At 42.2% G+C, this 576,716-nt stretch overlaps 1 protein-coding gene across 1 annotated transcript; it reads left to right on the top strand.

Annotated features, from left to right (window-relative positions):
* The first annotated feature begins 36,416 nt into the window (after nucleotides 1-36,416).
* On the top strand, nucleotides 36,417-373,158 carry FMN2 (formin 2). Its single transcript, XM_036829555.1, has 18 exons — nucleotides 36,417-38,037; nucleotides 71,707-71,873; nucleotides 124,655-124,802; nucleotides 132,165-132,220; nucleotides 168,036-169,654; nucleotides 171,194-171,338; nucleotides 220,635-220,722; nucleotides 238,847-238,908; nucleotides 266,305-266,396; nucleotides 266,558-266,687; nucleotides 267,741-267,887; nucleotides 270,492-270,551; nucleotides 270,690-270,810; nucleotides 284,778-284,870; nucleotides 312,592-312,643; nucleotides 341,332-341,481; nucleotides 371,578-371,659; nucleotides 372,964-373,158. The coding sequence occupies exons 1-18, from the start codon at nucleotides 36,699-36,701 to the stop codon at nucleotides 372,988-372,990; spliced, it is 4,578 nt and encodes a 1,525-aa protein (XP_036685450.1). The 5' UTR covers nucleotides 36,417-36,698; the 3' UTR covers nucleotides 372,991-373,158.
* Nucleotides 373,159-576,716: the final 203,558 nt, after the last annotated feature.

Consider the following 576,716-nt stretch of genomic DNA (forward strand, 5'->3'; position numbering starts at 1 on the left):
CCCACCCCCACCGGAGGGTGAGCAGACAAGCCTCTCGGGCTGGTGAGTGCTGGTCGACACCGATCCTCTGTGTGGGAATCTCTCCGCTGTGCCCTCCGCACCCCTGTGTCTGCGCTCTCCTCCGTGGCTCCAAAGCTACCCCCTCTGCCACCCACTGTCTCTGCCCGCGAAGGGGCTTCCTAGTGTGTGGAAACCTTTCCTCCTTCACAGCTCCCTCCCACTGGTGCAGGTCCCATCCCTATTCTTTTGCCTCTGTTTTTACTCTTTTCTTTTGCCCTACCCAGGTACGTGGGGAGTTCCTTGCCTTTTGGGAGGTCTGAGGTCTTCTGCCAGCGTTCAATAGGTGTTCTGTAGGGGTTGTTCCACATGTAGATGTATTTTGAAGTATTTGTGGGGAGGAAGGTAATCTCCACGTCTTAGTCTTCCACCATCTTGAATCCCCTCCCTCTGGGCTTTCTGATATTTTTTATAGGAAGTATCCTAGAATGATATACTAGAATGAGTATGTTACTTTCTGAGGATCATTGGTTATAATCTTGTTTACAGGACAAGTATGCAGTTGTACTTCCTTTGTGATTTTTCCTTTGATTTCTCCTTGGAAAAATCCTCCCAGTGGATGCCATACTTGGTCAGTATTCCAACAACTGGGGTGTCTTTGTGGACTAGGAGATCCTAAGAACCAAGGGGAGACCTTATAGTATTACATGGCAGTGAATGCCCCCTCAGAAACAGTGGGATCATGGAAACACCAAATTCAATGCCATAAATCAGCAGTATGTGGTGGAGTATATCAGCCTCGTGAAGTTGGGAGTGGGTGTGAGAACAGGTGGGGAGGCTGATTTTCATTGTGATGTGGGTCCTAAACACCAGGTTTCCACAGGTAATGATTCAGATCAAATTATATCTGGGCCCACTGACCAGGGTCTTGTCAACAACAACATTTCAATTTTCCATGATACACCTCCATAAAGATTTTTAAGGCAATTCTTGGCTGGAAACCAGAACATATCATTTTTTTTTTCTTTTTTCTAAATTAATTTTTGTTTGAGTATAGTTGATTTACAATGCTGTGTTAGTTTCAGGTGTACAGCAATGTGAATCAGTCATACATATACATATATTCAGCCTTTTTAAGATTCTTTTCCCATTTAGGTCATTACACGGTATTGAGTAGAGTTCCCTGTGCTATACAGTATATATACAATGGAATATTACTCAGCCATGAAAAAGAGCGAAATAATGCTACTTGCAGAACATATCATTTTCATTAAGATTTTAGATTTAGCAAAGGTCAAAAGCAGGGCCCAAACTCCCCAAGATCAACACACTGTGACACTGCCCAGAAGCAGTTCTGATAGCTCTTGAACCAGAGATTTATGTTCCTTTTTAAGTTGAAATGATACAGTGCTGCCTGGTGGTGCTACCCCTTCTGGAAAGTGACAGGCTCTTATGCCAAGCAACTCTGCTCTACCTCATCTTAATCCCCATCCCCACTAGGGAAAGTCAAGAACCAGAAAGTGTGTGTACACTCCCTTCAAGCAAGTACCTCCATCTTCAAGCAAGAGTGTGTTCTGCAAAAGCCTCTTTGGACCACCCCAGCTCAATGTAGGGCTCCCCTGCCTGTGCCCAAAACAAACTTCTGTGCTGTCAGTGGTTGGATCCAGCTCTGCCTCTGCAAAACCAGTGAGACAATGGAAACACCACACTTTGAGGCTTCCACATAAATCATGGGCTCTGTGTGTTTATTTTTTAAAATGCACATACAAACAACATGAAACAAAAAGCTAGACATGGGTGGTTTGCTGGATTTCTTGTGAACTTTTGGTTGTGGAGAATAAGAATGAAATTAGGGTCTTACAGCATCTACGAACAGCAGTCACGAGGCTCCATCCAATTATCTAATAGATCGAACAACACATTAGACTGCAGATATTAGGAATTTGTATTCTTTACTCTGTGCCATACATCCCAAGGTCAGGGACTGGTACATCACAACAGACTTATCCCTGTTGTCAAGGACATGTAGAAGGGTTCCTGAACCAGCAACTTAGAGAGGAATGTCCGGTCCCCCTATCTTGGTAGGTCAAGCTGGCTGGACCAAAGTGCTCAGCTAGCAGTGGTGCTTGCCTCAAACTTTCAGAGGAGGGGTTTCCTATCAGAGTTAATCTGGAGTGGAAGAAGCTACCTGGAAGTGGAAGAAAGCCAGATCCTGAGGTCAAAGAGGAAAATAACACAGTGCAGGGGGGTGTTATTGGGGCAGGCTGAGTAGATAAATAGCCAGATTACCACAAGGCAAGTTGCTATGTGCTGTAACAGAAGATCCAGCAGGAGAAAGTGAGGAACACTGGAGAGGATGGAAATGGGCTGATTCGAGAAGTCTTCGCTTAAGAAGTGATACTGGAATACTACTCAGCCATAAAAAATAATGAAATAACGCCATTTGCAGCAACACGGATGGACCTAGACATGATCATACTAAGTGAAGTCAGTAAGAGAAAGACAAATATATGATATCATGTGCACAAGGAATATAAAAAAAAATGATTCAAATGAAACTTATTTATGAAACAGAAATAGACTGACAGACATAGAAAACAAACTTATGCTTACCAAAGGGGAAAGGGGGGGAGGGATAAATTAGGAGTTTGGGGATAACAGATACAAACTACTATATGTAAAATCGATAGCCATCCGCACCCCCGGCCTGGGCCTCAACCTGGACATGGATGGGGCAGCACCAGAGAAGGCCAGTCGCCTCCCAGCGCTGCTTGTTCGAGGTTCTGCAGACGCAGTGGGATGTGCCTTGGTCCAAAGAACCAAACATGTATCCGGATCCTGAGACACAAAGGCCTGAAGGAGACCCACTTCACCAAGAACATGAGGCAGTAGGACACCAAGTACAGCAGGATTGTGCTGATCTGCGCCCAGCGGTCCCTGTGTGCAGCCTTCTCGGCCCAGACCTGTGGAGAAGGCCTGCGGGCCAGTGGCCTGAGGGTGGACAGCCAGAAGCAGAGGATCCATCCGGGGGTGTGTGTCCATGTCTTCCGAGATCGTCTTCCTGTTGGAAGGCGTTGAGTTGGGGGCGGATGGCAAGGTCGCGTCTTACGCCAAGTTCCTGTACCCACCAACGCCCTGGTCAAACTCAAGCCGGACCGCCCGGCCCAGCGACCCCACCCTCTGCTGGGGTCCAGATGTAACCCTGTCCTGCCCAGGGCGGCGCCGGCCGGCTCGGAACCTTCAGGATGACTGGATTGCTGGCTAAGCAATACTGTGGAGAAACCGTGTTTAGTGTCGTGTAGGATTTGGTTCTGTGGGTCTTTCTTTGTTTCCTAAGGGAACAGAAACTGGTTAAACAGCGGCGTCTGCTGAAGTTGTGACTTGAACCACACTTGACCCTCCAGCAGGGAGGAGACTGACCACTTCACAGCCCTGCCTCCCCGCAAGGGTGAGACAGCCTTCTTCCTCCCGGCAGGAAGTGGGAGCCGCCTGGGCTGGAGCGTCGCCACACTAAGCAGACACCAAGGGCTGGTCGTTGTGTTCTGGGCAGGTCTGTGCCCAGCACGCCAGCTTCCCCACACACATGTGGCCCAGTTCCTCCGCTTGCTGCCCCACTGGAAACACTGAAGTCCGCGGGCTGGAGTTTCTCCTTCAAGGGTCAGCTGCTCTCAAAAAGTACCAGGTTGGCTGGGCCGTTAAGCTGCTTCCCTACTGCTGTCCCATGAACCGTCACTAGAGGGGCTCCAGGACAGCCCCACCCTGCATCCTACCCGTGTGCACTGTGCTTTTGCAGAAAGGAGACACCAGCCCTTGTCAGCGTGCTCAACCACCAGCAACTCGGGGAGACCCCAGCAGGGAAGCAGGACGGCTGCTCCCACCCTGCTGGCTGCTGTGGCCTCTTCCTCGTCACTCACTTGGGCTAAGGGGTGGGGGGACTGCAGGATGGAGCGCAAAGCCCAAGTCTGTACCCGGCCTTATTTACTGAAGAGTGCCTCTGCCCTGTCCTCCCCAAGACGGCCCCCAAAGCCCACGTGCACCAAGGGGGGCTTGAAGGATGAAGCTGCTAGACCCCAGGCAGCTCTTCTGGAAAGCGACCTGTCCTGCCACCACAGCGTCTCAAGGACACTCCTGTTGCAGGCACCGCAAGGGACCGACTTCCAAATGTACGTCCTGGTTTACAATTAGCCTTGCAGAACACATCTTCCTGGGAATTTCTATACAGATGTTAGAATGGCTGATACAGTAACTTAAATTTGTGTGTTTATGTAGTGAGAATTAGTCATTCACCAAACCCATCTGTAACCTTCCCTTTAGTGCACTGTGTTCTTTTTTTTCCTTAACATCTTTATTGGAGTATAATTGCTTTACAATGGTGTGTTAGTTTCTGCTGTATAAAAAAGTGAATCAGCTATACATATACATATATCCCCATATCTCTCTATGTGTCCTTTTTAATACCCCTAGAACCAGCCCAGACGTCTGTGTCCAAGGACCTGGGGCCACTCCCTCATCACCTGTGAGGCCCTGTGGACTTAAACGTGAGCTATGTGGCTGTCTGACCTCACTGTCTAGTTATGTGTCATAGATCTCTTTGCAAAAAGTAATGTATTTGTGGTTTAAGTAAAATTTAGTTTGCAAAAAATAAAATAAAATCGATAAACGACAAGACCTACCATATAGCACAGAGAACTGTATTCAGTATCTTGTAATAACCTATAATGGAAAAGAATATGAAAAACAATATATATGTTTGTATATGTAAATATATATATGTATATTGAATCACTTTGCTATACACCTGAAACATTGTAAATCAACTATACTTCAATTAAAAAAAAAAGTATTAGAACTGACAGGAAAGTATGTAGAAAGTTGCCCTGGAGAATAGGGATATTGTAGAGAAAGCCGTTTGGGCAAGGTAAATCAGTAGCATGTGTACAATCATGAATATCAACATGTACACATTGTATTTAGGGCACAATGAGTATTTTAGATAGAGAATAATGTACTTTATATTCAGGGAAAGGGAGTAGTTGGAATGGAAAAAAGGGGAGCAGAGAAAGATAAATGGAGAAAGATGAGATGATAAGAAAGATGAAATGAAAGCACCATCCCTCGTAAAGAGTCTGGCAGCTCAGGAAAATGGCCTTGGAACTACTGAAGTTTCTAATCTGGTGCTGTGACGGGACCCCTCCACAGCAAGCTTCTCTAATACACGTGCCTGCAGGGCCAGGCTCTTCATGTAAAGGATGAAGAAGCCATGTGAAGGCGGGGATGAACTACGCCATCTGAAGGGGGCCGTGCTCCCCAGCTCCAGGGGATTTTTATCATTTGAGACTATAGGCCAACGTCCTCAACTCGTTAGGAAAATGTTTATTGAAATATACTTGACATATATCACTGTGCAAATTTAAAGTGTACACATCAAATTTAATACATTTCATATTGTAGTGTGACTGTCATTGTAGCGATAATTAGCACCTCTATCAGGTTACATAACTATCATTTCCTTTTAGTGGTTGGTATAATTAAGTTCTAGTCTCTTAGCAACTTTGATGACTATAATACTATTGTTGTCTATATTCACTATACTGTACATTAGATCAGTTCTTTAAAAGTTTTAAAAGAAGCCAGAAAGCCAGCTACAAGAAACCTCTAATTTTTCAATGTTGGCAACTAATTTAAAATCAAAGAGTTCAACAGTTTGTTGGCCAAAAAAAGCATTTCTAAAGGTACATTTGTCTGGATCTGAGGGCATCTAGATTTTTACTCAGCACTAAGCAATGCTGCAAAGTACGTAAATTGTACATGTGTTATCTGTATTCATGGTTCACTCACATTGAATTTTAAAATCAGATTTGGAAACCCACAGTATCTAATGAGTCTATTAATGGCAACTCAGCTCAGGAGACAGGCTACACATAAGGACTCTGAGATTAGAAGTCCAGCCCTAGGACTGAAACAGATTTATTCGGTGACCTGGAACAAGGTCATTAACCAGGAGTTCACATTAGCATCTGGGTCTGCTGTGAGAAGAGCTAACCGAAGGGATTTAAAATATTTAGCTCCCTCCCAATGAGTGCTTCGAGAATTCATGATACTCTCCTTGTCTCTAAGTCTAAAGTCTGTCTCATTTGGACAGTTCCCATGAATTTTGCCAAAATTATCATCATACTATGAAACCCCAAAATGAGAGTTATGCACTATCAGCTGAATGCAAACTTTTGCAACATTGTAAAAACAAAAACAAAAACAAAACAACCCCAGATATTCCTTTTACAAATCACACCATATATTTTCCAGGAAAGAATAGTTCTGTTTCAGTCAATTTTTTTTCAGTCCCTTAGGCTCTGCAACTAACTTCCTTATAAAGCACAGTAGAAAAATGAGAATGTATTCAATATTTTAAGCCTCAGAAGCAAATAAGTTGGTGGAAGAAGCTAATATTTACTTCTCTGCTTATCCACTCGTATCTGTGTATGACCCTTGAGTCGAGGCTGTGAAAAGTTCTCATTTACACTGTTCCTTATTAGGAGAATGCATTCAGTCAAGTATAGTGGACTCTTTTTTACTTTGATGGTAAAGTATATTTAATATTCTTATGCTGTATTTTATAAACCTAGACGTGTACTGCACAGGTATGCACAATTATTACTTTAACAGGGTCAGTCCAATTAATAAATTTTATATACTCCAAAATTATTGTCTGGTACATGGAACCATACTTTCCCTATTCGTCAGTATGAAATTCTCTTTCACTTAGATGTGGTTTGGTGTGGGTCTTTAGTAACGCCCCCAATCTCATCCAACCTATTAATGGCATTAAAAACTAATGCTCGGGGCTTCCCTGGTGGCGCAGTGGTTGAGAATCTACCTGCCAATGCAGGGGACATGGGTTTGAGCCCTGGTCTGGGAAGATCCCACATGCCGCGGAGCAACTTGGTCCGTGAGCCACAACTACTGAGCTTGCGCGTCTGGAGCCTGTGCTCCGCAACGAGAGGCGGCGATAGTGAGAGGCCCGCGCACCGCAATGAAGAGTGGCCCCCCGCTTGCTGCAACTAGAGAAAGCCCTTGCACAGAAACGAAGACCCAACACAGCCAAAAATAAATACATAAATTAAGTAATTAAAAAGAAAAATATTCCTTTAAAAAAAAACACTAATGCTCATGTTTCTCATTTGTGAACTTTGTGGGTTTTCTTCAGCATTAAAAATGAGTTGGTCGCCCTTATGGAACCCCTATAGCTGCTACTTTCTTTAAAGAACATACAGCATTGATCTTACGAAAACACTGCGCACGCTTCACTTTTGTGCATCGTCAGTATCGTGACGTGTTCCCTCCCTCATCCTCACTGTTCGCCTCTGCCCCTTCCTCTCCAGCCACACATCACCCGCTCCGACAGTTCTGCCCTTGTTTGCTACATTCCTATCTGCTGCCTTTTCTCGGCCTTCCCAGCTTCACGCAGACCTGACTCGTTTGGCATCTGTGTGCATTTCTGGCCCTCCAGCCTCCTACACGTGGCTCATGCACTGCTCTGCCCAAGCCCATCCTCTCACTGCAGGCTTTGTCTCCCTCGCCCACTCCACAAAACCCACCCCTTGTGTTCTATTGCCCTTTATGTTCAGAACGGCCTCCCACGAACATTCATACACCTCCTTACTATGCTGCCCCAGATCATTTCTCCAGAAGGGTTTCCTAGTCTGCAAGTATCCCTGCTCCTGTGTCTGCAAGTCACACTCTCAGCTATTCCTGCCCTATTTGTAGCTATTCCCTTTTGTCCCTGAAAGATTTTATTTGGAGCCTTAATTTTTTTCTGGATACTTTCTTTACAGAAATAATCAGGGAAACTGCAGCAGTATATGTTAAATAAACACGCGTAATATTTACTTGTAAGTAAGTTATGCAAACACATGGGCAGGAGTACTTCTATTACTTGATGGTCGCATGGACCAGTGAGAGCAGAACCAAATTGCTTCTCACACGGGAGAAACTTACATGTTTGCTAAATGGTATTTTAACAACCACTACTATCAGGAAATTTAAACTTTTTAATAAAAATGCCAGGTCAACATTTAGAATATTTGTTAAAATGTTTAATATTTGTTAAAATTTTTTTTAAACATCAACTTTTTTTAAAAAATATTTATCTCTTTATATAGTTACCGGGTCTATTTGCTGCTTGCCAGCTCCTTAGCTGCGGCATGCGGGCTCCTTAGTTGCGGCATGCATGTGGGGTCTAGTTCCCTGACAAGGGATCGAACCTGGGCCCCTTGCATTGGGTGCTTGGAGTCATCCACTGCGCCACCAGGGAAGTCCCTGTTAAAATTTAAAAAGGCTTTTAAAAACTGCCTTTGTCATAGATGTAAGAATGCATGATTCTTAGAATCTTTGGGTACTTTCACCCTGTATAGTATATAAGACTTCAATTGAATGAAAATGTGTGCCTTTAAATATCTTTGAAGGAAAACACTATCATTATGTCTTTTTCAACTACAGCAGTTTACTAAACTATCTTTTGGAGGAACCATTTGTCACCTCTTTGCTGCAATAAACCTCCATGCAGTTTCCAAAAACTGAAATTCTGTATCTGTCTATATTCCCTTGGACCAGATGTGAACTGATGCAAAAATAATAATAATCAATAGCAATTACAAGCTTTAAACTCACTGCACTAAGGTCGTACAGCAGGCTGCCCAGCCTCTCTTCATGTAATAGCTCCCAGTCTCGGTAAAGATTCATGCTAAATAAATAGCTCACTGCCTTGCCCAAAGGCTCACAAAATGCCGTTTGTCCTCAACTAGAAAAGTCATGAAAAGAAAATGTGGAGATTCAGGGTCTTCATTTGGTCTCCTCCAAACAATCCATCATGGACGATCTCCCTTCTCTCAAAACTTCTGTTGCGCTTACACTCTGTGCACTTTAAAATGCACTTTACGCTTTTCTCACTCTCACAGTAAACCATACTGTCTTCTCTTTCTCTGTGTGTTTGTTTTCCTGCCACCGTCTTCTGTGGAAATGCTAGCTTCAGAGACCATGACTCTATTCTCTGCTCCTCATTTCAGCATTGGTGCCATGCGAACGGGAGGAACATGAATTCATTCAACAAACATCTGCTGCATATCTACTATGCTCCAGCACTGTAACCAGAGATACAATGGTAAACAAGACAAGGTCCTGCCCCCAGAGAACTGAAATCTGGAGGGAGAGAGACAGGCAAGCAAACAGGCAATTACCCTCAAATGTGATGTGTGATCCTTGAAGCCAGCAGTGGGACCGTGAGAGCACATTTAGCGGGATTTGAGCTGGTTTTAAAGAGACCAGGAAGAGCTCTGGATGAAGTGACTTCTAACAAGCAATCTGGAGGTGAGTAGGACTCAGCACAGTGAACAAGGGTTGGGGGAGCAGAGGAGTTTTCCCCAGAGTTTAAATTGCATCCCAGAGGTGAGAAAGAGCAGAGCACATTAAAGGAACAAGAAATACTCCAGTAGACTTGGAGTTTACAGTCGTGGTGAGGATTGGAGATGGGGGATGAAGCTCTAAAAGTGAGCCGAGACCAAGAGACACAGGAGGATATTTGGTCTTGCATCTTCAGGGTAACGGAGGGTTGGGGAAAGTTCTGAGAAAGCGTGTGACTAATTGTGGCTGGACTTCAGGAAGGACTTTCTGGCTGCGCTGCGGAGAGACGGCGTGAGGTGGGGTGCGGCGGGGATCCAGGTGAGGGCGGGGCTGCGGCGGAGATCCAGGTGAGGGCGGGGCTGCGGCGGGGATCCAGGTGAGGGCGGGGCTGCGGCGGAGATCCGGGTGAGGGCGGGGCTGCGGCGGGGATCCGGGTGAGGGCGGGGCTGCGGCGGGGACCCAGGTGAGGGCGGGGCTGCGCTGGACCACGGCGGGGGATGGGGAGGGGTGGTTGCACTCGCTTCCTATTTGCCGGTGGAGTAAATGGGAAAGACTAGGTGGTGATTGTTTTGGAGGCTGTGGGAGAAGGAGGAGGAGCAGGGGGATACCCATGTTTCCAGTTTAGTCAACTGCACTTAGGCTAGTCATTCTAGAGCAGGACTGCGGTCCTCAGGGTGTGGGCCAGCAGCGTTTGCAACGCCTGGGAACTATGAAAAATGCAAATTCCCCAGCTCCACTCCGGACCAAGTGAGTGGGAAATGTGTCCACGGAGGAGACCAGCGACCTGAGTTTTAACCACCTTCCAGGGATCCTGGTGTGTGCTTAAGCTTGAAAACCAATGTTTCAGCTCATGGTTCTTCAAACTGTTTTGCTCAGTACCCTTAAAACTGTTTGAAAAAATATGTACAATTCACACATTTTAAATTTGACATCCAAACATTTTCTTTTTAAGTGTAAACAGTTGCAAAGGATGTAATTTCTAGCATATTAAAAAATATTATGTCTTTTAAATACTGTCGATCAATTCAAAATACTCTAGCAATTTGGTATCCACCATCGCACATTGAGAAGATAAACACGCTAAAAAAAATAAACAAGCTCTTTTTAAAAATAGTTTAGCAATTTCAAAATGTACCTTCATTCCTTGAACATTCATATCCTTTTAATTTCCATAACTGAATTTTATACTATATTCTATTAATCAACCTACCATATTTATCTGCAACAAAATATGAATGTAATAAAATATTCATCCTCAATTTAGATATAATTATTTTAGCACATAAGATAGTATAACTTTTTATAATTTTGATAATAACTATTAACATAAAAAGTAAAATATTATTGAAATATATCTCCTAATGAGATGAGTAGGGCCTTTAAAATTTAATTCATATATCTGTGGATTAATATTACATATTAATAAAATAAAACAAGCTTAGCATCAGTTCTATTCATATTTTTCTTTGTATAATGCAAATTAAAAAAAAATAACGAAACACCCTGTTTGTATAATAAGTACATAGAAGGAGTGAAAGGAGTTTTATTATAGCAATTCTACCTAATTCTCTGAACTCCTTCTAGGATATATGCCAAAATATTACAGAATCACCTATCATCAAATATGTCTGGTCGAGCTTCCCTGGTCGTCCAGTGGTTAAGACTCTGCGCTTCCACTTCAGGGGATGCGGGTTCAATACATGGTCAGGGAAGTTCCGCGTAACACACGGTGCGCCAAAAAAAAAAAAAAAAAAATCTGGTGGACTGTAGGTTCTCTGTGAAATGGGAGACCAAGTCATCCCTTGAGAGTAAAGGTGAAATGTGGGGTGGGCACGCGGAAGAGAAAGGATTTGTGGCGGGGCGGGGGGGGGGGTGGTGGTGGTGGGGGAGGTGAGAGTGAGAGAGAGTGAGGACAAAGAACATAAGTGAATCGTTGGGCAGCCTTTAGGCCCTGAAACACTAAGGATACAAATGACTGAATCAACGAACTAATGCGAACATGTCATTGAGTTGCCGCTGTTTTGAAATAGATTTCCGATCAACTGAGCAAAGTTTAGTCACACGGAAGCTGTTACAGACAGAACAATGGCCCCTCAGAGATGCCATGCCCTAATCCCCCTGTGAATATGTTACTTTATACGACAAAAGGGACTTTTGTAGAAGTGATTAAAGTTTAAGAAGTTGAGGTGGGAAGGGTATCCTGGGTTATCCTGTGGCCCACTGTCATCACAAAGGTCCTGTTAGTGAAAGAGGGAGGCCAGGGAGTCAGAGTCAGAGAGGAAGGTTGAAGCCAGAGGCAGTGGTCAGAGCGACGGGGGAAGGGGCCACGAGCCCAGGATGCAGGCGCCTCCAGGAGCTGGAAAGTCAAGGACATGAACCTCCCCTGGAGCCCAAGAGGGAACCAGCCCTGCCCACACCTTGAGTTTAGGACTTCTGCCTCCAGAACTGTAAGATCATACACTTTTCTTGTTTCAAGCACTCAGTTTGTTTTATTACAGCAGTGATAAGCAAGGAGCACACTCACCCCTTCAGCCCTGTGTAGACAGTGCTTCTCAAGCTGTAACATGCAGTCATCTGGGACCTTGTCAACATGCAGCCTCTGATTCGGTAGGGCTGGGGGGTGAGACTACGATTCTGCACATGCAACAAGCTCCAGGTGAGGCTGGTGCTGCTGGGCCACAGGCCACACTCTGAGTAGGAAGGACCTAGAAGGCAATGTCGAGACAGAGAGAGAAACAGTTCTTCTGAGCATATAGCATGAGTCTTCCATTTGTATAGTTGCCCTGAATTTATACATTACGATTGCATTTTTTAAATAAATAAATTTCTTTATTTATTTATGGCTGCATTGGGTCTTCGTTGCTGCATGCGTGGTTTCTCTAGTTGCAACGAGCGGGGGCTACTCTTTGTTGTGGTGCGCGGGCTTCTCATTGTGGTGGCTTCTTTTGTTGTGGAGCACGGGCTCTAGGGTGCACGGGCTTCAGTAGTTGTGGCACACGGGCTCAGTAGTTGTGGCTCACAGGCTCCAGAGCACAGGCTCAGTAGTTGTGGTGCACGGGCTTAGTTGCTCCACGGCATGTGGGATCTTCCTGGACCAGGGCTCGAACCTGTGTCCCCTGTATTGGCAGGAGGATTCTTAACCACTATGATTGCATTTTATAAACAGAGTTGCTACGAGATAGATACTGATATCATTTTCTTTTTCTGACAAGAAAAGCAATACTCAGAGAGGGTAAGCAACTGACCCAGGATGTATAGCTGCTCTGTTGTATTTGACTTGTGACAGGATCAGGACTTGAGTGCAGGTTCCTTCTTTCCAAGTTCTTTTCACTACTGCAAAGTCAATGTCTTAAGTCAAGATCCAGAAACATTCAATGAATTCAGAAGCCTCAGTGTTACTCAAGGACAATATGCACAAAGTTAAAAGACCAACAACAATTCCTGTGGATTTAACTGACACAAGAATGGATGGGAAGTGAGATGAGCCATTACACAACTTTTTCCCTTTGAGATTTGACCAAAATGTTAATCATGCTTCAAGTCACCTCGGATACATTTGTACTGCTTTGGTACACGTATCTTGACAATGAATAAATGTAAATTTGAGCCATTTTGTCACACTCTGCCATCTTTTCCAGAACCTTTATATTGTGTTCAGCATTTATTGAGCACTTACTGTGTACCAAAGCCTTATGCCAGACACTGCAGAATCAAATATAAATGAGACATTGTCCCTGTGCTCTGGAATTCCACTGCAGGATAGCAAAGAGGTAAACACAGAAAACAAACAAAACAACAACAACAACAAAAAACACTCTAGGTACTTTCTTGGTGGTCCAGTGGCTGACTCCGCACTTCCTACACAGGGGGCCCAAGTTAGATCCCTGGGTGGGGAACTAGATCCCACACACATGCTACAGCTAAGACCCAGCACAGCCAAATAAATTAAAAAAAAAAAACAAAAAAACTTTATTTTGATTGATACAATTATAGAAGTTTGAAAGATTAAAGGAAGGGTTGATTTACTCTGGATAAGTTAAATGTGAGAAGTTTGTTTTGTTTTCCTCATAGGAAACTGTATCTATTCCAAAAAGTCTACTGAGATTTTTAAAATAAGTCACAGATTCAAAATCCTAGCTCTTCCCAAAGTTTTAAAGTTCGTATTACAATAATCTTATTTTTTTGAGCAATTATTAACTGTCACTTGTAGGGGAGCCGTTACTAATGCTTAGTCTGGCCTATTTACACATTTTATATTTTTAAATTGCATTTGCAAATTTAATACATCCCATTTCGTTTACAAATACTTTGACCTAATAAACAAAACCTAAGTATTATACAATTCTTATAAATGTAATAAACTGAACTTTTATAAATATAGTGAAGTTTAGTAAAGGTCACATAAATGTTCCATCTCGGGAAGATTTCAACTTAAAATTACAAGTCTAAATCAATCTCTTGATCTGACATTTTAGTTATAAAGCTAAAGTTCTAATATGACAAATTATTTTATACATGAAAAAGATGTGAGAAATTCATGCATGTTCCTTAACACAATGATATTATTGCTATGGTTTTGATTTTCCTAAACATTTAGAACCTTCCTGACACTAATAAGATGCCTACCCACTAGGAAAGACAAGCACACTTTGCAGTGCAGGGCAGGGTCCTCGACTGTAGCAGAAGGACCACGGGGAGCAGGATGCCCATCGTGGGGGAAGCTGCATGTATTTGGACAAGGAGTACGTGGGAAAACTCTGTACTTTCTGCCCAATTTTGCTGTGAATCTAAACAGCTGTAAAAAATATAATCTATTAACTTATTAAAAAAATAAATAAATAAGGGACTTCCCTGGTGGTCCAGTGGGTAAGGCTCCGTGCTCCCAGAGCAGGGGGCCTTGGTTTGATCCATGGTCAGGGAACTAGATCCCGCATGCATGCCACAACTAAGAGCCTGCATGCCTCAACTAAGACCCGGTGCAGCCAAAATAAATAAATAAATATTTTACAAAATAAAAGAAAGACAGTTACCATCTCTGTTAACGAGAAATTTTGGCTGGGATGCTACATTCTGGTCCACAGTCCTCAAGCCCGTGTCCCTGGATCCAGGTCCTACTCATCCCCTAACTCCCGAGGCTCTCCCAGAAATCTACAGCCCATGAATGTTGATCACTTGATTACATTTTGCATGGTTTTGGCTTTTAAGATATGTTAATGTTTCTTCTTTCCATGTAAAAATCTCTGAACCTTACTAAAAACCTGCATTATTTTCATTTTGTATGTTTTACAGACCCACTCAAAACAGGTATTAAAAGTGTATTTCTTTGAACCCTGAGTGTTTCACAAGGTTTTCACTGACTGGTGGTTGTAATTTGCAAAGTCATTTTAATAACAATGCTCCCCCAACTCTAAGAGCTTATAGAAGAGATGTAGCTAAATAACGATTCATATGATGCAATATTCAATTATAGAAGAAGCTCAGGTAAGAGAAGAGGCTGAACTAACTTGGTGGAGAGAGGCATTATGTATGTTTTCAGAGCACTTGATGACTGGGGGAGCTTAGAATGTTAAATAGGCAAATGTTAGGCAACTAATGGAGAAAGAAATGCTAGTAAGGGAGGAAGTAAGTCCAAATGTATATACAGTACTCTAGCCTAGGACATGCATAACATATTGTATAGTGCCCGATAATCACTTCTTGAGGAAATGATGAATGAATACAGCATGAATTGCTCACAGACGACCTTAGTCCTAGAGTATAAAGTACAGGTAAGGTAATGGATTTTCACTTATAGTGAGAGAAAACCCATTCCTCCCCCTAAAAACCCCCTGTGTCCCTCCTATTTCTTCGTTCTTCTCCTCCCAGAAAGCCTGGCAACCACTGATCATTTTACTGTCCTTTCATTTTGTATTTTCCAGAATGGCCTGTTTTTGGACTAGGCAATACAGCTTTTCCACACGGGCTTCTTTCATCCGGCAATATTCACTTAAGAGTGCTCCATATCTTCTCACATGGCTTCTCTGCTACACTGAATCCATTCCATTGTCTGGATGCATCACAGGCCGTTCATCCATACCCCTATGGAAGGGCATCTTGGTTGCTTCCAGTTTAGGCAATTATAAGTTGGTATAGACAATTGTTTGCAGGATTTTGTGTGAATTTCGGTTTTCAAATAAATTGGATAAATAAGATTATTGCATTAGCTTTGTAAGAGACAGCCAAGCTGTTTGCCCAAGGGCCTGTACCATTTGCATTCCCAGCCAGCATGAGGGAGACTGCCTGTCGCTTTGCATGCTCACTGGCATTTGGTGTTACCAGTGTTTTGGATTTCAGCCATTCTGAGAGATGTGTATGGTATCTCACTGTTGTTTCATGAAATTCCCTATGACAAGTGATGATGAGCATCTTGACCTATTTGCCGTCTTCCTTAGTGAGGTCTCTGTTCAGATCTTTTGCCCATTTTTACTTTCTTTTATTATTTGAAATAAATGTATTTATTGTGCAATCTAAGGCATGCCTAGAATGCCTTCAGAGCAATAATAATACAGCTAATTATGGAGTACTCCCCATTGGTGGCCATTCCCCTAGCATTTTTTTTTAACATCTTTATTGGAGTATAATTGCTTTATAATGGTGTGTTAGTTTCTGCTTTATAACAAAGTGAATCAGTTATACATATACATATATCCCCATATCTCTTCCCTCTTGCGTCTCCCTCCCACCCTCCCTATCCCACCCCTCTAGGTGGTCACAAAGCACCGAGCTGATCTCCCTGTGCTATGCGGTTGCTTCCCACTAGCTATCTATTTTACGTTTGGTAGTGTATATATGTCCATGCCACTCTCTCATTTTGTCCCAGCTTACCCTTTCCCCTCCCCATGTCCTCAAGTCCATTATCTAGTAGGTCTACATCTTTATTCCCATCTTGCCCCTTGGTTTTTTATGACCATTTTTTTTTTTTTTTAGATTCCATATATGAGTGTTAGCATACAGTATATGTTTTTCTCTTTCTGACTTACTTCACTCTGTATGACAGTCTCTAGTTCCATCCACCTCACTACAAATAACTCAGTTTCGTTCCTTTTTATGGCTGAGCAATATTCCATTGTATATATGTGCCACATCTTCTTTATCCATTCATCTCTTGATGGACATTTTGGTTGCTTGCATGTCCCGGCTATTGTAAATAGAGCTGCAATGAACATTTTGGTACATGACTCTTTTTGAATTATGGTTTTCTCAGGGTATATGCCAGGAAGTGGGATTGCTGGGTGGTATGGTAGCTCTAGTTTTAGTTTTTTAAGGAACCTCCATACTGTTCTCCATAGTGGCTGTATCAATTTACATTGCCACTAAGAGTGCAGGAGGATTCCCTTTTCTCCACACCCTCTCCAGCATTTATTATTTCCAGATTTTTTGATGATGGCCATTCTGACCAGTGTGAGATGATATCTCATTGTAGTTTTGATTTGCATTTCTCTAATGATTAATGATGTTGAGCATTCTTTCATGTGTCTGTTGGCAATCTGTATATCTTCTTTGGAGAAATGTCTATTTAGGTCTTATGCCCATTTTTGGATTGGGTTGTTTGTTTTTTTCATGTTGAGCTGCACGAGCTGCTTGTAAATTTTGGAGATTAATCCTTTGTCAGTTGCTTCATTTGCAAGTATTTTCTCCCATTCTGAGGGTTGTCTGTTCGTCTTGTTTATGGTTTTCTTTTCTGTGCAAGAGCCTTTAAGTTTAATTAGGTCCCATTTGCTTATTTTTGTTTTTATTTCCATTTCACAAGGAGGTGGGTCAAAAAGGATCTTGCTGTGATTTATGTCATAGAGTGTTCTGCCTATGTTTTCCTCTAAGAGTTTGATGGTGTCTGGCCTTACATTTAGGTCTTTAATCCATTTTGGGTTTATTTTTGTGTATGCTGTTAGGGAGTGTTCTAATATCATTGTTTTACAAGTAGCTGTCCAGTTTTCACAGCACCATTTATTGAAGAGGCTTTCTTTTCTCCACTGTATATTCTTGCCTCCTTTATCAAAGATAAGGCGACCATATGTGTGTGAGTTTTTCTCTGGGCTTTCTATCCTGTTCCATTGATCTATATTTCTGTTTCTGTGTCAGTACCATACTGTCTTGATTACTGTAGCTTTGTAGTATAGTCTGAAGGCAGGGAGCTTGATTCCCCCAGCTCCGTTTTTCTTTCTCAAGATTGCTTTGGCTATTCAGGGTCTCTTGTGTTCCATACAAATTGTGAAATTTTTGTTGTAGTTCTGTGAAAAATGTCATTGGTAGTGTGATAGGTATTGCATTGAATCTGTAGATTGCTTTGGGTAATATTGTCATTTTCACAATGTTGATTCTTCCAATCCAAGAACATGGTATATCTCTCCATCTATTTGTATCATCTTTAATTTCTTTCCTCAGCGTCTTATAATTTTCTGCATACAGGTCTTTTGTCTCCTTAGGTAGGTTTATTCCTAGATATTTTATTCTTTTTGTTGCAATGGTAAATGGGAGTGTTTTCTTAATTTCACTTTCAGATTTTTCATCATTAATGTATAGGAATGCAGGAGATTTCTGTGCATTAATTTTGTATCCTGCTACTTTACAAAATTCATTGATTACCTCTAGTAGTTTTCTGGTGACATCTTTAGGATTCTCTATGTATAGTATCATGTCATCTGCAAACAGTGACAGCTTTACTTCTTTTCTAATATGGATTCCTTTTATTTCTTTTTCTTCTCTGATTGCTGTGGTTAAAACTTCCAAAACTATGCTGAATAATAGTGGTGAGAGTGGGCAGACTTGTCTTGTTTCTGATCTTAGTGGAAGTGGTTTCAATTTTTCACCATTGAGGATGATGTTGGCTGTGAGTTTGTCATATATGGCCTTTATTATGGTGAGGAACGTTCCCTCTGTGCCTACTTTCTGGAGGGTTTTTATCATGAATTGGTGTTGAATTTTGTTGAAAGCTTTCTCTGCATCTATTGAGATGATCATATGGTTTTTCTCCTTCAATTTGTTAATATGGTGTATCACGTTGATTGATTTGTGTATATTGAAGAATCCTTGCATTCCTGGGATAAACCCCACTTGATCACGGTGTATGATCCTTTTAATGTACTGTTGGATTCTCTTTGCTAGTATTTTGTTGAGGATTTTTGCATCTATGTTCATCAGTGATATTGCCCTGTAGTTTTCTTTCTTTGTGACCTCTTTGCTGGTTTTGGTATCAGAGTGATGGTGGCCTCGTAGAATGAGTTTGGGAGTGCTCCTCCCTCTGCTATATTTTGGAAGAATTTGAGAAGGATAGGTGTTAGCTCTTCTCTAAATGTTTGATAGAATTCGCCTGTGAAGCCATCTGATCCTGGGCTTTCTTTTGTTGGAAGCTTTTTAATCACAGTTTCAATTTCAGCACTTGTGATTGGTCTGTTCATATTTTCTATTTCTTCCTGTTTCAGTCTCGGAAGGTTGTGCATTTCTAAGAAGTTGTCCATTTCTTCGAGGTTGTCCATTTTATTGGCATACAGTTGCTTGTAGTAATCTCTCATGATCCTTGGTATTTCTGCAGTGTCAGTTGTTACTTCCTTTTTCATTTCTAATTCTATTGATTTGAGTCTTCTCCCTTTTTTTCTTGATGAGTCTGGCTAATGGTTTATCAATTCTGTTTATCTTCTCAAAGAACCAGCTTTTAGTTTTATTGATCTTTGCAATCGTTTCCTTCATTTCTTTTTCATTTATTTCTGATCTGATCTTTATGATTTCTTTCCTTCTGCTAACTTTGGGGTTTTTTTGTTCTTCTTTCTCTAATTGCTTTAGGTGTAAGGTTAGGTTGTTTATTTGAGATGTTTCTTGCTTCTTAAGGTAGGATTGTATTGCTATAAACTTCCCTCTTAGAACTGGTTTTGCTGTATCCCATAGGCTTTGGGTTGTTGTGTTTTCATTGTCATTTTTTCTAGGTATTTTTTGATTTCCTCTTTGATTTCTTCAGTGATCTCTTGGTTATTTAGTAGTGTGTTACTTAGCCTCCATGTGTTTGTATTTCTTACAGATATATTCCTGTAATTGATATCTAGTCTCATAGCGTTCTGGTCAGAAAAGGTACGTGATATGATTTTAATTTTCTTAAATTTACCAACGCTTGATTTGTGATGCAAGATATGATCTATCCTGGAGAATGTTCCATGAGCACTTGAGAAGAATATGTATTCTGTTGTTTTTGGATGGAATGTCCTATAAATATCAATTAAGTCCATCTTGTTTAATGTATATTTAAAGCTTGTGTTTCCTTATGTATTTTCATTTTGGATGATCTGTCTATTGGTGAAAGTGGGGTGTTAAAGTCCCCTACTATGATTGTGTTACTGTTGATTTCCCCTTCTATGGCTGTTAGTATTTGCCTCATGTATTGAGATGCTCCTATGTTGGGTGCATAAATATTTACAATTGTTATATTTTCTTCTTGGATTGATCCCTTGATCATTATGTAGTGTCCTTCTTTGTCTCTTGTAATAGTCTTTGCTTTAAAGTCTATTTTGTCTGATATGAGAATTGGTACTCCAGCTTTCTTTTGATTTCCATTTGCATGGAATATCTTTTTCCATCCCCTCACTTTCAGTCTGGATGTGTCCCTAGGTCTGAAGTGGGTCTCTTGTAGACAGCATATATATGGGTCTTGTTTTTGGATCCATTCAACCAGTCTATGTCTTTTGGTTAGAACATTTAATCCGTTTACATTTAAGGTAATTATCAATATGTATGGTCCTATTATAATTTTCTTAATTGTTTTGGGTTTATTATTGTAGGTCTTTTCTTTCTCTTGTGTTTCCTGCTTAGAGAAATTCCTTTAGCATTTGTTTTAAGTTGGTTTGGTGGTGCTGAATTCTCTTAGCTTTTGCTTGTCTGTAAAGGTTTTAATTTCTCCATCAAATCTGAATGAGATCCTTGCTAGATAGAGTAATCTTAGTCGTATGTTTTTATCCTTCATCACTTTAAATATGTCCTGCCACTCCCTTCTGGCTTGCAGAGTTTCTGCTGAAAGATCAGCTGTTAACCTTATGGGGATTCCCTTATGTGTTATTTGTTGTTTTTCCCTTGCTGCTTTTAATATTTGTTCTTTGTATTTAATTTTTCATAGTTTGATTAATATGTCTTAGCATGTTTCTCCTTGGATTTATGCTGTATGGGACTCTCTGTGCTTCCTGGACTTGATTAACTATTTCCTTTCTTATATTAGGGAAGTTTTCAACTATATTCTCTTAAAATATTTTCTCAGTCCCTTTCTTTTTCTCTTTTTCTTCTGGGACCCATACAATTCGAATGTTGGTGTGTTTAATGTTGCCCCACAGGTCTCTGAGACTGTCATCAATTCTTTTCATTCTTTTTTCTTTATTCTGCTCTGCAGTAGTTATTTCCACTATTTTATCTTCCAGGTCACTTATCCGTTCTTCTTCCTCAGTTATTCTGCTATTGATCCCCTCTAGAGAATATTTAATTTCATTATTGTGTTTTTCATCACTGTTTGTTTGCTCTTTAGTTTTTCTAGATCCTTGTTAAACGTTTCTTGTATTTTCTCCATTCTATTTCCAAGATTTTGGATCATATTTACTACCATTATTCTGAATTCTTTTTCAGGTAGACTGCCTATTTCCTCTTCATTTGTTAGGTCTGATGGGCTTTTGCCTTGCTCCTTCATCTGCTGTGTGTTTCTCTGTCTTCTAATTTTGCTTAACTTACTGTGTTTAGGGTCTCCTTTTCGCAGGCTGCAGGTTCGTACTTCCCGTTGTTTTTGGTGTCTGCCCCCAGTGGCTAAGATTGGTTCAGTGGGTTGTGTAGGCTTCCTGTTGGAGGGGACTAGTGCCTGTGTTCTGGTGGATGAGGCTGGATCTTGTCTTTCTGTTGAGCAGGTCCACATCTGGTGGTGTGTTTTGGAGTGTCTGTGGCTTTATTATGATTTTAGGCAGCCTCTGTTCTAATGGATGGAGTTTTCTTTCTGTCTTGCTAGTTGTTTGGCATAGGGTGTCTAGCACTGTAGCTTGCTGGTCGTTGAGTGGAGCTGGGTCTTGGCGTTGAGATGGAGATCTCTGGGAGATTTTTGCCATTTGATATTACGTGGTGCTGAGAGGTCTCTTGTGGACCAGTGTCCTGAACTTGGCTCTCCCACCTCAGAGGCACAGCCCTGACGCCTGGCTGGAGCACCAAGAGCCTGTCCTTCACACAGCTCAGTATAAAAGGGAGGAAAAAAAGAAAGAAAGAAAGAAGAAGGTAAAATAAAATAAAGTAAAATAAAATAAAATAAAGTTATTAAAATAAAAAAATTATTATTAAGAAAAATATATTTTAAGTAAAAAAACAAAACAAAACAAAACAAAAACGGACAGACTGAACCCTAGGACAAATGGTAAAAGCAAAGCTATACAGACAAAATCACTCATAGAAGCATACACATACACACTCACAAAAAGAGAAAAATGGAAAAAAATATATATATCGTTGCTCCCAAAGTCCACCTCCTCAATTTGGGGTGATTCGTTGCCTATTCAGGTATTCCACAGATGCAGGTACATCAAGTTGTTTGTGGAGCTTTAATCCGCTGCTTCTGAGGCTGCTGGGAGAGATTTCCCTTTCTCTTCTTTTTTCGCACTGCTCCCGGGGTTCAGCTTTGGATTTGGACCCACCTCTGTGTGTCGGTCGCCTGAGGAAGTCTATTCTTCGCTCGGACAGGACGGGTTAAAGTAGCAGCTGATTCGGGGGCTCTGGCTCATTCAAGCTGGGGGGAGGGAGGGGTACAGAGTGTGGGGCAGCGGCAGAGCGCGGCGTGACGTTGCAGCAGGCTGAGGCGCACCGTGCATTTTCCTGGGGAAGTTGTCCCTGGATCACGGGACCCTGGCAGTGGTGGGCTGCACAGGATCCCAGGAGGGGAGGTGTGGAGAGTGACCCGTTCTTGCACACAGGCTTTTTGGTGGCCGCAGCAGCAGCCTTAGCGTCTCATGCCCATCTCTGGGGTCTGCGCTGATAGCCGTGGCTCACGCCATCTCTGGAGCTCCTTTAAGCGGCTCTCTTAATCCCCTCTCCTCGCGCACCAGGAAGCAATAGTCTCTTGCATCTTAGGCAGGTCCAGACTTTTCCCCGGACTCCCTCCCAGCTAGCTGTGGCACACTAGTCCCCTTCAGGCTGTGTTCACGCTGCCAACCCCAGTCCTCTCCCTGTGATCCGACTGAAGCTGAGCCTCAGCTCCCAGCCCCCGCCCGCCCCGGTGGGTGAGCAGACAAGCCTCTCTGGCTGGTGAGTGCTGGTTGGCACCGATCCTCTGTGTGGGAATCTCTCCGCTTTGCCCTCCGCATCCCTGTGTCTGCGCTCTCCTCCATGGCTCCGAAGCTCCCCCCTCCGCCACCCGCAGTCTCCGCCTGCAAAGGGCCTTCCTAGTGTGTGGAAACCTTTCCTCCTTCACAGCTCCCTCCCACTGGTGCAGGTCCCATCCCTATTCTTTGTCTCTGTTTTTTCTTTTGCCCTACCCAGGTACGTGGGGAGTTTCTTGCCTTTTGGGAGGTCTGAGGTCTTCTGCCAGCGTACAGTAGGTGTTCTGTAGGAGTTGTTCCACATGTAGATGTATTTCTGATGTATTTGTGGAGAGGAAGGTGATGTTCGCATCTTACTCTTCTGCCATATTGAAGCTCTCTTCTTTTGCCCATTTTTAAGTGGGCTGTCTTTTTTCTTATTGTTGAGTTTTAAGAGTTCTTTGTATTTTTTGATGTAAGTCAAATGTAGTTTTTGCAAGCATTTTCTAGCTGTGGCATGTCTTTCAATTTCTTAACAGTCTTTCACAGACACAGAGTAGAGTTTTGAAAAATTTGAATTCAATTTGTTTGAACTAATAAAATCCCACAAAAACAGTTTACTCATTTCTCCCACCCTCAACCCCCACCTGTGGCAACCACAAATCTGTTTTCTGTACCTATGACCCTTTTTGTTTTTGCTTTTAGATTCCACATATAAGTGAGATCATATGGTATTTGTCTTTCTCTATCTGACTTATTTCACTTAGCATAATGCCCTTGAGGTCCGTCCATGTTTCATTATTTTTTATGAATGAATAATATTCCATTGTGTATATATATACACTACAGTTTCTTTATCCATTCATCCATTGATGGGTACTTAGGTTGTTTCCATATCTTGTCTATCACAAATTATGCTGTAATGAACATGGGGGTGCCTGCATCTTTTCCAGTTTTTAAAATTTCCTTCAGGTAAATACCCAGAAGTGGAATTGCTGGATCGTATGGTGCTTCCATCTTTAACTTTTTAAGAAACCTTCATACTGTTTTCCATAGTGGCTGTACCAATTTACATTCCCATCAACAGTACAGAAGGGTTCCCTTTTTTTCACATTCTCGCCAACAGTTAGTTTCTAGTCTTTTTGATAATAGCCATTCTAATAGGTGTGAGATGATATCTCATCATGGTTTTGATTTGCATTCCCCTGATGATTAAGGATGTAGAGCATTTTTTCATGTACCTGTTGGCCATCTGTATGTTTTCTTTGGGAAAATGTCTATTCATATCTTCTGCTCAGTTTTTAAACGAATTGTTTGTTTTTTTGCTATTGAGTTGTATGAATTCTTTATATATCTCAGATATTAGCACTGTACCAGATATTAGATCTGCAAATATTTCTCCCATTCAGCAGTTTGCTTTTGCATTTTGTTGATGGTTTCCTTCGCTGTGCAGAATCTTTTTTCTTTGATGTAGTCCCACTTGTTTATTTTTGCTTTTGTTTGTTTTGCTTTTGGTGTCAGATTCAAAAAATCATTGCCAAGACCCATGTCAGGAGTTTACCACCTGTGTTTTCTTCTAGGAGTTTTATGGTTTCAGGTCTTGCGTTCAAGTCTTCAATCTATTTTGAGTTTCTTTGTTTGTTTGTTTTTTGTGTGTGGTGTTAAATAGTGGTCCAGTTTCATTCTTTTGCATGTGGCTGTCCAATTTTTCCAACACCATTTATTAAACTATCCTTTCTCCATTGCATATTCTTGGTTCCTTAGTCCTAAATTAATTAAGAAGTTTTTAATTTTAATAAAATCTAATGTATCATTTTGTCTTTCATAGAATGTACTTTGGAGCTTATACCTAAAAACTAATGGCCAAATCCAAGTTCACACAAACTTCCTCCTATATTTTCTTATAGAAGTTTTATAGTATAGTGCTTTATATTTAGGTCTATAATTCTTAAATAATAGTATATATATCCCCCCAGTTTCTGGCACAGAGTTCCTGAGACCTCTGTAATTTCCTGGATGATGAGAACATCTTTTCTTCTGATGAGAGAACTCTTGGTGGGCTCCTGGGTGGGGAGGCTGATCACCAGGAAGAGTAAGTGGGATGAGAAGCTTGAACTTGCAGCCCACCCCCCTTCTCTGGAGACAGGAGAGAGGGGAGGGCTGGAAATGAAGTTGATGTATCATGCCTACATGATGAAGTCTCCATAGAATCCCGAAAGTGTGAGGTTTGAAGAGCTGCCAGGTCAGTGAACATATCCACATGCCTGGAGGGTAGTGCACCCCAACTCCAAGGGGACAAAAGCTCCTGTGTTCAGGACCCTTCGGGACCTCACCCCCATATCTCTTCCTGTGGCTATTCACCTGTGTCCTTTATTATGGAATAAACCTGTAAACATAAGTGTTTCCTCGAGTTCTCTGAGCTGTTCTAGAAAATGTTTGAACCTCAGGAGGGGGTTGTGGAAACTCTGGTTTATAGCCAGTAGGTCAGAAACACAGGGGACATCTTAGACTTGGAGCTGGCATCTGAAGCAGAGGCAGTCCACCTCATGGGGTCGGTGTTGGGTCTGGCTGTTGTCAGAATTGATTTGTAGGACATCCAGGAGGTGTCGGAGAATTGCCTGGTGTGGAAAACCCACACATGTGGTTGCAGAAGTATTCTGTGTGTGAGTAGAGGGAAACTTTTTTCTTTACAATAATCCATTTTGAGTTGATTTGTATAACTGGTGTAAGGTCTGTGTCTAGATTTTTTTTTTTTTTTTTTTACATATGGAATTTCAATTGTTCCAGCACCATTTGTTGAAAAGACTACTTTTTTTCTCCATGGAATTTCCTTTGTTTCTTTTCTTTGTACAAGATCAGTTGCCTGTATTTAGGTGTATCTATTTCTGGACTCTGTTCCATTAATCCATGTCTTTTTTTTTTTTTTTTAACCAATACTACACTGTATTAATTGCCATAGTTTATAATAAGTCTTGCAATCTGGTAGTGTCAGTCTCCCAACTTTATTCTTTTTCAGCATTATGTTGGCTGTTTTGGATCTTTTGCCTTTTCACACAAACTTTGGAATTAGTTTGCTAATATCCACAAAATAGCTTGCTGGGTTTTGACTGGGATTTGTTGCATCTATAGATCAAGGTGGGAAGAATTGACATCTTAACAATATTTAGTCTTCCAATGCATGAACACAGGGTATCTAGCCATTTATATAAATCTCAATTTAAATATATTAAATAGTGAAAGGAATTTATTTACTGACATAATGGAAACATTTCAAGGTAACATAGCCCTCAGGCATAATTTCTTGCAGAGGTTCATGATTTTATCCCAGGACTCATGTTTGCCCCACAGAGGCCATATTTGCTGCCTTCCTGGTGTTAAATTGACTTCTAGCATCCCCGGCCTCTGGTGCATCTAGTCCATTGTCCAGAGACTTTGTGCAAGAAATTCCAGCCATAGTCCCAGATCTACTCTCATGCAACTAACAGAGGTCCTGTGCATATTCTAAAATAGTATTTCTGTATTAAGCCACATATTCCACTCCAGATACTAAATACCAAGCAGGGCAGGAGTCAGCTTCCCCAGAAGCCTGTGGATTTCCAGATGGAAACCGGGAGCTGTTCTAAGGTGTTAGTGTGGAGGGGGGAAGCAATCACATACACAACTCTAGCATGAAACTGAAGAGTTAGGGTCCAGATCATTTAAGGCTTTCAGTTAAAGCTGGTGAGTAAGGAGTGGGTTTTACTTAGAGGTGGTATATGATTAGATTTGCATGTTAGAATTTTTTCCTGTGGTCTGCTTGGAATGGATTGACCTTTACGTGCCTTCAGGTAGATGAGTGAGGAAGCAGTGAGAGTGGTCCTGGAGAGAGAGCCTGAGGGCTTAGAGCTGAACCATGGCTGGGGCAGGGGGGAGAGAAGATGTAAGGAATGTTTAGGAATTTAAAAAAATTAACCAGCATTTAGAGTGACTTTCTGGTTTCTCTAACCAACAACCTCATAAGTCAGGGACTAAAGGATGTTAGAGCATGAGATGGGAGGTGGGGTGGGGTAGAGTCGGATTTGGAATGTCCGAGTCAACCTAGAGGCAATGTGAAGGAGGCGAGTGGATTTGGGGTGCGTTATAGTTAGGCTGAGGCCAGAGAGAGTTACCATCCTATAGGGAGAAAATGAAACCAAAGACAGCAGGATTAAAATATACTAAACTTTTAATAAAGAATGGGGAGCTAACTTTAACAAAGCCTATATATTAGTTATACTCTAAGTTAATTTTTTAATTAATTTTTATTGCAGTATAGTTGATTTACAATGTTGTGTTCGTTTCTGCTGTACAGCAAAGTGAATATGTTATACATACACATATAACCACTCTTTTTAGATTCTATTTCCATATAGGTCATTAGAGAGTACTGAGTAGAGTTCCCTGTGTTAAACAGTAGGTTCTTATTAGTTATCTATTTTATATATAGTAGTGTGTATATGTCAATCCCAATCTCCCAATTTATCCTCCCCCCCACCCCGTTTTAAGTTAATTGTTAAGTAAACTGAGGTTCTTATTCTTTAGTGTAGCTAAATCTGTCTTAATCAATCCTTATTATCATTTTAATGTCGCAAATTGATTTTGTATGACGTCTGAATCAGCTGTGCTCCAAATTAACAATTGCAGTCAAGATTCTGGCACCCAGCACAGGAAGACAACCGAAGCAGCACCTTTTCCCAATAGTCTTTTAATAAGGTTTCCCCCTGTATTCATAGAAATAAAATTTGCGAATGAGTAAGGCCTAAAGGCTAAATTTTAAATCCTTCTGAGGATAATCCATGCAGTGTGGGAATTCATCTTTTAAACACTGCGTCAGTTTGCTAATGCTGCTGTAACAAATTACCACAAATTTTGTGACTTAAAATAGCACCAGTGTATTGCCTTACAGTTCTAGAGATCAGAAGTCCTAAAACCAGCATGTCAGCAGGGCCCCCCCTGAAGGATCTTGGAGAGAGTTCATCCCCTGGCCTCTCCCAGCTTCAGGACTTGGGAGCGTTCATCTCTGGAGCCACCGTGAGGCTCCTTTGGGCCTGAGTGGGGAGCTGAACTTGGGCACCCAGGCAGAGGCTGCAGAGCAATGGGACACAGGCCACTTCTTGTCTGGAAATTACGGCCTCCAAGCTGAGGCCCAAAGGGAGAACTACTCACTTTTCAAATTAATTTTTTATTAATGGTTTTGTGGAGGTGTCATTTACATACCATAAATTCACCTATTTTAATTCAATGATTCCTTAGTTTATTCACAGAATTGTGTAACCACCACCACAATCTCATTTTAAAACAGTTACATCTGCCCCCCAAAATAAAACTCATGTCCATTTACAGTCGCTCCCCCTTCCTATCCCCAGCCCCAGGCAACCACTAATCTACTGTCTGTCTCTATAAATTTGCCTTTTCTGGACATTTCATATAAATGGGATTGTTAAAGATGTGGTCTTTTCGTCTGGCTCTTTCACTTAGTATAATGTTTTTGAGGTTCATTCAAATGCTAACATGTATCAGTACTTCTTTACTTTTTATTGCCAAATAGTGTTCCATTGTATGGATAGACCACTTTTGTCTACCCGTTGATTAATGCTATTAATTTCTACTATTAGATCATGAAAATGTACTCTAGCTCAGAAAATGTATTCTAAGGAACCTCCCAGATGCAGTCAGATCTGGGGTACTGGGTAGATTCCTGTCTGGTTGGGAATTCTGTCCCTGAAGTGGACCCAAAGCTTGGCTCAGACAGCATCTTCTGGTCAGAGTCCTGGGTACACTGACTCAGGGCTCAGGCTCTCCTAACCCACGCCTCTGAGGCTGTGGTGGATAAAATCCAGCATCTGGGACAGGAAAACCCTGGGTCAATCAGAAAAACACTCAGCCCTTGGCACTCATCTGAGGGTGGCATAAGTGAAAGGTCTTTGTTGACAAGATGACGACAGCTCAGAACACCTAGCAACAGAACTTGAGAATGTCCAGCTTCTCATAACTGGCAGGCTTCCTCAGTCTTGGTGAATTAGCAATTCTGCCTTCTTGCGTTTCTAGGAGGCCTGGAAGAGGTCGTAAGACATCTGGACGTATTTGGACTACATAACTGACTCATTTCCTTTGTTCTACATTTATTGAGCACCAAATATATGTTAGGCCATTTGTATTCATTATCTAATTAAATCCTAGCAATGTTCTTATAAAATAGCTGCTGTTATATTAATTTTATAGATGGGGAAATATAACCTCAGAGAGATTATTTGTCCCATATTACTCAGGATAAATGGTAAAGTCAAGATTCAAACCCATTTTCTCTAAGGCCAATGCTCCCTACCGACTGAAGCTACTTTGACCAAGTAGCTTTAAAAAAAGGAGGGGGGGGGGTTTAATTTATTATGGTAGAATGGTGAGGGCGGAAGTAGGAGATGGTTAAAATAGGTCTTTTCCAGTGGTTTTAGGGACAGAAAAAGGACAGAGGCTGGATGCCTATCGGAATGGTGAGAGAGTCAGTTTGCAGGTGTCCCCAAGGTGGGTCCATTAATCTTTGCTTCCCCATTTCATATGGTCGCTTGCCTCATACCCTAGCGACATAAATAATTGCAAGGATCAGATGGTTCTTAAAAGGTATTAAATGATTTATACTCCATTCTGTTATACTGAAAACAGGTGGTATATGGAAATTAAAAATGTTCAGAGACGTCCCAGGAGCTCAGATGCCCTGAAAGTGGGGTCATAGACTCTGAGGCACAGAACCACCTCACCAGTTGCTGTTACCAATAAACTGCGTGGCTTCCTCACCCTGATTCACACTCTTTCCTCTACCCGAATACTTTTCTCACACGTTTTGCCTGCCTGAATCCTTCTCCAACTCCATCTCTCATCATGGGTCTCAGGCTCCTGGAGAGGCCTTCCCTGACCTCCCACTTTAAAGCAGGTTATTCCCATTCGTAGACAAAGCACCTGTTCCTAACCTCCAAGTCCGCAGGCATCACAATTTGTAATTAGGTAGTTTATTGGCTCGTTCAGTGTCTGTCTTGCCTCACCTGTTACACTGTAAGTTCCTCGAGCGCAGGGAGCAAGTCTGTTAAAATCAGCAGTAAGACAGACAGGTCAGGCTTCAAGGAATGCCTTTGCCACCGCTCACAAGCTCCTTGAATATCGGAGGAGCTGCCGCTTTGCGGGGTTAATCCATTTTGGAGACCAGCAGGCGGGGGGTGCACGGGAACCTAGCTGTTCTCGGCCGACTTCCATCTGCAGCTGAGCTTGGCTCAGGGGGACGAGCTCCATCCAACCGCCCTGAGGCCAGTAAAACTGTGGGCTATATGGGGACAAGCTCGCACACCCTGGCCTTTCTCCTCAGGCTTCTCAGATTCAACAACCCCACAGAGTCCCAAGAAGGGCCAGTGTAAATTGTGAAATGAACCACTCAACTTTTCAAATGCTATTTGAATTTTTGTTGTCATTTTTAATCCTGTATATATGCATCCGCCTTAAACGAAGTCCCAGGAGTTTTTCTGGGGCTAAGGAAGAAATGCGTAAAAACGGTTCCCAGGCTAGGAAGTTTCTAGAAGACAAGAAGAGACACATGCACTGAAGAGCTCCGGCGGTCTTTAATATAGCATCGCGGGCAAGGAAAGGCAGTCTTCCCAATCCCTTTTCTTTTCCTGCCTCTCTAATCCTTGAGGTAGGAAGGGTTTAGAGTGTTGAGATAGATACTCATAAATTAATTCCCACTAAGCTAGTAATGCAGTCACTTCACCCTGAAACTCTGATGACAGTCATTTCTGGACTATTACAAGAAAAACGAGGTATGTTGTCAAGGGTAAAAATTTCCCCTTCCCGTGAGAGCACCGTGAGGTCAAGTTTATATAGCTAAGGCTCTAACACAGGTGAAAGGAATCAAATCTCACGCCAGCCTTTACCTGCTCCCCTGAGGAAAAGGAAGCTGATGCAAAGCTCCTAGAAGAAACCTCTACTTTGTGTTGAAAAAAAAAAAAAGGCAAGTAGCCACATCCTAGTGAATGTAAATTACCTGACAGATGTCAGTTTCAAATGTGCTTTGGATTCATTTCTTTTCAGAACAAGTGCCCTGAGTTTCTGTGTGGAAGTGCAAAGTTTTGTAATGAGCAGGCAAGCCATTGCCCGGAAATGGAAACATTTTCTCTTTACTCTTTTTGGCTTTTTCCTATGTTACGATAACTAATCAGATTGACTCAAATTCTAGGAGAAAATTCTGTCACTTAGAATTCAACGTAAAAACATCTTTAAAAGAATACATATATATATATATATATATATATATATATAAATAGTGAAGATTTTAGGGAGCAGTGTGATTTAAACCAACATTGAGCTCATCTTCTGGACTGTGCACCGAGAAACCAATGTTTATTAGGGAAAAAACGTGTATGCATGCTATTTGTGGAGTCTTGACTTAATGAACATTCACGGTTTGGCCTAATTTTTGTGGGCAGCTCTTATTTTAGTAGTTAAGGCAGAGAAAAGATTATTAAAACTGGAGTGCTCTCTGGAATATTATTTCCTCTCTTGTCTGTTGACTGAAAAAAACGCACAACATGAGAACAGTGGGTTTCGGTTTTATTTGCGGGCCTTACTGAGGACTTGAGCCTGGGAGACACCTCTCAGTAGCTCTGAGGAGCTGACCTGAAGAGGTGGGGAAGGGGCCAGTTTCGATATGAATTTTTTTGGTGAGGAAGTACGTGTAGTCAAGCATTAGTAAAAGACTGACTTGACTAATCACAAATATCTCAAGTTAATGATTTTAGTGCTTTTCTATGGATAGGAAGATGCGAGAATCTGGGACCATTGAAATTCTTCCTTGGACATGCATCTTCACTACCTAGGGGCCCATATATCCAAAAGCACAGGATGCTTCCTGTTTTTTCCATCCTGAATTCCCCTCAGGGCACACCGTCTGCCGTGCATTAGGACTTAACCCTTGTGAAAGGGGCTGATGAGCAACATTCTTTGTTCTGTTTGTTTCCATGTCCACGTTTATACTGGAATCTCTTCCCACGGTCCTTCCTGTTCTATGAATTCTTTAGTGTCCTGATGGCTGTGTCCAGAGCAAGGACTTAACCAGTTTTAAATCCCTAATAAGCTGAATGGTTAAAAAAAGATGGTAAATTTTTTTCCTACAGTGTGTTAAATAAGAAATGTTATGCTTACGTGTGAACACATTTAGAGCTTTAATACCTACAGGACAATTTAAGTCCATCCAAATACCTAATACTGTTCTGAACAACCAAGTAGCACAGTTTGGATCAGCCTTCCCAGGTTCTCAGCGTTGCTCCAGAAGCTCTGAGAAATCAAAGGTAAGGCCTTGTCCAGAAAAAGCAGCCATTCACTGCACGTGGCTGCTGTACAAGTGAGTGTGTCTGGTCTGAACTGAGATGTGGCTGTTAGTGAAAAATTGATGCTGGGTCTTTTTTTTTTTTAAGTCAGCAAAAGAAAACCAAACCAAACATTATCAGGATTGGTGATTAACAGCACAGGGGTTTGAAAAAACTTGACTGCACCTGTGCTGCAGAAGCACCTCTGTTCTAAAATATGGTCTTGAACAAAAGCTATAAGGGCAGAGAATCAATGAATCTTCAAGCAGAAGCCAACACAATTTTACTAACAAGGTGTCAGTGTAAATCTCCACAAACATTTCAACTCACAAACTTGATTCTGTGGAAACTGCCAATGTCTTTTTTGCCTTCAAAGTGTCTTTCCTCACCCAGTGTCACTCAGGGAAGTACTTTCCTGTATAGGAAACAGAATGCCTCTCCTCTTGAGGGTTGCAGATGCTGGCAGTCTTGGGGTCCAGGTTGGATCTTTCTTTAGATTCTAGAACTTTGAACCCTACACCAGATAAAGAATGTGGTCAAGCATCACCACTTGTCAGACACTGACATACTTAACAGTGAAACTTTCCAGATTATGGAATAAGTATAATACACATAAAGGCAGTATTTTACCTCCCTTGGTTCACAGGTTGAACAGGTCTTGGAAAGTTACTTTTGGAATGCCACTCCAGATTCTCATGATGAATTTACCCAATGGGCTATCCTGTTTAATTTTTGGCCCAGAAAGAAAATGCAATGTTTACTGAACACACATGGTTCATACCGGAGAGTTAGGCTGGATTTCATGAGAACCGAGATGGCAATAGATGTAAGTGGTTATTTACTGCAATAGATCATTTGTAGTCCAGGTGGGAGCTTCCACAACGGCATCTAAGATATTAAAGGAAATGCATTCAAGGACACATGGAACATTCTCCAGGACAGAGCATATTTTGGGCCCTAAAACAAAGGATAGAAATACAAAAAGTGTGTCCTCCAACCACAATGCAATTAAATTAGAAATCAATACATTTTGCAAAGCCAAATATCTGGACACACTGCCTAGAGGCCTTTCACATTAGGAATTCTCAGGCAATTTGCTTATTGCATCTTCATGGTGTTGTCGGGTTGGTACCGCCTGTAAAAGAAAAGCAGGCAGAGGGATGAGCACGTGGTCCTGGACAAAATGATACCAGAGTCAGATGTAGACCTGCAAGTCCAGTCTCTAGGCTGTGCTTCAGGACCGGGAGTTTGCCTCAACTTCGAATTGATGCTGGGACTTAAAGACTTAGTGTGAAAAAAAGTATGTAAAATATCTCCTTAGTAATTTTTATTGATTTTTTTCCTGAACTATTTCGGATATTTTGTGTTAAATAAAATATATTATTAAAGTTAATTTCATCCATTTCTTTCAACCTTTCTTTCTTTTTTCCTTTTTTGGCTGTGCCACACGGGTTGCAGGATCTTCGTTCCTGGAACAGGGATTGAACCCAGGCCACACGCAATGAAGGCTCTGAATCTTAAGCACTGGACCACCAGGGAAGTCCCTCTTTTTACCTTCTTAATGTGGCTACTAGAAAATTAAAGATTACCCATAAGGCTCGCATTATGTTTCTAATGAAGAATGCTACTCTAAGGCTAAGGATTGGCTTCCTCAACCTTAATTTCTCCTGGACTCTGTCTTTAAAATGCTTTTTGTCACTTCTTGCCCCTGAACTAGGAACACTGTGGGCTGAGACGCTCAGAGTGGGCTTTCTATAGTTCATTCTGAATGGTTGATGACAGCTTACTTAAGAGTCCCTGAATGATCCCTTTCAGGTAGAAAGGCCAATATCCTTTACAAACCTCTTTAGCTTCGTAGGAGATCCCTTATGACAGAAGAACAAAAGCAGTGTTTTCATTTCTTCCAGTCCCTGGAAACATAAATTATGTGGTGTTGCTTGTTATAAAGAATTTGGGATCTAAATTTGTAGGTTCAAGTATTGCCTTTGCTTCTATGTGACCTAGGAAAAGTCTCATAGTCTGAGCTTGTTTATTAACTAAATTGGGTTGAAAGTACCTACCTACCTACTGAGCACACTTGTGAGTTTCAAATAGGCCTTTGCATGTAATAGAGCTTTGTCATCTGTGACCTGCTACACAACCGTCATCTGTTGTTTCACATTCAAAGGATGTGAAAAAATCAGCAGTCTTCTCTCTCAATTTCCCTCTCTTTCTTCTTCCCTCTTTGCCTTCCTCTCTCCTTCTCTTTTTTTGTCTTCAGAACTTGTAGAACATATCTCGGAAAAAATAGTAAGGAAACAAATAGTTCAGAATCAAAGATGTCTTGTTAAAGAAAACGCAAAAATATAGATCCATATAACTCAGTCCTCAGAGAAGCAGGAAATTCTTACAGCCTCAGGCAAATTGTGCCCTCTGAGGAGCCTGGATTCTGGGAGAGAGCAGTCTTGTGAAAGACCTGAAACAAAGGCTTTTCAAGTCCTCTGGAGTTGCTCAGAGACTGGGACAGTACCCTGGCAAAGTTATTAGAGTTGATTTCTCAGAGTTATTTGCTCAAAAGGGCCACCTGAGGATAACTGACCACTTGTCCTGAAGTTAACATCTATTTTTAAGAGACTAATTAGAAAGAAGTTAGTAATTATTGCTGTGTGAAGCTTTTACATCTAAGAATTATAGGACCTTAAAAAAGTTTTTTTGATAAAATGGTTAAGGAAGGAGGTTTAAAATATTCATTCACAATATGTAAAGGAACGTTTGCTTGTGGCATTTAAAATGCATCATGTAATATGTAGTACTTTTTCCTCCTTTGGGCTTACTTTAGAAATACTCACATGTTAGCTAGGTATACCTATTTCCAAAGTGATTAACAATTAGCTTCTAATTTAAATATTTGTAACGTTATTGATTAATGCCATTTAACTCTTATTTTAATTTACTGCTTGGAGCTTCTTTAGATACCAATGATGTTTAAAAATCTCTTTTAAATATAGGTAACTAAATTTCCTAAGGAATTAAAATAATGATGATTTACAGTGAGGAAAATTTTTATATTAATATTGAAGCAGAATATTAAGAAACTCTGTAACAGTTATCAGGGAGGAAAAAGTTTTTCTCTACCCTTCTAGGTTCTTCTGGCTGTCTAAGAATTAAATTGACATGAGACAGATTAGCAGGAGAAAATCACACAAAAGTTTAGTAACATGTCTACATGGGAGAGACCCAGGAAAACAGAATCGTGGCCAAAACGGCCAAAGCCCTCACCTTAAATACTGTCTTCAGTTAAAGGCAACAGAGGATGTTGTGGGTAATGGTTTGGGACTTCAAAGGGGAGGAAGGCAATTCATATGGAGGTAGGAAAGGAACTGTTTTGTAAAGGAGCATTTGCTGGACCAGCGGAGACAAGGGACAGAGTGGATCAGATCTCTGGGCCCAGCTCTTTTTCCTGGCGGGTATCTCTGACGACAACTATTCAGCTCTAATATGTGAATTCTTTAGGCAGCTAAGTGGAAGTAAAAAGAAAGACTTCCTTAGTCTTCTGTTTCTTAAAAATAATCAGCCTAACAATCCTAATGCCAAAGAGACACATTTTGGGACAGCAAATTTTTCTCCCCCAGACAGTGAACTGTTGCAAACTTTTATAGTCAAGGCAAGGACAAAGTTTGTCTTGGGAAGAGTGGTGGTTTTCCACATAACATGTGATTTCTTGTGTTTGTGCCAAGGGTGTTTCTTTTTTGTCTTTTTCTTTTTTGTAGGCGGCAACAATAGGCACATGTTAAATATTGATGAGTTTGACCTCCTGGGAGTTAAAGTATATGCACCCTTTTTGAATATAAATGCTATTTGGTTTATATGGTAATAGCATAGAAATTTAGAGATTAGCATTTTAATGAAGTCTAATCTCAGTATTTTCTGATTCCCCCCCCCTCCACCTCGCCATTTTGTCAAAAAAAGAGTTTGAAAAATGAAATTTTGAGATGACCGCTGATGTTCTCTCATGGAGATGCAAGGTCTTCATGAACATAAAAGCAGCACTGTGTGTAGTAACCTTTCCTAAACCATATGTCAAGCACATTAACGGTGTTTAAGATGATCAGTTATTGAAGAAAAGACCAGTCCATTCGACCAGTATTTATTAAAGAGCCATGCTTCTGCAGGCAGGTTGGAGGGGGTAGGGTATGTGGCCTTGAGATTACCGCACCTCTAAGCTGGAATGTGGCTTTCCTTTTTCCCCTTTAAATTTTTTCTTTTTTTGTTCAGCGTGGATCTTCCAGCTGCCAAGCCCTTCAGCAGGGACCAGGCATTGGATTCCGGTGGCGGATAGTGAGGTCCTCAGACCCAGGGGCGCTCCTGGCGCTTCAGCGGTGGGGGGCGGGGCCGAAGGGCCGGGGGCGGGAGGGGGCGGTGCTGAAAGCGGACTGGGCGGGGCCTAGGGGCCGGTAGGGGGCGGGGCCTTGTGCGTTCCGCGCGGCCATTGGCGGCGCTGCGTGAGCGCGTTCGGTCCCGCGCGGGCGGGCGCAGCCGCGGCGCGTTCTGCGAAGCGCGGCAGGTGCGCGGCCGGCCTCCCTCTTCTCAGCAGCTCGCTCGCCGCCCGAATCTTCGGGATCCCAGCGCGGCCGGGCCGAGGAGCTGGCATGGCCTGAGCGCCCGCGGCGACGGCGGCGGCGGCAGCAGCATGGGGAACCAGGACGCGAAGCCGAAGAGGAGTGCGGGCGATGCACCGCACGGAGGCGGCGGCGGCGGCAGCGAGGACGCCGCCGGGCCCCGCGAGGCCGAGGGCACAAAGAAGGCGGGCGGGGGCAAGAAGGCGCCGGGCCGGCACGGCAAGGGGGGCGGCGGTGGGGAGCCGGGCAGGAAGAAGAGCCGGTCGGATCCCAGGGCCTCGGTCTTTTCCAACCTGCGCATCCGGAAGACCCTGTCCAAGGGCAGAGGTGCTGGCGGCTCCCGTGAGGATGTGCTGGACCCCCAGGCCCTGCAAGCCGGCGAGCTGGACAGCGCCCACTCCCTGGTCACCAAAACCCCGGACCTCAGCCTCTCGGCCGACGAGACGGGCCTGTCCGATACGGAGTGTGCCGACCCTTCCGAGGTGACGCGGCCCCGGGGTCCCGGCTCCGCCGGGGTCGGGGGCCCGGCGGTGGCCGAGGATTCGGAGACTGCGGCGGGGGTGCAGGATGGACAAAGGACCAGCTCGGGCTCAGACACAGACCTCTACAGCTTTCACTCGGCCGCGGAGCAGGAGGACTTGCTCTCGGACATCCAGCAGGCGATCCGCCTCCAGCAGATGAAGCAGCAGCAGCAGTCCCCGAGCCCCGAGTCGCCCCCGGCGTCGGCCCCCTCCGCCGCCCCCCCGCCCGGGGCCCTGCCGGGCCTGGACCGACCCCTGCCGGGCCCAGGCGCCGAGGCGGCGCCGTCCGCGCGCCCCGACCGGCCCCCGCCTGCAGACCAGCCCGCGGCCGCCGCCTTGCCGTCTCCCGGGTCGGCTCCCGGGGAGCGAGGGGCCGCGGACACGGACGAGGAAGGCGAGGAGGACGCTTTCGAGGACGCGCCCCGAGGCTCTCCGGGGGCGGAGTGCGGCCCGGCGGCGGGAGAGGCCCCGCGCAGGCCGGGGGCGACGCGCGAGGAGGGCTCGCCGAGGCCCAGCGTCCCCGCGGCCGCCTCTCCGCCCCTCAGCCCCGCGCTCAGCCCGCGCTGCTCCCGGGCCCGCCCGCTTCTGGCGCCCTGCTACGTCAGGACCACCACCCGGCAGCTCAGCTCGCCCGGGCCCTCCCCGGCCCCGTCCCCCAGCCACAGCCCCCGGGTCCAGAGACGGCCGGAGTCCTCCCTGGACCGGGGGTCCGGAGCCGCCGCGGCCCCCGCCGCCGCCGCCGCCGCTGCCGCCGCCCCGGCCAGGAAGCCCCGCGCGGGCCGCAGCCGCTCGGCCGACTGGACCGCGGAGCTGGGCCGAGCGCCCGGGGCGGGGGTCTCGGCGCACCTGGCGCAGCGTGGGGCGGGCGGTCTTCAGGACGTGTTCGCAGGTGAGCGCCGGGCTCGGGGCCCAGGGCGCCTGCCCCTCGGAGACGTTTCCGTTTGCACACAGGGTCTTAAAGGGAGCAGCTTAGGTGCCTCTGTCCTAAGGCATCTGGAGCAAGGGCCGCTCTGTCCACTTCTCCAAAATATCCCGGGTCACGCCAGGCAGATCGGCTCCTTTTTGGCACCGTTTGCAAAGCCATCATTCTCTTTCCTTCCTCCTCCCACAGCATTAAAAATAACGAGATTGTTCACGGTCCTCTGACACATCATCTATTCTAGGACTGCTCTGATGTACATGCCCATGTGCACGCATGTGACACGTAGTTTCTCAGCGATCGGCGTGGACGCCGTAGTGAACTTAGGTGGTAACTCCTGGTTGCTGACGCAACCAAATCTGATGCATGCTTTCAGGAAATTAATGCGTAGTGATCTAGAATATTAGGCATCATTTACATTTGGTTTCATGGCCTAGCCTGGAGACAGTGATGGTGAGCAGGCCAAAAGCACCCGGGATGCTACTACTGGTACCTTTCCAGCGTCCGTATGGACTTGGCAAAGCCGGCTGAAGGGTCGGCTCACGGCGGAAAATGTGGAGCAGTGTGATGAGTTTATCCTTGCGTAGATCCCACGCCTTTCCTTAAGTGCCCGCTGGTAGAGTGTCAGCTTGTTTCATGTTTACTAACTTCTCTTAATTTTTAAATGAAATAATTGAGTGTAAGAATTTAAGGAGCAGGGGAAAATGAGAATTTATGCAAGTCCCGGTAGGTAGTGATAAGTATTTGAATGATTAGAAATTTCAAATGTAATTTGAAAAGCTTAAAATCTTAGGTTCTGTGGCTTTAATAAATAGGTTATCTATGAAACAGTAGATGATGTTTCTCCAGAGCATGGATGCTTGTTAGTTAGCTAAATGCTGTTCATGTTTGGTACTTGCTTGTATTGGCCACATTTTAAATTTCATCCATGGGCTATCTTTTATTTTACGTTTATAGATTCTTACACTTCAGAGTAGCTCTTTGATTCATTTTACATGCTTGCTGTCCCTCTTTTACTTCTCCCTTCCCGATATCGTGTAAGTTAAGTTAAAGGAATATTTCTAGTCTAATATCTGTTAGATAAATTGTAAATAAAACAAAACAGAACAAAAAAGAAACATAAAAACGTCCAAAAGACTGATTTTGAAGGAAGAGGATCGGAAAGTTCTTTAGTTAACTTTTGTGAATTTAATGTTGTTGAGAAATTCAGTATTTCCTCCTTACCTAGGTAACACTCATTTTATATATTATTTTTCTAGAAATGAAAATATCACTAAAATTAAGATGATCATTCATTAATATTAATGGTTGTTCTTCTTTAGAATTTCAAATATATTCATTTCCTTCATTTAACAAATATATATATCTATGTATACCGGGCTGCCATGTTATGCCAGGCAGTGTGTTAGATGCTAGGTGATATAAAGATCATTAAATCATGTCTCTGCCTTTCCAAGGCTCACTGACAAGTGCACATAGAGATGTAGTACTCTGGGTGCATCAAGTGTGCAGTGACTTACCTCCTGGCAAGGGATGAGGAGAAAGGAATTCATAGGAGGATTGGTCAGAGTCCTGAAGATTGTAGGACCCTAAATAGGTTGAAGTTTTGTTTCCATTACGGAAAGAAAAAAAAAGGGTATTCTTGGAGCTAGCATTTCATTTAAATTTCCAAACTTGAAATCTGGGACTCTTACAGGATTCCTGTTCAGGAGGTACCTGGGTTTTTTTGTTGACTTCTCCAAGCAGGATTTTTTCCTGTGCAGAGTTAGTTGCTTTAATATGGGCATCACCCACTTTATTTATTTATTTATATATATTTTTTTATTGAAGCACAGTTGATTTTCAATGTTATGTTAATTTCTGCTGTACCGCAATGTGACTCAGTTATACACATACATACATTCTTTTTTTTAAATGTTCTTTTCCATTATGGTTTATCACAGGATATTGAATAGAGGTCCCTGTGCTATACAGTAGGACCTTGTTATTTATCCATTTTATTTGTAATAGCTTACATCTGCTAACCCCAACCTCCCACTCCATCCCTCCCCCAACACCCTCCCCCATGGCAACCAGAGAACCATGTTCTCTATGTCTGTGAGTCTTTCTGGTTTGTAGATAGGTTCATTTGTGTCATATTTTGGATTCCACACATAAGTGATACATATGAGGCATCCCCTACTTTATATGTGATGCTTGGATATAGTTGGTCAGTGACCAGTGGATATTTGTGTAGCAGTTTCTATATATTTATCTCACTCACTCACTTTCTTAAAAAAAAAAAAAAAAAGGTAGGTTTAACCGAATCTTGTAACTGGTGGGCAAATGGAGGTAAACAAAGAGATGAAAGTTTTCCAAGGTCACACTGTCATTCATTCAGAGGCTGAGCCAAAAATAGGAGCTGAGTCTACTGATTTGAGTCCGACTGTTCTTGCTTATTCCTCATTTTTGGATGTTCAACACTGTAAGACTTCATATGGAGTAAAAACTTTAAAAAATATTATAGAATTTAAGGCCTTCTTTTATGAGATTTCCCAGTTTCTGTTATTAATAAGGTGAATTCCTTTCATTGTTGAACGTGTGGCCTTCTTGGGCTGGATGCAGGGTGACTGTTGGTCAGAGTGAAGCAGGTTTTCTCCAGGCATCTCTCATGGAAGCTTTCCTGCGGTGGTCGAGTGAATCCAGGGTGACACAGGCCTCTGTTCCTCAGCTGTTGTCTGTTTTCTTGTCATTTGGCTTTACATTTGGTTCTTTACCATCCTCTCCTATTTTATGGGTGTCTTGGAAATTACTAGAGCCCTGGGGAGCCCTAGCATTGTCCTCAGGGAAGTTGTTTTCTGGTCTTAATTTGCATGTCTTTGGATCAATTAATTGCCAGCTGCCTTTGAAGCAGGTGATAGTTATATCTCTAAGCTTCCATGGACAGCTTTTATTTTTAAACCATAGAATGAGGGTTGTCAGCTCTGCAGGAAGGAACAGATGTTTTTCGCTTTTTACTGCCTTCCAAATGTAGGGAGAAAATTCGAGTGAAAAGAGATCTCCATGGCACATGTTTGTGTTTCTTTGGCAGATATAATAACATTTAGCAATAGTGGGGACCAAGACTTTATCTTGTTTTAGCTGTTAAGGAGTTGACGATGTTTTAGGCCACTGCACTGAAATTTCACAGTTCATTTGCTTGAAAAAACATCTTTTTCAGTGTTTAGTGCAAAAATTGCTAAGAAATTTAAGAGTTTTCTTTGCACATGCTTTCCTTACAGCAGAAGCTTGTGAATAGAATTTTGCAGTTAATTAAAGTGTAGACATGTGAAATGTTAGATTTGTGATGCTGAATCGCTTTTGATAGAAATCTTTCCGAAGTCAATTATGCGCTTATCCGTCTTTTTCTTAAACACATGGCCTAAATGGTTCATCTGTTTTAACTGGCTTAATGTCATCTTTAGACCCATCATGGCTGCATCCCGTGAAAACACTGCTGTTGCCCTCAACTGCTGTTGAAGTGTAATAGGCTGGTGACTCCAGTTGGCTGTTGCTGAGGTTTTGTATCCGTGTGGTTTTCTTGACTTTTTCCTTCCCGTCAGCTATTGATTCTTAGAGCTGTCTTTGGTCTCTTCTCCACCCCCACCCCCATTACTTCTAATTTGATTTTTGTGATCAATTTGTTATTGGTTCATGAATCCTGTGATTATGATGTTAGCTATATTTATTGCACTTCTACTAAATGCCAGACCCTGTGTTGGTGCATTACGTAATTATCTCAAATCCTTACGATAGTCTTGAGGTATAACTATTTATCCTCGTTTTCCCAGTGAGCGAACCAGGGTCAGGCAGGTGAAGTAACTTGCCTCAGGGCATTAAGCAGCCAATGGCCCATCTAGGATCTGTACTTAGAAAACCAAATCTGTTGTTAATGTGAATAAAATAAAATGAAGTGTGTCAGTGAGCTTTTGGAGCACTAGCTAGTCAATAAAGGGCTTGGGCTTTAAAATTTAGATTGCGTGACTCTCATTTTGGCTGTTCTAAAGGTTATCTTGATTTTTATATCAAAATAGAAAGAAGACCCACTCTAGGAGTACAGACTTTCTCATGCTGCTTGTGAAGTTGTTAGACTGTGAACTTTTACAGCCTGGAGCAGTCTTATATCCAGCAGTAGCATCTGACAGAGTGTAGACGTCCAGTTATTGACCAATAAATGAGTGAGGGTCAGAAATCACCCCTGTTGTGTGTAATGCCTCAGTGTTACTATGACAGGAAAGGGGATTTCAAGAATGCCGTCTTTTCCCCTATATCTTGCGTTACTGGGCTTCATGTATTTGAATCAGATTTGGCAGCATAAGCTGGGACTGGGAGCACTGTTTTCAAATCATTTTAGTTTTGTCTAAAACATCCTTTCTCATGCTTCCTGTAAGGCTGTGGTTTGGATTGAAGTCATTTACCCCACTGGCCTGGCTTTTCACGCGTTTAGGCATTTGGATACAAGCCATGTGCACGTGAACTTGAGCAGGTGCATTTAGAGCAGTGTTTCCTTCTGATTCCATTAAAAAGGTGCTGAGCACACACCTTGGGTGATGCAACAGTGGTTCCTCTAACTACTGGTATTCCAGGTATATCTGCATCCTAGCTGGCTGTTCAGTTAGGTGACTCTTAAGTAATTTTTTCTCATATGTATGAAGGTGGAGGAATCATTTCAAATTAATAATATTACGATTAAATAGTGTATGTAAAGCCCCTACAACTCTGCCTGGTACATAGAAGGCACACAGTTGGTGCTATTTACTCATCTGTCCTGGTTTATTGCCTTAATGGACTACATCGTTCAAAGTGGTCCAAACCAAATTTGTCACATCAAAACAAAACAACTCTGAAATTGTGTATAAACACTGGGAAGGATGTAATCCGATGCTAGTTGAAAATTAATATTTCTAGTCAATAGGGTTTTTTTGGGCAAATTGTTTATACATCAGTTTTTTTCTTTCTTGCATTTTCTATGATTGTAAGCCTTTTTGTCACTTTATCAGAAATTGTAGTTTTCTTGGGGGTTTGGATAAGGAAAGCATATGATGGAGGATGAGTGTGTGATTAGGGGGAGGTGGTGGTGTTTAAAGGGGGGTGGGGTAGAGGAGGCACCGTATTTACCCGCCTGGCTTTGCAGCTTCACCTCCCATGGTTTCCTTCAGAAACTCTCTACTTTAGTCAAGTTAATCTGCTTACTGTTCTATGAACATGCATTTCATTCCCCTGACTTTGTGCCTTTGTCTAATGGTTTTCACTCTCCTGTAACACAGTTTGTCTCTCTTGACTTAACATCTGAAAAGGCTGATTGAATTCCCATTTCCTCTTTTGTATCTTTCCCAGCTGGACCTGACTGGTGGTCATCTCTGCATCTCTGTGCTTACTGTCTGTATCATATCATGTATACTTCTTGGATTTGGGGATTCTTTAGGTCTTCCTTCTCACTTCCTTCTGCTTTTCCTTTCTCCTTGCCTGCTCACCCGATTCTGTCCATTCATCACCCACTCCTGTCTATACTCCGCGAGTACCTACTCCGCGCCCGCTGTGGGCCAGTCACTAAGGTGGACACTGAGCACGCTGAGGCCTTTATGAAACTTGTTCACCATTTTCTTCAAACAGGGGAGTTGATTATCTATTGTAACTAAAACTAGTTGAATTTACGTTGGAAGGTTACTAACATTTTTGGGTGGTGGAAATTAATTATTTTCATTGAGGTATGGTTGAATCAGTGGTGAAGGTAGAATGATACTTTGGTAGAATTTGTGTTGAGAGAACATCTATTCCGATTTTCGTGGATTGATTTTAACATAGCAATGATAATGCAGTAACTCTAAGCTTCCAAATATAAATGTTGTTGGTAATGAAAGAAGAGGAAAATTTCATTATTCCCTTCATTCCTGCTTTTGCATTATAAGTAACAACCTGATGTTAATGAAATTTAGAATTAAGGGACCATTAGGAAGAAACAAATATGTACTGCCTTGTGACTTGATAGTTACTGGATATGATTTTAGTGATTGAAAGCTTTCTGAGGCTTTTTAAATATTAAATATATAAATACATGGAAAATAAAACTTCTAGTCAATTTGAGATGGTAGTTAGTAAATCGAGGTATTGTAACATCAGAATGATAAGAACAAAAGATAACAGTTATTGGATGCTTAGAAGAGGGTGCTGACCATGCCAGAGAAGTGTTGTCCTTTGATACCTGCTCCACTGTGGGAGAGAGAGAGGGAAACCTTTGTACCTTCGTTCCCTTCAAGGATGTACCTGGAGGCATTGATTGGGTGGGAAAATTACTGCCATTCCTCTGTGCACCATATCTTGGACCCACTGGAGCCTTTATTATCTGTTATGCCAGGGCTGCAATGGGCCAAAAATAGTCCTTTTTATTTTCAGGGAGAATAGAATAATTTCTTGAGAAAATTAAGCCTTGTTGTGTTTTAAAATTATGCTTAAAAATGCTTAAACCCTACTCCTTCTTGTTTCTTTTTATTTAAAAAATTTTTATTAGTAGTAGTATTTTTTTTTGGTCATGCTGCACAGCTTGCAGGATGTTAGTTTCCTGACCAGGGATGGAACGCGAGCCCACAGCAGTGAAAGCCCCGTGTTGTGACCACTGGGCCACCAGGAAATTCCCTGGGTCTCTTTTTATACTTCAGGCAGAAGGGTCCTTGGTGGTATTGGGTTGGCCAAAATGTTCATTCGGTTTTTTCCATAAGATGGCTCTGGTAGCACTTAGTTGTCTCTAACTTCATTCGAAACAATTTTGTTAGATTGTATGTGACAGCTGTCATATCAGCGTGCGTTTAAAAAAAGAGTTATCAAAATTGGTGAATTTTTGTCTAGCCATCTTATTATTGAAAAATGAAAGAAAAAACATTTTTGGCGTATTATGCTTTGTTATTTCAAGAAAGGTAAAAATGCAATGGAAACACAAAAAAAGATTTGTGCAGTGTATGGAGAAGGTGCTGTGACTGATGGAACGTGTTGAAAGTGGTTTGCGAAGTTTCGTGCTGGAGATTTCTCACTGGATGATGCTCCACGGTCGGGTAGACCAGTTGAAGTTGATAGCCATCAAATCGAGACATTAGTTGAAAACAATCAACGTTACACCATGCGGGAGATAGCCGACATCCTCAAAATATCCAAATCGAGTGTTAAAAATCATTTGCACCAGCTTGGTTATCTTAATCACTTTGATGTTTGGGTTCCACAGAAGTTAAGTGGGAAAAATCCTTCTTGACCGTATTTCCGCATGTGATTCTCTACTTAAACGTAATGAAAACGTTCTGTTTTTAAAACAAATTGTGATGGGCAATGAAAAGTGGATGCTGTACAACAATGTGGAATGGAGGAGATCGTGGGGCAAGCAAAATGAACCACCATCAACCACACCAAAGGCCAGTCTTCATCCAAAGAAGGTGATGTTGTGTATATGGTGGGATTGGAAGGGAGTCCTTTATTATGCTCTACTTCTGAACGCCGAACGATTAATTCCAACAAGTACTGCTCCCAATTAGACCAACTGAAAGAAGCGCTTGACGAAAAGCTTCTGGAATTTGAACAGAAAATGCGTAATCTTCCATCAGGATAACGCAAGACCACATGTTTCTTTGATGACCAGGCAAACACTGTTACAGTTTGGCTGGGAAGTTCTGATTCATCTGCTGTATTCACCAGACACTGCACCTTCAGATTTCCGTTTATTTCTTTAACAAGAATTCTTTACAAAATTCTCTTAATGGAAAAAAATTCAATTCCCTGGAAGACTGTAAAAGGCACCTGGAACGGTTCTTTGCTCAAAAAGATAAAATGTTTTGGGAAGGTGGAATTATGAAGTTGCGAGAAAAATGGCAGAAGGTAGTGGAACAAAAAGGTGAATACATCGTTCAATAAAGTTCTTGGTGAAAGTGAAAAATGTGTCTTTTATTTTTACTTAAAAACCGAAGGCACGTTTTGGCCAGCCCCTGATCTAGTGCACATGTGTGGAGAAGAATTCTGTGTCATTTAAATTGTGGCTTTATACACACACAGCAGCACTGCAGCAGGAGTGCAGGCTGAGAAGTCTTTCCATTGGCCTCCCTTTTTAAATATCCTACTGGTTTCCTGTAAAACGGGGCAATAATTTCTTACCTCCTCTTAGTGCCCTGGTTTCCCAGGTTGCAAAAGTGAGTGTAATCCTGGTGGGAAGCTGCTTCCTCCAAGTCTTATCCATCCCTGAAATTCTATAGGAGTGATGGTTCCAGGAGTTATCCTTTTCTCCAGATAATGACACTTTGCACATTTCCAACTTTACTGTTAGAGTGGAAAAAAATCCCTATGTAGGAGGATCCACTTTTACTGTGGAGTAAAGATGCTCTGGGCATCGGTACTAGCTGGTGGTAAGACCTTGTTGGTTTTGATCAGTTGTTAATTGATGCTAAAGGGGATTTGGGTTGGTTGGAAAGCTGTTATCTGATGTGCACTTGGGATCTTGTGTTTTTGTACACCAGGGTAGTGACTGCGGGTATGGTGGGTGGTGGACCTGTTTTACGGAATCTACAGAAGGGAAGGCTGTGTTGTTCGATGTTACAACCCAAGGATTTAGAGTGTATGGAGTCTAAATTCACTCCAAATTCTAATAGTGACACCACATCCACTGAGGAAATCCTTAGATTCATTATCTAAGGACAATAAGAGTCTCCGATTCTTGAATAGGCTATAGGCTTTGCATTTTTCCTTTTAGTTTAAACTTCTCAGTAAAAGTAGTAGTACTAATTCTTATAAATTATTTCGGTATACTTTAATATGTTGGTTTTGTCCTCAGTTTTCCATACTATTTTATACGCTTACTTAAATAACTTTTATGAGTGCATGGTATTTCATTTAGAAGTTTGCATTGACATGAAAATTTCTGAAGAGACTAGACAGATAAAAGGTTTTGAGAGCTTTTAGGTATTTTACTTTTTTAAAAAAAGTTTTATTGGCCTTAAAGTAGTGCAGCTTGTTCAAGCTCATTAAGAAGAAAATGGGCTAGAAAGGAACTATTTCAGGATTCCAAATAAATGCATTTGAATACTCTGTGGAAAGTTTTGGAAGTCATGAGTCTCTTCATTATTAACATACAAGTCTTATCTTTGAAAAGAGTAATAAAAACAATGGGGTAAAAGTAGAGATGGTTTTTGCAAACATATACTTGTAGATAATTTCCCCCACCCAGCACGTTTGAAAGCTATAGACCAGCACTTGCTGCTTGGAGAGGTGAGGGATGTGGTTTCTCCTTGGGAGGTGTTACATGTTGCAGCTACCCAGGATGTTCAGCAATTATTTCTCACTGTCCTTGCTGTGCTATTTTGGTTAAATGGCTTTGAGGGTGTAAAATGTTTGGATAGTATCCTGGCAGTTTACTTCAGGATATAGGGCTTGATGTGCCTTTATTTTGTTCTTGGAAAAATTAAAAATGTGTTGACTCCGTTGGATCCAATATATTGTTGGTGGGCGAATAAGGCTGAATAAGAACTGCAGTGATTTAGGTGGAGAGACATTTGTCTCTGGGCTGAAAATGTGATGTAAGTGAAGGGGTGATTCTGGAAGCCTCTTATCTCTGACTTGGATGATTTCTCTAAGGAGCCTCACTTGACTCTAAATTCACAGATCATTTTCACTACCATCTGCTTCAGGATAATAAAAGCTGAGCATGTAGCCTCTGGCTTCATCACCACCTAGATCCAGTGGACGGCTGTCTGCACCTCTGGCCCCCTCCCTTCTGCATCAGGCTCGTCCTACTGAGCTGTCACAGGTCTAGGAGGGTCACTGTGTCTAATAGGTCACTGTACCTACTCTCTTCCCTCCCTCTAAATACCTGCCTCCTGGGATTCCCAACCGAGGCTTGGCTGTCCAGCCTTGCCACACTCGGTTTTTTCACCCTTCTCATACTTGAACTTGACCTCAATTAGTCCTGCCATTTTCTCTATTCTTAAATTTCTCTTTGATAAGTCTTCTAATTTCTATTCCCGTTGCCTCTACATTTCCTAGAACAGATTATCCAACACTGAGATCCTAAACTTTCTCCCTGTCCTCAGTCTGGCTCTTTTCCAGTAATTCTCTACAAGGCAAGAGAGTCCACTATTTAAAATACAAATTTGAACTGGCCGGTCTCAGAGTAGAAACATTTCAGTGGTTCCCTCTTGCTTTGGGACTAAAGTTCATATACACTACACATATATATAAAAATACAACATATGTATAAATGATTACATATTATATATATACTTAAAAATTTTTTTAAATTTTATTTATTTAACCATTGTTTAATCGAACTATAGTTGATTTACAATGTTGTGTTAGTTTCAGGTATACAGCAAAGTGATTCAGTCATATATATGTTTTCTTTTTCAGATTCTTTTCCATTATAGTTTATTATAAGATACTGAATATAGTTCCCTGTGCTATACAGTAGGTCTTTGTTTATCTATTTTATATATCATAGTATGCATGTGTTAATCTCAAACTCCTAATTTACCCCTCCCCCTGCTATCACCTTTGGTAACCATAAGTTTGTTTTCTATGTCTGTGAGTCTATTTCTGTTTTGGAAATAAGTTCATTTGTATCATTTTTTTTAGATTCCACATATAAGTGTTATTGTATGATATTTGTCTTTCTCTGTACTTTACTTAGTATAATCTCTAGATCCATCCCTGTTGCTGCAAATGGCATTATTTCATTCTTTTTAATGGTTGAGTAACATTCCATTGTGTATATGTACCACATCTTCTTTATCCATTCATCTGTCAGTGGACACTTAGGTTGCTTCCATGTCTTGGCTGTTGTAAATAGTGCTGCTATGAACATTGGGGTGCATGTATCCTTTCGAACCACGGTTTTCTTTGGATGTATGACCAGGAGTGGGGTTGCTGGATCATATGGTAGTTGTATTTTTAGTTTTTTGAGGAACATCCACAGTGGTTTTCCATAGTGGCTCCAAAGTTTACATTCCCACTACCAGTGGAGGAGGGTTCCCTTTCCTCCACACCCTCTTATATACACACTTTTGTATATTATTATTTACTGTGCTGCAGTTTTTCTCCCCTTGCTTAGTCTCTGTCCCTCCCCTGTCTTGAATATTCCGAGTCGTTTTTCAGGCAGCTCGTGCTCTCCCTAGTAGTTCTAGGTCGTACTGACACTCTCTCCCTGGTCTTGAGGATAGAAGTGCGCGTTTATTGGTACCCTGAGGGTATTGTTAGTCCATGCAGAACTCTTCACTTTGTCCTTGGATTTATTTTCTGTATTTTCATTTCCTATTCTGACCTCCCTCATGGATGCAGGGAACTGCTTTTATGTGTTTGATTGATATCCTTAAAATTGTATGTATTTTTGTAAAGTGTGTAGTATTTCTGTGTGTATTTAATTTTCTGTTATACAAACAGTCTGAATTGTAGACTTCATTCTTTTGCTTTTTCTTTTTTTTTTTTTTTTTAAACTCAGAAGCCTTTGGGAAAAAAATGTACAGATTTTTCCTGGTGAATGTTTATCAGGTGGGTTGTTTCTTACTGCTTTATTCTGTTACAAAGAGTGAGAGTTCCTCTGGGTTGTCCAGCCCCAGGGGCACTGTTCATATCTGTTGTATGTGAGTCTCGACCCTGGAGGTGTGTATTGTGGCCATGGATGGTCCTTACCTTTGATTTCCGCATCCACCAGGGTGGACGTCTAGATGCCACCACAGACAGCACTGTGATTAGTATTCCCACACGGGTCCTGTGTGAGAACTTCTCTGGAATGTCTATTCAGGGGTGAGATTGCTAGGTCAAAAAAATGAAAATTTACTTAATTTGTCTGGGTACTGCCAGTTTAGTTTTTAAAATATTTCTCCCAGTTTATACTCGCTAGCACAGCAAATCAGCATTTATCTAATTTTTGAATTTTTACTAATCCAATGAGAAAGTGGTATGTCATTGTTTTACTTTTTACTTTGTATTTATCTGATGGCTAATGCCTTTGAGAAAAACTTTGTGAGTTTTTAGCTGTTTGGGTTTACCCTTCTGTGAATTGCCTGTTCATATCTTTGTACCTTTTCTATAGGGTTTCCTGATTTTTCTTGTTTGGTCACAGAGGTTCTCTGTGTATTCCAGATGCGACTCTATCACCAGTGTTGAGGATGTGATGGAGCATTGCTAAACCTCCTTCTGGTCTTCTTTCCTTACATTATAGGCTCTTGTAAAAGTGATGTTTCTCGGAGTCCCTTGTGGGTTGTGTTTAAGATGTGGTTTAGGTTGGATGAATTCGTGCCATGTCTGGAAGACCTCAACAAGGCCCAGGATTGACCTCTGCTGTTTGCTCTTTCAAGCCAAGCAGAGGCCTGGTGTCCGGGCACCAGTTCCCACAGGCCCTGGTGTGGCCCCGGCAGGCACAGCCCAGTTCTGGGCTGGCAGCAGGGGTGGCCCAGCTGGGAGGCCTCCTGACCTGGGAGCCAACTGTGCTCTTGGGACCCAGGCCTTAGATCAGAGAAGAGTGGCCACTGCTTTGGTGGCCTGGTTCTCAGTCATGGCTCGGTGAGTGGTCTCTACTTTTTCTTCAGCCCTTCCAAGACTCTGTAAGACAAGGAATACCCTGCCGTGAGTCTCTTGCTATTTAAACTATTTGGAGTGGACTCAGTTCTATGTAATTGTTGAAATTTTGACGTATAGAATCAATTTTTAAAAAATAAATTTATTTATTTTATTTATTTATTTTTGGCTGCGTTGGGTCTTTGTTGCTATGCGCGGGGTTTTCATTGTCGTGGAGTCTCATTGCGGAGCATGGGCTTTAGGTGCGTGGGCTTCCGTAGTTGTGGCACACAAGCTGTAGAGCGCAGGCTCAGTAGTTGTGGCGCACACAGGCTTAGTTGCTCCGTGGCATGTGGGATCTTCCCGGGCCAGGGATCGAACCCGTGTCTCCTGCATGGGCAGGCGGATTCTTAACCACTGCGCCACCAGGGAAGCCCTAGAATCAATTTTTGATGTTATAAATATCTTCCCCTAGCATTTCATCCCTCTTTAAAATTTGTTGTGTCCTTTGTTGAACAGAAGTACTTAATCTTGACATAATCAGATCTATTTTTCATCTATGGTTTGTGCTATTTTCTTCTCATTTAAGAAATCCTTTCTTAGGCCGATGTCACCAACATTCTCTCCTCCCCAGCCTTCTATAGTGTTATCGATTCACCATCTACATTTAAACATCTCCTCTGTCCAGAGTCCTCTTGAGCATGTGGTGTGACACACATGGCAAAGCAAAGTTTTCAACATCGTCTACTAAACAGTTTTTACTCATGGATGTTTAATGCCGTCTTTATATCATTCCCATACCCTGTCTGAGGGTCTGTTCTCTTCCTTTCATGGGTGTTTTTCTGTCTTCAGTGGGTACCAAACAGCTCTCATAAATGTGCTTTGCAGTATGTCTCATTACCTGGAGAAGAAGTGTCCCCTTTTTCACAGTTTGAACATTATCAGGACTTAGCCGTTGATGGGCTTACAGTTTTCTATATAAATTTAAATTAAGTGGTTGAGGTTTTTAAAAAGTCCTGATGGTGTTCAATGTATTAAATTTGTAGATTATATTGAGGACTATTGTCATTTTAATAATGTCATCCAAGACTGTGGAAGACCTGGTCATTTATTCAGATCATCTTTTATGTCCTTTTAATAGAATTTTGGACTTTTTTTTTATGGGGGTTTGTGTTTTCTTTGCTGAGCTAATTTCTGGGTGCTTCATATGTTTCATTGCTAATGGGAATGGTATTTTACTTTTGAATTGTTTCTAGTTATTGTTGGGGTAAAGAAATGTTTTCATTGTCTTTCAGTTGTAAGTATTATGGGATCTCCCTTAGGAATATTTTTTAAACCTAAAGGTTAGTTAGTCATATCTGTGGTTTATAGCTACGATTCTAACACTAACTCTGATGTGTGGGGTTTTGCCCCACATCACCAAGCAGTTCTCTGGGACACCAGCTGGGTGTCCTACAGTTCAACTCAATTCTGACAACACTGCTTACCTGGAGATGGTGTCAGGTCCCTCAGACTAAGGGCTCAGTCCTACAAGGCTGCCCACTCTTCAGATGCCAGTCACAGGTCCAGGTTGTCACCTGGGCTTCTGACTGAGCAGCTTATAGGTTCCAGCAGCCCCCTCCTTGGGTTTAATTAATTCTCTACAGCAGCTTATAGAACTCAGAGAAGCATTTCACTCTCCAGATTACCAGTTTATTATAAAAGGATGTAACTCAGGAAGAGTCAGATGGAAGAGATGCGCAGGGCAAGGTATGGGGAAAGGGCACAGAGTACCTGGGTGCCGCTCTCCCTGAATCTCCACCTGTTCGCTGACCCAGAAGTTCTCTGAACCCTGTCCCCTTGGGTTTTTATGGAGGCTTCTTTACACAGGCTTGATTGATTAAATCATTGGCCATTGGTGATTGAATCAGTCTCCAGCTCTGCTCCCCTTTCCTCCCTGAAGGTCAGAGGTGGGACTGAAGGTTCCAACTCTAATGACAGGGTTGGTTCCCCTGACAACCAGCCCCCATCCTTAGGTGCTTCCAAAAGTCACTGCATTAACGTAAACTCAGTGTAGTTGAAAGGGGCTTGTTATGAATATCAAGACACCTTTTTTTGCTCCAATCATTCAGGAAAGTCCAAGGGTTTTATTTTTTTATTTTTTTTAGAGCTAGAAGACATTTTCTATTTTTTATTACCTTCAATTTTCATGAATAAAAACAGTTTCCTGTCTTGCCCCTTCTGATCCTTTGACTACTCCCCTTTCAACAGAGGCAACCATTCACAACTTGTGTAGCTGTTTTCTTTGGCATTTGCCTAATTATTTCTAAAATATCTCCATTTTAGATTTCCAACTCCCCATCACGATAGATGGGGTTTTAGTTTTCTCACATCTACCTCTCTTATTACCTCCTGTGCCCCCAATTCCGTAACGGAGATCACAGATTTTTATAAAATAAAAAGTTAATATTTAGATTCTTAGGACTATGCAAATAGTAGTCACTGCAAAGTCATATCGTGTACTATGTTCAAACGTCCTTTCTTATGTCATGCTTTCTATTTCCGGGAGTTAACAATTATTATTATTTTTTTCATTTTCCTGCTTTTCTAGGGGAATTTTTCAGATGCTTCAACATTTTTGACTTAAATCTCTTTAATATTCCCTATAAACTCTAAGAGATAAATTTATTTTTTCCCCTGGAGGCCGCCTTTCCAGAGGACTCAGGACCCCTGCTCCAATCTACATTGGTTGTTCTCTAATCTTGCTGATCACCTATCATTCCTGGACTTCCTTTCAGATCCTCTGTTTCCCCTGGACCCCTGTAAGTTTCTCTTTTTTGGTTTTCTCCCTGTTTGCTGAAGTATATCCTCTAGGACCTTAACTAGAGAAGGTGAATACACTGTGCTGAGCCCTTTTATATCTAAAAATGTCTTTATTTCACCTTCATAACTACTGGAAATTTGGATGTCTAATTATAGGCTAGAAATCATTCTAAGCTCAGATAGTTCTAAAGTAAATTTTATTGATATATAGTTTATATACAACAACATGCACTATTTTCAGTGTACAGTTTAATAAATTTGGCAAATGTATAAACCCATACATAATCTTCCACCTCAATCAGAAAACAGAATATTTCTATCACCTCCAAAAGTTCCCTCAAGCTCCTTGGCTGTCAGTCTTCCCTACTTTACCCCACCACTGGCAACCAATGATGTTGACTTTTTTCACTCATCATATTTTTGAGGAAATGCCAAGGGTTTTAGAAGCTCTGTGCCAGAAATTAGACAAAGACCAAATACATATTTCTTATTATAAATCAAAATATCGCAATAGTCTTACGGGATTTTAAAGGCAGTCCTTTTATCTTTGTTTACAGCAAAATAATTGAAACAATCATAGAACATAGTGCACATTGTGTATATTGTTTTGAAATTACTGTGACTCTTTTTGTGCTTACATATTATCAGTCTTTGTGAATCTGTGCTCTTTTGGGGAAGGTATAATCCTAAAATCCAGAAACATCATTAATATTCTAATTTAGTAGGTTGTGTTTCACACTCAACATTAATAAAAATCTCTAATTAAAAAAAATGCTTCAAAAACATCATTTAAATCACTGTATATTTTATCCAAACAGAAAACCCCACATTCCTTGGTTTCCGCTACCTGCTTCTCCTGGTTTGCCTCCTTCGTTTTGGGCTGGCTTTTGTTACCTTCTCCTGGTCCTCTTCTTCCACCGGACCCTTGCTAAGTACATGCTGCTTCCCCTGGGCTTCATGCTTAGTCCATCTGAACATTCATCCTCGGGAGCCCTTTCCCTGAATGTGGATGACTGCACGGTTCAGGTCTCTCTGTGAATTTCAGATGCAGATTTCCTGTTGCCTTGAAAGAATCTTGACATGGGCTGTGGGAGGCGGTCCACGCTGAGCTTCTCTGTCCTCCAAAGCCATCCTGCTCCCTTGTTCATCGCCTGCCTGGTGGGTGGTAACAGCATCTGCGCAGCCCTCTACCCAGTCTCCTCAGCCAGAAGTCTGGGAGGTGTAAAGTTAGCAAGTTCCTCACACTTCCTCCTCAGACCCTCCCCAGTCACTAACCCCTGTTAAAATATACCTCCAAAATTAAAAAAAAAAAAAAACAACTCATCCCCTTCTTTCTAGGAGAGTTCTTAATGCTCTTCTCAGAATTATTCTATGGCTCTCCATTGACCAGGACAGATTTTAAGCCTGAGATTGATGTTGAAGGAGATCGAACGTGTCTGGGACAGAGGAGCTAGATTTGCTAACACTGTGTGTGATTCACTCAGCATCAGGGAGGCGTCCCTCAAAGAGGGTCCAGCTTTGGAACCGCTGGTCTTGGGAGGGGCGATTTCACTATTTACTGGAGTTGTTCAGAGGCTGGTTGAAGTTCTACTGATGTTACCACAACCCTGGAGAGGCTGAACTTGACCACTGACTTTCCTTCCAACTAGAAGAGTCAGTGATGTTTGACTTCAAAATCTCAGAGCAGCTGTGATGGTCTGTGTGTCTCGTTCCTTTTATTTGGGACTGCTTTAAATATGTAAAAAACTCTTCAGCCAGAGGTATTTTAAAGCTGCCATTTATTAGACTCACTTTTATGGATTTAACATAATAGACTGAAATTAATTTTTTTTTTTTTTTTTTTAAAGGTAAATCTTTATTTATTTATTTATTTATTTATTTTTGGCTGTGCTGGGTCTTCGGTTCGTGCGAGGGCTTTCTCTAGTTGCGGCAAGTGGGGGCCACTCTTCATCGCGGTGCGGGGACCGCTCTTCATCGCGGTGCGCGGGCCTTTCACTATCGCGGCCCCTCCCGTTGCGGGGCACAGGCTCCAGACGCGCAGGCTCAGCAGTTGTGGCTCACGGGCCCAGCCGCTCCGCGGCATGTGGGATCTTCCCAGACCAGGGCTCGAACCCGTGTCCCCTGCATTAGCAGGCAGATTCTCAACCACTGCGCCACCAGGGAAGCCCCTGAAATTAATTTTTAAAACATTTTTCCTTTTGACATTTCTATAATTTTTTCCTGTGAAGTTTGATTTGTTTCACGATCTTTGAAGAAATTACCAGAGAAATCCGTAATCTAACATAGGTCCTGAAAAGGGGTTGGTTGTCACTGTCACATATGTCCCATGATATTACTTGGGTGATTTTATTAGATTCATTTGATTAAATTTCTCAGCTTGTTCTTGTCGTATTTCAGTCCTTGATCAACTGAAGTTGCATAGTTTCTTTTTTCTCTTCCCCCCAAAAAAGCCTTGATGGATGCCAAAACTGAGCTTTAAATTTATATAAATTTGAGTAGACTGTGCAGTGACTGTCATTAGAGCTCTCTACACCAAGCCACTTTTGAATGCTGTGTCTCTGTGTGATGTTTTATTGTAGTGGATGTTGAGCATCAACTACATATTTTTTACTGCTATTCTCCATACTCTCAGTGTCAGGTAACCAAGATGCATCACACATGAGTCCCAGGTCACCACACAGAGCAGTCAACTTCTTCAAAACGGTTGTGAAGATGCATTACAGGCACTTACTGTTAAGGACTCAGATAGACCATCAGCAAATCTGTACCCAGTCTGTAGAGTTTTATAAAGTTTAAAATATCTTGTCTCCCTTCCTTCCCTGGAGTTCGGAGCCTAAGGACGGGCATCTTCCTGTGAGAGCGTCTGGACCAGCCCTGGTCGTGGGCTTGGTGGGCTCTGAGGCTGGGGTGCAGGGAGCTTGCACCCGTGTGCGGAGCACTTGGTGAGCTGTGGTGTCATCTCTGGGGGTGGGCCCAGCTGGGTCCTTGCACCTCCTGTGACACATCAGCCATTTGACCACATGCTGGCCTTCTTTCCTCGAGAAAGTCCTAGATGTTAATACTCCTGAGACCCCTTCACTCACTGAGAAAGTTGTAGCCTTGTGGACCTGACACTAGACATGTTAATTTCCACTCGATTGTACTTGACCGTGTCTCTATTTTCTTATTTATCCCGCAGAGGTCATCAGTATATGATCATCTGTACATAATATGTGATCTCTCTCTGCTCGCTCCATCATACACTTAAGCAATTATCATTAATGTCTAACTGTTGACTTGCTGGTCCACAACCTCATTTCCTCTTATTATTTCAACTGCTAGATAATATAGGATTTCAGGAGAAATTCATTAGATATGTCTGAGCTATAAAGTCAGAAAAAAGTTTAACATAATGAGACTTCTGTTTAATTCTTATTTTGCATAAGATATATGGCCTGTAGAAACAAAAACTTATGTTGATGACTTTCAGAATATAGCAATTACATTGTTCATCCTTCAACCATTAAAGCATACACAAAAGGAAAAAAAAATAGCCATTATATGTTTCTAGGCTGTTAAAATATAAATTAAAAACAGATGATTATAAATTAGTGATATTATGGGACATAGAATAACATAAAAACTCACACCTAGCCTTCCCCCGTGTATAACCTGGGATGTTACTCAAATATTTGGGCCTTGATTTCTTTTCAGGCAAAATTGGAGGATTGAGGCAAATAATCACTAAGGTTTCTTCTGGCTCCAAAATGCTGAAAATTAAGTGGTGGGTTGTCACTGAGTTATTTAATCCTAGTAATGACAAAAAGTACAATAAAAACAGAAAAGTTACATGCATTATCCAGGCTAGGGGAAAAAAAGTCTCCTGCTGTCTCCACGTATTAAAAGTTTCTCTTCCTGTTTAGATACTTTATTTTCTCCAGTAGATGGAGAAGGGGCCAGAGGCTTTCTCTACTCTGTGTTATCACGATTACTCTGTGTCTTTTCTGTAAGGGTGTCCTGCCTACATTGTCCTGTTTTATTGCTATTAAGGACAGGGAGCATGTTTTCCTCGTGATGAAATTCTTGGTGGACCAGGACATTGTCTGGCAAATGATAGACTCCTAAGTGCTTGGTTGTATCTTGTCTTTGCTGCCAACAACCCCCGCCCCCTGCTGCCATTTCCATTGAGGATGTTTAGTTAAGAGAGCATGTTCTAAATAGAGTGCATGTAAAGTATTCCTTCTGGAGCTTTGGTCATTGTGACTAGCTCGTGAGCCCTTGCAGGGCACAGACCTCGTGGTCTCTGTCTTTTATATCTTAGCACAGAATGTTGGTCAGAAGCCTTTCCCAGAGTTGCTGGCCCACCCAGAAGTGGAAGACGCCTGGAATAAAAATTAGGAGAGCAGAGCGTGCGTCCAGTTCTGGCACTGCCACTTTCTGGTCTTAGAACATCAGGCAAATTCTAGAACCTTTTCGTTCTTCATTTGGTTTCTTTGAAATCACGGAGATAAATCCTTGCTCTGCTTTTCAAAGCTGACGGTAGACATAGATGTGCCTTTTACATGGTATAGTTCTATCCAAGTAAAAGGTTTTCTGCTTTTTATAGTGTCACTGCTCACCCACCCGACAGAACTCCAGTGCAGAGACTGATGATTTTACTTCTTTGCGCGAGAAGATTTGTTGTGATGGTAAATAGTCCTTTACGACTGTCCCCTGGCTGTTGTTTCCGCATTTATCTAGCCCTGTGATATTTGCTTAGCAATGCAAGAGGAGTATTTATAGCTACAGTCAGTTTTTTGTATCCACGCGTTCTCTGCATCCACCAATTCAACCAACTGCAGGTTGAAAATATTTTTTTTTAAAAAATTCCAGAATGTTCCAAAAAGCAAAACTTGAACTTGCTGGGCACCGGCAACTGTTTACATAGCATTTACATTGTATTTATAACTATTTACATGGCACGTACATGGTGTTCGGTATTAATTAATATAGAGATGATTTAAAGGGAGAATGTGTGTAGGTTATATGCAAATACTAGGCACTTTAATATAAGGGACTTGCGCATCTGCAGATTTTGGTACTGAGGGTGTCCTGGAACCAACCCCGCGGGGATACTGTAGTATGAGTGCAAAGCGGCTCCACGTGATGAAGTTTACTAAGTGTGTAAGGACATATGGGAGGAGGGAGAGGGGATTATTTCAGAAATAATCAGAGCATTTGTGGTTAGTAAGTTCCTTGACTGTCATTGGATGAATGTTATTTCATTCAGCAAGTCGGTTTTTGGCAAACTGATTTAGAGCTGCTTTGTATACAGTAAGAGCTCAGTAAATATTGTTGATGAAATAACAAATGAAAATACAAAGTAAAATGAAGTTTAAATAGCTGAGCACTTAGAAAAGTTATGCTTATTCATATTCTAGGGCCAGTATTTTCATTTGTTGGTGTGGTCAACACATCCTGTCTAGAAACAGGTGCTGTGACCCAGGACAGAGTGAGGGGACCAGGAGTTGGGGGCACCTCAACTGTGTGTCACATGGGGTAGGAGGTGGGGTAGGGAGGGGGGTGATGGAGGGACCCTGGAGCCTGTGTTTCCTGGTCACAGGAGCTGGTTTGTACAGTGAAGAAGGAAGGGTGGGTCCAGAAGCTTTAGGTCAGCCCGTTCTCCCCAGTTTAGGTACAAGGCCTCCGATGTCTGATGAGGCCAGTGTGTCCCAATTAAATCCCCAGCCATCAGTGCAAGAAGCAAAACAGAAGGCCGTGTCTCTGTCCGTTCCCCCCGCTCTGGTCAAATTACATCTGTTGGTCAGAAGGGGAGTTCAGTTCAGTACAGCTGGTGTGCAGGTCATAGAAAAAAAAACCAAAACTTGTCATATTCCTACTGCAGTGATTTGACTCTTTAATAAGTGAAGTCGTGTCTGCTATTTTTGCAGAATCAGGAGCATACCTTGTTAAGCTGTGTAATCTTGAGTATTTCACATAATATTTTTGACATATTGTTCCATGTCATTAAACCTTTTTAATAACATGATTGAAGATATTAATTGTTAAAGTTTGGTCATACATAAAGCAGAGGTGTGATGAAGTCCCATGGGACCACCACCCACCTCCCATAATTATCAGCATTATTTACCCTGTAATAGCTTCATCACCTCCACCCCTCACCACCCTTTTTAAATGGACTAATTTGGACAAATTCCTGGCATCATGTCATGTGAATCTCAAATACTTAAGTCTGCATCTCAAAAATGTACTTTTTAATATGCCACAATGGCATCATTATATTGAAGGCACATAGAATTCATTGTTTAGGGTTAGTGTTAGGGTAGCCCTAACCCCAACAGACAACACTAGTCTGTTAACTAGACGTTCACAGACGGTCTGAAACCCTGGGCAAGAATAAGTCCAGGCTGACATGGTGTGACCCATGCTTGGGCCTCTTTTCTCTCTTCCCAGAGGGACAGCTTGGGTGCTTGGTGGGCAGTGCTGTGGACTTTACAGTACCCACCCCCCCCGCCCCCCCCCTCCCGGCCATCGAGGGGATTACCAGTTTTACCTGTCTCTTTGTGTTGACTCTGAATGACTTGTGGGTTTGGGGATGACAGCTTGATGTCTTCTTTGCAGATTTTTCAGTTGACCTTTTGTTTTTGTTTTTTGTTTTTTTTAAATTTTATTTTTATTTATTTATTTATGGCTGTGTTGGGTGTTCGTTTCTGTGCGAGGGCTTCCTCCAATTGTGGCAAGCGAGGGCCACTCTTCATCGCGGTGCGCGGGCCTCTCACTATCGCGGCCTCTCTTGTTGCGGAGCACAGGCTCCAGACGCGCAGGCTCAGTAATTGTGGCTCACGGGCCCAGTTGCTCCGCGGCATGTGGGATCTTCCCAGACCAGGGCTCGAACCCGTGTCCCCTGCATTGGCAGGCAGATTCTCAACCACTGCGCCACCAGGGAAGCCCCAGTTGACCTTTTTATAATGGGTTTCCCATCTTTTCATTAAGTAAACCATTAGGGATTGCAATTTTCTAATTTTGTCATTTCTTTGCATTTTTGGCTGGAATTTTCCTGTACTGAAAACTTTAATTACGAGGTATGATTATTAACCCCAAATCCAGTTCGTACTGGAAAGGCAGATTAAATGCTTTATTTATTTCCCAATAATTCTCTGTTATCAGTGGCGATTGGTGCACTAGCATTCTCCAGTGACATCTGTTGATTTTACTTTTCTTATTCCTTTTCATATATTCAATGTGTTTAAATTAATTGAGTCATTATTCTTTCTATACTAACATGACTTCTGACAGCTGTATAGTAAGCTGTCATCTGTATAAAGCTATCCTTTTTTATCTATGTCCTTACAGTTGGACATTTTACTTTCTTTCTTTCTTTCTTTTTTTTTTGTTTACTAGTAACAATCCATTTATTATTGTACCAGGAACTGTGCTGAGCACTTTATATGTGTTATCTCTCTAATCTTCACAATAATCCTGTGATGCATCACTCTGGATAGTGGCCTATGACATGTTTTCCAAAGTGGAATTTTTGGGTCAAGGGGTGAATTTTTAAAGATTACTGACGCATGGCCAAATTGCCCCCAAGAGCTTCCCCAGTCAATTTTGATACCCACTTCTGGGTTTCAGGCTTCCTTGAGTCCAGGTTGAGGGACCCTGGAGGAAAAATCCCTCAGTGCCTGGTTGGAGGTTCTTTGATTTCTCATCTTCTTCCCGAGGGGGATGCCTCTTCTCCGGTCCTCTGCTGGCTGATGCAATCACAACGGCCTGCCTGGTTTTAAGGGGAGGAGCATTTGCAGCTGGGGTGAGAAGGTAGGAGAGAAAACAGGAAGAGTTGAGAGGAGGCCGTAGAATGAGCCTGAACACTCTGAGCAGAGCAGCCAGGAAAGGGGCCTGCAGAGACCGTGGCTGGTGAGGTGGAGAGAACAGAGGGAGCATTAGGAGGTGAGAGGAGAGTGTTCTAAGGAGTCAGAGTGAGTCGACAGTGAGAATTTCCGGAGGGATTAAGCGCAGAGTGGGCTGAGCCAGGAGGGAGGGGCCAGAGGTGGTAGGTGTGGGTAATTCTGGCTAGTAGGTTTCTTCTAATTGAAGTAGGGTCGATTTACAATGTTGTGTTAGTTTCAGGTGTAAAGCAAAGTGAGTATTTTTTAGGTTGTATTGCATTATAAGTTATAACAAGCTATTGGGTATAATTCCTTATGCTATACAGTAAATCCTTGTTGTTTATTTTATATATAGTAGTTTGTGTCTCTTAATCCCATACTCATAATTTGTCCCTCCCCCCTCCTTGGTAACCATGAGTTTTCCTATGTCTGTGAGTTTGTTACTGTCTTGTAAATAAGTTCATTTGTATCATTTCATTTTATTTTTCTTTGAATTTTATTTTATTTATTTTTGTATACAGCAGGTTCTTATTAGTTATCCATTTTATACATATTAGGGTATATATGTCAATCCCAATCTCCCAATTCATCCCACCACCAGCCCTGTCACTTAACTCCCTTGGATTCCATATGTTTGTTCTCTACATCTGTGTCTCAATTTCTGCCCTGAAAACCTGTTCATCTGTACCATTTTTCTAGGTTCCACATATATGCGTTAATATATGATATTTGTTTTTCTCTTTCTGACTTACTTCACTCTGTATGACAGTCTCTAGATCCATCCACGTCTCTACAAATGACACAATTTCGTTCCTTTTTATGGCTGAGTAATATTCCATTGTATATATGTACCACAACTTCTTTATCCATTCATCTGTCAATGGGCATTTAGGTTGCTTCCATGTCCTGGCTATTGTAACTAGTGCAGCAATGAACATTCGGGTGCATGTATCTTTTTGAATTATGGTTTTCTCTGAGTATATGCCCTGTAGTGGGATTGCTGGGTCATATGGTAATTCTATTTTTAGTTCCTTAAGGAACCTCCATACTGTTCTCCATAGTGGCTGTATCAATTTACATTCCTGCCAACAGTGCAAGAGGGTTCCCTTTTCTCCACACCCTCTCCAGCATTTGTTGTTTGTAGATTTTCTGATGATGCCCATTCTAACTGGTGTGAGGTGATAGCTCATTGTGGTTTTGATTTGCATTTCTCTAATAATTAGTGATGTTGAGCAGCTTTTCATGTGCTTCTTGGCTCTCTGTATGTCTTCTTTGGAGAAATGTCTATTTAGGTTTTCTGCCCATTTTTGGATTGGGTTGTTTGTTTTTTTTTAATATTGAGCTGCATGAGCTCTTTATATATTTTGGAGATTAATCCTTTGTCCGTTGATTCATTTGCAAATATGTTCTCCCATTCTGAGGGTCGTCTTTTCGTCTTGTTTGCACTTTCCTTTGCTGTGCAAAAGCTTTTAAGTTTCATTAGGTCCCATTTGTTTATTTTTATTTTTATTTCCATTACTCTAGGAGGTGGATCAAAAAAGATCTTGCTGTGATTTATGTCAAAGACTGTTCTTCCTATTTTTTCCTCTAAGGGTTTTATAGTGTCCGGTCTTACATTTAGGTATCTAATTAATTTTGAGTTTATTTTTGTGTATGGTGTTAGGGAGTGTTCTAATTTCATTCTTTTACATGTAGCTGTCCAGTTTTCCCAGCACCACTTATTGAAGAGACTGTCTTTTCTCCATTGTATATCCTTGCCTCCTTTGTCATAGATTAGTTCACCATAGGTGCGTGAGTTTATCTCTGGGCTTTCTATCCTGTTCCATTCATTTGTATTTCTGTTTTTGTGCCCGTACCATATTGTCTTGATTACTGTAGATTTGTAGTATGGTCTGAAGTCAGGGAGCCTGATTCCTCCAGCTCCGTTTTTTTCCCTCAAGACTGCTTTGGCTCTTTGGGGTCTTTTGTTTCTCCATACTAATTTTAAGGTTTTTTGTTCTAGTTCTGTAAAAAAATGGTGTTGGTAATTTGATAGGGATTGTATTGAATCTGTAGATTGCTTTGGGTAGTATAGTCATTTTCATAATATTGATTCTTCCAATCCAAAAACATGGTATATCTCTCCATTTGTTGGTATCATCTTTAATTTCTTTCACCAGTGTCTTATAGTTTTCTGCATACAGGTCTTTTGTCTCCCTAGGTAGGTTTATTCCTAGGTATATTACTCTTTTTGTTGCAATGGTAAATGGGAGTGTTTCCTTAATTTCTCTTTCAGATTTTTCATCATTAATGTATAGGAATGCAAGAGGTTTCTGTACATTAATTTTGTATCCTGCAACTTTACCAAATTCATTGATTAGCTATAGTAATTTTCCGGTGCCATCTTTAGAATTCTCTATGTATAGTACCATGTCATCTGCAAACAGTGACAGTTTTACTTCTTCTTTTCCACTTTGTATTCCTTTTATTTCTTTTTCTTCTCTGATTGCCATGGCTAGGACTTCCAAAACTATGTTGAATAATAGTGGTGAGAGTGGACATCCTTGTCTTGTTCCTGATCTTAGAGGAAATGGTTTCAATTTTTAGCCATTGAGGATTATGTTGGCTGTGGGTTTGTCATATATGGCCTTTATTATGTTGAGGTAGGTTCCCTCTGTGCCCACTTCCTAGAGAGTTTTTATCATAAATGGGTGTTGAATTTTGTCAAAAGCTTTTTCTGCATCTATTGAGACGATCATATGGTTTTTCTTCTTCAATTTGTTAATATGGTGTATCACATTGATTGATTTGCATATATTGAAGAATCCTTGCATCCCTGCAATAAATCCCACTTGATCATGGTGTATGATCCTTTTCATGTGTTGTTGGATTCTGTTTGCTAGTATTCTGTTGAGGATTTTTGCATCTATATTCATCGGTGATATTGGTCTGTAATTTTCTTTTTTGTATTGTCTTTGTCTGGTTTTGGTATCAGGCTGATGGTGGCCTCATAGAATGAGTTTGAGAGTGTTCCTTCCTCTGCAATTTTTTGGAAGAGTTTGAGAAGGATGGGTGTTAACTCTTCTCTAAATGTTTGATAGAATTCACCTGTGAAGCCATCTGGTCCTGGACTTTTGTTTGTTGGAAGATTTTTAATCACAGTTTCAATTTCATTACCTGTGATTGGTCTGTTCATATTTTCGATTTCTTCCTGGTTCAGTCTTGCAAGGTTGTACCTTTCTAAGAGTTTGTCCATTTCTTCCAGGTTGTCCATTTTATTGGAATAGAGTTGCTTGTAGTAGTCTCTTAGGATGATTTGTATTTCTGTGGTGTCTGTTGTAACTTCTCCTTTTTCATTTCTAATTTTATGGATTTGAGTCCTCTCCCTCTGTTTCTTGATGAGTCTGGCTAATGGTTTATCAAGTTTGTTTATCTTCTCAAAGAACCAGCCTTTAGTTTTATTGATCTTTGCTATTGTTTTCTTTGTTTCTATTTCATTTATTTCTGCTCTGATCTTTATGATTTCTTTCCTTCTGCTAACTTTGGGTTTTGTTTGGATCTTCTTTCTCTAGTTCTTTTAGGTGTAAGGTTAGATTATTTATTTGAGATTTTTCTTGTTTCTTGAGGTAGGCTTATATAGCTATCAACTTCCCTCTTAGAACTGCTTTTGCTGCATCCCAAACGTTTTGGATTGTCATGTTTTCATTGTCATTTGTCTCTAGGTATTTTTTTAATGTCCTCTTTGATTTCTTCCATGATCTCTTGGTTATTTAGTAACGTTTTGTTTAGCCTCCACGTGTTTGTGTTTTTTATTTTTATTTCCTTGTAATTGATTTCTAATCTCATAGTGTTGTGGTCAGAAAAGATGCGTGATATGATTTCAATTTTCTTAAATTTACTGAGGCCTGATTTGTGACCCAAGGTGTGATCTATCCTGGAGAATGTTCTGTGTGCACTTGAGAAGAAAGTGTAATCTGCTGTTTTTGGATGGAATGTTGTATAAATATCAATCAAATCTATCTGGTCTATTTTGTCGTTTAAAGCTTGTGTTTCCTTATTAATTTTCTGTTTGGATGGTCTGTCCATTGGTGTAAGTGGGGTGTTAAAGTCCCGTATATTATTTTGTTACTGTCAATTTCCTCTTTATAGCTGTTAGCAGTTGCCTTATGAATTGAGGTGCTCCTATATTGGGTGCATATATATTTATAATTGTTATATCTTCTTCTTGGATTGATCCCTTGATCAATTATGTAGTGTCCTTCCTTGTCTCTTGTAACATTCTTTATTTAAAGTCTATTTTATCTGATATTTTGCTACTCCAGCTTTTACTGATTTCCATTTGCATGGAATATGTTTTTCCATCCCCTCACTTTCAGTCTGTATGTGTCCCTAGGTCTGAAGTGGGTCTCATGTAGCCAGCATATATATGGGTAATTTTTTTTTTTTGTATCCATTCATCCAATCTATATCTTTTGGTTGGAGCATTTAATCCATTCACGTTTAAGGTAATTATCTATATGTATGTTCCTATTACCATTTTTTAAATTGTTTTGGGTTTGTTTTTGTAGGTCCTTTTCTTCTCTTGTGTTTCCCACTTAGAGAAGTTCATTTAGCATTTGTTTTAGAGCTGGTATGGTGGTACTGTATTCTCTTAGGTATTGCTTGTCTGTAAAGCTTTTGATTTCTCCCTGGAATCTGAATGAGATCCTTGCCGGTTAGAGTAATTTTGGTTGTAGGTTCCTCCCATTTATCACTTTAAATATGTCATGCCACTCTCTTCTGGCTTGTAGGGTTTCTGCTGAGAAATCAGATGTTAACCTTATGGGAGTTCCCTTGTATATTATTTGTCATTTTTCCCTTGCTTCTTTCAATAATTTTTCTTTGTCTTTAATTTTTGCCAATTTGATTAGTATGTGTCTCGGTGTGTTCCTCCTTGTGTTTATCCTGTATGGGACTCGCTGCACTTCCAGGACTTGGGTGGCTACTTCCTTACCCACGTTAGGGACATTTTTGACTATAATCTCTTCAAATATTTTCTTGGGTTCTTTCTCTCTCTTCTCCTTCTGGGACCACTATAATGCAAACGTTGTTGCGTTTAATGTTGTCCCAGAGGTCTCTTAGGCTGTCTTCATTTCTTTTCATTCTTTTTTCTTTATTCTGTTCTGCAGCAGTGAATTCCACCATTCTGTCTTCCAGGTCACTTATCCGTTCTTCTGCCTCAGTTATTCTGCTATTGATTCCTTCTAGTGTAGTTTTCATTTCAGTTATTGTATTGTTCATCTCTGTTTGTTTGTTCTTTAATTCTTCTAGTTCCTTGTTAAACATTTCTTGCATCTTCTCATTCTTTGCCTCTATTGTTTTTCCGAGGTCCTGGATAATCTTCACCATCATTATTCTGAATTTTTTTCTGGAAGGTTGCCTATCTTCACTTCATTTAGTTGTTTTTCTGGGTTTTATATTGTTCCTTCATCTGGTACATAGCCCTCTGCCTTTTCATCTTGTCTCCCTTTCTGTGAATGTGGTTTTTGTTCCACGGGGTGCAGGATTGTAGTTCTTGCTTCTGCTGTCTGTACTCTGGTGGTTGAGGCTCTCTAAGAGGCTTGGGCAGGTTTCCTGATGGGAGGGACTGGTGGTGGCTAGAGCTGTGTGTTGCTCTGGTGAGCAGAGCTCAGTAAAACTTTAATCCTCTTGACTGCTGATGGGTGGGTCTGGGTTCCCTCCCTGTTGGTTGTTTGGCCTGAGGCAATCCAACACTGGAGCCAACCTGGGCTCTTTGGTGGGCTAATGGCAGACTCTGGGAGTGCTCACGCCAAGAAGTACTTCTCAGAACTTCTGCTTCCAGTGTCCTTGTCCCCATGGTGAGCCACAGCCAGCCCCCACCTCTGCAGGAGACCTTCCAGCACTAGCAGGTATGTCTGGTTCAGTCTCCTATGGGGTCACTGCTCCTTCCTCTGGGTCCCAATGCATGCACTACTTTGTGCCCTCCAACAGTGGAGTCTCTGTTTCCCCCAGTTATGTTGAAGTCCTGCAATCAAATCCTGCTAGCCTTCAAAGTCTGATTCTCTAGGAATTCCTCCTCCCATTGCCAGACCGCCAGGTTGGGAAGCCTGATGTGGGGCTCAGAACCTTTACTCCAGTGGGTGGACTTCTGTAGTATAAGTGTTCTCCAGTTTGTAAGTCACCCACCCAGCAGTTATGGGGTTTGATTTCACTGTGGTTGTGCCCCTCCTACTGTCTCATTGTGGCTTCTCCTTTGTCTTTGGATGTGGGGTATCTTTTTTGGTGAGTTCCAGTGTCTTCCTGTTCATGATTGTTCAGCAGTTAGTTGTGATTCCAGTGCTCTCACAAGAGGGAGTGAGAGCACGTCCTACTCCACCATCTTGAACCAAATCCCTTATATCGTATTTTAGATTCTACATATAAGTGATATCATATGGTGTTTGTCTTTTTCTTTCTGACTTACTTCGCTTAGTATGATAATCTGTGTCCATCCATGTAGCTTCAAATAGCATGATTTCATTCTTTATGGCAAAGTAATATTCCATTGTATATATGTACCACATCATCTTTATCTATTCATCTGTTGATGGACACTTAGGTTGCTTTCATATCTTCGCTATTGTAGATAGTGCTACTATGAACATTGGGGTGCATGTATCTTTTTGAATCATTTTTTTGGATATATGCCCAGCAGTGGAATTGGTAAGTCATATGGTAGTTCTATTTTTAATTTTTTGAGAAACGTCCATAGTGTTTTTCGTTGTTACTGCACCGATTTACATTCCCACCCACAGAGTATGAAGGTTCCCTTTTCTCCACATCTTCTTCAACATTTGTTATTTGTACATTTTGTGATGATATACCTGGCAGTTTTGATGTGAAAGGAAACCAAGAAATGGGACAGTAGCTGACAGTGGGGAATGATGTGGGCTCATGGAGATTTTTTTACAGTTAAGCATGTATTTGTGATTCTGGAAACGTCCAGTCTAGAAGGGCGTATTCATGATTCAGAGAGAGAAAGAACAGTTAAAGAGTGAAGTTCCATGCATGCAACAAGGAATTAGATCCAGGACACAGAGGGAAGAACTTGCTTTTGTCTGGAGCAGGGTGTACACCGTGAAGCGTAGGCAGAGGAGGGTGCAGGTGTGGGTGTTCTGCATATACAGTTTGTCCCAGATCCTTGCATTTTCTCAGTAAATTATTTGAGAGGGTCATCATCTCCTCATTGGAAAGAGTGGGATGAGGGGGACGACTGGAAGCTGAGTTGAGAATGCAGAGCAGGGTTGGGCCTGATTGACGTTTATAGTCAAGATAGTAAAGTGAGGACAGGCAGCGTGTGTGTCTTTCTTCTGGGGTGTTGACATGCTCAGGTGCAGGCGGAGGGAAGGGTGGGCCAGGCTGGAGTGTGTGTGGGTTTCCAGGCTGACATGACAGAGGGAGAGGGGGATGGGGTCCTGGTTGTGGTGTGGTGCTGGAGCCTGGGATTGACCAGTGAGTGTGTGAGTAACTGTGTAACCATGACTGATTCAAGGCCCATGTGGAGGCTGGAGGTTTAGTGGGGATTCTAGAGCCAGAGCCGTAAGAGTCGTGTCGGGGATTAGATGTCTATACACTGGTTTACTGGTGACCTGCTCTGGGCCAGGCCTCCCTTGAGGTTCTGGGTGAAAGTGGTGAACAGACACCAGCATCTGCTGAAATGGAGCTGACACTGCATGAGGAGGAGTGGTCCATGGGCTCCCAGGGGCTCAGGGCCCGGCTCTGGAGGCTGAAGGGAATAATGGGAAAGGGTGGTAGGTGCTGTTTTAGGGAGAGTGGGGGAAGTGGCAGTTGAGCAGAGATGTGGGTGAGTGAGAAAGCCTGGGTCATGCAGGCCCAGGGCAGAGTGCTGTGGTGCGGGAGCGCCGGGTCATGTCCAGGGAGCTGTAAGAGGCGGCAGGAGGTGGGTCTTGTATCACGGCCTCAGCCCGAGGGGGACAGAGAGCCCTGAGGGCTGAGTGGACTTGGAAGCCTGCCTGGCACAGGCGGCCCAGCCGGGTGGTGGACGGGCCGGGTCCTGAGGGGTGAAGGCAGGACTCAAGGTCACAGGTGAGTTACCTCTGTGAGCATCAGTGATGATGATGATGGGGTCGAGTGGAGACCAGGGTGGTGAGTGAGGAGGTGGAGGGCTTTGTGAGAGAAAGAAGGGCCAGAAGGAGTGGACGCTATAGGAAGAGGGCAGGCGGGAGTGTCAAGGGCGCTGAGGGTTTGGAGGAGTCACATCGTTTGAGAGTGCTTGTGGGATCAAGAAGTCACCCCCACTCCCCATCCCTAAGCATGTGGGATTAGACGTGACATCTCTATCCCAGATTCCTGTGAGAGGAAGGCCTGGGGCACCCGAGCTGTTGTGAAGGCAGGGAGGTTAGGGCAGGGCTCCCAGCCCAGGGCAAGTTTGCCACCAGGGGGACACTCAGGGCTGTTAGAACTGGAAGTGCTGCCCAGGGGGAGGTGCTCGGGGTGAAGGGTGTTTGCCCTCAGGGCACGAAGCTCTGGGGCTGTGCTTCCACGCCGCTCCCCATCCACTGCTCATAAGGTTTTGGCTTGATGAACACATACACATTCATTCACTCTGGGACACACACACGCGAGATCCTGTCTCCCTTGTTTTATGTCGTATACAAGACTGAGTTGTAGGAAAGGACTAATTAGCTGTCTGGCCATTTGCAGAGCTACTGTAAGATGGTCTGCATAAGATGGGTTTACTGTAATGACAATCACTTGAGAACTGAGGGATGTGGTTTCCTAGGTGTGTGGGTCCAGTTAGGTGCAGGCAAACTTAAGTTATGTAGGGGAAAAAGAGTTCAGTTTCCCCTCAGAAAGTGTCCTGGGAGACCTGCAAATGCTCTCTAGTGACCCACAGGAACGGAGAAAACAGAGAGCCTCTTTTGCCCTGCTTTGTCATTCTACGTATGAGAGGTAGATTTTGAATTTAGTTTTCTTTTACAAACAAACATAGGAAGAGGCACTAAAATTGCATGGAAATCATCCTGCAGAACTGAACGTGTATACATTTGAAATTTAGATGTGACTGATGTGTAGAGTGAGGCCTGGCCCTGCACAACCCCAAGCTGAGAATGCTTTTTACATTTTTAAAGTTGTTCAAAACGAAGCCAAACCAAGCCAAACCAAGGAAGAATGTGTAGCAGAGACCTTAGTTGGCCCTTAAAACCTAAAATATTTTCTATTTGGTCCTTTGCAGCAAAAGTTTGCTGACTCCTGGTCTAGACCGATATTTCATTTCCAGTTCTGACCATGATGTGAATGAGTCTTTGTCACAGAATCATAGCATTGTATTCATTCAGAAATCCTGAAAGTATTCATTGGTGCTTCTTCTGTGTGAGTGGACAGGTCTGCAGGATGTCTGCTGGCTGTCAGAGAGTTTATGTTATAGGGAGGGGGGTAGACATTAAACAAATAATTAACTAAAGTAATTAATGACACAAAGGAGCTCTGAAGGGAGCCGGAAGAGTGCAGAAGGGGGTCTCTGGGAGCTTTTCTGGATACGGGACTTTAATCTAAATTTGAAGACTGAACTTGCTGATAGAGGGAGGGCCGGAGCAGCGGGAACTGAGTGACCCTGGAGACCTCCTGTTTCCTCCACCGTAGATGATTAGTGCGGAAGCCAGCAAAACCACTCACTGAAGGATAGTGAGTTGAGAGTCAGACAGATGAGGGGCTGGCCTGTGGCTCTCGGTTCTGGGTGACCAGTGAGAGCAGACGCCCGTTTTCCCCCTTCATTGCTCTGCTCTCCCCGTGACCGGGACGCAGAGTCAAGGGACCAGGTGGGCCCGGGCCGCAGCTAGTACTCTCCTCTCCATGTGCCTCTCTTCTCTTGTCTCTCTTCGGGAAGTAATAGAAACCTCAAGTGTAGACCTACCCCAGAGTGATGTTTCTGCGGCTCATATGAGAAGATGTTGAGTTTCTGTCACTCTCCTCTTCAGGGAGGCATTTTCTGCGGGCCAGTCCTGTCCCCTTCCAGTGGCTGGTGCCTGCCTCCCTGCCCATCCCGTTCCTGCCCCCCGACAGCCACCCCTCAGACTGTGAGGCAGCCTCTGACATTTCTTAGCCCACATGGTGACTCCTGGCTGCGTCCTCAGAGAGCCACCGGCCGGCTGACAAGGAGTGGAAGGAGGATTTCCAGTGAAACCCAAAAGGCTGGGTCTTCTTCAGATGGAAGAGGATGTAGGTCCCATCACGTGTCCCATTCTCTTTGGAGGCGGGAGGTATTCTGGGGGATGGGAGAGGGACCCAGAGCTGCCCTTTCCCGTGTGGTACCCAGGCCCACCTGCAGAATCTTCCCTAGGCATGGCAAAGCCTTGGCAACGGTGCTACCCCAGCTGTGTTTGTCGGCCTCTCCTCCGGGAGTCTGAGCCAGGGGACCCGCCAGTGTTCCCGCTTAACAACCGTGTCTCCCCTGCAGGGCGAACTCTGCTGGAGAAGCTGTTCAGCCAGCAGGAGAACGGGCCTCCAGAAGAAGCAGAGAAGTTCTGCTCGCGGATCATTGCCATGGGTCTCCTTCGTCCTTTCAGTGACTGCTTCAGGGAGCCGTGTGGTCAGAATGCCCAGTCCAGCTCAGCTCCGTTTGATGTAAGTAGGAGAATTCACAGAACTCAATGGCTGTGAGGCAAATTGCAGTGGAAACAGCAGCTCTGATGTGTGTCAACCCATCGCCCTGTATTTAAAGACCCACATGGGATGCAGGCCTTCCTGCCCCTGCCACTCAACAGCTTAGCGCATCTTTTTCCTTTCTGACTAGGGTATTCTTAAGTATATTTGCCAAACCTCCTTTTCTTAACAGATGGCCACTCTTGGCAGTTTTCTAGCCTGCTTTAACCAGTGATGGTTTTTAAGTGGCTCTGAGTCGGTATTTCTGACTTAGCTGGTCATGTACATACCTTCAGAAGCAGCTCTGAGGGCAGGAGCTTTGTTCCCAGAAGGCAGCAGGTTTCTGCGGGCCCTGGAGCACTATTCCTGTGCGTTCATGGCTCATCCAGGTACTAACTGTTGACACGAAGCAGCACCGTCTGCTTCCTCCCCAGCTCCCACTCACCAAGAGGGTTAATACGTCGGAACAGTCACTCCCAAGCTGTTTGATAATTCATAACAAATGACAGCACAGCTGGGTTATCACTTCTAAACCAGAGTATTGCTCATCTTTCTCAGGTATGTGGTACATGTGCGACCCTGGGGGTTGTGATGAGCAGACTTTTTCGTGAGGAAACTGGAGTCTGCTTGGCTCCCCGTGTGGAGCTCGGAGTGTATGAAGCAGGGTAAAGGTCTCATCCTTGTGGGTTGGTTACATCTGTGCCCCGCTTCTGACTGCACTCCTTCTCCTCTGTGTCCACGCGACTGAGAGAGGAGTTTGGAGATGATGGAAATGAGCCCTGGCTGAGATCAAGAAGTGATAGTAAATAACAAAATGTCCATATGCGCCTGTTTTTCTTCTTCCTGTTCTTTAACCATCACAACTGTGGTCTCCCTTCAGTATTAGGAAAATAAACCACATAAAATATTGTGAGATCTTCTTGATACTTCTCATGTGAAAGAAGATTCCCTGGGTTGTACTGTGACTTGTGAAGCTTCCTTCTTAAGATCAACTGATCTATCTATCTATCTATCTGTCTGTCTATCTATCTATCATCTATCTATCCATCCATCTATCAATCATCTATCTGTCTGTCTGTCTATCTGTCTGTCTGTCCGTCCATCTATCCATTCATGACATTGCAGCTAACCACTGCTCGGTAGATCTTTTTCTTCTATGAGAAAAATTGGATAATTAAATTTTCCCTCCTTTTTCTTTTGTGAAAGGTGTGTTTTTACAGACACAGAACCTGGGGACTGTTGTGAGCTAAGAGCTTTATTGAGCTGTGTTCTAGGAGATACATCAGTTTGCAACTAGGAATTAGAATAATTATTGGACAGACAGAGGCAAACACTAGCTGTGCCTAACACTTGCTTTTTGATTAAAACTATTCCCAAGTTGACTGCATTTTCTTCCCTTAAAGCTCAGAAATAAAGTCTTATCAGTCAATAAATGTGGAATTGGAGTAAACTGAAAAGAATAGAATAACCCTATTCCTCCTTTTTTTAAAAATTACTGAACTGGTTGTTTCTTACCTCCTACTTCCTCCATTCTTGTGTTAGACTAGTAGCCCCTCCCAGCCTTGTCATTTTGGGGGGCAGCCGGCTATGGCATAGAGAGTGAAAAGCAAAATAAATGCAGTCCCTTAATATGGTATGAAATAATTCTCTCAGAGTGGGGAATTTCTTTTGCAAATTTGTGTGGTTGCATTTTCTCACTTTATTCATTGGCTCTGTGCTACCTTTCTACTTCCATGCCAAACCTAACACAAAACAAGTAGGAAACATTCTTCCAGATACTTAAGTGGCAGTTCAACAGCAGAAATGTGCATTTATTGTATGCATAATTGAGGATTTTCTTCAAAGCTCAGAAGAGCTAACAGTACAGGGAGTTATGCAAACTGAGACATTAGTGGGGGAAGGGGGAGGAATGCACTTTCTGTAGTGAGAGAAGTTTCTGATAATTAGCCTCTCTGCTGGTTTCCAGAAAGTTGCTGCTAGGAGGATTTCTCACCAACAGTTCTCTTGAGGACAGTTGCCCTTTGAGACACAACAGGAATAAGCTCATGACAGGTCCTCTTCCCACCCCTAATTTTGCTCCCTTCCCTGAGAGCACTCCCCTTTATCTCCATCTACACGGAATTAGAGCACCGGAGTTTGATCTGGAGATCTTTTTCATGCAGTTTATGGATTGGCCTACTTCAGTCAACCCTCTTGATTCGGTTCCATGTTATTTTATACATTTTTAGGGCCTAACATTTTGCTTTAGAGATGCTATAGAAAATGTGAAAGAATTTCACATTTTCTCTCACATTTTAACTTGGTTAAAACTTCAAGAATACTGAAAGGCAAATAGTTTTGAGTGATAATGTTCATTCATTCACAAATGTTTACTGACTGCATTCTCTATGCCAGGCAGTGTTCTAGGCTCCAGAGATGTATTAGTGAACAAGAGAACTAAGATTCCTCTTCTCCTGATTTACATCCTCTTCACAGTGGGGCGAGACAGAGAAAACACAAACATGTAGTGTAGGTAATGGACTTACATCAGATTCTGATAAGTGCCGTGAAGGAAGTGAACCTGTGGAATATGGTCAGTGAAGGGGGGGGGGGTGGAGAGAGTGTAGAAGGAAGCCCCGCATGTAATGTCAGGAGCCCTGAGGGGAGGTCAGAGGGAAGGTCCCCCCAGGAGCCCAGAGGCAAGTGCAAGTGCCCCGGGGAAGCGCAGACACGGCCTGAGGGCCTGTGTAGCGGCTGTTTCAGGAGGTGAGGACAGAAAGGACTACAGAGCCGGGACGTTCGGGGTCTTGAAAGCCATGGAAGGATAATGCATTTTTTTAAGTGGGAGCTTTTAGAGGGTCTTGTGCAGGGGAAGAGCGTGTTTGTTCCATGCTGCTCATGGGCCCTGGCCTTGGGTGCTGTTCCAGGGGCTGAAGCAGCAGGTGGAACAACAGGGGGGTTGCCACAGGAGCCTAGCAAGAGCCAGTGGAGGAGACAGAGGGGGCGGTGGGCGTGGGAGGGGTCCTGCCCTGCCGGTGGAGCTAATGGGACCTCCGGGGCTTAGACGAGGGGGCGATGGAAAAGGGAATCAAAGATACCTTCTTGGTGCTGGTTTTAAGTGGCTGGTGGGTGGTTGTGCTGTTTACCGAGGCAGAGAAGATAGGCCAGATTTAGGAGGAAAGTATCGTAAAGACAGAACCGGTGTTCCTTATGTACTTTTCTTGAATAAAATTCTGTTTATTTAGAAAACTAATAACCTAGCATATCACCTGACGAACAATAAGTTTTGCTTTCTGCTGAGTGGAACGTCTGTGACTTAATTAAGGCCGTGACACTTAACCTTTTTTCAGCCACAAAAGGGCTGACAGCCCTTTTCATAGCCACGTTTTCTCAAATCAGAAAGAAAGATTGAACTCCTTTAATAGCCCAGTAGCATTGCCATTATCCTCACCTTTGCCTTTTGCTTTGTTTGTTTCTTTGTGTTTTATATCTCAAATAAAATTCTAATCTAGAGCAATTCTGAAGATAGGAAGGGAAACTATAGGAATAATCCTCCTGCCTGCAGCTTGGTAGCATGTGTTGTTGAGTTGTGGATTGTGTTCTTTGTGGTCTGAGGAAAGACTTGCTTCTTTTGGAACCTGTTTCACTCATCTGTCAGGTGTGAGGGAAACTCTCTCTTGAAATATTTAGCATGGTTTCTAAATCCTTAGAAATAGCAAAGCATTCACTATTGTGACACACCATGTATTTGAAGTTTTGGGCCACTGCCCTGCTACCTGTGGACAAGGCATCTCAGTCTGCTGCCCACCACGGGCCCTGGCTCATTGCCCGTTAGGTGTGGATGGAGGTCATTTTGCGAGAGTATGTTCAGGATATGGTCCCTTAAGACTCCTTCTCCTTAGAATGCCTTTATTCAAATTGAGACCCTTTTTCTGGGTCATACTCATCAGCAGCTGTTTTCAGCAAACCACAATTGTCTTATGTAATTGTTGATTATCCATTAGCAAGCTCTTCTAGGATTTCTCCTTTCATAACTATGTCAGATATCACATAATCTCTTTACATGACAAAAAATAAAGCAAGTATACCTGGTCCAAGGGTTTTGGCAGGATTATATTGTTTTATCTACCTAATCCTTTAAAACAGATCTTAAACGTCTTTCTAGTAGAATATTTTTGGATGGGCTGATTTGGGTTTGGCAGATCTGCTGATTTTGGTAAATATGTAGTAATCCCCATGTTTTCCGCATGGGTGGAAGCCCCTTGGTGTGTGTATATGGGCATAGGTTTGGAGGAGTATATTTTTGAGGCTAGAATTACAGAGAAGGAAGACGTGAAAATCCAGGCCAGAAAGGAATAAGAGAAACATGATCTTGAACCTGTTGAAAGACGTCATAAATCAACACCAAGAGCAGCCACTTCCAGAAACCGAATGAAATGCACTCTCCTCATTGTCATCAGTAGCCAGAATGGAGACTTCAGTGACAAATAGAAATGATCCTTTGTATTTAAATTCATTTTTTTTTTTCAGAACAAGAAGAATACTTAGATGCTGTTTAGTCAAACCCACACAAATATTTTCCTGAGAAGCAATAAAAGCTATGAAACGTCTTTTAGCTCTGAGAGAACGTGTGTGTATATAAAGCTGTCTTTTTACTTTTGAAACATTACATACAGTATTAACTCTCAGAAGTTGCTATATTTGAAATGTGGTATTAAAATTATACTTAATTTTTAGCCCAGCTTTTAAAATGATTTTAGCTGAAATATTTATTTTCCCTGCAGACTTCTCTCTAATGTCAGCATAGAAGTCAGTAGTAAAATGGAAGATTTTATTTTCTGAAGTTCATTTAGAAGCCATGTTTTATATCTGTTCCATTACCTAGGTGATCACTGCATAATCCATTATAAGCAGGGTAACAAGAGTAGATTGAAGCTGTAATGCTTTCTCGGTTTTACTCACACAGTTTTTTTTTTTTTTTTTTCTTCTTTTTTTAATTTTAAGGACTTAGAAACATCTAAAGCACCACCTTCCCCTGGTGAGGAGAGCAGCAGGGCTGGGAGACCAGCAGTGGCCCTGCGCCTCACCTGCTGCCCACTTTCAGTCCCTCCCCGTGTGCTGCCCCCGCCCTTATTTAGCTGGTGTTGATTTCTGGTGTTTTAGGCTTGCTGATGCAGTTATCCACATTACTGTCACTTTCTGGGTGTCCCCATTCCTCCCGGCGTGGTTCCCGTTGCTGTCCTAGTTCCCTGTGGTCATCGGCTTTGAACATGAAACAGTAAGCTTTCTGATGTGTCATCGTTCCACCATCTCCAGGTCCTGTCTCCGGCCACCCCGCCTGTTGTTAGCTCCTCTGCTGACCCCTCCAGCTGGTCCACGCTGGGACTGTGTCAGCTTCCAGCAGGTGCACGTTCATCCTTAGGGCATATTTTTATGGTTACTGTTTTATCTGTAAGTTTATTCTAAAAGTTGAAGAAGATATGCATACTGTAAATATTGCCCAGCAGAGGCAGTTCTGTGCTCTGATTTCATTTCCTTCTCAATATCCCAATATCACAGTACCTAGGACACTCAAACCAGGATGTTCCTGGGGTCAAGTTCAAACGGATTCTGTTATTTCAGTAAACAGTCACTTGCTCAGAAGTATCCCATATTTAGTTTAGTTTTCATTTGTTTTATCCCTTTCTTATACAGGGAGCCCCCATCCAGTGCAACAAAGTTTTTTATTGTCTTTTTTCTTCTTCTCTGTTCTTTCTTGTTCTTTTCCTTTTGTTTTGCTTTCCTTCCCTTTCTTTTCTTTCCTATTGGGAGAAGACACATGTAACTTTCTTTGCTGTTTTCTTCTCTATTCTGAGTATCTTGGAGTTTGTACTTCATTCTTACTGTTTAATGACATTCATTCGTTACCGATCCTAAGCTCCTTCTGCACCGTGAAAGACAGGCCAATAAGTCGGGAGACGAGTTGCTGGATCAAGGAATAATGACTTTAATCTCAAAGCTAGCCCAACGAGAAATTGGCAGATCAGCACCTCAGAAAGCCATCTTCCCTCCGTCCGATTAGGGCTCCTTTTATACAGAAGGGGGAGGGGCCCACTGTGGGGCAGCCAATGGCTGAGCGGGGCCGCTGTTACCCGGAGTAGGAAGGTGCGACGCCAGCCAGCGCCCGGGGCTGAAGAAGTACCGGCTGTCCCGGCAACGTCGTCTTCCAGCTCTTGGTGGAACTAGGCGCACAAGCGGGGAGACCGCGGTGGCCACGTGGAGGGGGTTGGCGCCCGTTCCTGGGATCGCTGTCTGAGGCGCTGGCACCTGGGTCTCAGCCCGCCACTGGCTTCACCGGTCAGTTCGTGACTGATGAGGTGGCCCGGGAGCTGCTGTCCCCAGAGTGGAACTCCCTCCTGCCTGCTTGCACAGTGGATGGGTGCAGGCACGGGGCCAGGCTGATAGGCTAGGCCCTACCTGAGCCTGGAGAGGTGCGGTGGAGTGGCCCCTGCACCAACCACCCGGTCGGCGCCAGGGAAGGAGGAGAGAAGGGCCCATCACGCTTGGGGTTAGGGCTGGGGAGGCCGCTATGACACTTTCAGTTCTCCTTAAGACTACTGCTGTGGTCTGAATGTGTGTGTGCCCCAGATTCACATCCAGGGATCCTTAATGTGATGGTGTTAGGAGGTGGGGACTTTGGGAGGTGCTGAGGTCATTAGGTGGAGCCCCCATGATGGGTTAGCGTCTTATGAAAGAGACCCTGTCACCCCTTCCACCGTGTGAGGACTCAGGGAGAAGGCACCAGATGTGACACAGGAAGATGCCGTGGCCTGAACATGCTGGCACCTTATCTTGGACTTCTAGTCTCCAGAACTGTGCAAAAGAAAGGTCTGTTGTTCTAAGGCACCCAAAGTGTGGTATTTTGTTATAGCAGCCCTGAATGATCTACAATAACTGTGGGTTTCCTCTTCCTATTTATTTATTTTTTTATTGAGGTATAGTTGATGTACAGAATTATATAAATTTCAGATGTAACAACATAGTGATTCACAATTTTTTAAGGTTATATTCCATTTATAGTTATTATAAAATATAGGCAATATTCCCTGTGTGGTACATTATATCCATGTATCTTATTTATTTTATACATAGATCCTCTTTTAATTTAGATCAGGGTCTTGATATGCAGTTATGATTTACATTTCTTTTCTTTCACCTCCTCCCCTTTCTCTTGCCCCACCTACCCCTAGTTACAAGGGACACACACATTAAAAGAAAACCTCTATTGTCAACTGACTTACATCGACTTAAATAAGACGTGAAAACAAATTATTGGAGTTTAGTGGTTGAAATGGGCTCTAGTCAGACTGTCCTGGATTTGAGCCCTGGATTTTCCACTTTACTGTGCAAACTAAGGTAAATGGCTTAATTTCTCAAAGTTTGTCACTTCTGTAAAATGAGGAGTGATATAGTAGTTTCTGCGTAAGAAGAAAGCATGAACACAAGTAAAACTTTTTGCACAGTATGGGGTGTACATTGACTGTTGGATGTGTGCAGTGTTGTATTTGGGGTCCCAGTGGAGACGTGCACAGTAGGGGGAGCAAACGGGGAGGGTTGACTGAGTCCCCTTGTAGTTCGGGGGGTAGTACTGGGGAAGGACCTGAGGGTCCACGAGGAGTAGACTGCGGGGACCGGCTGTAAAGGAGTGTGTGTGCTCGCCATGGAGATGCAAGTGACCATGGAGTGCAGGTGGTTCTGGATTGTAAACTGGGAGACTGATGGGTAGAAAGGAGGCCAGACGTGTAAACAAGGACATTTATGTCATCCTGGTGATGTTTTTAAATAATTTTGCGTAGTTAAACCATAAACAGATTGGCATTTATAAAAGAAAAATTATTCTGGTGGCAGAATGGAGAATGAATTGAAGAAATTTAAAATTAGTGTCTGGGTGGTGGGTAAAAGTGACTAAACTGAAACAGGGGCAGTGGGGAAGGAAAGAGACAGATGTGGGGAATATTCAGGATTTACCGTTGTCAGGACTCAACGTTTGATTGGATGCTTTCCTTGGTTTCTGATTCACACCTGTGGGTGGAGGGTGATTCTGAGAATGTGAAAGTGAGAACAGGTTTCAGGCAAGATGATCATTTTCGTTTGGACATCTAGAATTCACGACTCCTTGGGACATGGTGGTGACAATTCTGGAGGACAGAGGAACTGGGGTTACTAGCATAGGCCATGAGTTATGTGCTAAAAAGGTAAGTGAATAAACCTCGTAAGTCAAGATACAGTGGAGAGAAGTACATTGGGATAAAATTCTTACGGACAGTGAGGAACAGGTGTAGAGAGACTAGAGGGAATGGATTCACGGGAGGCCTGGCTGGAGGATATCCTTTAAGACCTGAGAGGCGGAGCTTGTCTCCTGATTCCGAAGTCCAGTCTGTGGAGTGATTAGACCTGAGGGGCTCAGGTGTTGGCTGAGACTTGATGCCTCCCAGGATGGTGGAGGACGTTCTGAGAATCAGGTGTGGGGTTGTGGGACAGGGAGAGGAAGGCGGGGCCATGAGAGGACGGTGGGACCTTGGGAGGTAGGTGGGTCCGTGGGATGAAGGCGGGGCATCAAGAGGTAGGTGGGGCCTCGAGAGTTGGGCGGGGCCAAGGAGGCAGGCCAGGGTTCCCACTGAGGGGGTCGATGATGACACTGCCAGGTGAAAGGGGCTTCAGAGGTGGAGAGGAGTTTGCACAGGGTGGGCCTGGAACATTCTCTAGATGATTCTGGAGGCCTAGGTTGTACAACCACGTTGTATGAGAGGAATCAGGAAAGTCACCTTTCAGCTCGGCTGTCACTTGCTTGGCTTTCACATCCGCCTTGTCAGTTACCGTCTTGGGTCTTCAGTCCCGGCTCTTCACTCCAGCCTGTGGCTCTCAGTTCAGGGCCACGGTCCTTCCAGGGTGGCATTGGCAGTGTCTGAGGGTATTTGGTCGCCACAGTGGGGGAGGGGTGCAGCTGGCATCTAATGGTGGAGGCCAGGGGTGCTGCCCAGCACTTCACAGGACCCCTCCCCCATCAGAGAGTATCCAGTTCCAATGCCAGCAGTTGAGAAACCCCGTGATGACATTTTACCATATCATATTCCTACGTAAAGCCTTTTTAGTGGTTTTTCTGTGAGAATGAAGTCCAGATTCCTTGGACCTCCATGACCTGTCTCCTTCTCCAGCTCGTGACCCACCTCCCTTTCCGTTTCTCCAAACCCTGTCCTTCACCTCCCGAGTGCTTCTCAGTTTCCCCGACTGTCCGTGGGGCTGGGTGAGAGCTCCTGTTTCTGCTCCTGAACTGTTACCTCTTAGTTCAGTTCACTCTCTGTCAGAGAATGCTCTTCAGAGTTAGATGTCACTCCTCAGACACCTTCCTTCACCACCAAAGTCTGCATTTTCTGTCTCAAAGGACCTTACCTGTGTCATAATAGGCTACACACTCTGCATGCCCCAATGCACATGAAATCTTCCGTGGAGGTGCCTTCGTTATGGTGCAGTGCAGCATCTCTGTGCTTACTGTAGAAACACAGATGTACGATGAACGCAGGGATCTGGTGTTCCCAGAGTGGTCAGAGCGGACTCTAGTCCCAGACTGTGTATTCCGGTCCATCTCCTCCACTTACTGAAGAGGTTGGGACAGGTATCCAAGGTCATAGGCTAAAAATTTTCGTGTATAATAATAATACCTACCTCTGGGGACAATCTTGAAGATTAAATGAGATTAACTGATAAAGCATTTACCATAGCACCTGGCATGTAATAAGTGCCTAGTAAATACTAGTGTTTACTATTTTTATTTTATTTCAAGTTTCTATCACAGAACTCAGCAGAGCTGTTTAGTAAATATGCTTTGATTTCGCGAGGCTGGAGGGAAAGCCACGGTGACTGAGGAAGGGAAGACCTGCAAGATCTATTAGGTGGATTGTTTTGAATGATCAGGAGTTACCTATATTTCATAATCATGTGAATTGGACGGAAAGAAGGTGGAGGATGGGTGGAGTGTGGATTTGCTCAGGAATTGCTTGGCTTGAGAACCGACTCTCTATGGGATCTCTGCTTTCAGGCTTATTGTCATTCTTTCTTAATCTACTTGCTACTCTTGATTTTACTGGTGTAATTCCCACCTTCTTCCCACAACCCTCCCTCCCCAAATCTTTCTGGAGATAATAGGAAAAGCTGTGGGTCAGACACCTGCCAGTTTGCGAAGGTGAGACCATCATGCCCACTTAGTGGTGTGCTCATGGCCACTTCATAGTGACTACATGTTTCCCTGGGAAAGTGTCACATGCAAATATTGGCACATCACTTACTTACTTGTAGTGTCAACCTAAATAAAGGAGATAAGCTGAGGCAAGCTCAAATGACCAGAAATTGAGTTTATTGGGGAAGTAGTAGAGGACTTGCAATTCAGGAAGTCGGTTGAGGGTTCAGGGCAGCTCTGTTTATGCGCAAGGAGTGAAAAGATGGGGTGTCCAGCCAGAGTCCAGGCAGTGACTTCATTGGCTTGAAGATGGGGCGGGACTCTTGGCAGGTGTTCACTGGCCAGGAGACAGTTTTCTGTCTTCTGTAAACCAGGCACTAAGGGGAAATCAGTCTCTTGATTCCTCAGTTTGTTTCCTGGGGGTGCATGCGTGAGTGTCTCCATCTCCTCCTCCAGTTCCATTTTGGGCTGAAATCCTCTCGTGGTCACTTTCGCTCGCTCTGTTGTGTGTGTGTCCAGCATACTTTGTAGATAATGTGGCCTGAATGAATGAAAGTACCGCTGTCTACAAGGATGCCTGCTTTACTCAGAATTCCTGAGACAGAGGGACCCAAGGGCTAGAGGTTAGTTTATACCCAACATTGTTCTTTTCTCTCAGGGACTCTACCACGTGGAATCCACTTAATTTTCTTGGCTGGATAATTCTTGTAGGATAAAGTTATTGAAGGGAACAGTCAATAAATATAAACAGGAAGAAATCTGCTTACTATTCTTAGTTTTCTTCAAGGGGAATTTTTTCATCCAATTTTATTTTTAGTTAAAAAAGGTGATTTCCTAAATAATATAAGTGGATTGTGTCAAGAAGTTCCGAGTTGGTTTCTTTCTTTGCTGGTTGTACACTTGCATGGTTTTTAAATAGTTGTGTTAGTAACCTTTCTTTAGCACAGGCTTGATTGTATTGTGGGTCAGGTTACATCCCCTAGGATTGTAGTCATACAGCCCAGTGTGAAGGAGAAGGATTTTAATACATGGTTTGAAAATTATTTCTCTGGACTCCATCATTCTATGATTGTATGTAGTAATCAGTATCCAAACTTTTATGCATATGAATTGAAGCACATATATTTTGAGATTATTTTATTTTTTTGACCTGGTATGTGGTTTAGTAAATTTCTAACATGTGCTGCTTTCTGTGTATTTTATTTTAGAAGGCAAAAGAGCTGATTCCCCTACCACCTTCTCCCCCCATTATGCTCAATTCCAGAGTATTGTTGCAAAAGTAGCGATGATATGGTTGTTATTACCTCACCACAGTGTTCTGAGCTTAGAGGAAATGCTGCCAAGACTTTTATGGATTTCAGGATAATCCCCAGCCATGAAGGTCATTGACGTTCAGAAAAATCAACTTTCAAAAACTCATTTGTGGGACTTCCCTGGTGGCACAGTGGTTTAGAATCCACCCACCAATGCAGGGGACACAGGTTCGAGCCCTGGTCAGGGAAGATCCCACATGCCGCAGAGCAACTAAGCCCGTACGCCGTCTACACTCTAGAGCCTGCAAACCATAACTACTGAACTGTGCACCACAACTACTGAAGCCTGTGTGCTCTAGGGCCCGCGTGCTGCAACTACTGAAGCCCGCGCACCTAAAGCCCGTGCTCCGCAACAAGAGAAGCCACGGTGATGAAAAGCCTACGCACCGCAATGAAGAGTAGCCCCCGCTCACTGCAACTAGAGAAAGCCCGCGTGTAGCAATGAAGATGTAACGCAGCTGAAAAATTAATAAAATTAAAAAAAATTTTTTAAATGTCTTAAAAAAATAATATTAAAAAAACCTCTCATTTGTGGCAGTCACACTTTTTAAGTTAATGACGTACTTTTTTCTCTGTGGTTTGTTTTTCCTCATTTGAGGGGCATGCTATTTTGGATGCCTGTTTTGCTTTCACAAGTGGCCCTTTTATCACTCCTTTGGCAAACTGGGTGATGCAGAATTCATTTTGAGTTTATAAGATGGACTTTTATTAAAATGGGTGACTCAGCCCAACTTTTCTGTCGTGATTTTCTTGTCTTTCTCCTGGATGTGCACTGAATATTAATTAGTTGTGTGGGTGTGACTCGCATTTTGGTGGCCTCCTTCGCCCATCTCAAGAGCCAGGAGGAGTGCAGAACCTGAAGGGCCCTTGGACCCAGAGGACACCAGCCAACCAGGAGCTTAGAGGGCTTTTTCTCCAGAGTTTTACTAGCCTTTGGAAATCTGAAAGATGATTTATTTCCTTTGTATTACTTTATTGTCTAGATGAGGGATTGGCACAGTTTGTTAAAGTTGGCCAGAGGGAAGACATCTTAGGCTTTAGTAACTGTTTCACAGCCTCTGTCACAGTACCCAGCTCTGCTGTCATCCTGTGAGAGCCGCCATGGACAATGTGCAGTGAATAAGCGTGACTGTTATTTCCTAACAAGACTTCATTTACAAACACGGGCAGCAGCTGCAGTTTGCTGGCTCCTGGTCTATACTTAGGTAAAACGTAAAATGTAAATGTATTGTGTCAGTGTGACTTTTCTCTCCGTCTCTAACCATGTGTGGTCACCAGCCAGTCACATAATAGTTAGTGACTTTTTTTTCATGAAAAATGCAGCTCCTCTCCCTGTGCTGTGTCTCTCACTGTCCAAGTGACTGCCAGCGGGCAGGTGCAATGGCACAGTGTTTCGTGGGGACAGAAGATTTGAGTTCCAAGTGTCATTGTGGCTGGACCACAGTGTCCAGTGTGAGGGGTGGGCATGGGGGTGGTCATCGGCAGAGAAGATTCTGGGTGATACCCAGAGCCCTTGATGGAGGCTTCTGGAAGACGGGTTTAGGAATTGGAACTCAATCCCGGGAATGGTGGGGAACCACTGGAGGGTTTTACGAAGAGGTGTGTTTTGTTTGTTTGTTTATTTATTTTTTTACCATGCGGAACACTAAACTTTATTCACTTTATATATTTAACAGTTCTAAAGCATTTACTTCTTGCTTTGACAAAAGAATGAAAAATACAGGAGCACTGAGCAACTCCTCTTTAGGAGAAAAGGGTTATATATACAGCTGCGGAGAGTTACGGTTCCTCCTTGACATATGACGAAAAACAGTAATAAAAAAGTGCTTCGTTGATCAACAAAGGGCTAAGAGCTGCAAGCATTTATTCACACTCTACATCAGACCCAAGAAACCTGTATCGTAAACTCTGGCACCTGTCACGAGGAACTGCACAATCTTTAATTAGACTGACTGTTCCCTACCTGCAAGGCCAGACCACACAGAGTGTGGAGAACTTACACCCTATTTCACTAAATTCAAATTCTCAGCAACCTGCTGCCACTGGGAAGTCAGAGACACACTCAGTTGCTCTTGGCTTTACCTGGACTGACAGTTCCATGGAAGGTTTCTGGGCCACATGTTAACTACACCCAGGCACACACAGGAGCCGGCTTCCTGAGCCACAACTTGCCCTTAGCCAGGGAACTGCTTCCAAAGGGTCAGGAGGGTTCCCAGGCCTCACCCCCACTGCCCACCACAATCCACCCTGTTAGCAGTTAGCAGCTGTTAGCAGAGCCAGGCATGGCCCTTCCCCCGAGAGGGAGGGCAGGCACAAAACATGGATGCTGAGATCACAAAGCACAGACCTAAACTCAGCAGAGGAGTGTTTTAGAGACACCTTTCTTGGTGCTTGTGGAGTCTGGACCGAGGGGTGTTCTGTGGGTCTGACTTGGAGGCTGGAAGATTCTGAGGAAGATGAAGTGGGAATCCAGGGGAACGGAGGTGCTGCCCTTAGCTATGGACATGGTGCTGGGGATGAAGAAGGGGCAGTTCTGATTATACTGGTAGATTAGTGGTTCTCCCAAAGCGAGCAGGCATTGAATCACCTGGAGGACGTGTGAGCACAATTGCTAGGCCTGCCCCAGAGGTTCTGAGTCAGGAGGTCTGAGCTGGGTTCCCAGGTGATGCTGCTGCAGGTGGTCCGGGACCACACTCTGAGAAGCTCTGCCTTAGAAGGTCCACGTGACGAGCCTCAGGGATTTGGCTGATGATATAAAGGTGAGGGAGAGGGCAGGAATGAGGAGGGTATGTGCCCAGATTTCCGGCTTGGGCGACAGGGGAGAGGGTGGTGCTGTTTACTGTGTGAAGTACAGGAGGAGTGGGTTGGGAGAACAGCTAGTTCAGTTTAGGTCTTACGGAATTTGGGGATAGTCTCCTGAAAGATACGCAAAAGTAACTGGTTATGTGTGTCTAGGGGTCAGGAGACAGAGCCTAGGGGGAGAGAGATGGAGGGATCTTCACCTCGTATATGATCCCTGAAGCCTTATGCATTGAAAAGTGCCTTCAGGGTGAGAATCAAGCAGGACCTGACGTACAGATGAACATGTATGCAACGGGAAGGGGGAAAGCTGCACGGGGCAGGTAAAGAGCAGTCAGAGGTGGGGCAGAAAAAAAGATTATAAAAACAGACAGATGGAGTACTAAGTGATATAAAATGTTGCTAAGAGGTCAAGGAAGGGCAAGACTGGAAAGTAGTCATTGAATTTGCCAAAGTTATCATCAATAACCTTGTAGATGTAGAGAGCAGTCTGGGTGGGGTCCAAGGGGCGCTGGCCTGGTCTCCGCAGGCTGAGGCTGGACGGAGGGTCCGGGTGAGCTGGGGAGATGGGAGGGGTCAGCACAGGTGTGTGATGAGAGCCAGCAGCTTTGTGTCAGGTGGGTTATGAGTGGGGAAGGGGAAGTATCTTTTTTAAAAAAAGCTTGGGAGTGTTTAGAGCCTGTGCAGATGCTAATGGGAGGGATCCGATAGAGAAGGCGAACTGATGGATAGCCTGTGGTCCTGCAAAGCAGAGGGAGGGCATGAGTAGCTCAGATCGGGGTTGGTCTGGGACACGGACAGGAACACCTGTGTGTTGAAACAGCCGTGGGAAGGGGGATGCAGTGCAGATGGGCTTTCTAGGTGGCTCACGGGAAGGTGAGGGAGTGCTGACGGCTTCTGCATTCGCTGTGCATTAGGAGGTGTCCACATCTGCATTGGGTGAGTAGGGGTGTGTGAGACCAGATGTTTGAAAATGGTGTGGAAACGGTTCATTTGGATGCCCCAGAACTGGGACTGAGGGCTGGCGGGAGGGATGGGGTGCCCATGGAGGCCGGCGGAGGTGCAGGGTGGTGGGTTAATGTCGGCTCTGCCCCAGCACTGGGTGTGGCAAAGGCAAAGCAGGGCCCGGATCTCAGGCTGACGCTGTGCCTGGTGATGCATCTGAAGGTGAGTGAGGATGGGAATTGGTAGTGGAAAGAGCTGACAGATGAGCTCACTCAAGCTCAGAAAGGGGGAGTGACTTACCTGTGACCGAAATACTTAGGGCCGAGCCAGAAATCTCAGTCTCCTGACACTCGGGTCAGTCACTTTTCCCCACACCACCCTGTCTCCATGAGAGAAGGAAAAAGTTCTTCCACTTGAAACAGGTTCTGACTTTCCCCATGTTTTTGGTGGTTAATGGTCCCAGCGCGTTCATTAACTGTGGTTGGGTAATGAGTATTTCTTTAACAAAGCAATTGTGTGACTTCCGGGTCAGGTGAACATGCTGTAAGGAATCTTGGACATTTTTAGAGCTGTTTGAAAAAGATGTTGGGGTTCCATGTAAGTAAATACTGGGGATTCAAAGATGGAAGATGGCCTAGGAAGAATGGAGCTAGTATTAGTAGCCTGAGAAATCTGTATGGAAAATGAGTTCCCGAAGATGTACTTTAAATACTGCCCTGAAAGGAGAACTTTAAAAACAAGAATTTTCCCACGACGTTCCATATGAAAACACTGGTGTCTCCAGTTCATTTGAAGCATCCGCCTGGGAGGAGGTCAGTTTTGTTCAGAGACTGAAGGGATGGGCCATGGGTGCAGCTCAGAACCATGTTGGCGTGTCCTGATACCTGTGAGTCTGGAGAGACCACATGTGAGCCTGTAGGTTAGGAGTAAGGCGCCTGGGTGTCATCCCTGTGGTTTTCTAAGGCCAAGCTTCTCAAGGTACCAGGTGGGCCATATTGAAGGTCTTACTGATCCCGTCAGGGGCATGAGAATAGGGTATCCTTGAAAACAAAGCATCTGATGCAAAGTCAAAATATAACTGAGGTTAGGGATTGGCATTAATGGAATCTGAATCTGAAAGTGGCCTCCTTTTGTAGTAAATATTGGTTGTATGTTGTCTATATATTTACTGAAGGTGGACGGGGAAGAGGACGTCTGGATACGTGGAGGTGGAGGAGGACAGGTGTGTCCTGAGGGGGGTCACAGGACGCAGTGGAAAAGGCCTTTCTTTCTAGTTTTCTGTTACAAATGCAACCAATATTTACTACAGTAGGAGGTGATCTTCAGATTCAAAATAGATGGCAGCGGAAGCCAGGGCAAGATCCGAGGAGAAATCCTGCATTATGCACCTTAGAATGCTGATCTTGACTAATACTCTGCAACAAAGGCTCTGAGATTCGTGCAACAAGAGGATGAGGGTCTTTAAGGGGCCCCCGTTGGAGCATCCATCACTCCTCTTCCTGGGTGTCAGTTACAAAATAGAAAGACAGTGGTCTACATATGCTGACTCCCATAGTACTTGGGAGAAGTACAATATATACTGAGTATATGGTATCTTGACAAAGCAGGAATTTCAGACTCACTGTGGACATAGGCAATGAAAACCAAAAGGTGGACAATGCTTTCCTTAGTGTGAGGGGGAAAATGCAAGAGGGACTGATTAGGTCCATGGCAAATGCAGGTTAAGTGAACCCAAGTGGGTCTGTTTGGTTCCCTCAGTCCAGGTGTGAGGAATGAGGAGAGTCAGAAAACTGGGACTTATATCTTGTTCTTGATGCCATGAGACACATACCGTAGATGATCTGTGGCTTTGAGGATCCTGGTAACAGAACTAAATTGTTTCTATACTTCAGCACTTCTTTGTTTTGCAAAAAAAGTAAATTAGTCAGCAGCAGTTATGGGGGAAAGTGAAAGTGGTCTTGGGGACCACACATTTGTCATCAGGGGAGCTTTTTTTCCCTTTCAAAAAAAGTCTTTATTTTCAGAGTGCCTGGCCCAAAGTAGGTCTCAGAGAATGGTGTTTTTACAGCAGAATCATTTACAACAAAACCCATGAATAGCAGCCAGCATTTAGTCTAAGGGCCAAGCCCTGTGCTTAGTGTTTAACATGGATCACTTAAATTGATTAATTTTAATTTAAACATTTATTTATTTAACCCTACTTCCATTTTCTGGTGTGAAAATGGAGACTTAGAGAGTGTTACTTGCTAAGTCCCACAGTTCTGTAAGCGGCAGAGGCAGAATCCAAACCCAGGAAAGCTGACCCCATGTCTCCTGCCTTTTCTTCACCCCCTGAGGCTGATCTGTTGCCAAAGCGGTTGATTCAGAGATGCTGCTGCCCCTTGAACAGCACGGGGGTCAGGACCTCCGAACCCCCACAGTGGAGCATGCTCCCGTAAGTGACGGATGGCCCTCCACCTGCAGCCGCGGTTCTCTCTGCAGAGCGTGTGGTTCTGAAGTGTTTCCTCTTGAACAAAATCTGCGTGTAAGTGCACCCGCACCGATCAGACCTGTGTTGTTCAGGGGTCACCTGTCTATCTAGAAACTCTGGCTTTGTTTCTCTTCTGTTGTCCTCACTCTGGTGCATGTCACCTTTGTGCCTCCTACTTGTCCTCCGTGTCCCCTCTTGCCCCTCAGCTCCTTCCCCACAGACGAGCAATCCTGTCACCTGCTATAGATGCTCACTCTGACCTGAGGCAGCCTCAGAGCCCTCACTCATGCCTGCAGGGCCCTCCCTCAGCGGGCTCCTGTCTGGGGCTGCAGCTCCTAAAATTCTATTGGCCTCCACTTTTGGAAGGTCCGACTGGCTAGGCCTGAGTTTTGACTCTGGAAATGGGGTTTTGATCAGCTAGGTTTGGGAAAGCCTTGCTCCAGAAAATGTGTTCTATGAATATTAGTTGCTGCTTTGCTGTGGAAGCTGCTTTTTGCCTCTGTTCTTTAACTGCAAGGAGGTCCTACCATTGAATTCTCTGAAGTTTAACTCAGCTGATGAGGTCCGCTGGGTGAGCACTAAGCTTATTGACCGAACATCTTCCCCAGACAGCTCGTTAAGGCTTTGGTTCACTTTCTGTATGCAATTGAGAAGCAGCTAAGCTGAGAGAGATGGAGCTGGTCTCCAGGTGGTTGACAGACTCTTCAGTGGAGATAATAGCACGTCTAATTTCTTAGGGGAACTTTCTCTGTTTAATTCTTTCTTGTTTTTATTTGAAAAATGTTGAGATGTAAAATGCAGATATTCAGACGTGGAAGTGTAACTCTGAATAAATCCCTGTCTTTAACAAAAAAGTTTATTAAATTTAATCTTACTCAATATTTACTGTGGCCCCTGGCCTAATCCCAGGGATTTTTCTTCCTTTATATATTTAAAAGCATGTTCTTCTGAATTTTACTTTTGAAGTATAAGGGGTTGTGGAACATTGACGTTAGAGAATATTAAGACTGAGAATAATTATTTGTGAGTTTATCAAAGTATCCAACAATCCTAGAGAGAAAAATTTTAAAACTTTTCAATAATCTTGTCTGCAGGGTATGTATTCTAGATTAAGAAGTTGTTATGGACTGCATATACAGATACAGATAAAGTTATTTTTTACAGATATTTTTATCTCTACCATTATCACATATACCAAGTTATTTCTGATTTGATTTGTAAGCTATTTAATTGTTTCACATAAATGCGTATGCATAAAACGAGCAAGGTACTATAAATGTTAGATTCTTCCATGTCTTTGTTCTGTTAATTGCCAAGCATTTCTACTGCGTTTATTCTATTGCAGTGTTGAGTTTTACTCCCCTTTTTGTGCATAAGAGAAATTAGGTGGCCAATTCTTCTAGGCAAGTCTCTACGCTCAGCAAATATAGCAACTGAGGTGCTAAATTTCAGTCAAAAATAGAACTCGGCTTCATTTTGCAAATTTCTTCTCATTTCATGCCCAGGGAATCCAAGTAGCACATGCTTAGCTCTGCCCTCTTCTGGTGATTTCAAATTATGGACAGGGAATTCCCAGAACAGGATTACAGTTGACCCTTGAACAACGTGGGTTGAGGGCTACCCTCCGAGCAGTAGACAAGCTGTGTATAATTTATAGTGAGCTCTCCGTGTCTGCCGTTCAACCAGCTGGTTGGGATTCAGTATTTACTATTGAGAAAATCTGAGTATAAGTGGACCTGTGTAGCTCAAACCCTTGTTCAAGGGTCAGCTGTAATTTCCAAGGTTACAGAGTTGCTGGAAGAGGTTTTAAAATTTCAGCACCACAGAATATATTCACTGGAAAGTTAATTGTAGTACTTTTGATTTTTAAAATGTAAAATATTCTTTCATTTAGCAATTTTTAAAAAAAATTTTATTTATTTATTTTTGGCTGTGTTGGGTCTTCGTCTCTGTGCGAGGGTTTTCTCTAGTTGTGGCAAGCGGGGGCCACTCTTCATCACGGTGCGTGGGCCTCTCACTATTGCGGCCTCTCTTGTTGCGGAGCATGGGCTCCAGACGCGCAGGCTCAGCAATTGTGGCTCACGGGCCCAGTTGCTCTGCGGCACGTGGGATCTTCCCAGACCAGGGCTCGAACCCGTGTCCCCTGTATTGGCAGGCAGATTCTCAACCACTGCGCCACCAGGGAAGCCCCATTTAGCAAATTTTTAAAATTGGAGAGAAATGTAAGCTGCTTTCTACATTGCTCAAGAAAAGAGTCACTGTAGTTTTTTTCTCTAAGAACAGATGAAAACAAGTATAGATATAGTTCAGGTTACAGTCATATTAGAGAAAATAATCCAATATTTTGAATGCTGATGTTGATGAAGTTACTAGGATTTTTTGTACTCTTCCGACCCAGCACTTTTTCAGTTAAAGCTTGGGATAACTCCCTTCAGTTGAGTTTCTGGTTAAAACAACACACCTTCCCGTTTAGAGAAAACAATTTTCATTAAGTTGAATTTGCTAAGCCATTATCTTCTTTAGCTAAAGGATTAACTTGTATTGAAATATTCTTTTCACTTTTAAAGATTTGTACAAAACTTTGTGAAGGAGCTTATATCAAGATATAAAGATCATGGGTGCTTACAGATGTGATGGGCTACAAATCAGACGTAGTGAACACAGAGTACTCATGGGAACCGGTTAACCTCTTCTGTACCCAGCAGTAAACTACCATTGATTAAACGAGACACCAGGCCATCCCATGTTCTCCTTAGCTATGAGCAAGAAGCGGTGTCTTTGAGCATGAGCAAAGGTTCCACAAGGTAAGACCAAGCAAACACAATGTAGGCATCTCCTGCTCAGGATCTTGTTGGGTCATGACTTTAATTAAGATCACACTGAGATTTAATAATACTTTGAAATTAAAATCCAACTAAAGAGCACTGAGCTAAGGGATGAAAATTGATTTTGTTTCTAAGCTCTGTTAGTAGTTGTGTTACCTCACTGGTAAAATGAAGTCCAGTTCCATGACCCTTCAAATAACAGTAACATTTGTGGAGCCATTACTTTGCTAATGATTTTACACGTGTCATTTGATCTTACACACCTTATAACACCCTGGAGGTATTATTATTAATGTCTATTTTAGAAAGATGGAGACTGGGCATTGTAAATAGCAAGAAATGGTCCCCATCTATGTCTGTAGAACTCTGACACGCCTCCTCTTGACGACTGTGTCTGTCATGCAGAGGCCGTTGAAATTCTTTCAGAATCAGTACAGCCTATGGACACAAACATGTTAGCATCTCTTAAGTATGGTCTAAGGCAAATGCACAAGTTCTAACAGGAGGCTTCCTTTGTTAATAACTTCAGAAAATAAGTGATATGTAGTTATATGAGGCTAATAAACTATCTTCCCTGGATACCTTGTGGATACATGGGTCCTATCGATACATTTGTTGATTCTAAGTCCCGATTGTGACGTTACTATAAGTGCTTGGTCTTTGGAAATGGCTTGTCAAGGCCTCTGTTTTGTGTAGTTGTGTTTGCGCTCTGGAGAGTGGCTGGCCTCTGAGTGAGGATGATCACAGCTGTAGCCATGATCAAATGTCTTTCCTTCTTCTCAGCAACTGTCCAGCCACTGTTTCTGAGCTGGGACACTCTCTCATTTTATTGGGAGGTTTGCAGTTTTAGGTGACCTTCCTCAGTTTCGTCTTATATGGACTAATTCTTCTTGCAAGACTTCTGGAAAACTTGCTTCTACTTTTCTACCACCGTTTGGTCCTTAACTATCCAATTTCCAGGCCCATCAACATATTTCAGATATTTATGAAAAGATGTCTGTTCCCTTAGTTTTGAGAATTCACTTTCCTTAACTTCTAGTAGGATTTGAGGCGGTTTTAGACAGTGTTTCTTGCAAACTCTGCTTGCTGCAAAGCACGAATTTTTCTCCTTTCTTCTTCCTGCTGCTAAAATGTAGAAAGTCAAGTCCTTGAGTTTCTCTCCCCTCCCTCCCCCCGTTCTTTGTCTTCACAAATGCATGTGCCCACGGACTGGCCTGCATGCAGACACCCAGCTCCAGTCACACCTGCAGCTCTGATTGTGTTTCTGTCTGCCTGCTGAAAGCCTTGATCCCAGTGTTCCACTGGCATCTCAGATTCAACTTACCTGAAATCAGACTCCTTTGCAAAACGTCATCAAGTGGTCCTCCTTTCTCAAGAGCATGACTGTGGCTTTCTTCCATGTGTAAAACCTTGACCTCCTCTGCACTGAGGCCCTGTGGTCCCCATCTGTGCCCCTCAGCTCCTGGGAAGTCTGCCTCTCAGCCCAGGGCCCCCAATATGTCTGCTCTGGGCCTCTTGCCTGGATCAGTCCCCGTACATCCTATCCCCTTCTCGTTGTGGCTTATTCTCACCAGGACCGGGTCTGCCTTATTTTCTGCTCATGTGGTGCACACCCTTGTGGTATCCGTGCTCCCCCGCATTTGCCCTCCCCACTCTGACCCTCCCCTGGTCCCCTGAGGACCCTGTGATTTTCTGTCCCTGATTTACAGATTTTCCCCTTTTCCTGAATGCTCTCCAGACATAGTTTTTGGTTTCCAATAATAATTTTCATTTTTTTAATGTCAAATTTTATTTTTTTTAATACTTTTAAAAACCTTCCAGGAAGGTTTCCTGATCACCTTAACCAGGGGGAATCTGGCTTCATTTTGAATCACCGCCACACAGGTGCTGTTCCGGAGGTTCATGCCAGTCTTCTGTTTTATAGTATGTCTGCACCTTTTATATTGATAATAGCCCATGAGATTTTGACTGAAGTGTTTTGAGTTTAGACACACTGGAATTGAATCCTAGCTTGTTTACCCTGTAACTGTATGTATGATTTGCAGCAAGTTATTTATTTGAGGCTCAGTTTTTTCATCCATAAAAGGAAGGTAAAAGGAATTTTGATGAGGATCAGATAAATTATCAGGTACTTAGGTAAATGAAGTAATGTTCGGACCTTATGGTTAGATCCCCAACTGGGCTTGAGTCTTGGCTTTACTGGCACTTACACTGTGGCATTGGTCAGCTTCTGTGTCCTCCATGGGCCTTTGTTACTAGTTGGTTATATTGGGAGGTTGTTGACCACATGCCAGCACAGAGTGGGTGCCAGAGCTGTTTTATCTTTGTTATCGTTGATACATATATTCATGCCCGGATGTGTCCAGGCAGTGTTCAGGTATCTTCTCATTTAATCTTCCTTAGTTCCCCCTCCCTCCCCCCCTCCCTCTCCATGAGCTGGTTGTGTTACTAGTTTACAGGTGAGGAAGTGCAAGGCTCCACAGCTAAGTTTCTAGAAGAAGACGGCGCTAGGACTTATGATTTAAACCCAGGAGTTGCCTGGCTTTAATTTCATGTACTTTGTGTTAGATCATGATGAAGCTAATGTGCAGTAGAGGGTTCAGTCAATGTTAACATTCATACCAACCTTGGAATTGTACATGGTTCATGTCTTAGGGGAGATCATGTTATCGCTGGGGAGAGGGCAGCACAGTGAATACTCACACAGAGGAAATGCTGCTACAGATGCTAAACGTGCTGCGGGAACACAGACGATGATGAACTCAACTGCCTGGGGAAGGAAAGAAGGAGAAGCCCCCCATAGAGAGGAAGCATTCAAAGCGGCACTGGAAGGTTAAGTAGGAGTTTGTCAGGTGGAAAGCTGAGCTGTCTTTGAGAGAAGAACTCATTCTGCCCCAGAGGCTCTGATGGATCCTGGTACATCCAGGAAATGGGGAGCCATCCTGGGCAGCAGGAACAAAGGGGGACTTGAGAAGGACGAGAGAAGACTGGTGGGCAGATGGCCATCCATGAGGGCATCGTCACAGGCCAGACCAGGACCTGGAATTCCATCTCAGAATCACTGGAGATCTACAACGTTTTTCCTGGTGAGAGATGGGCGTGCTTGTCTTTGCTTTTGGTGAGGTCTCACCGCATGGTGGGAGGTGGATGCAGGAGACTGGCAATCAAAGTAGAGAGTACTGAAATCATTCAAACTAGGTCCGAGAGCGAAAGCAATTGTGGTGAATGATAGTCTAATTCTAGAGGCCTGTCTGAGTTAGAGATGATTGGTTTTGGCGACTGACTGGATTCAGGATGTGCAGAGTTGTCAAAAGCCAAGGTTTCTAGTTTGGGAGACTGGATGGAACATGTAATTTTTAATAATTCATACTCTCAAAAATTTTGAACAATTCACTGTTTGTTAGTTTACCAAAGGACTCCTTAGTTACATCATTTAACTGAATGCTGGCACATCAAAGCTAATTAGATGCCTTCCTTTAGTAGTGGCTAGAACTTGGGATTGTTATGAATGTGCATCACTGAGAAGAAGGCCCATGCAGAGGGAAGCATTCAGCTTGGTTTGAGGCAGGTCAGAAGCATTTGTTTAAATTCCAACCTAGTCAGTGCTTTTGAAATTTCATTTTAGGATACTTCAGATTTGTTGATTACTTGCTCAAAAGACTTAAGTCTCTGCAGCGGAGTTTCTATTTAATTCATCTGTGTTGTGCATGCTGTGTTTTCAGAGGCATTCAGGGGAGGCCATGCTGCGTCAGGAACCTGGCTCCCTCCATGGTGATGGTGTGGGAGGTGGTGCCTGGCAGACTTGTCTCTGAAACAGGCCATGAACTTGCCTCAAAGGAGGGTTTTTTTTGTTTTGTTTTGTTTTGTTTTAAAACACTTCCAATATCTGAATTAGAGCAGGCCAGAACTGACAGGCTGTTTGACCCTGGGATGGTAAGAGAAATCCACTTTTGTGGTGGAAAGGCCTCATGCAAAATAGAAAAGCTGTGTTGGGATCTGTCTCCCTAAAAGATAAAGCAAATTATTCTGACCACAAAGATGGAATTTGAGCATCTGCCTGTTGGTAAGGGTCACCGAGGATGAACAGACACAGTTGTTAATCGTCTGAGCAATAACACGTGGGAAAGACGAGAAGAAAGAAGGAAAAATAAGGTCTGGAAACAAACAAAAATTTATTTTGCTACTTGAGAAGGCTTTTGAAAGCTTTAGGAAGAGTGGAAGAACAGAATTCTCAATTTGAAGTTAATTTACTCTTAATTGTACTTCTGAAATCCAAAAAATGAAAGTTAAAGCTTTTTTTTTTTTTTTGGTCATAGAAGGTGTGTAACTATGGACTTTATAAAACTATGGATTTACCTAACAGTTTGCTTTGTTCACTCTGACAGGTCCTTGTTCCCCCTGCAGTGCTGTGCTGTTAGCTAATACTTTATGGGGAGACCATCTTCTGAAGCTGTAGAAATGTAGATCACTTTACAGCATGTTCCAGTGTATCTGGAATAAAGTAGTTGATCACAGTTAATTATTTCTGAGAACTGAAGTGTGTGTGTAGTGGTGGGAAATGTCTGGGCATGTGTGGCTTCACTAAAAGGGTGTTCTCTTAGTCATTGTTAGGTTAGTGCTTTCCTTGAGGTGTCAGTCACTGAGAGAAATAATAGCTTTGTTGTCTGGGTCATCTGAAGGTGAGAGTAGTAAATGATTACAATATTAACTATTATTAATAAATGCAGTTGGTACTATTTATCGAACATTTACCAGAGCTTGAAGCACTGTGATTTGCAAATAATATCTCATACTATCCTCATTTTACCCAGGAAAAAGTGAGGTTCAGGGAGATTAAGTAACTTTTTCAAAATTAAGACCATGAACCAAGGTTTAAATTAATGTTGTAAACTCTAAAAGTATCTTGCTAATTGCCACAGCATCCTACCTCTTCCATTAGTTTTTTTATTTCTTTCCACTGGGTAATACTGGAAGCTTTGTTACATATTTAATCCAGCCAGAATGTCAAGTTTGTATTCAGCTTGGATTTTTTAAAAAACATCATTTTTCAGGGTCTCAGAGTATAGGCTCTGTGTACTGCAGGAAAGCTTATCTGCTTAGTTGGATATAGAAAAACTTACTTTCTTTTTCTGGATTTGCAATGACCTTGGGTAAGTCCGTTGACCTCCCTGGGTGATGTTCACAGCATTATTGCTGTTATATCATAAATGTATTCTTATTAGTGCAGCAAGTAAGGTCTGTGAGACACGTTTCCTCCCTAATATATGATTAGGAAAGAGACATTTAGGCTTGAGTGAATTTATTTCTTCATATTCAGACAGCAATTCAGATATTAAATTAAATAGAAATGGACTTCTGGGCTTCCCTGGTGGTGCAGTGGTTGAGAGTCTGCCTGCCAATGCAGGGGACACGGGTTCGAGCCCTGGTCTGGGAAGATCCCATATGCCGCGGAGCGACTGAGCCCGTGAGCCACAATTACTGAGCCTGCGCGTCTGGAGCCCGTGCTCCGCAACAAGAGAGGCCGCGATAGTGAGAGGCCCGCGCACCGCGATGAAGAGTGGCCCCCGCTTGCCGCAACTAGAGAAAGCCCTCGCACAGAAACGAAGACCCAACACAGCCATAAATAATAAATAAATAAATTTAAAAAAATACTTTAAAAAAAAAAAGAAATGGACTTCTAAATATAGATCAAATACTTCTAAAAAATTAGAGAACTCCATCTGCTTTCCCTTGCCCAAGTTTGATCCTCCTACTATAATAAAAGGTTCTTCCAAGGTCCCGCCTACCTGCTTCGTCCCTCTTCTCAGTGCACTGCTGAGCAGCTAACCTGTCCAGTAACTGTGCCTTATTCATTATTAAACAACTTTCTTCTGAACTTCAAATGCAGCCCGTCTTACCCAGATTCTCTTAAGATGTCTATTTGAGAAAATGAGAAAATGACAGGTGGAAGAATTGGAATTTAAGTGTTTAAATTCAGATGTGACATCTCTGAATAACGGAGCATAATACCATGTTTGTATGTTCTGTGACGTATTTGTTATTCATTCTTTGGAATCTCAAGTCTTACTCTCGTCCTCATGTGAATACCCTCTACTCCCCAGCCACACACCGCGTTACTGCTGACAACAAGGAGAACTCATGTGATGTGATGTTTTCTTTCCAACTGATTTCTTAAGTGTTTGGACTAACTGAGTCTGACCACCCACATCCTCTGTAAAATTAATCAGAAACAGGAGTTACATATTTCCAGTTCCCTGTCTTTACTTGCTGTGGGATTAGCTCAAGTGCTACAAAAGATTATACACACTATTTTATCTGGAACCAACAAAAAAGGTTTAAGGAAAGTCATTATAAAAACTGTTGCCTCCTAACTTGATAGCGTTGTTTTGTTTCCTTTAATTCTGGGAATGTATGTAAATTATTTGCATTATGTTACTGTTGGTAGAATATTCTTGTGGCACAATAAAGTCGGAGACTCAACAAGAAATTTTGAGAAGTTGGGCTGTTTGTTCAACTTTTCATGTGGTTTTCTAAATATACCTTATGAAATTTCTCTTTACATCCATCTTCCATTCGATACACTTGAGTTGTGGTTGCTGTGAGTTGCTGTGGCCTCATTAGAAATGTATTGTATTAGCGTCTTCTAAATGACCTCTAGTCATTTGGAAGATACTCTCCATTTTTCCAGGCTCGACATGAATTTTCCCTGGCCCTTATTTCTAACTCCTTTGTCTTCGCTATTGGACAAACCTGAACCATCACATCTCTTTTTTTCTGGTCGTGAAGTTCAAATTGGTATTTCTCACCCTCTTAAAAGTCAGGTGTTACTCTGCCCTGGCTGTGTGAGAAGTGGAAGACTAGTGAAACCAACTAATAGAATCTTCACAGTGATACATACTTTGCTGTAAACTCATAGCCAAGTCAGAAAGCCCCTCTACATCATCCCTACAGGCTCAGAACAGAGTGTGAGGAGATCCCCTTTAATTTATTGAGAGCTCTGACTGCTATTTGTTGGTTTTGTTTCTAGTTACAAATAATACAAGCTCACTGAGAGAGGAAATTTATAAACGCCCAAGGTCATGGCAATATGGATATTTTTACTTTCTCTTGAGCTCTTACAAATTTTTCAAACCATCTCAGTGAATAAGAATTATTTGCATCCATGTATCTATACACATGCACAGCTGTTTTAGCATTGTTTAAGTTTGCACTCCCTGTTCCTTTCTAAAAGTTTTTTGTCATTAATAAAACAAGCTTGTTAGCAAAACAAAGAAAACCCTGGGTTGCTGTGGCTTCAATGGTGAATTTCCCCAAACCTTCAAAGAAGAAATAATACCAGTCCTACATAACCTCTTTCAAAAATAGAGGAGAAGTGAATACCATTGTACTTACTTTATCAGACTAAAATTGATACCAGTACCAGACAGAGTCATTAGGAAACTGTAGATGGTGTCCCTGATGAAAATAAACAGGAGATTCCTTAACAAAATATTTACAAATTTAATCCAGCAATATATAAAGAGGAATGCAGGGTTGGTTGAACATTTGAAAATCAGTCAAGGCATAAAAGAGAAAAGTGTATGATCATCTTAATAGATGCAGAGAAAGGCTTTGATAAAATTTAATGCCCATTTATAAAAACAAAAACAAAAACAAAAAACTCTTGGCAAACTAGAAGAGAAGGGAATAGCTTCACACTGATAGGTCATACCTAAGAAGAACCTACAGCTGACAGCAAGATTAATAGTGAAAGACTGAATGTCTTGGACCTAAGAATGGGAACAGGCAAGGGTGCTGACTTCACTTGCTGTAGGAGTAGCTCACGTGCTATGTCACATTTATATACCTGCTCTTCTATTCAGCACTACCCCAGAGGTTCTAGCCACTGAACTAAGGCAAGAGGAAGAAATACAAGGCATAAAGAATAGAGAGAGGGCTGGGGTGGTGGGCAAAATGGGTGAAGGTGGTCAAAAGGTAAAAACTGAGTAATATTCCATTGTATATATGTGCCACATCTTCTTTATCCATTCATCTGTTGATGGACACTTAGGTTGCTTCCATGTCCTGGTTATTGTAAATAGAGCTGCAATGAACATTGTGGTACATGACTCTTTTTGAATTATGGTTTTCTCAGGGTATATGCCCAGTAGTGGGATTACTGGGTCGTATGGTAGTTCTATTTTTAGTTTTTTAAGGAACCTCCATACTGTTCGCCATAGTGGCTGTATCAATTTACATTCCCACCAACACCGCAGGAGGGTTCCCTTTCTCCACACTCTCTCCAGCATTTATTGTTTGTAGATTTTTTGATGATGGTCATTCTGAGTGGTGTGAGGTGATGCCTCATTGTAGTTTTGAGTTGCATTTCTCTAATGATTAGTGATGTTGAGCATTCTTTCATGTGTTTGTTGGCAATCTGTATGTCTTCTTTGGAGAAATGTCTATTTAGGTCTTCTGCCCATTTTTGGATTTGTTTTTTTTGTTTTTTTGTTTTTTAATATTGAGCTTCATGAGCTGCTTGTAAATTTTGGAGATTAATCCTTTGTCAGTTGCTGCATTTGCAAATATTTTCTCCCATTCTGAGCATTGCCTTTTCATCTTGTTTATGGTTTCCTTTGCTGTGGAAAAGCTTTTGAGTTTCATTAGTTCCCATTTGTTTATTTTTGTTTTTATTTCCATTTCTCTAGGAGGTGGGTCAAAAAGGATCTTGCTGTGATTTATGTCATAGAGTGTTCTGCCTATGTTTTCCTCTAAGAGTTTTATAGTGTCTGGCCTTACATTTAGCCATAAAAAGAAATGAAACTGTGTTATTTGTAGTGAGGTAGATGGACCTAGAGTCTGTCATACAGAGTGAAGTAAGTCAGAAAGAGAAAAACAAATACCCTATGCTAACATATATATGGAATCTAAAAAAAAGGTTCTGAAGAACCTAGAGGCAGGATAGGAATAAAGACGCAGACGTAGAGAATGGACTTGAGGACATGGGGATGGGGAAGGGTAAGCTGGGACAAAGTGAGAGAGTGGCATGGACATATATACATTACCAAATGTAAAATAAATAGTTAGTGGGAAGCAGCCACATAGCACAGGGAGATCAGCTCGGTGCTTTGTGACCACCTAGATTGGTGGAATCGGGAGGGTGAGAGTAAGATGCAAGAGGGAAGGGATAGGGGGGTATATGTATACGTATAGTTGATTCACTTTGTTATAAAGCAGAAACTAACACACCATTGTAAAGCAAATATATTACAATAAAGATGTTAAAAAAAAAAGAACTATTAAAAAAAGACTAGAGAGAAGTAAAACTTTCTGTGCAGGTGACATGATTGTTTATGTAGAAAATTCCAATGACTATATTAAATAGTCTTTAGCACTAATATGTGAATTTAAATGGTTCATGAGGCTAAGGTGAACTTATGAACATCAATTGTATTTCCATGTACTAGCAACAAACAATTAGAAAATAAAGAGGCGAAAACAGTACTTTCAAAAATAGCATGAAAAACATGAAATATGTAGAGATAAATTTAATGGAATATATATAAGATCTGTAAAGAACTAAGTAGATGGGGGCCCTGCCACCACACCATTAAAATGCCAGGAATTCAACACAATCCCATTAAAAATCCCAGCAGGCATTTTGTAGACATTAACAGCTGATTCTAAAATATGTATTGAAGTGCAGAGGAACTAGGATAGATAAAATAGTTCTGGACAAGACCAACAAAGCTGGTCGACTTACAAACACTACCTGATTACAAGACTGATGGTAAAGCTACGTTTATTAAGACAGTGTGGTACAGACATAAGGACAGACATGCAGACAGAGATCAGTGGAACAGAACAGGGTATCTAGAAAGAGACCCACATATATTTGGTCTGTTTAAACATATGTGCCAATGTGATTCAACATTTTTTTTTTAGCCTTTATAATGGGAAATACAGTTTACATATAGAAAAGTACAGATGTATGGCTCAAGATTTAACACAGATTGATCACCTATGTAATTACTGCCCAGGTCAAGAAATAAAATATTCTACATTGGATCAATATATTGTATTTAGGTGGTATCCCACTACTGGGCATATACCCTGAGAAAACCATAATTCAGAAAGAGTCATGTACCACAATGTTCACTGCAGCACTATTTACAATAGCCAGGTCATGGAAGCAACCTAAGTGTCCATCATTGGATGAATGGATAAAGAAGATGTGGCACATATATACAATGGAATATCACTCAGCCATAAAAAGGAACAAAATTGAGCTATTTGTAGTGAGGTGGCTGGACCTAGAGTCTGTCATACAGAGTGAAGTAAGTCAGAAAGAGAAAAACAAATACCGTATGCTGACACATATATATGGAATCTAAAAAAAAAAATGGTCATGAAGAACCTAGGGGCAAGACGGGAATAAAGACGCAGACCTACTAGAGAATGGACTTGAGGACACGGGGAGGGGGAAGGGTAAGCTGGGACGAAGTGAGAGAGTGGCATGGACATATATACACTACCAAATGTAAAACAGATAGCTAGTGGGAAGCAGCCGCATAGCACAGGGAGATCAGCTCTGTGCTTTGTGACCACCTAGAGGAGTGGGATAGGAAGGGTGGGAGGGAGGGAGATGCAAGAGGGAAGAGATATGGGAACATATGTATATGTATAACTGATTCACTTTGTTATAAAGCAGAAACTAACACACCATTGTAAAGCAATTATGTTCCAATAAAAACATTAAAAAATGGTAACTTACTTTAAATTTTAAATTATGAGGTTTACATCAAAACCAACATTTTGCAAATGCACTTTTAAGGCATAACAAGGGTCAGTATTGTAGGCAGTGAAAATGGTTTCTTGACACTGTAGTGCAAGTAATAGACAATCCAGAGATGTGGACTTTACTGATACAGGGGAATTACATTTCAATTTGAGGGCATTTTATATAAAGCACAACTACAGACCTAGTCATTTTGGCATATTAAGTTATCTTTAATAGTTTTTCTAGAAAACAGGTGATGTTTATATCCATGATAAAAAATTTTTATACAAGATCTACTGCCTTAATCTAGCCCCACTGGTGAAATTAACTTTTATTGTATTAGTAACTCAAATTACTGTTAGCATCACTCCAAAAACTTGCTTGATTTAACACTCCAGAAGTTTTTGCTAAGGACTGTTTTTATAAAACTGTCATTGGGACTTCCCTGGTGGTCCAGTGGCTAAGACTCTGTCCTCCCAGTGCAGGGGGCCCTGGTTCGACCTCTGGTTGGGGAACTGGATCCCGCATGCCACAGCTAAAGATCCCACATGCTGCAATGAAGATCCCGCACGTGGCAACGAAGATCCCGTGTGGCGCAGCCAAATAAATAAATATTTAAAAAAAAACAAACAAAAAACTGTCATTGCTTCTAATTTAGAATTTTGCTTAAAAGGAAGAGAGTATACAAAATTATATCGTCCCCACTGTGCCAAAAGAAAGTATTAAAAGTAAGTGGGCATCTTTATAACTATGAGGTTCCTGAGGTCGGGATTTTCTGGTAAGTTAGTGAATCTAAGGAGATCTGCAGCGTTAGGGGTTACTTTGTTCAACGTGTAGCCTGGGTCTATCCAGGATGGCTGTACCCAATTTTGACATAAAGTTATGGGTAGATATGCCCTGGAAAATAAACCGAAGAACCACAGTGTATCTTATACTTTTGTAAACAATGTTTTATGGGTAAACTTTTCACTTTCTCAAAAGGATGATAGATTTCAATATTTTGAATACATCAGTGTAGGTAACCTAACCAACTATCGTTATGTTTTTGTACTAAGGGATCTAGCTTTTAATAAAGTTACTGAAATGCAAAATAAATAAGTAGATAAAACATTGACGGCATCACAGAAAACTCCTCTCATGCCCATTCCTTGCTGTCACAGGTAACTAATGTTGGCTTGTACAGGAACCACAACCAACTTTTCCTAATGATTTTACTACCCTAGTATCAGTCCTGAAACACTGTGGTTTAATTTCATCTGCTTCTGCAACTTTGATATAAATATCCTACAGTATGCATTCTTCTGTGTCTGCTGCCTTTGCTCACATTAAGTGAAGTTGTCATTTGTTTTCATTTTTGTGTGGTTCCCCACTGTGTGAAGACTTCATCTTTTACCTAGCTGCTCTGCTGTTTATGAACATACCTGTTTTATTGTTGGAGTGATTTCAAATAATGCCGTTATGAACATTCTTGTACATTTCTGTTGGGTATATACCTAGGAGTAGGTATGCATGTATCCGGCTTTATGAGATATGGCAAAATGATTTTCATAAGTGGTTCTATCAATTTACAGTTCCATCAGCAGTATATGAGAATTCCCATTGTTCTACATTCTTGGCAACTTTGGTACTGTCACTCTTCTATTTTTTGTATGACTTTAACCATTCTGATGGAGGTGTAATGTTATGTCACTGTGGTTTTAGTTTACTTTTCTCTGATTATTAATGTGGTTGATAACTTTTTCTTATGTTTATTTGTGTGTTCTCCTTTGAGGTGTCTTGCTCATTTTTCTATGGGTTGATTGGATTTTTCTTAGTGGCTGTAGTGTCTCTTAGTAATGGTTTCAGACCCTTGGTAAATTAAGCTTTTACTTTCTTCACGGTGTCTTCTGATGATTACTTTTAATGTAGTCTCAATTATCCATCTTTTCCTCTATAGCTTGTGTGTTGGGTGTTCTGTTTAAAAGTCTTTGCCTACTCTGCAAACAGCAAGATATCTTCTTCTGTTATCTTCAGAAGTTTTGTTGTTTTGTCTTTTCTACTTAGATCTGTAATCATCCTGGAAAGTATGTTTGTGAGGTAGAGTTCATATTTTATTATCTGTCTGTGTGGGTGAGAGTCTGCTAAGTGGCTCTCTATTCCACTGTATATTTGTGTGTCCTTGTACAAATGTCAGAGTGCTTAATTATTGTTGCATTTTAATGTCTTGATATCTGGAATAGTAGCTCTTTCCACTTTGATTTTTTAAAATATTGTCTTGGCCATTTTAGATCCTTTTGAATATACATTTTAGAATCAGTTTATCATATCCCAATAAAACGCACTTGCACACTTCAGATGTTGATTAGAATTTCATTAAATTTAACTATCAGTTTGGAGAAAAGTGAAATAACAGATTTCAAATCCACAAACATGATAAATTTGTTTATATATACCTACATCATTTTTATTTTCTCTGAAGGTTTTTTTAAAATTGAGTTTTAATTGACATATAATTCATTATATTAGTTTTAGGTGTACAACATAATACTTTGATATTTGTTTATATTGTGAAATGATCACCACAATAAGTCTGCTTAACATCTGTCAGCATACATAGTTACAGATTTCTTTTTTTCTTGTGGTGAGAACTTTTAAGATCTGTTAACTGCAGTCACTTATTTTATAACTGGAAGTTTGTACCTTTTGACCACCTTCACCCATTTTGCCCACCCTTCACCCCCCACCTCTGGTACCTACCCATCTGTTCTCTGTATCTATGAGCTTGTTTTTTTTTTTTTTTTTTTTTTTTTTTAATTCCACATGTAAGTGAGATAATATGGTATTTGTCCTTCTCTGTCTGACTTATTTCCTTAGCATAATGGTCCATCAGTGTTGTCTTAAATGGCAAGTTTTTATTCTTTTTTTTTTTAATGACTGAATATTCCATTGTATAAATAGATCACATCTTCTTTATCTATTCATCCGTCGATGGACATTTAGGTTGTTTCCATATCTTGACTATGACAAAAAATGCTGCAGTGAATATGGGAGTACATATATCTTTTTGAATTAGTGTTTTCACTTTCTTCTAATAAATATCCAAAAGTGGAATTGCTGGATCATATGGTAGCTCTATTTTTAATTTTTTTGAGGAACCTCCATACTGTTCTCCACAGTGGCTGCACCAATTTACATTCCCACCAGCAGTGCAGGAGGGTTCCCTTTTCTCCACAGACTCTCCAACACTTATCTCTTCTTTAATGTTTTTTAAAGTTTTTAATTAAAAAAAATTTTATTGGAATATAGTTGATTTACAGTGTTGTGTTAGTATCTGCTGTACAGCAAAGTGAATCAGTTATACATACATATATCTACTCTTTTTTAGATTTTTTCCCATATAGGTCATTACAGAGTATTGATTAGGGTTCCCTGTTCTATACAGTAGGTCCTTATTAGTTATCTATTTTTATATATAGTAGTGTGTATATGTCAATCCCAATCTCCTAATGTGTCCCTCCCCCCCTTTCCCCCTGGTAACCATAAGTTTGTTTTTTACATCTGTGACTCTATTTCTGTTTTGTAAATGTGTCCATCAACAGAGGAATGGATAAAGGAGATGTGGTACATATATACAATGGAATATTACTGAGCCATAAAAAAGAACGAAATAATGCCATTTGCAGCAACATGGATGGGCCTAGAGATTGTCATACTGAGTGAAGTTAGTCAGACAGAGAAAGACAAATATCATATGATAACTATCACTTCTCTCTTGCTGGTCTTGATGATCACCATTCTTACAGGTGTGAGGTGCTGTCTCATTGTGGTTTTGAGTTGCATTTCCCTGATGATTAGTGATGTTGAACACCTTCTCATGTACCTTTGGCCATTTGGATATCTTCTTTGGGAAAATGTGTATTTAGCTCTTGTGCCCATTTTAAAAATTGGATTGTTTGGGTTTTTTTTGTTGTTGTTATTAAGTTGTATGAGTTCTTTATAAATTTTGGATATTAATCCCTTATCTGATACATGATTTGCAAAACTTTTCTCCCATTCTGTAGGTTGCCTTTTCATTTTGTTGATTGTATCTTTTGCTCTGCAAAAGCTTTTAAGTTTGATGTAGTCCCACTGGTTGAATTTTTTTCATTTTTTGTTTGTGCTTTTGGTGTCATATCTATAGAATCATTGCCAAGACCAATGTTGAGGAGCTTCCTCCCTATGTTTTCTTCTAGGAGTTTTATGGTTTCAGGTCTTAATGTTTAAGTCTTTGATTCATTTTTTTAAAACATCTTTATTAGAGTATAATTGCTTTACAATGATGTGTTAGTTTCTGCTTTATAACAAAGTGAATCAGCTATACATATATATCTATCCCCATATCTCCTCTGATTCATTTTTGAGTTAATTTTTCTGAGTGGCATAAGATAGGGATGCAGTTTTATCTTCTGCATGTGTTTATCCAGTTTTCCCAGCACCATTTTTGAAGAGACTATCATTTCTCCACTGCATGTTCCTAGCGTCCTTATGAAAATGTGAGTTGACTGTATATGTGGAGGTTTAATTCTGGGCTCTCTATTCAGTTCTGTTGGTCTGTGTGTCTATTTCTATGCCAGTATCTTAAAAGTATTTTTAAAAGCATCTTTAACGGTTTATTTGTGTGTTTGTGGATGGAGAAAACAATTGATTTTTGTATGTTGATTTTGTATTCAGCAACCATGCAAAATGTATTATTTCTAATAGTTTATCTGTCCTTTTTAAAATGTTTATGTATACAATCATGTCATCATGAATAATGGCAGTTTTATTTCTTCCTCAATCTCTTATTTGTTTGTCTTGTTTGTTCAACAACTTCTAGACTGAATAGGAATAATTGTTAAATAGAAGGAGTGGTGATAGTTACATTGTTTCCTTATTCCCCAATTTACAAGGACCAACATTTCTCCTTTTTCTCAGATTAAGCAAGTTGTCTTCTATAGTCAGCTCTCCATATCTGTGGGTTCTGCATCCACAGTTGGTTGAATCCGTGGATCAAAAATATCAATACTTGGAAAAAAATTCTGGAAGGTTACAAAAAGCAAAACTTGAATTTGCTGAATGCTAGCAAATATTTACATGGCATTTAAATTGTATTTACAGCTACTTACATAGCATTTATATTGTATCAGGTATTGTAAGTAATCTAGAGATGATTTATGTATATGGGAGGATGTGCATAGGTTATATGCAAATCCTGCACTATTTTATGTAAGGGACTTGAGCATCTGCAGATTTTGGTATCTATGGGGTTCCTGGAACACAGGATGACTGTATTCCTAGGTTCCTGAGAGTTTCTGTCATAAATGGGCAATACCTTTTATCAAATGCTTTTCTTATTGTCTCTACTGAGAATACTTTTTTCTCCTTTATTTTATTAATATGGAATATTACATGGATTTAATTTTAAATGTTAAGCCTACTTTATTTTCCTGGAATCAACCCAGATTGTGATATATCATTCTTTTAATGTTCCAAACTGAATTCTGCTTGCTATTATTATGTTTTAGATTTTTTTCATCCATGTTCAGGAAGGTGCTTGGTCTGTATTTTTCCTTTCTCATTATGTCCTTTTAGATTTTGCTAACTCTGTTTTGTTGGTCTAATAAGTTGGGGAGTGTTCTCTCTTTTTCTATTCTTTGGAAGAATTTGTGTAAGATTGATGTTATTTCTTCCTCAAGGGTATAGGCAAAATTTGTCCTTCTAGCCACCTGAATCTGGAGTGTTCCTTATGAGACAGTTTTTAAATTTTTAGTTTAATTTCAGTTATGGGATGATTCACATTATTCTATTTTGTTTCTCAATTTTGGTAAGTTGCATTTTTTAAAAGAATTTATTCATTTCATCTAATATTTTTAAATGTTTAGTATAAAGTCCTTTTAATATTTACTTAACAGATTTTACTATCTGTAGGAATGAGGGTTCTTTTTCATTTCTAACATTGGTTAATTGTATTTTTCCTTGAAAATACTTGTCAGAGGTTTTTCAAGTTTATTAACTTTTTTAGAGCACTTCTTTTGGGGTTATTTTATTAGTACTTTTATCTATTTCCTTCCTTCTGTCTTTGGACTATATTGCTGGGAGTTTTTCCCTTCTAAATTCTTGAGATGGATATTTAACTTATTGGTTTTTCAACCTTTTGCCTTTTTTTAAAAAAAATAAATTTATTTATTTATTTTTGGTTGCATTGGGTCTTTATTCCTGTGTGCAGGCTTTCTCTAGTTGTGGTGAGCGGGGGCTACTCTTCATTGCGGTGGGTGGGCTGCTCATTGTAGTGGCTTCTCTTTGTTGTGGAGCACAGGCTCTAGGTGCATGGGCTTCAGTAGTTGTGGCTCGTGGGCCCTAGAGTGCAGGCTCAGTAGTTGTGGTGCACAGGCTTAGCTGCTCTATGGTATGTGGGATCTTCCCTGACCAGGGCTCGAACCCACGTCCCCTGCATTTTTCTTTTAATTTTTGTACTTGCTTTAAGTGGTTGATCCTCAGTTCTTACTATATATTTGCCTCTCCTAGTTGGAGTTTCCCTTTCCTATAGATTCTTCCTTCTTTTCTACTTAGATAAGACACTGTCTTTTTTTTAGAGTAGGTTTAATATTGATGAACTCTTAGTTTTTGCTTGTCTGAGTAATTCTTTCTCTCTCCTTCATGATAATCTTGCTAGGTAGAGTATCCTAGGTTCCAGGTTTTTCCCTTTTAGCACTTTAAATGCATTATGCCACTCCCTTCTGGCCTGCAACATTTCTGCAGAGAAATCAGCTGATAGTCTTATGGGGTTCCCTTGTATGTGTTTCTGTTTTCCTCTTGTTGCCTTTAGAATTCTCTCTTTAATTTTTGCTGTTTTAATTTTGATATGTCTTATTGTGGGTCTGTTTGGGTTCATTGTGTTTGGGACCCTCTATGCTTCCTGTACCTGGACATCTGTTTCCTTGTTCAGATTTGGGAAGTTTTCAGCATAATTTCCTCAAATACATTTTTTAATCTCCTTTTCTCTCTTTCCTCCTTCTGGAACCCATATAATGTGAATATTGGTATTCTTATTATTATCCCAGAAATCTCTTAAACTGTTTTCATTTTTTAAAATTTGCTTTTCTGATTGTTGTTCTGACTATGTGATTTCCATTATTTTATCTTCCAGATAACTTATGCATTCTTCTATATCACCTAGTCTGCCTTTCATTCCTTCTAGTGTTTTTTTTTTTTTAATTCCACCTGTTGAATTCTTTATTTCTGATTGGGTCTCTTTGATGTTTTCTAGCTCCTTGTTAAAGTTTTCATTGTGTTGCTCTATTCTTTTCCCTAATTCAGTTCACGTTGGTATTACCAACGCTTTGAATATTTTACCTAGTAAATTGTTTATTTCTGTTTCATTATTTATTTTTTCAGGGGTTTTCTCTTGCTCATTCAGTTGAGAGCAGTTCCTCTGCCTTTTCATTTTGCTTAACTTTCTCTGCCTCTATGAATTTAGGTAAAACAGTTACCTGTTGTCATCTTGAAGGGATGTTCCCATGTGGGAATATCCCTGTACAGACTCCGTGTGCCCCATGCCTTTGGAGGGAGAGCTGGATTTGAGATGGATGCAAGCCAGGTCTTTCCTCAGGGTGTGCTGGCAGCTCTTACCTTGGTGTAGGGGGTGGGGCTGGAAATGGAGGTGCTAGAGCTGAAGCCGGGTGTATGCTGGGACTTCCTCTCTGCTCAACGGCCGTCACCACCCTATTGGGTGCAGGGTCTGATTCAAAGTTGCCAGAGCAGACCTCCTGAATGTTGGCCCCGAGCCGGCTCTTTCCTTTAAGTCTGTGTTTTTCCCTCTCCTAGCACCAGGACCCTTGCCCCAGAGCACGGTGTGCTGAAGCAAGTGGGGCCCGTGCAGGCCCTTGGCTCCTAGCTCTTTGCAATGTGCTGCCTGTGCAGGCCCCTGTATTTGTGTGCCCACTCCGCTCAGACGCTGCCTCGGGAGCAAGTCCACTTTCCCCTCATAGCCGATCCCCGCCCCCAGCCTCTGCCGCCCCAACACTGGTGCGGAGGCACGTCGCAGGGCGGCTGGGCTGGTGTGGACTCTCAGAGTGTATTAGGGGGCGAGGCGTGCTGAAGCGGCCGCCATCAGAATCTGCGCTGCTTCTGAGGCTCCGCTTGAGTAAAGCTGCAACAGTGGTCACTGCTGCGCCACCCGGACTCTGTCCTGACACCGGGGTCCCTCTCTGTCCCATGTTAGTGTCCTTTCCACAGTCATGTCCACCCCAGATCCAGTCCTACAGTGTTACGTGGATTGAGCGGGGCTGGAGTGTTCCTTCAGCTGGGGCTGGGGAGCTCTGCAGGATGGTCAAGGGAAAACCAGCAGCCACTAGACAGACCTCTCTGCCTTGGGGGCGCACTTCCAGTTCTCGTGTTCCTCACAAGTGGAGTCCAGGCTTCCCTCAGCCCTCCTATTATAGTCCTGGCCGTCCTCCAACCAGCCAGGGGGGCTCACCTTCCCCGCATCACACACCAGGACTGGGACCCCCAACCTGTGGCTTAAGCTGCTCACCCCCAGGGAAGATTTCTGCTCATATAATCTCCCTTCTCCTGAGTCCCCTCCCAGGCACAGGTCCCAACCCAATTGCTCTCCTTCCCTTCCTATACGATTGCATGTGTATCTTTTTTACACCTTGGTTGTACAGCGGTCCTTCTGCCAGTTTCCAGTTAGTTTTCAGTGAGATTTGTTCCACATGTAGATGTGTCTTTGATGTGTTCATCAGGGGAGGTGAGTTCCACATCCTGTTCTCTGCTACCTTGACTGATCCCCTGTTACAGCATTTTAAAAAGACCATTCTAGAATCTTATAGCTTCCAATGATACTGACTCCTTAACAAAAATAGTCCATTTACTGCTTTTTGTCATTAATCTATTTTTTTTGTGGCTGCTTTTAAAGTTTTATTTTTACCGTTTTATCCAAAAGTTTTGCTATATGCACCTATGTGTGGTTGTCTTACATTTATTCTCTTAGGCTTCATAGGGTTTCTTAAATCAGTGACTTGAATGCCTTCTCTCATTTTATATTAATTTTTTAAAATATTTATTTATTTATTTAATTTTGGCTGCGTTGGGCCTTTGTTGCTCTGTGCAGGGTTTCTCTAGTTGCGGCGAGCGGGGGCTACTCTTCATTGCGGTGTGCAGGCTTCTCATTGCAATGGCTTCTCTTGTTGTGGAGCACAGGCTCTAGGCACGTGGTCTTCAGTAATTGCAGCACGCAGGCTTGGTAGTTGTGGCTCACAGGCTCTAGAGCGCAGGCTCCGTAGTTGAAGCACACGGGCTTAGTTGATCCACAGCATATGGGATCTTCCTGACCAGGGCTTGATCCCATGTCCCCTGCATTGGCAGGCGGATTCTTAACCACTGAGCCACCAGGGAAGTCCCCTTCTCTCATTTCACAACGTCATCAGCCAGAACCTCTCTTCAAATGATACTTCAATGTTATTCTTTTTCTGTTTTCCATTTTTTCTGTCAGTCTATTTACACATATGTTATAGTTTTTCACTGTGTCCTTTGTCTCTTATTCTCTCTGCAGTATCAGCCATCCTCTTGACTCTGTTACATTCTAGATCGTTTCTTTTGATGTCTCTTCAAATGCACTAATTCTCTATTCAACTGTTTCTAATTTATCATCAAATACATTTGTTGTATAGTTTAATTTTGGTTATTTTATTTATCAGTTCTAGAATTTCTGTTTTTTATTGTTTACAGTTTTGTATTGAAATTCTGCATTTTGTCTTTTATCTTCTTGAGACTCAACATAATTATTTAACAATATGTGTCTGATAATATCTGATGCACTTGTGTGTCTTTTTTTGTTGTCTATTTTTCTATTGATTTTCTTTTATTTTTGATTTGTGTCTCCATGTTTATAGTTATTTTTTATTTTATGCTGTGCAGATACCTGGGTTGACATTATCTTTTTTGAGATAGGATTTGTGTTTGATTTTACCAGGGACCTGGGACACTAGTACTCCAGGATCACCTGGAGTTACATTCAGGGATTTAGAAAATTTAAAGTTGAATTTCAGCCCTGAGAGGACTGTCTCCTTCTAGTTTACCTTTATTCCTAGTGTGATGGTGTTTTGGATCCTAACCTAAAGCAAGGGTGTCACTAGGAGCAAACCCTGTAGAGACACTAACTTCCAATCCTTTCCCTGATAACCTGCAGTCAGATTCTCACAGAAACCCTCAGGGAGTGTCTGCTCCCTAGGTTTTTGTCCTCCCCTGGATTCTTGCTTTTCAATTCTTCCTTAATTTAATACTCCCCTCCCCTTTATTTACATTTATATTTATTCTACTGAAAGGTATATAAATATGTGTATGGGTGTGTGTGTGTGTGTGTGCACACACACACACAAAATGTCATTTTTTAAGTCTCCAGCAGAAGGGCTGGTTCTAATGACCCCTTCTGTCATTACACTGGTTATTATTTTTATAATGCACATACAATTTATAGCCAGTTGCTTTCACCTGTCAACATACGTCATGAAGGAAATGTTACAGAGCATTTGATGGGATAGGATTTTAACAACTCTTGCTTACTCTTACATACCATAATTTTCAATTCATAGTGCTACTTTTGGAAATTCTGCTTTTCTCTCTTTTTTAAACATAAATAACACTGAAATAAATATATTCTATTATATGAATAGTTTTTACTCATTACTGATTTATTTTCCCCTTAGGGAAAACTTCTATAAGTAGAATTGCTGGTTCCAAAGGGATGAATATTTTAATTTCTTAAAAATTAATGAATTTTTAATTGAAGTATAGTTGATTTAAAGTGTGTTAATTTCTAGTATACAGCAAAGTGTTTTATATACACACATGTATATATTCTTTTTAAGATTCTTTTACATTACAGGTTATTACAGAATATTGAATTTGGTTCCTTGTGCTATACAGTATGTTCTTGTTGGTTATCTATTTTATATATAGTAGTGTGTATTACAGTAGTGTGTGTCTGTTAACCCCCAAAATTTAATTTATCCCTCCCCCCATGTAGTAACTGTAAGTCAGCCTTCTATATCTGTGAGTCATTTCTGTTTTGTAAATAAGTTCATTTTTATCATTTTTTAGATTCCATATAAAAGTGACATCATATGATATTTGTCTTTCTCTTTCTGGCTTACTTCACTTAGTATGATAATCTGTAGATTCATTGATGTTGCTGCAAACAACATTATTTCATTCCTTTTTATGGCTGAATAATATTCCATTGTATATATTACCACATCTTCTTTATCCATTCATCTGTTGATGGACACTTAGGTTGCTTCCATTTCGTGGCTGTTGTAAATAGTGCTGCTCTGAACATAGGGGTGCATGTATCTTTTTGAAATAGAGTTTTCTCCGGATATATGCTCAGAAGTGGGATTGCAGGATCATATGATAATTCTGTTTGTAGTTTTTAAAGGAACCTCCATACTGTTCTCCAAAGTGGCTGCACAACTTACATTCCCATCAAGAGTGCAGGAGGTTTCCCGTTTCTCCACACCTTCTCCAGCATTTGTTATTTGCAGGCTTTCTGATGATGGCCATTCTGATTAGTGTGAGGTGGTACCTCATTGTAGTTTTGATTTGCATTTCTCTAATAATTAGTGATATGGAGCATCTTTTCATGTGCCCATTGGCCATCTGTATGTCTTCTTTGGAGAAATGTCTATTTAGGTCTTCTGCCCATTTTTTGATTGGGTTGTTTTTTTGTTGTTGTTGAGTTGTATGAGCTATTTGTATATTTTGGAAATTAAGCCCTTGTCAGTTGCGTTGTTTGCAAATATTTTCTCCCAGTTCGTAAGTTGTCTTTTCACTTTGTTTATTGTTTCCTTTGCTGTGCAAAAGCTTTTAAGTTTAATTAGGTCCCATTTGTTTATTTTTGCTTTTATTTCTATTGCCTTAAGAGACTGACCTAAGAAAAAATTGGTACGATTTATGTCTGGGAAAGTTTTCCCTTATGTTCTCTTGTAGGAGTTTTATGGTGTCATGTCTTATATTTAAGTCTTTAAGCCATTTTTAGTTTATTTTTGTGTATGGTGAGAAGGAGTGTTCTAACTTTATCAGTTTACATGCAGCTGTCCAGCTTTCCCAACACCACTTGCTGAAGAGACTGTCTTTTCTCCATTGTATATTCTTTCCTCCTTTGGCGAGGATTAGTTGACCATAGGTGTGTGGGTTTATTTCTGAACTCCCTCTTCTGTTCCATTGACCTATATGCCTGTTTTTGTGCCAAAACCACGCTGTTTTGATTGCTGTAGATTATAATATTGTCTGTAGTCTGGGAGGTTTCTGCCTCTAGCTTTGTTCTTTTTCTTCACGATTGCTTTGGCAATTGTGGGTCTTTTGTGGTTCCATATAAAGTTTAGGATTATTTGTTCTAGTTCTTTGGAAAATGTCATGAGTAATTTCACAGGGATTGCACTAAATCTGTAGATTGCTTTAGGTAGTATGGCCATTTTAACAATATTAATTTTTCCAATCCAAGAACACAGGATAACTTTCCATTCTTTGAATCATCTTTAGTTTCCTTTATCAACATTTTACATTTCTCAGCGTATGTCTTTCACCTCCTTGGTTAAGTTTATTCCTAAGTATTTTATTTGTTTTGATGTGATTTTAAAAGAGATTTTCTTTTTACTTTCTCTTTCTGATATTTAATTGTTAGTGTAAAGAAATGCTACAGCTTTCTGTTGATTGATTGTATATCCTGTCACCCTGCTGAATTCCTTTATCAGTCCTAGTATTTTTTGTATGGAGTCTTAACGGTTTTCTCTATGTAGTATAATGTCATCTGCATATAATGACAGCTTTACCTCTTCCTTTCCAATTTGGATACCTTTTATTTCTTTTTCTTGCCTGACTGATGTGGCTAGGACTTCCAATACAACGTTGAATAGAAGTAGTGAGAGTGGGCATACTTGCCTTGTTCCAGATTTTAGCAGGAAGACTTACAGCTTTTTCACTGTTGAGTATTATATTGGCTGTGGGTTTGTCATAAATGGCTTTTATTATGTTGAGATATGTTCCCTCTATACCCACTTTGGTAAAAATTTTATCATGAATGGAAGTTGAATTGCATCAATATTTAAATTCTTTTGCTACTCAATTCCCGTTCAGAAAATTTGCACAAATTTGCAGTCTCAATGGTAGTAATGTCAGTGCTTGTTTTCAACATAGTTAAGAAAACACCCCTTTATATTATCCTGAAACATTTTCAGAGACCTCGGCTCATCTTTAAATTTAGTCTTCTTGGTGTTACTCTAATTATTCATTTTTAAAAACATCTTTATTGGAGTATAATTGCTTTACAGTGGTGTGTTAGTTTCTGCTTTATAACAAAGTGAATCAGCTATACATATACATATATCCCCATATCTCCTCCCTCTTGTGTCTGCCTCCCACACTCCCTATCCCACTCTTCTGGGTGATCACAAAGCACCGAGCTGATCTCCCTGTGCTATGTGGCTGCTTCCCACTAGCTATCTATTTTACATTTGGTGGTATATATAAGTGCATGCCACTCTCTTACTTTGTCCCAGTTTACCCTTCCCCTTTCCTGTGTCCTCAGTTCCATTCTCTAAGTCTGTGTCTTTATTCCTGTCCTGACCCTAGATTCTTCAGAACTATTTTTTTTTTTTATTTCCCTGTATATGTGTTAGCATACGGTAAGTATGTATTACTTATGCTAACACATATATATGTGTTAGCATATGGTAAGTCTTTCTGACTTACTTCACTCTGTATGACAGTCTCTATGTCCAACCACCTCACTACAAATAACTCAATTTCGTTTCTTTTTATGGCTGAGTAATATTCCATTGTATATGTGTGCCACATCTTCTTTATCCATTCATCTGTCGATGGACACTTAGGTTGCTTCCATGTCCTGGCTATTGTAAATAGAGCTGCAGTGAACATTGTGGTACATGACTCTTTTTGTTTATTTATTTATTTATGGCTGCGTTGGGTCTTCGTTTCTGTGCGAGGGCCTTCTCTAGTTGCGGCAAGTGGGGGCCACTCTTCATCGCGGTGCATGGGCCTCTCACCATCGCGGCCTCTCTTGTTGCAGAGTACAGGCTCCAGACGCGCAGGCTCAGCAATTGTGGCTCACGGGCCTAGTCGCTCCATGGCATGTGGGATCCTCACAGACCAGGGCTCAAACCTGTGTCCCCTGCATTGGCAGGCAGACCCTCAACTACTGCGCCACCAGGGAAGCCCCACTCTTTTTGAATTATGGTTTTCTCAGGGTATATGCCCAGTAGTGGGATTGCTGGGTCGTATGGTAGTTCTATTTTTAGTTTTTTAAGGAACCTCTATACTGTTCTCCATAGTGGCTGTATCAATTTACATTGCCACCAACAGTGCAAGAGAGTTGCCTTTTCTCCACGCTTTCTCCAGCATTTATTGTTTGTAGATTTTTTGATGATGGCCATTCTGATTGGTATGAGGTGATACCTCATTGTAGTTTTGATTTGCATTTCTCTAATGATTAGTGATGTTGAGCATTCTTTCATGTGTTTGTTGGCAATCTGTATGTCTTCTTTGGAGAAATGTCTATTTAGGTCTTCTTCCCATTTTTGGATTGAGTTTGTTTTTTTGATATTGAGCTGCATGAGCTGCTTGTAAATTTTAGAGATTAACCCTTTGTCAGTTGCTTCATTTGCAAATATTTTCTCCCATTCTCAGGGTTGTCTTTTCATCTTGTTTATGGTTTCCTTTGCTGTGCAAAAGCTTTTAAGTTTCATTAGTTCCCATTTGTTTATTTTTGTTTTTATTTCCATTCCTCTAGGAGGTGGGTCAAAAAGAATCTTGCTGTGATTTATGTCATAGAGTGTTCTGCCTATGTTTTCCTCTAAGAGTTTTATAGTGTCTGACCTTACATTTAGGTCTTTAATCCATTTTGAGTTTATTTTTGTGTATGGTGTTAGGGAGTGTTCTAATTTCATTCTTTTAGATGTAGCTGTCCAGTGTTCCCAGTACCACTTATTGAAGAGGCTGTCTTTTCTCCATTGTATATTCTTGCCTTCTTTATCAAAAATAAGGTGACCATATGTGTGTGCGTTTACCTCTGGGCTTTCTATCCTGTTCCATTGATCTCTATTTCTGTTTTTGTGCCAGTACCATACTGTCTTGATTACTGTAGCTTTGTAGTATAATCTGAAGTCTGGGATCCTGATTCCTCCAGCTCCATATATCAAAAGAAATCTGGAGTAGCAATTCTCATATCAGACAAAATAGAATTTAAAATAAAGACTATTACAAGAGACAAAGAAGGACACTACATAATGATCAAGAGATCAATCCAAGAACATATAACAATTGCAAATATTTATGCACGCAACATAGGAGCACCCCAATACATAAGGCAAATGCTTACAGCCATAAAATGGGAAATTGACAGTAACCCAGTCAGAGTAAGGGACTTTAACACCTCACTTTCACCAATGGACAGATCATCCAAAATGAAAAATAAGGAAACACAAGCTTTAAATGATACGTTAAACAAGATGGACTTAATTGATATTTATAGGACATTCCATCGAAAAACAACAGAATACACTTTCTTCTCAAGTGCTCATGGAACACTCTCCAGGCTAGATCATATCTTGGGTCACAAATCAAGCCTTGGTAATTATTCATTTTTATTTGTCATTTTTATGTACTCAGTTGACCCTTGGATAATGTAGGAGATAATCTCGCTGTACTTTATAGTTGGCCCCATATCTGTGGTTCCTGTCCATCTGCAGATTCAATCAGACACAGACCGTGGAGCATGGCAGTATTTATAACCCCGTGTAAGTGCACCCTCTCAATTCAAACCCGCGTTTTTCAAGGGTCAGTGTCCTCTTCTAGGGTTGTAATTTCTTATTTAATTATGAACCAGGGGTGATTTGGGAAGTCACATTCACGTGTTCTGTCAAGAGCTGATTAAATGGCTACAGTGTAATATTAACTGTGTCATGATTGTGGCAAAAATGTAAATTATCAGTATGAAAATGATGCAGTAGTTTAAAAAAGTCTACACTATGTTATTATGAAATCATGTGCAGTACGATTACAGCTGTAGAATATATTAAAAGAAGCATTAGAAAATATTATACCCAGTGGATGCTGTTGTGTATAGTAGTGATTATTTATTGTTTTTTATCTCCCCTATTTCAAAGCGACTCTATATAGTTGTGCTGTTGTTTTTTTAACGATTAAATGATCAATGCAAACCAAAATATCATGAGTACAATTCAGTCTACTCTCAGTGAATCTACCGTTTATCCTTCCAGTCATAAAAAGTTCAAGTGAGTTAAAGTAGATAAGTAAATGAATTTTCCATCATTTCCCTAATATTAATAATGTGTTCATCACCACCTTACTCCAAATAGTATTTACAATGATTAGTAAGAAAAGTAAGATATGGTAAAATAGTAAAATTCAGCCATGAGTGCACAAAAGAAAAAAAAGACAAAACTAAACTGCGGGGGGAACATAAATGGAGGTAGGAATGAGCCTAATCAGAAGCATACATTCTGGAACTGGAAAACACGTGGCATGCGGACCATATACCTATTTCAGATTTTCCAATAGCCAGAACAAAAAGCACATCGCGTCCATGGCACTAACAAAGCACAAATAAGCTCAATACCATCCAGGTATTTAATTCCTCAAATGAAGCTATAAAGTTCCAAGATGAGACCTTTGATCCTCAGAACCCTTCTCCAGAGAGTGCTGTGGAAGGGGATGGACACAGCCTCCATGTACTCCCTGAGCGCCTGCTGTATTGTTCTTAGAGGTCACACCCAGGCTCAGCTGGCTGGAGCAGTTCTTGAGGCCAGTGTGACCAGGTGCAAGCTGAGAGCCGTCTGCTGGCCTGACACAGATTTTTCTCTGTACTCCAGGGATGGATAGCGTGCATGTAAAGAAATGGTCGTGTGTCGTACTTCATGGCAATTTTTTACTTTTGTTGCCCTCAGTCAAACTTTCGATGTTTGTTAGGAGAATGCACTTGCCGGGATGTCTGGGATACACGGACTGTATTTACCACTCAAATAGAGACCCTTTGGCCTTGAAAGACAGACAGTGGAGCCGAGGCAGTGCTGAGAGCTAAGGAGGTGAGGAGCCCAGACTAGGATTATTCCCACATGCAGGGCAGCCCGTGTCCACGGGCTGACAAGTCCTAGGAGTGTCGATAGGAAGGGCGGCCACGCCTCTCAGGGAGTAATCTAGATCCTCCCCCATGCACAGACCGAAGGCACGGTTAACAGAAATAACAGAAACGTTACCAAATATTATCGTGAGGTGACAACCAAACCCTCATCTTGACTACAGCAGTTTCAACAAAGCACTCTTAGAATGCCTCACTTCAGTTGTTATAATTTTCTAGTGGGCCCTCTAAAATAAACTATTTGTGAATTGCAGCTCTGAGTTATTTGGGGGGTTATTATTTATAGGCCAGTTAAAAGATGGGGAAATATCTGCTAAAAGAAACTGTTTTCTTTTTTGGGGTCACTAGCTTGTGGCCTGTTTATGCCACTTTCAGATTGTGATTTTAAATCTTCTGATCTGCCTAAGGTTGAAAGCATGTATTTGTTTTCTTTAATAGGAATAAATGATCCAGTTCAACAAAAATCAAAACAGACTTTAAGAATTTAAGGCGGTGGAGTAGTGTCAGGGAAAATTGTTCCTGTTTTAACTCATATAAAACTATGGTGTAATTTGTTAAAAGACAGTTTTATTGATCTTGACCCTTCCAATTCCTTAATACTCATTGTGTGTCTGTTATGTATACAGAATAAAACCGGCGGAAAACAAGGGGTATAGCATGTGGTTGGTGACTGGTGGCAGGAAGCTTGCATATTCTACTTGGGAAAATAACACATACATTTCTGAAATGTTAAACAGAAATACAACAGAGAAAAAGACATGCGTGGATGGTTGAGAAAATGCCACAGGGTGGTTGTTAATTGAATTCAAAACTTAGTGACAATCAGCACAAATGCCAAGGGAACTTTGCCGACTACAGTTTGCTCACCTAGCTTCTCAAAATAAAGCAAAGATTTCGTGCTGGTTCAACAACCACATGGTGTTGTGTACATTTGATGACAATATTTAATTCCTCTAAAAAGGACTTTTTAAAATACAGGAAATGTGTGATTATTCTAATGAAACATAGATTTAAAAAAATCAAAACAAGTAGTAGTCGTGGTGCTTATACTTGAATCACACGATGTGGTTTTCATAGCTCTTTCCACATAGTGTTTGCACCCACCTCACTCCAGTCCTGCGAAAAAGACAAGAGCAGGCAGTTTTCCTGAATTACTGGTGAGAACACTGAGGCCTCATAGAGTTATGAGATTTGTCTGGGGTACAGCACTGATTATATCCTAGGAGTTTTATCTGCTCCATATGTTTCTTTATATGGTATAGTTGTGAATAGGTTTAGATATAATGGATCACTTGATACCTTTGTTTTCCATTTGATGCACACAAAGTACCCCTCTGGTACCTTGTTAATAAGCAAATGAAGAAAATGCGATCCTTAGCTCCAGCCACTGCTCATGTTGACAAACCATCTCTTTTGTATTTTCCTTTTATCTGACAAATTCATTAATTCAGTAGACATTAAGTGGCTCTCATGGAGTCTTCTTAATATTCTCAAGTGCTTGGGGAGATTTACAGGACTTGTGTACACACCTCATGTGCTGAAGGAGTTCAGGCAGTTGAGGGTGACGAGCTACACTCAAGACCGTGTTCGGTCACCGATCTGGATCACGTGCTGGTAGCTGTCAACATAAGGGGTGGCCGGCGTCCTGTTGGCGCTGTGACTTGGGAGTGGGGAGGGGACACCCCAGCTAGACTTAATCATCGGTTAGATTCCATGGGTGGAGAGGCTAAGTGGGACCTTCTAGTGGAGTGGAGCTTGATTTAGGAAATGCGGGAAGATGAATCTGGGAGGATGAATGGGAGGAATATAGAAAAACTTAAATGACAGGTCAAAGAGTTGACATCTGATTCTGTAGATGGTAAAGAGCCATGCAAGAGCTTTGTGTTTGCTTCTTCTCTGCTCGTGGAGCCACACGATGAAGGAGAGGTTTTGTCATCACAGATCTGTAATGTATTCCAGTCCTGGGGTGGGGCTGAAAGACTGCAGGACTGGCCGGGCTGTTCTGGCTTTTGCAGAGTGCTTGTAGCAAACTTCGTTTTTCAGTGAGTGATGAAATCCTGAGTGCAACCATTTGTGCCCCTAGCTGCTGGTGCTGCCTCTTTTATATGGAGCAGATGAAGTCCGAGGCTGAATGGGTTTACTATTAGGATGGTGACTCTAAGTCAGAGTTCCCCTTTTAGGAAACATACGTCTCGCTCCCCTGGCAGCGAGTGCTTGACTGCTCCTTACGTGGGAGGTTCACTTGATGCGGACATGAGGGCAGCAGGATTCTGTGCTGAGTGGTTGCCGACAGCCTGGGAGTTGCTTCCTAGACCAGCGCTGGATGCAGCACCGTCAGGGCATCGAGCCTTGACATCGCCCCTTGCTCACGTCTTACCTTGTTCTTGTAAGAATGAGGATATTGTCTGATGTTTTTGCTGGTCCATATTCATTGAATTCCTTTATTTTACCAACGAGAGCTCATTTCTAATATCATGCTAATTAAACCACTCATTTTGCCAATGAAAAGCTACTTTTTTTTACTAAAGTATTGTTGATTTACAGGTTGTGCCCATCTCTGCTGTACAGCAAAGTGAGTCAGTTATACACATAAAGACTTTTTTTAAATATTATTTTCCATTATGGTTTATCACAGGATATTCAATATAGTTCCCTGTGCTATACAGTAAGACCTTGTTGTTTATCCATTCTAAATATAATAGTTTGCATCTACCAACCCCAAACTCCCAATCCATCCCTCCCCCACTCTCCTCCCCCTTGGCAACCACAAGTGTGTTCTCTTTGTCTATGAGTCTGTTTCTGTTTCATAGATAAGTTCATTTAGATTTAGATTCCACATATAAGTGATATATGATATTTGTCTTTCTCTTTCTGACTTACTTCACTTAGTATGATAATCTCTAGGTCTGTCCATGTTGCTGCAAATGGCATTATTTCGTTGCTTTTTATGGCTGAGTAATATTCCGTTGTATACATGTACCACATCTTCTTTATCCATTCATCCATTGATGGACATTTAGGTTGTTTCCATGTTTTGGCTATTGTCAACAGTGCTGGAAAAGCTACTTTTAATATTCAATAGGCCAAATAGCAAAGCCTCTGGTGTCAATCAAGGTATGAATACTTGAAAGATGTGACTGGCTGAAATGCTGGCCAGGTTTGCATTGGGACCCTTCTGATTCAATACCACTGACCCAGGAATCTGAGTTCTCAGTTAAGGCCAGTGACTGTCCCTAAAGGTGAAGTTTAAACTAAATGATCTATACATTGTATTTTACTGTTGACACTGAAGAATATTTTATGAAGTTCTTAAATTAACTTGTTAAACAAATTACAGAAATATCAGTGCCTCTCCATCCTTTCACTCAAGTTCACAATTTCAGCGTGGTGGTTACAGCATGTTTTTTGTTATTCTCTCTGCTTTACTTTTTATGTTGATCAAAAGGTTTAGGGAAATATACCTGTAAGGAAGGAAGACGTACCGAAGAGAACCCAGGGCTTGTGTACATTGCGAGCCTGCGTCCTGAAGCAGCTGTCACCCTGAAATCCTAGCGGGCAGTTTCCCAAGGTGTTCACAGGTCTCGGTGTGGCCTCCTTTGTGAGGTTCCCACTTGGCTTCCTGGCACGAGGTGTAGTTACGAGCCTGCTTCTCATTCTGTCTGGATTCTGTTGGTCTGCAGCTGGGAAGAGCTTTCTTTGCCAGATCACTGCCCAGTTCTTTTTTTCTTGGCAGGTTCATTTACTTTTTTTTTTTTTCATAGTTTGTCTCCCAAACAGTCCTCAAACTGGACGCACAATAATCAGTTTCCTGGGCTTCCTGCTCTTGAAGGTGAAGAAGCTGTTATGGTCCTTCCTGCCCAGTGCTGCCTGTCCTCTGACTTTGCCACAAGTATTTAAACAGATTTCAAAGGGACATCGTATTCCAGTGCATTGAAGATGCCTCGTCAGGGGGCTCTGTGATTAAGTGGATTTTCTGACCTTGTAATTCCCTGTAGACCCACATGGCCTCCTACCCCCAAAGAAAGAGACTTAAATCTTACCATAGAATAGAAGTTGAAACACGTATGGTTATGAAAATGGAAAGACCGTGTGAAGGAATGTTTATGTGATGAATCTACATTGACTAGTATAAAATGCTGTTTAATGTTTTATGGATGTTTGCGTGTATATATATGCACACCACACGTATGTTTATGATAGAAATGATGTTGCAAATATCAATCAAGAAGACTCCATTTTTTTCATGATTGAATTAAAATAGCTTAAATTTTTTTTTTCTTTGAAATATAGCAAGATCAACTTTACACCTGGGCTGCAGTTAGTCAACCCACACACTCACTGGATTATATAGAAGGGCAGTTTCCCAGGAGAGTCCCAGCTGCTTGGCCACCGTCTAAACCTCCTGACGAAGAACACAGGCCCAAGGATGCTGACACAGGTAGGCCCCCGGGAAGAGTGAATATTCTGAAAGTAACATCGAATAACTGTGCAGCACCTACTGGGTATTGAGTCTGGGTTTCTCTTCCAAGTATTTCTTAAATTATAATCTGCATATAACTCAAGCTAAATCACCGGGAAGCTTGTTAAATTGAAAATTCTTATGCCCCATCTTCAAGGCTGCTGAGTTCTGGGGAACAAGACACTGGGTTGTCCAGTTACTACAGTGTATATAAAGTCTGAGAACCACTGCTTCGGGGTCCAGCTGTGGCCACCACCCGGTGGGAAGCTGCACATTCTGCATGGGCTGAGAGCTCGGAAAGAAACTTTCTGCCTACTGGCTTCAAGGGTGGTGGCCACCATACCTCTTTCCCCTGTCTCTTCCCTTACTGCTTTCTTTGAACTTTTCTTCGTTTTTTTCTTTGCCTTCAGAGATAACTGACAAAGGCAAAATAGAGAAACATGTTTTACTAAATCTAAATTTTATGTAATTAAAAAAATTGTTCAGTGTTCAGATGTAATAGTTTTCTAACAAATATTTCTTTTTGGTTGTTTTTTCTCTTTGTCCCTTGTGTCATCCTAAAGTATTTTGTGTTATTTTTGAAGTATTCTGAAGGTAACATGAGATTAATGTCAGCTTTATATGGGGCCTGAAGCTAGGAAAGCACTTTGTATTTATTGTATTGAATTAAGAATCCTATTTTTGTAACAATGTTTTTATGGAATTTGGTTGTTTATCATTATCTAACTCATGAGTTCCCTTTAAAGCCAATGACCCACACTGTCAGGGACTTTATTCTAGGCTCCTGCCCAAAGGTCTGCAGAGGGGCCTAGTGCTTATAACCTCTGTTTTTCTCCCAGTCCTGGAGCAATGCATTTATCTGTTTCTTCTTTGCACTGAGGCACTGAATGGGGGCCCACATCTAATGCTGCATGTCCCCCTTTTACTGTCTGATGCTTTTGAAACACTGCTTAGTGTTTACTTGGTGGACTGTACTCCCTGAAATGAACCACATACGAGAGATGCAGTGTAGGACACGTGTTCTGTGTAGGGCTCTGAGTTTCCTGTGGTGCAGAGAACAGTTGATCAAGGGCCAAGGTAGACCTTCAGAGATGAGGGGGTGCTGACATAATAACACCTGAAAAAAACAAGCACATAAGAGCATATTTAGTTTTAAAAGGAAAAGCATATAACTAAAAGTAATGATCCCATTAAATACACTATTTTATTTGTTTACATTAAAAATTACTTACTGGTTAGGAAATAACTAGGTGTAGATATAGTAGAATCGGTCAATTTCAACAAGTTATTTTAACAGTTGTTCATATCTTGTGTTTTACATCATTGATTAGGATGATGTTTTCATTTTTTTCTTCCCTAGTGTGTCTACTTCTCTCAACTTTAACTGAAACATTTTATGTTACTGATTTTATTGTATACTGGAGGAACATTAGATGGAAAGTTAATTAGTGATCATCTGAATTTTAGTTTGGTAGGAGATGATAGTCGGAATTGATGTCAGGAAGTTTGTAACCTACTTTTTTCTTCATTATTTGATGTAGCTTGCAAAATGCCAGAGCAGCAATTTTTAATATAGCAACTTGTCTCCTTTTAAAATATGCCTTCTTGAAGAGGATGATGGAGGTAAGTAGAAAATAGTTTAATGTAGTGACTTGTTTTTCTTCAGTTGATCTCTTTTAAACCCAACAGCCCAACAGCTGTTTTGTCCAAATTGTCTAATGGTCCTTCTAAACTTTTCCTGCTGTGATTCCATGGGGCATTCTCATTCTGGGGCATTCACCTTCCCTGTCATAGGCAAGCAGTCAGTTGTAAGAGTGAGAATGTAGATAATGTAGTAAAAACTGTGCATAGAGCCTACTGTTTAAAAAAAATAGGTATGAATTGTAGTCTTTGATAATGTGATTATTAACAGTGATAAGCTATTTCCAGTGCACTTGACTGTGATTGGTGCAAGGATGTCACGGCTAAAATCACTGTTTGCAGCATCTGGTCCCTTTCACTTTTGACTTAAAGAGCTCAATGACTTCTTTTCTTTTTGAAGAAGAAAGACTTGTGGTCCCATCTTAAAAAATTGACAGCTTGGTTTTTCTTTGCCTTTTTTTTTTTTTCCTTTTTGGCTCTTCTCCACACTGGTTACTAATCCACATGTCCGGCTAATTCAGATTCGTGGTGCTGCCTTTCTCGGGAACCTCACTTTTGTTTTTCCACGATCCATTTTGTGAAACGGGTTTTTCTCCACCTTCATCTATTGATGTAGAAACGGACCCTCTGCTATGTGAGTGTGAGTGCAGAGGCTGTAGTGAAACCTCAAGGGCTGTGGATTCCTGGGAATCTTCGGCTCCCAGCCTGTTCCCTGCAGCCTGTCTACATTGCCTCCACAGTGGAGCCTGACCATCTGAAGTCTGTAGAATGTTTCCTGGAAGGACAAGGCTGGAAGGGAAGTTAGGAAGCAATGTGCTTGCTCCAGAAGTTTGTGGCAGAAATAGTAATAAGAAGAAAACTTTTTAGTTACCTTGTTTTCTCTTTCTCTTTGTTCTCTTCATTTTCCTTTACTTATTTGATACAACCCACCTCCCTGCCACGGTGGTTCTTTCTTCTGGAGCCCCGTGGCATTTTATTCATATCTCTATCATGTGGGTTATTTAGATATGTAATTTATCTGTCTCTACATATCTGTCTTCTGTGTAGACTCCCAACATTTCAAGAGCTTTGGACACATAGTATATACTTAAATATTTGAGTGAATAAATGAAGACCTTTTGTTGAAAACAATAAAAATAAATAAAATATCTACTCAGCATATGAATGCAAGTATCTGATGGAGTGCTGTGTGCTGAAACAGCTTGAGGACCATTTTAGGGGCTCACTACCAAGCTTCAAAAGTTATTCAATAGATTTACACAAAGAGAGAATTAACTTTAGTTTTGAATGTGTGGAGAATAGGGTCTAGGTGTGAACAGAGACTTGATCATTCTTGGTGTGTCTTTGGAAAATCAAGGCCCTTGTCTTCCTTTAAAAATGTGAATGATCAAGAGAGTGAAAGGAGGACTGATTTTAGAAAGGCAGTTCTGGACACAAAAAATCCTGGAGGAAAATATGGAAGGAGAGCTGGTAGAAACATGACAAGCTTTTTGTGTAGAAATCCTAAAATATCTGTTTACATGCTGGCTGAAAGAATGGTAACCCACCTTGGCTCCAAAATAAAAGATCTGAGCACCTTATGAATATGTGAGGTGTACAAAAGGATTACAAAGGAAAACAGATTAAACTGAAAGGAATTTAGGATGGGGCAATAAAATGAGGCTGGGGTGAACTAGCATGCTGAAGTGTATTTCAGAAGGACTTGCAGTTTTTAAAGGTAGTTGAAATTTATGCCTTGGGTTTAAGGTAGAAGGGAAGTGGAAACAAGTCTGTATCATGCCTTGTGTATCTGTGAAATGAAAAGCAACAGTCCCAGAAGGACAACTTTGCTGTCCTCTAGTATCCAAAAGAAGGGTTTCTACTGGTTCTTAATAAAGGAGATTCTGTGGGATGAAATGCAAATAACAGCATCCTCACCCTATTTCCAGGTTTGTCCCAATGCTTTTAACACACGTTCACTTGAGGTAAAGCAGAGATTCTGTAAGGGGCTAGGGGATATTTGATGGCATTCGTCTCTCAAGGAATAAAATGCTCTAGAACAGATCAACTGTGTATCCTGGAAACGATTCTCCATGTTAAGTTTTTTTTTAATCAGCCCGCATTTCCCCCTTATATATGCAAGCTAACGCCCATGTGTGGACAACCTTTGTTGGCAATGACGGGCAGATCCAGACTATTAAATAATCAAATATGCAGAATAGTGTTGACTCCTTTTAGGAAAATTACATGTTTAATCCCATCTTCATTTGTGGAAGGACAGGGTATACCAGAAGTAAAGACATCTACCATTTGTTAGGCCACTAATTGTAAGTCATGCTATTTAAATGAAATTTAATGAATTCTCTTTCAATTAAATTGACTAGATTTGAATCAAGTTGATGTATAGCATTAAAGAAGCGTAATTTAATTATTTTATATAAGTGCATTTCTCACTAAAATGTAAAAGTTTTTAGAGACTTCTTAGTTCATTTTTCAGAAGGCATATTTTGTATATTTAAAGGGGTGATTTGATTTACTTTCCCTTCCTACCAGAGTGTCATGTCCCACTTATTTTTCTTGCTGTCCCCTCTACAAATGTAAAACTCATCCACATATGTTTTGTTTTATAAGTCATAGGCTTATTTGTGATGATAGAGAGATCATTTCTAGAACGTATTTGGAATTGTGGGGAGTCCAGAACTGTTTGTGAGGTAACTTTAAAAACATGGAACATTTGAAGTTTTGTCAGGGCGGTTCTTTCTCCTACTTTGCTTCACAGTAATGTTTTAAAACCAGTCTAGTTTCTTAATCCTTAGGGCGGGTGAGTGGATGAGTTGGCAGTTAAGATGTGTCCTTGAGAGCTTCCCTGGGTCACTCTGAAAGCAGCCGTCCTGTTGATGAAGGGGGCTGTCTGAACTGTCTGCAGACGCGGGGCTGAGGAGGAGGGGCTCCCGAAAGCTCCGGGCCTTGCGGGGAGGATGTCGGGGCAAGGGCCCGGGGGTTCGCATGAGGGGTCATCGCTCTGAGGATGCTGGAACCCAGTGGGCTTCTTACCTGCCTGCCCACGGGCTCCCGACTTGGCCAGTGCTCAGAAGCAGCTCACTGGGCAGAGCCCGGGCCTGTGGCTTCCCTCTACAGGCAGCGCTTTTTGCGATTTTTCATGCTTCTCTTTACTCTTTCTCTTTCCCTTCCTTCTTTTTTCTCTTTCTTACTTTTATTCTCCCCTGTTTTCTTTCTCCTTGACGTTTATTTTTCTTTCTTTCTTCTCTTGATTATTCTCATTCATTTTCCCCTTGCTTTGTAGTTATTCTATACATTTCTTTCACCTTAACATCTTGACCCTCTAGAACTCCTGTACTACAGCTTATGATTTTGAAGAGAATATTTTGACTTATAAATTTCTCCTAGATGTCATAACACACTGATTCAAGGAAGTAAGTGTAGTGAAAGAGGTGAGGGTGGGAGAATGAACTCAATTCAGGTAGCCGTTGAATTAGATAGAGAGAAGCTCAAAGTTTAGGTGTAGGTGATCAAAAAATTGTAATATTGATAAGTCTTTCTAGTTCATTGTTCTGGTTGGGTGTACACATTCTTTTTACCATCAGAGCCAGAGGTTTGCTTTTTTGGGCAGGTCACAAGGTCTAGGGCTATAGAGAAAAGCTGGGAAACCCTGTATGCATCTCTAAGGGAAAAAACTGTTCATGACCCACCAGGAGACCCTGTGGGCTCTTCCTGCACCATCTACATAGAAAGACAGGAAGAGAAGATGTTCTAGTCTGTAAAAAGCCCCAGGACCTCGTCTCAAGTCTCTCGTGTTTGGGAGGATTTGGAGGTGACTAAAACCAGCAGAAAACAAAAGCGTTCAAGAGTCTGGATTTGCTTTAATATTAACTGTCCTCACTTTGATGTTAAAGCTCTTTCTTCAAAACTGGCCAACTCTGGTGCTGTGTTCAGAGTAGAAATTTGTCAGTGTAAGAGAAAAACCTTTTGATTAACTTAGTGAAATGGAGTATTTGGGAAAAGGCCTGCATTGTTAATATTCTGTTGCCACAGTGACACGTGTTGGTGAGTGATTACGTCATGCTGTTCTCAGTGATTTTGTTCTGAAAGATGTTCTCTGAGCTCAGGTTCAGGCCTAGTGACGGCCCAGCGCCCACTTTCCTGGGGTTGCTGCTTCGCTTCCATGGTTTCTTCATTCTTTGATCTCTCCTTTCATCCCCTCCCACAACTACTCAACACATATTTTAAACATCTGCGGTGCGCCGGGCACTGTTGTGGATGCTGGGGACTCATTAAGGAAGAATCTACAAAGTCTCTCTTCACAGCGTCTGACTTAGTCAAGGGGAGAGCGAAGTCGGCAAACAAGTGAATTCTGCAGGCTTTCCTTAGAGAATCCGCGCTGTGGAGAGAGAGAGGGAACGGGGTGCTCCCGGGAGTGGGTGGGGGCGGGGCCACGGGGGTGCTCCCGGGAGCGGGTGGGGGCGGGGCCACGGGGGTGCTCCCGCGAGCGGGTGGGGGCGGGGCCACGGGGGTGCTCCCGGGAGTGGGTGGGGGCGGGGCCACGGGGGTGCTCCCGCGAGCGGGTGGGGGCGGGGGCAGACATTCTTCCCCCGCCCCCGTGGGAGATCCTGTGGCCGGAGCGGGACTGGCGTGTTACAGGGCGGCAGGAAAGCCAGTGTGGCTGGAGCCCTGTGAGCGGGTGTGGAGCCAGAGAGGTAGGGGTGTGGGCAGATGGAAGGAGGTCCGTGGGTCCAGGTGGAGACTGTGCTTTAATCCAAGTGAAATGAGAACTTTCAATGTAGTTTAGCAATATGTTGTATGATTTAAACCACGACTGCCTTTTATTTTTTCTATGCATTGTCACATACATGAACTAAAATGCTGCTGAATTGGGAAGGTCTGAAGTATCCCCCAGAGCGACAGCTGTGTGCTGTCAGGTGTCTGGTCTGCATGCCAGTCGGGGGCAGGGAGCAGCATGAAGGTCAGGAGACAGACTCGTCTTTGTCTCGCCACCAGCCGCTGTGTCGGGGCCTCGGTTCCTCACTGCAGATGCCCAGGATGGGGAAGGGGGGTCGTTCTCAGACTCCCATCCACAGAGCGCTGGGGGTTCCTGGAGGCTCTCTTAGGTTTTTATGTAACTCCCGTGCAAGCTTCACCTAGAAGAAAGTATCCCCTAGCTTAATAAAGAAAAGAAAACATGGTCTTGGTTATCCCTTAGGTCTTCCAGCATAAAGAATTTTCAGTCCCGTAGGTTCTCAAATGACAATTACTCAGTGCCTCTTGGTGAGCACTCATTACCTCTCACTGAAAGTGGAAGGTCAGTTGTCAATAGGTAAGGCATCCAAGATCCCACCCTTCCATGCTGGGGAGTTGGCTTCTGTCACTGTACAGACTTAAGTGAATAATACGAACAGTGAATGTCTTGACAGATACTTCATGGCACAAAGTAGAAACTAGCAATTGAGACAAATAATCATGACTGATGTGTAAAGACAGGTGTAGAGATAATCTAATTTAAAAAATACCTAATGACATGAGTGTGTCATTTTTTGTGTTACATGTACTCAAAACAGTCATGTCCTCATAACACGGAGGTATAACCTGGGTATTTGGGTGCTTTTTATGGCTGAAGGTATATTATAGTTAGTTTCATTTTGTGATCAGAGAAATGGGAAAATTTGCTCTTTAACATATTGCCTGTCTTCTTCCTTTTCAACCCAGAGTCTCAATCTGCTGTTTTAGAAACTCCGAAAAAAGATTCAGATGCTGCTCAGCAGGTAAGAAGATTTAATTAGGATGTCAGATCCCTTTCTCTCTTATTTGCCTCTGCTTTATCTTTCCATCTGCCCAGCCAGCTAGGTGGCCGTGTTTTTCAGCCTGCAGGGGACTCTAGTCAGGTGGGAGGAGGTTTTCTTCCATTCAGACTTTGTGAAGGAAATCAGCCTGGAAGTGGCACTGGGCACAGACTCCTCAGCATCCATGTTGTTCCGTGTCCTGCCGGAGAGCTGGGCCCACAAGTGCTGGCTCCAGCAGGAAACAGCGGCTGCTCAGGTTTTGTATAGAGACGGGCCTGGTTGCACTAATAGTCACGTGGATATGATTTTTTATAAGATGTGCCAGGGTTTTTCTAAAACCAAATAATATTCTTAAGTTGCTTTGGTGGATGAAACATTAGTTAGTGTCTGTTTAATTTCCGCAGAAACTTTCTTATTCTGTTACTAAAGAAGACACATTTTATGCCTTTTTTTCTTGCACCAAAATGCACTCCCTGTAAAAATAGGAAACACTTACATGAAATAGTAACTGTGGTTAGCAGTTGCTCTTTTGGATATAAAACCATTTTTAAAATTTATTTATACATTCTCCCAACTCTACCTTTGAAAATAACTTAGTGTTAGAAATTACCACCAAGAAATGTGTTTTCTGGAGTGGGGTCTGAGTAGAAAATGAGACGGCTGCTTCCCGAGTTCCAGGCCCAGGTCAGTTTCTGGTCAGTTTGTGACAACATACTCAGGCTATCTGGGACATAGTGTTCTTCTCTGTAAAATCAAAGAATCTGATGATTTTTGAGAACTTTCCAAGTATAAAGTAACTTCCCTTTTCAAAAGAAGCAGCCCTGCATCATACATGAAAGTTTGCTCCTCCTGGAGGATAAATAAGGATATAAACTGGTTGAGAACTTCGTTTTATAAATTATCTGGTGCTTTTCAGAAATATAGCTATTCTGGTCACTTTCATAAGAGTAAAGATGCTCTTAAGGATAATGTCATAAAACAGGTTTTCCCAGCTTCTTCTTCTTTTTTTTTTTTTTTTAAGAGAAGAGACTTCCATCAGGCTGGGGCACTTGAAGGGCCCTGATGGACTTAGCTGGTAGTTCATTAACTGTGTCATGATTAGCCAGTAGTGAATACAATGAAGAAAAATAAAAAGAGGTTAAGAGAAATAAAGTGAGAAATAATTAAGAAAAACAGTGCCCTCAAAATATCTTGTCATTATTTTTGCAATACTTTTTTTGGCATGACTAAGTTGTGATCTGGGATAATATGTTAGATCTTTCTAGTTCTTATTTCCAGGGCGTATATTACTGAATTCTCTGTTATATTGATAACGCCAAAGAAAACCTGGACAAAAAGTATTCTATACTATCAACAGTGACCAAACACCAACAACATTGCTTTGTGTATTAAGATTCCAGCTGGAATAATTCAAGGTAGATATTCATCTGTGTAAAATTATAGTGATTTTCTATGTTTCTTGAGCTCTGAACCAATAATAAGTGGAAAACCTGATGAACTGGGTGATTTTAAAACACCTGATGTTACAGCTTGGAAACTCACGGGGGAAATAGATTGATTTAAATTTCACACCTTCTCATTTCCTCGTTGCCAGTGAAGTGTCTAGAAGCTAGAAAATATAATAAATTAATTGGGTGGTAAGATTGTTGGGAAGCAGTTGAAGCCTAGCCCTCAGTAATGACATCATGTACTCTTGGAATCGGTGATTTTTTTTTTTTTTTAAACATCTTTATTGAAGTATAATTGCTTTACAATGGTGTGTTAGTTTCTTCTTTATAACAAAGTGAATCAGTTATACATATACATATGTTCCCATATCTCTTCCCTCTTGCATCTCTCTCCCTCCCACCCTCCCCATCCCACCCCTCTAGGTGGTCACAAAGCACCGAGCTGATCTCCCTGTGCTATGCGACTGCTTCCCACTAGCTATCTATTTTACATTTGGTAGTGTATATATGTCCATGACGCTCTCTCACCCTGTCACTTCTCACCCCTCCCCCTCCTCATATCCTCAAGTCCATTCTCTAGTAGGTCTGTGTCTTTATTCCCGTCTTGCCGCTAGGTTCTTCATGACCTTTTTGTTTTTTTCCCTTAGATTCCATATATATGTGTTAGCACACTGTATTTGTTTTTCTCTTTCTGACTTACTTCACTCTGTATGACAGACTCTAACTCCATCCACCTCATTACAAATACCTCCATTTCATTTCTTTTTATGGCTGAGTAATATTCCATTGTATATATGTGCCACATCTTCTTTATCCATTCATCCGATGATGGAGCTGCAATGATAGAGCTGCAATGAACATTTTGGTACATGGCTCTTTTTGACCTATGGTTTTCTCAAGGTATATGCCCAGTAGTGGGATTGCTGGGTCGTATGGTAGTTCTATTTGTAGTTTTTTAAGGAACCTCCATACTGTTCTCCATAGTGGCTGTATCAATTTACATTCCCACCAACAGTGCAAGAGTGTTCCCTTTCCTCCACACCCTCTCCAGCATTTATTGTTTCTAGATTTTTTGATGATGGCCATTCTGACCGGTGTGAGATGATATCTCACTGTAGTTTTGATTTGCATTTCTCTAATGATTAATGATGTTGAGCATTCTTTCATGTGTCTGTTGGCAATCTGTATATCTTCTTTGGAGAAATGTCTATTTAGGTCTTCTGCCCATTTTTGGATTGGGTTTTTCATTTTTTTGTTATTGAGCTGCATGAGCTGCTTGTAAATCTTGGAGATTAATCCTTTGTCAGTTGCTTCATTTGCAAATATTTTCTCCCATTCTGATGGTTGTCTTTTGGTCTTGTTTATGGTTTCCTTTGCTGTGCAAAAGCGTTTCAGTTTCATTAGGTCCCATTTGTTTATTTGTGTTTTTATTTCCATTTCTCTAGGAGCTGGGTCAAAAAGAATCTTGCTGTGATTTATGTCATAGAGTGTTCTGCCTATGTTTTCCTCTAAGAGTTTGATAGTGTCTGGCCTTACACTTAGGTCTTTAATCCATTTTGAGTTTATTTTTGTGTATGGTGTCAGGGAGTGTTCTAATTTCATACTTTTACATGTATCTGTCCAATTTTCCCAGCACCACTTATTGAAGAGGCTTTCTTTTCTCCACTGTATATGCTTGCCTCCTTTATCAAAGATAAGGTGACCATATGTGTGTGGGTTTATCTTTGGGCTTTCTATCCTGTTCCATTGATCTATATTTCTGTTTTTGTGCCAGTACCAAACTGTCTTGATTACTGTAGCTTTGTAATATAGTCTGAAGTCAGGGAGCCTGATTCCTCCATCTCCATTTTTCTTTCTCAAGATTGCTTTGGCTATTCGGGGTCTTTTGTGTTTCCATACAAATTGTGAAATTTTTTGTTCTAGTTCTGTGAAAAATGCCAGTGGTAGTTTGATAGGGATTGCATTGAATCTGTAGATTGCTCTGGGTAGTAGAGTCATTTTCACAATGTTGATTCTTCCAATCCAAGAACATGGTATATCTCTCCATCTATTTGTATCATCTTTAATTTCTTTTATCAGTGTCTTATAATTTTCTGCATACAGGTCTTTTGTCTCCTTAGGTAGGTTTATTCCTAGATATTTTATTCTTTTTGTTGCAATGGTAAATGGGAGTGTTTTCTTAATTTCACTTTCAGATTTTTCATCATTAGTGTATAGAAATGCAAGAGATTTCTGTGCATTAATTTTGTATCCTGCTACTTTACCAGATTCATTGATTAGCTCTAGTAGTTTTCTGGGAGAGTCTTTAGGATTCTTTATGTATAGTATCATGTCATCTGTAAACAGTGACAGCTTTACTTCTTCTTTTGCGATCTGGATTCCTTTTATTTCTTTTTCTTCTCTGATTGCTGTGGTTAACACTTCCAAAACTATGTTGAATAATAGTGGTGAGAGTGGGCAACCTTGTCTTGCTCCTGATCTTAGTGGAAATGGTTTCAGTTTTTCACCATTGAGGACAATGTTGGCTGTGGGTTTGTCATATATGGCCTTTATTATGTTGAGGAAAGTTCCCTCTATGACTACTTTCTGGAGGGTTTTTATCATAAATGGGTGTTGAATTTTGTCGAAAGCTTTCTCTGCATCTATTGAGATGATCATATGGTTTTTCTCCTTCAATGTGTTAATATGGTGTATCACGTTGATTGATTTGTGTATATTGAAGAATCCTTGCATTCCTGGAATAAACCCCACTTGATCATGGTGTATAATCCTTTTAATGTGCTGTTGGATTCTGTTTGCTAGTATTTTGTTGAGGATTTTTGCATCTATGTTCATCAGTGATATTGGCCTGTAGTTTTCTTTCTGTGTGACATCTTTGTCTGGTTTTGGTATCAGGGTGATGGTGGCCTTGTAGAATGAGTTTGGGGGTGTTCCTTCCTCTGCAATATTTTGGAAGAGTTTGAGAAGGATAAGTGTTAGCTCTTCTCTAAATGTTTGATAGAATTCACCTGTGAAGCCATCTGGTCCTGGGCTTTTGTTTGTTGGAAGGTTTTTAATCACAGTCGGTGACTCTTTATCATAAGTTTACTTAGGGACTCATTCGTTTCTGAGATGATATATGTCTCTTTCATGAGAGCCTAAAGTAACCATCTTAAAAGGGATTCAGGAAACTAGAATTAATTACCTATGTACAGTGCACCTCTTCTTTTACTGCATTATCTTATGTGATTCTTATAATAACCCTTTAAAGTAACTATTATAATGTATATTTAACTGATAAGAAAATGATGTTTATAGGAGTGAACTTGCTTCAGATCAAAAATTGATAAAGGGTGAGAGCCATGGTATGAACATAGGTCTGTTTGACTTTACACCTCCTGTTCTCTCCACTATGACAAAAATTAGACTTTTGCACGTGTAATCAAACTGCAGCTGTTTAATACCATCTAATGCCAAAATCATCAAATGGATGAGGTGAGAAGTTTATTTTAAGTTATTCTATTGTATTTATACCATTTATAAGAGACTGATGTCAAGATATGTTTTAGAGGCATAGATTGAAGCTGATTAGATCACAGACAAATGTTTAACTTTGTGCTAAATTGTGTCGATATTACTAACGTTAGTGCTTCACTACTCTTTAAAAAAACCCGTACAGTTCTGTTTTGTACATAGAGCGCCTTGCTTCTTAGTTACTAGAGGGCAGTCTGTCTGTCTGTGAGCGGCCCCTGCAGAAGAAGTGGGGCGCTTCCGGCGGGTTTGCTGTGTGACTGATGAAAGCGATGCGCGTAGAGAGTGGGGCCCTCCGCAGAGGTGAAGTGCATCCTGTACTCTCGGTTTTCTTTAGGTGTGCGTCCAGGCACCTGTTGTCTCCATCCAAACGCACTGGAATTTACGGAATTGGTTTTGTCTTTTGCTCTCTCCCTGTAATTAATAATTCCGAGAGCTTCATATCCCTAGACAAAACACATGATTCCTAAACCTTTTTCTCAGCTGGAAGGAGTGGAAGGTGCGGGGATCCTCTGCGTCTGTGGAGGGAGACGTGCGGCCACCCCTGAGCATTGTCATCCATGGTCTCGTGGGATCAGGAAGTTGTAAAACAAAACTGCTTTCTTTAGACCTCACTTACTGATTAATTTCAAATAATATGCTCTGAAATCTGCTCTATCTCAAGAGTTATTTCATAAAACGAAACAGGACTGTTCTCAATTCTGTTTTTTATTCTTTGGCATTTGAAATACTATTTAAACTGTAAATCCTTTTGCATTCTACAATATATAAATAGCCAAATATCAATTACATTCTCTTACATTTACTCCTATGCTAAAGATTAATATATGGTAGTTAAACTGGTTACCACCCAGTTTTAAACTTATTTTTAAATTATATAAATAATTTTAAATTAATAATAATTAATGATTTTGAAATTATATATAAAATGTGTGCTTCGAAGTATTTTCCTAAAACTCTCAACATCTTTCTGATGTAAATGGACTAGTTGAAAGGCAAATAGAGTAGAATTTGATCTTTGAAAACGCTAGCTTTGGGTAGGAATTGGTACATCAAAGCAATTGAAAGTTGGGTCTTCCTACACATTATGGTATGGATTAATTGAGAACAGCCACGTCTATTACAAAGTGTTGGATAATGAAAATAAATTAACCAAGATCAACACTCTCATACCACATATGTTGTATGCAACTAAATTCTCAAAGGTCAGAAAAATGTGTATGATTTGAGGTGAGTGGCAAAATCCTATCTAAGTCCAGTTTTAACCTCCTTTGAAAATGGCTTAATTCTCTTCCCCCAGGATCCTGCTCTGATCAGTCCTCCCCGGTCCTCTCAGTGCCTAATTGGGTTACAAACTTAATTGAGGAATTGAGTATTCTTTTCTATTGGTCCTCCTTTTAGAGTATCTTTTCTAATGCACTTTATACAATGACCACTCACTACAGTTTATTCTTAGTTTCAGAAACATGTTTATTTAGGAGCGAATCAAGGAATGTGTATGAATGAGGTGGGGTGGCCTGGTTGATGGCACTTGAGGGTTACTCACCTGTGTCTTGGCAGAGGCAAGTTCAGAGAGTAAAACAGAATTGGTCAGATCAAAAGAAAGGTGTGGGGAACGTAGTTCTGAAGGAATAGTGATGGAGACACAGAAACAAGCCACTTGAATTGCATGAGAATGGGTTAGACATATCAAAGGTTGGGGGACAAACGTATGTTCCTTCTGAACTCTAAGGCAAAAAGTGATATGAACTCACATGTTAATTATAAACCCAGCACACAACAATTTCCAAGATGAGTGAACAACTAAAATATAGACCAGAGAGAGGCAGCTTCAAGATGGCAGAGGAGTGAGACATGGAGATTGCCTTCCTCCCCACAAATACATCAGAAATACATCTACATGTAGAACAACTCCTACAGAACACCTACTGAATGCTAGCAGAAGACCGCAGACCTCCCAAAAGGCAAGGAACTCCCCACTTACCTGGGTAGGGCAAAAGAAAAAGGAAAAACAGAGACAAAAGAATGGGGATGGGACCTGCACCAGTGGGAGGGAGCTGTGAAGTAGGAAAAGTTTCCACACACTAGGAAGCCCCTTCACTGGCAGAGATGGGCGGGGTGGCTGGAGGGGAAGCTTCAGAGCCACAGAGGAGAGCACAGCAACAGGGGTGCAGAGGGCAAAGCAGAGAGATTCCTGCACAGAGGATTGGTGCCAACCAGCACTCACCAGCCTGAGAGGCTTGTCTGCTCACCTGCCTGGCCACGTGGGGGCTGGGAGCTGAGGCTCTGGCTTCGGAGGTAAGATCCCAGGGAGAGGACTGGGGTTGGCTGTGTGAACACAGCCTGAAGGGGGCTAGTACACCACAGCTAGCTGGGAGGGAGTCCAGGAAAAAGTTGAGACTTGCCTAAGAGGCAAGAGACCATTGTTTCGGGGTGCACGAGGAGAGGGGATTCAGAGCACGGCCTAAACAAGCTCCAGAGATGGGTGTGAGCCACGGCTATCAGTGCGGACACGAGAGATGAGCATGAGACACTAAGGCTGCTGCTGCAGCCACCAAGGAGCCTGTGTGCAAGCACAGGTCACTATCCACACCTCCCTTCCCAGGAGCCTGTGCAGTCCACCACTGCCAGGGTCCCGTGATCCAGGGACAACTTCCCCAGGAGAACACATGGCATGCCTCAGGCTGGTGCAATGTTACACTGACCTCTGCCGCTGCAGGCTCGCCCCACATTCTGTACCTCTTCCTCTCCCCAGCCTGAGTGAGCCAGAGCTCCCTAATCAGCTGCTAGTTTAACCTCGTCCTGTCTGAGTGAAGAACAGATGCCCTCAGGTGACCTACAGGCAGAGATGGGGCCAAATCCAAAGCTGAACCCCAGGAGCTGTGTGAACAAAGAATAGAAAGGGAAATATCTCCCAGCAGCCTCAGGAGCAGTGGATTAAATATCCACAATTAACTTGATGTACCCTGCATCTGTGTAATACCTGAATAGACAACAAATTATGCCAAAATTGAGGTGGTGGACTTCAGGAGCAAGGCTATATATATATTTTTTTTCCTTTTTCTTTTTTCGAGAGTGTGTATGTATATGATTCTTTGTGTGATTTTGTATGTATAGCTTTGCTTTTACCATTTGTCTAGGGTTCTGTGTGTCTTTTTTTTTTTTTAGTATAGTGTTTAGCACTTGTTATCATTGGTGGATTTGTTTTTTGGTTTAGTTGCTCTCTTCTTTCTTTTTTTCTTTTTTATTACTTTTTAATTTTTTAATAATTATTTTTTATTTTAATAACTATTTTATTTATTTATTTATTTTCTTTCTTTCTTATTGTCTCCATTTTCTTCTGTGCTGTGTGGCTGAAAGGGTCTTGGTGCTCTGGCCGGGTATCAGGCCTGTGCCTCTGAAGTGGGAGAGCCGAGTTCAGGACATTGGTCCACCAGAGTCCTCCTGGCTCCACATAATATCGAAAGACGAAAGCTCTCCCAGAGATCTCCATCTCAATGCTAAGACCCAGCTCCACTCAATGACCAGCAAGCTACAGTGTTGGACACCCTATGCCAAACAACTAGCAAGACAGGAACACAACCCCACCCATGAGCGGAGAGGCTGCCTGAAATCATAATAAGTTCACAGACACCCCAAAACACACCACCAGATGTGGTCCTGCTCACCAGAAAGACAAGATCCAGCCTCATCCTCCAGAACACAGGCACTAGTCCCCTCCACCAGGAAGCCTACACGACCCACTGAACCAAACTTAGCCACTGAGGACAGACACCAAAAACAATGGGAACTACGAACTGCAGCCTGCAAAAAGGAGACCCCAAACACAGTAAGTTAAGCAAAATGAGAAGACAAAGAAACACACAGCAGATGAAGGAGCAAGGTAAAAACCCACCAGACCAAACAAATGAAGAGGAAATAGGCAGTCTACCTGAAAAAGAATTCAGAGTAATGATAGTAAAGATGATCCAAAATCTTAGAAATAGAATGGAAAAAATACAAGAAACGTTTAACAAAGACCCAGAGAACCAAAGAGCAAACAAACAATGATGAACAACACAATAAATGAAATTAAATATTCTCTAGAAGAAATCAATACCAGAATAACTGAGGCAGAAGAACGGATAAGTGACCTGGAAGATAATATAGTGGAAATAACCACTGCAGAGCAGAATAAAGAAAAAAGAATGAAAAGAATTGACAACAGTCTCAGATACCTCTGGGACAATATTAAACGCACCAACATTCGAATTATAGTGGTCCCAGAAGAAGAAGAGAAAAAGAAAGGGACTGAGAAAATATTTGAAGAGATTATAGTGGAAAACTTCCCTAATATAGGAAAGGAAATAGTTAATCAAGTCCAGGAAGCACAGAGAGTCCCATACAAGATAAATCCAAGGAGACACATGCCAAGACACATATTAATCGAACTATCAAAAAATAAATACAAAGAAAAAATATTAAAAGCAGCAAGGGAGTAACAACAAATAACATACAAGGGAATCCCCATAAGGTTAACAGCTGATCTTTCAGTAGAAACTCTGCAAGCCAGAAGGGAGTGGCAGGATATATTTAAAGTGGTGAAAGGGAAAAACCTACAACCAAGATTACTCTGCCCAGCAAGGATCTCATTCAGATTTGACAGAGAAAATAAAACCTTTACAGACAAGCAAAAGCTAAGAGAATTCAGCACCACCAAACCAGCTTTGCAACAAATGCTAAAGGAACTTCTCTAGCAGGAAACACAAGAGAAGGAAAAGACCTACAATAGCAAACCCAAAACAATTAAGAAAATGGTAATAGGAACACACATATCGATAACTGCCTTAAATGTAAATGGATTGAATGCTCCAGCCAAAAGACATAGACTTGCTGAATGGAGAGAAAAACAAGACCCATATATTTGCTGTCTACAAGAGACCCACTTCAGACCTAGGGACACATACAGACTGAAAGTGAGGTGATGGAAAAAGATATTCCATGCAAATGAAAATCGAAAGAAAGCTGGAGTAGCAATTCTCATATCAGACAAAATAGACTTAAAATAAAGACTATTACAAAAAACAAAAAAGGACACTACATAATGATCAAGAGATCAATCCAAGAAGAAGATATAACAATTGTAAGTATTTATGCACCTAACATAGGAGCACCTCAATACATAAGGCAAATGCTAACAGCCATAAAGGGGGAAATTGGCAGTAACACAATTATAGTAGGGGACTTTAACATCCCACTTTCACCAATGGACAGATCATCCAAAATGAAGATAAATAAGGAAACACAAGCTTTAAATGATACATTAAACAAGATGGACTTAATTGATATTTATAGGACATTCCATCCAAAAACAACAGAATACACTTTCTTCTCAAGTGCTCATGGAACATTCTCCAGGCTAGATCATATCTTGGGTCACAAATCAAGCCTTGGTAAATTTTAAAAAATTGAAATCGTATCAAGTATCTTTTCCCACCACAACGCTATGAGACTAGATATCAGTTACAGGAAAAATCTGTAAAAAATATAAACACATGGAGGCTAAACAATACACTACTTAATAACCAAGAGATCGCTGAAGAAGTCAAAGAGGAAATCAAGAAATACCTAGAAACAAATGACAGTGAAAACACGATGACCAAAACCTATGGGATGCAGCAAAAGCAGTTCTAAGAGGGACATTTATAACAATACAATCCTACCTCAAGAAACAAGAAACATCTCAAATAAAGAACATAACCTTATACCCAAAGCAATTAGAGAATGAAGAACAAAAAAACCCCAAAGTTAGCAGAAGGAAACAAATCATAAAGATCAGATCAGAAATAAATGAAAAAGAAAGGAAGGAAACAATAGCAAAGATCAATAAAACTAAAAGCTGGTTCTTTGAGAAGATAAACAAAATTGATAAACCATTAGCCAGACTCATGAAGAAAAAAAGAGAGAAGACTCAAATCAATAGAATTAGAAATGAAAAAGGAGAAATAACAACTGACACTGCAGAAATACAAAAGATCATGAGAAATTACTACAAGCAACTATATGCCAATAAAATGGACAACCTGGAACAAATGGACAAATTCCTGGAAAAGCACAACCTTCCAAGATGAAACCAGGAAGAAATAGAAAATATAAACAGACCAATCACAAGCACTGAAATTGAGACTGTGATTCAGAATTTTCCAACAAACAAAAGCCCAGGACCAGATGGCTTCACAGGCGAATTCTATCAAACATTTAGAGAAGAGTTAACACCTATCCTTCTCAAATTCTTCCAAAATATAGCAGAGGGAGGAACACTCTCAAACTCATTCTACAAGGCCACCATAACCCTGATACCAAAACCAGACAAAGATGTCACAAAGAAAGAAAACTAAAGACCAGTGTCACTGATGAACAGAGATGGAAATATTCTCAACAAAATACTAGCAAAGAGAAAATGATCATACACCATGATGAAGTGGGGTTTATCCCAAGAATGCAAGGATTGTTCAATATACACAAATCAATCAATGTGATACACCATATTAACAAATTGAAGGAGAAATACCATATGATCATCTCAATAGATGCAGAAAAAGCTTTTGACAAAATTCAACACCCATTTATGATAAAAACTCTCTAGGAAGTGGGCACAGAGGGAATCTACCTCAACATAATAAAGACCATATATGACAAAACCACAGCCAACATCATTCTCAGTGGTGAAAAACTGAAACCATTTCCTCTAAGATCAAGAACAAGACAAGGCTGTCCACTCTCACCACTATTATTCAACATAGTTTTGGAAGTGTTAACCACAGCAATCAGAGAAAAAAAAGAAATAAAAGGAATACAAATTGGAAAAGAAGAAGTAAAGCTGTCACTGTTTGCAGATGACATGATACTATACATAGAGAATGCTAAAGATGCTACCAGAAAACTACTAGAGCTAATCAATGAATCTGGTAAAGTAGCCGGATACAAAATTAATGCACAGAAATCTTTTGCATTCCTATACACTAATGATGAAAAATCTGAAAGAAATTAAGGAAGCACTTCCATTTACCATTGCAACAAAAAGAATAAAATACCTAGGAATAAACCCACCTAAGGAGACAAAAGACCTGTATGCAGAAAAGTATAAGACACTGATGAAAGAAATTAAAGATGATACAAACGGATGGAGAGATATACCATGTTCTTGGGTTGGAAGAATCAAGATTGTGAAAATGACTCTACTACCAAAAGTAATCTACAGATTCAATGCAACCCCTATCAAACTACTACTGGCATTTTTCACAGAACTGGAACTAAAACATTTCACTACGTATGGAAACACAAAAGACCCCGAATAGCCAAAGCAATCTTGAGAAAGAAAAACAGAGCTGGAGGAATCAGACTCCCAGACTTCAGACTATACTACAAAGCTACAGTAATCAAGACCATATGGTACTGGCACAAAAACAGAAACATAGATCAATGGAACAGGTTAGAAAGCCGATAGATTAACCCACTCTCATATGGTCTCCTTTATTTTGATAAAAGAGGCAAGAATATACAATGGAGAAAAGACAGCCTCTTCAATAACTGGTGCTGGGAAAACTGGACAGCTACATGTAAAAGAATGAAATTAGAACACTCCCTAACACCATACACAAAAATACACTCAAAATGGATTAAAGACCTAAGTGTAAGGCCAGACACTATAAAACTCTTAGGGGAAAACATAGGCAGAACACTCTATGACATAAATCAGAGCAAGATCCTTTTTGACCCACCTCCTAGAGAAATGGAAATAAAAACAAAAATTAAACAAATGGGATCTAATGAAATTTAAAAGCTTTTGCACAGCAAAGGAAACTGTAAATAACATGAAAAGACAACCCTTAGAATGCGAGAAAATATTTGCAAATGAATCAACTGACAAAGGGTTAATCTCCAAAATTTACAAGCATCTCATGCAGCTCAATATCAAAAAAACAAACAGCCCAATTCAAAAATTGGCAGAAGACCTAAACAGACATTTCTCCAAAGAAGATATACAGATTGCCAACAAACACATGAAAGAATGCTCAACATCATTGATCATTAGGAAATGCAAATCAAAACTACAATGAGATATCATCTCACACTGGTCAGAATGGCCATCATCAAAAAATCTACAAACAATAAATGCTGGAGAGGGTGTGGAGAAAAGGGAACACTCTTGCACTTGTAGTGGGTATGTAAATTGATACAGCCACTATGGAGAACAGTATGGAGGTTCCTTAAAAAACTAAAAATAGAACTACCATACGACCCAGCAATCCCACTACGGGGCATATACCCTGAGAAAACCATAATTCAAAAAGAGTCATGTACCACAATGTTCATTGCAGCTCTATTTACAATAACCAGGACATGGAAGCAACCTAAGTGTCCATCAACTGATGAATGGATACAGAAGATGTGGCACATATATACAATGGAATATTACTCAGCCATAAAAAGAAATGAAATTGAGTTATTTGTAGTGAGGTGAATGGACCTAGAGTCTGTCATACAGAGTGAAGTAAATCAGAAAGAGAAAAACAAATACCGTATGCTAACATATAGATGGAATCTAAGAAAAAAAAGAAAAGGTCATGAAGAACCTGGGGACAGACGGGAATAAAGACACAGACCTAGCAGAGAATGGACTTGACAATATGGGGAGGGGGAAGGGTAAGCTGTGACAAAGTGAGAGAGTGGCATGGACATATATACACTACCAGACGTAAAATAGTTAGCTAGTGACAAGCAGCTGCATACCACACAGAGATCAGCTCATTGCTTTGTGACCACCTAGTGGGGTGGGATAGGGAGGGTGGGAGGGAGGGAGATGCAAGAGATAAGAGATATGGGAACATATGTATATGTATAACTGATTCACTTTGTTATAAAGCAGAAAGTAACACACCATTGTAAAGCAATTATACTCCAATAAAGATGTTTAAAAAAATGTAAAACAAACAAAATAAAATCCAAGTCATATATTACAATGTGACCCAAGCAACAAGGAGGGGTGAGGAACTGATACCAACTAAGCACTTGACTCCCCTGGAAGAGGAGGTAAATTGTCTGTCTATGCATGAAAGAATTGAAGGGAGGCACAAGGTTATTAGATATTTTGCAGTATGGTCTAAAAGCTCCCATAGAAAGTGCTGCTGCAATCTGATCTCTTTTTCTTTCTTTTTTTATTAATAAAAGTGAAGTACTGGCTGGCTTCCTTGCTTAAATAAATAAATAAATAAATAAATAAATACATGCATACATGCATGCATGCTGGAGAGGGTATGGAGAAAAGGGAACCCTCTTGCACTGTTGGTCGGAATGTAAATTGATACAGGCACTATGAAGAACAGTATGGAGGTTCCTTAAAAAACTAAAAATAGAACTACCATACGACCCAGAAATTCCACTACTGGGCATATACCCTTAGAAAACCATAATTCAAAGAGTCATGTACCACAATGTTCATTGCAGCTCTATTTACAATAGCCAGGACATGGAAGCAACCTAAGTGTCCATTGAGAGATGAATGGATAAAGAAGATGTGGCACATATATACAATGGAATATTACTCAGCCATAAAAAGAAAGGAAATTGAGTTATTTGTTGTGAGGTGGTTGTACCTGGAGACTGTCATACAGAGTGAAGTAAGTCAGAAAGAGAAAAATAAATACTGTATGCTAACACATATATATCGAATCTAAAAAAAAAAAATGGTTCTGAAGAACCTAGGGGCAGGACAGGCATAAAGATGCAGATGTAGAGAATGGACTTGACACGGGGAGCTGGAAGGGTAAACTGGGACGAAATGAGAGAGTGGCATGGACTTATATATACTACCAAATGTAAAATAGATAGCTAGTGGGAAAAAGCCGCATAGCACAGGGAGATCAGCTCGGTGCTTTGTGACCACCTAGAGGGATGGGATAGGGACGGTGAGAGGGAGACGCAAGAGGGAGGAGATATAGGGGTATGTGTATATGTATAGCTGATTCACTTTGTTATAAAGCAGAAATTAACACACCACTGTGGAGCAATTATACTCCAATAAAGATGTTAAAAAAGAAAAAAGAAGGAAGGGACTAAATCTCTGTGTTTACTTTTTCATACCCATGCCTAGCTTAATATGTGTAGAAGGAATAAATAACAATGCCTGTTCACTTAAAAACTATATATATATATATATATATAGACCAGAGTAAGAAAAAGAAGGATTAAAGGGGAGGGGGAAAGACGTGGTTGCGGTCCAAAATTTCGGTTTAGTCTTCCTTGAAGTTTGCCTCAGACTCTGAACGTTCTTAGGTGCCATGGTAAACACTTTGGCACAGTTAAAGGGACATAGTCGGAAGCGGCAAGACACAGTGAAACACCTGTGGAGGCACCAACTTGGAAAATGGTGATATTTTAGCAAGGTGTTTACCATGATGCATTACGGGGAAGACAGGGTTTTTCTGGAAAATATATATATATTTTTTTCTAAGTTTTTATTTATTTATTTATTTATTTATGGCTGGGCTGGGCCTTCGTTTCTGTGTGAGGGCTTTCTGCAGTCGCGGCAAGTGGAGGCCACTCTTCATCGCGGTGCGCGGGCCTCTCACTGCCGCGGCCCCTCCCGTTGCAGAGCACAGGCTCCAGATGCGCAGGCTCAGCAATTGTGGCACATGGGCCTAGGCGCTCCGTGGCACGTGGGATCTTCCCAGACCAGGGCTCGAACCCGTGTCCCCTGCACTGGCAGGCAGACTCTCAACTACTGCGCCATCAGGGAAGCCCCCTGGAAAATACATTTTCATTTTATGGAAACTCCACCTAGCTGGGAGGACAAAAATTTGACATTTTAATTTTAGAAATAAAGAAAAAATAGAAATTGGTTTGTCAGTTTTAAGAGTGAAAAACAGTAGGCAGCTGGAAAACAGTTACAGTTTGCGGTGAGAATGTCAGAAAAGCATTAGAGGTCACACAGTGTTTTTGCTTTTCTCTGAGGCAGTAGGACTTTCAGGTGAAATGAAGTTGTGTCTTTGTTCTACTGAGCTTTAGCGGGTGTAAAATCCCGTTGTGCTGGGCAACATGGTTGATGACCTGTGGAGAAGGGCAAACAGTTCAAGCAGCTGCTCTAAAGCAGCGTTACCCAACCTTTTTGGCACCAGGGACTGGTTTCGTGGAATACAGTTTTTCCTCGGGCGGGGTGGTGGTGTTTAGGCAGTAATGTGAGTGATGGGGAGTGATGGGGAGCGGCAGATGAAGCTTTGCTCGCTCTCCCACCACTCACCTCCTGCTGTGTGACCTGGTTCCTAACAGACCGCAGACCAGTACCGGTCCACAGCCTGGGGGTTGGGGACACCTGCTCTAAAGGGATAGCTGAGCTGATAAAAGTTCATAGCTTATAAAGGATGCTTCTTGGACGTGTGCTGACATGACGTGTGCAAGGTAGTTGTAGGTTTTGAAGGAAATACAAAGAATTGTACAGTCTTGGGCCCGTCTGTGTATATGAAATGATCTGCAAGCTGTAATGTGATTCGGCCAAGGTATTTAGTGTATGTTGTATTACAGAATTTAAAAAATGGGAACATTGTTGAGAACTGTAATTAAGGACAGCTTCTTAGGAAAGGGGAAATTTAGAGCAAGTCCTCAAAGTGATCATTTTTGGACAGAGGAAGGGAGGAGAGAGAGCATTTCAGATGGAGGAGAGATTGAAGATCCAGATGTAGAATGAGCATGCATTGTGGTGGGAGGATATGGCAGGCGTGGGAGTCCTGGTGACGTGAGGGGTCACACCCCGCATCCCTCCAGGCTCGCCGCAGCCCTGTTGGGTCCCCGCAGTGGTCTCCCAGCAGGTCTGGTCACTCCAGTCTCAGTCCCTTCTGATCTGCCCCCCACAGCCCTCCAGAGCTCTCCTTCTAGGAGCCAAATGTACTCATGCCTGCTCTCTGCTCATGGTGTTTGAGAGAAGAGTCAGACCCCCGGGTGATATGCAAGTCTTTCCCTTGCCATCCTCTGCCTTTAGCCTCATCACCCACTATTTCCTACGTGTTTGGTTTCTTACAGCCTTAAAATGACACCTTTGTTTTCTAGGCATTAGCATCCTTCATAACTGTCTTTGATATCTTTTCCTTCTCACTCCTACTGCCACCTTTTAATTCACTGAATTCCTATTTCTTAATCCAAACTCATGTCAAACTTCACTCCCTCTTAGACACGTCCCCAGAGAGGCCTCCATCTAGAGACCCCTTTTGATACCTCCGCTCTGGGACCCTATACTTACCTTGCATTTCCATAATTGTTGTGTTACACATGTCTCATAGACAGTTGACCTCCTTAAAGCTAAGACTCTCCTTATTCTACTTGTCCCTCCAATATCTAACATAGCACCTGACATTTTTGGGCAGATCAGAAAATGTTTGATGAATGAAGAAATATATCAGGGACCACACTGACTAGAGCAGAGGTGCTGGTTGGGGAGTCATAGAAACCCTGCTTCTGTTCACCCCATAGTGACTGAGGATTGGGCTTTGGACCAGTTTTCCTGGGCACAAATCCCTGTTACCCCACTGTTACCTGAGGAACCTCAGCAATGTATTATATTCTCCGTGCCTTAATTTCCTCTTCTACGAAATGGGGATAATGATAACTCTGGTCTCATAGGGTTTTGTGCGATTTAAATACATTAATTTTTATAAAGTGCTTAGAAGAGCTCCTGGCACATAGTAGGGCACTGCAAATGTTAGCTGTTGCCTTGTCATTATTGTCGTTATGTCTGGGCAATACTTTGGCTTCCAAAGTCACTGTCTTGATGTAGTGTTGATCCTCATTATTTATAGATTCTCTGTTTGCAAACCTGACAACCAGCTAGAATTTATTTACAGCGCCCAGATCACTGCTTGCAGGGTTTTCCCTTCATTTGCAGACACGTGCATACACCCCTGAGCCACTCCACCAGACTTGCTGTGAGCTCTGTTCTTTAGAAGTTTAATGACCTTAGAGGCTAGTTGCGTGTTGGTGCAGACGGTGGTTAGAAGGTGAGACATTTATCCATGGATCATCACTGAAGGGAAACTGAGATAAGACTGTTTTTCTTCCTTGCACTAATTGGGAGAGTTGAGGAATATTTTGCTTTAGAGTTAGTGCAGGACCTTGCCGCGACTCAGGTAACGAGAGAGAGCATTCAGAAGATGTGAGGGAACCAAAAAGGTTGTTTATTTCCATTTTTTCTGACCCCTTTCCCAGACATGTTGTTTATTACTTCCACTCTGGTTATACACTAATGATGGTGACTGTACCTTCCCATCAATGAGATGATCAATCTGTGCCATAGACGTCAGAAGTTACACTGCCGATGATGATTTCTAGCTGAACTCTGCCCCCCCTGCACCCCATATTTCTCATCTATGCAACGAAGGGTTTGGAAGACACTTGTCATTTCCATTCCAGTTCAGAAATATTCCATTTTCAGTAATTCCTTATCTTTTTCATTGTAAGGATTGCAGAGATGCTATTTTAGCTCTCTGTGTGACACTCTTCTTTTCCATAATATGTTCTGCTTTAAGGAGTCTGAGGTGAGTTATTTAACAGTCACCATATGTTCTGATATTTCCTTATTTCTTGAAATTTCTTTTCAAACTTGAAATTCCATTTCAAACTTGAAATCGATAGCACTTTACTTCTGTGCATAATATTATCGATTTAAAATCTGGGTTTCTTTTCCTATAACATTATGTACAGCATGTGTTGTCTTATTGTAAATCTGGAATCTCGTTGGCTTTCTCCAAAGCCATAGAATGTTTTAGAATTTAGAGCATGAGACAGAGAATTTGTAGGCTTCTGTGAAGAGCAGAATTTAAATTTTACAGATGTCTAGAGGTATCCTAACTTGCCAGTAATGTGGCCTTAGGATTTAGCAGAACTTGAAAATTTGAATATTGTAGAAAATGAATTGCATATCTCATATTAACATTTATAGAATAAACTCTCATGGTGTTAACTTACCAATAAGTGGTTTTATATTCTAGCCTCTGAAAGTATCTTGCTTACACAGTAAACATAATAAAGTTTCAAAGATGAGCAAATTAACTTTTCAGCAAAAGCTTTCCTTGGACATATCTTGGCTTTCTTTTTCACAGTTTTAGCCTTAATACAGTAATGTTTCTTTTTCTGTGAATAAGATAATCTTGTATTTTGAAAAATACTTTTGTGAACATACTATTTTTAATGACAACTTGTCTTTTGTGACATGTAAGTATTCAAACAGTTTATAAGAACTAACCAACACCACCCACATATAAGATTATACAGAAATGGAAGAATTTTGGCTGACTTATAGTATATAATTGTTCGGCCAAAGAGGGTGGCAGACTCTACCACTTGTAACGATTTAGAGGTTTGAAGCAATATTTTAAAATATAAATAATCTCAAAATTGGTGGTATATAAAATATATTACTGTGTTGACTAAAATAGATTTGTTATCTTTCCTCCATTTATAAGGATTCACTCACAGATTCTGTACAGAATTGAAAACATCACTTTTTTCCTTTTCTTTTAATTTCTTTTTTTTTTTTTGGCTGTGCCATGCAGCATGTGGGATCACAGTTCCCTGACCAGGGATCGAACCCTTGCCCCTTTCAGTGGAACCGCGGAGTCCTGACCACTGGAGTTCTCCCCTTCTCTCCCTTTAAAACTTTAATTTTTAGTGAGAACCTGATTTAGGATCAGTCTCTCCTCCTTTTCTTCTTCTTCCCCCTCTTCCTCTTCATGGCTTTTAAGTTTTATACATTCTTTTATTATACCTAAACCTATGATGAAAAATAGCTGGCTGAGGTAATAGCATTCAAGAATTAAGTTTGGCAGACTCACAGACAGAGAACAGACCTGGGGTTGCCAAGGTAGGGGTGGGGGAGAGATGGAGTGTGAGGTTGGGGTCAGCAGATGCAAACTATTACATGGAGAATTGATAAACAACAAGGACCAACTGTACAGCACAGGGAACTATATTCAATATCCTGTGATAAACTATAATGGAAAAGAACATAAAAAATAATGTATATATATATGTATAACTGAGTCACTTTGCTCTACAGCAGAATTAACACAACATTGTAAATCAACTATGGTTCAATTTAAAAAAAAAAAAAGAAGTTTGAGAGAGAATGTGTAAGATGGTAGAGTAGAAAGGCCCTAAGCTCACCTCCTCTCCCTGCAGTTCACCCTGCAGACATAGACGCTGGTGGCAGCTGTTTGCGGAGCTTGTTCTACCACATGGACATGGACACTGGTGCTGGCAAGGGCCATTTTGGCTCCAGTGCTGGGACACCTCAGGCTAAGTAACTGACTGGGCATGGACAGAGCCCCATCCAACAGCAGACAGGCTGCCTTAAGAACCCTTGAGCCCATAGCTGCCTCTGGACCCAGTTCCACTCACCAGAGTGCAGACACCAGCTGTAAGAAAACCACAGCACTGCAGTCTGGACTGGCCATCCCACTAGAGAGGAGGCCCTGTCCAGTAGCAGGCCAACACAAGTGTCAAGAAAACTCGGGACCCACAGAAATCTTTGTCAGGAACTGGTGCCATCCACCAGTGATGTGACACCTGCTCTAGGACCCCTGGTGCCCAGCAACCAGAACTTAGGACCTGGTTCTGCCCACCAGTAGGTTGGTACTTGCCCTAGAACCTGACTTCACCCACCAGTGGGTGGGCAACAGCCCTGGTATCACCTGGACCCTGAATCTGCTCACCAGAGAGCCAGCACTAGCCCCAGGCTTCCCTGGGGTTCTGCAGTCAGCTGCCTGGTGACCTACTTCTGCCAACCAGTGGCCAGCAGCCTCTGCACAAGCCACACCAGGTAACTAAATAGACTGGGAGCCACCAGGCCTACTGGACCACCCACATAGTCAGCCTGCCACAACAGAAAGACCCAGACAGACATCATAGGGGGGACCCCTAGAGCATATGGCTCTGCTGACGAGAGGGGAGTGTGCTGCTGAAACTCTGTCTCTCACAAAAAGCCCCTTCTTTAAGGTCGGGAAACATACCCACCAGACCCATAAAAATAAAAACAGCAAGTTAGACAAAATGAGGTGACAGGGGAAAATGTTCCAGATGAAGGGACAAAATAAAACCTCAGAAGAAGAACTGAGTGAAGTGGAGATAGGAAATCTACCTAGGAAAGAGTTCTAGGTAATGACTGTAAAGATGATCAAAGAACTTGGGAGAAGAATGGATGCACAGAGTGAGAAGTTAGAAGTTTTTAACAAAGAGTCAGAAAATATAAAGAACAACTAAACAGATGCAGAATACAATAAGTGAAATGTAAAATATATTAGAAGGAATCAATAGTAAAGTAAATGATACAGAGGAATGGATCAGCAAGCTGGAAGACAGAGCAGTGGAAATTGCTGATGCTGAACAGAAAAAAGAAAAAGAATGAAAAGAAATGAGGACAGTTTAAGACACCTCTGGGACAACATCAAGCATACTAATATTTGCACTGTAGGGGTCCCAGAAGGAGAAGAGAGAAGAGAAAGGGGCTGAGAACATAACTGAAGACGTAATAGCTGAAAACTTCCCTAACCTAGGAAAAGGAACCAGTTGCCAAGTGCAGGAAGTGCAGAGTCCTATAGAGGACTAAGCCAAAGAGGAACACACCAAGGCATATGGTAATTAAATTGGCAAAAACAAAAGACAAAGAGAGAATATTAAACTCAGCAAAGGGGAAAGTGAATCCTGTGGGAGCGGCCAAGATGGTGGAGTAAAAGAACCCTAAGCTCACCTCCTCTCATGAGGACACCAAAATCACTAAAATCTGCAGAACAACCATCATTGAAAAAGTCTGAAACCTACCAGAAAAGATCTCTACAACTAAAGACATAAAGAAGGAAGCACAACAAAACTGGTAGGAGGGTTGGAGTTGTGATATAATCAAATCTGATACTCTCTGGGTGGGTGACCCACAAACTGGGGAATAATTATATTAGAGAGGTTTTCCCACAGGAGTGAGAGTTCTGAGCTCCATGTCAGGCCCCCCAGTGTGGGGGTCTGACACTGGGAAGAGGAGCCCCCAGAGCATTTGGCTTTGAAGGCCAGTGGGGCTTGGTCGCAGGAGTTCCACGGGACTGGGGAAAACAGAGACTTCACTCTTACAGGGCGCACACAAAATCTCACGCACACCAGGAACAAGGGCAAAAGCCACAATTTCATAGGAGCCTGGGACAGACCTACCTGCTGGTCTTGGAGGGTCTCCTGGGGAGGGAGGGGTGTCTCTGGCTCACTTTGGGGACAAGGACACTGGTGGTGGACGTGTCAGGGAGCATTTACCTGTGCGAGCTCTCCTGGAGGCTGACATATTGTCATCAAGGCCTGGCCCCACCCAAGAGCCTGTAGGCGCCAGTGCTTGGACACCTCTGGCCGAACAAGTAACTGGGGGGAGGGACACAGCCCCACCCATAGGCAGGCAGGCTAGAGACACAGCCACCTCTAGACACATCCTAGGCATGACCCTGCCCATCAGAGGATCAAGACCCAGCTCCACCCACTGGTGGGCAGGCACCAGCCCCTCACACCACGAAGCCTGCACAAGCCTCTAGACCAGCCTCACCTACCAGGGAGCAGACACCAGAAGCAAGAAAACTATTGTCCTGCAGCCTGCAGATAGAATCCGCATATGCAGGCCAGATACTACCCTGGGACCAGCTGGCCCTTGGCCCTTGCATGACGAGAGGAGAGTTGACTCCTGGGATGCATAGGGTGTCTCCTACAGAGGGTCACTTCTCCAAGGTCAAGAAATGTAAATGACCTACCACATACGTAAAAATACAAATAGCAATTTAGACACAATGAGGTGACAGAGGAATATGTTTCAGACGAAGGAACAAGATAAAACCCCAGAAGAAGAAATAAGTGACATGGAGATAGGCAATGCATCTGAGAAATAGTTCAGGGTAATGATTGTAAAGATGATCAAAGAACTCGGGAGGAGAATGGATGTACAGAGTGAAAATTAGAAGTTTTTTTTTTTTAAACAAAGAATTAGAAAATATAAAAGCAGCAAGGGAAAAGGAACAAATAACATACAAGGGAATTGCCATAAGGCTATCAGTTGACTTTTCAGAAGAAACTGTGAAGGCCAGAAGTCAGGGGCATGATGTATTTAAAGTGATGAAGGGGAAGAGCCTACAACCAAGAATATTCTACCCATCAAGGTTCTCTTTCAGGTATTTGATTGAGAAATTGAAAGCATCACAGACAAGCAAGAGCTAAAAGAGTTCAGCACCACCAAAACACCTTTACAACAAATATTAAAGGAACTTCTCTAAGTGAGAAAGAAAAGACGACAACTAGAAATATGAAAGTTATGAAAGGAAAAAGTTCATCAGTAAAGGCAAACATATAGTAAAGATAGGAAGTCATCCACACAAGCTAGTAGGAATATTAGAAGACAAAAGTAGTAAAATCATCCATATCCACAATAAGCAGTTAAGTGATACACAAAACAATTAAATGTAAAATATATCAAAAACAGTAATCAGGAGGCTAGGAGAGTACAAATGCAGGGTTTGTATTTTTTATTTGTTTACTTATTTTTAAAAACTTATTTATTTATTTTTGGCTGTGTTGGGTCTTCGTTACTACATGCAGGCTTTCTCTAGTTGTGGTGAGTGGGGGCTACTCTTCACTGAGGTGCGCAGGCTTCTCATTGTGGTGGCTTCTCTTGTTGCAGAGCATGGGCTCTAGGCCTGCAGGGTTCAGTAGTTGTGGCTCACAGGCTTAGTTGCTCCGTGGCATGTGGGATCTTCCCAGACCAGGGGTCGAACCCATGTCCCCTGCATTGGCAGATGGATTTGTAACCACTGCACCACCAGGGAAGCCCCAAATGCAGGGTTTTTAAAACGTGCTTGAAATTAAGAGATCAGTAAACTTATAACAATCATATATATACAAATATATATATAAATAGATATATATAGTCTTGTATATATGCTGCCAATAAGAGACTCACTTCAGATCTAAGGAGACATAAACTGAAAATGAGGGGATGGAAAAATGTATTCCATGCAAATGGATTGAAAAGAAAGCCAGGGTAGCAATACTTATATCAGAAAAAAAAAAGACTTTACAATAAAGACTGTTAAAAGAGACAAAGAAGGATATTACATTATGATCAAGGGATCAATCCAAGAAGAAGATATAAGAATTGTAAATATATATGCACCCAACATAGGAGCACCTAAATACATAATGCAAATATTAACAGACATGAAGGGAGAAATCAACAGTAACACAGTAATAAAGGCAGTTCTAAGAGAGATGTTTATAGCGATAGAAGTTTATTTCATCAAACAAGAAAAATCTTAGATAAAACACCTAACCTTATACCTTAAGGAGCTAGAAAAAGAAGAACAAACAAAACCCAAATTTAGTTGAAGGAAAGAAATCATAAAGATCAGAGCAGAAATAAATGAAAGAGAGAGTAAAAGAAGAATAGAAAAGATCAATGAAAAGAGTAGCTGGTTCTTTGAAAAGATATTTTAAAAATTGATAAAGCTTTGACCACATTCATCAAGAAACAAAGAGAGAGGGCCCAAATCAATAAAATCCAAAATGAAAAAGGAAAACTTACAGCTGACACCACAGAAATACAGAGGATCATAAGAGACTACTAAAAGCAACTATACACAATAAAATGGACAACATATAAGAAATGGACAAATTCTTAGAAAGGTACAATCTGTCAAGTTGGAACTGGGAAGAAATAGAAGATATGAACAGACCAATTACCAATAATGAAGTTGCATCAGTAATTAAAAAACAAAAACAAAAAAACAACTTCCAACAAACAAAAGACTAAATGGCATCACAGGTGGATTCTACCAAAGATTCACAGAAGAGTTAACACCTAACCTTTTCAAAATAGTCCAAAAAAAAATTGCAGAGGAAGCAATGCTTCTGAACTCATTCTATGAGGCCAGCATAACCCTGATACCAAAACCAGACAAAGATATCACAAAAAAAGAACATTACAGGCCAATATCACTGATGAACATGGATGCAAAAGTCCTCCTCAAAATATTAGCAAACTGAATCCAACAATACATCAAAAAGATCATACACCATGATCAAGTGGGATTTATTCCAGGGATGCAAGGATGGTTCAGTATCCTCAAATCAGTCAATGTGATATACCACATTAACAAATTGAAGAATAAAAACATATGATTGTCTCAAGAGATGTAGAAAAAGGTTTTGACAAAGTTCAACATCCATATATGACACAAACTCTCCAGAAAGTGGGTATAAAGTGAACATACCTCAATAAAATAAAAGCCTTATGTGAGAAGCCCACAGCTAACATCATACTCAGTGGTGGAAAGCTGAAAGTATTTCCTCTAAGATCAGGGACAAGACAAGGATGCCCACTCTCACCACTTTTATTCAACATACTATTGGAAGTCCTAGCCACAGCAATCAGACAAGAAAAAGAAATAAAAGGAATCCAGATTGGAAAGGAAGAAGTAAAACTCTCAGTGTTTGCAAATGATATGATACCATACATAGAAGATTCTAAAGACACCGCTGGAAAACTACTAGAGCTCATCAATAAATTTGGTAAAGCTGAAGGATATAAAATTAATATAAACAAATCTGTCACCTTTCTATACACCTCAATAAACTATCAGAAAGAGAAACTGAGGAAACATGCCCATTTGCCATCAAATTAAAAAGAATAAAATGCCTAGGAATAAACCGACTTAAGGAGGTAAAAGGCCTGTACTTGGAAAACTATAAGACACTGGTGAACGAAATTGAAGATGACACAGACAGATGGAAAGATACACTATGTTCATGAACTGGAAGGATTAACGTTTTTTTAAAAAAATTATTTATTTATTTATTTATTTATTTATGGCTGTGTTGGGTCTTCATTTCTGTGCGAGGGCTTTCTCTACTTGCAGCAAGTGGGGGCCACTCTTCATCGCGGTGCGCGGGCCTCTCACTATCGCAGCCTCTCTTGTTGCGGACGGAGCACAGGCTCCAGACGCGCAGGCTCAGCAACTGTGGCTCACGGGCCTAGTCGCTCCGTGGCATGTGGGATCTTCCCAGACCAGGGCTCGAACCCGTGTCCCCTGCATTGGCAGGCAGATTCTCAACCACTGCGCCACCAGGGAAGCCCCAGGATTAACGTTTTTAAAATGACCATACTACCCAAGGCAATCCACAGATTCAATGCAATCCCTATGAAAATATCAAGGGTGTTTATCACAGAGCTAGAACAAATAATTTAAAAAATTTTATGGAAACACAAAAGACTCCAAATAGGCAAAACAATTTTGACAAAGAAGAACAGAACTAGAGGAATCAGGCTCCCTGACGTTAGACTATACTGCAAAGTTACAGTAATCAAAACAATATTGTACTCACAATATTCATTGCAGCTCTATTTACAATAGCCAGGACATGGAAGCAACCTAAGTGTCTATCAACAGTTGAATGGATAAAGAAGATGTGGCACATATGTACAATGGACTATTAGCCATAAAAAGAAACGAAATTGAGTTATTTGTAGTGAGGTGGATGGACCTAGAGTCTGTCATACAGAGTGAAGTAAGTCAGAAAGATAAAAACAAATACTGTATGCTAATACATATATATGGATCTAAAAAAAAAAACGGTTCTGAAGAACCTAGGGGCAGGACAGGAATAAAGATGCAGACATAGAGAATGGACTTGAGGACACAGGGAGGGGTAAGGGTAAGCTGGGACAAAGTGAGAGAGTGGCATGGACTTATATATACTCCCAAATGTGAAATTGATAGCTAATAGGAAGAGCTGCATAGCACAGGGAGATCAGCTCAGTGCTCTGTGACCACCTAGAGGGGTGGGATAGGGAGGGTGGGAGGGAGGGAGATGCAAGAGATAAGAGATATGGGAACATATGTATATGTATAACTGATTCACTTAGTTATAAAGCAGAAACTAACACACCATTGTAAAGCAATTATACTCCAATAAAGATGTTAAAAAACCCCAAAACAAACAAAACAAAACAATATGGTACTGACACAAAAACAGACACACAGATCCATGGAACAGAATAGAGAGTCCAGAAATAAACCTGAGCTTATATTGTCAAATTCATCTACAGCAAAGGAGGCAAGAGTATACAATGGAGAAGACAGTTTCTTCAATAAGTGATGCTGGGAAAACTGGACAACTACATGTAAAAGAATGAAATTAGAATATTCTCTAACACTGTACACAAAAATAAACTCAAAATGGATTAAAGGCCTAAATATCAATGTAAGACCAGAAACCATAAAACTCCTAGAAGAAAAGATAGGCAGAACACTCTTTGACACAAATGATAGCAATAGTTTTTTGGATCTGTCTCCTAAAGCAAAAGAAATAAAAAGCAACATAAACAGATGGGACCTAATTAATCTGAAAAGCTTTTGCATGGCAAAGGAAACCATTGACAAAATGAAAAGACAACCTACTGAAATGGAGAAAATATTTGCAAATTATGTGACTGATAAGGGGCTAATATACAGAATACATAAATAGCTCATACAACTCAACATTAAAAAACAAAACCCCTGGGACTTCCCTGGTGATCTAGTGACTAAGACTCTGTGCTCCCAGTGCAGGGGTCCTGGGATTGATCCCTGGTCAGGGAACTAGATCCCACATACATGCTTCAACTAAAGATCCCACATGCCACAACGAAGTTCCTGCATGCTGCAACTAAGACCCACTGCAGCCTAAATAAATAAATAAATATTAAAAAGAAAACAAAAACGCCAATTTAAAAATAGGCAAAAGACCTGAATAGGCTTTCTTCTAAAGATGACCTACAGATGGCCAACAGGCACATGAAAAGATACTCAACATCATTAGTCCTCAGAGAAATGAAAATCAAAACCACAATGAGACATCACCTCACACCTGTCAGAAAGGCTGTCATCAAAAAGAACACAATGACAGAATATATATATATGTATATATAACTGAGTCACTTTGCTGTGCAGAAGAAATTAACACATTGTAAATAAGTATACTTCAATAAAATTTTTGAAAAAATAATAAAAAAAGAAAATGTAAAAAGAGAAGGAACACAATAACAAATGTTGGTGAGAATGTGGAGAAAACAGACCCCACATACACTGTTGGTGGGAATGTTAATTGGTGCAGACACTACGGAAAACAGTATGGAGGTTTCTGAGAAAAACTAAAACCTACCATGTGACCCAGAAATTTCACTCCTGGGTATTTATCTGGAGAAAAAGAAAAAAAGAAAACACTAATTCGAAAAGATACATGCAGCCCAATGTTCATAGCAGCATTATTTATAATTGCCAAGATATGGAAGCAACCTAGGTTTCCATCAAGAGATGAATGGATAAAGAAGATGTGGTATATTTATACAATGGAATATTACTCAGCTACAAAAAAAAAAAGAAATTCTGGAAAAACCCGAATGAACTTTTTGGCCAGCCCAGTAGTTTGTGTCGTCTTTGTATTAACATCTTAATTATTCCTCCACAGTAGATGAAGAGAGGGGAAGGTAGTAGGTGTCCATGCCGTGGATGGTGGCTCCTCGTGTTGGCCTCTGTTGGGGTCATCTGTGAAAAGCCCTGGAAGCTCTGGAGAAGCAGTTCAGAGCACAGGGACCCTGCCCCCTCCCCTCTCATTCCAGCCTTTAGGGAGCAGTTGAGCCTGTGTAAGCAGGTGTGTGATCCTGAGCTTTAGTCAGCTGGAGTCTGTCCCATCTTCCCTCCTACCTCCTATCCCTGCTTTCCTCCTTTTTCTCTACCCATTCCTCTCTTGTCTTTTCTTCTTACTCACCTGTTATTGGTAATCAATTTACCCAGAGGGCTTCCCACTTTTCTATTCCCAAAACACTTTTTCCTGAAAGTGTCCCCTTGGGAGAGGAAGACACTGTGTGGTTGTGAGGGTGACCCACACAGGGGCAGTTGCTTTCAGCCATCTTCATAAATTGTGGTGACCAAAGGCATCCCTTTCTGAAATGCCTTGGATAAAATATTTGAATTGTAGTAACGTGATGTAAGTTGTGTACATGCACTTAAGATATATGAATATGCCCATATGGATATCAGAAATATTTCCCATGATCTTACTGGGGACTCTTTTAGAGATTTTTAAAAAAATTATTATTAACATCTTATATTAGGAAGTACCTTTGTCATTGAACCAATATCAATACATTATTATTACCTAAAGTTCATACTTGATTCAGATTCCCTTAGTTTTTTTTTTTTTTTAATAATAATAGCTAACATTTATTGGGTGTTCATAATACACTACCCACTGTGCTAAGTAACTTACAGGCTTTATCTCATTCGTCACAACCAGCAGAGATAAGGCACCATTATTATCTCCACTTCAAGGAAGGGAGATTTGATATTGGAAGGTTATGTAATTCTTTTTTTTCTTTTTTTTTTATACAGCAGGTTCTTATTAGTCGTCCATTTTATACACAACAGTGTATATATGTCAATCCCAAGCGCCCAACTCATCACAACCCCACCCCCACCTCCACACGGCTTTCCCCCCTTGGTGTCCATACATTTGTTCTCTACATCTGTGTCTCAATTTCTGCCCTGAAAACCGGTTCATCTGTACCATTTTTCTAGGTTCCACATATATGCGTTAATATACAATATTTGTTTTTCTCTTTCTGACTTACTTCACTCTGTATGACAGTCTCTAGATCCATCCACGTCTCAACAAATGACCCAATTTCGTTCCTTTTTATGGCTGAGTAATATTCCATTGTATATATGTACCACATCTTCTTTATCCATTTGTCTGTCGATGGGCATTTAGGTTGCTTCCATGACCTGGCTATTGTAAATACTGCTGCAACGAACATTGGGGTGCATGTGTCTTTTTGAATTGTGGTTTTCTCTGGGTATATGCCCTGTAGTGGGATTGCTGGATCATTTGGTAATTCTATTTTTAGTTTTGTAAGGAACCTCCATACTGTTCTCCATAGTGGCTGTATCAGTTTACATTCCCACCAACAGTGCAAGAGGGTTCCCTTTTCTCCACACCCTCTCCAGCACTTGTTGTTTGTAGATTTTCTGATGATGCCCATTCTGACTGGTGTGAGGTGATACCTCATTGTAGTTTTGATTTGCATTTCTCTAATAATTAGTGATATTGAGCAGCTTTTCATGTACTTCTTGGCCATCTTTATGTCTTCCTTGGAGAAATGTCTATTTAGGTCTTCTGCCCATTTTTGGATTGGGTTGTTTGTTTTTTTTTAAAATCGAGGTGCATGAGCTGTTTATATATTTTGGAGATTAATCCTTTGTCCGATGATTTGTTTGCAACTATTTTCTCCCATTCTGAGGATTTTCTTTTTGTCCGGTTTATGGTTTCCTTTGCTGTGCAAAAGCTTTTAAGTTTCATTAAGTCCCATTTGTTTATTTTGGTTTTTATTTCTATTACTCTAGGAAGTGGATCAAAAAATATTGTGCTGTGATTTATGTCAAAGAGTGTTCTTCCTATGTTTTCCTCTAAGAGTTTTACAGTGTCCGGTCTTACATTTAGGTCTCTAATCCATTTTGAGTTTATTTTTGTGTATGGTGTTAGGGAGTGTTCTAATTTCATTCTTTTATATGTAGCTGTCCAGTTTTCCCAGCACCACTTATTGAAGAGACTGTCTTTTCTCCATTGTATATCCTTGCCTCCTTTGTCATAGATTAGTTGACCATAGGTGCGTGGGTTTATCTCTGGGCTTTCTATCTTGTTCCACTGATCTATGTTTCTGTTTTTGTGCCAGTACCATATTGTCTTGATTATTGTAGCTTTGTAGTATAGTCTGAAGTCAGGGAGTCTGGTTCCTCCAGCGCCGTTTTTTTCCCTCAAGACTGCTTTGACTATTCGGGGTCTTTTGTGTCTCCATACAAATTTTAAGACTTTTTGTTCTAGTTCCATAAAAAATGTCATTGGTAATTTGATGGGGATTGCATTCAATCTGTAGATTGCTTTGGGTAGTATAGTCATTTTCACAATATTGATTCTTCCAATCCAAGAACATGGTATATCTCTCCATCTGTTGGTATCATCTTTAATTTCTTTCATCAGTGTCTTACAGTTTTCTGCATACAGGTCTTTTGTCTCCCTAGGTAGGTTTATTCTTAGGTATTTTATTCTTTTTGTTGCATTGGTAAATGGGAGTGTTTCCTTAATTTCTCTTTCAGATATTTCATCATTAGTGTATAGGAATGCAAGAGATTTCTGCGCATTAATTTTGTATCCTGCAACTTTACCAAATTCATTGATTAGCTCTAGTAGTTTTCTGGTGACATCTTTAGGATTCTCTATGTATGGTATCATGTCATCTGCAAACAGTGACAGTTTTACGTCTTCTTTTCCACTTTGTATTCCTTTTATTTCTTTTTCTTCTCTGATTGCCATGACTAGGACTTCCAAAACTATGTTGAATAATAGTGGTGAGAGTGGACATCCTTGTCTTGTTCATGATCTTAGAGGAAATGCTTTCAGTTTTTCATCATTGAGAATGATGCTTTCTGTGGGTTTGTCATATATGGCCTTTATTATGTTGAGGTAGGTTCCCTCTATGCCCACTTTCTGCAGAGTTTTTATCATAAATCGGTGTTGAATTTTGTCAAAAGCGTTTTCTGCATCTATTGAGATGATCATATGGTTTTTATTCTTCAGTTTGTCAATAGGGTGTATCACATTGATTGATTTGCGTATATTGAAGAATCCTTGCATCCCTGGGATAAATCCCACTTCATCATGGTGTATGATCCTTCTCATGTGTTGTTGGATTCTGTTTGGTAGTATTTTGTTGAGGATTTTTGCATCTATATTCATCAGTGATATTGGTCTGTAATTTTCTTTTTTTATAGTATCTTTGTCTGATTTTGGTATCAGGGTGATGGTGACCTCATAGAATGAGTATGGGAGTGTTCTTTCCTCCATAATTTTTTGGAAGAGTTTGAGAAGGATGGGTTTTAGCTCTTCTCTAAATGTTTGATAGAATTCACCTGTGAAGCCAATCTGGTCCTTGACTTTTGTTTTCTGGAAGATTTTTCATCAGAGTTTCAATTTCATTATGTGTGATTGGTCTGTTCATATTTTCTATTTATTCCTGGTTCAGTCTTGGAAGGTTATACCTTTCTCAGAATTTGTCCATTTCTTCCAGGTTGTCCATTTTATTGGCATAGAGTTGCTTGTAGTAGTCTCTTAGGATGCTTTGTACTTCTGCAGTGTCTGTTGTTACTTCTCCTTTTTCATTTCTAATTTTATTGATTTGAGTCCTCTCCCTCTTTTTCTTTATGAGTCTGGCTAATGGTTTGTCAATTTTGTTTATCTTCTCAAAGCAGCAGCTTTTAGTTTTATTGATGTTTGCTATTGTTTTCTTTGTTTCTATTTCATTTATTTCTGCTCTGATCTTTATGATTTCTTTTCTTCTGCTAACTTTGGGTTTTGTTTGTTCTTCTTTCTCTAGTTCCTTTAGGTGTAAGGTTAGATTGTTTATTTGAGATTTTTCTTGTTTCTTGAGGGAGGCTTGTATAGCTATAAACTTCCCTCTCAGAACTGCTTTTGCCACATCCCATAGGTTTTGGATCGTCGTGTTTTCATTGCCATTTGTCTCTAGGTATCTTTTGACTTCCTCTTTGATTTCTTCAGTGATCTCTTGATTAGTTAGTAACGTATTGTTTGGCCTCCATGTGTTTGTGTTTTTTACGTTTTTTTCCCTGAAATTCATTTTCTAATCTCATAGCATTGTGATCAGAAAAGAAGCTTCATATGATTTCAATTTCTTAAATTTACTGAGGCTTCAGTTGGGACCCAAGATGTGATCTATCCTGGAGAATGTTCCATGCGCACTTGAGAAGAAAGTGTAATCTGCTGTTTTTGGATGGAATGTCCTGTAAATATCAATTAAATCTATCTCGTCTATTGTGTCACTTAAAGCTTCTGTTTCCTTATTTATTTTCATTTTGGATGATCTGTCGATTGGTGTAAATGAGGTGTTAAAGTCCCCCACTATAATTGTGTTACTGTCAATTTCCTCTTTTATAGCTGTTAGCAGTTACCTTATGTATTGAGGTGCTCCTATGTTGGGTGCATATATATTTATAATTGTTATATCTTCTTCTTGGATTGATCCCTTGATCATTATGTAGTGTCCTTCCTTGTCTCTTGTAACATTCTTTATTTTAAAGTCTATTTTATCTGATATGAGTATTGCTACTCCAGCTTTCTTTTGATTTCCATTTGCATGGAATATCTTTTTCCATCCCCTCACTTTCAGTCTGTATGTGTCCCTAGGTCTGAAGTGGGTCTCTTGTAGACAAGATAAATATGGGTCTTGTTTTTGTATCCATTCAGCAAGCCTGTGTCTTTTGGTTGGAGCATTTAATCCATTCACGTTTAAGGTAATTATCAATATGTATGTTCCTATGACCATTTTCTTAATTTTTGGGGGTTTGTTTTTGTACGTCCTTTTCTTCTCTTGTGTTTCCCACTTAGAGAAGTTCCTTTAGCATTTGTTGTAGAGCTGGTTTGGTGGTGCTGAATTCTCTTAGCTTTTGCTTGTCTGTAAAGCTTTTGATTTCTCCATCGAATCTGAATGAGATCCTTGCTGGGTAGAGTAATCTTGGTTGTAGTTTCTTCCCTTTCATCACTTTAAGTATATGAGTATAAAATACCTACTCTCTTCTGGCTTGTAGAGTTTCTGCTGAGAAATCAGCTGTTAACCTTATGGGAGTTCCCTTGTATGTTATTTGTCATTTTTCCCTTGCTGCTTTCAATAATTTTTCTTTGTCTTTAATTTTTGCCAATTTGATTACTGTGTGTCTCGGAGTGTTTCTCCTTGGGTTTATCCTGTATGGGACTCTCTGCGCTTCCTGGACTTGGGTGGCTATTTCCTTTCCCATGTTAGGGAAGTTTTCGACTATAATCTCTTCAAATTTTTCTCAGGTCCTTTCTCTCTCTCTTCTTCTGGGATCCCTATAATGCGAATGTTGTTGCATTTAATGTTGTTCCAGGGGTCTCTTTGGCTGTCTTCATTTCTTTTCATTCTTTTTTCTTTATTCTGTTCTACAGCAGTGAATTCCACCATTCTGTCTTCCTGGTCACTTATCAGTTCTTCTGCCTCAGTTATTCTGCTATTGATTCCTTCTAGTGTAGTTTTCATTTCAGTTATTGTATTGTTCATCTCTGTTTGTTTGTTCTTTAATTCTTCTAGTTCTTTGTTAAACATTTCTTACATATTCTCAATCTTTGCCTCCATTGTTTTTCCGAGGTCCTGGATCATCTTCACTATCATTATTCTGAATTTTTTTCTGGAAGGTTTCCTATTTCCACTGCATTTAGTTGTTTTTCTGGGGTTTTATCTTGTTCCTTCATCTGGTACATAGCCCTCTGCCTTTTCATCTTTTCTACCTTTCTGTGAATGTGATTTTTGTTCCACAGGCTGTATGATTGTAGTTCTTCTTGCTTCTGCTGTCTGTTCTCTGGTGGATGAGGCTCTCTAAGAGGCTTGTGCAGGTTTTCTGATGAGAGGGACTGGTGGTGGGTATAGCTGACTGTTGCTCTGATGGGCAGAGCTCAGTAAAACTTTAATCCTCTTGACTGCTGATGGGTGGGGCTGCGTTCCCTCCCTGTTGGTTGTTTGGCCTAAGGCAACCCAACACTGGAGTCTACCTGAGCTCTTTGTTGGAGCTAATGGCACACTCTGGGAGGGCTCATGTCCAGGAGTACTTCCCAGAACTTCTGCTGCCAGTGTCCGCATCCCCACGGTAAGCCACAGCCAGCCCCCGCCTCCGCAGGAGACCCTCCATCACCAGCAGGTAGGTCTGGTTCAGTCTCCTATGGTGTCACTGCTCCTTCCCCTGGGTCCCGATGTGCACACTACTTTGTGTGTGCCCTCCAAGAGTGGAGTCTCTGTTTCTCCCAGTCCTGCCAAAGTCCTGCAATCAAATCCCACTAGCCTTCAAAGTCTGATTCTCTAGGAATTCCTCCTCCCATTGTCGGACCCCCATGTTGGGAAGCCTGACGTGGGGCTCAGAACCTTCACTCCAGTGGGTGGACTTCTGTGTTATAAGTGTTCTCCAATCTGTGAGTCTCCCACCCAGCAGTTATGGGATTTGATTTTATTGTGATTGCACCCCTCCTACTGTCTCACTGCAGCTTCTCCTTTGTCTTTGCATGTGGGGTGTATTTTTTGGTGAGTTCCGGTGTCTTCCTGTCGATGATTGTCCAGCAGCTAGTTTTGATTCTGGTGTTCTCACAAGAAGGAGTGAAAGCACGTCCTACTCTGCCATCTCGGTTCAGGCTCCCAAGTTCGCATTCCCTGCTCACATATTGTAGCTCTCTTTGGGACACTTTCCCACCCCTTTGAGATTACCTTTTAAAGGTTGTGATTAACTTTAAAACTGAGGATTTAAAATGTCTTTAGGGAACGTCCTAATAACAGATGTTACTGGACAGGAAGAGAGTAGCCTATGGTGACATTAAGTGGGTCTGTCACTCAGCCTCTTCTTCCCTCTTCTCAGCCTCTTCTTCCCTCTTCTCAGCGGTCTGCCAGTCTTCCATGATTTCATTCGAAGATTAGACAGGGGCCTTAGGACTTCATGGTCATGTGTGTAAACCAGTTTGAAATCCGAGGATGGAAAAGAAGGGACAAGTGGAAGTGGTAATAGTGTCTTTCTATGGAGGGAGCGTTTAGAATTATTATAACAAACAAATACATTTTGCTTAATTTTGTAAGACTAGTTTTTGGTATTTTGAGTATTCCTTATTTTATATTTAACTGTGATGTCTCTGTTGCCCCTCAGGAAGTTTGTGACATGAAATCTGAGGGTCAGGCCACTGTCATTCAGCAGCTGGAGCAGACCATTGAGGATTTGAGGACCAAAATAGCTGAGCTAGAGAAGCAGTACCCAGCCACAGACATGGAGGTGGCCACCTCCGGAGACGCGTGTCTGCGAGCTCTCAGGTTGGGAGAAAAGGATGTAGGGCCTCAAAGGATTTTACAGGCAAAGTCAATCCAGACGTCCCCGACAGAGGAGGGTGGGACGCTGACTCGTCCTCCCACGGGCGCCCTGCCTGAGGCCGCGAATGGAGACTCAGCCGGGCCGTCCTCACCTCCCGGACCTCAGACCAAATTCTGTGCAGAGATTTCTTTGGTCGTGTCTCCAAGGCGAATATCAGTTCAGCTCGACGCACATCCATCCCTGCAAGCTCCACCACCCACGTCGCTGCCCTGGTCTGACGGTCAAGGACAGGCGAGCTCACAGCCTTCCCATCCTTCTTTTCACACGGAGTTTGAAACCAGCCACGAGCACTCTGCTTTCCCCTCCTCTGAAAACAGCCGTGACATCCCCACTGCGCTGCCTCTGTCTCCCACGTTTTCCCACCAGATGCCTGGTCTGGGCACCGTGGCTCCTCCACGGCCCCCGCCCCATGTCACGCCTGAGCCTGCACTGCTCAGCCCACTGTGCCCCTCACCTCCTCCTCTGCCCGGTCCAGAGATGCTGCAACCCCCTCCCCTACCTTTGCCTGGTGAGGGAATTCCTCCCGCCCCCCCTCTTCCCGGTGTGGGAATTCCTCCCGCCCCCCCTCTTCCCGCAGTGGGAATTCCTCCCGCCCCCCCTCTTCCCGGTGTGGGAATTCCTCCCGCCCCCCCTCTTCCTGCAGTGGGAATTCCTCCCGCCCCCCCTCTTCCCGGTGTGGGAATTCCTCCCGCCCCCCCTCTTCCCGGCGTGGGAATTCCTCCCCCTCCCCCTCTTCCCGGCATGGGAATTCCTCCCACCCCCCCTCTTCCCACAGTGGGAATTCCTCCCGCCTCCCCTCTTCCTGGCGTGGGAATTCCTCCCGCCCCCCCTCTTCCCGGTGTGGGAATTCCTCCCGCCCCCCCTCTTCCCGCAGTAGGAATTCCTCCCGCCCCCCCTCTTCCTGGCATGGGAATTCCTCCCGCCCCCCCTCTTCCCGGGGTAGGAATTCCTCCTGCTCCCCCTCTTCCCAGCGTGGGAATTCCTCCCGCCCCCCCTCTTCCCAGTGAAGGAATTCCTCCTGCTCCCCCTCTTCCCAGTGAAGGAATTCCTCCCGCTCCCCCTCTTCCCAGTGAAGGAATTCCTCCCGCCCCTCCTCCTCCTTTGCCAGGTGTGAGGGTTCCGCCTCCTCTAGCCCCTCCCCCTCCTCCCCCTCCTGGAACAGGTTTCCCCCCACCCCCCCCACCCCCTCTGCTTCCTGGATCCAGCCTTCCTCTCCCACCACAAGCTGGGAGTACCACTTCACCAACACTGCAGGCATGTGGATTTCTTCCTCCACCATTGCCAGCTGGCTTGTTTGGATTCGGGTTGAACCAGGACAGAGGCAGCAGGAAGCAGCCAATAGAGCCTTGTCGGCCGATGAAGCCTCTGTATTGGACGAGAATTCAACTGCACAGTAAAAGGTAACATGAACACGGGCTCATCTTTGCACAATATTGTCAATACGAGGGAAGCATTTTCCTTTAAAACTCAGGAGAAAAATGAGTAAAAATAAAATAAATAAAAATAAAACTTGCCTGTAGATGATTATATCAATATTTGGTGAAGCAATTTTAGACTTTTTTCCAGAAGTATCAAAGGGATAAAACAAATGACATGAATCAATGTACAGATTTCTGTCTATATAGTTTTTGATTGACTTTTATAGATAGAGGGATATATTTTTCTTAGCATAATGCTCTGTTGCCTCATTGCAGAACCTCACTCTGATAAATAGCTTATAAAAGTAAATCAAATCCTTAGACAGACTGACTCTTGAGGATGTTTTCTGCATCCTTTTGAAGGCACGGTCTTGTTTTACTATTCAGAAATGTGCTACACAGAAATACACACATCCACACCCCATGTGTGAAATGATTTAGTTCTGAGCATTTCATGGCACTTCTGTAGATGATATGCAACACTGTGAGGTCATAAAATCACAAACTTATATGATTTTTATAAAAGATATGATATTTGTAAAAGAATGCCTCCCAGCAGGTACGCTGCTGGTGTATTACTTATCCATGGATGGTCCATAACCTGGTTCCCCAACCCCTGGGATGGTACTGGGACATGGCTGTGGAATGTGCCAGTGGGAGAAAAAACATGCCCTTTAAATTTCACTGGACTTCCTTGTCCCAAGTTCTCGTGACTCTTTGAATTTGTGTGTGTGTGTGTGTGTGTGTGTGTGTGTGTGTGTATGTGATGTGGCACAGATTTAGAAATAGGATATATACCAGGTTCATTTTCATTTCTTATATTAATTTTCTCTTCACTGAATCATAGTGGGAGAAGAACCTATCTATTTTGACTACTTCTGACTTTGCAGCTCATGCTCTGAGTAATTTGCTGGGTTACTTCTATATGCCAAGGCATCATTTCCAAATGTGCCCCAAACTCATTTTATCCATATGTAGTATATAAAGTTCTTTTTGTTTTGCTTTATTTGAATGGATCTCCCCTTTTTAGGTGGTACTACATGACTCCACAGTCACTGAAGAGTAAGGTGACATGCAGTGATGGGCAGCGGTGGGGAGACAAAGGTGCCTCTGTGGGCATGAAGTGATTTATTTTCAACCCACAAATAACCCACAAAGCTGATGGGTCAGGTTGGGTTTGTGAGATATCAGACATTTCCTGCCTTGAGAGCCATACAGAGAGGGGTTCTTCTTTTATGTTTTTATATAGCGACTTGATGACTGAGAATTCCTGGAAATGATTCTTTCCAGGCAAATGTCTCATTCTGTATTGATTCTGTTTCTCATCATGTTGATTAAGCAAATGGTGATTGTACAGAAAAGAGCATCTTCCCCCCTATCTCCCTCCATTCTCCACTGCCTGCCGTCCTCTCCCTGTTCCTCTGATGCCTCTGTCCTCCCCGTCCCCATCTGTCCCTGCTCACTATAATGTCCTGCAGTTTGGTTTGATGGCTCTCTCATGGGTCTTTTGCTTAACTTTAGAGACTCCAGTACTTCACTTATTTGGGAAAAAATTGAAGAGCCATCCATAGATTGTCATGAATTTGAGGAATTATTTTCTAAAACTACTGTAAAGGAAAGGAAGAAACCGATTTCTGACACCATCACAAAGACCAAGGCTAAACAAGTGAGTACTCATGTGTTTTCTGAACTTGGACAGTGTTTTGGGCATAAGTATGAACTTTCATTAGAGAAAAACATTGACATTGTTTTCTGGACTGTGTACCCTCCACAGTCTGTAAGCAGGTAGCAGAGGTTAGCATTTTAGAACATGAACTTAAGTAAGACTTTCCCAGATAGAACAACAAATAATCATCTCCACCAAGTGATCATGTTCTGACTACTTTATTTGTAGCTTCATGATACATATTTCCAAAATTTCAGCAATTGCTTGTTTACAGAATTAGTTGTCTAGAAACAAACTGTCACTTGATTGAAATCCATATTAGTGCTAGTATGGATGGAAAGAAAGGTAAGAGTGAGCAAAGGAAAGCAAGCAAGAAATCCAGTCCTTAGTAACCAATCATGTGTTTGGTATTTTGTTGCTATTGTAATACCTGAGTGGATGACCTGCAGAACCCAGCTAAATAGTCACCTTGTACTTGACATAGGGAAGAGACTCTTGTATCCAGTTCCAACATCTCCATTCTGTGTCAGCACCTTTGATCTACCTGTGACACCTGAGTCCTAAAGAGAAGGAAGAGTACATTTGGAGGAAAACATTTTCATGCAATGTTTTTCCACTGATCCACCCAGTGGCCTTGATCGTGAAATGATTTTGTAAATTTCTCAAGGCGGCCATTCAGGAAAGTGTAGTAAAGTCCTAGAACAATGAGCCCAGAAGGAAGGTATTGCTGTTGGTGCCCATCCTTCACCCTGAAGCAGGGGGATGGTGGGCAGCTCCGTCTTTTTGGGTGAAAGAAATAGAGAGAAATGAGGCCTGAAGCTGGCACAGCTTCCCCAGGCGAGTGGGAACTAAGGGGTGATGTGATTCTGTGAACTTTTGCTACTGACCTGGAAGTTGTAGTTAGAAGTCTGACCCAGAGATATTTCCATCCATATTTATTTCGAAGCAGACAGCTGCCCCCAGATGGGTGCTGTGGAATCCAGACGGGAGGGGTGGGTTTGAACGGAACCTCTAGCTGAGCTGGGGGAAGCCTCACCACAGGTATCTCTATTAATCTGACGACGATGCAAACCCAAATGTGATGCAGTTGCATTTTTCAGAACCATTTATGATGACACAGCTGGTTGCTGGTGACTTTAGATCAGAAAAGGCACTGAATAAATATTTGTTTAACAAATAAGCCAGCTGGCTGGAGGAGGAGGGCTTTATACATATCAGTGGCTATACCCAGTAATGATTAAAAGCCAGAAAATAACTCATCTCATAATAAGCAATATCGCCAAGGTGGCTTTGTCAGTGGAATAAAGGTAAATGGAAAACCACGTTTTTCTGGCAGAGGTAAATGTTCTAAACGGCATGTTTGCACATAGTACATGTAGGCTGAGTCATCACACCTCTTCCCATGGACTGTATCAGAAATGGAAAAGCTGTCTGGGTGGGGAATATGGGCGGGGAGCACAGAGGCCAGATAGAGCGAGGCAGCGGGGTTGTCTCATGATGAAGGGCAGAGGTGATGTGGACGTCACTAGTCTAGGGATGAAATTCTCCAAAACGCCAAGCACGCCCTCCATATCTCTTGTCACCACTTTTTTTCTGTTAAGTGAACAGAGATGAGGAAGCTGCCACATGTTACCTGCAAGTACAGGATTTCATGATTTTTTTGATGTAGCGTTCAGTTTTTAAGCCTACTGAAATAAGATTTCTGTCCAAATCATGAAGACTTCAGACTCAGCTAGCTGGCATGAGATGGGCCCCTTGCACATGACCATCATGTGCAGCATCATGTCTGCACAGTGGCCTCACCCTGTCGTGAGCCCATCAGTAAACTGTGGGTATGAGCCTTTGCCAGTGCTGTCATTTGCACCCGTTGGTGGTGACACAGCTATTGACCTGCAGCTTAAAGAGGGTTTTTGGACCAGTCTCCCTCCTGACTCCTGATGAGCTTGTCAGCATATCCTTGGCCAGGGTCTTGTACTCAGCTCTGCTATACAGGTTTGTTTTGGGAGGGATAAGGTAATTTTTCCAGTATGTTGGTAAGAGAAAAATCTGCTACAAAGTGTTAGATGGCTGAAGAAAGCCAGTTTTATTTAACTCTGCTGTATTTGTAAGAAAAATTTACCCATTCCAACTACTTGAGACATGTAAAATTTCATTTAAGGAAAACATATTTTCCATATGCATGCAAGCACACTGAGCCCTGAGCAACACGGACTTGGGGCACCAACCTCCGTGCAGTCCAAGATCTCTGTACAAATTATAATCAGCCTTTCGTATTCAGGGTCCCCCCATATCCGAGGTTCCACATCCATGGACAAAACCACCCTCAGCTCGTGTAGTGCTGCAGTATTTACTACTGAAAAGACTCTGTGTGTCAGCGGACCTGCACAGTCCAAACCATTGACCTGTGGTTGCCCTTGTTATAGGTGGACACTGATTTCCAGTGGGACTGAGAGCCATTGATGCTGTGGTTGCCCTTGTTATATGTGGACACTGATTTCGAGTGAGACTGATTGCCGTTGATGCTATAGCCTGTGTTTATGGAGGTTTTTCTAGCCACTCTTGTCACACATGGTGGAAGCCAAGAGCTCTGGTTTCTCCAAATACTTTAAAATATCTGGATAATATTTCTGTGATCTGTCCTCTTCTTGAAAGTAAGTCTGCGGCTGGATGCCCTGGTCTTTAGTAGCTCTCTCTGGAGATATGTCTTCTGTGTGACCACAGAGGTCCCCCACCTGGACAGCTTGCTCTATGGCATAAAGAGAAGGGGCTGCTCTCTGGACTCTGGAGCCGCTGCAGTGAGGCATGTCTGGTGTCTCTCAGCCCTTTGTCCTGTGGGGAACCCAACACAGAGCTTTCCTTATTTTTTCATGGAACCTGTATTTAAGTTGTGTGCCTACGTCTTAGCTCACTGGTCTTCATTGTGAGGTTATGAAAGCATAAGGAGATTCGCTGAGAAGGTATAGTTTTATCAAACTATGGTTTTACGTAGTTCTCCTTTAGCAAATGAGCGTGATGCTTATAGGTCAGAATTAAATATCGAGCTGCTCACTCGGTGAAACAACAACCCTGTCGCCCACGGAATCAAGAGGAAGATGAGGTCCCTGTTTGAAACATGACACACACACGCACCTGCCAATTTTTAAGGAACGTCCCAGAGCGAGTACGTGGTGACCCATGTCCTGCGTCTCACAGGCGAGTTCAGTGCCTGTTAATGTTGAGAGCGACCCTAAGTCACCTCAGGATCTTCATGTCCAAGGAAAGATTAAATTAACCCAAGCTTATGAGCAGGGAAGTGGGAGAATTTACACTGGAGTGATCTTGACAGTAGGAATTCCCTGACAAAGAGGTTTCTAGTTAATCCAGTGTCAGATGAGGTCCGAGCAGAGATACTTTGGGAAACAGCAGTAGCAGCAGCAGTTTCAACAGTAGTACTAGTACCAGCGGGGATCATGGCAGCAGCCCCGGATGCCACGGAGCCTGCAGGCGCGTGGTCCTTGTCTGCGCAACCCCAAGCTGGCTCATCCTACCCCCTAATCCTGTGAGGGGGACCCCGTACCCCTGGTGCACAGCACCCAAAGCTGAGATGCAGGCACTATCTCACGCTCCCAGCACAGTGAGGGGCAGAGCTCGGGTGCAGACCCAGCCGTTTGGCTGCAGAGCCTGTGTTCCTCATCATTAGCCATAGGTGTGGATGTGAAATATTATAGATGAGGGCAAGTGTGGGATGGGATTTATAAGAAGACTCGAATAGATCCTTTTTGAAAAGAATCTGAATTTGTACTGATTTTCATATGTGCTCCATATTTAAATGACTAGTTACATTTATAAAATTGTGTGTGGAGATACTTTTAAAGCCTTTTCTGTATTCTAACAGATTTTGATAAGTACATAAACTATGATACCACCAAATATGACATTTGTCCAATTAAATAAAAGTTTATCAGAGTGATGTGAGCCTTAGACACATAAGCTTTTGTAAGCAGTAAAAATGAGGGCCTTTTGCTTGTGTGGCAAATAAATAGTGGGTGGAGGTACAGCCACTGTTGTTAAACCCACCAAATGTTGAGTGGAGATAGTTTTGATTCCACAAAAAGGGACGTCTCTCTAAAATATGCCTTAAGTCAAAAATGTCTAATAATCCTTAAAAGGTGTGTAAAGGAACATGCTTCCCACAATATAAATTTGCACACAGAACTTAACAAGAGTGAATGAAAAGAATCTGTTTTGCTTTTTAAATACATAATTGCCATTTATATAACCATTTAATGCAACAAATGAATTTCTTCCTGGGTTTCTTCTGTTCTATTTATCAGATTAAAATGCTCTGCCCAAAGAATGGGGGAGAAAAAGAATTCATGATAGTTAAATATTTGTTTGGCTTTAGCTTCTGGAAATATGATTAGAAAAATAGATAGTTAAATCTGCTACTTATTATTAGGGGAGTTAATAAAAGACATTTGGTATTTTGTTCAATCTTGCCATTGTGCTTGCTGACCTAACTTCTAAAAAGGCTTCTCTGTGTATTGTAAAAGTTCATAATAACAATGGGAAAAGAAACATTCATTACTTAAATGTTCCTAAGTGGGAGTGTGTAATGTAACGCCTCCAAGTATTCTTACATGAAATAGTAATTGCCATTAAAAGGAGTTTTCCTACTATGTTGGGGCACTGGGAAAACGTGTGAGCTGTACTTCAAATACTATTGTAAGATTTGTTGGTTGGAAAAGAAAAAAAGCGTATGTATTTTACCTGTGAATCTCTGCTTTACTTTTACTAAGTGCAAATATTTATCTTTAGATTAAAAAATATGTTTTATCATAATCAGTTGATATTTCAGTGTTCACAGGCTTATGGCCTGAATGATCATCTGAGAGGTATAAGTCTAGTTGTCTGTATCGGTGTTAAGTTTTCCTGTCGTAGCTGGCAAGGGTGTGTTTTGATTGGATGGTTCTATTTGTCTCATAGACCTAAAATAATGTCTGAAATACCAAATATCTTATAATAAGACAATTTAGATCTGTTTTGGGGAATACATCATAAACATTTGGTACTTTGTAATTTTTAACAGGATGTTTGTTTTTATCAATAATAGAATACATTTCTATTGCAAGCCTTAAAAGTGTATTTACGTAGAAAACTACATCAAAATACAAGGCTATATTTAGACGAACATACGTTTTGGGGATCCTAGCTTTGTTTTACTTGTTGAAAGATTCATTATTTTTTTTGGAGATGCTTTTCCTATAATTATTTGTAGAGCATACCCAGTCAATTCAAAGAATGCAACAATAATAACCTCTCTTTTAAAAATTTTCTTTTGGTCAAAATATTATTTTTATACTTGTAAGTAAATGGATACAAAACAAATAAGCAAAAAGCCTAATGACATAATAAAAAGGAAATATAATTAGGCTAATGATCCTTGACCTTGCTAGATGTATTAGGAAAATTATATCTGATTAATTGTGCTTTGGAATTGCAAAAATTTAATCATGATGCTGAAGTTTAATTCTTTTGGACTTCATATTTGCATACTATGATGATATTAAGATTTTGTTGGACTAGGTATATTAGAAAAGGGTATTAATTTTTAACGGCTGGGGTGTTCTGTTTATTATGACCTATGGACATTGAAAAAAGGGTTGTTTGGAAAATATACTTGAGATTCATTACCTTTTATGATTATCTATGGAAACTAAAACTCATCCTTGCAAAAGTGAGGAAGGATTTTTGGTCAGATGAGGGAAGAGTGTTTTATCAGTACTGCTAGTGTGGAGAACCCGGAAAACTGGAGGGAAGTGGGGCACAAATTACGTTCACTGTTGCATCCCTTTCTTGATCCGATGGGAACAGGGTTTTTCCATTTCAGCCAGGAATGCAGCAAAGAAAAACAGCAGCCATGCCAGGGAGAGCCAGCACTAACCACTCTGGTCACAGTGGGCGCTGCCCGTGGTCAGGACTGAAATGGAGCGAGTTGGCTGGACTTAGGGTGAGGTTGTTGGAGGAGATGAGGCTTGAAGTAGGCCTTGAAGAATGTATTTCATTCAGACATGTACAGAGAAATAAGGGATGGATTTTGAAAGTAACACCACGAGCAGAGATTTCCCTGCATCTTGTTTAAAACCCTAGAAAATCAGACAGTAGAGCAGCAGGCTTCTTTGTGCGGGGAGCTCCTGTCTGATGCTTTCAGGGATGTGGACATGGGCTGTTGACAGCCATTTCCCTTCTCTGACTATGTGTCCTTCTCATCCTCCAGCAAAAGTCTTTAGGTTTTTCTCATTAGACATAAGAGTGAGAATTGAATTTAGGTAAATTAGACCTGAAGTTAATTTTGATGTCTTGGTGCCACATAGTGGAATGTACGTTTCTATACCATAGACAGTGGCAGGATTCTGGACTATCCCAGAGCAAAGGAGAATTTTATTTCTCGTTTGACTTACACAGTTACCATTATGATAGCTCCTGCCTTTGCCCGTGGGAGGTGATGATGCTGACAGTAGACTGGTTGTTCCCACGGTACCTCCTGTGACCTAAGCTGAAAAATGTTCCCAGTTATTTGGGGACACAAATTTAAGACTTAGAAGAAAAATTAATGTTCTTATTTATATCTCTAGTTTTTTTATTTAAACCTTTTTTATTTAAACCAAAATACAAGTAAATGTATGTTTCTTTTTCAAAACGATGTTCATAATGGAAGATTTCTAACATTGCTGCTTATTTTTTGGTTTTGTTAATAAGTGAATTTTTAAAATTACTAAACTTGTAACTTGAAACTCCATCTGAAATAACATGTTAAAAATTTCTTTGGAGATGGGCCTTCTAGACTGACAGACCAGCAGCTTGACAGGTCCTCTTCCCAGCAAAACAAAAATTTAACTGATGAGAATTATAACAAAAATACTCATTTAAAGTCTCTGGAAATTGTCCTCAGGGCACAGAGGAAATGGAGAAACACCCACTCAAAAAGACCTCCTGAAACTCAGTTAGGACAGTGAGACCCACAGCGTCTGAGCCCCGAGATGCTCCGTTCCAGCCTCTGGTGTGTGCAGCCTGGACGGTCTCTGTCTGTGGCTGTGGCCCTACCTTGGGAGGGCAGGAAGCTGGCATCTCTACTCTCCTCAGTCCCCTGTTGCAGAAGCTCTGTTCCAGGCAACCACGGAGAACTAGGGAAACAGCCGAGAAGGGCCGTCCACGGATCACAGTCAGCCCTGGATGTCAGGAAGGCCGTGCACGTTGCCCCCACTCAGGAGCCATCAGGGCAGGACACGGGCACCAGGACAGTGTCCCTAAACCTCATCAGACTCATCAGAACTGAGTGGGATCTTCATTGCACAAGTGTCTTAAACACACCTTTGTGCAAATATTGACCTGGGGACAACTCCTAATCTAGGTTTAAAAATAAAGTCCGTCATGTCTGGCAACCTGAAGGCTGTGTGCATGCCCAAGACTGCAAATTTTCAGGAGCAATTAGAGAAAATCCAAGTTATTAGTTCCTGGCTCAGTGTGGGAAAAAAATTCTGTAATTGCCCTCTAAGGCAGCAGGCCCCAACCTTTTTGGCACCAGGGACCAGTTTTGTGGAAGACAGTTTTTCCACGGACCGGGGTGGGGGGATGGTTTGGGGATGATGCAAGCGCATTACATTTATTGTGCACTTTATTTCTATTATTATTACATTGTAATATATAATGGAATAATTATACAACTCACCATCATGCAGAATCAGCGGGAGCCCTGAGCTTGTTTTCCTGCAACTAGATGGTCCCATCTGAGAGGGATGGGAGACAGTGATACCCGAGGTGTGTTCCTTATGTCCACTGTACTCCATAATCTCGTTTTGGTTGCTGTCACTGCAGAAAACCCTGCTTCACAAAGATAGGATGTTGGAAATGGAAGCAGGCTTTTCAGTGCTTTTGTGGCAATCTCAGGATATTCCGCCTTGACTTTAATCCAGAACGTATGGAGATGTGAAGTTGTCTCAAACATACTTTTAAGGTCACCGTCATTTGCGATCTCGAGCAGTTGATCCTCTTCACGGACAAAGTCGATTCACCTGGCTTATTCACAAATGGGTTGTGGATCCATTCCTTCCCAGTTTGGGGGTCTTTTGTGGTTGGGAAGTAATGCTCAAACTCTTTTGAAAACTGAGATAGGTGATCATGCACCAGCTGGGAGAAAGAAGGCCCTGGCTTAGTCTCTTTCAAAATCTCTGCTAATGTTTGAATCATGTCAAAAATCCCAATGTTCACTCGTTGGCCCCATAATTCCAGTTTGGCTTTGAATGCAGCCATTTTATCTGCCGACTTGAATACAGTTGTCGTTCTCCCCTGAAGTGACAGATTGAGTTCGTTGAGCAGGTTGAATATGTCACACAAGTAAGCAAGTTTTGCCACCCATTCTGTGTCACTGAAATGTGCTGCCATTGGTGACTTTTTCTGAAAGAAATCTCTGGAGCAGCTCTCGTAACTCAGAAACTCTGGCCAGTGTTCTACCTTTAGAAAGCCATCTCACTTCTGTGTATAAGAGAAGACGTGTGTGCTCTGTGTCCATCTCTTCACAAAGCTGTATGAACAGACATGAGTTAAGGGCATGTTCTCTAATGTGGTTGATAATTTTAATCATATCCTGCAAAACGTTGTTAACAGGTGACATTTTTCAGCTAGCCAGCATTTCTCTATGGATGACACAGTGCATAGACTCACATTCAGAAACGACCTCTTTGACCAGAGTAGTGAAACCAGAAAGCCGTCCAGCCATGGCAGCCACTCCGTCCATTCATATACCGACACAAAATGACCAATTCAGTTTTCCTGATATGTAATCATTCAAAGACTGGGAATAGTTCTGCAGCTGTGGTGTTGGTTGGCAACAAAAGTGCACATAATATATCCTCAGGCACATACTCCTGAAAAGCATGTTGCACAAAAACAAGCATTGTTGCCTTGTTGTCAACATCGGTAGATTCGTCAACCTGGATGGCATACCATGGAGACTCACTAATCCTCTCTAACAATTGTGCCTCAATATCCTCTGCTGTTTCATCAATTCATCTACTTATGGTCCTAGCCGAGAGAGGAACATGTGCCACCATTTGAACTGCAGCCTCTCCTAAAAGTTCATGCAAATGTCCTTAGCAGCAGGCAGGATCAACTCTTCTCCAGTAGTAAAGGGCTTCTTAGTTTTAGCAATGCAGTTAGCCACTAAGAATGATGCTGTCAGTGCAGATACATTTGATGAAGTGGTGGCCTTCAATAATCGCTTCTGTTCTTTGTGTTCACGTTTTTTTTTTCTTTTGAAAAAATCCAAAGCCTTGTCTTTTAATGCAGGGTGCTTGGTCTCCATGTGGTGAAGCCATTTTGAAGGTTTCATAGCTTCGTTGGATAGCCAGTCACCACATATTATACAAAGCGGGCTTGGAGAATGTGAATCACCTGTTGCAATGAACCCATAATTTAAGTAGGACTCTTTGTATTTTCTTTTAAATGCAGCTTTCTTTTTGTTGGCAGTCTTAGAGTCTTCTGTTGTCTCATCATTGGGTCTTTCCCCCTTTTCAAAGAAGCTCTCCAGTGATGTTTATTTTTTACTTATTTCAGCTAGGGTTAACTTGTGGGCTTACGAAAACTATGACTGAGCAAGTGCACAGTGCAAGAAAGAGGCACGGACGGAAGTGGTAAATAAAATAATGGGCGGGACACACGTGGACTAAAATAAGTGTCGGATTCTGACTTCAAGCCTTCCACCAAATGCAGCTGTACAATTGAAGTACATCAATTCACTTGCCACTATAAATCCTACCACCAGATGCAGCTTAATTGTCACCTGCCACTCACTGATAGGGTTTTGATATGAATCTGCAAGCAATTGATTTATTATGGTCTCTGTGCAGTCAAACCTCTCTGCTAATGATAATCTGTATTTGCAGCCGCTCCCCAGCACTAGCATCACTGCCTCAGCTCTACCTCAGATCATCCATCAGGCATTAGATTCTCATAAGGAGCATGCAACCTAGATGCCTTGCGTGCACAGTTCACAGTAGGGTTCGCACTCCTGTGAAAATCTAATGCCACCGCTGATCTGACAGGAGGCAGAGCTCAGGTGGTAATGCAAGCGATGGGGAGTGGCTGTAAATACAGATGAAGCCTCGCTTGCTCACCCGCCACTCACCTCCTGCTGTGCAGCCCATTTCCTGGTGGGCCACGGACCAGTACGGGGGTTTAGAGATCCCTGCTCTAAGTTGTGCCCTGTATCTCACCCACAGAGTGGTTAAGGGTAAAGCTTTAAGTGGTTAAAGGAGCGGAAGCACACTCTTTAGCTTTCGCTTTAGATAAAAACGTGGGGAAGCGTGTGTGCAGGAAGGTCAGGTAGCACACTGCAGCAGGAACAGACTTCCCTGAGTGGGTTTGACCACGTCACTGAGCAAATGAACAAGCAAACACATACTCAATAAGTTCTGAGGCTGAGAAGGGAAAGTCCGTACCCAGAGCTGCTGTTACGTTATCTGAAATGTCCAGTTTTCAACAATAGTAAACGAGACATACAAGGAAGCAAAAAAATGTGACCCATATACAGAGAAGCAAATGAACAGGCAACAGAAACTTTGTTCAAAGGGGTCCATGTGTTGTACTTAACAGAAATAGACTTCAAAGCACCATTCTAAATGTCTCCAAAGAACTGAAGAAAACAGTTTCTAAGAAATAAAGGAAAGTATGATGATAATGTCTCATCAAATTGAGAACATCAGCAAAAAGAAATTATTTAAAAATTCTAGAGCTGAAAAATACAATAACTAAAATGAAAAAAAAAGCACTAAGTGGTTGAACAATTGGTTTGTGACGGGTGGCAGAAAAAAACTCTCAGCAAACTTGAAGATAAATCAATAGAGACTGTAGTCTGAAAAACAGAAAAAAGGAAGTTGAAACCTCAGAAAAATGTGGGATACCATTAAGTGACCAATGTACATGAAATGTGAGTATCAGAAGGAGAGGAGAGAGAAAAAGGTGCAGAAAATTATTAGAAGTTGTAATGGGTGAAAAGTTCCCAAATTTGATGAAAACACTCATATACGCATCTAAGTTTCATGAACTTCAAGTAGGCAAATACAAAGAGATCTTAGTTATATCTTAGTCAAAATGTGGAAAGCCAAATGTAAAGGAAAAAGTCTTGAAAGCAGTGAGAGAGAAACAACTCGTCACGTACAAGGAAACTGCAGCAATGTTAGCAGCAGACTTACCAGAACTAGCGGAGACAAGAAAGGAGTGGGATGACATATTCAAATGCTGAAATGAAAGCGACCAACCAAGATCTTACATCTAGCAAAACAAGTGTTCATAAATGAAGGTGAAATAAAGGCATTCTCAGATAAACAAAAACTGCGAGAATTTCTTGCTACCAGACCTGCCTTCTAATACTAAAAGGGTGTTCTTCAGTCTGAAGGTAAATTACATCAGACCTGCATGTACGCACACACACACAACCTACCACTGGTAAACATAATTTTCATCTACACAAAATACTGTGTATTTCTTCTCCTTGATTCTTCTGACTGACTTAAAAACAACTGTATAAAACAATTTGTATGTTTTTGAGCCTGTGACACCCAGAAATGAAATATATTTGAGAACAAAGGAAACTAGTAGAAACAAAAGCTGTGTCACAGTCAGGAATTGACACCATATGGCATGCGAATCTACAGAAAACAGTGAAGAGAACAATAAAGGGTAAACAAGAAGGTGAATATAGCAAGTTATATGAATATATCTCTCTCCTTCGCTCTCTCAACTTCTTTAAAAGACGTATAATTACATAAATTGATGATAACAGTTTGTACCATATATAAATCACAGACAGTATGTGTAACAGCTATAACATAAACAGATGGTGAGTGAATGGACGTATAGAGGAGTGAAGTTTCTATGTTTCTGGAATTAAGTCAGTATAAATATGAAGTAGATTCCGGTAAATTAAGATAAATATTGTAAGACCTAGAGCAACCACTAAGAAGACTCAAATACCGTATAAAATGAAATCACTAAAGGAATTAAATACCCACTTAATCCATGTATCCATCCATTACAAAAGAAGGCAATAAAGGAAGAACAGAGGAACAAAAAAGACATGAGATATACAGAAAACAAAATGAAAAATAGCAGATATAAACTCAACCATATGGATAATAACTTTAACTGTGAATGTATTAAATAATCCACTCAAAAGGCAGACATTGTCAGATTGGATAAAAAGAAATCTAAGTATATATTGTATTATAAGAGACATACTTCAGATTCAAAGATATAAATAGGTTGGAAGTAAAAAGAACAACTTTAAACAACCATAAAAGAGCTGGAGTAGCTATACTGATATCACACAACATAGACTTAAAAGAAATGTTAGCAGAGGTAAAGTGGGACATTCCATAATAATGAAAGTGTCAATCTACCAGGAAGATTTCTAAACAGGTAGGCATCTAACAACAGTGTCCCAAAATACATGAAGAAAAACTGACAGAATTTAAGGGAGAAATGAATACTATGTGGACACTACAATAGCCCACTTTTAATAATGGATAGAAAGTTAAGCAGAAGATAAGCAAGGAAATAGAATACTTGGACAACAGTATAAACAAACTAGATCTAAGAGACATGGAGCATTCCACTCAGCATCTGCAGAATCAGCAGAACACACATACTGCTCAAGCATTCGTAGAATGTTCTCCAAGATGGACCATATGCTAGGACACACACACAAAAAAGCCTTAAAAAATTTGAGGAGATCAAAGCCTTAATAAGTTTAAAACTATTGAAAAACAAAGTGTGGTTTCTGATCATAATGGAATTAAATTAGAAATCAATAAAAAATTTGGGGAATTTTCAGATCTGTAAATATTAAACCCTTGAATAACAAATGATTCAAAAAAGAAATCACAAGAAAAATTAGAAAATACTTTGAAATGAATATAGGTGAAATCACAATAAATTAAATTTTATATTGTATATAAATATATACATATTTTATATATAACAATATATTAAATATATTTAGTACTATGCAAGTACATCAGTGCTCAGAGAAATTTATAGTGGTAAGTATCTTATTAAAAAAGAAAAAATATCTGAAATCAATCTTACCTTCCACCTTAAAAAATAAAAAAGAAGGGCGAAGTAAGCCCTAAGCAAGTAGAAAGAAGGAAATAATAAACACTAGAGTGGAAATAAATGAAATAAATAATAGAGAAAGTAAATGTAACTGAAAGTTGAATATCTGAGAAGATAACAAAATTGACAAAACTTTAGCTAGACCATGAAAAATAGGAAGATTCAAATTACTAAAATCAGGAATAAAAGAAAAGACATCACTACTGATCTTATACAAATAAAAAAGGATAAGGGAGTACTATGAACAATCATATGACAACACATTAGTTAACTTAGATGAAATGGACAAATTCTTAGAAAAACTGACTCAGGAAGAAATAGAAAATCTGAATAGAAAGTAGAGACTTAATCAGTAAAAGACAAACAAAACAACCCCAAGAAAACTACCCACAAGGAAAAACCCAGTCGCAGATGTCTTCACTGGTGAATTATATCAGACATTCGAAGAAGAATTACCACTGGTCATTCACAATCTCAAAAAATGAAATAGGAGGGAACACATCCCATCTCATTCTGTGAGACCACTCAGCTATCAAAACCAGGCAAATTTATCACAAGAAAAAAAAAGGGTACAGGTCAATATCCTTTACAAATATAGACAGAAATTCTAGCCAAATGCTACCAAACTGAATCCAGCAAAATGTATAAAGGATTATACACCATGGCCAATGGGATTTATCCTAGGAATGCAAGGTTTCATCTATGAAAATCAATTACTGTAATACACAAAATAAAGGATCAAAGCCCTGTGAACATCTCAATAGATGCAGGAAGAGCATTTGACAAAATCCTACAGTCTTTCATGATCGAAACACGAAGGAAACTGGGCATAGAAGGGAACTTCCTCAACCTGATAGAAAGCGTCTGTGAAAAACCCACAGCTCACAGGGAAGACTGAATGTTTTGCCCTGAGATCTGGAAGGGGAGAAGGATGTACATTCTCACCAATTCTGTTTAACAATATGCTAGAGGTTCTCATCAGGGCAGTTGGGCAAGAAAAGGAATTATGTAAATGGCATCTAGATTGGGATGTCTCTCTTTGTAGGTGACATGATCTTGTATATAAAAAACCTAAGGAATCCACTAAAAAACTAATCGAAATAATAAAGGAATTCAATGAGGTTGAATAAGATATAGAATCAGTGTACAAAAATCAATTCTATTTCTAGACACTAGCAATTAACACTGTGAAACTGTAATTAGGAAGACAATTTCCTTTATAATAGCATCAGAAAATAAAATACTTGGGTATAAATTTAACAAAAGAAGTCTAAGACTTATTATACACTGAAAACTAGAAGACCCTGAAGAAAGTTAAGGTGTATCCAGATAAACAGAATGACACACTGTATTTATAGATAGAAGACATCACCAAATTTTTCCACAGATTCAACACGGTGTCTAGACAACATCCCAACTGCCTTTCCCCCTCAGAAATTGACAAGCCAATCTTGAAAATTCATATGAAAATGTAAGGGGTTCGGAATATTCAAAAAAATATAGAAGGGCTTCCCTGGTGGCGCAGTGGTTGATAATCTGCCTGTCAATGCAAGGGACACGGGTTCGAGCCCTGGTCTGGGAAGATCCCACATGCCGCGGAGCAACTAGGCCCGTGAGCCACAACTACTGAGTCTGCGCGTCTGGAGCCTGTGCTCCACAACAAGAGAGGCCACGATAGTGAGAGGCCCGCGCACCGCGATGAAGAGTGGCCCCCGCTCGCTGCAACTAGAGAAAGCCCTCGCACAGAAACGAAGACCCAACACAGCCATAAATAAATAAATAAATAAAAATTAAAAAAAAATATAGAAGAATAAAGTTGGAGAACTTATACTTCCTGATTATACAGTGATTACAGAGATACAGTAATTATGACAGTGTGGCACAGGCATATGGGTAGATGTATTGGTCAATGGGATAGAATTAAGAGCCCAGAAATAAATAGTGTCATTTATGGTTTATTGATTTTTGACAATGGTACCAAGACATTTCAAGGGCAAAGGATAAGTTTTTTCAACAAGTGGTGCTGAGACAACTGGACATTCACATGCAAAAAAATGAATTTGTACCTCTTAACTCCTACTGTGAACAAAAGTTAACTCAAAATGGATCATAAACTTAAACATAAGAGCTAAAACTATAAAACTCAGAAGAAAACATAGGAGTAAATCTTTATGACCATGGGTTGGGCAGTGGTTTCTTGGATAGACTCCAAAAGCACATATGGCAAGAGAAAAAAATAGACCAGTTGGACAACATCAAGATGAACAATATCTGTGCTGCAAACAATATTATCAAGAAAATAAAAAAGATGACCCACAAAATGGGAGAAAGTGTTTGCAAATTGTATCTGATCAGGGGTTAATATGCTGAATATGTGTTGAACTCTTACAGCTCAATGAAATGACGACAACACAGCCTGACTGAAAGATGGGCAAAGACGTGAATAGAAATGAAACTCAAAACCACCATGTGACACACTTCACATGTACTAGGATGGCTGGAATTCAAAGGAAAGACAGTAACCAGTGTGCAGAGGGTGTGGGGAAGATGCAGCTCTGGATTTCAGTGTGAATTCCCAGTCTTAATTTCCTATTCATGTAATTATCAGTAAAAATCTTATTTTATGAGAAAGTAAATATTTTTTCAGGTAGCTCCAGTTACCCATAGAATAATCATGCCAGACTATAATTTTCTGGGTAAATAATAATTTTTTCAAACTTAAAAATCTTTTAAGGTAACCTCCCTGAAAGTGTATTGTCAAAAGTATAAGCTTGTTTTTGACTTACAGAACAAAACAGTTTTATAGGCAAGAGTCCATTCACTTCTGAAGGAGAAATTGATGTCTTCTTTCTCTTGATGAAAATGCTAAAGCTATGGACTGATTTTTCTCTTTAGGAACATGGGCCCTGGGAACATAATGAAAACCCCTTTAGGAGACCCACTGGCCTTCCCGCGGACACTCCGGGACAGTGTTTATGAGGGTTACGTCCACTATTGGTTTAACTTTGATTATAAACTGGTTTACCACCTGTACCAGTGGAAGCTTCAGAGGATTTTTCTTCCCTCAAGTCCTTATGTATGAAAGAGGATTGAAAGCAAAATCTAAGGCCCTCTGTGTTTTTAACTTGTGTGCTGAACAGACACGTGAGGCAGAGGAGATTTGTGTTATTAAGCCTAAACCTCGGTTCATAAACTAAAATTGGCCATCCTGGCACCTTCAGCTCTACCCCCCCGCCCCCCCCCCCCCCCCCGCCATGTGCAGGAATGTGATGTGTGAGGTCCCATGTGCTCTTGCTCCTGTGATCTCTTACCCTTTACACACATGAAGAGAGTGAATTCAGACCCAAAACTGTTAGTTAATGATGCCTCCATAGGCATAAGAATGCCTCCATCATAACATAAGAAGCAGGACTTAATTTGCTGCTAATTATGGTACCATTGTAAACCATTGTTTACATATGTTTAGCCTCAAAACCAAAAAAGTGACTTAAGTTTGGTGGTTGTATTGAATTGTTTTCTATGAGGTTGTGTCAGGATTAGAAGTGAATGAAATGCCTATCCTTTCATAATTAACAAATTTTAACTAGAGTAGGAAAAGTGACTTCAAAATAGCAAGTTTTACAAAATATTTTGAGAAACTAATATAAACCTTACCACCCAGAAGTTATGGGGAAATATACTGAGAGTGATGTCAGTGAACTTGAATGAGGGCAAAAGGAAGACTGAGCATAGGCCGCAGTCAGTCACGGCTTTGCAGAGGTCAGGTACGTTTTCTTATTGCTTTTCCCTGTATAATCATAACAATCATTGTGTCTTGAGGAATGTAGGCAAAGTTTTTCTTTAATTGATCTGCATGGCCATCTTTATGGATGGTTTTGTGTTTTGTGTACTTCTCCACATGAATTCATTCTAATGTCATTAAAACTTTCCATAGACCATAAGCAGGTGATTCTTTATAACTTCTTAGCTCTAAGTATAGTACAAAGTATCTCTTTTTAGTACTTTTCTACCTAATGTTGGTGGCTTTACTTGCGGCCCCTTTTACTAAGGTTTTCTGTACTTTAATCAATTAGTGTAATAACTGAAGTTATTCATATTAGGATGGAATGTCTCCTGCTTTGTTCTAGAAATGATCATGTTTTTGAAGGAGCACTAGAAGCTGGAGTTTGAGGTGAGACACGCTTGTTGAAGCCCAGATGGGCACAGGGCTTGATAGAAACTGAGCAAGTCTCCAGCCTCTAAGTGGCGAGAGAAGAAAAAGTAACATTTTGTTGCTGTTTTGAAAGTTAGGTTTCAGTGTTACCCTGGCAATGCCAGACACACTTGGCTGTCTTCTGCTAAGTATGAACTTTCCTATTACAGTAATACCAGCTTGCTTTTGAATACTGCCACATAGGAAGCAGGTAGATGGAGAGGACTCACATTCCAGAAACAAAACAGAAACTCATTAGACTGGCTTTTTGGATTCCAGATTAAGTCTTCCCCAAAATACAAAGCAGCCAAATATAAGACCAAACCAAATTTCCCCTTTTAAAAAGATAAGAAATATTTCCCCTTTTTTCTACCGAGTATGGCTAAAGCTTGTTTTAATTTCAAAGTCTGATCATTATAAAATGCACATGAAGAATATAATCAAATGGCAACATGGTTTTAGTTTATTCTCAATGTTTTGGTGATACAAAAAATGAAACAGGAAAGGAGGTGTTAGTGTAAAATGTACAGTTTAAAAGCAATTTATACTGTTGGTGAAATTAGAATAGTGTATATAACTTGGAGGAAAAAACACAACTTCTGAATAGAGATTTGAAGGCCTGGAAATTTGAGACCCTGTGTTGTTTAACCTGGAGGAACGGCTGAGGGGCTTGGAGTCGTTTCAGGGATGACTTGAAATAATAAGTTGGTTTTCAACTGATTTGACAGTTTGTATTTTCAATTTTAAGACATGGTTTATTGAGAGATTTTCCACCTAAACAGAGTAAAGCCCTGTGTGAGGTGATCCTCTTTGGTGTTATTTATCCAGCAGACGTCTTCAAGGGCCAGAAACAGTGGTTTGGAGTAAGTCCTCTTGTCAAATCTGCATCAGGTCTTTATCACCCTTCTGAGTTTCTCCTTGTGGGCAAGGTCCCTGTTCTCCGGAGCAGCCCCGGGCACTGGCTGATCTCACTTATGCTCACTGCGTGTTTTCTTCCTGATAACACACTCCGTACATTTTATCCACATTCTCAGGAAACATCGTTACCCGTGTCCCGTGTTTACCACGAGTATCTGAACATCTGTGTTCCTGGGTCTCTTCCATTTGCTCATTCTTTTACCTCGTTTGAAATCATAAAACACTATGGAATTAGAAACCTACTTGCAAAATCTTTTTCATGTATTTATACACCTCTTTTTAGCAGGGCCATGTGAGCTGCTGATGTGTCTAAGGCATGAGCATGGCTACCTTAACTGTACTTACAATTTCATGTTGTTGAAGAATCTGCACTCTTTCCTATATTCCATGTTGAGGTGAAATTAGCATTTCATGTATTGCAGCCAAAATACAAAATTATAGAAAATGTATTTAACACACAACTCATACCAAACAGTGATTTGTTGTTTGCTTCCAGTTTTCCCTCTGTTTATCTTGATTCAGCTTCATGAATCACGTTTGCCATTGTTGAGGTTACAGATTTCACCTCCCTGTTTTGAGAACCATCCCATTCCCCCTTGTTGCACAGCTACACCGGGTCACCCAGGACTGTGTATATGGAATCTGTCATTGTTATCACCATCTTTCTTGCCTAACTTATTGCAGTGTTGCTGTTTTGCCCATATATTAATTTTATCTTTTCTGTGTGTTTACTTACACTGAAATTGAATTAAAAAAAATATAACCTGTTGTAAATTTTCAGAGGCTTATGTATTGCCCACACTTTTTTCATTCGTTCAGCTTTTACAGGCACTTAATAAACTAAAGTTATTAGAAAACTACTGAGTATGAGTCTATCTTCTTTTTAAATGTTCTTCTCAAAGCATGTGAAACCATCTCTCTTGCTAAGATTATTGTTTTTTTTTAACTACACAGAAGTCATTTGAAAGGAATAACATATCTTTATGAAGACTCACCCCAAGTTTCACAGAAAAGTTTACATTTGAAAAGATATTACGTATTCTGAAAACTCAATAAAGTAATCTTAGAGGGAGTAAGACCCAGTCTCCCTTACTAATTAGGGGTGAAAGCAGACTTTTACATACCCCTCATTCTGTATTTTCATACAAAGAAAGAGAAGGAAGGGGCAGATCTTCTCAAACATTGCACGTCCAATGATCTGGAACTTTGGAAATAGGTTCCTGACAACTATTGAGATAGCTGCTGGCCACAGTCTCTGTATTTCATAGTTTCTCTAAGGTCTGGGGTGTATGTAAGTCAGCCTTTCAAATGGATGAAAGAGATGTCGGTGGGGATGCGGTTGCTCCAGTACATGGATTCATTTCTTCCCTGGATCCTTTTCTTCGATAAGGTGGTTTTAAACTGATTGGTAGCTGTTATAATAAGTCCATTCTTTTTCATTTATCCCAGTCAGACTGTCCTTTACCCAGCGGGGCCCAACCTTTTTGGCACCAGGGGCCAGTTTCATGGAAGACAATTTTTCCACGGACCGGGGCAAGGGAGGATGGTTTTGGGATGATTCAAGCGCATTACATTTATTGTGCACTTTATTTCTATTATTATTACATTGTAATATACAATGAAATAATTATACAACTCACCATAATGCATAATCAGTCGGAGCCCTGAGCTTGTTTTCACTTGCCACTTACTGATAGGGTTTTGATATGAGTCTGCAAGCATTTGATTTATTATGGTCTCTGTGCAGTCAAACCTCTCCGCTAACGATGATCTGTATCTGCAGCCGCTCCCCAGTGCTAACACCACCACCGCAGCTCCACCTCAGATCATCAGGCATTAGATTCTCATAAGGAGCGCACAACCTAGATCCCTTGCATGTGCAGTTCACAGTAGGGTCCGCACTCCAGTGAGAATCTAATGCTGCTGCTGATCTGACAGGAGATGGAGCTCAGGTGGTAATGGGAGCGATGGGGAGAGGCTGTAAATACAGATGAAGCTTCGCTCGCTCACCCACCCTTCACCTCCTGCTGTGCAGCCAAGTTCCTAACAGGCCACGGACTGGTACCAGTCTGTGGCTGGGGGGTTGGGAACCCCTGCTTTAGCCCATAGTATCAGCTGTTTTTTCTAGGGGGACAAAGAAAAAAAGAAGGGCAGAAAAAATTCGTACAAATTATTGAATTTTTTTTGCATTAACAACCTCCTCAGGTGGCACTGAACCCCCTACCCTCGCCATGATCCTTAACCTTCTTCCCGATGACCCCTGAAAAGAGGAGGAAAAGGTGAGGAGGGCCAAAGACATTTTACACACTGGGCAGAACTTCTGTTGGAGAAGATACCAAGGGTGTAGAGAACTTCCAGAAAAGGGAAAACCCATTGTAGAAGAAAGGGAAAGAGGCCTTGGAAGGGTGAGTGCACTCGAGCATTATATGTGAAGATGCCAATTTGTGTCTCTTTGAGCTGAAATCCAGTCTGAGTTTGCATGTCTGTTTCTTTTCTACCACAAGGAGACATATGTCATGCTTATCATTATTGTGATGTTGGAGAATAATCAAGACTTCTGTTTTAGGAAGTGTGTAAAAACCTTCTCTCATTACCAAAAAGATATGTGTGTGTCAATCTCCCCATGGATGAGTTATAATTAGAAACTCGTGTTGAATCAGACGAGGGTAACTCTTGTGTTCCCTGTGGTCCTTCTGAGAAAACAAGGAGTTACTCACTCCTTTACTTCCTGACCTTAGTTCCCCAGTCATGTTTTATCAAAGCAGTCATACAAACTCGAATCATTCTCTTTCCTGCCTGTACTTTAGTTACTGGTTTTTTGGCTTCCAGTTCAAAAATCGGAAAGGGAGAAGAAGAGGAAGCCTGAGATAATGCAGTGAGTCAGGAATGACGCCTTACTGTCCCGGGGTCCCTCTGCACACGAGCTGAGAACCTGAGCTCGGCTGTCATCCTGGCCTGATGAGATAGAGGAGCTTCTAGGTTGAGGCAGCAATCTGAGAAGACGTGAAAGAACATGTATTTGTAAAACGGCTTGTGTACTCATTTGCTTTTCTTTTAAAAGTGCCTTTTCATTTAGATGAGTTATTGATTTGTTAAGTACATAATCTTACATCAGTGAGCCTAAGGTTCTCCTGTCTTCAGGTGGTAGAAGTCAACTGTTCTCTCTAAGAATAAGGACCCATCTCTGCTCTCACACCCTCCCCAATGTCAGAAAGGAAAGAATGGGATTGCAGAAAGAATCATACCTGAAAGGCTGGTACCTTAATGATTACTAGCTCCTGATTATTCATATTTTCTCTTCTTAAGGTGTCTATATCTTAATTCTTCAGGTTACTCATGCTTGTTATGTAATGTGTGAGGTCCCTTCCTTTTCCCCTGGGAGGTTGTTTTTGGTGTAGAATCAGCCTGTGCTGGTAATGAGATGGGCATAAAGGATGTGGGGTCATGTCTGGAGCTCACACAGATTTAGCCTACGAGTGAGCCACTGTGGAAGTTAGGTGTGAGTTTCTGTTGAGAGTTAACGCCTTTTTTGCACAGCTTTAGTTCTTATGTCCACTTGGTTCCATTGGTAGAAGAAGAGTGATTTCCTTTCAGGTGATTACCTGAAAATGGACTTTTCTCTTCCCTCAGTGGCATCATCCGTTCTCTTTAGAGAATCTTCAGGGGATCTAGCCAGGCCTTTAACTGATACTTCAGGCCCTAACGCAGTAAGACAATGGCCTGGGTCCATTACCAGCCTTAAAGTGATGTGTTTTCTAATTATTAGACTTTCTGAAAAGGCCATATGTATATTAAACTGTTCTAGAGGTTTCTTTCAGGGGTTTCATTTTCTTCTTGTTTGCTACTCTGGGCTTAGCTTTTCATGGAAGTGCCTTAGAAAGTTGAAAGTGACACTTCTTTCCATGTCTCCAGCAAATCAGTGTTGCTTCCATTAGGAGCAGCTGAGGTTGGAGAGATGTCATCTTATACACAAATGGGGCCAGTCTTAGGAGGGGCTGGGGTTTGGATCTTGGGTCTTGTCTCATAAAACAAAGAAGTGATTTGAGGGCTGGGGTAACCATTCTGTTTTCATAGGAGTTAATCCATTTGTTTGACTGCTGGTGGACTCTCTTGGTGCATGAGTCTTGCCACCAGCCTAGCAAATGTTCAGGGATGTTCATAAGAACCACACACATCGTCTTGGCTCCGCTGTGCACGTCGGCTGCTGGCACCCCTGGCTCAGCCCTTTGTACAGACCATGGGCTTTCCTGCATCTGGATCTTGCCCTTTGTCAGTTTCCTGCCCTGAGGTATTGTTGTTATACTTTTGTTTACCACTCGGCATTTTCAATATCTTTCCTGTCTCTGGATTTTTTAGAAATAGACAAATGAAATACAGGCTGTAACCTATGGCTTCCCCTGAGGTGGAGTCACTGTGCAGTGATGTAGGGGATTTCATAGGAACAGTAGGATAACGAGATTCCACACAGTGTTAATTCACTCCATGGCTCTTTATTGAATACTGACTATCTGTGAAGCACTGAACTTTGTACTTTAGCTCCATAGGGTAGGATAAGGAGATAGGGAAATAAGCCTAAGGTTTGTGAGAAGGTCGGAGTTGAGTTATACGTGTACAATTCCAAAGGCTACTCGAGTTTCTTTGCCTTCTCGCTGCCCAAAAGTCAAGAGAGTAACGCTGAGCTGGGAGAAACAAACCTTCATAATCCCAAATACCATCTGACTCTGAAATTGCTTTTATTTGACTTCTAAATGAATTTTTTTTAAAAAGATGATTATTTTGATCTGATTTAGTTTGTATTCTATGAACATATTACCCACAGATTGTAGGAGTGATGCAGAGTGAATTGGCTAGAAAAATCTAATCTAGAAGTAAACATTTGCCAATAGTACTTTCCAAAGATGCTGTATTCTTACAGATCACTCAAAATTACTTTTAATCAACATCTCTATGCAGCTGACTGTAGTGCTGACATGATTTAGCTATCCACTAGAAATGTATTCAGTAGTTTTATGGACACCTGAAATATGTCTGATACTGTATTTCTATATCCACTGCTTCTAAATGCTCAGCTAATGTTCTTGGGTAAAGAAATGAAAATTTATTTGGTGAACATCTAACTTAGTGTTGTGTGTCCTTCATGTGTGTGTTTCTGTGGACACCAGTGACATGAGTAATGCTTTCCAAAACACCTAACTTGTTTCGAGGTTCCTGGGTAATTTATTTAACCTTGTGATTTTGTTCTGAGATACTTAATTTTTTATCACATCTATGTTTGTATGAATACTATTGAAAAGTGTGAAGTTTTATTTGTTCATTTCATTAGTTAGTCTACTGAAGTTGCAAACAAGGACAACACAAATGGAAATCTATCTGGTAGTAAATCCTAAAGTTTAATATATATACAACATAACCCACTAGTGTTGCTTCTATGTGTGTTTATCCAAGAGAAATTAGTTCGCATTTCCGTGAAAATCACTGCAGGGCATGGAGTGTCCATGCCTCTTGTGGTCTGCAGGGCCTTGGGAGGCTGCTCCAATGCCCGGGAGGCTGGGGATCCTGCCCTGAGGCTTGACATTCATCAGAGAAGGAGGTGCTGTGAGTCAGAAGGGCAGCTCTCCCTGCCCGTGTGTGTGCACTAAGAACCTTGACCACCTGTTGCTCTGCTAAATCCCATATAAGCATCCTTCACTTTTGAGTGAAGATAAGTTCACTTTCTATATACTCCAGTGTATATGATGGGAGGAGAGTGCACTTCTGATGATAGTAGGAAGAGGGTCCTAAGTCAGCCCTGAGACTGATGCCAGGACCGGGTAGCAGTGAGGGTCAGTGCTGTTGACAGTGGAGAACAGAGCAGATGGTAAGGGGCCATTCACTGTTTCTTAAGGAGGAATGACAAAAGGGCAGCATTTACAGGATGTGGGCTGGGTCCGGCCTGGTGTCCTGAGGGCAGAAGCCTCCTGCATTTTCTACGAGGAGGAGATAAGGACCTGCCCCAGAGGCTGGGCGAGAGAGGAAGGGAAGCTGAGGAAATACGGGAACCTTGATGTGTGACCGGATCTGGGACCGAGCCCAAGCCCGGGTCTGCACCAGTGACGGGGGTGGTCTCCTCGAGCCGGCTGCTGAGGGTTGCTGAGTTTGCCCATCACTTTGGCCATGTGTGCAGGACGCCTTTGCTTGGTGGGCGTACGAGTTACAGTGTCGTTCTGACTGCCTCCACCGTGACTTACAAGGGTGGAGAGTCAGTTTCCCTCTTTCAGGGGAAGTCTGCACTGGCGAGTGCCCGGGAGGTCGAGTGCTTCCATTCCACCGGCTTGTCCAGGGTTTCGTTTTCTACCTCTTGCTGTCTCAAAACCCCCAGGGTTTAGCACGCCGAGGGTGGCTCAGTTCCTTCATTCTGTCTTTGAGTCCAAGACAGCATTCCTTTCTGCCGCTGAGCTTCATTGCTCCCTGCACTCCGTTGCCCGTAACTTGGTGGCATGGCTACACCTCGGTGTAACGTAGGCCGTGGAAAATGCTGTGTTAGTGGCCAGACACATCCCCAGCTGAAATGCAGACGTTCTGTTGTTAAAAGCTGAAGAGGATTTTGCAGCCTAAGCTCTTAAGCATGGGACCTGCCACAGAGTCCTTAGTTTTGTTGAATGAATGGGTTAGAGTTGGGCCCTGCTGACTTGAAGGAGGAGGGAGACCTCCCCCGAGGTGGGACCCCCAGGGGTTAGTGAAACACACAGAGAGGACTCAGAACCATGAGCTGCCCACACACTCAACATGAGACCTTTCCAAAGGCTGTGGACGTCTGGGTAGAATGTAGAGAATAAAGCAGGAGCGAGGCTTGCAGAGACTGCTTATAGGTCAGGCCGTGGTTAGGGGGGAGAATCCTGAGAAATAATTGGAGGACTGATGTCTAAAGACCCCGAGAGATACTGTTTCCTGAGTGACAGTAGAAATGGATGAAATGATACTGGGGAAAGGATAAAACATTAAAGAGGATGAAATAGAAGATGTAGGGTCCAAGGAGTGTGTCTGAGGGGAGAGAACTGACTGTTGCCAGTGTTAGGCTCCTTCCGAGAGCGTCGGGTCAGACGAGGGCATATGCCCTGCTCCATAGGGGAACCCTCGGAACACGTCGTAGGGGCAGGTTCTGTGATGGGTGTGGAAGTGCATCCACTTAGCAGGAGGCAGTGCTTGTAGCTGAGACTTGATATTATAGTGAATTATTTACCTTCTACTATTTTGATGCTGAAATTGACATTTTAAAAAACATCAGGTATGATTTCTGTCAACAGTTAAAAAAAATAACATTATTTTAATTTCTCTAAGTAGCTTCATTTAGGTTAGGTTTTGTAATCAGCAAGTCTTGTGAACCACATCTGGTCAGTAGGAAAGTTCAAACCCAGTCTAAAAGGAAAGGATTTTTTTTTTTTTTTTTTTTTTTTTAGAGCAATATTTGCTTTATTTTTTTATTTTTTTATTTTTTCACACACACACACTGTATTTTATTTTTACAAGAGATAAATAGACTGACACCAAGCATTGTACATGGATGACCACAACAAAAGCAACAATGATTGCAGTTACCAAACATGAAACACACTCATACTATGTCATAATATTGACATTCAGTCCAGTAATCCTCCACTGTAACAGCTCCTTTACTTTGCAGTGAAAATTGATTTGTATATTCTTTGCCTCTGAGTCCTTGTGGGATTTTTTTTTTTTTAAATTCAGACAGAAAGTCACAAAAATTATACTCATCCTCATCAGTTCACTCAGTCCCATGTAATTCTTTTTTTTTTTCATCTTGATATTTTGTTAGCACTTTTATGAGTTCATCAGTTTTTCATTAGAGTTCTGAAAATGCTTATTCATTCAGTTCAGCAGTACAGTCAGTTACCAGAAACCTGTACTTGTCAGAGTCTTTTCCATGAATTTCTTGAAGATGAAACCCTTTTATAGGAACATATTTGCAAAATCATCAGAGTACACCCAGAACTGTCTGTAAATGACAAGAGACTTAAAAATGACCACGGTTAAAGATTTGATGAAAGTTCATAATAATGCAGTTGACAAGAAAATTAGTTATTTCTGAGATATACATTTTAAAGTAATAACTAGGATTATTACTTATAACATTATACCAGAACATATAAGATTTTTAGAAATTTCATGTAATGTCTGAAACATTTATATTAACATATTTCCATACATATTTCCATACAAATACAAATATAAGATTTTTAGAAATTTCATGTAATGTCTGAAACATTTATATTAACATATTTCCATACATATTTCCATACAAATACAAATATAAGATTTTTAGAAATTTCATGTAATGTCTGAAACATTTATATTAACATATTTCCATACAAATAACCCAATGAAAGTTTAGTATTAGTTGTTTTGTTTGTTTTTTTATACTGCAGGTTCTTATTAGGCATCAATTTTATACACATCAGTGTATACATGTCAATCCCAATCGCCCAATTCAGCACACCCCCATCCCAACCTCACCGGGAAAGGATTTTGAATAGGTCATTTTTCATTCTCTGGAGTCCTGTGTTTGGTGGAAAGGAGAATCTTCCCAGACTCACTCATGGAGCTCGGATTCTGGCATCTGTGTTACATGGTCCCTCTGTGTTTACTTCTGACCTGTTACACTTACACTGTCTAATAGGGAACAAAGTGGCATGTAGTTTTGTTTTTTGTTTTTTTTTTTTGAGGGAGGTTGTTTTTGTTTTTGTTTTTTACTGTCCAGGCTAAATGAGTTTAGCAGTATGTCTGGAGTTGTTAGATCTTCTTGATCAGTGTTGCCCAATAGAAATATAATGCAGTTCTAAACGTTTTAGTAGCCACATTAAAAATCCACAAATAGGTGAAATGAATGTTGATGGCAAATTTAATACAGTGCATCTAAAATACCGTCATCTGAACACGTAATAAATATAAAAATTAACAAGCTATTTTGCATTATTCTCCTTTCAAGTCTGTGCGTGTTCGAAGCACCCAGGCGGCCGCGTGTGCAGCTGTTCGGTGTTGAGCGCTCATTGTTCTGCTCATTTGAAATGTGGACGCTAGTCTGCTGCTTGCAGGTCTTCTATTAAGGACTCATTAAGAGTTTCTCCCTAATTTTAATTATGGGAGTTACGCTCGCCACTAATTCTGATAGGCATGTTTAGTGAATTAGTGTTACATTGTTTTACTTTTTCACTGTTAGGCCCTAAAGCATGTGAGTGGGAACTAAGGGCCTATCTTTCCTTCCCAAAGCACTTGACTTTCAATGTGACCTGAGATTTCTCGATTATATTTAAAATTACTAGTGGATGGGTTCATGAAGAGTGAAGTTTTTCTCACTCGTTACATTTTCTTTCTCCAGTTGATGCGAGCTTCACTGTCCGCTCTGTTGTGATGGCTTTGGGGCTGTCACGTGAGAAGAGGGGAGGAGTTATCATTTTCCTGCCAGGCTAGACTCAGATGCTCCTTTAAATAATTTAGACAGACTTTATTTCACTTCATGGAGGTGCTTGGCTATCACCTTGTTGTTATTGTAATCAATTATCAAATCTAAAAAAATTAACATGTATTTCCGAAGAAGTAAGTAATAATAGTTTCTTTTAAGATTATTTTTATCCTTTAATTATTTTTCCTATATCACTTATTCAGAGGTAAAAGGGATCACCTAAGATGATCAAATTACTGCTTTTGACTTGGTTTTCTTTAAGATGAAAAAAAACTGTTAAATTATTCCTGACTGTGTTGTTCTACATGACCTCTCTTGCTTTCCTCACAATAATTTTTTTCTGACTTATTTTAGAAGAATAATCTGTGATTTAAAATGGCTTTAATATTGAACCTGAGGCTCCATGTAGGATGCTGAGGGGCCCTGGAACCCCGTGGCCTCACTGGGACCTGCTTCGGTCGTTAAGCCCTGCGGCTGTAGGGGAAGGAGTGGGGTGTTATGAGTAGACTTGGGATCAGAGTCTTCATTATCATTCTGGTCTTGCTTCCCAAGTCCCTTAGTTTGTGCAGGCTGCTGTAACGCAATACCCTAGACTTGGTGGCTTATGAACAACAGAGATTTGTTTCTCATGGTTCTAGAGGCCTGACGTCCAAGATCAAGACACCAGCAATTCAATGTCTGGTGAGGACCCTCTTCCTGGTTCATAGGCGGCTGTCCTTTTGCTGTGTCCTCAGGTGGTCGAAGGGATGAGGGGTTTCTTTGGGTCTCTTTTATGGGCACTAATCCCATTCATTGGGGCTCCACCCTCATGACCTAATCCCCTCTCAAACGTTCCAGCTCCAAGTACCATCACATTGGGCATTAGGTTTCAACATACTAATTTTGGGAGAAAAAACATTCAGTCTGTAGCATCTTGGTACTGTCCTTTGTGCCTGGGTAAGTTCTTTGCCCAAGTGGCTCTCAAACTTAGTGAAGGGCCAGTCTTTCTTTAAATCCCCAACTCATTATGTCCTGACACTTTTGGAAAATACAATATGTATGAATTACTAGAAAAATGAAATTAGAAATTTTATAGCAATTTGATGGAGGAATGTTTTACCTGTTGAAGATAGATTTCATGTCTCTCTTTGGGTTTTTGTCACACTTTCTCTTAATTTCTGTACATATTTATCCCTTAGGGGGACAAGTAACACACAGGACTGGCCGCAGCCTGTGACCACATTTTGAGCAGGTAGCACTGCTTTGTATCTTCGGTCATCCTTACATCACCCACTCTGTGATGTGTATCCTCCGTTTTACAGGTCAGGACACAAGGATCTGAGTGATGTAATAAGATGCTCAAGGATATGACAGACCTGGAGCTGGAATTCTGACCCAGAATTGCTGCTAACCCACAGGGGTCTCTGGTGGAATTAGGAGCAGTGTCCCTACCCCAGGGCTGGCTGGCTTCCCACCTTCCCTCTGTGCTTGTGTTGGAGGATGGGACCCTGTTCCAATGTGCCCAGCCTCCCCTCCCCAGGATAGAAGGGGGAAAGGGGGCAGTGGAAAGACAGGGTAAGGGGCACCGAGACTTGTCTCTTTGTCATTTTATTGTGCGTTTTCACAGAATGGTGGTTGAAGTTGAAAAAGCAAAAAACGTTATTGAAAATTGCTGGCTTTCAAGTTGTGTTCAACCTTAAGCTTTTGGAGTGCCTGTCAATTTAATTACTGTATATTGTCCTGGGACTCCAATTGTCCTCATATGTGGAATCTAATTTATTTATTTATTTATATATCTTTCTTGGAGTATAATTGCTTCACAATACCGTGTTAGTTTCTGTTGTACAATAAAGAGAATCAGCCATATGCATACGTATATCCCCATACCCCCTCCCTCTTGCATCTCCCTCCCTCCCTCCCACCCTCCCTATCCCACCCCTCTTGGTGGTCACAAAGCACCAAGCTGATCTCCCTGTGCTATGTGGCTGCTTCCCACTAGCTAGCTATTTTACATTTGGTAGTGTGTATATGTCCATGCCATGCTCTCATTTCATCCCAGCTTACCCTTCCCCCTCCCCATGTCCTCAAGTCTATTCTCTACATCTGCATTTTTATTCTTGTCCTGTCCTGCCCCTATGTTCTTCATAACCTTTTTTTTTTTTTTTAGATTCCATTTATATGTGTTAGCATGTGGTATTTGTTTTTCTGACTTACTTCACTCTGTATGACAGACTCTAGGTCCATCCACCTCACTACAAATAACTCAGTTTTGTTTCTTTTTATGGCTGAGTAATACTCCATTGTATATATGTGCCACATCTTCTTTATCCATTCATCTGTTGATGGACATTTAGGTTGCTTCCATGTCCTGGTTATTGGAAATAGTATTGCAGTGAACATTCTGTTGCATGTCCCTTTTTGAATTATGGTTCTCTCAGGGTATATGCCCAGTAGTGGGATTGCTGGGTCATAGAGTAATTCTATTTTTAGTTTTTTAAGGAACCTCCATACTGTTCTCCATAGTGGTTGTATCAATTTACATTCCCGCCAACAGGGCAGGAGGGTTCCCTTTTCTCCACACTCTCTCCAGCATTTATTGTTTCCAGATTTTTATTTATTTATTTATTTATTTTCTATGGGGGAGGGGCAATTCTTAAAGTTAATGGAACCAGCTGTGTGGCATTATTGCTACCTCGTGGACGGGGAAGGAAAGCTAGCCTTTGTGGGTGCTCAGATCTGTGCCTGATTTTTTTTTTTTTTTAAACATCTTTATTGAAGTATAATTGCCTTACAATGGTGTGTTAGCTTCTGCTTTATAACAAAGTGAATCAGTTATACATATACAATATGTTCCCATTTCTCTTCCCTCTTGCATCTCCCTCCCTCCCACCCTCCCCATCCCACCCCTCTAGGTGGTCACAAAGCACCGAGCTGATCTCCCTGTGCTATGCGGCTGCTTCCCACTAGCTATCTATTTTCTGTGCCTGATTTTGAAATGAAATAGTGACTATTAGGTGCTGCCTTTGGGTTAGGTTTTTTTTTTTTTTTTTTTAAAGGAATCTTACTTTGTGTGGTCAAAGCTGGCTAAGATTGGACAGATTTATTTATAAGGTTTATTTATTTATTTATTTATTTATTTATTTATTTATTTATTATGGCTGTGTTGGGTCTTCGTTTCTGTGCGAGGGCTTTCTCTAGTTGTGGCAAGCGGGGGCCACTCTTCATCGCGGTGTGCGGGCCTCTCACTATCGCGGCCTCTCTTGTTGCAGAGCACAGGCTCCAGACGCGCAGGCTCAGTAGTTGTGGCTCACGGGCCTAGTTGCTCCGTGGCATGTGGGATCTTCCCAGACCAGGGCTCGAACCCGTGTCCTCTGCATTAGCAAGCAGATTCTCAACCACTATACCACCAGGGAAGCCCCAGATTTTTTGATGATGGCCATTCTGACTGGTGTGAGGCGATATCTCATTGTAGTTTTGATTTGCATTTCTCTAATAATTAGTGACGCTGAGCATCTTTTCATGTGCCTCTTGGCCATCTGTATGTCTTCTCTGGTGAAATGTCTATTTAGGTCTTCTGCCCATGTTTTAATCAGGTTGTTTGTTTTTTGATATTGAGCTCCATGAACTGTTTGTATATTTTGGAGATTAATCCTTTGTCCATTGTTTCATTTGCAAATATTTTCTCCCATTCTGAGAGTTGTCTTTTCGTCTTGTTTATGGTTTCCTTTGCCGTGCAAAAGCTTTTAAGTTTAATTATGTCCCATTTGTTTATTTTTGTTTTTATTTTCATTACTCTGGGAAGTGGGTCAAAAAGATTTGCTGTGGTTTACGTCAAAGAGTGTTTTTCCTATGTTTCCCTCTAAGAGTTTTATAGTGTCTGGTCTCAATTTAGGTCTTTAATCCATTTGGAGTTTATTTTTGTGTATGGTGTTAGATAGTGTTCTGATTTCATTCTTTTACATGTAGCTGTCCAGTTTTCCCAGCACCACTTATTGAAGACGCTGTCTTTTCTCCATTGTCTGTTCTTGCCTCCTTTGTCATAAATTAGGTGACTATATGTGCGTGGGTTTATCTGGCCTTTCTATGCTGTACCATTGATCTATACTTCTGTTTTTGTGCTGGTACCATACTGTCTTGATTACTGTAGCTTTGTAGTATAGTCTGAAGGTGGGGGGCCTGATTCCTCCAGCTCCATTTTTCTTTCTCAAGACTGCTCTGGCTGTTCAGGGTCTTTTGTGTTTCTGTACAAATTGTAAAAATTTTTGATTCTAATTCTGTGAAGAATGCCATTGGTAGTTTAATAGGGTTTGCATTGAACCTGTAGATTGCTTTGGGTAGTATAGTCATTTTCACAATATTAATTCTACCAATCCAAGAACATGGTATAGTTCTCCATCTGTTTATGTCATCTGTGATTTCTTTCATCAGTGTTTTATAGTTTTCTGATTACAAGTCTTTCACCTCCTTAGGTAGGTTTGTTCCTAGATAATTTATTATTTTTGTTGTGATGGTAAATGGGAGTGTTTCCTTAATTTCTCTTTCTGATTTTTTGTTGTTAGTGTATAGGTATGCCAGAAGTTTCTGTGCATTAATTTTGTATCCTGCAAACTTACCAAATTCATTGATTAGTTCTAGTAATTTTCTGGTGCCATCTTTAGGATTTTCTATGTATAGTATCATGCCATCTGCAAACAGTGACAGTTTTACTTCTTTTCCAATAATACAAATTGTATACAGATTATACAAATTATAAAAATTCCAATTATACAAATTCCTTTTATTTCTTTTTCTTTTCTGATTGCCATGGCTAGGACTTCCAAAACTATGTTGAATAAGAGTGGCGAGAGTGGGCATCCTTGTGTTGTTCCTGATCTTAGTGGAAATGCTTTCAGTTTTTCACCATTGAATATGATGTTTGCTGTGGTTTGTCATATGTGGCCTTTATTATGTTGAGGTAGGTTCCCTCTATGCCCATTTCCTGGAGAGTTTGTGTCATAAATGGGTGTTGAATTTTGCTTTTTCTGCATCTATTGAGATGATTATATGGTTTTTATTCCTTAATTTGTTAATGTGGCATATCACATTGATTGATATACGTATATTGAAGAATCCTTGCATTCCTGGTATAAATCCCACTTTATCATGGTGTATGATCCTTTCAGTATTCTGTTGGATTCTGTTTGCTAGTATTTCGTTGAGGATTTTTGCATCTATGTTCATCAGTGATATTGGTGTGTAATTTTCTTTTTTTGTGATATCTTTTTCTAGTTTTGATATTAGGGTGATTGTGGCTTTGTAGAATGAATCTGGGAGTGTTCCTCCCTCTACAATTTTTTGGAAAAATTTGAGCAGGATGGGTGTTAGCTCTTCTGCAAATGTTTGATAGAATTCGCCTGTGAATCCATCTGTTCCTGGACTTTTGTTTGTTGGAAGATTTTTAATTACAGTTTCAATTTCATTATTTGTGATAGATCTGTTTATATTTTCTAATTCTTCCAGGTTCAGTCTTGGAAAATTGTACCTTTCCAAGAATTTGTCCATTTCTTCATGGTTGTCCATTTTATTGGCATATAGTTGTTTATAGTAGTCTCTTATAATCTTTTGTATTTCTGCAGTGGTAGTTGTGATTTCTCCTTTTTCATTTCTAATTTTATTGATTTGTATCCTCTCCCCTTTTTTCTTGATAAGTCTGGTTAAGGGTTTATCGATTTTGCTTATCTTCTCAAAGAACCAGCTTTTAGTTATATTGATCTTTGTTATTGTTTTCTTCGTTTCTATTTAATTTATCTCTGCTCTGATATTTATGATTTCTTTCCTTCTACTGACTGGGTTTTCCTGTTCTTCTTTCTCTAGTTGCTTTAGGTGTATGTAGGGTTAGATTGTTTATTTGAGATTTTTCTTATTTTGTGAAGTGAGATTGAATTGCTATAAACTTCCCTCTTAGAACTGTTTTTGCTTCATCCCATAGGTTTTGGATCATTGTGCTTTCATTGTCATTTGTTTCTATGTATTTTTTAATTTCTTGTTTGATTTCTTCAGTGATCTTTTGGTTATTTAGTAGTGCCCTGTTTAGCCTCCATGTATTTGTGGTTTTTACAGATTTTTTTCCTGTAATTGATTTCCAATCTCATAGTGTTGTGGTCAGAAAAGACGCTTGATATGATTTCAATTTTCTTAAATTTTCCAAGGCTTGATTTGTGACCCAAGATGTGATCTATCCTGGAGAATGTTCCATGTGCACTTGAGAAGAAAGTGTATTCTGCCACTTTTGGGTGGAATGTTCTATAAATATCAATTAAATCTATCTGATCAATTGTGTCATTTAAAGCTTGTGTTTCCTTATTTATTTTCTGTTTGGATGACCTGTCCATTGGTGTAAGTGGGGTGTTAAGGTCCCCTACTATTATTGTGTTGCTGTCGATTTCCCCTTTCATGGTTTTTAGCATTTGCCTTATGTATTGAGGTGCTCCTATGTTGGGTTCATAAACATTTATAATTGTTATATCTTCTTGGATTGATCCATTGATCATTATGTCGTGTCCTTCCTTGTCTCTTGTAACAGTCTTTATTTTAAGTCTATTTTATATGATACAATTATTGCTACTCCAGCTTTCTTTTGATTTCCATTTGCATGGAATATCTTTTTCTGTCCCTTCACTTTCAGTCTGTATGTGTCCCTAGGTCTGAAGTGGGTCTCTTGTAGACAGCGTATATATGGGTCTTGTTTTTGTATCCATTCAGCCAGTCTGTGTCTTTTGGTTGGAGCATTTAATCCATTTATATTCAAGGTTATTATTGATATGCTTGTTCCTATTACCGTTTTCTTAACTGTTTTGCGTTTGTTTTTGTGGGTCTTTTTCTTTTCTTTTGTTTCTCACCTAGAGAAGTTTCTTTAGCATTTGTTGTAAAGCTGGTTTGGTGGTGCTGAATTCTCTTAGCTTTTGCTTGTCTGAAAAGCTTTTGATTTCTCTGTTGAATCTGAGTGAGATCCTTAATGGGTAGAGTAATCTTGTTGTAGGTTTTTCTATTTCATCAGTTTAAGTATATCCTGCCACTCCCTGCTGGCCTGCAGAGTTTCCGCTTAAAAATCAGCTGGTATCCTTATGGGGATTCCTTTGTATGTTATTTTTTGTTTTTCCCTTGCTGCTTTTAATATTTTTTCTTTGAATTTAATTTTTGTTACTTTGCTTAATATGTGTCTTGGTGTGTTTCTCCTAGGGTTTATCCTGTGTGGGATACTCTGTGCTTCCTGGACTTGGGTGACTACTATTTCCTTTCCCATGTTAGGGACGTTTTCCACTATAATCTCTTCAAATATTTTCTCAGACCCTTTCTTTTTCTCTTCTTCTTCTGGGACCCCTATTTTTCGAATGTTGTTGCGTTCAGTGTTGTCCCAGAGGTCTCTGAGACTGTCTTCAATTCTTTTCATTCTTTTCTCTTTGTTCTGCTCCTCAGCAGTTATTTCCACCATTTTGTCTTCCAGCTCACTTATTCGTTCTTCTGCCTCAGTTATTCTGTTATTGATTCCTTCTAGTGTATTTTTCATTTCAGTTACTGTTTTGTTCATCTCTGTTTGTTTGTTCTTTAGTTCTTCTAGATCTCTGTTAAATATTTCTTGTATTTTCTCAATCCATGCCTCCATTCTATTTCCGAGATTCTGGATCATCTTTAGTATCATTACTCTGAATTCTTTTTCAGGTAGATTGCCTATTTCCTCTTCATTTGTTTGGTCTTGTAGGTTTTTACCTTGCTCCTTTATCTGTGACATATATTTTTGCCATCTTATTATTATTTTTTTTTAATGAGTGGGATTATGTTTCGGTTTTACTGGTTGTTTGGCCTGAGGCTTCCAACACTGGAATCTGTAGGCTGTTGGGTACAACTGGGTCTTGGTGCCGAGATGAGGACCTCTATGACACCTCACTCCAATGAATATTCCCTGGGGTCTGAGGTTCTCTGTTAGTCCAGTGGTTCGGACTTGGAGCTCCCACTTCAGGAGCTTTGGCCCAACCCCCTGCTCATGAACCAAGACCCCACAAGCCGTGCAGGGTAACCAAAAATAAAGAGAACAGTAATGAAGGGTAAAAAATAAAATTAGACTAGGAAACTAATGGATATGTTAGAAAGAATATAAAAATAAAAATATAGATGAAACAGCAACTGGAAGGTAAAACAGAACCAAAAAAGAAAAAAAAGAGGAGAAGAAAGAAAAAAAAAAAGGGTGCAAAAGGCCTTGGCAGTGGAGGGCGAGCCTAAGCAGAGGCGGGGTTTGGGTGGTGGGTGGGGCCTATGCTTAGGACTCACAGGGCTGGAAACAGCCCTTGGGGGCGGATGGGGAGTGGGGCTTAGGCTCAATGGAACTGAAGGGGCCCAGGCGTGCCTCTGCTCTCAGAGGGTGAGGGACCCCACCTAGGAGCCCAGCAGTCTTCCTGTGCCAGAGTGAGTGGGGCAGTCACCCTCTGCTCCTCTCCTGCTCCTCGGGTCCTGGATGACCTCTCCCACCTGCCTCTCCTGTTCTCCCCTGGCCTCCCTCCTATGCCCCCAAGACCCACGCGGCCAGGAGGGTGCTTTTTTCTGTGGAATCTAATTAAAAAAAAAAAACAACAAAAATGATACAAACGAACTTATTTACAAAACAGAAACAGACTCACAGATATCGAAAACAAATTTATAGTTACCAAAGGGGAAAGGCGGGAGGAGGGATACATTAGGAGGTTGGGAATAACATATACACACTAATATATATAAAATAGATAACCAAAAAGTACCTACTGTATAGCACAGGGAACTCTATTCAATGTTCTGTAATAACCTAAATGGGAAAAGAATCTGAAAAAGAATAGATATGTGTATATGTATAACTGAACAACTTTGCTAAACACCTGAAACTAACACAACATTGTAAATCAACTATACTCAATAAAATTTTTTAAAAATGAATAAGATTAAAAAAATTTCTATGCAGGGTCTTCCCTGGTGGTCCAGTGGTTAAGACTTCATGCTCTCAAGGCAGGGGGCCCAGGTTCAATCCCTGGTTGGGGATCTAAGATCTCACATACTGCAACTAACTGTGCACCACAACTAGAGAAGCCTGCCCGCTGCAACAAAAAGCCCATGTGTCGCAACAAAGATCTAGCACAGCCAAAATAAATAAATAAAATTAAAAAAAAGTTTCCATGCACATTCAGCCAGGTAAAAAGTGTTCAAGATAACAAAGAAAATAAATTAATATTGAAAGATCTACAAAAATATTTATGGATAGATTCCCATTGTCCTAGCTGCTTCTATCACCATACTTCTACCATGAGTTCCCAGTACTGGCTCAGTTATAAATTACATGAAGAAATAAAGAAATGTATAGACAGTGGAAATAGACCAAAGATATCTCCTTGTTGCAGTAATTGTTCAGACCAAAAGTTAGTTAATGTTAATTTTAAACACATTTCCAGTTATGCAGCCTAATTATATTAACTGTATTAGGGTCCTGAAAGTCTTGTCTGTGGTCACATATATGAACACTTTGGTTTTACTCTGTTCCAAGGCCTAAGATTGTTCCTGGTCTGGACAGATGTATCATTCATCATGTAGAATGCCAGGGAAGCAAATTTAAATGGAGAAATCATTTACAGTTATTGGAAAACTACTCAAAGCTAATTGGGGTCTGATTTTTTTTTTCTTTTTAGGAAATTACATGGGAGGAAAGAAAGATAATATTAATTATCTTGTGGAATTAAATTCAGTAAAAAAAAACCCAAATATTTTATTTATGACAAAACATTTAAAATGCCTTCTTAAGTATTTAACTTCTGTAGTTATCACTATTTGCTAGGACATTGCTAAGTTTCACATGCATTATCATGTTGAATATCTGCTACAGCTTTTTGAAGTTGATGCTGTTGGTATTTTTTTAGATAAGGAAACTGAGCTTTTAGGATGTTGGAGCAGCTTTTCCAGAAAGCATAAAAAGCAAACAGGATAGCCTTAGGCCCTTATGATCCATGGGCCAGAAGCACTGGCATCACCTGGGAACTTGGGAGAACCTCAGCCCCACCAAGATTTAGGAACCAGTCTGTATTTTTATTTTTTAAAATTTATTTTATTGAAGTATAGTTGATTTACAATGTTGTGTTAATTTCTGCTGTACAGGAAAGTCATTCAGTTATGCATTTATATACATTCTTTTTCAGATTCTTTTCCATTATGGTTTATGGCAGGATATTGAGTATAGTTCCCTGTGCTATACAGTAGAATCTTGTTGTTTATCCATCCTATATATAATAGTTTGTATCTGCTAATACCAGCCTCCCAATCTATCCCTCCCCCAACCCTTCCCTACCAGTAACCATAAATTCGTTCTCTAAGTCTGTGAGTCTGTTTCTGTTGTGTAAATAAGTTCATTTGTATCATTTTTATAGATTCCACATACGAGCGGTATCATATGATATTTATCTTTCTCTGTCTGACTTAATTTCACTTAGTATGATAATCTCTAGGTCTATCCATGTTGCTGCAAATGGCATTATTTCATTCCTTTTTATGGCTAAGTAATATTCTATTGTATATATGTACCACATCTTCTTTATCCATTCATCTGTCGATGGACATTTAGGTTGTTTCCATATCTTGGCTGTTGTAAATAGTGCTATGATGACCTTGGGGCACGTGTATCTTTTCGAATTATAGTTTTCTCTGGGTGTATGCCCAGGAGTGGGATTGCAGGGTCATATGGAAACTCTATTTTTAGTTTTTTAAGGAACATCCATACTGTTTTCCATAGTGGCTGCACAACTTACATTCCCATCAACAGGGTAGCAGGGTTCCCTTTTCTCCACATCCTCTCCATCATTTGTTATTTGCAGACTTTTTAATGATGGCCATTCTGACTGGTGTGAGGTGGTACCTCATAGTTTTGATTTGCAGGTCTCTAATAATTAGCGATGTTGAACATCTTTTCATGTGCCTGTTGGAGAAATGTCTATTTAGGTCTTCTGCCCATTTTTTGATTGGGTTATTTATTTATTTATTTTTGTTATTGAGTTTTATGAGCTGTTTTTATATTTTGGAAATTAAACCCTGTCAGTCACATCATTTGCAAATATTTTCTCTCAGTGTGTAGGTTGTTTTTTCATTTTGTTTATGGTTTCCTTTGCTGTGCAAAAGCTTGTAAGTTTGATTAGTTCCCATTTATTTATTTTTACTTTCATTTCTATTGTGTTGGAAGACTGACCTTAGAAAACAATTGTATGATTTATGTCAGAGAATGTTTTGCCTATGCTCTCTTCTAGGAGTTTTAAGGGGTCATGTCTTATATTTAAGTCTTTAAGCCATTTTGAATTTATTTTTTTGTATGATGTGAAGGAGTGTGCTAACTTCATTGATTTACATGCGGCTATCCAGCTTCCCCAACTCCACTTGCTGAAGAGCAGAGTCTGCATTTTTAAAAGATCCCACGTAATTTATGTGCATGTTGAAGTTGAGAAATTATGCTTTATTTTACAGATTCCATGTTCATAATTCTTACACAGTCCTTCGTCAAAGGGCTGTCTAAGATAAAAACTTCATTAAGAATATTAACTAAATCTGATATGAATTTGGAGAGACTTAAAATAATCCCTTTTTTCTGGTTATATGTCCAAATTTTGTGGATTTCAAATACATTTTTTCTTCCAGTTTTATTGAGCTGTAATTGACATACAGCACTTTATAAGTTTGAAGTGCACAGCATAATAAGTTGACTCACATACATCAAGAAACGATTACCACAATAAGTTTAGCAAACATCCATCATCTCTTATAGAGAAAAAATTAAAGGAAAAGAAAATAATTAAAATCAACTTGGAATGTCTGAGATGATTCAGTAAGAAGACCTGACCTCACCTCCTCCCATGAGCACCTCAAAATTACAACTATTTACAGATCAACTGTCTATGAGAACAACCTGAGGACCAGCAGAAGAGATCATCTACAACTAAAGGCATAAAGAAGGAGCCACAACAAGAGAGGTAGGAGGGGTGGATACGAGGTTTAGTCAAGACCCGTGCCTGTGGGCAGGTGAATCACAAACAGGAGGATAATCACAGTTGCGGAGGTTCTCCCCAAGGAGTGAGGGCTCTGAGCCCCACTTCAGGCTCCCAGCCCTGGGGTCCTGCACTGGGAAGATGAGCCCCGAGAATGTTTGGCTTTGAAGGCCAGCAAGCCTTGCTTTAGGGAGTCCCAGAGGGCTGTGGGAAAAGACACTTTGTCCTTAAAGGGCAGAGTCAGGAGGTTGAAAGGAGCCTGGGACAGACCCTCTTGCTGATGGTGGAGAGTCTCCAGACAGGCCGAGGCAGCTGGGGCTCACCCTGGGGACAAGGACAGTGGCACAGCCTTTCAGGAGCTCTTTCTCTGCGTGGACACTGGAGATGGTAGGTGCCATTTTGGAGTCCTCCCTCTAGCCTATTAGTGCCGGGACCTGGGTCACCCAACCAATGGTCAGCACCAGTCCTGGCATGCCCCAGCTAAGGAGCCAACTGGGCAGAGACACAGACCCATCCACCAACAGGCCACCTGCCCTCAGCCCCCTCATCCTCTTGTTGCCCAGGACCTTTTTTTGACCAAAAGAGGGGGCGTGAATCAGCCCCACCCACCAGTGGGCCAGCATTAGCGCTGGGACACCCAGGGCCCTGCAGCTAGCTGTCAGGACCCAGACATGCCCATAAGTGGACTGACACCAGACCCCTAGGTCTGGAATTCAAGACCCCAAGACCCAGCTCCACCCACCAGCTGGCTGACAGCAGCTACGGAACCACCAGAATCCTGCAGAGAGAGATCCTGGGACACAGCTTTACCCACCAGTGGGCCAGCACTAGCCCTGGGACCCCCCCCGGGCCCTGGTTATTCACAGCAGATGGCTGACACCAGATCCAGAATCACCGGGCCCCACAGCCAGAGAGCCTCGTTCTTGGTTCTGCCCACTAGAGTGTCTGCACCAGCCCCAGGTTGCCCTGGGCCTTGGTCCCACACATCAGTGGGCTGACACCAGCTCCAAGAAACACTGGACACTTCAGCCAACTGCATCAGGAACTGCCCCCACACATCAGCGGGCCAAAACCAGGCCTTGCATGCTCCCTCCACTCGACCCTCCACACCAGGTCCCAAGCTCACTCACAGGCAGGCTAACACTAGCTCCAGGAAACCATTAGCCCACAGCCATCCACCCCAGTACCTCCCCTGTCCACCACTGGGCCAGCACCAGGACCAGGCCTCCCTGGGCCCTGCAGCAAGCTGTGCCTGGGCCCAGCCCTGCTCAACAGCAGGTGCAGCCTCCACACTAGGCAGGGCCTGGCAACCAAATGGGCCAGGGTGCAACTTCACCTACCAGTGGCCCCACAGCAGCCAGTCCCCCACAACAAAGGCACCCACATGACCCACAGAGGGGGCACCCCTGGAGCATTTAGGGGAATATGTTTCCTGCTTAAGGCCACTTCTCCAACATCGGGAAATGTATCCAACCACCAAATATATAGAAATGTAAAGAGAATTAGGAAAAATGAGGTGACAGAGGAACATGTTTCAAATGAAGGAACAAGATGTAACCCCAGAAGAAGGACTAAGTTGGGTGGAGATAAGCAACCTCCCTTCAAGATAATGAAAGTAAAGATGATCAAAGAAATTGGGAGAAGAATGGATGAACCCTGTAAAAAGTTAGAAGTTTCTAAGAAAGAGTTAGAAGGTATAACTAACCAAAGAGCTGAAGAATACAATAACTGCAATTAATAATACAATGGAAGGAATCCATAGTAGCTTAGATGATACAGAGGAATGGATCAGCAAACTGGGATACCAAATAGTGGAAATTGCTCAAACAGAATAGAAAAAAGAAAAACATCTTTTAAAATGAGAGTTTAAGAGACTTCTGGAACAACACCAAGCATCCTGATTCTCACATTATAGGGGCCCCAGGAGGAGTGGAGAGGAATAAAGGGACAGAGAAGTTATTTGAAAACCTATTGGCTGAAAAGTTCCCTAACCTGGGAAAGAAAGGTGACATCCAGGTCCAGGAAACACAGAGAGTCCCAAATAAGATCAACCCAAAGATGTCTACACATTGTAATTAAAATGGCAAAAAATAAAATAAAGAGAGAATATTAAAAGCAGCAAGGGAAAAGCAACTAGTTCATACAAAGGGACTCCCATGAGGCTATCACCTGACTTTTTAGCTGAAACTGCAGGCCAGAGGAAGTGGCATGATATATTTAAAGCAATGTGAGGAAAAAACCTACAACCAAGAATACTGTACCAGGGAAAACTATCATTCAGATTCAAAGGAGATATAAAGAGTTTTGCAGACAAACGAAAGCTAAAACAGTTCAGCACCACCAAACCAGCTTTACAAGAAATGCTAAAGGGACTTTTCTAGAAAGGCCACAACTAGAAATACGAAAATTGCAAAAGGAAAAATCTCATTGATAAAGGCAAATATACATTAAAGGTAATAGATCAAAGCTAGTAGAAAGGTTAAAAGACAGAAATAGTAAAATCATCTGCATCCACAATAAGTAGTTACAGAAACATGTAAAATATGATGTCAAAACAGTAAACTTGTTGGGGGGAGTAAAAATTCAGGATTGCTAAAAGATATTTGAATTAAGAGATCAGAAATTTAAAATAATCACTTATAACTAAAAAGCTACAGTAATCAAAACAGTATGGTATTGGCACAGAAACAGACACCTGGATAAATTGAACAGGATAGAAAACCCAGTAATAAACCCATGCACTTAGGGTCAATTAATCTACAACAAAGGAGTTAAGAATACCCAATGGCGATAAGACAGTCTCTTCAATAAGTGGTGCTGGAAAACTGGACAACTACATGGAAAAGAATGAAATTAGAACATTCTCTAACACCATAGACAAAAATAAGCTCAAAATGGATAAAGACCTAAATGTAAGATTGGATATTCTAAAACTAGAGGGAAACATAGGCAGAACACTCTTTCACATTGGCCTTAGCAATATTGTTTTTGGATCTGTCTCCCAAAGCAAAGGAAATATAAGCAAACATAAACAGGTGGGACCTAATTAAACTTAAAACCTTTTGCACAGCAAAAGAAACCATCAACCAAACGAAGAAAACTTACTGAATGGGAGAAAATATTTACAAATGATATGACCCATAAGAGATTAATATCCAATGTATATAAACAGCTCATACAGCTCAACATTAAAAAAACAAACAACCTGATTAAAGAATGGGTAGAAGACCTGAATAGATATTTTTCCAAATAAGGCCAACAGGCAGATTAAAAATGCTCAACATGGTTAATTATCAGAGAAATGCAAATCAAAACCACAGTGAGATATCACCTCACACCTGTCAGAAAGGTTATCATCAAAAGGAACACAAATAACAAATGTTGGCAAGGATGTGGAGAAAAGAGAACCCTTGTACACTGTTGGTGGGAATGTAAGTTGGTGCAGCCACTGTGGAAAACAATATGGAGCCTTCTCAAAAAAACTAAAAATAGGACTACCATATGACTGAGCAGTTCCACTCCTGGGTATATATCCAAAGAAACACAAATATGCTAATTTGAAAAGATACATGCTCTGCAGTGTTCATAGCAACACTGTTTACAATAGCTAGGATATGGAAGCAACCTAAGTGCCCATCAACAGATGAATGGATAAAGAAGATGACATATATATATGTGTCACATTTCTAGATGTATCTCTTTCTCTCTCTCTCTCTCTCTCTCTCTCTCTCTCTCTATATATATATATATATATATATATATATAAAATGGAATACTACTCAGCCATAAAAAAGAATGAAATAATGCCATTTGCAGCAACATGAATGGACTTGGAGGGCATTATGCTAGGTGAAATAAATCAGACAGAGAAAGACAAATACTGTATGATATCACTTATATGTGGAATCTAAGAAACACAAGAAACTAGTGAATATAATAAAAAAGAAGCATACTCACAGATATAGAGAACATACTAATGATTACCAGTGGGCAGAGGGAAGGGGAGAAGGTCAATAAAGGGGTAGGGGAGTAAGAGGTACAAACTATAGGTATAAAATAAGCTACAAGGATATATTATACAACATGGGGAATATAGCCAATATTTAATAGTGACTACAAATGGAGAATAACCTTTAAAAATTGGGAATCACTGTATTGTACACCTGTAACTTATATAATATTGAATAGCAACTATACTTCAATAAAAATAAATTTAAAAATAAAATAAACACACACACATATACACATATATATGTGTATATATTTTAAATATATAATATATACAGAGAGGGAGAGAGAAATTGTTATTGTTGTTTATAAACCTCATGGTTACCACAACTCAAAAATCTATAATAGATAACACAGAAAAAATAAGAAAGGTATCCAAACATAAGATAGTCATCACATCACAAGGGAAGTGAACAAAAAAGAACTATAAAAACAATTAATAAGGGAGATTGGGATTGACATATACACTACTATGTATGAAATAGATAACTAATGAGAACCTACTGTATAGCACAGGGAACTCTACTCAGTACTCTGTGGAGACCTAAATGGGAAGGAAATCCAAAAAAGAAGGGGTATATGTATACGTATAGCTGATTCACTTTGCTGTATAGCAGAAACTAATACAACATTGTAAAGCAACTATAGTCCAATGAAAATTGATTAAAAAAACAATTAACAAAATGGCAGTAAGTACATATCTATCAATAAGTACTTTAAATGTACCTGGACTAAGTGCTCCAATCAAAAGACATAGATCGGCTGAGTGGATACACAAACTGGACCCATATATATGTTACCTACAAGAGACTCACTTCAGATCTAAAGACACACACAGACTGAAAGTGAGGGGAGTAACAGGTATTCTGTACAAACGGAAATGAAAAGAAAGCTGGGATACTAATACTTACATCAGACAAAATAGACTAAAATGAAGACTGTAACAATAGATAAAGAATGACATTAAATAGTGATCAAGGGATCAATCCAAGAAGATACAACAATTGTAAGTGTATATGCACCCAACGTAGGTCCATGTAAATACATGAAGAAAATATTAACAGACAAAAAGGGAGAAATTGACAGTAAATAACAGTAGCAGACTTTATAGCCATTCTGACAGGTGTGAGATGTTATCTTATTGTGGTTTTGATTTGCATTTCCCTAATGGTTAGTGATGTTGAGCATTTTTCATGTGTCTGGGGGCCATCTGTATGTCTTCTTTGGAAAAATGTCTATTCTGGTCCTTTGCCCATGTTTTAATCAGGTTGTCTGGTTGGTGTTTTTTTGTTTGTTTTGTTTTGTTTTTAAATAAATTTATTTATTTATGTATTTTTGGCTGTGTTGGGTTTTTGTTGCTGCACACAGTCTTTCTCTAGTTGAGGCAGCTCTCTACTCTTCGTTGTGGTACGCAGGCTTCTCATTGCCATGGCTTCTCTTGTTGCGGAGCATGGGCTGTAGGTGTGCAGGCTTCAGTAGTTGTGGCTTGCGGGCTCTAAAGCTCAGGCTCAGTTTTTGTGGTGCACGGGCTTAGTGCTCCGTGGCATGTGGGATCTTCCCAGACCAGGGCTCGAACCCATGTCCCCTGCATTGGCAAGCAGATTCTTAACCACTGCGCCACCAGGGAAGTCCCTTGTTTTTTGTTTTTTATTGTTGAGTTGTATGAGTTCTTTGTATATTTTGGATATTAACTCCTTATCAGATACATTGTTTGGATATATCTTCATCCATTCAATTAGGCAGCCTTTTGTTGTTGTTGTTGTTCTTAGTTTCCTTCACTGTGAAAAAGGTTTTTAGTTTGATGTAGTCCCATTTGTTTAGTTTTGCTTTTGCTTTTCTTACCTGAGGTGACATATTCAAAAGAATATTGCTAAGACTGATGTCAAAGAGCATATTGCCTGTGTTTCCTTGTAGTTTTATGGTTTCCAGTCTTATATTTATGTCTTTATACATTTGAGTTTATTTTTGAATATGGTGTGAGAAAGTAGTCCCCTTTGATTCTTTTACATGTAGCTGTTCAGTTTTCCCAACATCATTTATTGAAGATACTGTCTTTTCTCCATTGTATATTTTTGCCTCCTTTGTTGTAGATGAATTTGACCATATAAGCTTGGGTTTATTTTTGGACTCTCTATTCTGTTCCATGGGTCTATGTGTCTGTTTTTTTATTCCAGTACAATACTGTTTTGATTATAGTAGCTTTGTTGTGTAGTTTGAAATCAAGGAGTGTGATACCTCCAGCTTCATTCTTTCTAAAGATGGTTTTGGCTATTTGGAATCTTTTGTGTTTCCATGCAGATTTAGGCTTATTTGTTCTATTTCTGTGAAAAATGCCTGTAGCATTTTGACAGGGATTGCACTGAATCTGTAGATTGCCTTCTGGAATATTCAAATTTGCTAAATCTGTATTTTCTGCTTTTCATCTAAGCGTTTTAAGATCATTTTGTAAGAGTTAACTCCTTCATCTCCATTTTATATATATAGTCACTGGATTCTAAAAATGTTGTAGTTTGATAGCTTCAAGTTCTTGTTATTCAGTTTATTAAAGAGAGATTGGGAGAGAGAGAGAGAGAGAGAGAGGGAAGTGATGATGGTGGTTTCTTTACATTAGGTTGAATAACTCCAGGAAACTGTGGAATTGATCCTTTTAGACATGTGTTCTCTCCTGTATGTATGCTTTTTGGAAGGTGATCAATAATTATTATTCCTATCTATAATCTTTGGCATTTAAATGTAACATACAGTTTATAGTCAAGTTCATTTCAATTATAAGAGGAAAAGCAAGTTTCAGGTATGAACTGTGAAACAGTCTGTGAAGAGGCTATGTGACCTACCCTTATTTATGGACCTCTCAGGTTTAAAAGGCAAGGGAGTGACTTGCAAATAGCGGCACTTTTAGAGATGATACTGGAGAATGGATGGGAAGACATGAGAATCGTTGTTTATTCTATAATCACCTGGAAGGCTTTTTAAAATGCTGATTGAGTCTTTCTTTGCCTAGATCTTCTGACTAACAGCTTTCTGACAGAGATTTTGCATCTTTAATGAGTTCCCAGGTGATTATGCTGCCCCCTGTTGCAGGAAATATACCTTGGGAACCACTGGACTAGAACTGGGAAGTCTGGTTAGGATCCTTTGCATTGATCTCTGCAAGTTATAATACAGAAGTAAATGCTGACAGTAGAGTTAAGGAGGAAGGGGTGGATTTCAAGGATATAGCAGACTTACAACTGACAGGACTTGTCAGACCAGAACATGCAGGTGAAGGAGGGGGGGTGGATCTAGAATGATTTCTGGATTTCTAACTTTGATGGTGGACTGAAAATGGTGGTGCATGATCTCAACATATGGAATAAAAGAGGAGAAGCTGAGTAGGTTTTTGGGGTGGGCTTGATGACAAGTTTGGTATTAGACATGTCAGATGGAGGTTTATGTGGGTAATTGATGCGGAGATATTTGTTAGGAAAATAGGATACTGCTGAGGTTAAGGTGCTGTTAAAAGAACACAGTTATATAAGTGCAGGCATACATGTTGATGGAGGAGAAAATATAGGTCATACATTGAAGAGAATATGGAGCTGAGAGCAGAACTCTGGGATATACCAATATTTAATGTGAAATCAGAATAGTTCACCTTAAAAAAGCCTGAGGCAGACTGGCAGGAACCCTGGAGTAGAGAGTGTCAACTTTAAAAATAAAATAGCCAGTTATCTCAGCAGCATGAGTTTATTTGGGAATAACCAGGGGAATCGTAGTTGGGGAAATAAATTCAAGCTTTTGACCACAGGGAAATGCGGAGAACAAAGGACAGGAGCTTTTATAGAGAAAAGGGGCAGTGGGCGGGGCTGTCCTCTATAAAAGTTCCTTGGAGGAAAGTGGGAGTTCAGGTTTCTCATTGGCTGAGCTGCGACATTTTCCATTGGCTGAGCTTGTTGCTTGGCGGGAAGAACATCTCCCTTCCTCCTGCCGGGGAAGTAGAGACCCCTTCCTGTTGGAGGTGCGAGGACCCTCTCTTCCTGTTTGGGTGATTGACCCCCAGCGGTAGGCGTGAGAGCTCCCTGTGCAGGCCTTCCAGATGCCACTTTTAATTGAGGGTTAGAAATTAATTTTCACCAGAGTTTTTATAAGCGTGTAATAAACATGTCAACACAGCAGGAAGGTCAGATGACATATGGATGCAGACGTGCCCATTGTAATTAGGAATCAGGGGGTGGGGAGAGATAGGAAACCTTAGGAAAAACAGTTTTTTCAGCGTAGCACAGATGAGACCCAGATTCTATTTATTTGAAGTTAGAAATATTTTTAGAACAGAATACATACCTCTGCTTTTCTGAAATTAAGTTTCTATTTTTTCACATCGGAAGAGGAAATTGTTATTGATAAAAATAGTTTAGGTATGAATGGATTCAAATTCAAGTTCTAAGCTGAATTAAATAAAATGTTTAAAGAGCAAACTGCGAATCAGTTCCTATGTCTTTCCTATTAGGAGGCACTGCTTCTTGTGGGGTGTTAATGTCCCTTTCCTCAAGAAGCTTTCAGAAATGACTGTGGGGTTTTTGAGGTTGGTTCTCCTGGAATGGATTTGTCATTTTCTCCACCTGTATCCCTGATAGGGAACCAAGAATGCTATTATTCCTGTTGAGAATATTATCTTACACTGTGATTTGTTTGACAGCTGGGCATGATTATTTTATTAGTTTCCTAATTGATCAAATTAGGGCAGCTGTCACTTCTGGAATTTGACCTTAACTTTTTTCTTTTCCTCCAGTGTTTTTCTAAGCAAATTTATAACAAAATGCTGATAGTAAGTAGAAATTGCTGCTCTACGTAAGATCAGTGTCTGAGATAATAGTGTCATAAGCAGAATTTATCAGTGATGTGTTATTGTCTAGAAAACATAATTTAAACATGCCTACATCTGTGTTAGGAAACTTCTCATGGGTTGTATGAACTGACTCTTCCGGACTCTCTGGAAAGATTTGAGATTGAGCTAACACAGCCCCTTGGATTTGATGATTGTATCACTATTAATTAGTTGGAACGTTCCTCCCAAAATGTGGGCCAAATGCAAAACGAGAGCAAATGCCAGTAAAATAGTGAGCTTTCTAAAAAACCTTCATAAAAGCACATTTTCTATTTTGTGGTCAAACTAATCTGTTCTAACAGATTCTCTGCGTACTTTTATTTTTCCCTTTACTTATTGGCCAGTGTTTCAAGGTTCTGCATTTAAAAACAAAGAACACTTTTTAAATCTCAGGCTGCAAATGATCAGGTGTGTAATTGTTATTTTACAGAGACCAAGCTAACTTCCCAGATGGTTAGAAATTTCAGTGATAGCAGATCAGGCTCTTGCAAGGCAGGTAAAGAGCCTGACGCTTAGGCTGCTGGTGAACAACAGGGCAAAGGTGGGGATTTTGAAGACGGGAGATACAAAACCCAAAAGCTTGTTCACATCAGTTCTGGTACTTTAACTGTTCTAAGTTATTTGTTCTTCATTTAGGATAAAAATAACATGCTATTAAGCCTATCACTGAGTTCAAATAACATTTCTCCCTTTTCCTTTCTTTCTTGAACAGGTTGTCAAGTTACTAAGCAACAAAAGGTCACAAGCAGTTGGAATATTGATGTCTAGCCTTCACTTAGATATGAAAGATATACAACATGGTAAGTGAAAAATTAAAATTCAACTTTTGAATACTCAAATTTGGGCCAAAGGATGTGCTGCTTAGTGGTAAAATTATTTCATACTTAGACTCTCTGTGTAGATTGAGGTGAGTATGTTTCCTGTAAGTGTTACCAAACTTTCTACCATGATTGTTTCTGGAAAGGTTACGAGTAATTTGGCTTTTGTGTTATTTCTGTATCTTGCTAAGAGCATGATTCTCATGTGACATGTTTAGTGTGCATTAGCAAATATTTAATTTTTAACTCATGAGAAATACTAGTCCCACTGTGCCCTGTACCTGATTTGACTTCTCTGTGCCATGTCCAAAGAGAGACTGGTGAACACTGGTGAGATCCAGGTGTGGGCCATGCCTCAGCCCCTGACGATACCTGGGGAGGATGGTCCACAGGAGAGGACAATATGCTAAGAGTAAATCTCAGATGTTTGCTGAGCTAACATAAAGAAGAGGAAGTAAACCTAAGATTTTCTAATAGATCAGCTAAAACCAGAGTTACATGAAAGCTTGTTTTGATTGTTGTTGTTTTTAAAATTTCCTTATGATTAGAGACGTGGAAGAGTAGACTGGATTGCTGTGTACAGTAATTAAATGAAAACTCAAAACTGTTGAAGAGGCTGCATGACCACTTGTCTCAGATGCCTTTAAAGCATTGAGTAGGTGATGGGACGTATTCTCTTCGTCCTCCTGTTCCGAGAGGCTGTGAGATGCTGAAAGAATCACTCAAGCAGCTTTATTATGTGTAACTTTTTAGGCTGGACAACTGGTCCCTCTTTTTTCAGTTCCTTGGGATGACTAGCGTGTAACCCCCAGGCTTCTCTCCACATACGGGGACCAAATTATTTTTCTAATAAGCATCAAAGATAGTTTCAAATTATTCTTACCCGTTTATGTTATTCTTGGTGATCCAGACCCATGGAAGCAGTAATAGCATGACATTTTGTTATTTTTTTATGGTGTTGTTTTAATTTATATCTTTAACCAGGCTTATAAAATATTTTCTATATTTGGAAATAGGGTGATTTTTACCATTTTCAAAATGGCTTTCATGTCAGTATTTTAATACTTTACTATTGACAGGCATCCCTGTGCTATGTTGTCCTATCACATTTGTGCTGAAAGATATTGCCCGAAGGTGAATAGAGGAATTAAATTTATATTCAAAATGTCCCTTAAGCTGTTCAGAGCCTTAGAATAGATTTAAAGCAGATTAAATTATCCAATGGAATGCCAGTTTACCTGTTAACAAAATATGGTTTAAAAATCATGAAAACATTTACCTGGCTTTCCAGCTTACCCCTTTATGAATGTGGATTCTACTTGGTCAGCTTAAAATAATGTGTGGAATAATTCATAAATAGCACAAGCTTGTCCTGCCCTGTCAATCCATGAGTAGCACAATCACAATTTAAATTTTTATTAAGCTGCTTTGGTGGTGAGGAGGCTTTCTCAAGTGGAAGCATTGGGGGTCGTTTTCATAGAACAGGACGCCAAGGCCGGCAACAAGAAGTACTTGCTTTTCTAAAGCTGGCAGATGTAGCCCAGTCAAGCCATGGAATGAAATCTGAAATTAATGCTATGGTCCTTTCCTTCAATCGAATATTGCCTGGGTTGAGTTAGTAATGAGAACCTTCTGAGCAAAGGAGTCGCCTAACGTGTGTGTGTGTGTGTGTGTGTGTGTGTGCGTGCGTGCGTGCGTGCGTGCGAGAGGTCATTGGAAACCTCCCGGGTTAGCTCACGGGCCGGGTGTGGCTGGCAGCACTTAAAAGCTCCATAAGCTTCATCCTGTTAGGATGTCAGGTGATTGCCTGGAGTCACTTTGAGACCCTGCCCATGGTTTTCTAAAGCAAGGCTGGCTTGCAGATCTGCAGGAGCGAGGGTGTGCCTTTCGGTGCCAGAAGCCCGGGTCTGCTGTGTGTTTTCGGGACCGTGGTGTCCGTGAGCAAATCACATGCGGCCTCCACAGTAAAACTGACTTGTGTCAGGATGTGCCTCCACTGAGAAGTCCACGGACGTGTAAACACCAATTGATTTGGATGTGGAAGTGGCCACAGGATGTATCCAGACCTCCGGGGTGACCTTATACAAGAGCAAACTAAGCTCTTTCAGTGGTTGTGTCTCTTGCTCAGTGTCACGCAGCTTGTTAATAGGATAGACTGACCTGCCCTCAGCCCTCCTCACTAACTGCTCCTCCTCTCCCATCCACACATGCTGCTCCTCGAAGATTGTGCTTTTCCTACAACCAGCATTGGCATCTCAAAGCAAAGCATGTGTAAGATGGTGAAAACTGCAGGAATTTTCTTCTGTCTTCTTCCCTGTCAGAGAACTCTAGGAAAGCTTAGAGCTGAGTTTCCTTTGTAATGTTTCTATTGTAAAGTGCCGCACTGGAGTAATTAGGGTTTGGGTCATAGGTGCCAAAGGTCTAATCCTTCTCTGTCACCGTATCCGTGTGTATGTGCGTGTGCATGTGTGTGTCTGTGTGTGTGTGTGGCACTTATAATGGAGGCCTGAGCTGCTCTGATGCAGTTGTGAACATGCCTGGTAAACTCTAAATTATCCTGCATATTGTAACAATTTTTAGATGGGAGGAGTGAAAATGGTGTGCACCTCTGAAAACTCCCACTCCAAGGGTTTAGAATAATTTAAACTCTAGGATGAAGGTACTTTTCAGAGCAGATTTGCCCTAGTCTGTGCTGGGGGTCCGAGCAGCTCTGGGTTTAGGATCTCCTTAAATCAGGCTCCAGAGGCCCCGTCAGGCAGGGTTAACTGTCCATCACCGCAGGAGTTGATTTCCCTGTGTGTAGCCATTCGAGTCCCAGTTTATTGTCAAGAGGGTCTAGAACCTGTACTTTGGGTGGGCCTTGAGCTTTCGTATTTAGCCCCGGGCCCCAGAAACTGTCAGCACGAAGTTCAGATTTGTTGGGTCAGGCAGGGCAAAGGCAGGCTCTGAGCTGGCTCCTGTCTCAGGGCTCTCTCTTACCTTTTGATTAGAATCCTAATTCCTATCTCGTCAGCTCTTCGAAGACTTTAAGATATTTTACAAATATATTTTATCCAGCATTTTTAATTGTTCTCAATGGGAGGATTCCTTTAAATAATCTAGTATTATTCCCAGAAATTGGTATTATGAGAGTATCTACAGATTTGTAGTTTAGTGAAAATAAATTGAATTTCCTGTATAACTTTTGGCCCGTAAGGAGTCAGTGTGGTCTTCGCAACTCTTAGGTCCATTTTGGTAGATCATAGTAGCTGTAAAGGAATTCTGAATTTCATAAGGCTCAGCTTTCCCCCCCATCCCCAGTCTCACTCCTGGGTAGAAGATCCACGTGGTTCATCATCCAGACTGGGACACTTTTGAGAGTGGAAGGGGTGCCATTAATAATACTGCCTGGACAGCAAGTGCTAAGTGGACATTTTGCAGGCACACAAGTAGTAAGGTGACCCTGCCACCAGATCAAATGAAGCAGTTTCTGATCTAATTCTCTCTCGTTTAGATATTTATTATCCCTGGCCAGCAGAGTTACTGTAACCCTGAGGTTGTCTAGCTTTCTGTCTTTGGAGGTCCTCTCACCAATATCTTGTCTGAAAGGTTTGCTCTGCACCGATACAGACCCATCACAGAGGGAGGGATCTTTTGCCCTCAGTCTGCTGGAGGTGCTGGAAATACGGCGCAGCCAGGGCCGCAACCAGGGCTGTTCGGGACAAAGCCTTGGGTGGCCTCCTTAATGACCCCAGCTGTAGACTCACTCCGTGGGGGTTTCTCGTGCTCAGCCTGTGGACGGAGGTGGCTGGGGCATGTCTAAGAGATTTCAGCTAATCCACAGGCCTTATATACCCTTAGTTTCATGTATTAGTGTACGAATGAGCAAGCCTCAGCTATCGGAGGGCTGAGGACCTTGCAGGAGCTGCCTCTGGAGTGTGGCCTTCTTACAGGACACAGGGGCACCGCCAGCCACCCTGAGGTGCAGGTGCCCCAAGCACTGAACCCTTAACTGGCTCACGTACCCTGTTACATTCCCTTGGTACATGTATGTCAACATCGATGACAGATTCAGTAGCAAGGGACACCTAAGAAAGTGTTTGAAGCACAAGAAGCACAAAAAACACAAGAAGGAAAAGGCTGTAGCTGCAGCTGCTGCAGCCCCTGTAACCCCTGCGGCCATCGCTGCTCCCACAGCCACGTCAGCACAGGAAGAACCAGAGGCAGAGCCAGCGCCTAAGAAGGAGACTGAAAGTGAGGCTGAAGATAACCTTGATGACTTAGAAAAGCACCTGCGTGAAAAGGCCCTGAGATCAATGCGGAAGGCTCAAGTGTCCCCACAGTCCTAGGTGGAAATGTTTGTTATGATGTAAATTTTATTTGGTTTGTACACAATTAAGTTTCAAAATTGCTAAAAATGTGTTTGAGCTTTAGACTATAACATTTGTTGTAATAATTGCTAGGTTGAAGTGCACCATGTAAAAAAAAGGGCATGGATTTACATTGCAAAAGGTGTCCACAGTGTATTAGTGACATTCTTTCATTGACAGCTGACATAAATTCATTTAGAGTGAAATATTTTAAGCCAAAAAAAAAAAAAAAGAATCCCCTTTTTAAAAAAGGGGGTTTAAATATTGTTGGCATTCTTATGGTTTCTTTAAATGCCCCTGTCTATTCCCAGAGGTTTTTCCTTCTACTTTTTCTTTCTGTTTTCCTTTTTCTCATTTGAGTCTTAGCACCCATTTAAGTTATGATGCTTCCAACCTTGTATGGTTTTTGCAAGCTTTCCCAGAAATAAGACCACTGTTGAACTACCACAAAAGTATAAATGAATATTTTAATGCCACAGTCTTTCCTGTTGCCTGTGGAGTCTCTGCTGAAATGAATTAGGATTCGAGCTCTAGGATAAGACAGAAAATGAAAGCATGTTGTTTGCCAGGACACTGTGGGTTTATATTGATGTGTAACAAGTTGATTTGGAACACTGGAATTTCACTCTGTTCTGTTTATTTTATTTTATTTTTTTTGTAAAGGCAGTTAACTAGTCCCAGGAAGGATCCTTCAGTTACATAAAATTTTGTTTTATGAAAAAATAAAAAAAAATAAAAATAAAAAAAAAAAAGAAAGTGTTTGATGGCCCCGCCCATGGAAACAAGTGTCACTCTCCACCCAGGAGTAGCTGCCCCAGGCTGTTAAGGCCCAGGTTCCTTCCCTCCTTTGAATGTCTGTCCTGTTTAAAGCCAGCTGGTATTGTGAGCCAAGGGCAGTGAATACTAAATTGTGTCCTTGTTGAAATTTCTATCCTGTTCAAACGTGATTTATCAAAATTATATGACTTGAAATTAAAGGCGATAATTATGTAAAACTAACTAGTATTCTGTTAGAAATATAGTTGATAAGGTAAATGAAACCATGGTTGTTTTTATTTTTGGTCTCTAAGCCTAATTGCTTTTCAAGCACTTTTTTAAAATTTTTTAAAAAATGTAGTTAAGGATACCTTACAAGGACAATAACATGTTTTAGATTTAAATCAGAAATTCCAGTGACGTCTGCCTGTCTCCACCCCTCGTTGGAACCGCATCGTGTTGCTTATCTTTTGCTCTTTGGTCACTGGCTCAAAGGGTCTCAGAGCTGAGAAGCCTCGGCCTGATAACTGTATAGGAAGGAATTACGTAAGGCAGCAGGTGCTTAGAAAGATAATTGCTCTTGACAAGCAGGATACCCATTCTGAAACCTTTCTATCAGGATCCAAAGAGACGGCACTCAGTATTGGTTTGAATTTTACCCCCACCCCCTCCCCCGATTATTACTGATAGTTGTGTAAAATGGTCCAGAGGAAGGGGGTTAATTTCCATTTTGCAGTGAAGGGAATTGAGGCTTATAGATCAAGTGTGCCTGTGACTTCCCCTTAATGAGGGCATCTGTCCCCCTGACTCCGAGTTCATGTTAGCTTGTTTCAGAGTGAGGACCTGTGTTATCTAATAATATGCAAAAACAGAACTGGCAGGAGTACATAATACTTTTTCCTACCAATGTGGAGTTTTAAAACTTTGCACCATATAAATTTAGCAAATTTGGTTTCTTGCTTTAAGTGTCATTTTATACAAATTCCCTTGTTTGCTTATTGACTCTCTTCCTTAGAGAAATGAAGTTGTGGGATTTTTTTCACATCTGTGAATTAAGTGAGTAAAAATATTTTAAAGAAAATTATTAATTAGTGGAGTTGCTTGTTCTTGACTGAACCAAACAAAATTTTTATAGAAAAAGCAATCTGGGCTAAGGTTATCAAATAACTGAAGCATATTGTGATTATTGTAAGTCTGGTGGTACATAGAGGTGGAACTTTCTGTGCCTCTCTTTTAGGTACCGGTTGCTCAGAGAGTATGTAGGGAAATACAGGATATCCCCCTAGTGTGGTCCTTCGGGGTGCCTGCTTTCATTCAGACTCACTGTCTAAGCATATTATTTCTTCTCAGTGTCTTTGCTTCCCTGGGTTTCCCTCTACTTTCTAGTGTAGTCTAGCAACGATGAGGGCGTGAGTTCTGGGGTCAGGCTCCCTGGATTCTGTTATGGACTGAATGTTCATGCCCCAACCCATCCCATCCCACCCCCATTCCTGCGTTGAAGTCCTCACCTCAAATGTGATGGTGTTTAGTGGGGACTTTGGGACATAATCAGGTTTAGATGAGGTCAAGAGGGCAGAGCCCCCATGATGGGATTAGCATCCTAATAAGAAGAGGAGGAGAGACCAGGACTCTGTGAGCCAGGAAGAAAATCTGCCCCAGTTCCAGTCTCCAGAACTTTGAGACCTGAATTCCTGTTGTTTAAGCCACCCAGTCAAAGACAGATTTGGATCTCAGCCCTGCCACTGGTTAGGTAAGTAAACCTGGGCAAATGTCTTCATCTCTGTTCCTCACTTTCCTCACTAGTAAAAAGGGCTATTAAATGAGTTATTTCCTGTAAACACGTGCATGCACGTTCACACGCAAACGTACACACACAGATACTCACACACACATTCACACATGCGTGCACATGAGCACACACACACAATCAGTATTAGTTGTCCTCCCCTTCCTGGGATCCTTAGGGGATGAGGTGTGTTTTCAGGCTTTGGGAGTGCTTGAAACTCCAGATTGGCCACCCAGGGAGCTGGGAGGATGTGAAGGTCTTTTTCCTCCTTCGTGGCTCTGGGGGGTTCCACTACAAGCCTTGCCCAGGAGACAGCGGAGGGAGAAGAATGCAGGCGCTGTGTCCTGTGGTGGAATTCTCAAGTGAGAGGTAGGAGGGGAGAAATGGGGGCTCAGGTTCAGGGGACAAGTAACCGCGGCAGATTCAATTGTTCTTAGCTTGGGTTTTCCATCAGTATTACTGAAATGCTGAGTTGGTACTGGGCTGTGTCCATTTCTCTTTTCTGAATGGAGACAAATATGAGAATTATGTATAATAGCAGCTCTTAGAAGTTAAGTGTGGCTGCATCTTTGGCTGGTGATTTATCTGTAAGGAGAGCAGTTTGTTTGGGTCTTTAAAGCCCAGGGTCTCCTTTAACTGTTTGCTTTCTTGTTATCTTCTCTGTGCTTTGTGTCACCCACATTCCACATGCGTTGCTGGTGGGTCCTGGTGGCAGGGAAGATGGCGGAGGGAAGGATTTAGGCTTTGGTGGTGAAATGAACCTTGGTGATGGACATGAGCAGAATCTAAGCACACAGACAGAAGCTTCTGTTTCCTGCTTTGACATACTATTTTCCTGAAAGGTGAACTAGTTTCTAGCTTTGAGTGTAAAGTATAAGAACACTTAAAAAACCTGGAAATACCCTTTCTGAACTGTTGGAACTTTGTAGAAGTTTTGTGGTAACTCTTTCCCCTAGTATTCTGGTAGCCTACTTGTGGAGCAGTTTTTTACCCCACTGCCTGCCACTGAATAATGGTTTTCTTATGAAATTTCTACCAAATAAGTTGTATATTACAGACTCCAGTTTTCTTTTTTAATAGAATTTCTAATTTCTTTCTTGAAGATGCAAGCTTTTTCACTTGCCTATTAATTACCATAATGTCAACTGAAGAAAAATGCACAGCCTACAAGTTGCAAGTTAAGTTTTGTTTGGGGACCTTACTGAGAACTAGAGCCTGGGAAACAGCCTCTCAGATACTCTGAGGAACTGTCCGAAGAGGTAAGGCAGGAGCCAGGGCATATAGGAGTTTTTGCTGGAAAAACAAAACAAAACACATGTAGTCAAACATGAAAATATTACTGCTAATCACAAAAAACAGACATCTCAAGTTAATGATTATAGTGCTTTTCTGTGTATGGGAAGATGCCAGAGTCTGGGCTCATGGGAATCATTCCTTTGATGTGCTCCTCAGCTGTCTGGGCCAGTGTCCTGTTTTTCTCCACCTCGAGTCCCCTGAGGTGCACCGCTGGGGGCAGCTGCAGTGGCTCATGGCCACATTCATTGTTGACTGAACTGGCTAGCAACATTTTCTGTCCACAATAAGAAAGGCTATTCATAATCCTTTGTTTATTTTTGTAATATTCTCAGAAGTTGGGTTCAGTGTGGCCAGTGTTGTTTTTTCCCAGTAGGTTTTCTAGTGCCTAGTTTCTTTATGAAACTCAAGTTTACAAGGTTCGCTTGGAAATTGCTCCATGCTTCTTTTTTTTTTTTTTAACATTTAAGTGTTTTCTTCATATGGTGTATGGAATTTTAAGATCCATTTAGTATAGTTATCAAGACATTAAAAATGTAGTCAATGCTGTTGGGTGGCTTAGTGAACAGTTTTCATTGAAATGAAGAGTCCCTAAGGGTCAGAAATTTGAGAAGAAAGTGGGCTCAACCCAGTGGGCTCCATGACTTTGTCATCAGTGTGACCTTGTCATTGATATGGCCTCATTGGGGAGAAAAGTGCATGTGAGATACAGACACTTTTATTGAAACCTACTTTCAGAAATTTAATGTCAGAACATGTTTTTAATTGAATTATTTTTAAAAGATTCAAATGATCTCCTTTATTTTCTTATTGGCAATAGAACTTTTTATTTTCTCTTTAGTGGTTGCTTTAGTGTTTATAGCAGTTGTCTTTTTTTCTGATAAACTTTGTTTTTTTTTAAGTTTTTATTGAAATATATTCGATTTACAATGTTGTGTTAGTTTCAGCTGTATAGCAAAATGATTCAGTTATACATATATATACATTTTTAGGTTCTTTTCCCTTTTAGGTTATTATAAGGTATTGAGTATAGTTCCCTGTGCTGTACAGGAGGACCTTGTTGTTTATCTATTTTATATACAGTGGTGTATACCTGCAAATCCCAAACTCCTAATTTATCCCTCCCCCCCTTCCCCTTTGGTAACCATAAGTTTGTTTTCTATGTCTGTGAGTCTGTTTCTGTTTTGTAAGTTCATTTGTACCATTTTTTCAGATTCCACATATAAATGATATCATATGGTATTTGTCTTTCTCTGATTTACTTCACTTAGTATGATCATCTCCAGGTTCATCCATGTTGCTGAGAATATGTTTTAATTTAAAATATAAATTCATTACTTAGAGTTTCTTATAAAAAGAAAGACTTCATCATTTTAAGTCACATGTAGATGATTAAATCAAGGTAAAATGAATTATAAGCCTTTCATTACAGGCCCAGCAAAAACCCTTAGGTTGCACTTAGCTTATATTTTATGACGTTGTTCCACAACTGGTGGACTTCTGAATTATACTTTTGTGTGAAGGAGAAACACAGTACCTGGGGCTTTTCTGAAGAAATGAGCTTTGGGTGTGGGTCTTCCTTTCCTTCACTGCACGTACTGTCTGAATTACTATCAAGTCTTGTTTGTGTTTGTTTTTCCTGCCCCTCTGCCCCCAGATGTAAGTTCTGTGAGGCCTGCAGTCCCCTCTGCAGCTCCCTCAGGCACCTCCCCTGTAACCCGAGTCTCTTCTTTACAATCATGGGTGCTGGTTGAAGGCACTGCTGGCCCAGGGCCGCGGGGCCCCAGCTGTGAGCACATAATGAATCACAGCAGCTTTGTGATGGAGAGGTTCCATACGCTAGTCTTTTTGTTGTTGTTGTTGTTTTTGCGAAAATATATCTTTTGCATAATCCATGAGATGGGTGGGGATTTGGACTGTTATTTGGGGGCAAGGGAAAGCCCCTTGGATAACTGGAGTCATGTTTGTATTTTAAAACTGAATTCTATAAAGTTGTTTGTGTCTTGACATGTGCTATTTTAGCTCAAAGAGGTCGCTCTGCAGATGCTGTCTGGTCTTTATCCTTTGAGGTGAGTGAGGGTCTGAGAGTGCTGGGGTGAGCAGAGCAGGAGGATTGGTACTTCAGCCATTTATCATGACCCTGGGCTTATGACCCTGGGCTCACAGGTACCTGGGATTGCATTCCTAGAACCATCGGGTAATGGGACATGTGGCTTCTTAAGGGAACAGTGAGGATTGTGATTGCAGCTGAGACTGAATTATTAAGTGTTTAACAAAGTATTTTAGCCACCAGCACTCATTTCCCTATATAGACAGGTTCAGATGGACTCTGTCCCCTTGAAAGGAAGAAACAAACAGAAATGCATATAAACACTACCAAATGTAAAATAGCTAGCTAGTGGGAAGCAGAAGAATCTTTATGTGGGTTGTGAAATTCAAAGTCTGATTGCTTTTAATGGTTGAATTTTTCATGGAATTATTTATGTACAGAAGCAGGTAAGGAAAGGACTTTAGCAAATTTTTGTGATGGTTGGAAGAGGTCACTGGTCAGTGAGGCAGTAGGTGTGGATGTGGAGAAAGTTTCTAAATTTTAGTGTTATATTGAGAAGCAACTTTTTATTTATTAAAATCACATCAAAGAAATCCTAATGTTGGAAACTCCTCCCATGATTATCAGTTATTTTACTGACCCCTCATTTCTCTGAACAATGAAACATCAAACTAACCCTTACACGTAAATTTATACATTGACAGAGAAAACAGAAAACCTTCATTAACTGAACAAATGACCAAATGTGATTTAACACACACATGAACCAGCCCCTCACATTTTGCACATATTAATTACATGTTGAGTTAAGTAAACCCGCAATTATTCCAAGTGGATCATGATAAATATCATGTATGTTCCTTAGATTTTTCGTACATTTAAATATTTTGGAAAAGTAGTCCTGAGACCCAAGTTGTTAGTCAAAACCATCTGTAATACAATGAAAGGAACGACCGTAACATGTCAAGTTCTGGTGTGTAAGCTCTAATCTTCTCAGGCATAGGTTACAAGTTCACAACTGAGTTTTTTAAATCCATTAATAGTTTATTCTGTGGGATTAGGAAATAAGTTTGTATTATGACATTGCTTGGCGTTTTTGTTGCGACTTAATAGTCAATATTCATAAATATTTCATGTGCCTTGAAAAGAAAGTGTATACTATTTTATTAGAATACAAAGTTCAGTATGTAACTATACGATAAAACTCTTTTCTGTTTATATAATCTAAATCCTTAGTTGTATTTCTCTTCTTGATCCATTTTGACCAGAGTGGTTTATTAAAGTTACCCATTGTTAGTGTGTCTGTCTATCTGTCTCTCCTTGTCAATATTTTGTAGTTTCTTTCTTATGAAGGCTGCACCTGTGTTTTGGGGGACATAATTCATATCTATTATCATTTCATTGGGAATTGTAGCTGTTAGCATTAAAAATATCTTTTTTCATTGTTTTGTTGTTCACATAATGTTCCCGGCCTGAATCTTAAGTTGTCAAACATCAAGATCATAACCCTTGCATTTTTGATTTGCATGTGCTGGGCATTTCACTTCTCTTCATTTTTTAGCCTTTTTGAATTATTTAGTTATAAATATACATATATTTATTTTTTGATACATTTTTAATTTTCAGTGACTAAACTTCCCCTACCTTAACCTGTGTGCCAATACATAGTTGCTCATGTATAATATAGTAAGGAAGGTATTTAACTGTATGTTTAGGTGAATTATTTTTAAAAGGAAATTTTTTCTCTAAAATCATAATTATAATCACTGTGTTTGTAAATTCAATCTTTCTGTTCTGGGTTTCTTTCAAAGTCAGATGTATTTGTGTAAATTACACTGAAAAAAGTATGATTATCTGTGTGAAAGTTATTTTGGCATAAGGAATTTAAAATTTCTGGTATGTTCTCTACTTATGGAGCAATATGTATGCTTACATTCAAAGTAAAATTTTGCACTGTTGCTCTTTTAGAGCGTGTGTTAGAAAACAGTGGCAAATGTGATCCCAGAGTTAGGGTCCTAATCAAGGGAGACTCACTAAGCTCTATTTTATGAGTATAAATGTTTACCTAAGCTGGAAGGTGAAGTCCATTTGGGGCAATAAAGGACCATGGGCAATAAAGGACGTTTTGCAGTGCTGGTTTATGGAAAACATTCAACAGACAGTGGCTGTTTTACACAAAGTGCCATGCATTGTTTGAAACTATTTGGCCATTTATACGCTATGCTTAACATAAACACTGTCTGGGATGTGCCAGTCTTTTCTTCTTCCTCATTTATCCCACACCCTAGATTTTGTCACCTGCTAAAGTCAAGTAAATCTTTTTTTAAGTAAGTCTACTTTTTTCTTTTTTTTTTTTGGCCACACCATGTGGCGTGTGGGATCTTAGTTCCCCAACCAGGGATCAAACCCACGTTCTCTGCAGTAGAAGTTCAGAGTCTTAACCACTGGACCGCCAGGGAAGTCCCCAAGTATATCTTATCTAAATAGTTGAGAGAAGCCCTGAGTCATACCAGTGTGGTCCAGTCAACACATCTCTCCAAAAACAGAAGTGAAATACAGTATCGCTAGATCAGAAGGTCTAGAGTGGCAGTCATGTTTGCATTTAAAGATTTTATTCCAGAAGCATAGTCTTGATATTCATCTTCTTCCCCTGCCCATAAAAGCAGGTGCCATACTGACTTAGGCAAAAACACTTGCTGACAGTTTAACTTATGCAGCTCTTGTCAGTGAGGCCTACTGACTTAGTCACTTAGGTTGTTAACCTTGTAGAAGCAGGTGTGCTTGAGATGCACCAGTGGTGGATTGGGTGTCAGATTAATTTTTTCCAATAGGAAAGCCTTTCTTTACGTAGCCTAAGTACAAAATCTATAGAATTCTGGCATTTTATTGTCTGCCACCTGGTTAAGCTGCCTGAAAAGAGAGGATTGTATAAATGAATACGATTCCTAAATTACAGGATGTTATAAAACTACAATTTTCTTCCTTTCCAGGGTGTACAGCATTTTAATTGCTTGGTAATAAAGTGTAAACTCTTCAAGGACAAGAAGCATGTCTGTCAGGGCTGACATGAGGAGTCAGAGGAGTGTCTGGTCCAGACTTAGGACTCTAAGAATATTTGTTCAATGAATGGATGAAAAAGTTTTCAAGAAGATACTCTGTTTTCTTCATAGATGAATACAAATGTTTTGTATTGTTTAGGTAATCCAGAATTGCTTCAAGTATTTTTCAAGAGCTTGTGTGTTTCCCAAACCCTAACCCAATGTGTCTTCTGACTAGTTTCCCGCTGAAGGGTGTGCCTGTGCACCTGTGACCAGGAGCTCAAGCGTGTTTGGTGCTGGGATGTGTAAGGAACGCAAATGTAGTGTTTCCTGTCATCTTACTGTTGTCGGACTCAAGTCCATGTGCCAAACAAACCAAACAAACCGAAATATTGGAGTTTGAGCAGAGAAAGTTTCGGTACAGGGTCAAGCAAGGAGAATGTGTGGTTTGTGCTCAAAAATCTCTGATGTTTTGGGGGGAAGAGTTTCTATAGGCAAAATCTGGGGGGAGGGCTGCTGGGTGTGTGATCCTCCTCTGATTGTCTGGTGGGGAGATAACCGGGTGGGGCTCCAGGAATCTCCATCATCAGCCTTGTGGTTCCAACCAGTCTGGGGTCCCTGTGCTTGTACTCAGCCTGAAATCACCATCCTCCACCGGGTGGGGCCCCAGTCCCTGTAGAAGAGCTCAGAGATCCGTGTGTGTCAGATTGTTAAGTACATCCCTTGAGGAGGAACTGGGACCCTGCCCCGTCGCTGCACTCCTGTTTCCCGACTGTCTTTCCTTTGTTCTCTCACTTTCATTAGTAACTCAGGGAAGGTCTCGGAGGCTGAAGCCTTTCTCCTACAAACAAGAAATGGGGGACACGGAAAGGCTTTTGTACCGGGGAGGGCCCTGCAGGGTCCTGCTTGGTTTCATTTTCAAGTGTGAAGTATTCAGATGAAGATGGTCCCAGATGCCTTCCTCTCTCTGAGAAATGTTAGTTTTAATAAATTGTTGGATTTGTTCAGTTAAGCCAAGCAAAGCTAACAAAACTTTAAAAGTTGCTTGACTGCATCTTTAGGAAAGTTTTGTTAAGTCATACATTTGGACAGTTTTTAGAGTAACTCCTGGGTGACCAGATTCTCAGGCAGGTGTCAGCCCATCGTCTTTCCGTATAAAGGGACGCTGCGTGTGACCCTTGGCTCCACTGCCATCATGTGGTACAGCGGCATGCCCGCAGCCGACGTTTCTGTGCTTTACTGAGTTTCAAGTAAAAATTTAGAGATAACAGTTCTAGGCCTTTCTACCACACTGGTGTTTTTTCTTTCTCTTTTCTTTTTATATCCCCTGGCAGGACAGTTAAAGACAGTGCTAGAAACTCCTGAATGAGTAAACACTGACCATTTTCATCCCCCAAAGATTGCAGATGGGAAGCGGAAGAGGAGACCTCTCCCCCCAAGAAGCAGCTTTCTCTTACCCTGTAGGACTCAGTGCCAGATTCCCTCATCATCGCATGGGCCGTTACGCTCGTGGTACTGTGTGAGCGGCACTGATACCCGTGCTGGTATTTGCCTTTTGCTGTCTTGGGTGTTGCTGCCTCTGTGGATTTATGGAACCGATAATGCAAATACGTGGCTTCTAGTGACTCTTTCTTTCTTTTTTTTTTTTTTTTTTTATAAGAAATTCACGTTCTTTTGTTTATTTATTTATTTATTTATGACTGTGTTGAGTCTTCGTTTCTGTGCGAGGGCTTTCTCTAGTTGCGGCAAGTGGGGACCACTCTTCATCGCGGTGCGCGGGCCTCTCATTATCGCGGCCTCTCTTGTTGCGGAGCACAGGCTCCAGACGCGCAGGCTCAGTAATTGTGGCTCACGGGCCCAGCTGCTCCGCGGCATGTGGGATCTTCCCAGACCAGAGCTCGAACCCGTGTCCCCTGCATTGGCAGGCAGATTCTCAACCGCTGTGCCACCAGGGAAGCCCTAGTGACTCTTTCTTAAGCTTGACTGTTATGTCTTCTCTCCGAAGGTTCAGTAATGACTTTTGGTTTTTGCACTGTAATCTTTTCAGTTTTCTACTATATGTGGAACACTCTGGCGTAAGCTGATAATACCTAAGACACATCCTTGCTATCACACTCTTCAAAATCTCCTTGGAGGGACAGAGCACATACTCACATACAAAAGAGGGAATATCTGAAATGTATCAGGCGACTTGTATTAAAGGGTAGAATCAAGAGGCTGGGAAGGTCAGGATGAGCTATGGAAGTTAGGGAGTGTTTCAGAGATTACTTAGGCTGGAGCTTTAAAACACTGTTTTCTTAGAGATAGCAGTTTGTCCACATTATCTACACTTTTCAGCTTCTCCTCAATTCTAGGTGATCATGGGAAACTACTCTAGCCAGAGAGACATAAGGAGACATCTGCTGTGAATAGGCATTACACATGCCTTCTTGTTGCTTCCTTTCTTCCTTCTTCATTTTACCTGGAATGTGAGAGTGATCCGTGGAGCCATGGCTGCCATTTTTCCACTTGAGGAAAAGACCATTAAAAAAATGTTGGCTCTAACCTGTTTGTAGTCACGGAATCAGTACCAACCTATCTCAATTTTGTTTGTCATTATTTACTCAGACATCCTTTTTACAGCTGAAAGCAATTTTTAACCAGTACAGATATATTTAACACTTTTGCCATATGGTCAAGTGACTAGTTGTCAAGAATTGATTCATATTTTAAATATCTCATCACTACATTAAACAAATGGCTGACATCACTCTCTATATTAGCCTAAAATGAGCCAAACTTTTAAGCTGGTGGAGGGGAGGAGAAGGAGGGGAAGGACTAAGTTATAAACAAACATGAATGAATGATATTTCTCCTCATCTAGTCCCTGTCTTTCATTTCTCATGTGTGAAGCCAATTAAGGCAAAATTATGTGGTAAAGTAGTAGCAGTGTTGCTTTCCATTGAGATTTCCTGTGGATGGTTAAAAAATGACATTTCATGGATTAGGACTTTTTGAGGAATTGCTTAGGACCATGTGATATTTATAAAAATATTCTTTGGCACGTAACATTGCATGAGATAAAATATGAGAAACCTCAGTATATTTACAAGTAACATTTCATGTAGGGAAAACTTGGGGAAATAATACTATGTTTTAAAATAGTAAAGTCAGAGGTTAATCATATCTTTTATGAGTTTTGACTTGAGCATGAATGATTTTATTGTGTTTCTTTTCCTTGTTCTGAAAATGAAACCTTGTGTTAAGTGGACGACTAGCATTTCCTCCATAGTTTCCCGTCGATCTCTCAGTGTATTTCCCAAGGAATATAGAAATACTGGATTATTAGCTAATGAATTCCAAAGTTAGAGAACTTTGGATTCACTCTAAGAGTCTCCTTAAGGGCTAGACTCTGCACGAATATAAAGATTTGTAATCTAAAAATGATAATTCCATGTGTGAAGATGCTATCTTTATTTTAGTTTTATGTATTTTGTTACATTATTTTTAGCCATATTACCTCTAGTGAAAATCATTTGTTAATCCCTTTTAATTAGCTTTTGAAATTTAGTTATAGTTGGGCTATGGTTTACTACTTTGAAACATTAAACAGTTTGTGGTATGTTTGCCTTATATGGTCTAAAGAGTAAAAAGTATTTGATTGCAAATCTTAATTCTTAGATTTAAACTTGAGACCTAATTTTTTTGGAGATTGAGATAGTGGAATATTATTAGGCTAGAAGTATTATATTCTAGTTGATATGATATTTTTTGGTGAGTCTGGACTCACTTCCCAGCTCCAGACAGAAATGCTAAATTATCTTGGTGAGATTTCTTATCCATCCTGTGTTTCAGTATCGAATTTGGCTTTCTTAATTCTTTCTTGGGATTTTGCCAGAGTCAACTAGAAAATGTGTCATGTACTTTAAGCTTTGGGAAAAAAAGCATTGTGAAATGCCACAATTATCAAAGTAAGTCTAACCACTTTTTGATTATCCACTCTGTGACTTTTCTCCCAGGAATCTTTAATCCCACAACAGCTCCAGTGACTACTTGGCACACATTTGATCAGAGCAAATTCACCTCATTTCCAGCTAATTTTTGCACAACTAATGCAAAATGCTTTTGGTTAACCTACACCTAAATTAAGTAATAAAACACACCAATTCCAAAATTCAATACATTTCCCAGGCCAAAAAATGCATTTAAGAACATATTTCCAGTTTTTGATTATCCATTCCACTTCTTCCTTGTATAAGCAGGGCAGTTTGTATATTAAAGATGGATTTTTAAGGATGCATCTGTGCCAATCTCAATACCATAATCAAAGAATTATCCTTCGATTATAACAATTTAAAAAGTTGCAACAGGAAATGCACCTGCTGTTTCCATATTAGTCTACCAGTTTAGTGATTAGATTTAACTTTTGTCAAACGTCTTTACATAAATTGGCAGATATGTGCATTTATTGGCGTAAAACCAGGATGTGGCAGTAACATGAGTGATTTGCCTATTTTTCTGGTATTAAGCAGATTTTTAAAATTCATTCAGGTGAGTCATGAAAGAGACAGACTCACAGTTTCTCTGTGACCGTTGGGCCCTCTTCCTGGGATTTTGTATTTGTGGAGTGTGTGAAAGCTTTGACACTTGACACCTGACCCATTGAAATGCCAGCTCGGCCTGGGGGTGGGGGTAGGGCCGCCCGACAAGAGGCTGTGGTGAAGGCAGAGCCCCCATCCTCTGCCTGCGGGTATGAACTGCACTCTGTGGACGGTCACTATTGTTTGAGGTGGTTGGAGCTTTTCACAGCTGGCTTATGGCAATTTATATTCTTTCTTTTGTCTTTTTTGCGCAGCTGTGGTGAACTTGGACAATTCTGTGGTTGACCTGGAGACCCTTCAAGCTCTCTATGAGAATGTGAGTAACAGGGAAATTTTATGTGTGAGATGTAACAACATATACGTCCAGGCTCGTTGCTTCCCTGTCCTCTGAGGAAATTTGTTACGGGGGCACTGAATTTACATAACTATGGGTTTGTAAAAATAATTTCTAGGAAAATATTGAATAAATGTGTGGTCTCATAGTTTTAAAAATTGTGATTCAAACCATGTTGTACATGAGGTCTTTCAGATTCCCTCTTTTGAAATATAATCAATACTTAGGCGGAGGCTAATTTGAGAGGAGTATAGTGTGACGCACTGATGCATTTAATCTTCACATGGAAACTATCAGTAGCTGCTATTATTACCCATTTATCGATGAGGAAACTTGGCATGGAGAGTCCACACGTCCTGCCCAAGGTCACAGAGGCCGTGTTGGTGCTGAGCCTGGGATTTAGTTCATTCTGACTCTGTTTCTCTATCTGCCGGAGTTTCATTCACTGAGTGGCAGGACATCGTGTCTTTCTTCTAGTAGCACTTTCTCTTAAGAAGTTGGCAGGGAAGGGGAGTGAGGAGAATGACCAGGGCGTGGTGCTCTCAGAAGTGCAGTCCGGGCAGGGCTGCATGAAATGGCTGTAGCTGGGGCACAGCATTAAATGACATTGATTCACGTAGTGAGAAAGAGATTCTCTTTTCAGTGTGCTGGATTGTATCTGGGAGAAAGTCTCCGTGTGCCCCTATTTTTTTCATTTTGTTTCTGTTCTTGCCTGTAGTCTGGCTGGTATTTAAACCTCTGTGCTCTCTGGGGCCTGGTCTTGGTTGGTCCTGGGCTTTTCTGTGCCCAGTCAAGTAATTTCTGGCTCTGGAGACACGTGTGGTGGGCAGGAGTCAGACCCCCGGCCCTGACCATCCCCTTGAGGAGAATGTGTTCCACCTGCTTGTCCGTTCTTGGATTTGGTACTTTTAAAGCGTGCGTCCATGCGGTGTCCCTTTGAGGCCGGGATTTCTCCTGGCGTGTCACCCAGTCTGCGGGTGATGTAGCGCTGGCGCCTGGTCCCCATCGTGGGTGCAGACACGTGACTCGATCACGAGGCGGAGAGGGAGGGCATGAGTGTTTTGTTACCTGGTAGTCAGTACATGATGGAAACTGGAAAAAATGGGACCATTTGGAGGTACAGAGAACTTTCATTTCCCTCGAGTGTTTCCTGCCAGCCCTCTCTCAACCAAGAACCAGGTGGAAGAAAGGAGGAAACACCAGGGAGAGTAATGCCTTCAACAGGTCTTAACGGTGTGACGTCGGTGTGCATGTAAATGTGTATCTCGTGCACACATTCCATATACTATGTACATGCGTTTATGTAGATACATAATATACATGTCTGTATATTATATGAAGACACATGAACGTTTTATTTTAAGCTGGTATATCCATGTGCAGAAACATATACAGAAAAAAAGAGAACATTGGGGACAGCTATATTTATGAGGGAAGTTTATTTTGCAGTGATTTAGAGTATTTTATTTGGAAGTTTTTAGCCTTTCAAAGTAAATTACTTTCACAAAATATAAATTTCTGACTCTGGACAAACCAGATAGCTACCCAGAATTTCTTACTGTCATACCCCGTGAAAGGAGAACCAGTACCGTATGGCACTGGTTACACTTGTGGTTTTCTTTATATTGCTGATGTCTTTAAATGTGATGGTTCAGACTTCCACTGTGTCAGGAAAACAATCACTTTTTGGTGGGAGTGGTTCACGGTGATACTAGTTTCGGTACGAATGGGCTGGATTGTTTTGATCACCATCTTCAGTAGAGGATCTTAAAGCACCCATTACGAATAACAGATAATTGTATATGCCTTGTATACAAACAGAACTCATGCTAATTCCTGAGTAACATCCATTAAAATACAGGCCCAAAGACGGCAGAACTATTTCTTTTGTCCACGATAACGTCCCCGGCACTTAGATTTAGGTAGTATTGGGCACTTAGGAAGTATTCAGTAAACATTAAATGAATATATATATGAATTGATGAGTGGAATCTGATGGTAGGCTTGGTTCTAAGACCTCTTTGGACTTTCTGTTATATGGTTTTCAAATACTTTTTGCCTCTTCAGACTGATTGATAGGATCGTGAGAAAGGTTCCATATTGAACATGTTTGTTCTATTTTTACTTCTTTGTGGTAACAGGACTGCACGTGCAAAGTAATGAGTGATTCTTTTTAGGAGGGTGTGGTAGCTTACTGTAACCTGCTCTACACAAAAAGTGGTGAGAAGCGGAATGGTTGAAACTTTGGAAAGGGTAAATGAGAGTTTAAAATGTTTACATATTTTTAGAATTCTGGGTCATTAAGGATAGACTCCGAGGGACCTATTGGCATGTAAGGGTCTTCAGTTTTCTAGAGATGAAGACTGAGACATATCTGTTACTTTCTGACTGACAGACAACAGCGGTGGATGAAGGCTTCTCCAGTTAGGTGATGAATGTGCTTCTAGCAAACCAAGGACCTCCCCCTAAATTAAGAGAAAATTGAGATACATATTCCCTAGTAGTGAAAAATGCATTTGTTCAAATCCCTTCATTCCAGTTGTTTAAGTTCCTAAAAGATCATTTAAAAATCAGGGTATCTGATTTTTAGATTAGTAATAATTTAATGTTTATTATACACCAAGCACTGATCTAAGTGCCTTATATTTAATCCTCCAAGTGCCTTACCCCCGACTTAGGAGGAAGAAGTACTGTTGTTAGAAAAGAGGGAACTGACCCAAAGAGGTTGTCAGCTCAGTGCTGGGGGTGACCCTGGTCCCCTCCTGATGACTGTGCTCTGAGGCACAGAATTTCCTGACTCTCAGGGAGAACTGGACAGGACCTTCCAGGAGGAGCAAAGACACACCATGTGATGGAGGGAACTCGGGTGAAAAGTCAGAGGAACATGGCCCAGGTTCCAACACCACAAGCTCATGGACACCTCCAGTGACTTATTGATGCTTCCTCAGCTTCAATTTCCTCATTTTTAAATAAGGTTTCTAATGATTCATAAGGAGAACATCAACTTTTTGTCACCATCAGATGGATTTAAAAAGAAGTTTCTAGGCCATTCAACACTACTACGATTTTTTAAAAATAAAAATAAATGTGGGCATAGAACTTAAAATATCTAAGATTGACAAACAGCAAATAACTGTCTCTAAGGCTGGTAGGACTGAAGGTAAAAAAGGTTGTGCACAATGTAAATTAAATTAAAACTGGACCCTCCCCTCAAGGGTCTGAAGATTTTGCCGAATGAAGCAGAGTAAATACCCATGTGTTTATAGGCAACATGAATTAACAGGGAATACATTTTTAAAACTTCTGTCAAATTTAGATTGATACCACTTTATTTACAATCATCGTTTAAAAATTTGAAATTTTTCTTTTAAAACAGTCTCAGAGGTACAATAAAGTTGCAGGTACACTATGAAGAACAATTCTTCTTCTGTATCATTTGCAAATAAATTGTCAACATTATGCTTGATAGTCCCTCAATACTTTAGTGTGTATTTCCTACAATGTAGCACACACGTAACCACAATGCAACCAGCACCATCATGAAATTGACATTGACGTACTGCTGTCCTCTAACCCTCAGATCCCAGTGCTTTTCTGGTTGTTCCAATAATGTCCTTTGTAGGTAGGACATCCTTGGAGTCTTATTGTGCTTTATATCTTCTTTTCCTTGGGCACTTGCCTCTTTTGGATTTACATTATTGTTATGTGTGCATATGTCTTATCTTTCAACTTAACTATAAATTCCTTATCAGTAGGATTTTCATATTCCATGTTTAGCATTATGGCTTATATATAATATTCATAATAATTACTAATTAATTAAAGAATGACCTGAAAATTGTACTATTTTTGCTCTTAGTGTGGTTTTATCAATGAAAGAGATTAAAATGGTGACTATCACTATTTCAAATGCTGTACTTTTTAGAAAGATCACTGTTAAAAGTAATGTTGCTTTCTTTTTTTTTTTTTTTTTAAGGTTAAAGCAGGTTTATTTAGAGAGATACACATTCCAAAGACAGAATGTGGTCTGTCTCAGAAAGTGAGAGTGGCCTCACATACACCTTTAAATAGAGTACATTATTCCATGTATATATATCAATTTCATCAAGTTTGCTAATCATGTATTTAAAGTCTCTGTCGTTACTGATATTTTTTATGAGCAGTTGGGGAAGGTTTGTTAAAGTCTCACATTACAAATACGGATTCTTCAAGTCTACATTTAGTCAAATTTGGCTCTACATTTTGTGAAGTTTGACTATTAGACAAATAGAGATTTAGGATTCATATCTTCCTGTTGGATTGACAGCTCAGTCATGATGGATTCATATCTTCCTGTTGGATTGAAAGCTTAATCATGATGATGCATTTTGTCTTCATCTCTAATGTTTATAGCCTTAAAGTGTCTGAGTAGTATAGCTATATCATCTTTCGTTTTATGCAAATGTTTGTTTCTATAGTATAACATTACTTCCCTTATATGTTTTATTTGGGTTTAATAATTTTTGTTTCCTATTTAAAACATTACCATATATTAGCTTGTGTCTTATCCATTTAACTATTAAAGATTGTTCCCTTAGAGATTAAAATCATTCCTGATTTATCACAGTCTTACACAAATAATTCTTAACCACTTCCTTAATAATACCAGAATATTTCACATTCCTATTTCTACAGGAATGATAGAACCTAAGAATACTTTAGCACTACGTATTTCTTTCACCTTTGACTTTTATTGTCATACTGCTTGATTCTACATATATTGCAAATCCCCCCCAAATTTTTTTTAACATCTTTATTGAAGAATAATTGCTTTACAATGGTGTGTTAGTTTCTGCTTTATAACAAAGTGAATCAGCTATACATATATTTATAACTCCTCCCTCTTGCTTCTCCCTCCCACCCTCCCTATCCCACCCCTCTAGGAGGTCACAAAGAACTAAGCTGATCTCCCTGTGCTTTGCGGCTGCTTCCCACTAGCTATCTATTTTATATTTGGTAGTATTTATAAGTCCATGCCACTCTCTCACTTCGTCCCAACATACCCTTCCCCCTACCCGTATCCTCAAGTGCATTCTCTAGGTCTGCATCTTTATTCCTGTCCTGCCTTTAGGTTCTTCAGAACCATTCTTTTTTTTTTTTTTTTTTTTTTTACATTCCATATATATGTGTTAGCATACGGTATTTGTTTTTCTCTTTCTGATTTACCTCACTCTGTATGACAGACTCTAGGTCCATCCACCTCACTACAAAAAACTCAATTTAATTTCTTTTTGTGGCTGATTAATATTCCATTGTATATATTTGCCACATCTTCTTTATCCATTCATCTGTCAATGGACACTTAGGTTGCTTCCATGTCCTGGCTATTGTAAATAGAGCTGCAATGAACATTGTGGTACATGACTCTTTTAGAACTATGATTTTCTCAGGGTATATGCCCAGTAGTGGGATTGCTGTGTCATATGGTAGTTCTATTTTAAGATTTTTTAAGGAACCTCCATACTGTTCTTCATAGTGGCTGTATCAATTTACATTCCCACCAGCAGTGCAGGAGGGTTCCCTTTTCTCCACATCCTCTCCAGCATTTATTGTTTGTAGATTTTTGATGGCCATTCTGACAGGTGTGAGGTGATACCTCACTGTAGTTTTGATTTGCATTTCCCTAATGATTAGTGATGCTGAGCATCCTTTCATGTGTTTGCTGGCCATCTGTATATCTTCTTTGGAGAAATGTCTATTTAGGTCTTCTGCCCATTTTTGGATTGGGTTGTTTGTTATTTTGATATTGAGCTGCATGAGCTGCTTGTAAATTTTAGAGGTTAATATTTTGTCAGTTGCTTCGTTTGTAAATATCTTCTCCCATTCTGAGGGTTGTCTTTGCGTCTTCTTTATGGTCTCCTTTGCTGTGCAAAAGCTTTTAAGTTTCATTAGGTCCCATTTGTTTATTTTTGTTTTTATTTCCATTTCTCTAGGAGGTGGGTCAAAAAGGATCGTGCTGTGATTTATGTCATGGAGTGTTCTGCCTATGTTTTCCTCTAAGAGTTTTATAGTGTCTGGCCTTACATTTAGGTCATTAATCCATTTTGAGTTTATATCTGTGTATGGTGTTAGGGAGTGTTCTAATTTCATTCTGTTACATGTAGCTGTCCAGTTTTCCCAGCACCATATATTGAAGAGGCTGTCTTTTCTCCATTGTATATTCTTGCCTCCTTTATCAAAAATAAGGTGACCATATGTGCGTGGGTTTCTCTCTGGGCCTTCTATCCTGTTCTATTGATGTATATTTCTGTTTTTGTGCCTTTACCATACTGTCTTGATTACTGTAGTTTTGTAGTATAGTCTGAAGTCAGGGAGCCTGATTCCTCCAGCTCCGTTTTTCTTTCTCAAGATTGCATTGGCTAATTGGGGTCTTTTGTGATTCTATACAAATTGTGAAATTTTTTGTTCTGGTTCTGTGAAAAATGCCAGTGGTAGTTTGATAGGGATTGCACTGAATCTGTAGATGATTGCTTTGGGTAGTATAGTCATTTTCACAATGTTGTTTCTTCCAGTCAAAGAACATGGTATATCTCTCCATCTATTTTTATCATCTTTAATTTCTTTCATCAATGTCTTATAGCTTTCTGCATACAGGTCTTTTGTCTCCTTAGGTAGGTATATTCCTAGGTATTTTATTCTTTTTGTTGCAATGGTAAATGGGAGTGTTTCCTTAATTTCTCTTTCAGATTTTTCATCATTAGTGTATACGAATGGAAGAGATTTCTGTGCATTAATTTTGTATCCTGCTACTTTACCAAATTCGTTGATTAGCTCTAGTAGTTTTCTGGTAGCATCTTTAGGATTCTCTCTGTATAGTATCATGTCATCTGTAAAGAGTGACAGCTTTACTTCTTCTTTTCTGATTTGGATTCCTCTTATTTCTTTTTCTTCTCTGATTGCTGAGGCTAAAACTTCCAAAACTGTGTTGAATAATAGTGGTGAGAGTGGGCAACCTTGTCTTGTTCCTGATCTTAGTGGAAATGGTTTCAGTTTCTCACCATTGAGAATGATGTTGGCTGTGGGTTTGTCATATATGGCCTTTATTATGTTGAGGTAAGCTCCCTCTATGCCTACTTTTTGGAGGGTTTTTATCATAAATGGGTGTTGAATTTTGTCAAAAGCTTTTTTCTGCATCTATTGAGATGATCATATGGTTTTTCTCCTTCGATTTGTTAATATGGTTTATCACATTGATTGATTTGTGTATATTGAAGAATCCTTGCATTCGTGGAATAAACCCCACTTGATCATGGTGTATGATCCTTTTAATGTGTTGTTGGATTCTGTTAGCTAGTATTTTGAGGATTTTTGCATCTATGTTCATCAGTGATATTGGCCTGTAGTTTTCTTTGATGGTGACTTAGTAGAATGAGTTTGGGAGTGTTCCTCTCTCTGCTGTATTTTGGAAGAGTTTGGGAAGGATAGGTGTTAGCTCTTCTCTAAATGTTTGGTAGAATTCACCTGTGAAGCCGTCTGGTCCTGGACTTATTTTTGTTGGAAGATTTTTAATCACAGTCTCAATTTCAGTGCTTGTGCTTGGTCTGTTTATATTTTCTGTTTCTTCCTGCTTCCGTCTCAGAAGGTTGTGCTTTTCAAAGAATTTCTCCATTTCTTCCAGATTGTCCACTTTGTTGGCATATAGTTGCTTGTAGGAATCTCTCATGATCCTTTGTATTTCTGCAGTGTCCATTGTTACTTCTCCTTTTTCATTTCTAGTTCTATTGATTTGAGTCTTCTCCCTCTTTTCTTGGTGAGTCTGGCTAATGGTTTGTCAATTTTGTTTATCTTCTCAAAGAACCAGCTTTTAGTTTTATTGATCTTTGCTATTGTTTCCTTAATTTCTTTTTCTTTTATTTCTTCTTTGATCTTTATGATTTCTTTCATTCTGCTAACTTTGGGGATTTTTTGTTCTTCTTTCTCTAATTGCTTTAGGTGTAAGGTTAGGTTGTTTATTTGAGATGTTTCTTGTTTCTTTAGGTAGGCTTGTATAGCTCTAAACTTCCCTCTTAGAACTGCTTTTGCTGCATCCCATAGGTTTTGGGTCGTCGTGTTTTCATTGTCATTTTTTTCTAGGTATTTTTTGATTTCCTCTTTGATTTCTTCAGTGATCTCTTGGTTATTTAGTTGTGTATTGTTTAGCCTCCATGTGTTTGTATTTTTTACAGATATTTTCCTGTAATTGATATCTAGTCTAATAGCGTTGTGGTCTGAAAAGATACTTGATATGATTTCAGTTTTCTTAAATTTACCAAGGCTTGATTTGTGACCCAAGATATGATCTATCCTGAAGAATGTTCCATGAGGACTTGAGAAGAAAGTGTATTCTGTTGTTTTTGGATGGAATGTCCTATAAATATCAATTAAGTCCATCTTGTTTAATGTATCATTTACAGCTTGTGTTTCCTTATTTATTTTCATTTTGGATGATCTGTCCATTGGTGAAATTGAGGTGCCAAAGTCACCTACTATGATTGTGTTAGTGCTGATTTCTCCTTTTATGGCTGTTAGTATTTGCCTTATGTATTGAGGTGCTCCTATGTTGGGTGCATAAACATTTACAATTGTTATAAATTGTATATATTTATAAAATTTATAAATATTGCTCCCTTGATCATTATGTAGTGTCCTTCTTTGTCTCTTGTAATAGTCTTTATTTTAAATTCTATTTTTTCTGATATGAGAATTGCTATTCCAGCTCTCTTTTGATTTCCATTTGCATGGAATATCTTTTTCCAGCCCCTCACTTTCAGTCTGTATGTGTCCGTAAGTCTGAAGTGGTTCTCTTTTAGACAGGATATATACTGGTCTTGTTTTTGTATCCATTCAACCAGTCTCTGTCTTTTGGTTGGAGCATTTAATCCATTTACATTTAAGGTAGTTATTGATATGTATATTCCTTTTACCATTTTCTTAATTGTTTTGGGCTTGTTATTGTAGGTCTTTTCCTTCTCTTGTGTTTCCTGCCTAGAGAAGTTCCTTTAGCATTGTTGTAAAGCTGGTTTGGTGCTGCTGAATTCTCTTAACTTTTGCTTGTCTGTAAAGGTTTTAATTGTTCCATCAAATCTGAATGAGATCTTTGCTGGGTAATCTTGGTTGTAGGTTTTTCCCTTTCATCTCTTTAAATATATCCTGCCACTCCCTTCTGGCCTGCAGAGTTTCTACTGAAAGATCAGCTGTTAACCTTATGGGGATTCCCTTGTATGTTATTTGTTGTTACTCCCTTGCTGCTTTTAATATGTTTTCTTTGTATTTATTTTTTGATAGTTCGATTAATATGTGTCTTGGCGTGTTTCTCCTTGGATTTATCTTGTATGGGACTCTCTGTGCTTCCTGGAATTGATTAACTATTTCCTTTCCTATATTAGGGAAGTTTTCCACTATAATGTCTTCAAATATTTTCTCAGTCCCTTTCTTTTTCTCTTCTTCTTCTGGGACCCCTATAATTCGAATGTTGGTGCATTTAATGTTGTCCCAAAGATCTCTGAGACTGTCCTCAATTCTTTTCATTCTTTTTTCTTTATTCTGCTCTGCAGTAGTTATTTCTACTATTTTATCTTCCAGGTCACGTATCCATTCTTCTGCCTCAGTTATTCTGCTATTGATTCCTTCTAGAGAATTTTTAATTTCATTTATTGTGTTGTTCTTCACTGTTTGTTTGGTTTTTAGTTCTTCTACGTCCTTGTTAAACGTTTCTTGAATTTTCTCCATTCTATTTCCAAGATTTTGGATCATCTTTACTCTCATTACTCTTCATTCTTTTTCAGGTAGACTGCCTATTTCATCTTCATTTGTTTTGTCTGGTGGGTTTTTACCTTGCTCCTTCATCTGGTGTGTATTTCTCTGTTTGCTTAACTTACTGTGTTTGGGATCTCCGTTTTGCAGGCTGCAGGTTCATAGTTCCCATTGTTTTTGGTGTCTGCTCCCAGTGGCTAAGGTTGGTTCAGTTGGTTATGTAGGCTTCCTGGTGGAGGGGACTGGTGCCTGTGTTCTGGTGGTCTGGATACAGACTGTGAGAAAGAGGAATGAAGGGGGATCCCAAGGAATTTGGCCTGGGCAATAGAGTTGCCATTCCGGGATACATCGAAGTGGTTTGGTGAAGGATGAGAAATAAAAAACATGTCTTGGTCCTGTTAGGTTTGAGTTGTCTACTCATTCATTCAAAAGGATATAGGAGTTAGTTGCTTCAGGGCAGAAAGTGGGTTGTCAGGCCCTGGGGTTGGCCGTGCTATCAGTGGGGGTCCAATCAGGGGATAGAAGCCTTAGGGTAAAGTAAACAAGGAAACTTATTATAATGAATGGTTAACCTGTGCTTGGAGAGTAGAAGGATGTGAAGACGGCTCTAGGACCCAAGCGAGGAGAGACTTGGGGGGAGACCTTCTCCCTGGACTAGGTGTGTCTGCAGCGCCCTGGTTTGCCCAGACCACACCTTGTCCCCATTCTCTGGGCGAGTGGAAAACAAACTTAGGGCATCAGGTGAGCCACAGCTTGTGGCCAGGCATGCTGGCATCAGGATGCCCCATGGGCAGAGCCCAGAGCCTGCTGCGTCCATGCTGAGAGAGCCCAGGAAACAGAGCTCAGGGCCCAGGTGAGCCGTGGCTGGTGCGGGTGCACAGTGCCTCGTGTCCACATGGGGAGTGAAGAGGTCACGGGGCCTCAGCCAGGACAGCAAAGCTCCAAGGGGCTCTATGTGCTCTGGTTTATGGCTGCAGTCATGGCTGGCCAGAGGACCCCCAACCCATGTCCTCACACACCCACACTGTGGATCACCTGTGCAGCAGGTGGGGAGGAAAAGTCCAACACCCGCACACCAGAAACCCCCTTTCCTCCTGCCGTGTGCCTCCAGCACCCCCTACTGATAAAGCGTAACATTGTGTTCACCACGGTGAAGGGCACAGTGCTGAGGCCCGTCCACTATGTCAATGGGGTCAGTGGGGTAAGCTGAGGGCCCAGAGCCAATAGTTGGTGTGGACAGTAGGGAGGTTTGTTCTTATTTGGCATGTAATTCCTAGATCACGTGTCACTCCATAGGACATGAGTCTTGCTCATATGAAAGTGCCTCTGGAAGGAAAAACTGATGTGTGCACTTGGGTCTGGCTTGGGACCTCCTTGGAAATCTTTGAAACCTTTATTGTGTTGATATAACTGTAATTACTCATTTCAGGTCTGAAATCTTGTTTGAAAGGTATCTAAATAGAGTCTTAATTTTGCCTTAATAGTTTAATAATGGTATTCAAAGGGATATTTAAGTTTTATCAAGAATAAATAGACTACTGTCTATTTAATTAATAACAAAATATATTAAATATATGAGGAGTAAACTTTTTATTACCAATTACTTTACTTTTTATTTTTTTCCTTTTTGTTTTTTATTGATGTATAGTTGAGATATTTGTTTCAGGTGTACAAAGGAACACTCTTACTTGGCATTCCACTGCTTATCCTTGAGAACAGTAAACATAGGCAGCCTGAATCCTTTGCTATAAATACATGCTTGCTTTTTCCAGATGCTTCTGTGTCATTGGACCGTGTAACTTCTGTGAAAGAGATGGACGCTTTTGTTACATGGCCTTGTTTAGAATATAATCTTTGTTCTCCCTGGTGGCATATGGTTGGCAGGGAGCTTTCTCTTCCAGATGTCAATGAATTTGGGGCAGTCTCCAAATCTAACCACAACATAAATTCAAAACCCACAAACCTGGGCTTCCCTGGTGACGCAGTGGTTAAGAATCTGCCTGCCAATGCAGGGGACACGGGTTTGAGCCCTGGTACAGGATGATCCCATATGCTGCGAAACAACTAAGCCCGTGCACCACAACTATGGAGCCTACGCTCTAGAGCCGGCGAGCCACAACTCCTGAGCCCATGTTCCTAGAGCCCATGCTCGATAACAAGAGAAGCCACCGCAATGAGAAGCCTGCACACTACAACAAGGAGTAGCCCCCACTCGCTGCATCTAGAGAAAGCCCATGTGCAGCAAAGAAGACCCAACACAGCCAAAAATAAATGTAAATAAAATAAATAAATTTATTTAAAAAAACCAAAAAAACCAAAAAAGCAATCCTGACGGCACAATACCTGTTTCCTGAGGAATTAAAACCTAGTGAATCAAGACAGCCTCTTCAATAAGTGGTGCTGGGAAAACTGGACAGCTACATGTAAAAGAATGAAATTAGGACACTCTCTAACATCATACACATAAATAAACTCATAATGGATTAAAGACCAAAATGTTAGAACACACACTATAAAGCTCTCAGAGGAAAACATAGGCAGAACACTCTATGACATAAATTACAGCAAGATCCTTTTTAACCCACCTCCTAGAGAAATGGAAATATAAACAAAAATAAACAAATGGGACCTAATGAAACTTAAAAGCTTTTGCACAGCAAAGGAAACCAAAAACAGAACGACAAGACAACCCTCAGAATGGGAGAAAATATTTGTAAATGAAGCAACAGACAAAGGATTAATCTCCAAAATATACAAGCAACTCATGCAGCTCAATATCAAATAAGCAAACAACCCAATCCAAAAGTGGGCAGAAGACCTAAATAGACATTTCTCCAAAGAAGATATTCAGATTGCCAACAAACACATGAAAGAAAGCTCAACATCACTAATCATTAGAGAAATGCAAATCAAAATTACAATGAGGTATCACCTGACACCAGTCAGAATGGCCATCATCAAAAAATCTACAAACAATAAATGCTGGAGAGGGTGTGGAGAAAAGGGAACCCTCCTGCACTGTTGGTGGGAATATAAATTGATACTGCTACTATGGAGAACAGTATAGAGTTTCCTTAAAAAACTAAAAATAGAACTACCATATGACCCAGCCATCCCACTACTGGGCATATACCCTGAGAAAACCATAATTCAAAGAGAGTCATGTACCACAATATTCATTGCAGCTCTATTTACAATAGCCAGGACATGGAAGCAACCTAAGTGTCCATTGACAGATGAATGGATAAAGAAGAGGTGGCACATATATACAATGGAATATTACTCAGCCATAAAAAGAAATGAAATTGAGTTATTTGTAATGAGGTGGATGGACCTCGAGTCTGTCATACAGAGTGAAGTAAGTCAGAAAGAGAAAAACAAATACTGTATGCTAACACGTATATATGGAATAAAAAAAAAAAAAAAAAAAGGTTCTGAAGAACCTAAGGGCAGGACAGGAATAAAAATGCAGATGTAAAGAATGGACTTGAGGACATGGGGAGAAGGAAGGGTAAGCTGGGACGAAGTGAGAGAGTGGCATGGACATATATATATTACCAAATGTAAAATAGATAGCTAGTGGGAAGCAGCCGCATAGCACAGGGAGATCAGCTTGGTGCTTTGCGTCCCCCTGGAGGGGTAGAATAGGGAGGGTGGGAGGGAGATGCAAGAAGGAGGAGATATGGGGATATATGTATACGTATAGCTGATTCACTTTGTTATAAAGCAGAAACTAACACACCTTTGTAAAGCAATTATACTCCAATAAAGATGTTAAAAAAAACCCAAAACAGCTAGCGAATCCACAGAGATACTAAATGCAGTGTATCCCATTGAGTTTTTAAAAGCAAAAATCTTTACAGTTAACTTTGGGTTTTTTACTACCATTAAGTTCTGAGGGTAAAATATCTTCAAAAGCAGTATGTAATATTTACAGTTGGTTAAATGTGTCTGTTGATTCTGATTCCTAGTGAACACTCCTCAGATGGCCCGGAGAGAAGTGATGGATGGGGATTGTGGGGATGGAGGAAAAGTTGAGGTAGATTCCTTATTTTTTCTTTAGTGAATCAAATATTTAATATCAATTCAGAAATGTGTCCATAAAAATGTCCTTGTATAACAGTTGAATTGTTTTTTTAAGATTCAGTTCCCTTTATCTCATAGTCAAGAAAAAAAAAAAAAATCTTAAATAGTAAGACAAAACCAAACCTTAGAAGTGAATCTTATTAGAAGTTCAGTCCAAGAAAAAACATTAAAAAGAAGGAGAAAAAAAATCCCCATCCATTTGTAATTAAACAGCTCTAATCCAATTAGAAGGAGAAAAAAAAGCAGGCAAGATAGCAAGAATTAGAGGTTTAACTTTACACTTCTGGAGATTGGATTTCACGGGCATAGTGGTAGTGATCTTTACTTACTGTCGTGGTTGACAGACCATAAACTTCAATCTGGAAAAGTAACCGGCACACTTTACAGGATGGAGCATCCTCAGAGGTGTTACCTTAGCGAAAATGAACTGGATTAGCTGCCTGTTCCTGTCACTTCCTAGAGGTCTTACTGGATTCATGTTTTTAGCAGCATTTAATCATTAGTTTCTTCAAACAAATGTGAGAGGATTACTGACTTTCCTCACAGAGCTGTTTGAAAACCATACTCTCATATTTCATTGCTTTTTGGGGTTGGTTCCTGGAATCCCTGTAGCTCATTTTCAACTATAAACGTGCTTAAGGTGAATTTCAGAATTAAAAAAGAAAAGCTTTAGGTCTTGAATCACTTACAGATTGATGCTATGGACTTCATAAAATCCAGAAATTATGTTTCTTTCCTGTTCATCTGGAATGTGACATTGCCTGCCACATCATAAAAGTATCGACTGAGTTTTCGATAACTGTGCTTCTCTTAGATAAACTGTCTCCAGTGAATTCCTGGGAAATGAAAGTTAGAATGATTAACACAACTTCACTGGAAATGAACGACACGGGAATGCTCACATACATTTTCCACCTTACTTTAAGATTAGATTTTAATTTGATTGCTGAAATCCAAGGGTGGACTCATTAGAGAACAGCTCTCCCAGCTGTTTGCCCTCCAGCCACTTGGCCTCTGCTTCTCAAAACCTCCTGGTCCCACCGCTAGAACAAGCACTGACAAAGCCACCTTCAGATGGGAAATTTCTACTCACCATCTCGTCCTAGTGAACATCACTGAACCTTTGTTCTCATCCCCTCCTTCCCCCTCTGTCATTCTTCCGGGTCGCAAACCCTCCTGTTATAAGCGCAGAGTGAACTCGCCTATGGAGCACTTAGCCTGGATGTTCCACACACATTCCCAGGATTTACTCTCATCCCCTCCATGGAACATTGTGGAACTTCTGTGTCTGCTTTTTTCCCTTAGTATCATATTCCCTTGGAACCCCCTAAGCACTACAAAGAAATATTTACCAAATGAATGCATTTATTTATGGTGAACATAACACTAGCTTTGACACGTTCTCTTAAACAGAATGTTTTTAAAAGCATTGAGGTTTTAATCATTACTTAAATGATGGCATATATTTTAAGGAGAAAGAGGAACTGTGGTCAGATGTTCCACACAGTTAATTTGGGGTCAGTTTTTACTTTTACATTTGAAATAAAGACTCTTGCTTTCTCGTTATCGGGACAGAAATCCAGGTCTCTGGAGCCACATCACAGAATCCGCTCCCCCACTTAAAGCACAGGAGGGGAGCTGCTTGGGTCGACCTCGCCAGCAGCGTCAAGGTCACTGGCTTCCTTGTGTATCTGTGAGGGGACTTAGAGAGGTTGTGCTCATGACTCTGTGGTGCTTCTTTCTTCTCCTGACCTCCTTTCTCCCACACACCCTCTCTTGTTTCAAATTACTAGACCCACTACTGATGTCAAGAAGTAATCCCTTGACATTTACTGCGTCGCTTCACGTTGCGACATTTGCTCTTCAGGCTCCGGTGTTACCACTTTCCTTTCCTTTCCTTTTGAGTCTCTTTATTTAGGGAGCTTCCTGCAGAAGGATGAGTCATCCCGGATGGGTACCCCTTAGACCAGGCTGTTAATTCTCAATCTTATCCATTCAGTGCTTCTTTTTCCTAACAAATATTTATGTTTCTGTTGACTGAAAAATATGCACAATCTAAAGGTTGAGAATTATGTTTTATTCGGCAGACTTACTGAGGACTTAAGCCTGGGATGCAGCCTCTCAGAAAACTCTGAGGGACTATTCCAAAGAGCTAAGGGAAGAGTCAAGATATACAGGAGAAAAAAACATGTAGTCGAACTTCAAAAGATTATTGCTAATCACAAAGACAGACATCTCAAGTTAGCGACCTCAGCACTATTCTGTGTATGGGCAGATGCAAGAGTCTGGGCTCATGGAAATCATTCCTTTGATGTGCACCTTAACTACCTAGGGCCAGTGTCCTTCTTTACTCCATCCTGAGTCCCCTCAGGGAGCACACGTGGGGATGGCTTGATGGCTGCAACATCCTTTGTTTACTGAAATGACAGCGACGTTCTTTGTCCACATTTCCTTTACCATCCTGAGAAGAAATTCATGGATAAAAAATTTTCTACATATATAACTTTAAAGATCTAATGTCTACACTCTAAAGTAGAAATAACAAAGTAATCTATAATATTATATGATGCTTGTAAATTATTGAACCAGAAGATACGACAGAGACCAATATTTGTCCTTTTATTTATAATCGCCTTGAATATAGCAGCTAAAATTACTTTTATCACCACTAATAGGATTTTCCAAAATGGTGAGCACTTGCTAAAGTTGAAGTAAGGTTTTTCTTAGATATGACTGGTAGCTCCATTTCTGGAAAGCTATGTATATTGTGCCTATTAAAATATAGTATTGAATATTTAATTAAATGTTTAAAATAATGTATATAGAAATAATAGTGTATATTAATACCTTGAAAAATAATTTATGCTTACACATTTTCTTTTCCAATTTATGCTCTTGTCTATAGTATGCTTCTAGGAAATGTGCTAGGTACCTATACGTGCCCAGCCTCCCCCAGCAAGGAGGATATACTTTTGTGGGGTAGGTACAATATGCATAAATTTTTAATAATCATAAAGTAATTCAAGTGTTAACATTCAACGAAATAATAGTTTAACACAATATATATCATAAGACACTTTAAGTCCTGTCTCCTAAAAAAGAGTAGACTATGAAGGCTGTTGGGTTTGGGGAGGGGAGATGTGGTATGTCTGTAGCTGGGAGCACAGGTACTGCTTGAAAGACAAGAATAGAGGGATGATTGCTGTGTTATGCCTTTGCCAGAGTTCACACTTCCCGGAGAAATTCTGGTCCAATTACAGACTATTCAGCTCTCCTAGGGGGAAGTCTCTCCTGACACACATACATTAAACCTTTCCCAGCAATTTTCCGTGATAGCAGGCAGGCATTAGAGAAATGATGCCGTTGGCTAGCAACCACGATGAATGTTTGTGCCAACCTGGTGCCATAAATCTTTGCTGTACTTTCTTTTATTATATATATATAATTTATTTACTTGTAAGTATATGTGATTTTATTTTTTTAACATCTTTATTGGAGGATAATTGCTTTACAATGGTGTGTTAATTTCTGCTTTATAACAAAGTGAATCAGTTTACGTATACATATATCCCCATATCTCCTCCCTCTTGCGTCTCCGTCCTTCCCACCCTCCCAATCCCACCCCTCTAGGTGGTCACAAAGCACCGAGCTGATCTCCCTGTGCTATGTGGCTTCTTCCCACTAGCTATCTGTTTTACATTTGGTAATGTATATATGTCTATGCCACTATCTCACTTCGTCCCAGCTTCCCCTTCCCTGTGTCCTCTAGTTCATTCTCTAGTAGGTCTGCATCTTTATTCCCGTCCTGCCCCTAGGTTATTCATGACTTTTTTTTTAGATTCCACATGTACGTGTTAGCATACGGTATTGTTTTTCTCTTTCTGACTTACTTCACTCTGTATGACAGACTCTAGGTCCCTCCACCTCACTACAAATAACTCAATTTCGTTTCTTTTTATGGCTGAGTAATATTCCATTGTATATACATGCCACATCTTCTTTATCCATTCATCTGTCAGTGGACACTTAGGTTGCTTCCATGTCCTGGCTATTGTAAATAGAGCTGCAATGAACATTGTGGTACATGACTCTTTTTGAATTATGGTTTTCTCAGGGGCTATACCTTCTTTAAATCCCTTTATTCTGCTGATGGTAGAGGAGTGTACTTAGACTAGGAATGTAATAGTTTTTGTAGACGAGTTGCAGGTTTGGCCTGTGAATGGTCATATAAGGTAGAGATATTTCAGTGGTAGCAAATGTTGATTGTTGTAGGTACCTGCTAAGAGCCTTGGTTACTCCAAAGCAGAGAACTGACTTGAAATTATTCATGAACAGGAATAGCATTGGATGGTTTTGACATTCTGCTTGAGGGGTGCATCATCTTTCCCTCCTTGTTGCCCATGATTGCAATAACTAACATTTAGCTCAGCGATTAATCAGTGAAAGGAGTAGTCAAATCTTTTCATAAGGATGTAAAATTCCTATCATTTTCCTTCACTGAACTTTGGGGAAAAAAAAGTGTCTCCTGCCATTCCAGTAAGCAAAGAATGTTGCCCATTGTCAAGCCATCAGCCACTGTGTCTGCCCCCTACATTAAGGGTGGAGAAAAATAGGACACTGGCCTCAGATAGCTGAGGTGCACATCAAAGGAATAATTTCAATGGGCCTAGATTCTGGCATCTTCCCATACACAGAAAAGCACTAACATCATTAACTTGAGATGTCTGTTTTTTTGTGATTAGCAGTAATGTTTTGACGTTCAACTATGTGTTTTTTTGTTTGTTTTTTCAGCAAAAAGCCCCTTACTTCTTTGGAACAGTTCCTCAGAGTATCTGAGAGGCTATATCCTGGGCTAGAGTCCTCAGTAAGGTCCTTGAATAAAACATAATCCTCAACTTTTAGGTTGTGTGGGGCTTTTTTTCAGCTGACATTTAGGAAGTTGAATGATTCCAGGTATATATTTGGCTCTGAAATCTTTATTTACTTACCAATATATGGTGATTTGCCAATATATGGTTAGGTGTTATCTCAGGTCCTCTGAAGAGCCATTCAGCCCTTGACATACAACTTGAGATTGCTATGTGTCTATGACCACCATTGCTATGTGTCCTTGACCATCATTTTGCAAATTCCCCTCCGCCCTTGACATTTAACGAAATTCCAGTTGTTTGTTTTACCTGGGAGGAAAGATCTGTTGGACTGTAGTATGTTAGTCTGTGGACTATATAAAGTATATCTCTTGAAAAGCTACTTTTCACGATTAGAGGAAATACAAGTCAACAAATAGTATAGAGACCACCCATAAAGTCTTGAATGTGTAATGTGTAAAAAGTATATTTTAAGTGGTCATTTAATAATACAGAAGCATTTCCCCTTGAAATTGCTGAGATGTCCCCAGTCCAACATAGAAAAGGATATTTCATTTATAATGTACCTAACATGCATGTTTTTTATTCAAATAAAATGAGAGGAACTAACCGTCAGATGGATGGTTGCCAAATCAGACGTTGGGGGTCAGGTACATAATTAAATAGTTACAGGCTAAGGTGACAAGTGCTGGGATAGAGTTCTGTGGAAAGAACAGGACAGTTGCTGAAGAGGTGACAGTTACTTGATTTGGGGAACCCTGGGTAATCTTCATAGAGAGGCAAGGTTTGGGGCTGTTTGCAGATGTTCTTATAAGCTTGAGAGTAGACATGAGGACTTTCCCAGCAGGTGGAGCAGAGTGATCTGGGGTGAGGAATTTTGTGTTGGAGGAAGGTAGCCCACAGGAGAGTTGGAATTGGATTTGGGAGGGGCTGAGACTGACAGGGATGGATGTGGCATTGAGATGGGAGAGGGGGAAGTCTGCTCCTGAGGTTTTTTCAGGGCTGATGAGCTAGGAAGTGTTGTCTAACTGGACGAGGGAGGGGAGAGACCAAAGTCGGCTTCTTTCCTGGGTGTCTGGACCAAGATTGGATATTCAAAGGAGGAACGTATTTGGGGGCATAAAAGAACAGATGAGCAGTGGGCTGTGTTGATTTTTTCTTTAATATTTTATTTTGAAATAACTGCAGATTCACAGGACACAGCATACATAGTACACAGAGGTCCTGTGTATCCTTCACCCCATTTTCCCCAGTGATAACATCTTACAAAAGTGTAGTACAGTGTTAAAATCTGGAAATTGACATTGGTATGACCCATAGACCTTTTTTCAATTTTGCTGGTTCCTCATGCGCTCCTATGTGTGTGTGTGCGTGCGTGCGTGCACATGCCTCTATGTGTGTGTAGTTCTGTACAGTTTTATCACATGTGTTGATTTGTGTAACCATTACTACAATCAAGATACAAAATTGTTGGGAATCCCCTGGTGGCCCAGTGGTTGGGAGTTGGCACTTTCACTGCCAGGGCCCAGGTTTGGTCCCTGGTTGGGGAACTAAGATCCCATAAGCCCTGCGGCACAGCCAAAAAAACATACAGAATTGTTCCACCTCTACAAAGACCCCTTTCCCCATTCTTAATCCCTGGCAGTCACTATTCTGTTTTCCATCTCTGTAATTTTGTCATTTTGAGTGTCATATAAATGGAATCATATAGGATGTAACCTGTAACCTTTTGATATTGGCTTATTTTCACTCAGTATAATTCCTCTGAGATCCATCCAAGTGTTGAGTGTATCAAAAACTTATTTTTTTTCCATTGCTTAATAGTATTCCATGGTGTGAACACTCCAACATTTGTTTCCTACATTGAGGGACATTTGGGTTTTCAGGTTTTGGCTATTACAAATAAAACTCCTATGAATATTCATATACTTTAAGTTTTTGGTGTGGATATAAGCTTTCTCAGCTTTGCGATAAATGCCCGGCATATGTTAAATGTATATTTAGAATGTATTTTTAGGAAGCTGCCAAACTATTTTCCAGAACGTCCTCAGAAGCAATATGGGAGAGATCTAATTTTGCTGCATCCTTGGTACTGTCACCAACTTTTAAATTTTAGCTGTTGTAATAGACAGGTGTATTGTAATATCTCACTGTGATTTTAATTTGCATTTTCCTAATGGCAAATGATCATCTTTTCATGTGTTTGTCTTCTGTGTGTTCTCTTTGGTGAGGTCCACGTCTTTTGCCCATTTTCCAGTTAGATTGTAGGCTCACTGTCACCCCTCTGAGCCACCTCATTGTGCCTCGTTGCTGCTGGGGGTGGGAGAAGTACCAGCTGCCCCCCAGGCACCGGGGCGGAGGTCGGGGAAGAAGGTCACTGAGTAGCATTGCCTCCTGCCAACCAGCTTTACCGCATTGCTGCCAGGTCGGGGGACGTTCGCTTCTTCACTCGGCCACACTGATTCCGCGAGGGGTCAGTTTTTCTCTTGGTTTTTGGCTCGAGTAGGACAAGTATTAAGAATGAGGTTTTTTTCTGCCAGACGTTCTTTGTCTAGAGTTGGTCCTGCATCCAGGCCTCTCCAGCACCCCACTGGGGATGAAGGAGGAAAGAAAACCCGGGGAGCTTATGGCTTTCCTCAGGTTGTGAGGTTCCCGGCCAGTCAGCCTTCCCTGCATTTTTCATAGCATTCCTATGTTTGTTTGTGGTCTTAGTTCCAGGACTTTTAGTTGCACGAAGGACTGGCAAGGAATGGGATGTCCTCATCTTGGCCCCATGTTGGTCTTCAAGGCCCTGGGCCCCTTCAGTAGGCAACCTGGGGCTCAGTAGAACTTCTGTAAAAAAGACATCTGTGTCAGCCCCTTGACATCAGGAGACGATAGGTGAAGGCTTGGACCTTGGCACCGTGCTTACTAGTTGAGACCTAAGACTCAGCGTTCTCATCATACGATGGGGGTGATGCTGTTGGTGATAACGATGCCTGTCAGGGCTCTGTGAGGGCTACATGACATTGTACATGGAGAACACTTTGCAGGGTGCCTGACTGTTATTAAGGGCTCAATAAATAGGAGCTCTTGTTTTATCTACAGGTAAAAGAGACTCTTGGCTCTAAGATCATTTTTGAGCTTAGTGAGAGAACAAAAGCCAGATCATGGGGATTCAAAAACCAAGCCCAAGATGAGAGAAGTCAGTTTGCCTCCGAGATTCTGAGCTGGAGAAGGAGAGGGAGGGCTGTGAAGGGCTCAGGGAGTGATGGGTGGGGGAGAAGGGAGTTTGAGGCTCAAGTAGGAAAGAAAGGGCTGAGGGGAAGGGTGAGTGGAGAGAAGGAGAGATAAGCAGGTCAGTTACAGGAAGAGGAAGGTTGCTGCTGATGCTGGATCAATAGCACAGGAATAAAGAAAAGAAAACTCCTGGAGACCAGGCACAATCTCCCCTCAACCACCATCCAGCACAGAACCGGCTGCCTGGCTGCTGTCATTGACGTCACCAGACATTGTGACCTTGACTTCTCCAAAGTCAGACACCCACTGTTTCAAGGCCTGGTAGTTACTGTTTCTATTGCAGAAAGGAGAGAAAAGATGAGATTGAATGAGGAGATAGGACGTTAGGAAGAAATGAGTGACTTTGGAGTAATTTATATATAATAAACTCCATGCGTTTGTGATTATTTCATCAGATATTTATTAAACGTCTGCTTTATTTCAGGCATGTGCCCTGGTTGCAATGATGAAAACATTGACATTATCCTTGGGCTTATGGAGCTGTCTTTGTACTCTGGGAGCCATGCCTCCCAGACTCATTTCCAGTGGCGATGCCCAACGGGACTGTGTCCCCAGGAGGACCCAGGCTGGTGAGGAGGTGAAAGGCAGCCTCCCCAGAGCAGAGAAGCGGGGGTGCTGAGGGGTGAGACGTGTGGGGAATGTTCCAGACACAAGACGCAGCGTCGGTGTAAGAGGAGTGGGATCCACTTGAAGAACTGGAGGAAAGCCAGCGGGGACAGAAGCGCTCAGCACGTGTGGGCAGGACACAAGATGAGGGCGGGTGGCGGGCCACGGGGGATTCGTGGGCACCCGGGGTCTGTGTGCTGATCTAAGAGTGAGGGTCAAACGAGACACAGGCGTGAGGAGTGGCGTGGAGCACAGGCTCCGGTCCACATCTTTACAGAGTGACACTGCGTGCCATGTAGGGCGAGTGTCACAGCTGGGGACGGTGACGGGGGCCAGGCAGAACGGGCGGGAGGGTGGTGGCCCGGGCAGGACGATGGCATTGGGAGTGGCCGGGGAGAGTGGCTCTGAGGCTTGGTGACTCATCGGCGTCCGGCTGGGTGACTCGTTTCCACTTTGCTGTCATCAGGACCGCTGAGTGTTTTGGGGAAGAAAACATGAGTTTGTTTTTAGACTTTTTTGTCCAAGGTGCTTCTGAGCTATGCAGGCGAAAATGTTGGGGAAGCAGTTGCTCGTGTGGACATATGCAGGGGAAAGCGGGCTGTCTCGGAAACGCGGGCTGAAGACTTTTGTCGTGTGTGGGCTGGTGGGAGCGTGGGCCTGGCGGTGGGGACTGAGGAGGTCTGTTGGGGGTCCAGGGACAGGGGGTGTGATGCTGTGACCAGTGGGAGCCCATCCGGAGGCAGACATGAGGACGAGGGCTTAGGCAAAGATTTAGCGATGAGACGTAGAATAGAAACACTGAGAAAATGGTAGAACCCGAAAGGGGACTGGTGAGAGTCTGGCCTGCACCGTGTTCCCACCTACATCCCTTGGAACACTGGCTCCTTGGGAGCGTTTCTATCCTGTTCTCTCTGTTTCCCTCTCACACACACACGTTTTATGATCAGTTAGTTATGAGGATCGCTGTTAAAATGAAATAGTTTTTTCAACAACATAACTTCTGAGAGTATTTATTTAGCGTGTACCATACAGCAATATATATGTGTGTGTGTGTGTGTGTATGTATATATATATATATATATATATATTTGGCTGTACTGCGCAGCATGTGGGATCCCAGTTCCCCAACCAGGGGTTGAACCCTGCCCGCGCCCCCTGCAGTGGAAGCATGGAGTCCTAACCACTGGACCACCGGGGAAAGTCCTCAGACAGCAATGCTTAATGAATCTCAGGACCCAAGTCAGTGTTCCCTGGAACCCTGCTTGAGAAACACTGGCTGAATGCCAGCAATAGACTCAGCATCAGGAAAGCACATCATCCCTCTCCACAGCCTCCTATGCCCCTGCACCCCCTGCTCCCCAGCCCCATCCTCTCTGGGAGCTACGGTTTTTCTCAGGAGTTGAAAGAACAGCCTTCAGTTGCAGGGCATGTGGGTTTAGGGCCATGGAGGTCAAAATACCTGGTGAAATCCGGGGCTGGCAGCCAGGAATCCAGGTTGGTTCTGGCCAGCGGTTGAGTGAGGAGTGTGTCTGGGTGCTGGGTGCCATGAATCTTTGGTAACTGGTGAAAGCCTCCAACTTAGCAGCAATAGATCTATTTCATTTCTAGGCAAACAGGAACTCTTGAGAAAAGGAAATCCTGGTACAAACCTGCAGGTAATCGGGGTGGGAGTGGGAAGGGGGAGTGTGCAGTAAGTAAAGGAAGGTAGTAACCAAAAGACAGTCCCTGTGCTGGAGACTGAAATGATCTAGTCTTGTGAGACTGGGAGAGGGAAGGCTTGCTACTTGAATGTTTGGAACTTGGAAATTCCTTTATGTTGTTCATTGGTGTGTGAGTGTGTAGTTACTTTGCCCGTGTGTCTTTGGCCACAAGGAAAAATGAACCTATTTCCATAGATAACTCTCATCACCACTGGTATGGTAGTGTGGTCACTAGCATCCCCTTCTTATAGAGGGTTATATATAGTTTTAAAAAGCAGTGGAAGGTTGCTGTAGCAGGGTTGAGCAAATAAGAGTGGTGTTATGAGCAACATGATGTGTCGTGTGGTGGGATTTTCCTTGAATCTGAAGCCCAGTGTGTATATTTTTATCTCCAGTGTCTGGTGTAGTGCCTGGTAAACAATCGGTCTTTGATTGAATCGGTGGATGAATAAATCCCTAAAATTCATCCTTTTTAAAGCCCGACCCTGATGATTACTTCAAACTCATGGACCAGAGAAGAACCCTTGAGACTAACTTCATTTTGGGGGTCAAACAAAGCCAGAATTATCGAGATGACCTCTAGGTTCTGGTACAGATTTGTAGTCACTAGTTTGACATAGTTGATGGTTGCTGATAAGGGTAAGAATTTGGGGCCTTAACAGGTAGAAAATAACTGACTTTTGCTTGATCCCACATGTTTTGCAAGGAGAAAGCTGAGATGATGGGCAAGAAGAAGCAGTTGGCCTTGGTGTACTGATGAATAGCAGAATTTGTAGATTTGATGAATATTGCTTAAAAACCTACAATGTTTTAGTCCTACTTCTTGTACCTTTACACACATAAGTATTCCTGCATAAGAGATGAATGATGGGTACCCAAAAGAGTTGTGTGGAATGGATGTACAGATGAGTGAAGTCATATGTACTTTTGCTGGGCATAGCTTTCTTATTTCTTTATCTACCTATTTGTGTCCTAGCATTTGAAATGACTAATTCTGTCTCATGCAGGCATAGGTATCTATTTTGGACTCAAATTACCTCATAAGGCTTCTCATTGTACTCCCAGGATGATGCTGAACAGTTGGCATTGTATCATCATGTCCTCAGTAGTTCTTATTTCAAGTGTCCTGTCATTGTATTTCGTCCTTTTACCTCCCTCTTCTCCTCAGAATTGGAGGCCTTCTTTTTTCATATTCAATTACTGTTTTAATTTTTCAATGTTTAAAAAAATTACTGACTGCTAACTGCACAGTCACCCCTCGGTATCTGCGGGGGCTTGGTACCAAACTCCGCAGACGCTCAAGTCCCTTAAATGAAGTTGTGCAGTACTTGCATATAACCCCACACACCCTCCTGTATGCTTTAAATCATGTGATTACTTATGATGCCGTGTAAGTGCTGTGTAAAATGTTGCTGCAGCACAGTGAATCCAAGTTTGCTGTTTGGAACTTTATGGAATTTTCCCCACATGTTTTGGATCTGCATTTGGTTGAATCCACAAATGCGGAACCCACGATACTGAGGGCTGACCATACAGTAGTGAACCATACCAGTCACTAGGACCATAGCGAGACACGGCCTTCCTCCTCCAGAAGCTTGTAGGCATGTGTGTGCATCACCAGTGAGACACTGTGGTACGTGTAGCACAACACAGAGCGAACACAAGGTTCCGTGCTGTTCTAGAGAGAGACTGGTTATAATGGGGTCGAGGTGAGCAAGGCAGGCTTTGCAGTGGACGTCGTACCTTTACTTCTCAGTATCCTTTTGTCACATTACATTCCAGAAGCAAAATTGATCAAACCCTCAGAAGATCTACCGATCTGTCATCAAATATTTCCATGCTAAAAGAAGCTTCCTTGGAGAAACTAGTCTTTGCTAGTTAATCCCATCAATAGAAAAACCTGCATTTCAGAACAATCAGTGAATTCAAAACAGAACATGCTTTGTTTAGAGGAAATCTGTAGTCTCTAGAAATTGATCAGGTTCTGTCGTCTACAGCAGTTTATGGCTGAGCTGCTTTTCTGTGTAAACAACAAATAATGGTTGAAGGGATTTTAATATCGGAGGGCTAGACTCAAACTCAAGACAGGGTGGTCTACTCAAAGTTCTTAATACACTTAGACAATGTAGTATTTTGACTGTTTTGAAACAGCTTTGTGAATTACAGAGACAAGACTGAAAATAAAATCATCCAAATTCTCCATAAAGAGTAAGTTTGTGTTTCTTTTTTTTTTTTTTTATAGAAATGTGTTTGGCTTTTTTTTTTTTAATTAATTAATTAATGTATTTTTGGCTGTGTTGGCTCTTCGTTTCTGTGCGAGGGCTTTCTCTAGTTGTGGCAAGCGGGGGCCACTCTTCATTGCGGTGCGCGGGCCTCTCACTATTGCGGCCTCTCTTGTTGCGGAGCACAGGCTCCAGACGCGCAGGCTCAGTAGTTGTGGCTCACGGGCCTAGTTGTTCCGTGGCATGTGGGATCTTCCCAGACCAGGGCTCGAACCCGTGTCCCCTGCATTAGCAGGCAGATTCTCAACCACTGCGCCACCAGGGAAGCCCAGCTTGGGATTTTAAAAGGTGAAAGAAGACACCTAGGAAGAAAAGCCTAGAGCCATTTTTGAATCAAAAAGAAAATTCAGAAGAATCAAAATCTTTTATTTTTGTTCCATGACTTAATAATTCAATTGTACTGTTCTTTCCCCAAAACAAATAGATTTAAACAATGATTGCAGTAGTTAAATAGATACTTCTCCCTTTAAAAATCTTTAACAGCTTTAGGATCAAATTACTTCCAAATTTAACTTGATTAATTTCTGAATAAGAAATGACACTTTAAAATGAATCTCTTGCATTCTAGAGAGTATTATAAACCACTAAAAAACAAGAGAGGGAAACTGCATTGTTTTAAAGCATGCTGGAATAAATATTTTGCATGTCACTAACAGACAATAACATTCGGAAGATTTGGAGATGATCTCTACTTCAAACAGATGCTAAGAAATATGAAAATATATAGAGTTTTGCTGTATTTAAGATCATCATTATCTAAAAGCCGCTTGGCTTTTGTTGTTCCAGAGAGCACAGTCAGATGAACTGGAAAAAATTGAAAAACACGGCCGGTCCTCCAAAGACAAGGAAAACACCAAGTCTCTGGACAAACCTGAGCAGTAAGCAGGGCTTCGGCCCCGCGGGCGGCGTCCAGGCCACGGGGGGCTCTTTCCATTCAGAAAATGAAGTATCTTCTGTGCATCAGTATCATGAATGATGTGAGGATGAACGTGTTTATGTGCATCATCTTTTTCCTCTTAACTTGGCTTTATTTCCTTAGGTTCCTTTATGAACTGTCACTAATCCCCAACTTTTCAGAGCGAGTCTTTTGCATCCTGTTTCAGTCCACATTTTCAGAAAGCATTTGCTCAATTCGGCGCAAACTGGAGCTGCTACAGAAGTTGTGTGAGGTGGGTGTTGGTCCATCGGGGGCTGACGCTTGGGTTCTGATATTTAATTGTGTTCAGTCATGTTCGTATTTCAAACAAGTTGTCTTTTATTTACCGTAAGTACTCATAAAATTTGAAGGATAGCAGTCCCACCAAAGAGAATGTATGATGACTGAGCATCAAGGTCAAAGCAAATGTGCAGGAGGGCGAGTGGACCCGGGACAGCGCTGCTGGGGCACGGTCACTGGGCGTCCACCCCCGCAGGCTTCTGTCCCCCTGCTTTCGCCAAAGCACAAACTTCCCTTGTCACGGGCCTCTCCTCCATCAGACTGCCAGCCAAAGGCCACGTGAAGGCGTTTTCTTTATGTTCCTCCATTTTGGGGAGGGTCCCTCAACAAATTGTTAGTGATTCAAACCAAATGCTTCAGGAACAGCTATATGACTCGACAGAAGATAAATATTCTTCTGAAAACAAAGAACAAAGGCTTGGTAGAAATTACCAATATTAACATTTAAAACAATTTGTCAAAAAAGCACCATTCTTCCTGGCTATGGTAAATCATTTTGAAAAGTAGTAAGATGTCATGAAAGACACATTTTCAGAGGAAGTGATATACAAATTCAACTTAAACTGTGTGTTTTGGAAGAAGTGAGTGTGAACCTTTCAGGGATAAATCTAAATTTGGAAATTAAACTTTATAACTGCGTTTTGGTAGTTACACCTTATGCCAAAAATTTGCGTTGTACAGCGGCAGATACAGTTAGGCCAATGGCAGTGATATTATTTTGTGGTGGTTCTCATATCACAGCCATATTTGTTTTCCGTGCAGTTACATCACAGAAATGACCTAGGCTGGTACATCTCAGCTACAGAAGCACAACCTGCATGCTTGTGGGTGGTGCAACTTTTTCTAAGTTATCTTTGGAGACACTGCTCTTAAATATACTAAAATGGGCACTGAAGAAGTTTGGTTGTGACCCCAAATTATTAGTATAATATGAGTATCTGCCACTGACTTAAGATAATTCAGACAATACTGTGAGTGAGAGATTCTTCTTTATCCTGTTTTACAGACATTAAAAAATGGCTCAGGGGTCATGCAGGTTTTGGGTTTGGTTCTTGCCTTTGGCAACTACATGAATGGTGGAAATAAGACTCGGGGACAGGCAGACGGTTTCGGGTTAGACATCCTCCCAAAGCTGAAAGACGTCAAAAGCAGTGTAAGTATTTTGGGTGAGTGAATGTAGCACACTGAGGACTGGACATCTTGTTGAGTAATAAGTTTGACTGTAAACCAGTGTGATAAATATTTACGTCCCAAGGTCAAAATTTCCTTTGTGTTCTGAGCTAGATAAAAGTAGTGGCCACCATATATTTGTGATCTAGAGAAGAAGAATGTTTCCTAAAGTGAGTAATTTTGAATCCTCTGTCTAATGAATAATTGAGAAGACAATATTTTAAAATAAAAATAATTATTTTTTACTATCTTCCCCATGTCTGCTAATATTTATCTTTTTGCATCTGAGGACTAGTTGATTTCTATAAATTAAACAGTGTATCCATCACTTTCTTCTTCTCTCCATGTTAAGCAATGGAGGCCAACAGGCCCATGTTTTAAAAACAAAACAAAGACAAGTGAAAGTAGTTCATAAGTAAAATTTAAAAGATGATCCTCTTTTTCTCTATATCATCCTCTCCTTCATACTGGTATATATGGGAACATCTAAGCCCTTTTGCAAACCTAATTATTATTTTTTATTCTAATTCTGTAGTTGTGTTTGTTTAAAATTAACATCTAAGAGATTATGAGAGTGTCAATAGAAATATAACATCAGGGAAACCACCACAGTGGTCAGAGTTAAAGTCTGACATTGTAAACCTAGAAAATAATAGAATTCTGTTTCTCTGATAAAAGAATCTTCACAAAGAACTATATGATGAAGGAAATTATGAAGGAAATGTTTTTAAAATATTGAGTTTAAGTGAACAATTGGCCTATAAAAATGAAAGTACAGAGAATTGGCCCTCCTAGATAAGGCAATAATCTCCCTGATAGGAGGGAGATACTTTTTTTGCTTTTCTCTGCCAGTCAACAACTCACTGGTTTATTCACTCATATCCACTCATATGTTCATTGAACATTCCTTCATCTGGCTTCTATGAAATGCCAGACAGTGTGCTTTTCCATAATTGGGAAAAACATAGTCCTTGCTTGGAACACCAACAGCATATAATTTTTGTGATTTTTATGGTTATATTTCTTCAAATGCTGTTTTATTTGTATGATATACATTTTCATAGGAACCTCCAATATGTCAACATGATAAATCATTTATTCAAAAACAAAAGCTTTTTTTCTAAACACGTAGTAGTTTTTGGATAGTTCTTACAGCTGATTGTTGGATTGAAACAAGTAGTTTTTGCAAATAACATTGGAATACAAATAGCATCAATATAATGTTACTTATCAAAATGAATCTGAAATAGATTCTGATGATCATAATTATATATGAATAAGGGATTTTTTGTATTGATTGATATATCTTATTCAATCCTCCTATAAGTTAAATTTCATTAATTTAAATAATTAAAGAATAATCTGGAAAAAATAATCAAGAAGCAAGTTTTTAAAAATAATTTCACTTGCATTCTCACAAGAGCTATATGCAAAGTCTATTTGGTTCTTTCTGTATAAAATAAAGATAACTATATCTATATAGTTATATAGACCTGCATGGATGGAGCTGTTCCTTGGATCAGTCAGAATTAACTTCTGCTCAGCATGCCTGTCAGCAGGCATTTAATAAGTGTTTTGTTAATTGATTCAGGTATTGCTGATCATTTCACTGATTTGCAAGTTAGGAAAGACAAAGGAAGTCAGTTGCTTAAATCATTTTACAAGCAATCCTGTTTCTAAGAAATGTATTACTTTTATTATTATAGCTATATATTTCCTTGTAATATATGTATATAGAAGTATATATGGGGAGTCTAATAGAAATATTATCATGTCATGTCAAACTTGATTATAAAGGGATGTTGTTCTTTTATTATCAATGGGGGAAAAATCATGGTTAGATTGAACATTCCAGGAAACAAAGTTTGTATTATAGGGTGTGTTTTTAAAATATGTATTTGATTTCACACATTCAGATTATCTAATACTAATTTTGAGCAATGAAAAAAATTAAAAATTAATTCCTCTAAATATGCCAGAAAGAAGGTGGAAAGCTCTTCTTTGAAGATTGTTAGATATGAAACATTTTTTTTTGAACTACATACATTACATTATTTATAGCTGCATGGATATTAATTCCTAAATCTCAGTTGCTGACATAATTTATAATATGCATTTGCATTTTTAAAGCTCCAGCTTACTTGAAATAATACTTAACTTAAATTTTCTTAATCTACATACTAACAAGCCTCAATCAAACTTCCTGTTGAAGTGGTCCCTGTTGGTCCAGCCATGCAGAAATGCTGGTGATATTTAGTCATTTCAGTTTAGATAGTAGTTATACCTTTCAATAATAAAACATAAAATTAATGAACTAATTGTCTGGTCGAGGAGGGTGAAAACAGAAAGGTGTGTACATCTGAGACCCTACCCTGAAACAGCTGTGCTTCCACGTGGGGCTTAGGTGGGAACAGTGGGGAAAACAAGACCGTCTGGACCGTTAAAGTAAGAAGAAACAGAGAACTTCACCTTTCATCCCAAATATTCTCATCTACATGTGTGGCTTTACTGGAGTGAATTTAATTTAACATTGTATATTTAATAATTTAAAAAATATATTTCTACTCACTTTGGTCTCTCTGCCTAGGACAATAGCAGAAGCCTTTTGTCATATATCGTGTCCTATTATCTTCGCAATTTCGATGAGGTGAGGCAGTTTTTACATAGAGTCACGTATTGTTATTCCTCATTGTTGAGCGATTTGGCCGTGTTTGTCTTCATTTTGTCATTGCTGCTGTTGTTCAGTCCTCATTCATTTAAGCGTTCTGTGCTTCCTGCTGATTAGGATGCTGGGAAGGAACAGTGTGTGTTTCCACTGCCGGAACCCCAGGACCTCTTTCAGGCCTCGCAGATGAAGTTTGAAGATTTTCAAAAAGACCTCAGAAAACTCAAGAAAGACCTGAGAGGTAACCTGCAATGTTAAAGAAACTCACGGTTTTTATTTATGCTTTTTTAATGAGGACAGACTTTTCAGTGTTTTTAAAGAAAGTAAAATCTTTTACATCCATGTAAACATTTTTGTGTGTGCGTGGCAAAAGAAAAATTTTACCAATAATCTTATTCTTTTGTTGTTTAAAAAGTTATGTGTATTAGAAATTTAGTTATTGAATAGCATCTTGGTTATTTGAATAGCAGCCTCTTTCATCAGGGGCAAATTTGACTGTCTTGCTTTCACTTTATAGCCAAGAACATTTGTACATTTATCATGTCGTTGTTAAAAGATACATATTCCCTCCCACCCACCCTTGCTATACTTGTCCGAGATATTGTGGCGTGTAAACTTTCCTGGGAAGAAAACATCTTTTTTCACATATTTGGTCAAAAAACATGTGCATGTGTCATGCTTTTTTGTTAGTTGAGAAGCCTTATATCAAATCGTTTTGAAGAGAGTTTGAAATTCTTCAAAATGGTAAATTTAAAGAAAAGCACAAAAGCAAGTAGTTTACAGTTTTTTTTGTTTTTGTAGATAAAATCCCTTTCATCCCCTTCCCCTGCCTTTTTTAATGAAGTACAATTGGGTTACAATATTATATTAGTTTCAGGTGTACAACAATATACCTTCATCTATTATGTACCGAAGTTATTACAGTATTATTGACTTTATTCCCTATACTGTACCTTACATCCTTGTGACTTATTAATAACTGCCAGTTTGTACCCCTTAATCCCCTTCACCTATTTCACTCATCCCTTTTACCTTCTTTTCATGAGGTTTCTTCTTGCTGTGAAGTTGAGAACACCTCAGCTGTCAATTTAAGCATCTTTCTAACTCTTTAAGCACAGACAGGGATGGAGTAAGTTTATGTGAGATTTTCATTTCATGTTGTATCACTATATGAGAAGAGGCTTGGTTACCCCAGAAACCAAAAAGATGATAAAACTTTTTAAGAGATTCTATCCCAGTGTTGAAATGTTTATCTAAAGATACTGATCTGTAATCAAATTTATGGAGTTGTTATGTTCTGGTCACAGATGCGTTTATATGGATTTAAATCAACATAGTAACATTATATAATTTGCCCGTAGTTCCTAAATACTTAACATTTATTATGGGCCTGATGCATGAAAGGCCTTTGCTAGGTGCTGTGGGTACCAGAGATACAATCGTCACTGTCAAGGAGGGGTGAAGTCCTGCCTTTTAGATGCTCCCCTGAGAGCATCAAATATGGGTGCTCATGGATAGAGCCCAAGAATGACTGCCTGTTTTTAAATAAATAACAATTAAAACTATGTTACAATTGTGTAATGCTACATTACTATGTATTTAAGTATGATATCTTAAAGGAATACAAAACCCAAACCATTCATGTGTAGTATTTATCATACTTCAAAATACCAGGTATACTTCAAGATACCAGGTATCTTGGTTTGCTTATGAAATTCTCCTTCTTCTTCTTCTTTTTTTTCTCCTTCTCCTTCTTCTTGTTCTTGTTCTTGTTCTTGTTCTTCTTCTTCGTTCTTCTTCTCCTTCTTCTTCTTCTTCTTCTTTTCTCTCTCTCTCTCTCATGTGGTGCTGGGCATTTCTGGGGTTTCTGGAAAATACTTAACATTTTGATCACTTCAGTCTTGCAAAGCAGGATTTCATAGTTTACACATGATTTTATAAACAGGTGGAATGGTGATCTCATGAACAAGGGATTTATGTTGACTTTGGTTGGTGCTTCCCTTTGGAATGTTTTCTCATTCAGTTTTCATATCTACATGCTTTCTCACTATAGTTACATGAGGTCATGAAAATGGCAGATTCTCACAAGACGCAGAACTAAAAAGAGAAATTTTTTTTGAGAGGTATTATTTTGGATATAATTACCTTAAAATAATGTTCACTTTGATAAATGTAGCCAAATAATGATTCCTTTCAAGTGATCAAATTAGGTAATTCATTTCAGAAGATTCAAATAGCCTGTCCACTTTTTTTTTTCAGAAGCAAGATTTTTTAAGAAAACTTAGAAAATGATACAATATATGTAAAGAGTTTTCACAATATTTTCCATATAATAAGTATCCAAAAATATTAGCTATTTATAATAAGGAAAAAATAGAATAAACAGTGTGACTAGTTTGGTAAAGACAGATAAGCTATAACCATTCAGTCACTCATCTTCTGGCTCTGTCACTGTTTCTGCCTCTGCTTCTAGACTTAATTTTCATTTTAAAAGAAAGACCAAGAAATAATGCGTTATGGCTCAGACAACTGAACCTCATTTTAGCATTTTGTAAGAGCACCCGCTGTGTTTGGTGTTTGTACTTGTTCCCAAGATTCCTGCAGCTCCTTGGAGCTCCCCTGCCTGTCCAAGCTCAGTGACAGTTAGCTTTTGTTCTCTCCTTCCCATTAGCAGCTTCTCTTTTTTTTTTTTTAACATTTGAGACAGTTTTTATTAAATATACAGAAGCAAAATAAAGCAAGCAAGCTCTAAGAAGGCAGGACGACATAAGGGCATTGTGTTTGGATGGTGTACAGCATGATTAAGGTTAACTTAGATTTTAACAAACCATGAGCACAGATGGCTCACTACATTTTGTTTCACTTAGTAGTTTTAAGATCTACCTAGTCATGAATTTATTACTTAAGAAATTTTTCTTCTCCAGAATATAAGAACATGATAACCAAAGAAATTTATTTAGGAAAGCACTGTATGATAAAATTTAACTTATTCATTCTTTTCCATGTCAAGATGTTCTCCACATCTTCCACAATGTGCATAGTCTGTTGTACAGAGTGAAGTAAGTCAGAAAGAGAAAAACAAATACAGTATGCTAGCACATATATATGGAATCTAAGGGAAAAAAAAAAAAAAGAAAGTCATGAAGAACCTAGTGGCAAGATGGGAATAAAGACACTGACCTACTAGAGAATGGACTTGAGGATATGGGGAGGGGGAAGGGTAAGATGTGACAAAGTGAGAGAGTGGCATGGACATATATACACTACCAAACGTAAAATAGATAGCTAGTGGGAAGCAACCACATAGCACAGGGAGATCAGCTCTGTGCTTTGTGACCACCTAGAGCGGTGGGATAGGGAGGGTGGGAGGGAGGGAGATGCAAGAGGGAAGAGATATGGGAACATATGTATATGTATAACTGATTTACTTTGTTATAAAGCAGAAACTAACACACCTTTGTAAAGCAATTATACTCCAATAAAGATGTTAAAAAAATAAAAATAAAAAAAAATAAAACTAATGTAGGGTAAAACCTTCACTCCAATCCCACAGATCACCTTATGTGGTTAATACTATTTTCCAAAAACAAGCAGAACAAGCAGCAGAGTTGTTTACTCCTTTTAGACATTTAGCTTTAAAACAATTAATTTTAGTCAAAGTAAAATTGTTCTAAGAAAGCTATTCAACATATCCAGAAATAGAACCCCATTTTCCCTCTTAGCATTGCCCCAGAGTATTAGTTCAGAACCATCTGCTAAGCTATAATACTAGTGCCAGAGACTCATTAGCTACTGGTCTCACCACAGGTCAATTGCTGGTTTGAGCAAAAGAGCTTAAATTATTTGAGATTAACATTATTAGTAGCCTCCCAAAAGGATGACTATAAATACTTTCATTCACAATGCTAGACAAGGTATAGATATTTCTATCTTTCCCCTTTGAAAAGAGTATTTTTAAAAAATATTTTGGCTGTCAAAACTTGTAGCAGCTTCTCTGGATGCCAAGTGATGGCTTCTGTTCCAGTTCCTTTCTTGGGTCGAAACAGTTCCACTCGCCACATGACACAACTCCGCATGCACTGAGCATGGAGTAATTAAGTTCCTGGAACTGGGCAAGAATGTTCTCACACATATTCCTCCCTGTATCCTCTACCCTCCCCCACCTTCAGTATCTGACTTGAAAGTGTTTAAAATTCATTACCTATATCTTTCATAGACGTTGAAATAATGTCTCTGTCCAGACATATTTAGGAAAAATCAGTCCTTTAACTTGTTTGTATTGATTTATATTTGTTTGTAACAATTGTATTTATCATTGTAAATTTCTGACTTTATTTATTTTTGTTCAAGGAAAGAAAAAATGATGTTATAAGCTTAACTAAAATGCAACCAATAGCTTTTTAAAAATAATTTTTTATTATGATTTTAAAATGAATATCAGTTCAGCATGGAACATCAGAACACTGAAAATGCAAACAGGAAAATACATTTATGTATGTCAGTGTAAATAAGCAATAAACAATTTACAATAGGAACAGAAAACAATTTTATTTGAGCCAAACTGAGGGCTATAACCTGGGAGACAAAAAGTCAAGAAGCACTTCAACTGTGTTTTGCTGGACTACAAAATGGGGAACAGCAAAATTATGTAATTTGTTTGTCAAGAATTAGGATTGGAGGTGCAAGAAATAAGGGTGATTGTTAAACAAGGACCCATGGGGTCTGAAATGGTTGCTTAGTTACAAGGGGAAACCTTGAGACCATAAGGTTGGCAGCTGTCAGCAGATACTATTTTGAGAATGACTGCTGGTGTCCTTGAGTTTGATACAGTGCAGAAAATTCAAGTTCTTGGGATTTCCCTGGTGGCCCAGTGGTTAAGAATCCGCCTGCCAATGCAGGGGACATGGGTTCGAGCCCTGGTGTGGGAAGATCCCATGTGCCGCAGAGCAATTAAGCCCATGTGCCACAACTACTGAGCCTATGCTCTAGAGCCCATGAACCACAACTACTGTGTCCACGTGCCACAACTGCTGAAGCCCGTGTGCCTAGAGCCTGTGCTCTGCAACAAGAGAAGCCACCACAGTGAGAAGCCTGCACACTGCGGTGAAGGGTAGCCCCAGCTCGCCACAACTAGAGAAAGCCCACCCACAGCAACGAAGACCCAACACAGCCAAAAATAGATAAATAAGTGAATTAATTAATTAACTTAAAAAAAGAAAATTCAAGTTCTCAGTAATACAGGAACATGTCTGAAACCATACCTACAATGACACTAATGAAAGAAATTGAAGACAACACAAACAGGTGGAAAGATATACCAGATTCTTGGATTGGAAGAATTAACATTGTTAAAATGACCATACTATTCAACTCAATCTACAGATTCAATGTAATCCCTATCAAAATACCAAGGGCATTTTTCACAGAACTAGGGCAAATAATTTTAAAATTTGTATGGAAACACAAAAGACCCCAAATAGCTAAAACAATCTTGAGAAAGAAGAACAGAGCTGGAGGAATCATGCTCCCTGACTTCAGACTATACTACAAAGCTACGGTATTCAAATCAGGATGGTACTGGCAGAAAATCAGAAATATAGATCAATGGCACAGGATAGAAAGCCCAGAAATAAACCCATGCACGTATGGTCAATTAATCTATAACAAAGGAAGAAAGAATATACAATAGAGAAAAGACAGTCTCTTCAATAACTGGTGCTGGGAAAACTAGACAGCTACATACAAAAGAATGAAACTAGAGCATTCTCTAACACCATCTACAGAAATAAACTCAAAATCAGTTAAAGACCTATATGTAAGACCAGAAACCATAACATTCCTAGAGGAAAACATAGGCAGAACACTCTGACATAAATTATAGCAATATTTATTTTTGGATCTGTCTCCTAAAGCAAAGGAAATAAAAGCAAAAATAAACAAATGGGACCTAATTAGACTTAAAAGCTTTTGCACAACAAAGGAAACGATCAATAAAATGAAAAGACAACTTATGGTATGGAAGAAAATATTTGCAAATGATATGACCAGTAAGGGGTTAATATCCAAATTATATTAACAGGGACTTCCCTGGTGGTACAGTGGTTAAGAATCCACCTGCCAATGCAGGGGACACGGGTTCGAACCCTAGTCCAGGAAGATCCCACATGCCACAGAGCAACTAAGCCTGTGCACCACAACTACTGAGCCTGCACTCTAGAGCCCAGGAGCCACAACTACTGAGCTCGCATGCCACAACTACTGAAACCTGTGTGCCTAGAGCCTGTGCTCTACAACAAGAGAAGCCACTGCAATGAGAAGCCCATGCACTGCAATGAAGAGTAACCCCTGCTTGCTGCAAGTAGAGAAAGCCTGCACACAACAATGAAGACCCAACACAGCCAAAAATTAATAAATTAATTAATTAATTTAAAAAAATTATATAAATAGCTCATACAACTCAACATCAAAGAAAACAAACCACCTGATTAAAAAGTGGGCAGAAGACCTGGACAGACATTTTTCCAAAGAGGACATACAGATGGCCAACAGGCACATGAAAAGATGCTCAACATCGTTAATCATCAGGGAAATACAAATCAAAACCACAATGAGATGCCATCTCACACCTGTCAGAATGGCTGTCATCAAAAAGAACACAAACAACAGATATTGGCAAGAATGTGGGGAAAAGGGAACTCTCATTCACTGTTGGTGGGAATGTAAATTGGTGCAGACACTGGAAAACAGTATAGAGGTTTCTCAAAAAACTAAAACTAGAACTACCATAGGATCCAGCAATTCCACTCCTGGGTATATATTTGAAAAAAAGAAAACAAAAACACAAATTTGAAAAGATACATGCTCACCAATATTCATAGCAATATTATCTACAATTATCAAGATATGGAAGCGACCTAAATGTCCATCAACAGATGAATGGATAAAGAAGATGAGTGGAATCCTACTCAGCCATAAGAAAGAATGAAATTTTTCCATTTGCAACAACATGGATGGAATTGGGGGTTTTTATGCAGAGTGAAAAAAGTCATACAGAAAGACAAATAGTATATGATATCACTTATATGTGGAAACTATAAAATACTATAAACTAGTGAATATAATTTAAAAACAGGGACTTCCCTGGTGGTGCAGTGGTAAAGAATCCACCTGCCAATGCAGGGGACATGGATTCAATCCCTGGTCCAGGAAAATCCCACATGATGCAGAGCAACTAAGCCTGTGTTCCACAACTACTGAGCCCGCATGCTGCAAGTACTGAAGCCCACACGTCTAGAGCCCGTGCTCCACAACAAGAGAAGCCACTGCAATGAGAAACCCATGCACCACAACAAAGAGTAGCCCCCACTCGCTGCAACTAGAGAAAGCCTGTGCGCAGCAACAAAGACTCAACACAGCCAAAAATAAATAAGTAAATAGAACACATTTAAAAAAAAAAAGAGACTCACAGTTATAGAAACAAACTAGTGGTTACCAGTGAGAAAAGGGAAGGGGGAGGGGCAGAATAAGGGTGGGCGAGTGGTTGGTACAAACTATTATGTATAAAATAAGCTACAAAAATGTATTTTATAACACAGAGAATATAGCCAATATTTTATAGTAACTATAAATGGACTATAACCTTTAAAAATTGTTTATCACCATATTGTACACCTGTAACTTACATAATTTGTACATCAACTATACTTCAATAAAGAAAAGGTTATCTAACCTAACCTGTTGAATTAGGTTTTGACTCTTCAAAATCCTTTTGAAGAACATGCTTCAGGTATGCACTGTTATGTGACCAGAATTGGTATTTGAAATGAAACTTGCTGCCCTAGTGCCAGCCTACCTCTTTTTTTGTACCAGAGAACAGTAAGGTGAGGATGTGATGTGAGAGGCAAGCAAAATTCAGTTCTAAGTGAAGGACGGTGTCAAGATGAGCAGTGAGAGAGCAGAGAGTCTGGCCTCAGTAATACTGGGCCCTTGGTCACTAGAAATGTCCTCATGCATCCCCAAAACTTGGGGCTGTAAATACCTGTGTGGCACTTAATCTTCATGACTTCATGTCTTATGAATGTTACGACACTTTCAGTGTATTCAAGGTTGAAGCTAAAAGAATCCACACCAGTGTCTGCTCCTAAATCCTGCAGAGTACAAACTTGTGGAGTTTTATTACATAAAATTATGCTGTTTGCATAGATACTGTGCATGTCAAATAAGTAATTTAGAATTATTTTAGTTTTACTTTGGACTGCCCTTACTAACAGAGCAAATCCATTTAAATGATCTAAGTGAACTCTATGGTGTTGCTCATGATAATAAATAAATGTTGACTTTTCATGTTTCCTGAGGCCAAATGTGAGAAGAAGGCCCATTGCCAACAATGTATACTCCCACTTTGTTGAGTGTTTATGCTTAGACCCACCAGTAAACAACTTGGAGGATTGGTCACATCAGATGGGTATTCCTACCTTTGCTGCCTGTGCAGTTATGGCCGCTCCTGTCTCTGAGCACATAGATGCATTGAGGGGCAAAGGGACCAGGAGGGTTGTCTAGTCCAAGTGTGTCACCCACAGTAGCCACACATATTGTGTGATACGTCAAAATTAGTGATGACCAGTAAGGAATATGTTTGAAAAAAAGATAACATCCTAGTTTGTCCCTATAAATGTCATTCCCATTGGGCTTCCCTGGTGGTGCAATGGTTAAGAATCCACCTGCCAGTGAAGGGGACATGGGTTTGAGCCCTGGTCCAGGAAGATTCCACATGCCGTGGGGCAACTAAGCCCGTGCATCACAACTACTGAGCCTGCACTGTAGAGCCCATGAGCCACAACTACCGAAGCCTGCATGCCTGGAGCCTGTGCTCCACAACAAGAAAAGCCACCGCAATGAGAAGCCCACACACCACAATGAAGAGTAACCCCCACTCCCCGCAACTAGAGAAAGCCCGCACGCAGCAACCAAGATGCAACGCAGCCAAAAATAAAAAATTAATTAATTAATTAATTTTAAAAAATGTCATTCCCACAATCTGAAACATTGCCTCAGTGCTTCCTGAGACCGAGGAGGTGGGAGTTCTGTGTTCTTGTTGTGTGTTAGTAGCTGCACCTCTGGTGGTGTCTGGTGGTGGTAATTGTGCAGTCACAGTAATTGTAGAAAGCATGATAGTTCTCTTACTGTGTATCCAGCAGTCCTCTGTGTATTTTACCTACGTAAAATCCTTTGATCTTCACAGTGAAGTAGACACTGTTATTAACTCCGTATTACAGACGAAGAGACTGAGGTACAGAGTGGGTACCTACTTTGCCAAAGACACACAGCTCATAAGTGGAAGAGACAGGATGCAAACCCAGTCTCCAAAACCCATACTCTTTGCCCTTGGGCATCCTGCTTTTTTGCCTGCTACTGTTGCTGATAAAACTAAAGATAACAATAACAACAGTGATGGTGAAAACTTACACGGACCTTAGCATGTACGAGGCCCAGTTCTAAGTGCTCTATGTGTAATAACTGACTTATTCTTTGTAACAACACCAGGAGGCAGGTTCTGTTGCTATTTGTGTATTATAGGTAAAGAGCCTGAGGCACAGAAAGGCTGACTACATTTTGAAAGTTACAGGTGTTATGTTTTATCTTTTTGTAGCCTGTACATTTTATCCTTTTGTATCCTGTACACTGGATTTGTCCATGGAAGTGCATCACTTGTGTATGGAGAGTGACCAAAAAAATTGAGAATTCCTCTCATTGGAATGATTATTTAAGGAGCGAAACCATTCATTTCAGTTTAAAACAGTGTTCACTTTCAAAATTCTTGTTGAAGAGTACACATGTAAAACATCTGTTTGTTTTGGCATTTAAAGTGGTGAGCTCAGTGAACGTAACTTATTCCACTGGTCGTAATGCTAAGTCTGCCACACCCACACTAAGGTATTGTGGGCTTTGTGTGTATGGTATCTCTGCCGCTTTCATTACTTTTAGGTGATAAGGAACTATTTTGGCATTAATCTATGGATATTTAATTGTTAGGGATAGATTTTTCTGAAATCCATCTTTAGGATAGAATGATGCATGTGAATTATACACTTCTCTTAACATGCAGCTGGATCTGCTTGCCCACTGTTGGCAAGACTAGGATATTTGGAGCATTTTCCAGAAGCTGTAAAGGGTTTGTGTTCACTTGTCCCTCGTTCTTCCCATAGTTCACACCTTGCCTTTGCTGGACACTTGTTCTGGAACATGTGTGCTCACTGACCAAGATAATAACAGATTCCTGGTCCACTTCCGTGGTCTCTGACTTCCCATTCCGTCCTCACACTGTTACAGCTTTGTCCCTGGCACTGCTGAAACTGTTGCCACAATTTGCCAAATTGAGGGGGCGTTTTACTTCCACCTTTGTATTGTTTGCTGTCTCTGTTCCCTTCGACTCACTAACCCCACTCACTTCTGATTCTCCTTATAATATCTGACATTTCCTTCTAAGTCTTTTTTCTTCATGGCCTTCTCTTCCTCTGCTTCTTCATTAAAGTTGGCATTGCTCAGGCGTTCAACCTTGGCTCCCTCTTTTTCTCACTGGATATGCTGTTCTCAGGTAGTCTTACTCAGAGTTTTCCTGTATCACTCTGATCTGCAAACTCATAAATCCAACTGCTTGCTGAAACTACACTTGGATATTCCATTGTCATCTTAAAACCCAGCAAGTTCAAAAGCAAATTAATTTTCTTTCCTTTGAAAAATGCTCTTCCTCCTGTGTTCTTCATCCCCAAGCCACTCAAGCTATGAACCCAGTCAGCCTCCTTCCTACCCTTCCCTCCTTCACACATTAATGCACATTAGAATCACTGTTTTAATCTTTTTTGAGTCTTGTCCTTGGAGATTACTTTTCAAAACAGCTTGGATGTGAGACTTGGCAGGTAGACTCTGAAAAGCCTCCCAAGTTAACAAACTGAAGAATAAAAATCATATGATCCTCTCAATAGATGTAGAAAAAGCTTTTGACAGAATTCAACATCTATTTATAAGAACTCTCCACAAAGTGGATATGAGAGAATATACATCAACATAACAAAGTCCATGTAGGATAAGTCCACAGCAAACATCATTCTCAATGGTGAAAAGCTGAAAGCATTTCCTCTAAGGTCAGGAACAAGACAAGGATGCCCGCTCTCACCACTTTTATTCATCATAGTATTGGAAGTCCTAGCCATAGCAATCAGACAAGAAAAAGAAAAGGAATCCAAATTGGAAAGGAAGAAGTAAAACTGTCACTGTTTGCAGATGACATGACACTATATATAAAAAATACGAAAGACACAACCAAAAAACTATTAGAACTAATAAATGAATTAGTAAAGTTAAAAGGTACAAAATTAATACAGTAAGTCCCCTACATATGAACCTTCAAGTTGTGAACTTTCAAAGATGTGAACATGCATTCACATGTCCAGTCACATCAGTTAGTTCACGTGACTGGTGTACATTGTCACGTGTATGCATCCTCTACAAGTGGTTGTACTTTGTGTACTTTACAGTGCTGTATAGAGTACAGTAGTATAGTATCTTTATTTAAAGCCCAGGATGTCCAGAGCAAGTGTAAAAGCAGTGGTATATAGCTGATTGTGTTAGTTGGGTACCTAAGCTAATTTTGTTGGACTTAAGAACAAATTGGACTTAATGAACGTGCTCTCAGAACAGAACTGTTGCAATTCCAATTGCATCAAGAAAAAAATACCTAGGAATAAATTTAACCAAGGAGGTGAAAGACCTGAACTCTGAAAACTCTAAGATGTTGATGAAAAAAATTGAAGCCAAGACAAATAAATGGAAAGATATACCATGCTTATGGATTGGAAGAATCAATATTGTTAAAATGTCCATACTTCCCAAGGTAATCTACAGATTCATTGTAGTCCCTATCAAAATACCAGTGGCATTTTTCATAGGACTAGAATAATCTTAAAATTTGTATGGAACCACAAAAGACCCCAAAAGCCAAAGCAATCTTGAAAAAGAACAAAGTTGAAGATACCACACTCCCTGATTTCAGACTATAGTACAAAGCTATAGTAATCAAAACAGTAAGGGGGACTTCCCTGGTGGTGCCGTGGTTAAGAATCTGCCTGCCAATGCAGGGGACACAGGTTTGAGCCCTGGTCTGGGAAGATCCCACATGCTGTGGAGCAACTAAGCCCATGCACCACAACTCCTGAAGCCTGTGCACCTAGAGCCTGTGCTCCACAACAAGAGAAGCCACCACAATGAGAGGCCTGCACACCACAACAAAGAGTAACCCCCACTCGCCACAACTAGAGGAAGCCCATGTGCAGCAACAAAGACCTAACACAGCCAAAAATAAATAAATAAATTTATTTTTTTTAAAAATGAGTATTAACTTTCATGAAACTTAAAAAAAAAAAAACAACAGTATGGTACTGGCAGGAAAACAGACTCATATATCACTGGAACAGATTAGAAAGCCCAGAAATACATCTATACTTACATGGTCAATTAATCTACATCAAAGGAGTCAGTAATATACAATGGGGAAAAGACAGCCCCTTCAATAAATGTTTTGGGGAAAACTGGACAGCCACAAGCAAAAGAATGAAACTGGACTATTTTCCTACACTATGTATAAGAATAAAGTCAAAATGGTTAAAAACTCAAATATAAGACCTGAAAGCACAAAACACCTACAAGAAAATATAGCACTATATTCTTTGACATAAGTCCTAGGGATGATTTTTTAGATATGTCTCCTCAGGCAGGGGTAAGAAAAACAAAAATAAACAAATGGGACTACATCAAACAAAAAAGCTTTTGCACAGCAAAGGAAACCATCAACAAAACGAAAAGACAGCCTACTGTATGGGAGAAGATATTTGCAAATAATACATTTTATAAAAGGCTTATATCCCAATTATATAAAGAAATCATACAACTTAATATAAAAAAAGAACAAACAATCCAATTAAAAATTGTGCAGAGGACCTGCATAGACATTTCTCCAAAGGACAAAAAGATAGCCAACAAACCCATGAAAAGATGCTCAGCACCACTAATCATCAGGAAAATGCAAATCAAACCCACAGTGAGATATCACCTCACACCTGTTAGAATAGCTATTATCAAAAAGACAAGAAATAACAAGTATTGGCGAGGAGCATGTGGAGAAAAGCGAACCCTCGTGCACTGCTGCTGGGAGTGAAAATTCATGCTGCTACTGTGGGAAAGAGTATGGAGATTCCTCAAAAAAATTGAAAATAGAACTACCGTATGTTCCAGCAATTCCACTTCTGGGTATTTATACCAATAAAACAAAAATACTGATTGAAAATGATATATACACCCTTATGTTCATTGAAGCATTGTTTGTAATAGCCAAGATTTGGAAGCAACCTAAGTAGTGTCCACCAATAGATGGATGGATAAAGAAGACATGTTTCACATACACATAATATATATGTGTGTGTGTATACATGTTTCATATATATGCATATGTGTGTGTGTATATATATGCCCACATATTTCACCTACCCACACAGTGGAATGCTACTCAACCATGAAAAAATAAAGTTTTCCATTTGCACAAAGGCAGCATGAATGGACCTGGAGGGTATGCCAAGTGGAATATGTCAGACAGAGAAAGACCAATGTTGTATTACTTCACTTACATGTGGAATCCAAAAAGCAAAACAGATGACCAAACCAAACAGAAAGATGCTTATAGATACAGAGAATAAACCCACAGTTGCTGGGGTGGGGGTGAGGGCATGGTTGAAAAAGGTGAAGTGGGTAAGAGGTATAATCTTACATTTAATATAAAATATTAAATGAGTAACGGGGTTTAATATACAGCATAAGGAATATAGTCAATATTGTAATAACTGTACAGTCACAGATGGTTAGTAGACTTATCGTGGTGATCAATTTCATAATGTATTTAAATATCGAATCACTATGTTGTACACCGGAAACTAACATAATATTTTATATCAACTATACTTTAATTTTTTTAAGTTTATTTTTACAATCCCCTAAAGTGAAACCTTTTGTCAGCATTGGATATTTCTAAATATGGGTAGACGCATATGTCAGTTATCGTGGTTAGCAGGATTTTCTACACTAGTTAATATATATTTTTTAATTGTTTTAATGCAGTGTTAGCAGTGTGACATTCTGAACAATGTTTCTTTCTAATTTCAGCCTGTGAGGTTGAAGCGGGGAAAGTGTACCAGGTGTCCTCAAAAGAGCACATCCAGCCATTCAAAGAAAACATGGAACAATTTATTATTCAAGGTAAATTCGGAAGAGATATGTTGCATATCCCTCCCTGTTCAGCAGAAAGGTAGAAGGCATTCTGAAAAATATGCATTGGTTTAAAAGGGATTATTTTGACATCACAGAAAAATAAATGATATTTAATCACGAATCACACAGTTGTGACAGACAAGCAATTGGCTAAACATGCTGTTTTGTGAATAATACTCTTTATTGCTGTTTTTCTAATGACAGCAGATACAATAGTTATTAGTTAAAATAGCATATATATATTTTTTATAAAATAGCATATATTTTTAAGGCATTAAAATTTTTATCTTTTTGTGATAGAGAGTTAGATATTCTTTTAAGTTTTATCTACACTTATGACTTCAGTTCAACCTGGTATTTATTTGCTTTGTCAAAACATTATGCTCAAAACAAGGTATATTGATGATTTTCTGATCATCAAAACATTATATTCTATCTTCTATAGGATGCATACATACCCCTGGATATTTAACACATTTTTTCTGGGGACCTTAAAAACTTTGTAAATGTTACCTTATTGATTCTTCCTATATTCCTATGAAATAAGCAGTGATGGGAAATTTCAGACAATATTAAAGAAACAAAAACAATTTAATAAAAAATTCTATTAATCTATTGCTGTTTGAAATCCTTGAAACATATCAAAACGTTCACTACTCCAAACATTTCTGCTTTGGAAAGTTATATACATATCTTCTGAAGATCAGATTTATATCAGGCCATGCTCTGGGAAGGTTCTTGCTCTTTTAGGAATTCTCCAGAGACTGACATGGCCTGAGACTGAGGCCAAATAGTGCTCTGAAGACTGGCTCCATCCTCTGTGGTTTTTATAGGTTGTTCAAGTGTCTTTAATGATGATATACAGTGAATGAGTTATGCTGGAATTTGATACAGCATTAAGCACAGCTCTTTTTTAGATGGGAAAATACCATTTAATCATTTAAGATAATCATGACAATAGAAACAGAAATTTGGTCCGTCACGTATCAGAGTGATTGTCATTTCCATTTCCTCAGGTCCTTGTGACTTAGAGTGGAAAATCTACCCGTGGAGTCTTAAATAGTACTTGACTGAAATCAGTGTCCTGTAATTACAAATTAGATGGGCCTGACAGCTCACTCAGCTCTTAATGATGAATGAAATGAGTCTTGGTTTTTCCATGCAGTGGACTTTTAGGATCAAGAAACTGTAATTTTATGGAATATTCTTTTTTGCTTATGGGTAGAAAGGAGTCCTTAATTCTATAACTCATTAAAAGAGAAGTCAAACAATTTGCTAGATTTCACATCCTAAAACGTTAATGAGTGTGTCACTCATATAGTTGTTCACATATGTGATTATATTATATAATATTTTTTATTTTTTTCACATCTTTATTGGAGTATATTTGTTTACAATGGTGTGTTAGTTTCTGCTGTATAACAAAGTGAATCAGCTATACGTATACATATATCTCCATATCTCCTCCCTCTTGCATCTCTCTCCCACCCTCTCTATCCCACCCCTCTAGGTGGAAACAAAGCACTGAGCTGATCTCCCTGTGCGATGCACCTGCTTCCCACTAGCTATCTATTTTACATTTGGTGGTGTATATATGCCCATGCCATGCTCTCACTTCGTTCCAGCTTCCCCTTCCCCTTCCTGGTGTCCTCAAGTCCATTCTCTATGTCTACATGTTAATTCCTGTCCTGCTCCTAGGGTTTTCAGAAACTTTTTTTTTTTTTTGTAGATTCCACATGTATGTGTTAGCATACAGTATTTGTTTTTCTCTTTCTGACTTACTTCACTCTGTATGACAGACTCTACATCCACCCACCTCACTACAAATAACTCCATTTCGTTTCTTTTATGGCTGAGTAATATTCCATTGTATATATGTGCCACATCTTCTTTATCCATTCATCTGTCGATGGACACTTAGGTTGCTTCCATGTCCTGGCTATTGTAACTAGAGCTGCAATGAACATTGTGGTACATGACTCTTTTTGAATTATGGTTTTCTCAAGGTATATGCCCAGTAGTGGGATTGCTGGGTTGTATGGTAGTTCTAGTTTTAGTTTGGTGAGGAACCTCCATACTGTTCCCCATAGTGGCTGTATCAATTTACATTCCCACCAACAGGGCAGGAGGGTTCCCTTTTCTCCACACTCTCTCCAGTATTTATTGTTTGTAGATTTTTTGATGATGGCCATTCTGACTGGTGTGAGGTGATACATCATTGTAGTTTTGATTTACATTTCTCTAATGATTAGTGATGTTGAGCATCCTTTCATGTGTTTGTTGGCAATCTGTATATCTTCCTTGGAGAAATGTCTATTTAGGTCTTCTGCCCATTTTTGGATTGGGTTGTGTTTTTGATATTGAGCTGCATGAGCTGCTTGTATATTTTGGAGATTAATCCTTTGTCAGTTGCTTCATTTGCAAATACTTACTCCCATTCTGAGGGTTGTCTTTTCATCTTGTTTATGATTTCCTTTGCTGTGCAAAAGCTTTTAAGTTTCATTAGGTCCCATTTGTTTATTTTTGTTTATATTTCCATTTCTCTGGAGTTGGGTCAACAAGGATCTTGCTGTGATTTATGTCATGGAATGTTCTGCCTCTGTTTTCCTCTAAGAGTTTAATAGTGTTTGGCCTTACATTTAGGTCTTTAATCCATTTTGAGTTTATATCTGTGTATGATGTTAGGGAGTGTTCTAATTTAATTCTTTTACATGTAGCTGTCCAGTTTTCCCAGCACCACTTATTGAAGAGGCTGTCTTTTCTCCATTGTATACTCTTGCCTCCTTTATCAAAGATAAGTTGACCATAGGTGCGTGGGGTTATCTCTGAGCTTTCTATCCTCTTCCATTGATCTATATTTCTGTTTTTGTGGCAGTACCATACTGTCTTGATTACTGTAGCTTTGTAGTATAGTCTGAAGTCAGGGAGCCTGATTCTTCCAGCTCCGTTTTTCTTTCTCAAGATTGCTTTGGCTATTCAAGGTCTTCTGTGTTTCCATACAAATTGTGAATTTTTTTGTTCTAGTTCTGTGTAAAATGCCATTGGTAGTTTGATAGGGGTTGCATTGAATCTGTAGATTGCTTTGGTTAGTATAGTCATTTTCACAATGTTGATGCTTCCAATCCAAGAACATGGTATATCTCTCCATCTGTTTGTATCATCTTTAATTTGTTTCATCAGTGTCTTATAGTTTTCTGCATACAGATCTTTTGTCTCCTTATGTAGGTTTATTCCTAGGTATTTTATTCTTTTTGTTGCAGTGGTAAATGGGAGTGTTTCTTTAATTTCTCTTTCAGATTTTTCATCATTAGTGTATAGGACAGGAAGAGAATTTTGTGCATTAATTTTGTATCCTGCTGCTTTACCAAATTCATTGATTAGCTCCAGGAGTTTTCTGGTAGCATCTTTAGCATTCTCTTCGTATAGTATCATGTCATCTGCAAACAGTGATAGTTTTACTTCTTCTTTTCTGATTTGGATTCCCATTATTTCTTTTTCTTCTCTGATTGTTGTGACTACAACTTCCAAAACTATGTTGAATAATAGTCTTGAGAGTGGGAAACCTTGTCTTGTTCCTGATCCTTGTGGAAATGATTTCAGTTTTTCACCATTGAGAATGATGTTGGCTGTGTGTTTGTCATATATGGCCTGTATTATGTTGAGGTAAGCTCCCTCTATGCCTACTTTCTGGAGTCTTTTTATCATAAATGGGTGTACAAAGATCAGTAAGACTAAAAGCTGGTTCTTTTAGAAGACAAACAAAATTGATAAACCATTAGCCAGACTAATCAAGAAAAAAAGGGAGAAGACTCAAATCAATAGAATTATAAATGAAAAAGGAGAGGTAACAACTGACACTGGAGAAATACAAAGGATCATGAGAGATTACTACAAGCAACTATATGACAATAAAATGGACAACCTGGAAGAAATGGATAAATTCTTAGAAAAGCACAACCTTTCGAGACTGAACCAGGAATAAATAGAAAATATAAACAGATGAATCACAAGCACTGAAATTGAAACTGTGGTTAAAAATCTTCCAACAAACAAAAGCCCAGGACCAGATGGCTTCACAGGTGAATTCTATCAAACATTTAGAGAATATCTAATACCTATCCTTCTCAAACTCTTCCAAAATATAGCAGAGGGAGGAACACTCTCAAATTCATTCTATGAGGTCACCATCACACTGATACCAAATCCAGACAAATATGCCACCAAAAAGGAAAACTACAAGCTAATAACACTGATGAACATAGATGCAAAACTCCTCAAGAAAATACTAGCAAACAGAATCCAACAGCACATTAAAAGGATCACACACCACGATCAAGTGGAGTTTATCCCAGGAATGCAAGGATTCTTCAATATATGCAAATCAATCAATGTGATAAACCATATTAACAAACTGAAGGAGAAAGTCCATTTGATCATCTCAGTAGATGCAGAAAAAGCTTTTGACAAAATTCACCACCCATATATAATACTTTGAATCTGTGTTTCATAGACCAGGCATTGAAATTTTCTTTTGAATCCATCTTAAGTCATTTTTTTGAATGAATAACAAAATTATGTTTTTCACCCCAGGTGGAATTACGAATTGTGCTCACAATCCACACATGATCAGCTATATCTGATATCTTTTGATATCATTATAATGATTCCCAGGGTGGGTAGAGGCCTTCAGAATTTGTCTGGCAATTCACTTGCATGGGAGACTGTATCCTGGCACACTAAATTGATAAGTGTCTATTCATATTTTACCAGTCGTCCATGAAGACGTTTATCCCCTTTAGTATGAAATTCAGGCAGTAGTAATTCTTATACTTATCTATGATAAATGAAACCATAACTCTTATAAGGATAATAACCTGTGTGTTCTTACAGGTGTGAAATGCTTCACCTTTTTACCATTAGATTAACCATAATTATGTGAATCTTTCTTCACGTCTCCTCCTCCAGCACTTTCAGTTACCCTTTTATTTCTTCTCTGGTCCTCTTCAAATGTTGTATGGTTGAAAATTTTTTTGAATGCCTCCTATCCGCCCAGACATTCTTTGGGGTACTGAGTCACAGCAGTGAAGAAGAAAACGTATGTGTCTTAATGGACCTTACATTGTACATTATCTGGAAGACAGAGAGTGACAACAGCAAATCCTTTGGAAAAACTTATGTAGATCAAGTGTGTCTAAAATGTGGAAGAAAAACAGGTCCGGCTTTAAACACGGTTGCTCATGAGCCTGTGTTCAGTGACATATAGTGAAAACAGTGGATTTCAAAATACACTTCTCTAAGAATATGGCCAATTTTTTGTACCATATTTTTTCTAGTTATCAGGACAAAATTCTAAAATTAAATTTATACACTAAAAAATGCATTCCAACTTAGTACAAATAATATATATCAAATCTTCGTTTATAATTAGGCCTTCCTCAGTTATAATAGTGTTTTCTTACATTAACCTTTGTGCTCAGATTACCTTACACAGATATATTCAAGTTTTTTTAATATCCCATCAAAATCTTTTCAATGTGTTTCATTTTCTAAAGCTAAAGTCTCTCTCAGACAATCCAAGAGACTATACCCAATGCTGGCAAACATTTTAATTGCATTAGCTCTCACAATATAATAGAGACTTCTCTTATTCTTGTAATTCAGCCATTTAGTCTCTGAATCACACTCTAAGAGCTTCTGATTTCATCCGGCCCAGTTATCCATCGATCCACCCCCTTTTGCACTCCCATCTTCCCAGTTCTGCTCAAGACAAGATTTTATGGCCTCTGCTTAAACACCTCTTTGGGAATGTCCCTCACCTCTGCCCTAAAATAGGCATATTTAGAGTTGAGTCCTACCACCACAAGGCAGTTACTGATTGTAATGGTGCCAGCTGAGTGCCATCGTTGGGAGACTTGAGAATATAGTGTGAATAAATAATGTTCTCACCACCCCCTGCCAGTTTTATATTCTTTGTAACATTTAACTATTCTCTGTGATTGAATTAGTTATTCGTCCCTAAACAATGTAAGGTCCATTAAGAGAGCAGCTTTGCTTTTCTTTTTGCTGTATCCCTACACCTGGAAAAATGCCTGCACATAGTATACACTGTCCTGCTCACCAGGCGAAAGCCCAACAACCCTCATTAAGCCCATATTTGTACCAGAGCAGCTCGACATTGTTTTCTTGGCAGGGTGGTGGTCCTTACACAACACTGACTGCTGTCACCTTAAGTCATGACGAACACCTGCTGCTGGAACTCACTTCTCCTCAGCAGTGCTGTAACATTTCCCTTGTAAATTTAGTTTTCTCAATTTCTGAGATTTGTTTCTGTCTTCTTCTCTTGAACCTCCACAATCTTCCTGTTCCATTTACCTGTTGCTCTAATGATAATCTCTCCTCATACTCTGGTAAGAAATTGTACAGATGGTCCCACACCCACCCACCACTGCATCTGCAAGCCTGGCCGAGGAACTTGGGCTTTACCCTGAATCTGCGTGAGCAGAGATTTGAAGGTTTAAGAGAGGGTACACTAGCAGCCATGGAGAGGAGCTAAGTGGAGGCTGCCCAGACTTGTAGGCAGGAGGCCTCTTCCAAGATTGTTGGGTCATGCTGTTAGAGAAATGAAGGGCCTGTTCTGGGGGAGTAGTAGCAGTGCTGGAGAGAGGATAGATCTAGGGATATTAATAACACAGCACGGAAATTATGTGGTGACCAAATGAGCGTAGAGGTGATGGATGGTGTCCCGATTTCAGGTCTGAGTGCCCGGGTGAGTTGTGATATGAATCACTGGAGTAGAGAAGATAGATCTTGGGAAAGATTGGAATGGCTAGCATGATCACCTTAGGTGGACACGCAGGTGGATATTCCAAGTGAGCAGGTGTATGTATGCAGTAGACATGGGCGCGGAACCAAGATGGAAGATTGGCCATCACCAGCAAGGTGATTGTTTAGTGCATGTGATCACCTAGGAAGATAAGAAAATAGACTCCGGGATAGAATTCTAGAGGAGAATACGTTTCTGGGGTGAACAGAGGAAGAGAAGCCCCCACAGGTGTTAGTAATTAGATAGGTAGAAGGAGCACCGAGAGAGGCAGTTTTGGGGGACCCAGCGTGAGGGGTAGTTTCAGAAAGCAGGGATGATCATAGTGGTACATGTTCCTGGATGGAACATTTTTCTTGGATTGGCATGGGCAGAAACCAGTTTTCTGAGCTTTTGACATTGAAGGCAAGTGAGAAAGTAGAGTATAACTCTGCAACGATTTTAAAAGTTATTGTGGGACAAGTGTAAGTGATGCATAAGTGTTTGACTTCACTGTTTAATTGAAGTTGCTATAATAAGCTTATCTCTAATTTATGCCAACGTATGGGATGATTTTATTTTTGTGCATTGTTATGAAGAAAACTAACTGATAATCTCCAGATGGTTATGCAGCATTTATTTATTTTAAATTTATTTTTGTAGTTTTTGTTAAATTTTCTTTTGTGCCGCCTTTTTTTTTTTTAAGAAGTAGGCAACAAGAGGTAAGAAAATGAGATAAATGGATCACTGGGGAACTTAATGCTTAGCTAGAATTTCTCCCAGAACCCAGCACACTCGTTTCCTTTTAATTTTTTTCTTTCTTTTTGAATCCAAGTTGTATTTTGGACAAAGTGTGCATATGATAACCGAATTTCTGGGCTGTAAAGGACCTTAGTTAAAGTGGATTGCCATTACATGTCTGTGCGTGTTGAGGTTACTGGGAAAGAAATAGGAGCCTAGGTCCCTCTTGTTGGCCTTCACAGCCTTTTTACTCCTATAATTATATTTTGATAAAGGTATATTTTAAAACTTAAGCACAGCTGTTTTTTGGGTGAATGGCAAAATTTTTTAAAAGTAGTTCCCTTCCATGGTATTAAATGAAGTTAAGGCCCTTGTGATTTTTATAAATCAGAAATAGCTAATGAGATTTTTCATTAGACTCACTCTCAGTACCTCCACCCCCTCTTCTCCCAAACATTTCTTCCTTAATCAAAGCATCGTAAATTGTAGCTGAGCTAGAGAAATAGAACAAAGAAAAAAATGCATAAATCTGTAATCACATGTTTATAACTAAAAGGGTGTTGAAACCTCAACTCTAAATATATAATTTTTTAAAAACAAAATTCAACTGAGTAAATTTGAAGATCTAATTGACTTTATTAAACAATGCATGAATCAGGCAGCATCTCATCTGGCAAGCAAAGAGATACTCTATTACAAATGAAAGTTATACAAAATGGAAGGTTTTTATAGAAAGGAAGGTGGGACAAGGAAGTCATCAGCAAGAGAAAAGTGAAAGTTCATTTCAGGAAAGTGAGAATTCAGGGTGATGACAGCTTTTCATTGGCCGAGCTTGTTGCTGGGCAGGAAGAACATCTCCCTTCCTCCTGCCCAGGAAGTAGAGGCCCCTTCCCTTTGGAGGTGTGAGGACCCTCTCTTCCTGTTTGGGTGATTGACCCCCAGTGGTAGGCATGAGAGCTCCCTGTGCACGCCTTCCAGACCCCAATTTTAGTCGAGGTTTCCTTTATTAATTTTCACATTTACCCCTTTTGAACAAGATCTTTCTTTAAAGCATCACTGATCAGGAGTCAGGTTCTCCACATCTAGTGGTTTGTCCCTCGGTCCCAGGAAGGACCTTTCCTGGGTGTGCTGTCTCACATAGGAGGGAAAGTTTGTGGACAGAAATTGCTTGAGGTCACATTTGTGTAACAAGGTAGGGTAGTAAGGAGAACTCTCGGCCAGTTCTTATCCAAAGTCTAGATTTTATTAAGGTCATAAACATTGGAAGTCATCTTGAAGTGTTGAGCTAACATCACCTTATGAGGGACATCATTTTTAGGGATGGCTACATTTATTTGTTCAGGCCAAGGGTTAGTCAGGTTTTTTGCACATGTGGGAAGAGAATCTCCTAGCTTAAAATAAAAAGTTATCCTAAAGATGGGGGTTGCTTTTGAGATTTCTTAGAGATTTCTTAGTGAGTGAGGACAAATCTGAAGGGAGGTCATTATCTTTCCAGGCCAATGTCAGAAAAAAGGAAAGAAAGAAATGAAGAATAAAAGGTTTCATTTTTAGTTAAAGTTTGAAGTCTTGATCTGGCATTTTGGGTAGAAGTAATCTGCATGATGTCAGCTACTTCTCTTCATCAATTTGTCTTGGAAGTCTCCAGTGTCTGTACTGGACCAGATGTCAGGTGGAGCCTTCTTTAGCTGTGTTCTCAAGATTCAGTGCCTTCTAGTTTTGCAGCAGTGTCAGTGGTCAGGAGCACATGGTAAGGTCCCTTCCAGCAAGGCTTAGGGCTGTCTTCCTCTGATGATGTTTCCAGAACACCCAGTCACTGGGCTCCAGACTGTGACCAACAGGATTCTTTGAACTGGGATCCAGGAAAGCTTCTTTGACCTGTTGACGACAGGCTTGAGCATGAGACATTAATGACTTACAGTATCTGGTCATACTAGTATGAGACACCGAGGGCTCAGCAGAAGGTCATATGCCAATAGACATTGGTCAGCTGGTGACTGTCTCATGTGGATGGAGTTTATGGATCCCAAAGTGGGTACTGCAAAGAGTCAGCAAGACCAAAGGCAATACCTTAGGTGAGGGGAGTCCAGTAATTTTGGCAAGTTTATAAATTTTGAGTTTCAGGATCATATTAGCTCTCTCAACTTTATCTGATGATTGAGGATGATAGGGACAGTGATAATTCCAAGAAGTTTACAAGGTTTTCATTAAGGTTTGTATAATTTGCCCATGGAAGTGGGTGTACCAATCACTGGAGATCGTGGAAGGTGTATCCCAAGTGGGAAACATTCTCTAACAGTTTATTTGCCACTGTGAGGGAATCAACCCATCCAGAAAACATACATACAAGAACAAGAACAAGGACATGTTGATAACTCTTGTTAAATGGCAGTTGAATGACATAGCTGTAGGTGTTCAAAGGGTCCAGAAGGAGGAGGTCTGAGGCCTCTGGGGACAAAATGATTTTCCAAGGCTATGGCACTGGAAGGTCAGATAGACATTGCTGGTAGACTGTTTTTGCAATTTTGTGGAAGTCTTCCCACCAATGTCACTTCATAATTTGTATTATATTAAATGCACTATGGTGGAGAAAGAAATGCAAAAACTGAAAAATGGGGTTTGCCAAGGAGCTGGGAAGAATCTAGTGGCCATCTTGGATTTCACATCACTCTGGCTGTTCATTCCATTGACAGACACTGGGGAAGGAGAACACTGCTAAAAAGGAGAAAAGGAAGTGGAAAGGGCTACAGAAGATAATGACTCCATGGCTTTTCATTGGCTGAGTCTTTGCCATGAATGAAGTGGAGTCTTTCTTCTTTCTGGTGGGCTCTGCTATTGTCACAGGGCATGAGAACTCCTCCTTCTGGTCTCCCAAATCTATCTAATTGTGGTTTCTGTTTATTACATTCCCCCCTTTTGATCAAGATCTTCCTCTGAAAACATCGCTGATCAGGAGTCAGGTTTTCCAGTTTCAGTGGCTTTTTGCTCCTCAATGTCAGTAAGGGCCTTTCCTGAGTGTCGTGTCCCATGTTGCAGGGAAAGTGCACAGACTGTAAACCAACTGAGGTCACATATAGTAACAAGAAAGGATGGAGAACTCTCAGACACTTTTTATCTAAAGCTCATGTTATCGAAACCAAGGACATTGGAGATCATTTGGTGGTGTTACATCATCATCAAAGGTTTGGAAACAAACTTCCAACAGACTTGGTCTGGATCTTGGCAAAACTCTCATCAGATGTCATTTGCTCCAATTCTGGGAAATCTTTACTTTCAGGTCACAGTATGATGTGCAGGTCCATTCAGGATTCGGGGTTTTCTTTAATTGTGTCACGTGAATCCAAGAGTCTCTTCCTAGGTTTGGTTAGCAGTACTTGATAGGGGCCTTTTCATTGAAGTTGAGGAGAGTCCTTCTGGAGGAATTGTTTCCAATAGATGAAATCTCCAGGTTGAAATAGATGAAATCTCCAGGTTGCAAGGTGATGCTCAAGGTCTTTGTCTCCTGAGGACACACTGTGAAAAAGTTGCTGTACCAAAACATGGTTGTTTTTAATAGAAGCAATCAGGCCTTTGCAATATTGGACTATCTCCCCTTTTATCGGTTGTGGGTCAAAACAAGCAGGAACCAAGTGCATTCGGCATCCTCTGACTACCTCAAAGTATGAGTTTATGAATTCCAGAGGGGGTGGATCTGAGATTTAGAGGGACTAGCAGCAGTGCTTTTGGCCAAGGTATTTGGAGGGCCTCTAGAAATTTTGCCAATTGAGTCTTGATAATGTCTTTAGTGCATTGGACTAAACCAGGGGACTGAGGTGGTAAGTGCAGTGAAAGCTGTAAAACCGGCAAAACAGCACAGACTTATCAAAGCACCTCATCAGTAAAGTGGATTCCTCCATCACTCTGACATTTGAGGGGAGTTTCCCAGGTAGGGATAATCTTTTCCAAAAGGACTTTGGCCACAAGAAGAGGCAGTAGCCTGTCTGCTAGGGAAGACTTCAGTCCAGTGTGAAAACATACAGACCATGACTAAAATGAATTTATATCCGTGAGATAAAGGGAGTTGTATGAAATCCATCTGCCAGACTTTGAATGGTCCATTAGGCAGTTTAAAATGTCTGAGGCAAGTTGCACCCCAAAAAATCTACTAGGATTTTTACACAATTACATAGAGTCTATAGATCAGCTTGGGGAGAACTGACATCTTACAATATTGAGGCTTTCTATCTATGAATATGATAAAGACTGCCGTTTATGCCTCCTTTAAAGTCTGTATAAAAAGTTTCACAATTTTCTATAAGGTCTTCATGTAGTTTTTATAGTTATATTCCTAAAGGCCTTATTTTTACTATAATACATTTTGTGAATCACATTTATTGTTACTACTACTTATTTGAAGACAAAAATCAAATAACCATTGTATAAAGTTGTTACATGCTAGAAACTTGCTGAACTCTTATTAATATAGTAATTTGTGTATTAAAATTTTTTTCTCTGTAGACATCACTGCAAATAATGACTTTTTTTTTTTTTAGCTTCTTTTTTTCTAGTTGTATTGCACTGGCTGGTACCTTTAGTGGGTAGGAAGTGTGGAAATGCCCTATTGCAAAGGGGTGTGATCAGAGGAATGGAAAAAATTATTTTGGCCATCTTTGTAAAGAAATTACCACAAATTGATTGAAGGTTTTCTTCTCATTCAATATTTCCTCTCTACTACTTTGCAACTTATATTCTGAACCTTTATTCTTTTAATATATACCTTTGATATTTTACCATAATTCTTTAACAAAATCTAAAGTTTAAAATAATACAAGTCCTGGGACTTCCCTGGTGGCTCAGTGGTTAAGAATCCGCCTGCCAAGGCAGGGGACACTGGTTCAATCCCTGGTCCAGAAAGATCCCACAGAGCAACTAAGCCCGTGCACCACAACTACTGAGCCTGTGCTCTAGAGCCTGTGAGCCACAACTACTGAGTCCGCGTGCCACAACTACTGAGCCTGTGTGCCTAGAGCCTGTGCTCCCAACAAGAGAAGCCACCAAAATGAGAAGCCCACGCACCGCAACAAAGAGTAGCCCCTGCTCGCCACAACTAGAGAAAGCCCACGCACAGCAACAAAGACCCAACGCAGCCAAAAAATAAATTTAAAAAAAAATACTTTATACAAAAATAATAATACAAGTCCTTAGAATGCTTAAACTCACCCATTTATACTTTATGCCATTCTTTTCCAGTGTTTTAGTATCATCTTATGTTTTTATAACCAATACCATCTTCTTTGCTCAGACCTTCATACTATGCTTTCCTTCTAAGGTGATATTTTTTCCTTCTTTCTGAAGTACATGCTTTAAAAGTTACTTTAATGAGACACTGGATTGTAAACGCTCTGTTTTTGTCTGTGGAAATAAATATACATCCCACTTGTTTTTGAGAGAGAGGTTTGATCATTATAGAATTCTGGGCTGAAAGTAAATGCCTTTCCAGAGTCTGGGTGCCTCTGACTCTTCCCTCCCCTCGTTGCTTTGGCAGCTCTGCTTCGGTTCAATTTTTGTGTCTTTGTTTCTAATCTAAGTTTTCTCTCAGGCACTTTTATGTTTTTCTATTTCTCTTTGTGTCAGTTTTGGTGAATCATCAGGCGCACTACCAACCGAGGACAATTTTAACACAAATGGTTGCCCTCCTTTGGGGACCGAGGCCCAGTGCAGGACGATGCCTATCTGCGATTATGGCTTCCATGTGAGGGGTTCCCCTGCCAGAGCCGCGGGCCAGTCGGTCACACTCCTCCACGTCTGCTGTAGTGGGGTCATGCTCTTCCATCCCCTCTTCACTGAGGGAGGGTCTCTTTGGACACTACGGAGGATTCTAGGACTGTTCGAAATTTTCCTGGATGGCCTTTCAGACCACAGCTCTGGGTTGCTGGGTTAGTCGTATCCCCAAGACTTTGCAGTCTTGCTCCTGTTCGTTTTTTATGGCCTCAAAGAATGTTCTTTAATTCCTAGCTAACTTGGCCATGCATTAAGTTTTGTTTTAATCCAGCATCTTTGTGTGCTTTATTATGAAACTTTTTGATATTGAATCCTTAGTATGGTTGAAAAGAGAAGCTTATTTGGGATTTTTTTTTCAATTAAAATACCTTTGAGATAACTTTGTGTCAGTACATTCTTCTTAATGACTTCATAGTATTACATTGTGAAAATGTACCAAAACATTTTTGCTCATTTCTTTACTTATAAACCTTCTTTCCACAACATTGCTTTTTAAGGAAAAAAATCACAGAGATGAATGTGTACATTTCACATAGTGCATACTTGTGCAGTACATTCCTAAATGTTGACCTGCTGGGTCAAAAGCAGTATTGCCTTATTCTTGACATCTCCTTTTCCTATATACTCCTCCCTTTGTGTCTCTCATCTAATCCTTTCTAAATCCTGCAGATTTCCCAAAACATGCCAGCTTCCCTCTAATCCCATTGTATTTGCCATATCCTAGCTAAAAATCATTGCTTGCTTTTATGATGCTAATCCTCTCCTAACAGGTCTCATTTTTCCTTGTTACTATCATTCTGTTATAGTACAATCACCAGTGAACCTCATAACAACCTGAAGTCTTCTGGAAAAGCTTGAATTATGTTCATTATCATGATTATTAAAGTATATGAATGCATGTTATAATTTAGTGATATTTACATTATAGGTAATATATTTTAAAATATGTCAAATATCTGAACTATATTTTAAAAATATTTCCTATGCCCTCCATGTTAGATAATAAACTATTAACTGCATATTTTTTTATGATTAAGCCTCAGCTTTCCTTCCTTATATCCTAGACACTCAGTTAGGAGCCATCATGAGGATGAATCCTGACCACATTTTTATGTTCTTCTTTGTTTTTGTTTTTTTATTTTTATTTATTTATTTAGGCCACCACGCGGCTTGTGGGATCTTAGTTCCCCAACTAGGGATTGAACCCCAGGCCCTCGGCAGTGAAAGCACGAAGTCCTAACCACTGGACCCCCAGGGAATTCCCTGTTATGTTCTGCTTTGTATGTTTGGTAGAATTCGCCTGTGAAGCCATCTGGTCCTGGACTTTTGTTTGTAGGGAGTGTTTTTTTGTTTGTTTTTTTTAAATTACAGATTCTATTTCACTTCTAGTGATCGGTCTGTTCAGATTATCTATTTCTTCTTGATTCAGTTTTGGTGGGCTGTATGTTTCTAGAAAGTTGTCCATTTCTTCTAGGTTGGCAAATTTGTTGGCATATAATTGTTTACGGTATTCTCTTAAGGTTTTTTGTATTTCTGCAGTATTGGTTGATATTTCTCCGTTTTCATTTCTTATTTTGTTTACTTGGGTTCTCTTTTCTTTTTGCTGAGTCTGGCCAGAGGTTTGTCAATTTTGTTTACCCTTACAAAGAATCAGCTCTTGGTTTTATTCATTTTTTTCTATTGTTTTTTTAAAATCTCTATTTATTTCCTCTCTGATCTTTCTTAGTTCCTTCTGCTGACTTTAGGTTTTGTTCATTCTTTTTCTAATACTCATAAGTGGTAGGTTAGATTGTTTATTTGACATTTTTCTTGTTTTCTGAGGAAGGCCTATATTGCTATGAACTTCCGTCTAAGAACTGTTTCTGCTGCATCCCATAGATTTGTATGGTTGACATGGGACCTTCTTGCATCTTCAAAGTCAGCAGTGGCTGATAGAGCTTTTCTGGTGGTTACTTTGACACTGACTTGCTTGCCTCCATCTCTCACTTTTAAGGACCCTCTGACTACGTTGGGCCCTCCTAGATAATACAGGGTGACCTTCTCATCACAATATCGACTGGCTAGCAACATTAATTCCATCTGCAACCTTAATTCCCCTGTGTCATGTAACATAACATTCATAGATTCTGAGGATTAGGATGCAAGCATACTTGGAAGGCCGTTATTCTGTCTACCACAAAGTCTTTGGTAATTTTTATTTGTGTTTCTTGTCACAAAGTGTGTTTTCTCCTATCTCTGGCTGTTTTTTTAAATTTGTCTTTATTACTGAGTTTTAGGACTTTGATTACAATGTGCATTGGTGTATGTGTATACATGTGTATTTATCTTGCTAGGAGTTAATTGACCTCTTGGATCTGGGAATGTATAGTTTTTATCAGACTTGGAGAACGTTTGGCCATTATTTCTTCAGTTATTTTTCTGCCCTAGCTCTCTCCTTTTCTTCTAGTACTCCAGTTACACATATGCTGGACTGTTTGCTGTTACCCCGAGGTTTTTTTAGTCTTTTCTTCTATATGCTTCAGTTGGAATAGATCCTGTTGTTGTCTTCAAGTTCATTGTTCTTTGCTTCTGAAATTACTAATCTCATGTTATTTGTATTTTTAAGTGAATTTTCATTTTCGATTTAAGAGAATTTTTCATTTCAGATACTGCATTTTTCATCTCTACAAGTTCCACTTGGTTCTTTTTTTTATATTTCATTGTTATATACTGCAGGTTTGTGTCCCCCAAAATTCATATGTTGAAACCCTCACCCACAAAGTTGGTATTAGGAGGTGGGCTTTGAGGGTTGATGAGGTCATGAGGGTGGAGCCCTCATAAATGGGATTAGTGCCCTTACAGGAAGAAACATGAGACAGCTTGCCTCCTTCTCTGCTCTTTACCATGTGAGGACAACAACAAAAAGTTGGCAGTCTGCAAACCAGTACGAAGGCTCTCCAGAACCCTACCATGCTGACACTTCACAACTGTGACAAATTAATGTTTGTTGCTTAAACCATACAGTCTTCAGTATTTTGTTACAGCAGACTGAGCAGACGAAGACATCCATTTTTCTCCTGTGTTCATGCTTTTCTTCAGTATTTATTAATGTATAATTAATATTTGAGCATAGTCATAATAGCTGCTTTAGTTTTATTTACTAGTTTATCTCTTGTCATTCCTGGGTCTGTTTCTATTGATTCATTTATCTTCTGGTAATTGATTACATTTTCCTGTTGCTTGGTTGGTCTAGTAATATTTTATTAAATACCAGGCACTCTGATTGTTACATCAATGAATGCATGGATTTTGTGTATTATTCTAAAAAATACTTGGCTTTGTTTGAGTAGAGAGTTTGCATTACTTGTGGCTCAGTTTGATCCTTTAAGACTTGTTTTTAAGCTTTGCTGGGGTGAGTCTAGAGTGCCCTTCACACCAGTGCCAGTTGAGTCCTGCTCATAAAGTACCACCCCTGTACATCTCCAGTAACTACCCTGTCCCACGTGTTCAACAACTGCTTTCCACCCTACCTCTTCAGACTTCAGGCATCTCTTGGCCCTGCATGAGCTCTGGGAATTGTTCAATTGATAGCTTCTTGGTTCCTTGCTTTGACTTAGAGTTTCATTCTGTTTCTGTGCCTTAATAGTCAGCAGAAACTAAAAGAGACCTCAGTGCAGATTTCTGGCCATTCCCTTCTGCAAGGCTTCTTCGTCTCTGGGATTCTGCCTTCACTTTTATCCACTTCAGACCCCAAAACTCCTCTCTGTTTCTTCAGCTCAGCAAGACTGGTTGGCTTATTGGGTTCTGCTTCCCAGGACCCACAATCTGGAACTTACCTCCACATGGAAATCCAGGAAAACTGTGGCGCTCAGCTCGTTTGTTGACCTTCTTTCAGAGGTCAGGGTCCTGTGCTGCTTGCTATCCAGTTTCATAGATTTTACCCAGTTTTCTGGTGGTTACAGCAGGATGGTAAGTTTGGTTTTTCTTAATCAGGTCCAGAGAGGCTGTCTCTGTCCATTGGTTTAAAATGAATGCAGTTCAGCCTCCTCTGCTTTGCTTGTTCTCACACCTGTCTCTGTCCACACTGTACACGGCTCTGTGGCCAACTATTTTCCATTATATTTCCCATCTTGTCTTCATTATATTCTTCCTTCTTGGCATCCTGGACTTTTTGCATTTTGAAAACAACATATCCCAGCCCTTTCTTAGAGTCATGGTGATGTGCAGAGGAGAGAAAAGACAAAAAAGATTATGACTATGCAGCAGGTGGTTTATACATCATTTAATCAAGCAATTCAATGAAAAAGAAATCACTACTTTGTTTTAGTGATAAAGAAAAGTTGCTATATCAAAGTGATTATCAAAGTTATTAACATCTCACACAGTTTAGTGGCTAATCTAGTAGTCATACCCAGGTCTGCCTGACTCTAAATCTCATGTTCTAGCCCCAGACACTGACCCTGGTGGGATCTGAAAGTGAGAGGCAGAGTGGTAAGAGCACCTTGCCAAGGAGGTGGCTCTTTAACGCAAGGTGTGGGAGATGCGGTAGTTCCCAGAGACCTGAGGACAGGGAGCCACATGGATGCCTCTGTGGAAGGTGGGCAAGGATTCCTGGGAGCTTCTGGTGATGGGCTGACAAGTGAGGGTCACTACCAACCACGCCTGTCCCTGTTGCTCTATTTATTTTCCAGTTTTATTGAGATATAATTAACATACAGCACTGTGTAAGTTTAAGGTGTAGAGCACAGTGATTTGACTTATATACAACATGAATTTTTTTTTAGTTGTCTTTTTTTTTAACATCTTTATTGGAGTATAATTACTTTACAGTGGTGTGTTAGTTTCTGCTTTATAACAAAGTGAATCAGTTATGCATATACATATATCCCCATATCTCTTCCCTCTTGCATCTCCCTCCCTCCCACCCTGCATATCCCACCCCTCTAAGTGGTCACAAATCACCGAGCTGATCTCCCTGATCTATGCGGCTTCTTCCCACTAGCTATCTATTTTACATTTGGTAGTGTATATATGTCCATACCACTCTCTCATTTTGTCCCAGCTTACACTACCCCCTCCCCATATCCTCAAGTCCATTCTCTAGTAGGTCTGCGTCTTTATTCCTGTCTTGGCCCTAGGTTCCTCAGGACCACATTTTTTTTTCTTAGATTCTATATATATGTGTTACCATATGGTATTTGTTTTTCTGTTTCTGACTTACTTCACTCTGTATGACAGACTTTAGGTCCATCCACCTCACTACACATAACTCAATTTCATTTCTTTTTATGGCTGAGTAATATTCAATTGTATATATGTGCCACCTCTTCTTTATCCATTCATCTGTTGATGGACACTTAGCTTGCTTCCATGTCCTGGCAATTGTAAATAGAGCTGCAGTGAAAATTCTGGTACATGACTCTTCTTGAATTATGGTTTTCTCAGGATATATTCCCAGTAGTGGGATTGCTGGGTCGTATGGTAGTTCTATTTTTAGTTTTTCAAGGAACCTCCATACTGTTCTCCATAGTGGCTGTATCAATTTACATTCCCACCAACACTGCAAGAGGGTTCCCTTTTCTCCATGCCCTCTCCAGCATTTATTGTTTGTAGATTTTCTGATGATGGCTATTCTACCCAGTGTGAGATGATATCTCATTGTAGTTTTGATTTGCATTTCTCTAATGATTAATGATGTTGAGCATTCTTTCATGTGTTTGTTGGCAATCTTTATATCTTCTTTGGAGAAATGTCTATTTAGGTCTTCTGCCCACTTTTAGATTGGGTTGTTTGTTTTTTTGATATGGAGCTGCATGAGCTGGTTGTAAATTTTGGAGATTAACCCTTTGCCAGTTGCTTCATTTGCAAATACTTACTCCCATTCTGAGGGTTGTCTTTTCATCTTGTTTATGATTTCCTTTGCTGTGCAAGAGCTTTTAAGTTTCATTAGGTCCCATTTGTTCATTTTTGTTTTTATTTCCATTTCTCTATCAGATGGGTCAAAAAGGTTCTTGCTGTGATTTATGTCATGGAGTGTTCTGCCTATGTTTTCCTCTAAGAGTTTAATAGTGTCTGGCCTTACATTTAGGTCTTTAATCCATTTTGAGTTTATTTTTGTGTATGGTGTTAGGGAATATTCTAATTTAATTCTTTTACATGTAGCTGTCCAGTTTTCCCAGCACCACTTATTGAAGAGGCTGTCTTTTCTCCATTGTATATTCTTGCTTCCTTTATCAAAGATAAGGTGACCATATGTGTGTGGGATTATCTCTGGGCTTTCTATCCTGCTCCATTGATCTATGTTTCTGCTTTTGTGGCAGTACCATACTGTCTTGATTACTGTAGCTTTGTAGTGTAGTCTGAAGTCAGGGAGCCTGATTCCTCCAGGTTCATTTTTCTTTCTCAAGATTGCTTTGGCTATTCAGGGTCTTTTGTGTTTCCATACAAATTGTGAGATTTTCTGTTCTAGTTCTGTGAAAAATGCCAGTGGTAGTTTGATAGGGATTGCATTGAGTCTGTAGATTGCTTTGGGTAATATAGTCATTTTCACAATGTTGATGCTTCCAATCCAAGAACATGGTATATCTCTCCATCTATTTGTATCACCTTTAATTTCTTTCATCAGTGTCTTATAATTTTCTGCATACAGGTCTTTTGTCTCCTTAGGTAGGTTTATTCCTAGATATTATATACTTTTTGTTGTAATGGTAAATGAGAGTATTTTCTTAATTTCACTTCCAGATTTTTCATCATTAGTGTATAGGAATGCAAGAGATTGCTGTGCATTAATTTTATATCCTGCTACTTTACCAAATTCATTGATTAGCTCTAGTAGTTTTCTGGTAGCATTTGGATTCCTTTTATTTCTTTTTCTTCTCTGATTGCTGTGGCTAAAACTTCCAAAACTATGTTGAATAATAGGGAGAGAGTGGGCAACCTTGTCTACTTCCTGATCTTAGTGGAAATGGTTTCAATTTTTCACCATTGAGGACGATGTAGGCTGTGGGTTTGTCATATGGCCTTTCTTATGTTGGGGTAAGTTCCCTCTATGACTACTTTCCGGAGGGTTTTTTTCATAAATTGGTGTTGAATTTTGTCAAAAGCTTTCGCTGCAGCTATTGAGATGATCATATGGTTTTTCTCCTTCATTTTGTTCATATGGTGTATGACATTGATTGATTTGCGTATACTGAAGAATCCTTGCATTCCTGTGATAAACCCCACTGGATCATGGTGTATGATCCTTTTCATGTGCTGTTGGATTCTGTTTGCCAGTACTTTGTTGAGGATTTTTGCATCTATGTCCATTAGTGATATTGGCCTGTAGTTTTTTTTCTTTGTGACATCTTTGTCTTGTTTTGGTATAAGGGTGATGGTGGCCTCGTAGTATGAGTTTGGGAATGTTCCTCCCTCTGCTATATTTTGGAAGAGTTTGAGAAGGATAAGTGTTAGCTCTTCTCTAAATGTTTGATAGAATTCGCCTGTGGAGCCATCTGGTCCCGGGCTTTTGTTTGTTGGAAGAGTTTTTTATCACAGTTTCAATGTCAGTGTTTGTGATTGGTCTGTTAATATTTTCTATTTCTTCCTGGTGTAGTCTCAGAAGGTTGTACTTTTCTACGAATTTGTCCCTTTCTTCCAGGTGGTCCATTTTATTGGCATAGAGTTGCTTGTAGTAATCTCTCATGATCCTTTGTATTTCTGCAGTGTCAGTTGTTACTTCTCCTTTTTCATTCCTAATTCTATTGGTTTGAATCTTCTCCCTTTTTTTCTTGTTGAGTCTGGCTAATGGTGTATCAATTTTGTTTATCTTCTCTAAGAACCAGGTTTTAGTTTTATTGATCTTTGCTATACTTTCCTTCCTTTCTTTTTCATTTATTTCTGATCTGATCTTTATGATTTCTTTCCTTCTGCTAACTTTGGGGGTTTTTTTGTTTTTCTTTCTCTAATTGCTTTAGGTGTAAGGTTAGGTTGTTTATTTGAGATGTTTCTTGTTTCTTAAGGTATGATTGTATTGCTATAAACTTCCCTCTTAGAACTGCTTTTGCTGCATCCCTTAGGTTTTGGGTTGTTGTGTTTTCATTGTCATTTGTGTCTAGGTATTTTTTGATTTCCTCTTTGATTTCTTCAGTGATCTCTTGGTTATTAAGTAGTGTATTGTTTAGCCTCCATGTGTTTGTATTTTTTACAGATTTTTTTCCTGTAATTGATGTCTAGTCTCATAGCGTTGTGGTCAGAAAAGATACTTGATATGATTTCAATTTTCTTAAATTTACCAAGGCTTGATTTGTGACCGAAGATATGATCTATCCTGGAGAATGTTCCATGAGCACTTGAGAAGGAAGTGTATTCTGCTGTTTTTGGATGGAATGTCCTATAAATATCAATTAAGTCCATCTTGTTTAATGTATCATTTAAAGCTTGTGTTTCCTTATTTATTTTCCTTTTGGATGATCTGTCCATTGGTGAAAGTGGGGTATTAAAGTCCCCTATTATGATTGTGTTACTGTCGATTTCCCCTTTTATGGCTGTTAGCATTTGCCTCATGTATTGAGGTGCTCCTATGTTGGGTGCATAAATATTTACAATTCTTATATCTTCTTCTTGGGTTGATCCCTTGATCATAGTGTAGTTTCCTTCTTTGTCTCTTGTAATAGTCTTTGTTTTAAAGTCCGTTTTGTCTGATATGAAAATTGGTACTCCAGCTTTCTTTTGATTTCCATTTGCATGGAATATCTTTTTCCATCCCCTCACTTCCAGTCTGTATGTGTCCCTAGGTCTGAAGTGGGTCTCTTGTAGACCGCATATATGCGGGTCTTCTTTCTGTATCCATTCAGCTAGTCTATGTCTTTTGGTTGGAGCATTTAATCCATTTACATTTAAGGTAATTATCAATATGTATGTTCCTATTACCATTTTCTTAATTGTTTTGGGTTTGTTATTGTAGGTCTTTCCTTGTTTTGTGTTTCCTGCCTAGAGAAGTTCCTTTAGCATTTGTTGTAAAGCTGGTTTGGTGGTGCTGAATTCTCTTAGCTTTTGCTTGTCTGTAAAGTTTTTAATTAGTCCGTCAAATCTGAATGAGATCCTTGCTGGGTAGAGTAATCTTGGTTGTAGATTTTTCCCCTTCATCACTTTAAATATGTCCTGCCACTGCCTTCTGGCTTGGAGAGTTTCTGCTGAAAGGTCAGCTGTTAACCTTATGGGGATTCCCTTGTATGTTATTTGTTGTTTTTCCCTTGGTTCTTTTAATATTTTTTCTTTGTATTTAATTTTTGATAGTTTGATTAATATGTGTCTTGGCGTGTTTCTCCTTGGATTTATCCTGTATGGGACTCTCTGTGCTTCCTGGACAGTTTAACTATTTCCTTTCCCATATTAGGGAAGTTTTCAACTATAATCTCTTCAAATATTTTCAGTCCCTTTCATTTTCTTTTCTTCTGGGACCCCTATAATTTGAATGTTAGTGTGTTTAATGTTGTCTCATAGGTCTCTGAGGCTCTCCACTATTCTTTTCATTTTTTTTTTTCCTTTATTCTGCTCTGCAGTAGTCATTTCCACTATTTTATCTTCCAGGTCACTTATCCGTTTTTCTGCCTCAGTTATTCTGCTATTGATCTCTTCTAGAGAATTTTTAATTTCATTTTTTGTGTTGTTCATCACTGTTTGTTTGCTCTGTAGTTCTTGTAGGTCCTTGTTAAATATTGCTTGTAATTTCTCCTTTCTATTTCCAATATTTTGGATCATCTTTACCATCATTATTCTGAATTGTTTTTCAGGTAGACTGCCTATTTCCTCTTCACTTGCTAGGTCTGGTGGGTTTTTACCTTGCCCCTTCATCTGCTGTGTGTTTCTCTGTCTTCTCATTTTGCTTAACTTACTCTGTTTGGGGTCTCCTTATTGCAGGCTGCATGTTCGTAGTTCCTGTTGTTTTCTATGTCTGCCCCCAGTGGCTAAGGTTGGTTCAGTGGGTTGTGTAGGCTTCCGGCTGGAGGGGACTAGTGCCTGTGTTCTGGTGGATGAACCTGGATCTTGACTTTCTGGTGGACAGGTCCAAGTCTGGTGATGTGTTTTGGGGTGTCTGTGGCCTTATTATGATTTTAGGCAGCCTCTCTGCTAATAGGTGGGGTTGTGTTCCTGTCTTGCTAGTTGTTTGGCATAGGGTGTCCAGCACTGGAGCTTGCTGGTCGTTGAGTGGAGCTGCGTCTTGGCGTTGAGATGGAGATCTCTGGGAGATATACCCCATTTGATATTATGTGGACCTGGGAGGTCTCTTCTGGACCAATGTCCTGATCTGGCTCTCCCACCTCTGAGGCACAGCCCTGACCCCTGGCTGGAACACCAAGAGCCTGTCATCCACACGACTCAGAATAAAAGGGAGAAAAAAATAAGAAAGAAAGAAAGAGAGAAAGAGAGAGAACAAGAGAGAGAGAAAGAAAAGGAAAAAATAAAATAAAATAAAGATACTAAAAAAAATAATTATTAAGAAAAATTTTTTAAGTAAGTTAAAAAAAAAAAAAAGGAAAGAAAGAAAGAAGAGAGCAACCAAACCAAAAAACAAATCCACCAATGATAACAAGTGCTAAAAACTATGCTAAAAAAAAAAAAAAAAGATAGAACCCTAGGACAAATGGTAAAAGCAAAGCTATACAGACAAAGTCACACACAGAAGCATACACATACACACTCACAAAAAAAGTAAAAGGGAAAATATATATATATATATTGTTGCTCCTAAAGTCCACCTCCTCAATATGGGATGATTCATTGTCTATTCAGATATTCCACAGATGCAGGTACATCAAGTTGATGGTGGAGATTTAATCCGCTGCTCCTGAGGCTGCTGGGAGAGATTTCCCTTTCTCTTCTTTGTTCGCACAGCTCCCGGGTTCAGCTTTGGATTTGGCCCTGCCTCTGCGTGTAGGTCGCCTGAGGGCGTCTGTTCTTCGCTCAGACAGGACGGGGTTAGAGGAGCAGCTGATTCAGGGGCTCTGGCTCACTCAGGCCGGGGGGAGGGAGGTGCAGGGATGCGGGGCAAGCCTGCGGTGGCAGAGGCCAGCATGACGTTGCACCAGCCTGAGGAGTGCCGTGCGTTCTCCCGGGGAAGTTGTCCCCGGATCACGGGACCCTGGCAGTGGCGGGCTGCACTGGCTCCCGGGAGGGGCGGTGTGGAGAGTGACCTGTGCTTGTACACAGGCTTCTTGGTGGCGGCAGCAGCAGCCTTAGCGTCTCATGCCCGTCTCTGGGGTTCACGCTAATAGCTGCCACTCGTGCCCGTCTCTGGAGGTCCTTTAAGCAGCGCTCTGAATCCCCTCTCCTCACGCAGCAGGAAACAAAGAGGCAAGAAAAAGTCTCTTGCCTCTTCGGCAGCTCCAGACTTCTTCCCGGACTCCCTCCCAGCCAGCTGTGGCGCACTAGCGGCCTTCAGGCTGTGTTCACACCGCCAACCCCAGTCCTCTCCCTGGGGTATGACCTCCGAAGCCCGAGCCTCAGATCCCAGCCCCCGCCCGCCCCGGCTTGTGAGTAGACAAGCCTCTCAGGCTGGTGAGTGCTGGTCGGCACTGATCCTCTGTGCAGGAATCTATCCGCTTTGCCCTCCGCACCCCTGTGGTTGCACTCTCCTCCGTGGCTCCGAAGCTTCCCCCCTCCGCCACCCACAGTCTCTGCCCATGAAGGGGCTTCCTAGTGTGTGGAAACCTTTCCTCCTTCACAGCTCCCTCCCACAGATGCGGGTCCCATCCCTATTCTTTTGTCTCTGTTTTTCCTTTTGCCCTACCCAGGTACGTGGGGAGTTTCCTGCCTTTTGGGAGGTCTGCGGTCTTCTGCTGGCGTTCAGTAGGTGTTCTGTAGGAGTTGTTCCACATGTAGATGTATTTCTGATGTATTTGTGGGGAGGAAGGTGATCTCCGCATCTTACTCTTCTGCCATCTTGAAGCTCCTTCCCTGTTGGCCTATTTTAAATGCTTTTTTAGGTTTCCTACAGTTAGCAATTGTCATGAACAAACTAGAAGGCTGCTATCTGCATTTGAAATGTCAAAAAAGAAATGATCTGTGTGCTATAAAGAAAGGGAAAATCAATCTTCTTGAGGTAGTAATTTGCATACTTTGGTATAATAAACTTTATCAATAGAAGATTATAAATATGTAGGAAAATGCTGCTAAAAGTAACACTGGCTTTCAAAACTAGTCACAAAGCCCTCTGTGCCATTAGAAATTAACTGAAAGTAACTTTTATGTTTCTGAAAAAATAGGTCAGAGAATGAAATAATTAGCAATTGGAAGTTTGCATGTTTTATAGGAAATAACTTTACTTATATGTCATGTTCAATATTTACTTGGAAACCTGAACATCACTTTAGGAATTTCAAGAGCTTGAGATCCAACATTTTCAAAGAACATTTATTTAGTCCCTGCTAACTTTTGGGGGCACTATGTTAAATATTTTATGTATGTTAACAGATTAATCTATTTACCTAAGATTACAAAGCTAATTTCAGTGGCAGAATCAGGAATAGAACACAGATCTCTGGAATTTCAATTTAGGGTGTTTTAAATTTCATATGTCATTTATTTGATGGTTCTAAAATAGTCCAGAAATTTTCTTCCTTTCTCAGTCTTAATCTCTATATTTTACAAAAGAAAAAAAAAGACACACCGGCAGTTGGGAGAATGTCCTTCCTGAAAATGGTAATCATTGTGGTGCTTTGTTATTTTCCCTTAAACAAACTTTCTGTGGTTCTAGAATTACTTATGGAAGCAAACCATTTTCATGCTAAGCAGCCCAGAGCAGGTTTTGTAAGAAAATATATTAACGTTGGAGACTTTTCAAAGTGAAGTCATGGAACATTTATTCTGTTTCTTAATATGACTAATGATTGACCTGTAGATTTATGTAAACACTCTAAAGAACAAAAGGGGAAAGGGGGAAAAACCTCTGCTGCCAGCTCCAAGGATCCCTGTTAAATTCAGACAGTCATGGATGTAGAAAACAAACTTATGGTTACTAGGGTGTAAGGGAGGGAGAGGTAAATTGGGAGATCGGGGTTGACATATACACACTATTATATATAAAATAGATAACTAATAAGGACCTACGGTACAGCACAGGGAACTCTACTCAGTACTGCATAATGACCTATATAGGAAAAGAATCTAGAAAAGAGTGGATACACGTATCTGTATAACTGACTCACTTTGCTGTACAGCAGAAACTAACACAACATTGTAAGTCAACTATACGCCAATAAAAATTAAAAAAAAAAAATTGGCACAGTCCTGCAGAGAGGGACCACACAACACTCCACAGTGGCTGTGCAGACGTTGTGCAGACCTTCAAACACACAGTAACCAGCCCAAGCTGATGACTCATTAAGTTGTGATGGAGACACTGACAGTTCCAAGGGACCAGGGGTTTGCTTCCATTCACAACTCCAATTTTTAGAATCAGTTTGCTCTTCTCCTCTTTGTCTTCTAATTTCTCCAAATGCCGTGAGTGTGACCCAAAGGGGAATGGTTATGCGAAGACAACTTCTTTCACTAGCTCCAGAGTTTTTTCATTGATTTTTAAACTTTTTGTCCAGTAGCTCAGTGATTTTCAAACTGATCATTAGTGAAGCATGAAATCAACTTAGTGGCTACATTTTGAGATCTAATGGAATAGGCTAAAAATATTAGCATTGTGAGAAGTAGGAGTATTTTTGAAGCTTTCATGTCAAATACATGTGTATGTGTGTAAACTAATACGTAAATTCCTAGAATGTTTACTGGTCAAAAAATGTGAAGGTCACTGCCATACATATTTTATATGATGGGAGTTTCTGTGTTATTTTAAATAATTTTTAAAGGGTGGTGTCATCTCTTTCCCAAATTTGATCTTTGGGTTTGTGTCCGGCTACCATTCTTTATTTTTAGACAAATCTAATAGCAAATAAATGCATGCACTGTCATCTCATCACTTGGAATTATTAGAAAGCGTTAGCATTTTATCTTACATCTGCATGGAAATAATCTCTGGATCTGTTCACTTGTGATCTGGTGTGGAGAGCACTGGTGAAGAAGGTCACAAACCATTTTTATTTAGGTTTTTTTACTTGGTTTTTGTACCTTTGCTTGAGATAATTATTTTCAACCAATTATTGACATTTAAATCCTTGACAAAACAAATTTGATGTGAATATCAAGTTTTCTAGTGTTTTGTTTTCTCAGGTTAATATGACTGATCTAAAGAAATTACTTAGAAAGTAGCATTAGCTTAATGAAATTTAAATATAACCTATCCAATCATAGCTCTTCATAGATTTAAAATAAACTTCTGGCTGGAGTACCTTAGCGTTAATAATGTATTAAAATATATTTCATATTATTTGGATCTGTTTTGTTTGAGATGGTTATAACCATTTATCATTTATCTCATCTCGGTTTCTTTTCTTGCATTTTCAGCTAAAATTGACCAAGAAGCAGAGGAGAACTCACTGACAGAGACTCATAAATGGTGAGCAATTGTTTTCTTTCAATGTTTGTTCTCAGAGTCGACTTAGAAAGTGCTTAGTGTGCTTCAGTTCAAGGAGTCAATCATTAGCTCAATTTTTATTCTCAAGCATAAAAGAGAAAGAAACTAATTCAATATGCACTTTGATGATACATTGGATTTCTGGCTTTTATTTTATAACTCTGGTTGACATATAAATCTGTCAAGTATCCAATTATTGTGACTAGCTTAGCATCTTCTCTGTAGAATAGGATTTAGCGCTGTAGAAATATAAGAGAAAGGAAGACAGCAGGAAGCTATCTCAAGAAAAAAGGGTGAAGGGTTTGGTTATAGGACACTATTGAGTTTCCACAGCTGGGCCGGCACCCTGAGTTCCCCTTGAATAACCCTTACTTCCAGAATGGAGGTTTGCAATCATGGGTGAGCATAGAAAATTATCTCAGAAATCTCTCTGCTTCTCTGCATCAATCTTCTCCACTTCTTCCTCTCTGTGCTAGTCAGTCTTCTCCAGAAAACAGAGCCCATAGGTGTGTGTGTGTGTCTGTGTGTGTTGTGTGTGTGTCTGTGTGTGTGGTGTGTGTGGGGTGTGTGGTGTGTGTGTGTGAGGGGTGTGTGGGGTGTGTGTGTGTGCACACCTACAGAGAGAGAGACATTGATTTTAAGGAATTGGCTCACAGCAGGCTGGAAATTCTGCATGTTGTTGATGTTACAATCTTGAGTTGGGAAGCATTCTGTAGACAGAATTCCTTCCTATTTGGGTAACCAGTCTTTTTTTCTTAATTCCCTCAACTAGATTGGATGAGGCCCATCCTCATTATGGAGGGTCATCTGCTTTTCTCAAAGTCTACTGATTTAAACGTTAATCACATCTAAAAAATACCTTCACAACAACATCTACACTGGTGTTTGACCCCAGACCAGTTACCACAGCCCAACCAAGCTGACACGTCAAATTAACCATCACAGTCACTAAAGAAATTTGATTACTCTTGAGGGGAAAATGTTGATAAAAGAGGTTCTTTGCTATTACTTTATGAGGCAAGATCCCGTATGTCTGTGAACAGATACCACATACATAATAGTTTTATTGCAGGCAAATTGGTAAACAGAATTGACCAGTTTCTATCAAAGCGAAAACCAAGGTGAAGACCTTAAATTATAACAAGCAGGAATTTCAGTTAATTGTATGAAAGAAATTCTGGCTAAGGACAAAGTTGTTAATAAAAAAGTCATCTTTATAATTTAAATAATTAACTCTGAAATTCAAAAATAAAAGTAAGAATTATGGATCCTGTGAAACATTCCTAAAAGAACTAAGTCTCTGTACCATTTCTGTAGCAATGCTGCATGGTCTGGACAGCAGTCAGTAGTAATTCTCTGCAGGAGGCAGTGTGGCCCTGGCCTGTCGTGTGTGATGGCTGTGCCTTGGGGTCCAAACCCTAACCCCGGGACAGCAGTGACTACTTGGTGAGGGAGAGGTGTCAGGGAAGAAGACGTTATCCTCTACCCTTCTAGGTTCTTCTGGCTGGTCTAAGAATTAAACTGACATGAGACAGATTAACAGGAGAAAATCACAGAAAAGTTTAATAACAAGTATACATGGGAGAGACCCAGGAAAACTTAAATACCACCTTCAACTAAAGACAAAAGAGGATGTTGTGGTGGTACTGGTTTAGTACTTCAGAGGGGAGGAAGGCAATTCACAAGGAGACAGAAAAGCAGACGCTTGCTAAACCAGTGTTTGCTGGGCCAGCAGAGATGACGGGCACAGAGTGGACTGATGTGCAGGCCCTGCCAAGAGCCCCCCCACCCCCATGTTCTTGCAGATACCTCTGCTGAAAGCTCCATTCCAGGAGCAAACCCTCTATCTATGTTCTTTAGGCAGTTAGGGGCACGGTCAGAGTTTCTTCCTGAGTCTTTTGGTCCTTGATTGTTTTCAGCTCGAAATAATCCACAAGCCCAAGAGACATTCTGGGGTGGCCCCTGCAAAATTAAGTCAGATAGTGTTTGCCAGATGCTGAGCACTTAGTAAGTGACTAATAGATGTTAATTGCTATGTTATTTTCACATTATTATCATAATCAGAGATTACAAAATGGTGGGTGGTGGAAGCAGAAAGCAGAGTCAGATTTCAGAATCAGGTGTGTGTTTATGTGTGCGTTCTGTGTTCCTCACTTTCTCTGCTGAATCTGGGATTGGGCCGCCTGGCAGCATTATTAGAGCATAGATTTTGGTGTCAGATCTGTGTATCTGCACCTGCTCCAAACTGCTGGAACTGTGGCTCCAAGGACTTACCATAACTTTTGAATCCGTGTCGTTATCTGTGAAATAAACAATACACACATGGTGAGTGTGTAGAGATCAGCTCAGGATAATTAAATTTTCCGAGTTAAATATATGTGTAGGAACCTGCCTCCTACGGGTTTTTCAAAATCCCCTTCTTTTGGATTCACCCAAACACTTAAGCTTCAGAGACTGATTTCCAGAGTGAACTCTCTTCCCGACTAACAACCATTTCACTGGAGAAAAGGATATAAAACAATCACTTAACATTTCTAAAACACGTTCTAAGGGCCTCCAGCAAATGGGAAATCATTCATTCAAGAAAATCTGCTACATTTTGGTGAGAACAGCGGGTGGTGGCATCTGAGCCACGGCCGTGGATGCCCCTCGGGCCTCCGGGCAGGCTGTCCTCCCCCGGCTGGGCCCAGCCCTGCAGCCGCTGTGTGCTGAGAAGTCCTGCTCTAGACAAGCGTGTGCAGAGGATGGGGCTCCCTTCCTGAATGCACCCCCGGCTGACGGGGTGAGGCCCTCCCTCGCCCGGGAAGGGGGCTCTTGCTGAGCAGCACGGAGTCCCCGCTGGGGCACGTAGGCCAGCGCCCTCCTCCAGCTTCAGCTCCCGTGCGGAGCCCTGAGATCCTGTCCACAGCGTTGCAACTCCGTCTGAGGGGACCGACTCTATTGGAACAGAGAATTCCATGCAGGAGGCCTCGTGGAAAGCAGTGGAGGTCTCGGTGGAGGACAGTTAGGAGGACCCACAGCTCGGGGATGCAGAGAGTGACCACGGGGTGGCCCAGTGAGCAGGCAGCCGAGAAGGAGCCTCCGGGGGCTGGGCAGGGTGAGCGAGGCGGCCCTCACTCACGGGCCATCAGACCAGGGTGTGGAGAGGACTCGAGAACGTTCCCCAAACTGTGTCCAGATCAATCGGCAGATGCAGGAAGCCTCCTGACCGGGGGCTCCCGCACAACTTCTGACCAGCCACGGGCTGCACAGTGCGCTGCTCTGACCCAGGAGCAACTCTTAGGAAGCCAGGCTCAAAACTCAGATCAGGCGTCTGTCTGCAGTCTGTCTAGTAGCCACAGAAGAAGCACACATTGTTCGCTGAGGTCATGCTGCTCCCAGGACCATGGGGACGAGCAGTGGATGCCCTCCCTCCTGCCGTGCTGAGGTATGTCACTCGGCCAGGCTGCGGGGCTTGTCCCAGGCTCCAGAGTCTCAGGTCTCCTTCCCAGGGGTGAGGCCCACTCCCACCCCCCACGCTGGGCCACTAAATGCTCTCTCCACCTACATAAATTTTGGAACCTAAAGCCTCGGGCTTTGGACTTCCTCTTTGTGCTCTCTTTGTGCAAAAATACTTCTACCCACCCCTCACCACCAGCCCCACCTCCCAAAAATTTTTTAAGTGAAGCACACACACTCTCACTCTTTATTTGATCTCTAGACATTTGAGCTGCCTCAGCAAGGCCCTGAGGGAGGAGAGACCAGGCTCACATATCTTCTCAGCCTTCCATCCCTTCTTTTATTTTTACTTTATTAGAGGTTATTATGTTCAGTGTGTCATACTATTAAGTCAGCTGAAATCCATTTGGGGGTAAGATGGTATATAAGCATTCTACCTGGTCTGCATATTTAAGCCACTGCTGTTAACCAAACTTTCAGAACAGAGACTTGATTGAAATAAAAAGGTGTTTATTTGGGGTTTGTTAGGACTGCAGCCCAGGAGACACAGATTCAAAAAGAATTTGAATTGTGTTCCACCGGACTACAAAATGGGGGAAGCTTATAAAGGCAGAAAACCTGCAAGGTTACATAAATTGTCAAGAATTAAAATTGGAGCTGGCGAGAAGTAAGGGTGCTTGTTAATAACTAAGGACGCATGGGATCTGAAATGGTTGCGTAGTTACAAGGGGAGAGCTTGAGACCTTAAGGGTGCAGCTGGCAAGTGGTATTCTGAATACGGCTGATTGTGTCCTTGGACCTGGTGCAGTTCATAGAAAGTTCAGGTTCTCAGTAGGGCAGAGACCTGTCTGAGAGCTGGTCCTCAGTGGCCACCTGACTCCATTTCATGAACCTCAACTGTCATCCCTCCAATAGTGATTTCAGTTTGTCCTCACAGCAGAGCTGGCCTTCCTCATTCTCCTGTCTCTGTTGGCCCTTCATTGGGGCAGTGATGTTATTACAACTGAAGACGATTACTTTTACTTTGCACCTCACAAGATACCAAGTGACAAATTGGTGGCAGATGTATGTGCTTTAATTTCTAGAATGGGTTGAGAGTCATTTACAGATAATTGCGATCACTGAGTTGGGCTATAAATGTCCTGGTGATATTTTCGATACCAAAATAGAAGTTCCCCAATGGTTTTGAGGCCATTTGGTGTTACGTATTCCCACCAAGGTCGCTGTGAAAGAAGGTGGCCAGTGTGGTGGCCGGGCCCTGATGGTCCATCCTGAATGGCACCTGGAAAACCACGCCAAGTGTGGTTGGAAGCCTGGCTTCCTCAGCCTCCTCCCACCATCCATCAGGTTGTAGGGATGGAATACCTTGCTTTTTACAATATGCAGAGTTTCCTCAAGTGTGGATAGTGAGAGGTCTTACTAGAAAAGCATATTTGTGTGAAAATCTGCTGTAAACTGCACAAACTAGTTATCGTCGTGCTTTGAAGGGAATTTTATACTCATTTGTCTTTATGTTTGAGTACTTAGAAAACAAAAAGTCTTGACTTTTAGTCATTTTAAAATGGATAGTGAACTCTTATCAAGAAATTAATTAGGATTCTTTTCTGTGGTGGAATATTATGTGTTTTTCAGGTCATTTTATGATTCCCTAAGAAAAGAAAAATATTCAAAAGAAACAATGGTTAGTAAACTTTTAAAGCAAATCCGATCTTTTTTATATTCCATTTGATAGCATAATAGTTTTATGTGCTAATTTGTCTGTTTACTCATGCAATTTTGCTATTAATCTGAGAAGTGGGACTTTAAGTTCCTATTTCACATGAACAAAAATATGTAACTTTTAGATAAATAGTTTGACCAAGCTCTTCAGTTCTCCCAGAAAGTAAGGTGACTGAGCAGATGAGTCTTGAACCACACACCCCAAATCCAAATCCACATCGGACAAGCATGTTCTCATCTTCAGATGATTTCCTGGGTGAGCCAGATGGATGTCTTACAGGGTGGGCTTCACCAGAATCCTGTTCTGTCAGCTGCATCCCCACTGAATGTGTTTATTTCAGACTCTGCTTTTATTTTCTTTTTAATTAGCATCCATAGCTTTCTTCAATTGTGGGAAAGTATCACCAGACCAAATATGATGGTTTTTATTTTCCCACAGAATTAGTCAGTGTCTGTATCGGCTCACAGGCAGAAATATAGCAATTCCAGATTTGTCTAGTAAATGGCCATTCCTTTATATCTAAATTTAAAGAATAATGAGACTGGGAGTTATAAAATTGACTTCTCACACTCAGCGGTTCTTATTTATAAATATGGCTAACTTCAAAATTTTCTTAGAATTTCTTCTTTTTTTTTTTTTATTCCATTGGTACAAACCATATTTTATGGTGAAAATGATTTTGAAATAGCAAAAGAGCAGATTTTCTTTTATTTTGTTTCCTTTTCTTTTTAAATTGAAGTATAGGATTTACAGTGTTGTGTTAGTTTCAGGTGTACAGCAAGGTGATTCAGTTATACATACCTATATATTTTTTCAGATTCTTTTACCTTATAGGTTATTACAAAATGTTGAGTATAGTTCCCTGTGCTATACAGTAGGTGCTTGTTATTTATCTATTTTATATATAGTAGTGTGTATATGTTAATTCCAAACTCCTAATTTATCTCTCCCCCTCACTTTCCCCTTTGGCAACTATAAGTTTGTTTTCTATGTCTGTGTGTCTATTTCTGTTTTGAATATAAGTTCATTTGTATCGTTTTTTTTAGGTTCCACATATAAGTGATATCATATTATATTTGTCTTTCTCTGTCTGGCTTGTGTCACTTAGTATGATAATCTCTAGGTCCATCCCTGTTGCTGCAAATGGCATTATTTCATTCTTTTTTATGGCTGAGTAATAGTCCATCATATATATGTACCACATCTTCTGTATCCATTCATCCATCAATGGACATTTAGGTTGCTTCCATCTCCTGACTATTATAAACATTGCTGTGATGAATATTGAGGTGCATATATCTTTTCAAATTATGGTTTTCTCTGTATATATGCCCAGGAGTGGGATTGCACGATCATATAGTAGCTCTATTTTTAGTTTTTTAAGGAACCCTTGTACTCTTTTCCATAGTGGCTGCACCAATTTACATTCCCATCAAGAGTGTAGGAGGGTTCCCTTTTCTCCACACCCTCTCCAGCATTTATTGTTTGTAGATTTTCTGATGATGGCCATTCTGACCAGTGTGAGGTGGTGCCTCATTGTAGTTTTGATTTGCATTTCTCTAATAATTAGAGATGAGGAGTATCTTTTCATGTGCCTTTTGGCCACCTTTATGTCATCTTTAGGGAAATATCTATTTAGAACTTCTGTCCATTTTTTGATTGGGTTCTTTGTTTTTTTGATATTGAGCTGTATGAGCTGTTTGTATCATTTGCAAATATTTTATCCCATTCTGTAGGCTGTCTTTTTGTTTTGTTTATCATTTCCTTTGCTGTGCAAAAGCTTTTAAGTTTAATTAGGTCCCACTTGTTTACTTTTGCTTTTATTTCCTTTGCTTTAGGAGACAGATCCAAAAAGATATTGCCACAGTTTATGTCAAAGAGCGGTCTGCCTGTGTTTTCCTCTAGGAGTATAATGGTTTCTGGTATTACATTTAGGTCTTTAATTGATATTGAGTTTATTTTTGTGTGTGGTGTAAGAGAATGTTGTAATTTCATTCTTTTACATGTAGCTGTCCAGTTTTCTCAGCACCACTTATTGAAGAGACTGTCTTTTCTCCATAGTATATTCTTGCCTCCTTTGTCATAGATTAGTTTACCATAAGCACATGGGCTTATTTCTGGGCTCTCTATTCTGTCCCATTGATGTACTTGTCTGTTTTGTGCCAGTACCATACCGTTTAGATTACTGTAGCTTTGTAGTATAGTCTGAAGTCAGGGTGTCTGATTCCTCCAGCTCCGTTTTTCTTAAGATTGCTTTGGCTACTTGGAGTCTTTGTGTTTCCATACAAATTTAAACATTTTTTGTTCTAGTTCTGTGAAAAATGCCCTTGGTAATTTGATAGGCATCGCATTGATTGGTCTGTGTTTATGTGGCTTAGGCTGGCATACCAGGCAGGCTGCAGCCTGGTATTAAAACTGAAGTGATAGGGAATATCTTTGTAAAACCCCCAAACAATTACATCATTCTATTAACAATATTGATAAAGTAAAGCAAAGTTGGAGTTTGTATTTTCCAATTTGGATTTTTTTGTTAACTACTTGAAATCCTGCCAGGAGAGTCACCATTTGGAGGCCTGCAGGAGGAAGGCTTCCAGAGGAAATTGGAGAAAACTGTCTCACACCTTCCACTCTCAGGCCTTGGTGTGCATTTTAGGTACAGCACTTTTCTTTGTACAAAGGGGTTTTCTTCTGTAGCTACATTATTCAACTTTTTATAAAACCCACTGACTTTCAACAGTGTGGGGCCCTCTGACACCCTGTGCAGATTTGCTGGCCTTTTTCAGTTATAAAAAACATTCTGAGGTGGTAGTCTGTACTGAAATTTTTTATGTTTTAGCTTTTATGCATTCTGAATAGAACGACTTTAGGACCTTCTGCTTTAGAGAATTTGGTATGTTTCCTTTCAGTTTTGGTTTGTAATTATAAAGGGGGGAAATGCATCAAATAATTTCTGCCCTTTTGCAAAGTTTTGTTTTAAAAATGGAAAATTTCCTATCGTATAGGGTTGATAAAATCTTCCCCACTCCAATATTTTAAAATATATTTGGGCCTAGTCTAGGCTAAAGTGTTTCCAGAAGCTAAGTTCTCCAACTTAAAAGAGGTTAGAACTCCTAAAATTTTGTCCTCTATAAGCAAGAAGAAGAGGAGTGAAGTCACCACATTTTTATTAAAGATTCTTATCCCTGTGTTCTTGCAGGGTGTGGGGAGGATGAAGACCCAAGAGAGTACACACAGTTTTGCCCACTGTTTTGTACTTTAGAGAAGAGAAAGTAGTAGAAAAGCTAAGGGATAATAATTTAAGATAACAGGTGTATTCAAACATATTATGATTCAAATCTATTAGGGTTGTACATTTTGAGAAACTATGCTTCTAGCATAGTAGATGTTCTAGAAAAAAAACCAGTTGAATAAAAGTAGTCACTTTCTGATTGAAGGAAAAGGTTTTTCTGGGTAGAATGAAATTAAGAGAAAAATGAAACAGTTATAGGTGACTTTATCTATAGCCATATTTCATAAGGCAAATTAGAAATCTTCTTTAGAAGATTGTCATTAGAGGGGAAAATTTGGTTACAATTTACAGAGGACCACCTTAAATTAAGTAAAACCCCAAAAGGATTTCTCAGAGGCCTCCAGAATCCAAGGAAAAGGGAAATAGCCTCAGGGGGATGGGAACCAGGCAGGGGTGAGCACAGGGCCCAGTCCCTGACCAGGTTAGAGTGGAGTGGTTAGCAAATCCTGGTTCCACTTTTTTTTAAGTTATCTGATTTGGGGAAATTTATTGAAACTCTGTACCTCCATTTCCTCATTTCTAAAATGATAAGAGTAATAGAATAGTACCTGGCACAATGTAATTACCTGATATTCTTCTCACTTCATGATTTTTACCATGCGAACCTGCCACTAATGACCCAAGTCTGAATATTCTCTGTAGCTATTATTGCAGATTCTCAAAAGGGTGGATCTGATTGACTTCCAGACAGGAGGCACGGGCTCGAGAAGTCCAGCTCGGGCTATGAGTGCAGCAAGTCTTCTACAGCTAAGAAACAATGTCACGTTGACTTGGGGGTGTGGGTAGTGTACCAATAAGGGTTAAAAAGAGATAATTTTGTGACTAGTGAATGACCTTTTATAGGTTGACCTCTTTTTCTTTGTGGGAACTTTTATATGATAAAGCACATCATCTCACTTTGTGACTACAGTTGCATACATCAGATGTGAGTAAACTTATACGAAAAGCAGCATGAAGAATTGTTTTGCATGGTTTGCTCACCATTTGTCCTGAGAGGAAACATAGTTATGGACTTAGACCAGTGGAATTTAAAGCTGCATTTACCGTGCAAACTTTGCGTCAGAGTTGGAGGGAAACTACTGCATAGATTCTGGCCCCACTGAAGTTGTGCGTCTGCAGGAAGCATCCAGGAGAAAGATAGCAACATTCCTAAGCCAACTGCAGGCTCATCTGTCTTTCTGATCTCGGTTTTCTTCATTTGTGTGGGAGGACAAAGCGGTCAAGTAGATACTGTATTTAACACAGTAGCTAAACATGCAGTAGATATACAACACACACAGCTTTTTCCCCAGAGAGTATGCATTTGTTTACTTTTCAAACAGCACTTTCTTTCAAAGGTCCAAGGTTTTCCCAGGTCCTCTCCTCCCCACTCCTTCCCCAAGCAATATCAGCCCACCCAGGTAAGACCACACACCCTGCTCCTGGCCACAGAGACCCCTAAGGAGAAACATTAGCATATTTGCAATGAAAATACATTTTAATCCCTCTGGAAATACTGTGGTGTAGAAATTTGCTTCTATACTGATTTTTGAAGGAGTAAGAGTATTATTGGCACATCAATCCCTAGATTAGCATGAATGATGCAGGTTGATTCCCGAAAGTTGCCTAACCTTAGTGTGTATTCTTTAACCCACTAAAACATTTCCCCAAGTGACTGGGGGTTATTTTTAAAGTTATGAAAATATATCCTCATAAAATAATTCATAAAGTCTTTTTGGTTTTGTTTGTAGTCTTTACATTTTTAGCAATAAAATCATTAGTACTTCTGGGAAAAAAATCATGAATTGATGAAAATTCTTTGATTTAATGATATTGAATTCAATTTTAAAAAAATGAGAATTCAATTTTAAAAAATGAGAATATTTCACATTGATTTTCAAAATTGGTCTAAAAAACCTGTAAGAAAGTAGGCCAGAGTATTCTTGACTTTGAGTTACTCACCATCAAGAATCCACCAGAAAGAGAGCAAGGAGAGATAAAAAAAAGGCAACAGAAGATTGGAAAATAATTTCCGTAAATAGAAAAAAAATGGAAAACTAGAAATAGGACGTGATAAAGACACTGCACTAAACATAAAGCACATCATCTCACTTTGTGACTACATAAAACGTATTTTCTTCTTGTTTTATTCTAGGGTGTGGTGAGTCAATATCTAGTAGAGTGTCTTATCCCATGTTCTTTTTTTATGAACTGAAACTTAGACCTCACTCTTTTGAAATTGATTTCATTTCAAGCATTCAGTGACAACTGAAAGCTTGGTTGCATATTGGTAACACAGGTACTATGTAGTCATTTATTTAGAGAACTTGAAATATAGGCCCATTAAGAAATAACCAGAAAATTATTGCTTCTGATATTTCAAACTGTGAATCAACGTGCTCCTATAGCCAAAAGAAAAAAGATCAAAGCCCCTTTGTACCTCCAAGTCTACCCTTTAAAACGGAGCTGCTTTTTCTTCACTTGAAGATCCTCAGATGCTCCAGTGATGTCTTAAGAGAAACAGTGCCTTACAGGTTGACATACATATTTTTAAAATCTGTGTTAAGGACCTTGTAATTCCTGTCCTTACTCATGAATATAAAAATACAAGTCTCATCTTTTTCAAAACTCATGCAGCTTATCTTTCCTTTTTCCCTTTGGTTACATTTCACATGTTCCTGGTTAGATAAGGATAAATAAAGATAATACTTCAAACCTACCAACTTTATCTGAAATATGTGTTTTATCAACTCTGCTATTTAAGTGGCTGAGCCATGTTCTCAGATACAGACTATCAGAATTTGGACCTCATGTTAAAAGCAGCCTCTACAGTTAGAGTATACATTTGCATAGGACATTTTACATTTTCATGCTGTTAAAAGTGCTTTCCTTATACGGTACCTGTAGGAAAATGTGAGGTTCTATTTTAATGGATTATGAGATCTAATTTCCTCATATAAATCCCTGGGGGGAGGGGAGAATCTCTTCCCTAACCTCCCCAATAACTTGCACACACACAGTTATTCAGCATTATAATATTTGTGTAAACTCTGTGAATTATCTTGCATTGCAGCATTTTAATAGAAATGACCAGATAATAAGGAAAACAAGTAGCAAGAGGTTAAAATAGTCATAAATGTCCTTATTGCTTTGCTAAATCTGCAGTTGTTAAATATTACTATGTTGATTTAAGACGATGGCATTTTTTTCATAACCTATCATACATTTCAAGGTCAAAATGTACTAGGAATATAAGGAGATGCATATCTAAGTAATTTTTTATGTTAAAACATTTTTTAAAATCAGTAACCACAAATAACTACCCACTCTAGTACTATTTTGATTAAAAAAATTTAAAAGAAAACTAAATGTCAAAATCCAGAACTTGGTAGCTTATTTCAAGTATAATGTTTATCATTTGATGCAGAATAAATTTAATGATGTTAATTGTAAGATTTATAGAACAACGAGTGAAGGATGGGACATCATGTCTCCCAGATAATAATTCATAAATTAGAAAAAAAGAGAAAGTTTGCTGCTAGCTGATACACAACATATAAGCATAAGTATAAAAGGATACTGGCATTTAAAAAATTGTTATTTCTTAATTCCATCCCCAAAAAAGACATATTTAGGTGCCAGCTCAGAAGCAAAACACTGCCTTTAAGGTTTTCTGTTTGCAGTTTCTCACTGGCTAAATCTAGGAATCTGAAAAATTGACAGTCAGTGACAGAGCAGCAACATGAAGGTATTTTGAAATAGTGAACAAGGTGTTAGCATTCAGAAGGGGAAAATCAAACTTAGGATCGTGAGATTCTTCCAGAAGTAGATCTAGATTTCTAGATTTCTGCCTCAGGCCATTAACCAAATAAATTGCAAAAGGATTAAGGAAATAAACATTAAAATTGAAACTTTAACCAGAAGAAAATAATGGGAAATACTTATAGGGTTTAAATTGGGGGAAACTTTCCAAGCATGGTAGCCACAGAATATCAATGTTTATTTCTATTTTTGTTACTATTTCTAAGTTATCTATTGTTTGTTGGTGTTCTTCTAAGTAACAAATTGCAGAGGATAGGTAGTCAAGTTAGTTTAGGAAAGTTTTTTCAGCTTGTTTGTTATTCTCATATTTTCCAGGCAACATTGTTTCTCTGGTTCATTTCACTTTTGATCAATTTTCATTTCTCCAATGTAGATGGAGTTGAAAAAGTCAATTAGTACCACCAGACTTGTAACAAAAAGCAGCCACCTCCTGCCCCACCCTTCCTTACATCCATTTACCTTTCTCTTAGCTGTTTCCCCTCGTATTTTCTGCCATATTTCTCAATAATAGCCTTGTATGACTACTTCATTATTTATTTATTTAGCCATTATCTATTAATTTACCATAAAGATAGGTGAAGTTTTAACTCACTTTGTTACCATACCAAGCTTGTGTCAGCTCACCAATGCACAGCAAAGTCAATCTACTGACACCGGGTTGTGATAAAGGAAAGTAGAGCATTTACTGCAGGCACCAAGAAAGGAGAACAGGCAGGTCATGCTCAAAGGACCTGAACTCCCTGACGGCTTTTAAGGCAGGGTTTAAAAGCCACATTAGGGGTAACAATCGCAGGGTACATGATCATGTCGTGGACATTCTACTGACTGACTGGTGATGAGGTAACAGGATGATGTTTTGAGAATCTCCATCATCAGTCTTCTGGCTCCAGTCAGTCTGGGGTCTACAGGCTTGTGGTCAGCATGTAGTTACCATCCTCCACCGGGTGGGGTCTTAGTTCCTACAGAACAACTGGAGGATATACATCAAGATGTTCTGTATAGCTCCCTGAGGAGGCACTAAGGGTCCTGCGACTCTGAGTTATGGCTGAACTGCTGTTCATGCTATTACTTTTCTTGCTTGACTGCTTTTCCTTTGTTTCTGCATTTTCTCACTTCTCTAATCATTCACTACTTGAGTCTCCTCCTTGCAACTCAGTTATTGAATTCTTCATTTCGGTTTGGTTCTTTATATTTTCTAACTCTCTGTTGAAAACTAACTTCTCACTCTGTTCATCCAGTCTTCTCCCAAGTTCTTTGGTCATTACTTTCATTACCTTGAACTCTTTATCAAGTAGGTTGCCTATCTCCACTTCACTTAGTTCTTCTGGGGTTTTATTTTTTCCTTCGTCTGGAACATGCTCCTCTGTCGCCTCATTTTGCCTAATTTGCTGTTTTTACTTCTATGTATCTGGTAGGTTGGTTACATTTCCTGACTGGGAGAAGTGGTCTTTTGTAGGAAATATCCTGTGGGTCCCAGCAGCACACTCCCCTCTGGACACCAGAGCTATATGCTCTAGGGGTGCCCCTGTTGGGCTACATTTGTCCTTCTGTTGTGGCAGGCTGACTATTGTGGGTGGTCTCATAGGCGTGGCTGGACCCTGGTCCTTTTGATTGCCAGGCCCTGCCTTCTGCTGAGGCTGCTGGCTCATTGATGGGCGGGGCTCTGGCCCAGGGACTTCTGGTGTGTGTGGGCCCCCCTCTAGTGCAGGTGGCCATGACGAAGCTGTAGATGTCTGCTCAGATCCTGGGTCCCATACCTCTCGAAATGCCTGGATATTTCCCTTTATCCCTGAGCAGTAGCTGCAGAGCCCTTTGGAAAAGGACTGAGGGCATCAGTACAGTACATGCTCCCCACAGTGTTTCAGGGTCATCCCTTTTGTCAGTGGGTTCTGGATCTGAAATCAGCACAATTCCAGGAACTGAGCAAGGGATCTTGATAATTTATTAAAGCAACTGCCCTTATCCTCCTGTTCCTTTATTCTTGCCCTTTTCTTTGGTTGTAGATGTTAAGCAATGTCTTTTTTTTTTTTCTTTTTTTTTTTTTTTTTTTACCTCTAAGGATACCATGATCTAGTAACCATCTCCACACTCCCTATAGGGAAGACCCCCTGTCAGTCACGATGATTACTGTGGTCCCCAGGCTTCTGGCCACTGGGCTTCACCATTGACCCCTGTACTTCCGGGCTTCATCATCCCCATGGATTTGAATGGGCTCAGCTGTGATCTCTCCTACTGGCTTCCCTGGCCCACAGCACAGAGCAACCTCAGCGCCTCTGTTGCCAGTGCATTCTTGATAGCCTTGATGTGTGGTGGGCCCTCTGGGACCTCCCATGGAGTACTCCTTTGTTCAGTGTTCTGGACTCGTGTGATACACACAGGCATGCCCACTGCCCTCAGCCTCTTCACTCCCTGCTCTGCCATTGTCCAGGACAGCTGAGTCATGCCTGCTCTCCTCTGCCTTGGCCATTGCTTACTCTAGGCCTGTAAGAGCTGCCCCCAACTCCTGCCACTACACGTGGCTAATTCTTGCAGCAACTTGTGTGTATAATCTCTTTTCCTACATCAGGTCTAGCACTTCCCTAGCTGAGGTGCTCACCTTTACTAGAGAAGAGTGGGGCCCCTCTACAAACTCTTGACAGTTTTAGGGATCTGTACGGGTGACTGTCAGTTATCTTCATCGCTTGTTTTGGGATCCCAGGTTTTCCCAGCCAGGGTCTGACTTTAGCTTAGCAGACCTGCTTGGCTGTGCATCTAAGTGTCTCTGGAACTCTTCAGCCTGGCTGTTAGATCTTCTTTTTGTTGTGCAGCTGTTTCTGTTCTCTCACTACAGGTGACAACTGCCTTTTTCCAAACCACCAAGTTGCCCCTAGTCTTTAACTGTCTGTTAAGCCCAGGGCCTCTCATTATCCCTCTGCAGGGTGTCAATCCAACCTACCCATAGTCAGCCAATTCCACTGTCTATGTGGCATTGTTCTCACCATGTCTTCAGTAGCCTGAATCATCACACCTGCGAGGATATTCCCACACAAGGATATTTTTGTAGGCACCTTGGTGATATCTTTAGCAGTTCATAGCCTCCAATGTGCCAGGGTCCACCCCACGTGCCACCCAGGACAGTGGGGTGGTGACTGAATCTGTCCCAGACCTCAACTTACTGCTTGTTTTCTCAGGCTCCTTGTGGCTCCACTTATGTTATTTCAGGTTCTCCAAGAAGCAGGTGCCAAGACTGGATTTATTGGGAAAAACAGGAAGGGATCCAGAGGACGGTAGGGCAGCTGTTAGACCTGGATGCAGGTCCAGCTCCCATGGAGGAGAGGGAAGGAAGGAAGACTGGATAGCAAAAGTCTCAGACTGCAGTGCAGTTACCAGAAAGTTTTGGCAAAGCCAATTGGGAGTCCTTCAGCCAAGTTCGCCTTTGAGAGGAGACTTGTGTCCCCTAGGGTGGCACTGGCACCAGCACCCTGCTGTGTTCACTCACTGGCTGGGGGCAACCCTGGGCCTCTGTGTAAGTGAAATGGCTGACCCCAGAGCACAGCAGCTGAAGCCCTCGGTCACTTTCGTTTTCCTCAGTTGGAACCTAGGAGATCTGAAAGATGTGTACTCGTGGCTGCCATAGACATGATACATTTTATTTCTCCTATTTTTAATACCTTTAAATTAACAAATATTTAATATTTTCGTCCCTTCCCAAAATAATATAACACCTTCAAATTATTTAACTTTTCTCACCACCACAAGTTGTTGATCAGTATTTTAGGTCTGTGTGTGTGTGTGTGTGTGTGTGTAAGATGTGACGTCTGTGTTTAGGTTCCTTTTGTTTGTTTTTTGCATATAAACGGCCAGCTGTTCCAGCACCATTTGTTGAAAAGGCTGTCATTTCTCCACTGAGTTCCCTTTTTTCCTTTTTCAAAGATCAGTCAACTATATTTGTAAGCCTACTTCTGGACACTCTATTCTGTTTCATTGAGTACATGTCTACTCTCTCTCTAATAATACCACACTGTCCCGCTTTATAGTGAGTCTTAAAATTGGGTAATGTGAGGGCTTCAACTTTTTTTTTTCTTCTTCAGTATTGTGATGGCTATTCCAGGTCTTTTTCCTCTTCCATATCAACTTTAGAATCAGTTGGTCAATATCCACAAAATAACTTGTTAGGATTTTTATTGGAATTACATGAATCAAATTAAGTTGGGAAGAACTAGCATCTTTACAATATTGACTATTCCTACCCATGTTCATAGACTAGCTCTCCATTTATTTAGATCTTATTTGATCTTTTTATCAGAGTTTTGTAATTTTCCTCATAGATCTTATATCTGTAGTTAGATTTATACCTTAGTATTCCATATTTTTTGTGCTATAGTAAATTATTTATTTTTTAATTTCAAAACTTAATTGTTCAATGCTGGTATATAAGAAAGCAATTGACTTTTGTATATTGACCTGTATCCTTCAACCTTCCTATATATGTTTATAGGTTCCAGGAATTATTTTGTAGATTCTTTGGCATTTCTATATAAACATATTCATCTGCAAATAAAGACAGTTTTATTTCTCCCCTCCCAATATGTATACCTTTTATTTACTTTTCTTGTCTTATTGCATTAGCTAAGACTTCCAGTATAGTGCAAATAGAAGTGAAAGAGAGGGCACCCTAGCCTTATTACCATTCTTAGGAGGAAAGCATTCAGTCTCTTACTATTCAGTATGGTTTTAGCTCTAGGGTTTTTTGTAGATGTTCCTCCTCAAGTCAAGGAAGTTCTCTATTCCTAGTTTGCTGAGAGTTTTTATCATGGTGTTAGATTTTGTGAAATGTTTTTCCTGCATCAGTTGATATCATTACATGATTTTTTTCCTTTAGCTTGTTGATATGGTAGATTACATTTTTTTATTTGAATATTGAACCCATCTTGCATAACTAGAATAAACATCACTTGTCATGGTGTAAAACTCTTTTTATTCATGTTTAATTCTATTTGCTAGTACTTTGTTGAGAATTTTTGTATCTATGCTCAAGAGACATATTGACCTGTACTTTTTTTCTTGTAATGTCTTTGTCTTGTTTTGATATTAGACAATTCCTGGCCATATAGAATGAGTTAGGAACTCTTTCTTCTGCTTCTAATTTCTGGAAGAGATTTATCTTTTCTATAAAGATTTGGTAGAAAACTCACTAGAGAAACCACCTAGGTCTTATGGTTTCTTTTTGGAAGGTTATTAATTATTGACTTAATTTCTTTAATAGATGGAGATGTCTGAAGAAAGTTTTAGTAGCTGATGTCTTTCAAAGAATTGATTCATTTTATCTAAGTTATCAAAATTGTTGGCAGAGAATTATTCATAGCATTCCTTTAAATGTCCATGGGACTAATAGTGATAACCCTTCTTTCATTATTTACATTACTAATTTGTGCTTTTTTTCTCTTATTTCTTTAGTTAACCTGACTAGAGGTTAATCAATTTTATTGATCTTTTCCAAAAATCAGCTTTTTCTTTTGCTAATTTTTCTCCATTGTTTTTCTTTTTTTCAATTTCATTTATATCTGCTCTAATTTTTATTTCTTTTCTTCTACTTCCTTTGAGCTTAAATTGTATTTTTTACTCTAGTTCTCTAAGGTGGAATCTTATTGATCTTAGAAGTTTCTTCTTTTCTAAAAACATTTTATGCTATAAATTTTCACCTGAGTTCTGCTTTAACTGCATCCTACAAATTTTGATATGTTGTACTTACAGTTCAAAACATTTTCTAATTTTCCTTGAGACATTTTCTTTGACCTGTGAATTGTTTAGAAATGATTTGGAGGCTTTGGAATCTCGGTAAGATGGCAGAGTAGGAAGACACTGAGCTTACTTCCTGCCATGGGCACACCAAAATTACAGCTATTTACAGAACATCTACTGATGCAAAAAACTGGAAGATGAGGAGAAAAGAGCTTCTACAACTAAAGATATAAAGAAGGAGCAGGTAGGAGGGGCAGAGATGCGGTATAGTCAAGACCCATACCCCCGAGTGGGTGACCCCAAACAGGAGGATAACTACAATGGCAAAGGTTTTCCCCAAAGAGTGAGGAGACCAAGCCCCATCCTGGGTTCCCCAGCCTGGGGCTCCTGCACCAAGAAGACAAACCCCCAAAATGTTTGGCTTTGACAACCAGTGAGACTTACTTTCAGGAGACCCAGAAGGCTGTGGGAAATAGAACAGTAATTTGAAAGAAGCCAGGGTCAGACCCACCTGCTGATCTTGGAGAGCTTCCTGGAGAGGCAGAAGGCAACTGAAGCTGACCCTGGGGACATAGGCAAAATGAGTCAGATGGAGAAAGAAAAATATCGTATGATTTCATTTACATGTGGAATTTAAAAAACAAAACAAATGAATAACATAACAAACAGAAGCAGAGTCATAGATACAGAGAAAAAATAGGTGGTTGCCAGAGGGGAAATGTTGGGGGAAGAGAGAAATAGGTGAGGGAGATTAAGAGGTACAAACTTCCAGTTGCAAAATAAATGAGTCACAGGTATGAAATGTACAGTGTGGGGAATATAGTCAATAACTATATCAATGACTATGTAATATATTTCTATGTAACTAGACTTATGGTGGTGATCATTTTGGTATGTACAGAAATACTGAATCACTGTGTCATGTAATAAGAACTAACATAGTGTTGTCAATCGATTATACTGCAAACAAACAAACAAACAAACTCAGAAAAAGAGAACCAATTTGTGGTTACCAAAGGCAGGGGGTGGGGGGATGGGAATTGGATGAGGTTAATTAAAAGGCACAAATTCAAGGGAAGTAATGTACCACATGATAAATGCAATTAACACTGCTGTATTCTAAGCATTCTCATGACAAGGAAAAATTTTTTTAATATTTCTTTAATTTTGTATCTACATGAGATGGTGGGTGTTCACTATACTTACTGTGGTGTCTCACTTCATGATGTTTGTAAATCAAATCACTGTGCTGTACACCTTAAACAGATACAGTGCTGTGTGTCAATTATATCTCAATAAAACTAGAAGACAGTATAAAGAAATGATTTAGACAGTTAATTTTACTGTTATTGACTTCTAATTTAATTCCATGATGGTCAGAGTGCATACTTTGTATGATTTCAGTTCCTTTCCCTCATTCCCTCACCCCACATAATTATGAGACAACACAAGACCTTTATATAAATTAAAACGGATGTCAGTATATCAGTCTCGGAGAGGGATCAAAATGGCAGAGTAGGAGGACATGGAGCTCACCTCCGCACACAAACACATCCAAAATACATCTACAAGTGGAACAATTCTCATGCAAAACTAACTGGAAACTGGCAGAAGAACTCCTATACAACCAAAGCTGCAAGAAAGATCTCCACATACCTGAGTAGGATGGGAAAAAAAGGCATTGGAACCGGATCTGCACCCCTGTGAGGGATCTGTAAGGAGGAGAAGGTCCACGTGGATGGACCCTTGCCCTGGAGAGCGTGCAGGTTGAGCCGCAGTCTGGACATACTGATCCTGGTGTCATACACAGAGAAGACAAGCCTGCTTGCCTGCTGGGAAATCTGCTGAGACAGATACAGGGCTGGAGAAGCCTAGACTCCAGTCACGAGCTGGCGTGCTAACAATCAGGGCAGAGAGAGCCCTGCGCTGGCAGCTGCCACCTTGCCACACTTCCCAGTCCAGAAGGGTGGACACCCTGGGTCCGCTCAGTAGCTACACAGAGACAGACTGGGGCACTGGGGGTGTGATCTGGGCAGAACCGCAGAGGCTTTTGTCATTGCATGCACGTGGTTGGTGGGTCACACTGGGCAGGCATTGTCAGCATGCACACAGGGCAATGCTACAGGAGTGCACAGCAGCTAGGCGCTGAATCTCTGGCAGACAGGCCATGGGAGAGGACTTGTCTAGCTATGCAGAGACAGTCTGGGGGACCTGGTCTGTGATCTGGGTGGGGCAGAGACCCCCACTGTCAGCGAGCTCAGGAATACATAGTGAGAGAGCATCCTGGCTCCATCCACTACACAGTGCAGCCTAGCACTATATCTTGGATGAACACAACAGAGAAAGGGATGTGACCTTGGGCTGCTTCTGAGCAGAAACACAGAAGCCATCACAGACAGAACATGGGTCCTCTGTGACTGCACAGACCTCCCATGCTTCAGGAATCAGCTCCTTTGGGGCAGGGCACACACTCAAGGACAACAGAGCCTGATTTAACCCAACCCTCAGGGCTCCTACTCCAACAACTGGGGAACAGACCCCCTGCCTCGCATCCAGCACAGACTCTGAACACCACAACACCAATCCCCCCTACCCCCCCACTTTCAAGGGGATAATGGTCAGCACACTCTGAGGAAAGACGTGGCTGGCATCCATGCTGAAACCAGCTGTTACACCAAAAATATTGGACACACACAGTCTACACAGGGACATTCCCACATAAAAACACCTTTTCAAGACCACAGTAGGTAACTGTTTCTCTTTAATTCAGAGAGACAATGAAAGTTAAGTAAAATGAAAAGGCAGAGGAACTACTCCCAATAAAAAAAACAAGAGAAATCCCTTGAAAGAACAAGTAGTGAAACAGACCTCACCACTCTAACTGATCCCAAGTTCAAAAGGAGGTAATAAAAATGCTAAATAAATTAAGAAATATTAGTGCAGATCACTGTAACAGGGGTATAGAAGCTATAAAAGTGAACCAATAAAAATAATTCAATTGCCAAGATAAAAGCCAATCTAGGAGTAATGAATAACAGGCTAAGTGACACAGAAGAACGAATAATTTATCTGGAAGATAGAATAATGGAAATCATCCAATCAGAGCAGCAGAGAGAAAGATAAATGAAAAAAATGAAAGCAACTTACAAAATCTATGGGATAATATAAAACACACAAACCTACACATAATAGAGATTCCAGAAGGAGAAGAGAGAATGTGATCAAAAATGTATTTGAGAAATTATGACTGAAAATTTCCCAAAACTAAAGAAACAAACAGATATCCAGGTACAGGAAGCACAGACGGTCCCAAACAAGATGAACCCAAACAGACCCATGCAAGACATATCATAATAAAAATAGCAACAGTTAAAGAGAGAATTCTAAAGGCAGCAAGAGAAAAACAAAGAGTTAATTACAAGGGAACCCCCAAAAGAATGTATATATATGTAAAACTGAGTCATTTTGCTGTACAGCAGAGATTGGACAACATTGTAAATCAACTATACTTCAATTAAAAAATATATATAACCCCCATAAGGTTATCAGCTGATTTCTCTGCAAAAACTTTACAGGCCAGAAGAGAGTGGCATGATATATTCAAAGTCCTGAAAGGGAAAAACCTACAATCTAGGATACTCTAACCAGCAAGATTACTATTTAGAATTGAAGGAAAAATACAGGATTTCTCAGACAAGCAAAAACTAAAAAATTTAGCAATACTAAACCTATCCTAAAAAAAAAAAAAAGAAGGGTGTTCTCTAAGTAGAAAAGAAGCAGGGATCTATAGAAAAGGGAAAATCACAATAAGAAAGTCAAATGTATAAAAGGAAAGAAGATCACTAAAATAAACTAATACATAGATTAAAAAACAATTTAAAAGGTAAAAGTGATTATAACTACAATAAACAGTAAAATGATAAGCATGAAGATGTAACCTAAGACATCAAAATCACGAAATATGGGGGAGGGGAAGAATAAAAATGTAGATATTGTATAATGTGGTTAAATGTGAATGACTATCAGTTTAAAGCAAGTAGATATACTTATGGGCCAGCATACTTGAACTCCATGGTAACAACAAATTAAAAACACGCAGTAGATTCACAAAAACCAAAGAGAAAGGAACTCGATCATACTACAAAAGAAAATCATCCAGCCACAAAAGGAAAAGAAAAAGAAGAAATGAACATAGAAGAATTACAGAAACAACTGGAAAACAAGGATTAAAATGGCAATAAGTACATACTTTCAATAGTTACTTTAAATGTCAGTGGACTAAATGCTCCTATCAAAAGATGCAGAGTGGCAGACTGGATTTAAAAAAACAAGAACCTACACTATCCAGCCTACAAGAGAGTCACTCTGTGGCAAAGGACACACACAGATTGAAAGTGAGGGGACAGAAAAAGATAATTCATGCAAATGGAAACGACAAGAAAGCAGGGATAGCAATATTTGTATCAGACAAAATAGACATTCAAACAAAGGCCATAAAAAAAAAGAAGGGCATTAAATAATGATAACAGGATCAATACAAGAAGCTGTTACTCTCTAACATATATGCACTCAACATAGAAGCACCTAAATATAAAAAACAAATACTAACAGACATAAGGGAAGAAATTGACAATGATACAATAATAATAGGAGACTTTAACACCCCACTGACATCAATGAACAGATCATCCAGACAGAAAATCAATGAGACAATAGAGGTCCTAAATGATATAATATACCAGCTGTACTTAATTTACATCTGCAGAACTCTACATCCAAAAAAAAAAAAACACAAAAAAACAAAAACAGAATACACATTCTTTTCAAGCACACAGGGAACATTCTATATAATAGACCATGTTCTAGGTCACAAAACAAGCCTCAACAAACTTAAGAGGATAGAAATTATTTCAAGCATCTTTTCTGACTACTATTGTATGAAGCTAGAAATCAACCACAGAAAGAGAAATAGAAAAGGAATGAACACATGGAGACTAAAAAGCATGCTACTAAAAAAACAATAGGTCAATGATGAAATCAAAGAAGAATTCAGAAAATACCTGGATACAAACAAAAATGAAAACACAACCTTACAAAATCTATGGGATGCAGCAAAAGCAGTTATAAGAGGCAGTTTCATAGCAATACAGGCCTTCTTCAAGAAGAATAAAAACCTTAAATAAACAACCTATCCTACCACTTAAAAGAGTTAGAAAAAAAAAAAGAACAAAGAAAGCCCAAAGTCAGCAGAAGGAAGGAAATGATAAAGATCAGAGAGGAAATAAATAAAATAGAGATCAAAAATAGAAAAAAATCAGTAAAACCAAGAGCTGGTTTTTTGAAAAGATAAACAAAATCAACAAACCTCTACCCAGGCTCACCAAGAAGAAAAGAGAGATAACCCAAATAAACATAATAAATGAAAGGGGAGAAATAGCAATACCAAAGATACAAAAATCATAAGAGAATACTATGAACAATTATGTGCCAACAAATCAGACAACATAAATGAAATGGACAGGTTTCTAGAAATATACAGTTTGCCAAGACTGAGTCAAGAAGAAAGAGATAATTTGAACAGACCGATCACTAGAAATGAAATAGAATCTGTAATTTTAAAAAACTCCCTGCAAACAAAAGTCCAGGACCAGGCAGCTTCAATGGGGAATTCTACCAAACATATAAAAAAGAACTAATACTTATCCTCAAACTATTCCAAAAAATTGAAGAGGAGGAAACAAATTCATTCTTTGAGGCCACCATGATCCTGACACCAAAACCAGACAAAGACACTACAAAAAAAGAAAATTACAGGCCAATATCTTTGATGAATATAGATGGAAAAAGCCTCAATGAAATATTAGGAAACCAAATCCAACAATACATAAGAAGGGTTATACACCATGATCAAATTGGATTCGTTCCAGGGTCGCAAGGATGGTTCAGCATTCACAAATCAATCAATGTGATAACCACGTTAACGAAATGAAAGTCAAAAACCACATGATCATCTCAATAGATGCAGAAAAGGCATTTGACAAAATTCAACATCCATTCATGATAAAAACTCTCACCAAAGTGGGTATAGAAGGAACAAATCTCAACATAGTAAAAGCCATTTACAACAGACCCACAACCAACATGATACTCAATGGTGAAAAGCTGAAAGCTGTCCTGCTAAAATTCAGGAACAAGACAAGGATACTCACTCTCACAACTTCTATTTAACATAGTACCGGAAGACCTAGCCCCAGCAATCAGACAAGAAAAAGAAGTGAAATGTATTCAAATTGGAAGGGAAGAGGTAAAACTGTCACTATTTGCAGATGACATGATATTCTATATAGAGAACCCAGAGAACCCTAAAGTCTCCACTCAGAAACTATTAGAACTGATAAATGAATTCAGCAAGGTAGCAGAATATAAGATTAATATACAGAAATCTGTTGTATTTCTTTACACTAATATTGAAATATCAGAAAGATAAAGTAAAAAAAAATCCCACTTAAAATCATGTCAAAATAAATAAAACACATAGGAGTAAACTTAACCAAGGAAGTGAAAGACTTATACTCTAAAAACTAAAAACTATTGATAAAGGAAATTGAAGATGATTCAAAGAAATGGAAAGATACCCCATTCTCTTGAATTGGACGAAATAATATTGTTAAAATGGCCATACTGCCCAAGGCAATCTATAGATTTAATGCGGTCTCTATCAAAACACCCATGACGTTTTCACAGAACTAGAATAAATAATCCTATAAATTATATGGTAACACAAAAGACCCCAAATTGCCAAAGCAATCCTGAGGAAAAAGAACAAAGCTGAAAGCATAACCCTTCCAGAATTAGGAATCAGCATAGTATGGCACAAAAACAGACATATAGACAAAAGGAACAGAATAGAGAGCCCAGAAATAATCTCACACTCTTACGGTCAATTAATCTACAATTAGGATGCAAGAATATACAGTACAGGGACTTCCCTGGTGGTGCAGTGGATAACACTCCATGCTCCCAATGCAGGGGGCCTAGGTTTGATCCCTGGTCTGGGAACTAGATCCCACATGCATGCTGCAACTGAGAGTTTGCATGCCACAACTAAAGACCCCACATGACGCAATTAAGGAGCTGGCAAACTGCAACTAAGGAGCCCTGGAGCTGCAACTAAGACTCCACACAACCAAATAAATAAAAATAAATAAATATTTATTTTTAAAAAAAGAATATACAGTAGAGAAAAGACAGTCCCTTCAGCTAGTGGTATTGGGAATGCTTGACAGCTACATGTAAATCAATGAAATTAGAACACTCCCTCACACCATATACAAAAATAAACTCAAAATTATATAAAGACCAAAATATAAGACATGACACCATAAAACTCCTAGAAGAGAACATAGGCAAAACATTCTTAGACATATATCATAGCAACATTTTCTTAGATCAGTCTTCCAAGGCAAAAGAAGTAAAAGCAAAAATAAACAAGTAAGACCTAATCAAACTTAAAAGCTTTTGCACAGCAAAGGAAACCATCAACAAAATGAAAAGGCAGCCTACAGAATGGGAGAAAATATCTGCAAACAGTGCAACCAACAAGGGGTTAACATGCAAAATATACAAATAGCTCACATAACTCAGTATTGAAAAAACAAAAAACTCAATCAAAAAATGGGCAGAAGACCTAAATAGACAATTCTCCAAAGAAGACATACAGATGACCAAGAGGCACATGAAAAATGCTCAATATCGCTAATTATTAGAGAAATGCAAATGAAAACTACAATGAGGAATCACCTCACACCTGTCAGAATGGCCATGATTAAGAAGTCTACAAGTCATAAATGCTAGAGAGGATGTGGAGAAAAGGGAACCCTTCTACACTGTTGGTGGGAATGTGAATTGTGCAGCTTCTATGGAAAACATTATGGTGGGTCCTTAAAAAACTAAAAATAGAGTTACTATATGATCCAGCAATCCTACCCCTGGGTATATATCTGGAAAAGAGAAAAAGTCTAATTCGAAAAGATACATGCACCCCAATGTTCATAGAAGTGCTATTTACAGTAGCCAAGACATAGAAACAACCGAAGTGTCCATCAACAGACGACTGGCTTAAGAAGATGTGATGTGTGTATATGTGTGTGTGTGTATACACACACACACATATAATGGAATATCACTCAGTCATAAAAAAAGAATGAAGTATTGCCATTTGCAGCAACATGGGTGGACCTAGAAAATATTATACTTAGTGAAATCAGTCAGACAGAGATAGGCAAATACTATATGATATTACTTATATGTGGGATCTAAAAAATAATACAGATGAGCTTATTTACAAAACAGAAACAGACTCAAAGACATAGAAAAGAAACTTATGGTTACCAAAGCAGGGGATAGAGGGAGGGATAAATTAGGAGTATGGGATTAACAGATACAAACTACTATACATAAAATAGGTTAGCAACAAGACCTATAAGTTCCCAGTATAGCACTGGGAACTATATTCAATATTTTACAATAATCTATAATGGAAAAGAATCTGAAAAAAATAACTGAATCACTATGATGTAAGCCTGAAACTAGCACAATACTATACTTCAACTATACTTCAATTAAATATACACACACACACACACACACACATACACGTGTGTGTGTGTCTTGGGGCCAGCAGGCAGCACCACAGTGGGGTGACCACCCTTACCCGTCATCCCTACTCATCGACACAGTTTCTCTTACTTTACTCAGAAGGCAGTTTGCAGTAGCTCCTGCCAAGAGAGTTCCTCTCACTTTCAGTGTTAAGCGTACTGTGTCTGGGTAAGATGTTATTAGAAGAAGGTGAGTGGAGGCCATACTTGAACTCTATATTATCTTTTCAACTTTTCTGTAAATCTGAAGTTAATACAAAGTAAGGCCATGAAATAGGTGATCATTACCTCAGCTGTCTCCTATAATTGAGAGTTTCATAAAGGGAAAATGGTAATAATACATTTAATTCAGTTTGCATCGGTTTAACCTAAAGGAGTAAAAGAAAAGCTCTGTTAATAATTTCTCATTTTTAAGTTCAAGTAAACAGGACAGTAATGGTTCCATTATTTTAGGACATGAGAATGAAAATTGCTAAAAGATGTAGGTTTAGATCAGAGACTCTTGGGAGAAAGTAGTGAAGGTGGCCTATGAAGCCAGATTTCAAAACAAGTGAGGACACAGGAGCATTGAATTATAAAGCAACTGTATATAAATAATGGTGTCTTTCAGTGAGTCTGCATGGATGAGAGAATATTTATAGATGCAGAAATCTTCATATGCTCTTAGGATCAGAAGGAAAACCTAGTAATAAGAGATTTTGGATGCTGGAAATAGGAGACAGTGGATTTGATACTTTCCTAAAGGAAGTAGGGGTAGGTAGATGAAAGACCATGCAGGTGAGGAACTTGGCTGTGATTTAGAGATGGTAAACAAAATGTACAGTGATCATCATGCACTCATCACCCAGCAGTTCCTGACTTGGTTTCATCTACACCCCTGCCCACTTGCCCCCTCCCATATTGTTTGTGAAGCAAATCCTCAGCAGGTATAATTTCATCCATATATATTGTAGTATGTATCGCTAAAAAATCCCCTTTAAAAAATAACCAGCACCAGTTTCACCCCTAAAAATAATAATAATCCCTAATGTCACCAAATACCCAGTCTCTGTTCGAAAGTCCAATTAGTTCATATATGTAAGAAATGATTTCATTTTCTTACAGTTTGTTTGAAGCAATATATAAAGAAATTCAAACCATTATAATCAGACAATATCTCTTAAGTCTTTATAGTAGACTTTTTTTCCCTTGACATTTATGTATTGAAGAATCTAGATCATTTGTCCTTGACTTAGTCAGTTCTGGCTGTTATAAGAAAATACCATAGACTGGGTGGCTTAAACAGTGAACATTTACTTCTCACAGTTCTGGAGGCTGGGAGGTCCAAGTCAAGGTGCAGCATAAATCTACCACTTACTAGTTGTATGTTCTTTGTCAAATAACCCTTTGAAACCCTTCTGAGTGTCTTGTAGTTGTAATATGAAGCAGCCTCGATGACACCTTCTGGATATGGGCACTGCCACCCACTGTCACAATGCTGGCTGCCCTGCTGGTACCCACTCTTTGGTGCTGCCATGATCTCCAGTGGGAGCCTTTGTCAGCATCTCCCGGGGCTGTTGCTTTTTTTTTCCCACCAGCAATGTAGGAAGCCCATAGTATAGAAGCAGTATAATACACATATAGATACATATTAGTCTGGGGACAAAGAGCTGATATTTCATTTGTTTAGAGTCTAGAAGGAAAGTATAGACCCACCATTTCCCTTATGTCCCAATTTGATTACAGGTTCATTTCTGAAATAGGTTGGACACATAGTGATTAATTTTCAAAATGGTTGGACCAGGGATAGTTACCAGTATATGGAGGACTATTGTCAGCTGCTAACATTTGTGTCCAAAAACCCTAACATGAAACCTTAAGAGAACTACTGTTGGTGCCTGAGGAGTTGAGTCCTCTCGGTAATAATAACTGCATGAATGAAATCAGCATTTGGATGGGGAAAGAATATCCCATATTGGAAAGTAATCATAGCTTTAATACTTGTGTGTGTGTGTTTGTGTGTGTGTGTGTGTGTGTGTGTGTGTGTGTGTACGTGCTTTGACAGCTTTTTGGAGACTACAGCCTATTTCTTCATGAGACCAAAAATTGGAGAGAAGGAGGTGTCCCCAAATGTTTTCTTCAGTATCTGGCATGAATTCAGCTCCGACTTTAAAGACTTTTGGAAGAAAGAAAACAAACTTATTCTACAAGAGAGGTAGGTGTTTTTCATTTACACAGTGGCACTTCGAAACTGGTGTTTTCTCGGGTGTGGCCAATTAGGGCTTTCCAACTTTTATAGCCTGAATGAAAACTTAGGTCCTAACCCTGGGTGTCCAGTCTGAGAGGGCGCTGAGATCGGACAGTATTTTCAGCCTGAGTAAGAAAAGTCAGCACAATGGTTGTGATGCTACAAAGGACAGCTAGGGTGATGGTTTGCCAGGACCACCTTCTGGTAAAACAGCTTCTGTGATGAGGAGGCCACACAGAAGCAAACAAGGTAAGAACAGGAGTGAAAGACCCCTGCCGAGATGACAAACCCACTCACTTCAAAAGACCATAAGGTAAGATGAATCAGTTTGGTTTTATTTTCGTTCAATTCATTAGATACTGTCAAAATTTCACCATTCGTATCAAAATTTCTCCCAGGTGTCACCAAGAAACTGATGATCAATATTTTTTAAAAGATTTTTCAAGAATCTTATCAGATCACATCGCGTTTCCTTAAGTAAATTCTTTCAGTGATGAAGGGAAGTTTCTCTTCTTAAGTACATGAAATAGAGTCTCTGTCACTTGATTATGCAGGTCACAGAGGTGTCCTGTTACCAAATCAGGAAGCAGGCTGGCCCACGCACTGCAGCATCCCCAAGTAGCTGGGTCTGGAGGGAGAAGGAAAAGGAAACCAAACCCTAATCCTGAACCAATTACTGCGCTTTCCAACATCCTGGCCCTAACAAGGACTTTGCTTTAGAAAACTTACCTCCTAAGGGACTTTATCCATCAGAGCACAAAATTCCACAGTTTTCGACTTATCATCTTCATTTTGGTCTTGCTTACATACAAAACCACGCTCGCCTGCCTAGTCTTCATCTGTAAGTAGATTCTCATCCATCCTTAAATCAGGTGAAGTTAATTGCAGACACGTCCTGAGCATGTGGACTGTGCCTGGCTTGTGCTCACTCACAGAATTATCTGCCTAGAGCCCAGGCTCCATCAGAGAAGGGAGTCTGCTTCAGCGAACAACGGATGCAAAAAGAGAACAGTCTGAGCAGAATGAAAACACTGAGCTTATTCTACCTCAAAACACATCACCAGGAGTTAACATAAAAGATGAGATGGTAGTCAGAAGTCCATGCGGGTGAGACAGGAGGGAGAATCATGTAAACACGGGCACATTTGGACCACCGTTCATTTCTTTCAGACTTAGCTGTATGTTTCCAGTTTTTCACCCAGCAAGGCTTGCTGAGTTTGGACAACAGTGACGAGGAAACTGGATTTAACGTCAGCATGTCACAGATAACCTCCCTTCCTGACGCCCGCTACTCCCCACGTGCCTCCTTCAGCGCTGATCTAAGTCTGGGCCCTTAGGAAGGGCCTGGGGCTCGTTCACACTCGGGAACAAAACGGAAAGATCAGTGTTTCACTTTGCGAGGGAGCTGAGACAATCCTGACGAGAGTGGAGATGGTGGGATATAGGCATGGACAGGGCAGGAGTGAGGAGACCATGGTTGGAGGGCAGCTGCCCTGAGGACACATGGTGAGCAAGTGAACTGCAGCAGAGGCCGCAGGCCCTGTGGAGGTGGCTCTGGAGGTCCTGGCGTTAGATGGCAGGGGGACTCTCATCTGAGCTCCCATTACTGCGTGGCCTGTAGGGAAGCTGCTGAGATGCCCCCGTGGAGGTGATGTCGGGAAGGACCAGCCATTTGCAGCCTGTGCTCTCTGAGATAGAGTTGTGTTTCCAGGTAACGCTACGGTTAACAGTCCACTATTTATGATAGTTTATGCATTGGACATGCCCACTGAATATCTCATAAAATCAACCCAATCCTTTTTTTATACTTCATCCTTTGCTAAAAGAATACGATGGGCTTTTTGAGTCACCCTTGGTGACTTCACTTTCAACTTGGCAGTGCTGTGAACTGGCATGTGACAGGTGCTCTCCACTGCACACTTCTCATTTTCCTAAATCATTTGCTTTTAATGAAAGACTAAGGAAGAACATGTGGCAGGTGAGAGAGCTACTTTGCCCTCTGACTCCCAAACTATATTACGTCTCTTGGCAAAGAGACTGGTTTGAAAACTAAGACTGTTGGTCTGAATTGTTTGTAGCAAAATTTTGTCCCTTTCCTTAGTGGAAAACCAGCCACACAATTTCCAGGAAACAGTGTGAAATATAAACGGCGGGCCCCTTATTCAAAAAGTATTAACAATTTCAAGACAGCAAACGGTTAAACCAAGTGCAGAGCCCTGAGAGGGGGCCCTGTGTGCTGCACAAACGCCCACCCTTGATGGCGGCCTTGCCCTGGTGTAAGCTTGCTGGCACGTGCTCTATGGTTAGGTGAAAGGTTGTTTCAGGAATGCTCTGATGCCCCCAGATGTGTACAAGACATGGGGTGCAGCCAGTGGAGGGGTTAAACCCCTGACACACCGATGTCAGTGTGAGCAAGGCTTCAAGTGACATGTGCTTCAGGTGGGATGCTCTCCCCAACCTGAGCGTTCCCTCCTCTTCTCCTGTGGTATGTACTGGCTGCATATTTTCATAGTCCTGTGCTGCTCTTACTTTATACCATGACTTCTTCCATGTTTGCATTTGTCTTTGTTTCCCAGACATGGTGTTTTGTGTCTTCTTTTTCAGTGTCGCTCTCAGGGCCTCTAGGCTGCAGTGCCCCCTTTTGGTGTTTCCATACATATTTGCTGATTTGACTTGTTACATTGTATTTGACGCAGACACGGAAATAAGAACTTAGCCTAGTAAAGTAATGAATGTGTTTTCTTAGGTAATTTAAGTTTGCCACTGGAGGTAATAAAAACCCCACTCCAAACACTGGAAGCAAAAAGGGAGACTTTGTTTAGACGGTCAAACCACAGAAGAGCAGGATGGAAGGTGCCTGTGGATGCCTGAGTACGGAAATCCTAACCAACCACATCTGTGCAGGGCGGGGTGGGGGGGCTGTTAGTCAGATGTGTCTGTACCTGCCGCCCTCCACCTGTCTTTTAAATGCCCTCTCCTCCTCCTCTCCTCCCTCTCCTCCTCTCTTTCTCTCATCCTCACTCTCTCACCTTCTAACGCCCTCCCTCCCACCTGCTCTGTGCTCCAGCCTAACTTCCAGGCCAGGCTGTTTCTTTATGGGCGGACCCCTGGCCATCAGTCCAGCCATGGCTCACGTTCTCCCAACCCAGGAGGAGAGGGCATTCTCCACCCTGTAGAGGAATCCCAGGGAGGAACTCCAGAGGAGTCGTGTTCATCTTTGGATCAGCCACAGTGACCAAAGGCATGGATACCGTGGTTGGTTCAGCAGTTCACAGACCCAGTCCAGCAGCCAGAAGGGAGTGTTGCCATGGTCGACAGTCTCCTTCTCAGCACTGTCACTGGAGTTAGGGAGAGCAGTTGCCCAAAGAAAGTAAATAATAATCTACTAGCCCTAATTTATTAAGCTTTTAAAGATAACCTGTGTAATTAGCAGAATGTCTTAGCATGGTAGAAATAACCCAAAAGATGGTTTAATGGTGTGGTTGAAATTTTCTTTTCTGATCAAGTTTTCCTTGCTCTAATTTGGAATGTATACATTGAATAATATGTTTAAGGTTGTAAATACTCTATAAAATGTCCTCATCCCATTCCTTCTAATTGGTGTTTGAGTACGGAGTGGTAGTAACGTATTTTCTGGCTTTTCCTAATGACTCGCATGAGTTAGTAGATGTATTTCTTGAAATAGTGAACTTCTAGTCTATGGCGAAAAGGTCTGCTGTCCTTCTCATTGATGTGGTGTGGAAAACATGAGCATTTGAGTTAGCTCTCCCTCTTGCCCACTTGAGTCCTAGGCAGGCATGCTTTTTTTTTTTTTAAGATTTTTTTGATATGGACCATTTTAAAATTCTTTACTGGATTTGTTACAATATTGCTTCTGTTTTGTGTTTTGGTTTTTTGGCCGTGAGGCATGTGGGAAGCTTAGTTCCCCAACCAGAGATGAAACACACAACCGGTGCTTTGGAAGGTGAAGTCTTAACCACTGGACTGCCAAGGAAGTCCCAAGGCATGGTTTCAAAGTCAGCAAAATGGAGACAGTAATACCTGTTCTGCAGTGAGACTGTGTAACTAAATGAGGTTATATATTAGAGTATAGTGTAACACAGTGTCTCCAAGCTAGATGCTCAGTGGCTGTTTCTCCATGATTTAATATAAATGACGTCCTGATCATGACAACCCACAAGGTCATGTGACATTCTGGTAAGGCGTGTTAAGAACACATCTGTATGAGCCCTGAACCAAGATGGTGGAGTAGAAGGACGTGCTCTCACTCCCTCTTGTGAGAACACCATAATCACAACTAGCTGCTGGACAATCACCGACAGGAAGACACTGGAACTCACGAAAAAAGATACCCCACATCCAAAGATAAAGGAGAAGCCACAATGAGACAGTAGGAGGGGCACAATCACAGTAAAATCAAATCCCATAACTGCTGGGTGGGGACTCAGAGACTGGAGAACACTTATACAACAGAAGTCCACCCACTGGAGTAAAGGTTCTGAGCCCCACATCAGGCTTTGCAACCTGGGAGTGCGGCAATGGGAGGAGGAATTCCTAGAGAATCACACTTTGAAGGCTAGTGGGATTTGATTGCAGGACTTTGACAGGACTGGGGGAAAGAGAGACTCCACCCTTTGGGGGCACACACAAAGTAGTGTGTGCATCGAGACCCAGGGGAAGGAGCAGTGACCCCAGGGGACACTGAACCAGACCTACCTGCTGTGTTGGAGGGTCTCCTGCAGAGGCGGGGGTGGATGTGTCTCACCGTGGGGACAAAGACAGTGGTAACAGAAGTTCTGGGAAGTACTCCTTGGTGTGAGCCCTCCCAGAGTCTGCCATTAGCCCCACCAAAGAGCCCAGGTAGGCTTCAGTGTTGGGTACCTCAGGCCAAACAACCAACAGGGAGGGAACCCAGCCCCACCCATCAGCAGTCAAGCAGATTAAAGTTTTACTGAGCTCTGCCCATCAGAGCAACAGTCAGCTCTACCCTCCAGCAGTCCCTCCCATCAGGAAACTTGCACAAGCCTCTTAGATAGCCTCATCCACCAGAGGGCAGACAGCAGAAGCAAGAAGAACTACAATCCTGCAGCCTGTAGAACAAAAACCACATTCACAGAAAGAGAGACAAGATGAAAAGGCAGAGGGCTATGTACCAGATGAAGGAACAAGATAAAACCCCAGGAAAACAACTAAATGAAGTGGAGATAGGCAACCTTCCTGAAAAAGAATTCAGAATAATGATAGTGAAGATGATCCAGGATCTCAGAAAAAGAATAGAGGCAAAGATCGAGAAGATGCAAGAAATGTATAACAATGACCTAGAAGAATTAAAGAACAAACAAACAGAGATGAACAATACAATAACTGAAATGAAAACTACACAAGAAGGAATCAATGGCAGAATAACTGAGGCAGAAGAACGGATAAGTGACCTGGAAGAGAGAATGCTGGAATTCACTGCTGCAGAACAGAATAAAGAAAAAAGAATGAAAAGAAATGAAGACAGCCTAAGTGACCTCTGGGACAACATTAAACACAAAAACATTCACATTATAGGGGCCCCAGAAGGAGAACAGAGAGAGAAAGGACCCAAGAAAATATTTGAAGAGATTATAGTTGAAAACTTCCCTAACATGGGAAAGGAAATAGCCACCCAAGTCCAGGAAGCGCAGTGAGTCCCATACAGGATAAACCCAAGGAGGAACACGCTGAGACACATAGTAATCAAATTGGCAAAAATTAAAGACAAAGAAAAATTATTGAAAGCAGCAAGGGAAAAATGACAAATAACATACAAGGGAACTCCCATAAGGTTAACAGCTGATTTCTCAGCAGAAACTCTACAAGCCAGAGGGAGTGGCATGATATACTTAAAGTGATGAAAGGGAAGAACCTATAAGCAAGATTATGCTCCCCAGCAAGGATCTCATTCAGATTTGATGGAGAAATCAAAAGCTTTACAGACAAGCAAAAGCTAAGAGAATTCAGCACCACCAAACCAGCTCTACAACAAATGCTAAAGGTACTTTTCTAAGTGGGAAACACAAGAGAAGAAAAGGACGTACAAAAACAACCCCCAAACGATTAAGAAAATGGTCATAGGAACATATATATTGATAATTACCTTAAACGTGAATGGATTAAATGCTCCAACCAAAAGACACAGGCTCGCTGAATGGATACAAAAACAAGACCCATATATATGCTGTCTACAAGAGACCCACTTCAGACCTAGGGACACATACAGACTGAAAGTGAGGGGATGGAAAAAGATATTCCATGCAAATGGAAATGAAAAGAAAGCTGGAGTAGCAATACTCATATCAGATAAAATAGAATTTAAAATAAAGAATGTTACAAGAGACAAGGAAGGACACTACATAATGATCAAGGGATCAATCCAAGAAGAAGATATAACAATTATAAATATATATGCACCCAACATAGGAGCACCTCAATACATAAGGTAACTGCTAAAGCTATAAAAGAGGAAATCGACAGTAACACAATAATAGTGGGAGACTTTAACACCTCACTTTCACCAATGGACAGATCATCCAAAATGAAAATAAATAAGGAAACAGAAGCTTTAAATGACACAATAGACCAGATAGATTTAGTTGATATTTACAGGACATTCCATCCAAAAACAGCAGATTACACTTTCTTCTCAAGCACGCATGGAACATTCTCCAGGATAGATCACATCCTGGGTCTCAAATGAAGCCTCAGTAAATTTAAGAAAATTGAAATCATATGAAGCATCTTTTCTGACCACAACGCTATGAGATTAGAAATGAATTTCAGGGAAAAAAACGTAAAAAACACAAACATATGGAGGCTAAACAATACGTTACTAACTAAGCAAGAGATCACTGAAGAAATCAAAGAGGAAGTCAAAAGATACCTAGAGACAAATGACAATGAAAACACGACGATCCAAAACCTATGGGATGTGGCAAAAGCAGTTCTGAGAGGGAAGTTTATAGCTATACAAGCCTACCTCAAGAAACAAGAAAAATCTCCAATAAACCATCTAACCTTACAGCTAAGGGAACTAGAGAAAGAAGAACAAATAAAACCCAAAGTTAGCAGAAGGAAGGAAATCATAAAGATCAGAGCAGAAATAAATGAAATAGAAACAAAGAAAACAATAGCAAAGATCAGTAAAACTAAAAGCTAGTTCTTTGAAAAGATAAACTAAATTGATAAACCATTAGCCAGACTCATCAGCCAGACTCATCAAGAAACAGAGGGAGAGGACTCAAATCAATAAAATTAGAAATGAAAAAGGAGAAGTTACAAGAGACACCGCAGAAATACAAAGCATCCTAAGAGACTACTACAAGCAACTCTATGCCAATAAAATGGACAACCTGGAAGACATGGACAGATTCTTAGAAAGGGATAACCTTCCAAGACTGAACCAGGAAGAAATAGAAAATATGAACAGACCAATCACAAGTAATGCAATTGAAACTGTGATTAAAAATCTTCCAGAAAACAAAAGTCCAGGACCAGATGGCTTCACAGGTGAATTCTATCAAACATTTAGAGAAGAACTAACAACCATCCTTCTCAAACTCTTCCAAAAAATTGCAGAGGAAGGAGCACTCCCAAACTCATTCTATGAGGCCACCATCAGCCTGATACCAAAACCAGACAAAGATACTACAAAAAAAGAAAATTACTGACCAATTGCACTGATGAATATGGATGCAAAAATCCTCAACAAAATACTAGCAAACAGAATCCAACAACACATTAAAAGGATCATTCACCATAATCAAGTGGGATTTATTGCAGGGATGCAAGGATTCTTCAATATATGCAAATCAATCAATGTGATACACCATATTAACAAATTGAAGGAAAAAAAATATGATCATCTCAATAGATGCAGATAAAGCTTTTGACAAACTTCAACACCGATTTATGATAAAAACTCTCCAGAAATTGGACATAGAGGGAACCTACCTCAACATAATAAAGGCCATATACGAGAAACAAACAGCAAACATCATTCTCAATGGTGAAAATCTGAAAGCATTTCCTCTAAGATCAGGAACAAGAGAAGGATGTCCACTCTCACCACTATTATTCAACATAATTTTGGAAGGCTCAGCCACAGCAGTCAGAGAATAAAAAGAAATAAAAGGAATACAAAGTGGAAAAGAAGAAATAAAAGTGTCACTGTTTGCAGATGACATGATACTATACATAGAGAATCCTAAAAATGCCACCAGAAAACTACTAGAGCTAATCAATGAATTTGGTAAAGTTGCAGGATACAAAATTAATGCACAGAAGTCTCTTGCATTCCTATACACTAATGATGCAAAATCTGAAAGAAAAATTAAGGAAACACTCCCATTTACCATTGCAACAAAAAGAATAAAATACCTAAGAATAAACCTACCTAGGGAGACAAAAGACCTGTATGCAGAAAACTATAAGACACTGATGAAAGAAATTAAAGATGATATCAATAGATGGAGAGATATACCATGTGCTTGGATTGGAAGAATCAATATTGTGAAAATGACTATACTACCCAAAGCAATCTACAGATTCAGTGCAATCCCTATCAAATTACCAATGGCATTTTTTACAGAACTATAACAAAAAGTCTTAAAATTTGTATGGAGACACAAAAGACCCCAAATAGCCAAAGCAGTCTTGAGGGAAAAAAACGAAGCTGGAGGAATCAGACTACCTGATTTTAGACTATACTGCAAAGCTACAGTAATCAAGACAATATGGTACTGGCAAAAAAACAGAAACATAGATCAATGGAACAAGATAGAAAGCCCAGAGATAAACCCACACACCTATGGTCAACTAATCTATAACAAAGGAGGGAAGGATATGCAATGGAGAAAAGACTGTCTCTTCAATAAGTGGTGCTGGGAAAACTGGACAGCTACATGTAAAAGAATGAAATTGGAACACTCCCTAACACCATACACAAAAATGAACTCAAAATGTGTTAGAGACCTAAAAGTAAGACTGGACACTGTAAAACTCTTAGAGGAAAACATAGGAAGCACACTGTCTGACATAAATCACAGCAAGATCTTTTTTGATACACCTCCTAGAGTAATGGAAATAAAAACAAAAATAAACAATTGGGACCTAATGAAACTTAAAAGCTTTTGCACAGCAAAGGAAACCTTAAACAAGACGAAAATACAACACTCAGAATGGGAGAAAATATTTGCAAACGAATCAACAGACAAAGGATTAATCGCCAAAATATATAAACAGCTCTTGCAGCTCGATTTTAAAAAAACAAACAACCCAATCCAAAAATGGGCAGAAGACCTAAATAGACATTTCTCCAATGAAGACATACAGATGGCCAAGAAGCACATGAAGAGATGCTCAACATCACTAATTATTAGAGAAATGCAAGTCAAAACTACGAGGTATCACCTCACACCAGTTAGAATGGGCATTATCAGAAAATCTACAGACAATAAATGCTGGAGAGGGTGTGGAGAAAAGTGAACCCTCCTGCACTGTTGGTGAGAATGTAAATTGATACAGCCACTATGGAGAACAGTATGGAGGTTCCTTAAAAAACTAAAAATAGAATTACCATATGATCTAGCAATCCCACTACTGGGCATATACCCAGAGAAAACCATAATTCAAGAAGACACATGCACCCCAATGTTCATTGCAGCACTATTTACAATAGCCAGGTCATGGAAGCAACCTAAATGACCATCGACAGACAAATGGATAAAGAAGATGTGGTAAATATATACAAATGGAATATTACTCAGCCATAAAAAGGAACGTAATTGGGTCATTTGTTGAGACGTGGATGGATCTAGAGACTGTCATACAGAGTGAAGTAAGGCCCAAAGAGAAAAACAAATATCGTATATTAACGCATTTATGTGGAACCTAGAAAAACGGTACAGATGAACCGGTTTGCAGGGCAGAAGTTGAGACACAGATGTAGAGAACAAATGTATGGACACCAAGGGGGGAAAGCTGCAGGGGGGTGGTGGTGGTGGTGTGATGAATTGGGCCATTGGGATTGACATGTATACACTGATGTGTATAAAATAGATGACTAAAAATATATATGTAAATAACACATCTGTAAATACAAGGCATTATTGTGACTCAGTTGCTTTCTTCGTTGGTAAAATGTCTTGATTCTGAGTCTACGGATGAACTTTTGTTTGACAGTGTTCATGTGACCTATCCCTTCTTATTTACATTATGCTCTACTCCTGTTTTGATGTTTTAGACAGCTGACCCATTGGTTTTGTCGTGAGTCAGAAAAAATATTTCTTCATATACTTGCAACTAGGCTTGTACATTTGTTAATAAGAAATTCTTCTTCAAAGAAATCTGGACTAGTTATTACTGAGCAACACAAAACATATGAAAAATAACTTGAAAAATGTCAGCTCGACTCTGTCCAGAATATGGGGACAAAGTGACGTGAACGGTGCCCAGCCTCTCCCCAAGGCCTCACAGAGCGCAGTGTCCATGCGTGAGGTCCCAGGTGACCCGTGTCTTATCTACAGGAAGCAGTCAGCATCATTGAACCACTTGGGGGCCCAGAGAAGGTCAGACGACTTAGCACAGGGTACTAGGCACACTTGTACTTTTCCACCGTGATGGAGGGACTGTGGTCCTGGGGGAGACAGTTTCACTGCCCGCTTTTGCTCTGTTGTAGCCAGACTCAGTTTTCAGGCAGAGTCCAGCTTGTGATGTGTGGTCATCCTCTCGTTCCATGTTAAGTGTCCAGGCACAGGAGACCCTCGGTCATTTGATGAAGGCCCCATCTCCCTGGAGCTGACAGCCTAGCCTTGGTGAGGTGTCACAGGCGGGGGAAGAAGAGGGGGCATCAGTGCCTCCAGAATTATTCTTTTGACACAGATCTGAGTTGAGTAGGAGCTTCCCAGGTGGTCCTGGGAGGTGAGGACGTCCTAAACTAGGAAATTGGGCTCTGGCAGCTGGGCCTCAAGCCCCATCGTGTGCAGTGCAGCCTATCACCCTTTCACTTGTAGTCAGCTTAAGACTTTTTTTAAAAATATGTATTTATTTATTTGGTTGTGCCAGATCTTAGTTGCAGCATGTGGGATCTTGTTCCCTGACCAAGGATGGAATCCAGACCCCCTGCATTAGCAGCACAGAGTCTTAACCACTGGACCACCAGGGGAGTCCCAGCTTAAGACATTTTGATTTCGTAAATCAGTGGTGACATTAGTAAGAGTTGTGTTTAAAGTGCTGTCTAACTTAATTTGCTGGTTCACTTTATTCTGAGGCAGGTGGTCTTTGAGGAACCAGGAGAAAGGGCAGCTACTCCTCCAGCTGCACGAGCATGTGGTAGTCAGGTCTGGTCTCTGCCCAGCTGGTCTGTGGTTGGAGGGAAAGCGTCTGAGGGTCTGGCCTTAGGAGGGTACACGTTAGACCAGAGGCACCTCATACACTGAGCTGTGTGTTGAGGTTGAAGTATGATGTCATCAGAGTAGAAGGAAGCAACCACTTTCAAAGCAACTGAAAATAAACCTGAGCTAAGGAAAGAGGCTTATTATTCTGTAGTCATGTGTTTGTTGGACACATGAGTGGAACTGCCTCTTGGACCTCTGCTCAGCACTGTCACATTGGAGCAGTACGTGAAGTTGGCCAACCACTTACCCCTTTAATTCAGGCATCAGTTTCTACAGGAACGACGCATAAAGAAACCCTCTTCCTAGTTCTGACCCCTGTAGTGGAAGCCTTGGCAGGAAATTGACAAACAAGACAGGACAGTGCAAATGGTGCCTGAGAATATGTAGGGAATGTGACCTATGCTCATTAAAGGAGTAATTAATATGCATTAAGACGTAGTAGGAAATTAAATTCATGAATTTATTAATTCAACAATTATTTATGCCTTACTCTGTGCTCGGCAAATTCCCTGGCCTTGTGGATCTTACCCTCTAGTGAGAGACGCAGACAATAGAAAAGTAAACACGCACATTTTAAAATTATAGGTTGAAATTAGCACTATGAGGAAAGTAAACAGTGAACCATTTTTGCACAATAAGAAGCAGAAGAGTTTCATTTAGAAAGTTTGGTCGGAGGAGGCCTTTCTGAAGAGGCAACATTTACGTTGACACCTAAAGAATTTGAGGCTGGTGTAGTGGTACGGTGGTGAGCCTGGCAGGTAGAGGTGTGGGAAAGTCACAGCAGCCTGGCAGAAAAGACTGACTGCCCTCCAGGTCATGAGGTGAATCTGAGAAAACAGGCAGGGCCTGACCATTCCGACCCTTGCAGTCATGGTAAGAGGCTGACTTTTATCGTGGGTGCAGTAGAAGGCCATCACAGGGCTTTTGAAAGAGGACAACCTGATATGATTCATGCAGAGAAGAGATGGTTGGCTCAATGGGTAGGAAATTGGACGGTGGTATTGAGAAGCAGGTTAGGAGTTACTGAGGTAACTCCTCAGTAACCTGAGGTGGCCCAGGTGAAAGATGTGATATTCTGGACTAGGAGAGGCAGCAGAGGAGACAGGAAGAGGGTGCTGGGACCCTACACACGCATGTTATCACGGGTTCCTGGCTGGGACAGCTCTGGAGGTCAGAAAAGTCTAGTCTCAGCTCCATGACTGATGAGCTTATGTTAACCAGACCTTAGAGATCAGACCTTTCTTCTCCTAAAATGATTTACAAGGTCTGACACCCTGGGTATCAGGAAATTTACTTTCTAAAACAGTTCTCCAAAAATGAGGTAAAATCCTAAGGTGAAGGTTAGATGGAAAAAATCTATGCATTTACTTCATCTTTCCATGTTCCAAGAGATCTTTTTAAATTTCGGAAAATCCTGTCTCAAAGCCTCATGTTCAAAAATGGAAGAAAATCACCCTTAAAGGTTGTGGTTCGAACTCCCAACAGACAGCTGGGGCCAAGAGTCAAGAAAATAGCTTGTCCACAGACTTTTTCGCTTTAAAAGGATTTAAACATTGTTGTACCTTCTGCTGAGCTTGCAGAGGCTTGTAAATGTATCTGAGCAATTATTAATTTCCCTTCAGCATTTGCTAAAAATATTTTTTGGTGTCTTAGCAAAGTTTGTCATAAAACTGTCTTGGCTAAAAATATGCTTCATGGAGTAAAGATATTTAAGATTACCTGTTAAAAATAACATCATGCAGCTTATATGAGCTGCAACTAGCTCCTAGAACAAGCTATATCTGTACCAGCAAGCCGTTATTTGGGGGTCATTTTAAATTTCTTTAGGAGCCTCTCAAACAATGTGATGGTTATAACCTGCCGGAGGAGGGGGCCAGACCTGTTAGATTTGTCCAACGCCGAATTCTTAGGTTTGTGTGGACTTCTGCCGGAGCCTGGATTTTTTAGGTAGTGACAAGTGCCCCCGCAGCCACCCCCCTGTGACGTCTTCCTGGCTGACTCGGAGCCCCCGGTAGAGGAGCCCACTGGCCGGACACCCTTCCTCCTGTCCGCCTCGGGACTCCTCCCTCAGACACGGGGGGCGCGGGTAGCGCAGAGAAATAGAAGGTGTTCCTTCTACATTTAAAAATTTGGGATCGTGGGGTCAGTAATGAGTACTCAAAGCTAGTCGTGAGAGGTGGGGGTGGGCAAGATCGTCCCCAAGATGTAGGTGTTGGTCTCTACAGCAGGTTTGCAGCTGATGGCAACATTAGACCCAGACATTGCAGCATCATTTTATTGGACGAAGAGCAGTCAACTCACTGGTTTTGCCTACTAAAATCTGGTTAACATTTAAGAAGCAACTGTGATAAGGCGTGAAACTCAATTTTGAGTGTACGGGACGTTCACGTGCTGGGGGTACTGTGAGCAGTGAAGCCACTTTGGAAAACAGGCCTTTCCTCAAAGGGGGCAGACTAGGGACTTCCCTGGCGGTCCAGTGGTTAGGACTCCGCGCTTCCACTGCATGGGGCACGGGGTCCATCCTTGGTCGGGGAGCTAAGATCCCACAAGCCGCAGGGAAAATAAAAAAAAAAAAAAAGTGAGGCTAGAGCTGCCATGGGGCCCGCAGCTCCCACCACGGTCTGCGGAAGAGGCCTGTGGACATGCAGCAGTGTCACTCATGGCACCTGAACAACTCGGAGGTCTGTCCACTGACGAGTGCATAAATAAAGCACGGCATATCCTTACAGTGGAATAGCGTTACATGATAAAAAGAAATGAAGCACTGATACAGGCTGTAACATGGGTGCTAAGTGAAAGAAGATGGTCACAGAAGAAGACTATGTGGTGTGTTTTGATTTATATGAAACACCCAGAATTAGCAAGTATATAGGATCTGGAAGTAGATTAGCCCTTGTCGGGGGCTGGGGGCAGAGAGGAATGGAAAGTGACTGCTGATGAGATTTCTTTGTGGGGTGGAATGTTCTAAAACTAGATGGCTGCATAGCCCTGTGGTTTAGGGTTTGGTTTTGTTTTGTTTTGTTTTTTCCATTTTTTGTTTGTTTGTTTTCTGGCTGCACCATGCGTCTTGTGGGATCTTACTTCCCCGACCCCTCCCTGGCCCTCAGCAGTGAAAGTGAGGAGTCCTAACCAGGAGACCACCAGGAAGTTCCCTGTTCAGCCCTGTGAATTGTCCACTTTAAATGGGTGAATTTAATAGTACACTAATGATATCTCAATAAAGCTTTTTTTTTTTTTTGAAGAAAGGAAATAGAATTCTCACATTAACCACTAAGCCTAAAAGTGGACCAGGATTGAACGTCCCACCCTCAGCTGTCTGTTCAGGTTGGTCACAGTTTTGAAATCGTACATCGGTTACTTTTCTTCCTGCCTGGTCCACTCCTGGCCATTTCCCCTGTGCCCAGGGGACGTACTCAAGGAAAGCAAATCTTTTAACTACTAACATGAATAAATGAGCTAAATCAAAATTTCAGAGACAAATCTGCTGGCAAAAATTGTAAAAAATCATAGTTAATTCCAAGATCAAAAAGATCTCCATCTATTTAAATACTTAGTGATTTATAATAGCTTGACTCTGTAGTGATGAAATGACTAGTGCTTTCCCTATGTAAACTTCAGAGTCAGGAAACCTTAATTCATGTTAAAAATACACATACATACAGTACGTGTGTCTATTCTGAAATTACTCATCTATTCTAAATAAACTTTTTTCAAATCTAATCTCCATGGGGGGAGTCCAATCTGGGAGTCCAGATTGTCCAAGTTTTTGTAAACTGTATTTCTAATGGAGAAGAGATAAATACTTAGGGGGAAAAAAGTGGATATAATAATGGTGAAAATAAATAAAAAGGGGAAGAAGTTTGTCTGCGTTTGCTATGGGGTAAAGCCCCATCTCTCACTTGTGTTTCATGAGGTCTCCACCCTCTCACCAGAATGTTTCCCTACTCCTGCCCGCCGGCCCTTACCTGGCGTCTGAGTTCTCACTCGGGACCCTCCCCACGGGCCTCTGACCAGGTCACTGCTTCTGCTTGTCATAAAGAGTTAGGCTTAGAAACGTGAACCATGGGCAGCTGCTAGGTCAGGAGAGGAATTTTGAGTCCATGTGAAGAAAGCAGACATTTTTTGGGGCAGGGACAGACTGTTTATACGGTGCTTCCTAGCTAGTGGGCCCTCAGTGAGGACTGGCCATGCTGGTGCTGCAGAACTGACCATGGAAGTACAGCGTGGTCTGGACATGGGCATTTCTAGTCAATTCAGGTGTCCACCGTTGAACAGCTATCATAGCAAATAAGTTTCCCCCACCCTGGGTTCCTTGGTTTATGTGGAAAGCTCTTGTTTATGATTTGTTCCTCCTTAGAAGGACCTTTAGGTCATTGTCACCGTGGTCATCATCATCATTTAAGTTATTATACATGCATGATATTTCTTATATGCATATTATAATTTCATATCAAACTCAAATTCTAATGCTCTTGGAGTTTTAGGAGCTATGATTTGCAATTTTTAAGAGTGATAATATTGCAGAACCAAAAAAATGAAAATCATATCATACCTAATATGGTTCCTAAAACGATGTAAGTCTTCTTTTTTCAATTTAGGCTTTCCAATGATAATATGATATTATTAGCTTATGGATACACCAGAGGTTTGTCAGCTTGCTCTTTTTTTTTTAACTGAAGTACAGTTGATTTACAATGTTGTGTTAATTTCTGCTGTATAGCAAGTGATTCAGTTTTACATATATACATTTTTTTGATATTCTTTTACATTATGGTTTATCACAGGATATTGAATATAGTTCCCTGTGCTATACAGTAGGCCATTGTTGATTATCCATTCTCTATATAATAGTTTTCATCTGCTAATCCCAGCTTCCCAGTCCTTCCCTCCCCTACCCACCCCCTTGGCAACCAGAAGTCTGTCCTCTATGTCTGTGAGTCTGTTTCTGTTTCATAAAAAAGTTCATTTGTCATATGTGAGATTCCACATGTAAGTGATATCATATGGTATTTGTCTTTCTGACTTATTTCACTTAGTATGATAATCTCTAGGTCCATCCTTGTTGCTGCAAATGGCATTATTTCATTCTTTTTTATGGCTGAGTAATATTCCATTGTATATATATACCACATCTTTATCTATTCATCTGTTGATGGACATTTAGGTTGTTTCCATGTCTTGGCTATTGTAAATAGTGCTGCTATGAACATAAGGGTGCATGCATCTTTTTGAATTATAGTTTTGTCCAGATATATGCCCAGGAGTAGGATTGCTGGATCATATAGTAACTCTATTTTTAATTTTTTGAGGACCCTCCATACTGTTTTACATAGTGGCTGCACCAACTTATGCTTGCTCTTTTTGAATGTTGTCTTATATGAAGCCCAGGAGCATTTTATTTTACTTTATTTCATTCCATTTTGATTTATTTTGCTTTTGTTTCCTGAGTAAGATTGGTAATAAAACACTTAAGATCCCTGATACCTTGAATGTCTTTCTAAGTTTGAAAACTTTAATCAGCTTCATCTGTCATTTTATCTTGTTGAGGGATGTTGACATTCTCTGGATAATCCTTCAGCTTTCTCCCCATTGTCCCCCACAGCCCTGGCCATACTCCACCCCAAGCTGATTACAAAGGTCGCCCCTTCCTTTAGGAACAGCGGTTATGCTGTCACCTGTGTGTCACACTCTGTTCTAGATAAAGTGTTCCTGCTCTCACGTCCACGATCTCATTGATCTCTCTGGAGAAAGGCTGATATGTCTCCTTATAAACCCCTCCCTTGAATGATTTAAAGCTTGATGCTGAGCTGTACAGAGTCCTGTTTGGGTAGCCGTGCCTCAGAGAGGATGTGGCCACTCTGCATTTACTAAAAGGGCATGTGGTCCTCCCAGCGTGAGCTGCACCTGCCTTGTGCTGTCCAGAGTTCTCTGAAGGTGCCCTGTGCCACTGCTCAGTCAGGAGGGAGGCCCGCTCTGTCCTCTGGGGGCTTTGGGCAGAGGGAAAAGAGGGCTGGAGGAGGTGCTAGTGGTGCATGTAAGCCTGCCGGGCAGTGCTCTCTGAGAAGCGACTGATAAGCCGGGACTTGAAGGAAGTGATGGAAGAAACCAGGGGATTTCGAGACGGAACATTCCAGACAGAGCGGCAAGTGCACAGCCCTGGGGAGAGGCTGCAATGGCTGGAACAGAGTGAGCAGGAGGAGAAAGGTAGAAGACGGCTGGGCTGTAGAGAGGGGTGCTGGGGCAGATTGTGGAGCCTGGTGGACCAGGTCAGTGAGACTTCCAGAAGGAGGCCACAAAGCAGAGCTGCTGGTGCTTGCGGGAGCGGGAGGAGAATAGACCTTTGGATTTGGGAACTGGGGGGAAACGGCGACATCACAAGAGCAGGCGCCATCAGGTGGTCCGTGACAGACGCCTGGTTAGATGGGCACAGAGGACGTGGAGAAGGGGATGATGGGCAGCTCTCTGGAGGGACCAGTACATGTAAAGGGTGGCAGAGAAGGAAGGTCTCGCTGGAGGGGGCGGGGGATGAGAGGTATTTTTTATTTGATGGGGGGATGAACAGCATATTTTTAGCCTGATAAGAATCATCCAGTAGAGGAAAAAATTACGTGTTTTTGTTCTCCCTTAATATGTGTGTTTCCTTGATGCATTCCTGTGTTGTATCGCCCACATCTCTCTCTGGCAAGATTCTAAACCATTATGATATTAATAGCTCTGTTGTACTCTTTTTTGAGTTTTACAGGGAAGAAACGTGATACACCCACTATAAACTAATCCCTATGTCTAATAGCCCTTGAGTTCCTGCCCCATCAAAAAAAGGTTTTTCTAAAAGAATAGGATCCAGGTTATTCACCCACATCCTCCTTGGTATTGAATTGTCAAAACAAAAACCATAGTGTGAGTACCAGTAGAACTTAAATTTGTATCTCACTAGCTATAATCAGACACTTTTCTGAACCATATGCAAAAGAAAAAAAAAGGAATTGCTGAAATTAAGAAAATATCTTAACACAGGTGGAAATAGTAAAAAGGATGTTTGCACAAAAAATGTCAAATGTAGTAAACAACACTGGTCTCCTGTAATAAAAGAGGTACTTTGCTGTCAAATGTGATTTTATAATAGTTTTGGCCATCATGTATGACAGAAGTTCATTTTATTTACTATCATAAATTTGTGAGACCAGGAACTGTCATTTTAACCATTTTATTGAGGAAATGTAAAACATCCTCAATACCTACAGAAAGAACATTGTCATTGTTACGGGACTTAGATGAAGGGCACATCAGCTGAGCTACTTCTGTAAATTCCATGTAAATCTGGGTCTAATATAGAATTAAAATAGTATCTACTACAAGAGCCATGAGAAAAAGAAACCTTTTTTTTAAATGAGAGATTTTAAATTAACAGTGAAAACTATGTTATCAGAGCTTTAAAATCCTAACATGTTTATGAATACAAATATTACTATTTTCAGTAACTGTTAAAAGCTTATCATCTAAGCATTTTTAAACGTTCTAAATGGCACCTTCCAGATTTCTCAACTTTTTCTGATACCACGGTAAATTCCTTGTGGAAGAACATGAGAAAATGATACTCTGGTTTGGCAGAATATAATTCATGGTCTTTATTTACACAGTGGAGTGTGAACATTACTGTCTAATCATCTAGTCCCTAAGGTAAATGCATCTCCCGTCTTCAGCAGCACAGAGTGTCGGCATTTCCGACATTTGTCAAAGACTCTAACCACCTACTGACTGCTGTTCAGTTGAGACCATTGGGATCTGAGATAGTGGGGGAAATGTGCTCACTGTCCTTCTGGGTTTCTCAGAGTTGTAGCCCTCTATCAGGTTAGATCACCAAAAAGCAAGGGCACAACACACTCCAAGTGTGTGCCGACTCCCCTTTCTTCAGAAACGCCTTCATTGAGTTAAAGCTTAAAATTTAGTTGCGGTTTATATTGAGGATTTGTGTTTAAAAAGAGAAAATCCACTGGAAAAGTTTCTCTGTCTTCTGTATTTTTAGATTTTTACTGACTACAGTTCACATCCCTTATGTAGAGGGCCACCGTCAAGAATTCCTCCTAGAAATTAGAATCAAGAAAATGTGGTGGTAGTTTTTACTCCGGATGATCTTGCATGCTTTCCTTTTTCAAAGACGAACACTACAGCTCACTGTGTTTCCATTAATACTTTTCCTTGAATAGGGTTCAGAATTTGTCCAGTTAGAGTGCTTCTCCCCAGGAGCTAGTAAAACACATGCACCCACTTTCCTAAATAGTTTCTCTTTCAAAAACCATTTTAACCTGTCACGTTTTATATGTTCAGAGTTTTAGAAAATTCAGTCTTTTAAAATTAAATGCTGCTAAATAAACAGTAAAAATAAAAATAATAAATATAAATTAATATAATGTATGTAAATATATAAATACATGATAAGTGTAAATACATAAATGTAAATAACTGTGTACATATAAATAACTAGAGGAAGATTTTGGTGGCCGTGTTTTTCGTCATCCCGTGCCTTTGCCTTGTGAGGAGGCCACACAGAGCGATGCCTATTACAGCTAGAGCTGAGCAGGTGTTGTCTGTGTCTGTCTGGATCTGCCACGTTGGTTTCTGACCCTGAGCGAGTAATGTGACCATTTTAAGTTTCAGTTTCTTCACTGTAAAAGTTGGGTAACAGCAGTACCCACCTCACGGGGTTATTCTGAGATGTGTGTGTGTGATTTTTTGTTTTGTTTGCCTTGAAGTGAGAGCCCAGCCAGAGAACCCAGCCGTGTCCTCCAGACCCATCTTTCCTCACCTACAGCCTTTCCAAACCCAGGGGGAAACATTTCTTCCTATGGTAGCTCATCCATGAGTTACAATGTCCTACATTTGTAGAACATTAGACAGTTATCAAAGAGATGCCGACTGTAAGGAATTCATTTGACTGCTTGAATGTGTTTTCTTATGAATGAATAATTCCTCTCTTTTGACCCACCTCTACTCCGAGGCGTGGTCCAGGGGCGGGGGTCCCCAGGCTGGTCCCCGGGCTGGGGTCCCAAGGCCAGTCTCTGGGTCACCGTCCCCTGGCGAGGTTCCCCAGGCCGGTCCCTGAGGCGTGGTCCCCAGGTGGGGGTCCCCAGGCCGGTCCCCGGGCGGGGGTCGTGTAAAGCGTGGCCGCCTTGAGTCGCTGCAGCTGTGCGCTCGCTGGTTCTAACTGCGCCATCAGCCCTGGAGGCGCAGAGGCGGTTTTCTCTGAAAGAGTCAGAGAGTATCAGCGATGAAGTTCAGAAATTAGACTCAAATTCAGAAATACGTGCCTGACGAAACTTCAGTTCTTTTCCCTTGCGGTGATAAGGAGCGTTGTGGTTGATTGTTTCCACTGTATTTTCAGGGGGTTTGGGGGGTTGGTGGTGAGCATCGCGGTCATAAAGGAGGGCAGGCGGAGACGGAGTCGAGTCCACAGGGCGTCTACACCTGCTTCCGTCTCTACTGGAGCCGCAAGCCAGCTCCCACCCAGCCTCCGTCCAGAGCCCCCTCCCCTCTCTTTTGGATTAGAATGGTTTCCCTGGGCTTAGTAGGCAGCCGTGGGGACTCCGCTGAGCTGGGCGGGGGAGTGGTCTGCTCTCAGGGGGTGGGTGGAGACCCATCTCCTCGAGGGAACCCCACGCCCCTGCCCCGGGAGGCAGTGAACCCGGCTGCCCAACGCCCACTTAGACCAGATTGTTACTGCTCAGTGGCAGGAGTGGCTCCCTTCTCATTCCATTGAATGACAATAGCGTATCTGTTTTCTTAATGAGGGTGAGGCTGCCGGGTGTTTGCTCTACAAAGTAGATAAAGATTACTCGGCCTGCAGGCCACAGGGACGTGTGGTTTCTCTTCTCTGTGTCTGTGTCACTGTAGCACCTCACGAACTGTCTTTACACTGAATCACATTTAACTTTTTGTATGTTTGCCTTACAATAAATGGGTATGGGGCTTGGGAAGGAAAGTGCAGAGAAATATACATTTTTATTAGGAGAGAAATCAGAAACCACTCTCTGTTTAGAATAACCTTTAGTATAAATGTATCCAATTGTATTAAGGACAAAATTATTATTGGAATTTAAACTAGTTTCTTTTTTTTAATTGAAGTATAGTTGACTTACATTATATTAGTTTCAGGTGTACAACATAGTGATTCAGTATTTTTATAGATTATGCTGTTTCAAGAAATTCTATGATTAAAAAATATTTTTCATTCTGTCACCTACCTTTGTCTTCTCTGTGATATAAACCTTAAAAATATTCTCAGTCTCCTGGACTCAAATTTTCTATGCTTAATAACTTCTAAGCTTAATATCTTAAAGCCAAATGAAGCTGTTACAACTGAAAATTTTTGCATGTAGGGAATAAAAATCTATATAGATGTATTGAAATTTATTTAGCTTCTTTTTAGATTACATTTACAACTTTATTTTTTAGAAGATAAATTTAGTGTAAGAGTTTTCTTGAAATTTTAAGCTTTAACACATAGAGATGTTATGTTTTCCTCCAGTCATTTTTGCCCAGACAACAGTTTCAACGGAGGACTCATCTCATAGTCACATTGCTCACAAAATGCTCACTCCTTATCCTGTATTCTCTGTAGCATCACAAAATCTGTCGTTACCGACTAATGGTGTCACACTTCTCTACCTTGATAAGCTTGAATTTCAGGTTTCACATTCGTTCCAGCCTTACTTGACATCTTCCCAAACAAGCTGCTGAATGGGCAGGTCGGGTGGTGCGGTATCTTAGGATCTTCTCACCAGGGACGCTGAGCGCTGAACGCTGTCCTGTCCTGCCTGACTGTGAGTCAGACCCCTGGCCGCCCTAACCTTCCAGACCCAGCTGTGGGAGGTGGAGGGTGGTGTGTGGGGGAGAAGCCGTGGCAGCTGACAGGACTGCCTCCAGGCCCAGGAGCTGTATCTGTGTAGCTGGGACTGAACTCAGAGCATTATTGCTCTAATTTGAGGCTCATTTAAATGAGCTTAGTTGTCTGGTTTTCCCCTCTAGAGAAGACAGGAATTTTTTAAAGAAGAGAGAGGCTCTACGTAAGGCAGATATGCTGGCACCGCGAGGAGTGATCACAACGTACCATCTTAGGAACAGACAGGGGATTTAAAACTGGCTGTGAGGTCAAGTCCAACAGAGCACAGTGTGGTGTCAGAGTGGGTGAGCTGCTGTCTACGCCTTCGGGGCCTTGAGGGAGGCCTGAGTCCGCACATCACAAAAGTGATGAAGGTGGTATCAAGTAAAGGTTAAATATTTCCATTTATTTAAGAAAGAGAAAAGTTTCATTTTTTCAAAAAGTCTATTCAAAATTTGTTATACAAAGATTGGTCCTCGTAGGGAGTGAGTTTCCACTTACTGGGAATCACCCATTCATTTATCTAACTCTTTCTGACCCATTGCCAGGACAAAAGTTAAGAACAAAAAATATTTTCTCAAATTGGTCACCTACTCTGTTTGCCAAACCTGATTCCATCTGTTTTTTGGTTTTTTCCCATGATTAAATTCTCCATTAAAAGATCAAGGAGTGCCTCATATTCTTTTATTACTTTTGGTCCTTCATTTGAGGGATAAGTGCATACTTTTGAAAAGTATTCAGCACATTGTTGTGTCTGAAGTTTTATGGATAATAAAAGATACTACACCAAAATTTAACATAAACATCAAATTTCATGGCCATGATATACTGTTTGTATCCTTCTGTTCTGTCTACCTTTCCTGTTTCCTAGTCTCTGCTTCCTGTGTTGTTGTTTTTCCAAAACCACTAAAAGTGATGAGAGAAGAGTTTTCCTTATCACATCATTTGTTTTTGTTCATATTTTCTTTGTTGTCTAGATTTCTGGTTAGAAGTTGCAGTTGTTAGAATTAGCCTACCAAAGATGTCATCTGAAAAAACTTTACTTCCCTTTTTAGTTATCTAATAAGGTAAAATCTTTTTTTTTTTTTAGTTTATTTTATTGAAGTATAGTTGACTTACAATGTTAATTTCTGCTGTACAGCAAAGTGATTCAGTTATACATGCATATATATTTTTATATTCTTTTCCATTATAGTTTACCATAGGATATTGAATATTGTTCCCTGTACTATACAGTGGGACCTTGTTGTTTACCCATCCTATATATAATAGTTTGCATCTGCTAATCCCAAACTCCTAAGCCATCCCTCCCTCAGCCCCCTCCCACCTGGCAACCACAAGTCTGTTCTCTATGTCTGTGAGTCTGTTTCTGTTTTGTAGATAAGTTCATTTGTGTCATATGTTAGATTCCACATATAAGTGATATCATATGGTATTTGTCTTTCTCGTTCTGACTTTGCTTAGTATGATAATCTCTAGGTCCATCCATGTTGCTGCAAATGGCATTATTTCATTCTTTTTATGCTGAGTAATAAATACTCCATTGCATATATATATAAAACATCTTTATCCATTCATCTGTTGATAGACGTTTAGGTTGTTTCCATGTCTTGGCTATTGTGAATAGTGCTGCTATCAACATAGGGGTGTATATATCTTTTTGAATTATAGTTTTGTATGGATACATGCCCATGAGTGGGATTGCTGGATCATACAGTAACTCTATTTTTAGTTTTTTGAGGAACCTCCAGACTGTTTCCCATAGTGGCTGCCCCAATTTACATTCCCACCAGGAGTGGGAGGGTTCCCTTTTCTCCGCACCTTCACCAGCATTTGTTATTTGTAGACTTTTTGATGATGGCCATTCTGAATGATATGAGGTGGTACCTCATTGTAGTTTTGATTTGCATTTCTCTAATAATTAGCAATGTTGATCATCTTTTCATGTGCCTATTGGCCATCTGTATGTCTTCTTTGAAGAAATGTCTTGATCTTCTGCCCAGTTTTCAGTTGGGTTGTTTGGTTTTTTATTACTGAGTTGTGTGAGCTGTTTGTATATTGGAAATTAAGCCCTTGTCAGTTGCATCATTTGCAAATATTTTCTCCCAGCCAGTAGGTTGTCTTTTCATTTTGTTTATGGTTTCCTTTGCAGTACAAAAGTTTGTAAGTTTGATCAGGTCCCATTATTTTTGCTTTTATTTCTGTTGCCTTGGGAGACTGACTAATAGAGTAAAACCTTGATTAACGAACGCCCTGGCAGTCCCTTTTGTGTGAATGCAGCCACATTAAAAAGAAATCATCTTCGTGAATCATGCACAAGAGCTATGAATCCATACGCCAACCACAGACCCCTCCTAACTGGAGGTTAAACTCAAGTGCAGGCCAACGACTGTCCCCTTCAGCCAAGCCCTGACTTCCTCCTTCCTCATGTGACTGCTTTCTCTTTATAAACGAAGTACTATCCTTCTTTTCACTCCCCTCCTCCTTTCCAAATAAGACTTGTAGGTCATTTTTGTTATTTGAAAAATTATCACCACTGTGCCTTTTCACTTAATATCTAGTTATGAAATGAACATCTTTTTCCTACTCAGTTTAGGAAATTTTAGCGCTCATTGAATGAGGGGCGAGGCAGGAGGGAAGAGGGTTACTCAAGAGGACTGCACTTGGAGCCGAGAACTCCTCCTGGCCCCCAGAGGGAGGCCCAAGTAGGAGGGCACTGGGGGGCCCTCTCCCTTCCGGCTTCCCTCATTATTTTTCCTCTTATTTCTGCCAACTCTGGCGGCAAGCTCACCTCCAGGGACACGTTCTTTTTTCCTGCCCAAAGTGTGGGGAAAATGTCTTGTTGTCAGAGTTTTGTTGAAATAAAATTGGCCTTTGGAAGAAGCAGCATTTGCTAGGAGACTTAGGATGGCTGGGCCCCAAGGGGACTGCAGGGAGCCCATTCCTGCGGTTTGGGGTCGTGACCCGGGGGTTCACGGCGTTGCCTCGAGGGGGCGGGAGCACCGGGGTCCCGGGGCGCGGCGTGGGGAACCACCGCCTCGGTTCCGGGACGCAGCTTCTCCCGGTGTAGCCCACGGGCGCCCACATCAGATCAGACTCTCCCAGTGCTGCCTCCGAGCGCGTCCTGGCGGGGGAGGGGGGGCGGCTACGGTGGGGGAACAGAGACACCTGACCCAGAACAGGCACGCGGGGGCCCGGGAGCTGCGTTTTATCTGATTCTCCGTGATTTCTCTGCTCCTGACTTTGAGCGACCGCTCGGGAGCCATGTGCGGGAGACATGTGCGCGGCCGGGGTCTGGGGACGCAGGGACCACTCGCCCCGGTTGGACAGGGAAGCAGCGGGGCGGGGGAGCTCTGGCCTCGGTGGCGGGTCCCAGGCAGCAGGGTCCCCGCGGCACCCCCAGGTTACTCTGTACAAGCCCTCTCCCCTCACCCTCAGCCCCATTTCCCCTTCCAAGAAAAGTATGGAAAATTAAGATTTCTCTTTGAAACGAAGCTCAGCTGTCGACCTGCCTCCGAAAGATTTCAGGAACCCCACCCGCCAACCCCAGGGTCCCCTCGGGGCACAGACCCCGAACCCGGCGCTGGGCTCCGAGCGCCCCAGCCTCAGTGGGCACGGGCCTCTCCCCTGCCAGACGCCGGGCTTAAGTGTCCTTAGCCCGGTGCCCAAGCACTGCGAGGGCTCCCTGACCACTCTCTCTAGCTCTCCTTGTGTCTGCTGTGGGAATGGTTGGACTTGTTTTTGTGTAAAATTTAGTATGTTTGTATTAGACTCAGCTTCCTGTGATACTTAGAAAAAACTGTTTTAAGAACAAAATAAGTAAGATAGTGAGAAAATTAAGATGCTTTGGTGATTTATAAACTTGTGAAGTAGATTTTTTTTTTTTTTTTGGCTGCATTGGGTCTTCGTTGCTGTGCATGGGCTTTCTCTAGTTTCGGCGAGCGGGGCTACTCTTCGTTGCGGTGAGCAGGCTTCTCACTGTGGTGGCTTCTCTTGTTGCGGAGCACGGGCTCTAGGCATGCGGGCTTCAGTAGTTGAGGCACAGGGGCTCTGTAGTTGTAGCTTCTAGGCTCTAGAGCGCAGGCTCAGTAGTTGTGGCGCATGGGCTTAGTTGCTCCACGGCATGTGGGATCTTCCCGGACCAGGGCTCGAACCTGTGTCCCCTGCGTTGGCAGGCGGATTCTTAACTACTGTGCCACCAGGGAAGCCCCATAGATTTTTTAAAATGTCACAAAACGCTTTAAAGAGCTCCAAGTAAATTTAAAAGGGGATCTACTGTATTTTTTCTAACTGCTAAAAAAAAAAAAAAGTTTTCCTTAATTTCTTGTCCAAATATTTCAACTTATATTAACTGGTAGTTATTTCAGACGAAGATGGGAACTCTGCAATCCTTAGTTTGTTATAATGTGTCTGTATTCAAATGTTTGGAGAAAAGGTTAAAGGCAAATTTATGGCTTGGGAAGAAAGTAGTAGAAGTGGTAACAATGGATTGTCTTCTAAACTGTCATCATTTTCTGGAATTACTGACATTAGCAACCCAGCAGGCATTTTACGTCCCAAAGGAGTTACTTTGATCTGCCACGCTTTACTGTGAGCTGCAACAGTAACCTCATAGCTGCTGTACTCCATGATTTGTTTCCTTCTGTTGTTTAAAAACAGGGGTTCTTTCAACTGCATATGAGATGAATTCTATCATTAGAACTTTTACTATCAGGCTCAAGAAATATATTTAAAACTCATTTCTTCCAGGAAACAGTTTTCAAGATCTAAGTCTTATTAAGATAAGTCACGGGGCTTCCCTGGTGGCGCAGTTGTTGAGAATCCGCCTCCCAATGCAGGGGACATGAGTTCGAGCCCTGGTCTGGGAGGATCCCCCATGCCACGGAGCAACTAGGCCCGTGAGTCACAACTACTGAGCCTGCGCGTCTGGAGCCTGTGCTCCGCAACAAGACAGGCCGCGACAGTGAAGAGGCCCGCGCACTGCGATGAGGAGTGGCCCCCGCTCGCTGCAACTAGAGAAAGCCCTCGCACAGAAACGAAGGCCCAACACAGCCAAAAATAAAATATATAAATAAATAAATTACACTTAAAAAAAAAAAAAAGATAAGTCACAGCCTTTTCAGTTTCTCCAGAAATACTCTATTTTTAATTCCCAAGGAAAACCACAGTAATAAAAACAAATTAACCTAATAGGTTATTTTCTTTCTTATGGCATCTATTTTTTTTTTTTTTTTTTTTTAATGTCTGAAACATTTATATTAACATATTTCCATACATATTTCCATACAAATACAAATATAAGATTTTTAGAAATTTCATGTAATGTCTGAAACATTTATATTAACATATTTCCATACAAATAACCCAATGAAAGTTTAGTAGTAGTTGTTTTGTTTGTTTTTTTATACTGCAGGTTCTTATTAGGCATCAGTTTTATACACATCAGTGTATACATGTCAATCCCAATTGCCCAATTCAGCACACCATCATCCCCACCTCACCGCAGCTTTCCCCCCTTGGTGTCCATATGACCATTCTCTACATTTGTGTCTCAACTTCTGCCCTGCAAACTGGCTCATCTGTACCATTTTTCTAGGTTCCGCATACATGCATTAATATACGATATTTGTTTTTCTCTTTCTGACTTACTTCACTCTGTATGACAGTCTCTAGATCCATCCATGTCTCAACAAATGACTCAATTTCTTTCCTTTTTATGGCTGAGTAATATTCCATTGTATATATGTACCACAACTTCTTTATCAATTCGTCTGTTGATGGGCATTTAGGTTGCTTCCATGACCTGGCTATTGTAAATAGTGCTGCAATGAACATTCGGGTGCATGTGTCTTTTTGAATTACGGTTTTCTCTGGGTATATGCCCAGTAGTGGGATTGCTGGGTCATATGGTAATTCTATTTTTAGTTTTTTAAGGAACCTCCATATTGTTCTCCATAGTGGCTGTATCAATTTACATTCCCACCAACAGTGCAAGAGGGTTCCCTTTTCTCCACACCCTCTCCAGCATTTGTTGTTTGTAGATTTTCTGATGATGCCCATTCTAACAGGAGTGAGGTGATACCTCATTGTAGTTTTGATTTGCATTTCTCTAATAATTAGTGATGTTGAGCATCTTTTCATGTGCTTCGTGGCCATCTGTATGTCTTCTTTGGAGAAATGTCTATTTAGTTCTTCTGCCCATTTTTGGATTGGGGTGTTTGTTTCTTTGATATTGAGCTGAATGAGCTGTTTATATATTTTGGAGATTAATCCTTTGTCCGTTGATTCATTTGCAAATATTTTCTCCCATTCTGAGGGTTGTCTTTTCGTCTTGTTTATGGTTTCCTTTGCTGTGCAAAAGCTTTGAAGTTTCATTAGGTCCCATTTGTTTATTTTTGTTTTTATTTCCATTACTCTAGGAGGTGGATCAAAAAGATCTTGCTGTGATTTATGTCAAAGAGTGTTCTTCCTATGTTTTCCTCTAAGAGTTTTATAGTGTCCAGTCTTATATTTAGGTCTCTAATCCATTTTGAGTTTATTTTTGTGTATGGTGTTAGGGAGTATTCTAATTTCATTCTTTTACATGTAGCTGTCCAGTTTTCCCAGCACCACTTATTGAAGAGACTGTCTCTTCTCCATTGTATATCTTTGCCTCCTTTGTCATAGATTAGTTGACCATAGGTGCGTGGGTTAATCTCTGGGCTTTCTATCTTGTTCCATTGATCTATGTTTCTGTTTTTGTATGGCATCTATTTTTATTAATAGAATTCCAGTTTACAGATTTCTTACTATTTGTTTAGTTAAAGCAGTCATTCGTAACGTTTTACAGTATTTTATAAAGAACTTTCTTTTATATATAAATGTGTCTGTTTATAAAGTCATGGACTGATTTTTTTTTTTTTTAACGTCCTTATAGGAGTATAATTGCGTTACTATAAAGAACTTTTAAAGTAAAACTTTTTGGACCTTTGCAGCAGCTCTGTGTGATCTTCTTAGTGATGCTGTTCTGCATTATCGAGCCCTTGTCCTTCCTGAGGGACACAGAGGGCAGAGCGAGCAGACGTTACCCAGCATCAGACAGCAGAGCCAGACTTGCTGCACAATCTCCCTCCCCATGCCGTCCTCTTTTAACTGTTCCTCTGGTAAACTCAACACTGTTTTCCCTTGGAGCGTGTGTTTAAAAAGAAATCCTAGACGCGTTCAAACATTACTGCTCACTCTCTATTTTCTGCTTTCGAATGACTCATTCCCATGCTTGATGAAGCTCAATTTTTAAAAAGCCGCCCCAAGTATTCATTGCACAGACTTCCATGCCTGGGGAAACGCAATGTGGAAACTGAACCCGAGACCGTTTTAAATAAACATATGAGTTTTTATATGGTACTGCTTATTTAGTTATTTAATGCTTCTGATTTATGTAATAGTGCCAGTCCCATTTATGTAATGGAGCCAAGCTCAGCACCCGCACCTGAAAATGAAGGATATTTCTTTACTTTCCTCCTGAATGTAAGACTCCGTTAGTATAGGATAAAGTGTAGCCTAAAAATATAAATGTGCTGTATTCTATTCCATTCCACATCCTTTGAGTCCAAGTTAAGAACCACTAGGTGAATTCGCCTCTAGCTCTAACATTCTGTTTTTAAATCAAATAGTGGGTGACATTGTGGTATGTGGTATTATTTTTCTCTAATAAATCACCTGCTATAGGTGGATTGTAGTGAGCTTTCTAAATCTTTGTTTAAATTGTGTGTTTTCTCCCCCACCCAGAGTAAAAGAAGCTGAAGAGGTGTGTAGGCAGAAAAAGGGAAAATCACTTTATAAAATAAAACCAAGACATGACTCTGGAATTGTAAGTATTTATTCTGTTTTCTTAACTTGTGATTTTCTTTGGCTTTTAGGCACTCCTTTTTCAATATATACAAATTCATCTAATAATATTTTAATTATTTTCCTCTTAAGTTTGAACAAATAATGAGCCTCTGACTTAAAGAATCTCCTTTTCCTTCTGCCTTTAATCAGGCCCCAAAGGCTAAAAGACTCTCAGCGTTCAGCGTTCAAAGACTAACAATTAAGATAAATCCACTGAGGGGGTGCACGTATGTGTGTGGGGTTGCTGGCAGAGTTGGGGACCATCGTTCACTTTCCTCATCACACACGGGTCACAGCACAGCTGTTGTAATTGGATGAGCACCCTTGGGATCTAACACATGAAATGCCAGGTGCAGTGTTGTCCTTTGCCGGGACCAGGGCTCAGGCTCTGCGGAGTCGGCTGCCCAGCGGCTGTCAGCCCACAGCCCGAGTGTAACAAGCCAAGGTGTTCCCTCTTTGTCCGCTCTCCCCTTCAAAATAAAATGCCAAGTTGTGCCCCCAGAGAGGAAAGGGTGGTGGAAATGACGAGTTTTCCCTTGTGATACTGTCAATGTTTTGTTGAGTGTTCGAGGGGTTGTCATTTGACCCCACAGAGTAAGTAAATGATGATGTTTTAGGCCTTAAAATAGGAGCAGTTTGAATTGAGTTAGTCTAATATAGTCTAAATGGAAGATATTCAAATAACCCAAATTGGAATATGATTAAACAGCTTTATTTAGAAAAAGTTAGAAATTATATCTTCATTTAAAAGATATTTTCCTTTCAGTTTCTCTGTATAAAAATCTTATGTAACAACAAGTATTATATTATGGTTTGGTTTATGTTCTGTCTTTTTGATGAAAGTACAAACTTGAAGTACGTGTATAGAATGAGCAGGAAGAGTTATTTATTAACCACAATTACGGTATTATAAGGATAGAAGAGAATTAAATCACATTAACCATGAGATGAAGCCTCGATTCAATTTTCACATTTATGTATTTGCACACATAAATATGAGAAAATGAGAAAGGTGAGCTGGTATTCTTTCATGTCAATTAGAAGCTAAATTTTCAAAACTTTTTTTTTCTCAAAAACATTCAGTGATTTGTCTTAGTGAAAATTCTAAAAGATAAAACAGATTCTACTTCTATTTTTTTTCCTTTACGACCTTGTGGATCTTTAACCTTTTTTCAAAGAATTTGATCCAAATGAAAAGACCTTGTTTGCGCTATTCTAAATGCCATACATTTTTTAAAGTTCTTCCTTCTAACTATAACTCTTCCCTGGTGCATTTATTTTCAGAAAGCGAAAATAAGCATGAAAACCTGAACAACGAAAAGCAGAACGAAAATGAGTCCCTGCAGCCACTTCCACAGAATTCAGCCGATCTGAGGGCAGGAAGGAAACTCATCATTTTGATCACTTTTCTTCTTGGCCTCTTGCATAATCTCTGTGTTTTCCAGACAGTTCACTGATTGTTGAATTCTACTGTATATTTAAAAAAAAAAAAAAAAAAGCAAAAGCAGTAGGCCAGTGGAGAATGTGACACCTTTTCTTTTTGTAAAAGTTTATGGTATTTTACCGATAGACCAAAACAGCATGTGTAAGAGGCAGTATCTGCATTAATTCTGAACATGCTAAACAGTAACCTCCAATTTACTGATGTGCAAATAGCCCTGTCACAGTGAAATACGTTCCTTTCTACTGACGACCAGTACTCCACGTCACTGCATTTAGAGTTATGGTTAAAATGTTATTTCTAGTGAATTGTTTGTATCAGTTTCACGTCTACATATAAATTTTCTATTTTGAAATCAAAGTACCATTTATATATGTCATAGTCAAGGCTTTCCCAGCTCTTGGGTTGGTCTCTGTAACTATATATTTGTGAAAGAAGATTATCATTTTTTTTTACTCATCAGATAATGAATAGAAAACAATATAGCAAAAGGAAAACCCTTCCTATAAATCATTTAAAATAGGCAGGAATCAGAAATGAGGGTGTTTACCAACTATGTCCTTTGGGACCTTACATAAAGCCAATCTGCAGCAAAGGTCAATTAAACCAAAGTTGTGCCTCTCTGTACTCTTACAATTGCCCTTCACAAAGAAAATGATGCAATACTTTTAAGGAATTTAAATAAATGATGCTCATAAAATTGCCAAACATGACTAACTGTTGGCAAAAAAAGAATAACTTTTAGATGGATTGGCATCTACCTAGAACTTGTTAATTAAACCCAGCTGCCTGAGTATTGTGACCTGATTGGGGTTGTCTTTATGTGTTATGGCAGTTGATTAAAAACTATGAAATGAGTATGCAAGGATTTATGATCTAAAGGAGCCTAGGAAAAGATTTTATTTTAGTTTGAGAGGAAAAAAGTAAATCTTCCACTCTCTCTGAAAGTATTTTAAAGTCAGCTCCTGATGTGTTGTGATGGTTTTGTCTAACATTAATAGATATTTTAAAAAATTCTTTTAATGATATGTTTTGGGGTACAGCTGTGAATAAAGGGGAGAATGTGTTGCTAATGCAAACCAATTGTGGAATCAACTTAAAAAGAAACTCTGAATCATAACTATGTTTGTATTTATGTAGAGTACGGTCCTTAGCTTTCAGTCTGTAGTCGACATGCACAGACACAGTAGTGGCTCTCGGGTTGCTGTTCTGCTGTTCTCCTGTCTCCTTCGGCCCCTCCATGTGTACATGACTTTCTTCAATGATATAATAGGGCATTTAACAGAGATCGCTATGTGCAATACTGTATTTAGTGTTTCTATTTTAATTTTTCTAGGATGTTAATTTATATGAAAATAAAATGAATAATAAAAGAGTTCTGTGCCTATTGTGTATGTATCACCTAAAGATACTTGCAAAATACTTACCATGGGGGCAGAATTAAGTTAGATCGTCTATGTCTGAAGATCTTTTTTTATTATTATTAATTTTTAAAAAATAAATCTATTTTATTTATTTTTATTTTTGGCTGCGTTGGGTCTTCGTTGCTACGCACGGGCTTTCTCTAGTTGCAGCGAGCGGGGTTACTCTTCGTTGCAGTGCGCAGGCTTCTCATTGTGGTGGCTTCTCTTGTTGCAGAGCACGGGCTCTAGGCACATGGGCTTCAGTAGTTGTGGCACATGGCTCAGTAGTTGTGGCTTGCAGGCTCTAGAGCACAGACTCAGTAGTTGTGGCACACAGGCTTAGTTGCTCCATGGCATGTGGGATATTTCCAGGCCAGGGCTCATGTTCCCTGCATTGGCAGGCACATTCTTAACCACTATGCCACCAGGGAAGCCCCCTGTTATTAATTTTTATTGGAGTATGGTTGCTTTATAATGTTGTGTTAGCCTCCACTGCACAAAAACAAATGAATCAGCCATACACATAAAGATATCCCCTTCCTTTTGGACTTCCCTCCCATTTAAGTTACCACAGTGCATTAGGTAGAGTTCCCTGTGCTATACAGTATGTTCCCATCAGTTCTCTGTTTTATACATACTATCAATAATGTATATGTGTCAATCCCAGTCTCCCAACTCTTCCCACCCCACCCCTTTCCCCCTTGGTATCCATGAATTTGTTCTCTACATCTGTGTCTCTATTTCTGCTTTGCAAATAAAATCATCTATACCATTTTTCTAGATTCCACATATATGTGTTATTATACGATATTAGCTTTTCTCTTTCTGACATACTTCACTCTGTATGACACTCTCTAGGTCTATCCACGTCTCTGCAAATGACCCAACTTCATTCCTTTTTATGGCTGAGTAATATTCCATTGTATGTATGTACTACATACATCTTCTTTATTCATTACTCTGTTGAAGGACATTTAGGTTGCTTCCATGACCTGGCTATTGTAAATAGTGCTGCTATGAACATTGGGGTGCATGTGTTTTTTTGAATTATGGTTTTCTCTGGATATATGCCCAACAGTGGGATTGTTGGGTCATATGGTAGTTCTATTTTTAGTTTTTTAAGCAACCTCCATACTGTTCTCCATAGTGGCTGTATCAATTTACATTCTCACCAACAGTGCAGGAGGGTTCACTTTTCTCCACACCCTCTCCAGCATTTACTGTCTGTAGATTTTCTGATAATGCCCATTCTAACTGGTGTGAGGTGATACCTCATTGTAGTTTTGATTTGCATTTCTCTAATGATTAGTGGTGTTGAGCATCTTTTCATGTGTTTGTTGGCCATCTGTATGTCTTCTTTGGAGAAATGTCTACTTAGGTCTTGAAGATCTTTTTTGTTGTTGTTCTTTGTTTTTTGTTGTTGTTGTTGTTTTTATATACATCTTTATTGGCATATAATTGCTTTATAATATTGTGTTAGTTTCTGCTATATAACAAAGTGAATCAGCTATAGGTATGCATATATCCCCATATCCCTTTCCTCTTGAGCCTCCCTCCCACCCTCCCTATCCCACCCCTCTAGGTCATCACAAAGCACCCAGGTGATCTCCCTGTGTTAAGCAGCACTTCCCACTAGCTATCTATTTTACATTTGGTAATATGTATATGTCAGTGCTACTCTCTCACTTCATCCCAGCCTCCCCTTTCCGGCCTGCGTCCTCAAGTCCATTCTCAACATCTGCATCTTTATTCTTCCCCTACCACTAGGTTAATCAGTACCAATTTTCTAGATTCCATATATATGTGTTAGCATATGGTATTTGTTTTTTTCTTTCTGACTTACTTCACTCTGTAGGACAGACTCTAGGTCCATCCACCTCACTACAAATAACTCAATATTGTTTCTATTTATGGCTGAGTAATATTCCATTGTATATATGTGCCACATCTTCTTTATACATTTGTCTGTCGATGGACATTTAGGTTATTTCCATGTCCTGGCTATTGTAAATAGTGCTGCAGTGAACGTTGCATGTATTTTTTTGAATTATGGTTTTCTCAGGGTCTATGCCCAGTAGTGGGATAGCTGGGTCATATGGTAGTTCTATTTTTAGTTTTTTAAGGAACCTCCATACTGTTCTCCATAGTGGCTGTATCAATTTACATTCCCACCAACAGTGCAAGAGGGTTCCCTTTTCTCCACACGCTCTCCAGCATTTATTGTTTGTAGATATTTTGATGATGGCTATTCTGACAGATGAGAGGTGATACCTCATTGTGGTTTTGATTTGAATTTCTCTAATGATTAGTGGTGTTGAGCATCTTTTCATGTGTTTGTTGGCTATCTATCTGTATGTCTTCTTTGAAGAAATGTCTATTTAGGTATTGTAGATCTTTAACGTTTCTTATTTCAGGCTTAACAGTTGTTAGTAGTGAAGTATTTAATGAATGTTGGTTTTTAGAGATAAAATAATCATTGTGCTACATCAAAACATTTAAAAAAAATTTTCCTTATGCAGTTTTAAGGAAGAAGTATTTCCCACTTATGGACACCAGTGTATTAATATCTGAGAAGTCTTTTTTCTAAAAGTTAGAAATTATATGCAAAAATTCATGTGATACAGATTAAGTGGTGACGGGTTATTGGAAGACGATAAGGCAGAGGACATTCTGGTGCAAAAAGATGGATGTGGACAGGGAAATAGAAGGAATAAAAAGGAAGCATTATGCTAATGGAAAAGCATGAAAAGACTTTCTTTATAAATGATCTTTGCATTTAGGTCTGATCTAATTTTTCATCACCTGTACACTGGCTTGTCACCTCCTTTGTGCCAAGGCCTGGTGCTAACTAATAACTGACATTTTAAAAGGAAAATGTGGAGGGAGGGTGAAATGGGTAAAATGCCAACTGTATGATGGTGGACAGAATCTAAACTTTTGGCGGTGAGCAGGCTGTGGTGTGTACAGAAGTCGACATACAGTGTACACGTGAGCGTTATGTAATATTATAAATCAGTGTTAGCACAATAAAAAATAATTTCAAAAACTAAAAAGGAAAAGAACCAAATGTTAAGTTGGGGGAAGAACGTGTAAAGCAACAATTACAACTCATTGTAATGCCCAGTTCAAAGAGTGCAGAGTGCTAAATGCAGAGGGATGAGGAAGAGGTGAGTGCAGGGGAGAAGAGGAGGCCCTGTAGGCACCGGGAGCCTCGCTTCTCTCAGGACCTGCAACCAGGCGAGACTGAGGAGCAGGGAAGGACGGCCAGAGATGTCGCCTGAGCCGCAGAAAGGGACTTTGTGGTGGGAGCTAAGGTAAGTTTATTGCGGCTCGGGGGCTGGAGGCCCGGGGTCCCGGGCGGGGCGGGCAGCGGCGCTTACGTCACCCGGGAGCCGGTTTCAAGGGAGGTCTTAAACGTTCCAAATGGGAGTTTGGCGGACGTGAGGAGACGTTTCTAAGGAAGGGAAGGGCTGAGGGAAAAGCGTGGAACACGGAGGCCGAAGAGCCCGCCACCGCGTGGAAGAGTCGGCCCCGCAGAGAACAGGAGGCGGCGAGAGGCCGAGGCCGAAGGCTTCCACCACTCCGGCGTCGCGCAGCGGAGCCAGGGAACCAGCCTGCCCTGGCGACCGGGCCCGGTTCCGGTGACCCGGCCCTCCCTGCGCCAGCGTGCGGGCGCGGCGGAAACCGGCGTGCAGAAAGGCGCGGGAGGCCTGAGACGCGCCTCCGTGAGGGCCGGGAACCGGGGCGGGTCACGGTGACAGGCCGGCCTCTGGGCTGTTACTCGACAGCCTGGCTCCGAGCATCGGTGAGGCGGCACGGGAACGGCGACCCTCAGGTTCCTGCAGAACCGCCTCTGCCGCACCCCGCAAGAAAAGCAGCTGGGGGTCTTTACCCCTTAACCGGCTTCCTTTCTTCTCAGCGCCTATCACCGCCTGCCTGACGTCATGCAGTTGGAGTGGGGGCGGGGCCGGCGCGAGCCGTAGCCATTGGCCGGCGCCGCGGGCCCCATCCCTCCCCCTTCTGTATGGAAGGAGCCCCAGCTGGGACTGAGGGGAGATGGTTTTCTGAGGTGCTGATCGGCCATCTCCTCGGTGGGCTAGCTTTCCGATTAAAGTCGTTATTCTTTCTTCCAGCAACTCGCCTCGGGGCGTATTGGCCCTTCATGCGGGAGCAGAGTGAGCTTGGGCTCGGTAACGCCCTGTTCCTCTGGTCTGTGCACCTGCTTTCTTGGCCAGTTCTACACTGTTTTGGTGACCGTTGCTTGGCAATATTGTCTGAAGTAAGAGTGTGAGATGCCTCCAGCCTGTTCTCCTTTCTGAGGATCACTGTGGCTATTTGCGGTCCTTTGTGTTTCCACACAAATATTAAGAGGATTTGCTCTATTTCTGTGAAAAATACCGTTGGAAGTTAGGCAGAGATTGCATTCACAGTATACATTGCTTTGGGAAGAATGGACATTTTAAAAATACGAGTTCTTCCATTCCATGAGCATGGGATATCTTTCCATTTATTTGCGTCTTCTTCATTTTCTTCATCAACGTCTGGAAGTGTTCAGTGTGCAGGTCTTTCAACTCCTTGGTTAAATGTATTCCTTGGTATTTTGTTCTTTTTGATGCTGTTGTCAATTGGATTGCTTTCATTCTCTTTCTGATGGTTTGTTTTTTGTGTTTAGAAGTGAAATTGATTTTTGTGTATTGATTTTGTAACTTTACTGAGTTCATGTATTAGACTAATGGTGTTTTGATGGAATGATGTAGAAAATTGGGACTCCTCGAAAATCCCACTGTTTCTATCACATCCAGGTCATCCATAACATGGAAGACATAGTGGCTCCTACTAGCATCTAACAGAGTGCCTGTCAATTCCTTGTGGGCTCATACAGGGGCGATTAGGTTCACGACTTTGTGTGAAGTGGATCTGGGTAACAAGGCTTGGCCTCTATAAGGAAGTGTGACATTTTCTCTGCTTTTCTAGTGTGGGATTGACACGGTGTTTTGGAAAGTGATTTACTATCCAGTAATTTCAAACATACAGAAAACTTGCAATAGCAGAACAAAGTCCTGTATATCTGCATGCTCAGATTTCCCAGCTGTCCTTGCTTTACTGCACTTGCCACTTCACACAAAATACTCCAGTGCATTTTACCCAAAACAGGGCCACTCTTTCAGGGAACCAGCATGTAACCTCCAAATGAGGAAATTATGATGGTTTCCATGTTACAGTCCAATTCACAGGCCCACTTCAAATTTCACCAGCTGCTCCAACTCTAGGGAAATATCTTTTCCCATTCTGATCTAGTTTTATTTTCCTGGAACTAGGACTGATACTTTCCCTCATTTTCACAACCTTGATGGATTTAAAGCACACAAGATGAGTATGATCTGAGCGACCTTTTCTGTATTGTAATGTGTATCAGTACTTCATTCATTGTGTGCATGTATGTGTGTGTGATTAATTGTACAGATCATTTACCATTTAAGCCATTTTAAGTACACCGTTCTATAGTATTAACCACACTCACATTGTTGTACAAATATCTTCCCCATCCATATTCAGAACTTTTCTATTTTCACCAGTGAATCTGTGTACCCATTAACGACGAATTCCCCTCAGTCCCTGGCAAACACATTCTACTTTCTCCCTTTGAATTTGACTTCTACGGGTACTTCATATAAGTGGAATCATGTCATTTTGTTCTGTTTGTGACAGGGTTTTTCTCTTATTATAATGACTTCAAGGTTCATGTATGTTGTAGCACATGTCAGAATGTCCTTCGTTTTTCAGCCTGAATTCCATTCGTCTGTGTGTATACAACCACATTTAGTCTATCCACTCATCCATCAATGGACAGTTGGGTTGCTTGCACCTTTTGCTATTGTGATGAATGCTGATCTGAAGATGGGTATACCCATATCTGTTCCAGTCCCTGCTTTCAATCTTTTAGGTGTATACACTGATGTGGAATTGGTGGATCATAGGTTAATTCTATGTTGAAGTTTTTGAGGAACAGGAACACTGTTTTCCATAGAGGCTGCACCATTTCACTTGATTATGGCAGAATAATAGGGCAGTTTATGGATCAACCCTATGTTGTTTATCCATTTACCCATCGGTGGGTATTTGCACCATTTCTACCTTTTGTCTCTTGTGAACAGCACAGCTATCAATATACGTGTACACCTGTTTTCAATTCTTTGGGGTATATATCTAGGAGTGGAGTTGTTGAGCTGTATTGTAATTGTATATTCACATCGTAAACATAGGTTGCATCCTTTTCAATTTCCACAAGTAGTGTTTAAAGTTTCCAACTTCTCTGCATTGTTGTCAACATTTGTTATTTTTGTACTTATTTTTTTTATTAATTAATTTTATTTTTGGCTCCATTGGATCTTTGATGCTGCACGCAGGCCCTCTCCAGTTGTGGTGAGTAGGGGCCACTCTTCATTGTGGTGCGCGAGCCTCTCACTGCGGTGGTTTCTCTTGTTGCAGAGCACAGGCTCCAGGCACATGGGCTTCAGTAGTTGTGGCATGTGGGCTTCAGCAGTTGTGGCTCACGGGCTCTAGAGCGCAGGCTCAGTAGTTGTGGTGAACGGGCTTAGTTGCCCGCGGCATGTGGGGTCTTCCCAGACCAGGAATCGACCCCGTGTCCCCTGCATTGGCAGGCGGATGCTTAACCACGGTGCCACCAGGGAAGTCCCAACATTTGTTATTTTTAAATTTTCTTGATAATAACCATTTTAAAGTGTGTGAGGAGTTATTGCATTGTGGTTTTAATTTGCACTTCCCTCCTATCTTGTCATCTGCTTGGTGACCATTTGCATGTCTTGTGTGGAGAAGAGTTGATTTGAGTCCTTTATCCATATCTAAAATTGGGTTGTCAGTCTGTGTTGATGAGTTGTAAAAGTTCTTGATGTATACTAAATAAAGACTCATCAGATATATAATGTGGAAATATTTTCTTCCATTCTGTGGGCTGTCTTTTCACTTTCTGTATTGCATCTTTTGATGCGCAAAGATTTTTAATTTTGAGGAAATCCAATTTTTTTTTTTTCATTTTGTTGCTTGTGCCTTGCTGTCAGATCTAAGGAACCATTGCTAAATCCAAGGTTAGGAAGGTTTATCCCCATGTTTTATTGGAGAGTTTATACAGTCGTGCCTCGGTGTCTGTAGGGGACTGGTTCCAGGACACCACGCAGATACCAAAATTCACAGATGCTCAAGTCTCTTATAATAAATGGTATGGTATTTGCAAATAACCTAGGCACATCTTGCTGTATACTTTAAATCATCTCTAGATTACTTATAATAACTAATACAATATAAATGCTGTATAAATGTTGTAAATACAATATAAATGCTATGTAGATAGCTTCTGGTTTGTGGCAAATTCAAGTTTTTCTTTTTCAAACACTTTCAAACATTTTTTCTTATATTTTTGATCTGGAGTTTGTTGAATCCATGGATGTGGAACCCGTGGATACAAGGGGCTGACTGAAATTTTACTTTTTACATTTAAGCCTTTTATGTATTTTGAGATACTTTTTAGTATGTGGCATGAGGTAAGGGTCCAGTTTCATTCTGCTGCATGTGGATAGCCAATTGCCTAGCAGCACCATTTGTTGAAAACACCATTTCCCCCAATTTGGTGCTGTGGACTGTTGTGTAAAGTCAGTTCATCATAGATGGATGGTGTATTTCTGGGATCTCCATTCAATTCCATCTGTCTATATGTTTTTATTTGTTGTTGTTGATGTTTTGGCCATGCCACGCAGCTTGTAGGATCTTAGTTCCCAGACCAGGGATTGAACCCATGCCCTTGCAGTGGAAGCGTGGAGTCTTAACCACTGGACCGCCAGGTAAGTCCGCATCCGTCTATATGTATATCTTAATGCCAGCGTCACAGTGTGTTCCCACACAGTGGGGAAGTGTGCACCTCCAACTTTGATTTCCTTTCCCAAAATTGTCTTGGCTCTTTGGGGTCTCTTGAAATCCCATATTTTGGGGTGTCCTATTCTGCTCCCCTTCACACGGGTGTACCCCGATTTGCTTATGCATTCATCTGAAGACATCCTGATTCCTTTAAGGTTTAGACATTATGAGTAGAGTTCTGTGCATAATAGCGTCCTTGTTTCTGTTTGGATATACTTTAGCAGTGCCATTGTGTGAAAACTGGAGGCATTATGGGTGGATCTTAAGGTGTGAAAATTGTTTGGCTTGGAAAATACTGCCAAACTGTATCTCAAGAGGCCGTGTGTGCGTTCCATCAGCAATGGAGAGTTGCTGTTGTTCCTCACCCTCCAGTGATCTCTATCGTCATTGTGTGAGGAGCTTAGCAGTTCTAATTGGGGTGTAGAGCTGTCTTGTTGTTTTACTTTGTGATTCCCTGATGGTATACAGTGCTGATCCTATTTTTGTCCACTTATTATCTGTATATCTTCTCTGACCAGGTGTCTGTTTCGATCTTTACCCAGTTTTTTATGCAGCTGTTTGTTTTATAGTTCTTTGTGTAATGTGAGCACAAATTCTTTATCAGATATGTGTTTTGTAAATATTTCTCTCTCAGTTTTTTTGCTTGTCTTTTGGTTTTCTGAATATTTTACCGAGTAGAAATTTTTTTTAATTTTATAAAGTACATGTTACTAATTTTTTTCCTTTTGTGTGTGGGCTGTGCATGTTGTGTGTTAAAAGTCAAACCTCGTGATCTTTGTGACCAAACCCATGGCCATGTATGTTTTCTTCTATGTTATTTTTTAATATTATTTGTAGTTTTCTATTTTAAATTTGTCTGTGGACAATGTTGAATGACTTTTGGTGTAAGTTGTAAAGTTTGTATCTACATTCAGTTCATTGCATATGATTTCTAACTGTTCTATAACTATTTTTCTAGAAGTCTGGGGATCTTTGCCTGCATCTGTTTGGATTTCCAAAATGTAGTTATTTCAGCAGAATGGCCAGCAGGGATCTAGGCCTCCACTGAACTGTGGGCAGGTGCAGCCTGCATTTCACAGTTAGCAGCCAGAGGGCGACAAGCCCGCCTCTCTTTCCAGGGCAGTGCCTGTCTGTTCTGCCCGCAGTCTTGGCTCTGTGCACAGCTGACAGGAGCCTGGTCTCCTCAGGACCCACTGGGGTTTGGCCTTGGGACAACTTGGGGCTGCGTTCACACTGAGAGGAGCTCATTTTCCTCAGGACTAGCTGGGAGGGGCCGCCATGGGAAGAAAAGATGAGGAAAAAGTAGGGAGAAGTTTCTTGTGTGTGGCTGACTGCTGGGAGGGTGTCCGTCTTCAGAGGAAAATTGTGGGTTTTAGTGAGTTTTGTGTGCAGTGTTGATGGTGTCCAGTGTCCTTCTTTGGCTTGTGGTGTTCTGTTTTCCAGACGATTTATTGAGGGGACTGTCCTTTCCCTGGTGTATGTCCTTTGCAGCTTTGTCATCAGCTAACTCACCACATATGTGTGGGCTTACTCCTGCATCCTGTCTTCTATTCCTCTGGCCCATGTGCCTCTTTTTGTGCCACTTCAACATGGTTTGCTTATGTAGCTTCGTAATATGGTTTAAGTCACGCAATGAGTTTCCTCTAGCTGCTGTTCTCCTTTCTCAGGATCCCCTTGGCTGTTTGGGGTCCTACGTGGTTCCATACAAATGTCAGGATTGTTTGTTCAGTTTCTGTGAAAAATGCCATTGGAATTTTGGTTATAATTGCATTGAATGCATGTACTGTTTTGGGTAGAATGAACATTTCATCACTACCACTTCTTTGCATCCATGAGCACAGGATCTCTTTCCATCTATCCGAGTCTTCAATTTCCTCATCAATGTCTCAACGATTTCAGTGTGCAGATAATTCACATCTTTGGATACATTTATTCCTAGGTGTTTTGTTCTTTTGATGTTATTGTAAATGGGATTGTCTTAACTTCTCTCTCTGATGGTTCATTATTAGTGTATAGGAACACGACTGAAGTTTGTGTGTTGATTTTGTATCCTGCAGCTTTACTGAATTCATTTATTAGTTCTAAGAGCTTTTTGGTGCTTTGATGTGGAAAAGAGGAACTAGAAATCCCTCTGTTTCTACCACATCCAGGTCATCCATAACACCCAAGACACGGTGGCTCCTAATAGAATCTTCCCACAGTTTCCCTTAAAAACAGGTGAAACCCTACAAGAGTGACTTGCATCATCACTTTGGGTGAGCAGGATCTGGGTAGGGCTTGGCCTCTGTAACCAAGTTTGATGTCTTCTCAACTTCTCTGTTCTTGTGTTGACATGGTTGTTTTGAGAAATAATTTATTTTCCAGTCATTTCAAACGTACAGAAAATTTTCAATAGCAATACTCAAAGTACTCACATTTGCCCCTTCACACAAAATACTCCAGTGTGTTTTACCCCAAATAAGGACACTCTCCCAGGGAGCCAGCACATAATCCCCAAATGAGGATCACTACAGTTTTTTATAATAAATCCAATCTACAAGTCCACTTCAACTTTTACCAGCTGCCCCAACTCTATGGAAGTGTCTTTTTCCATTCTGACTTAGTTTTCCTTCTTTCTTTCTTTTTCTTCCTTTCTTTCTTTCTTTCTTTCTTTCTTTCTTTCTTTCTTTCTTTCTTTCTTTCTTTCTTTCTTTCTTTCTTTCTTTCTTTTCTTTCTTCTTTTCTTTCTTCCTTTCTTTCTTTCTTTCTTTCTTTCTTTCTTTCTTTCTTTCTTTCTTTCTTTCTTTCTTTCTTTCTTTCTTTCTTTCTTTTTCTTTCTTTCTTTCTTTCTTTCTTCTCTGACTGAGACTCTCCCTTATATTCAAAAGCTTGATGGATTTAAAGCACAAGATAAGCATGTGATCTGGGTGGCATTTCCTGTGTGGCTTCTTTCACTTAGGACGTTGTCAGTGTTCATCCATGTTGTAGCATGAATTAATCCTTCAGTTTTTTCATTGTGATTAAAAACACATAATGTAACACTTACCAGTCAAACCGTGGCTTTAACTACACCTGCATTGTTATCAAAATATCCTCCCTATCCCTCTCCCGGACTTTTTCGTTTCCCAAGTGAAACTGTATCCATTAACCACTGAGTCCCCACAGCTCCTCACAACCGCATTCTTCCTGTCTATGCATGTGACTCATTTGGCTACCATATGTAAGTGGAATCATTGAATTTGTTCTTCTCTGACCAACTTATTTCACTTAGCATAGTAAATTCAAGGTTCAACCACATTGTAGCATGTGTCAGAATGTCCTTAGTTACCAAGGCTAAATAATATCTTCTTGTGTATGTACCACATTCTGTTTATCCATGTATCTGTCTGTGGACACTTGGGGGATTTTCCAGCCTTTGTTATTGTTGATGATACTGGTATGAATATGAGTATACATATATCTGTTCCAGTCCCTGCTTTCAAATGTTTTGAGTAAATACCCTGAAGTGGAATTGACAGATCATATGTTAACTCTGTGTTTAACTTTTTGAGGAGCTGCCATATTGTTTTCCACAGTGGCTGCACCATTTTACTTTATTGGTGTACATTGCAGACTCATATGTCAGTTCATGGATGTGCTGCATTTTGTTTATATACACACCTGTTGATAGGCCTTTTAACTATTTTGACCTTGTGGCTATTGTGAACAGTGCTGCTGTGAATATTCGTGTACAAGTTTTTGTTTGAACATCTGTTTTCAATCCTTGAGGGTCTAACACCAGGAGTGGAGTTGCTGAACCAAATTGTACTGTACATTTATATTTTTGAGGAAATGTCAAAGTATTGTACACATAGGCTACACCATTTTCCATTTCCACAAGCAATGTTTAAACATTCCATTTGCTCCACATTGTTGCCAATATTCGGTATTTTGAATTTTTCTTTTTTTTAAATGTTACTAAAGATTTTTAATAACAAAAAAAACTGGCAAACAAGTTTTCAAATCATATAGAAAGTGTTGAACAAACCAGAAGGAAGATTAATAAATAGAAACTCTATAAAAATCTAGGACAAAAATGCCATCTTCAGAAATCTTTGATACTATTACTGCTGTAACCATGGATACATGCTTACTCAGACTCTTTTAATATATTACTTAGAAAGCAATTTTATTTTACTTATTTTTTAAATCTTTATTGGAGTATAATTGCTTTACAATGGTGTGTTAGTTTCTGGTTTATAACAAAGTGAATCAGTCATATGTATACATATATCCCCATATCCCCTCCCTCTTGCGTCTCCCTCCCACTCTCCCTATCTCACCCCTCTAGGTGGTCAAAAAGCACCAAGCTGATCTCCCTGAGCTATGCAGCTGCATCCCACTAGCTATCTATTTTACATTTGGTAGTATATATAAGTCCATGCCACTCTCTCACTTCGTCCCAGTTTACACTTCCCCCTCCCAGTGTCCTCATGTCCATTCTCTATGTCTGCGTCTTTATTCCTGTCCTGCCCCTAGGTTCTTCAGAACCTTTTTTATTTTTCTTTTTAGATTCCATATATATGTGTTAGCATATGGTATTTGTTTTTCTCTTTCTGACGTACTTCACTCTGTATGACAGTCTCTAGTTACATCTACCTTATTACAAGTAACTCAGTTTCGTTTCTTTTTATGGCTGAACAATATTCCATTGTATATATGTGGAATATTATCCATTCATCTGTCGATGGACACTTAGATTGCTTCCATGTCCTGGCTATTGTAAATAGAGCTGCAATGAAAACTGTGGTACATGACTCTTTTTGAATTACGATTTTCTCAGGGTATATGGCCAGTAGTGGGATGGCTGGGTCGTATGGTAGTTCTATTTTTAGTTTTTTAAGGAACTGCTATACTGTTCTCCATAGTTGCTGTATCAATTTACATTCCCACCAACAGTGCAAGAGGGTTCCCTTTTCTCCACACCCACTCCAGCATTTATTGTTTGTAGATTTCTTAATGGTGGCCATTCTGACTGGTGTGAGGAGATACTTCATTGTAGTTTTGACTTGCATTTCTCTAATGATTAGGGATGTTGAGCATCCTTTCATGTGTTTGTTGGCAATCTCTATATCTTCTTTGGAGAAAAGTCTGTTTAGGTCTTCTGCTCATTTTTGGATTGGGTAGCTTGTTTTCTGATATTGAGCTTCATGAGATGCTTGTAATTTTGGAGATTAATCCTTTGTCAGTTTCTTCATTTGCAAATATTTTCTCCCATTCTGAGGGTTGTCTTTTCATCTTGTTTATGGTTTCCTTTGCTGTGCAAAAGATTTTACGTTTCATTAGGTATCATTTGTTTATTTTTGTTTTCATTTCCGTTTCTCTAGGAGGTGGGTCACAAAGGATCTTGCTGTGATTTATGTCAGAGTGTTCTGCGTCTGTTTTCCACTAAGAGTTTTACAGTGTCTGGCCTTACATTTAGGTCTTTAATCCATTTTGAGTTTATTTTTGTGAATGGTGTTAGGGAGTGTTCTAATTTCATTCTTTTACATGTAGCTGTCAAGTTTTCCCAGCACCACTTATTGAAGGGGCTGTCTTTTCTCCATTGTATAGTCTCGCCACCTTTATCAAAAATAAGGTGACCATAGGTGCGTGGGTTTATCTCTGGGCTTTCTATCCTGTTCCGTTGATCTATATTTCTGTTTTTGTGCCAGTACCATACCATCTTGGTTACTGTAGCTTCGTAGTAGAGTCTGAAGTCCAGGAACCTGATTCCTCCAGCTCTGGTTTTCTTTCTCAAGATTGCTTTGGCTATTCGGGGTCTTCTGTGTTTCCATACAAATTGTGAAATTTTTTGTTCTAGTTCTGTGAAAAATGCCATTGGTAGTTTGACAGGTATTGCAGTGAGTCTGTAGATTGCTTTGAGTAGTAGAGTCATTTTCACAATGTTGATTCTTCCAATTCAAGAACATCGTATATCTCTCCATTTGTTTGTATCATCTTTAATTTCTTTCATCAGTGCCTTATAATTTTCTGCATACACGTCTTTTGTCTCCTTAGGTAGGTTTATTGCTAGGTATCTTATTCTTTTTGCTGCAGTGGTAAATGGGAGTGTTTCCTTAGTTTCTCTTTCAGATTTTTCATCATTAGTGTATAGGAATGGAAGAGATTTCTGTGCACTAATTTTATCTCCTGCTACTAATAGTTTTCTGGTAGCATCTTTAGGATTCTCTATGTATAGTATCATGTCATTTGCAGTGACAGTTTTACTTCTTCTTTTCCGATTTGGATTCCTTTTATTGAGAGTGGACAACCTTGTCTTGTTCTTGATCTTAGAGGAAATGGTTTCAGTTTTTCACCATTGAGAAAGATGTTGGCTGTGGTTTGTCATATATGACCATTATTATGTTGAGGTAAGCTCCCTCTATGCCTACTTTCTGGAGGGTTTTTAGCATAAATGGGTGTTGAATTTTGTCAAAAGCTTTTCCTGCATCTATTGAGATGATCATATAGTTTTTTCTCCTTCAGTTTGTTAATATGGTTTATCACATTGATGGATTTGCATATATTGAAAAATCCTTGCATTCCTGGGATAAACCCCACTTGATCATGGTGCATGATCCTTTTAATGTGCTGTTGGATTCTGTTTGCTAGTATTTTGTTGAGGATTTTTGCATCTATGTTCATCAGTGATATTGGCCTGTAGTTTTCTTTCTTTGTGACATCTTTTTCTGGTTTGGTATCAGGGTGATGGTGGCCCGTAGAATGAGTTTGGGAGTGTTCCTCCCTCTGCTCTATTTTGGAGGAGTTTGAAAAGGATAGGTGTAAGCTATTCTCTAAATGTTTGGTAAAATTCGCCTGTGAAGCCATATGGACCTGGGCTTTTGTTTGTTGGAAGATTTTAAATCACAATCTCAATTTCCGTGCTGGTGATTGGTCGGTTTCTATTTTCTATTTCTTCCTGGTTCAGTCTTGGAAGGTTCTGCTTTTCTAAGAATCTGTCCATTTCTTCCAGGTTGTCCATTTTATTGGCATATAGTTACTTGTAGTAATCCCTCCTGATCCTTTCTATTTCTGCAGTGTCAGTTGTTACTTTTCCTTTTTCATTTCTAATTCTATTGATTTGAGTCTTCTCCCTTTTTTTCTTGATGAGTCTGGCTAATGGTTTATCAATTTTGTTTATCTTCACAAAGAACCAGCTTTTAGTTTTATTGATCTTTGCTATTGTTTCCTTCATTTCTTTTTCATTTATTTCTGATCTCATCTTTATGATTTCTTTCCTTCTGCTAACTTTGGGGGTTTTTTTGTTCATCATTTTCTAATAGCTTTCAGTGTAAGTTTAGGTTGTTTATTTGAGATTTTTCTTGTTTCTAGATGTAGGGTTGTATTGCTATAAACTTCCCTCTTAGAACTGCTTTTGCTGTATCCCATAGGTTTTGGGTCATTGTTTTTACATTGTCACTTGTTTCTAGGTATTTTTTCATTTCCTCTTTGATATCTTCAGTGATCTCTTAGTTATTTAGTACTGTATTGTTTAGCCTCCATGTGTTTGTATTTTTTTAAGATTTTTTTCCTGTAATTGATATCTAGTCTCATAGCTTTGTTGTTGGAAAAGATACTTGATATGATTTCAATTTTCTTAAATTTACCAAGGCTTCATTTGTGACCCAGGATATGATCTATCCTGGAGAATATTCCATGAGCACTTGAGAAGAAATTATATTCTGTTGTTTTGGGATGGAATGTCCTATAAATATCAATTAATTCCATTTTGTATAATGTATCATTTAAAGCTTGTGTTTCCTTATTTTTTTAGTTTTGGATGATCTGTCCATTGGTGAAAATGGGGTGTTAATGTCTCCTACTCTGATTGTGTTACTGTCGATTTCCCCTTTTATGGCTATTAGCATTTGCCTTATGTATTGAGGTGCTCCTATATTGGGTGCATAAATATTTACAATTGTTATATCTTTTTCTTGGATTGATCCCTTGATCATTATTTAGTGTCCTTCTTTGTCTCCTGTAATAGTCTTTGTTTTAAAGTCTATTTTGTCTGATATGAGAATTGCTACTCCAGCTTTCTTTTGATTTCCATTTGCTTGGAATATCTTTTCCCATCCCCTCACTTTCAGTCCTTATGTGTCCCTAGGTCTGAAGTGGGTCTCTTGTAGACAGTATATATATGGATCTTGTTTTTGTATCCATTCAGCCAGTCTATGTCTTTTGGTTGGAGCATTTAATCCATACATTTAAGGGAGTTATCGATATGTATGTTCCTATTACCATTTTCTTAATTGTTTTGGGTTTATTATTGTATATCTTTTCCTTCTCTTGTGTTTCCTGCCTAGAGAAGTTCCTTTAGCATTTGTTGTAAAGCTGGTTTGGTGGTGCTGAATTCTCTTAACTTTTGCTTGTCTGTAAAGGTTTTAATTTCTCCATCGAATCTGAATGAGATCCTTTCTGGGTAGAGTAATCTTTGCTGTAGGTTTTTCCCTTTCATCACTTTAAATATGTCCTGCCACTGCCTTCTGGTTTGCGGAGTTTCTGATGAATGATCAGCTGTTAACCTTATTGGGATTCCCTTTTATGTTATTTGTTGTTTTTCCCTTACTTCTTTTAATATTTTTTCTCTGTATTTAGTTTTTTATAGTTTGATTAATATGTGTCTTGGCGTGTTTTTCCTTGGATTTATCCTGTATGGGACTCTCTGCCCTTCCTGGAGTTGATTAACAATTTTCTTTCCCATATTAGTGAAGTTTTCAACTGTAATCCCTTCAAATATATTCTCAATCCCTTTCTTTTTCTCTTCTTCTTCTGGAACCCCTATAATTCGAATGTTGGTGTGTTTAATGTTGTCCCAGAGGTCTCTGAGACTGTCCTCAATTCCTTTCATTCTTTTTTCTTTATTCTGCTCTGTGGTAGTTATTTCCACTATTTTATCTTCCAGGTCAATTATCCGTTCCTCTGCCTCAGAATAGGCTTCCTCTGCGTATTCTGCTATTGATTCCTCTAGAAAATTTTTAATTTCATTAATTTTGTTGTTCATCATTGTTTCTTTGCTCTTTAGTTCTTCTAGGTCCTTGTTAAACCTTTCTTGTATTTTCTCCACTCTATTTCCAAGATTTTGGTTCATCTTTACTATCATTACTGTGAATTCTTTTTCAGGTAGGCTGCCTATTTTCACTTCATTTGTTTAGTCTTGTGGGTTTTTATGTTGCTCGTTCATCTATTGTGTGTTTCTCTGTCTTCTCATTTTGCTTAACTTACTGTGTTTGTGCTCTCCTTTTTGCAGGCTGCAGGTTTGTAGTTCCTGTTGTTTTTGGTGTCTGCCTGCAGTGGCTAAGGTTGGTTCAGTGGGTTGTTTAGGCTTCCTGGTGGAGGGAACTGGTGCCTGTGTTCTGGTGGATGAGGCTTGATCCTGTTTTCTGGTGGGCAAGATCATGTCTTATGGTGTGTTTTGGGGCGTGTGCCTTTATTATGATTTTAGGCAGCCTCTCTTCTAAAGGGTGGGGTTGTGTTCCTGTCTTGCTAGTTGTTTGGCATACGGTGTCCAGCACTGTCGCTTGCTTCTCATTGAGTGGAGCTGGGTCTTAGCGTTGAGATGGAGATCTCTGGGAGAGCTTTCACCATTTGATATTACATGGAGCTGGGAGGTCTCTGGTGGACCAATGTCCTGAGCTTTGCTCTCCCACCTCACAGGCTCAGGCTTGACACACGGCCAGAGCACCCAGACCCTGTCAGCCACATGGCTCAGACTAAAAGGGAGAAAAAAAGAAAGAAAGAAAGAAAAAATAAAGTAAAATACAGTTATTAAAATAAAAGATGAAAAAATTTTATTAAAAATTTAAAAAATTAAGTAATAAATAGGAAAAAAAAGAAAGAAAGAAGAGAGCAACCAATCCAAAAAACAAATCCACCAATGATAGCAAGCACTAAAAACTATACTAAAAAAAAAGAAAAGAAAAAAGCAAAACGGGCAAACAGAACCCTAGGGCAAATGGTAAAAGCAAAGCTATACAAACAAAATCACACAAAGAAGCATACATATGCACACTCACAAAAAGAGAAAAAGGGAAAAAATTATATATCTTTTGGGAAGTTTGAGATCTTCTGCCAGCGTCAGTAGGTGTTCTGTAGGAATTGTTTCTCATGTAGCTGTATTTCTGATGTATTTGTGGGGAGGAAGGTGATATCCACGTCTTACTCCCCCACCATCTTGAAGGTCTCTCCTAATTTTTCTTGACTATAAGAATTCTAGTGTGTTTGAAAGAGTAGTGCATTACGGTACTAGTTTGCTTTTCCATCAGCACTACTGATGTTTTACATCTTTTCATGTTCTTGTTGACCATTTTTATGTCTTGCCTGAAGAAGAGTCTGGTCATGCCCTTTGTGCATGTAAGAAATTGAGTTCTTGGAATTCTCTGGTGGTCCAGTGGTTAGGACTCCACACTTCCACTGCAAAGGGCGCATGTTTAATCCCTGGTTGGGGAACTTGGATCCTGCATGCTGCATGGCCCAGACAATAAAAATAAAATAAAGGAAAAAAATTGAGTTCTTTATGGTTTTGTTGATGAGTTTCCTGATATGTTCTGGATAACAGACTCTTACTAGTTGTATAGTGTGAAAATACTTTCTTCCATTCTGTGGGCTGTCTTTTCACTTTCCAGATAGCATTTTTGATGTGATAAAGTTTTTAACTTTGAGGAAATACTGTGTGTCAACTTTTTCTTTAATGCTTGTTCTTTGATGTCAGATTTAAGAATCGACTGCTAAATGCAAGGTCTTGAAAACTTATTCCCTTGTTTTATTTGAGGGATTATAGAGTCTTCCCTTGGCATCCACTTTGCTAGGGTTTCAGTCTGTGGTTAGAGCCACTGTCAGGGTTTAGGGTTATAGTCCGGGTTATGGTTCAGCATTGGAGAGTCAGGGGAGAGGGTGATGGTTTAAGGGTCAGGGTCAGGGATTAGAGCTGGGGTGTCGGGATGGAAGGTCTAGATTCCCAGGTTAAGATTGTTAGGTGTAGGGTTATAAGTTAGGAAATGACGGTTATAGGTCAGGGTTACGGTTACAGTTAGGTTTAAGTGTAACCTGCCCTCATTCTCCTTCTCCCTTCTCCATCTCCCTGAGGCCTCCAGAATGGACGGGATTCTCCCAGGGTCACACCTGAGTCAGGTAGGTGAGCTGTATCATTGTTTTCCTGCCCCGCCATCCCCTCCCTGTCCTGGACTCTAAGAGAAGAATGAAATGTGTGTCCTTGTCTCTTACTGTTTCAAATACAACTCAACCTCAGTCGAGGGTTGTGGAGGGCATCTGAAGTCACATAGTGTTTCCCTCTGCCCTTCCTCCCACCTGAAAAGGGTGGTGCTGGCCCCACTCTGCCTGGGCAGTCCCAGGTTCCAGCACAGTTCTGACACGAGGGCACTCAGAAGACATGTGTGTATTTATACAGGACTGTGTGCAGTGACCAGCTGGCCCTCAGGTGCTGCCTTCTTGAGGGCTGCTGGACCCTCCTGGGACTTGATAGATCCTTTGTCCCATTTGAGCAGGCATCAAAAGAAAATGAAATCTCAGACAGGATAACCCTTGACCTCTGACCATCAAGCTAGGCACCCGTTGTTTCTCCAGTTCAGGCAGCCTAAGCCCTGTCAAGCCCCCATGACCAATTACACCCAAGCTGCATAGACAGCCCCTAGGGATGTTTCCATTACCAACATCCCTGTTGTTGAGAAAAGTGTCTCCTCCCTCAGAGCCTCTTAGCCTGCCAAGACAGGTAATGACCCTCAAAATGTTGAGTGTGGTCCTGCAACAAGAACCATGTGACAGATTGCCCTGCAATCCTTTGGTCTTCTAGTCGTTATAAACTTTTGACATTTATACTTATTAGGCATCAAAGATATGGGGGCAACTGGGCCTCCCAACTGGTGGTTTCCCAGGGGCTGTGTGGCATTGGAGAGCCAAGTGCACCCAGGTGGACTTTGTAAAGTCTGTCGACTATGAATTCTGTGGTATTGAATAATCCTTGAGCCTCCCAGTTCTTCACTGAGCAAGAGTTTCCTTACCTCCCTAGCCTTTGGTCTCTGCTCTTTGTACAGGAGAGAGAAGAGACTGGAAAATGAACCACGTTGTTCTTCGAGGATGGTGAGTAACGTGGCCAGGGAGCAGGCATGCATCCTGGGCGACCACCTCCCAGGAACAAGAATGAGGTCCGGAAAAAAAAAAAAAAAATAGAATGAGGTCCGTGTGGCTTCCTAGGGCACATGTGCTATTCTGGGCCAGTGTCTGAGATGCAAGGACCCGACAGCCAAGGCAGGATCCTTGAGTTTACCACCGTTCTCAACCTTGCTTTTCAGCAAATGAAAGAACTTCTTGCTCTCGTGGGAGGACAGCAAGAGCCTCGGGTGGGTGGCTGCAGCCCTGACCCTACGTGAATGCTTTCCTTCCTTGTGCTTCAGATTCTGTCCTGTGCATCAGGCCATCACTGATATGGAATCTGCTGCTTTCACTGAGGCAGCATCTGTCCTCATGTCCAAGTGCAACATATCAGCTTTCCTGTGGGAACTACATCTCACCTGCTTCCAGTCCAAACAGTTTCAGAAGGCTGACCCCACATTCCACCCACCTGGAAGATGGGTGGATGATCGAAGTCTAGCCAATCCCATTTTCTGTCCTCTTATTGCTGTGGTGGGTTCAAGGATGAGAATGTGACCCAAGCCAGACCAAAGGCATTCCAAATCATGGGTTTTCATGGAGTCCTAGGGAAGGCAAAACCCTTCCAGGAAGAATGGACGTGGAGTGGGTGCCCTCCTGGAGTTGCTGGAGGCCCTGGATGCAGTGAGGGAGACTGTGCCTGTGCATGGATGTCTCAGGTACTCAGCAGGATGGACGGTTGGAGAGGGACCAGGTCACTAGGAGAACATGAGCCCTTGGGCCTGACACCTCCAACCCAACTTTTCAGCTTGTCTCTTGTAAGTATTAATTTATTTCTATCATTTATAATAATATTAATTTACTTGACATGAGTAAGCATTTCTAGTCCCTTGTAATCAAAAAAGCCTGACACATCAGGACCAATTGGGCGGGCATGTCTTGGGGAGATGAAGCCACTGGGTGGGGTCAGATCTTAGGGGAGCTGCCAAACAGCTCTGTGCCTGTTTCGTCTATGTCCCAGGAGAGGGAAACCCTAGAATAGCGAGAGAAGAACTAGCCCAGAGAAAGGGTCATAGGATGGTTCATTGGTGTGCTTGTATTTTCCATATTTTAGGGTTCGTTTTGTGTGTTATTTTTTATTCTAGATTTACAGGGCGATGTAATAGCTTGCTCTTATTTGATTTTCAATTTCACCTCTCATCCTAGTTTTCTACAGAATTGTCACAGTCAATGAACAAATATGGATACCTTATTATGAACTAAAGTCCATACTTTATTCTGGTTCCTTTAATTCTACTTTTTATGCCATTGGATCCCATCCAAGGTATCATATGGCATTGAGTCATCATGTCACTTTAGGATCTTTTTGGCTTTGACATTTTCTCACAGTATCCTTCTCTCAGTGACCTAGGCAGTGTTCAGGAGGACTAGTCATGTATATTGTAGACTCTATCACTTAGTAAATAACTTCGTGTTTTTCTTGTGTTTAGAATGGGGTTTTGCATTTTGAGGAAGTATATTGCATGACTTTTTATCATGGGAACGTACTTCAAGGCAGCTTATCACTGTTCATGTTAACTTGGCCTTCCTGGCTCAGGTAGTGTTTGTCAGATTTTCCCCACTGTGACATTACTTTTTCCCCAAGTCTGTACTGTGTGTTTTCTTTAGGATGAAGTCACTATGCAGAACCCACACGTCAGGAGATGGAAGTTAACCCTATCTTCTTAATAAGTGACTGAGTACAAACATCAACTATTTGGAATTCTTCCACATAGGAGATTTATATTAAACATAACTCATAAACACACACACACACACACACACACACACACACTGTTTAATCATTTATTTTTTACTATTGTGCACACTCCACCCAGATTTTTATTTTAAGCGTTTGGTTATATATCAGCAGAACAGTATTTGGTTGTTCAGTTCACTCCTGCTTTTTTCGGACACAGTTCCATCTTGTGGGTTTCCTTTCTTCTTGGTACACATCTTTTTACGTGCCTATTGACTGTTTGCATTTCTCTTCTAGAGAAGGGTCTGTTCAAGTCCTTTTCTATTCAGACAGTTGGGTTGTCTTTTTGTTTTTGATGATTTGTAAAGGCTCTGGATGTATTCTGAAGAACAGACTTCTCACTCTTTCATAGAGACATACAAGCAAGCAGGCATGATTTCTTTTTTTTTTTTTTTAAACATCTTTATTGGCGTATAATTGCTTTACAATGGTGTGTTAGTTTCTGCTTTATAACAAAGTGAATCAGTTATACATATACATATATGCCCATATCTCTTCCCTCTTCCGTCTCCCTCCCTCCCACCCTCCCTATCCCACCTCTCTAAGTGGTCACAAAGCACCAAGCTGATCTCCCTGTGCTATGCGGCTGCTTCCCACTAGCTATCTATTTTACATTTGGTAGTGTATATATGTCCATGCCACTCTCTCACCGGGAGGGGGAGGGGTAAGATGTGACAGGGTCAGGCATGATTTCTAAATAGAGAAGCACTAGGCCAGGAATTTGTAGACTTAACATATTCTGCTCCCTGGTGGCCAATGTGCAGGGCATATTTTGGAGGGGTCACAGAGGTCATGGTGTGGTTGTGACAGTCATTCTTAACTTTGAGGATAAAAATCTGCAGTTCTACCTGGGGTCTTGGGATCCATCAAGGAGATTTTTCTGAATCACCCTGAACACGAAGAGAATCAAGAGCCAAGAGAAAATCTGGGCCGTTGGTTGAGTTGAGGGATGTGCTCAAGCATGTGTATGTGTGTGCTGTTAAAGAAAAAAACAGTCACTGATACTTATCAAGCATAGTAAGCAGACTTTATTCAGGACTGTTAAGATAGGGATACAGACCACTGCCATAGGATTTTACACTGCGGGAGAGAAATTGCATTCAACTCTGAACACAGCATGGGCAAGTGGGAACTTATAGCCAAGGAGGAGGGGAGGCAGGTGTCACTGGATGGAAAGTTCCTAAGAGGCGACAGCATGGATAATTAAGGGAGACTCTGGCTAAGCTGACCTGACAGGATTCCAACTGAAGACAAAGTTGGTCAGATATCATCTGAGGGATGGTGAGGATGAGAAGCCCAGTCAGATATGTATAATCCTTAAATAAATTCATGCATATGAGAAATGTAGAACTTTGCCCACAATATGTTAGTCTTTTTTTTTTTAACATCTTTATTGGAGTATACTTGTTTATAATGGTGTGTTAGTTTCTGCTTTATTACCAAGTGAACCAGCTATACATATACATATATCCTTATATCTCTTCCCTATTGCGTGTCCCTCTTTCCCACTCTCCCTATCCCATGCCTCTAGGTGATCGCAAAGCACCGAGCTGATCTCCTTGTGCTATGGGGCTGTTTCCCACTAGCTATCTATTTTACATGTGGTAGTGTATATATGTCCATGCCACTCTCTCACTTTGTCCCAGCTTACCCTTCCCCCTCCCCGTGTCCTCAAGTCCATTCTCTAGTAGTTCTGCATCTTTATTCCTGTCTTGCCCCTAGGTTCTTCATGAACTTTTTTTTTTTTACATTCCATATAATGTGTTAGCATACGGTATTTGTTTATCTCTTTCTGACTTACTTCACTCTGTATGACAGATTCTAACTCCATCCACCTCACTACAAATAACTCCATTTCGTTTCTTTTTATGGCTGAGTAATATTCCATTGTATATATGTGCCATATCTTCTTTATCAATTCATCCGATGATGCACACTTAGGTTGCTTCCATGTCCTGGCTATTGTAAATAGAGCTGCAATGAATATTGTGGTACATGACTAGTTTTGAATTATGGATTGCTCAGGGTATATGCCCAGTAGTGGGATTGCTGGGTCATATGGTAGTTCTATTTTTAGTTTTTTAAGGAACCTCCATACTGTTCTCCATAGTGGCTGTATCAATTTATATTCCCACCAAAAATGAAAGAGGGTTCCCTTTTCTCTACACCCCCTCCAGCATTTATTGTTTGTAGATTTTTTGATGATGGCCATTCTGACGGGTGTGAGATGATATCTCATTGTAGTTTCGATTTGCATTTCTCTAATGATTAATGATGATGAGCATTCTTTCATGTGTTTGTTGGCAATCTGTATGTCTTCTTTGGAGAAATGTCTATTTAGGTTTTCTGCCCATTTTTGGATTGGGTTTTTTGTTTTTTTGACATTGAGCTGCATGAGCTGCTTGTAAATTTTGGAGATTAAACCTTTGTCAGTTGCTTCATTTGTAAATATTCTCTCCCATTCTGAGGGTTGTCTTTTTGTCTTGTTTATGGTTTCCTTTGCTGTGCAAAAGCTTTTAAGTTTCATTAGATCCCATTTTTTTATTTTTGTTTTTATTTTCATTTCACTAGGAGGTGGGTCAAAAAGGATCTTGCTCGGATTTATGTCATAGAGTGTTCTGCCTATGTTTTCCTCTAAGAGTTTGATAATGTCTGGCCTTACATTTAGGTCTTTAATCCATTTTGAGTTTATTTTTGTGTATGGTGTTAGGGAGTGTTCTAATTTCATTGTTTTAATTGTAGCTGTCCAGTTTTCCCAGCACCACTTATTGAAGAGGCTGTCTTTTCTCCATTGTATATTCTTGCCTCCTTTATCAAAGATAAGGTGACCATATGTGCGTGGGGTTATCTCTGGGTTTTCTATCCTGCTCCACTGATCTGTATTTCCGTTTTTGTGCCAGTACCATATGGTCTTGATTACCATAGCTTTGTAGTATAGTCTGAAGTCAGGGAGACTGATTCCTCCAGCTCCGTTTTTCTTCTTCAAGATTGCTTTGGCTATTCGGGGTCTTTTGTGTTTCCATACAAATTGCGACAATTTTTGTTCTTTTTTTTTTTTTCAATTTTTGTTCTTGTTCTGTGAAAAATGCCAGTGGTAGTTTGATAGGGATGTCATTGAATCTGTAGATTGCATTGGGTAGTACAGTCATTTTCACAATGTTGATTCTTCCAATCCAGAAACATGGTATATCACTCCACCTATTTGTATCATCTTTAATTTCTTTCATCAGTGTCTTATAGTTTTCTGCATACAGGTCTGTTTCTCCTTACATAGGTTTATTCCTAGGTATTTTATTCTTTTTGTTGCAATGGTAAATGGGAGTGTTTTCTTAATTTCACTTTCAGATTATTCATCATTAGTGTATAGTAATACAACAGATTTCTATGCATTAATTTTTTATCCTGCTACTTTACCAAATTCATTGATTAGCTCTAGTAGTTTTCTGGGAGAGCCTTTAGGATTCTCTATGTATAGTATCATGTCATCTGCAAACAGTGACAGATTTACTTCTTCTTTTCTGATTTGGATTCCTTTTATTTCTTTTTCTTCTCTGATTGCTGTAGCTAAAACTTCCAAAACAATGTTGAATAATACTGGTGAGAGTAGGCAACCTTGTCTTGTTCCTCATCTTAGTGGAAATTGTTTCAGTATTTCACCATTGAGAATGATGTTGGTTGTGGGGTTTTCATATATGGCCTTTATTATGTTGAGGTAAGTTCACTCTATGCCTACTTTCTGGAGGGTTTTTAGCATAAATGGGTGTTGAATTTTGTCAAAAGCTTTTCCTGAATCTATTGAGATGATCATATGGTTTTTATTCTTAAACTTGTTAATATAGTGTATCACATTGATTGATTTGCGTATATTGAAGAATCCTTGCATTCCTGGGATAAACCCCACTTGATCATGGTGCATGATCCTTTTAATGTGCTGTTGCATTCTGTTTGCTAGTATTTTCTTGAGGAGTTTTGCATGTATGTTCATCAGTGATATTGGCCTGTAGTTTTCTTTCTTTGTGACATCTTTGTCTGGTTTTGGTATCAGGGGGATGGTGGCCTTGTAGAATGTGTTTGGGAGTGTTCCTCTCTCTGCTATATTTTAGAAGAGTTTGAGAATGATAGGTGTTAGATCTTCTCTAAATGTTTGATAGAATTCACCTGTGAAGCCATCTGATCCTGGGCTTTGGTTTGTTAGAAGCTTTTATTCACAGTTTCAATTCCAGTGCTTGTGATTGGTCTGTTTATGTTTTCTATTTCTTCCTGGTTAAGTGTCAGAAGGTTGTGCTTTTCTAAGAATTTGTCCATTTCTTCCAGGTTGTCCATTTTATTGGCATAGAGTTGCTTGTAGTAATCTCTCATGATCCTTTGTATTTCTGCAAGGTCATTTGTTACTTCTCCTTTTTCATTTCTAATTCTATTGATTTGAGTCTTCTCCTTTTTTTTCTTGATGAGTCTGGCTAATGGTTTATAAATTTTGTTTATCTTCTCAAAGAACCAGGTTTCAGTTTTATTGATCTTTGCTATACTTTCCTTCCTTTCATTTTCATTTATTTCTGATCTGATCTTTATGATTTCTTTCCTTCTGCTAACTTTGGGGTTTTTTTTGTTCTTCTTTCTTTAATTGCTTTAGGTGTAGGTTAGGTTGTTTATTTGAGATGTTTCTTGTTTCTTAAGGCAGGACTGTATTGCTATAAACTTCCCTCTTTGAACTGCTTTTGCTGCATCCCATAGGTTTTGGGTCATCGTGTTTTCATTGTCATTTGTGTCTAGGTATTTTTTGATTTCCTCTTTGATTTCATCAGTGATCTCTTGTTTATTAAGTAGTGTATTGTTTAGCCTCCATGTGTTTGCATTTTTACAGATTTTTTCCTGTAATTGATATCTAGTCTCATAGCGTTGTGGTCAGAAAAGATACTTGACATGATTTCAAGTTTCTTAAATTTACCAAGGCTTGATTTGTCACCCAAGATATGATCTATCCTGGAGAATGTTCCATGAGCACTTGAGAGGAAAGTGTATTCTGTTGTTTTGGGATGGAATGTCCTATAAATATCAAGTCCATCTTGTTTAATGTATCATTTAAAGCTTGTGTTTCCTTATTTATTTACATTTTGGATGATCTGTTCATTGGTGAAAGTGGAGTGTTAAAGTCCTCTACTATGATTATGTTACTGTCGATTTCCCCTTTTATGGCTGTTAGTATTTACCTTATGTATTGAGGTGCTCCTATGTGGGGTGCAAAAATATTTACAATTGTTATATCTTCTTCTTTTATTGATCCCTTGATCATTATTTAGTATCCTTCTTTGTCTCTTATAATAGTCTTTGTTTTAAAGTCTATTTTGTCTGATATGAGAATTGCTACTCCAGCTTTCCTTTGATTTCCATTTGCATGGAATATCTTTTTCCATCCCCTCCATTTCAGTTTGTATGTGTCCCTAGGTCTGAAGTGGGTCTCTTGTAGACAGCATATATATGGGTCTTGTTTTTGTATCCATTCAGCCAGTCTATGTCTTTTGGGTGCAGCATTTAATCCATTTACATTTAAGGTAATTATCGATATGTATGTTCCTATTACCATTTTCTTAATTGTTTTGGGTTTGTTATTGTAGGTCTTTTCCTTCTCTTGTGTTTCCTGCCTAGAGAAGTTCCTTTAGCATTAGTTGTAAAGCTGGTTTTGTGGTGCTGAATTCTCTTAGCTTTTGCTTGTCTGTAAAGGTTTTAATTTCTCCATCAACTCTGAATGAGATCCTTGCTGGGTAGAGTAATCTTGGTTGTAGGTTTTTCTCCTTCCTCACTTTAAATACGTCCTGCAACTCCCTTCTGACTTGCATAGCTTCTGCTGAAAGATCAGCCCCTTGTGCTGGGGTTGTGGCCTTAGAAAAGGTCAAAGTCAAGGTTTCCTCCTGTTCTGTCGACATTGGGTGAGGTCTCACCCGCAAGACTTGGGTCATTTGCCTGGAGGACTGCAAAGGTAAACCAGGGAGCCCCAGGCCAGGCCACCACCCTGGTGCCAACCTTGTAGCCCTCTGAACCTTGCCTGGATGTGTGGAGTGCGTTTGGGGGCTGGATGTTCCTGTCTTGGGGGGTAGGTCTGCCTTCGTCATGGGCAGGCTGATGAGGGGTGAGAAGCCCGGTGGGCTGGACACGTCCACAGCCCCGTCCCAAGCTGGCCAGTCAGTATGGAGCGAGTCCAGGCAGCGATCTTCGGCCCGAAGTTTATGCCAAAGACTCGAGGTCGATCTCTTTGATCCCAGATGGATATGTGATCCTACCTAGGTTTGTGCCTGATCTGGGAACAAAAGATCGAGTGGGCAGAAAAAGCAGTGATAATGGCTGGGCAGGGCCCTGATCCCTTCGGGCCGGGCCTGCCCATCTGCTGGTCACTCTCATGGCAGAGGCCCAGGTTGGAGATTGGTGAGGAGCTCATTGATGGGGACAACCAATGCATCTCCATGAGTGTATGGACACATTGCCCCAGCCCACACCCTGCCCCAACTGCCCATGAGGGCCAATACCGGCTATGGGTAGTTTGGCCATGAGGGTTATCTGGATCCTGGGCACAGGAGACTATGGTTCCCAATTCTGGGCTACAAATTGAGCTCAGCACAGCTGGCTCTGACCAGGAGCACCGTGCCATGCTTCCCCCCAAGTCAGTTGCAGGACCCAGAGCTCTCCAAGGAGGAGTACAAAGGTGAGTAGGCCAGAGCTGAATGCTGGGCCCCACAGGGTGAGACCCCAGGTGCTGGTCTTGGGCCTGGACCAAAGGCTGGCCTCAGATGACCCATCTGGTGGACTGCAATTTGCCCACATATAACGAACAGAGGATTGGTCTCAAAGGAGGGAAAGATCTGAAGCCACTCACACCTCCCAAACCCCACCCCCAGCCACAGAAGTGTCACAGATGGTAGAGCAAATTATGCACGGGATGGAGGGGCAGACAAACAGCCGTCCAGTGCACTGAGCTGAGACCTACGGGGCCTTGGTCATGTCCTGCCATTCCTGGAGGTCCCAAAGAGATGGAAAGGGAGGAAGGAGAAGAGGACTAGTTATTACATATGCCTAACTCTAACCCTGGCATACTGGCTGCTTTCATTCACCAAGGCAGAGGAAATCATCGCCATAATAAGTGCATGGGAAGAAGAATGAAGACGTGTCCAACAGCAGAGGAAAGACTCCAGTTGACCCGATTCCCTGCACAGAAAATGCTGAAGGCGATTCCCCCCCCCCCCAAATGTAAAACAAAACAAAACAGAACAGAACTCTGGAAACTCAGTTCGATTGCAGGGTAGAAACTTCATCAACATTACAGAAATCGGTTGCCTTTCTGTACACTCACAACAATCTATCTGAATGAGGAAGAAGACAACCCCATTGAAAGTGATGGTAAAACACAGAGAAAATACCTATGAGTCCATCTAACCTCCGACCTACAAGACCCGCAATTCAGAAACGGGACGAGAGACATATTGATAAAAGAAAATGAAGATGACACGCATGTAACATGGAAAGTTAGGCAGTGCTCATGCATCGGAAGAGTCTGTCTTGTTCAATTGATTCCACACCCCCGAGGCAATCCAGAGAGTCGATGCCATTCCTCTCAAAATACCCACAGATTGTCTCAGACAAGTACAACTTAGAATACCGAAATGGGCCTGGAAACTCAAAAGAACCTAGAGAGTGTCCGTACGCTCTTCAGAAAGAAGTACAGACTTCAAACGTCCAACGCTGCTTGATTTCCAACTAGACTACAAACCTAGCATCATCAAGACAGCATGGTATTGGCACACAAGACATCCACATAGATCCAAGCAAGAGAATGGAGAGCCCCGAAAAAAGCCGCACTTGTGCGGTCAAAGGAAGTGAGAAGGTCCCATGGGGACAAGATAGCCTGTACAATGAATGGTGCTGGGGAAGCTGGACCGCTCCATGCACAAGCATCACACTGGTTTCCTTTCTCATACTGCCTACAACAAGAAGCTTACGTTAAATCGACTACTGCAACTTAAATCCTGAAGCCAGGCCAGCCATAGAAGAAACCCATAGGCAGTACGTTCTTGGACCTCAGCCTTAGAAGCATGTCTGAGGATCAGTCTTCTCAGGCAAGGGAAACAGAAGCACAATAAAGGCAGTTGGGGCTCCAGGCGACTGAAAAGTGTTTTAGATGGCACAGAGAAAGCATCCACACTACGAAAAGGCAGCGGAGCGAACATGAGAAAACATTGATTTGCAAACGATGGAAATGAAGAGGGGATCATCTGGATAACAGAGTGAGAAGTCTCACAATGCACACCACTGAGACCCAAAAACACTAACTGAGGCTGAACCCTAACAATGTGTGTGTGTGTGTAAGTATGTGCACCTGTAGGTATTCTATACATAATATACCTAGATTATATATAATAAACATATTCTATATCATGAATTGATTATATAGAATAAGTTTAGGATACATAATATATATATATAATAGACAATATGTATTATATATATTATGTATCATAAATTTCTCTACACAATATGTATATACTGCATATATATTATGTATCATACTTAGAGATACAAAATACTTGTGTGCTCATGCACGCACACACGCACAAGCCACACGATCACAGGGAAGAGGAATTGAGTAGAAGTCACAGACTTTTCCTATGTCCGTCTATAGGCAAGGACCAAATCACAATGTCCATCCATTGTGGATGGGTGGGGATTTCCACAAGGATATGTGACCTGGAGGCAAGACTGCCAGGAGCCAATGCAGGGGCTGCCCACCCCAGAGGCTGAGGAGACAAGTGGACCTGAATCTACTTGCAACAGGAGGGGCTGGAAGGTTGTAAGCCAGAGAAGGCAATGTGTGAAATTTCTTGACCTTCAGCCCTCCCACGGCAGGAGTGGGATGTAGGCTGGAGAATGAGTGATTCTCTGGAGATCCCAGAGTAGACCCAGGCTTGTTTCAGCTGGATTCTGCACTAGGCCAGCCCGTGATGCCTTCCTTCCTATGTGCAGTTTGTGCCTGTGTCCATGTGATACCAGCCCTCCATTTGATACCAGCCTACGAGTTTGACAGGCACTGTAGGTGCTTCTAGGTCTATCCGCCTAATGGCTTCCCTAGGAAGTTGATATGAGAATGAGCACCACTGTGCAGATGGGGAGACTGGGGAGGAGAGGCCCATGGCTTGTACAGGGCCACATCACTGATGACATGGAGGAGAGTCACCAGGTCTTGAAAGCAGCTGTGTCCACAGAGATGGCACCCTGGCTCTGCCCCAGCCATGTTGGTGTCACTGGTCTGGGCCAGGGGACAGCAGGACTTGACCTCACTTCCCTGGCGATAGAGCCCAATGCAACCTGGAACTTGAGGAATGAGGCATCCACATCCTAGAGGAGTCCTCACCCCAGGTCATGGGGCTGCAATCATGGTTCTGCTGTGTCCCAATGTGTTGCAGCTGTGACCTCAGGAGAGGTCACAGTCAAGGTGTATTACACGGCAGTCAACCTTGGGTCAAGTCTCACCTGAACTGTCTTGGGCCATTGGACCGGGGGACCCCAAATGTAAACCAGGGAGCCCCAGGCCAGGCCACAGCCCTGACGCCAGCTGGGTAGCCCTCAGTCCCTTGCCTGGAGGCGTGCAGTGGGTTTGGTGGTGGGTGTTCCTGTCTTGTGTGGTGGGTCTGCCTCCAGCTTGGGCAGGCTGATGAGGGGTGAGAAGCCTGGTGGGCTGGACACGTCCACAGCCCTGTCCCAAGCTGGCCAGTCAGTATGGAGTGAGTCCAGGCAGCGATCTTCGGCCCGAAGTTTATGCCAAAGACTCGAGGTCGATCTCTTTGATCCCAGGTGGATATGTGATCTGACCTAGGTTTGTGCCTGATCTGGGAGCAGAAGGTCGAGTGGGCAGAAAAAGCAGTGATAATGGCCAAGCGGGGCTATGATCCCTTCAGGCCGGGCCTGCCCGTATTCTGGTCACTCTCATGGCAGAGCCCCAGGTTGGAGATTGGAGAGGAGCTCATTGATGGGGACAATCAATGAGTCTCCACGAGCGTGGAGACAGGTTGCTCTACTCCGCACCCTGCACCAACTGCCCACGAGGGCCAGGACTGGCTCTGGGGAGTGGGGCCATGGAGGTTTCTCTGGATCCTGGGCACAGGGGACTACAGTTCCCAATCCTAGGCTATGAAAATAGCTCAGCACAGCTGGCTCTGACCAGGAGCACCATGCCATGCTTCCCCCCAAGTCAGCTGCATGACCCAGAGCCCTCCAAGGAGGAGTACAAAGGTGAGCAGGCCGGGGCTGAATGCTGGGCCCCACAGGGTGAGACGCCAGGTGCTGGTCTTGGGCCTGGACCAAAGGCTGGCCTCAGACCACCAATCTGGTGGATTGGTGGCAATTTGCCAACACATATGAACAGAGGATTAGTCTCAAAGGAGGGAAAGGTCTGAAGGCACCCACAACCCCCAAGCCCCAACCCCCAGCCACAGAAGGGTCACAGATGGTAGACCAAAGTACGTACGAGAAGGAGGGCAGACGAACAGCCATCCAGCTCACTGAGCTGAGTCCTATGGGGCCTTGGCCATGTCCTGCCATTCCTGGAGGACCCAGAGAGATGGTGAGGGAGGAAGGAGAAGAGGGCCAGTTATTACATACACCTAAATCTAACCCTGGCACACAGTCTGCTTTCATTTACCAAGGCAGAGTACGTCATCGCCATAATAACAGCATGGTAAGAAGAAAGAAGTATCTGACGGCAGAGGAAAGACTCCAGTTGACCCAATTCTCCGCATAGAACCTGCTGCCGGCAAGCCCAGCTCCCCCACAAAAAGTAAAACAAAACAAAACAGAACAGAACTCTGGAAACTCAGTTTGATTGTAGGGTAGAAACTTCATTGACGCTACAGAAATCGGTTGTGTTTCTGTACACTAACAACAATCTATCTGAATGAGGAAGAAGACAACCCCATCGACAATGATGGTAAAACACAAAGAAAATACCTATGAGTCCATCTAACCCACGACCTACAAGACCCGTAACTCAGAAAACTGGATGAGAGACATACTGATGAAAGAAAATGAAGATGACATACATGCAACTTGGAAAGATAGGCGGTGCTCATGTATCGAAAGCGTCCATCTTGTGCAAATCATTCCACACACCCGAGGCAATCCAGAGAGTTGATGCCATTGCTCTCAAAATACCCACAGATTTTCTCAGACGAGTACAACCTAGAATACCGAAATGGGTCTGGAAACCCAAATGAACGTAGAGAGTGTCCATACGCTCTTCAGAAAGTAGTGCAGACTTCGGACATCAAACACTGCCTGATTTCCAAATAGACTGCAAACCTGGCATCATCAAGACAGCATGGTATTGGCACAGAAGACAACCACATAGATCCAAGCAAGGGAATGGAGAGCCCCGAAAAAAGCCATGCTTAAGCCATCAAAGGAGGTGAGAGGGTCCATGGGGAGAAGAGAGCCTGTGAATTGAATGGTGCTGGGAAAACTGGACCGCTCCATGCACAAGCATCACACTGGATTCCTTTCTTGTGCCATGTACAACAAGAACCTCACACCAAATCGACTACCACATCGTAAAACCTTAAGCCAGGCCAGCCCTAGAAGAAACCCATAGGCAGTAAGTTATTGCACCTCAGCCTTAGAAGCATGTCTGTGGATCGTTCTCCTCAGGCAAGGGAAGCAGAAGCACAATAAAGGTAGTTGGGGTTCCAGGCGACTGAAAAGTATTTTAAACGTCACAGGAAAACTGTCCTCACGATGAAAAGGCAGCTGAGTGAACATGAGAAAACATTGATTTGCCAATGATGGAACTGACAGGGGATCAGCTCCAATACAGACTAAGTCACACAATGCAAGCCTTTCAGACACAAAAACCCTAATTCGAAACTGAACCCTAACAAGGTGTGTTTGTGTACGTATGTGCATCTGTAGGTATTCTATACATAATATACCTAGATTATATATAATAAACATATTCTATATCATGAATTGATTATATAGAATAAGTTTAGGATACATACTTTATATATTATAGGCAATATGTGTAATATATATATTATGTATCATAAATTTTTCTACATAAAACGTATATAATACATACATATTGGGGAAAGCTGGGAATCCAGAATCCGCGAAAGACATTCTCCATCCTGTCCCAGCCACTGAGTGACCTGGGCCCTTTGACTGAGAGGGTCTTCATTGTCTTGCCAGGTGTCAGGCCTGTGCCTCTGAGGTGGGAGAGACAAGTTCAGGACACTGGTCCACCAGAGACCTCCTAGATCCATGTAATATCAAATGGAGAATGCTCTCCCAGAGATTTCCTTCTGAACGCTAAGACACAGCTCCATTCAACGACCAGCAAACTACAGTGCTGGACACCCTATGACAAACAACTAGCAAGAGAGGAACACAACACCATCCATTAGCACAGAGACTGCCTAAAATCATAATAAGGTCACAGACACCCCAACACACACCACTGGATGCCATCCTGCCACAAGAAAGACAGAATCCAGCCTCATCCACTGGAACACAGCCACCAGTCTCTTCCACCAGGAAGCCTACACAACCCACTTAACCAACCTTAGCCACTGGGGGCAGACACCAAAAACAATAGGAACCATGCACCTGCAGCATGCGAAAAGGAGACCTGAAACACAGTAAATTAAGAAAATGAGAAGACAAAGAAACACACAGCCGATGAAGCAGCAAGTTAAAAACCCCAGACAAAACAAATGAAGAGAAAAGAGGCAGTCTACCTGAAAAAGAATTCAGAGTAATGATAGTAAAGTTGATCCAAAATCTTGGAAATAGAATGGAGAAAATACAAGAAATGTTTAACAAGGACCTAGAAGAACTAAAGAGCAAACAAACAATGATGAACAACACAGTAAATGAAATTAAAAATTCTCTAGAAGGGATCAATAGCAGAATAACTGAGGCAGAAGAACGGATAAGTGATCTGGAAGATAAAATAGTAGAAATAACCACCACAGAGCAGAATAAAGAAAAAAGAATGAAAAGAATTGAGGACAGTTTCAGAGACCTCTGGAACAACATTAAACACAACAACATTCGAATTATAGGGGTCCCAGAAGAAGAAGAGAAAAAGAAAGGGGCTGAGAAAATATTTGAAGAGATTATAGTTGAAAACTTCCCTAATATGGGAAAGGAAATCGTCAATCAAGTCCAGGAAGCACAGAGAGTCCCATACAGGATAAATTTGAGTAGAAACACACCAAGACACATACTAATCAAACTATCAAAAATTAAATACAAGGAAAAGATATTAAAAGCAGCAAGGGAAGAACAACAAATAATATACAAGGGTATCCCCATAAGGTTAATGGCTGATCTTTCAGCAGAAACTCTGCTAGCCTGAAGGGAGAAGCAGGACATATTTAAAGTGATGAAAGGAAAACACTTACAACCAAGATTACGCTACCCAACAAGGATCTCATTCAGATTCGACAGAGAAATTAAAACCTTTACAGACAAGCAAAAGCTAGGAGAATTCAGCACCACCAAAGCAGCTTTACAACAAATTCTAAAGGAATTTCTCTAGGCAGGAAACACAAGAGAAGAAAAGACCTACAATAACAAACCCAAAACAATTAAGAAAATGGTAATAGGAAATACATATCGATAACTACCTTAAATATAAATGGATTAAATGTTCCAACCAAAAGAGATAGACTGGCAGAATGGATACAAAAACAAGACTCATATAAATGCTGTCTACAAGAGACCTGCTTCAGACCTAGGGACACATACAGACGGAAAGGTAGGGGACGGAAAAAGATATTCCAGGCAAATGGAAATCAAAGGAAAGCTGGAGTAGCAATTCTCATATCAGACAAAATGACTTTAAAATAAAGACTATTGAAAGAGACAAAGAAGGACACTACATAATGATCAAGGGATCAATCCAAGAAGAAGATATAACAATTGTAAATATTTATGTACCCAACATAAGAGCACCCTAATACATAAGACAAATGCTAACAGCCATACAAGGGGAAAATGACAGTAACACAATCATAGTAGGGGACTTTAACACACCACTTCCACCAATGAACAGATCATCCCAAATGTAAATAAATAAGGAAACACAAGCTTTAAATGGTACATTATACAAGATGACTTAATTGATATTTTTAGGACATTCCATCAAAACAACAGAATACCCTTTCTACTCAAGTGTTAATGGGATATACTCCAGGATAGATCATATCTTGGGTCAAAAATCAAGCCTTGGTAAATTTAAGAAAATTGAAATTGTATCAAGTATCTTTTCTGACCACAACACTATGAGACTAGATATCAATTACAGAAAAAAATCTGTAAAAAATGCAAACACATGGAGGCTAAACAATACACTACTTAAGTACCAAGAGATCACTGAAGAAATCAAAGAGGAAATCAAAAAATACCTAGAAACAAGTGACAATGAAAACACGACAACCCAAAACCTATGGGATGCAGCAAAAGCAGTTCGAAGAGGGAAGTTTATAGCAATAAAATCCTACCTCAAGAAACAAGAAACATCTCAAATAAACAACCTAACCTTACACCTAAAGCAATTAGAGAAAGAAGAACAAAAAAAACCCAAGGTTAGCCGAAGGAAAGAAATCATAAAGATCAGATCAGAAATAAATGAAAAAGAAAGGAAGGAAAGTATAGCAAAGATCAATAAAACTAAAAGCTGATTCTTTGAGAAGATAAACAAAATTGATAAACCATTAGCCAGACTCATCAAGGAAAAAAGGGAGAAGACTCAAATCAATAGAATTAGAAATGAAAAAGGAGAAGTAACAACGGACACTGGAGAAATACAAAGGATCATGAGAGATTACTACAAGCAACTATATGCCAATAAAATGGACAACCTGGAAGAAATGGACACATTCTTAGAAAAGCACAACCTTCCAGACTGAACCAGGAAGAAATAGAAAATACTAACAGACCAATCACAAGCACTGTAATTGAGACTGTGATTAAAACTCTTCCAACAAACAAAAGCCCAGGAAAAGATGGTTTCACAGGTGAATTCTATCAAACATTTAGAGAAGAGCTAACACTTATCCTTCTCAACATCTTCCAAAATATAACAAAAGGAGGAACACTCCCAAACTTATTTTACGAGGTCAAAGTCACCCTGATACCAAAAGCAGACAAAGATGTCACAGAGAAAAAAATCTATGGGCCAATATCACTGATGATCATAGATGCAATAATGCTCAACAAAATACTAGCAAACAGAATCCAACAGCACATTTAAAGCATCATACACCATGATCACGTGGGGTTTATCCCAGGAATGAAAGGATTCTTCAGTCCACACAAATCAATCACTGTGATACGACATATTAACAAATTGAAAGATAAAAACCAGATGATCATCTCAATAGATGCAGAAAAAGCTTTTGACAAAATTCAACACCCATTTATGATAAAAACCCTCCAGAAGGTAGGCATAGAAGGAATTTACCTCAACATAATAAATGCCATATATGACAAATGCACAGCCAACATCGTTCTCAATGGTGAAAAATTGAAAACATTTCCTCTAAGATCAGGAAGAAGACAAGGTTGTCCACTCTCACCATTATTATTCAACATAGTTTTGGAAATTTTAGCAACAGCAATCAGAGAAGGAAAAAAAATTAAAGGAATCCAAATTGGAAAAGAAGTAAATCTGTCACTGTTTGCAGATGACATGATACTATACAGAGAGAATCCTAAAGATGCTACCAGACAACTACTAGAGCTAATCAATGAATTTGGTAAAGTAGAGGGATACAAAATTAATGCAAAGAAATCTCTTGCATTCCTATACACTAATGATGAAAAATCTGAATGATAAATTAAGGAAACCCTCCCATTTACCATTGCAACAAAAAGAAAAAGACACCTAGAAATAAACCTACCTGAGATGATAAAAGACCTGGATGCAGAAACTATAAGGCACTGAGATTGGAAGAATCAACATTGTGAAAATGACTATACTACCCAAAGCAATCTACAGATTCAATGTAATTCCTATCAAACTACCACTGACATTTTTCACAGAACTAAAACAAAAATTTTCGCAATTTGTATGGAAACACAAAGACCCCTAATAGCAAAAGAAATCTTGAGAAAGAAAAACGGAGCTGGAGGAACCAGGCTCCCAGACTTCAGTCTATACTACAAAGCTACAGTAATCAAGACAGTATGGCACTGGCAACAAAACAGAAATATAGATCAATGGAACAGGCTAGAAAGCCCAGAGATAAACCCATGCACCTATGGTCAACTTATTTTTATAAAGAATGCAAGAATATACAATGGAGAAAAGGCAGCCTCTTCAATAAGTGGTGCTGGGAAAACTGGACAGATACATGTAAATGAATGAAATTAGAACACTCCCTAACAACATACACAAAAATAAACTCAAAATGGATTAAAGACCTAAATGTAAGGCCAGACACTATAAAACTCTTAGTGGACAACCCACTCAGAGCACTCTATGACATAAATCACAGCAAGATCCTTTTTGCCTCACCTGCCAGTGAAATGGAAATATACACAAAAATAAACAAATGGGACCTAGTGAAACTTAAAAGCTTTTGCACAGCAAAGGAAACCATAAAGAAGACAAAAAGACAACCCTCAGAATGGGAGAAAATATTTGCAAATGAAGCAACTGACAAAGGATTCATCTCAAAAATTTTCAAGCAGCTCATGCAACTCAATATCAAAAAAGCAAACAACCCAATACAAAAATGGGCAGAAGACATAGACATTTTTCCAAAGAAGATATACAGATTACCAACAAACATATGAAAGGATGCTCAACATCAGTAATCACTAGAGAAATGCAAGTCAAAACTACAAACAGGTATCATCTCACACCGGTCAGAATGGCCATCATCAAAAAATCTAGAAACAATAAATGCTGGAGAGGGTGTGGAGAAAAGGGAACACTCTTGCACTGTTGGTGGGAATGTAAACTGATACAGCCACTATGGAGAACAGTATGGAGGTTCCTTAAAAAACTAAAAAGAGAACTACCATACGACCCAGCAATCCCACTACTGGGCATATACCCTGAGAAAACCATAATTCAAAAAGAGTCATGTACCAAAATGTTCATTGCAGCTCTATTTACAATAGCCAGGACATGGAAGCAACCTAAGTGTCCATCATCAGATGAATGGATAAAGAAGATGTGGCACATATATACAATGGAATATTACTCAGCCATAAAAAGAAATGAAATGGAGGTATTTGTAATGAGGTGGATGGAGTTAGAGTCTGTCATACAGAGTGAAGTAAGTCAGAAAGAGAAAAACAAATACAGTATGCTAACACATATATATGGAATCTAAGGGGAAAAAAAAAAGGTCATGAAGAACCTAGTGGCAAGACGGGAATAAAGACACAGACCTACTAGAGAATGGACTTGAGGATATGGGGAGGGGGAGAGGTGAGATGTGACAGGGTGAGAGAGTGTCATGGACATATATACACTACCAAATGTAAAATAGATAGCTAGTGGGAAGCAGCCACATAGCACAGGGAGATCAGCTCAGTGCTTTGTGACCACCTAGAGGGGTGGGATAGGGAGGGTGGGAGGGAGGGAGATGCAAGAGGGAAGAGATATGGGAACATATGTATATGTATAACTGATTCACTTTGTTATAAAGCAGAAACTAACACACCATTGTAAAGCAATTATACTTCAATAAGGATGTTAAAAAAAAAAACTAAAATTGGAATTACCAAACGACCCAGCAATCCCACTGCTGGGCATATATCCTGAGATAACCATAATTCATAAGAGTCATGTAGCACAATGTTCATTGCAGCTCTATTTACAATAGCCAAGACATGGAAACAACCTAAGTGTCCACTGACAGATGCATGGATAACAAAGATGTGACACATATATACAATGGAATATTACTTGGCCATATAAAGAAACGAAACTGAGTTATTTGTAGTGAGGTGAATGGAGTTAGAGTCTGTCCTACAGAGTGAAGTAAGTCAGAAAGAGAAAAACAAATACCGTATGCTAACACATATATATGGATTAAAAAAAAAAAGGTTCTTAAGATCCTAGTGGCAGGAAAGGAACAAAGACGCAGATGTAGAGAATGGACTTGAGGACATGGGGAGTGGGAAGGGTAAGTTGGGAAGTGATAGATTGGCATGGACATATATACACTACCAAATATAAAATAGCTAGTGGGAAGCGGCCACGTAGCACAGGGAGATCAGCTCGGTGCTTTTTGACCACCTAGAGGGGGGGGATAGGGAGAGTGGGAAAGAGGGACACGCAAGAGGGAAGAGATATGGGGATATATGTATATGTATAGCTGATTCACTTGGTAATAAAGCAGAAACTAACACACCATTATAAACAAGCATATTTTGGGGGCCTCCTCTCCCATCTCAAGAGCCAGGAAGAGTGAAGAACTTGAAGGGCCCTTGAACACAGAGGACATCAGCTAACCAGGAGCTTAGAGGGCTTTTCCTCCAGAGTTTTACTAGCCTTTGGAAATCCGAAAGATGATTTATTTCCTTTGTATTACATTATTTTCTAGATGAGGGGTTGGCACAGTTTCTTAAAATTGGCCAAAGGGAAGATATCTTAGGCTTTAGTAACTGTTTTACAGCCTCTGTCACAGAACCCAGCTCTGCTGTCATCCTGTGAGAGCCACCATGGAAAACGTGCAGTGAATAAGCATGGCTGTTATTTCCTAGCAAGACTTCATTTACAAACACGGGCAGCAGCTGCAGTTTCCTGGCCCCTGGTCTATACTTAGGTAAAACATAAAATGTAAATGTATTGTGTCAGTGTGACTTTCTTTCTGCCTGTAATCATATGTGGTCACCAGCCAGTCACATAATAGTTACTGACTTTTTTTTTCATGAAAAATGCAGCTCCTCTCCCTGTGCTATGTCGCTCACTGTCCAAAGGCCTGCCTGGTAGGAAGATGCAATGGCACAGTGTTTCTTGGTGACAGAAGACTTGAGTTCCAAGTCGTCACTGTGGCTGGAGCACAGTGTCCAGTGTGAGGGGCGGGCGTGGGGGGGTCATCTGCAGAGAAGATTCTGCTTGGTACCCAGAACCCTTGGTGGAGGCTTCTGGAAGACGGGTTTAGGAATTGGAACTCAATCCTGGGAGTGGTGGGGAACCACTGACGAGTTTTACACAGAGGAATGTTTTGTTTATTTATTTATTACCATGCAGAACACTAAACTTTATTCACTTTATTTATATATTGAACAGTTCTAAAGTATTTACTTCTTGCTTTGACAAAAAATGAAAAAAATACAGGAGCACTGAGCAACTCCTCTTTAGGAGAAAAGTGTTATATATACAGCTGTGGAGAGTTACGGTTTCTCCTTGACATATGACGAAAAACAGTAATAAAAAAGTGCTTCATTGATCAACAAAGGTCTAAGAGCTGCAAGCATTTATTCATACTATACAACAGACACAAGAAACACGTATCGTAACCTCTGGCATATGTCATGAGGACCAGCACAATCTTTAATTAGACTGACTTCTCCCTCCCTGCAAGGCCAGACCACACAGAGTGTGGAAAACTTACACCCTGTTTCACTAAATTCAAATTCTGAGCAACCTGCTGTCACTGGGAAGTCAGAGACACGCTCAGATGCTCTTGGATTTGCCTGGACTGACAGTTCCATGGAGGGCTTCTGGGCCATGGCTTAACTACACCCAGGAGCCACCTTCTTGAGCCACAACTTGCCCCTAGCCAGGGAACTGCTTCCAAAGGGTGAGGAGAGTTCCCAGGCCTCACCCCCACTACCCACCACAATCCACCCTGTTAGCAGTTAGCATCTGTTAGCAGAGACAGGCATGGCCCTTCTCCTGAGAGGGAGGGCAGGCACAAAACATGGATGCTGAGATGACAAAGCACAGACCTAAACTCAGCAGAGGAGTGTTTTAGAGACACCTTTCTAGGTGTTTGTGGAGTCTGGACCGAGGGGTGTTCTGTGAGTCTGACTTGGAGGCTGGAAGATTTTGAGTAAATGATGTGGGGATCCAGGGGAGCAGAGGTGCTGCCCTTAGCTATGGACGTGGTGCTCAGGATGCAGAAGGGGCAGTTCTGATGATACTGATAGATTAGTGGTTCTCCCAAAGTGAGCAAGTATTGAATCACCTGGAGGACACGTGAGCAAAATTGCTGGGCCCACCCCAGAGGTTCTGAGGCAGGAGGTCTGAGCTGGGTTCTCAGGTGATGCTGCTGCTGGTGGTCCAGGACCACCTTCTGAGAAGCTCTGCCTTGGAAGGTCCAGATGATGAGCCTCAGAGATTTGGCTGATGGTATAAAGGCGAGGGAGAGGGCAGGAAAAAGGAGGGTATGTGACCAGATTTCCAGCTTGGGCGACAGGGGAGAGGGTGGTGCTGTTTACTGTGTGAAGTACAAGAGGAGCAGTTTGGGAGAACAGTTAATTCAGTTTAGGTCTTACTGAATTTACAGATAATCTCCTGAAAGATACTCAAATGTAACTGGTTATTTGTGTCTAGGTATCAGGAAACAGAGCCTAGAGAGAGAGAGATGGAGGAATCTTCACCTCGTAGATGATCCCTGAAGATGTTATGCATTGAAAACTGCCTTCAGGGTGAGAATAAAGCAGGGCCTGACATACAGATGAACGTGTATGCAATGGGCAGGTGGAAAGCCCCATGGGGCAGATAAAGTGCAGTCAGAGGTGGGGCAGAAATAAAGATTAAGAAAACAGATTGTATATTAAGTGATGTAAAATATTGCTTAGAAGTCAAGGAAGAGCAAGACTGAAAAGTAGTCATTGAATTTGCCGAAGTAATCGTCAATATACTTGCAGATGTAGAGAGCAGTCTGGGTGGGGTGCAGGGTCTCTGGCCAGGCCTCTGCAGGCTGAGGCTGGACGGAGAGTCAGGGTCAGATAGGGAGATCAGAGGGGGTCAGCGCAGGTGTGTGATGAGAGCCAGCGGCTTTGTGTCAGGTGGGTTATGAGTGGGGAAAGAGAAGTACCTTTTTTTAAACAAGCTTGGGAATGTTTAGAGCCTGTGCAGATGGTGATGGGAGGGATCCAATAGAAAAGGCGAACTGATGGATAGCCTGTGGTCCTGGAAAGCAGAGGGAGGGCATGTGTAGCTCAGGTGGGGGTTGGCCTGGGACACGGACAGGAACACGTGTGTGAAAACAACCATGAGAAGGGGGACGCAGTGCAGGTGGGCTTTCTAGGTGATTCATAGGAAGGTGAGGGAGTGCTGGCACCTTCCATTTTCACTGTGCATTAGGTGACGTCCACCTCTGCATTGGGTGAGAGGGGTGTTTGAGGCCAGATGTTTGAAAATGGTGTGTAAACGGTTCATTTGGATGTCCCAGAACTGGGACTGAGGGCTGGTGGTAGGGATGGGGGTGCAGTGGAGGCCGGCGGAGGTTCAGGGTGGTGGGTTAATGTTGGCTCTGCCGCAGCACTAGGTGTGGCAAAGGCAAAGCAAGACATGGAACTCAGGCTGGCGCTGTGCTGGGTGATGCATCTGAAGGTGAGTGAGGATGGGAGTTGGGAGTGGAAAGAGCTGACAGATTAGGTCACTCCAGCTTAGAAAGGGGAAGTGACTTACCTGTGGCCGAAATACTTTGGGCCGAGCCAGAAATCTCAGTCTCCTGACACTCAGGTCAGTCACTTTCCCGCACACCACCCTGCCTCTGTGAGAGAAGGAAAAACTTCTTCCATTAGAAACAGATTCTAACCTTCCCCATGTTCTTGGTGGCTAATGGTACCATCGCATTCCTTAACTGTGGTTGGTAATGAGTATTTCTTTAATAAAGCAATTGTGTGACTTCTGGGTCAGGTGAATGTGCTGTAAAGAATCCTGGATTTTTTTTTAATTAATTAAGATATTTATTTATTTATTTTTGGCTGTGTTGGGTCCTCGTTTCTGTGCGAGGGCTTTCTCCAGTTGCGGCAAGTGGGGGTCACTCTTCATCGCGGTGCGTGGGCCTTTCACTGTCGCGGCCTCTCTTGTTGTGGAGCACAGGCTGCAGACGTGCAGGCTCAGCAGTTGTGACTCACGGGCCCAGTTGCTCCGCGGCATGTGAGATCTTCCCAGACCAGGGCTCGAACCCGTGTCCCCTGCATTGGCAGGCAGATTCTCAATCACTGTGCCACCAGGGAAGCCCTAGATATTTTTTAAGCTGTTTGAAAAAGATTTTGGGGATCCTTGTAAGTAAATACTGGGGTTTCAAAGATGGAACACGGCCTAGGAAGAATGGAGCTAGTATTAGTAGCCTGAGAAATCTGCATGGAAAATCAGTACCTGAAGATGTACTTTAAATACTGCCCTGAAAGGAGAACTTTAAAAACGAGAATTTTCCCACAGTGTTCCATATGAAAACCTCAGTGTCACAAGTTCACTTGGAGCAGCCGCCTGGGAGGAGGTCAGTTTTGTTCAGAGACTGAAGGGATGGGCCATGGGTGCAGCTCAGAAACGTGTTGGCGTGTCCTGATACCTGTGAGTCTACAGAGACAACATGTGAGCCTGCAGGTTAGGAGTAAGGCTCCTCGTTGTTTTCACCATGGTTTTTTAAGACCAAGCTTCTCGAGATACCAGATGGGTCGTAGTGAAGGTCTTACTGATCCCGTCAGGGGCATTAGAATAGGGTATCCTTGAAAACAAAGCATCTGATGCAAAGTCAAAATATAACTGAGGTTAGGGATTGACATTAATGGAATCTGAATCTGAAAGTGGTCTCCTTTTGTAGTAAATATTGGTTGTATGTTTTCTATATATTTACTGAAGGTGGACGGGGAAGAGGACATCTGGGCAGGTGGAGGTGGAGAAGGAGGACAGTTGTGTCCTGAGGAGGGTCACGGGATGCAGTGGAGAAAGCTTTTCCAGTTTTCTATTACAAATGCAACCAATGTTTACTGCAGTACGAGGTGATTTTCAGATTCAAGATAGATGACAGTGGAAGCCAAGGCAAGATCCGAGGAGAAATTCTACATTATGCAACTTAGAATGCTGATCTTGATTAATGTTCTGCAACACAGGCTCTGAGATTCGTGCAACAAGAGGCAGAGGGTCTCTGAGGGGCCCCCATTGATACATCCATCACTCCTCTTCCCAGGTGTCAGTTACGGAACTGAAAGACAGTGGTCTACATATGCTGACTCCCATAGTACTTGAGAGAAGTACAATATATACTGAGGAGTATAACGTCTTGTTTGCTGTCTAATAAGAAAAATTTACTCTCATACAGGACATATTGAGTTGATATTTAAGAAGCTGCCTCTGATTTATCGGGCACCAATCTGATAGCAGCATTGTGTCAATTCAGTTGACAACTGCTATAGGTGCATTCTTTAAAATGGTATCTTGACAAAGCAGGAATTTCAGACTCACTGTGGACACAGGCAATGAAAACCTAAAGGTGGGGAATGATTTCATTAGTGTGAGCGGGAAAATGCAAGAGGGAGTGATTAGGTCCAAGGCAAATGCAGGTTAAGTGAACCCACGTGGGTCTGTTTTGTTCCCTGAGTCCAGGTGTTAGGAATGAGGAGAGTCAGAAAACTGGGGCTAATTTCTTGTTCTTGATGCCATGAGACACATATTGTAGATGATCTGTGGCCTTGAGGATCCTGGTAACAGAACTAAATTGTTTCCATACTTCAGCACTTCTCTGTTTTGCAAAAAAATAAATAGGTCTGCAGGCATTATGGGGGAAACTGAAAGTGGTCTTGGGGAGCACACATTTGTCATCAGGGGAGCTATTTTTCCCTTTCAAAAAAAGTCTTTATTTTCACAGTGCCTGGCCCAAAGTAGGTCTCAACGAATGATATTTTTACAGCAGCATCATTAACAACAAAACCAATGAATATCAGCCAACATTTAGTCTAAGGGCCAAGACCTGTGCTTAGTGTTTAACATAGATCACTTAAACTGATTAATTTTAATTTAACCATTTATGTACTTAACCCTACTTCCATTTCCTGGTGTGAAAACTGAGACTTAGAAAGTGTTACTTGCTAAGTCGCACAGTTCTGTAAGCGGCACAGGCTGAATCCACACCCAGGAAAGCTGACCCCATGTCTCCTGCCTTTTCTTCACCTCCTGTAGCTGATCTGTTGCCAAAGCTGTTGATTCAGAGATGCTGCTGCCCCTTGAACAGCACGGAGGTCAGGGCCTCCGAACCCCCGCAGTGGAGCATCCCCCCGTAAGTTACGGGCGGCCCTCCAACTGCAGCCGCGATTCTCTCTGCAGACCGTGCGGTTCTAAAGTGTTTCCTCTTGAACAAAATATGCATATAAGTGGACCCGCGCCAATCAGTCCTGTGTTGTTCAGGGGTCACCTGTCTATCTAGAAACTCTGGCCTTGTTTCTCTTCTGTTGTCGTCACTCTGGTGCACGTCACCTTTGTGACTCCTACTTGGCCTCCGTGTCCCCTCTTACGCCTCAGCTCCTTCTCCACAGACGAGCGATCCCGTCACCTGCTAGAGATGCTCACTCTGACCTGAGGCAGCCTCAGAGCCCTCACTCATGCCTGCAGGGCCCTCCCTCAGCGGGCTCCTGGCTGGGGCTGCAGCTCCTAAAATTCTATTGGCCTCCACTTTTGGAAGGTCCGACTGGCTAGGCCTGAGTTTGGACTCTGGAAATGGGGTTTTGATCAGCTAGGTTTGGGAAAGCCTTGCTCCAGAAAATGTGTTCTGTAAAAATTAGTTGTTGCTTTGCTGTAGATGCTGCTTTTTGCCTATTTCCTTTAACTCCAAGGAAGTCCTACCTTTGAATTCTCAAGAGTTTTTGCTCAAGTGATGAGATCCGCTGGGTGAGCCCTAAGCTTATTGACAGAACATCTTCCCCAGACGGCTAGTTAATGCTTTGGTCCACTTTCTGTGTGTAATTGAGAAGCTGCTCAGCTGAGAGAGATGGAGCTGGCCTCCATGTGGTTGACAGACTCTTCAGTGGAGATAATATCACGTCTAATTTCTTAGGGGAACTTTCTCTGTTTAATTCTTTCATTGTTTTTATTTGAAAAATGTTGAGATGTTAAAATGCAGATATTCAGACCTGGAAATGTAACTCTGAATAAATCTCTATCTTTAACAAAAAAGTTTATTAAATTTAATCTTATTCAATATTTACTGTGGCCCCGGGCATAATCCCTGGGATTTTTTTCCTTTATATATTTATAAGCATGTTCTTCTGAATTTTACTTTTGAAGTATAAGGGGTTGTGGAACATTGAAGTTAGAGAATATTAAGACTGAGAATAATTATTTTTGAGTTTATCAAAGTGTCAAACAATTCTATAGAGAAATTTTTTTAAGCTTTTCAATAAACTTGTCTACAGGGTAAGTAGTCTAGATTAAGATGTTTATACCTACTGCATATACAGATACAGATAAAGTTATTTTTTTTTTAACTTTTTTTTTTAAATTTTTATTTATTTATTTATTTTTAATTTATGGCTATGTTGGGTCTTCGTTTCTGTGTGAGGACTTTCACTAGTTGTGGCAAGGGGGGGGCCACTCTTCATCGCTGTGCGCGGGCCTCTCACTATCGCGGCCTCTCTTGTTGCGGAGCACAGGCTCCAGACACGCAGGCTCAGTAATTGTGGCTCACGGGCCCAGCCGCTCCGCGGCATGTGGGATCCTCCCAGACCAGGGCTCGAACCCGTGTTCCCTGCATTAGCAGGCAGACTCTCAACCACTGCGCCACCAGGGAAGCCTATAAAGTTATTTTTTACGGATTAATTTTTACAGATATTTTAATGTCTACCATTATCACATATACCAGGTTATTTCTGATTTGATTTGTAAGCTATTTAATTGTTTCACATAAATGCATATGCATAAAACGAGCAAGGTACTATAAATGTTAGATTCTTCCATGTCTTTGTTCTGTTAATTGTCAAGCATTTCTACTGCATTTATTCTATTGCAGTGTTGATTTTTATCCCCCTGTTTGTGCGTAAGAGAAATTAGGTGGCCATTTCTTCTAGGTAAGTCTCTATGCTCAGCAAAAAGAGCAAGTGAGGTGTTAATTTCAGTGAAAAGTAGAACTCAGCTTCATTTTGAAAGTTTCTTTACATTCATGCCCCGGGAATCCAAGTATCACATATTTACCTCTGCCCTCTTGATGATTTCAAATTATGGAAAGGCAATTCCCAGAACAGGATTACAGTTGACCCTTGAACAAACAACCTGGGGTGAGGGCTACTCTCCGAGCAGTCTACAGGCTGCCTATAATTTATAGTGAGCTCTCCATGTCTGCCATTCTAGGAGCTGGTCGGGCTGCACTATTTACTATTGAGAGAATCCGAGTATAAGTGAATCTGTGCAGCTCACACCCTTGTTGTTCAAGGGTCAGCTGTAATTTCCAAGGCTACAGAGTTGCTGGAAGACGTTTTCAAACTTCAGCACCACAGAATATATTCCATGGAAAGTCAATTTTAGTACCTTTGATTTTTAAAACGTAAAATATTTGTTCATTTAGCAAATTTTAAAAATAGGAGCGAAATGTAAGCTGCTTTCTACATTGCTCAAGAAAAGAGTCATTGTAGTTCTCTTTCTCTAAGAACAGATGAAAACAAGTATAGATATAGTTCTGGTTACAGTCATATTAGAGAAAATAATCCAATATTTTGAATGCTGATGTTGATGAAGTTATAGGATTTTTTGTACTCTTCCGACCCAGCACTTTTTCAGTTAAAGCTTGGGATAACTCCCTTCAGTTGAGTTTTTGGTTAAAACAACACACCTTCCCGTTTAGAGAAAACAATTTTCATTAAGTTGAATTTGCTAAGCCATTATCTTCTTTAGCTAAAGGATTAACTTGTATTGAAATATTCTTTTCACTTTTAAAGATTTGTACAAAACTTTGTGAAGGAGCTTATATCAAGATATAAAGATCATGGATGCTTACAGATATGATGGGCTACAAATCAGACGTAGTGAACACAGAGTACTCATGGGAACCGGTTAACCTCTTCTGTACCCAGCAGTAAACTACCATTGATTAAACGAGACACCAGGCCATCCCATGTTCTCCTTAGCTATGAGCAAGAAGCGGTGTCTTTGAGCATGAGCAAAGTTTCCACAAGGGAAGACCAAGCAAACACAATGAAGGCACCTCCTACTCAGGATCTTGTTGGGTCATGACTTTAATTAAGATCACCCTGACATTTAATAATACTTTGAAATTAAAATCCAACTAAAGAACACAGAGCTAAGGGATGAAAATTGATTTTGTTTCTAAGCTCTGTTACTAGTTGTGTTACCTCACTGGTAATATGAAGTCCAGTTCCATGACCCTTCAAATAACAGTAACATTTGTGGAGCTGTTACTTTGCTAATGATTTTACACATGTCATTTGATCTTACACACCTTATAACACCCTGGAGGTATTATTATTAATGTCTATTTTAGAGAGAGGGAGACTGGGCATTGTAAATAGCAAGAAATGGTCCCCATCTAAGTCCGTAGAACTCTGACACGCCTCCTCTTGACGACTGTGTCTGTCATGCAGAGGCCGTTGAAATTCTTTCAGAATCAGTACAGCCTATGGACACAAACATGTTAGCATCTCTTAAGTATGGTCTAAGGCAAATGCACAAGTTCTAACAGGAGGCTTCCTTGGTTAATAACTTCAGAAAATAAGTGATATGTAGTAAGATGAAGCTAATAAACTATCTTTCCTGGATAGCTTGTGGATACATGGGTCCTATCGATAAATTTGGTGATTCTAAGTCCCGATTGTGATGTTACTATAAGTGCTTGGTCTTTGGAAATGGCTTGTCAAGGCCTCTGTTTTGTGTAGTTGTGTTTGCACTCTGGAGAGTGGCTGGTCTCTGAATGAGGATGATCACAGCTGTAGCCATGATCAAATGTCTTTCCTTCTTCTCAGCAACCGTCCAGCCACTGGTTCTGAGCAGGGACTCTTTCTCATTTTATTGGGAGGTTTGCAGTTTTATGTGACCTTCCTCAATTTCATCTTATATGGACTAATTCTTCTTGCAAGACTTCTGGAAAACTTGCTTCTACTTTTCTACCACTGTTTCGTCCTTAACTATCCAATTTCCAGGCCCATCAGCGTATTTCAGATATTTATGAAAATATGTCTGTTCCCTTAGTTTTGAGAATTCACTTTCCTTAACTTCTAGTAGGATTTGAGGCAGTTTTAGACAACGCTTCTTGCAAACTCCGCTTGCTGCATAGCACGATTTCTTCTCCTTTCTTCTTCCTGCTGCTAAAATGTAGAAAGTCAAGTCCTTGAGTTTCTCTCCCCTCCCTCCCCCCGTTCTTTGTCTTCACACATGCATGTGCCCATGGACTGGCCTGCATGCAGACACCCAGCTCCAGTCACACCTGCACCTCTGATTGTGGATCTGTCTGCCTGATGAAAAACTTGACCTCGGTGTTCCACTGGCATCTCAGATTCAACTTACCTGAAATCAGACTCCTTTGCAGAACGTCATCAAGTGGTCCTCCTTTCTCAAGGGCATGACTGTGGCTTTCTTCCATGTGTAAAACCTCACCCACCTCTGCACTGAAACTCTGTGACCCCCACCTGTGTCCCTCAGCTCCTGGGAAGTCTGCCTCTCCGCCCAGGGCTCCCACCATATCTCTGCTCTGGGCCTCTTGCCTGGATCGGTCCCCGTACATCCCATCCCCTTCTCTTTGTGGCTTATTCTCACCAGGACCGGGTCTACCTTATTTCCTGCTCATGTGGTGCACACCCTTGTTGGATCCCCACTCCCCGCATTTGCCCTCCCCACTCTGAACCTCCCCTGGTCCCCTGAGGACACTGTGCTTCTCTGTCCCTGATTTGCAGATTTCTCCCTTATCCTGAATGCTCTCTAGCCATATTTTTGTTTCCAATAATAATTTTCATTTTTTAAATGTCAAATTTTATTTTTTAAAATACTTTTAGAAACCTTCCAGGAAGGTTTCCTGATCACCTTAACCAGGGGGAATCTGGCTTCATTTTGAATCACTGCCACACAGGTGATGTTCCAGAGGTTCATACCAGTCTTCTGTTTTATAGTATGTCTGCTCATTTTATATTGATAATAGCCCATGGGATTTTGACTGAAATGTTTTGAGTTTAGGCACACTGGAATTGAATCCTAGCTTGTTTACCTTGTAACTGTATGTATGATTTGTGGCAAGTTATTTATTTGAGGCTCAGTTTTTTCATCCATAAAATGAGGAAGGTAAAAGGAATTTTGGTGAGGATCAGATAAATTATCGGGTATTTATGTAAGTAAAGGAATTTTCGGAGCTTATGGTTAGATCCCCAACTGGCTTTGAGTCTTGGCTTGCTGGCACTTACCCTGTAGGATCAGTCAGTTCCTGTGTCGTCCATGGGCCTTTGTCACTAGTTGGTTAGATGGGGAGGTTGTTAACCTCATGACAGCACAGAGAGGGTGCCAGGGCCGTTTTATCTTTGTTATCATTAATAAATATATTCATGCCCGGACATTTCCAGGTAGTGGTCGTATCATCTCACTTAATCTTCCATAGTTCTCCCTCCCTCCCTCCCTCTCCCCCTGCCTCCCCATGAGCTGGATGTGTTACTAGTTTACAGGTGAGGAAGCACAATACTCCACAGCTAAGTTTCTAGAAGAAGACGGTGCTAGGATTTATGATTTAAACCCAGGAGTTGCCTGGCTTTAATTTCATGTACTTTGTGTTACATCATGATGAAGCTAACATGCAGTAGAGGATTCAGTCATTGTTAGCATTCATACCCACCTAGGAATAGTACGTGGTTCATGTCTTATGGGAGCTCATGCTCTCGCAGGGGAGAGGGCAGCACACAGACAACACTCGCACAGAGGAAATGCTGATACAGATGCTAAACTTGCTGCTGAATCACAGACGATCATGCACTCACTGCCTGGAGAAGGAAAGAAGGAGAAGCCCCCCATAGAGAGGAGGCATTCAAAGTGGCACTGGAAGGTTAAGTAGGAGTTTTCCTGGCGGAAAGCTGAGCTGTCTTTGAGAGAAGAAGTCATTCTGCCCCAGAGGTTCTGATGGATCCTGGCACATCCAGGAAATGAGGAGGCATCCTGGGCAGCAGGAACAAAGGGGGACTTCAGAAGGACGAGAGGAGACAGGTAGGCAGATGGCCATCTGTGAGGGCATCGTCAGAGGCCATACCAGGACCTGGAATTCCATCTCAGAATCACTGTAGATCTACAAGGTTTTTCCTGGCAAGAGATTTTCATGCTTATCGTTTGCTTTTGGTGAGGTCTTACTGCATGGTGTGAGGTGGATGCAGGAGACTGGCGACCAAGGAAGAGAATATTGAAATCATTCAAACTAGCTCCGAGAGTGAAAGCAGTTGGGGTGAATGAGAGTCTAATACTCGAGGCCTGTCTGCATTAGAGATGATTGGTTTTGGCAACTGACTGGATTTAGGATGTGCAGGGTTGTCAAAAGCCAAGGTTTCTAGTTTGGGAGACTGGATGGAAGATGTAATTTTTGACTAATTTTTAATAATTCATAGTCTCAAAAATTTTGAACAATTCACAGTTTGTTAGTTTACCAAAGGACTCCTTAGTTACATCATTTAATTGAATGCTGGCACATCAAACTCATGAGATTCCTTTGTTTAATAGTGGCTAGAACTTGGGATTGTTATGAATGTGTGTCACTGAGAAGGAGGCCCATGCAGATGGAAGCATTCAGCTTGGTTTGTGACACATCAAAAGCATTTGTTTAAATTCCAACCCAGTCAGTTCTTATGAAATTTCATTTTAGGATACTTCAGATTTATTGATTACTTGCTCAAAAGACTTAAGTCTCTGCAGAGGAGTTTCTATTTAATTCATCTGTGTTGTGCATGCTGTGTTTTCAGAGGCATTCTGGGGAGGCCATGCTGCATCAGGAACCTGGCTCTCTCCATCGTGATGCGGTGGGAGGTGGTGGCCAGCAGGCTTGTCTCTGAAACAGGCCATGAACTTGCCTCCAAGGAGGTTTTTTTTTTTCTTTTCTTTTCTTTTTTTGAAACGCTTCCAACCTCTGAACTAGAGCAGGCCAGAGCTGACAGGCTGTTTGACCCTGGGATGTTAAGAAAAATCCAATTTTGTGGTGGAAAGGCCTCATGCAAAATAGAAAAGCTGTCGGGACCTGTCTCCCAAGAAGATAAAGCAAAATGTTGTGACCACCAAGATGGAATTTGAGCATCTGCATGTTCATTATCGTCACCGAGGATGAACAGACACAGTTGCTAATTGTCTGAGCAATAACACATGGGAAAGATGAGAAGAAAGAATCAAAAATAAGGTCTAGAAACATATAAAAATTTATTTTGCTACTTGAGAAGGCTTTTGAAAGATTCAGGAAGAGTGGAAGAACAGAATTTTCAATTTGAAGTTCATTTACCCTTAATTGTACTTCTGAAATCCAGAAAATGAAAGTTAAACTTTTTTTTTTTTTTTTTGGTCATAGAAGGTGTGTAAATATAGACTTTATAAAACTATGGATTTAGCTAACAGTTTGCTTTGTTCACTCTGACAGGTTATTGTTCCCCCTGCAGTGCTGTGCTGCTAGGTAATACTTTATGGGAAGACCATCTTCTGAAGCTGTGGAAATGTAGATCAGTTTACAGAAGTTACAGTGTATCTGGAATAAAATAGTTGCTCACAGTTAATTATTTCCAAGAACTGAAGTGTGTGTTTAGTTGTGGGAGATGTGTGGGCGTGCATGGCTTCACTAAAATGGTATTCTCTAGGTCACTGTTATTTTAGCTTAGTGCTTTCCTTGAGGTGTCAGTCACTGGGAGAAATAATAACTTTGTTGTCTGGGTCATCTGAAGGTGAGAGTACTAAATGATTACAATATTAACTATTATTAATAAGTGCAGTTGGTACCATTTATCGAGCATTTACCAGAGCTTGAGGCACTGTGATTTGCAAAAATTATCTCATACTATCCTTATTGTATCCAGGAAATTGTGAGGTTCAGGGAGATTAAGTAACTTTTTCAAAATTAAGACTATGAACCAAGGTTTAAATTAATGTTTGTAAACTCTAAAAGTACCTTGCTAATTGTCAGAGAATCCTACCACTTTCTTTTTTTTTATATTTCTTTCCGCTGAATAATACTGGAAGCTCTGTTATATACATAATCCAGCCAGAATGTCAAGTTGTATTCAGCTTGGATTTTTTTTAAAACAACATCATTTTTTGGGTCTCAGAATATAGGCTTTGTGTACTGCAGGAAGGAGCTTATCTGCTTAGTTGGATGTAGGAAAGCTTACTTTCTTTTTCTGGATTTGCAATGACCTTGGGTAAGTCAGCTGACCTCCCTGGGTGATGTTCACAGCATTATTGCTGTTATATCATAAATGTATTCTTATCAGTGCCCCAAGTGGTGTCTCTGAGACACGTTTCCTCTGTTATATATGATTAAGAAAGAGACATTTATGCTTGAGTGAATTTTTTTCTTCATAGTCAAACAAAAATTCAGATATTAAGTTAAATAGTAATGGATTTCTAAATATAGGTCAAATACTTCTAAAAAATCAGAGAACTCCATCTGCTTTCCCTTGCCCAGCTTTGATCCTCCTACTATAATAAAAGGCTCTTCCAATGTCTCACATACCTGCCTTGTCCCTCTTGTCAGTGCACTGCTGACCAGCTCACCTGTCCTGTAAATGTGCATGATTCATTATCAAGCAACTTTCTTTTGAACCTCAAATGCAGCTCCTGTTTTATCCAGATTCTCTTAAGATCTATATTTGAGAAAATGACAGGTTGAAGATTTGTAATTTAAGTGTTTAAATTCAGATATGACATCTCTGAAAAATGGACCATAACACCGTATTGTATGTTCAATATCATAATTGTTATTCATTCTTTGGAATCTCAAGTCATATTCTCATCATCATGTGAATACCCTCTACTCCCCAGCCACACACCATGTTACTGTGCCAACAAGTAGAACTCATGTGATGTTTTCTATCCAACTGATTTCTTAAGTATTTGGACTAACTGAGTCTGACCACCCACATCCTCTGTAAATTAAAACAGAAACAGGAGTTACACTATTTCCAGTTCCCTGAATATACATGCTGTGGGATTAGCTCAAATGTTGCAAAAGATATATGGACAGTGATATACAGTGAGGCTGACAGCCATAGATGCTTTTCTTGCCTATTTATATGTGGACAGTGGTTTCCAAAGGGACTGATAGATGATGATGCTGTGGCTGCACTTGTTGTATGTGGACACTGATTTCCAGTGAGACAGATAGCCGTTGATGCTCTGGTTGCGCTTGTTATATGTGGATACTGTTTTACAGTGAGACCAATAGCCATTGAACTGTGGCAGCCCTTGGTATATTGAACTGTGGCAGCCCTTGGTATATTGAACTGTGGCAGCCCTGATATCCAGTGACTGATAGCCGTTGATGCTGTGGTTGCATTTTGTATAGGTGGACACTGATTTCCAGTGAGATTGATGGCCGTGGAGGCTGTGGTTGCCATTGTGATATGTGGACACTGATTTTACAGTGAAACTCTTAGCCGTTGATGCTGTAGTAGACCTTGTTATATGTGAAAACTGATTTCCGGTTGGACTGATAGCCATTGAACTTTGGTTGAACTTGTTGTATGTGGACAGAGATTTCCAGTTAGACTGATAGCTGTTGATGCTCTGGTTGCACTTTTTATATGTGGGCACTGATTTCCAGGGGGACTGATAGCTGTTGATGGTGTGACTGCCCTTGTTATATGTGGATTGACTTTCAGTGGGACAAATATCTGTTGATCTGCGATTGTCATTGTGATATGTGGACACTGATTTCAAGTGAATTGATTTTCGTTGACATATGGTTGCCCTTGTTATATGTGGACCCTGAATTCCAGTGAGACTGATAACCTTTGATGCTGTGGTTGCCCTTGTTATATGTAGACACTGATTTCCATTAAGTCTGATAGCTCTTGACACTGTGATTTCACTTGTTGTACATGGAATCTTACTTGGAGTGAGACGGATAGCCGTTGACCTGTGGCTGCCCTTGGTACATGTGGACACTGTTTCAGGTGAGATTGATAGCAGTTGATGCTGTGGTGGTCCTTGTTATATGTGGACACTGATTTCTAGTGAAATATAGCCGTTGACCTGTGGTTCCCCTTGTTATATGGGTACACTGATTTCCAGTGAGACTCATAGGCGTTTACCTATGTTTGAACTTGATATATCTAGACACTGATTTCCAGTGAGACTGATAGCTCTTGAGTTGTTGTTGCCCTTGTTATTTGTGCACATATATTTACAGTGAGTTGATAGCCGTTGATTCTGTGGGTACACTTGTTAATTGTGTTCACTGATTTCCAGTGGGACTGACAGCTGTTGAAGCTGTGGTTGCTCTTCTTATATATGGACCATGATTTTCTGTAAGACTGATATCCGTTGATGCTGTGGCTGCCATTGTTATATGTGGACCCTCATTTCCAGTGGGACAGATAGCTGTTGATGCTGTGGCTGCCCCTTTTATATGTGGACAAAGATTAACATTAAGACTGATAGCCTTTGATGCTGTGGTTGCCCTTGTTATATTTGGACACTGATTTTGAGTAGACTGATAGCTGTTGACCTCTGGTTGCCCTTGTTATACGGGGACACTGATTTTCGGTGAGACTGAGAGCCATTGACCTGTGTTTGTCCTAGTTATATGTGGACACTGATTTCCAGTGAGACTGATATCTGTTGATTCTGTGGTTGCCCAATATATATATATGGACCATGTTTCCAGTGAGACTGATAGCCGTTGTTGCTGTGGTTCACCTTGTTATAGGTTAACACTGATTTCCAGTGAGAATGATATCTGTTGATGCTGTGGGTGCCCTTGTTATATATGGGCACTGATTTCCAGTGAGACTGATAGACGTTGATGTTGTTGCTGACTTTGTTACATGTGGACAATGATTTCCAGTGGGATTGATAGCAGTTGAATTGTGGTTACACTTGTTATATGTGGACACTGATTTCCAGTGAGACTGATAGCCATTGATTCTGCTGTTGCCCTTGTTGTATATGGAGACTGATTTCCAGTGGGACTGATAGCCGTTGATACTGTGGTTGTTCTTGGTATATGTGGCCAATGAATTCCAGTGAGATTGATAGCCGTATTCTGTCAGTGCCCTTGTTGTATGTGGACACTGTTTTCCAGTGAGACTGATAGCTGTTGACTTGTGGCTGCCCATGTTACATGTGGACACTGATTTCCAGTGAGACTCATAGCTGTTTACCTTTGTTTGCACTTGATATATCTGGACACTGATTTTTAGTGATACTGATAGCTGTTGAGTTGTTGTTGCCATTGTTATATGTGGACAAATATTTACAGTGATTTGATAGCCGTTGATGCTGTCACTACACATTTTAATTGTGGAGACGGATTTCCATGAGTCTGACAGCCATTGACCTGTGGCTGCCCATGTAATATGTGGATTGTGATTTCCGGTGAGGCTGATAGCCGTTTACCTGTGGCTGCCGTTGTTATATGTGGACCCTGATTGCCCGTGAAATTGATAGCCATTGATGCTGTGGTTGCCCTTTTTATATATGGATACTGATTTCCAGTGAGACTCATAACTTTAGATCTGTGTTTGCTCTTGATATATTTGGACGCTGATTTCCATTGATACTGATAGCTCTTGTTACGGTGATTGCCCTTGTTATACATGTTCCAGGTTCTTCTGCCTCAGTTATTCTGCTATTGATCCCTTCTAGAGTATTTTTAATTTCATTTATTGTGTTTTTCATCGTTGCTTGGTTCCTCTTTAGTTCTTCTACGTCCTTGTTAAATGTTTCTTGCATTTTGTCTATTCTATTTCCAAGATTTTGGATCATCTTTATTATCATTATTCTGAATTCTTTTTCAGGTAGACTGCTTATTTCCTCTTCATTTGTTAGGTCTGGTGTGTTTTTACCTTTCTCCTTCATCTGCTGTGTGTTTTTCTGTCTTCTCATTTTGCTTATCTTATTGTGTTTGGGGTCTCCTTTTCACAGGTTGCAGGTTCGTAGTTCCTGTTGTTTTTGGTATCTGTCCCCAGTGGCTAAGGTTGGTTCAGTGGGTTGTGTAGGCTTCCTGCTGGAGGGGACTAGTGCCTGTGTTCTGGTGGATGAGGCTGGATCTTGCATTTCTGGTGGGCAGGTCCACGTCTGGTGGTGTGTTTTGGGGTGTCTGTGGCCTTATTATGATTTTAGGCAGCCTCTCTGCTAATGGATGGGGCTGTGTTCCTGTCTTGCTAGTTGTTTGGCATAGGATGTCCAGCACTGTAGCTTGCTGGTCGTTGAGTGAAGCTGGGTCTTTGTGTTGAGATGGAGATCTCTGGGAGATTTTTACCATTTGGTATTACGTGGAGCTGGGAGGTCTCTTGTGGACCAGTGTCCTGAAGTTGGCTCTCCCACCTCAGAGGCACAGCCCTGATGCCTGGCTGGAGCACCAACAGCCTTTCATCCACACGGCTCAGAATAAAAGGGAGAAAAAATAGAAAGAAAGAAAGAGGATAAAATAAAATAAAATAAAGTAAGATAAAACAAAATAGTTATTAAAATAAAAAATAATTATTAAGAAAAAAAATTTTTAAGTAAAAAAAAAAACAAAAACAAAAAAAAAAGACAGACAGACTGAACCCTAGGACAAATGGTGAAAGCAAAGCTATACAGACAAAATCTCACACAGAAGCATACACATACACACTCACAAAAAGAGGAAAAGGGGAAAAAATAATATATCCTGCTCCCAAAGTCCACCTCCTCAATTTGGGATGATTTGTTGTCTATTCAGGTATTCAACAGATGCAGGTACATCAAGTTGTTTGTGGAGCTTTAATCCGCTGCTTCTGAGGCTGCTGGGAGAAATTTCCCTTTCTCTTCTTTGTTTGTACAGCTCCTGGGGTTCAGCTTTGGATTTGGACCCACCTCTGCGTGTAGGTCGCCTGAGGGCGTCTGTTCTTCGCTCACACAGGACGGGGTTAAAGGAGCAGCTGCTTTGGGGGCTCTGGCTCACTCAGGCCGGGGGGAGGGAGGGGTACGGATGCGGGGTGAGCCTGCAGCAGCAGAGACCGGCGTGACGTTGTAGCAGCCTGAGGCGCACCGTGCGTTCTCCCGGGGAAGTTGTCCCTGGATCAAGGGAACCTGGCAGTGGCAGGCTGCACAGGTTCCCGGGAGGGGCAGTGTGGAGAGTGACCTGTACTTGCACACAGGCTTCTTGGTGGCGACAGCAGCAGCCTTAGCGTCTCATGCCAGTCTCTGGGGTCCGTGCTGTTAGCCGCGGCTCGCGCCCATCTCTGGAACTCGTTTAGGCGGTGCTCTGAATCCCCTCTCCTTTTGGGAGGTCTGACGTCTTCTGCCAGTGTTCAGTGGGTGTTCTATAGGAGCAGTTCCACGTGTAGATGTATTTCTGATGTATCTGTGGAGAGGAAGGTGATCTCCGTGTCTTACTCTTCCGCCATCTTCTCCTCTCTCCACCCTTGTTATACATGGACACTAGTTTCCTTTAAGACTGATAGCCATTAACCTGTCATTGCATTTGTTATATTTTGAAACGGATTTGTGGTGAGACTGATAGCCGTTAAGCTGTGGTTACACTTGTTATATGTGGATACTGATTTCCAGTGAGACTGATAGCTGTTGATGCTGTGGTAACCCTTGTTATATGTGGACAATGATTTCCGGTGAGGCTGACTGCCACTGATGCTGTGGTTGCTCTTATTATAGGTGGACACTGATTTCCAGTAAGACAGATAACCGTTGAGCTGTGCTTGATTGATTACATTTGTACACAGTTTTCCAGTGAGACTGATAGTTGTTTATGATCTGGTTGCTCTAGTTATATGCGGACACTGATTTTCAGTGAGACTGATAGCCGTTGACCTGTATTTCCCCTTGTTAGGTGTGGACACTGATTTCCAGTGAGGCTGATAGACGTTGATGCTTTGGTTGCCCTTATTATATGTGGACCCTGATTTCCATAGAGACAAATAGCTGTTGAGCTGTGCTTGCCCTTGGTAAATGTGGACACTGTTTTCCAGTGAGAGCTTTAGCCGCTGATGCTCTGGTTGCACTTGTTATATGCGGACACTGATTCCCAGTGTGACTGATAGACGTTGAACTGTAGTTCCAATTGTTATATGTAGACACTGATTTCCAGTTAGATTGATAGCCACTGACCTGTGGCTGCCTTGTTATATGTGGACACTGATTTCCATTGTGACTGTAAGCCATTGATGCTATGCTTTCTTTACTTATATGTGGACACAGATTTCCATTGAGATTGATACCATTGAAATTTGCTTGCCCTTGTGAAATGTGGATACTGTTTTCCAGTGAGTCTGATAGTCTTTGATGTTGTCCTTGCCCTTAATATATGTGGACACTGATTTCCAGTGAGACTGTGAGCCGTTGAGCTGTGCTTGACTCGTTAAATGTGGACACTGTTTTCCATTGAGACAGATAATCATTGATGATCTGCTTGCCCTTGTTGTATGTGGATAGTGATTTCCAGTGTGACTGATAGACGTTGATGCTCTGCTTGCCCTTGTCCTATGTGAACACTGATCTCCAAAGAGACTGATAGCCATTGTTTCTGAGGTTGCCCTCGCTATATGTGGACAGCGATTTCCAGTGAGACAAATAGCTGTTGAACTGTGCTTTCCCTTGTTTAATATGGACAATATTTTCCAGTGAGACTGATAATCATTGATGCTCTGTTTGTGCTTGCGCTCGATATATGCGGACACTGAATTCCAGTGTGACTGATAGATATTGATGCTCTGCTTTCCCTTGTCCTATGTGGACACTGATTTCAAGTGATACTGGTAAATCTTGACCTGTAGTTCCCCTTGTTATATGTAGACACTGATTGCCAGTGAGACTGATAGCTGTTGATGTGTGGCTGCCTTATTATATGTGGACCATGGTTTCCAGTGAGACTGATAGCCATTGATGCTGAGGTTGCCCTTGTTATAGGTGGACACTGATTACCAGTGAGACTGATAGGAATTAACCTGTTCTTTCCCTTTTTAAACGTTAACACAGATTTCCAGGGAGACTGATAGCCGTTGAACTGTGGCTTCACTTATTATATGTGGACAGTGATTTCCAGTGAGGCTGATAGCAGTTGACTTGTGGCTGCTCTTGTTATATGTGGACCCTGAATTCCAGTGAGGCTGATAAACTTTTTGCTGTGGTTGTCCTTGTTATATGTGGACACTGATATCAAGTGATAGGTATAGCCATTGATGATGTGGTTGCCATTGTTATATGTGGACCCAATTCAAGTGACATTTATAGCTGTTGATGCTGTGGTTGCCCTTGTGTTATGTGGATTCTTATTTCCAGTGAGATGGATAGAGATTGACCTGTGGCTGCCCTTGGTACATGTGGACACTGTTTCCAGTGAGACTGATACCATTGATGCTGTGGTATCTTTATTATAGGTGTACACTGATTTCCAGTGAGCCTGATACTCTTTGAGCTTTGCTTGAGTTGTTAAATGTGGACACTGTTTGCCAGTGAGACTGATTGTCTTTGATGATCTGGTTGCCCTTGTTATATGCAGACACTGATTTACAGTTAGACTGATAGCCATTGACCTGTAGTTCCCCTTGTTATATGTAGACACTGATTTCCAGAGAGACCGATAGCTGTTGTGGCTGAGGTTGCTTTTTTTATATTAGGACAGTGATTTGCAGTGAGACTGATAGCCATTAAGCTGTGGTTGCCCTTGTTATATGTGGACACTGATCTCCAGTGGGGTTGCCAGCTGATGATGCTGTGGGTGCCTTTGTAATATGTGGACTCTGATTTCCAGTGGACTAATAGATGTTGACATTCGGTTGCCCTTGTTATATGTGGACACTGATATACAATGTGACTGATAGTTGGTGACCTGTGGTTTACCTTGATATATGTGGACACTGATTTTCAGTGGACATGATAGCAGTTGACCTGTGGTTGCCGTTGTGTTATGTGGACCCTCATTACCAGTGAAACTGATAGCCCTTGATGCTGTGGTTGCCATTGTTATATGTGGACACTGATTTCCTGTGTGAGTGGTAGCCGTTGATGCTGTGGTTGCCCATGGTATATGGGAAAACTGATTACCATGAGACCAATCCCCGTTGATGCTGTGGATGCCCGTGTTATTTGTGGACACTGATTTGCAGTGAGACTGATAGCAGTTGACCTGTGGTTTCACTTTTTGTAGGTGGGCAATGATTTAATTGGGGCTGATAGCAGTTTTTATGTAGTTGCCCTTGTTATATGTAGACACTGATTTCCAATGAGACTGATATTCACTGATCCTGTGGTTGCCCTTATTATATGTTGACACTGGTTTCCAGTGGGATTGATAGCTTTTGACCTGTGGTTGCCCTTGATATAAGTGGACAGTGATTTCCAGTGGGACTCAGAGCTGTTGATACTGAGGTTGCCCTTGTTATATGTGGCCACTGATTTCCAGTGAGACTGATATCCTTTGAATCTGTGGTTGCCCTTTTTATATATGGACACTGATCTCCAGTGAGAATGATAGCTGTTGACCTGTGGTTGCCATGATATATGTGGACACTGATATCCACTGGGACTTATAGCCATTGATACTGTCGGTGCCCCTGTTATATGTGGACACTGATTTCCAGTGAGATTGATAGCCGTTGATGCTGGGATGCCCTTGTTATATGTGGACACTGATTTCCAGTGAGCCTGATAGCTGCTGACCTTTTGTTGCCCTTCTTATATGTGGACAGTGATTTCCAGTGAGACTGATAGCAGTTGCCCAGTGATTGCCATTCTTATATGTGGACAATGATTTCCAGTTTGACTCTTAGCCATTGAACTGTCATTGCACTAGTTATAAGTGAATAAAGATTTACAGTGTGATTGATAGTCGTTGATTCTGTGGTTACATTGTTTATATGTGGACACTGTTTTCAGTGAGACTGATAACCTTGATTCTGTGGTGGACTTTGTTATATGTGGACACTGATTTCCCATTGGATGGATAGCCATTGAACTTTGGTTATACTTGTTTTATGTGGAAAGTGATTTACAGATAGACTGATAGCCATTGATTCTCTGGATGCACTTTTTATATGTGGACTCTGATTTCCTGTGGGAGTGATAGCTGTTGATGGTGTGATTGCCCTTGTTATATGTGGAAACTGATTTCAAGTGGACTGATAGTCGATGACCTGTGGTTGCCCTTGTTATATGTGCACACTGAATTCCACTGAGACTGATAATCCTTGTTGCTGTGGTTGCCCTTGTTATATGTGAACACTGATTTCCAGTGTGACTGATATCCTTTGAAGCTGTGGTTACCCTTGTTATATGTGGACAGTTATTTCCAGTGAGACTGATAGCCGTTGATGCCTTGGAACCAGGAACCAAAAGTCTATGGGCCAAATCCTGGGACACGAATAGAGCTCATCACAGCAGGCTCTGACCTGGAGAACTGTGCCAAGCTTCCTCCCGAGTCAGATGCAGGACACAGAGCACACCAATGTGGAGGACAAGTCTGAGCAGCCTGGGGATGAATAACCTGCTCCACAGGGTAAGCCTACAGAAGCTGGTCTTAGGTGTGGACCAAAGGCTGGCCACAGACCTCCATCTCTCTCACTGCAATTTGCCAACACATAACGAACAGACGAATGGTCTCAAAGGGGGGATGGGCCTGAAGGTACACCCACCCCCTCAACCCCCACTCCCAGCCTGAGAATGGTTAAAGACTGTAGAGCAAATTATGGCTGGGACAGAGGGACAGACGAACAGTGGTCCATCTCACTGAGCTCAGCCCTATGGGGCCATGGCCTAGTACTGCCATTCCTGGAGGACTTAGATGGAGAGGGAGGACGGAGAAGAGGGTCAGTTATTGATTATGCCTAACTCTATCGCTAGCATGCTGTCTGCTTTCATTCACCAAGGTGGAGGAAGTCCTCACCATAATAATGGAATGGAAAGAAGAAACAAGAAGTACCCTCGGCTGAGGAAAAACTCAAATTGACCCGATTCTCTGCATAGATGATGCTGAAGATGATTGCAGGGTACAAACTTCATCGATGCTAGATAAATAGGTTGCCTTTCTGTACACTCAAAACAAACTAATAGAATGAGGAAGCAGGAAGACAACCCCGTGGACAATGATGGTAACAACACAAAGAAAATACCTAGGAGACCATCTAACCCACGACCTACAAGACCTGCAACTCAGAAAATGGGAAGAGTGACACATTGATGAAAGAAAATGAAGATGACACACACCCAACATGGAACGATAGGTGGTGCTCATTGATTGGAAGAGTCCGTCTTGTGCAAATGATTCCACACCCTTGAGGAAATCCAGAGAGTCGATGCCATTTCTCTAAAAATACCCACGGATTTTCTCAGACAAGTAACCAAGAATTCCCAAATGTGTCTGGAAACCCAAAGAACCTCGAAAGTGTCCATACACTGTTCAGAAGGAAGTGCAGAATACGGAGGTCCCACACTGCCTGATTTGCAACTACACGGAAAACCCACAATCAACAAGACAACATGGTATTGGCACACAAGATATCCACATAGATCCAAGGAAGAGAACGGTGAGCTCCAAAAGAAAGCCAAGCTTGTGCAGTCAAAGGAGGTGTAAAGGTCCCATGGGGACAAGATAGCCTGTGAAATGAATGGTCCTGGGGCACTTGGACTGCTCCTTGCACAAACATCACACTGGATTCCTTTCTTATGCCACCTACAACAAGAACCTCACACCAAATCAACTACTGCAATGTCAAAGCTGAAGACAGGTCAGGCCTAGAAGGAACCCATAAGCAGTACATTCTTGGACCTCAGCCTTAGAAGCATGTCTGTGGATCGGTCTTCTCAGGCAAGAGATACAGAAGCAAATAAAGGCAGTTGGGGCTTCAAGCGACTGAAAAGTGTTTTTGACGGCACAGTCAAAGCCTCCGCATGATGAAAAGGCAGCAGAGCAAACGTGAGAAAACACTGATTTGCAAACGATGGAACTGACGAGGGGTATCATCTGGAAAACAGACCGAGAAGTCACACAATGCAAGCCTTTGAGACACAAAAACCCTAACCCGAAGCTGAACCCTAACAATGTGTGTGTGTGTACGTATGTGCACCTGTACATATTCTATACATAATATACCTAGATTATATATAATAAACATATTCTATATCATGAATTTCTATATAAAATAAGTTTAGGATACATAATATATATTATAGGCAATATGTATAATATATATATTATGATCATAAATTTTTCTACATAATACGTATATAATACATACATATTATGTATCATACATAGAGATACAAATACGTGTGCACTCACAGGTGCACACACGCACAAGCCACATGATCACAGGAGAGAGGAATTGAGTAGAAGTCACAGAATTTTCCTAAGTCTGTCTACAGACAAGGACCAAACCCCAATGTCCATCCTTTCTGGAGGGTTGAGCATTTCCACAAGGATATGTGACTTGGAGGCAAGACTGCCAGGGGCCAATGCAGGGGCAGCCTAAAAGAGGAGGTCAAAATGAGACATGTGGAGGTGAATCTATCTGCAACTCGATGACGTGGAAGGTTGTATGTCAGAGGGGGCGATGTCTGAAATTTCTTGACTCTAAGCCCTCCCTTGGCTGGACTGGGATGTAGGCTGGAAGACGGTTGATTTTCCCGAGATCCCAGAGCAGACCCCAGCCTGTTTCATCTGGATTCTATGCTAGGCCAGCCCCTGAGGCAACCCTTCTTTCATGCAGTGTGTTTCTGTGCTCCATGTGATACCAGCCCTCCCTATGATACCAGTCTGCACTTTGACAGGCACTGTAGGTGTTTCTAGGTCTATCTACCTAATGGCTTCCCTAGGAAGTTGATGCCAGAATGGGGCAACTTTGCAGATGGGGAGACTGCTGAGGAGAGGCCCATGTTATGTACAGGGCCACATCCCTGATGACACAGATGAGAGCAGCTGAGTCTGAAAGAAGCTGTGTCCAAAGAGCTGGGGCCCTGTCTCTGCCCATGCCATGTTGGTGTCACTGGTCTGGGTCACAGAACCCCAGGAGGTGACCTCACTTCCCCAGCAATAAAGCCCAACAGAACCTGGAACCTGGGGAATGAGGCATCCACATTATAGTGGAGCCCCATCCCCAGCTCACGTGGCTGTAAACATGGATCTGCTGTGTGCTGTGTACCCAAGTGCTGGGACTGTGGTCTCAGGAAACGTCACAGTCAGGGTGAGCCTCCAAGGCTGCTGACGTTGGGTCAGGTTTCACGAGAGTGGCCTTAAGTTATTGTCCTGGAGAACCCAAAGGCAAGCTTGGTAGCCCCAGGCCAGGACACCACCCTGATGTCAGAAGGGTAACACTTTCCCTTGCCTGGGTTGTGCAGTGGTGCTGGGGGTGGGTTTCCCTGTCTTGTGGAGTGGATCTGCTCCAGCATGGGCAAGCTGATGAGGGGTGAGAAACCTGGTGGACCGGACACATCCGCAGCCATTTCCCAAGCTGGCAGGTTAGGATGGAGCAAGCCTGGGCAGCACACGTTGGCCTGAAGTTTAGCCCAAATCCTCTGGCTGGTTCTCTTTGTCCCGGGTGGATATGTGATCCAATCTAGGTCAGTGCATGATCTGGGAGCAGAAGGTCGAGTGGGCAGAAGAAGCAATGATAATGGGCTGGTCGGGCCCTGATCCCTCAGGGCCGGGCTGGCCCGTCTGCAGGTCACTGTCATATCAGAGCCCCACTTTGGAAATCGGCAAGGAGCTCAATGATGTGGACACACAACGCATCTCCCTGAGTGTGGGGCCAAGTCGCGGCACCCCAAACCATGCCCCCACTGCCCACAGGGACCAGTGCCAGATCTGGAGAGTGTGGCCATGGAGGAAACAGGGTCCAGGTGTCTACGGGACCCAAACCCGTGCAAAGAAAAGAGCTCAGCACAGCCAGCCTGACCTGGAACACTGTGCAAAGTTTACCCCTGAGTGAGCTACAGGACTTAGAGCACACCATGGCAGAGCACACCAAGGTGGAGCACAAAGGTAAGAAGGCCGGGGTTGAATGCTGAGCCACACAGCATGATCCTACAGGGCTGGTCTTGGGCACGGACCAAAGCCTGGCCTTAGAACACCAGTCTGGTGGACTGCAATTTGCCAACACATAAAGAACAGAGGACTGGTCTTAATGGAGGGAAATTTCTGATGGAAACCACACCCCCCACAACTCCACACACACAGCAACAGAATGATAACAGATGGTGGAGCAAGTTATGCCTGGTACCAAGGGGAAGACAAACAGAAGTTTGCTCACCAAGCTGAGCCCTATGGGGCCCTGCCCTAGTACTGACCTTCCTGGAGGACTCAGAGATATGGAGAGGGAGGAAGGAGAAGGCGGTCAGTTATTGAATACACCTAAGTCTAACACTAGTATGCTGGCTACATACATTCACTCAGGTGGAGAAAGTCCTCGCCATAATAATGACATGGAAAAAAGAAAGAAGAATTATCTGATGGTAGAGGAAAGACTCCAATTGAACCGATTCTCTGCACAGAAAATGCTGAAGGTGAACCTCCCCCAAGAGAAAACAAAGCAAAACAGAACAAAACTTAGGAAACACAGTTCGCTTGCAGGGTACAAACTTCACTGATGCTACAGAAATTGGTTGCCTTTCTGTACACACAGAACACTATCCGAATGAGAAAAGAAGGAGACAACCTCGTGAACAATGACGGTAACAACACAAAGAAAATACCTAGGAGTCCATCTAACCCACTACCTATAAGACCCATAACTCAGAAAACGGGAAGAGAGACATATTGATGAAAGAAAATGAAGACTACACACACCCAACATGGAAAGATAGGTTGTGCTCATGAATAGGAATAGACAGTCTTGTGCAAATGATTCCACACCCTCAAGGAAATCCAGAGAATCGATGCCATTCCTCTCAAAATACCCACGGATTTTCTCACAAAGTACAACCAAGAATTCCCAAATGTGTCTGGAAACTCAAAAGAACCTTGAGAGTTTCCATACACTCTTCAGAAAGAAATGCAGATTTCGGGCGTCACATGCTGCCTGATTTCCAACAAGACTGCAAACCTACCATCATCAACACAGCATGGTATTGGTACACAAGACATCCACATAGCTGCAAGGAAGAGAACAGAGAGCCCCGAAAGAATGTTCAAAGGAGGTGTGAAGGTCCCATGGGGACAAGATAGCCTGTGCAATGAATGGTCCTGGGGCACTTGGACTGCTCCTTGCACAAGCATCACACTGGATTCCTTTCTCATGCCACCTACAACAAGAACCTCACACCAAATCGACTACAGCAATGTCAAAGCTGAAGACAGGCCAGGCGTAGAAGAAACCCATAGGCAGTACGGTCTTGGACCTCAGCCTTAGAAGCATGTATGTCAACTGGTCTCCTAAGGCAAAGGAAACACGGCATAATAAAGGCAGTTGGGGCTCCAACTGAAGCTTCTGCACGACAAAATATCCACCCGGGACCATATGGAAATCTTCTGCATGACAAAAAGGCAATGGGGCGAAAGTGAGAAAACATTGATTTGCAAATGATGGAACTGATGTGGGCCATCATCTGGAAAACAGATGGAGAAGTTGCACAATGCAAGACTTCAAGACACAAAATCCTTAACCCCAAGCTGAATCCTAACAATGTGTGTGTGTGTACCTATGTGCACCTCTAAGTATTCTATACATAATTTTCCTATATTTTATATAATAAATATATTCTATATCATGACTTTATTATATAGTATAAGTTTAGGATACATATATATATTAAGGGCAATATGTACAATATATATATTATGTATCATAAATTTTTTCTATTTCATATCTATATAATACATACATATTATGAATCATACTTAGAGATACAAATACACGTGTGCTCACGTGCGCACACACACAAAAGCCACATGATCACAGGAGAGAGCAATTGAGTAGAAGTCACAGACTTTTCCTAAGTCCTTCTGTAGACAACGACCAAATCACAAAGATCAACCATTCTGAACGGGTGGGGATTTCTATAAGGATACGTGACCTGGAGGCAAGACGGCCATGAACCAATGAAGGGGCAGCCTGCCCCAGAGGCCAAGAGGAGTAACGTGGACGTGAATCTACCTGCAACAGGATGCCCTGGAAGGATGTATGCTGGAGGGGTCAATGTCTGAAATTTCTTGACTTCCAGCACTCCCTCAGTGGAAGTGGAATGTAGGCCAGAGGACCAGTGACTGTTCCAAGATCCCAGAGCAGACCCAAGACTATTTCAGCTGGATTCTGTGCTAGGTCAGCCCCTGAGACAATCCTTACTTTGTGCAGTGTGCACATGTGCTCCATGTGATACCAGCCCTCCCTGTGATACCAGCCTACAGGTTTGACAGGCACTTTAGGTGCTTCTAGATCTATCCACCTAATGGCTTCCCTAGGAAGTCGATGCCAGAAAGAGCATCAATTTACAGATGGGTAGAATGGGGAGGAGAGTCCAGTGGTTTGTACAGGGCCACACCCCTGGTGACGCAGAGGAGAGCCGCTGGGTCTGAAAACAGCGTTGTGCACAGAGCTGGGGTCCTGATTCTGCCCATGCCGTGTTAATGTCACTGGTATGGACCAGGGGACCCCAGGAGGTGACCTCATTTTCTTGGCAATAGAGCCCAAGAGACCCTGGACGCCTGGGAACGAGGCATCCACATCCTAGAGGAGCCCCCTCCCAGGCTCACATGGATGAAAACATGGTTCTGCTGTGTCCCCATGTGCTGGGGCTGTGCCCCCAGGAAACTTAACAGTCACAGTGTTCCTCCATGGTTGTTGACGTTGGGTCAGGTCTCACATGAGTGACCTTGGGACATTGTCTGGGAGGACCCCAAAGGCAAGACTGGGAGCCCCAGGACAGCCAACCACCCTGATGCCAGGCTGGCAGCAATCGGTCCCTTGCCTCGATGTGTGGATTGTTGTTTGGGGTGGGTGTTCCTGACCTGTGGGGTGTGTCTGCCTCCAGCATGGGCAAGCTCAGGAGGGGTGAGAAGCCTGGTGGGACGGACACATCCACATCCATGTCCCAAGCTGGCTGGTCCCGATGGAGCAAGCCAAGGCAGAGCCCTTATTGTGAGGCTTATGCCAAAAACTCAAGGTGGTTCTCTTTGGTCCCGGGTGGATATGTGATCTGACCTAGGTCTGTGCCTTATCTGGGAGCAGAATGTCGAGTGGGCAGAAGAAGCAATGATAATGAGCAGGTGAGGACTTGATCTCTCTGGTCCTGGCCAGCCCTTCTGCTGGTCACTGTCATGGCAGAGCCCCACAATGGAGATCAGTGAGGAGCTCAATGATGTGGTCAACCAATTCATCTCCCCGAGTGTGGGGCTGAGTCATGCCACCTGCACCCCACCCCAATACCCACAAGGGCCAGTGTAGATTCTGGAGAGTGTGGCCATGGAGGGTCTCAGGAACCAAGGCCCAGGGGTCGATGGGGCCCAAACCTGGGCTACGAAAGGAGCTCAGCACATCAGGAACTGACTTGGAACATCGTGCTAAGCTTCCACCTGAGTCAGCTAGAGGACCTGGAGCACACCAAGCCAGAGCACAAAGCTGAGCAGGCCGGGAATGAGTCCTGAGCCCAACAGGGTGAGCCCCCATAGCCTGGTCTTGGGCACATACCAAAGGCTGGCCTCAGACCACCCATCTGGTGGACTGCAATTTGCCAACACATAATAAACAGAGGATTGGTCTCAATGGAGGGAAAGATCTGATGGAACCTGCACCCCCAACCCCCATATCCAGCCACAGAATGTTCACAGATGGTAGACCAAATTACGCCAGGAACAGAGGGGCAGACAAACAGCAGTCCAGCTCACTGAGCTGAAAAATATGGGGCCCTGGCCTAGTCCTGCCCTTCCTGGAGGACTCAGAGTTGGAGAAGGAGGAAGGAGAAGACAGCCAGTTATTGCATACACCTAAGTCTAACACTGGTACACTGGCTACATTCATTCACCCAGGTGGAGGAATTCCTCTCCATAATAACGACATTGAAAGAAGAATTATCTGACAACAGAGAAAAGACTCCAATTGACCCAATTCTCTGTACAGAAAATGCTGAAGGTGACCCTCTCCCACGAGAAAACAAAACAAAACAGAACAGGACTCAGGAAACTCAGTTCAATAGGAAGGTACAAACTTCACTGATGCTACAGAAATTGGTTGTCTTTCTGTAACCACACAACACTATCCGAATGAGAAAGGAAGGAGACAACTCCGTGAACAATGATGGTAACAACACAAAGAAAATACCTAGGAGTCCATGTAATCCACCACATGCAAGACCCATAACTCAGAAAACGGGACGAGAGATATATTGATGAAAGAAAATGAAAACGACACACACCCAACATGGAAAGATAGGTTGTGCTCATGAACAGGAATAGACAGTCTCATGCAAATGATTCCACACCCTCAAGGAAATCCAGAGAATCAATGCCATTTCTCTCTAAATACCCACGGATTTTCTCAGCCAAGTACAACCAAGAATTCCCAAATGTGTCTGGAAACCCAAAAGAACCTCGAGGGTTTCCATACACTCTTCAGAAAGAAGTGCAGATTTCAGGCATCCCATGCTGCCTGATTTCCAACAAGACTGCAAAGCTACCATCATGAACACAGCATAATATTGGCACACAAGACATCCACATAGATGCAAGGAAGAGAACGGAGAGCCCCAAAAGAAAGCCAAGCTTGTGCAGTCAGTGGAGGTGAGAAAGTCCGATGGGGACAAGACAGCCTGTGCAATGAATGGTCCTGGGGAACCTGGACTGCTCCATGTATAAGAATCACACTGGATTCCTTCCTCATGCCACCACCAACAAGAACCTCACACCAAATCGACAACCGCAATGTCAAATCTGAAGTCAGGCCAGGCCTAGAAGAAACCCATAGGCTGTATATTCTTGGACCTCAGCCTTAGAAGCATGTCTGTGGATTGGTCTCCACTGAAAAGGGAAACACCAGCACAATAAAGGCAGTTGGGGATCCAGGCTCCAGAAAAGGGTTTTTGACAGAAGAGGCAAAGCGTCCACACGATGAAAAGGCAGGGGAGCGAACGTGTGAAAACATTGATTTGCAAACGATGGAACTGACGAAGGGTATCAGCTGGAAAACAGATGGAGAATTCGCACAATGCAAGCCTTCGAGACACAAAAACCCTACCCTGAAGCTAAACCCTAACAATATGTGTGTGGATATGTATGTGCACCTGTAGGTATTCTACACATAATATTCTTAGATTATATATAATAAACATATTCTATATCATGAATTTATTATATAGAATAAGTTTAGGATACATAATATATATATATTAAGGGCAATATGTATAATATATATTATGTATCATAAAACTTTCTACTTAATACATATATAATACATAAATGTTATAATCATATGTAGAGATACAAATATGTGTGTGCTCACACGTGCACACAAGCACAAGCCACACGATCACAGGAGAGAGGAATTGAGTAGAATTCACAGACCTTTCCTAAGTCAGTCTGTAGGCGAGGACAAAATCAAAATGTCCATACATTCTGGAGTGGTGGGGATAGCCACAAGGATATATGAACTGGAAGCAAGACTGCCGGGGGCCAATGGAGAGGCATCCTATGCCGCAGGCCAAGAGGAGGCATGTGGACATGAATCTACCTGCAACAGGAGGACTTGGAAATTTTTATGCCAGAGGGGTTGATGTCTGAATTTTCATGACTTTCAGCTCTCCTTCGGTGGGAGTGGGATGTAGGCCAGAGGATGGGTGACTCTCCCGAGATCCCAGAGCAGGCCCAAGGCTTTTTCAGCTGGATTCTTTGTTAGGCCAGCCCCTGAGATACTCCTTCCTTTTTGCAGTGTGTGCCTGTGCTCCGTGTGATACCAGCCCTCCCTATGATACCAGTCTGCACTTTGACAGGCACTGTAGGAGCTTCCAGGTCTATCCTCCTAATGGCTTCCCTAAGAAGTCAATGCCAGAATGAGCGCCACTTTGCAGACGTGGAAACCTGGGAGGAGAGGCCCATGGTTTGTACAGGGTCACATCCCTGATGACATGGAGAAGAGAGGCCGGGTCTGAAAGCAGCTGTGTCCACAGAGGCAGGGCCATTACTCTGCCCATGCCGTGTTGGTTTCACTCACGTGGGCCAAGGGGCCCCAGGATGTGACCTTGTTTCCCTGGCAATAGAGCCCAGCAGAACCTGGAACCTGGGGAATGCGGCATCCACATCCTACTGGAGCCCCTGCCCAGCTCACTTGGCTGCAAACATGGTTCTGTTGTATCCCCATGTGCTGGGGCTGTGGTCTCAGGAAACGTCACAGTCAGGATGATCCTCCAGGGCTGTTTAAGTTGGGTCAGGTCTCACACGAGTTGCCTTGGGCGACTGTCCGGGAGGACCCCAAATGTAAGCCTGGGAGCCCCAGGCCAGAACATTACACTGATGTCAGGCTGGTAACAATCTCTCCCTTGCCTGGATGTGTGGAGTGTTGTTGGGGGTGGGTGTTCCTGTCCTTTGGATGGGTCTGCCTCCAGCATGGGCAGGCTCATGTGGGTTGAGAAGTCTGGTTGGCCGGACACATCCACAGCCTTGTCCCAAACTGGCTGGTTGGGATGGAGCGAGCCCAGGCAGCACCCTTTAGCCTGAGGTTTATGCCAAAAACTCTAAATAGTTCTCTTTGTTCCCATTTGGATGTGATCTGACCAGGTCTGTACCTGTCTGGGATCAGAAGTTTGAGTGGGCAGAAGAAGCGATGGTAATGGCGGGGTGGTGCCCTGATACCTCCGGGCCGTGCCTGACCTTCTTCTGGTCACTGTCATGGCAGTGCCCCACGTTGGAGATTGGCGAGGAGCTCAACAATGTGGAAACTCAATGCATCTCCCTGAGTGTGGGACCGAGTCCTGCCCCCCCGCCCCCACTACCCACAATGGCTAGCGCTGGCTCCAGAGCTTGTGGCCATGGATGGTTCTCCAGAACCAGGACCCATGGACCTATGGGGTCCAGTCCTTGGCTACAAAGAGAGTTCAGCACTGCCGTTTCTGACTTGTAGCACTGTGCCAAGCTTCCCCCCTAGTCAGCTATAGGACCCATAGCACACCAAGGCAGAGAACAAAGGTTAGCACAGGGGGGTTAAATGCTGGGCCCCACAAGGTGAGTCCCTAGAGGCTGGTCTTGGGCACAGACCAAAGGCTGGCTGCAGACCACCCAACTGTTGGACTGCAATTTGCCAAAACCTAAGGAACAGAGGCTTGGTCTCAAAGGAATGAAAGTTCTGAAGAGCCCCCAACACGCCCAACCCACCACCACCAGCCACAGAAGGGTCACAGATGGTAGAGCAAATAACACCTGGGTTGGAGTGGCAGATGAACAGCAGTCCAGCTGACGAAGCTGAGCCCTATGGGGCCCTGGCCTAGTCCTACACTTCCTGGAGACCTCAGAGAAATGGAGAGGGTGGAAGGAGAAGAGGATCAGTTATTGCATATGCATAACTCTCACCGTGGCATGCTGGCTGCTTTCACTCACCAAGGCGGAGGAAGTCCTCACCATGATAACAGCATAGAAGAAGTATCTGACGCCAGAAGAAAGACTCAAATGGACCCAATTCTCTGCACAGAAAATCCTGAAGGCAACCCGTCCCCCACCAAAGAAAAATAAAACAAACCAGAACAGTACTCAGGAAATTCAGTTCGATTGCAGGGTACAAACTTCATCAACACTATGGAAATCGGTTGCATTTATGTACTCTCACAACAAACTATCCAAATGAGAAAACAAGGAGACAGCTCCATGGACAATGACGGTAACAACACAGAGAAAATACCTCGGAGTCCATCCTACACACGGCCTACAAGACCATAACTCAGAAAACAGGTGAGAGACATATTGATGAAAGAAAATGAAGACAACACACACCCAACTAGGAAAGATAGGTGGTGCTCATGGATCGGAATAGTCCATCTTGTGCAAATGATTCCACACCCCGAGGCAATCCAGAGAGTCGATGCCATTCCTCTCAAAATACCCATGGATTGTCTCAGACAAGTATAACCCAGAATTCCCAAATGTGTATGGAAATCCAAAGAACATAGAGAGTGTCCATACATTCTTCAGAAAGAAGTGCAGACTTCGGACATCCCATGCTGCCTGATTTCCAAATAGACTGCAAAACTACCATCATCAAGACAGCATGATATTGGCACACAACACATCCAATAGATCCAAGGAAGAGAACGGAGACCTCCGAAAGAAAGCCACATTTGTGCCGTCAGAGGAGGTGAGTAGGTCCCATGGGGACAAGATAACTTTGCAATGAATGCTGCTGGAGAAACAGGACCACTCCATGCACAAGCATTAAAACCCAGCCATCAGTGCAAGAAGCAAAACAGAAGGTCGTGTCTCTGCCTGTTACCCCCACTGTAGTCAAATTACATCCTGCTGGTCATAAGAGGTGTTCTGTTAAGTCCAGCTGGTGTGCAGGTCATCGAAAAAAAAAATTGTCATATTCCTACTGCAGTGATTTGACTCTTTTTAAGAGAAGTCATTTCTGCTATTTTTCAGAATCAGGAGCATACCTTGTTAAACTGTATAATCTTGAGGATCTCACATATTATTTTTGACATATTGTTCTATGTCATTAAAACTTTTTAATAGCATGATTGAAGATTTTAATTGTGAAAGTTTGGTCCTACATAAAAGCAGAGGTGTGATGAAGTTCCATGGGCCCACCACCCACTTCCCAAAATTATCAGCATTATTTACCCTGTAATAACTTCATCACCTCCACCCCTCACCACCCTTTTTTTTATGGACTTATTTGGACAACTTCCTGGCATCATGTTATGTGTATCTCAAATACTTAAGTCTGCATCTCAAAAATGCACTTTTTAATATACCACAATGGCATCATTATATTGAAAGCACATAGAAATCATTGTTTAGGGCTAGTGTTAGGGTAGCCCTAACCTCAACAGACATCACTAGTCTGTTAACTACGCATTCACAGACTGTCTGAAACCCTGGGTGAGAATAGGTCCAGGCTGACATGGTGTGACCCATGCTCAGGCCTCTTTTCTCTCTTCCCACAGGGACAGCTTGGGTGCTTGGTGGGCAGTGCTGTGGACTTTACAGTTCCCCCATTGAGGGGCTTACCAGGTTTACCTGTCTCCTTGTGTTGACTCTGAATGACTTGTGGGTTTGTGGATGACAGCTTGATGTCTTCTTTGCAGATTTTTCAGTTGACCATTTTATGATGGGTTTTCCATCTATTCATTAAGTGAACCATTAGGGATTGCAGTTTTCTCATTTTGTCATTTCTTTGCATTTTTAGGTGGAATTTTCCTGTAATGAAAAATTTAATCACTAGGTATGATTGTTAACCCAAAATCCAGTTCGTACTGGAAAGGCAGATTAAATGCTTTATTTATTTCCCATTATTTTTCTGTTATCAGTGGCAATTGGTGCACTAGCATTCTCCAGTGACATCTATTTAGTTTTACTTTTCTTTTTTTTTTTTTTGAAATTTCATGTAATGTCTGAAACATTTATATTAACATATTTCCATACATATTTCCATACAAATACAAATATAAGATTTTTAGAAATTTCATGTAATGTCTGAAACATTTATATTAACATATTTCCATATAAATAAACCAATGAAAGTTTAGTATTAGTTGTTTTGTTTGTTTTTTTATACTGCAGGTTCTTATTAGGCATCAATTTTATACACATCAGTGTATACATGTCAATCCCAATCGCCCAATTCAGCACACCACCATCCCAACCTCACCGCAGTTTTCCCCCCTTGGTGTCCATATGTCCATTCTCTACATCTGTGTCTCAACTTCTGCCCTGCAAACTGGCTCATCTGTACCATTTTTCTAGGTTCCACATACATGCATTAATATACGATATTTGTTTTTCTCTTTCTGACTTACTTCACTCTGTATGACAGTCTCTAGATCCATCCACGTCTCAACAAATGACTCAATTTCGTTCCTTTTTATGGCTGAGTAATATTCCATTGTATATATGTACCACATCTTCTTTATCCATTCGTCTGTCGATGGGCATTTAGGTTGCTTCCATGACCTGGCTATTGTAAATAGTGCTGCAATGAACATTCGGGTGCATGTGTCTTTTTGAATTACGGTTTTCTTTGGGTATATGCCCAGTAGTGGGATTGCTGGGTCATATGGTAATTCTATTTTTAGTTTTTTAAGGAAACTCCATATTGTTCTCCATAGTGGCTGTATCAATTTACATTCCCACCAACAGTGCAAGAGGGTTCCCTTTTCTCCACACCCTCTCCAGCATTTGTTGTTTGTAGATTTTCTGATGATGCCCATTCTAACAGGAGTGAGGTGATACCTCATTGTAGTTTTGATTTGCATTTCTCTAATAATTAGTGATGTTGAGCATCTTTTCATGTGCTTCGTGGCCGTCTGTATGTCTTCTTTGGAGAAATGTCTATTTAGGTCTTCTGCCCATTTTTGGATTGGGGTGTTTGTTTCTTTGATATTGAGCTGAATGAGCTGTTTATATATTTTGGAGATTAATCCTTTGTCCATTGACTCATTTGAAATATTTTCTCCCATTCTGAGGGTTGTCTTTTCGTCTTGTTTATGGTTTCCTTTGCTGTGCAAAAGCTTTGAAGTTTCATTAGGTCCCACTTGTTTATTTTTGTTTTTATTTCCATTACTCTAGGAGGTGGATCAAAAAAGATCTTGCTGTGATTTATGTCAAAGAGTGTTCTTCCTATGTTTTCCTCTAAGAGTTTTATAGTGTCCAGTCTTATATTTAGGTCTCTAATCCATTTTGAGTTTATTTTTGTGTATGGTGTTAGGGAGTATTCTAATTTCATTCTTTTACATGTAGCTGTCCAGTTTTCCCAGCACCACTTATTGAAGAGACTGTCTTTTCTCCATTGTATATCTTTGCCTCCTTTGTCATAGATTAGTTGACCATAGGTGCGTGGGTTAATCTCTGGGCTTTCTATCTTGTTCCATTGATCTATGTTTCTGTTTTTGTGCCAGTACCATATTGTCTTCATTACTGTAGCTTTGTAGTATAGTCTGAAGTCAGGGAGTCTGATTCCTCCAGCTCCGTTTTTTTCCCTCAAGACTGCTTTGGCTATTCGGGGTCTTTTGTGTCTCCATACAAATTTTAAGATGATTTGTTCTAGCTCTGTAAAAAATGCCATTGGTAATTTGATAGGGATTGCATTGAATCTGTAGATTGCTTTGGGTAGTATACTCATTTTCACAATGTTGATTCTTCCAATCCAAGAACATGGTATATCTCTCCATCTGTTGGTATCATCTTTAATTTCTTTCATCAGTGTCTTATAGTTTTCTGCATACAGGTCTTTTGTCTCCCTAGGTAGGTTTATTCCTAGGTATTTTATTCTTTTTGTTGCAATGGTAAATGGGAGTGTTTCCATAATTTCTCTTTCAGATTTTTCATCATTAGTGTATAGGAATGCAAGAGATTTCTGTGCATTAATTTCGTATCCTGCAACTTTACCATATTCATTAATTAGCTCTAGCAGTTTTCTGGTGGCAGTTTTAGGATTCTCTATGTATAGTATCATGTCATCCGCAAACAGTGACAGTTTTACTTCTTCTTTTCCAATTTGTATTCCTTTTATTTCTTTTTCTTCCCTGATTGCCGTGGCTAGGACTTCCAGAACTATGTTGAATAATAGTGGTGAGAGTGGACATCCTTGTCTCGTTCCTGATCTTAGAGGAAATGCTTTCAGTTTTTCACCATTGAGAATGATGTTTGCTGTGGGTTTGTCATATATGGCCTTTATTATGTTGAGGTAGGTTCCCTCTATGCCCACTTTCTGGAGAGTTTTTATCAGAAATGGGTGTTGAATTTTGTCAAAAGCTTTTTCTGCATCTATTGAGATGATCATATGGTTTTTATTCTTCAATTTGTTAATATGGTGTATCACATTGATTGATTTGCGTATATTGAAGAATCCTTGCATCCCTGGGATAAATCCCACTTGATCGTGGTGTATGATCCTTTTAATGTGTTGCTGGATTCTGTTTGCTAGTATTTTGTTGAGGATTTTTGCATCTATATTCATCAGTGATATTGGTCTGTAATTTTCTTTTTTTGTAGTGTCTTTGTCTGGTTTTGGTATCAGGGTGATGGTGGCCTCATAGAATGAGTTTGGGAGTGTTCCTTCCTCTGCAATTTTTTGGAAGAGTTTGAGAAGGATGGGTGTTAGCTCTTCTCTAAATGTTTGATAGAATTCACCTGTGAAGCCATCTGGTCCTGGACTTTTGTTTGTTGGAAGATTTTTAATCACAGTTTCAATTTCATTACTTGTGATTGGTCTGTTCATATTTTCTGTTTCTTCCTGATTCAGTCTGGGAAGGTTATACCTTTCTAAGAATTTGTCCATTTCTTCCAGGTTGTCCATTTTATTGGCATAAAGTTGCTTGTAGTAGTCTCTTAGGATGCTTTGTATTTCTGCGGTGTCTGTTGTAACTTCTCCTTTTTCATTTCTGATTTTATTGATTTGAGTCCTCTCCCTCTTTTTCTTGATGAGTCTGGCTAATGGCTTATCAATTTTGTTTATCTTCTCAAAGAACCAACTTTTAGTTTTATTGATCTTTGCTATTGTTTTCTTTGTTTCTATTTCATTTATTTCTGCTCTGATCTTTATGATTTCTTTCCTTCTGCTAACTTTGGGTTTTGTTTGTTCTTCTTTCTCTAGTTTCTTTAGGTGTAAGGTTAGATTGTTTACTTGAGATTTTTCTTGTTTCTTGAGGTAGGCTTGTATAGCTATAAACTTCCCTCTTAGAACCGCTTTTGCTGCATCCCATAGGTTTTGGGTCGTCGTGTTTTCATTGTCATTTGTCTCTAGGTATTTTTTTATTTCCTCTTTGATTTCTTCAGTGATCTCTTGGTTATTTAGTAACGTATTGTTTAGCCTCCATGTGTTTGTCCTTTTTATGTTTTTTTCCCTGTAATTCATTTCTAATCTCATAGCGTTGTGGTCAGAAAAGATGCTTGATATGATTTCAATTTTCTTAAATTTACTGAGGCTTGATTTGTGACCCAAGATGTGATCTATCCTGGAGAATGTTCCGTGCGCACTTGAGAAGAACGTGTAATCTGCTGTTTTTGGATGGAATGTCCTATATATATCAATTAAATCTATCTGGTCTATTGTGTCATTTAAAGCTTCTGTTTCCTTATTTATTTTCATTTTGGATGATCTGTCCATTGGTGTAAGTGAGGTGTTAAAGTCCCCCACTATTATTGTGTTACTGTCGATTTCCTCTTTTATAGCTGTTAGCAGTTGCCTTATGTATTGAGGTGCTCCTATGTTGGGTGCATAAATATTTATAATTGTTATATCTTCTTCTTGGATTGATCCCTGGATCATTATGTAGTGTCCTTCCTTGTCTCTTGTAACATTCTTTATTTTAAAGTCTATTTTATCTGATATGAGTATAGCTACTCCAGCTTTCTTTTGATTTCCATTTGCATGGAATATCTTTTTCCATCCCCTCACTTTCAGTCTGTATGTGTCCCTAGGTCTAAAGTGGGTCTCTTGTAGACAGCATATATATGGGTCTTGTTTTTGTATCCATTCAGCCAGTCTATGTCTTTTGGTTGGGGCATTTAATCCATTCACGTTTAAGGTAATTATCGATATGTATGTTCCTATGACCATTTTCTTAATTGTTTTGGGGTTTTTTTTGTAGGTCCTTTTCTTCTCTTGTGTTTCCCACTTAGAGAAGTTCCTTTAGCATTTGTTGTAGAGCTGGTTTGGTGGTGCTGAATTCTCTTAGCTTTTGCTTGTCTGCAAAGCTTTTGATTTCTCCATCAAATCTAAATGAGATCCTTGCCGGGTAGAGTAATCTTGGTTGTAGGTTCTTCCCTTTCATCACTTTAAGTATATCATGCCACTCCCTTCTGGCTTGCAGAGTTTCTGCTGAGAAATCAGCTGTTAACCTTATGGGAGTTCCCTTGTATGTTATTTGTCGTTTTTCCCTTGCTGCTTTCAATAATTTTTCTTTGTCTTTAACTTTTGCCAGTTTGATTACTATGTGTCTCGGCGTGTTTCTCCTTGGGTTTATTCTGTATGGGACTCTCTGCGCTTCCTGGACTTGGGTGGCTATTTCCTTTCCCATGTTAGGGAAGTTTTCGACTATAATCTCTTCAAATATTTTCTCTGGTCCTTTCTCTCTCTCTTCTCCTTCTGGGACCCCTATAATGCGAATGTTGTTGCGTTTAATGTTGTCCCAGAGGTCTCTTAGGCTATCTTCATTTCTTTTCATTCTTTTTTCTTTAGTCTGTTCCGCAGCAGTGAATTCCACCATTCTGTCTTCCAGGTCACTTATCCGTTCTTCTGCCTCAGTTATTCTGCTATTGATTCCTTCTAGTGTAGTTTTCATTTCAGTTATTGTATTGGTCATCTCTGTTTGTTTGTTCTTTAATTCTTCTAGGTCTTTGTTAATCATTTCTTGCATCTTCTCAATCTTTGCCTCCATTCTTATTCTGAGGTCCTGGATCATCTTCACTATCATTATTCTGAATTCTTTTTCTGGAAGGTTGCCTATCTCCACTTCATTTAGTTGTTTTTCTGGGGTTTTTTCTTGTTCCTTCATCTGGTACATAGCCCTCTGCCTTTTCATCTTCTCTATCTTTCTGTAACTGTGGTTTTTGGTCCACAGGCTGCAGGATTATAGTTTTTCTTGCTTCTGTTGCCTGCCCTCTGGTGGTTGAGGCTATCTAAGAGGCTTGATGGGAGGCTCTGATGGTGGGTAGACAGTTTTACTTTTCTTATTCCTTTTCATATATTCAATGCATTTAAATTAATTGAGTCATTAATCTTTCTATACAAACATGACTTCTGATGGCTGCAAGTAAGCTCTCATCTGTATAAACTGTCATTTTTTTAAACACGTCTTTACAGTTGAACATTTTAGTTTCTTTCCTTTTTTTTTTTTTTAACTAATAACGGTCCATTTATTATTGTACCAGGAACTGTTCTGAGCACGTTACATGTATTATCTCATCTAATCTTCACAGTAATCCTGTGATGCATCACTCTGGGATAGTTTCATATAACATGTTTTCCAAAGTGGAATTTTTGGGTCAAGGGGTGAATTTTTAAAGATTACTGACACACATGGCCAAATTGCCCCTGAGAGCTTCCCCAGTCAATTCTGATACCCACTTCTGGGTTTCAGGGTTCCTTGAGTCCGGGTTGAAAGACCCTGGAGGAAAAAACTCTCAGTGCCTAGTTTGAGGTTTTGATTTCTCATCTTCTTCCTGAGAGGGATGCCACTTCTCCTATCCTCTGCTGGCTGATGCAGTAACAGGGGTCTGCCTGTTTGAAGGGGAGGAGTATTTGCAGCTGGAGTGTGTCCATAGGCATGAAAACAGGAAGAGTTGAGAGGAGGACATCAAATGAGCCTGAACACGCTGAGCAGAGCAGCCAGGAAAGGCGTCTAGAGAGACCGTGCCTTGCGAGGTGGAGAGAACAGACGGAGCATCAGGGGGTGAGAGGAAAGTGTTCTAAGGAGTCAGAGTGAGTCCACAGTGAGAATTTCCGGAGAGATTAAATGCAGAGTGGGCTGAGCCAGGAGGGAGGGGTCAGAGGTGGCAGGTGTGGGTAATTCTGGCTACTAGGTTTCTTCTAATTGAAGTAGGGTCGATTTACATTGTTGTGTTAGTTTCAGGTGTACAGCAAAGTGAGTATTCTTGAGGTTGAATACCATTATAAGTTATAACAAGATACTGGGTATAATTCCTTATGCTATACTGTAAATCCTTGTTGTTTATCTGTTTTATATATAGTAGTTTGTGTCTCTTGATCCCATACTCCTTATATGTCCCTCCCCACTCGTTGGTAACCATGAGTTTTTCTATGTTTGTGAGTCTGTTTCTGTTTTGTAAATAAGTTCATTTGTATCATATTTTAGATTCTACATATAAGTGATATCATATGGTATTTGTCTTTTTCTTTCTGACTTACTTCGTTTTGTATGATAATCTCTGTGTTCATCCATGTAGCTGCAAATAGCATGATTTCATTCTTTATGGCAAATTAATATTCCATTTTATATATGTACCACATCATCTTTATCTATTCATCTGTTGATGGACACTTAGGTTGTTTTCATATATTTGCTATTGTAAAGAGTGCTGCTATGAACACTGGGGTGCATGTGTCTTTTTAAATCATTTTTTTTTGGATATATACCCAGCAGTGGAATTGCTAAGTCATATGGTAGTTCTAATTTTAGTTTTTTGAGAAACCTCCATGGTGTTTTTCGTTGTTACTGCACCAATTTACATTCCCACCAACAGAGTATGAAAGTTCCCTATTCTCCACATCCTCTTCAACATTTGTTATTTGTATGTATTTTGATGATATAGCTACCTGTTCTGATGTGAAAGGAAACAAAGAAATGGGACAGTAGCTGGTGGTGGGGAATGATGTGGGCTCAGGGAGTTTTTATGGTTAAGCTTGTGTTTGTGATTCTGGTAAAGTCCAGTCAAGAAGAGTGTGTTCATGATTCAGAGAGAGAAGTCACAGTTAAAGAGTGAAGTTCCATGCATGCAACAAGGAATTAGATAGAGGACACAGATACACACGTATCTTGACAAAGCAGGAATTTGAGACTCACTGTGGATATAGGCAACAAAAACCTAAAGATGGGCAATGCTTTCCTTAGTGTGAGCAGGAAATCATGAGAGGGAGTGATTAGGTTCACGGCAGATGCAGGTTAAGTGAACCCAAGTGGGTCTGTTTGGTTCCCTCAGTCCAGGTGTTAGGAATGAGGAGAGTCAGAAAACTGAGATTTATTTCTTTTTCTTGATGTCATGAGATACATACTGTAGATGATCTGTGGCTTTGAGGATCCTGGTAACATAACTAGATTGTTTCCATTCTTCACCACTTCTCTGTTTTGCAAAAAAAAAAAAAAAAAAAAAAAAATATGTCAGCAGCAATTATGGGGGAAAGTGAAAGTGGTCTTTGGGACCACACATTTGTCATCAGGGGAGCTTTTTTTCCGTTTCCAAAAAAGTCTTTATATTCACAATGCCTGGCCCAAAGTAGGTCTCAATGAATGATGTTTTTACAGCAGCATCATTAACAAAACCCATGACTAGCAGTGAATATTTAGTCTAAGGGCCAAGCCCTGTGCTAGGTGTTTAACATGGATCACTTAAACTGATTAATTTTAATTTAAACATTTATTTATTTAACCTTACTTCCATTTCCTGGTGTGAAAACTGAGCCTTAAAGAGTGTTACTAGCTAAGTCCCACATTTCTGTAAGCGGCAGAGGTGGAATCCACACCCAGGAAAGCTGACCCCATGTCTCCTGCATTTTCTTCACCACCGGTAACTGATCTCTTGCCAAAGCTGTTGATTCAGAGATGCTGCTGCCCCTTGAACAGCGCAGGGACCAGGGCCTCCGAACTCCCACAGTGGAGTATCCTCCCATAAGTTACAGGAGGCCCTCCACCTGCAGCCGCGGTTCTCTCTGCAGAGCGTGTGGTTCTGAAGTGTTTCCTCTTGAACAAAACCCACGTGTAAGTGGACATGCACCCATCAGACCCGTGTTGTTCAGGGGTCACCTGTCTATCTAGAAACTCTGGCCTTGTTTCTCTTCTGTTGTCGTCACTCTGGTGCACATCACCTCTGTGCCTCCTACTTGGCCTCCGTGTCCCCTCTTGCGCCTCAGCTCCTTCTCCACCAACGAGCGATCCCATCACCTGCTGGAGATGCTCACTGTCACCTGAGGCAGCCTCAAGAGCCCTCACTCATGCCTGCAGGGCCCTCCCTCAGCGGGCTCCTGGCTGGGTCTGCAGCTCCTAACATTCTAGTTTGGCCTCCAATTCTGGAAAGTCTGACTGGCTAAGCCTGAGGTTGGACTCTGGAAATAGGGGTTTTGATCAGTCAGTTTTGGGAAAGCCTTGCTCCAGAAAATGTGTTCTGTGAAAATTAGTTGCTGCTTTGCTGTGGAAGCTGTTTTTTGCCTTTGTTCTTCAACTGCAAGGAGGTCCTACCTTTGAATTCTCTAGAGTTTGAGCTCAGCTGATGAGGTCCACTGGGTGAGCACTAAGCTTATTGACCAAACATCTTCCCCAGAAGGATGGTTAAGGCTTTGGTTCACTTTCTGTGTGCAATTGAGAAGCTGCTGAGCTGAGAGAGATGGAGCTGGTCTCCAGGTTGTTGACAGACTCTTCAGTGGAGATAATGCCACCTCTAATTTCTTACGTGAACTTTCTCTGTTTAATTCTTTCATTGTTTTTATTTGAAGAATGTTGAGATGTTAAAATGAAGATATTCAGACCTGGAATTGTAACTCTGAAGAAATCCCTATCTTTAACAAAAAAAATTATTAAATTTAATCTTATTCAATATTTACTCTGGCCCCGGGCATAATCGCTGGAATTTTTTTTCCTTTATATATTTATAAGCATGTTCTTCTGAATTTTACTTTGAAGTGTCAGGGGTGGAACATTGTAGTTACAGAATATTAAGACTGAGAATAATTATCTGTGAGTTTATCAAAGTATCAAACCATCCAAGAGAGAAAAAGTTTTTAACTTTTCAATAATCTTCTCTACGGCATATGTATTATAGATTAAGAAGTTGTTATGGACTGCAAATACAGATACAGATAAAGTTATTTTTTACAGATGCATTTTTACAGATATTTTTATCTGTACCATTATCACATATACCAAGTTATTTCTGATTTGATTTGTAAGCTATTTAATTGTTTCACATAAATACGTATGCATAAAATGAGCAAGGTACTATAAATGTTAGATTCCTCTATGTCTTTGTTCTGTTAATTGTCAAGCATTTCTACTGCATTTATTCTATTGCAGTGTTGATTTATATTCCCCTGTTTGTGCATAAAAGAAATTAGGTGGCCATTTCTTCTAGGTAAGTCTCTACACTCAGCAAATATTGCAACTGAGGTACTAAATTTCATTCAAAATTAGAACTCAGCTTCATTTTGAAAGTTTCTTCTCATTCATGCCCAATATTCATCACATATTTAGCTCTGCACTCTTCTGGTGGTTTCAAATTATGGAAAGCGAATTCCCAGAACAGGATTACAGTTGACCCTTGAACAAGCAACCTGGGGTGAGGGCTACTCTCCGAGAAGTCTACAGGCTGCTTATAATTTATAGTGAGCTCTCCATGTCTGCTGTTCAACCAGTTGGTCGGGCTGCACTATTTACTATTGAGAAAATCCGAGTATAAGTGGACCTGCGCAGCTCAAACCCTTGTTGTTCAAGGGTCAGCTGTAATTTCCAAGGTTACACAGTTGCTGGAAGACGTTTTAAAACTTCAGAACCACAGAATATATTCACTGGAAAGTTAACTGTAGTCCTTTTGATTTTTAAAATTTAAAATATACGTTCATTTAGCAAATTTTTAAAATTGGAGAGAAATGTAAGCTGCTCTCTACATTGCTCAAGAAAAGGGTCATTGTAGTTTTCTTTCTCTAAGTACAGATGAAAACAAATATAGATATAGTTCTGGTTACAGTCATATTAGAGAAAATAATCTAATATTTTGAATGCTGATGTTGATGAGGTTACAGGATTTTTTGTACTCTTCTGACCCAGCACTTTTTGAGTTAAGTTTGGGATAACTCCCTTCCCTTCAGTTGAGTTTTTGGTTAAAACAACACACCTTCCCTTTTAGAGAAATCAAATTTCATTAAGATGAATTTGCTAAGCCATTATGTTCGTTAGCTAAAGGATTAACTTGTATTGAAATATTCTTTCACTTTTAAAGATTCGTGCAAAACGTTGTGAAGGAGCTTTTATCAAGCTAACACATATCTACGGAATCTAAGAAAGAAAAAAAAAAGGTCATGAAGAACCTAGTTGCAAGACGGGAATAAAGACACAGACCTACTAGAGAATGGACTTGAGGATATGGGGAGGGGGAAGGGTAAGCTGTGACAAAGTGAGAGAGTGGCATGGACATATATTCACTACCAAACGTAAAATAGATAGCTAGTGGGAAGCAACTGCATAGCACAGAGAGATCAGCTCGGTGCTGTGTGACCACCTAGAGGGGTGGGATAGGGAGGGTGGGAGGGAGGGAGATGCAAGAGGGAAGAGATATGGGAACATATGTATATGTATAACTGATTCACTTTGTTATAAAGCAGAAACTAACACACCATTGTAAAGCAATTATACTCCAATAAAGATGTTAAAAAAAATCCTAAGAAAATATCAGCACATCTAATCAATTAAAAAAAAAAGATATAAAGATCATGGATGCTTACAGATATACTGAGCTACAAACCAGACGTAGTGAACACAGAGTACTGATGGGAACCTTTTAACCTCTTCTGAACCCAGCAGTAAACTACCATTGATTAAACAAGACACCAGGTCACCCCATGTTCTCCTTAGCTATGAGCAAGAAGCAGTGTCTTTGAGCATGAGCAATGTTTCCACAAGGTAAGACAAATCAAACACAATTAAGGCACCTCCTGCTCAGGATCTTGTTGGGTCATGGCTTTAATTAAGGTCACACTGACATTTAATAATAATTTGAGATTAAAATCCAACTGAAGAGCACTGAGCTAGGGGATGAAAATTGATTTTGTCTCTAAGCTCTGTTAGTAGTTGTGTTACCTCACTTGTAAAAGGAAGTCTAACTCCATGACCCTTCAAATAACAGTAACATTTGTGGAGCCGTTACTTTGCTAAGGATTTTACACATGTCATTTGATCTTGCATACCTTATAACACCCTGGAGGTATTATTATTAATGTCTATTTTAGAGAGAGGGAGACTGGGCATTGTAATTAGCAGGAAATGGTCCCCATCAAAGTCTGTAGAACTCTGACACGCCTCCTCTTGACGACTGTGTCTGTCATGCAGAGGCCGTTGAATCTCTTTTAGAATCAGTACAGTCTATGGACACAAACATGTTAGCATCTCTTAAGTATGGTCTAAGGCAAATGCACAAGTTCTAACAGGAGGCTTCCTTGGTTAATAACTTCAGAAAATAAGTGATATGTTCTAAAATGAAACTAATAAACTATCTTCCCTGGATAGCCTGTGGATATATGGCTCATATCGATAAATTTGTTTGTTCTAAGTCCCGATTGTGACATTAGTATAAGTGCTTGGTCTTGGGAAGTGGGTTGTCAAGTCCTCTGTTTTGTGTAGCTGTGTTTGCGCTCTGGAGAGTGGCTGGTCTCTGAATGAGGATGATCACAGCTCTAGTGGTGAGCAAATGTCTTTCCTTCTTCTCAGCAACCTTCCAGCCACTCGTATGTTCTGAGCTGGGACTCTTTCTCATTTTATTGGGAGGTTTGCAGTTTTATGTGACCTTCCTAAATTTCGTCTTATATGGACTAATTTTTCTTGCAAGATTTCTGGAAAACTTGCTTCTACTTTTCTACCACTGTTTCATCATAACTATCCAATTTCCAGGCCCATCAGCATTTTTCAGATATTTATAAAAAGATGTCTGTTCCCTTGGTTTTGAGAATTCACTTTCCTTAACTTCTAGTAGGATTTGAGGCGGTTTTAGAAAATGTTTCCTGTAAACTCCTCTTTGCTTTCTGCAAAGCACGATTTTTCCTCCTTTCTTCTTCCTGCTCCTAAAATGTAGAAAGTCAAGTCCTTGAGTTTCTCTCTCCTCCCTCCCCCCCTTCTTTGTCTTCACACACGCAGGTGCACATGGATTGGCCTGTATGCAGACACCCAGCTTCAGTCACATCTGCAAGCTCTGACTATGCCTCTGTCTGGCTGCTGAGAGACTTGACCCCGGTGTTCCACTGGCATCTCAGATTCAACTTACCTGAAATCAGACTCTTTGCGAAATGACCTCATGTGGTCCTCCTATCTCAAGGACATGACTGTGGCTTTCTTCCAGGCGTAAAGCCTTGACTTCCCCTGTACTGAGGCCCTGTGGCCCCCACCTGTGCCCCTCAGCTCCTGGGAAGTCTGCTTCTCAGCCCAGGGACCCCACCATATCTCTGCTCTGGGCCTCTTGCCTGGATCAGTCCCTGTACATCCCATCCCCTTCTCGTTGTGGCTTATTCTCACCAAGACCACATCTGCCTTATTTCCTGCTCATGTTGTGCACACCTTTGTGGTATCCGCACGCCCTGGCATTTGCCCTCCCCGCTCTGATCCTCTCTTGGTCTCCTAGGACCCTGTGATACTCTGCCCCTGATTTGCAGATTTCCCTCTTTTCCCGAATGCTCTCCAGCCATATTTTTTGGTTGCCAATAATAATTTTCATTTTTTTAATGTCAAATTTTATTTTTTTAATACTTTTTAAAACCTTCCAGGAAGGTTTCCTGATCACCTTAACCAGGGGGAATCTGTTTTCATTTTGAATCACCACCACACAGGTGCTGTTCCTGAGGTTCATGCCAGTCTTCTGTTTTATAGTATGTCTGCACCTTTTATATTGATAGTAACCTATGCAATTTTGACTGAAGTGTTTTGAGTTTAGGCACACTGGATTTGAATCCTAGCTTGTTTACCCTGTAACTGTAAGAATGATTTGCGGCAAGTTATTTATTTGAGGCTCAGTTTTTTCATCCATAAAATGACGAAAGTAAAAGGAATTTTAGTGAGGATCAGATAAATTATCGAGTACTTAGGTAAGTGAAGTAATGTTCGGAGCTTATGGTTAGATCCCCAACTGGCCTTGAGTCTTTGCTTTGCTGGCACTTACACTGTGGCATTGGTCAGCTCCTGTGTCCTCCATGGGCCTTGGTTACTAGTTGGTTAGATGGGGAGGTTGTTAACCTCATGACAGCACAGAGTGGGTGCCAGGGCCGTTTTACCTTTGTTATCATTGATACATTTATTCATGCCCAGATGTTTCCAGGCAGTGTTCATGTATCATCTCATTTAATCTTCCATAGTTCTCCCTCCATCCCTCCCTAACCCCCCCTCCCCATGAGCTGGTTGTGTTAGTAGTTTATGGGTGAGGAAGCACAAGGCTCCTCACCTAAGTTTCTAGAAGACAATGCTAGGATTTATGATTTAAACCCAGGAGTTGCCTGGCCTTAATTTCATGTACTTTGTGTTACATCATGATGAAGCTAACATGCAGTAGAGGATTCAGTCAATGTTAGCATTCATACCAGCCTAGGAATAGTACGTGGTTCATGTCTTATGGGAACTCATGCTCTTGCTGGGGACAGGGCAGCACACAGACAACACTCACACAGAGGAAATGCTGCTACAGATGCTAAATGTGCTGCGGGAACACACGATGATGTACTCAACAGCCTGGGGAAGGAAAAGGGGGAGAAGCCCCCCATAAAGAGGAGGCATTCAAAGTGGCAGTGGAAGGTTAATAGGAGTTTACCAGGTGTAAAGCTGAGCTGTCTTTGAGAGAAGAGCTCATTCTGCCCCAGAGGCTCTGATGGGTCCTGTCACATACAAGAAATAGGGAGGCATCCTGGGTGGCAGGAACAAAGGGGGACTTGAGAAGGAAAAGAGGAGATGGGTTGGCAGGTGGTCATCCATGAGGGAATCATCACAGGCCAGACCAGGACCCGGAATTCCACCTCAGAATCACTGGAGATCTAAAGGTTTTTTCCTGGCAAAGATGGGCATGCTTATCTTTGCTTTTGGTGAGGTCTTACTGCATGTTGAGAGGTGGATGCAAGAGACTTGTGACCAAGGAAGAGAGTATTGAAATCGTTCAAACTATGTCCGAGAATGAAAATGGTTGGGGTGAATGAGAGTCTAATACTAGAGGCCTGTCTGAGTTAGAGATGATTGGTTTTGGCGACTGACTGGATTTAGGATGTGAAAGGTTGTCAAAAGCCAAGGTTTCTAGTTTGGGAGACTGGATGGAGGATGTAATTTTTGACTAATTTTTAATAATTCATACTGTCAAAATTTCTGAACAATTCACAGTTTGTTAGTTTACAAAAGGACTCCATAGTTACATCATTTAACTGAAAGTTGTCACATCAAAGTTAATTAGATGCTTTTGTTTAATAGTGGCTAGAACTTGGGATTGTTATGAATGTGTGTCACTGAGAAGAAGGCCCATGCAGAGGGAAGCATTCAGCTTGGTTTGAGGCAGATCAAAAGCATTTATTTAAATTCCAACCCAGTCAGTTCTTATGAAATTTCATTTTAGGATACTTAATATTTATTGATTAGTTGCTCAAAACTCTTAAATCTCTGCAGAGGAGTTTCTGTTTAATTCATTTCTGCTGTGCATGCTTTGTTTTCACAGGCTTTCTGGGGAGGCCACGCTGCATCAGGAACCTGGCTTCCTCCATGGTGATGGGGTGGCAGGTGGTGCCCGGCAGGCTTGTCTCTCAAACCGGCCATGCACTTGCCTCCAAGGAGGATTTTCTTTTTTTTTAATGCTTCCAACCTCTGAATTAGAGCTGGCCAGAGCTGACAGGCTGTTGGACCCTGGGATGGTAAGAGAAATCCACTTTTGTGGTGGGAAGGCCTCATGCAAAATAAAAGAGCTGTGTCAGGCCTTGTCTCTCAAAAAAGTAAAGCAAAATGTTCTGACCACGAACGTGGAATTTGAGCATTTGCATGTTGGTAACGGTCACCGAGGATGAACAGACACAGTTGTTAATCGTCTGAGCAATAATACGTGGGAAAGGTGAGAAGAAAGAAGGAAAAATATGGTCTAGAAACAAACAAATATTTATTTTGCCACTTCAGAAGGTTTTTGAAAGCTTTAGGAAGAGTGGAAGAACAGAATTTTCAATTTGAAGTTCATTTACCCTTAATTGTACTTCTGAAATCCAGAAAATGAAAGTTAAAGATTTTTTTTTTTTAGACGGTGTGTAACTAAGGACTTTATCAAACTATGAATTTACCTAACAGTTTTCTTTGTTCATTCTGACAGGTCATTTTTCCCCCTGCAGTGTTGTGCTGTTAGCTAATACTTCATGGGGTGACCATCTTCTAAAGCTGTAGAAATGTAGATCACTTTACAGCATTTACAGTGTATCTGGAATAAAATAGTTGCTCACAGTTAATTATTTCCGAGAACTGAAATGTGTGTGTAGTGGTGGGAGATGTGTGGGCATGTGTGGCTTCACTAAAATCGTGTTCTCTTAGTCATTGTTATATTAGGTTAATGCATTCCTTGAGGTGTCAGTCACTGAGAGAAATAATAGCTTTATTTTCTGGGTCATCAGAAGGTGAGCGTAGCAAATTATTACAATATTAACTATTATTAATAAATACAGTTGGTACTATTTATCAAGCATTTACCAGAGCTTGAAGCACCGTGATTTGCAAAAATTAACTCATACTATCCTCACTGTACCCAGGAAAATTGGAAGTTCAAGGAGATTAAGTAACTTTTTCAAAATTAATACTATGAACCAAGGTTTAAATGAATGTTTGTAAACTATAAATGTACCTTGTTAATTGCCAGAACATCTTACCACTTCCATTTGTTTTTTATTTCTTTCCATTAGGTAATACTAGAAGCTCTGTTACATATTTAATCCAACCAGAATATCAAGTTGTATTCAGCTTGGATTTTTTTAAAAACCATCATTTTCAGGGTCTCAGTGTATAGGCTCTTTGCCCTGCAGGAAAGCTTATCTGCTTAGTTGGAGGTAGGAAAATTTACTTTCTTTTTCTGGATATGCAATGACCTTGGGTAAGTTAGCTGACTTCCCTGGGTAACGTTCACAACATTATTGCTGTTATATCGTAAATGTATTCTTATCACTGCTGCAAGTAAGGTTCATGAAACACGTTTCCTCCCTAATATATAATTAGGAAAGAGACATTTAGGCTTGAGTGAATTTTTTTTCTTCCTAGTTAAACAACAAATCAGATATTAAGTTACATAGAAATGGATTTCTAAATATAGGTCAAATACTTCTAAAAAATCAGAGAACTCCATCTGCTTTCCCTTGCCCAAATTTGATCTTCCTACTATAGTAAAAGGATCTTCCGAGATCCCACATACCTTCCTTGTCCCTCTTGCCAGTGCACTGCTGACCAGCTCACCTGTCCAGTAACTGTGTATGACTCATTATCAAGCAACCTTCTTTTGAACCTCAAATGAAGCCCCTGTTTTATCCAGATTCTCTTAAGATCTATATTTGAGAAAGTGACAGGTTGGAGATTTGTAATTTAAGTGTTTAAATTCAGATGAGACATCTCTGAAGAATGGACCATAACACCTTATTTGTATGTTCTATATCATATTTGTTATTCATTCTTTGGAATGTCAAGTCTTCCTCTCATCATCATGTGAATACCCTCTACTCGCCAGGCACACATCATGTTACTGTGCCAACAAGTAGAACTCAGGTGATGATTTCTTTCCAACTGATTTCTTAATTATTTGGACTAACTGAGTCTGACCACCCAAATCCTCTGTAAATTAAATCAGAAACAAGAGTTACACTATTTCCAGTTCCCTGACTTTACTTGCTGTGTGATTAGCTCAAGTGCTACAACAGATATGAGGAGAGTGATTTCCAGTGAGGCTGACAGCCATTAATGCTGTGCTTGCCCTTTTATATGTGGACATTGATTTCCAGTGACACTAATAGTGGTTGATGCTGTGGCTGCCCTTCTTGTATCTGGACACTGATTTCCAATGAGACATCTAGCCATTGAACTGTGGCTGCCCTTGGTATATGTGGACCTTATTTCCAGTGAGACTTAGAGCCACTGATGCTGTGGTTGCCCTTGTTATAGGAGGACACTGATTTCCAGTGAGTGTTAGCAGTTGATGCTGTGGTTGCTGTTGATATATATGGACACAGAAACCAGTGAGAATGATATCCGGTGACCTGTGGTTACCCTTGATATACGTGGACACTGATTTACTGTGTGACTGATAGCCATTAATACTGTGGTTGCCCTTGGCATATGTGGCCACTGATTTCCAGTGAGACTGATAACCGTTGATTCTGTCAGTGCCCTTATTATATGTGAATACTGATTTCCAGTGTGCATGATAGTCAATGATTCTGGGGTTGCACTGGTTATATGTGGACACTGATTTCCAGAGAGACTGTTAGCAGTTGAGGCTGTCGTTGACCTTGTTATATGTGGATACTGCTTTCCATTGAGACAGATAGCCACTGATGCTGTAATAGACCTTGTTATATGTGGACACTGATTTCCCGTTGGACGGATATCCGTTGAATTTAGGTTGCACTTGTTGTATGTGGACAGTGGTTTCCAGTTAGACGGATAGCCACTGATGCTCTGGATGCACTTTTTAAATGAGGACTCTGATTTCCACTGGGAGTGATAGCTGTTGATGGTGTGACTGCCCTAGTTATATATGAACACTGACTTCCAGTGAGACAAATATATGTTGACCAGCAGTTGCCCTTGTTATATGTGGACACTGATTTCAAGTGGACTGATTGTCGTTGACCTGTGGTTTCCCCTGTTATACGTAGACCCTGAATTCCAATGAGACCGATAACCTTTGATGCTGTGGATGTCCTTCTTATATGTGGACATTGATTTCCAGTGATACATATAGCCATTGAAGGTGTGGTTGCCATTGTTATATGTGAACTCAATTCCAGTGACACTTATAGCTGTTGATGCTGTGTTTGCCCTTGCTATATGTGGACACTGATTTCCAGTGGGACTGAAAGTTCTTGATGCTGTGGCCTGATGAATGTGGACTCTTATTTCCAGTGAAATGGATAGCCTTTGACCAGTGGCTGGCCTTAGTACATGTGGACCCTGTTTCCAGAGAGACTGATAGCCATTGATGCTGTGGTTGCCACTGTTATATGTAGAGAGTGATTTCCAATTAGACATAGTCGTAGATCTGTGGTTCTCCTTGTTATATTGGTACAGTGATTTCCAGTGAGACACATAGAGGTTGACCTGTGTTTGCACTTGATATATCTGGACACTGATTTACAGTGAGACTGACAGCTGTTTAGTTGTTATTGCCCTTGTTATATTTGGAAAAATATTTACAGGGTGTTGATAGCCATTGATTTTGTGGGGACACATTTTAATTGTGTTCACAGATTTCCAGTGGGACTGATAACTGTTGAGGCTGTGGAGGCTCTTGTTATATATGGACTATGATTTCCTGTAAGACTGATATCATTTGATGCTCTGGCTGTCCTTGTTATATGTGTATCCTGATTCCAGAGGGACAAATAGCTGTGGTTGATGCTGTGGTTGCCCTTTGTATACATGGATACTGATTTCCAGTGAGACTGATAGCCATTGATGCTGAGGTTGCCCTTGTTATATGCGGACACTGATTTTCTGTGAGACTGGTAACCTTTGACCTGTAGTTCCCCTTGTTATATGTAGACACTGATTTCCAGAGAGACAGATAGCAATTGATGCTGAGGTTGCCCTTTTTATATGTGGACATTGATTTCCATTGAGACTGATAGCCGTTAAACTGTGGTTGCCCTTGTAATAGTTGGACAGTGTTTTCCAGTGAAGCTGATAGTCGTTGATGCTTTCATTGCCCTTATTATAGGTGGACACTGATTTCCAGTGAGACTGATACCCGATGAACTGTGGCTGCCCTCATTACATGTGGACCAAGACTTCCAGTGAGAGTGATATCCATTGATGCAGTGGCTGCCCTTGTTATATGTGGGCAAAAATTTCCAGTGAGACTCATAGCCTTCGATGCTGTCATTGCACTTTTTATATGTGGACACTGATTTCTAGTGAGAATGAATGCCGTTGATGCTCTTGTTGCACTTGTTTTATGTGGAGACTGATTTCCCGTGAGAGTGACATCCGTTGATGCTGTGGTTGCTCTTGATATATGTGGAAACTGATTTCCATGGAGACTGATTGCCTTTGTTGCTCTGCTTTCCCTAGTTATATGTGGACACTGATTTCCTGTGAGACTGATAGCCATTGATGCTATGGTTTCCCTTGTGATATTTGCACTCAAATATCCAATCAAACTGATAGCTGTTGCTCTGTGGTTTCCCTTGTTATATGTGGACACTCTTTACCAGTGAGACTGATAACCCATGATGCTGCGGTTGCACTTGTTATATGTGGACAATGATTTCCAGTGAGACTGATAGCCGTTGACCTGTGTTTGCATGTGATATATGTGGACTCTGATTTCCAGTGAGAATGAAACCCAGTGGTGCTGTGGTTGCCTTTGTTATATGTGGACATTTGTTTCCAGTGTGGCTGATAGCCGTTGACCTGTGGTGTCCCATGTTATATGTGGAGAGTGATTTTCAGTGAGACAGATAGCAGTTGAACTGTGGTTGACCTTGTTATATGTGGAAAATGATTTCCAGTCAGACTGATAGTCCTTGATGCTGTGGATGAACTTGTTATATGTGGACACTCATTTCCAGTGAGGCTGACATCCATTGATGCTGTTTTTCCCTTGTTGTAGTTGGCCACTGATTTCCAGTGCAAGTGATATCCGTTGACCTGTGGTGCTCTTGTTATATGTGTACAAAGATTTCCAGTGAGACTCTTAGGTGGGGATCTGTGCTTCCCCTTATTATATGTAGACACTGAGTTCCAGGGCGGCTGATAGCTGTTGATGCAGTGGCTGCCCTTGTTATATATGGACACAGATTACAAGTGAGACTGATAACCATTGATGCTGTGATTGCCCTTGTTTTATATGGGGACACTGATTTCCAGTGACACTGATAGCCGTTGATGCTGTGGAACCAGGAACCAAAAGTCTATGGGGCCCAATCCTAGGCTATGGAAAGAGCTCATCACAGCATGCTCTGACATGGAGAACTGTGCCAAGCTTCCTCCCGAGTCAGGTGCAGGACCCAGAGCACACCAATGTGGAGCAAAAAGGTGAGCAGGGCGGGTATGAATGCCCTGCCCCACAGGGTAAGCACACAGAGGCTGGTCTTATTTCTGGACCAAAAGCTGGCCTCCGACCTACATCTGTTTGTCTGCAATTTGCCAACACATAAGGAAAAGATGATTGGTCTCAAAGCGGGATGGATCTGACAGCACAGCCACCCACTCCATCCCCCACTCCCAGCCAGAGAATGGTCACAGATTGTAGAGAAAATTACTGCCAGGATGCTGGGCAGATGAACAGTGTTCCAGCTCACCGACCTGAGTCCTATGGGGCCCTGACCTAGCCGTGCCCTTCCTGGAGGCCTTAGAAAAATGGAGAGGGAGGCTGGAGAAGATTGCTAATTATTGCATAAGCCTAACTCTGATTTCCAAGCAGACTGTAAACCTACCATCATCGAGACAGCATGCTATTTGCACACAAGACATCCATATAGATGCAAGGAAGAGAATCGAGAGCCCTGAAAGAAAGCCAAGCTTGAACGGCCAAAGGAGGTGAGAAGGTCCAATGGGGACACCATAGCCTGTGCAATGAATGGTCCTGGGGAAACTGGACCACTCCATGCACAAGCATCACACTGGATTCCTTTCTCATACGACATACAACAAGAACCTCACACCAAATCGACTACTGCAATGTCAAACCTGAAATCAGTCCAGGCCTAGAAGAAACCCATAGGAAGTATATCTTGAACCTCAGCCTTAGAAGCATGTCTGTGGATTAGTATCCTAAGGAAAGGGAAGCAGAGGCACAATAAATGCAGTTAGGGCTCCAGGCTACTGAAAAGTGCTTTTGAGGGCGCAGGAAAAGCGTCCTAACAAAGAAAAGGCAGCGGAGCGAACGTGAGAAAACATTGATTTGCAAAAGATGGAATTGACGAGGGGGAACATCTGGAAAGCAGACAGAGAAGTCACAAAAAGTAAGCCTTCGAGACACAAAAACCCTAACCGGAGCTGAACACTAACAATGTGTGTGTGTGTATATATGGGCACCTCTATGTATACCATACATAATATACCTAGATTATATATAATTAATATATTCTATATCAATAATTTATTATAAAGAATAAGCTTAGGATACATAATATGTATATTAATGGTTATATGTATAATATATATATTATGTATCATATTTTTTTCTGCTTAATAACTATATAATACATACATATTATGAATCATACATAGAGATACAAATACTCATGCGCTCACGGGCACACACATGCACAAACCACACGATCACAGTAGAGAATCAAGTAGAAGTCATAGAGTTTTCCCAAGTCCGTCTGTAGGTGAGGACCAAATCACAATGTTCATCCATTCTGCAGGGGTGGCAATATCCACAAGGATATGTGACCTGGAGGCAAGATTACCGGGAGCCAAAGCAGGGGCAACACACCATGGAGGCCAAGAGGACACATGTGGACGTGAATGTAACTGCAACAGGAGGACCTGGAATGTTGTATGCCAGAGGGGTTGATGTCTGAAGTTTCTTAACGTTCAGCCCTCCTTTGGTGGGACTGGGATGTATACGGGAGGATGAGTGACTCTCCCGAGATCCCAGAGCAGAACAAAGGTTGTTTCAGCTGGATTCTGTTCTAGGCCAGCCCCTGAGGCAATCCTTCCTTTGTGCAGTGTGCACCTGCGCTCCATGTGATACCAGCCCTCAATGTGATACCAGCCTACATGTATGACGGTGACTGTAGGGGCTTCTAGGTCTATTGACCTAATGGTTTCCCTAGGAAGTCGATGACAGAATGAGTGCCACTTTGCAGATGGGGAGACTGGGGAGGAGAGGCCCATGGTTTGTACAGGGCCACATCCCTGATGACACGGAGGAGAGAAGCCGGGACTGAAAGCAGCTGTGTCCACAGAGCTGGGGCCATGGTCCTGCCCATGCCGTGTTGGGTCAAGTCTGGGCAAGGGAACCCCAGGAGGTGATCTCACTTCCATGGCAATAAAGCCCAAAATAAACTGGAACCTGGGGAATGAGGCATCTGCATTCTAGAGGAGCCCCTCCCCAGCTCATGTGGCTGTAACCTGGTTCTGCTGTGTCCCCATGTGCATTGGCTGTGGCCTCAGGAAATGTCACAGTCAGGGTGATCCTCCAGTGCTGTTGATGTTGGGTCAGGTCTCACGGGAGTTGCTTTGGACCATTGTTGGGAGGACCCCAAAAGCCACCTGGGAGCCCCATGGCAGGCCACCACCGTAATGCCAACCTGGTAGCAATCTCTCCCTTGTCTGGATGTGTGGATGGTTGCCGGGGGTGGTTGTTCCTGTCCTGTGGGGTGGTTCTGCCTCCAGCGTTTGCAGGCTCATGGGGGGTGAGAAGCCTGGTGGGCCAGACATATCCACAGCCATGTTCCAAGCTGGATGGTTGGGGTGGAGTGAGCCCAAGCAGCATCCTTTAGCCCAAGGTTTATGCCAAAACTCTAGGTGGTTTCCTTAGGTGCCGGGTGGATATGTGATCCGACATAGGTCTGTGTCTGATCTGGGAGCAGAAGGTGGAGTGGCAGAGTAAGCAATGATTATGGCCGAGTGGGGCCCTGATCCCTCCAGTCTGGGCCAGCCCTTCTGCTGGTCACTGTCATGGCAGAGCCCCACGTTGCAGATTGGCTAGGAGCTCACTGATGTGGACAGCCAATGCATCTCCCCAAGTGTGGGGCAGAGTCACACAACCCTGCACCCCGCCCCCACTTCCAAAGGGGAACAGCGCCATCTCCAGAGAGTGTGGCCAGGTAGGGTTCTCTGGAACCAGGGCCCAGGGGTTTACGGGGCTCAATCCTGGGCTATGAAAAGAGCTCAGCACAACCAGTTCTGACCTGGAGCATCATGCTAAGCTTCCCCCAGAACCATCTACAGGACCCAGAACACACCAAGTCAGAGCACAAAGGTGAGCAGGCTGGGGATGAATCCTGGGCCCCACATGATCAGCCCCAAGAACATGGTATTGGGCATGTACAAAAGGCTGCCCTCAGGACACCCATTTGGTGAACTGCAATTTGTGAACACATATCGAACAGAGGATTGGTTTCAATGGAGGGAAAGGTCTGATGGGACTTCCACCCCTCCAAGCCCCCACCCCCAGCCACAGAAGGTTCAAAGATGGTAGAGCAAATTACACCTTGGAGGGAGGGGCAGACGAACAGCAGTTCACCTCACTGAGCAGAGCCCTATGGGGCCCTGGCCTAGTCGTGCACTTCCTGGAGGACTCAGAGAGATGGAGAGGGAGGAAGGAGAAGACAGCCAGTTATTGCATACACCTACCTCTAACACTGGTACACTGTGTACATTCATTCACCCAGGAGGAGGAAGTCCTCGCCATAATAACAACATGGAAAGAAGAAAGAAGAATTATCCGACAGAAGAGGAAAGACTCCAATTGACCCGAATCACTGCACAGAAAATGCTGGAGGTGACTCTCCCCAAGAGAAAGCAAAACAAGATAGAACAGAACTCAGGAAACTCAGTTCGAGAGCAGGGTACAAACTTCACTGGTGCTACAGAAATTGGTTGCCATTTTTACACACACAACATGATCCAAATGACAAAGGAAGGAGACAGCCCCATGGACAATGATGGTAACACAAAGAAAATACCAAGGAGACCATCTAACCCATGACCTACAAGACCCGTAACTCAGAAAACGGGACGAGAGACACATTGATGAAAGAAAATGAAGATGAAACACACCCAACATGGAATGATATGTAGTGCTCAGGGATTGGAAGAGTCCGTCTTGTGCAAATGATTCCAAACTCTCGAGGAAATCCAGAGAGTCGATGCCATTCCTCTCACAATACCCACGGATTTTCTCAGACAAGGTACAACGAAGAATTCCCAAATGTGTCTGGAAACGCAAAAGATCCTTGGGAGTGTCCATACACTCTTCAGAAAGAAGTGCAGATTTCGGACATCCCACCCTGCCTGTTTTCCAAACAGGCAAACCTAGACTGCAAAGCTACCATCATCAAGACAGCATGGTAATTGCAAACAAGTCTTACACATATATGCAAGGAAGAGAATGGAGAGGCCCAAAACAAAGACAAGCTTGTGCAGTCAAAGGCAGTGAGAAGGTCTGATTGGGACAAGATAGTCTGTGCATTGAATGGTTCTGGGGGTACTGGACCACTCCATGCACAAGCATCACACTGTATTCCTTTCTCTCCCCACCTACAACAAGAACCTCAAAACAAATAACCTACCACAATGTCAAAGCTGAAGTCAGGCCAGGCCTAGAAGTAACCCATAGGCAGTACATACTTGGACCTCAGCCTTAGAAGCATGTCTGTGATACGGCCTCCTCAGGCAAGGGAAACAGAAGCACAATAATGGAGTTGGGGCTCCAGGTGACAGAAAAGGTTTTGCGACGGAACAGGCAAAGCATCCAAACGACGAAAAGACAGCAGATCAAATGTGAGAAAACATCTATTTGCAAACGATGGAACTGACGAGAGGGATCATCTGGAAAGCAGACTGAGAATTCGCAAAACGTAAGCTTTCGAGACACAAAATCCCTAAACAAAGATGAACCATAACATTGAGTTTGTGTGTATGTATGTGCATCTGTAGGTATTCTATACATAATATACCTAGATTATATATAATAAACATATTGTATATCAAGAAATTATTATAGAGAATAAGTTTAGGATACATAATATATATAAGAAGGGCAATATGTATAATATATATATTATGTATCATAAATTTTTCTACTTAATACCTATATAATACATACATATTATGAATCATACTTAGAGATACAATTAAGCGGGCCTTGACTCGCGCACACACACACACAAACTACATGATCACAGGAGAGAATTGAGTGGAAGTCACAGACTTTTCCCAGGTCAGTCTGTAGGTGAGGACCAAATCACTAAATCCATCCATTCTGGAGAGGTGGGGATTTCTACAATGATATGGGACCTCGAGGCAAGCCTGCTGTGAGCAAATGCGGGGGCAACTCACTCTGGAGAGCAAGAGAGACATGTGGATGTGAATCTACCTGCAACTGGAGGACCTAGAAGGTTTTATGAGAGAGGGGTCAATGTCTGAAATTTCTTGACTTTCAGGCCTCCCTCGGGGGGACTGGGATGTAGGCCAGAGGATGAGTGACTCACCCGAGATCACAGAGGAGACCCAAGCCTGTGTCAGCTGGATTTTGTGCTAGGCCAGCCACTGAGGCAATCCTTCCTTTGTGCCATGTGCACCTGCACTCCATGTGATACCAGTCCTCCATGTGACACTAGCCTACAGGTTTGATAGGCACTGTAGGTGTTTCTAGGTCTGTCAACCTAATGGCTTCCCTAGGAAGTCGATACCAAAATGAGTGCCGCTTTGCAGATGGGGTGATTAGGGAGGAGGGGGTCCATGGTTTTTACAGGGCCACATCCCTCATGACACATGGATGAGAGCAGACTGGTCTGAAAGCAGCTGTGTCCACAGTCCCAGGGCCATGACTTTGCCCATTCCATGTTGGTGTCACTGGTCTGGGCTAGGGGACCCCTGGAGGTGACCGCACTTCCCTGGCAATAGAGCCCAACAGAACCGGGAACCTGGGGAATGAGGCATCCACCTCCTAATGGAGCCACTTCCCCAGCTCACTTGGCTGCTGGGATCCCCATGTGCTGGGGCTGAGGCCTCAGGAAACGTCAAAATCAGGGTGATCCTCCAGGGTTGTTGAAGTTGGGTCAGGTCTCACGTGAGTTGCCTTGGGCCACTATCCGTGAGGACCGCAAAGGCAAGACTTGGAGCCCCAGGTCGGGACGCAACACTAATGTCAGTCTGGTAGCAATCTGTCCCTTCCCTGGATGTGTGGAGTGTTGTTGGGGGTGGGTGTTCCTGTCCTGTGGTGTGGGTCTGCCTCCAGCATGGGCAGGCTGGTGAGGGGTGAGAAGCTCGGTGGGCCGGACACATCCACAGAAATGTCACAATCTGGCTGGTCGGAACGTAGCAAGCCCAGGCAGCGCCTTTTAGCCCTAGGTTTATGCCAAATCCTCTGGTGCTTCACTTTGGTCCCAGTTGGATATGTGATCCGACCTTGGTCTCTGCTTGATCTGGGATCAGAAAGTCGAGTGGGCAGAAGAAGCAATGATAATGGCCACGTGGGGCCTTGATCCCTCCGAGTGAGGCTGAACCTTCTGTTGGTCACTGACATGGCAGAGTCACACATTGGAGATCCATGAGGAGCTCAACGATGTGGACACCCAATGCATCTCCTCTAGTGTGGGGCTGAGTCACGCCACCCCACTCCCCGCCTCCAGTGCCCACAAGGGCCAGTGCCACATCCAGAGAGAGTGGTCGTGTAGGGTTCTCTGGAACCAAGGCCCAGGGTTATATGGGGCCCAATCCTGGGCCACCAAGAGTGCTCAGCCCAGCCAGATCAGACCTGGAGCATTGTGCTACGCTTCCCCTGAGCCAGGTACAGGACCCAGAGCACACCAACGCAGAGCACAAATATGAGCAGGTCGGGGATGAATCCTGGGTCACAAAAGGTGAGCCCCCAGAGCCTGGTCTTGGGCACGTACCAAAGGCTAGCCTCGGACCACCCATCTGGTGGACTGCAATTTGCCAACACATAACGAACAGAGGATTGGTCTCAATGGAGGGAAAGGTATGATGGAACCACTATGCCCCCCCCAATGCCACACCACCAGCCACTGTAAGTTCACAGATGGTAAATCAAATTTCATGGGGGACGGAGTGCCAGACGAACAGCATTCAACCTCAGTGAGCTGAGCCCTATGGGGCCCTGGCATAGTTGTGCCCTTCCTGGAGGACCCAGAGAGATGCACAGGGAGAAGGGGAAGACAGCCAGTTTTTGCATACATCTAACACTAACACTGGTACGCTGGCTACATTCATTCACCAGGGCAGAGGAAATCCTCGCCATAATAATGGCATGGAAAGTAGAAATAAGAATTATCCAATGGCAGAGGAAAGTCTCCAATTGACCCGATTCTCTGCACAGAAAATGCTGAAGGCAATCCTTCCCCAGGAGAAATCAAAACAAAACAGAACAGAACACAGGAAACTCAGTTCGATAGCGGGGTAAAAACTTCACTGACACTAGAGAAATTGGTAGCCTTTCTGTACACACACAACAAACTATCCTAAAGAGAAAAGAAGGACACAACTCCATGGACAATGATGGTAATAAACAAAGAAAATACATAGGAGTCCATCTACCCAGGACCTACAAGACCTGTAACTCAGAAAACAGGACGAGAGACACATTGATGAAAGAAAATGAAGATGACATACACCCAACATGGAATGATAGGTAGTGCTCATGGATCAGAAGAGTCCATCTTGTACAAATGATTCCACAGTCTCGAGGAAATCCAGAAAGTCGATGCCATTCCTCTAAAAATACCCACGGATTTTCTCAGATAAGTACTACCAAGAATTCCCAAATGTATCTAGAAATGTAAAAGATACTTGAGAGTGTCCATACACTCTTCAGCAAGAAGTGCAGATTTCAGATATCCCACGCTGCCTAATTTCTAACTAGATGGCAAACCTACTATCAGGAAGACAGCAGGGTATTGGCACACAAGACATCCACATAGATGCAAAGAGGAGAACAGAGAGCCCCATAGGAAAGCCAAGCTTGTGTGGTCGAAGGAAGTGAGAAGGTCCAATGGGGAAAAGATAGCCTCTGCAATGAATGGTCCTGGGGAAACTGGACCATTCCTTGCAAACGCATCACACTAGATTTCTTTCCCGTGTCACCTAGAAAAAGAACCTCACACCAAATCGACTACCGCGATGTCAAACCTGAATTCAGGCCAGGCCTAGAAGTAACCCATAGGCAATACATTCTTGGAACTCAGTCTTAGAAGCATGTCTGTGGACCGGTCTCCTCCGGCAAGGGAAACAAAAGCACAGTAAAGGCAGTGGGGCCTCCTGGCGACTGAAAAGTGTTTTCAATGGAAAAAGCAAAGCGTCCCCATGAAGAAAAGGCAGCAGAGGAAATGTGCGAAAACACTGATTTGCAAATGATGGAACTGAGGAGGGTGGTCATCTGGAAAGCAGTCTGAGAAGTCGAAAATGTAAGGCTTCAAGACACAAATCCCTAACGGAAGCTGACTCCTAACAATGTGTGTGTGTGTCTATGTATGGGCAACTGTAGGATTTCTATACATAGGATACCTAGATTATATATAATAAACATATTTTATATCAAGAATATATTATATAGAATAGGTTTATGATTCATAATATATATATATTAAGGGAAATATGTTTAATATATATATTATGTATCATAAATTTTTGTATTAATACCTATATAATACATACATATTATGAATCATATGTAGAGATACAAATACGCCTGCTCTCATGCGAAAACACACACAAAAACCACAGGATCACAGGAGAGAATTGAGTAGAAGTCACAGACATTTCCCAAGTCCATCTGTAGGCGAGGACCAAATCACAATGTCCACCCATTCTTGGGAGCTGAGGATTTCCACAAAGATATGTGACCCCTGGAGGCAAGACTGCCGGGAACCAATGCAGGGGCAACCCACACTGGAGGCCAAGAGGACACATGTGGACGTGAATCTACCTGCAACAGGTGGACCTGGAAGGTTGTATGCCAGAGGGTTCGATGTCTGAAATTTCTTGATGTTCAGCCTTCCCTCGGTGGGACTGGGATGCAGGCTGGAGGACAAGTGACTCTCCCGAGATCCCAGAGGAGACCCAAGCCGGTTTCAGCTGGATTCTGTGCTAGGACTGCTCCTGAGGCAATCCTTCCTTTGTGCAGCATGCACCTGCACTCCATGTGATACCAGCCATCGATTTGACACTAGCCTACAGGTTTGACAGGCACTGTAGGTGCTTCTAGGTCTATCAACCTAATGGCTGCCCTAAGAAGTCAATGCGAGAATGAGCACAACTTTTCAAATGGGGAGACTGGGGAGGAGAGACCCATGGTTTGTACAGGGCCACATCCCTGATGACACAGAGGAGAGCAGCCGGGTCTGAAAGCAGCAGTGTCCACAGAGCAGGGGCCATGACTCTGCCCATGCCGTGTTGGTGTCACTGGTCTTGGCCAGGGGACCCCAGTAGGTGACCCCACGTCCCTGGCAATAGAGTCCAACAGAACCTGGAACCTGGGGAACGAGGCATCCACATCCTATTGGAGCCCCCTTTCCAGCTCACATGGCTGAAAACATGGTTCTGCTGTGTCCCCATGTGCTGGGGCTGTGGCATCAGGAAACTTCACAGTCAGGGTGATCCTCCAGGGCTATTGACATTGGGTCGGGTCTCACACGAATTGCCTTGGGCCACTGTCTGGGAGGACCCCAAATGCAAGCCTGGGAGCCCCAGGCCAGGACACCACACTCATGCCAGGGTGGTAGTAATTGGTCTCTTGCTTGGATTGTGGAGTGCTGTTGGTGGTGGGTGTTCCTGTCCTGTGTGATTGGTCTGCCTCCAGAATGGGCAGGCTCATGATGGGTGAGAAGCCCACTTGCCCAGACACATCCACAGCTGTGTCCCAATATGGCTGGTTGGGATGGAGCGAGCCCAGGCAGAGCCTTTTATCCCAAGGTTTATGACAAAAACTCTAAATGGTTCTCTTTGGTCCAGTTGGATATGTGATCAGACCTAGGTCTGTGCCTGATCTGGGATCAGAAGGTCGAGGGGGCAGAAGAAGCAATGATAATGGCCAGGTGAGACCCTGATCCTTCAGGGCTGGGCCGGCCCTTCTGCTGGTCATGGTCATTGCAGAGCCCCACAGTGAAGATTGGTGAGGAGCTCAACTATGTGGACATCCAAAGCATCTCCTCTAGTGTCGGGACGAGTCATGCCATCCAGCACCCGCCCCCACTGCCCATGTGTGCCAGCACCAGGTCCAGAGAGTGTGGCCATGGAGGGTTCTCTGGAACAGGGGCCCAGGTTTCTACGAGTCCCAATCCTGGGCTACCAAGAGAGGTCAGCCAGCCGGATCTGACCTGGAGAATTGTGCTACGCTTCTCCCCGAGCCAGCTACAGGATCCGAAGCACACCAAGGCAGAGCACAAATGTGAGCAGGCCTGGGATGAATCCTGGGCCTCACAGAATGAGCCTCGAGAGCCTGGTATTGGGCACATACCAAAGGCTAGCCTAAGACCACCTATCTGGTGGACTGCAATTTGCCAACACATAACAAACAGAGACTTGGTCTCAATGGAGGGATAATTTTGATGAAACCTGTCGCCACCCAAACCCTGCACCCCCCAGCCACAGAAAGTTCACAGATGGTAAGTCAAATTATGCCTGGGAAGGAGTGCCAAGTGAACATCATTCCAGCTCATCGAGCTGAGACCTATGGGTCCCTGACCTAGTACTGCCCTTCCTGGAGGACTCAGAGAGATGGAGAGGGAGGGAGGAGAAGACAGCTAATTATTGCATACACCTAACAATAACACTGGTATGCTGGCTACATTCATTCACCAAGGTGGAGGAAATCCTCGCCATAATAACGACATGGAAAGAAGAAAGAAGAATTATCTGACAGCAGAGGAAAGACTCCAATTGACCCGATTCTCTGCACTGAAAATGCTGAAGGCGAGCCTCCCCCAGGAGAAAACAAAACAAATCAGAACAGACCTCAGGAAACTCATTTCCATAGCAGGGTACAAAGTTCACTGACGCTACAGAAATTGATTGCCTTTCTGTACACAAAACAAATTATCCTAATGAGAAAGAAAGCAACAAACTCGTGGACAATGAAGGGAACACACATAGAAAATAACTAGGAGTCCATCTAGTCCATCTACGTATGATTCATTATATGTATGTATTATGTAGGTATTAAGTAAAAAATTTATGATACATAATACATATATATTATACATATTGCCATTAATATATATATTATGTATCCTAAACTTATTCTGTATAATAAATTCTTGACATACAATATGTTTATTAAATATAAACTACCTATATTATGTATAGAATACCTACAGATGCACATACATACACACACACACATTGTTAGGCTTCACTCGGTTAGGGTTTTTGTGTCTCGAAACCTTGCATTTTGTGACTTCTCGGTCTTCGGTCCCGATGATCCCCCTTGACAGTTCCATCGTTTGCAAATCAATGTTTTCTCACGTTCGCTCCACTGCCTTTTCGTCGTGTGGATGCGTTGCCTTTTCCGTCGATACCGCTTTTCAATCGCCTGGAGCTCCAACTACCATTATTGTGCTTCTGTTTCCCTTGCCTGAGAAGACCAAACCACAGACATGCTTCTAAGTCTGAGATCCAAGTATGTACTGCCTATGGCTTTCTTCTAGGCCTCGTCTGACTTCATATTTGACATTGTGGTTGTCAATTTGCTGTGAGTTTCTTGTTGGTGGCACGATAAAGGAATCCAGTGTGATGCATATGCATGGAGAGGTCCAGTTTCCCCAGGACCATACACTGCACAGGCTACCTTGTCCCCATCAGACTTTCTCATTTCCTTTTACCACACAAGCTTGGCTTTGTTTCGGGACTCTCCGTTCTCATCGTTGCAAATATGTGGATGTCTCGTGTGCCAATACCATGCTGTCTTGATGATGGTAGATTGGCATTCTATTTGGAAATCAGGCAGCTTGTGACATATGAAATCTGCACTTCTTGCTGAAGAGTGTATGGACACTCTCGAGGATATTTTGCATTTCCAGACACATTTGGGAATTCTTGGTTGTACTTGCCTGAGACAATCCGTGGGTATTTTGAGAGGAATGACATCGACTCTCTGGATTTCCTCGAGAGTGCGGAATCATTTGCGCAAGATGGACTCTTCTGGTCCATGATCACTACCTGTAATTCCATGTTGGGTGTGTGTCATCTTCATATTCTTTCATCATTGTGTCTCTCATCCTGTTTTCTTAGTTACGTGTCTTTTATATCATGGGTTAGATGGTCTCCTAGGCATTTTCTTTGTATTGATACCATCATTGTCCACAGAGTTGTCTCCTTCCTTTCTCATTCGGATAGTGTTGTGTGTGTACAAAAAGGCAAGCAATTTTTGTAGCATCAGTGAAGTTTGTACCCCGCTATAGAACTGAGTTTCCTGCATTCTGTCCTGTTTTTTGTTGTTGTTGTTGTTGTTGTTGTTGTGGGAAGGTTGCCTTCAGCATTTTCTGTGCAGAGAGTCTGGTCAATTGGAGTATTTCATCTGCTGTTGGATAACTCTTCTTTCTTCTTTCCATGGCATTATTATGGTGAAGACTTCCTCTGCCTGGGTGAATGAATGTAGCCAGAGTACCAGTGTTAGAGGTAGGTGTATGCAATAACTGGATGTCTCCTCCTTCCTCCCTTTCCATCTCTCTGAGTCATCCAGGAAGGGGAGGACTAGGCCATGGCCCCATTGGTCTCAGCTCTGTGAGCTGTACCTCTGTTCGTCTGCCCCTCCCTCTGGGCATAATTTATTCACCATCGGTGAACATTCTGGGGCTGGGGTTGTGAGAGTGTGGATTCCATCAGACCTTTCCCTCCATTGAGACCAATCATCAGTTCGTTATATGTTGGCAAATTGCTGTAAACCTGATGGTTGGTCTGAGGTCAGCATTTCGTATGTGTCGAAGACCAGGCTCTGGAAACTCACCCTGTGGGGCCCAGGATTCATCCCCGGCCTGCTCACCTTTGTGCTCTGCCTTCTTTTGCTCTGGTCCTGTAGCTGAATCGGGGCTAAGCTTATCATGATGCTCCAGGGCATATCCAGCTGTGCTGAGGTCTCTTCTAAGAGCAGGATTGGGCCCCATAGACCTCTGGTTCCTCGTTACAGAAAACTCTCCATTGCCATAATTTCTGGAGCTGGCGCTCACCCTTGTTGGCAGTGGGGTGGGGTGCAGGGTAGCGTGACTCAGCCCCACACTCTGGGAGAGGCATTTGGTGTCCACATTGTTGAGCTCCTCGACGATCTCCAACGTGGGGCTATACCATAGAGTGACCAGCAGAAGGGCCCACCAAGACTGGAGGGATCAGTGCCCTACCTGTCCATTATCATTGCTTCTTCTGCCCACTCAACCTTCTGCTCCCAGTTGAGGCACAGACCTAGGCAGGATCACATACCCACCCGAGACCAAAGAGAACTAACTAGAGTTTTGGGCATAAACCTTGAGTTAGAAGTGTGGCTGGGCTCTCTCCATCCCGAACAGCTACTTGGGATATCGCTGTTGATGTGTCTGGCCTACTGGACTTCTCACCCCTTATGAGCCTACCCATTCTGGAGGCAGGCTCACCCCACAGGACAGGAACACCCAGCCCCAATATCACTCCACACACCAAGGCAAGGGACCGATTGCTACCAAGGTGGTATCAGATTGGTGCACTGGCCTCGGACTCCCAGGCTTGTTTTTGGTGTCCTCCCAGACAATGGCCAAAGGCAACTCACGTGAAACCTGACCCTACGTCCACAGCCCTGGAGGCTCACCCTGATTGTGATACTTCCTGAGGGCACAGCCCCAGCAAAAGGGGACCTTGCAGAGCCATGTTTCCAGCCACGTGAGCTGGGAAGTGGGCTCCCCTAGGATGTTGATGTCTCATTACCCAGGTTCAGGTTTCTGTTGGGCTCTATTGCAGGGAAGTCAGGTCACCTCCTGGGGTCCCTGGCCCAGAACAATGACACAAACACGACATGGGAAGAGGCATGGCACCGGCTCTGTGGACACAGCTGCTTTCAGAACCGGCTACTCTCCTCCATGTCATCACAGATGTGGCCCTGTAAAAACCATGGACCTCTCCTCCCTAATCACCCCATCTGCAAAATGGCGTTCACTCTGGCATCAACTTCCTAGGGAAGACATTAAGCGGATAGACCTACAAGCACCTACAGTGCCTGTCAAACCTGTAGGCTGGTATCATATGGAGGGCTGGTATCACATGGAGCACAGGTGCACACTGAACGAAGGAAGGATTGCCTCAGTTGCTGGCCTAGCAGAGAATCCAGCTGAAACTGGCTTAGGACAGCTCTGCGATTTGGGGGGTGTCACTCGTCCTCCAGCCTATATCCCAGTCCTGCCAAGTGAGGGCTGAAAGTGAAGAAACTACAAATATTGACCCCTCTGGCATACAATCTTCCAGGTCCTGCTAATGCAGATAGATTCACGTCCACATGTCTCCCCTTGGTCTCCGTGGTGGGTGACTAATTTATGGCTCCCAGCAATCTGGCCCCCAGGTCACATATCCTTGTGTATATCCCCAACCCTCCAGAATGAATGGACATTGTGATTTGGTACTCACCTACAGATGGACTTGGGAAAATTCTGTATCTTCTACTCAGTTCTCTCCTCTGAGCTTGTGGTTTATACGTTATTTCTACACATGAGTGCATGCACATTTGTATCTCTACATATGATTCATTATATGTATGTATTATGTACGTATTAAGTAGAGAAATTTATGATACATAGTATATATATATTTTTTACATATTGTCCTTAATATATATATTATGTATCCTAAACGTATTCTATATAAAAAATTCTTGCTATAGAATATGTTTATTATATATAATCTAGGGATACTACACACATACATACACACACACACATTGTGAGGGTTCAGCTTCATTTACAGTTTTTGTGTCTCAAAGGCTTGCGTTTTGTGACTTCTCTGTCTTCTCTCCAGATGATTCCCCTCGCCAGTTTCATAGTTTGCAAATCAACGTTTTCTCATGTTCACTCCACTGCCTTTTCCTCCTATGGACGCCTTGCCTTTGCCTTTGAAATCCCTTTTCAGTCGCCTGTAGCCCCAACTGCCTTTATTGTGCTTCTATTTCCCTTGCCTGAGGAGACCGATACACAGACATGCTTCTAAGGCTGAGGTCCAAGCATGTACTGCCTATGGGTTTCTTCTAGGCCGGGCCTGACTTCAGATTTGACATTGCCGTGGTCGATTTGGGGTGAGGTTCTTGTTGTTGGTGGCCCGAGAAAGGAATCCAGTGTGATACTTATGCAGGGAGAGGTCCAGTTTCCCCAGGACCATTCATTGCACAGTCTATCTTGTCCCCATTGGACTTTCTCACCTCCTTTGACCAAACAAGCTTGGCTTTCTTTTGGGGCTCTCAGTGCTCTTCCCTGCATCTATGTGGATGCCTTGTGTGACAATACCATGCTGTCTTGATGATGGTACGTTTGCGGTCTAGTTGGAAATCAGGCAGCTTGGGACGTCTGAAATCTGCCCTTCTTGCTGAAGAGTGTATGGACACTCTTTTGGATCTTTTGCATTTCCAGGCACATTTGGGAATTCTTGGTTGTACTTGTCTGAGATAATCTGTGGGTATTTTGAGAATAATGGCATCGACTGTCTGGATTTCCTCGAGAGTGTGGAATCAGTTGCACAACACGGACTCTTACAGTCCATGAGCACTACGTAACATTCCATGTTGGGTATGGGTCGTGTTCATTTTCTGTCATCAATGTGTCTCTTGTCCCATTTTCTGAGTTACGTGTCTTGCAGATCGTGGGCTAGATGGTTTCCTAGGCATTTTCTTTGTGTTGTTACCATCATTGTCCCCGGGGTTGTGTCCCTCCTTTCTCATTCAGATAGTGTTGTGTGTGTAGAGAAAGGCTAGCAATTTCTCCAGCATCAGTTAAGTTTGTACCCTGTTATCGAACTGAGTTTCCTGAGTTTCATTCTGTTTTCTTTTGTTTTCTCATGGAGGAGTGTCGCCTTCAACATTTTCTGTGCAGAGAATCGGATTAATTGGAGTCTTTCCCCTGCTGTTGGATAATTCTTCTTTCTTCTTTCCATGCTGTTATTATGGGAAGACTTCCTCTGCCTTGGTGAATGTAGCCAGCATACCAGTGTTAGGGGTAGGTGTATTCAATACCTAGCCATCTCCTCTTTCCTTCCTCTCCATCTCTCTGCATCATACAGGAAGTGTTGTAGTATGCCATGGCCCCATGTGCCTCAGCTCAGTGAGCTGTACCTCTGTTCATCTGCCCTTCCATCCCGGGCATAATTTGCCACATTTGTGAACCTTCTATGGTTGGGGTTGGTGGAGTGGGATTCCATCAGAAGTTAAACTCCTTTTAGACCAATCCTCTGCTCGTTATGTGTTGGCAAATTGCAATCCACCAGATGGGTGTCTGAGGCCAGCCTTTGGTATGTGCTCAAGACCAGGCTCTAGGAGCTCACCCTGTGGGGCCCAGGATTCATTCCCTGCCTGCTCACCTTTGTGTTCTACCTTGGTGTGCTCTGGGCCCTGTAGATGACTCATGGGGAAGCTTAGCATGGTGCTCCAGGTCAGACCCTGTTCGGCTGAGGTCTCATCATAACCCAGACTTTGTCCCCATAGACCCCTGGACCCTGGTTACAGAGAACCCTCCATGGCTACACTTTCTGGAGCCGGTACTAGCTCTTGTGGGAAGTGGGGTTGGGGTGCGGGATGGCATGATTCATCCCCCCACTTGGGGAGAAGCATTGGGTTTCCACATCAGTGAGCTCTTCATGGATCTCCATCATGGGGCACTACCATGACAGTGACGAGGAGAAGGTTCAGCCAACACCAGAGCGATCAGGCACCACACGGCCAATATAATTGCTTCTTCTGCCCACTTAGCTGTCTGCTCCCTGGTCAGGAACAGTCCTACGTTGTATCCCATATCACCCGGGACCAATGAGAGCCACCTAGAAGTTTTGGCATAAACCTGAGCTTAAAGGTGGTGCCTGGGCTCGCTCCATGCCAACCAGCCAGGTTGGGACATGGCTGTGGATGTGTCTGGCCCACAGGGCTTCTCACCTGCATGAGCCTGCCCATACTGGAGGCAGACCCACCCCACAGGACAGGAACACCCAGCCAGAATATCACTCCACACACCCAGGGAAGGGACAGATTTGTACCAGGGTGGTGTCAGGGTGGTGGACTGGCCTGGGGCTCCAAGGTTTCTGTTTTGGTTCCTCCCAGACAGTGGCCCAAGGCAACTCACATGAGACCAGGCCCAACGTCAACAGCCCTGGAGATTCACCCTGATTGTGACATTTCCTAGGCCAAGCCCCAGCACATGGGAACACAGCAGAGCCATGTTTACAGCCATGTGAGATATAGAGTGGGCTCCTCCAGGATGTCGATGCCTTGTCCCCTGGGTTCCAGTTTCTGTCGGGCTCTATTGCCAGTGAAGTTAGGTCACTTCCTGGGGTCCCTGGCCCAGAACAGTGACACAAACACAACATGGTAAGAGTCATCGCCCCGGATCTGTGGACACAGCTGTTTTCAGATCTGGCTGCTCTAATCCATATCATCAGGGATGTAGCCATGTAGGAACCATGTGCCCCTCCTCCCAAATCTCCATATCTGCAAAGTGGTGCTCATTCTGGCATCGACATCCTAGGGAAGGCATTAGGCAGATAGACCTAGAAGCAGTTACGGTGCCTGTCAAAATTGTAGGCCTGTATCACATGGAGTGCTGGTATCACATGGAGCAGAGGTGCACACTGAACCATGGAAGGCTTGTCTCAGGGGCTGGCTTAGCAGAGTATCCAGCTGAAATATGCTTGTGACTGCTCTGGGATATGTGGAGTGTCACACGTCCTATGGCCTATATCCCAGTCCTGCCGAGTGACAGCTGAACTTCAAGAAACTACAGATATCAACCTCTCTGGCATACAACCTTCCAAGTCCTACATTGCAGGTAGATTCACGTCCACATGTCTCCTCTTGGCCTCAGGGCTGGGTGACTCATGCATTGGCTCCTAGCAGTCTTGCCTCCTGGTCACATATCCTTGTGGATATCCCCACCCCTCCAGAATGAATGGACATTGTGATTTGGTCATCACCTACAGACTTACTTGGGAAAAGTCTGTGACTACTAATCAATTCTCTCCTGTGATCTTTGGTTTATGCGTGTGTGTGTGAGTGAGTGCCCATGTATTTGTATCTATATGTATGATTCATTACATTTATGTATTATATAGGTATTTAGTAGAAAAATTTATGATACATAATATATATATATTATACCTATTGTCCTTTATACATATATTATGTATCCTAAAGTTATTCTATATAATAAATTCTTGATATAGAATATGTTTATTATATATAATCCTGATATATTATGTATAGAATACGTACAGGTGAACATACATACACACACACATTGTTAGGGTTTTATTTTGGTTAGTATTTTTGTGTCTCAAAGGTTTGCGTTTTGCGACTTCTCAGTCTGCTCTCCAGATGATCCCCCTCGTCAGTTTCATCATTGGGATATCAGTGTTTTCTCACGTTCGTTGTGCTGCCTTTTCACCCTACGGACGCTTTGCCTTTGCCTTCAAAATCCCTTTTCAGTCGCCTGGAGCCCCAAATGCATTTATTGTGCTTCCGTTTCCCTTGCCTGAGGATACCTAAGGCTGAGGTCCAATAATGTACTGCTTATCGTTTACTTCTAGGCCTGGCCTGACTACAGATTCGACATTGATGTAGTCAATTTGGTGTGAGGTTCTTGTTGTTGCTGGCACGAGAAAGGAATCAACTGTGATGCTTATGCATGGAACGGTCAAGTTTCCCCAGGACCATTCATTGCACAGGCTATCTTGTCACCATCAGCCTTTCTCATCTCCTTTGAGCACACAAGCTTGGCTTTCTTTCAAGGCTTTCTATTCTCTTCCTGGCTTCTATGTGGATGTCTTATGTGCCATTACCTTGCTGTCTTGATGATGATATTTTTGCAGTCTAGTTGGAAATCAGGCAGCCTGGGACGTCTGAAATTGGCACTTCTTGCTGAAGAGTTATGGACACTGTCGAGGATCTTTTGCGTTTCCAGACACATTTGGGAATTCTTGGTTGTACTTCTCTGAGACAATCCATGGGTATTTTGAGAGGAATGGATTCGACTCTCTCGCTTTCCCCGACAGTGTGGTATCATTTCCAAAAGACGGACACTTCCAGTCCATGAGCACTACCTATCATTCCATGTTGGGTGTGTGTCTTCTTCATTATCTTTCATCAGTGTGTCTCTTGTCCCGTTTCCTGCATTACGTGTCTTGTATGTCATGGGTTAGATGCTCTCCTAGGCATTTTCTTCTTTTTTTCTTTGTTTATAAATTTATTTTATTTATTTATTTTACTTATTTATTTTTGGCTATGTTGGGTCTTCGTTGCTGCACGCAGGCTTTCTCTAATTGCGGCGAGCAGGGGCTGCTCTTCATTGTGGTGCGAGGACTTATTGCAGTGGCTTCTCTTGTTGCAGAGCATGGTTTCTAGGTGCACAGGCTTCAGTAGTTGTGGCTCACGGGCTCTATAGCACAGGCTCATTAGTTGTGGCACACGAGTTTAGTTGCTCCATGGCACGTGGGATCTTCCTGGACCAGGACTCGAACCCGTGTCCCCTGCATTGTCAGGCAGATTCTTAACCACTGCACCACCATGGAAGCCCCTCCTAGACATTTTCTTTGTGTTGTTCCTGTCTTTGTCCACAGGGTTGTCCCCTTCCTTTCTCATTCGGATAATGTTATATGTGTACAGAAAGGCAGCTAATTTCTGTACTGTCAGTGAAGTTTATATCCTGCTATCGAACTGAGTTTCATGAGTTCTGTTCTGTTTTGTTTTCTTTCTCTTGGGGGAGGGTCGCCTTCAGCCTTTTCTGTGCAGAGAATCGGGTCAATTGGAGACTTTCATCTGCTGTGGGATAATTCTTCTTTCTTCTTTCCTTGCCGTTATTATGGCGAAGACTTCCTCTGCTTGGGTGAGTGAATGTAGCCAGCGTAACAGTGTTAGAGTTATGTCTATGCAATAACTGGCTATTTCCTCCTTCCTCCCTCTTCATCTCTCTGAGTCATCCAGGAAGGGGAGGACAAGGCTATGGCCCCATGGGCCTCAGCTCAGTGAGCTGTACCTCTGTTTCTTTATTTTATTTTATTTTATTTTATTTTATTTTATTTATTTTATTTTATTTTATTTTATTTATTTTTGGCTGTGCTGGGTCTTTGTTGCTGTGCACGGGCTTTCTCTACTTGCGGCAACTGGGGGCTACTCTTCATTGTGCCAGCTTCTCATTGTGGTGGCTTCTCTTGTTGTGGAGCTTGGGCTCTAGGCATACAGGCTTCAGTAGTAGTGCAGCGCAGGCTCTAGATTGCAGGCTCAGTAGCTGTGGTGCATGGGCTTAGTTGCTCCGCAGCATGTGGGGTCTTCCCAGACCAGGGCTCGAACCCGTGTCCCCTGCATTGGCAGGCAGATTCCTAACCACTGCAGCACCAGGGAAGCCCCTGTTCCTCTGTTTCTTCTGCCCCTCCCTCCTGGGTGTAATTTGCTCTATGATTTGTGAACCTTCTGTGGCTGGGGTTTGGGTGGTGGGAGTTCCATCAGACCTTTCCTTCCATTGAGACCACTCCTCTGTTTGTTATGTGTTGGCAAATTGCAGTCAATTTGAGGCCAGCCTTTGTTACATGTCCCATGCCAGGCTATTGGAACTCTCACTGTTTGGCCCAGGGTTCATCCCCGGCCTGCTCACCTTTGTGCTGTACCTTGGTGTGCTCTGGGTTCTGTAGCTGACTCGGGGGGAAGCTTAGCATGATGCTCCAGATCAAAACAGGCTATGCTGAGGTCTCTTCGTAGCCCACGATTGGGCCCTGTAGACCCCAGGGCCATGGTTACAGACAAACCTCCATGGCAACACTTTCTGGAAACAGCAGTGACCATGGTGGGCACTGGGGGTGGGGAGCATGGCTCCACACCACACTAGGGGAGAGTCCTGGGTTGTCCACATCAGTGAGCTCCTCGCCAATCTCCAATGGGGGGCTATACCATTACAGTGAACAGCAGAAGTGCCCACCAAGACTGGAGGGATCAGGGTCCCACCCGGCCATTATCATTGCTTCTTCTGCCCACTCGACCTTCTGCTCCCAGGTCAGGCATAGACCGAGGTCGGATCACATATCCACCCAGGACAAAAGAGAACCACCTAGAGTTTTTGGCATAAACTTCGTGTTAAAGGCACTGCCTGGGCTCACTCCATGCTGATGAGCCAGCTTGGGAAATGGCTGTGGATGTGTCCTGCCCACCGGGCTTCTCACCTCTCATGAACCTGCCAATTCTGCAGTCAGGCCCACCCCACAGGACAGGAACACCCACCCCCAATATCACTCAACACAGCAAAGCAAGGGACAGATTGCTTCCAGGGTGGCATCATGTTGGTGGACTGGACTGTGTCTCCCAGGATTGTCTTTGGGTTCCTCACGGAGAATGGCCCAAGGCAACTCACGTGAGACCTGACGCAACATCAACAGCCCTGGAGGGTCACCCTGATTGTGACGTTCCCTGAGGCCACAGCCCCTGCACATTGGGACACAGCAGAGCCATGTTTACAGCCACGTGAACTGGGGAGTGGGCTCCTCTAGGATGTCCATGTCTTGTTCCCCAGGTTCCAGTTTCTGTTGGACCCTATTGCCAGGGAAGTTAGGTCACTTCCTGGGGTCCCTGGCTCAGAACAGTGACTCAAACACGACTTGGGAATAGCCATGGCCCTGGCTCTGTGGACACAGCTGCTTTCATAACTGGCTGCTTTCCTCTATGTCATCAGGGATGTGGCCCTGCACAAAGCATGCGTCTTTCCTCCCAAATCACCCCATATGCAAAGTGGTGCTCATTTTGGCATCGAATTCCTAGTGAAGGCATTAGGCGGATACACCTAGAAGCACTTCCAGTGCCTGACAAAACTGTAGGCTGGTATCACATTGAGGGCTGGTAATACATGGAGCACAGGTGCACACTGAAGCAAGGAAGGATTGCTTCAAGGTCTAGCCTAGCACAGAATTGAGATGAAACTGGCTTGGGACTGCTCTGGGATCTGGGGAGTGTCATTTGTCATCTGGCCTACATCCCAGTCCTACTGAGCGAGGGCTGAACATCAAGAAACGACAGACATCGACTCTCTGGCATACAAACTTCCAGGTACTCCTTTGCAGGTAGATTCACGACCATATGTCTCCTCTTGGTCTCCGGGTTTGTTGGCCCATGAATTGGCTCCCAGCAGTCTTGGCTCAAGGTCATATATCCTTGTGGATATCCCCACCATTCCATAATGAATGGACATTGTGATTTGGTCCTCACCTACACACCGACTTGGGTAAAGTCTGTGACTTCTACTCAATTCTCTCTTCTGATCTTGTGGTTTATGCGTTTTTGTGTGTGTGAGTGCAGGTGGATTTTTATCTCTACGTATGATTCATTACATGTATGTATTATATAGGTATTTAGTAGAAAAATTTATGATACATAATATATATGTTATACATATTGCCCTTAATATATATATTTTGTATCCTACACTTATTGTATATAATAAATTCTTGGTATAGAATATGTTTATTATATATAATCTAGGTATATTATGTATAGAATACATACAGGTGTACATACATACACACACACACACATTGTTAGGATTCAGCTTCGGTTAGGGTTTTTGTGTCTCAAAGGCTTGTGTTTTGCAACTTCTCAGTCGGCCCTCCAGATGATCCCCTCCCTCAGTTTCATCGTTTGTAAATCAATGTTTTCTCACTTTCACTCTGCTGCCTTTTCGACCTAGGCAGGCTTTGCCATTGAGGTCGAAATCTCTTTTCAGTCACCTGGATCCCCAGCTTCCTTTATTGTGCTCCTGTTTCCCTTGCCTGAGGAGACCGTTCCACAGACAAGTTTCTAAAACTGAGGTCTAAGAAGGTATTGCCTATGGCTTTCTTCTAAGCCTGGTCAGACTTCAGATTTGACATTGCAGTAGTCGATTTGGTGTGAGTTTCTTGCTGTTGGTGGCGGGAGAAAGGAGTCCAGTGTGATGCTTATGCAGGAAACTGCTTATGCAGTTTCCCCAGGACCATTCATTGCACAGGCTATCTTTTCCCCATCGGACTTTCTCACCTCCTTTGACCTCACAAGCTTGGCTTTCTCTCAGGGCTCTCCGATCTGTTCCATGCACCTATGTGGATGTCTTGTGTGCCAATACCTTGCTGTCTTCTTAATGGTAGATTTGCAGTCTAGTTGGAACTCAGGCAGCTTGGGACGTCTGAAATCTGCACTTCTTGCTGAAGAGTGTATGGACACTCTCTTGGATATTTTGCATTTCTGAAATCTGCACTTCTTGCTGAAGAGTGTATGGACACTCTCTTGGATATTTTGCATTTGGGAATTCTTGGGTGTACTTGTCTGAGACAATCAGTGGGTATTTTGAGAGGAATGGCATCAACTCTCTGGATTTCCTTGAGAGTGTGGAATCACTTGCACAGGACGTACTCTTCTGGTCCATGAGCACTACCTATCATTCCATGTTGGGTGTGTGTCATCTCCATTTTCTATCATCAATGTGTCTCACATCCCGTTTTCTGAGTTACGTGTCTTGTAGGTTGTGGGTTAGATGGTCTCCTAGTCATTTTCTTTGTGTTGTTACTGTCATTGTCCACGGGGTTGTCTCCTTCCTTTCCCATACAGATAGTGTTGTGTGTGTACAGAAAGGCAAGCAATTTCTGTCACGTTAGTGAAGTTTGTACCCTGCTATCGAACTGAGTTTCCTGAGTTCTTTTCTCTCTTGTTTTTTTTTTTTTCCCCTTGGGGGAGTGTTGCCTTCAGCTTCTTCTGTGCCGAGAATTGGGTCAATTGGAGTCTTTCCTCTGCTCTTGGATAATTCTACTTTCTTCTTTCCATGCATTTATTATGGCGAAGACTTCCTCTGCCTGGGTGAATGGATATAGCCAGTCTACCAGTTTTAGAGGTAGAGGTATGTAATAACTGGATGTCTCCTTCCTCCCTCTCCATCTCTCTGAGTCATCCAGGAAGGGGAGGACTAGACCATCGCCCCATCCGCCTCAGGTTGGTGAGCTGTACCTCTGTTCATCTGCCCCTCCCTCCCGTGTTTAATTTGCTCTACCATCTGTGAAAATTCTGTGGCTGCAGTTTGGGGCTGGTGGTTCCATCAGAGTTTTATCTCCATTGAGACCAATCCTCTGTTGTTATGTGTTGGCAAATTGCTGTCCACCAAATATGTGGTCTGAGGCCCAGCTTTGGTTCGTGCCCAAGGCCAAGCTCTGGGAGCTCACACTGTGGGGCCCAGTAATCCACCCCAGCCTGCTCACCTTTGTTCTGTAGCTTGGTGTGCTCCAGGTCTGGTAGCTGTCTCAGGGAGAAGCTTAGCATGATGCTCCAGGTCAGATCAGGCTGTGCTGAGGTCTCTTCGTACCCCAGGAATGGGCACCATAGAATCCTGGGCCAGGTTTACAGAGAAACCTCCATGGCTACACTTTCCAGAGCTGGCGCTGGCCCTCATGGGCATTGCTGGTCGGGTGTGGTTTGGTGAGACTCGGCCTCACACTTGGGGAGAGGCATTGCGTGCCCACAATGGTGAGCTCCTCAGCGATCTCCAACGTGGGGCTCTACCATGACAGTGACCAGTAGAAGACCCTGCAATGACGAGAGGGATCCAGGCTCCACCTGGCCATATCATTTCTTCTGCCCACTCGACCTTCTGCTCCCAGGTCGGGCACAGACCTAGATCGGATCACATATCCACCCGGGACCAAAGAGATACACCTAGAGTTCTTGGCATAAACCTTGGGTTAAAGGTGCTGGCTGGACTCCCTCCATCCCAAACAGCCAGCTTGGGACATGGCTGTAGATGTGTCCAGCTACCGGGCCTCTCACTCCTCATGAGCCTGCACATACTGGAGGCAGCCCCATCCCGCAGGACAGGAACACTCACCCCCAATATCACTCCACACAGCAAGGCAAGGGACAGTTTGCTACCAAGGAGGCATCAGGTCAGTGGACTTGCCTGCGGCTCCAAGGCTTGTCCTTGGGTTCCTCCCATACAATGGCCCAAGGCAAATCACATGAGACCTGACCCAACGTCCACATCCCTGGATGCTCACACTGATTGTGACGTTTCCTGAGGCCACAACCCCAGCACATGGGGACACAGCAGAGCCATGATTACAGCCACATGACCTGGGGAATGGGCTCCTCTAGGATGTTGATGCCTCGTTCCCCAGGTTCCAGTTTCTGTTGGGCTCCATTGTCAGGGAATTAGGTCACCTCCTGCAGTCCCTGGCCCAGACCAGTGACACAAACTGGACATGGGAAGAGCCATGGCCCTGGCTCTGTGGACAGTACTGCTTTCAGAACCAACTGTGCTCCTCCATGTCATCAAGGATGTGGCCCTCTACAAACCATGGGACTCTCCCCCCGAATCTCCCCAACTGCAAAGTTGCACTCATTCTGGCATTGACTTCCTAGGGAAGACATTAGGCAAATTGACATAGAAGCACCTACAGTGCCTGTCAAATCTGTAGGTTGGTATCATATGGAGGGATGGTATCACATGAGCACAGGTGCACACTGAAGCAAGGAAGGATTGCCTCAGGGGCTGGGCTAGCACAAAATCCTCCTGAAACTGGCTTGGGACTGCTCTGGGATTTGGGGTGTGTCACTCGTCCTCTGGCCTACATTGCAGTCCTGCCGAGTGAGGGCTGAACATCAAGAAACTACAGACAATGACCCATCTAACATAGAACATTCCAGCTCCTCCTGTGGCAGGTAGATGAACGTCCACATATCTCCCCTTGGTCTCTGGGTTGTGTGGTCGATGCATTGGCTCCCAGCAATCTTGACTCCAGGTCACATAAACTTGTGGGTATCCCCACCCCACTAGAATGAATGAACATTGCTATTTGTTCCTCGCCTACAGACGGACTTGGGAGAAGTCTGTGACTTCTACTCACTTCTCTCCAGTGATCCTTTGGTTTATGTGTGTGTGTGCACGTGAGCACCCGCGTATTTGTATCTATGTATGATTCATTATACGTATGTATTATATAGGTATTAAGTAGAAATATTTATAATAAATATATATATTATACATATTGCCTTTAATATATGTATTATGTATCCCAAACTTATTCTGTATAATAAATTCTTGGTATAGAATTTTCTTATTATATATAATCTATGTTTATTATGTATAGAATAACTACAGGTGAACATACATACACACACTGTTAGGGTTCAGCTTCACTTAGGACATTGTGTCTCTAAGGCTTGTGTTTTGCGACTTATCGGTCTGCTCTCCATATGATCCACTGCTTCAGTTTCATTGTTTGCAAATCAATGTTTTCTTACATTCGCTCCACTGCATTTTCATCATGTGGATGCTTTGTCTTTGACGTCAAAATACTTTTTCAGTGGCCTGGAGCCCCAACTGCCTTTACTGTGCTTTTGTTTCCCTTGACTGAGGAGACCGATCCACAGACATGCTTCCATGGTTGAGGTTCAAGAATGAATTGCCTATGTATTTCTTCTAGGCCTGGCTGACTTCAGACTTGACATTGCAGTAGTCGATTTAGTGTGAGGTGCTTGTTGTTGTTGGCAAGAGAAAGGAATCCGGTGTGATTCTTAAGCATGGAGTTGTCCAGTTTCCCCAGGACCATTCATTGCACAGGCGATCTTGTCCCGATTGGAGTTTCTCACCTCCTTTGAGCGTACAAGCTTGGCTTTCTTTCTGGTCTCTCCATTCTCCTCCTTGCCTCTATATGGATGTCATGTGTGAAAATACCATGCTGTCTTCAGTATGGTGGGTTTGCCGTCTAGTTGGAAATCAGGCAGGTTGGGACGTCTGAAGTCTGCACTTCTTGCTGAAGAGTGTTTGGATAATCTCCAGGGTCTTTTGCGTTTCCAGACACATTTGGGAATTCTTCGTTGTACTTGTCTGAGACAATGTGTGGGTATTTTGAGATGAATGGCATCGAATCTTTGGATTTCATTGAGTATTTGGAATCACTTTGACAAGACAGACTCTTCCAGTCCATGAGCACTACCTATCATTCCATGTTGGGGTGTGTCTTCTTCATTTTCTTTCATCAGTGTGTCCCATGTACCGTTTTCTGAGTTACGTGCCTTGTAGGTCATGTGTTAGATGGTCTCCTAGGCATTTTCTTTGACTTGTTACCATCATTGTCCATGGGGTTGTGTCCTTCCTTTCTCATTCGGATAGTGTTCTGTGTGTACAGAAAGGCAACCAATTTCTATAGCGTCAGTTAAGTTTGTATCCTGCTATCGAACTGAGTTTCCTGAGTTCTTTTCTGTTTTGTTTTGTTTTCTCTTGGTGGCGGGTCACCTTCAGCAATATCTGTGCAAAGAATTGGGTGAATTTTAGTGTTTCCTCTGTTGTCGGATACTTCTTCTTTTTCTTTCCATGCCATTATTATGATGAAGACTTCCTCTACCTAGGTGAATGAATGTAACCAGCATACCAGTGTTAGAGGTAGATATATGCAATAACTGGCCATCTCCTCCTTCTTCCCTCTCCATCTCTCTCAGTCATGCAGAAAGGAGAGGACTAGTCCATGGCTCCATGGGACTCAGTTCGGTGTGCTGTACCTCTGTTCGTCTGCCCTTACTTCCCGGACGTAATTTGCTCTACCATCTGTGAAACTTATGTGGCTGACGTTTGGGTTTTGGGGGTTGCATCAGACCTTTCTCCCCATTGAGACCAATCCTCTGTTCATTATGTGTTGTCAAATTGCAGTCAATTTGAGGCCAGCCTTTGGTACGTTCCAAAGACAAGGCTCTGGGAGCTCCCTCTGTGGGGCCCAGGATTCAGCCCCAGCCTGTTCACCTTTCTGCTCTGCCTTGGTATTCTCCGGGTCCTGTAGCTGACTCAGTGAGAAGCTTAGCATGATGCTCCAGGTCAGATCCGTCTGTGCTGTGGTCTCTTCATATCCCAGGATTGGGGTCCATAGACCACTGGGCCCTGGTTACAGAGAACCCTTCATGGCCACACTTTCAGAGCTGGCTCTGGGCGTCGTGGGCAGAGGGGCTGAGGTGTGGGGTGGCGTGACTTGGCCCCACACTTGGGGAGAGGCATTGGGTGTCCACATCGGTGACCTACTCAGCGATCTCCAAGGTGGGGCTCTACCATGACTGTGAGCAGCAGAAGGGCCCACCAAGACCAGAGGGATCAGGGCCGCATGGGGCCATTATCATTGCTTCTTCTGCCCACTCGATCTTCTGCTCCCAGCTCAGGCACAGACCTTGGTCGGATCACATATCCATCAGGGACCAAAGAGAACCACCTAGAGATTTTGGCATAAACCTCGCTTTAAAGGCCCTGCCTGTGCTCGCTCCATCCTGACCAGCCAGCTTGGGACGTGGCGGTGGATGTGTCCAGTCTACTGGGCTTCTCACGCCTCATGAGCCTTACCATTCTGGAGGCAGACCCACCCCAAAGGACAAGAACACCCAGCCCCAATATCACTCCACACACCCAGGCAAGGGACAGATTGTTACCAGGTTGGCATCAGGGTGGTGGACTGGCCTGGGTTTCCCAGGTTTGTCCATAGGATCTTCCAGGACAGTTGTCCAAGACAACTCACGTGAGATCTGACCCAACATCAACAGCCCTGGAGGCTCACCCTGATTGTGAGGTTTCCTGAGGCCACAGCCCCAGCACATGGGGACACAGCAGAGACATGTTTACAGCCATATGAGCTGGGGAGTGGGTTCCCCTAAGATGTCAATGCCTCATTCCCCAGGTTGCAGTTGCTGTTGGGCTCTATTTCCAGGGAATTTAGGTCACTTCCTAGGGTCCCTGGCCCAGAACAGGGAAACAATCACAGCAAGGGAAGAGCCATGGCCTCAGCTCTGTGGAGACAGCTGCTTTCAGAACCGGCTGCTATCCTCCATGTCATCAGGGATGTGGCCCTGTACAAAGCATGGGCCTTTCCTCTCAAATCTCCACATCTGCAAATTGGCGCTCATTCTGGCATTGACTTCCTAGTGAAGGCATTAGGCAGAAAGATGTAGAAACACCTGTCAAACCTATAGGCTGGTATCACATGGAGCACAGGTGCGCACTCAACCAAGGAAGGATTATCTCCGTGACTGGCCTAGCACAGAATCCAGCTGAAACAGGCTTGGGACTGCTCTGGGATCTGAGGAATGTCACTCATCCTCCAGCCTACATGCCAGTCCTGCCGAGCTAGGGATGAATGTCAGAAATTACAGACATTGACCCCTCTGTCATACAACCTTCCATGTATTCCAGTTGCATGTAGATTTACGACCACATGTCTCCTCTTGTGCTACGGCTTGGGTGGCCCATTCATTAGCTCCCAGCATTCTTGCCTCCAAGTCACATATCCTTGTGGAGATCCCCACCCCTCCAGAATGAATGGACATTGTGAATTGGGCCTCACTTACAGACGAACATAGGAAAAGTCTGTGACTTCTACGCAATTTTCTCCTGTGATCTTTTGGTTTATGCGTGTGTGTGTGCATGAGTGCATGCATATTTGTATCTCTACGTATGATTCATCATAGGTATGTATTATATAGGTATTATGTAGAAAAAGTTATGACACATAATATATATATTATACATATTGCTCTTAATATATATATTATGTATCCTAAACTTATTCTATATAAAAAATTCTTGACATAGAATATTTTTATTATGTATAATCTTGGTATATTATGTATAGAATACATACAGGTGCACATACATACACACACATTGTTAGGGTTTAGCTTCGGATAGGGTTTTTGTCTCTCAAAGGCTTGCGTTTTGGAACTTCTCGGTCTGCTCTCCAGACGATCCCCCTCGTCAGTTTCATCGTTTGAAAATCAATGTTTTCTCATGTTCACTCTGCTGCCTTTTCGTCCTATGGAGGCTTTGCCTTTGAGGTCAAAATCCCTTTTCAGTCGCCTGGAGCCCCAACTGCTTTTTTTGTGCTTCTGTTTCCCTTGCAAGAGGAGACTGATCCACAGAAATGCTACTAAGGCTGAGGTCCTGGAATGTACTTCCTATGAGTTTCTTCTAGGCCTGGATTGACTTCAGATTTGACATTGAGGTAGTCGATTTCCTGTGAGGTTCTGGTTGTTGGTGGCACGAGAAAGGAATCCAGTGTGATGCTTATGCATGGAGAGGTCCAGGTTCCCCAGGAGCATTCATTGCACAGGCTCTCTTGTTCCCATCTGATTTTCTCACCTCCTTTGACTGCACAAGCTTGGCTTTCTTTCAGGGCTCTCCGTTCTCTTCCTTGAACCTATGTAGATATATTGTGTGCCAATACCTTGCTGTCTTGACGATGGTAGGTTTTCAGTCTACTTGGAAATCAGGCACCTTGAGACGTCAGAAATCTGCACTTCTTTCTGAAGTGTGTATGGACCCTTTCGAGGATATTTTGCGTTTCCAGACACATTTGGGAATTCTTGGTTGTACTAGTCTGAGAGAATCTGTGGGTATTTTGAGAAGAATGGCATCGACTCTCTGGACTTCCTAGAGCGTGTGGAATCATTTGCACAAGACAGACTCTTCCAGTCCATGAGAACTACCTATCATTCCATGTTTAGTGTTTTTCGTCTTCATTTTCTTTCCTCAATGTGTCTCTCAGCCCATTTTCTGAGTTACGTGTCTTGTAGTTTGCAGTTTAGATAGTCTCCTAGGCATTTTCTTTGTGTTCTTACAGTCATTATCCATGGGGTTGTGTCCTTTCTTTCTCATTCAGATACTGTTTTGTGTGTCCAGAAAGGCAAAACATTTCTGTTGGGTCAGTGAAATTTGTACCCTGCTATCTTACTGAGTTTCTTGAATTCTGGTCGGTTTGTTTTGTTTTCTCATAGGGGAGGGTTGCCTTCAGCATTTTCTGTGCATAGAATCGGACCTGTTGGAGTCTTTCCTCTGTTGTCGGATAAATTTTCTTTCTTCCTTCCATGCTGTTATTATCGTGAAGACTTCCTCTGCCTGGGTGAATGAACGTAGCCAGCATACCATTGTTAGAGGTAGGTGTATGCAATAACTGGCCCTCTCCTCCTTCCTCCCTCTCCATCTCTGAGTCATCAGGTAGGTGAGGACTAGGCAATAGCCCCATGGGCCTCAGCATGGTGACCTGTACCTCTGTTTGTCTGCCCCTCTCTACCAGGCATAATTTGCTCTACCATTTGTGGAATTTCTGTGGTGGGTTTGGGGGGTGGGGGTTCCTTCAGACCTTTCCCTCCATTGAGACCAATCCTCTGTTCGTTATGTGCTGACAAAGTGCAATCAACCAGATGAATGGTCTTAGGCCAGCCTTTGGTATGTGCCCAAAACCAGTCTCTGCAGCTCACCATGTGGGGTCAGGATTCATCCCTGGCCTGCTCAATTTGGGCTGTTCCTTGGTGTGCTCTGGGTCCTGTAGCTGACTGAGGGTGAAGCTTAGCATGATGCTCCAGGTCAGACCCACCTCTGCTTATGTGTCATCATAGCCCAGAATTGGGCCCCATCGACCCCTGGGCCATAGTTATATAGAACCCTCTATGGCCACACTTTCTGAAGCTGGTGCTGTCTCATGTGGGCAGTGGGGGTGGGGGGTGGGTTTGCACGACTTGGCCCAAACTCGGTGAGAGGCATTGGGTGTCCATATCAGTGAGCTCCTCAGTGATTTCCAACGTGGCACTCTACCATGACAGTGACCAGTAGAAGGGCCCATCGAGACCAGAGAGATCAGGTCCCAACCCAGCCATTATCATTGTTTCTTCTGCCCACTCGACCTTCTGCTCCCAGTTCAGACACAGACCTAGGTCAGAGCACATATCCACCTGGGACCAAAGAGAACAACCTAGAATTTTTGGCATAAACTTCAGGATAAAGACTCTGCCTTAGCTTGCTCCACCCGACCAGCCAGCTTGGGACATGGCTTTGGATGTGTCCGGCCTACCAGGCTTCTAAACCCTCATGAACCTGCCCATTCTGGAGGCATACCCACTCCATAGGACAGGAACACCGATCCCAAATATCACTTCACACAAAGAGACAAGGGACAGATTGCTATGTGGGTGGCATTAGGGTGGTTGAATGGCTTGGGGTTGTAAGGCTTGTCTTTGGATTCACCACGGACAATGGTCCAAGGCAACTCACGTGAGATCTGAGCCAATGTAAACAGCCCTGGAGGCTCACCCTGATTTTGACGTTTCCTGAGGCCACAGCCCCAGCACTTGGGGACACAGCAGGGCTATGATTACAGCCACATGAGCTGGGGAGTGGGCTCCTCTAAGATGTCAATACCTCATTCTCCAGGTTCCAGTTTCTGTTGGGCTCTATTGCCAGGGAAGTTAGGTCACCACCTGGGGTCCCTGGCACAGAACAGTACACAAACACGACATCAGAAGACCCATGGCCCTGGCTCTGTGGACACAGCTGCTTTCATAAAAGGCTCCCCTCCTCCATGTCATCAGGGATGTGACTCTTACAAACTAGGGCCCTCTCCTACCAAATCTCCCCTTCTTCAAAGTGGCACTCATTCTCGCATCGACTTCCAGGGAAGGCATTAGCCGGATAGACCTAGAAGCACCTACGGTGCCTGTCAAATCTGTAGGCTGGTATCACATGGAGCAGAGGTGCACACTGAACCAAGGAAGGATTCCCGCAGGGGCTGGCCTAGCACAGAATCCAGCTGAAAGAAGCTTGGACTACTCTGTTATCTGTGGATTGTCACTCTTCCTCCGGCGTACATCCCAGTACTGCCGAGTGAGGGCTTAACGTCAAGAAACTACAAACATCAACCCCTCTAGGATACAACCTTCCAGGTCTTCTTTTTGCAGGTAGATAGGTAGATTCACGTCCACATGTCTCCTCTTGGTCTAAGGGTGGGTTGCCCATGCAATGGCTCCCAGCAACCTCAGGTTCACATATCCTTTTGGATATCCTCAACCATCCAGAAAGAATGGCCATTGTGATTTGGTCCTCGCCTACAGATGGACTTTGGAAAAGTCTGTGACTTCTACCAATTCTCTCCTGTGATTTTGTGGTTTATGTGTGTGTGTGCCCATGAGCGCACATGTATTTGTATCTCTACGTTTGATTCATAATATGTATGTATTACATATGTATTAAGTAGAAAAATTTATGATACATTATATATTATACATATTGCCCTTAATATATATATTATGTATCATAAACTTATTGCATATATAAATTCTTGATGTAGAATATGTTTATTATATATAATCTAGGTGTATGATGTACAGAATACCTACAGGTACAGATATATACACACACACACACTGTTAGCGTTCAGCTTTGGTTAGCGTTTTTGTTTCTCGAAGGCTTGATTTTGTGACTTCTCGGTCTGTTCTCCAGATGATCTCCCTCGTCAGTTTCATTGTTTGCAACTCATTGTTTTCTCACGTTCGCTGTGCTGCCTTTTAGTCTTGCGGGTGCTTTGCCTTAGCCATTGAAATCCCTTTTTAATTTTCTGGAGCCCCAACTGAATTTATTGTGTTTGTGTTTCCCTTGCGTGAGGAAACCCATCCACAGACATGCTTCTAAGGCTGAGGTCCAAGTATGTACTGCCTGTGGGTTTCTGCTAGGCCAGTTCTGACTGCAGATTTGACACTGCGATAGTCAATTTGCTGTGAGTTTCTCGTTGTTGGTGGTGCAAGAGAGGAGTCCAGTGTGATGCTTATGCATGGAGAGGTCCAGTTTCCCCAGGACCATTCATTGCACAGGCTTTCTTGTCCCCATCGGACGTTCTCACCTCCTTTGTCCACAAAAACTTGGCTTTCTTTCAGGGCTCTCTCTTCTCTTCCTTGCGTCTATGTGGATGTCTTCTGTGCCAATACCTTGCTGTCTTGAAGATGGTGGGTTTGCAGTCTAATTGGAAATCAGGCAGCTTGGGACGTCTGAAATCTGCCCTTCTTGCTGAAGAGTGTATGGACACTCTTGAGGATCTTTTACGTTTCTAGACACATTTGGGAATCCTTGGTTGTACTTGTCGGTTAAAATCCGTGGGTATTTTGAGAGGAATGGCATTGACTCTCTGGATTTTCTTGAGAGTGTGGAATCATTTGCACAAGATGACCTCTTCTTGTCCATGAGCACTATCTATCATTCGAAGTTGGTTGTTTGTCGTCTTAATTTTCTTTCATCAATGTTTCTCTCATCCCGTTTTCTGAGTTGTATGTCTTGTAGGTCGTGGGTTTGATGGTCTCCTAAGCATTTTCTTTGTGTTGATACCGTCATTGTCCACAGGTTTGTCTCCTTCCTTTCTCCTTTGGATGGTTGTGTGTGTACAGAAAGGCAACTAATTTTTGTACCATCAGTGAAATTTGTACCCTGCTATCGAACTGGGTTTCCTGAGTTCTGTTTTATTTTGTTTTCTCTTGGGGGAGGGTCACCTTCACCATTTTCTGTGTAGAGAGTCAGTGCTATTGGAGTCTTTCTGCTGCTGTCGGATAGTTCTTCTTTCTTCTTTCCATGCTGTTATTGTGGTGAAGACTACCTCTGCCTGGGTGAATGAATGTAGCCAGCATACCAGTGTTAGAGGTATGTGTATGCAATAACTGGCCGTCTCCTACTTCCTCCCTCTCCATCTCTCTGAGTCATCCAGAAAGGGGAGGACAAGGCCATTTCCCCCATGGGCCTCAGCTCAGTGAGCTGTACTTCTGTTCGTCTGTCCCTCCTTCCAGGCATAAATTGCTCTACAATCTGTAAACCTTCTGTGGCTGGGGTTTGGGGCATGGGTGTTCCATCAGAACTTTCCCTCCATTGAGACCACTACTATGTTCATTATGTATTGGCAAATAGCAGTCCACCAGATGAGTGGTCTTAGGTCACCCTTTGTTATGTGCAGAAGACCAGGCTCTGGGAACTCACCCTGTGGGGTCAGGATTCATCCGTGGCCGGCTCACCTTTGTGCTCTTCCTTGGTGTGCTCCAGGTCCTGTAGCTGACTTGGGGGGAAGCTTAGGATGATGCTCCTGGTCAGATCCGGCTGTGCTGTGGTTCTTAGTAGCCCAGGTTGAGCTCCGTAGACCCCTGCCCCTGCTTACAGAGAACCCTCCATGGCCACAATCTCCAGAGCCGGCGCTAGCCCTATGGTCTCTGGGGGTGGGGTGCAGGGTGGAATGACTTGGACCAACATTCAGGGGGAGGCACTGTGTGTCCACATCAGTGAGGTCCTCACCGATCTTCATCCTGTGGCTCTACCTTGACAGTGAGCATCAGAAGAGCTCCCAAGACCGTTGGTGTCAGGGCACCTTCCAGTCATTATCATTGTTCCTTCTGCCCACTCGACCTTCTTTTCCCAGGTCAGGCAGAGACCTAAGTTGATCACATATCCAGCCGGGACCAATGAGAACTACCTGGAGTTTTTGGCATAAATCTCGTGTATAAGGCGCTGCCTTGACTTGCTCCATCCCGACCAGCCAGCTTGAGACATGGCTGTGGATGTGTCCGGCCCACCAGGTTTCTCACCCCTCATGTGCCTGCTCATTCTGGAGTCAGACATACCACACCGGACAGGAACACTCACCCCCAATATCAGTTCACACAACCAGGCAAGGGACAGATTGTTATAAACGTGGCATCAGGTTGGTGTACTGGCTTGGGGCTCCCAGGCTTTTCTTTGGATCCCTTCTGGACAATGGCCCAAGGCAATTCACGTGAGACCTGACTCAACATTAACAGCCCTGGAGACTCACCTTGATTGCGACGTTTCCAGAGGCCACAGCCCCAGCACATGGGCACATAGCAGAGCCACGTTTACAGCCAGGTGAGCTAAGGAGATGGCTCCACTAGGATGTCGATGCCTCGTTCCCCAGGTTCCAGTTTCTGTAGGGTTCAATTGCCAGGGAGTTAGGTGACCTTCTGGGGTCCGTGGCCCAGAATAGTGACACAAACACGACATGGGATGTGCCATGGCCCTGGCTCTGTGGACACAGCTGCTTTCAGAACCGGCTACTCTCCTCTATGTCATCACAGATGTGGCCCTGTAAAAACCATGGACCCCTCCTCCCAAATCACCCCATCTGCAAAGTGACGTTCATTCTGGCATTGACTTCCTAGGGAAAGCAATACATGGATAGACCTTGATGTACCTACAGAGCCTGTCAAACATGTAGGCTGATATCACATGGAGGGCTGGTATCACATGGAGCACAGTAGCACAATGAACCAAGGATGGAATGCCTCAGGGGCCAGCCTAACACAGAATCCAGCTGAAACAGGCTTGGGACTGCTCTGGGATCTGGGGAGTGTCACTCATTCTCCGGCCTACATCCCAGTTCTGCTGAGCAAGGGCTGGACGTCATGTAAATACAGACATTAACCCCTCTGGCATACAACATTCCATGTCCTCCTGTTGCAGGTAGATTCACGTCCATATGTCTCCCCTTGGTCTCTGGGGTGGGTTGCATATGGTTTGGCTCCCGGCAATCTTGCCTCCAGGTCACATATCCTTGTGGATTCCACATCTCTCCAGAATGAATGGACATTGTGATTTGGTCCTCGTCTACAGACAGACTTGGGAAAAGTCTGTGACTTCTACTCAATCTCTCCTGTGATCTTGAGGTTTTTGCGTCATATATTTGTATCTCTACATATGATTCATTATATGTATGTATTATATAGGTATTAAGTAGAAAAATTTATGATACATAATATATATATTATTGATATTGCCCTTAATATATATATTATGTATCCTAAACTTATTCTATGTAATAAATTCTTGATAAAGGATATGTTTATTATATAAAATCTAGGTATATTATGTATGGAATACCTACAGGTGCACATAAACAGACACACACACATTATTGGGGTTCAGCTTTTGTTAGGGTTTATGCATCTCAAAAGCTTGCATTTTGTGACTTCTTGGTCTACTCTCCAGATGATCCCCCTCGTCAGTTTCATCGTTTGCAAATCAATGTTTTCTCACGTTCGCTCCACTGCCTTTTTGGCCTATGTAGCTTTGCCTTTGCTGTCGAAATCCCTTTTCATTCACCTGGAGCCCCAACTGCCTTTAATGTGCTTCTGTTTCCCTTGGCTAAGGAGACTAATTCAAAGACATGCTTCAAGACTGAGGTCCAAGTAGTTACTGCATATGGCTTTCTTCAAGGTCTGGCCTGACTTCAGATTTGACATTGTAGTAGTTGATTTAAGGTGAGGTTCTTGTTGTTGCTGGCATAAGAAAGGAATCCAGTGTGATGCTTATGCATGGAGTGGTCCAGTTTTCCCAGGACCATTCATTGCACAGGCTATCATGTCCCCATTGGACTTCCTCACCTCCTTTGACCACACAAGGTTGGTTGTCTTTCATGACTCTCCGTTGTCTTCCTTGCATCTATATGGATATCTTGTGTGCCCAAACCATGCTGTCTTGATGATGTTAGGTTTTCCGTCTAGTTGGAAATCAGGCAGGTTGAGACGTCTGAAATATGCACTTCTTTCTGAAGAGTTTATGGACACTCTTGAGGGTCTTTTGTGTTTCCAGACACATTTGGGATTTCTTGAATGTACTTGTCTTTGACAATCCGTGGGTATTTTGAGAGCAATGGCATCAACTCTCTGGATTTCCTAGAGAGTGTGGAATCATTTGTACAAGATGGACTCATCCGGTCCATGAGCATACCTATCATTCCATGTTGGGGGTGTGTGGCCTTCATTTTCTTTCATCAATGTGTCTCTCGTCCCGTTTTCTGAGTTACGTGTCTTATAGGTCTTGGGTTAGATGGTCTCCTAGGCATTTTCTTTGTGTTGTTACTGTCATTGTCCACGGGGTTGTCTCCTTCCTTTCTCATTCGAATTGTGTTATGTGTGTACGGAAAGACAACCAATTTCTGTAGCATCAGTGAAATTTGTACCCTGCTATCAAACTGAGTTTCCTGAGTTCTGTTCTCTTTGTTTTGTTTTCTCTTGTAGGAGGGTCGCTTTAAGCATTTTCTCTTCAGAGAATAAGGTCAATTGGAGTCTTTCCTCTGCTGTCGGATAATTCTTCTTTCTTCTTACCATGCTGTTATTATGGCGAAGACTTCCTCTGCCTTGGTGAATGAATGTAGCCAGCGTACCAGTGTTAGATATAGGTGTATGCAATAACTGGCTGTCTCCTCCTTACTCCCTCTCCATCTCTCTGAGTCATCCAGGAAGGGGAGAACTTGGCCATGGCCCCATGGACCTCAGTTCTGTGAGATGTACCTATGTTCGTCTGCCCCTCCCTCCTAGGCATAATTTGCTCTACCATGTGTAAAGCTTCTGTGGCTGGTGGTGTGGGAGTAGGGTTTCCATCAGACCATTCCCTCCATTGAGACCATTCCTCTGTTAGTTATGTGTTGTCAAATTACAGTAATCCAGATGGGTGGTCTAAGGGCAGCCTTTTCTACATGCCAAAGGCCAGGCTCTGGGAATGCACCCTGTTGTGTCAGTATTCATCCTCTACCTGCTCACCATTGTGCTCTTCCTTGGTGTGTTCCGGGTCATGTAGCTGACTCAGAGGGAAGCTTAGCATGATGTTCCAGGTCAGATCCGTCTGCGCTGAGGTTTCTTCATAGCCCAGGGTTGGGGCCCATAGACCCTTGGGCCCTGGTTAAAGCGAACCCTCCATGGTCACACTTTCCAGAGCTGGCTATCGCCCTTGTGGGGGTTTGTTTGTGATGCGTGGTGGCGTGATTCGGCCCAACAATCGGGGAGAGGCATTGGGTGTCCACATTGGTGAGCTCCTCGCCAATCACTAACGTGGGGCTCTAACACGTGAGTGAATAGCAGTAGTGCTGGCAAAGACTGAAAGGATCAGGGCCCCAACCGACCATTACAATTGCTACTTCTGCCCACTCGACTTTCTGTTTCCAGTTAGGAACACAGTTAAGTCGGATCACATATCCAGCAGTGATGAAAGAGAACCGCCTAGAGATTTTGGCATAAACCTCGGGTTAAAGGTACTGCCTGGGCTCACTCTATCCGGAGCAGCCAGCTAGGGACATGGCTGTGGATGTTTCAGGCCCAGTGGCCTTCTCACCACTCATGAGCCTGCTTATTCTTGAGGCAGACCCGCCACACCAGACAGGAACTCCCACCCCCAATAGCACTCCACACACAAAGCCAGGGGACAGATTGCTACCTGGGTTGCATCAGGGTCGTGGACTGGCCTGGGGCTCCCAGGCTTCTTTTGGGTTCCTACCAGACAATTGCCCAGGGCAACTCACATGGGAATTGAACCAATGTCAACAGCCCTGGAGCTCATCCTGATTGTGACGTTTCCTGAGGTCGCCGCTCCTGCACATGGGGACACAGCAGAGCCATGTTTACAGCCACATGATCCGGGGAGTGGGCTCCCCTAGGATGTCGATGCCTCATTCTCCAGGTTCCAGTTTCTGTTGGGCTCTAATGCAAGGGAAGTTAAGTCACCTCCTGTGGTCCCTGGCCCAGAATAGTGACACAAACATGACATGGGAATAGCCATGGCCCCGACTCTGTGGACAGAGCTGCTTTCAGAACCGGCTGCTCTCCTCCATGTCATCAGGGATATGACCATGTACAAACCATGGGCTTCTCCTCCCGAATCTCCCCATAAGCAAAGTGGCACTCATTCGGACATTGATTTCCTAAGGAAGGCATTAGGTGAATAGACCTAGAAGCAACTACAGTGCCTGTTAAACCTATAGGCTGGTATCACATGGAGGGCTCTACCACATGGAGCAGAGGTACACACCAAATCAAGGATGGATTGTCTCAGGGGCTGACCTAGCACAGAATCCAGGTGAAAGAGGCTTGGGCCTGCTCTGGGATTTGGGGAGTATCACTCGTCCTCTGGCCTACATCCCTGTCCTGCCAATCGAGGGCTGAACGTCAAGAAACTACAGACATCGACCCCTCTGGAATACAACCTTCCAGGTCCTCCTGTTGCAGGTAGATTCACGTCCACATATGTCCTCTTGGTCTCCAGGGTGGGTTGCCCATGCATTGGCTTCCACAGGCTTGCCTCCAGGTCACTTATCCTTTTGTATATCCTTACCCTTCCAGAATGAATGGACATTGTGATTTGGTCCATGCCTACAGACAGACTTGGGAAAAGTCTGTGACTTCTATTAAATTCTCTCCTGTGATCTGGTTGTTTATGCATGTGTGTGCACGTGAGTGCACACGTATTTGTATCTTTATGTATGATTCACTATATTTTTATATTATATAGGTATTAAGTAGAAATATTTATGATACATAATATGTATTATATTGTCCTTAATATATATATAATGTATCCTTAATTTATTCTATATAATAAATTTTTGATATAGAATAAGATTATTATATATAATCTAGGTATATAATGTATAGAATACTTTAAAATGCACATACACACACACACACGCTGTTAGGGTTCAGCTACAGTTAGGGCATTGTGTCTCTAAGGCTTGCGTTTTGCAAATTCTTGGTCTGCTCTCCAGATGATACACCTCGTCAGTTTCATCGTTTGCAAATCAGTGCTTTCTCACGTTCTCTCCACTGCGTTTTCTTCGTGCGGATGCTTTGCCTTTGCCGTCGTAATCACTTTTCAGTCGACTGGAGACCCAGCTGCCTTTATTGTGCTTCTGTTTCTCTTGCCTGAGGAGACCAATCCACAGACATGCTTCTAGAGCTGAGGTCCAAGAATGTACTTCCTATGTGTTCAGATTTGACACTGTGGTAGTCAATTTGGTGTCAGGTTTTTGTTGTTGGTAGCTGAGAAAGGAATCCACTGTGATTCTTATGCATGGATTGGTCCAGTTTCCCCAGGACCAGGCATTGCACAGGCTCTCTTGTCCCCATTGGACTTTCTCACCTCCTTTGACTGCACAAGCTTGGCTTTCTTTCAGGGCTCTCAGTTCTCTTCCTTGCATCTATGTGCATGTCTTGTGTGCTAATACCATGCTCTCTTGATGATGGTAGGTTTGCAATCCAGTTGGAGATCAGACAGCTTCTCTGTCTGAAATCTCCACTTCTTGCTGAAGAGTGTATGGACACTCTCGAGGGTCTTTTGCTTTTCCAGACACATTTTGGAATTCTTGATTCTACTGGTCTGAGACAATGCGTGGGTATTTTGAGAGGAATGGCATCGACTGTCTGGATTTCCTTGAGACTGTGGAATCACTGGCAGAAGACGGACTCTTCCGGTCGATGATCACTACCTATCATTCCATGTTGGGTGTGAGTCGTCTTCATTTTCTTTCATCAATGTATCTCTCGTCCCATTTTCTGAGTTACGTGTCTTGTAGGTCATTGTTTAGATAGTCCATTAGGCATTTTCTTTGTGTTGTTACCGTCATTGTCCATGGGGTTGTCTCCTTCCTTTCTCATTTGGATAGTGTTGTGTGTGTACAGAAAGGCAAGAGATTTCTGTAGCATCAGTGAGGTTTGTACCCAGCTATTGAACTGCGTTTCCTGAGTTCTGTTTTGTTTGGTTTTCTCTTCTGAGAGGGTCGCCTTCAGCATTTTTTGTGCAGAGAATCGTGTCAATTGGAGTCTTTCCTATGCTTTCGTATATTCCTTTTCTTCTTACGATGTGGTTATTATAGAGAAGCCATCCTCTGCCTGGGTGAATGAATGTAGACAGCCTACCAGTGTTAGAGGTATGTGTGTGCAATTACTGGACATCTCCTCTTTCCACCCTCTCCATCTCTCTGAGTCATCCAGGAAGGGGAGGACAAGGCCATGGCCCCATGGGCCTCAGCTTGGTGAGTTGTACCTCTTTTCGTCTGCCCCTCACGCCCGGGTGTAATTTGCTCTACCATCTGTGAACCTTCTGTAGCTGGGGTTGGGAGGATGGGGGTTCCATCAGCCTTTTCCGTCCATTGAGACCAATCCTCGGTTCGTTATGTGTTTGCAAATTGCAGTCCACCACATGGGTGGTCTGAGGGCAGCCTTATGTACGTGCGCAAGACCAGGCTCTGGGAATGCACCTTATTGTGTCAGGATTCAACCCCGGCCTGCTCACCTTTGTGCTCTTCCTTGATGTGTTTCGGGCCCTGTAGCTGACTTGGGGGGAAGCTTAGCATGATGCTCCAGGTCAGATCCAGCTGTGCTGAGGTCACATCCACAGCCCTGGAGGCTCATCCTAATTGTCATGTTTCCTGAGGCCACTTCCCCTGCACGTGGGGACACAGCAGAGCCATCTTTACAGCCTAGTGACCTGGGCGGTGGGCTCCTCTAGGATGTTGATGCCTCGTTCCCCAGGTTCCAGTTTCTCTTGGGCTCTATTGCCAGGAAATTAGGTCACCTCCTGTGGTCCCTGGCCCAGAGCAGTGACACAAACACTACATGGGAAGAGCCTTGGCCCCGGGTCTGTGGACATAGCTGCTTTCAGAACCAGCTGCTCTCCTCCATGTCATCAGATATGTGGCCCTGTAAAAACCATGGACCCCTCCTCCCGAATCTCCCCATGTGCAAAGTGCCACTCATTCTGGCATCGACTTCCTATGGAAGGTATTAGGTGATTAGGCCTAGAAGCACCTACACTGGCTGTGAAACCTGTAGTTTGGTAACACATGGAGGGCTGGTATCACAGGGAGCACAGGTGCACCCTGATCCAAGGAAGGATTGTCTCAGGGTCTGGCTTAGCACAGAATCCAGCTGAAACTGGCTTGGGATTGCTCTGGGTTCTGGGAGTGTCATTCGTCCTCTTCCCTACATCCCTGTCCTGCCGAGTGAGGGCTGAAAGTCAAGAAACTACAGACATCGACCCCTGTGGCATACAACTTTCCAGGTTCGCCTTTTGCAGGTAGATTCACATCCACATATGTCCTTTTGGTCTCCGGGGTGGGTAACCCATTCATTGGCTCTCAGCAGTCTTGCCTCCAGGTCACATATGCTGGTAGATAAACCCAACCCTCCAGAATGAATGGAAATTGTGATTTGGTCCTTGCCTACACACGGACATGGGAAAAGTCTGTGACTTCTACTCAATTCTCTGCAGGTGTTTGCGTGTGAGTGCACGTGTATTTGTATCTTTATGTATGATTGATTATATGTATGTAGTATACAGGTATTAAGGAGAAAAATTTATGATATATTATATATATATATATTACACATATGCCCTTTATATATATATATTATGTATACTAAACTTATTCTATAAATTCTTAATATAGAATATATTTATTATATATAATCTAGGTATATTATATATAGAATACCTACAGGTGCACATACATACACACACACACACTGTTAGGGTACAGCTTCATCTAGGGCTTTTGTGTCTCTGATGCTTGCATTTTGCAACTTCTCGGTCTGCTCTCTAGATGATCCCTCTTGTCACTTTCATCATTTGCAAATCAATGTTTTCTCACGTACTCTCCACTGTTTCTTCGTCCTATGGGTGCTTTGCCTTTTCTGTCGAAATCCCTTTTCAGTAGCTGGGATCCCCAACTGCCTTTATTGTGCTTAAGTTTCCCTTGCCTTAAGAGACCAATCCACAGACATGCTTCTAAGGCTGAGGTCCAAGAATGAACTTCCTATTGTTTTCTTCCAGGCCTGGCCTGACTTCAGATTTGACATTGTGATAGTCTATTTAGTGTGAGGTTGTTGTTGTAGGTGGCATGAGAAATGAATCCAGTGTGATGTTTATGCTTGAAGTGGTCCAGTTTCCACAGGACCATTCAGTGCACAGGCCATCTTGTCCCTATCAGACTTTCTAACCTCCTTTGACTGTACACACTTGGCTTTCTTTCAAGGCTCTCCGTTCTCTTCCTTGCATCTGAATGGTGTCTTGTGTGCCAATACCATGCTGTCTTGATGTTGGTAGGTTTGCAGTCTAGTTGGAGATCAGGCAGCTTGGGGGTCTGAGATCTGCACTTCTTGCTGAAAACTGTATGGACCCTCTCGAGGGTCTTTTGCCTTTCCAGACACATTTGGGAATTCTTGGTTGTACTTGTCTGAGATAATCTGTGGGTATTTTGAGAGGAATGGCATCGAGTCTCTGGATTTACTCGAGAGTGTGGAATCATTTGCACAAGATGGAATCTTCTCTTCCATGAGCACTACCTATCCTTCTATGTTGGGTGTGTGTCATATACATTTTCTTTCATCAACGTGTTTCTTGTCCCGTTTTCTGAGTTACATGTCTTGTAGGTCTTGGGTTAGATGGTCTCCTAGGCATTTTCTTTGTGTTGTTACCCTCATTGTCCATGGGGTTGTCTCCTTCCTTTCTCATTCAGATAGTGTTGTGTGTGTACAGAAAGGTAAGCAATTTTTGTATCGTCAGTGAAGTTTGTACCCTGCTATTGAACTGACTTTTCTGAGTCCTCTTCTGTTCTGTTTTGTTTTGTTTTCTCTTGGGGGAAGGCCACCTTCAGCACTTTCTGTGCAGAGAACCAGGTCAATTGGGGTATTTCCTCTGCTGTCGGATAATTCTTCTTTCTTCTTTCCATGCTGTTATAATGGCGAAGACTTCCTCTGCCTGGGTGAATGTATGTAGCCAACGTACCAGTTTTAGAGGTAGGATTATGCAAACACTGGCCGTCTCCTCCTACTTCCCTCTCCAAATCTCTGAGTCATCCAGGAAGGGGAGGACTAGGCCATGGCCCCATGGGTCTCAACTCTGTGATCTATACCTCTGTTCATCTGCCCTCTCACCCAGGGTTAATTTGCTCTACCATATGGGAACCTTCTGTGGTTGGCATTGGTGGGGTTGGGTTCTATCACACCTTTCCCTCCATTGAGACCAATCCTCTGTTATTTATATATTGGCAAATTGCCGTCCACCAGTTGGGTGGTCTGCGGCCAGCCTTTGGTACGTGCCAAAGACCAGGCTCTGGGAACTCACCCTAGGGAGTAAGGATTCATCTACGGCCTGTTCACATTTGTGCTCTGCCTTGGTGTGCTCCAGGTCCTGTAACTCACTCGGTGTGAAGCTTAGTATGATGTTCCAGGTCCGATCCGCCTGTGTTGAGGTCTCTTCGTAGCCCAGGATTGGGCCCCCTAGACACCTGGGCCCTGGTTCCCGAGAACTCTCCATGGCCACAAATTTAGGAGCTGGTGCTGGCCATTGTGAGCAGTGGATATGGGGTGCTGGGTGGTGTGACTCAGCACTAAGGCTCGGGGAGAGGCATTGGGTGTCACCATTGGTGAGCTCCTTGCCAATAGCAAACGTGGGGCTCTACCTTGACAGTGACCAGCAGAAGGGCTCACCAAGACTGGAGTGATCAAGGCCCCACCCAGCCATTATCATTGCTTCTTTGGCCCACTCGAACTTCTTTTCCCAGGTTAGGCACAGACCTAGGTCAGATTACATATCCACCCGGGATTAAAGAGAACCACCTAGAATTTTTGGAATAAACTTCTGGTTAAAGGTGCTGCCTTGGCTCACTGCATGCAGACCATCCAGACTTGGACATGACTGTGGATGTGTCCTGCCCACCGGGCTTCTCACCTGCCATGACCCTGCCCATTCTGGAGGCAGAACCACCCCACAGGACAGGAACACCCACCGCTTATATCACTGCACACACCCAGGCAATGGACAGATTGCTACCTGCGTGGCATCAGGGCTGTGGACTGGGCTGGGGCTCCCAGGTTTGTCTTTGGGTTCCTCCCGGACAATGGCCCAAGGCAACTCATGTGAGACCTGACCCAAGTCAACAGCCCTGGATGCTCACCCTGATTGAGATGTTCCCTGAGGCCACAGCTGCAGCACAGGGGACAAAGCAGAGCCATGTTTACAGCCACATCAGCTGGGAATGGGCACCTCTAAGTTGTCAATGCCTCATTCCCCAGGTTGCAGTTTGTGTTGGGCTCTATTGCCAGGGAAGTTATATTACATCCTTGGGTCACTGGCACAGAAGAGTGACACAAACATGACATCGGAAGGGCCATGACCCCGGCTCTGTGGACACAGATGCTTTCAGAATGGGCTGCTTGACCCCATTTAATCAGGGATGTGGCCCTGTGCAAACCATGGGCTTCTCCTTCCAAATCTCCCCATCTGCAAAGTGACGCTCATTCTGGCATCGACTTCCAAAGGAAGGCACTAGTTGGATAGACCTAGAAGCACCTACAGTGCCTGTCAAACCTGTAGGCTTGTATCACATGGATGGCTGGTATCACATGGAGCACAGGTGCACACTGAACCAAGGAAGGATAGTCTCAGGGACTGGCCTAGTACAGAATCCAGCTGAAACTGGCTTGGGACTGCTCTGGTATCTGGGGAGTGTCACTCTTCCTCTGCCCTACATCCCAGTCCAGCCGACCGAGGGCTGAACATCAAGAAACTTCGGACATTGACCTCTCTGGCATACAACCTTCCAGGTCCTCCTGTTGCAGTTAGATTCAAGTCCACAGGTTTCCTCTTGGTGTTCGGGGTGGGTTGCCCATGAATTGGTTCCCAGCAGTCTTGCCTCCATGTCACATGTCCTTGTGAATAACCCCACCCCTGCAGTATGAATGGGCATTGTGATATGATCCTTGCTTACAGACGGACTTGGGAAAATTCTGTGACTTCTACTCAATTCTCCCTTGTGACGTTGTGGTTTATGCATGTGTGTGCGAGAGAGCACACGTGTATTTGTATCTCTATGTATGATTCATTATATGTATGTATTATATAGGTATTAAGTAGAAAAATTTATGATACATAATATATATATATGTTAAACATATTGCCCTTAATATATATATTAGTATCATAAACTTATTCTATATAATAAATTCTTGATATAGAATACGTTTATTATATATAATCTAGGTATATTATGTATTGAATACCTACAGGTGCACATACATAAACACTAACACACTGTTAGGGTTGAGCTTCGGTTAGGGTTTTTGTGTCTTGAAGGCTTGCAGTTTGTGACTTCTTGGTCTGCTCTCCAGATGAATCCTCTCATCAGTTTCATTGTTTGCAAATCAATATTGTTTTATGTTCGCTCCGCTGCCTTTTAGTCGTGCGTACACTTTGTCTTTGCCATCGAAATCCCTTTTCAGTCGACTGGAGCCCCAACTGCCTTTATGCTGCTTCTCTTTCCCTTGCCTGAGGAGACCAAACCACAGACAGGCTTCTAAGGCTGAGGTACATGTATGTACTTCATATGGGTTTCTTCTAGGCCTGAACTGATTTCAGATTTGACATTGCCTTAGTTGATTTGGTGTGAGGTTTTAGTTGTTGGTGGCACGAGAAAGGAATCCAGTGTGATTCTTATGCATGGAGCAGTCCAGTTTCCCCAGGACCATGCATTGCACAGGCTATCATGTCCCCATTGGACTTTCACACCTCCTTTGACCACACAAGCTTGGCTTTCTTTCGGGGCTCTCCTTTCTCTTCCTTGTATCTATCAGGATGTCTTGTGTCCCAATACCATGCTGTCTCGAAGACTGTAGGTTTGCCATCTAGTGGGAGATGAGGCAGCTTGGGGGTCTGAAATCTGCTCTTCTTGTTCAAGAGTGTATGAACACTCTCAAGTATATATTGTGTTTCCAGACACTTTTGGGAATTCCTACTTGTAATGTATGAGACAATCCGTGGGTATATTGAGAGGAATGGCATCGACTCTGTGGATTTCCTAGAGGGTGTGTAATCATTTGCACAAGACGGAATCTTCTGGTCCATGAGGACGACCTATAATTCCATGTTGGTTGTGTGTCGTCTTCATTTTTTTTAATCAATATGTCTCTCGTCCCGTTTTTTGAATTACGTCTCTTGTAGGTGGTGGGATAAACAGTGTCCTAGGCATTTTCTTTGTGCTGTTACTGTCATTTTCTATGATGTGGTCTCCTTTCTCATTCGGATAATGTTCTGTGTGTATAGAAAGGCAAGCAATTTCTGTCTGTCAGTGATGTTTGTACCCTGCTATTGAACTGAGTTTCCTGAGTTCTGTTCTGTTTTGTTTTGTTTTTTTCTCTTGGGGAACTGTCGCCTTCAACATTTTCTGTGCAGAGATTCGGGTCAATTGGAGTCTTTCCTCTGCTGTTGGATAATTCTTCTTTCTTCCTTCCATGCCGATATTATGGTGAAGGCTTCCTGTGCATGGGTGAATGAACATAACCAGCATACCAGTGTTAGAGGTAGGTGTATGCAATAACTGGCCGTCTCCTCCTTCCTCCACTCCTTCTCTCTGAGTCATCCAGGAAGGGGAGGATTAAGCCATGGTCTCATGGCCTAAGGTTGGTGAGCTGTACGTCTATTCGTTATGTGCTGGCAAATACAGTGCACCAGATAGGTGGTTTGGGGCCAGCCTTTGGTACATGACCAAGACCAGGCTCTGGGATCTCACCCTGTGGGGTCAGGATTCATCCCCGGCCTGCTCACCTTTGCTCTTCCTTGGTGTGGTTCGGGTCCTGTTGTTGACTCGTGGGGAAGCTTAACATGATGCTCCAGATCATATGCAGTTGTGCTGAGGTCTCTTCGTAGCCCAGGATTTGGCCCTGTAGACCCCTGGACACTAGTTACAGAGAACCCTCCATGGCCACACTTTCTGGAGCCGGCACTGTCCCTTGTGGGCAGTGGGGATGGGGTGCGGGTTGTTGTGAGTCAGCCTAACACTCAGAGAGAGGCATTGGGTGTCCCCATCCATGAGCTCCTTGTCGATCTCAAACATGGGGCTCTCCCATGACAGTGCCCAGCAGAAGGGCCCAACAAGACCGGAAGCTTCAGTGTCTCACCCGGCCATTATCATTGCTTCTTCTGCCCACTCAACCTTCTGATCCAGGTCACGTACAGAACTAGGTTGGTTCACATATCCACCCGGGACCAAAGAGAACCACCTGGAATATTTGGCATAAACCTCATGTTAAAGTCACTGCCTGGGCTCGCTCCATGCCAATCAGCCATGTTGAGACATGGCTGTGGATGTGTCAGGCCCATTGGGCTTCTAACTCCTCATGAGCTTGCCCATTCTGCAGGCAGACCCACCCCATAGGACAGGAACACAACCCCCAATATCACTCCACACAGCAAGGCAATGAAAGATTGCTACCAATGTGACATCAGGTTGGGGGACTGGCCTGGGGCTCCCAGGCTTGTCCTCGATTTCTACCCGGAAAATGGTCCAAGGCAACTCATGTGAGACCTGACCCACGTCAACAGCCCTGGAGGCTCACCCTGATTATGACGTTTCCGGAGGCCACAGCCCCTGCACATGAGGACACTGCAGAGCCATGTTACAGCCACGTGAACTGGGGAGTGGGCTCCTCAAGGATGTTGAGGCCTCGTTACCCAGGTTCCAGTTTCTGTTGGGCTCTATTGCCAGGGAAGTTAGGTCAACTCCTGTGGTCCCTGGCCCCAAACAGTGACAAACATGACACGGGAAGAGCCATGGCCCCGGCACTGTGGACACAGCTGCTTTCAGAACCGGCTGCTCTCCTGCATGTCATCAGGGATGTGGTCCTGTGCAAAGCATAGGCCTCTCCTCCCGAATCTCCCCGTCTGCAGAGTAGCGCTCATTCTGGCATTGACTTCTTAGTGAAGGCGATAGGCAGATAGGCCTAGAATCACCTAAGTGCCTGTCAAACCTGTAGGCTGGTATCGCATGGAGCACAGGTGCACACTGAACCAAGGAAGGATTGTCTCAGGTCCTGGTACAGCACACAATCCAGGTGAAATATGCTTGGGACTGCTCTGGGATCTGTGGAGTGTTACTCGTCCTCTGGAATACATCAACGTCCTGCCAATCGAGGGCTGAACATCAAGAAAATACAGACATCGACCACTCTAGCATACAACCTTTCATTACCTCCTGTAGCACGTAGATTCACGTCCACATGTGTCCTCTTAGTGGTGGGTTACCTATGCATTGGCTCCCAGCAGTCTTGCCTCCAGGTCACATATCCTGGTAGATATCCCCAACCCTCCAGAATGAATGGACATTGTGATTTGGTCCTCGCCTACATACAGACTTGGGAAATATCTGTGACTTCTACTCAATTCACTCCTGAAATCTGGTGGTTTAGGAGTGTCGGGGCGAGTGAGTGCACCCATATTTGTATCTGTATGTATGATACATTATATGTATGTATTGTATAGGTTTTAAGTAGAAAAATTTATGATACATAATATATATATTATACATATTGTCCTTAATATATATATTATGTATCCTAAACTTATTCTATATAATAAATTCTTGATATAGAATATGTTTATTATATATAATCTAGGTATATTATATATAGAATACCTACATGTGCACATACATACACACACACACACTGTTAGTGTTCAGTATCAGTTAGGGTTTTTGTGTCTCGAAGGCTTGCTTTTTGCCACTTCTCAGACTACTCTCCAGATGCTCCCCCTCGACTGTTTCATCGTTTGCAAATCTATGTTTTCTAATGTACGCTCCACTGCCTTTTCGTTGTGTGGACTCTTTGCCATTGCCGTCGAAATCCCTTTTCAGTCGAATGGAGCCCCAACTGTCTTTATTGTGCTTCTGTTTCCCTTGCCTGAGAAAACCGATGCACTGACATGTTTCTAAGGCTGAGATCCAAGAATGTACTGCCTATGGTTTCTTCTAGGCCTATCCTAACTTCAGATTTGACACTGCGGTAGTCAATTTGGTGTGAGGTTCTTGTTGTTGGTGGCATGAGAAAGAAATCCAGTGTGATTCTTACACAAGGCACAGTCTAGTTTCCTCAGGACAATGCATTTCACAGGCTATGTTGTCTCCATCGGACTTTCTCACCTCCTTTGACCACACAAGGTTGTCTTTCTTTTGGGGCTCTCCGTTCTCTTCCTTGCATCTATGTGGATGTTGTGTATGCCAGTACCATGCTGTCTTGATGATGGTTGGTTTGTCATCTAGCTGGAGATTGGGCAGCTTGTGGGTCTGAAATCTGCACTTCTTGCTGAAGAGTGTATGGACACTCTCGAGGGTCTTTGTGTTCCAGGCACATTTGGCAATTCTTGGTTGTACTCGTCTGAGACAAACAGTAGGTATTTTGACAGGAATGGGATTGACTCTCTGGATTTCCTCAAGAATGTGGAATCATTTGCACAAGACAGACTATTCCGGTCCATGAGCACTACCTATCATTCCATGATGGGTGTGGGTTTCCTATATTTTCTTTCATCAATGTGTCTCTTGTCCCGGTTTCTCAGTTACGTGTCTTGTATGTTGTTGGTTAGATGGTCTCCTAGGCCTCTTCTTTTTGTTGTTATTGTCATTGTCCACTGGGTTGTCTCCTTCCTTTCTCATTTGGATAGTGTTTTGTGTGTAGTGAAGGGCAAGCAATTTCTGTAGCATCAATGAAGTTTGTACCCTGCTATCAAACTGAGTTTCCTGAATTCTGTACTGTTTTGTTTTGTTTTCTCTTGGGAGAGTGTAGCCTTCATGATTTTCTGTGCAGAGAATCAGGTCAATTGGAGTCTTTCCTTTGCTGTTGGATAATTCTTCCTTCTTATTTCCAGGCCGTTATTATGGCGAAGGCTTCCTCTGCCTGGGTGAATGATTGTAGCCAGAGTACCAGTGTTAGAGGTTGGTGTATGCAGTAACTGGCCATCTTCTCCTTCCTCCCACTCCATCTCTCTGAGTCATCCAGGAAGGGGAGAGCTAAGCCATGGCCCCATGGGCCTCAGCTCAGTGAGCTGTACCTCTGTTCATATGCCCCTCCCTCCAGGGCATAATTTGCTCTACCATCTGTGAACATTCTGTGGCTGAGTTTGGGAGGTTGGGGGTTACATCAGATTTTCCCTCCAGTGCAAGCAATCCTCTGATCATTATATGTTGGCAAATTGCAGTCAGTTTGAGCCCAGCCTTTCGTACCAGCCCAAGACCAGGCTCTGGGAGCTCAACCTGTGTGGCTGAGGATCCAAACCCGGCCTGCTCACCTCTTTGCTCTGTCCTGGTGTGCTCTGGGTCCTGTTACTAAATCGGGGCAAAGCTTAGCATGATGCTCCCAGTCGGATCCGGCGGTGCTGACGTCTCTTTGTAGCTCTGGATTGAGCCCCAAAGACCCCCGATCCCTGGTTACAGAGAACCGTCCATGGCCACACTTTCCGGAGCTGGCACAGTCCTTTGTGGTGAGTGGGGGTGGGGTTTGGAGTAGGGTGACTCAGCCCAACACTCAGGGATATGCATTGGGTGTCCACATCGGTGAGCTACTCACCGATCTCCAATGTGGGGCTCTATGATGACAGTGACAAGCAGAAAGGCCCGCCAAGACTGCAGGGATAAGGGACCCACCCGGCCATTATCATTGCTTCTTCTGCCCACTCGACCTTCTTCTCCCACATCAGGCACAGAACTAGGTTGGATCACATATCCACACGGGACCAAAGAGAACCACCTAGAGTTTTTGGCATAAACCTGGGGATAAAGCCGCTGCCTGAGCTTGCTCCATCCTGACCAGCTAGCTTGGGATATGGCCTGGATGTGTCTGGCCCACCGAGCTTCTCACCCCTCATGAGCCTGACCATTCGGGATTCAGAGCCACCTGACATGACAGGAAATCCCACGCTCTATGTCACTACACATACCCAGGCATGGGACAAATTGCTACCTGGGTGGGATCAGGGCGGTGGACTGGCCTGGGGCTTCCAGGCTTGTCTTTTTGTTCCTCCTGGACAATGGCTGAAGGCACCGACATGAGACCTGACCCAACGTCTAGAGCCCTGGAGACTCACCCTGATTGTGTCGTTTCCTGAGACCACAGCACCAGCACATGGGGACACAGCAGATCCAAGTATACAGCCACGTGATCTGGGGAGTGGGCTTGGCAAGGATGTCAATGTCTCGTTCCCCAGGTTCCAGTTTCTGTTGGGCTCTATTGCCAGGGAAGTTAGGTGATCTCCTGGTGTCCCTGGTGCTGAACAGTGACCCAAACATGACATGGGAAAAGCCATGCCCGGCTCTGTGGACACAGCCACTTTGTGAACCGGGTGCTCTCCTTCATGTCATCAGGGATGTGGCCTTGTAAAAACCATGGGCCTCTCCTCCTGAATTTCTCCCTCTGATAAATGGTGCCCATTCTGGCATCGACTTCAAAGTAAGGCATTAGACGGATAAACCTAGAATCACCTACAGTGCCTATCAAAACTGTAGGCTGGTATGACATGGAGGGCTGGTATCACATGGAGCACAGGTGCACACTGAACCAAGGAAGGATAGTCTCAGGGACTGGCCTAGTACAGAATCCAGCTGAAACTGGCTTGGGACTCCTCTGGGATCTGGCGAGTGTCACTCGTCATCTGGCCTACATCCCCATCCTGCCAAGCAAGGGCTGAATGTCAAGAAACTTCAGACATCGACCACTCAGGTATACAACCTTCCAGGTGTTCCTGTTGCAGGTAGATTCATGTCCACATCTGTCCTCTTGGTCTCCATGGTGGGTTGCTTTGGCTCCCAGCAGTCTTGCCTCTAGGTCACATATCCTTGTATATATCCCCACCCCTCCAGAATGAATGGATATTGTGATTTGGTCCTCGCCTACAGAATGACTTGGGAAAAGTCTGTGACTTCTACTCAATTCTCTCCTGTGATCTTGTGGTCTATGCATGTGTGTGTGCGTGAGCACACATGTATTTGTATCTCTATGTATGATTCATTATATGTATGTATTATATAGGTATTAAGTAGAAAAATTTATGATACATTATATATTATACATATTGCCCTTAATATATATATTAAGTATCCTAATCTTATTCTATATAATAAATTCTTGATATAGAGTATGTTTATTATATATAATCTAGATATATTATGTATAGAATACCTAAACGTGCACATACATACACACACACACACAAAGTTAGGGTTCAGCTTCGGTTAGCGTTTTTGTGTCTCGAAGGCTTGCATTTTGCAACTTCTCAGTCTGCTCTCCAGTTGATCCCCCTCATCTGTTACATCGTTTGCAAATCAATAGTTTCTCACATTCGCTCTGCTGTCTTTTTGTCATGGGGACACTTTGCCTTTGTTGTCAAAATCCCTTTTCAGTCGACTGGAGCCCCAAGTGCCTTTATTATGCTTTTGTTTACCTTGCCTGAAGAGGCCGATCCACAGACATGCTTCTTAGGCCAAGGTCCAGGAATGTACTGCCTATCCGTTTCTTCTAGGCCTGGTCTGACTTCAGATTTGACATTGTGTTAGTCGATTTGGTGTGAGGTCCTTATTGTTGGTGGCACAAGAAAGGAATCCAGTGTGTTTCTTCTGCATGGAGGAGTCCAGTTTCCCAGAACTATGCATTGCAAAAGCTATCTTGTCCCCATTGGACTTTCTCACCTCCTTTGACTGCACAAGCTTGGCTTTCTTTTGGGGCTCCCCTTGCTCTTCCTTGCATCTATGTGCATGTCTTGTGTGCCAATACCATGCTGTCTTGATGATGGTAAGTTTTCAGTCCAGCTGGAGATCAGGTAGCTTTGGGGTCTGAAATTTGTAGTTCTTGTGAAGAATGTATTGACACCCTCGAGGTTCTTTTTGCGTTTCCAGACATATTTGGGAATTCTTGGTTGTACTTGTCTGAGACAACCTGTGGGTACATTGAGAGAAATGGCATCGACTCGCTCGATTTCCTCAAGAGTGTGGAATCATTTGCACAAGATGGACTTTTCCTGTCCATGAGCACTACCTATTATTCCATGTTGGGTGTGTGTAGTCTTCAGTTTCTTTCATCAATGTGTCTCTCTTCCCGTTTTCAGATTTACGTGTCTTGTATGTCGTGGGTTACATGGTCCATTAGATGTTTTCTTTGTGTTGTTACCGTCATTGTCCACAGCGTTGTCACCTACCTTTCTCATTTGGATAGTGTTATGTGTGAACAGAAAGGCAAGCAATTTCTGTAGCGTCAGTGAACGTTGTACCCTGCTATTCAACTGTGTTTCTTGAGTTCTGTTCTGTTTTGTTTGGTTTTCTTTTGGGGGAGGGTGGCCTTCAGCATTTTCTGTACAGAGAATCAGATCAATTGGAGTCTTTCCTCTGCTGTTGGATAATTCTTCTTTCTTCTTTCCATGCCATTATTATGGCAAAGCTTTCCTGTGCCTAGGTGAATGAATGTAGACAGCGTACCAGTGTTACAGGTAGGTGTATGCAATAACTGGCTGTCTCCTCCTTCCTCCCTCTCCATCTCTCTGAGTCATTCAGGAATGTGAGGAGAAGGCCATGACACCAAGAGCCTCAGTTCGGTGGGTGTACCTCTATTCGTCTGCCCCTCCCTCCTGGGTGTAATTTTGCTACCATCTGTGAACCTTCTGTGGCTATGGTTGTGGTGTGTGGGTTCCATCACACCTTTCCCTCCATTGAGACCAATCTGCTCTTCATTATGTGTTGGTAAATTGCAGGCCACCAGATGGGTGGTATGAGGGCAGCCTTTGGTACGTGCCCAAGACCATGCTCAGGGAACACACCCTGTGGAATGAGGATTCATTCCCAACCTTCTCACCTTTGTGCTCTTCCTTGGTGTAATCAGGTCCTGTAGCTGATTCAGGGGGAAGCTTAGCATGATGCTCCAGGGCAGATTCGGCTGTGCTGTGGTCTCTCCATAGCACAGGATTGGGACATGTAGATCCCTAGACCCTGGTTACAGAGAACCCACAATAGTCACACTTCCCAGAGCTGGAGCTGGCCCTTGTGTGTAGACGGGGTGGGATGCGGCCTCTCGTGCCTCAGCCCACACTCAGGGAGAGGCATTTGGTGTTCACATCGGTGAGCTCCTTGCTGAATTCCAGCATGGGGCTCTACCATGACAGTGACCAGCAGAAGGGCCCGCCAAGACCGGAGAGATCAGTGCCTCACCCAGCCATTATCATTTCTTCTGCTGCCCACTCGACCTTCTGCTCCCAGGTCAGGCACAGACCTAGGTTGGATCACATATCCACCAGGGACCAAAAAGAACCACCTAGAGTTTTCGGCATAAACCTCGTGTTAAAGGCGATGCCTGTGCTCGCTCAATCCCAACCCACCAGACTGGGACATGTCTGTGGATGTGTCCAGCCCATGGGCTTCTCAAACCCTCATGATCCTGCTCATTCTAGAGGCAGACCCACCACACAGGGCATGAACACCCACCCCCAATGTCACTCCACAAGCCCAGTCAAGGGACAGTTTACTACCTGGTTGGCATCAGGGTGATGGACTGGCCTGGGCTCCCAGGCTTGTCTTTGGGTTCCTCACAGACAATGGTCCAAGGCAACTCATGTGAGACCTGACCCTGAGTCAGCAGCCGTGGAGGCACAACTTGATTGTGATATTTCCTGAGGCCATTGCCCCTGCACTTGTGGATACAGCAGAGTCATGTTTACAGGCACATGAGCTGGGGTGTGGGCTCCTCTAAGATGTCGATGCTTCATTCCCCAGGATGCAGTGTCTGTTGTGCTCTATTGTTAGGGATGTAAGGTAACCTCGTGGGTTCCCTGGGACAGAACAGTGACAGAAACACGACATGGGAAGAGCCATGGCCCCAGTTCTGTGGACACAGCTGCTTTCAGAACACATTGCTCTCCACCATGTCATCAGGAATATGGCCCTGTACAAACCATGTGCTTCTCCTTCCTAATCTTCCCATCTGCAATATGTTGCTCATTCCGGCATTGACTTCCCAGGGAAGGCATTAGGGGATAGGCCAAGAAACACCTACAGTGGATGTGAAACCTGTAGGTTGGTATCACATGGAGGGCTGGTATCACATGGAGCACAGGTGCACACTGAACCAAGGAAAGATTGTCTCACGGTCTGTCCTAGCACAGAATCCAGCTGAAACTAGTTTGGGACTGCTCTGGGATCTGGGGATTGTCATTCGTCCTCTGGACTACATCCTCTTCCTGACAATCCAGGGCTGAATGTCAAGAAACTACAGACATCGAGCCCTCTGGCATACAACCTTCTAGGTCCCCCTGTTGAAGGTAGATTTACGTCCACATATGTCCTCTTGGTCTCTGGTTTGGCTTGCCCATTCATTGGCTCCCAGCAGTCTTGTCTCCAGGTAACATATCTTTATGGATATCCTCACCCCTCCAGAATGAATGGACATTGTGATTTGGTCCTTGGATACAGACGGACTTGGGAAAAGTCTGTGACTTCTACTCTATTATCTCCTGTGATCTTTTGTTTTATGTGTGTCTGTTCGTGTGAGTACACATGTAGTTGTATCTCTATATATGATTCATTATATGTATGTATAATATAGGTATTACTTAGAATAATAATATATAATATATATATTATACATATTGCCCTTAATATATATATTATGTATATTAAACTTATTCTTTATAATAAATTCTTGATAGAGAATATGTTTATTATATATAATCTAGGTATATTATGTATAGAATACCTACAGGTGCACATACATACACACACAAACACACTGTTAGGGTCCAGCTTCATTTAGGGCTTTTGTGTCTCTAATGCTTGCATTTTGCAACTTCTCCGTCTGCTCTCCAGATATCCAACTCATCAGTTTCTTCGTTTGCAAATGAGTGTTTTCTCACGTTCGCTCCACTGCCTTTTCATCCTATGGACGCTATACCTTTGCCGTCGAAATCACTTTTCTGTCGCCTGGAGCCCACACTGCCTTTATTGTGCTTCTGTTTCCCTTGCCTGAGGAGACCTAGGCACAGTCATGCTTCTAAGGCTGAGGTTCAAGAATATACTGCCTATGGTTTTCTTCTTGACCTGGACTGACTTAAGATTTGACATTGCAGTAGTCGATTAAGTGTGAGGTTCTTGTTGTGGGTGGCACGAGAAAGGATTCCAGTGTGATGCTTATGCATGGAGTGGTCCTGTATCCCCAGGATCACTCATTGCAAAGGCTATCTTGTCCCCATCGGACTTTCTCACCACCTTTGACCGCACAGGCCTGGCTTTCATTTTGGGCTCTCCATTCTCTTCTGTGCATCTATGTGGATGTCTTTTGTGCCAACCTTGCTTTATTGATGATGGTAGGTTTGAAGTCTACTTGGAAATCAGACAGCTTGGGACAGCTGAAATCTACACTTCTTGGTAAGGGTGTATGGACACTCACGAGGGTCTTTTGTCTTTCCAGACACATTTGGGAATTCTTGGTTGTACTTGTCTGAGACAATCCGTGGGTATTTTGAGAGGAATGACATCGACTATCTGGATATCCTTGAGTGTGTGGTATCATTTTCACAAGATGGACTCTTCTGGTCCATTAACCCTACCTATCATTCCATGTCTGGTGTGTGTCATCTTCATTTTCTATCATCAATGTGTCTCTTGTCCCGTTTTCTGAGTTATATGTATCATAGGTCATGGGTTACATGGTCTCTTAGGCATTTTCTTTGTGTTGTTACCGTCATTGTTCACGGGGTTGTCTCCTTCCTTTCTCATTTGGATACTGTTGTATGTATACAGAAAAGCAACCAATTTATGTAGCATCTGTGATGTTTGTACCCTGCTATCGAACTGAGCTTCCTAAGTTCTGTTCTGTTTTGTTTTGTTTTCTCTTGGGGAAGGGTCACCATCATCATTATCTGTGCAGAGAATCGGGTCAATTGGAGCCTTTCCTCTGCTATCAGATAATTCTGCTTTCTTCTATCCATGCCGTTATTGTGGTAAAGGCTTCTCCTGTCTGGGTGAATGAATGTGTCCAGCGTACCAGTGTTAGAGGTAGGTGTATGCAATAACTGGCCGTCTCCTCCTTCTTCTCTCTCCATCACTCTGAGTCATCCAGGAAGGGGAGGACTAGGCCATGGCCCCATGGGCCTCAGCTTGTTGAGTTGTGTCTCTGTTCATCTGCCCCTCCCTCTGGGCATAATTTGCTCTACCATCTGTGAACCTGCTGTGGCTGGGTATCGGAGGATGAGGGTTCCCAAAGATCTTTCCCTCCATAAAGACCAATCCTCTGTTTATTATGTGTTGGCAAATTGCTGTCTAACAGATGGGTGGCCTGAGGCCAGCCTTTTGTACATGCCCAACACCAGGCTCTGGGATCTCACACTGTGAGGTCAGGATTCATACCAGGCCAGCTCACCTTTGTGCTCTTCCTTGGTGTGCTATGGGTCCTGTAGCTGACTCGGGGGGAAGCTCATCATGATGCTCCATGTCAGATCAAGCTGTGCTGAGGTCTCTTTGTAGCCCAGAATTGGGCCCCACATACCCCTGGGCCCTTTTTACAGCGAACCCTCCATGGTTACACTTTCCCAAACCGGTGTTGACCCTTGTAGGCTTGGGGGTGGGATGTGGGGTGGCATGACTTGACCCCACACTCGGGGAGAGGCACTGTGTGTCCACAATGGTGAGCTGCTCGCTGACCTCCAACGTGGTGATTTACCATGACAGTTACCAGCATAAGGACCTGCCAAGAGTGGAAGGATCAGGGCCCCACACAGCCATTATAATTGCTTCTTCTGTCGACTCCACCTTCTGCTCCAAGGTCAGGCACAGACCTAGGTTGGATCACATATCCACCCAGTACCAAGGAAAACCACCTAGAATTTTCAGCATAAACATTGTGTTAAAAGCACTGCCTGGGGTCACTCCACGCTGACCAGACAGCTTGGGACATGGCTGTGGATGTCTCCGGGCCACCGTGCTTCTCACCACTCATGACGCTACCCATTCTCGAGGCAGACCCACCCACAGGACAGGAACAGCCACCCCCAAAAACACTCCACACAGCAAGGCAAGGGACAGATTGCTACTAGGGTGGAATCAGGTTTATGGACTGGCCTGGGGCTCCCAGGCTTGTCTTTGGGTTCCTCCCAGACAATGGCCCAAGGCAACTCACGTGAGACCTGACCCAACGTGAACAGCCCTGCAGGCTCCCCTTCATTGTGACGTTTCCTGAGGCCACATCCACTGCACATATGGACACAGCAGAGCCATGTTTACAGTCACATGAGCTGTGGAGTGGGCTCCTCTAGGATGTAAATGCCTTGGTCTCCAGGTTCCAGTTTCTGTAGGATTTTATTGCCAGGGAAGATAGGTCACCTCGTGAGGTCCCTGGGCCAGAAGAGTGACACAAACACGACATGGGACTAGCCACGGCACTGGCTCTGTGGACACAACTGCTTTCAGAACCGGCAGCTATCCTCCATGTCATCAGTGATGTGTCCCTGTACAAACCATTGTCCTCTCCTCCCGAATTTCCCCATCTGCAAAGAAGCTCTCATTCTACATCAACCTCCTAGGGAAGGTATTAGGCGGATAGGCATGGAAGTATCTACAGTGCCTGTCAAACCTGGAGGCTGTTATCACATGGAGGGCTGGTATCACATGGAGCACAGGTGTGCAATGAACCAAGGACGGATTGTCTCAGGGGCTGGCCTATCACAGAATCCAGCTGAAACAGGTTAGGGACTCCTCTGGGATCCTCAGAGTGTCTCTTGTCTTCTGGCCTATGTCCCCGTCCTGCCGAGCGAGGGCTGAACGTCACAAAACTACAGACATCGACCCCTCTGGCATACAACCTTCCAAGTACTCCTCCTGCATGTAGATTCACGTCCACATGTGTCCTCTTGGTCTCCAGGGTGTGTTGCCCATGCATTGGTTCCCAGCAGTCTTGCTTGCAGGTCACATATCCTTGTGGATATACCCACCCCTCCAGAATGAATGGACATTGTGATTTGGTCCTCCCCTACAGATGGACTTGGGAAGATTCTGTGACTTTTACTAAATTCTCTCCTGTGACCTTGTGGTTTATAGGTGTGTGTGGGCATGAGCGCACAGGTATTTGTATCTCTATGTATGATTCATTATATTACATAGATATTAAGTAGAAAAATTTATGATACAAAATATATATATTATACATGTTGCCTTTAATATATATATTATTTGTCCTAAACTTATTTATATGATAAATTCTTGATATAGAATGTTTATTATATGTAATTTAGGTATATTTTGTAAAGAATACCTACAGGTGTACATATATACACACACACATACACTGTTAGGGTACAGCTTTGCTTAGGGTTTTTGAGTCTCGAAGGTTTCCGTTTTGAAACTTCTCGGTCTGCTCTCCAGATGATCCCCCTCGTCAGTTTAATCATTCGCAAATCAAATTTTTCTCACGTTCGCTCTGCAGCCATTTCATCATGCGCAGCTTTGCCTTTGCAGTCAATATACCTTTACGGTCGACTGGAGACCCAACTGCTTTTACTGTGTTTCTGTCCCTTGCCTGAAAAGACCGATCCAAAGACATGCTTCTAAGGCTGAGATTCAAGAATGTACTGCCTATAGTTTTCTTCTAGGCCTGGACTGACTTCAGATTTGACACTGCCTTAGTCGATTTGTTGTGAGGTTCCTGTTGGTGGTGGCATGAGAAAGGAACCCAGTGTGATTCTTTTGCATGGAGCAGTCCACTTTCTCAGGACCATGCATTGCACAGGATATCATGTCCCTATCGCACTTTCTCACCCTTTTGACCGCACAAGCTTGGTATTCCTTCGGGGCTCTCCGTTTTCTTCCTTGCATCTATGTGGATGTCTTGTGTGCCAATACCATGCTGTGTTGATGATGGTAGGTTTGCTGTCTACTTTGAGATAAGGCAGCTTGGGTGTCTGCAATCTGCACTTCTTGCTGAAGAGTGTATGGACACTCTTGATGGTCTTTAGCATTTATAGACACATTTGGGAATTCTGGGTTGTACTTGTCCGAGACAATCCCTGGGTATATTGAGATAAATGGCATTGACTCACTGGATTTCCTCAAGAGTGTGGAATCATTTGCACAAGACGGACTCTTCCGGTCCATGAGCACTACCTATCATTCCATGTTGTGTGTATGTCGTCTTCATTTTCTTTCATTAGTGTGTCTCTCCTCCCGTTTTCTGAGTTACGTGTCTTGAAGGTAGTGGGTTAGATGGTCTCCTTGGTAGTTTCTTTCTGTTGTAACCGTCATTGTCCACGGGGTGGTCTCCTTCCTTTCTCATTCAGATAGTGTTTTGTGTGTGCAGAAATTCAAGCAATTTCTGTAGTGGCAGTGAAGTTTGTACCCTGGTATCGAACTGAGTTTCCTGATTTCTGTTCTGTTTTGTTTTGTTTTCTCTTGGGGTACAGTCGCCTTCAGCATTTTCTGTGAAGAGAATCGGGTCAATTGGAGTCTTTCCTGCACTGTCGGATAATTCTTCTTTCTTCTTTCCATGCGTTTATTATGGAGAAGGCTTCCTCTTCCTCGGTGAATGAATGTAGCCGCGTACCAGTGTTAGAGGTTTGTGTATGCAATTACTGACCATCTCCTCCTTCCTCCTTCTCCATCTTTCTGAGTTATCCAGCAAGTGGAGGACAAGGCCATGGTGTCATGGGCCTCAGCTCAGTGAGCTGTACCTCTGTTCTTCTGCCCCTCCCTCATGAGCTTAATTTGCTCTACCATCTGTGAAACGTGTGGCTGTGGTTTTGGGTGTGGGGTGAGGGTTCCATCAGACATTTCTCTCCATTGAGACCAATCCTCTGTTCGTTATGTGTTGGCAAATTGCAGTCCAACAGATGGGTGGTCTGAGGCAGCTCTTGGTACGTGCCCAATTCAAGGCTCTGGGAGCTCACCCTGTGTGGTCAGGATTCATGCCCATCCTGCTCACCTTTTGGGTCTTCCTTGGTGTGCTCTGGGTCCTGTAGCTGACTCATGGGGAAGATTAACATGATGCTCCAGGTCAGATCCAGCTGTGCTGAGGTATATTTGTAGCTGAGGATTGGGCCCTGTAGACCCCGGGGCCATGGTTAAAGAGAACTCTCCATGGCCACAAGTTCCGTAGCCGTCGCTCACCCTTGTGGGCTGTGGGGGTGTGGTGCAGTGTGGTGTGACTCGGAGCAACATTCTGGAGGAGGCGTGTCCACATCGGTGAGCTCCTCACAGATATCCAACGTTTGGCTCTACCATGACCATGACCAGCAGAAGGGCCCACCCAGACCAGAGAGATGTGGGACGCAGCCTGCAATTATCATAGTTCTTCTGCCCTTTGGACCTTCTGCTCCCAGGTCAGGCACAGACCTAATTCGGATCACATATCCACCCATGTCCAAAGAGAACCACCTAGAGTTTTGGAATAAACCTCAGGTTAAGGGCTCTGCTTGGGCTCACTCCACGCGGACCAGCCAGCTTGGGACATGGCTGTGGATGTGTCCAGCCCACTGGGTTTCTCTCCCCACATGAGCCTGCCCATTCTGGAGGCAGACCCTCTCCACAGGACAGGAACACCCACCCCCAATATCACTCCACAAATCCAGCAAGGGACAGATTTCTACCGAGGTGGCATCAGGGTGGTGGACTGGTTTGGGGCTCTCAGGCTTGTCCTTGGGGTCCTCCTGGACAATGGCCCAAGATAACACACATGAGACATGACCCAACAGAAACATCCCTGGAGGCTCAACATGATTGTGATGATTCCTGAGGAGGCAGCCCCTGCACATTGGGACACAGCAGATCCATGTATACAGCCATGGGACCTGGGAAGTGGGCTCCTCTAGGATGTCCATGCCTCGTTCCCCTGCTTCCAGTTTCTGTTGGGCTCTATTGTCAGGGAAGGTAGGTCAACTCCTGTGGTCCCTGGCCCAGAACAGTGACACAAACACGACATGAGAAGAGCCATGGCCCCGGCACTGTGGACACAGCTGCTTTCAGAACCGGCTGCTCTCCTGCATGTCATCAGGGATATGGCACACTCCAAACCATGGGCTTCTCTTCCAGAATTTAACCATCTGTAAATTGGCACTCATCCTGGCATTGACGTCCTAGGGATGGCATTAGGCTGATAGGCCTAGAAGCACCTACAGTTCCTGAGAAACCAGTAGGCTGGTATCAAATGGAGGGCTGGTATGACATGGAACACTGTTGCACACTGAACCATGGAAGGATTGTCTCAGGAGCTGGCTTAGTACAGAATCCAGGTGAAACTGGCTTGGGACTGCTCTGGTATCTCAGGAGTGTCACTCTTCCTCTGGCCTACATCCCCATTGTGCCGGGCGATGGCTGAACATCAAGAAACTACAGACATAGACACCTCTGGCATACAACTTTCCATGTCCTCCTGCTGCAGGCAGACTAACGTCCACATGTGCCCTCTTGGTCTCCGGGTGTGTTGCCCATGCATTGGCTCCCAGCAGTCTTGCCTCCAGGTCACATATCCTTGTCAATATTCCCACCCCTCCAGGCTGAATGGACCTTGTGATTTGTTCCTAACCTACAGACAGACTTAGGAAAACTCTGTGACTTCTGCTCATTCTCTCCTGTGATCTTGTGGTTTATGCATGTATTTGCAGATTAGCAAACGCGAATTTGTATCTCTGTGTATGATTCATTATATGTATTTATTATATAGGTATTAAGTAGAAAAATTTATGATACGTAATATGTATATAATACATACTGCCCTTCATATATATATATTATGTATCCTAAATTTATTCTATATAATAAATTCTTTATATAGAATATGTTTATTACATATAATCTAGGTATATCATGTATAGAATAACTACAGGTGCACATACATACACACACACACACACATTGTTGGGTTCAGCATACGTTAAGCTTTTTGTTTCTCAAAGGCTTGTGTTTTCCAACTTCTAGGTCTGCTCTCCAGATGATCGACCTCTTCAGTTTCATCATTTGCAAATCAATGTTTTCTCACGTTTGATCCAGTGCCTCTTCTTTGTGTGGACGCATTTCCTTAGCCATCGAAATCCCGTTTCAGTCGACTGGAGCCCCAACTGCCTTTATTGTGCTTCTGTTTCTCTTTTGTGAGGAGACTGATTAACAGACATGCTTCTAAGGCTGAGGTCCAAGAATGTACTGTCTATGGGTTTTTTCTAGGCCTGGCCTGACTTCAGATTTGACATTGTGGTAGTCGATTTGGTATGAAGTTCTTGCTGTTGGTTTACATGAGAAAGGAATCTAGTGTGATGAGTATGCATGGAGTGGCCCAGTTTTTCCAGGACCATGATTGGAATGGGCTATATTGTCCCTATCGGACTTTCTCACTTCCTTTGATCGCACAAGCTTGGCTTTCTTCTGGAGCTCTCCATTCTCTTCCTTGCATCTATGTGGATAACTTGTGTGTCAATACCATGCTGTCCTGTTAATGGTAAGTTTGTAGTCTAGTTGGAGATCAGGGAGCTTAGGCGTCTGAAATTGGCACTTCTTGCTGAAGAGTGTATGGACACTCTCGAGGGTCTTTTGTATTTCCAGACACATTTGGTAATTCTTGGCTGTACTTGTCTGAGACAATCCATGGGTATTTTGAGAGGAATGGCTTCGACTCTTGGATTTCCTTGAGAGTGTGGAATTGGAATCATTTGCACAGGACGTACTCTTCCGGTCCATGAGCAGTACCTATCATTCCATGTTGGGTGTGTGTCGTCTTCATTGTCTTTCATCAGTATGTCTCTCATCCCGTTTTCTGAGTTACGAGTCTTGTAGGTCGTGGGTTAGATGGTCTCCTAGGCATTTTCTTTGTGTTGTTACCATCATTGTCCACGGGGTTTTTCCCTTCATTTCTCATTCGGATAGTGTTGTGTGTATACAGAAAGGTAAGCAATTTCTTTAGCATCAATGAAATTTTACCGTTATACCGAACTGAGTTTCCTAAGTTCTGTTCTGTTTTATTTTGATTTCTCTTGGGAGATGGTCGCCTTCAACATTTTCTGTGCAGAGATTCGGGACAATTGGAGTCTCTCCTCTGCTGTTGGATAATTCTTCTTTCTTCTTTCTATGATGTTTTAATGGCAAAGCCCTCCTTTGCCTGGTTGAATGAATATAGACAGCGTACCAGTGTTAGAGGTAGGTGTATGCAATAACTGGCTGTCTCCTCCTTCCTCCCTCTCCATCTCTCTGAGTCATCCAGGAAGGGGAGGCATAGTCCATGGTCCCATGGGCCTCAGTTCTGTGAGGTGTACCACTGTTAGTCTGCTCCACCCTCCTGGGGGAAATTTGCTCTACCATCTGTCAACCTTCTGTGGCTGGGGTTGGTGGGGGGGGGTGCTTCCTTCAGAACTTAACATCCATTGATACCAATCCTCTGTTCATTATGTGTTTGTAAATAGCAGTCCACCAAGTGGGTGGTCAGAGGCCACCCTTTAGTACGTGCCCAAGACCAGGCTCTGGGAACTCATCCTGTGGGGTCAGAATTCATCCCCATCCTGCTCACCTTTGTGCTCTTCTTTGGTGTGGTCTGCGTACAGATGATTTGGGAGGAAACTTAGCATGATGCTCCAGGTCAGATCCGGCTGTGCTGAGGTCTCTTCGTAGCCCAGGTTTGGGCCTCGTAGAACCCTGGGACCTGTTATAGAGAATCCTCCATGGCCACACCTTCTGGACCCGGCCCTGACCCTGTGGACAGTGGGGGTGGGGTGTGGTGTGGCGAGACTTGGCCCAGCACTCGGGAGGAGGCATTGGGTGTCCACATCATTGAGCTCCTCTCCGATTTCCAACGTGGGGTTCTACCATGACAGTGACCAGCATAAGGGCCCACCAAGCCCAGAGGGATCAGGGACTCATGCTGCAATTATCAGAGCTTCTTCTGCCCACTCGACCTTCTGCTCCCAGGTCGGGCACAGACCTATGTCTGATCACATATCCATCTGAGACCAAAGAGAACAACCTAGAGTTTTTGGCATAAAGCTCAGTTTAAAGGCACTGCCTGGGCATGTTCCATGTGGACCAGCCAGCTTGGGACATTGCTGTGAATGTGTCCGGCCCACCAGGCTTCTCACCCCTCATGAGCCGGCCCGTTCTGTTTAGAGACCCACACCACAGGACAGGAACATGCACCCGCAATATCAGTCCACACACCCAGGCAAGGGACAGATTGCTAACAGGGTGGCATCAGGGTGGTGGACTGGTTTGGGGCTCCCAGGCTTGTCTTTGGGTTCCTCCTGGACAATGGCCCAAGACAACTCATCTGAGACCTGACCTAACATCACCAGCCCTGTAGGCTCACCACGATTGTGACGTTTCCTGAGGTCACAACCCCTGCACCTGGGGACACAGCAGATCCATGTTTATTGCCACGTAACCTGGGGAGGGGGATCCACTAGGATGTCCATGCCTCATTCCCCAGATTCCAGTTTCTGTTTGTATCAATTGCCAGGGAATTTAGGTCACCTCCTGCAGTGTCTGGCCCAGAACAATGACACAAACCAGACATGGGAAGAGCTATGGCCCTGATTCTGTGAACAGAGCTGGTTTCAGAAAGCAGCTGCGCTCCTCCATGTCATCAGGGATGTGGCCCTGTACAAACGATGGGCCTCTCCTCCCGAATCTCCCCATCTACAAAGTGGTGCTCATTCTGTAATCGACTTCCTAGGGAAGGCATTAGGTAGATAGGCCTAGACGCACCTACAGTGCCTGCCAAACCTGTAGGCTGGTATCACAAGGAGGGCTGGTATCACATGGAGCACAAGTGCACACTGAACCAAAGAAGGATTGTCTCAGTGTCTGCCCTGCACAGAATCACACTGAAAAGGCTTGGGACTGCTCTGGGATCTGGGGAGTGTCTCTCGTCCTCTGGCCTATATCTCCATCCTGCCAAGCGATGGCTGAAAGTCAAGAAACTACAGACATCGACCCTTCTGGCATAGAACCTTCGAGGTCCTCCTGTTGAAGGTCGATTCACGTACACTTGTCCTCTTGGTCTCCCGGGTGGGTTGCACATGCATTGGCTCCCAGCAGTCTTGCCTCCAGGTCACATAACCTTGTGGATATCCCTACCCCTACAGAATGAATAGACATTGTAATTTCATCCTCCCCTACAGACGGACTTTGGAAATGTCAGTGACTCCTACTCAATTCACTCCTGTGATCTTGTGGTTTATGCATGTGTGTGCGTGTGTAGGGACGTGTATTTGTATCTCTGTTTATGATTCTTTATATGTATGCATTATGTAGGTATTAAGTAGAAAAATTTATGATACATAATATATATATTATACATATTGTCCTTAATATATATATTATGTATCCTAATCTTATTCTATATAATAAATTCTTCATATAGAATATGTTCATTATATATAATCTAGGTATATTATACATAAAACACTTACAGGTGCACATATATACACACACACACACTGTTAGGGTTCAGCTTCGATTAGGGTTTTTGTGTATTGATGGCTTGCATTTTGTGACTTCTTGGTCTGCTCTCCAGATGATCCCCATGGTCAGTTTCACCGTTTGCAAATCAATGTTTTCTCATGTTCGCTCCACTGCCTTTTCTCGTGCAGATGCTTCACCTTTGCCGTGAAATACCTTTCCAGTCAACAGGAGCCCCAACTGCCTTTGCTGTACTACTGTTTCCCTTTCCTGAGGAGACCGATCCATTATACATGTTTCTAAGGTAGAGATCCAAGAATGTACTACTTAATGGTTCTTTCTAGGCATGGCCTGAGTTCAGATTTGACATTGCAGTAGTTGATTTGGTGTGAGGTTCTTGTTGTTCATGGCACGAGAAAGGAATCCAGTGTGATTCTTTGGCATGGAGCAGTCCGGGTTCCCCAGGACTATGCATTGTGCAGGCTATATTCTCCCCATCGTACTTTCTCACCTCCTTCGATCGGACACCTTCTCTTTCTTTTGGGGCTCTCCGTTCTCTGCCTTGCATCTATGTGGATGTGTTGTGTGCCAATACAGTGCTGTCTTGATGATGGTAGGTTTGCAGTCTAGTTAGAGATCAGGCAGCTTGCGTGTCTGAAATCTGCATTTCTTGCTGAAGTGTGTATGGACATTCTCGATGGTCTTTTCCATTTCCAGACACATTTAAGAAATCTTGGTTGTCCTTGTCTGAGACAATCTGTGCCTATTTTGAGAGGAACGGCATCGACTCTTTGGATTTCCTTGTGAGTGTGGAATAATTTGCACATGATGGACTCTTCCGGTCTATAAGCACTACTTATCATTCCATGTTGGGTGTGTGTCGTCTTCATTTTCTTTACTCAGTGTGTCTCTCGTCTCGTTTTCTGACACGTGTCTTGTAGGCTGTGCGTTAGATGGTCTCCCAGGCATTTTGTGTTCTTACCATCATGGTCATCGGGGTTGTCTCCTTCCTCTCTCATTCAGTTAGTGTTGTGTGTGTACAGAAATTCAAACATTTTCTTTTGTGCTAGTGAAGTTTGTACCCTGCTGTCAAACTGAGTTTCCTGAGTTCTGTTCTGGTTTGTTTTGTTTTCTCTTGAGGGAGGGTCGCCCTAAGCATTTTCTGTGCAGTGAATCGGGAAAATTGCAGACTTTCCTCTGCTGTCAGATAATTCTTCTTTCTTCTTTCTATGCCTTTATTATGGCAAAGACTTCCTCTGCCTGGGTGTATGAATGTAGCCAGAGTACCAGTGTTAGACGTAGGTGAATGCAATAACAGGCCGCCTCCTCCTTCCTCCCTCTCCATCTCTCTGAGTCATCCAGGAAAAGGAACACTAGACTGTGGTCTCATGGGCCTCAGCTGGGTGATCTATATTTCTGTTGGTCTGCACCTCCCTACCAGGTGTAATTTGCTCTACCATCAGTGAACCTTGTGTGCCTGGGGTTGGGGAGGTGGGATATCCATGAGACCTTTAGCTCCATTGAGACCAATCCTCTGTTCCTTATGTGTTGGCAAATTGCAATCCACCAGATGCGTGGTCTGATGTCAACCTTTGGTAAATGCCCAAGACCATGATCTGGGATAGCACCCTGTGTGGTTAGGATTCATCCCCGGCCTGCTCATCTTTGTGCTCTTCTTTACTGTGCTCAGGGTCCTGTACCTGACTCGAGGAGAAGATTAGCATGATGCTCCACGTCAGATCCGTCGGTCCTATGGTCTTTTCGTAACCCAAGATTGGGTTCCGTAGACCCCTGGCCCCTGGTTACATAGAACCCTCCATGGCCACACATTCCGGAACCTGTGCTGGACCTGGTGGGCAGTGGTGGTGGGGTGTGCGTTGGCGTGAATTGGCCCAACATTCGGGAAGAGGCATTGGGTGTCCAAATCTGTGAGCTCCTCACCGATCTCCAGCATGGGCCTCTACCATGACAGTGACCAGCAGAAGGGCCGGCCAAGACTGGAGGAATAGAACCCCATCCGGCCTTTATCATTGTTTCTTCTGCCTGCTCGACCTTCTGCTCCCAGGTCAGGGCAGACGTAGTTCGGATCATATATCCACCTAGGACAAAAGAGAACCACCTAGAGTTTTGACAAAAAGCTCGGGTTAAAGGCGCAGCCTGGGCTTGCTTCATGTGGACCAGCTAACTTGGGACATGGCTGTGGATGTGTCCATCCACCAGGCTTCTCACCCTGCATGAGCCTGCCCATTCTGGAGGCAGACCAACACCACAGGACAGGAACACCTACCCCCAGTATCACTCCACACAAGGCAAGGGGCAGATTGCTACCCGTGTGGCATCAGGTTGGGGGATGGCCTGGAGCACCTGGGGTGTCATTGGGTTCCTCCCAAACAATGGCCCAAGGCAACTCACGTGAGACCTGACCAAAGGTCAACAGCCCTGGAAGCTCAGCCTGATTGATAAGTTTCCTAAGACCACAGCCGCTGCACATGGGGACATAGCAGAGCCATGATTACAGCCACATGAGCTGGTGAGTGGGCTCCTCTAGGATGTCAATGCCTCGTATCCCAGGCTCCAGTTTGTTTTGGGCTCTATTTCGAGGGAGGTTAGGTCACTCCTGGGGGTCCCTGCTCCAGAACTGTGACACAAACACGATATGGGAAGAGCCGTGGACCCAGATCTGTTGACACAGCTACTTTCAGAACCGGCTGCTCTCCTCCATGTCATAAGGGAAGTGGCCCTGTACAAACCATGGGCATCTCATCCGGAAACTCCCCATCTGAAAAGTGGTGCTCATTGTTGCATCAACTCTCTAGGGAAGCCATTAGGCAGACAGGCATAGAAGAACTTACAGTTCCTGCTAAACCTGTAGGCTGGTATCACGTGGAGGGCTGGTATCACATGGAGCACAGGTGCACACTGACCCAAGGAAGGATTGTCTCAGGGGCTGACCTTGCACAGAATCCAGCTGAAACCGGCTTGGGACTGCTCTGTGATCTGGGGATTGTCACTCGTTCTCAGGCCTACATCCCCATACTGCCAAGCGAGGGCTGAAATTCAAGAAACTACAGACATTGAACCCTCGGGCATACAACCTTCCAGGTCCTCCTGTTGCAGGTAGATTCACGTCCACATGAGTCCTATTTGTCCCCGGGGTGGGTTCCACATGCACTAGCTCCCAGCAGTCTTGCCTCTAGGTCACATAACTTTGTGGATATCCCCACCCCTCCAGAATGAATGGACAGTGTGATTTCGTCCTCCCCTACAGACTGACTTGGAAAAAGTTGGTGACTTCTATTCAGTTCTCTCCTGTGATCTTGTGGTTTATGCATGTGTGAGTGAGACTGCACGTGTATTTGTATCTCTATGTATGATTCATTATATGTATGTATTATATAGGTATTAAGTAGATAAATTTATGATACATAATATATATATTATACATATTGTCCTTAATATATATTATATATCCTAAACGTATTCTATATAATAAATTCTTGATATAGAATATGTTTTTTATATATAATCTATGTATATTATACATAGAACACCTACAGGTGCACATATATACACACCCACACACTGTTAGTGTTCAGCTTCGGTTAGGGTTTTTGTGTCTCAAAGGCTTGCCTTTTGCGACTTCTCGGTCTGCTCTCCACATGACCCCCTCGTCAGTTTCATTGTTGGCAAATCAATTTTTTCCCACGTTCGCTCTGCTGCCTTTTGGTCATGCAGACACTTTGCCTTTGCCATCAAAATCCCTTTTCAGTCGACTGGAGCACCAAGTGCCTCTATTGTGCTTCTCGTTCCTTTACCTGAGGTGACTGATCCATTACACATGCTTCTTAGGCGGTGGTGCAAGAATGTACTGCCTATGGGTTTCTTCTAGGTCTGGCCTGACTTCAGATTGACAGTGTAGTAGTCCATTTGTTGTGCAGTTGTTTTTGTTGGTGGCACGAGAAAGAATCCAGTGTGATTCTTAGGTATGGAGCAGTCCAGGTTCCCAGGACCATGCCTTGTGCAGGCTATCTTGTCCCCATCGGACTTTCTCACCTCCTTTGACCGGACAAGCCTGGTTTTCTTTCGGGGCTCTCTCTCCTCTTCCTTGCATCTGTGTGGATGTATTGTGTGCCAATACCATGCTGTCTTGATGATGATAGGTTTGCAGTCTAGTTGGAGATTAGGCAGCTTGGGTGTCTGTGATCTGCACTTCTTGATAAAGAGTATATGGACACTATCAGGGGTGTTTTGCATTTCCAGACACATTCGGGACTTCTTGGTTGTCCTTATCTGAGACGTACGTGGCTATTTTGAGAGGAATGGAATCGAATCTCTGGATTTCCTCGAGAGTGTGGAGTCATTTGCACAAGATGGACTCTTCAGGACCATAAGCACTACCAATCATTCCATGTTGGGGGTTTGTCGTCTTCATTTTCTTTCATCAATGTGTCTCTGGTCTCATTTTCTGAGTTACCTGTCTTGTAGGTCGTGGGTTAGATTGCCTCCTAGGCAAATTTGTGTTGTTACAGTCATTGTCCACAGGGTTGTCTCCTTCCTTTCTCATTCGGATTGTGTTGTGTGTGAACAGAAATTCAAGCAATTTGTGTAGCATCAGTGAGGTTTGTACCCTGCCATCAAATTGAGTTTCTTTAGTTCTCTTCTGTTTTGTTTTCTGTTGGGGAAGTTTTGCCGTCAGCATTTTCTGTGAAGAGAATCAGGTCAATTGGAGTCTTTCTTCTACTGTCGGATAATTCTTCTTTCCTCTTTCCATGCCTTTATTATGGCAAAGACTTCCTCTGCCTGTGTGAATGAATGTAGCCAGTGTACCAGTGTTAGAGGTAGGTGTATGCAATAACTGGCTATCTCCTCCTTCCTCCCTCTCTGTCTGAGTCATCCAAGAATGGGAGGACTAGGCCATAGCCCCATGAGCCTCAGCTTGGTGTGCTGTACCTCTGTTCATCTGCCCTTCCCTCCTGGGCATAATTTGCTCTACCATCTGTGAAACTTCTGTGGCTGGGGTTGGGGGTCTGGGGTGCCATCAGGTCTTTAGTTCTATTGAAACCAATTCTCTGTTCATCATGTTTTGCAAATTGCAATCTACTAGATGCATAGTCTGAGGTCAGCCGTTGGTATGTGCCCGATACCAGTCTCTGGGATTGCACCCTGTGGAGTCAGGATTCATCCCCAGCCTGCTCATCTTTCTGCTCTTCTTGGTGTGCTAAGGGTCCTGTAGCTGTCTCCGGGGGAATGTTAGCATGATGTTCCATGTCAGCTCCGGCTGTGCTACGGTCTCTTCATAACCCAGGATTGGGCCCCGTATACACCTGGGCCCTGGATACATAGAACCCTCCATGGCTACACATTCTGGAACTGGCGCTGGACCTTGTGGGCAGTGGGGGTAAGGTGCACGTTGGTGTGAATTGGCCCAACACTCGCAGAGAGGCATTGGGTTTCCACATCCGCGACCTCCTCAACGATCTCCAATGTGGGGCTCTACCATGACCATGACCAGCAAAAGGGCCGGGCAAGATCAGAGGGATAAGGGCCCCACCCAGCCATTATCAATGCTTCTTTGGCAATTCGACCTTCTGCTCCCAGGTCAGGGCAGACCTAGGTCGGATCACATATCCACCTGGGATGAAACAGATCCACCTAAAATTTGGCATAAAACTCGGTTTACAGGAGCGGCCTGGGCTTGCTTCATGTGGACTAGCTAGCTTGGGACACGGTTGTGTATGTGTCCAGCCACCAGGCTTCTCATCCTCCATGAGCCTGCCCATTCTGGAGGCAGACCCACCCACAGGCCTGGAACACCCAACCCCAGTATCACTCCACACAACAAGGCAAGGGGCAGATTGCTACCAGGGTGGCATCAGGTTTGTGGACTGGCCTCGGAGTCTCAGGCTTATCTTCGGGCTCCTCCCAGACAATGGCCCAAGGCAACTAACGTAGACCTAACCCAACATCAACAGCCCTGGAGTTTCACCCTGACTGTGACGTTTCCTAAGGTCACAGCCCCAGCACATGGGGACACAGAAAAGCCATGTTCACAGCCAAGTGAGATGGGGAGTGGGCTCCTCTAGAATGTCGCTGCCTCGTTCCCCAGGTTCCAGTCTTTTTTTCTGCTCTATTGCCAGGGAAGTTAGGTCACTTCCTGTGGTCCCAGGCCCAGAACAATGACACAAGCATGACATGGACAATCCCTGGCCCCGGCTCCGTGGACACAGCTGCTTTCAGAACGGGCTGCCCTCCTCCATGTCATCAAAGATGTGGCCCTGTACAAACCATGGGCCTCTCCTCTCGAATCTCCGCATATGCAAGCTGGCACTCACTGTCGCATTGACTTCCTAGGGAAGGCATTAGGTGGATAGGCCTAAAAGCACCTACAGTGCCTGTCAAACCTGTAGGCTGGTATCACATGGAGGGCTCGTATCACCTGAAGCACAGGTGCACACTGGATCAGGGAAAGATTGTTTCAAGGACTGGCCTAGCACAGAATCCTACTGAAATAGGTTTCAGATAGCTCTGGGATCTGGAGAGTGTAACTCGTACTCTCGCCTACATCCCAGTACCATTGAGTGAGGACTGAACGTCAAGAAAAGACAGACATCGACCCCTCTGGCATACAACCTTCCAGGTCCTCCTGTTGCAGGTAGATTCACGTTCACACGTGTCCTCTTGGTCTCCAGGGTGGGTTGCACATTCATTGGCTCCCAGCAGTCTTGCCTCTAGGTCACATAACCTTGTGGATATCCCAACTCCTCCAGAATGTATGGACATTGTGATTTCGTCTCCCCTAAGGACAGACATGGGAAAAGCCAGTGACTTCTACTCAATTCTCTCCTATGATCTTGTGGTTTATGCATGTGTGTGCACGTGAAGGCACGTGTATTTGTATCTCTATGTATGATTCATTTTATGTATGTATTATATAGGTATTAATATGAAAAATTTATTATAAATATCTTATACATATTGCGCTTAATATGTATTATGTATATGAAACTTATTCTATATAATAAGTTGATATAGAATGTTTATTACATATAATCAATGTATATTATACATAGAACAACTACAGGTGCACATATATACACACTCACGCACTATTAGAGTTCAACTTCGTTTAGGGTTTTTGAATCTTGAAGGCTTGTGTTTTGTGACTTCTCGGTCTGCTCTGCAGATGATCCCCCTCGTCAGTTTCATCATTTGCAATTCAATGTTTTCTCACGTTCGCTCTGCTACATTTTCGTTCTGAAGATGCTTTGCCTTTGCCATCAAAATCCCTTTTCAGTCGACTGGAGACTCAGCTGCCTTTATTGTGCTTCTCTTTCCCTTGCCTGAGGAGACTGATCTGAAAGACATGCTTCTAAGCTGAGGTCCAAGAATGTACTGCCAATGGGTTTCTGTTAGGCCTGGTCTGACTTCAGATTTGACATTGCAGTAGTCGATTTGGTGTGAGGTTCTTGTTCTTGATGGCTTGAGAAAGGAATCCATTGTGATTCTTAGGCATGAGTAGTCCAGGTTTCCCAGAACCATGCATTGCACAGGCTATCTTGTCACCATTGGACTTTCTCACCTCCTTTGATCGGTCAAGTTTGGCTTTCTTTCGTGGCTCTCTGTTCTCTTCCTTACATCTATGTGGATGTCTTGTGTGCCAATACCATGCTGTCTTCATGATGGTAGGTTTGTAGTCTAGTTGGAGATCAGGCAGCTTGTGTTTCTGAAATTTGCACCTTTGCTGAAGAGTGTATGGACACTCGCAAGGGGCTTTTGCCTCTCCAGACACATATGGGACTTCCTGGTTGTCATGTGTGAGACAATTCGTGGGTATTTTGAGAAGAATGACATCGACTCTGGATTTCTTCCAAACTGTGGAATTATTTGCACAAGACAGACTCTTTTGGTCCATGAGCACTCCCTATCATTCCGTTTTGGGCGTGTGTCACCTTCATTTTCTTTCATCAATGTGACTCTCGTCCATTTTCGAAGTTACGTGTCTTGTAGGTCGTGTGTTAGATGGTCTTCTAGGCATTTTCTTTGTGTTCTTACAGTCATTGTCCACAGAGTTGTCTCCTTGCATTCTCATTCGGATACTGTCATGTGTGTACAGAAATTCAACCAATTTCTGTAGTGTCAGTGAAGTTTGTACCATGCTATCGAACTGAGTTTCCCGAATTCTGTTCTCTTGTTTTGTTTTCTTTTGGTGGAGGGTCGCCGCCAGCATTTTCTGTGCAGAGAATCGGGTCAACTGGAGTCTTTCCTCTGCTGTTGGAAAATTCTTCGTTCTTCTTTCCATGCCTTTATTATGGTGAAGAACTCCTCTGCTTGGATGAATGAATGTAGCGAGCATACCAGTATTAGAGGAAGGTATATGCAATATCTGGTCATCTCCTCCTTTCTCCCACTCCATCTCTCTCAGTCATCCAGGAAAGGCAAAACTAAGCCAGGTCCCGTTTGGCCTCAGCTCAGTTAGCTGTACTTCTGCCCCTCCCTCCTGGGCGCAATTTGCTCTACCATCTGTGAAAATTCTGTGGCTGGATTTGGGGGTGTGGGAGTTCCATCAGACCTTTCCCTCCATTGTGACCAATCCTCTGTTCATTATGTGTTGGCAAATTGCACTCCAGCAGATGGGTGCTCTGACGTCAGCCTTTGGTACGTGGCCAAGACCAGGATCTGGGATTTCACCCTGTGGGGTCAGGATTCATCCCTGTCCTGCTCACCTTTGTGCTCTTCCTTGGTGTGCTCCGGGTCCTGTAACTGACTCAGGGCAAAGCTTAGCATGATGCTCCATGTCAGATCCGGCTGTGCTACAGTCTCTTTGTAACCCAAGTTTTGGCCCCGTAGACCCCTGGGCCGGGGTTACAAAGAACCATCCAGGGCCAAACATTCCACAGCCAGCCCTGGCCATTGTGGGCAGTGGGGGTTGGGTTCACATTGGCGAGACTCGGCCGAAGACTCGGGGAGAGGCTTTGGGTGTCCACATCAGTGAGCTCTTCGCCAATCTTCAACTGGGGGCTCTATCATGACCAGCAGAAGGGCCCACCAAGACCGGAAGTATCAGGGCCCCAACCGGCCATTATCATTGCTCCTTCTGCCCACTCAATCTTCTAATCCAAGGTCAGGCTCAGACCTAGGTCGGATCACATATCCTCCTGGGGCCAAAGAGAACCACCAGGAGTTTTTGGCATAAACCTTGGGTTAAAGGTGCTGCCTGGCTTCACTTCATGTCGACCAGCCAGCTTGGGACATGGCTGTTGAAGTGTCCGGTACACTCTGCTTCTCACCCTTCATGAGCCTGCCCATTCTGGAGGCAGTCCAACCACACAGGAAAGGAACACCCACCACCAATATCACTCCACACAGCAAGGCAATGGACATATTGTTACCAGGGTGGCATCAGGTTGGTTGACTGGCATCAGACTCCCAGGCCAGTTTTTGGTTTCCCTCTGGACAATGGCTGAAGGCAACTCATGTGAGACCTGACCGAATGTCAATAGCCCTAGAGACTCACCCTGATTGTGACGTTTCCTGAGGACACAGTCCCAGCACATGGGGACACAGCAGAGCCATGATTGCAGGCCACGTGAGGTTGGGAGTGGGTTCCTCTAGGGTGTTGATGCCTCATTCCCCAGGTTCCTGTTTCTGTTGGGGTCTATTGCCAGGGAAGTTAGGTCACTTCCTGGGGTCCCTGGTCCAGAACAGTGACACAAACATGACATGGGAAAAGCCATGGCCCCAGCTCTGTGGACAGACTGCTTTCAGAACCGGATGCCCTCCTCCATGTCATCAGGGATGTGGCACTGTACAAACCAAGGGCCTCTCCTCCCGCATCTTCCCATCTGCAAGGTCATGCTCATATTGGCATCGACTTCTTAGACAAGGCATTAGGCAGACAGTCCTAGAAGCACCTACAGTGCCTGTCAAACCTATAGGCTGGTATCACATGGAGGGCTGGTGTCACATGGAGAAAAGGTGCACACTGAACCAAGGAAGGATTTTCTCAGGGTCTGGCTTAGCTAGAATCCAGCTGACACAGGCTTGGGACTGGTCAGGGATCTGGGGAGTGTCATTTATCTTCTGGCCTACATCCCTATTCCTACGAGCGAGAGCTGAATGTCAAGAAATGAAGGACATCAACCCGTCTGCATACAACCATACATGTCCTCCTGTTGTGGGTAGATTCACGTCCATTTGTGTCCTCGTGGTATTGGGGGTGTGTTTCCCATGCATTGGCTCTGAGCATTCTTGCCTTCAGGTCACATATCTTTGTGGATATCCCAACCCCTCCAGAATGAATGGACATTGTGGTTTGGTAATTGTCTACAAACGGATTTGGGAAAAATCTGTGACTTCTACCCATTTCTCTCCTGTGATCTTGTGGTTTATGCATGTGTGTGTGCGTGAGAGCATGCGTATTTGTATCTCTATGTATGATTCATTATATGTATGTATTATGTAAGTATTAAGTAAAAAGCTTATTACACATAATATATATTATACATATTGCCATTAATATATATGTTATGTATACTAAACTTATTCTGTACAATAAATTCTTGATAAAGAATATGTTTATTATATATAATCTATGTACATTATACATAGAACCCCTACAGGTGCACATTTACAAACACACACACACACTGTTAGGGTTCAGCTTTGGTTAGGCTTTTTGAGTCTAGAAGGCTTGCCTTTTGGGACATCTCGGTCTGCTCTCCAGATGATCCCCCTCATCAGTTTCATCATTTGCACATCAGTGTTTTCTCACATTTGCTCTCCTACCTTTGCGTCGTGTGGACGCTTTGCCTTTTCCTTCGAAATTGCTTTTCAGTCAACTGGAGCTCCAACTGCCTTTATTGTGCTCCTGTTTCCCTTGCCTGAGGAAAACGACTTATCAAACATGCTTCTAAGGCTGAGGTCCAAGAATATACTGCCTATGTGTTTCTTCTAGGCCTGGCCTGACTTCAGTTTTGACATTGCAGTAATCATTTGGTGTGAGGTTCTTGTTTTTGGTGGCATGAGAAAGGAACCCAGTGTGATTTTTAGGCATGGAGTGGTCCACGTTCCCCAGGAGCATGCATTGCGCAGGCTATCTTGTCCTAATCGAACGTTCTCACCTCATTTGATCGGACAAGATTGGCTTTCTTTTGGTGCTCTCCATTCACTTCCTTGCAACTATGTGGATGTCTTGTGTGCCAATACCATGCGGTCTTGATGAGGTAGGTTTGCCGTCTAGTTGGAGATCAGGTAGCTTGTGTGTCTCAAATCTCCACTTCTTGCTGAAAAGTGTATGGACACTCTAGAGGGTCTTTTGCGTTTCCAGACTGATTTGGGACTACTTGGTTGTCATTGGCTGAGACAATCTGTGGGTATTTTGAAAGGAATGGCATCTATTCTCTGGATTTCCTCTGGATTTCCTCAACAATTTGGAATCACTTGCACAAGACGGACTCCTCCGGTCCATGAACACTACCTATCATTCCATTTTGGACCTGTGTCGTCTTCATGTTTTCATCAATGTGTCTCTCGTCCCATTTCTGAGTTACATGTCTTGTAGGTCTTGGGTTAGATGGTCTCCTAGGCATTTCTTTGTGTTGTTAATGTCATTGTTCATGGGGTTGTCTCCTTACTTCTCATTTGGATAGTGTTGTGTGTGTACAGAAATTCAAGAAATTGAATTTCGGTAGCGTCAGTGAATTTTATACCCTGATATCCAACTGAGTTTCCTGAGTTCTGTTCTGTTTTGTTTTGTTTTCACTTGGCGGAGGGTCGCCATGAGCATTTTCTGTGCAGAGAATCCAGTCAATTGGAGTCTTTCATCTGCTGTCGGATAATTCTTCTTTATTCTGTCTCTGACGTTATGGTGAAGCCTTCTTCTGCCTGGGTGAATGATTGTAGCTAGCGTACCACTATTAGAAGTAGGTGTATGCAATAACTGGCCGTCACCTCCTTCCTTCCTCTCCATCACTCTGAGTTATCCTGGAAGGGGAGGACTAGGCCATTGCCCCATGGGCCTGAGGTCTCTGAGCTGTACATCTGTTATTCTGCTCCTCCCTCAGGGGTGTACTTAGCTCTACCATCTGTGAAACATCTGTGGCTGAGTTTGGGGGGGTTGGTGTTCCATCAGACCTTTCCTCCACTGAAACCAATCTTCTGTTCATTATGTTTTGACAAATTGAGTCCACAAGATGGGTGTTCTGAGGCTAGCCTGTGGTCAGTGTCCAAGACCAGGCTGTGGGATCTCACCCTGCGGGGTCAGGATTTATCTGCGGCCTGCTCACCTTTGTGCTCTTCCTTAGTGTGCTCGGGGTACTGTGGCTGATTCAGGGGGAAGCTTTGCATTATGCTCCATATAGAATCTGGCTGTCCTACCGTATTGTTGTAACCCAAGATTGTGTGCTGTAGACCCCTGGGCCTGGTTACACAGAACCCTACAGGGCCACACTTTCTGGAGCCGGTGCTGTCCCTTGTGAGCAGTGGGAGTGGGGTGCACATTGGCGTGACTTGGCCCAACACTCATGGCGTGGCATTGGCTCTCTACATCGGTGAGCTCTTCGCTGATTTCCAACGTGGGGCTCTACCATGACAGTGACCAGCAGAAGGGCCCGCAAAGACTGGAGGTATCAGGGCCTCACGTGGCCATTATCATTCCTTCTTCTGTCATCTCAACTTTCTGCTCCGAGGTCAGGCACACACCTAGGTCAGATCACATATCCAGCTGGGACGAAATTGTACCACATAGAGTTTTTAGCATAAACCTCGGATTAAAGGCACTGCCTGGACTAGCTTCATGTGTACCAGCCAGCATTTGACATGGCTGTGGATGTGTAAAACCCACTGTGGTTCTCACCCCCCATGAGCCTGCCCTTCTGGAGGGAGACACACCCCACAGGATAGGAACACCCACCCCCAATATCACTCCACACAATAGGGCAAGGGACAGATTGCTACCAGAGTGGAATCAGGTTGGAGGACTGGCCTAGGGCTCCCAGGATTGTCTTTGGGTTCCTCCTTGAAAATGGCCCAAGAAAATTCTCGTGAGACCTGACCTAAAGTCAACAGCCCTGGAGGCTCACCCTAATTGTGACGTTTCCTGAGGACACAGCTTCAGCACAAGGGGACACAGCAGAGCCATGATTACAGCCATGTGAGCTGAGGAGTGGGCTCTTCAAGGATGTCCATGCTTCATGCTCCAGGTTGCAGTTTCTGTTGGGCTGTAATACCAGGGAAGTTAGGTCACTTCCTGTGGTCCCTGTAACAGAAAAGTGACACAAACATGACATTGGAAGAGCCATGGGCCTGGCTCTGTGGACACAGCTGCTTTCAGAATTAGCTGTTCTCCTCCATGTCATCAGGGATGTGGCCCTGTACAAACCATGGGCCTCTCCTCCCGAATCTCCCCCTCTGTGAAGTGGTGCTCATTTTGCCATCGACTTCCTAGGGAAGGCATTAGGCGGATAGGCCTAGAAGCACGTACAGTGCCTGGTAGGCTGGTATCACATGGAAGGCTGCCATCACATGGAGCAGAGTTGCACACTGAACCTAGGAAAGATTTTTTCAGGGTCTGGCCTAGCACAGAATCCAGCTGAAACAGGCTTGGGACTGCTCTGGGATCTGGGGAGTTTCACTAGTCCTCCGGCCTACATTCCAGTCCTGCCAAGTGAGGGCTGAACATCAAGAAACTATCTGATATTGACCCCTCTGGCATACAACGTTCACAGTCCCCCTGTTGCAGGTTGATTCACGTCCACATATCTCCTCTTTTTCTCCGGGCTGGGTGGTCTATGCATTGGCTCCCAGCAGTCTTGCCTCCAGGTCATATATTCTTGGGGATATCTACACCCCTCCAGAATGATTGGACATTGTGATTTGGTCCTTGCCTACAGATAGACTTAGGAAAACTCTGTGACTTCTACTCAATATTCTCCTCTGATCTTGTGGTTTATGCGAGTTTGTGCGCATGAGCGCACGCATATTTGTATCTCTATTTATTATTCATTATATGTATGTATTATATAGGAATTTAGTAGAAAAATTTATGACACATAATATACATATTACCCTTAATATATATATATATATATATATATAATGTATCCTAAACCTATTCTATATAATAAATTCTTGGTAGTATATGTTTATTATATATAATCTAGGTATATTATGTATAGAATACATACAGGTGCACATACAAACAGAAACGCACGTTGTTAGGGTTCACCTTCCATTAAGGTTTTTGGGTCTCAAAGGCTTGCATTTTGCGAATTCTGTCTGCTCTCAAGATGATTTCCCTCATCAGTTTCACTGTTTGCAAATCAATGTTTTCTCAGTTTTGCACCGCTTCCTTTTCATCCTTCAGACACTTTGCCTTTGCTGTCCAAATCCCTTTTAAGTCGCCTGGACACCCGACTGCCTTTATTGTGCTTCTTTTTCCCTTGCCTGAGGAGAACGATCCATAGACATGCTTCTAAGCCTGAGGTCCAAGAATGTACTGCCTATGGCTTTCTATTATTCCTGGCCTGACTTCAGATTTGACACTGCATTAGTTGATTTGGTGTGAGGTTCTTGTTGTTGGCTTGTGAATGGAATCCAGTGTGATGTTTAGGCATGGAGCAATCCAGTTTCCCCAGAACCATTCATTGCTCAGGCTATCTTCACCCCATCGGACTTTCTCATCTCCTTTGACCACACTAGCCTGGATTTCTTTCAGGGCTCTACGTTCTCTTTCTTGCATCTACTAGGATGTCTTGTGTAACAATACCATGCTCTCTTGATGATGGTAAGTTTGCAGTCTAGTAGGAAATCAGGCAGCTTAGGACGTCTGAAATCTGCACTTCTTTCTGAAGAGTGTATGGACACTCTCGAGGATCTTTTGCATTTCAAAACACATTTGAGATTTCTTGGTTGTCCTTGTCTGAGACAATCCGTGGGTATTTTGAGAGGAATGGCTTGGATTCTCTGGATTTCCTCAAGAGTGTGGTATGGTTTGCACAAGACAGACTCTTTCAGTCCATGAGCACTACCTATCATTCCATGTTGGGTGTGAGTCTTCATTTTCTTTCATCGGTGTGGCTCTTGTCCTGTTTTCTGAGTTATGTGTCTTGTAGTTCGTGGGTTAGATGGCCTCCTAGGCATTTTCTTGTGTTGTTACCATCATTGTCTACGGGGTTGTCTCATTCCTTTCTCATTCTGATAGCGTTGTGTGTGTACAGAAAGGCAACCAATTTCGATAGCATCAGTTAAGTTTGTACCCTGCTATCGAAATGAGTTTCCTGAGGCCGTTCTGTTTTTTTTTTTCTCTTGCGGGAGGGTCGCCATCAGCATTTTCTGTGCAGAGAATTGGGTCAGTTGGAGTCCTCCTCTGCCATCGGATAATTCTTCTTTCTTCTTTCCATGCCTTTATTATGGTGAAGGCTTTCTCTGCCTGGGGAATGAATGCAGCCAGTGTACCAGTGTTAGAGGTAGGTGTATGCAATAACTGGCCGTCTCCTCCTTCCTCCCTCTCCATCTCTCTGACTCATCCAGGAAGGAATGACTAGGCCATGGCCCCATGGGCCTCAGCTCGGTAACCTGTACCTCTGTTCGTCTTCCTCTACCTCCCAGGTGTTAAGTTGCTCTACTATGCATGAAACTTCTGTGGCTGGGGTTGGGTGGGGTGGTGGTTCCATCAGACGTTTCCCTCCATTGTGACCAATCCTATGTTCATTATGTGTTGGCAAATGCAGTCCACCAGATAGGTGGTCTGAGGTCAGCCATTGATACGTGCACAAGACCAGGCTCTGGGATCTCACCCTCTGGAATCAGGACTCCTCCCCAGCCTGCTTACCTTTGTGCTCTTCCTTGATGTGTTGTGGGTCCTGTAGCTGACTGGGGGGAAGTTTATCATGATGCTCCTTCGCAGATCTAGCTGTGCTGCGGTCTCTTCGTAAACCAGGATTGGGCCCCGCAGACCCGTGGTTCCTAATTAGAGAGAACCCTCCACGGCCACACATTCCAGTGATGGTGCTGGCCCCTGTGGGCGGTGGGGGTTGCTGGAGCATTGGTATGACTCTGCCCAACACTCGGGAAGAGGAATTGGATGTCCACATTGGAGGCCCTGGCCGATCTCCAACGTGAGGCTCTATCATGACAGTGAAAAGCAGAAGGGTCCACCAAGACCGGAAGAATAAGGGCTCCCTCGGCCATTATCATTTCTACTTCTGCCCACTCGACCTTCTGCTCCAACATCAGGCACAGACATAGGTTGTATCACATATCTACCCAGGACCAAAGAGAACCACCTAGAGTTTATAGCATAAACCTCAGTTTAATGGCACTGCCTGGGCTCTCTCCATACTGAGCAGTCAGCTTGTGACATGGCTGTGGATGTGTCCGGTCAACCAGGCTTCTCACCCTTCATGAGCCTGCTGCCAATTCTGGAGGAAGACCCACCCCACAGGACAAGAACAAACACCCGCAATGACACTCCACCCAACAAGGCAATGGACAGATTGCTAACTGGGTAGCATCAGGTTGCTGGACTGGCCTGTGGCTCCCAGGCCTGTCTTGGGTTTTTCCCAGACAATGACCCAAGGCAACTCACGTGAGACCTGACCCAACTTCAACAGCCCTGGAGATCACTCTGATTGTAAGGTTTCCTGAGGCCACAACGCCATCATATGGGGACACAGCAAAACCATGATTACAGCCATGTGAGCTGGAGAGTGGACTCCTCTAGGACATCGATGCCCTATTCCCCAGATTCCAGTTTCTGTTGGGCTCTATTGCCATGGAAGTTAGGCCACTTCCTGTGGTCCATGGCCCAGAACAGTGACAGAAACACAACATGGGGAGAGCAATGGGATGGGCTCTTTGGAAACAGATGTTTTCAGAACCAGCTGCTCTCCTCCATGTCATAAGCGATGTGGCCCTGTACAACCATAGGCCTCTCCCCTCGAATCTCCCCATCTGCAAAGTGGCGCTCATTTTGGCATCAACTTCCTAGGGAATGCATTAGGAGGATAGCCCTAGAAGCACATACAGTGCCTGTCAAACCTGTAGTCTGGTATCAAATGGAGGGTTGATATCAAATGGAGCACAGGTGCACACTGAACCAATGAAGGATTGTTTCAGTGGCTCATCTAGCACAGAATCCAGATGAAACGGCCTTGGGACTGCTCTGGGATATGGGGAGTGTCACTCGTCCTCTGGCTTACATCCCCAAACTGCCGAGCAAGGGCTGAACATCAAGAAACTACAGACATCATCCCTTCTGTCATACAACTTTCCAGGTCCTCCTATTGCAGGTAGATTCACGTCCACATGTGTCCTCTGGTTCTCCAGGGTGGGTTGCCCATATATTGGCTCCCAGCAGTCTTGCCTCCAGGTCACATAACATTTTGGATATCCCCACCCTGCCAGAATGAATGGACAGTGTGTTTTTGTCCTCGTCTACAGACGGACTTGGGAAAATCCTGTGACTTATACTCAAAATTCTCATGTGATCTTGTGGTTTATGAGTGTGTGAGGGCGTGAGCTTTTGTTTCCCTTGCCTGAGGAGACTGATCCATAGACATGCTTCTATATCTGAGGTATAAGAATGTACTGTCTATGGGTTTCTTCTGGGCCTGGCCTGACTTCAGGTTTGAAATTGCAGTAGTCAATTTGGTGTGAGGTTCTTGTTGGTGGTGGCAGAAGAAAGGAATCCAGTGTGATTCGTAGGCATGGAGCTGTCCAGGTTTTTCAGGACCATGCATTGTGCAGGCTATCTTTTTCCCCATCAGACTTTCTCACCTCCTTTGATGGTACTATATTGGCTTTCCTTCAGGGTCTCTCTTCTCTTCCCTGCATTTATGTGGATGTCTTGTGTGCCAATACCACGCTGTCTTGATGATGGTAGGTTTGCAGTCTAGTTGTAGATCAGGAAGCCTGGTGTCTGAAATCTGCACTTCTTGCTGAAGAGTGTATGGACACTCTCGAGGGTCTTTTGCATTTCCAGACACATTTAAAAATTCTCAGTTGTCCTTGTCTGAGGCAATCTGTGGGTATTCTGACAGGAATGGCATTGACTCTGTGAATTTCCTCGTGAGTGTGGAATCATCTGAACATGGACTCTTCCGGTCCATGAGCACTAAGTATCATTCCATGTTAGGTATGTGTCCTCTACATCTTCTTTCATAAATGTCTCTATCATCCCATTTTCTGAGGTACGTGCCTTGTAGGTCATGGATTAGATGGTCTCCTAGGCATTTTCTTTCTGTTGTTACCATCATTGTCCACAGCATTGTCTCCTCCCTTTCTCATTCAGATAGTGTTGTGTGTATACAGAAATTCAAGCAATATCTGTAGCGTCAGTGAAGATTGTACCCTGCTATCAAAACGAGTTTTCTGAGTTCTGTTCTGTTTTGGTTATTTTTCTGTTGGGGGAGGGTCACCGTCAGCATTTTCTGTGCAGATAATCAGGTTAATTGAGATCTTTCCTCTGTTGCCGGAAAATTCTTCTTTCTTCTTTCCAAGGGTTTATTATGGCGAAGCATTCTTCTGCCTGGGTGAATGAATGTAGGCAACGCACCAGTGTTAGAGGTAGGTGTAATAACTGGTCATCTCGTCCATCGTCCTTCTCCATCTCTCTGAGTCATCCAGGAAGGTGAGGACTAGCCCATGGCCCCATGGGTCTCATCTTGTTGAGCTCTGCCTCTGTCGGTCTCCCACTCTCCCCTAGGCGTAATTTGCTCTACCATCTGTGAAACATTTTTTGCTTGGGTTGGAGAGGTGGAATTTCCATCAGACCATTCACTCCATTGCGACCAATCCTCTGTTCATTATGTGTTGACAAATTGCAGTCCACCAGTGGGTAGTCTGAGGTCAGCTTTTGGTACATGCCTAAGACCAAGCTCTGGGATCTCACCATGTGGTGACAGGATTCATCGCCATCCTGCTCACTTTGTGCTCTTCCTTCGTGTGTCTGACTTGCATGGAAGCTTAGCATGATGCTCAATATCAGATCCCACTGTGCTGCGGTCTCATCGTAAACCAGGATTGGGCGCCGAAGACCCCTGGGTTGTGGTTACAGAGAACCCTACGTAGTCACACATTCCGGAGCTGGCACTAGGCATTGTGGGCAGTGGGGGTGGGGGAGCGCATTGGCATGACTCAGCCCAACAGTCGGGTAGAGGAATTGGGTGTCCACAACGTTGAGCTCCTCACCCATCACCAACGTTGTTTCTACCATGACAGTGACCAGCAGAAGGGCCTGCCAAAACCAGAGAAATCAGGGCCCCACCCGGCCAGTATCATTGCTTCTTCTGCCCACTCGACCGCCTGCTCCAAGGTCAGGTGAAGATCTAGAAGGGATCCCATATCCACCTGGGATAAAACAGAACCACTAAGTGTTTTTGGCATAAACCTCGGGTAAAAGGCGCAGCCTGGGCTCGTTTCATTTGGACCAGCCAGCGTGGGACATTACTGTGGATGTGTCAGGCCCACTGAGCTTTTCACGCCTCACGAGCCTGCCCATTCTGGAAGCAGACCCATCCCACAGGACAGCAACACTCATGCCCAATATCACTCCACCCAGCAGGCCAAGGGACAGATTGCTACCAGGTTGGCATCAGGTTGGTGTACATGCCAGGGGCCTCCAGGCTTCTCTTTGGATTCCTCCCGAGCACTGACCCAAGGCAACTCACGAGAGACCTGACCCAACATCAACAGCCCTGGAGATTCATCCTGATTGTGACGTTTCCGGTGGCCACAGTCCCAGCACATGGGGACACAGCAGAGCCATGATTACTGCCACGTGAGCTGGGGAGAGGGCTCCTCTAGGATGTCGATGGCTCATTCCCTAGGTTCGTTTCTGTTGGGCTCTATTGCCAGGGAAGTTAGGTCCCATCCTGTGGTCCTGGGCCCAGAACAGTGACATAAACACGACATAAGAAGAGACATGTTCCCGGCTCTGTGGACAGAGCTGCTTGCAGAACCAGCTGTTCTTCTCCATGGCATCAGGGATGTGGCCCTGCACAAACTATGGTCCTCTCCTCCCGATTCTCCCCATCTTCAAAGTGGTGCTTATCTTGGCATCGACTTCCTAGGTAAGGCATTAGGCGGAGAGGCCTAGAAGCACCTACCGTGCCTGTCAAAATTGTAGGCTGTATCACGTGGAGGGCTGGTATCACATGGAGCACAGGTACACACTGAACCAAGGAAGGATTGTGTGAGGGGCTGGCCTAGCAAAGAATCCAGCTGAAACTGGCTTGGGACTGCTCTGGTATCTGGGGAGTGTGACTTGTCCTCTGGCCAACATCCCAGTCCTGCCGAGCAAGGGTTGAACATAAAGGAATGACAGACAAAGATTCCTCTGGCATACAACCTTCCAGGTCCTCCTGTTGCAGGTAGATTCAAGTCCACATGTGTCCTCCTCATTTCGGTGTGGGCTGCCCATGCTTTGGCTCCCAGCATTCTTCCCTCCACGTCACATACCCTTGTGGATATCACCAACCCACCAGAATGAACGGCCATTGTGATTTGGTCCTTGCCTACAGAGGGACTTGGGAAAAGTCTGTGACTTCTACTCAATTCTCTCCTGTAATCTTGTAGTTTATGCTTGTATGTGTCATGAGCACACGCATATTTGTATCTCTATGTATGATTCATTACATGTATGTATTATATACGTATGAAGTTGAAAAATATGATACATAATATATATATTATACATATTGCCCTTCATATATATATTATCCTAAACTTATTCTGTGTAATAAATTCTTGATATAGAATATGTTTATTATATATAATTTAGGTATTGTTTCTATAGAATACCTACAGGTTCACATACATACACACACACAAACTGTTATGGTTCAGCTTCAGTTAGGGTTTTGTGTCTCAAAGGCTTGCGTTTTGCGACTTCTCGGTCTGCTCTCCAGATGATCCCTTGTCAGTTTCATCCTTTGCAAATCAATGTCTTCTCACTTTCGCTCCCCTGCGTTGTATTCGTGCGGACACTTTGCCTTTGGCGTCGAAATTACTTTTCCGTCGACTGGAACCCCAATTGCCTTTATTTTGCTTCTCTTTCCCTTGTCTGAAGAGACCAATCCATTACACATCGTCTAGGGCTGAGGTTCAAGAATGTATTGCCTATGGGTTTCTTTTAGGCCGGGCCTAACTTCAGATTTGAAATTGCAGTAGATGATTTGGTGGAAGGGTCTTGTTTTTGGTGGCACGAGAAACGAATCCAGTGTGATTCTTAGGCATGGAGTGGTCCAGATTCCCCTGGATGATGCATTGAGCTGGCTATCTAGTCCACATCGGACTTTCTCACCTCCTTTGTTTGGACAAACTTGGCTTTCTATCGGGGCTCTCCATTCTCTTCCTTGCATCTATGTGGATGTCTTGTGTGCCAATACCATGCTGTCCTGATGATGGAAGGTTTGCCGTGTAGTTGGAGATTAGGCAGCTTGGGGGTCTGAAATCTGCTCTTCTTGCTGAAGAGTGTATGGACACTCTCGAGGGTGTTTTGTGTTTCCAGACACATTTGGGACCTCTTGGTTGTCCTTGTCTGACACAATCCATGGGTATTTTGAGAGGAATGGCATCCACTCTCTGGATTTCCTTGTGAGTGTGGAATAATTTGTACAAAACGGACACTTACGGTCCATGAGCACTACCTATCAATCCATGTTGGTCCTGTGTTGTCTTCATTTTCTTTCATCAATGGGTCACTCATCCCGATTTCTGAGTTACGTGTCTTGTAGCTCGTGGGTTAGGTGGTCTCCTAGGCATTTTCTTTGTGCTCTTACCATCATTGTCCACGGGGTTGTCTCCTTCCTTTCACACTTGGATAGTGTTGTAGGTGTACAGAAATTCAAGCAATTTCTGTAGCATCATGGAAGTTTGTACCCTGCTATCGAACTGAGTTTCCTGAGTTCTGTTTGGTTTGGTTTTGTTTTTTCTTGGGGGACGGTTGCCATCAGCATAGTCTGTACAGAGAATTGGGTCAATTGGGGTCTTTGCTGTGCTGTCGGAAAATTCTTCTTTCTTCTTTCCATGCCTTTATTATCGTGAAGCCTTCCTCTGAGTCAGTGAATGAATGTATCCAGCATACCAGTGTTAGAGGTAGGTGTATGCAATACTGGCTATCTCCTCCTTCCTCCCTCTCCATCTCTCTGAGTCACCCAAGAAGGGGAGGACCAGGACACGGCCACTTTGGGTTCAGCTCCGTGAGCTGTATCTCTGTCCGTCTGCCCATCCTTCTTGGGTGTAATGTGCTCTACCGTCTTTGAAACTTCTGTGGCCAGGGTTGGAGGTGTGCAGGTTCCCTCAGACCTTTCCCTCCACTGAGATCAATCTTCTGTTCGTAATGTATTGGCAAATTGCAGTCCACCAGACGAGTGGTCTGAGTTCAGCCTTGGTACATGCCCAAGACCAGGCTCTGGGATCTCACCTTGTGGGGTCAGGATACAACCCCAGCCTGCTCACCTTTGTGCTCTTCCTTGGTCTGCTCCAAGGCCTGTAGCTGCCTCAGTGGGAAGCTTAGAATGATGCTGCATGACAGATCCGGCTGTGCTGCGGTCTCTTCATAACCAAGGGTTGGGCCCCACAGACACCTGGTCTCTTGTTATAGAGAATCCTACATGGCCATACATTCCAGAGCCGGCGCTAGGCTTTGTGAGGAGTGGTGGTGGGGTGCGCATTGGCATGACTCGCCGCAACACTCAGGGAGAGGCATTGGGTGTCCACCTCGGTGAGCTCCTCACTGGTCTCCAACATGGGAATCTACCATGACTGTGGCAAGCAGAAGTGCCCGCCAAGCCCAGAGGTATCAGTGTCCCACCCAGCATTATCACTGCTTTTCTGCCCACATGACATCCTGCTCCAAGGTCAGGTGCAGCCCTAGGTCGGTTCACATATCCACCTGGGATAAAATAGTACCACTAAGAGGTTTTGGCATAAACCTCGGGTTAAAGGCGCAGCTGGGCTCGCATCATGTAGACCAGCCAGCGTGGGACATGACTGTGTAAGTCTACAGCCACTGCGCTTTTCACCCCTCATGAGCCTGCCCATTCTGGAGGCAGAACCACCCCACAGGAAAGGAACACCCATGCTCAATATCACTCCACAAAACATGCAAGGGACAAATTGCTACCAGGCTGGCAGCAGGTTGGTGGACTGGCCTGGGGCTCCCAGGTTTGTCTTTGTGTTCCTCCCAGAAAATGGCCCAAGGCAACTCACGTGAGACTTGACCCAATATCAACAGCCCTGGAGGCTCACCCTAATTGTGACGTTTCCTGAGGCCACAGCCTCAGCACATGTGGACACAGCAGATCATGATTACTGCCACATGACCTGGTGAGCAGCCTCCTCTAGAATGTCGATGCCTCATTCCCCAGGTTCCAGTTACTGTTGGGCTCTATTGCCACGGAAGTTAGATCACTTCCTGGGGTCCCAGGCCCAGAAGAGTGACACAAACATGACATGGGAAGAGCCATGACCCTGGCTCTGTGGTCAGAGCGGCTTTCAAATCCAGCTGATCTCCTCCATGTCACCAGGGATGTGGCCCAGAAAAACAATGGGCTTCTCCTCCCAAATATCCCCATATTCAAAGTGGCGCTCAATTTGGCATCGACTTCGTAGGGAAGGCATTAGGCGGATAGGCCTATTAGCACCTACAGTGCCTGTCAAAGCTGTAGGCTGGTATCACATGGAAGGCTGGTATCACATGGACCACAGGTGCACACTGAACAAAGGAAGGATTGTCTCAGGTGCTGGCCTAGGACCTAATCCAGCTGAAACTGGCTTCGGTCTGCTCTGGGATCTGGGGAGTGTCACTCGTCCTCTGGCCTACATCAGCATTCTGCTGAGTGAGGGCTGAACATCAAGGAATGACGGACATTGATCCCTTTGGCATACAACCTTCCAGGTCCTCCTGTTGGAGGTAGATTCACGTCAATATGTGTCCCCTTGATCTCAGGGTTGGTTGCCCATGTTTTGGCTCCCAGTATTCATGCCTCGAGGTCACGTATCCTTGTGGATATCCCGACACCTCCAGAATGAATGTACAATGTGATTTTGTCCTCGCCTACAGACTAACTTGGTTAAAGTCAGTGAATTCTACTCAATTCTCTCCTGTGATCTTGTGGTTTAGGCGTGTATGTGCACGTAAGCGCACGTCTATTTGTATCTCTATGTATGATTCAGTATATGTATGTATTATATAGCTTTTAAGTAGAAAAATGTGTGATTAATAATATATGTATTATGCATATTGCCTTTAATATATAGCGTAATCTAAATTTATTCTTTATAATAAATTCTTGATATAGAATATGTTTATTATGTTATTAAATTATATTATTTATAGAATACCTACAGGTGCACATACATAAACACACACACACTCTTAGGGTTCAGCTTCGTTTAGGGTTTTTGTGTTTGGAAGGCTTGCGTTTTGCGACTTCTCAGTCTGCTCTCCAGATGATCCCCCTCGTCAGGTTCCTTGTTTGCAAATGAATGTTTTCTCACTTTGATCTGCTGCCTTTTCGTCATGCGGATGCTTTGCCTTTGTCATCGAAATCCGTTTTCAGTCGACTGGAGCCCCAACTGCCTTTATTTTGCTTTTGTTTCCCTTGCCTGAGGAGACTGATCCATAGCCATGCTTCTATATCTGAGGTATAAGAATGTACTGTCGGGCTTCCCTGGTGGCGCAGTGGTTGAGAGTCTGCCTGCCAATGCAGGGGACACGGGTTCGAGCCTTGGTCTGGGAAGATCCCACATGCCGCGGAGCAACTAGGCCCGTGAGCCACAATTGCTGAGCCTGCGCGTCTGGAGCCTGTGCTCCGCAACAAGAGAGGCCGCGATGGTGAGAGGCCCGCGCACCGCGATGAAGAGTGGCCCCCACTTGCTGCAACTAGAGAAAACCCTCGCACAGAAACGAAGACCCAACACAGCCATAAATAAATAAATAAATGAATAAAATTAAAAAAAAAAAAAAGAATGTACTGTCTATGGGTTTCTTCTGGGCCTGGCCTGACTTCAGGTTTGAAATTGCAGTAGTCAATTTGGTGTGAGGTTCTTGTTTTTGTTGGCAGAAGAAAGGAATCCAGTGTGATTCTTAGGCATGGAGCTGTCCAGGTTTTTCAGGACCATGCATTGTGCAGGCTATATTTTTCCCCATCAGACTTTCTCAGCTCCTTTGATGGTACTATATTGGCTTTCCTTCAGGGTCTCTCTTCTCTTCCCTGCATTTATGTGGATGTCTTGTGTGCCAATACCACGCTGTCTTGATGATGGTAGGTTTGCAGTCTAGTTGTAAATCAGGAAGCCTGGTGTCTGAAATCTGCACTTCTTGCTGAAGAGTGTACGGACACCCTCGAGGCTCTTTTGCAATTCCAGACACATTTAAGAATTCTCAGTTGTCCTTGTCTGAGGCAATCTGTGGGAATTTTGATAGGAATGGCATTGACTCTGTGGATTTCCTCGTGAGTGTGGAATCATTTGAACACCATGGACTCTTCCGGTCCATGAGCACTACGTATCATTCCATGTTGGGTATGTGTCATCTACATCTTCTTTCATCAATGTCTCTATCATCCCATTTTCTGAGGTTACGTGCCTTTTAGGTCGTGGGTTAGATGGTCTCCTAGGCATTTTCTTTCTGTTGTTACCATCATTGTCCACAGCATTGTCTCCTCCCTTTCTCATTCAGATAGTGTTGTGTGTGTACAGAAATTCAAGCAATTTCTGTAGCGTCAGTGAAGATTGTACCCTGCTATCGGAATGAGTTTTCTGAGTTCAGTTCTGTTTTGGTTATTTTTCTGTTGGGGGAGGGTCACCGTCAGCATTTTCTGTGCAGAGAATTGTGTTAATTGGGATCTTTCCTCTGCTGTCGGAAAATTCTTCTTTCTTCTTTCCAAGCGTTTATTATGGCGAAGCATTCCTCTGCCTGGGTGAATGAATGTAGGCAGCGTACCAGTGTTAGAGGTAGGTGTATGCAATAACTGGCCATCTCGTCCTTCTCCATCTCTCTGAGTCATCCAGGAAGGTGAGGACTAGGCCATGGCCCCATGGGCCTCATCTTTTTGAGCTGTACCTCTGTCGGTCTCCCACTCTCTCTTGGACATAATTTGCTCTACCATCTGTGAAACTTCTTTTGCTAGGGTTTGGGAGGTGGGATTTCCATCAGATCTTTCACTCCATTGTGACCAGTCCTCTGTTCATTATGTGTTGGCAAATTGCAATCTACCAGTTGGGTGGTCTGAGGTCAGCTTTCGTTACATGCCCAAGACCAAGCTCTGGGAACTCACCATGTGGTGACAGGATTCATCGCCATCCTGCTCACTTTGTGCTCTTCCGTCGTGTGCTCTGGGTCCTGTACCTGACTTGTAGGGAAGCTTAGCATGATGTTCCATGTCAGATCCGGCTGTGCTGTGGTCTCTTCATAACCCAGGATTGGGCCTGGTAGACCTCTAGGCCCTGATTACATTGAACCCTCCATGGCCACACATTCCAGAGCCACCACTGGCCTTTGTGGGCAGTGCGGGTGGGGTGTGCATTGGCTGACTTGGCCCAACACTCGGGGAGAGGCATTTGGTGTCCACATTGGTGAGCTCCTCACCAATGTTCAACGTGGGGTTTTACCATGACAGTGACCAGGAGAAGGGCCTGCAAAGCCCGGATGGATCAGGGCCCCTTCTGGCCATTATCATTGCTTCTTCTGCCCACTCGACCTTCTGCTCCGAGATCAGGCACAGAACTAGGTTGGAGCACATATCCACATGGGATGAAAGAGAACCACCTAGAGTTTTAGGCATAGACCTCGGGTTAAATACGCAGCCTGGGCTCGCTTCATATGATTCTTCCAGCTTGAGACATGGCTGTGCATGTTTCCGGCCCACCTGGCTTTTCACCACTCATGAGCCTGCCCATACTGAAAGCAAACCCACTCCACAGGACAGCATCACCCGCGTCCAATATCATTCAACACAAAAGGCAAGGACAGATGGCTAGCAGGGTGTCATCAGGTTGGTGGACAGGCCTGGGGCTCCTAGGCTTGTTTTTGCGTTCCTCCCAGGCACTGGCCAAAAGCAACTCACGTGAGACTGGACCCACATCAACAGCACTAGAGACTCACGCTCATCGTGATTTTTCCTGAGGCCACAGCACCAGCACATGGGGACTCAGCAGAGCCATGTTTACAGCCAGGTGAGCTGGGGAGTGGCCTCCTTTAGGATGTCAATGCCTTGTTCCCCATTTTCCACTTTCTCTTGGCTCTATTGCCAGGGAAATTAGGTCACTTCCTGGGGTCCCTGGCCCAGAACAGTGACACAAACGTGACATGGGAAGAGCCATGGCTCCTGTTCTGTGGACACAGCTGCTTTCAAAACTAGCTTCCATCCTCCATGTCATCAGTGATGTGGCCCTGTAGAAACCATGGACCACTCTTCCCGAATCTCCCCATCTTGAAAGTGGCACTCATTTTTGCATCAACTTCCTAGGGAAGGCATTAGGTGGATAGGCTTAGAAGAACCTACAGTGCCTGTCAAACCTGTAGGCTGGTATCACATGGAGGGCTGGTATCACATGGAGCACAGGTTCACACTGAACCAAGGAAGGACTGTCTCAGGGGCTGGCCTAGCACAGAATCCAGCTGAAACATGCTTGGGACTGCTATGGGATATGGGGAGTGTCACTCGTCCTCTGGCCTACATCCCCGTACTGCCAAGTGAGGGCTGAACATCAAGGAATGACAGACATCGACCCCTCTGGCATACAACCTCCCAGGTCCTCCTGTTGTACGTAGATTCACGTCCACATGTGTCCTCTTTGTCTCGTGGGTGGGTTGCACATGCATTGGCTCCCAGCATTCTTGCCTCCATGTCACATATCCTTTTGGATATCCCCATCCGTCCAGAATGAATGGACACTGTGATTTGGTCCTCACCTACAGAAGCACTTTTGGGAAAAGTCTGTGACTTCTACTCAGTTCTCTCCTGTGTGTGAGTGCACACGTATTTGTATCTCTATGTATAATTCATTATAGGTTTGTGTTATATAGGTATTAAGTAGAAAAATATGATATATAATATATATATTATACATATTGCCCTTCATGTATATATTATGTATGTTACACTTATTCTATATAATAAATTCTTCACATATGTTTATTATATATAATCTAGGTATATTATATAAAGAACACCTACAGGTGCACATATATACAAACACACACATACTGTTAAGGTTCAGCTTTGGTTCGGGTTTTTGTGTCTCGAAGGCTTGCCTTTCACGACTTCTCGGTCTGCTTTCCAGATGATCCCTCTCGTCACTTTCATCAATAGCAAATCAATGTTCTCTCACGTTCGCTCCATTGCCTTTTCATCGTGCACATGCTTTACGTTTGCAATTGAAATCACTTTTTGCCGACTGGAGCCCCAACTACCTTTCTTGTTCTTCTGTTTCCCTTTCCTGATGACACCAATCCATTAGACATGTTCTAAGGCTGAGGTCCAAGAGTGTACTGCCTATGGGTTTCTCTAGGCCTGGCCTGACTTCAAATTTGACTTTGCAGTAGTCGATTTGCTGTGAGGTTCTTGTTGTTGGTGGCGCAAAGAAGGAATCCAGTGTGATTCTTCGGCATGGAGTGGTCCAGGTTCCCTAGGACCATGCATTGCCCAGGCTATCTTGTCGCCATGGGACTTTCACACCTCCTTCTTTTGGACAAGCTGTCTTTCTTTCGGGGCTCTCCATTCTCTTCCTTACATCTATGTGGATGTCTTGTGTGCCAATACCATGCTGTTTTGATGATGGTAGGTTGTCAGTCTAGTTGGAGATCAGGTGCTTGGCTGTCTGAAATCTGCACTTTTTGCTGAAGAGTGTATGGACTCTCTCGAGGGTCTTTTGCGTTTCCAGACAGATATGGGACTTCTTGATTATTCTTGTCTGAGACAGTCCGTGGGCATTTTGAGAGGAATGGCATTGACTCTCCGGATTTCCTCAAGAGTGTGGAATCATTTGCACAAGTCAGGCTCTTCCGGTCCATGCACACTACCTCTCATTCCATGTTGGGCATATGTCGTCTTCATTTTCTTTCATCAATTTGTCTCTCGTCCCGTTTTCTGAGTACGTGTCTTGTAGGTTGTGGGTTAGATGGTCTCCTAAGCATTATCTTTGTGTTGTTACCATCATTGTTCACGGGGTTGTCTCCTTCGTTTCTCATTCAGATATTTGTATGTGTGTGTACAGAAACGCAACAGATTTCTATAGAGTCAGTGAAGTTTGTACCCTGCATTCAAACTGAGTTTCCTGAGTTCTGTTCTATTTTCTGTTGTTTCCTTTTGGGGGAGCGTTGCCTTCAGCCTTTTCTGTGCAGAGGATCAGGTCAATTGGAGTATTTCCTCTGCCATCAGATAATATTTCTTTCTTCTTTCCATACCGTTATTATGGTGAGAACTTTCTCTGCCTTGGTAAATGAAAGCAGCCATCCTGCCATGGTCAGTGTTAGGTGTATGCAATAACTGGCCCTCTTCTCCTTCATCCCTGTTAATGTCTCTGAGTCCCCCAGGAATGGCAGGACTAGGCCAGGGCCACATAGGGCTCAGCTCAGTGAGCTGGACCACCGTTCATCTTCCCACCTTCCTGGGGGTGTATTGCTCTACCATCTGTAAGCTTTCTGTGGCTGGGGGTTGGGGGGGTGGGGGTTCCAACAGACCTTACCATCCTTTGAGACCAATCCTCGCTTTGTTATATGTTGGCAAATTGCAGCAGTCCAACAGACAGATGGTCTGAGGCCAGCATTTTGTCCATGCCCAAGACCAGCCTCTGGGGTCTCACCCTGTGGGGCCTAGCATTCATCACCTGAACGCTCACCACTGTGCTCTCCCTTGGTGTGCTCCGGGTCCTGTAGCTGACTAGGGGGGAAGCTTGGCACAGTGCTACAAGTCAGAACTGACTGTGATGAGCTCTCTTCGTAGCCCAGGATTGGACCCCGTAGGTCCCTGGGCCCTGGTTCTGGAGAACCCTCCACGGCCACACTCTCCAGATCCAGGGCTGGCCCTCGTGGAGAGTAGGGGTGGGGTGTGGGGTGGGGCAACTCGACCCCACACTCGGGGAGATGCGTTGGGTGTCCACATCATTGAGCTCATCGCCGATCACCAACATAGGGCTCTGCCATGACAGAGACAAGCAAACGGTCTAGCCCAGGCTGGACGGATCAGGGGCACACCCGGCCATTATCATTGCTTCTTCTGCCCACTAAACCTTCTACTCCCAGATCAGGTAAAGACTTAAGTCAGATCACATATCCACCCAGAGCAAAGAGAACCACCTAGAGGATTTCACAAAACCTCAGGCCAAAGGGTGCTGACTGGGCTCACTCCATCCTGACCAGACAGCTTGGGAAATGGCTGTGTAAGTGTCTGGCCCAACAGGCTTCTCACCCCTCATCAACCTGCCATTGCTGGAGACAGACATACCCAACAGGACAGGAAAACCCAGCACAAACACCACTCCACACAACCAGGCAAGGGACAGAGGGCTACCAGGCTGGCATCAGGGTGGTGGCCTAGGCAGGGGCTCCCAGTCTTGCCTTTGGGGTCCTCCCAGAAAATGGCCCAAGGCAACGTGCGTGAGACCTGACCCAACGTCGACAGCTAGCCCTGCAGAAACTGCCCTGTGACGTTTCCTGAAGCCACAGTCCCAGCACATGGGGACACAGTAGATCCATGTTTACAGCCACGTGAGTTGGGGAGGGGGCTCTAGGATGTGGCTGCCTCGTTCCCCAGATTCCAGGTTCTGTTGTGGTCTAGTGCCAGGATGTGAGTTCACTTCCTGGGGTCCCCTTACCCAGAGCAGTGACACAAACACGGACTGGGCAGAGCCAGGTTCCCAGCTCTGTGGACACAGCTGCTTTCAGACCTGGCGGCTCTCCTCCATGTCATCACGGATGTGGCCCTGTACAAACCATGGGTCTCTCCTGCCCAATCTCCCCATATCCAAAGTGGCTCTCATTCTCACATCAACTTCCTAGGGAAGCAATTAGGCAGATATACCGAAAAGCACCTACAATGTCTGTCAAATTTCTAGCCTGTTATCACATGGCGGGCTGGTATCACATGGAGCACAGGTGCACACTGCCCAAAGGAAAGATTGCCTCAGGGGCTGGCTGAGGACAGAATCCAGTTGTAACAAGCTTGTGCGTGCCCTGGGATCTCAGGAGCGTCACTTGTCCTCTTGCCTACATACCAGTCATGCCAACGGAGGGCTGAAAGTCAAGAAACTACAGACATCGACCCTTCTGGCATACAACCATTCAGGTCCACCTGTTGCAGGTAGATTCACGTCCACATGTCTCCTCTTGGTCTCCAGGGTGAGTTGTCCATGCCTTGGCTCCTGGCAGTCTTGCATCCAGGTCACATATCCTTGTGAAAATCCCCACCTCTCCAGAGTGGATGGACATTGTGATTTGGTTCCCGCCTACAGGCAGATTTAGGAAAAGTCTGTGACTTCTACTCAATTCCTCTCTCCTGCGATTGTGTGGCTTGTGTGTGTGTGCGCACGTGAGCGCACACATATTCCTATCCGTACATATGATTCAAAACCTGAATGTATTATATAGGTATTATGTACAAAAATTTGATACATAATATATATATTATATATATTGCCTATAATATATATTATGTATCCTAATCTTATTCTATATAATAAGTTTATAATATAGAATATGTTTATTATATATACTCTAGGTGTATAATGTATGGAATACCTACAGGTGCACATACGTACACACATACACATTGATAGGGTTCAGCTTCGGGTTAGGGCTTTGTGTCTGGAAGGCTTGCATTGTGCGACTTCTTAGTCTGTTTTCCTTGTGATCCCCCTCCTCAGTTCCATCGTTAGCAAATCATTGTTTTCTCACGTTTGCTCCATTGCCTTTTTGTTGTGCGGATGCTTTGCCTGTGCTGTTGAAAAACCTTTTCAGTCGCCTTGGGCCCCAACTGCTTTTATTGTGCTTCTGTTTTCCTTGCCTGAGGAGAGGGATCCACAGACATGCTTCTAAGGCTGAGATCCATAATGCACTGCATATGGGGTTCTTCTAGGCCTGGCCTGAACTCAGGTTTGACAGTGCGATAGTTGATTTGGTGTGAGGTTCTCGTTGTAGGTGGCATGAGAAAGGAATCCACTGTGATGGTTGTGTATGGATGGGTCCAGTTTCCCCAGGATCATTCATTGCACAGGCTATCTTGTCCACATAGGACCTTCTCACCTCCTTTGACCACACAAGCTTGGCTTTCTTTTGGGGCTTTCCGTTGTCCTCCCTGGACCTACGTGGATGTCTTGTGTGCCAATACCATGCTGTCTTGATGATGGTAGGTTTGTAGTCTAGTTGGAAATCAGGCAGCGTGGGACATCCAAAATCTGCACTTTTTTCTGAAGAGTGTATGGATACTCTCAAGGTTCTTTTGCGTTTCCAGACATATTTGGGAATTCTTGGTTGTACTTGTCTGAGAAATTCTGTGGTTATATTCAGAGGAATGGCATCGACTCTCTGGATTTCCTCGAGTGTGCGGCATCATTCGCACAAGATGGACTCTTCCGATCCATGAGCACCACCTATCTTTGCATGTTGGTTGTGTCGTCTTCATATTCTTTCATCAATATGTCTCTCATCCCGTTTTCTGAGTTACAGGTCTTGTAGGTCATGGGTTAGATGGACTCCTAGGTATTTTCTTTGTGTTCTTACCATCATTGTCCATGGGGTTGTCTCCTTAGTTTCTCATTCACATAGTTTGTTTTGTGTTTACAGAAATGCAACCAATTACTGTAGAGTCAGTGAAGTTTGTACCCTGCAACTGAACTGAGTTTCCTGAGTTCTGTTCTCTTTTGTTTTTTGTTTTCTTTTTTGGGGGGGGTCACCTTCAGCATTTTCTCTGCAGAGAATTGGGACAAATGGACTCTTTCCTCTGCCATCAGGTTATTCTACTTTTTTCTTTCCATGCCATTATTATGGCAAGGAATTCCTCTGCCTGCGTAATGAAAGCAGCCAGGGTGCCAGTGTTAGAGTTAGGTGTCTGCAATAACTGGTCCTCTTCTTCCACCCTCTCCATCTCTGAGTCCTCCAGGAAGGGTAGGATTACTCCAGTGTTCCATAGGGATCAGCTCAGTGAACTGGACCTGCTGTTCCTCTGCACCTTTGTCCTGGGTGTAAGTTGTTCTACCATCTGTGAACCTTCTGTGGCTGGTGGTGGGTGGTTGGGGAGGTGGGAGTTCCATCAGACCTTTCCCTCCATTAAGACCAATCATCTTTTCATTAAGTGCTGGCTAATTCCAGTCCACCAGACCGCTGGTGTGATACTGGGCTTTGGTCCGTGCCCAAGACCAGTCTCTGGAGGCTCACCTTGTGGAGCCCAGCATTCATCCCTGGCCTGCTCACCTCTGTGCTCTGCCTTGTGTGATCTGGGTCCTGTCCTACACTAGGGGGAAGTTTGGCATGGTGGTAGAGGTCAGAGTCAGCTGTATTAGCTTATTTTGTAGCCCAGGATTGGGCCCCATTGACGCCTCCACCATGGCTCTGGAGAACCCTCCATGACCACACTCTTTGGATCCAGCTCTGGCCCTCTTGAACAGTGGGGTCAGAGTACAGGGTGGGTCGAATGGACCCACATTTGGGGAGATGCACTGGGTATCCACATCATTGAGCTCCTCGCCAATCTCCAACGTGGGGTTCTGCCATGACAGTTACCAGTAGTAGGTCCAGCCAGGACCGGAGGGATCAGGGCCCCACCTGGCCATTATTGCTTCTTCTGCCCACTCGACCTTCTGCTGCCAGATCAGGAACAGACCTAGGTCAGATCACATATCCACCTGGACAAAAGAGAACCATGTAGAGTTTCTGGCATAAATCTCGGGCAAAAATGTGCTGCCTGGGCTTGCTCCATCGTGACCACCCTGCTTTGGACATGCCTGTGGATGTGTCTGGCACACCAGGATTCTCAACCATCTTGAGCCTGCTCATTCTGGAGGCAGACCAACCCAAAGGACAGGAACACCCACCAACAACACTCCACACATCCAGGCAATGGACACATTGCTCCCAGGCTGGCATCAGGGTGGTGGCCTAGCTGGGGTTCCCAGGTTGGCCTTTGGGTTCCTCCAGGACAAAGGCCCAAGGCAACTCGTATGAGACCTGACCCAACATCAACAGTCCTGGAGGATCACCCTGGCTGTGACTTTTCCTGAGGTCACAGACCCAGCACATGGGGACACAGCAGAGCCTTGTTTACCACAACTTGGGCTGGGGAGGGGGCTTATCTAGGATGTGGATGCCTCGTTCCCCAGGTTCCAGTTTCTATTGGGCTCTATTGCCAGGGAAGTTTGGTCACCTCTTGGAGTCCCCTGTCCCAGACCAGTGACAGAAACACAGCATGGGCAGAGCCATGGCTTTGGCTCTGTGGACACAGCTGCCTACAGACTTGCTGCTCTCCTCCATGTCATCAGGGTTGTGGCCCTGTACAAACCATGGGCCTCTCCTCCCCAGTCTCCCCATCAGCAAAGTGGCGCTCATTCTGGCATCAACTTCCTAGGTCAGCCATTAGGCGGATAGAACTAGAAACACCTACAGTGCCTGTCAAACATATAGACTGGTATCAAATTGAGGGCTGGTATCACATGGAGCGCAGGTACACACTAAACAAAAGGATTGCCTCAGGGGCTGACCTAGCACAGAATCCTGCTGAAATAGGCTTAGGTCTGCTCTGGCATCTTGGGAGAGTCACTTGTCCTCTGGCCTAAATCCCAGTCCCGCCGTGGGAGGGCTGAAAGTCAAGAAACTTCGACCCCTGTGGCAAACAACATTCCAGGTCCTCCTTTTGCAGGTAGATTCACGTCCACATTATCTCCTCTTGGCCTGCGGTGTGGGTTGCCCCTGCATTCGCTCCCGGCAGTCTTGCCTTCAGGTCTCATGTCCTTCTGGAAATCCCACCCCTCCAGAATGGATGGACATTGTGATTTGGTCCTCGCCTACAGATGGACTTAGGAAAAGTTTGTGACTTCTACTCAATTCCTCTCTCCTGTGATCGTGTGGTTTGTGCATGTGTGTGTGCGTGAGCACATGCCTATTTGTATGTCTACGTCTGATTCGTAATATATATGTATTATATAAGTATTAAGTAGAAAGATTTATGATACATAACATATAATATACATATTGCCCCAATATATATATTATGTATTTTGAACTTATTCTGTATAATGAATTCTTGATATAGAATATGATTATCATACATAATCTAGGTATATTATTTCTAGAATATCTACAGGTGCGCATACACACACACACACACACACACACACAATTTTAGGGTTCAGCTTCGATTAGGGTTTGTTTGTCTTGAAGGCTTGTGTTCTGCGAATTCTCAGTCTGCTTTCCCGAATATCCCCTTCCTCCCCTTCCTCGGTTCCATCGTTTGCGAATCATTCTTTTCTCACGTTTGATCCACTGCCTTTTTGTCATGGGTCTTTGCCTGGGCCTTTGAAAAGCCGTTTCAGTTGCCTGGAGCCCCAACTGCCTTTATTGTGCTTCTGTTTCCCTTGCCTGAGGAGTCCGATCCAAAGACACGTTTCTCAGGCTGAGGTCCAAGAACGTACTGCCTATTTGTTTCTTATAGGCCAGGGTTGATTTCAGGTTTGACATTGCGGTAGTCTACTTGGTGTGAGGTTCTTGTTGCAGGTGGCACGAGAAAGGAATCCAGTGTGATGCTTGTGCATGGAACGGTCCAGTATCCCCAGGACCATTCATTGCACAGGCTATCTTGTCCCCATAAGACCGTCTCACCTCCTATGACTGCACAAGCTTGGCTTTCTTTCGAGGCTCTCCATTCTCTTCCTTGCATTTATGCAGATGTCTTGTGTGCCGTTACCATCCTGTCTTGATGATGGTAGATTTGCAATCTACCTGGGAATCAGGCAGCATATGACGTCCGAAATCTGCACTTCTTGCTGAAGAGTGTACGGACACTCTTGAGGATCTTTTGTGTTTCCAGACACATTTGGGAATTCTTGGTTGTACTTGTGTGAGAAAATTCTTGGTTATTTTGATAGGAATGGCATCAACTCTCTGGATTTCCTCGAGACTGTAGAATCATTTGCACAAGACCTACTCGTCCGATCCTTGAGCACTAGTTATCATTCCATGTTGGGTGTGTGTCATCTTCATTTTCTTTCATCATCGTGTCTCTTGTCCCATTTTCTGAGTTATGGGTCTTATAGGTCGTGGGTTAGATGGACTCTTAGGTATTTTCTTTGTGTTGTTACCGACATTGTCCACGGGTTGTCTCCTTCCTTTCTCATTCAGATAGTGTTGTGTGTGTACAGAAAGACAAGCAATTTCTGTAGTGTCAGTGAAGTTTGTACCCTGCTATTGAACTGAGTTTCCCTAGTTCTGTTCTGTTCGTTTTTTGTTTTTTTTTTTTTCTGGGAGGGTCACCTTCAACATTTTCTGTGCAGAAAATCGGGGCAATTGAAGTCTTTCCTCTGCCATTGGATAATTCTTCTTTTTTCTTTCCATGACATTATTATGGCAAGGACTTCCTCCACCTGGGTGAATGAATGTATCCAGAGTACCAGTGTTAGAGGTAGGTGTATGCAATAACTGGCCATCTTCTCCTTCCTCCCTCTCCATCCCTCTGAGTCCTCCAGGAAGGGCTTGTCTAGGCCAGTGTGAACTGGACCACTGTTCATCTGCCCCTCCCTCCCAGACTTAATTTGCTCTAACATCTGTGAATATTCTGTGTCTGGGTTTGGGGGAGTCGGGGTTCCATCAAACCTTTCCCACCATTCAGACCAATTTTCTCTTCGTTATGCATTGGGAAATTGCAGTCCACCAGATGGGTGGTCTGAGGCCAGTCTTTGGTACATGCCCAAGACCACGCTCTGGGGCTTACCCTGTGGGGCCCAGGATTCATCTCCAGACTTCTCAACTTTGTGCTCTGCCTTGGTGTGCTCCGGGTCCTGTAGCTGACACGGTGGGAAGCTTAGCACAATGCTCCTGGTCAGATCTGGCTGTTCTGAGCTCTCTTCATAGCCCAGGATTGGGACCCGTGGAACCCTGAGACCTGGTTCGACAGAATCGTCCATGACAACACACCCCAGAGCTGGCATTGTCCCTCGTGGGCAGTGGTGGTGAGGGGAGGGGTGTTGTAACTGGGCCCCACACTCGGGGAGATGCATTGGGTGTCCACTACCTTGAGCTCCTTGCCAATCACAATGTACGTCTATGTCATGACAGTGACCAGCAAAAGGCCCGGCCTGGCCCAGAGGAAGCAGTGCACCACCCAGCCATTATCATTGCATCTTCTGCCCACTCGAACTTCTGCTCCCAGGTCAGGTATCTCACTGGACATTAGGGTCCACACATAATGAGGGCTGCCACAGGTCAGCAGCTATTCGTCTGCCTGTAAACTGGTGGCCATGTTAAGCAAGGGCATCCACAGCTTCAATGGCTTTTAGTCTGAAAGGAAATCAGTGTCCACATATAAGAAGAACAGGCACAGAATCAACAGCTATAAGTCCCAACAGAAATCTGTGTCCACATATAACATGGGTAACTACAGGAAAACGGCTAACAGTCTCACTTGAAATCACTGTCCACATATAACAAGGGCTACCAGAGCATCAAGTGCTATCAGTCTCCCTGGAAATAAGTGTGCACATACAACAAGGGAAACCACAGCATCAAAGGCATTCAATCTCACTGGAAATAGGTGTCCACATATAACAAGGTGAACCACAGCTCAACGGTATGTCTCACTGAATATTACTTCCCACGTATAACAACTGCAACCATAGGTCAAC

Source organism: Balaenoptera musculus, chromosome 16 (assembly GCF_009873245.2).
Source record: "Balaenoptera musculus isolate JJ_BM4_2016_0621 chromosome 16, mBalMus1.pri.v3, whole genome shotgun sequence".
In the NCBI taxonomy this organism is placed as follows: domain Eukaryota; kingdom Metazoa; phylum Chordata; class Mammalia; order Artiodactyla; family Balaenopteridae; genus Balaenoptera; species Balaenoptera musculus.

Excerpts from the sequence above, each read along its gene's own strand:
- FMN2 (XM_036829555.1), top strand. The coding sequence starts at position 36,699 with ATGGGGAACCAGGACGCGAAGCCGAAGAGGAGTGCGGGCGATGCACCG. Across the intron at positions 71,874-124,654 it reads CCAGCTCAGCTCCGTTTGAT|CAAGATCAACTTTACACCTG; the intron begins GTAAGTAGGAGA and ends TTTGAAATATAG. Across the intron at positions 220,723-238,846 it reads TATGAAAGATATACAACATG|CTGTGGTGAACTTGGACAAT; the intron begins GTAAGTGAAAAA and ends TTTTTTGCGCAG.